General features: G+C 39.1%; 6 protein-coding genes and 2 pseudogenes across 12 annotated transcripts in view; 5 read left to right on the plus strand and 3 right to left on the minus strand.

The window, feature by feature from the left end:
- Positions 1-142,507: 142,507 nt before the first annotated feature.
- LOC111147965 (ankyrin repeat and SOCS box containing 3) lies at positions 142,508-250,529 on the minus strand. Of its 5 annotated transcripts, none has more exons than XM_022504271.1 (11): positions 250,410-250,474; positions 226,435-226,579; positions 221,997-222,205; positions 212,066-212,224; positions 185,895-186,007; positions 185,168-185,303; positions 181,408-181,585; positions 178,330-178,527; positions 165,820-166,083; positions 158,291-158,421; positions 142,508-144,265 (listed from the first exon to the last, which is right to left on the minus strand). In XM_022504271.1, the coding sequence occupies exons 3-11, from the start codon at positions 222,190-222,192 to the stop codon at positions 144,060-144,062; spliced, it is 1,581 nt and encodes a 526-aa protein (XP_022359979.1). In that variant the 5' UTR covers positions 222,193-222,205; positions 226,435-226,579; positions 250,410-250,474; the 3' UTR covers positions 142,508-144,059. The 5 variants fall into 5 exon arrangements, with proteins under 5 accessions (XP_022359979.1, XP_022359983.1, XP_022359981.1 ...); XM_022504273.1 differs by having other exon boundaries at positions 142,509-144,265; positions 165,820-166,077; XM_022504275.1 differs by lacking the exons at positions 226,435-226,579; positions 250,410-250,474 and adding an exon at positions 225,387-225,553.
- On the plus strand, positions 226,038-235,941 carry LOC111147967 (ChaC cation transport regulator homolog 2). Its single transcript, XM_022504280.1, has 3 exons — positions 226,038-226,266; positions 232,982-233,017; positions 234,750-235,941. The coding sequence occupies exons 1-3, from the start codon at positions 226,132-226,134 to the stop codon at positions 235,113-235,115; spliced, it is 537 nt and encodes a 178-aa protein (XP_022359988.1). The 5' UTR covers positions 226,038-226,131; the 3' UTR covers positions 235,116-235,941.
- Positions 250,346-281,348, plus strand: LOC111147966 (endoplasmic reticulum lectin 1). Of its 3 annotated transcripts, XM_022504277.1 has the most exons (14): positions 250,346-250,945; positions 257,988-258,092; positions 259,434-259,514; positions 260,096-260,173; positions 260,307-260,370; positions 261,070-261,104; positions 263,178-263,401; positions 263,494-263,623; positions 269,606-269,767; positions 270,595-270,654; positions 274,806-274,930; positions 276,639-276,716; positions 278,232-278,307; positions 280,423-280,772. In XM_022504277.1, exons 1-14 carry the CDS (start codon positions 250,736-250,738, stop codon positions 280,492-280,494), a joined length of 1,500 nt encoding a protein of 499 aa, XP_022359985.1. In that variant the 5' UTR covers positions 250,346-250,735; the 3' UTR covers positions 280,495-280,772. The 3 variants fall into 3 exon arrangements, with proteins under 3 accessions (XP_022359985.1, XP_022359986.1, XP_022359987.1); XM_022504278.1 differs by lacking the exon at positions 276,639-276,716 and having other exon boundaries at positions 250,636-250,945; positions 280,423-281,348; XM_022504279.1 differs by lacking the exon at positions 269,606-269,767 and having other exon boundaries at positions 250,636-250,945; positions 280,423-281,348.
- A 13,531-nt stretch (positions 281,349-294,879) lies between these two features.
- On the minus strand, positions 294,880-302,591 carry LOC111148200 (G protein-coupled receptor 75). Its single transcript, XM_022504663.1, has 2 exons — positions 302,570-302,591; positions 294,880-296,923 (listed from the first exon to the last, which is right to left on the minus strand). Exon 2 carries the CDS (start codon positions 296,823-296,825, stop codon positions 295,203-295,205), a length of 1,623 nt encoding a protein of 540 aa, XP_022360371.1. The 5' UTR covers positions 296,826-296,923; positions 302,570-302,591; the 3' UTR covers positions 294,880-295,202.
- Positions 302,592-307,204: 4,613 nt separating this feature from the next.
- LOC111147976 (proteasome activator subunit 4) lies at positions 307,205-419,707 on the minus strand. Its single transcript, XM_022504290.1, has 47 exons — positions 419,466-419,707; positions 401,142-401,282; positions 400,393-400,509; positions 377,938-377,982; positions 375,828-375,977; positions 374,627-374,690; positions 374,035-374,109; positions 372,385-372,507; positions 370,271-370,363; positions 369,445-369,710; positions 366,533-366,719; positions 365,258-365,347; positions 364,421-364,485; positions 364,014-364,164; positions 363,153-363,251; positions 362,863-362,932; positions 362,338-362,405; positions 360,826-361,041; positions 360,066-360,223; positions 358,582-358,677; positions 351,377-351,432; positions 348,545-348,601; positions 348,295-348,350; positions 348,103-348,201; positions 346,220-346,282; positions 345,982-346,077; positions 344,456-344,587; positions 342,148-342,357; positions 340,622-340,758; positions 339,308-339,361; positions 338,876-339,005; positions 338,136-338,217; positions 336,458-336,611; positions 335,884-335,953; positions 334,705-334,830; positions 333,846-333,998; positions 331,803-331,907; positions 331,162-331,253; positions 330,155-330,286; positions 329,576-329,784; positions 327,444-327,529; positions 316,616-316,744; positions 315,545-315,700; positions 312,397-312,559; positions 310,079-310,212; positions 309,297-309,435; positions 307,205-308,747 (listed from the first exon to the last, which is right to left on the minus strand). Exons 1-46 carry the CDS (start codon positions 419,705-419,707, stop codon positions 309,301-309,303), a joined length of 5,532 nt encoding a protein of 1,843 aa, XP_022359998.1. The 3' UTR covers positions 307,205-308,747; positions 309,297-309,300.
- On the plus strand, positions 398,035-398,426 carry LOC111147977 (annotated as a pseudogene).
- An 18,661-nt stretch (positions 419,708-438,368) lies between the features above and the next one.
- On the plus strand, positions 438,369-447,347 carry LOC111147913 (annotated as a pseudogene).
- An 81,288-nt stretch (positions 447,348-528,635) lies between these two features.
- LOC111148158 (acylphosphatase 2) overlaps positions 528,636-537,223 on the plus strand; it is a 177,093-nt gene continuing 168,505 nt past the window's right edge. Inside the window, exon 1 of the mRNA XM_022504599.1 lies at positions 528,636-528,792. Within this exon, the coding sequence (XP_022360307.1) occupies positions 528,645-528,792 (148 nt within the window). The 5' untranslated portion in view covers positions 528,636-528,644. The remainder of the gene's footprint in view (positions 528,793-537,223) is intronic.

Genomic DNA, 537,223 nt, shown 5'->3' on the forward strand with positions numbered 1-537,223 from the left:
GGCCATTCCCTGCAGGGCACTAAAGCCTGGATAAAGTCTGAGACATACATGCCTTGTGTAGGCATTATTTTGAGAAAATGAAAGAATTAGTGCCATAGCCAGCATAAAGTGATACATACAGCTTGGTACATACATACTCATTTTTGTTAAGTGAATCATAAACTGAGATAATTAAGCAAAAGGAGAAAACCCAGAATAAGAGGTCACTGGAAAAATATATGTCCCTCCTCAGGAATTCCAAAAGGTATGGAAAGGCATACCAGGTGTTCCACTGGCTGGGGACTGGCAGTCTGGGGTAGGCAGGCGAATTTAATGAACAGAGTGATCCTGGCCACCTGGAGAATCTCAGAATACTTGAGTGGCCAACAGTTGGGTTACAGCTATATGTGGGGTTTTGTTGTTATTCATCTGCAACTGAATATCTCCGATTTATCAAATCCTGAATGCCTCATTACCTGTTCATGATCAATACAGTTGTTCTTGTCTCTCAGTCAATGGCATCTATCCAGCCCTAAGGGGAGGTGGGAAGGGAAATTATGACAACAATGAGGAAAGGGACCTCAGCGCTTGCCCAGTGTTTCACCAACCTCCTACTGTCCCTACTCATCTATGACTGAGGACAGTTGGGAAGCCCTGAAGGTTATCCTGACATTCAGATTACAAATTTTAACTCATCTGTAAAGATGCCAAAGCCTAAGAACTTGGAATAATAACCCTTTTAGCATTTAGACAAAGGTCTTATGGTCCAAAGGAAAGACTCTGGGCTGGGGAGGCAGGAGACTTGAGGCCTTTGTCATGACTCATTTATACCCTAGTCATAGAGGCAGGTTATGAGAATCAGAATCAGACTCGGAATTCCAGTTATTCTACCCACCAACCTTGCCACTTTTGGCAAGTCACTCAGCTACTCTTGACTTGCTTGCCTCATCTGTTAAGAATAGCAGCCTCCTAGAATTTCAGTAAGGAAAGAAAGCAAGTTTTTGTAGATGTTAAAAAAACAATGACAACAACAACAAAAAAGTTTTAAAAGTAGAACAGGGCACCTGGGCGGGTTAAGCACCTGAATTCAGCTCAGGTCATGATCCCAGGGTCCTGGGATCAAGCCCCACATTGGTCTCCCCACTGAGCAGGGAGTCTGCTTCTTCTTTTCCCTCTACCCCTCCCCCTGCTCATGCTCTCTCGGTCCCTCTCTCTTAAATAAGTAAATAAAATTTAAAAAAGGAAAAGGAAAACAATGCTGTACAATAACAGAGATTACTTCCATTATTCTATTATTGTTATCGTTCCCATTTTTGACAATAATAATAAATACTGTGATTGAGACAAAATGGCATGATTAGGTGCTACGAGTGGTAGAGCTTGCTGATTGGCCAAGCAAATGTCCAATGCCACTTCCTTCTCCCTTGCCTGACTCCATTATAGAGCCTGGAAAGCCAAACACTCACTTTCCTAAACACTGAGATGGCTAAGAGTGAGACATGACACAGTTCTGGACAGTAAAAACTAAGAGGAAGTCTTCCTGTAGTATTTATCCTTTCCTTAAAAAAAAAAAAAAAAAGAATCGATATAGATGGCATCTTCCCTTTTATCTGCACTGAAGGTAGACATGAGGCTTGGCATGCGGAAATCACCAAACAGACAGGAGGTAAAAGCTAAGAGGGTTAGAAACAGTCCACCTAACCGCTGAACTGCTAATCTAACATCTTCAGTTCCTCAGCCCCAGACTTCTCATTATATAAGAAAAACAGACCCCTATTTGTTTAACCTGTTAGTTACCTGCAGCTAAAAGCATTCCTGATTGATGCAACATATATCCTATACACTTTGCGGCCCTTTGTCTACTAACAGAAATGTCTTTCCCAGTGATATGTTCAGATAAAGAGCACAGCTCAAAGAGGAGGGAGGAAAATGTTTCTTCCAAAGACCCATAAGCGATAAAGAGATGATAAAGAAAAATGGAAACATCTCCTCCACAATGTAGGTTAGGATATCTCTATAATATCAGGACACTGCATCTTCCCAACCTCATACATTTGTCTTGCCAAGACTCCCAGCCTATAATGAAACCTTGACCACTTACCCCACAGAGTTCTACTGATCAAAAAATATAGTTAAAGCTCTGTTAAAGCTCTGTATAGACTATGAAATGCCTTATAAAGGTTGAAGTTACCCAGGAGCCCATCCCTGGTCCTGCTCTCATCCTGTAAGATCTGCTTCCATTTTTATATTTCTGCTGTTCACTTACATGTCTATTTCCATCCCTTGTGTCTCCAGTGAGCTCCAGGTCCTTATTTTCAGCTACCTCTTGAACATCTTCACCTGAATGTCCTAAAATCACTTCATGATCAGTATTTCTGAAACTGAATTAATCACCATTCTCCACAAAGCCATTCCCTGCCTGTGTCCCTGGTTTCCAGTAATAGACATCACCACCCACCTATTTTCCACAGGTAGAAAACTGATTCACATTCAACTCCTCTCTCTTCTCCTCTACATCCTAATCCAAAAATGACTCCTTCTCTGTTGCCCTTGTTCATACCCCATCATTTTTTATCTTGCCAATAGATTATAAAATTTTCTGAAGGTTCTTTCTGCCACAGTCTTTTTGAACTACAGGCTAGACGGAGATCCTCCACAAAGACAAACTAGATCCTGGCATCATTACACTTGAAAGCTCAAGGGTTTCGTGTACCTACCGAATGAAGCCCAACACCAGCCACAGGATGATCCAAAAAAGCCCTTCTGTGTCCCATTTTACTAGCTCTTCAGTCTCATTCCCAGCCCCTCCTTCCTATTCTTAACTTTCATCTCTCCCTGAGTCTTTATATCCAATGGGCACCTGATTTTTTTTCCTTCTTTCCATTTCTTGCTTTTTTTCCCCCCCTTTTCATTCTCTTATCATCATCCTCATCCAGCCCTTAATAGATCACATCTAGACTGTTCCAGGAACCTCCTAACGGGAAGTTCCCATATGTCTTTGCTCTAATCTACACTAAACTGTCCAACAAAATCAAGTTACCTAAAAGAATCCTTGAAAAGGTTTCTATTCACTATGAATACAGCTCCCTCATTGTCATGCTTCTTCATATCCAGCTTCCCCTTTCACTCTCCCCTCTATCCCCTCTTGCACTCCAGACAAGCCATTACTCTCCACTCCACAAGGCCTTTTTCATTCCAGTCTGTTCTCTGAACCTGCATGCTACCTCCACGTTCCGTGCCCAGGCTGTAGTCTTAGCTTTCCTGCCACCTGCTTCCATGGGCAGCTTTCCATTATACCTCGTGCCAGAAATGAGGTCCTCTGCCTTTAGAGTCTCATCAGTCTTGATTTAAATTGCAGTTTGGGGATTTATCACAGCCTGCCTCACCTTGTAATCATTTAGACTGAAAAGCTTTGTTTTACATAATCTTTGCGTATGACAGCCTCTCCTACATTGCGGATGCAAAATTGCTAAACAAATTACTAACTAAATGCTGTTTTGGTAAAATCTGCACTATAATCTGCGAGCACTTTCGCCTATGACCAAGTTGCAACCACCACCTGAGGGAGAGGAACAGCTACTATTGTCTCTGTAAAACTAGGGCCGGAAAAGTGAAGGCGCTTTCCTTGGTTTCCCCGTGGAAGGTGTGGCAGATAAACAAAGCTCACTTCTCGGTGCTTTCAGCACTTAAGGGGAGATTTTTCTGCTCAGCTTTGCTCTCATGGTCCTCAGTCTGCTCAGGGCTTTTCTGGTCCCAAAGCAACTTGAATCGCCCTGACTTCGCACTCTGCCTTCCAACACCAGACCCTCAGTAGTTCTAGAATGCAGCCTCCTGCCAGGGTCTCTCCCCACTCTCTGTGACATCTGTCTCAGGGACTCGGTGAGAAGCAAGGAACTAATGTTCACGAAATTTGCTGCCCTCCTGCGATGAAAGGTACAATCTTCATTACTCCCTGAGCCAGAGCCTCCTCCTGTCTGTTGTGAAAGCAGACGCTATGCCCTTGGAGCTGCTTCCCACAAGCAGCAGGAAACTATTATCCCAGCCCACTGTTCTCTTCGTTTGACACTCTCTCTTAAATATACTGTTTTTCTCATTTTCATTAATAATCCTTCTTTAACACCTGATCAGCCACGCTGTCTGCTCTAGGTTAAAGCCCATTATTCCATTAGAGTTTGACATTTGGAAGGCATTCATGCACAGGTAGGGCTAATGGGGAAAATGGCTTGAATCCGGGCTTTATGCATCACACAGTTTGGAGAGTGGGAAGGGTCAAGAGGAAACAGAAGGCTGCTTCTCTGCCAGCCACAGGGGGCCGAGTCCGAGAGAAGCATGTTACTGTTGAGAGGCTCAGGACACAGGCGTGACCCTTTCTGCCACCTGGGGACATTTATCACACAGGTATAACTCTGAGATCATGCATCTAGAAAGACCCTGGAGCCGCCTAACGGAATTTAGGCAATGTCCCTAATGACAAGTCAGTGACCCTTAAGAAATGGAATTGAAAATGTCTGCCTTTCCTGACTTCGGCTCTCCGATGTCAGGCCATCCTGTTATTACAGGGACCTCCGAGGACATTCACTGACCTCTGGTACTGTCCACTGTGTGGGCCTTTTGTTGGACGTGTGGGCTGAGAGGCACTCATGAGGACTGGAGCAGCCACATAAGTAAAGCGTGCTGTCACCTCCCATGACTAGTGCAGCCAGCACGCCTCCCGGTTTTCCTTCCTAAACCTGTCAAGCAAAAAAATAACCATTTCTGTTCAGCTTATTTATTCATTGATCACAGTCCACACACTCATATTGCAGACTCACAGCATATGTGCTGTATATACCCCTGCCCTCGTGAAACCGACAGCTCTTAACATTTCAACTTTCATTCTGTCATTCTGACCGCAACTCCTCACGGAACAAGGAGAGATGTCATCTTCGATTCTGAGAGGCAGAGAGAATGAAATCTCAGTGGGTAGGAAAACTTGAGCTTGCAAGAAATATACATTTCTTTAATTTGTTATAATCAATTTAACTCCAAGTCCAAATCTCCATCTCGCCTGGTCAGAGGGAAATTGAGTCGGACATCACTGGCAGTATGTGGTACTTGGCCAACGGAGGCAGAGACTAACAATTAGCCCAGCACGGCTATCACGCCCTCCTTGTTGGTCAAGTCCATGTGGTCCCTTGAGCTACCGTGGCCCTCTGCTTCCATCCCATGTGTGGGGTCCAAACATCCCTGCTGAGGCTGGACCTCCTGAGCCTAGAGTCCCTCCTTGACCAGACTGCTACAGGACATCTCCACTGAGCTACTGAAACTTTCTGGGTTGCAGTTTATGAAGTCAAGCATGAGTCTGTGATGAAGGTGAAATACCCCAATTTCTGGAAACCTCTCCCTCCTCTCTCCCTTCCCTGTTGAGAACACCGGGTGTAATCTTGTTTTTCAGTTTAGCCATTCCAAAAGAAGAAAGAGACACTGACTTCCAGCAGCTTCTGTTTTCCTCACAGCCAAAATTTTCTGAATCCCTGGTTCCAAGGCTCACTAAGGGCCTACGAACATACTTCAAAGGAAGAAGGAAAAATAGAGAACACACATTAATTAGCAATCAAATTTATTATTCTGCCACAATGATGAAGAACCAAAGCGCCGGCAAACGTAACATCTGTCACCCTGGGCTCCGCCCTCAAACCCAGTCTGATCAGACATCCCCCAAATGCAGTGGCAAGCGGCCACTTCTGATTCATCAACAGATCCTGAGACTTGAGATGTTGTGGAACTGTGAGAAACCTTCTTTACCTTACGTGGGTTAACCAATGAAGGAGGGAACATGGGCATCCAGCATTTTCCCCAGCCCAGCTTCATGTCACCAATGCAACTTCCCTCCCACTCCCACCAGACCGGACATTGAACCCCATTTTAGTTCCTCCCTTGCCTTACCTTCCTGCATCTATTCTGCCCTCTTTCTCTTCCTATCTCCAGCCCACTAAGTCCTCTCTAGGGCAACTAACTGAGCTCCTCACTTAAAGAAGCCGCAGACTCCTTCCGGGCACGGCACCCCTACTACAGGTCACCTGTGACGCTAGACCACTGTAACCAGAATGCACGGCAGAAGAGGCAAGTAGCAAATGTGAGTTGGGCTTATGCCTACTTTTCAGGCTGCAGAGCAGGTGTGAGAAGCTAAGGATGAGGAGGAGATGAACCATGAGAGACTGTGGCTCTGAGAAACAAACAGAGGGTTTTGGAAGGGAAGCGGGTAGAGGGTTGGATGAGCCCAGTGGTGGGTATTAAGGAGGGCACATATTGCATGGAGCACTGGGTGTGGTGCATAAACAATGAATCTTGGAACACTGAAAAAATAAAATAAAATAAAATTATAAAAAATAAAAATATAAATATAATAATATATATGTAAAAAAAAGAAAGCTCATTTTAAAAGATTAACTTGGTTGACTGACTGATGGATTGATTCAGTGACCTTATTCAAAATTGTATATGGACTTTGTCATGTGCTTACTGCTGTGGGGTCACTTCCAAAGGAGACAAGAAGCATAACATATTTTCAGTGTTCAGAGAGGTTCCAGAGAGTGTGTGTATATATTTGGATATATACACACATATATCAAAATGTCAATAATGGTAATGACAACAGCCAAAATAAATTGAGCACACATAAAGTACTGAGTGCCGTGCTAAATATTGTTATCCTAAAGCAATATTTTATATACTAAACATGACATCCTCCAACGGTAGGTATTAACATTAACCCCATTTGCAGACGAGAAAGCTAAGGCATGAAGCTTTTTTTAACCTAAACCCAAGTCTTAGTCTACAATAGTCTAATCCAACAGATAGTTTATAACAGTTCATTACATCTTCATTTCTAATACTAAAAATGTAGAAATTATATAACTATCCAACAATAAAGGATTATTAAGTTAATGATCAGGGAACCATTTGGCAGAATATTGTGCAGCCATTAAATTCATCTATTGAAGATAAGAAAATAACATAGCAAAATGCTCAAGATAAACGTTAATGAAAAAAGAACAGGATACAAAACTGCGTATGCTGTATAAAACCAATAAGGGGGTGGAAAGAAGAGAGAGAGGGAGGAAAAGACAGAGAGAAAAAAGGGGATCAGAAGGAAATATATCAAAATGTTAATGAGCATCAAAACTTCAATTTGTACACTTCAAACATGTCAACTATACCTCAATGAAGTTGTTTTAAAATGTTAACAGAGGATTTCTGAGTGGTGGAATCATGTATGATTTTAATTTTATTTTTTATTGTTTAAATTTCCTATAAGGATTACATATTACTTTAATAACCATGGGAAATTAATGTTAATTTTTAAAGAGAGTTTGTAAATGGAGCTCTGGGAATAAGATTGGATATATTTTCATGTTCCTAACTTCCCAGGTGGCTTTCATATGCAGTCAGCGGGGGAACCACTGATTTACACAGAGTAGCTAGCCCAGGGCCTGGATGATACCTGATGCTTGATTAAATGGTGGCCATCACCATTATCCTCATCATCATCATTGGTATTACACTCTTCAGCACTTCTGGCATATTTACATTCTCATATTAAGTGCGGGGAAAAAAGTCTAGCTGGAGCAGATGGCTCAGGCATTGGCAGATTCATTGGAAACTTCAATGAGTAATCAGGTGTTGGAGCTGGTGATATTTTCCTGTCATAGACTCTGTCAGAGGCTCTCATTTCCCAGGGCCTGGGGGATTAGTGATGCAGAGTACTTTGAGACTATTAGTGTATAAAACTACAACGCAAAAACTCTTTACTAAAATTAACGATGCCAGGCCAGCCATAAAGAAAGTCATCTCCCAGGTGACACTCTCAGCAAAGCTGCACCAACTTCTGTAAGAGATGTCTAGACAATTTGACTTTGAAATACATATCCCAAACCTGAACAGCCTGAAGTTTCCCAGCCAGTGCCCAGCCAATGTTCAAAACCAGAGACCAAGCAGGAATAGAGGATTTGAAGATTATAAATAAACTTATTCATAGGGAAAGCAGAGCAAGTATAGCAAGCTAAAAATTGATTGCCCAGAGAGGATGACTCATCAATGAGACCATAAAAGACCATCTTGCAGTAATCACACAGCAAGACAGTTCATTGTCCTTAAACATTAACTGCCTGTCATACCAGGCCTCCCATCAGTGGACTGCAAAGCCCAGAGGTGGCCTCATTAAGCTTTTGAGACATCCCCACCCAGTGAAGAAGCAATCCATTCTCCTCTATCTCTTTGAATCACCGCATGGCAGTGAACAGAACCTCATCTGAACCCGGAGCCCTAGATTCCCAGTGTGTCAGCCAGTTGAAACGAACTGACCTGGACCGGTCTGGCTGCCTGATCATTTTAAGACATTACATTCTCTATTAGATATTTTAGAGCTAAAATCTCTGCAGGTACGCAGAGTCAAGCCAAGAGCAACCTGAGACAGTCTCCAGCTTTGAGGCGGTGGGAAAGCCAATCCTCCTGCCTTAATCATGTCTCCTGAAGGGTCAAAACAACACAGGACAATCCAGCCAGACTGTTTGTAAAATCCTGCTTCCCTGCTACCCGCTTCTGCAGCATAGTAGGTGTGTCTGCAGACACTCAAAATGTAACTAGAGAGCCTTGAGATTTTACTATAATGAAACCCTGGAAATGATACTGAGACTCAAGGATATTAAGACCAATAAATTATTATGAGGAAAATCAACAGAAATGACATTCACCCCACAAATATCTCTTAAGCCTTGGCTGTGAAAAATATACCATGAGGTAATACCATGATATACCATCATCAGGGTTGGGAGATCAGTCAAATACAAATACTTTAATTTATTAACTAATTCAAGGCCTAGGGAAGGGCACTAAGGTAGGTTATGAACAAAAGAGATGGAGAGGAAAGGGTGAGATCACAGCAGTAAGTGACTGACTGTTCTAAAGAGGGAGAGATGGTTTCCATTTGGCAGAGTGAGTCACAGAAGACTTGGAGCATTTGGTGGCACTTAGCCAGGATTTAAAAGGTGGATAAGATGGGAACATGCGTCACTGTTAATACCTCCTACCACAAAGAGGGCAGGGTCCTCTACAAGGGTCTGTACCAAAATGAGACCAGCAAAGCTTAGAAAAGGGTCAAGAGAATGCCTACTGTAGGCTAGCCAAGGATCATAGGAAAGTCACCAAATTAGACTGAAGCCACCAAGAGGATCCAAGTTCAAGGTGGACTATATGCTGGAACAAGTTACCTAATATATGCACAAATGATGACAAGGACCAGAGTCCAATATCCCATCTGAGGTACTGAGCAGCAAAGAGAGTTAAAGAAAAAAGACTGGTTGTGGCACCTGGTGGCTCAGTCGATCAAGCCTCCACTCTTGGTTTTGGCTCAGGTCATGAACTCAGAGTTGTGAGATCTCTATCTTTCTCTCTTTCTGTGCCACTCCCCTTCATGCTCTCTCTCTCTCTCTCTCTCTCTCAAAAAAGAAAGAAAAGAAAAGAAAAAAGACTGGTTAAATATATCACAGCACATCTGAAAACAGACTCTCATGTGCTCATTAAAAGTAATGATATACATGTGCTTTTACTGACACGGAAAGCAGTCCTCTATATATTTCCTCCATATATTAAGTGTGGAAAAAGAGAGGTTACAGAATGTCTTATACAAAATCATCTATGTTTGTATCAAGATGAATCCTACTCCACTAACTCATGTGTGAAAGAAACATCTCACTTCTTCATGCCAGCTAGGATTTAACTTTAAGCCCCTAATCTGGCAGAAAGTTCCATCTCAGTCAATAACAGAACATCCTATATCACATCCTCATAGCTGCATAAGAACCTCAGAGCTTAGAATGTACCCATAAGACAAAATATGGCCTCTGCCCTTCAGTCCATCATCCTCTTACCCAGTCACTTCATTATTTATGTCTATATGTTCCTAGAAGTTCACCTGTGCCAAGCATATCAGGAAAGCCTAAATTAGCAACAGCTTAAACAAGATAGGAATGTCACTGTCTCATACAAAAGAACTCTGGAAGTAGGTGTTCTAGGGCTGATACAGCAGTAACACAACAGGGCCTTATCCTTCTGCTGCACCACTCTAGAACATGGCCTCCATCCTCAAAGCCACCTCATGGTCCAAGAGGGCTACTAGAGCTCCACCACCACATCCTCATTGCAGATCAGGACAAGCATGCCACATAGAAGAGGGAAACATTCCTCTTTCATGAAGCACCACACAGAATAACCTTTTCTTCATTACATGGCTTCAAGGGAAGTTGAGAAATGCTGCCTTTATCCCAGGTAGACATGTGTCCATCTAAAATCAAGATTCTATTACTAAGAACAAAGAAGAGATTGGGTATAAGTGTAAACAAAACTAGCTCTCTCTGCCATAAATGTGTAAGTTTAGAAGAGGGGTAAGAGTAGATCCTTGAGGATCATCATTTGAGAGATAAGCAAAGGACGAGCAACCCACAGAGAAGACTAAGAAGAAGCCATTAGACGGACCAAAGAAGAAATTCTGGGAAGAATGGTATCAAGAAGTGCAAGGGGAAGAGTTTTCACACTTAAGGAATGGTTGATAGGGTGGGATAAGGCCAAAAAAAACCCATTCATCAGAGGTAACTCAATTGCCCAAACGATTTTGATCTCTAGAAAACAAAACATCGGGGACTTTTTGTTATACTCTGCCCAGACGCTCAGGACTGCCCTAAACTCAATAGCTAGATAAATCCCACCTTGTCAAAGGGGCCATTCTACTAGGTTAATGTTCCAGACAAGGCCATCCATACCTGCTTATTGTCAGAAGTCACTGTCACTAATTCTGGAGCATTCTCCATGGCTTTGTCTTTTTTTTTTTTTAAAGATTTTATTTATTTATTTAACAGAGAGAAAGATCACAAGTAGGCAGAGAGGCAGGCAGAGAGATAGGGAGGAAGCAGGCTCCCCAATGAGCAGAGAGCCCAATGTAGGGCTCGATCCCAGGACCCTGAGATCATGACCTGAGCTGAAGGCAGAGGCTTAACCCACTGAGCCACCCAGGCGCCCCAACCATGGTTTTGTCTTATTTGTTCCTTGAATTCTCACAGTTTCAGGAGTACAGATCGCTGAGCCTTCTTACAAAAGATTATTATTATTAGGCCAGACTGACTCAGGGAGAACGGCTTACATGTATTCGTAACATAAGAAAAACAGCTAACGTTTCTTGAATGGTTATTATATGCCAGGTGCTGCACTAATTGCTCAATAAATACTAGCTGTTAGTGTGTACACGTGCATACGTGTGTGGGTATGCACTTGGGCACACACATGCACACGCGTTTGTGTGTAATTAATCCTCAAAATGCTCTGTGAGGCAGATATTCTTATCCTTGTTCTACAGGCAAGGAACCAGAGTGTCAGAGAGGTTGAATGGTCTGCCCATAGGCAGAGGTCATCTGTCACTGTCTGTCACTGCCTCTATGCACACTCTTGCCTCCATAGCAACAATACATTTTAGCATGTTTCTCATTATTTTTAGGTACGACTCCTCTCTGCCACACTCCAATTTTGTCTGTCACCCTCTGGGCTATGATAAGTTGGAAACCTAATTAGTGAGCTAGTGACAATGAGGGTTTACATAGAACAGATGATTATTTTCTTCCTAGTGGGAAGCAATTCAGAGGGACTTACAGGTCAGGGGTCTTCCAAATCCCCTGGATCCTCTCAGACACCTTTGATCTGATCATCTGGATAATAATAATGATGATAACTAACGTCTACTGCACACATATTCTAAGTATTTAACTCACTTAATCCCCGCCCAATGACCTTATGAAATAGATATTATTTTATCCCTATTTTGCAAATGAGAAAACCAAGGTACAAAAGGTTAAGTAACTTTCCCCAAAACCACAGTTAATGAATATTGAAGCTTAAAGTGAATCCAAGTAGAGCCTGAGCACTAGCCACGCTGGTGCAATTTTTTTAATGGGTAAGAAGAAACAGAGCAAGAATGGGTTATCTGAAACTGCATGCTATTCAAATCTCTCTGAATCATCCCTCAAAAAGCCTACCCTAAAGGATTAAATCCTGGCCATTCTCCGAAAGGATTCTGCTTCTCTGCAAAAGTGAGGGGCACTATAATCTCCTCACTAACCTAAACACAGCACTTAGAAGTCTCCCCAGCCCTTTTGACATCCAGGCTCCCAACAATGTTAGTAAATGCAGGTTTTAGGGCCTGACTACCCAGCAATCTGTGAACCATTAACTGGAGCTATTTTCTGCTTCTAGGGATCAATTGCAACTGCAAGAGGTAATAAGAGCCTGGCCAAAGAGCTGGAATGGAGAAGAGGGCAGATTTGAGGGCTCAACAGGGATAGATAGTCTCAAAAACATTTACACCGAGAGGAAATATGCCAGATGGAATGAAGCAGGAGAACAGAAAGTCTTCAGTCAATCAACAACCTTAACTGGGGCCCCATCACTCCTACTGAGAGGACAGGTGTCAGCGTTGAGAAGGGAGATAAGACAAATAAAAGACACCTGTGGTCTCTTCCCTCCAGGACTAATGATCCATCATAAAAGCTCAATCGTCCAGAATAGCTGGCAACCAAGATGTTCTGGTCAATCAAATATGCTAGTTAGTTGAGAATTGCTACATAGACCATTCAAGTATTGTTAATTACCTGGAATTGGAATTAAAAAATAGATAACATTTTAAAAAAATCTAAATGTAAATAAGAACATTGAGAAATTGGTGATCTATTTTTGGCATTACCAGCCTTCCCTCTTGGGTGTACGGTTCTCCCTAAATTCTCTCTAATGTATCCCTCAACATTCCCTGGAGATGATAAAGAACCCTATATTCTATCCATTTCCAAGCCTCCCAAACCTACTGACAAAGAATCTGAAAGTATTGAGGTGTGAAATGGACAATGTTTTTTACATTTTAACGGATTTCAGACCCTTATTAAATGAAAGGCATGAGTATTAATGGTGGATTTCAGTCACTAGTTCATGAATGGGGAAAATGCTTGGAGGTAAGCAGTACTGAGTATTTCTTCATATGTTTTGAGACCGTTTAAAAAGATGAAGCAAAAATAAATAAATAAATAAAAATAAAAAGATGAAGCAAAAGAATTACAAGATAATTCTTAAATTTATAAGGAGGGCAGAAAAAGTGAAATATGTAATGAAAAACTAACTCTTGTCCATTTTTAGTTTTACCTTCACCCTTCTCAATATCTGTTAACAAGAAGTTAGTTTGTGTAGACACCTTGCACTATTTTTTTATATCCCCTGTGCCTAGCACAATACTATATTTAAGAAATGTTTGTTGGGATGCCTGGATGGCTCAGTGGTTTAGCCTCTGTCTTCCGCTCAGGTCATGATCCCAGGGTCGTGGGATCAAGCCCCCCATTGGGCTCTCTGCTCAGCGGGGAGCCTGCTTCCTTCTCTCTCTGCCTGCCTCTCTGCCTACTTGTGATCTCTATCTGTCAAATAAATAAATAAAATCTTTTTAAAAAAAAAAAGAAATGTTTGTTGAACTGAACCAAACATGGTAATTGGACAACTTTATTCTACTTCCTATCTTTTTTTTTAATTTCATGGAGGAAGACTGTAATGAGAACTGAAAGGTTCAGAAACAAAGCAACACTAAAGAAAGGAAACAGAAATCAAGGAATCTAAATAATTCCCAATTGGGCAATGAGTCCCTGAGTAATAGGGAATTAACCACCATTCTTTTAACTACAATTACAACATTACTAAAACCAACAATCACTGCTGAGGAAAAACATACAGCATATTATAAGAATTTGCCCTTCTAAAATGACTGAACACATTGAATCCATACAACAGAAAATATATTGCAGGTGTTGACGGTAATAGAAATGCTATACTATTCTTAAAACTGTTTTTGTTTCTTTAGATGAAAATACATGTAAAATAAGGTGAAGAAGAAGCAGGAAAAAAAATAACTTCAAAATGTGTTAAGTGCTCTCTACATAAGAAAATAGGTTCAAGGAACTTCTCCACTTTCAACTAAAGATGGTAGACTGAGCACATGCATTTAACTCTTTCTCATAAGTTCTCTAAAAATCACAATAAAGGACAATATTAAGGTGCAAGCTCAAAAGAACACAGGGGAAAAAGATAGTATTGTGTATAAACTGGAAATTAGAAAAACAAGTAAATTTGAGTTATCTGGCTTAGCAGGCCCTAAGTAAGCTGAATTTTAAGCCACAAGAAAAGAACAAAGAACAGGGATAGAAAATAATTTTGAGAAAATGTTACAAGAAAAAATAAAACAGAGATGGAAAATAAGAAGAAAAATAAATGAAAATTGGTACATCAATCCAGGATGTTGAGTTTTCAAATAATAAGAATTCCAGAAAGAGAGGAGAGAAAACAGGAGAGTAAATCAAAGACATAATTCAAAAAATTTCCTTACAACTAAAAGATATGTTTTTCTATATTGAAGGTCTCTAATCCTGGGGATAAAAATAAGCATACATCTAGATATATATCATCATGAAAATTCTGGAACAAGATAAGACAGAGAAAACTTTTTTCATATACAGGATCAAGGTGGACACGTGGGTGGCTCAGTCAGTTAAGTGTCTGCCTTTGGTTCAGGTCGTGATCCCAGGGTCCTTGGATCAGGCCCCGAATTGGGCTCCCCATTCAGCAGGGGCTCTGCTTCTCCCTCTGATCTTCCCCCCTGCTTGTTCTTTCTCTCAAATAAATAAATAAAATCTTTAAAAAAAAAAAAAGAATCACTATGACAGTGATTTCTCAGCAGCAACTTGTGGAATCCAAAAGAAAATGAAACAATGTCTTTAAAATAATGACTAAAATGGTGAGTGCTGTGAAGTGTGTAAGCCTGACCATTCACAGACCTATACCGCTGAGGCAAATAATACATTATATGTATTATATGTTAATAAAAATAATTTTTAAAATAAAATAAAATAAAAAATAATGACAAAAATTATTTCTAACCAAAAATTCTATACCCATACCTCATACCTGTCAGAATGGGAAAAATCAAAAACACAAGATACAAGTGTTGTCAAGGATGTGGAGAAAAAGAAACCCTTGTACACTGTTGGTGGAAGTGCAACTGGTGCAGCCACTGTGGAAAACAGTTACAGAGCTTCTTCAAAAAAATTAAAAATAGAGCTATCACATGATCCAGTAATTCCACTACTGGGTATTTACCCAAAGAATACAAAAACACTAATTTGAAGTGACATATGCACCCCTGTATTTACTGCAGCATTAATTACAATAGCCAAACTATGAAAGCAGTGCAAGGGTCCATCAGCAGCTGAATAGATAAAGAAGACATGAATATATATATTATATACATATATAATGGAATATTACTCAGCCAAAGAAAAGAATGAAAAAGGTGAAAAAGACAAACCAAAAAAACAGTCTCTTAACTATAGAGAACAAAGAAATACTTACTAGGGAGAAGGTTGGTCTTTGGGGGGGAGGGGAAAGGGTCAGTGAGTAAAATATGTGAAGGGGATTACAAGTACACTTACCATTATGAACACTGAGTCATATATAGAATTGTTGAATCACTATGTTGTACACCTAAAAGTAACATAATAATTTATGTGTGTGGAACTGGAATTAAAATCAATTAATTAATGCTTAAATGAAATAAATCAAAATAAAATTCTGTACCTAAACTGCTAATTAGTGTGAGAGTAGAACAAAAACATGATTAGATAATAAACATCTCAAAATTTTTTAATGCTTCATACCTTTTCTCAGTAAGCTACTGGAATATGTGCTCCACCAAAATGACAAGGTAAAACAAAAATAAGTAATAAATATAATCAAAATCCAGAGACTAGAGAAGTAAAGAAAACCCCAGGATAATTGTGAAGGGAGATGCAAGATGTCAGCCATGTATCCAGCTGAACAATCAGGCGGTACAGATCAGTGTAGACCCAAAAGCTTCAGGAGAGATTTTTTTCAAGAAAATAAAACTGGGAGCACCTGGGTGGCTCAGAGGGTTAAGCCTCTGCCTTCAGCTCAGGTCCTGGTCCCAGGGTCCTGGGATCAAGCCCCACATTGGGCTCCCTGCTCAGCAGGGAGCCTGCTTCTCCCTCTCCCACTCCCCCCTGTTTGTGTTCCTGCTGTCACTGTGTCTCTCTCTGTCAAATAAATAAATAAAATCTTTAAAAAAAAAGAACTGCTTTTAAAAAGAAATGAAAAAAAAAACGAAAGAAAAGAAAACTGGAAGAGAGCTGAAAGTGTTTAAATGTATTGAGATAAAATACACACAACTGAGGAGGGTTTGGGGTTGAATTAGTGATCCACACACAGAAAAACAAGCAACCATATAAATAAAAAAGACAATTATTATTAACTTGAAGAAAAAAATACAGTGGAGGAAAGCAAAATTAATCATAGTATACTACCTGGCTCAGCTATACTCACATTAACGCAGCTGGAAGAATATAAGCACAATGGGAGGAGGGGATTTTCTACATATCACAAGTGTAGAAATAGTCATCACTCCTAGCATATATGTCACAGGGTTAGAAGCAGAACAAGAAAGAGTTAAACCCCTGTCTTACATAAAAGTCAGTAGGTAACATCTAAAACTGCAAATTCAAGGAGTAGCAATAGACTCATGTTATCAGAAACATGGAAGTAACTGGTTGCTTCTTGAGAAGGCAAAATATTGGAGTGTGAAGATATTCAGGTCAGCTGTTTCTCATTACAGGCCTATAGAACTCTGACTCTCCACTTTGACAAAATTTAAAACTATACACATACAAAAAAAAAAAAATTCCTGACACTAAAAATTATAAGGATCTAGACTGCAGTGATCTAATAAAAATAACTAACAATTATTTAGAATGCACTATACACTGTTCTAAATAGTTTACATCATTAGCTCTTTTAATTCAAAAGAAACTTTAGATCTTAGTACTAGCACTTAACCCTTATTATTTCTTTTTTTTTCCTAGATTTTATTTATTTATGGGTGCCTGGGTGGCTCAGTGGGTTAAGCCTCTGCCTTCAGCTCAGGTCATGATCTCAGGGTCCTGGGATTGAGCCCCACATCGGGCTCTCTGCTCAGCAGGGAGCCTGCTTCCTCCTCTCTGTCTCTGCCTGCCTCTCTGCCTACTTGTGATCTCTCTTTTTGTCAAATGGAGATGTTACCTACTGACTTTTATGTAAGACAAGGGTTTAACTCTTTCATGTTCTGCTTCTAACCCTGTGACATATATGCTAGGAGTGATGACTATTTCTACATGTGTGATTTGACAAAGAGAGAGATCACAAGTAGGCAGAGAGGCAGGCAGAGAGGGGGGGGGAGGCAGGCTCCCCGCTGAGCAGAGACCCCCCCCCATGCAGGGCTTGACCCCAGGACCTTGAGAACTGAGCCAAAGGCAGAGGCTTAACCCTCTGAACCACGCAGGTGCCCCATCCCTTACTATTTCTATCTTCCCCTGAAGAATTCAGGCTCAAAGACATTAACTACCTATGTTCACTTAGTAAAAAAATGGAACCAAAGTTTCATAGAGCAGAGAGACCCAGAAACCTGTCTATTAAATAGTGTGTCTGGAGAATTTTTTTTTTTTAATCTCGTTCCTTCCGTGGGGTTGGTGGTGGTGGCTCATGAGATTCCTTCTATCTGGATACTCTCCCCCCATCCTACCTCATCTAATTAATGTCTATTCATTCTCCATCTCTCAAGTCATGAGTCTAGGTTTGGTTTCCTTGTTATATATGTGCTTAGAGAATTCAGTACCCTGCTTCAGAACACATTCATTATTATGGCAATCATATACCCGCATGTGTGTGACTAGTTACATGTACAACCAGTTATAGCCCCAATTAGAGTAAGCCCTTCAAGGTCATGGGTCACATCTATTTTTGCACAACACTATAGCCCCAGGATCTTAACAAATAAACTGAGTGAATATACAAATGCATGAGCAGACAACTTAAGTTTCTGAAATATGGTTTAAATATATTCTCTCAGGGCAACTAGAGGACACTTTGCGGTGCTTGTCATTCCTTAGATTGGAACACTTCAGCTTCTCCAAGAAGCTTGGGGAAAGCAAATCTTGGTAATGGAAGCCAAAACACTCTTTCAAAGAAAAAAGTTCCCCTGCCTGCGCAAAGGAACTTATTTGGGGTTTTGTTTTGTTTTGTTTTGTTTTGTTTTGTTTTGTTTTAATGATGCCAGTTGGTTAAGGTTTTTTATGAGTAGTGAAAGACAGTAGCAATAATCCCTGACCTGAGGTGTCTTGTGCCTTCCCACCATTCTAGATGTTGAAAGATTCTTAGGGCATGGAAGGCAGATTCTGAATTCTGAGATCCTTTCTCAGAAGGCGGGATGCTTCAGAATCATGTATGAAGAAACAGGCATTACTTTACCCTGTTTGGCATTGTGAAAACTCCTCCAAACTGATTATCTAGTTCATTATACACCAAGAAAAAGAAAGATTGATTAGCTAAAATTTTCCTTTTTAAGCAGCAGCAGGAACAGCATCATATAGACAAAAGTCAGAGCTCTCTACACATAAACATTTCATCTCCCAAGGGTCTCCTCTGATCAGCCTTATAAGAAAATTCATCAAGGTCTCTCTTTAGGTGACAGAAGTGACAAGTCTGGAGGGTGGCTAGGGTAGCCACATAAGGGCAAAGCTGCTTATTTGACTAAACAGGAAGACCTGTTCCAACTGTGTCATTTGGTTGCAAACAACTAAATTTTCCTTGGCTTAACACAAATGAGCTTGTCTCTATTTTTTATCTAGCTCAATACACATCTTCACCTCTAACAGAAACACTTTTATTCCATGCAATTTAATAAACACATAAAGGATTCGGTGACATCTCACTCATTGGTGTCTTCAAAGATTCTGCATACGGTTGTGGGTGTTTTGTCTTCTGACACGTCATCATTAGTGGAACTCAAAGATGGGTCTTTGGATGGTGCTTTGATTTCTTTCAGCCTGCTTTACAGCATACCTAGACTGCTATGAAGAAGATTCATCAAAGACATCATGATTCCACATGCTCTGCCCGGACTGCGCTTTCCCATCTGTTATCCTCCCAGAGATCTAAGGCCCTGTGTGCCTGGCTGTACTCTCCTCATTAGCTACCATCCGACTCTCGTCCACTGCCGGCTAGAGCGGCTCTTTGTTCTTCACTTCTTTGCCTTTCATTCTCAGATTCAAATATCAATACCGCTCACAATGTTCCAAATGCTCAGAGTCCAAAGTCACATTAACAATTCTTTCTGAATATGCTGTCCATTTTTAAAGGTTATTTTTTTATTTACATGGGCTCCTTTTCACATTTAAGAAAGACATACACATTTGCATTAAGAGCAGGTACCTTGTGGTCCTCCGAAGTTTGAAAAAAATGCCTTCAGGTACCGCTGGCTCATATTTAATGGCACATACCATTTTGACTTTCACTTTGTCCCATCTGCATTCCGATCATTCATATTTAATGTTACACATACTTGACTCGACTTTTTTTTACTCTCGTATGCTGAATGGTACACAAATTAATCCCATATTCCGCTATCCAGCAACATGTCATTATTTATCAGCATTGACTGAGCTATCATTGTCATCTATTCATTAGCTTTCGAAAGATTTAAGCTTCTCCCGTATAATCTAGCTATGTTATTTATCATATTCTGTCAGTAACTCCTCTTTCTAGTGGTATCCGCTTCCCAGCAATAGATCATCTTCTGGGCCGAACTTCTCCTGAATATCAGAACGGCTACTTTTTAGCTACCACTGTTAACCTTGATGGGCTCACTGCTTGAATAGATCCAACTCTGTTGTCCTAGTAACCAGCAGTGGTGCCTCATCACTAAATAGTCACATGACAACATCTAGTCTCTGTAATTCCCACTGAAGAGAGCTACTGACTGCCTTCCCAGAATCATTTTTGGAAAATAGACCCACAGCCTTCTAAGGAAGCTGCATTCGGTCTCATTTGGGAAAATCCTCCGCTCATGAAAGCTTTTCTTTCCAGAGTACATGGGAGGGCAAGCGCCAGCCAGCAATACAGCCCCATTTCACGGTGCTCAAATAGAGGGGAAGGCCCGAAACAGTGCCTTCATTTATGTTCATTTCAGGGCTGCTTTTTAAGTCTCCTGGGAAGTCTGTCCTCTGGACTAACTGGGCTTGGCTCTTAAAGTGAAAACTCACCCTCGCCAATAATCAGCACTCGTCCTGACGTCTTAATGGCTTCAGAATCAAAATAAATCTGACTTGTGAATGGTTGGCTCAGCCCAGGACTGAAAACAGGCTGCATAAGATCAGAGTGTGCTCGGTGGCTACCAGCGATCAGCACCATCTCCTTGGACTAAGGGCAGTCACATTTCAAGCATGTGGCTTCTTCCCAGGCCGTTTTGTCGTCTCCTGGCTTATTTCCATATGAGTACCCAATTAGGCCATGGAAGAAAGAGATAAAGCAGAGCCAAAGGATAAGGTAACATCAGACAGAAAATGTTCACATACCCTTTAGCACAAATCACAACAAAAAAAAATAAAATTTAAAAAAAAATAGGTTTCTCTATTTGGCAAAAGAAGAATATGTGAAAATAAGAGGAAAAGAAATACTGATTTGAAAAAGTAGCCAAGGCTTGAATGGGACATATAAATAATTCTTTTCGGTCTAATTCTTTCTACATAGTTGGTCAGTGACAAAGAAACATTGCTTGGAATGGAGTCTTTCTTGATCTATCATTATAGCCCGAGTCCATTTCAATAATAGGGTAAATAAGGTTCACTCGTGGATCAGTAAGGCCAGCTCAACGAGGAAGGAACTATTCTATATATTCCCTCAATGCTGTGTAAAAGGCAGGTGATCAACAAATACTTATTGAACAAACGGATGAGCTAAGAGATGAACACCCAGGTCCTTCACTGACCTCAGCCCCACCACGGTGCCTGCTCTCCCTTGCAAAGCTCTAACCACAATGAACTATTCCATTTGCAAATTACTGTAAAAGTGGAAATTTTCTATCATAAACTTAGCTTTTATGCTTCAAGCTGAGAGTGTTTTTACTTGGATAATAGTGTTTCCTCTGGCTTTTCTCTCCCTTATGTAGCCATTTTGTTTAGTATTTACCATCTAGAATGCAGCAGACACAGGTGTTGCTACAAATTTCGTGTTGCACTGCGCGGCAGGACTTACAGCATGTTTTATCATGGAACCGCATTTTGGCCTTAATAAAACACAGCACAGCATAGCATGAAATTCACTATAATCTAATTAAATGCAATGCCAAGGGAAATATGTCACTGTGAAGGTGAAACACACATGTTATTTCCTTCTCCCTTCTATGCAAGGGGCAGCTAAGGCATGGTTTAGGAAGAAAGTATTTAATGTGGTGAGGTTCCACAGTTTGCCAGCAATACAAAAAAAAAAAAAAAAGATAGGAGATAAGAGAGAGGAGAAAACATAGAAGATAAATATAAGAAGGAAAAGATGCAATGAATGATCAGCAGTATTTCATTTATTTTTTTCTACTTAAACCAAAATCTCAAAGAATTTCCACACTTAGAGATTTCTAAGAGATAGAGAATGAGTCTCCCCGAGCAAGAGAGAAAAGAGAAAAAAATATTTGTTTTTTTACCGCCATTACCAACCAGCTTCTAAAGGAACTCATATAAATAGCTCCCCAAAACAGTGAGAATCTCTTGCTTCCCCCACTCTGGTGTGACAACAGGTGGTTAAGGCAAGAACCATCCTCCAAAGGCAGGATTAGCTGAGTTCCAGCCCTGGCTCTACATTTCACTGACTGTAAAGTAGGGCATGTCAAATGCATTTTGAGCTTACTTGCCTAAAAGGTAAGGACGTTGCATCAATTACCAATGCTAAGATTCCCATATTGATTTTATGTAAGAAAATCTACCCATCTGAATTTCTGTCTCACCTATGCAATCTAAAATTTCTGGTAGGGTCAGTGGAAGCTTTATCTCACAATGCAGGTATTCACAAACCTAGGATGCTAGATGCTCAAACACATCTCGCAAAGTTGATTTACTGATGGTCAAGGAGGCAACTAATGTCCCCCTGTTAGATTAGGAAGCAACACCAATCTCTTTGAGAGGGTTGTGGGTCCTCTCTCTCCGTTTGTAGGGTAGAAAATGCATTCGTCTCTCCTCCATCAAAGAATGCGAATGCCATGGCATTCTACTCCCATGGACCACCTTTAAAGATTGCTTTTCTCTGTTAGACTCTAGAAACAGATTGCAGACTTAGCTTCGACCACCTCTTAAGATGTCCTGTGAAGGTGGATCTAGTATCTCTTAAGAAAATGGGGGTGATGTCCCCTGTGGTTCCCAGCTTTGAGCTTCAGCTATAAGTCCAAGACAACAGTAAAAGTTCTACTGAATCTCTTGTCAAATACATAATAAATTTTATACAGCCCAAAGAGAGCCTTTTCTTTGACCATCTTCTCACCAACAAATAAAAACTTGGTCTTCTTCAACTCATTATGGTGCTAATAGCCAATCTACCCACTTCTCAAGCCAGAAACCTAGAACACAGTCTCGATGTCTCTTCTCCCCCACTCCTAAGCCATCAGCAAGCTTTCCTGACTCCACATGTTCCACCACCAGCCTGGAACCAAGCCATCATCATCACTCACTGATATTCCTACAATGGCCTAACTAGTCTCCCAGCTTTTACTCTTGCCCTGCTATATTCCATCCACCCAGCAGCCAGCTGGGGCAACTTTCTAAACATAGAAGTCAAGGGGTGCCTGGGCAGCTCAATTGGTTAAGCAACTTCCTTCTCCTTGGGTCATGATCCCAGAGTTCTGGAATCAGGCCCCACATCGGGCTCCCTGCTCAGTGGGGAGCCTGCTTCTCCCTCTCCCTCTGCTGCTCTGCCTGCTTGTGCCCTTTTGCTTTTTCTGTCAAGTAAATAAATAAATAAAATCTTAAAAAAGAAAAAACCACAGAAGTCAAATTATGTGACACTCTGTTGGAAACAACCCCAATGCTTTCTAATCTGCTTGGAATAAAATCCTCCAGGTCCCCGCATTCACTCCAGCCCTGGGGAGCAATACTGAGTCCAGTTTCTCCCCGTGGGCCATACCCTGGAGCTCCGCAACCAGACAGACAGACAGGATCTTACCTCCAGAGGCTTTTCCCATAAATTCTGATGCTGGCTCAGTTCTCGTCATTTAATCCCGGACGAGCCCCCAATGTTAGGTCGTTATTAAATGAAACGAGACTGAGACAAAGTGAAAGTTACTTAAAGCTTTATTTAATGATAAGTATTAGAAGTTAGACTGATCGGCCAGGGGAATGAGGCTGAGACAAGGTGAAAGTTATGCAAAGCTCTATTCTATGCTAAGCATTAGAAGTCAGACTGACCGGCCAGGGCTGTCTCCGAAGAGAGCAACCACCCCCAGCTTACAGGCTCAAGAATCGACTGACTGACCGGTGAGGGCCACCTCCAAAGAGAGCGACCACCCCCAGCTTACAGGCTTAAGAATTGACTGACTGACCGGTCAGGGCCGCCTCCAAAGAGGGTGACCCCTCCCAGTCTCACAGACTAACTTTTATAGAGCAGAAGTCTGGCCACACATAGGTGGCCAATGAGATTATAACATTGTATAGTCATGTTAGGCCACACGCAAGTGGCCAGTTGAATTACAATTTACCCCTTAGTAGCTGTTTGAACTAACCTATTACTCTGGTCAGAACTGGCGCTCAAGTTTGGCGTCCAAAAGGCGGGGTTTACATTCTTTGGTGGTTAGGGAGACATGTGTGTTTTTACTGATTGGATGTCTCAACCTGGCCTGACTCATCCTTGTATTCTGGGCTCTGTTATCAGGAACTGGCCAACCTGGTCTTGTATTTTGGGCTCTGTTATTAGGAACTAGCCGACCATATTTTACTGGTTTCCCAGACTTGCTTCTAAGTAAGTGTCTCGGGGTGGGGGGGGGGGGCAAGGTCAGTTTAAGTTTTACTGCACAAACAACAAAATGGCTTTTAACCAAGATTGAGTCACTCTGGCTAAATAGGTCCTTACATACTACACTCAGATCTTGTCATTTGAGTGACCATTCAAATACTTCCTCCTCAGTAGGGCCTTCCCTAATTATCCCACCAGCAAGTTATTCTCTATCATCATTTTTTATTTTTTCCTTAGTTCTATGCATAAGTCAAAATTCTCTTAAGTACTTATTTGCTTGAGCAGGGGTACCACTTTACTCTTAAACTATCTAGCATAGGGCTGGGCCATAGCACTCAGTGAATTTTTGCTGAATAAATAAATTTTTCCCTCAGATTTCATGTGTGAAGCAATTCTTCAATGAATCCCCTGTGTGCTAACATCTATGAATATTCAGAGAAGGTAGCAAACTGTTGTAAAGACTATTGGCAGTCCTTACTTGGGTTACTGCTTTAAATAAAATTTCTTCCAGGATGCCTGGGTGGCTCAGTCAGCTGAGCACCTGACTCTTGATTTCAACTCAGGTCACAATCTCCGGGTCATGAGATCGAGCCCCACATGGGGCTCCATGCTCAGCACAGAGTCTGCTTGAGTTTCTCTCCCTCTGCCTCTCCCCCCAACTCTAGCTCTCTAAAATAAATAAATAAATAAATCTTTGAAAAATAAAATAAGTAAGTAAATAAATAAATCTTTAAAAAATAAAATTTTTTCCAACCATTTAAAGTATTTAGTTTAATTCTGCAGTGCCTGGCTGGCTCAGTCAGAAGAGCAGGTGACTCTTAATTTTACGGTTGTGGGTTTGAGACCCACATTGGGTACAGATATTACTAAAAATAAATACATAAACTTAAAAAATAAAATAGGGGCACTTGTTTGGCTCATTCAGTTAAGTGTCTGACTTCAATTCAGGTCATGATCTCAGGGTCCTGGGATTGAGCCCCACATCAGTCTCCCTGCTCAGCAGGAAGTCTGCTTATCCTTCCCCCTCTCCCTCTCCCCTTGCTTGTGCTCTCTCTGTCTTGCTCTCTCTCAATTAATAAGTAAAATCTTTTAAAAATAAAATTAAATAAATCAAATCAAATCAAATATTTAGTTTAAAAGGGCTTTTTCTGAACCCATTCAAAGCTGTTTGGTTTCGTCTTGATAGAATCACAAATGAACCTCAATTTTATTTTTAAACTAGACTTCTATTAGATATATGTCTACCTCTACTAGAAAAGAACATTTTTCTAATAGCAGATCAAGAAAACCCACAAAACTCTGTTGAGGATGAAATGACCAAATAAGTTTTAATCTAAAACAGGACACTATGAGTGAAGGGGGGCACTATTAATAATGATGCTGAGACCACAACATAAACTAGGATATACTGTCATCCTAGTTAAAGGCCTTATAGGTAATTTTTAAAATGAGATGCTGTTGTTTGGGCTAATTTTTTGTTTATTTTTGATGGGAGAGTGAGTTGGCTTATTGATTTTTTTAAGAGAAACAGGAAGGAATGCAAAGAGAGCACAAAATGAAAGAAACCAAAATAGAAAATAATTACTTTTTTAAAGGACTTTTTTTTTTTTTTTTAGATCTTATTTATTTATTAGTGAGAAAGAGGAGAGCGAGAGCATGAGCAGGGGGAGGGACAAAGGGAGAGGAAGAAGCAGACACCCAGCCGAGCAGGGGGCCCCACGAGGGGCTTGATCCCAGGACCCTGGGATCATGACCTGAGCCAAAGGCAGACGCTTAACTAACTGAGGCACCCAGGTGCCCTGAAAATAATTATTTTTTAAGAAAAGAGTGCAGATGGGTGCCTGGGTAGCTCAGATGGTTGAACATCTACCTTCAGCTCAGGTCATGATCCTAGGGTCCTGGGATCGAGTCCCACATTGGGCTCTCTGCTCAGGGCCTGCATCTCCCTCTCCTGCTGCTCCCCATGCTTGTGTGCACAAGCATGGGGAGCTCTCTCCTTCTCTCTTTGATAAATAAATAAATAAATCTTTTTTTAAAAAATAATAGAGTGCATGGGACGCCTGGGTGGCTCAGTGGGTTAAGCCTCTGCCTTCGGCTCAGGTCATGATCCCAGGGTCCTGGAATCGAGCCCCGCATCAGGCTCTCTGCTCAGCGGGGAGCCTGCTTCCCCCTCTCTCTCTGCCTGCTGCTCTGCCTATTTGTGATCTCTCTCTCTGTCAAATAAATAAATAAAATCTTTAAAAATAAAAAAAAATTTTGAAATTTAAAAAATAATAATAATAGAGTGCAGATAACACTACTCAACAAATATAATAAATAAGCCTATTTTAGATCTATATTTTGGTGAAAGAAAGAGCACGAGAAAACAGAAGGGTGAATAAGCAGGACAAGGACAGATAAACAGAGAATGGCAGATGGGAAGAAAGTTGGAGAGAAGCAAAGTAGCTGGAAAGAAGGAAGGGGCCATGAATGGACCCAAGAAGCTATCAAACATTGGGTTTCTCAGAAGGGAGATGGAGAGATGGAGGCTGGAATGAAGAATGTTTAATGGGGAGGATTTGTGGGACCGATAACTGCAGAAAGATGAGGAAGGAGGTGGGAGTGGGCAGAGAAAGGAGTTAAGATGCAATGCAAAGACCAGCAAAGGCTTCCAACCCCCCTCACAAGGAGCTCTGGAGCTGGGTAGGTCCTTCTGAGTTGTTTCAAGTTGGAACAAGGGAGCCAGGTGTTCACAGCCTGGTGTCGATCAGTTACTGGATGTGGAGTACGTCTGGGAGGAGGCATGACTTTGAATGAGGCATTTAGTCGATGCTGTTTCCAAAGAGAGCTGAAGGCACAGAGTCTACCACTGTCCAGTTAGGTCATTCAGTTTCTTCCTCTTTCTCCCTGCCTATATGTGTAGTCTTCAACATATTCGTAGTCATCACTTCTATGCAGATGAGGAAAGCATATGTATACCCCAATTTTTCAATATTTCTCTTGACATATCCTTCTGGGTTAAGATACCCTTGAGGGCACAATTTGCACCTTGTCCTTACTGTTGTATCCCAGTATCTCCTAAAATAAAGTCAACTCACATGGTAGATGTTCAAAAAACAGACTTGGGGAATCAAAATGGGATTCAGTCTGACCTCTGGGATCTTCCACATTCTGGAGCCAGTTGAAAGTGACTACTTCCCTATTAATGATGACTTTTCTTGAAAGAACTGCCCAGGCTTTCCTTGAAATAATTAATAAATTTCTCTGTTGCCTAAATTATCGTTCCTTTCTTCAGGCTACCCCTGAAATGTTGAGAGAAATCCATCTCTCTCACCCTTGGATCTCATCAATGAGAACATTCAAATATCTCTGGTTGCTCATAATTTTAACAGCATAGTAATAATGATGATGAACATCTTTAGTAAAACTGAACTTCCTCCAAAAGTTCTAACTATCCATGCTCGATTTTTGTTTATTTCTCACCTCCTACTTTTCCAACACTTTGAATGATGATTTTAAAGTAAAGAAAATGATCTCTAGACAATAACAATGTGTAAAGCTATTTGCCTGTCCCTTTCTTTCTCTAACAAACTTGCTACAAATGTATAATAAGACTCTTAGGGAAAAAATCTAAACCCAGTTGCAAACTGTCATATGAAGCCTGCCCAACCACACAAGGAAGTTAAGATTTTTAAACATGTGGGGTCATTTATTAAATCATCATTTTAATAACCCCTTCTAAATGTTTGGATTTTCATTTGTCAGGAGAATGTGTCACCCTTTAAAGTGATAGCTAATAAAAATAATTTGGTTTTACTATATTGTTAATTCCTCATACTTCAATTAACTTCACTGGGTTGTTTTTTTTTTTTTAACTTACAACTCAGTTTGCTACTTTTACTAAGGATTTTTAGATATTTGTGGTAATTAGATTCTTCAGTCTCCTGTTAGAAATTTGGCTTCTCAGCAATGGCCATGGTCACGAAACTGTGGAAAGAGCCAAGATGCCCTTCAACAGACAAATGGATAAAGAAGATATGGTCCATATATACAATGGAATATTATGCCTCCATCAGAAAGGATGAATACCCAACTTTTGTATCAACATGGACGGGACTGGAGGAGATTATGCTGAGTGAAATAAGTCAAGCAGAGAGAGTCAATTATCATATGGTTTCACTTACTTGGGGAGCATAAGGAATAACACGGAAGACATTGAAGGATGGAAAGGAGAAGTGCGTTGGGGGGATTGGAGGGAGAGACAAACTATGAGAGACTGTGGACTCTGAGAAACAAACTGAGGGTTTTGGAGGGGAGGAGGAAGAGGGGGTTAGGTGAGCCTGGTACTGGGTATTAAGGAGGGCACATACTGCATGGAGCCCTGGGTGTGGCACATAAACAATGAATTCTGGAACACTGAAAAGAAATAAAATAAAATGAAAAAAAAAAATGTTTGGCTTCTCCTTCAATTCCTTGCCACCAGCAAAGAAGAGTCTCTGAATGTTTTAAAGCTTAAAACGGGCTTCCATCTTCAGAAAAAGTTAAAGGGAACAGGCAAATCTCAGAAGTAAGATTCTAAATATTTCTAGCTATAAGAAAAGCAGAAAAGGTGAATGAAGGGTTGGGGATATAGGTAAAAAGGGATTAGGAATATACTTATCATGATGAGCACTGAGTAATGTATAGAACTGTTAAATCATTATATTATATCCCTGAAACTAATATAACACTGCATGTTCATTATATGGCAATTAAAAAAGAAAAAAGAAAGAAAAGTAAAACTCCTTAAGTTTTCAGTCATGGGTTATTTTCCCATCAAGGTAACATAATGCAGTCAAGTAAATCTGAGTTCAAATTTGCCTACCAGCAGTGGCCTGGGGAATTGTCTTTACTGCTCTGAGCCCTGATTTCCTCACTTGTAACAGGATCAGCTCCAGCGTCACCAAGAGGATCTAACAGATCCTTGAAACAGCATCTGGTGCAGAATAAGCAATTTGGAAAAGAGTAGCTATTACCATTAACTCTATTGTTCAGTGTAAATGCTTAAAATATATGAAATGTCAGTTATGAACACATAGTATAGCATATCTACATTCATGATTGAACATCAGACTATGTTTAATGATGATTGGACTCCAGATTCATGATTAGGCATGCAAATAATTAGGAACACCTACTCTCCTTAGACACCATATCTTGGGCTTTCCCCAAAGTACAAAGATTTTAATGACCTCTGAACTTTTTTGTTTTTCCTTTCTTAAAAGAAATCAGGAGTTTACTTTCTTCTTATCTTGGTGAGTCTCAGACTGAGGGCAGACCACACACTACTGGGTGTAGCTGGGAACACATACCACCATCATCCTTCTATGACAATTACTCCATTAACATTTTCAGGTGAGTCTTTCCATAGACAATTTGAATACCCCTCACAAGCTATTTGTCCTACATCTTTTTACGTTATGCATACATCTCTCCACAAATCGGCAAAAATGACTTATGAGAACACTTCCCTGGGCATATGTTTAAAACATCAGTCAGTATTTTCCTTTTATGATTACTAATGAATATATTTCTTTCATATTGGCTATCACATTTTTGGTGCTTGTCACAGGCTTGTAAACACTAACAAGATTAAGAAAAGCTTTGAGTTATCTGGATAATTGCTTACCTCATATAAGAATTATCAGGCAATTCATTAAATCAAATTATGAGTGAAGCCCTGCTGAGTAGCTAAGAACACCAGTTATTTCAGATTCAGTAAGAAATGAGAAAGTTTGACAGAAGTCTGAGGTGAACCCCAACTGAGCATCTATTGATCTGGCTGGGGTTTTTTTAATTTTTAATTAGAGAAATTGACTTCTGCGGTCATTTTACATTAGCTACAGATTAAAACAAGCGGGGAGGGACGCCTGGGTGGCTCAGTTGGTTAAGCAGCTGCCTTCGGCTCAGGTCATGATCCCAGCGTCCTGGGATCGAGTCCCACATCGGGCTCCTTGCTCAGCAGGGAGCCTGCTTCTCCCTCTGCCTCTGCCTGCCATTCTGTCTGCCTGTGCTCGCTCTCTCTCCCTCTCTCTCTCTCTCTGACAAATAAATAAATAAAATCTTTAAAAAAAAAAAAAAAACAAGCAGGGAGATTTGGAATATACCGACATTTACCTAAAAAGTCTGATATATGCTGTTCCCACAAATGCAATATTAAATGGAGCATTGAAGTAATTATTTGGATAATTAAAAAATTCATGATAAGCTATTAAGGAAAGAATGGGAAGTAGGGAATGTAGATTTAAATTATCCATTAAAAAATCGTTGCCTCGCTTTTAACCACTATTAGTTTCCAAATAAAATGCCTCATTTAGGTGAAAAGAATTTCCAAAGCATAGAAAATATTTCAAAGTGATTATGTCTGATTGTTTTTCAAAGCACTTGAAAAACAATGATTCACATCTGTAAAAAGAGAGAAACTCTGTCTATGGAATCACAAGTAAAAATTTTGTCTACATTATTGAGGTTTTCTTACAAGGTCAGCCTTGCCAAAGGCAAGCTGAAATGAGAACCAACAAAACAAGGCCTTCGATGTGTTTGAAATGCCAGTGAAGCAGCTTTTCCTCCCTGGCTGCTTCCCATGAGATCATGGTGGGTAAAGACACACAAAAGTTAAGGCAGCGAGACAACCCAAAACTGGTTTGAAAACAGAAGCTGGAATCATTCATACCGAGATCATTGACATCATCAAAGCATTTTCTCTTAGTCTTGCCACCCAGATTTGCTAAATCCTTCCTCCAAATGAAACCTAATAGGATGTCAACCAGAAACACAAGTCCAGACCTGTCTTTCTACTGTCCTACCTAGCAGGCTTCTCACTAGCTGGGCTTCCCAAGACGAGATGATGAAGCTCGGGACAGAACCGGGGACAGACCTGGCTAACCCCAGGCCACTGCTTCCTGTGCATAGGGCTTGTTCTTTTCAAGGGAACCCTGCATCAAGCTTTCTTTTGACAATGTCACATGAAAAGTTGTGTCACACTGATCAGTCCCTGAGTTCACACTCCTCAAGCAGGTTGAATGAAGTAAAATAAACCCACCATCTGTTCCTGACGCTTGTTTAATTTTGGAGGGAATCTAAAATTCTACTAACTCTGTAAGAGGAGCCGAGAAAACGTAAACAAAGCCTCTTAATTTAAAATTGACTAAATGCATGTTTTTCCCAGCTCCAGACAATCTGCTGTCTTCCAGCTGTGCTTGCTCAATTCGGCATCATTCTGGGAGCCCTGGTGTCACAGCAGTGAACAGGCAAGGCTCAGTGGAGATGAGACTGTGCCAACGTGACCTCCCCCACAGCATACAAATGAGCACCCTTATGAAAGCATTAACAATGCAGAGCACACCAAGCTAGACGGCTTGGCATGGCCCTGAATGCACATCAGCCCAGGCAGCCGGGACTCGCCAGCCTGAATGTGTCTGCACAGGCTGACTGTCTGCAAGTGTGCCTGGTCTCCTAATCGCCAGTCTCCTTTCCCGTCACCCTCAAGGGCTTCATGAATAAAGATGAAGGACAAACACTTTCTGCCTCTCTTTAGTACCTCAGCAGGTGCACACTTAATAAACTTTCTTATCTCTCTGGGTACGAATGACCTCAGAGATTCTGCAAACCCAAACCTGTCATTATTTCTTCTCCTTCCGTCCACAAAAAAAATATGCCCAGGCCATTGAGGAGGAGGAGAGACTGCATGGATGACAACAGTAAAAGAAACAAATGAATCTCAGAGAGATGCAGAATGTCCACACAGAAAATATCCACCCACAGTCACAAATGTTCCTCCCTCCTTAGCAACCCATCTGCTCCACTTACCAAAGAAAAACTACCAAATCCAAAAGTTTTCACGTGTTAGCACATGATAAGGAGTCCCCGGGATCTCTAAGGAAGATTTCCAAATAGCTTTGGAAAAAGAAATTTGGCTTGTGTTCATCTGATCATCATCTGGAGGGATGGCCAGCCCCAAACGCTAAAGCTAGCGGCAATTCCTACAAACTTCACATGTAGCAACAGGGAAAGCATAAAGGGGGAAAGGAGGTATTACAGAGTATTTTTCACATCATGATTTAAGATCAGATTATGACCTTTCAAACACCCACAATAATATCATAGTATAAAGACACAAACTTATGGGTGAGCCAGCCAACAATTAAACACATTTTTTAAGTTACAATGATCTAAAAGTAGATTTGTTTTTACATGTGGCAGCTTCCTTCATTCCACAGTGAGTAGCACACAGTAGGCATCTGCTAAATACTTTGCATGCATGAGTGACTTAACACTGAAAAATTGTGGATCTTGCTACTGATCTCTCTTGCTTCCCTAAGTGTTCACTGCCTCCTTCTTCCAACCAGTTGAGGTGGCTTCTTCAAAAACACACACCAAAAATAAATGATAACATATAAATCGGAGGACAAAGCATGAAAATCCAGGAAAACATGAACTGAAATCAAAAGACAAAACAAAGTGAAGACAAAAACGCAAAGGCATTGTTTGGAGTTCATAAAGTCCCTAACAAGTTTCTGCCAAACTTCCTGAGAGCCAAAGGAAAGAGAAAGGTAGACTTCTATGGGCAACACATATATTTGTGTTACCAGAAAGGATCAAACATCTCAAGTCCTTAGAGAAAGGGAAGTTCTAAGTTAGCTCCTGTATGAAAACCAAACGTTCCCTACAGTTTCATAGAGGGCGTGTCCTTACCCACTGGTACACAAACAGGACAGATCTGCTCCTGCTTCAGACCTTGGTAGTCACTCTTTTGCTCTCTGGATGCCCTTCTCCACCCCCTAGCCCCATCAGTCACATGCTTCAGTCTCCCACCGCCTCCAATCTTACCCCAAACAACATGGGCTCAGGGAGGCCTTCCCAGCCTCCCTGCTTAAGCCTGCAGACCTCCACTCTTAACCCTGCACTGTCATTCTCCCCAGTTCATTTTTCTTGATAGCATGTACCATCTTCCCATGTACCATAAAACATATTCATTCTGTCTATTGTCTATACCTCTAGGCCCATCACCAACTAGGAGGAAAGTCCACGATATCAGAATGTTTGTTTTGTTCGCTACTGTGTCTCAGAGCCCATAGTTTCTGGCAAATTTATTAAATGAGTGAACAAATGAGAAAGTTCTCAATATTATTATGAGGCGTAATGGCTTCCCTTTGCGAAGTAATTCCACTGGACAAGAAATTTGGTTCTATTATGTACATGTCTAGTGATGCAGCTTGATCCAAGCTCACATTTAACCCACCTATAGTGGCTCTTAACCTTATCTGGTCACAGACTCCTTTAGACTCTCAAGAAACAGACCCTCTAATATAATGCTGTCCAATAGAAATATAATGTGAGCCACATATACTGTATTAAATTTGCTAGAAGCCACATTTAAAAATGAAATTAATTTCAATAATATATTTTGCAGGGTACCTGGGTAGCTCAGTCCATTAAGTGTCTAAGTCTTGATTTTTGGCTCAGGACATGATCTGAAGGTTGTGAGATTGAGCCCCACATTGTGCTCTGTGCCCAGTGTGAAGCCCACCTAAGATTCTCTCTCTCCTTCTGCCCCTCCCCTCCTAAAAATATAGGATACACAAATTGTCATTTCATATTTTGCATACACTAATTGTCATTTCAACATGTAAACAACATAAAATATTATTAAGCCATCCAGTTTATGGTCCTTCGTTATAGTAGCCACAGGAAACCAATATACAGAACAACAACAACAACAAAAAAAGATACAAATTACACCGAACTCAGGAACAAAAGAAGGAGCATTGCTACTGACCTTAAAGTAATTAAAACACTAAAAAAAAATTATAAATATTATATTATAAGTGATTACAATATAATATTATAAATAATATTATAAATAACCTTACACTGGCTCAGTCAGTTAAGCATCTGCCATTGGCTCAGGTCATGATCCTGGAGTTTGAGAATGGAGCACCAAATCAGGGTCGTCCCCCCTCAGCAGGGATCCTGCTTCTTCTTCTGCCACCCCCTCTTGCGGTTCTCTCTCTCACTCGCTCTCTCAAATAAATAAATAAATAAAATTATGCCGTGAAATTAGAAAGCTTTGATGAATCCTGTAAACACCTAGAAAAACAAAAATAACCAAAATTGAATCGATACAGAGGAAAAAATGTGAATAGTCTTACAACAAGAAAATAAACTAAGAATGAAAAATTCTTTCATAAAGATGAGCCCAGGCCCTAAGGGCTTCACTAGTAGAGTCTACCAAATACTTGAAAAGGAAAAAATACCAATCCCTTACCCATTCTTTCAGATAATAAAAACAAAAGAAACACTTCTCATTTCATTCTATGTGGACAGTATTATCCTGAGAACAAATCCAAAGACATTATAAGAAAAAAAATACTACCAACATTCCTCATAAACACAGATAAAAATATTCTTAATAAAATACTAGCAAAATGAATCTAATGACATATTAAAAAGATTATATACCATGACCAAGTAGGATTTATCCCAAGAATATGGCTAATTTAATGAATGAAAATCAATTATTATAATATACCATATCAATAGAATAAATGACAAAGTCACATGATCATTTCAACCAATGCAGCAATAGACAAAATCTAACATCATTCTTAATTTAAAAAACAAAAACAAAGACCTCTGAACAAACTAGGAATGGAAATTGACAAAGAACATCCACAAAACACCCCACAGTTAACAGCATACAAGACAAAAAGCTTAATTATTTCCCCCAAAACTGGTACAAAGGAAGGTTATCTATTCTCTCCACTTTTATTAAACAATGTATTACAAATTTTAGTCACTGTAAGAAAACAAATTAAAGCATCTTGATTAAAAATAAAGACGTAAAACTGTCTTTATTTGCAGATGTCATGATCATACATGTATATAGTCCTAAGAAATCATAAAACTCTACTAGAATTAATAACAAAGTCACAGGATACAAAATCAATATACAATTATTAATTATATTCCTATATTTAGCCATCAGAGAATCTAAAAATGAAATTAAGAAAACAATTCTTTTACAATGCCATTAAAAAAGAATAAAATATTTAGGAATTACTTTAACAAAAGAAGTGTAACATTTACATACTCAAAACTATGATTAAGCCCCTCCCCAAAAATCTGTAATTGCTGAAAGGAAGTAAAGAAGGCCTAAATAAATGGAAAAACTTCCCATGTTCCTGGCTGGAAAACTCAATATTGTCAGACTGATCTATAAATTCAATCCAATTCTTACCAAAATCTCAGCAGCATTTTTTTTAAGATTTTACTTATTTATTTGTCAGAGAGAGAACGCACTAGCAGGGGAAGCAGCAGGCAGAGGGAGGAGCAGGCTCCCCGCTGAGCAAGGAACCCAATGCAGGCTGATCCCAGAACCCTGGGATCATGACACAAGCCAAAGGCAGAAATTTAACCGACAGGGCCCCCAGGCATCCCTCAGCAGGATTTTTTTGTAGAAATTTACAAGCTGATCCCAAAATGTATATGGAAAAGTAAAGAACCTAGAACACCCAAAACAATTTTGAAAAAGAACAGAGTTGAATCTTTTACACTATCCAATTTCACAACATACTCAAAAGCCAAAGTAATCAAGACTGCAGTGTCGACAGAAGGACAAACATATAGACCAATGGAATAGAATTAAGGATTCAGAGAAATAAAATCGTCTGTTTTGACAAAAACGATAATAGAGTAACAGGATAAAGGGATAGTCTTCTCAACAGATGGTGTTGAGACCATGGGATAAGCACATGCAAAAATATAATAAAAATAAACTTAGATCCTTATATCATAAATATATAAAAATTAACTGAAAATGAATAATGGACCTAAATAGAAGAACCAAGCATATAAAACTCTTAGAAGAAAATATAAAAGAGAATGTTCATGACATTAAATTAGGCAAAGAGTCTTAGATATAGCACCAAAAGCATTATTCATAAAGAAAAGAAATCGATATATTGGACCTCACCTAGAAAAGGTGAAATCCTAGAGACAGAAAACAGATCAATGATTGCATAGGGCTAGGGCATGAGGGAATTCCTTGGGGTCATGGAAATGTTCTAAAACTTGATAGTGGTGATGATTACCAATCTCTAAATTCAACAAAAATCACTGACTTTTCAACCATACACTTACAATAGGTGCATTTATGGAGAATAAATTTGATCTCAATAAAGCTGTTTTTCTAAAACATGAAATGAGCAGTCACCTACCTGCCAGAAGTTCATAGTCTAACATATAGATAATGTTTTTTTTTGTTTTGTTTTGCTTTGTTTTTATGGTGCCAATTTTAATAGATAATGTTTTTTTAAAAAAAAATTGGTACGTGTTAATTCAGAGAAATAATAAAATACTGGAGGAGGGAGGTAATATTACTTAAGTGGTGTCAAAGTTACTCGTATCCAAATGAGATCCCTGGGAGGTGGTAAACATCCTGACATTCTCCTGACATGCTTTTTTTCCTCCTGGCATTTTACAATGTTTAGTGTCCATGGATCCTAAAGCAGAAGACAGAAACCTAAAGCTTGCAACAAGGGTTTGAGCAGACCAGGCACCAGAGAAAATAAAACCACAAAATCAAGACCCCCAATAAGCTGTGCTTCTTCTTCCTGAAGGCATTTTTCAATTTCTAAGCATATAGGACAATGAACTAAGAAGCAAAGCAGAAAACTGGAGCTAAGAAACTAAAAATCTAAGCATTGCTCAAAGCAGACAAAATTTAGAGTTTCAGGACCCTCAAGGATGAACGGCCCTTGTAAACACCCCAGATTCTCAGATGAAATCCCTGAAAGGCTATACTCTAGAAGCGAAAAATAAACCAACTGTCATGAGCACTGAAAGCCATCCTTAAATCATGTTCACCACTAACTGAATCAAGGTGATCTGCCCCTCCTGAGTCAAACTGCTGGCTGAAAGAAAATTACATCTTCTCTGGAGGAATGTTGGTTCACAACTTTGGAGCTGCCTGGGAGAAATTTGAAACTTGCCCCTATACACAAAGGGCAAGAAGAGACCAAAAAAGAGGCAGATCACTCCAAATTGGGAAATGGCAGGCTTAATAATCCAGAGAACTTACATACAAGGTTTGTCTTGGGTGTCTGTAAGACAAGTAGATCTCCACACCTGACCACTAGAATATTAAAAGTTTCTATAGAGGATTTACCAGGGTTCAGTAATATATACTGTCCAGATGGTCTCAACAATATATTGTTCTCTTAAGGCTGCAGCCTTGAAATAGCTCCAGCTATGGGCAAAACATAAAATCCAAGGACTGAAGAGGGGATGAGGGCCTCCAATTGCCCAGGTCCAAGTTTCAGGTCAACCAGCAGTCACATCGTCTTGATAACCTCTTCCATAACACATCATCCAGATTATGTGTAATTTCTGATACACAAAATCCCGTGTTAAACTGAAACTCAGCAGGCATGTCAAGAGGAAGGAGCAAATAATCATAAAATGTGAAAATATAATAGAAACAGACCCATCGACAATCAAGATATTGAAATTTTAGATACTAAAGGAATTACTTAATATGTTCCTGAAAATAGATTGAGATGTGGAAAATTTTTCAAAAAATTTCTCAAAAAAAAAAATTTCATCAGAGAACTAAAATCTATGAAAAAGCCCATAATTTAAAACCTTCCCACAAAGCAAATTCCAGGTCCAGAGGCCTTCACCAGTGAACTCACCCAAATACTAGGGAAGAAATTATGCCAGCATTACGCAAGCTTTTCTAGAGAACAGAAAAAGAGGGAACACTTCCCATCTCCTTTTACGTGGGTAGCATAACCTTAATACCAAAACCTAATAAGGATGTTAAAAGAAAAAAACATACACCAATCTCTTTTCTGAATACAGATACAAAAGTTCTAAGCCAGTACAATTCAGAAATAATGAAAAGTGCAGTTCATCACAACCAAACTGAGTTTATTCCAAAAATTTTAAGTTGACTTAACATTTTAAAATTAATTTAATTAATCTATGAATTCTACCACAATCACAGAATAAAAGGGAAAACTCACATTTTTTCCTCAATAGATACAGAAAGAACATCTGATAAAATTGAACATGGATTCAGAATTTTTAAAGTTCAGTAAAACTCGGAAGAGAAAGGAAATTCCCTAATTTAATGAATGGTATATTTTTTAAAACCTACAATAAATACTATACTTGATGAAATAGTGAAAGTTTGATTCATCAGATCTGGAATGTACAAGAATGACGATCATTACCACTTTGATACAACCTTGAACTAGTCAATGAAACAAAACAAGAAAAAGATACAAATGGTATAAGAAATGGAAAGAAAAAGTAAAATTGTCCATATTCACAAATGACATAAAATCATACAGAAATCTAAAAGAATATCTATGATCTATTAGAATTAATATGTGAATTTAGCAAAGTCACTGATACAGGTCTAAAAACAGATTAGATTGTATATGTACATACTAGCCAAAAAGAAGTTAAAAGTAAAACTTTTTTTTTTTTAAGATTTTATTCATTTATTTCTCAGACAGGGAGCATAAGCAGAGGGAATGGCAGGCAGGGGGAGAAGCAGGCTCCCCACTGAGCAGGGAGCCCAATATGGGATTCAATCCCAGGACCCTGGGATCATGACCTGAGCTGAAGGCAGGTGCTTAACTGGCTGAGCTACCCAGGCATCCCAAAGGTAAAACTTTTTAACATATTATTTTAAATTGATATTTTTATTCAAAAAAATGAATACCAAGAAATAAATTTAATAAAAGATATTCAAAACTCAATACAGAAAACAACAAAACATTACTGGCAGAAATAAAGAAGACTTGGATACAGAAATTTCCTAATTAAGTAAGGGAAGACTTAACATTGCAAAGGCAACAGTTTTCCTCTACGTTGCTACAGATATATGCAATCCCAATCAAAAGTCCTTCCTGAAATTTTTTTATTGGAAAATAACAAGGTGAATCTAAAATTGATGTGAAAATTCAAGGGGCCTACAACAGCCACAGAAATCTTATAGAAGAACATTGGCAGTGTGGGAACAAGGGCAGGCCTCCCCAAGATGGGGCACTTTGGCATGAACATTATTTTTAGTTAAAAGCAATCAAAACCGGAAGAGATTATGCTGAGTGAAATAAGTCAAGCAGAGAGAGTCAATTATCATATGGTTTCACTTATTTGTGGAGCATAACAAATAGCAAGGAGGACATGGGGAGTTAGGAGAAGGGAGTTGGGGAAATTGGAAGAGGAGGTGAACAATGAGAGACTATGGACTCTGAAAAACAATCTGAAGGGTTTGAAGAGGTGGGGGGGATGGGAGGTTGGGGGAACCAGGTGGTGGGTATTAGAGAGGGCACGGATTGCATGGAGCACTGGGTGTGGTACAAAAACAATGAATACTGTTATGCTGAAAATAAATTTTTAAAAAAATGATTTAAAAAAAAAAAAGCAATCAAAACCCCCCGATTCAGGAAAAGCTCTTTACCTGACCCCAACTGCCTGCTTGTACCAGGAAGATAGTTACCTAAGATAGTTCTTTACCTAAGAAACTTATCTGCATAATAGGGCAATCTTTGTTTTCCAAACATGTCCTTTGACTTTCCTGCTAATGGTCTTTCTCGCCTTTGTATCCTCAGACCCCTACCCGTCTCCATAGCTCTTATAAGGATCATGTTGCCTCACTGTCCTTGGAATTTCCATGTCTGTATGAATTCCCCATATGTACAGTATTTTTTTATTTCATTTATTTATTTATTTTAAGTAACCTCTACACCCAACGTGAGGCTTGAACTCACAACCCCAAGATCAAGAGTCTCACAATCTTCCAATTGAGCCAGCCAGGCACCCTCCCCCTATGTACACTATTAAATTTTATTTTCTCCTGTTCATCTTTTTCTTATCAACTTGATTCCTAGTCCAGCAAGGACGCTGAATGGTAAAGGAAATTCCTCCTCCCCAATAGCAATGTGATGGAAAATGATGATCTTTACAATAAATGGTTTTTGAGTAAACGAGATATCCATATTTCATAGCTCATTAAAGTTGAATTTCAATCCTGCCACACAGTATATCACATACACACACATATATCAATTCCAGATAGATCAGCTCCAAATGTGGAATGTAAAGCAATAAAGCACCTAGATGATAACAAAAGAAAATATCTTGACAAACTTCCATAAACAGAACACAGAAATCACTAAGCATAGAGGTTATCAAAAGACAATTTAAGGACAATAAAAAGTAGAAGATATTTATAATATATACATTCAACAAAGAACTTATATTTCAAATATGTAAAGAACCACTGTAAATCAATAAGCAAAACCAACAACAGTTTTACAGAATGGGTAAAAGAGAACACCCATATAACTAATAAACTTGGGAAATACTATTCACCATCATTAGTAATTAGGAAAATCCATTTTAAAATCACAATGGAATGTTACTACACAACCAGATTGGTTTTTGTTTTTTTTTTTCAAAGCAGACTATATCAAGTATTGGTGGAGAGGGGCGCCTGGGTGGCTCAGTGGGTTGGGCCTCTGCCTTCAGCTTGGGTCGTGATCTTAGGGTCCTGGGATCAAGCCCTGCATTGGGCTCTCTTCTCGGTAGAGAGTCTGCTTCCCCCACTCTCTCTGCCTCCTGCTCTGCCTACTTGTGATCTCTCTCTCTCTGTGTCAAATAAATAAATGAAATCTTTAAAAAAAGAAGAAGAAGAAGAGGAATTAGAATGGAAACTCTCCAACATTGCTCGTATAGATGTAAATTGGTGCAAACATTTTGGAAACCAATTTATCATTATGTACTGAATCTGAAAATACTCATATCCTTTGATACAATGTTTCCACTTCAAGTTCTATAGCTAAGAGAAATGCATGATTATGAACACCAGATTCTTGCAAGGATGTTCATGGTACATTATTTGAAATAGCCAGAAGTTAAAAACAGTACAAATATCCATGAAGAGTAAACAGGATATACAAATTGTGAAATACTCAGATTATCTTTTGGGAAAGGGTATACCATGACTGAGAGAGAGCAAAAGGGAAGTTTATGGGGTAGTACCAGTGTTGTTGTTTTTTTGTTTTTGGGTTGTGTTGTTTTGTTTTTTACTTGAGTGACAATAACATTGGTATGTCTATTTGGTAAAAATTCATCATGCCACTATATCAAACATACATATATATGTGTATGTGTTTGTATATATGTGTACATGTATGTTATATGTCATAAAAAATGTTTACCTTGAAAAATGCTGTGGGAATGCAGATTAAGTGCTCATTGAAGAATTTCGAGAGCTAACGTCTTGTTGATTTGTTGGCCAGTGTCACAGTGGCTCTTCTTCAGGAGGAGGCAGAATCAGCAAGACGGCCAACTGACCTACTTTCTATGAGGGGACATAAGATGGGAACTTTCAGATATGTTCCACCTGAGCCAAATCAATGTACCCCCTTTGCAAACAGCAGGCCAGAAATTAGTTGCTCTCTTTCCAGAGTTGGTAATGGATTCACACCAATTCAACTCTACTTTCTCATCTTCCACCCCCACCCACCCATAATCATGGCCATTTATTTTATAGTGCTCAGGAAAGATGGGCCTGCAATCTTCGTCCCTAAATGAGAAAAAGGTAGCTGATCCCTGTGGTACTTTGGACCAGCTTTCTTGACCCCCAGCGCCTGTGACAAAGAGAAAATAAAATGAAATGAAGCCAGTTTCAGCACCTTGACCTCTGCATTTCTATTCTCAAGTTTCTAAACTTACTCTCTTAAGCATCCCTTAAAGCAAATGATCTGTCCTCCCAAACACAGGCTCGGACCCTCCTACTAGGACCACCTCCCTCCAAGAGCCCTTTCAACTAAACCACAGCGCTCTATGATCCCATGAGTTGTTCACTCTCAGTTCTCTTGGTGCTCTGGGCTCTCCTTACCTGTTCACTGGTTCTCCTGTTCCCAAGGGGAGATCTCTGCTAGAGGTGAGCTCTCTCTCCATGCCCGTTGCCTCCACCCCTTGGCTTCATGCTCTGCTCCTACTTCATCCCGTTCCTTTCCTTTCAAACACCTTAACTTAAGTGAAGCTGTCCCTAGCCTTCCCGAGGCTGACCTCCTTCTGGGACCTTGTATACCGCAGTTGCGATCTATAGTTTGCACTTGTTGTATCCCACAGAGTGTGTGTGGAGTGTTTTAAAATATGGACAACTGAAAAAAAAAAAAAATATGGACAGCTGTAGGCCCAGGGTTATCACCAAAGCTGTCTTGTAAAAAGTCTCACAGGGTGACATTCTTTAGCTTCATGAATATTTGCTGGTCCAGGATTTGTCTCCTGAACTTGGAGGCTTGGACACCAAATGTGCCATCATAGCAGACTGCTTCCTAGGAAGGGTTTATATGACCCAAGTTCATAAGTCCCACTCGCTCGGAGCCAGTACAGGAGAGTGGTGCTGAGTTTGGACATCTAGGCCAGACCTGGATTCAGACTCCAAATCTACCCCCTTCTGGCTGTGCAATTTTACACCAAGTACTGAACCTCTCTGGGCTATATTTTCTTGTTTGTGAAACGGAGATATTAGCAGTAACACCCTCAAAGATTGTTATGATGATTGAATAAATTAATACATACAAAATGTATGGGACAAAGCCCAGCCTGTAGTAAGCACTCAATAAAGGTTAACTATCTTTTTTTAAATTAAATCAGAATTAATTTGTCATTAATTTATAATGACAAATATAAGTCATCCAAGAAAGTTATATTCATAAAATTTAGTTAGCCTAGTCTCTGTTTGATATATGTGGACCAAGACCAAATAGACTTTGTTACAGGATTCAAATAATGAGGAGCAGGAGAGCATGATGGATAAGAACTTCGGCTTTCGATCCTGGTTTAGTGCTTAATTGAGTAACCCTGGGGATCACTTTCACTCCTCTAAGCCTTAGTCCTCATCCATACAACAAGGCTGATGACAGGATCTTCATCATACGGTTGTTAAGATTAATGGAAAAAGTCTACAAGGGCTTCACACTGTGCCTAGCACACAGAAACCAGTCAATATAGAAAAGCTCTCATTGTTAATAGTTAAGCCCCAGTCCAGTTTTCATTTCACTATGGTCAGCAACCTCTGGAAAAAAAATCAACCTCTCTTTCTCTCCTTTCATTGTTTTATTTTCTTCAACACCCAGATAGCATCTTCTGACATTATGATCCCTGGGCAAGCTCATGAAAAACATCCACAAGACCTAGATTATAACACAGAAGTAGATTCTAACATGTGCCTAGATTATAATACGTGCTGGTCTACAGTGAAGAGGCAGTGCCAGGAGGGAAGACCCACATTTGAGGGCAACCCTGCCACTGTTACTTGTGTTCCGTTGGGCTGGATATCTAACATTGTTCCACGTAATTTTCCCCATCTTGAGGGATCAACAGACAATTAGTATGGAAGTGATTTGGACAGTTTAAAGTACTATACCATGTTAACCACTAAAGCAATAATAATTAACAATTTTATACTCTAATTAGAGAAGGAGCACATAGTGGAAGGAAATATACTAGACTCCAAAACCAGAATATCTTGAGTGCCCCAACCACAAATGAGGGATACTAATGAGTTTTCTCTAACACTGGCCTGACATGTGAAATGAGGTGGGTAAAGCTCCTTAAAGGGACAGATTCTGTAGAAATGGAAAACAAAATGAAAGGCCCATGTGGAAGAGATATTAAGGCAACACACTTCTGTCAGAGCAGAATTAAGGTGAGCAATAAAGCACAAAATGAAACCAGAATTGGCTCCTCAGATATTACCTTGTCCTCTTACCATCCATTACAACTGTCAGCTCCCCAAATAAGGAAAAAGGACTAAAACCCAAGTCTGGCAAGAGGCCCATTCTTTTTTCTCACTTACCTACACTGGGGTCCATTAGAAACTCAGGACTAGATCTTCTTCTATGCCTAGAAAAATATTACATCTGCCAGTCATTTGCAAAAGATGAAAAATGAACATCAAGGAAAACAACAGACTCTCAAAATAAGTTCTCTCCCCAAAGGGCACGAATAGCATATTTGCCTCAGAGTCTTCAAACTCCAGGACACATGGGATATTCTGCAGAGTCCTATACAGACATAGCTCAAGAAGCCTCACAGCACCAACAGCTACACATATTAAGGGACACAACTCTAAGAATATTCCAGTTGGCTGATAACCAACATCCTACTTCTGATCTTCTGGTATGATGGAGGTTAAAATGCAAAACACTCCACGAAGACTGTATGTTAAAGTTCACAGACATTTACACCTTAATGTTAATAAGGGCCTGATCTTTTTGTGGTCATGCATGACCTTTTCAAGGAGGAAGAATACACACTGAATCAAAAAGCAGTGGACACCAGCCACTTTATAATTTTACCTCAGTCAAGCCTCAAGCTGTGGCTACTGATGCAGTTGATTGAAAAGGACCACTTCACGTTATGGAACCACTTCACTTACGAGAACCTTCTATTTTATCTGTAAGAGCGATGACATTGCTCCTTGGAATGGGGCCATCTGCACAAGGGGAAGCAGAATACGTCCATCTATTTGAAAATCATACTAGAAAGCAAAAATATCTTAAGAGAAATTTTAACATTTCATCAAAATAAGACTGTAATCCCCCAGAACAGTGACTGAGTAGGTAAAAGAAAATTAGAAAAACCTAGAAAGTTCAATTTAATTCCTTAACTGAAGGAGACAAATTGTTTTCTACAATCCAAAAGATGCAGATGACAAAGAAATACATTCTGAGAGACAGAAAGTAGTTCTCTGAGCAGGGAAAACAAAACAAAACAAAACAGCTATTTAAATATCTGAGGTTTATCAACGTAAAGGGCAATTGGGAAGTAACTCCAGGTGCAGTGCTCACTGAGTTCCTCCTAACAAGGCTTGATTTAAGGGTCATCCGGTCTGCCTGCCCCCTCAGTATTTTTTTTTCAAGATTTTATTTACTTATTTGTGTGTGTGTGTGAGAGAGAGAGTGAGAGTGAGCACAAGCAGGAGGAGTGGTAGGCAGAAGGAGAAACAAGGAACTGGATGTGGGACTCGATCCCAGGGCCTTAGGATCATGACCTGAGCTGAAGGCAGACGCTTAACTGATTGAGCCACCCAGCTGTCCCGTGCCCTGCCCCCTCCAACCCATTCTGCTGAGAACTGTTTATCCAAGGTCCAGCAGGAGTCTTGGTGATGACGGAGCCACAGCATTAGAAAGTGCCCTGGAGGGGTGCCTGAGTGGCTCAGTGGGTTAAAGCCTTTGCTTTCAGCTCAGGTCATGATCCCAGGGTCCTTGGATCGAGCCCCGCATCTGGCTCTCTGCTCAGCAGGGAGCCTGCTTCCCTCGCCCTCGCTTGCTCTCTCTCTCTCTCTCTCTCTCTCTCGCTGCCTGCCTCCCTGACTACTTGTGATCTTTCTCTCTGTCAAATAAATACATAAAATCTTTTAAAAGAAAGTGCCCTGGAAAAGCTCCAGAGATAAGGCCTGAAATTTTACCCACGTGACTGGGGACAAAAGGGCCTCAAAGGTTTATCATAGGAGGCCACTTCTTGAGAAAACCAACATGACACAAACTGTGAGCACCGTCAAGAGGAACAGAAGCCACCTCCACCTGTAGTTACCTCAGTACCAAGTGTCAGCGGCTTTTTACCAAAGCCGGAAGAGTCATCTGATGCTATCCTTAGGAAAGAAGACTAACAAGGTGTCCTTCTCAGGGCACTCCCATTCCCAGCAGGAAGTAAAACAAGTCTCCCTTCTTTGTTTTGACAGATTGAACCTTCAGAACCGGATTAGGGATGCGCAACACAAGGCAAAGGGCACATGAATCCACTTCAGGACAACTGTTCAAACAGCTATCACCTGGGGTCATTAAGTAAAATATCGCTTCTCAGCTTGCAGAATCAAATTGTAGGGACTTTTCAAGATCATAATTTGGTTCCCTGGCTCATATCCTATGTTTGGCACCTGCCATCTTGAGTGGAACTTCCTAAACTTGACCAACAACCGGAATGAAAGACAAAAGGCGACACAGAGTGAGGGAGGCTTGGAGAAAAGGTTCGAGAACCACAGAATCACCATCCCTAGGCTGGGACCGGGAAACAAGTAGATCTGTCCCCAAAAGGGTCCTACCCCTACACTCATAGCCACTGCATCCGCATAGCCCCAAACTGAAAACAAGCCAACTTTTCAACAGGAGAATGGATAACCAAGTTTCAAAAGAATGAAATAACACACAGCAATAAAAAAGAACAAACCACTGGTTCTTGCAACAAAAGAGATGAATTTTGCAAGCTCATATTGAGCAGAACAAGTCTGTCTCAAAACAGTACAAACTGAGTGATTCCATTTTTAAGAAGTTCAAGTAAACACAGAATTAATCTATGGTGACAGAAATCAGAATAGTGGTAACTTTTGACTATAAAGTGGCTTTAATTATAAAGGGAGAGGAGGAGACTTTCTGAGGCGATGAATATATAAATTGTTATGTATGCAAAAACTTCATCAAACTACATACTTCACATTAGTGCATTTTCCTGTGCATAAATTCTCTTTTCATATTTATTCTTTTTTTTTTAAGATTTTATTTATTTATTTGACAGAGAGAGATCACAAGTAGGCAGAGAGGCAGGCAGAGAGAGAGGAGGAAGCAGGCTCCCTGCTGAGCAGAGAGCCTGATGTGGGGCTCGATCCCAGGATCCTGAGATCATGACTGGAGCTGAAGGCAGAGGTTTTAACCCACTGAGCCACCCAGGCGCCCCGTCTTTTCATATTTGTTCTTAAAGAAACTTTGTAAATAAGATGATTATCTATTCTTTAAGGGTTTGGTGAATCCTTTCCACTAAATATTTTGCTTTAAAAATAATGTTTAAGACACACAAACACACACATACACACAAATTCATTCTGCCACCCACCTACTGGCTGTCATGCTAAACGCTGAGTTAGTCTAGGAAAACGTGTACCTAGATAAGATAAGCTATGTGATGTTAAGTCTGTTGAATTCACTAAATTGTGTTATTTGCCTTGTTTTCAAAGTGTTAAAATTCCTAACAAGTATTTCATTATTTCTCACCAGGCCATGTAATAAAAAGTGTTGGTGTATAACCAAAGGCAGACCAACTCCCCTCAGGAAAATCACACTCCTTTTAACTCTATTGCAAATTATTTTTTTAAATATACTTACTTATTTTATTTTTTAAAGGTTTTTTTTTTTTTCTTTTTAAAGTTTTTATTTATTTTTTTGACTGAGATCACAAGTAGGCAGAGAGGCAGGCGCGGTGGGGGGGGCGGGAAGCAGGCTTCCCGCTGAGCAGAGAGCCCGATGCGGGGCTCAATCCCAGGACCCTGGGATCATGACCTGAGCTGAAGGCAGAGGCTTAACCCACTGAGCCACCCAGGCGCCTCTACTTACTTATTTTAAAGAGAGAGAGAGAGAGCACACATTCGAGCAGGGGGAGGAACAGAGGAAGAGAGCAAGGGGGACGATCTCAAGTAGACTCCACACTGAGCACAAGCCGGTCCTGGGGCTCAATCCCACAACCCCAAAATCACAACCTGGGCTGAAACCAAGAGTCAGACACTCAAGTGACTGAGCCACCCAGGCACCCCTATTGTGAATTATTGTAAAGGTGTGCTATTTTCAATTATTTTTTTTAAGTTTTAGAATTTATTTATTCCAATGTTTTAAAGAATCGCTTTCCTAAGTGTAATTCCCTTAGTCTCCTAGAACCACTGCTGAGATTATTGTTTAAAAATATGGAATGGCCTGAAATTGCAGGCTGGTCATGCAACCAATCACTAAAATGGATTCCAGTTTTATAAATATTAGGACCCTGCTGGTCTTCCTGAGGCTGTAGCCTGGCCTCTGCCTACCCCACCGACAGCACCTCTGTGTCTTCCAGCTGCTGTCATCGCCTGTATCTACACTTCTCTCCCCGCCCTCCTTTTCCACCCCATCAAGGAGAGCTCACCCCGGCTCCAGAGAGCCTCCCACTTGTTTCTCAATGAACTGCTTTCTGGGTCAATTTGTCCTTTCCTTTCCTCTTTCTCTGCTACTCAATCCCATCAATGCTGTTTGATTACAATTTGGGAGCTTTAAAAAAACAGTAATAAGATGGCAATGACCTACCCTACAATAAATATTTTGCTCCCACATACTATTACCTGAGGAGCAGGTCAGCTGAAAACATGCATTTTCCATTCGTAAGGGGCCTGCTTTGCATATGCCATAATTCAGTTATGTCTGGCTTTCAACTCACACCTGCAATTCCAAATAAAACTCCTGAACAGACTAATGAAAGGCTTTATGAAATAAACAGGAAATAAAATAACCTAGCAAATCTTCCAGAGCCCAAGAGAGTCCCCAAATACAGAACTTTATTTCAGTGACAAATGTAGCCAAGTAGTAAGTAAGGAATTGAAACCTCTTTAAATGCTAAAGAGAAAGCCCTGGTGTTTGTTACAGGTCATGCCCACGGCACACGCATGTACCTTCAGGTCTCCTCTTGGGTTCCTGAGACTCCTGGATTCCCAAACCTGGAATTCAAACACAGCTGGAGCTGGCTTGCACCTCTGGTTTTATATTCCTGGAATTCCCTAACTCTCATGACTCTACAAGGACACTGGCTGACCACAACTGCTCAAAGTAAAGCCAGACGCCATGGGTTGTTCCCACCAGCCTGAGCACCTGTAGGAGAGTTTTCAGACATGACTCTCAGAAGCTAAATGCAACGTACAGTAGAGGTGCATCTAACTCTTCCATAATTTTAAATATAGAAATAGTGCAGATGAAGAGTAAAAGGGAAAAATGTAAACCACTGTCAGCCTGTCAACTCCCAACAAGAAAATGGCACTCACCTAAACCCTACTGTGGTCAAACGGCTGGTTACTTGAACTGGTGGTTCCCGTGCTTCATCGAAACAGCATCCATCAATCCTAGCAGAAAGATGAATTGTGTCTGTGTGTCCTCTTGCAGTGCTAAAACTAATTATTAGGGTCTTAAAATCTTTTTGATGGATTAATAGTTCCTGGTGAGCATAGTTAAACAAACCATTAGATTGAGAACAAAATTTTTCCATGCTGCAACAATCCTCTAATGAGCCGACTGCTGCCACATTAATCACTCAGGAACATGAACAATAGAAAATCAGAACTATGTTTTATTTATTTTTCCTCTTGTAGACTTGAGATAATCTACATACAATCAAATGCACGGGCTTTAGCTATACATTTGGTGAGTTTTGATAAATGTATTTATCTGTGTAAACTTAACAGTGGTCAAGATATGCAAAATATTTCCAATCACCACAGAAAGTTCCTTCATGTCCATCCTAGTCATTGCCACCATCACTGCCTAGAAGTAACTAACCACAGTTCTAATTTCCATTACCACACGTTAGTCTGTTCTAGAGTTTCAGGGAAACAGAACCATACCTTAACTACTATTTTGCATCTGATGCCTTCGGTCAACATAATGTTTTCAAAGCTCATCCTTGTTGTGTGGATCTCTATTTTATTATGTAAATACGCCACAGTTTGTTTTTCCACCCTCCTGGTAAGGGACCTTTGGGTTGTTTCCAGTTTGAGGCCATCATAAATAAGCTTCTCTGTGCGTTCTTATTAACATCTTTTGGTGAACACATGCTTCATTTCTCATGGGTAAATACCTAGGAGTAGACTTGCTGAGTCATAAGGCAGTTGCAGGGCTTAATTCGATGAGAAATTGCTGAGTCTTTTTTCTCTTTCACATGAACCCTTCTACCTTCTCCAGTTGCTTCCTCTGATGCCTCCATGCCAACCTCCCACCACAGGTTTATTCTAAAGAAGAAAATGACTGGATAGTTGAAGATTTTATTTTCCTTGTGTCTCTCTCTGCTCTGGCAGGTAACCCTGGTTGTCATTGGTAGAAGCAATTTTAACCATTTGATTTCAACCACTGAAAATTTTAAAAAGTACCTGAAAGAAGAGGTAACTGCCCAAACCAGGCCTTCAGAGGCTCTGTCAATAACATCTGCTCCATGTTGCAAGGGCATCGATTCTTGGGCTAGCCTCTGTGTTCAAGCCACTGGAAACATTTATTTTCATAATACCGTTCGGTTTTAGCGCTACAATTGCCTCTAAAAGGGAGGGTGTTATGCAAATTAATATTATAATCAAGCACGTGTTACTAAGGCAATCTTTGACAAGGCTTTCCCTTTGTTTCTATTTTGGAGATTTGGGGCCCCCCAAATCCTCTTGGGGGCCATTCAGGCAGAAGCCGGCATTAGGGGGAGGAAAGTAGTTATTCCCATTAAGACAGCTCCAGTTGGGCCAACATCAGCAGCCATGCTCTGCATAGGATAAAGAGCCATTCCTTTGATAATAGGAAAACAAGGAAACAAAAGGCACTGCTTGAAAATGATTTACCACAGAACACATTTTGCTTTAGTCAAACCTTTTTTTTTTTTTCCTAAGGAAAAAGTGTGTGGGCTTATCTCTTGAAAATGCCAGCATGGTTGTGAACACTGGGGAAATTAAAAGACTAAATAGAATGGATTTCTCAGGAAAAATCAGTACGAGTATGCAGAGAGTTGCATGGCTTATTTATTAGGTTGTGTGCTATGGGAGGATTATCTGCCTCAGACTTATCTATTACTCTGTGGCACTGGTTTTAAATATAGAGAGTTTGGTTTGTTGTTGTTGTTTTTTTTTCCATTGCACAAAGCCAAATTCAAATGGACTCTAAAACTCAATAACTTTGACTGCTTTGGCCATGACACAGAGATCAGAAAATCTAAGATACAAACACTTGCTCTATCACCATCCCTTGCCCAGAAAAAGGAAAAGCTTTGAAGAACATTCTGTTTCTTTTGACATACCATCCAATTATTCCCTCTGAGACACAGAGGTCAGTGGAACATCGATGAAGGTGTCTAGAGTAATGAATGCTGCCTGATGAGGCTGGTAGTTCAGTATACCCCATTTACCACTGTAGCCAAACCACTGTGGGCAAAAATAAACTCAAGGTAGAGATGTCTTTGTCATGGGAGGAAGAGATTCAAAATCTGGAATCACAAGTTACAGAATTACGACTATCGGTACAGGTTCCAGCCCAGTTCAAATGCAAGAGCAGTCTCATTCATTCAATGGAATACCTATGGCTTAGTATCTTGAAGTTACAAGCTGCCAGTTAATAATTAATAATGCATTAATTATGCTTCTTGTTTTTAAATTGAAAAATGCCCTATAGCGACTAGTCAGTTCTCAGGATATTCCTCAGAGGCTAAGTCAATTTATTATTTTTATTTTATTTGAGAAAAGGAAGATGATCAGGTACAAAAAAGTCACACAGAGAATAAAGACAAATATTGGTCTTCAAGAATGCCTGCTCCCAATCCTAATGAAATTTACTACTTCCAACCAAAAATATGAGTCTCTACAGACTTTTCGAAATGTCCTATGACAACCCTTCAATATGACACTACTAAATGAGTGTTGATTCTGAACCCAAAAAAAAAGGAATATGGAATATTAAAAATAATATTAGTCTTCCCCAAACATGTATGAAGCCACAAAAGACCCCAAAGAGGCAAAGAAATCCTGAGGAAAAAGAATAAAAATAGAAGTATAACATTTCCCAATTTCAAACTATACTACAAAGCTACAGCGATAAAAACAGTATGGTACGGGAATGCCTGGGTGGCTCAGTCGGTTAAGTATCTGCCTTTGGCTCAGGTCATGATCCCAGGCTCCTGGAATTGAGTCCCTCATCAGGCTCCTTGCTTGGTGGGGAGCCTGCTTTTCCCTCTGCCTACTGCTCCTCCTGCTTGTGTGCTCGCTCGCTCTCTTTCTCTGACAAATAAATAAAATCTTTACCAAAACAACAACAACAACAAAAACAGTATGGTACTAGCATAAAATAGGCATAAAAACTGGTGGAATAGAATTGAGAGCCTAGAATTAAAGCCCTGCATATACAGTCAACTAATATCTAAAAAGGGAACCAAGAACACCCAATGGCAAAGGATAGTCTCTTCAACAAATAGTGCTGGCAAAACTGGGTAAATACATGCTGAACAACAGAATTGGACCCCATCTTATGCCACTCACAAAAATTAACTCAAATGGATTAAATATTTAAACATAAAACATGATACCATATGGGGCGCCTGGGTGGCTCAGTGGGTTAAAGCCTCTGCCTTCAGCTCAGGTCATGATCCCAGGGTCCTGGGATCGAGCCCCACATCAAGCTCTCTGCTCAGCGAGGAGCCTGCTTCCCCTTCTCATTCTGCCTGCCTCTCTGCCTACTTGTGATCTCTGTAAAAAAAAAATAAATAAAAATTTAAAAAAAAAAAGACATGATACCATAAAATTTTAGAAGAAAAGGAAGGAAGAAGCTCCTTGATACTGATGTTGGCAATAATTTTCTGGATATGACACCAAAAGAAAAAATCAACAAAGGGGACTATAACAAACTTAAAAGCTTTTGCAAGAAAAAGAAACAATTAGCAAAATCAAAAGGCAGCCCACGGAATGGGAGAAAATTTTTGCAAACCATACATTGGATAAGAGGTTAAGCTACAAAATATATAAAGAACACGCACAACTCAATAACAAAAACAAAACAAAACAAAAACAATATGATTCCAAAATGGGCAGAAGAATTAAATAAACATTTTTCCAAAGAAGACATCCAAATGGCCAATAGGTATCTGAAAAGATGCCCAATTATCACTAATCATCAGAGAATGCTAATCAAAGCCATAGTGAGATTTCACCTTATGCCTGTTAGAATGGCAATCATCCAGAAGACAAGAATAAGGATTGGTGAGGATGTACAGAAAATAGAACACTTGTACACTGTTGGTGCGAATGTAAACTGGTCCAACCACTATGGAAAACAATATGGAGCTCCCTCAAAAAAATTAAACTAGAATTACCATATGACACAGTAATTCTATTTCCTGATATAAACCCAAAGAAAGTGTAAACAGATTATCGAAAAGAAATACACACTCCCATGTTTCCTGCAGCATTAAGCACAACAGCCAAGATACTGAAACAACCCTCAGTGCCCCTTGACAGATGAATGGATAAGGAAGATGTGGTATGTACATAATGAAATGTTACTGAGCCATAAGAAAGAAGAACAACCTGCCATCTCAACAACATGGATAGACTGAGCACCTTACGCTAAGTGAAATAAGCGAGACAGAGAAACAACAAGTACAATACAAGATCACTTATATGTGCAACCTAAACAAGCCAAACTTGCAAAAATGGAGAGTCAAACGGTGGTCACCAGGGGATAGGACAGATGCCTTTGAAGAGTACAAACTTGTAATGAGTGGTAAATAAAACCTAGAGATCGATGCACAGTATAGTGAATATAGACAACAATATTCTAATTATCAAACTTGCTAAGAGACTACAACTTAATTATTCTAGACTCTAAAACAGGATAATCATGGAACGTGATAGTAGTGCTAATTATTGCTACATTGGCAATCATACTGGCATGTACATATGTATCCCATGAACATGTTGTACACTTTACATTTAGACAAGATTGTGTTTTGAATATATTTCAATTTTTTAATTAATTAAACTTTTTAATTAAAAGTTCAATTTTTTCTTAAATAAGATGGATTTTGGTCTTTTCTGGTCCCCATAATGTGTGCTGAAGCACAACATCACTATTTTCCCTAATGCAGTATTTGAAATGTGAGTGTCCTAGAAAGCAAAATTTTACCTCTTGGCAATAATACACTTGGACAAGATACTTAATTAGAATTTCTTCCAGAATGCATAGGCCCCTTGTTATTAGAAAATACTTTCTAGCTAAAGTTTGTACTTCCCACCAAAGAGAATGACGGCCAATAATTTCCACAGATAACCCCAGTCATATTTGTTTTCTTTCAAGAACCATAGTTTCAACCAAGCACATTCTTAGAAGTACTGTCATGATTGGTAGACACTAGAAAACATAAGTATAACATAACTCATCCTATAATTAAGTTCAGCGTGAGGAGAATGGATCTTAGAGCTCAGGCAAAGTGGTCTGGCTCCTGAGACATAATGATTCTATCATAAAGCAGTTTTTGTTTTTTTTTTTTTTTAATTTATTTGACAGAGAGAGATCACAAGTAGGCAGAGAGGCAGGCAGAGAGAGAGGAAGGGAAGCAGGCTTCCCGCTGAGCAGCGAGCCCGATGCGGGACTCGATCCCAGGACCCTGGGATCATGACCTGAGCCGAAGGCAGCGGCTTAACCCACTGAGCCACCCAGGCGCCCCTCATAAAGCAGTTTTACCTAAAAGGAGTAAGAGTGGCTCTTCTGTGATACTTACCAGGAAATGGCTCATCTTGGAGCACCTGGGTGGCTCAGTCAGTTAAAGCATCTACCTTCAGCTCAGCTGGTTAAGCCTCTGCCTTTGGTTCAAGTCATGATCCCAGGGTCCTGGGATTGAGCCCCCCTTTGGGCTCCCTGCTTGGTGGGGTGCCTGTTCCTCCCTCCCCCTGAGTCTGCCGCTCCCCCTGCTTGTGCAATTTCTCTCTCTCTTTCCCTCTCTCTTGCTTTCTCTCCCTCTGTCAAATAAATAAATAAATAAAATCTTTTTAAAAAAAAGGAAAAAAGGAAAAGGAAATGGCTCGTCTCCCCAATTCCCTAAGCAGCGTTCTCTCTCACCTTGGGTCCTGGCTTTCACCACTTCTCATGGACTAGAAATCCTGCCTCATCTGAGATGACCTGGTGTCTTTCGAAAGGAGCTCAGATGGCCAGACAGATCACCATACTTCTTCTGAATCCTTATCCGATTCCTGATTTCCATTCTAGGTAGGAAACAGAAGAACTGTTCACCTCTAACAGGTCCATTTAGTGAAAGAGATTGGGCTACTTGATGATCTTCTTGTTTCAAAAGTTCAAAAAAGCATGCTGGCCTTGAACGCACAAGTCCAACCCTGGAAATAAAACCCCAAACCCAAGAGTAGCTCAGAACCATTTATTTTTAACATGCCTTTAATTAAGTTCTGTCCAAATTTAGGGAAGCCCTTCAGTGTAGCTACTCTAGTCCAGGACTCCCTGATGGTCTAATCTGACAGGCATCTATCCTGTTTGGGGAGAGCAGTGCACCCTGGATTGCTGGAGACTTGGTTAGACATACCAACCACTGAAATTCCCACATCCCCCAAAATCCCTCAGCCCTGGGAAAACTGGCATAATTGTATCATCTTAACAGCCAAGAGTCCAGAATCTCCCGGAACCTCTCTTAAGCTCTAACAAATCTTATTAAGAGCAATCTCTTATTAGTATCTTTCCTGTGAGTTTGCACCATACTTCTAACTGATGGGGATCAACAGGTATATTCAATTCCTAGGACTGCCATAGCAAATGACCACAGACTGGGTAGCTTAAAACAAGCAAAAATGTACTCTCTCACAGTTCTGGAGGCCAGAGTTTGAAATTAAGGTGTGAGTAGGGTCACTTTCCCTCCAAAGACTCTAGGGTATAATTCTTCCTTGTCTCTTCCACCTTCTGGGGGTGGCCAGCAATCCTTGACATGCCTGGCACACAGAAGCATAACTCCAGTGTCTATATCTGTCTGCATAGGGCCGTCTTCTTTGTGTGCCTATGTCTTTCTGTGTCTCTCCCTGCCTCATAAAGACACCAGTCATACTGGATTTGGGGCCCATCCTGATCCAGTAGGACTTCATTCTAACTGATTGCATCTGCAAAGACCCTATTTCCAAATAAGACCACATTCGCAAATACCAGGGATTAGGGCTTCAGCATATCTTTTTAGGGAACACAGTACCCATAATAGTGGGTCAAACCCATCTTCATGATTCCAGTGATTCTCAACTCTGAACACACATGAGAATCATGGGGTGGGGGTTAAAAAAGAAAAAAGGGGGCACCTGGGTGGCTCAATTGGGTAAGTATCTGACTCTTGATTTCAGCTCAGGTCATGAAGAAGAAGAAGAAGCAGTAGCAGGGGGGGTAGGGAAGGGGAGAGGAGGAGAGCAGAGGGGGAGAAGAAGAAAAGGAGAGGAAAGAAAACATCAACGCCCCTCCCATTCTCTCCACCACAATAAATTAAATTCAAATATCTAGGGAAATCCTGGACATCCTCAGTTCATTCCCATATGTAGCCAGTGTCAATGGCCCTTCACACCCTTAGGGAATGGTATATGTGGCTAAATACAAGAAGAAATATTCAAAATGACTTCAGCTATGATTTCCTTCCTCCAAAATATGTCTCCTCCAAATAAGCCCAAACTAATTTCAAGAGGTAACTCAAACTTGTGGTTCTCTCCGTAGATTTTGAATTGACAGTAAAAATGCATGTTTTAATAACAGTGAGAAAACTCTCAATAATTTATTTCACCCAAAAGAAACAGTATCTGGCAATTCAATCTCTAAAGTCAACATTTCTTTAATATAAAGTTAATTTAGATATATATTTGACTGTTTTACTGACCTGAAACTTGTCTTAGAGCCAAAGATTTTCATGTTGTTCATTCCAGGAATACTAATAAATATTTCTAATTGGAGAAAACTGTGACCTTTTCAAGATGAGTATCAACCAAGAATACAAAATTTTCACAGATTATTTGGGGGAAAAAATTCTTGGTTCAGATAGGGCTTTTTTCTCCTGTGCTTTCTCATTGCTCTGTGTTTTGCTCCCCGCTTAACCTGGAGTTAGGGAGAGATTTCTTGCTATTTGCCTCCCCACTCTCAACATCAGGTTTTGCTCTTTTTTTAATTTATATTTTTTCAGAAACAGCATTTTCTGAGGAATATTCATGCTGAGCCGACGGGCAGCCGGCCTCTGAGCTCCTACCGCATGCATGATGAGCCAAGCGGACCATGCTGGAAAGAACTGAGGTGGTCCTGAGAGCAAGGCAGAGCTCCTCTGTCCCCCACTCACCTTCCTGCCTGCCCCGGGGCCCTAAGCATCCTCACACCCACAGCCCAATCATCACAGGGCACTTTTCTTTCCTGCCAGGGCTGTGAGGGGGAAGATTGACTTCTCCTTCCCAAGGTGTCAACCTTCATTGTTATTGATGCCCACAAGCCGGCAATTACTTGATGAAGCTAATGGGTAGAAGCACTTAAAGGGCTACGCTTTGTGGTTCCATTGTCATCTCCACGTAAAACAAACCAGATCCAACACAGCCTGACAGGCTCTCAGCCTATTATTATTTGGGGCTTATTTAAATCACAGGTTTGATTAAGCTTCTAATTTAGCCATTGCACTTAGCACGTACTCCTTTTCTTTAAAACTAAGAGAGACATTTACAAAATTCCTATCTCTAAGCGGTCTGAGGAGAAAAATGTCAAGTGGCCTGGGTGACCAGAGGGAGGGGCTGGAAATGTACTTAAACACAAATGGAATGGAATGTAAACTTAAATACAAATGGACTTTCCCAACTATTTTTTACCACTTTGTCAACAGATACAGCGTAGGTATTCATCCTTGTTTTAACTCCCCTACCAATCCTGCCATAGCATTGGAAAAAGAGTGGGTGAAAAGCAGTCTATCATCCCTCCTCCTTCTCTTATCCCTGCCTGATCAGATAACCCTCAACAAAGCATGAAGCTATTGCATTAAATTTTAATGTTTCAGCTCAGGAGCAAGAATGCCACTTCAGATGTCATCCCTTGAAATGAGTGGTTATCACTCTGAGAGGTCAGCAACAGGTTAGCTCTGTTTTAGACCACTCAACATGGGCACCAGCGTCAGCGCTAACTAATGCCACAGTTAGACAAATATTTTATTGCTGCAAACCTGAAAACAGCTTGCAAGAAAATTAAATCTAACATACGTGGGGTGCGTAGTCAAGCTGTTGATTCATCTATTCAAATGATACTTACTGAGCACTGACCAGGGCCAAACCCTGAACTGAATACTGGGAATGCAGAGACACAAACTCAGGGATGAGCTGGGAAGATGGGCGTGCAACTAATAAGTTACAGGACACTCTGGTAAGTTCTGCAAGAAAGCTGGTGCCATCTCCCCAGCACACCGCCTACACAGTGTACAAGTTACCTCACTTACACGCACCCTAGAGTATAATACAGAAAAATTAACCGGGTAGAGCAAAAATGGCTGCCTGGGAGAGTATCATTCCTTACTGGAACCAGATTTGGCAAAGGGCTCAGGAAGCCCATGGGAAGGGGAGAGAGGAAAGGGCATAGATTCAGGACAATGGGCACCCAGAGCTGTTGGCAAAACTCTCTGCCACTTCTTGTCATGTCTGGGAAGAGAGGCAGGCCTTCCTTTGGAAGCAGGCTGCTTCCCAATGCAGAGACTTAGTTCGAAGAAATCAGGCGAGGGGGGCACCTGGCGGCTCAGTCGATGATTAAACCGCTAAGCATCTGCCTTCAGTTCAGGTCATGAGGGAGCTTCCGGCTCCCTGCTCATCTGGGAGTCTGCTTCTCTCTCTCTGCTCCTCCCCACTGCTCCTACTTTCAAATAAATAAATTAAATCTTTATAAAATAAAATAAAAGAGGGTGCCTGGGTGGTTCCATCCGTTAAGCTTCTGCCTTCAGCTCAGGTCATGATCCCAGGGTTCTGGGATCAAGCCCTGCATCAGGCTCCCTGCTCCGCAGGAAGCCTGCTTCTCCCTCTCCCATTCACCCTGCTTGTGCTCTTTCTCGCTGTCTCTCTCTGTGTCAAATAAATAAACAAAATCTTTTACATAAATAAATAAATACATAAAAGAGACCAGACTGCATGCATTCCCCCAAGGGAGGGGACACTCCAGTCAAACACTACACTCGAATCAAGTCAGAATCTGGCACAATTTTCCCACAACATGTGGCCCGAGGAGAGCAAATCCAACTGTTCCCATGCCAGTTGGGAATGATTGTTCCATGATTCTAACTCTCCAGATTCCCCCTTCAGTAGGGAGAGTGCTTGGACATCAGCAGCCGAAAAGCCAATTTTTTTGGAGGCTCAAACAGAGGGATTTATTTGCCTCCCCTTACAAGGAGTCTGGGTAGGCAGGTCAGGACAGGTACAGGGGCTCCATGATGCTTCCAGGGACACTGGATCTTTCTGTTTTCTAAGCTTCTTGACTTTCAACTTCATGCCTACGCCTTCCTGGTTGCCAGCAAGGGGCTCCCCACCTACCCCAGACCTCAGGTTTACAGACAAGATGGGAAGTCGTCCACAGAGACAAGAGAGAATAAAGCAGCCTCTAATGAAAAAAAAAAAGAAAAGAAAAAAGAAGGAGAAGAGCAGAAACCAAAGGGGGGCCCCCAGCACAGATTCTCAGCCTCCTAAATCTCCCAAATATTCAGCAGCTAAATTCCTAGCCACACTTTCCTGGCAACGCCCAGTATCCCATAATAAATGTGTTTTCTTCTCTTTCATCTTGTTTATGCTAGCTCAAGCTCATTTCTCTCACTTGCAAAATTAAAAAAGAAAAAGTCCAGTCTAATGCATTTATGAGGACAGATTCACCTGTTCAATCATAGACACCTCAGAGGCTACACGGCCTTCATGTTGGAGGCCCAGTTCCAAACATTTATACATAAATATACATACTGATGGCCTACACAATAATAATAGGGATGGCAGCTACTATTTATTGAGCACATGCTACACTGCAGCTCTGTTTGGGGCATTTTACATTCATGCTTGTCATCCACACCCAGTCCTGACAAGTAAATGGTCCTAGTACATAAAGACATTGACCATCAGACAAGTAACTTTCCTGAGACTGTGCAGTTGGTAACGATCCAAAACTGGATTGGTCAGTCTGACTCCAGAGCTCAGTTTTTTTCCAAGTGTGATCTGCGAGCCATCCGTATTAAATTCACAGGCTGAGAGTTCCGATTCCTGAGTCCTTTTTCAGACAGACTGAATTAAGCTCTCTGGGGTTGTGATTAAAGGTTAGAGGTCAGGAATTTGCAGTTTAAACAAGTTGCTTGGGTAATTCTTCCCCAGGCTGTTAGTTGGAAACCTCAGGCGCTTCCGGGTTGAAATCTGCACTAGCCCCTATCCACAGAAGGCAAAGCAGGGCGGGTGGGGAGTGAGGAGAGGCAGGTGTTAATGAGCAAGGGAACCTACTAACAAGGCTTGTCTTGGAGGCTGCAGGACAAGTAGCTCCCTACACCTGTCCACTAGAATCATGAGAGTTTATATGGAGTCCATAATGGGGCTCAGCGACATGTACTGTCATCCAGATGGTTTCAACACTGCCTTACTCCCTCAAGGCTGTGTCCTTGAAATGGCTCCAGCTGTGACAATGATAGGTGGAACGAACAACCCAAGGACAGGGGAGGGGTGAGGAGCCTCCCATTGCCCAGGTCTGAGTCACAGGTCAACTGGACGTCAGTCCTCTGATGACCTCCAGTAATGCATGCTAAAGCCTGAAAGGCACAGCCTCTCTTCTTAAAGGCTCTAGCTAGGGTTAGCATGGTTAGCTCTCCCATGGTTAGTGCCTGCCACATTTTTCACTGGAGTCAGTGGTATCATAAGGACAAATAAAAATTAAAAATAAGTGGGCACCTGGGTGGCTCAGTTGTTGGGCGTCTACCTTCAGCTCCGGTCATGATCCCAGATCCTGGGATCGAGCCTTACATAGGGCTCCCTGCTCATCCAGGAGCCTGCTTCTTCCTCTCCCTCTGACACTCCCTCTGCTTGTGTTCCCTCTCCTGCTGTGTCTCTGTCAAATAAATAAATAAAGTCTTTTTAAAAATTAAAAATAAGAAGCTTAATTATCCCTGTGGAAATAATAGAGGTGACTTCCCCCACCTCCTTTTTCTTTATTTGCTTTAGAAAACTCAAAATTGCGGGACACCTGGGTGGCTCAGTCAGTTAAGCGTCTGCCTTTGGCTCAGGTCATGATCCCAAAGTCTTGGGATCGAGTCCGGAATCAGGCTCCTTGCTCAGTAGGGAACCTGCTTCTCCCTCTGCGTACTGCTCCCCTGCTTGTGCTCTCTCTCCCACTGATAAATAAATAAAATCTCTCTTAAAAAGAAAATTTAAAATTGTAAGCATTTTCTCTCCCCTTTAAATGTGCAAGATCCTTTTGAAAACCAGATAGGTTTGGGAACCAGGAATGTCTCCCTCCTGGACTTGGGAACCATCTCTTTGAAAAGAATAATCTAGGGGAATAGCACCTCATCACCCAGTTTCTGTGGGAAGGTAGGAGCCTAACTTCCCCACGTGCCTTGTTCCAATTTGCAAAACTATTTACCGTCATAAAGACACAAGGTTTGTTTGCCTCTGAATGAAGCCAAAAGCTAACACAGATGGTCACCCCAATCACCATGTAAAGTTAGGATAAACTGCGAGCGACAAATGGCACCATCGAGTCCTCCGACTGGAGGACTAGTTGTTGTTCATCTTGAAACATGTATATTTTGGGTTGTATCTGCTTGGCCAAATCAAGGAATGAGATTCCTTTCTGTCCCCGAAATCTCTTAACAACCACCTGTGATATGTATCACATTCCAAGTCAATGCTTATTCGCTAATAAAACTCTTCCCTTTCTCTACTAGTTTTGTGGAGAGGATTTCTGGGTTGGGAGATAATTTGGTTTTTAATTACATTTCCCCAACAGTTGCAACGTTCCCACTTTGCAAGATGAAATTTGAAAAGAATTTTTAATTCCGCCCAAATCAGCTCTGTAGAAAAGATCCCTGAGAAAATGGTATTATTCACGGCCACATCAGGCAGAGCAATAACAAGCTAAAGCAGAAGAGACGTATCTCCTCACCTCACATTTGCTGCGTGTCAGCCCTTCCATTGTAGAGAAATTCTCCCCCAAAGAACTGCCTCGGTGTCTTCATCTGTGAACTGGGATGCCGTAACAACAAAACACAACAAAACCACAAGGCAGCTGAAGACACTTCCCCATAGAAGCTTCCTGAGAAAGTGATTATCCACGAAAAGGTCAAGTTAAAATGATTCTGGAAACCACACTTGCAAAAGCTCATTTCAGGAAATAACATACAATAGAAATAAGATAATAGAGTTTAGAAAGGTTAAAACTGACAATTTCCACCCACAACATCCTCTCCCGCAAAGCCCCCGGGGCAGACCTTCCCGTGAAAGCTGAAGAGGCCTGCCCTCCTCAAGTGGGCTCAGCGGGGCGGGTCAGGGCTGGTAAACCCACCCTGCAGGGAACTGAAGGGAGGCTGAATCAGAAGAAACAAAGGTTCCTCGGGGCGAAGAAGTCAGTTATCTTGGAGATGGAAACACTTCTTTCTTCTGGAATTACAGAAAGATTTCTTCCTTTTGCCATTTTAGGGTTTTCACCTGCCAGGCAGATAAAGGAAAAGTTAACTGAAGGAACTGAGAGACAGGAAAGTCAAGAAGAAACTGGGGTTTTTGTTTGTTTGGGATTTTGTTTTTATTGTTTTTTTTATCATTTAGTCATTTTGTTTCAATTATTTCCTTCACATAACATGAAAAACTCTTTTTTAAAAAAGATTTTTTATTTATTTTTTTGACAGAGAGATCGTAAGCAGGCAGAGAGGCAGGCAGTGGGAGAGGGGGACGCAGGCTCCGCGCTGAGCAGAGAGCCCGATGCAGGGCTCGATACCAGGACCTGAGACCATGACCTGAGCCGAAGGCAGAGGCTAAACCCACTGAGCCACCCAGGCGGTAAAAACTCTTAAATATGAGGAGGGAAGGAAGGAAACAGCACCAACTTCATTTTCCATTTAAAATTACCTGCTGCCAAAGCAATGCATGAATTCCATGTTTCTTAATGCTTTCCATTAAATGTATAAAAGACATAACAATAATCAAGACTTCTTTCTAAAAATCCTGAGTTTGCATTTCCACTCACTGGCATATCAGGTAAAGCATAAATGCTGAAGGAAAACTTCCTCTATGATGTTAAACCTGGGAACGGATGGCTTGCCTGGGGAATTCTCCCAAATCCTCCCACATTTCTAATTTAACTGTAGGGTCTGGGTCTTTGTCACTGAGTATAAGGCTGACAACTCACCTTAGATTTCAATTTAGATGAATGTGCTTCTGTCCTGAGAAGGGCAACCCCGGCCTCACATACTGCTCGCGGCTGTTCCTTCACAGCCTTACAACTGACTCTAAAGAGAGCCGCACGATCAAACTGTCCGTCCCCTTCTCAGGATGTCAATAACGGGGCCACTTGGACATTTGGAATCTAATTGCAAACTTCAGTCAGAAGCCAATAAAATTCTTTATCCAGTAGTTGGAAAAATAAAGGACTTGTTGCATACAACTTCTTTGGCTGAGTTCACTATGGCTGCACCCATAAACTGGAGTGAGAAATTACCTATGAGAGGTGTCAAGATTAGCAATCCCGCCTGGGTGGTGAGAAGGCTTTTCTTCATACCGAATGTGTGGCCCACCTCTGCTCTGGAAAGGTAATACAAACACTAAGTCAAGTTACTTAGATGGCAGCTCTTGTCTACACTAATGCAAGTGTGGTCCTGGTGAAGAGATGCTGCTTGGAAAGGCATGGGGACAAACTGCCTTCAGTATTCCCTATCTATATTACCCTACCTCCCTGCAACGACGTCTAGGATCCACTCCCCAAAACAGGTCTCCAAACCAACTGGTTATTGGTATGATGTGCAGGACATTCTAGGACAAGACACAGGACGTAAGACAAGGCTTAAATAACAAGTCAATGTGTAGACACTCAAGTTATCTGCCACAAATGATGAAACTTCCTCTCTGCTGGGTAGAGCTGTGATGCTAACTTTAAATTCTTTCATCATGCATTAGCTCTGGATCTCTAATGTTCAGGGCTTGGAGATTTGTTTTGCTTTTCATTTGAAATACGAAGAGGCTCTTTTGGCTGAAATAGTCATCTACTACTGACATCCCATTTTCCCCTCTATTATCAGCCCAAAAAGGTGTGCATGGGTGTGACGAGCAGAAAAACTCTGCTGTTGGCTCAGCAGCCATCAGGAGGTTTTGGAACCAAGCTTAGAGGGAGGTTGGGAAATGAAGGAGGCCAACTGGTCTCCATGTAGGAGTGAACAGGAGGAGGTAGTGCCCCTGAAAAGACACGAACGACAACATGAGAACATTCCCCCACTTACAAGGTGGGTGTTCGTGGTTCCTGCTGTGCTCTGAATCATAGTGAGGATGATGTTGAGACAGCGGTCCTCATAAGTGCTGTCTAACAGCCGGCTCCGTGTGGCTTCTGATGGCAAAATGAGGGGGAGAACGGTCTAGGGGGCACACTGGATTAGCTGCCTAAACAGTATCCATTCCTCCTTCTTGTTAATAAAATTTTAATTTTGATTGAGGTGAAAATATATCCCATCTCAGGGAATGAATTTTGATTAGTGTAAATCAATCCTGACCACCCCGCTGCCCACTTACCCAGACACTCGTGCATTAAAGCCATGTGACCCAGTCCTTGTGGTGACCTTCCAAGAGATGTCAGGCAGGAGCCTGGGAGGGAAACTTTAGTTTCCTAATAAAAGCAAAAGATCTGTTTGGCACTATGTTTTTCTTCTCCTTTTCTTCCTGCCTTGAACACACAGATGTGATGTCAGGAACTGGGACATCTTGCTACCATGGGGGCGGGGGGGTGCGGGGAAGGCCAAGAGAATCAGAGATGCCAGTGCAACAGGGAGAAAGATAGCATGTCTGACTCCATATTGCTTTTATTTCCCTTGTTGTTGTGACCTATAAGCTTAGAAACTTCTGCTTACCCCCACACATAGGCATGTTACAGCTAAGATTTGCAAAAACTGCTTTCTACCTGAAATTTGCCTCATCCAAGGAGATAAGGAAATACGTACAGAAATAACTATGCCACATTTAAGATTTACAGGAACAACATGACCAGATTCCTGTACTCAAAGATCAACTGATCAAGAACAAAGAAGTTAGTTAATATGACCTTCCTCGGATGTCTGCAGACAAGTCACCTTTTGACTCCAACCCCTTCCTGCTTCCCCCTCTTCCAAACATGAAATAAAGGGTCAATTCTTACGCTGGTGAAGTGGAAGAACGAGGTTCTTGTCTCACAGAGACAGGGAATGAATCTTGCAGACAATGGAGAGTGAGGAAAGTGATACAGAGTTTTATTAAGTGAGGATACAGAAAAAGGTCTCGGGAGTGAGAGGGGTCTTGCCAGGATGGCCGCTGAGGGCTTTTCGGGTTGGTCTTTATTGAAGGCTAACCAGGGAACTGAAATTCTTTTAACATTTCTGCTGATAGTGTTAACACCTTTAGTGGCTTACTTCCTTTTTAGGGTCTGGTAATTCTTTGTTGGTCACAGGGACGGTTATAACAAGACCCCACCTCTAACACCTAAGGCATGGCGGTCTAGTTTGCTCCCTTATCTCGGGATTTCTGTGAGCCTGATCCCACTCCTATCTATCCCTCTCTACCTACCCCACCTGTCCCATACTCACTGGGAGAGATGGTTCTTTAGAACTGGGCTTTCCAAGTAAAGTCTCCTTCCTTAACCTTCAACTTATTGGGCTGTCCTGTGGCCAGCAGAATGAGCTTGGACTCAGTTATACCAGGTCTCGTATCCCTGAGCCACTGAACTAATAATGCCAGCTTGTTACATGAGAAAAATAAGCCTGTAGTTGGGGTTTCTGTTGTTCACAGTAAAAATCAGACCTGTGTTAATTCAAATATGTGCTTACCTTCTATGGCTTTGGTAGAAGGATTTAAAATGAGGAGGTTTCTCTTGAACAACATTAGTGCTTAAAATGTCTTTGTGTTTACTTGGGATTTCCCTTTATCATCCATTATTCATTCAGCTTCACCATTCATATGTACATCAAGCGCCTCCAACTGTGTCCTGGTGAAGGACCAACCCGCACAGAGATGACAACAGTGCTTCACACTCCCTGCTCAAAACTCTCTTAGTCAAGACAAAGAAAATCGGTTCGGTTCGTGGGCCAAGGTCTGCTCTGGGCACACAGAAAAGGTTTTCACAGCCAGCTAACACCTTGCTGTGCTGGGAGGTTCAGGTACAAGAGGGAAAAATGACTCCCAGTGAAAATAAAGATTCAAAGAGCTGCCCATAAGAAGCTGGATCTTAAAATCATGGTGTCACCACGAGAATCTGTGCAGGAGTGTTCTCTCAGAGAGGGAAGAAAACGCTTCCTGACTGAATGAGAGGCTGGTATCGTTCAACAATGGACCAACTCCAGGAAAGACATTCAGACGCCCGGGACCCAGTGATCATCTATAGGCAAACAAGTTGTTCACCTGGTTACAGACGGTTTTGCATCAACCACAGACAACTAACAGCCGTCAAGCGGCCACACAAACTTGGGGTCTCTCTAAGAGAGGTACCAGGAGAGCGAAGCACCATGCGCTCTAAAAAACCCTGCTGGCATGTAATAAGTGCTCAGCAGATACTTGTTTCAAGAATGAACACCTTCTGACTTTGAAGGGAGGGAAGACCCCTAGCTTCTGCCAAGCCCCCCTGCCCATATTCAGGCTTAGACTGAAGAAACATACGGTCACAGGGAAATGACCGTTCATACAGACCACGGCGGGGATGGCCGGTTTCTGATGAACACCCCAGCGGAGGGCTGAAGCGAAGCCCACCAGCTTTACAAACCCAAGTCTCTGGGGCCAAATGGCTTGCCTGCAGCTTTCTTAGAGAACTGCCTTCTGAGAGCACCAGACCACAGCTGGTCATCCTCAGATGCCTCCTCATAAGATCTGAGAGGATAAAATCCTTCATATTAAAAAGAAAATGTTCTTTTAAAAATAATTCATATTCATAGTCCTGAAAAGAGAGAAAGATTGTGAACTCTCCAGAATTGATGGGTGAGCTCAATAGGCGAGATGAGAGGTGAGATTCTGTCACTGGGAAAGCTGACGGCAGGCAACAAGAGCGCTAACATTTATTGAGTGCTTACCGTAAGAGCACAGCAAGCGACGCTTCACAGGGACCAGTTCACTCAAGCCTCAAAATGACATTGCGTGGTGATTACTATTACTGTTCCTCAGTGTACAGTTCAGGAAATGGAGACTTAGCAAGGTTAAGGGACTTCCCTAAGATCACACAGTTAGTTGTGAAGGGGTGGGGTCTAGTATGAACCCAGACAGTCTCATTCCAGAGCCCACACCACATGCATGAAAATTAGCCCTATTTTCCTACTAAATGCTTATCTAAGGCTTATCTAAGGCTTCCTGCAGGTTAAGGTATAGTTGGGCTCCCTGGCCAGAGAGCACCCCTGGGCTGTGCTCTGTGTGCAGGACACAGAAGGAAACTCACTGAGCACTCAAGACACCATCTAATGAGAGGGCTGGTCAGGGCACCTCTGCTCTTTCTCCCTCTCTATGCCTCCCTTCTACCCAGGCTACACCATGTACCTTCTAATACTGCTAAGGAAGCACATTCATTCTACCACCTGCACTTCCCTTGGTGTTTTAGATTCATCAGGAATTCTTCTGTGGCTTCCTGTCACCAAGTTAATACATACCTAGACAACGGGTCAATCATAGCCAAAATGATCTTGTTTCCCATTTGTTGGTTTGTTTTTGTCTCTTCCCAATGGAATGTTAAATACTATGAGAGCAAGGATCACTTCTGTCCTGGCCTAACAAAATGCCTGACACACAAAAGCTGCTTAATATGTATTTGCCTGATGGATGGATGGGTGGGTGGGTAGGTAGAATGATGGATGGACAAATGAACAAAGGAATTACAGAACACAGAGAAGGTATATACTATGTCTACCAATTCTGGGTTGCACACATAGTGGAAACTTTTTTTTTTTATCATTGTTCTTATCATAAAAAGAGTTATACATTACATTGCCTATTCAGTGCCAACACTATTGGACATTTTATAAACATGATCTCACTTAATCAGAAGCCACACCACAGACGTCATTCTTGCCTTACAGATGAGGAAACAGAAACTCAGAGAAGTTATTTCCAAAGGTTTCCAATTGCCCTTGGGATAGGACTTAAATTTCCTAATATGGTTTATAACTCCAACCTCATCTTTTTTCTGGGCTCCATCTCCATTCTAACACTGCACCTTCTATCAGTTAGAAAAGTGCTGTTAGTAGCTTAAACAGAATTTACTGTTTTCCTACAAAGAAGTCTGTAGTTGAGAAATGCAGGGCCACTACAATGGCTTCATGACATCAGCGAGAACCCAAGGTCCTTCTATTTTTCCTCTCTACACTGTTCTGGTACACCGTGTTGTTCATGGTCACAAAATGGCAGCTGTTTCTATAAGCATCCAACAACACTCAAAGCCGGCGGAGGAGGAAGCCAAAAGTCTGTGCCAGCCAAATTTCCCTCCTTAATCATGAGAAACAAAACTTTCCCGGAATCCTTCCAGCAAACCATGCTAATATCTCAGTGTCCAGAGCTGTACCACATGGCCATTATTAGCTACAAGAGAGGCCTCCGTGGGGCATCTGGTGGGCTCAGTTCATAGGGCATAAGACTCTTGATCTTCGGGTGGTGAGTTCAAGCCCCACATTGGGCCATAGTGTTTACTTGAGAAAGAGAGAAATAGACAGAGAGAGAGGGGCCTCCATGATGGAAGGTGGAAAGGAAAAAAGAAGACAGGAATGGTTCTCAGGTCTGTCAACAGCAATGTCTGCCACTCAGTCTTCCAGAGCTACTTTCAGAGGCACAGTGTGTCAAAGCTCATTCTTATTAACATATCCTTGTACCTGTTCTCCCTTCAGCTAAATGTAAAAGTTTCCTCTTCTTTAAAATCTTCCTAAACTGGACACCTCCCAACACCCATCACTCCCAAGAGTAGGTAACAGCCATCTTGCTTGTTCTCTTAGCATCTGGGACTTAACTGTTTCTTTGTCTGTTTTCTCCACTAGACTGAAGTGGTTTTTTTTTTTTCAAAATTTTATTTATTTATTTGACAGAGAGATCACAAGTAGGCAGAGAGGCAGGCAGAGAGAGAGAGGGAAGCAGGCTCCCCGCTGAGCACAGAGCCCGATGCAGGACTCGATCCCAGGACCCTGAGATCATGACCTGAGCCAAAGGCAGTGGCTTAACCCACTGAGCCACCCAGGCGCCCTAGACTGAAGTTTTGAAGGTAGAGCCACATCTTCTTCACTATGTCCCTGGCATCAATCACAATGTCTGGTGCAATAAACCTTTATTGAATGAAAGAAGCAACAAAGCAAGAAATCAAACTCAGATCGATCTAACTCCAAAGCCCATGCTCCATTCTCTATATAGCACTGACTTCTGGGAGTAAAAAAGTATTTTTAAAAATCCATAAAAAATGATCCAACCTCCCCTCAGAGATATCTCAGAGTTCTACTATCATCATCATCATCATCCTCATCACAATTTTCCCTTGCTCTCTAATTTTGGACCCAGAAACTAGAGTCACCAGAATCTTGGCAAGAAGAAGACAGCCTAAAAAATAGCAGAACAGGGTGCCCAGTCCCTATTCTCCATGAAAATTGAAAGCTAAATATACTAAGGAAAATATTTCAGAATAAGCAGTATGCTCTGGATAACTAATTGTGGTTCCAGCACTAAATGGTGTTTGCTTTTCACTTTTCTATATGTGTTTAGTATTTACAAACCATAGCTCGAATTCTGTGATTTTTCTTAAAACAGTTGAGTTCAAAATGTATTGTGCTGGTTCAAAGATAATTGTTTCTTTAGATAACAACCAGAGATTTCAAGTACTCAAGTCCCTGAGAGACGGTGGAGGAAAATGTTATGCTTAACCTGGGCAGTATTGCTAGAAATAAAGAAACTTCTTGTCGTCTGCCAGCTAGATGCCATTCCTCCACCTACTCCCTCTGGATCTGTGTGAGAAACAAACCATCAATACCACTGCTCTGGCCTCCACAGTGACAGAAATAATTATCTTCACCTGCGAACACAGTGTAAGTTCTCTTTGGCATTTTAATTTGGTCATGATAGACCACTTCCTCTCACTTTTTTTTCATACTTCCTCTCCCCAGCCCATGCCTCACACATGTGACGTGGGTCATCCACATTTCTGTTTCAGCATATTTTTTTTAAAGATTTTATTTATTTATTTGACAGAGAGAGAGATCACAAGTAGGCAGAGAGGCAGGCAGAGGGAGAGGAGGAAGCAGGCTCCCCACCCAGCAGAGAGCCCAATGCGGGGCTTGATCCCAGGACCCCGAGATCATGACCTGAGCCAAAGGCAGAGGCTTAACCCACTGAGCCACCCAGACGCCCCTGTTTCAACATATTTTTAATGAAAAGTAATATTAAATACTGTGGTGATTTAAAACATGTACACAAATATGCCATGATATGCCTCCTTTTAAAAGGTGAAGCCCGGGGCACCTGGGTGCCTCCACTGGTTGGCTCTAAGCAGCCAACTCTGGATTTCAGCTCAGGCCGTGATCTCAGGGTCATGGGATCAAGCCCCAGTCAGGCTCCATGCTCAGTGGAGAATCTGCTTGGGATTCTCTGTCTCACTCTCCCTCTGCCCTCCCTCCACTCACACCCCCCCCATAAATAAATAAATCTAAAAAAAAGAAAGAAAGAAAGTGAAGCCCAATTCCCTTCTCTTTGAATGTGGACTACACCTACTGACTGACTTTTGACAGAATAAAATGGCAATGATGGTGTAGAACTGACTAACTAGGTCATAAAAGACACTGCAATTTCTAATCTCTTCCTCCTCTTTCTCTTTCTTGTTCCTGTTCTTCTCTCTCTCTTGTGGCTCACTCTGAAAGAAATGTCCATGAGGACACCAAAGACACCCTATGAAGAGACCCACATGAGGCAGAGCTGAGCCTCCTGCCACCAACAGCCATGGAGGCTTAGAGCTCAGAGGCACATCCTCCAGCCTCAACTGGGGCTCAGAGCACTGCAGCCTCATGAGGGACGCAAGCTGGAACCATCCAACCCAACTGCTCCCAAATTTCTGATCATAGAAACTGTGAGACAACAAATGTTTGTTGTTTTAACCCACTAATTTGGGAAATAGCATAATGTGAAGGAATAGAAAACTAATACAGCTATATTAAAGAAATATTTTGCTCGGGCGCCTGGGTTGCTCAGATGGTTAGGCAACTGCCATCAGCTCAGGTCATGACCCTGGAGTCCTGGGATGGAGTCCTGCATAAGGCTCCCTGCTCAGCAGGGAGTCTGCTTCTCCCTCTGACCCTCCCTCTTCTCATACTCTCTCTCTTCTCAAATAAATAAATAAAATCTTAAAAAAAAAAAAAACAAAAAAAGAAAGAAAGAAATACTTTGCTCAATTAAACTATCACCAATATTTTAGCCTCCTAACATTGGTTTCCATCTTTGGATATTATCTTCCAAATGGATATGCTTTATATAATTGTTATCATAATGCAAATATAATTCCGATTTCTGTATTTTCTTGTGTTTTATCATGAACGCCTCCCTGGTTGTTGCAATGTCTTCATAGTTAACATTTAAAATGTTCAAATAGCATTTTACCATAATTTATTAAACCATTTCCGTAAATCGCATGCTTTGATGGTTTCTAGTTTTTTTCTTCCAGAGCTTTTACTGCAGTGAATATTTTTGAATATATAGCTTCTTGCTTGTGTTGATTTATTTGGTTAGAATAAACAGTCTATATTTGATTTACTGATAAAGTATAAACATCTTTGTGGCTTTCATTACATATGGTCATATTGACTTTTATAAAAGAATATATCAATTTATCAGCAATGAGTAAGTGTATTAGCTATACTACTGTCATGGTTGTATTATAATCTCTCAAAGTTTCCCTAGAAATACAAAATTGCATCTGAAGTTTGCTTTCATTTGAATTTCTTCAATCCTAATGTATTTTTTATGTTTAATTACTATTTGTTTTCCCTTTTGTGAATTATCTTTTCCTGTACTTTATGCTTATTCTAATTTTAATGTACTTTTTTCATAAATTTGAATGTAAAACTATAGATTAGAAATATTAAACTTTTGGGGCACCTGGGTGGCTCAGTGGTTGAAGCCTCTGCCTTCAGCTCAGGTCATGATCCCGGTGTCCTGGGATCAAGCCCCACATCGGGCTCTCTGCTCAGCAGGGAGCCTGCTTCCTCCTCTCTCTCTCTGCCTACTTGTGATCTCTGTCAAATAAATAAATAAAAATCTTTAAAAAATATATAAAAAAAGAAATATTAAACTTTGTAACCTTTCATTAAAATGTTTTTCCAGCCAGTTGTCCATTTTTATTAGTTTACTTGTTCATTATACAAAAATCCATAAATATATCAATATGTTTATGTGATTTCTTCTATGGCTTTCTATGGCTGCAGAGCTAAGAGAGCTCACATTCTTCCTCTGAAATGAACTACTATTGTCTTCTGTTTTCTCTAAAATTTATAAATGAAGAGGTGTTTTGTTTGTTGTCAAATCTATGTGGTTTGTTTTGGAGTATACTATAAAATGCAGGGTTGTTTTTTGTTTTTTGTTTTGTAAAGATTTTATTTATTTGAGAGAGAGAGAGAGAGCTCAAGTTTGCAGGAGCAGTGGGAAGGGGGAGAGGGTGAAGGAGAAGCAGACTTCCTGCTGATCAAGGAGCCTGCCATGGGTAGCCCAATGTGGGGCTCAATCACAGGACCCTGGGATCATGACCGGAGCCTAAGACAGGTGCTTCACGAACTGAACCACCCAGGTGCCCCAGGATGCAGAGTATTTTATAAAAGTCTTCTTCCGCTTTTTCATTTTTTTATTAAAAATAGTTTAGAGTCAGTTGGCTTTAAAATTTTTACAACATTGCTAGGGCTCACTGGAGATCACTGAAGTGTCCCACCAAAATGGTAAGGAGTGACAAAGCTGGAACCAGAGCTAGACACCACTGATCAAGACTTCTTGCCTTTTTAATTCCTACTGATAGAGAAACAAGTGCTTCTGAAGTACTGAGCTCCTCCCCAGCCCCAGATGCTCATCCTGATTAGCTCAAACCAAATATTTCCTTTTTCTGATCATTTTAGGCTTAGGCTTATCTCACCATGTTGACCAATGATGTATGAGGGGGAAATCCCTGGGGACCTCTGGGGATGGTTTTTCCCACTGAACAAAAAGAAGGAAAGTCCACAAGAAGAGAGATCCCTCTTGTGCCATCAAGTTGCCACTGGCCTGTAATGCCTGGAACCTGGCAGGCACCTTGCAAGTGAGAGCATAAATGCATAAATGCTAGAGACGGCAGAGGAAATGACATGACACGGGTCCTAGATAATGTTGTCGAGTCACAGAATGAATGGACTCTAGAACTGCCCTACCTAAGAACACGTTGTGTGTGAGAATATATACTCCTATTTGAAGCCACTTGCAGGTGACTTTTCTGTTAATTCTCAGCTGAAGGTATCCTAGATTTTAAGACCTCTGATATTTTTCCGCTTGCACATTTATTTTTCTCATACCATTTAGAAATTATGTTACAGGTTTATGAACTGGATTCCTGAATCATGGATGAAGTCAAAAGCCAGCACGTGTAGAGGAGGCCACTTGGAACCTTCTCTACCCCACGAGTTTGCGAACAGTTTCTCCTCCGTGTTCCAAATGCCTTTGTGGTCAGGGTTCTTTTCTCATTTACAAATCTAGAATCCTAAGTATTTACAGCCTTCAAGAGGATGAGTTGCAGTGAATGACAAGTGCTGTTTTCCCCTGTCATTAAATGCAAAATTTTCACCACCTTTTTATCTTTAACAAAACAACCAAAAGGAGCACTCTCTGACAAGATTTTGGTAATAAGGGCCCCAAACTGCCAGGTTCTACAGATCCTACCACAGAAAAACAAGGGTTGGCCCTATTAACAACCTATTAACAACTGCAAATAAACAACCTGAAGTTAAAAGTTCAAATAACTCAGATGGTTAGTCTACACCAGTGGTTTTCACACCGAGCTCTGTAGAACCCTAGTGAACCCTCAGTACAGGGTAGGAGCCTTTGAGCGCATAGAGCTCAGTTCTGGCCCTCTCTTCAAATGGCAAGTTGCTTCTATGTATATCACATGTATATTGGTCTTGTACAGAACATCCCATTTAAAGAAAAGATTTTTTTTTCTTTTTTTTCTTTTTCTTTTTAGTTTAAATCAGTAGTCAACACTCTTAATGTTAGGAGTCCTTCAGATGTTTGCAGTCAGGCAAAATAAGCAGTCAACCCATGACGGGAGAAACAGACAGAAGATACCATCTCTACCCTCTTGTTATTTTTCTTTTTCTTCTTGTTTTTTTTTTTTTAAGATTTTATTTATTTATTTGACAGACAGAGATCACAAAAAGGCAGAGAGGCAGGCAGAGAGAGAGAGGAGGAGGAAGGAGGATCCCTGCTGAGCAGAGAGCCCAATGTGGGGGCTCTATCCCAGGACCCCAAGATCATGACCTGAGCTGAAGGCAGAGGCTTTAACCCACTGAGCCACCCAGGTGCCCCTTCTTGTTATTTTGAGTATAAGAACTTAATGAAAGGTCAACATACATGTGTATTTTCCATACAAGAATGGAAAAAGATGAGGCTTTCAGAATTGAATGCTTACTCTATATCTGGCATTGAGGGGTGTTGGAGGGGAATGGGCAGTAAGGGGCGGAGGGGGGAGATTCTATTATAATAGAATAACCTGACAACACAAATTACTGGCATAGATTTAGCCATATTGGCACACACAGGCTATTTTCTATTGATTCCTAAACTTAAAGAGTCCATGACCTCATCCAAAGTATGCTTTTTAATAATTCACTTCATTTAAGGGCCCATTAAAATGTCAGAACTATCATAAAGCTTGTAAACACTTAGTTAGCTCTAATGTCTTCAAAATAATAATGCATTATTGATGGAACCTTGATTCACAATCACTTTCTTCTCATTTGACAAAGCCAATGCTGCCCATGCTTTCTCCACATCCCACCACACGTTCCTCCCCTTTCAGCAACAATGCTTTGTCCCTGTGACCGTGACCCTCCTAGTTCTTAAAAAATGAGTTCTTTGGAATCTTCTCTTGTTCCAAGCCAAGAAGACTGACTTCCAGACTGGTTTATTTCAGTGAAGAAACTAGCATCAAGAAATGACAATCGAGTTGCCAGGATAAGCCACCAACCAGACCATCCAAAAGTAAGAGGGGGTTAGACAGTGAGAAATCCATTGTTAGCTGAATATTTGCTTCTTTGCAAATATAAGGCTTTCTCCTATAGAAATTCCTGGACAGTTTAGGTATGCAAGCTTGATCTCAGAGGCCTTTTCAGTAGGACATGAGCACAAAAAATAGTATTAGTTTGAGTGTCACTCAAATCAGAAAAGGGAAAAAAAATTCTCCAGAGTTTGGGGCTTCTCCCTAAAAATAGAGTTGCCAAATAAAATGTAGGATGCCCAGTTAAATTTGAAGTTCAGACAAACAACGAATGATTTTTTGGAAAACTGTGTCCCAGATATTACATGAGACATACCTACACGAAAAATATGTCCATCATTTATCGGAAATTCAAACTTGGCTTGGTGTCTTGTATGTTTATTTGCTAAATCTGACAACCCTGCCTTTTCGGGCAGATCTTAATGCCTCACCTAAAACTAAAAATATTGGTGGTGCTAGTTCTATAGTCCCCAATCCAGGCTACTCATTAGAATTATCTGTGGTTTCCCGAGCCTACCCTTTAGAGCAATAAATCAGAGTCCCTGGAATGGGGCCCAGACATTCTTTCAGGCTCCCTGGGGGGTTCTAGTGGACAACCAGGTTTCAGAGCCTCTAAGCTAGAAGATTGTAATGACTCAGTAAAAAATCTCAGAAAGGCATAGCTGAGGCATATTAGGAATGTCCCAGGATCTACTGGCAGGAATATAGATGCATTTTTAAAGCATATTCAACATTTTAATATAACTTTAAATTTGAAAAATAAAAACTATCAAACAAAAACCTACCAAATAATGATGATGATGATGATGATGATGATGATGATGATGATGATGGAAGGATTTAGACCTGGAAGGCTAAAAAAGATAACAAAGCACAGGTCCTAGAACCTGGGTTAGACCGCTAATCCAAGTACCTGAGACAGGTGTGCACTGAACGCTACAGCTCCACAGCAGAGGCTGGGCATTTGGAACCACCCACTGCCTCAGGAAGCATGAAAAATATCAGCTCTCACTGACTACATAAAAAGTCATAGATAGGTAGATTACCTGGGATGGAGAACAGCAGGCAGGAGTTACTGGAGTAAATCAGTCCAGAGCTCAGGAAAGGAGACAAGAAGAAGTAAGACCTCAGGCCAAGAATCGAGACAGAGTCACCAACCAGGCACCTGCTGATGTACAGCTGACCAAGGAATCCTGCCAATCACAGAATTTTTGAGGGCACTGATCCCAGCACCTGGCTGATGCAGGGTTCACAGGTGATTCAGGAATGAGCGTTTGGCTAGAATGGGGAACAGGGATACAGACCAAGGCAACCGGTAAAGTCATTTATGTGAACACAGGGCCAGCTGACCTGCACCTGTCGTGATCTGAAATGAGTTTAGTATTTGGAAGGCACAGCATTCAATCCCATGTCGCTATTTTGCTTTTTTTTAGAATTTTATTTTTAAATAACCTCTACAAGCAACGTGGAGCTCAAACTCACAACCCTGAGATCAAGCGTCCCATGCCCCACCAACTGAGCCAGCCAAGCGCCCCAGTCCTGTGTACTTGAAACCACTCAGTTGATGCTTCTCAACCTCCCCATCTAGAAGATGGGGAGACTATCACCTTCTTTGTAGGGATGTGTAGGCGACACTTTAAATCAGGTGATATATACAAAAAGGATGGAATGTCCTGGACAGAGATCTTCACTGGAGCCCATCACTTTCCTGACACGGACCCTTGTCCTGCCACCTCCCGGGCCTCCCCTGCTCCTCTCTGAGGCTCCTCCATACTCCCACTTTCCTAGGTGACTTGTTCACAGGACAGTGGGGATCCAGAGCCTGTCCCAGCCCCCTGCAGGGTTGAGGCTGAGTGAACACTTGATGCTTTACTTGGACTAAGAAATCTCAACAGATGTTCCTCCTTCTAAAACAACTTTTGGTATTCCAAACACTGCATATTTTCATTTTTCTCTTCTATCTACATCAATTTAAGCTTTGTATTTATTAGCCGTGTGACTCTGGATGCCTGATTAAACTTTTCAAAGTTTTGGCGCACCCATCCTTTAAAATGGGAGCATGAGTGTTATCTACTTTATGGATTTGTTGTGGAATGAATTGAAATGATGTATGAAAACCTTCAGCCCAGTACCTGACACATTTTTAAATACTTAAAACTGTTTAGTTATTACTAAAATGATCACCACTCAACCCGGCCGTTGCCCTTGCAAAATTCTTAACTCAGACATTTATATTTCTGTGCCCACCGCTAATCCAAGAACCTGAGACAGGTACGCACTAAACGCTACAGCCCCACAGCAGAGGCTGGGCATTCTGGAGTCACCCGCTGCCTCCAAAAGCATAAAAAATAGCCCCCCAGCTCTCATTGACTACACAATAATAAAAGTTTTTCTGCATTTGTTATATCTTCCTCCATCTCCATTTTCTGTCCTAGGTCTATATTTTACTGAGATTTCCATTCTCCTAATAAAATAACATCAAGCTTTTACGATCTTCTCTATGCAAAAAGGCTTAAACTATCGCTTCCCACCCCCCAAAGGCAGAAAAGTAAACCTTAAGCCATATGGCACAGGAATTAAAGTCAGCATATTGTTGCATCGTATAATTCGCCATCAGTATGAATGATCTCCCAGTGATAGGATGGTATTAACCCACTCTGGTATGCAATGGTTCATCATAGCTCTAAGTTCTCCTTTGCACCCCAGGCAGCTGTCTTTCAAATGGAGCTCAGCTGAATTTCACCGCACAAACATGTTATGTTTCTAGCATCACTCCCCAGCCCAGGCAGCTGCCTCGAAGCTGCCTGTTTCAGACCACACATGGGGCTTCTGGATTTTACCTAAGAATGCTGCAACTCCACATCCACAAGATCCCACCATAATTTATGGAGGTAATCAATCCATCCATCATTAAAGACATCTGACCTTGTCACTCAAATTATACTAAAGAATTCTGATTCAGGGACCCAATTTCCTAATTCATTAATTTGAAAGTTTGAGGATGGTGAATGGGATTCATAAGAGATTGTGGAATTTTCTTCAATTAATGAGGAGGATGTGAATTTCCCTTCTTCTCGAGGAGGCAGCTTAGTACTTAACATACATGTCAACAAACAGTCAACACCTACCTAGGCAACCTTTATGTGTAGGTGAACTATATCACATATGTCAGCATACAGATATGTGCTTGTCACCATGATGTCCCCAATCTTAACAGTCTATCTTAATATCCAAGTAAAATGACTTAAACAACCACACTGGAGAGAAAGAAACACAGCCCCTGACATCCAGGAGCTGGCCTGGCACACACCAGCTAGGCCTGGGGGTTCTGCCAAACCTAAACAATTTTATGGAACAACAATATCAGGCAAGACCACTCTGCAGTCATCATGGAGCAACAAGACTGCTCTGTGTCTGTGAACATTGCCCAACCCACAAAACCCCCAAACGCCCCCTACTCTGGCAATGTAATATGGGTAGCTATTTCTCCTTTGCCAGTTACACCTTTGGCTTCCGTCTAGCTTGCCCTCTCTACAGTGAAGATGGCTAAGCTACAGAATCACCCCATCTCCTGACAGCATCCGTCAGAGCAAAAGACCCGAGCTGTCAAGCCCTCCCCCACAATCCCTGACACAAGCCTGAATCCTGTGCTTCCAAACACCCTCTCACTGCGAACCCACATGGTCCAACTCATAATAGCCTCAACTTGTTCAACCACGCATGTGTTCCTGGGGGTCTTGAGCTAGAAGACGCCGACCCCACAAAATAGCAGTACTTACCCTTCCTGCCTTTTCAAAGGTCACCCTCCTCCCATGTATTTAGAGGAGGAGGTTTATCTAGCATCCCACAGGGCTCAATCCTGCTTCACAGTTGCTCTCTGGACCCCACCCAGCACTCTTAGCCGATCATAGGAGTTCTGAGACCACCATCTTTTACCCTCTTTCTGAAGAATACCACAAACACGGGGCACCTGGGTGGCTCAGGCGTTAAGCGTCTGCCTTCGGCTCAGGTCATGATCCCAGGGTCCTGGGATCAAGCCCCGCATTAGACTGACTGCCTGCTCAGCAGACAGTCTGCTTCTTCCTCTCCTACTCCCCCTGCTTGTGTTTCTTCTCTCGCTGTCTCACTCTCTGTGTCAAATAAATAAATAAAATATTTTTTTAAAAAATAAAAGAATACCCTAAACACAAAACTGTGAGCAGAGTAAGTTATCGGTGGGAGGATTTATAAGTAATGGAGCGCAGCATAGAACATGCAACTTAAAACTGACTAATGAACATCCGTGTGCAAAAGTTTCTCAGGTTCTCCCTTCACACCTCCTCCCAGTCTCCCTCCTCCAGCCCACCACCTCCTAAGAAATTTCTTCCTGGGTTCTCCTTGCTCCCTTACCTCCACGGTGCCACCTTTGGTTCCATATTTTCTGTCCTTCCATCCATCTGTCCCTCTGTCCTCTATATCCCCCAAGCCTCCCCCTCCAGCAAACTCTCCCGAATTCCTCTCTCATCTATTTGCAGGGACTCCCAACCCTGGGCTCAACCACAGAAAAGGAGTGGGAGGGTGAAAGCAGCGGTGGTGACACTTGTCAGTTTTCTGTCTTGAACATCCTGTTCTGAGCAGACCACGTAGCAGCAGAGTTGGAGGTGGGCGGAGGGGCAAACAGGAGAATCACCAAATTCTGCTCTAATTCTACTAAAGTGTAGCAACAAATTTTCTTGGTTGAGAATCTCAATGAGAAATACATTTACACTGTAACCCAGTATATACGTACGTACAAACATACTAGGTGAGGTGTAGATAGAGTTACAGAGATACTGACATCTCACTAAAATACTCGTTGCTATTTCCTTTCTTAATTTCACTTCATTTTTTTTAAAGATTTTATTTATTTATTTGACAGACAGAGATCACAAGTAGGCAGAGAGGCAGGCAGAGAGAGAGGGGGAAGCAGGCTCTCTGCTGAGCAGAGAGCCCAACGTGGGGCTTGATCCCAGGACCCTGAGACCATGACCTGAGCCGAAGGCAGAGGCTTAACCCACTGAGCCACCCAGGTGCCCCTCCACTTCATTTTTTAAAGAAAAGGTTATACCTGGCTGCAACCTGTTACACTGATTTCATGACCACTAAGGGATCTCATTGTAGTTTGCACACACGCTCCTAAAGTGACCAACATCTAAAAATGACCAAACGTTCTTCCCACCACAGGTAGAAAGATCCATCTTACATCGATACACACACACGTCCGCTGAGGCATCATCTGGCCCATGGCACGGGTTTCTGAGCCAGAAGAGAGAAAAAAAGTCAACGGGCTCTTCTTTACTCTGGGTTTCTGTGCAGCATGAACTCATTTGACTATAGTGAGGCTCAAAATAGAGCATCGGTTCCCACGGTGACCAGTTCGGGTGAAGGAGTTCCCGCCAGGTGGTGGGACTTGAGGCTCAGCCAAAGGTAGAGAAAGCAAGCCAAGTACCAGATCAGAGGCAACTCAGAATGTGACTGCATTGGCCTCTGGGGACAGAAGCCAGAAGCCAGTGGCTCAAGAGGTACCTAGAAAGGCAAGGTGGGAGAATACAGTTGGACAAATGAATCATGAGACCGCCATCATAAATCGGGCACCCTAGGGAGTCAGGGTCTACACAGACAAAGAAGGGTAGTTGATGCCAAACACAGAGGGAAGCGTGGCCCGAGGAACAGAGTCTGGCTGGGAAAAAAGGGATGGAAACTGCACAGGCAAAGTGGTCCTGGGGGAAACGACTGCAGCTCCATTTGAATTGCAATTGATTTGGATTTGAGACAGCATTCCATTTTTGGCTAGTTACTCTCCAGCACCTTTACTCCTAGGACATACATCTTCTCCAACAGGGGTTTTTGAGGTGTGCATTCATTATTGTTCCCTGAAGTTAAATTTATTTTCACTGATTTTTAAGCTCAAGACAGCCTTGCTGGTATGTTTATACCGTGGTGTTTATTTTCAGAGGTAGAGCTTCAATAAATGAAAAATATTTTCCCTTCAGTAGAACGGGAAATATTACACTTAGATATTTTATAAGTATGACTGGTTATTTTTTAAAACACGAAGTCAAAAATATTATAATTATTATACATTCCTGGCAATAATTTTCTGAGTGTGTCTAGTATAAAGACTGAAAGTAATATTCATGACATGAACTGTACTTCAAACTGAATATAGAATAAAAATGGATTTAAATAACCAGAGCGAACTGCATCTCTAAGTAGTACATGCAAATCAGTTTAACTCTTCTATGCTAGAGTTACAGTCCTGGGAAATCACCATCATAAAAGTTATAAGCTACTATTCTTTGAGTACCTATCTTATTCCAAGTACTATGAGAGGTGTTTTATATCCATTCCCTTATTTAATACCTACAATAACCCCAAGAAGTAGGTGTCATTAACAGTATTTTGTAGATGGGGAAACAAAAGTGCAGAAATACCAAGTTATCTACCCAAGGTCACACAGTTAGGAAGTGGCCAAAGAGGACGGAGACCTGTATCACCTGGCATGAGTCTTTGTTTTGTGTTCCTACCTGTTTCCTCCATCTCAGTCTTTAGGGGGCTCACATGCAGGTGCTTCCTCTGGGTACTAGGTTTGCCTGATCCAACATCATCATCTTGAGAACCTGTCAGAAAATTCCTCTAGAGAATTAGGATCTGTCACCAAGAAGTAACCAGACTCTATACTGACTCAGGAAGAATGGAAACAAAACTCACGTGGGTGTCAGAGGGTGTCTTTTTCGAAGAACAGCGTCCTCAGCAGGAGCGTCCTACCCCACGGCAATGTCTGGGGGGGCCCAGTTCAGTCCATGGTTTCAGAGGCTTTGGATGTTTCCCCCCAGAAGACTGCAGGCTCCTTGGAGGCCATTTCATGTAGCATGGAATGGGCGACCCACCTGGGGATACTTCACGAATGCTGATTACCTGCCTAGTGTCTCCCCCAGCAGAACACTTCAGAATGGTTATTGCCTACAGTGACTCACCTCACTTACCCCAATCCTTCATTCCCATAACTTCCTCTTCCTCATCTCTGTTCCAGACTCCCTTAGAACTGAAAGCATCTCCCAGGGTCTTCCATAGAAGCACTTTCCTGCATTCAAGCGCGCATGCTCAAACACGGGCATGGCGATGACGTGCCGAGTCTCAGTATGTTCTTCCTTCCGCCAGGAGAGGAGGTGGCTAAGGATGGCTGTTTTCCATCCCACCCTGAACAGATTCCTCAGCACCAACCAGGCATTCCTTGAGAAGGGAGCAAAAGAGTCAACTAAAATGGGCCAGAAAAGTATCATATTATCTGGCCAAGAAGATACTTGGTGTCACAAAGCACTTTGTTTTTATATCAAAGTCCAATTTTAATGCGCTAGTAATTCATGTGTTTCCTTGGATTCGAAATCTACATACATTTTTTAGTGGACACTTTCCTCTCTCAGAAGTAGCTTTCTCTAGTGTTTTGCCATAATTATGTGACACATCAACTAATTATGATTTCTTATATGAGTGGTGAAAGTATAAAATTTTAATGGGTGGGGAGAAACAAAGTAAAGACCAACCCTCCAAACGTAACATAAATGGAACAGTACACAGTCATGAAGGGAATTCTGATGGTACAATAACCTTTATTAGCTTGATATGCTGACTGAGAAAAGAAATAGCATGCATTTTTAAAAAGTGACTTTTATGGAAGAATAATTTGTTTGCATAAAATATGACTACTTACCCTCATAAATGTTTATTTGAATATATTGCACTATAACCAAAGCCAACTGCATTAGCCACAGCAGGAAACCCAATTCTGAATTGCAAAACAAACCAAAGGTGTGACTAGGAGCACATCAGCATTCCATGCTGACTCAAGGAAATTTTGGCAGTTAAAATCCTGCTGATTTTCCAGGATGAGTGGTTTTAATGAGGCCAAATCTTTTAGAAATTGGTGGGGGGAGCAACTGCAAGTCAGACTGGGGCCTTCCAGTCCCTTCCAAAAAGAACAATACCCAGAAAAGGCTGGTCAACACCTTTCTTAGGTTCACCTGAGTTTCCAACCCACTGTCCACACTAGAATCTCAACTACTGGCAACCACAGGCCAAATGTAGCTGCAGATGCTATTTTATAGATGTTCATTCAAATAAGGATGGAAAGATTTTTTTTTTTTTTTAAGTTATACAGGCTCTGCTCTCCAACCAACCTGTCTCTTCCAGCGTTTCTATTCTTCTTTGACTCCTACCTTCATTCATTTACTTCCCCAGCCCCTTGGGCCCAGGGAACTCCTGAACTATGCACTTTCATTAAAAGGACTCATGAGAGGCCCCTGGGTGGCTTAGTAGGTTGAGCATCCAACTCTTGGTTTTGCTCAGGTCATGACATCAGGGTCGTGGGGTCAAGCCCAGGGTCAGGCTCTGTGCTCAGTATGGAGCCTATTTAAGATTCTCTCACCCCCTTCTGCTCACGGGTTGATGCTCTCTCTCGCTCTCACTCTCTCTCTCTCTCTCCCTTTCAGATAAATAAATAAATGGAAGTCTTAGGGGGGGAATAAAAAAGGACTCATGAAATATTACTCTCCTGCTATCTCCAAGTTGAAAACTAAAGCTCTTCAAGGACAGGGGCTCATGTTGTCTTCATCCGAAAGGAGGGTGCAGACAGGAGCAGGAAGAGACCTCAGCCTTAACAAATCTAATTTTCTCAACTGAGGCTACCCAAGACATCACAGGGAGTCAGAGGGAGAGGGAGCCCCAAAGCACAGTATCCCCATTTCCTAGGGCCCAGCTCTTCCAAAGTTCCTAAAGCTACCTTTACCCCTAACACACTGGATGCTCTACAAGCATTTACTGATGAAGGAGGCAAGAGATGACTAAGGAATGTCATGGAGGAAGTACAGAAGGATAGGCAAGGTTTCATGAGTCAGACCAGGTCATCTTGAAATCAAGCAACTGTCCAGACAAAACAAAACAAACAAACAAACAAAATCTTTGTTTTTATAGTGATGAGTATTCATAATTGGGCAACTTCTTTACTTCATATTACCAAGGAAAACTTCTTTAATATTATGATTTCTTTTCTGTTTTTTACTTTTATTTGTATTTATTTTATGCAGAATTTACTCTCAGACCCTAAGTTTTTGTTTCTTCAGTTTCTTCGGGGATATGTTCTTCTTCTTTCTTTTTCTGTGCAACTTCCTCTTCTAGTACAGGAATAATCTGCTTCTTTTCAGGAGGAATCATCTCAGTGTGGCAGGGAGAACTCCTGTATGAGTTAATCCAACCATGAGCTTTACAAGTTCTACACCGCATCCCAGGAGCTTTCCTCACAGGGATGAGCTCAATGACCAGAGAATCTACCTCTAAACCTTTAAGTTCAACATCACTCTCTGCATTCTGAAGCACGTGCAGTCAAAATCCAGCACTCTTTTTGGGCGGTGGATCCTCTGTTCCCGCCCACAGTTTGGTCCGGGCACACCTACCATCTCCACCATTGTAGTGATGGAATGTCACACATGGCTTCTGCAGAGTGACAAACTCCAGATACTTGGTGGCTTTTCCTATCTGCCACTGATAGGGCCTGGACAGGGTCACATGTGCTCTTAAAGCGAACATGAAGATCTGAACCTCTTGATGGGCATGACTTTGTAAGGTTCTCTGAGTCAAGTAAATAGCAAGCCATTTTCAGAGATCACCTCCAGCCGCTTATAGGAAGAAGTGATTTTTGTTTTTAAGTAGACAGGAGGGGCACCTGGGTGGCTCAGTCAGTTAAGCGTCTGCCTTTGGCTCAGATCATGACCTCAGGGTTGTGAGATCCAGCCCTGCATTGGGCTCCTTGCTCAGTGAGTGCCTGCTTTTCTCTCTCTCCCTCTGCTGTTCCCCCAACTTACGCACTCTTTCTCTCAGTCAAAAAAATAAAATCTTTTAAAAAAAGTAAACAGGAAAGCATGATTCCTGATGTCACTTTGTTACTTCAACTGTTTAACCTTGTCATACTGAAAACAACATAAAATAGGGAAAAGGGATGGAAATGAAAAGGTAGAAACATTGAACCTCCCAATGTGCCAGGCACTGGGCTTGGTGAGTCCCATGAGGTATGACATGAGATCTTCATCATTCCTCACTTTAGAAATCAGGAAGCAGGAGTTAAGCTGGCTAAGGTCACAGAGCAAGTAATGAAGTAGTTGGACCATGCTCGATCTTTTCGAACTGCTGGCCAGTTATCATTTAGACTCACTGCTTCATTTTTAGGGATTATATTTTTCTTGAAGATTTTATTTATTTCTTTGACAGAGAGAGAGATCACAAGTAGGCAGAGAGGCAAGCATAGAAAATGGGGGAAGCAGGCTCCCCACCAAGCAGAAAGTCCAATGCAGGGCTCGATCCCAGGACACTGAGATTACAACCTGAGCTGAAGGCAGAGGCTTAACCCACTGAGTCTCCCGGGTGCCCTTTGGGGGATTATATTACATGGATTTGGAAAATAGGGCATAAGGCTGCAATTAACACACCACATATTTACTGTGACATTTTCCTTCATCTGGGCAATTTCCGATCCCCCTTCACATCTAGGCAAAGCCTTAGTCAGAGGTCCACAGTTCACTGGAGAGCTGCAGTTTTAAAGATTTTATTTATTTATTTGACAAAGAGAGATAGCAAGAGAGGAAAGAAGAAACACAAGCAAGGAGTAGCTGGAGAGGGAGAAGCAGACTGGTCCCACAACCCTGAGATCATGACCTGAGCCTAAGGCAGATGCTTAATGACTGAGCTACGCAGGGGCCCCTGGTCGCAGTTTTAAATCTGATTCCCAAAGCTGTTTCTGCAGAATGCAGTTGCAGAAAGCACAAGGGGCAGATGTCAGCATTAATGCCACTGCACTGACACAATTTCTGGAAATGTCGCCTGAAAGAGGATTTGTTCTAACTCCTGATGGCTGTCTTGGTTCTCTTATCACCTTTGGCTTATAGAAGAACCTCAGACCCTCAAACCATTCGGGTCTCCTCTCACAGAGGGCTCTCCACCCAGCAGCTGGCTGCTCCATCCGGCCCGTTAGCAAACAGCCCTGACAGAAAGGCCCAGAACCATATTTTTAGACAAAGTGTTATGACTGTGGCCACCATAGGAAGTTACTTATGTCTTTTTAAAAAAAATCATCCCGGAAGTATCCTCACAGCGGGAAACCTGAGAAAGAAGGGTAAATGCCTCACATGGTGTGTCAGGAGGAAAGTGAACGACAAAATCGCGAATATTTTATTTCCACGTTTTTTCCCTGAGCCCCTTGTTGTCCAGACCTTTCCGTCCTTTTAAACCACAGGTAGCTTCTGGCGAAGCTTAAGACAGATGGCAATGTAGAGTTCCTGGCAGCCGAGATAAATGTGCGTAATATCAAGCACCCCGCACACAGCTTCAGAGGCTCATGACACCCCAGCTCCTTCCCAAGGCCTCAGGAAGGGTCACTTGCTAAAATAATTTTCTGTTTAACAAGAAATCTATGCAACATTTCATGCCCGGCTTGTTTCAGAAGCCCCCTCTGAGGGATCCACGCTATGCATTTTAATTTAGGTTTACACATTTTGTTTTTTAATAGAATGAACTGTGCATAACAACACATTTCGCAATATGAGATGAAAAGCCCTTGACACAGTTCATCCACTGGAAGGTTTTAAATCTAAATCCAGAACAAATAAAGCAAAATAAACACAGCAGGACTCCAACGTTCCTCTTCTAACATTTGGTAATTTGTTTGGGCATGGAAAGAGGGGAGAAGTGGGGCATGGAGGAAGGGGAGGAAGCAGCAAAGCACAAGACGGCTTGCGATCTGCTGTGAAGGAATCCTGATTTTCATCTGGGGTCAAAGGCCTTCCATTGCACATCACAGTAGGTGAGATGCTGCCCTGAATCCCTCTTGGTCATTTTGCCACATTTGCTGGAAATCAATCCTTTTGCAATCAGCTCAGATTTCAAATAAACTTTGAGAGCCTTTTCACCATTGCAGCATGTAAATGGGCATTTCAGATCCACTTGAAAACACAGCAGGAGGGCTAATTTGGAGATAATAGACATTTTCTATTTGTTTGTGTTCGAATCCCCAAGGTTTTATACAGCTCCAGGAATTTGTTGATTGACCACAGATTTTCTAACGGAAAGCTCCATCCAGAAACTGGCAGTGGCCTCCAGGCCCGCACTTAGCCCAGGATCTGATCCAGGAGGAGAAAGGTCCAGAGCATTCGCTTGAACTGCCCACAGTCACGTGAAGGTGCAGAGCAGGCGCTTCCAAACATATCTTGAGAAGGCCGTGCTCCATGTCGACATTCCCAGTGTCCATCCTGAAGATCCTAAAGAATGGGAAGCACTGAAGATGCTGAGGGGTTCTAGGAAGTGGCCCCCAACCCCTCCTGCTCTCAACCAGTGACACTCAAGGCATCAGCGTCCTCTGGCTGGCTGAGCCATTGCTCCCAGGGCTTGGAGGAGTTTGACTAGTGGGTTTGGGCAAATGCCACCTCTTTAGAGAACATTTTGCATTTAGACATGTTAACTCATTATTTCTCCCCATCACATTAGTCTAAAAGTTAGAGATTGTAAATGAGGCTACAAAGATACCCTACCTTCTATTTTCTAAACCCTCATCATCCTTCAAGATCCAGCCCCAGTGAGGTTTCATGAAGCCTCCCCCAACCACTTTCTTACAGTTCACACTGATTTTCCTTGAATGTTAGCTACAGTATCCTATATTGTTCAGGTCTCTCCCCAACCTGGTTTCTGTAAAAACAGAATTAAAACAGAGAATAAATAAGGGAGTCAAATATCAACTTTATTACCAAGTGGTTTTGTTAGGGTCACTCCTAGATTTATTTAGGCAGATTTGCCTATATTAGGCAAATATTAGGCAATATTAGGCAGCCCTGGACCAGGGCAAGCAATAGCTAAGTATCCAGGAGAAACATACACCTTGGAAGAGAAGCATCGAGGAGAGCCCATGCCCTGTGTGGACAAGCTCGCCCCCAAGAGGAGAAGGATGGAACTGCCTAAAGCATGTTTCACCAATCACATGGGTCCCTCCTCCCCTCCATAGGGGTAGAGGTAATAAAAGGGAGACAAAAGTCTGGTGTGTGTTCAGGAAAATTCCTCCTCGAAGAGGCCAGAGACAAGAAAAATTTCTTCACCTGGGCACAGAGCGTTGTGTCAAGTTTCTCCACACATGTTAGCTCTGTCCCTTTGTCTGGATTTTTAAGCTTCTTCGGAATAAAAGCCACATTTTACACATCTTATATCCCTCACAGAAGCAAACACAATGCTACATAAATAATGACATTTAATAAAATCTGTCCTTAAGGGAATTCATAAGAGCAAGGATTGTACAAAGTTAACTGTTCACATTTGTGAAAAACAGCTAAACTGCAGAAATTCAAATCTGTTTCATCATTAGTTTGACCAGTTTGGACCTGGGTCCTGAGTCAAATCCTCATATCCAAAAAACCTTACCTAAAACCACACAACCTTATTATTCTCTATCATAAAAACACCTCTATTTCATTATTCAGAACACATGAACACCCAAAGACCTTGAGTATAATTTGGCATAAGCTCATTCTTCACACACTCAGAACCTAAATATCTATTTCCCTTTAATAAAACATCTATAGAAAAAAATTGCAACACTTGGTTGAAAAAAGAAGAGAAATACATATCAGATTGTAAGAAATAGTGCTGGGAACTACCACTCACAGTGCAGACCCCAGCAGCATACCCTCCAATTCCTCCAATTTGGTTGATGAAAAGCTTGCAGTTATACCATAAGCAGAAAGAAGAAAATCTATACTCTGAAGAGATGCTCTACCAGCACACCAAGCAAACTGTGGGTGTAAAATTTCTGAGTATTTACACACCATCTGCCTGGATATGAAAAATGTGGTTACAGGCATAAGTGGAAGCATAGCAAAGGAAAGAACTTCAAAACTGGAATGTCCTGAAAGTCAGGTTCTAAAAGTTCCCCCAAGTGAGAGTTGATGTTACCTTCTTTTTACCCAAACACGTTGCAAGGGCATTAGTGAAGCTGTTGTGTATATACTGGTCAGTGTCCTCTCCCTGGAAGAGGTCTTTTTTTTTTTTTTCTTTTAAGATTTTATTTATTTATTTGACAGAGAGAGATCACAAGTAGGCAGAGAGGCAGGCAGAGAGAGAGAGGGGGAAGCAGGCTCCCTGCTGAGTAGAGAGCCCAATGTGGGGCTCGATCCCAGGACCCTGAGATCACGACCTGAGCCGAAGGCAGAGGCCCAACCCACTGAGCCACCCAGGCGCCCCAGAAGAGGTCATTTTTAAGTATCCCTAGAAGAAAAAAAAAATGCAGCCTGGAGACAAAGGCGTGCATTTATCCATCTGTAACCAAGAAACTACCTTCTGTGAAGGAAGGTCTGCAACTCTTAACCCTCAGCAAACAGAGACAATTGATAGAAACACTCTGTAACACTTTATATCAATGATGTTGGTGGGTTCTGTCACTTCTAAAGGTGCTTCTAAGGAACACACTGGGAAAGGGGCTTTCCTAGTCAGGCAGTAAACTACCAGGTACACAGCGTGCCTGTGTGGCCCAGTTGGGTAAAGCATCTGACTCTTGATTTCAGCTCAGTTCATAATCTCGGGATCATGGGATCAAGCCCTGAGTTTGGCTCCAGGCTCAGCACAGAGTCTGCCTGAACTTCTCTCTCTCCCTCTCCCTCCGTCTCTCCCCCCCCCCCCCCCCACACACACTCTGTCTCTGTCTAAAATAAATAAATAAAATATTTTTTTTTAAAAAATGAAACTACCAAGTGCTCCCTAACAAGCCAGCCTTAAATGGTGAAGTAGAAATCATGGAAATACTGTCATGAACTGGCTCCAAGAAAAGTCACCAAAACCGAACCAAAACTCCCCAGCTGCTCTCTAAACCATTAACAAAAAACAAACAAACAAACAAACAAAAACCTGTTCCTTTGACTTAATGGATTCATGTAGTTCTTTCATTTAATAGACACTTACATAGTCCTCATTATGTGTGAAGCAGAGTTTTAGGTGTGTTACTCCTCTTGTCAAGCCTATTAAGTGATACTCTCATTATCTCCATTTTATAGTTGAGGATATTTGGCACAGAGAGACTAAGTAACTTGCCTAACATCACACAGCTCATAAGTGAATCAAGTGCAGATGGTTCAGACTTGAATCCAGCTGCTCTCCCTATGTGTGATAAATGGAGCAACCCTCCTTGGTCATGATCATCATGGACAGGCCCTAGTTACTTCTCACGGCAACTACTAATGTCAAATGTGTGCATACATATGGTCAAGAAGGGATTATCCACACAATATAACATTCATGTTTATGCTGTGAACATAAGAAGCATGTTAGAATATATTACAGTCCTTTCTCCACGTAACTTAAATATAAAAGGGTAAGATAATAGTTCTCAAACTGTGGCAAGAATCGGAATACTCTGGAAGACTTGATAAAACTCAAACAGCTGGACCCCTGCTCCCAGAGTTTCTGACCAGACAGGTCCTGAGAATTTGTTTCTAACACCCTCCCAGGTGTTGCTCTTGCTGCCATAGGGAAGCTGTATTGGTCTGCTAGGACTGTCATAATGGAACACCCATGACTGGGTGGCTTAAACCACAGGTATTTCTTTTTCTCATAGCTCTGGAGGCTGGAAGTTCAAGATTAAGATGGCAGGTTTGGCTTCTACTGAGGACTTTCTCTTCAGCAGGCAGATGCCCACCTTCTTGCTACGTCTTCACAGGCCTTTCCTCTCTGTGTGTACATCCCTGGTGTCTCTCCCCCTTCTTATAAGGATACCAGTCATATTGTATTAGAGCCACACCAGGGACCTACGTTTAACTCAATCATCTCTTTGAAGGGCCTTTCTCTAAATGCAGTCACATAGACTAGGGTCTACCCATACGATCTCGTGCCATCTTACCTCTTTAAAGGCCCTGTCTCCAAATACAGTTACATTTCAAGGGACCAGCAGTTGGGACTTCAACATAGGAATTTGGAGAGTACACAGTCAGCCCAGAACACTGCCATACTTTGAGAACCACGGTCTAGAGAATGCAACAAGCACACAAGCACACGTGAAGGGCACAGACTGGCCAGGAACCCCATGAGGGCAGTCCTCCCTGTGTGCCAAGGAATTAAATGTGTTCATTTGAATCTGTTTTTATTGGTGAACATCACTTCTGCCTCTCACTCTTAGCCCTACTGTTCGGACCAGAGCATAATAATTGACAATAATCCTTTTCTCTATTCTTTTTCTGAAATTTGGGACTCACATCCATAAAGCCACGAAAACAGATGTCTGCATGAATTGACTCATGAAATCCAAGAATCAAGCCATTGTAGGTAAAAATAAGACCGTTCCCTAAAAACTAAGCTATAACTATAAATTTAAAAAACAGATCAAAGTAGACATATGTAGAGTCAACTTAAAGAGAAAAACGGTTCCCTATCTTAATTCTTTTGGGCTGCTATCACAAAAATGCCACAAGTTGGGTATCTTGTAAACAACAGAAATTTCTTTCTCACAGTTCTGGAGGTTGGAAAGTCTAAAATCAAGGTGTTAACAGATTCAATGTCTGGTAAGGGCTCACTTCTTCACAGACAGCTGTCGGCCTCTGTGACATCACATGGCAGAAGGGACAAGAGATCTCTCTGGAGCCTCTCCTATAAAGGCACTAAGCCCGCTTGTGAGGACTCCACCTCTGAATTTGGAGAGGACTCAAACATTCAGACAATAGCGTTCCCAGACCTATAAATCTTGATTTTCGTCAGATTAAATCTGTTTAGATACTTAAACACAGTGAGTCTGAAAGAAGATAAATCAGTCTTAGACACATAGAGGAAGGGGAACTCCTAGCAGCTAATAGTGGTGGGTTCATTTGGGCAGCATCCAGGGACCAGTGAGGTACCTGAAGTTGGAGGTCAGTGCAACCTGAATCCCAGTGCACCTGACGTGCGGTCTCTTTTCTGGAAACACAGACACTGGGGCATGCCAACAGAGCTGATGACATGAAGTGTTTGAGTCATATTAAGTCTCCTAGCCTTGCTTCCATGGTCACCAAGCAACCTTATGATAATTTGGTTTCTCTTGCACGTAACATGTCTCCAGGGACAGCATGCCTGATCAGGCCAACCAGGAATTTCGGGTCCCATTTGGCAATTGTTTTTCTTCTTCTAAACTATTAAGCTGGCATTCTGACTTTATACATCAGCCTGTTGAGAACTTTTTTCACTTTTATCATGTAAGCCCAGTGAACTCAGAAATACCAACAAGATCTGTTTCTGAATTTGGAGCCCAAAGAGCCAGACCCTGATCTCCCCAGATATATGCCATCTTGTGAAGACTCCTGGTGACCAAGCACCCAATTATGCAGCACCCTAATGAATGACCCCGACAAGATAACTAACACACTTGGTGACTGAGCAATAGGATCGCGCTTAAAGGACAAGTAAAACATAGAGCAAGAACGACAGACTTCTGAATCAAACAAACTCGTGTTTAAACCCTGGCTCTACAACTTGCTAACTTTGTTATTTAACCTCCAATTCACAATGTTCTCACTTACAAAATGGAGGAAACACCTATGTTATAACTCAGCAGTTCTGAAAGTCTAGACCCTGGATGTCTTAGTTTGGGCAGCCAAAATAGAATACATAGACTGGGTAGCTTATAAACAACAAAAATTTATTTCTCACTGTTCTTGAGGCTGGGAAGTCCAAGATCAGTGGGCACAGTCTCTAGTGAAGACCTGCCTCCCAATAGTCCTTCCATTATGTCCTGCCACTGTGGGAGGGTAAGAGAGCTCTCTGGGTCTCTTTTAGAAGGGCTAATCCCATTCATGAAGGTGTTGTTCTCAAGACCTAATTACCTTTCTGGGGCACCTGTGTGGCTCAGTGGGTTAAGTCTTTGCCTTCGGATCACAGTCATGATCTCAGGGTCCTGGGACCGAGCCCTGCATCTGGCTCTCTGCTCAGCGGGGATCCTGCTTCCTCCTCTCTCTCTCTCTCTGCCTGCCTCTCTGCCTACTTGTGATCTCTGTCTGTCAAATAAATAAATAAAAATCTTTAAAAAAAGAAAAGACCTAATTACCTTTCGAAGGCCCCCACCCCCTAATACAATCACCTTGGGGGTTAGGATTTCAGGAGGACATAAACATTCAGTCCTATAGCACTGGACCAGCAGCAACAACATTTCTAAGGAACTCATTACAAATGGAAGCTCTTGAACTCGACCCCAGACCTACAGAATCAGAAACTCTGAAGGCGAAGCCCAGCAATCTATATTCCAACAAGCCCTTCAAAGGATTCTGAGGCTCACTAAAGCTTGAAAAGCACTGAGATGGGTGTTGTGAAGATTAGAAATCATGTGTACTAGGGTGCCTGGGTGGGTCAGTCAGTTAAGCCTCAGATTCTTAATCTCAGCTCGGGTCTTGATATCAGGGTTGTGAGTTTGATCCCTGTGTTGGGCTCTGTGCTGAGCGTGGAGCCTGCTTATAAATAAATAAATAAATAAACAAACAAATAGAAATCAGGTACACAAAGTGTCCAGTACAGTGCCTAGCACAAAAGCCAATACTCTAGACATTTTGGCAGCTTTTATTATTACTTCAAAGCATTTGGAGATTGAAAGATTCTCCCATGATCTCACCACCTTGTAACAATTTCATTTCTTACTTGGCCAAGAACATGTGTTGGGTTTTTTTTGTTTGTTTGTTTTTTATTTAAGATTTTATTTATTTATTTGACAGACAGACATCATAAGTAGGCAGAGAGGCAGGCAGATAGAGAGGGGGAAGTAGGCTCCCTCTGAGCAGAGAGCCCAATGTGGGGCTTGATCCCAGGATCCTGAGATCATGACCTGAGCCGAAGGCAGAGGCTTTAACCCACTGAGCCACCCAGGTGCCCCCAAGAACATGTTTTTTAAACATGTCAGGGCACCTGGGTGGCTCAGTCGGTTAAGTGTCTGCCTTCGGCTCAAGTCATAATCTCAGGGTCCTGGGATCGAGCCCCCACATCGGGCTCCCTGCTCAGTGGGAAGTCAGCTTATCCTTCTCCCTCTGGTCCTCACCCGTAATAGTGCATGCTCGCTCGCTCTCTCTCTCTCACTGCTCTCGCTTTCTCTCAAATAAATAAAATCTTTAAAGATAAATAAATAAACATACATGTTGTCAAGTTACTTATATTTGTTCAATTTTTGTTGATTTTCTTTCTTTACTTAGCAGCATACTTTTTTATAATTTTCAAATGTCAATGGCTGCCCAGTTTTCCACCAAGTAGACACGTCATAATTTATGTAATTGTTTTCTTAATTTTGACCAGTTATGCTACTTCTAATTTTTCAAGAGACTTTTTTGGCATGCAACTTATTCCTTTCCTTGGAATATTTCAAATTCCAATATCATGTCATAGAGAATGAATTTTTGTTAACATTCTAGAAACACACAGATATGCCAAGGTTTTCACTAGACTGTCCCCGACTAGAAAGGTATCTCTTAGAATTTTATTAGGCATAAACACAGTTACTATGATTAGAAAAATTTTAAATTATTACCATGTTTGAGTATTTGTATTTGCTACAATGTGATGTAATTGTAAACTGTTAACTTGAGTAGTTCACAGAAATTCACTGTGAATCCATAGAAATGGATCTTTTGTAAATTGGAAAAGTTGCAATTCAGAATTGGTTGAAAACTTATGGATTTCTTCGTCCTTTTGTTTGAGAGAATATAAATTAAACAAAAACTGAAAATAGATTCCATTTACAGTCTTGGGTTTAAATTTTTAAGTGCCTCATGAACTTTACTTTTGATATATAGTTCTAAATCCTACCTTGCATTAAATGGATGTTTGCAATATATGAACAAGATGGAAAACAATATAACATTAATGTTCATGTTATCAGTAAAGACAACTGTGTATTTTGAACAAAAAAATAAAAACACAGTATTTAGCTCTGATATAATAAATCTAAACATATAATGGATGCAGATATCCATATGTGCTCCTGAATTACTGTACTAAGACTGTATATGAGCTGAAATATTAGTATTTTTGTTGTTGCTGTCATTATCGTTACCAGTAAGAAAGATACTGTTTTTGAGTGGTTTGCTGTACTTGTAATGGGACAAATACTTACTCCCAATTGTTTTGCTAAGGTTTTGAAACTGTATGTTTAGTTAACCCTTATGAGAAGGAAAAGTCTTGAATTCTTCATTTTTATTAAAATTAGAAATTCAACTTTCAGGCCAAGAATTAGGATTTGATTCCAAACTATAAGCAATAACAAAAAGTATTAGAAGTCAATAAAATAAGAAGATATATTATGAGATCTAATGAGAAACTTCAACAAGGTTTCTGAAAACAAAATCAATTTATAAAAATCAATATTCCTTTATTCTATTCATAGTCAAATAGAAAATAATACACTCTTCCCAAGAAAGTGTTTGGGAATTATCAACCTAAAGAGAACATATAAGACTTTGATGTAAAATATTGTAAGTTACTCATTGTAGGAGATAAAAAATGGATATGACTTAACTGGGGAGCTCAACCATGTTCACGGATATAGTAACCACATAGTAAAGACACCAGTTTCTCCAAAATAACTTCCAGACTTTGGGGTTAGTATAACCCCAAACAAAATTTCTGGTTTGTGGAGCATGACAAATTCATTCCAAAATGCATATGGAAGAATAAAAGAACAGAGATAACCAAGCTAACTTCGAAAAGCAGCAAAAAGGGAGGACTCACTCGACCAGACATTAACACATATCACAAACCCTTGGTATTCACAGTAACTTCACACAGAGGAAGAAATATGTAGATAAACTGAATAGAACATACACAGGATGGAGATAGCAACAGGCACGTGCAGGCACACACCACACACACAAAGAAGTGCCTGATTTGTGATAAAGACGGGTACCACCAAACACAGATTATTCAGTCAATGTTGTTGTGAGAACCTGTCAATACCTCAACTGTTCTCACCCTGTACAAGTCACCACCGTCTTTCCACTTGAGTCCTATAAAAGCCTTCTAGCTGGGCTTCCTGCTTTTTCTTCTGCTCTTCCTCTGTCTCGCTAACAGTGAATCCTGTTAAAACATGGTCAAATCATTCTACTTTTTATTTTTCCCAGCTTCATTAAGATAACATTGACATGTGACATTATGTAAGTTTAAGGTGTACAGTAGTGACTTGAAGCACTCATATACTGCAACATGATTACCACCTTAGACTTCATGGTTTGTGTTTTTAAAACACCAGCCTACATGAAGACACACAAAAAATTTTTTCTGGACCAATAGGCAGAGAATAATAACTGATAGTTATTGCATACTTTTTATTATTAGGCACTCTTTGATTTATACATATGAACTCAATCTTCAAAGCAAACTTATGAAATTGATGCTCTAAGTCCCCCTATGTTAAAAAGGCTCAGAGACAGGGGCACCTGGGTGGCTCAGTGGGTTAAGCTTCTGACTCTTGGTTTCAGCTCAGGTGGTGGGGTCATGGGTTGTGAGACTGAGCCCCCTTTGAGGTTCCACACTCAGAAGGAAGTCTCCTTAAAAGATTCTCTCCCTCTGCCCCTCCCCCATATGCACGTGCACCCTCTGTCTCTCTCAAATAAATAAATAAATCTCTTTAAAAATTAAAAATAAAGAGGCACAGAGGTAAAATGACTTACCAAAGGTCACAAGTTACTTAAACTCTCTGTGTAGAAGAGTCAGGAATCAAATCCTGGAATTCTGGCTCCAGAATGTTTGGACAAGGTTTTCAGTACCAAAAGATTTGTTTACTAGACTTTAAGATCTTTACTAGACTTTTAGATCTTCCACGTGGTTTTAATTAATTAGAAAATTATTTAATTAGAAAATTAAGTCATGATGTTCATAATTGATTATACAGCAATTTTATGGTAGGAGGGGATTATTACAAACTGTACTACAAAAATCCAACCTGTTCCCTGAATCTGTCCCAGCTTTCTGATGTCTGCCTTGTTTCTTTACATTATTCTCTTCTGCAGTCTGTTCCAGAAACCTCTCCTTGGTTCCTTGGTTCCTTCCTCTTCCCCATGAGAGGTCAAATTGCTAAGCAGGCCTGCACATTCCAAGACCGTCCCACCACCTGTCTGGGAGGTGGCAGCACAGGTCTGGAAGTAGGATGACACATCGCTTTGGTTCACTAGAGAATGGACAGGCTGGAAGGGTGGGGTAGTGCAGGCGATCAAGCTGTCGTGGGCTGAGGGGATTCAGTGTGCGGGACGCAGTTCGCAGTTAGCTGGCAGTAACCCAAAAGCCACTAATAATCCTTAAAGCAAGAAGAATAAAGATGCAAAGTGCAAGATGGATTGCAGTGTGTGTGTGTGTGTGTGTGTGTGTGAGAGAGAGAGAGAGAGAGACAGACAGACAGACAGACAAAGACAGAGACAGAGACAGAGAGACAGAGAACATTTAATGCGTCAACATTCTCCTGTGTTGAACAAACTATGCATTTAGATAGGCTTTGCCTGAAGCATTATCTAAATTATCCAGGAAGTCAGGGAAATTAACCCAGCCTTCAAAACAAATATTGACCTGTGTGGCCATGACTTAAAGAAAAGACGTAAACTCTGAACAGGAAAAACTGAACACATCCTTCACATTTTAGGTTGAGGTCTGGGGGAGTTTGGTAGGCAGGAAGGGAACTGACGATATATTTGTTATTGACAGACATTATTTCTTTTTCCGGTTTTGTTGAGATAGAATTGACCTATAAGACTGTTTAAGGTGTACAGCATAATATGATCTATGTATACATCACAAAATGATTGCTACAATAAGTTAACATCCATCACCTCACATAGTTATTTTTCCTGGTGATAAGAACTTTAAAGATCTACTCTCTTTGCAACGTTCAAATATATGCTATGCTATCATTAACTATAGTTACCACGCCGTACATTACATCCCTAGAACTTATTTACCTTATAACTAGAAGTTTATGCCTTTTGATCACCTTCACCCATTTCCCCCATGTCCCACGACAACTGACATTGTTTCATTTGAAATTTAACAAGGTTGTATCAAGAACCTTCTAGAATTATAATAGAAAATATTAATTGAATGTTTAATACATCTGCCAAATACTAACTACCTACTTGACCTGCATTATCTCATTACTAACACAATCCTGTGGAAAAAGGAATTACTATCCTCATTTAATAGTTGGGGAATGTGATGCTCAGAGTGTTTAAGATACTTGCTCATGCTAGTAAAGAGAGAGAGACAAGGATTTGTATTTAAGTGCAACTCCAAGCCTGGGTCTTTTTAAAAAATACATATTTATTTTAACAGGAAAGATTTGCTCATTTGAAAAAACAAGGTATACAAGATAATAGAGTAATCAAGGATAACAGACTGAACACCTATGCCCCATGACATAGCTTAATAAAACATTACAAATATAGTTAAAGTTCCCATGTTCATTCCACTCCCTCCCTCCCAGAGGTGACCATACATCTGAATTTGGTGTTTATCATTCATAACGATTCCTTTACATTTTTACTACCTACCTTGGTGCACTTGAGCAATATATGACATTGTTTTGCATGCTTCCTTAAACTTTAATAAATGGCACACTGTAAGTATCCTTTTACAATTCATTGTGGTGAGTGTGTGAAATGAAATACACCACATAGATGAGCTTAGCTCTAGTTTATGTTCTCTGCTATATAATATTCCATGTCATGCTGTTATCATGGTTTTTTGTTGACAGGCATTTAATTTACCTTTGACTTTTTATTATTACAAATAATGTGGCAGTGAACATATTTTTACTTTGATGAAGGATTTGTCCAGAGTATATAACTTTACAAAGTATTTAAGGTATATCACTTTACAGGGATTTGTCCGGAGTATATAACAGGAAGTAGAACTGCATGGTCACAGCACCCATGCACCTTCAAATTCACCAGCTGGCATAGGATCGCTGCAGGGTGGCTGGTCTGATCGCTACAGCCATCAGCAGGGCATGACGGGACCTGTGTCCACATCTTCGCCAGCACTTGGTTTACATCAGAGTGTTTAATTTTTGTCGACCTAAAGGAATGAAATGGCATCCGACTGTGGTTTCAGTTTGAATTTCTTCCTCTTCACTAGTACACTTGAGCTGCTTTTCCTATGTTCATTGAACTGCTCAGGTTTCTTCTTCATTGAACTGTTTGTTCATCAGCCTGGGCAGGAAGGTATGAACGCACGACTCCTCCTGAGGACCCTCCATAGTACTCCTCAGTACTATGGAGCCTAGGCATGTGGTGGGGACGACAGGCAGGGACTAACAGCACCCACTCCGCAGGGCAAGTGCCGTACAAGCCCACACAGAGAGTGGAGGCAATGGACAAGGGAAGGCGTTCTCAAGAAGACAACCCTTACACTAATGGCTTGAAAATTCGTGGCAGCCAAGTCTGCAGGGGCAAAGCGCAGTCTAAAGTGGGGAAAGAGTATCTGCAAAGCCACGGAGGAGAAAAGAAACTGCTGTGTCCAAGAATGTAACAACTAGCTCTAATTGGCTGGAACAGAGGCTACTCAAAGCAGACAAGTGACTAAGAAGGAGAAGGGGCAGCCAGACCTCGAAGGCTCTGTATTCTGTGCTAAGGAAGTGCACGTCCTGGAGTCACAGGGGGTCATCTGAGGATCGTGAGCAGCAGGTGTCAGGGTCACATCGGCACTCTGGGGTGCAGAGACGCGGGAGGAGGGCAGGGCCGGCGATTAGTGAGGAAAGCAGTTAGGAGGCTATCACAGGACTGCTGAGAGTCCACGCTAATGCAGTGGCAGAAAGGCCAAAAGGAGGAAATGAATTTAGTAGCTATCTAGACCAGGGAATCAATGGAACTTGATGACCTGTTTGAAGGATACTGTTGGGGTCTGCAGAATTCATAAATAGCATTTCCCATTTCCAACCCCAATTTCAGAACCAATTAGGACACAGAGTTAGAAGTCAGGCAGATGAATACTGAAATATTAGCTCTATTACCAGTAAAGCCTATACAGCAGGATATGTCTCAGGCATGCAGCACCATGGGCTTACTAGTACCAGGCGTGAAAAAGGAACGCACGTCCTCCCAGGCATGGGCAGCTCCAGATTCCTGAGGGATATCCACGCCTGGGGGCCTGTCAACAAAATCGCAACCCTCTGCAGGCAGGTGCACACAAGCAAGTGGGGGAGGAAGGGTCTGGGCCACTTACGTTCAGCTCTTTCATCAAAATCATTCCTCCTCCAGGAAAGAATGTGTATAAGTGTGTGGAGGGGAAGGGCAGCCGGGAAAAGGGGCCTCACCAGAGGCCACTTCCAATTTTAGGAAAGAAGACTCCCCCTTCTCCAACAGATCATCATCATCATCACCATATCTTGGCTTGGGAAGTAGCTATAGCACAGTAGGGTTGACCAGAATGGATTCCAGGCCTCCTTTGGATAAGTATGCACGGTGGTGAAATATTCTCCACTCCCAAATCATGTGTGGTTTTAGAAACTGACATAGGAATGAGTGGAATGACTGGTGTGTGATTAGAATTTTGCCATACCTTGGGTAGTGATGGTAATGTTTAGAGGCAGACGTGGTTTCTCTGTAAAACAAACCAGCCTCAATACTATACTGTATGTTCACTAACTGGAATTTAAATAAATACTTGAAACCAGAAAAATAAAAGCAGGGGCGCCTGGGTGGCTCAGTGGGTTAAAGCCTCTGTCTTCGGCTCAGGTCATGCTCTCAGGGTCCTGGGATCGAGCCCCGCATCAAGCTCTCTGTTCAGTGGGGAACCTGCTTCCTCCTCTCTCTCTGCCTGCCTCTCTGCCTACTTGTGATCTCTCTGTCAAATAATGAAATAAAAATCTTAAAAAAAAAAAAAAAGAAGAAGAAGAAGAGGAAAATAAAAGAAAAAGAAAAGAAAAAAAGCAGAACAAAACAAAACAGGCCAGGCTCAGATGAGGCAGGAAAGAACATAGTGTTTCCCAGCTCAGTGACAATGGGACTTAGTCCTAAAACCTGCAAGGCCAAAATCATACCGGGTGGAGGAAATATTCCTTCTCCTTTGAGACTGAGCTGTGTTGTTTTTTTTTGTTGTTGTTTGTTTGTTTTTTAAAAAGTGCTTACTTGGCAAGGTGACTTATTTCTTAAGGAGCCAAGTAAGAAAATCAGCCACAGAAACTTCTTGGTAGAGAAACATAACAGCATTCAGAGCACTCACACGGGCCCTCTGTAGAGAATCAGAGCCACCCCCACTATCTTCCAGGGGCCTTTGGTGAATCCCGAGGCATTGGTCGTTGCTGCAATAGCAGGAAACCACCCCCTCCAAAAGGCAAAATTACTGCCTGAACCACACAGAATGTGGTTTGTGAGTGTGCCCAGCTCAGGGGCTTGAAAAAGGGGTGCACGTGGAATGGAGGCTGGAGAGAAAGTGGGGTGGATCAGGAGAACATCCTCCTAGCAAAGCTCCAAGCCTGAAAAGGCCTCCCCACTTTCTGAAGTCTCTAGTAAGGTAAAACATGCAGCGAACCACTCTTCTGAGATTCCCTTGTCCCTTCCATAAAAATTTCATAAACTTGCCTAATAGGCTTGTGAGGTTTACAGATCAGAGACCAGAGCAGCAGGGAGACTCCAGGAAGTTGGAGGTTTCATCCACATTCACCCTCTGGCAGAACTCCCCCAGAGACAGGCTGGAAGGTGGGAACACTAAAGGAAAGGGGCAGGGTGGGGAAGATCCCCTGGTACTGGGGAACGTGGTGCTCCTTCGCAGCTTCCCATCACCCAGTTATGTAGGGAGGAACACACTTTGGGAGAAAGCAAAGGAGCACGGATACCCTGGGGTCACACATGAATGCCAAGGCAGCGTGCAATGCTCACAGCTCCCTCCTGGCTGGACACATCTGAGTTGAGGAGGAGGTAAGGTCAAAGGGAAGAGGAACAAGAAGGAACAGATCCTCCAAGTACACGTAAGGCATTGAGTGAGACCGTGTTCCTGGACCTAAAGAAAAGAGAAACAGAAAAATGTTTGCAAATCTAAAATCCTGTATCTGCTAGATTGAAGACATAACCCTTTCTAGAACCTCATCCACTGAGTTTCTTCCAGAATTTTTTTCGGGAAAAAACTGGGGTCTTTGGGCCTTCCCTACTCCTCAAGATTTCTATAAACCTGACTCGAACCCTCCCCCAACCCTATTGCTCTGTGGAAATACAAAGTCTTCCTCATGATTTCTGCACATCTCCAGGTGGCCAGGTTCTCCCAGGGACTCTGCCTCCAAGCTCCTGCTGAAATTGATCTGTCTCCCACAACACCCACGAAGCAGGAATTCAGATCCTTTTTGGATTTCTACAACTGAGAACATGTGTGCGTTTAGCATGATTTATTGAAGATTTCAGTGAGGCAAAGATGGTTTATACCACAAGAATGCTCATCTTCTCAAATGGAACCAAGAGGGGCATCATTCTCACATCCAGCCATAGCTATGCGACCAGGGGTTATTCCTGGCCCTGCCCCTTACCCAGCCCAGCTGCTCTTCAGCTCTTCATGCTGTTCTGTGTCCCCATCCTTCCTTCTTTTTTTTTTTTTTTAAAGATTTTATTTATTTATTTGACAGACAAAGATCACATGTAAGCAGAGAGGCAGGTAGAGAGGGGAGGAAGCAGGCTCCCCGAGGAGGAGAGAGCCCAGCGCGGGGCTCGATTCCAGAACCCTGGGATCATGACCGGAGCCAAAGGCAAAGGCCTTAACCCACTGAGCCACCCAGGCGCCCCCCCATCCTTCCTTCTATCTCCCCCTCTCCTCTTCCTCTCAGGGAAAAAAAAAAAAATTTTTTTTTCCTCTCCTTTGCCTGATTGCTGTTGCTTCTGTCCTTGGAGTCTCAGCCCTCACCTTCCCCCTTAGCCGGTATTTTTTTAGAACAAAGACAACCGACTCCTTGAAATTTGATGCCAAATAAGTCAGGTCAACATTAGGGTGATGGGCATAAGGCTCTTATCTCAAACACAAACATTTAAAGGAGCATCAAAAAACTCCAAATTAAGATATTGAAACTTTTAACGTGGTATTTTATTTTTTAAAAAAAGATTTTATTTACTTATTTGTCAGACAGAGAGCCAGAGTATAAGCAGGGGGAGCAGCAAGCACAAGGAGAAGCAGACTCCCCACTGAACAAGGAACCCAACGAGGGACTCGATTCCAGTACACTGGGATCATGACCCGAGCTGAAGGCAGATGCTTAAACCACTGAGCCACCCAGGTGTCCCTATAGTAATTTTTTTTTTAATATAAAATGAAAACCAAAAAAAATGTATGACGAACAAAATATCAAAATACTAAATAAAGATATGCTCTTGTTGTTTGTTTACTACTCTATGTCCTTTTACAATGGGAACACTAGTTCCCCCATCAGCCCATGCTTCCCAGGCAGTGGGGCCATTTGGTCTCCAACCGAGTGAATCTATGGGGATAGACAGTGGTGTAAGAACAGATTGGACAACACAGGGTTTTATAGATAGTCATTTTTTTTTAACTGTAGAGCTATAGTAACTTTTCCTACTTGTCTCAAAATATGGAAGGATATCCCACTTGTCTCAAAATATGGGAGGCACACACTTGTCCTTTGGCCTCAGGCTCCAACACGCCTGATAGAATATGCCACTAGGGCTGCAGCTAAGGCAGTACTCTGCTCGCCTTGTATGAAAGCGCAACAGGACATAGTGGGTTAAGAACTCGGGAGTCAAACAGACTGAGCAGAGGCCCAGCTCCTCATCCCACTTCCAGTGAGCGGGTGATCCATCTTCTCTCAAGGTCAGTGTCCTCCCGTGGAACACATAGGTAGTAACAGTGCCTGCTTCCCAGGGTCATTTGAGCGTTAGATAAGCTGTGGATCATCAAGTGTCCAATTAAACACCTTCCGTGTATTGTATAATATCTGGGACAGGCAAATAAGTTGATTGTGTTTTGTTGATTTATCTCCTAATCTAATGATCTGCCCATTCAATGAATGATGTTATTGGAAGAGGATCTTCTAAGCATACCCAAAAAATTGTTTATTAGTAATAAATGGTACTGTTACTTATTCTTTCCCTCCACGAGATTATCATTGGTCTTTTGAAGTCCACTTTGATGGGGCGCTGGGTGGCTCTGTCAGTTGGGTGTCTGGCTCTTGGTTTCAGCTCGGGTTATGAGCTCAAGGTCATGCAAACCTGGGGGTCTGCCTGAGATTCTCACCCTTCCTCCACACCCGCCTCCCCTTCTGTCTTAAATAAAAAATCTTTAAAAAATAACAATAATAAAATCCAATTTGAGCAAACCCAACCCAAGACTGCAAAATAACAGACAGTGAGCAGAGAAGCATCAACATATACACAAATCACTACCTGCCTAATAAAAACAATGGTTTACTTTGTACCTACCGTGTGCTTTATGTGAGCTGTTTAACAAACTTTAACCTTACACCAACCCAACAAAGTTTTGCAACTGACAGAAGGAACCCCAAAGAGGAGAAATAATGTCTACAGCATAACTAATAACGATAGAAGGAAGATTTGATCATTGCTTTGCGTCAGCCTGTTCATGCACTAGGAATACTTCTTCTCTTATGTGATCCTCTTTTTCCCAGGGATTACCATCAAAGAGAGATGAAAACAATTATGTGATCATAGTTCTCAGAGGCTGAGGTGCATTTGTACCACTGCAGACCCATGTGTATTTCCCCTTGGGTGAAATTTTCTGACTACAAGAGACAACCTTAGGATCAAACCTTTGAATGTAACTGAAGAGTTGCTTAAGAGAGGTTAAGCCCAACTTCCTTTGTGTTCATCAAATGGGTTTCAAAATAACAAAATTCACACCTTTTCAACAAGCCCTGAGAAATTCAGGGCTGCTAATGGAAGCTCATCAGGAAGAAAAATAAGCTGAGAAAAATATCTCTTATCATTGCCTCAAAAGTAGGAAGGAGGCTAGGGACACATGCAAATGAAAATATGTGAATAAACTCTCTATAAATTCATTTGCGAACCAGGAGGTTTGAGCAGTAGGGGCTGTTGATGGCCCAGATGTTGTCTCATTCTTTTTCTGCCACTCAATCTACTTGGAGCTTTTCTTTTCTTTCTTTCTTATTTTTTTTTTCCTTTTAATGCTCTAACACTGATGATATTGTTTAAAATCAGCCTGGGACTAGAGACAAAAATGCAGATGCAGTTATGGAAGCATGAACAGCTGAAGCATGAAACTAATACGATCAAGAAAAGTAACAGAAAAATCCTAGAGGCTGGTTTGCAAAAAAAAAAAAAAAAAAAGAAGAAGAAGAAGAAAGAAAGAAGAAAAAGAAGACAATGCTGAATTGGAATCTTTACTGCTGGGTAAATGAGCTGGAAGGACCATTGCTGGAGGGGAAGAAATAATTATTCACATCAGCATTAGCAGGGACATGGGTTAGCTGTGGGTAGTATAGCTTTCCTTTAAGGCACCCGGCCAGGGCAAGGAGAGAGCAGCCTGCTTTGCTGTGACTGCTCTTCATTTTTTCCCCACCACTCCTATGGTGTGGTCAGAGGGATTTCTAGGACCCGGTTCCAAGTCTGAGATCAGATTTGGAACAGAATTCTTGCTACCTTCTGAAATGCCACAAACCCAGCTGGAAGTCCTAAGCCACATTCTGCTTGCCATGAGTTACATCCTCAAAGCCTTCCAAGGCTGCTGGCCAAGGCTGTTCACAGAGAACGGAGGCCTCCTCACCAGGGCTGATATGAGGATGTGTTAGAAAATGCAGGACAGAGTATACCCCTCTTCCCTCTCATGGACTCAGGGGGATAAAGGCAGAACAAAATCGCAGCCAGAGGTTACTTTACATTCTGGGCAAACTCCTAAAATGTGAGAGCATCAGGCAGCAAAATGGGCCCTGCAGGCATCAGTAATGGGGTGAAGAGGAGGCACCAGGAGAAGTGAAGCAAAGGCAGTTCCCACGGCTTTATGTGCAGGTTCCAGAAGTTACTGCCCGCACACCGAGTCCAGCGTCACAGGTGAGTGCCCATGTGAATGCATTCTCCCCAGGCAGCCTCCCCCATCACACGCCTACAGGATCTCCTCCGACCTGGCTTCCTCCAGCGCCCACGATACCTGTGGCATTGGAGCTCCGTCTTCCCCCCTTTAGGCTGTGCTGGGACCTGACTTCATTGAACCAGCTTGAAAGTAACAAGCAGTGGAAGGGACAGATCCTGAGAGTGAGCATCCGCTTTCAAGGATGTGCCCCAGGCAAGGTTCCCATGCAGCCTCCTGGGGGCTCCCACTGTTAACCAGGGAGGCTCTGAGGGAACCTGGGGATTTATTGTCCTTGGGTACATCCCCCACATGTCTCCAGCCCAAGTTTCAGAGGCCCACTTGTTCCTTCTCAGGGCCTTTACTCTGACTCAAGGGACCTGCCAAGGCTTTCCATTCAGCCTCGATGGTGGCTCTGTCTCCCCTGCACCCAGATCCTTACAATTCCACAGGCTTTCCCTGAAGCTAGACGCAATGACAGTCTCCTTCAGAGCTGTCACAGAGACCTCCTCCTTACAAAGCAGTTGTAATGAGTTGGATATCGATCACACTAGTCTATTATTGTCCTTTTTAAAAAAATTTTTAAGGCTTACAATGCAATTAACAGAAACCATAGCACTCTACCGACCGTCCTCATCACTGTCCTGCCCCATGTTACTCAATCAACATAGCAGCCCACAGCCCAAGGCTTCCCCTTCCACCTGCGCAGAAGGTGAGAAAAAGCCTGAGTAACCGCACTACGGCCGCCGCCTGTCGAGGTGATTACCACTTCCCTCACCACAAACAATGGGATCCTTAGATCCATTGGGCTGCTGCGTCTTTCAGCAGAAAGGGCTGCTTCCCTTGGATCTAGATTCTGCACATTCCTCCCCGACAGAACATTCCTAAGGTCCCTCCTACACGGGTTCTCTAAGGTCCGGAATTCCTTTGGCATGTGAGCTATTTCTTCCTCAACCAGAGACTTAGCCTGGGCTCCCCAGAAAGCAGAGCCTGTGCCAGAGGACTTGTAAACGAGCATTTAGTCACAGGGTAGGGCTCGAGGGAGCAGGAGTGAGGAATGAGCCGAGGGGAGCACAGACCAACTAAGCTGCCAATAGGCATCATTCAACTGTCCACCACCAAGTGGGACTGATTCCTTGATTTGCAAGACTGCATCTCTGAGAAGCTGTGTAAGTACCATTCTAGTATCATCCCACATCCGGGGAAAGGTAAAGAATTTATCCACTGGTTCCCATGCCTGTTTGTTAAAAGTTCACTACTTGTGGGTTCTAAAGAAGTCAGCATGGACGCCCACCGCAGTGTCCAACTAGAGAGCTCTGGAGGGGAGCAGGGTGCAGTCACGTTGTACCTGGGGGACATCACTCAGAGCCCCACACAGCTGGATCAAGAGACCGGTGAGACTGAGAAAATAGGAACACCTACATAAGAAGGTGTAATGCAATGGGTTTTCTAAGCATTGAAATAAAATAGTAGGGCAGCCTCACACACCAATGATTCCAAGTGCAGCATCTGTAACCTATGGGCAATGATAAAACCAGAGCTGGAAAGTAAGTGGCACGTGAAGAGAGAGAAACTCGAGTATTCACAGCCATGCAGAAAAGAACCAGTCTTCTTTTGGGTACCCGAGAAAAATAAAAAATATAAATTTCTCACTTGCATGTGAACCAGCCCTTTCTACAAGACCATCGCCTGCCCCATGGCTAATGTCTGTCAATGCTATATATCAAGAAATACATTTGCCAGCATATCCATAAGTACGTTTGGCACTTCCTTTGTTCACCTTGAACCGTGACGCCGGGTTCTTAAATAAAACAAGTGGCAGAGTTTGGAGGGTGCTATAGTTTCCCGTTGTATTTGTGGGAAGACAACTACAGGCAAACATGATGAAAAACTAGGAGGGAAATGTAGCATGATAACCTAACAATGCAGTAGTCTCTACCTCAAGCCACCTCTCTAAAATTAGTAATTGCAGAGACCAGCTCACAGGCCAAATCTTGCCACCACCACCTATTCTGTAAATAAAGTGTTACTGGAGTAGAGTCACACTGGTTGGCTTGAGTATTGCCTGGGGCAGCTTTCCCCACCACAACGGCATTGTTGAGTAGCTGTGACAGAGACCACGTGGCCCATTAGACCATAAGGCTAACATATTTATCGCTGTCTTCACAGGAAAAGTATGCTGACCCATGGCCTAAATCGAAGATGGTAAGTTTCTTCTTACAGGTGGGATCTCCAACTTAGCAGTAAGCCAAGGCTGGTATGATCCCTCAGCCAGGAACAAGAAAATCCCATGTCTTTTTTTTTTTTTTTAAGATTTTATTTTATTTATTTGACAGAGATGACAAGTAGGCAGAGAGGCAGGCAGAGAGAGAGAATGGGGGAAGCAGGCTCCCTGCTGAGCAGAGAGTCCAATATGCGGCTCGATATGGGGTCACGACCTGAGCCAAAGACAGAGGTTTTAACCCACTGAGCCACCCAGGCGCCCAAGAAAAACCTATGTCTTAATCACCACACTGTGTCACCAGAGATTCACGGAGTGGAAACAAACACAAAGAAGACACGGTAACTTCCCCTTCCTCTTACTAAGAACATAATTCTCAGATTCTTCCGTCCAAACACATATTTAAAATGCTGCTCTACACACCTAGCCCTGAATAAACTCAGGATGTGCCCAGGCAATCCCAGGAAATATAGTGATAGAGGGTAGGTACTGGGAAAGCAATGGGCATCTCTTTTCAACAGGCTAAGTAAGTAACAGTTCTCACACTACTTCTGACCAAAGCTCGAGAACCTGTGTGTTTGTGGCCCTCTGTGAAGGTTAGCCCAATTCTAACTTCCTCCTTGCGTGTGTGTAATTTCGGTGCTCTGATAGATAAACCAATTCCTTCAAGGCACTGGCGGCCCACCTCACCAGCACTAATCAATAAATAATGTTCTTCTATATCCTTAAGTGATTCCAAGTCGTGTTTTAGAAGAAGAAAAGAGATAGCCAAAAGCATGCTTTTCGGCAAAGAACAAAATATAAGGAGATGCAATTCTGCCAGACGCAAAATCCCAGAATTTAATTTGTTGATTCATCAATAGCCATAATTAACCATATAACTTACTAAATTATGATGGAAATACAGAAGAATTCTGCCCTTTTTGCACCTTCGGCTGCATCATGGGCCAAATTGCATCCTCACAAACATGACAATAGAAAAATCCTGCTCACTGGGGCAGAGTAATGGCATTCTTACTGGGTTCTCTGCTTTCCATTTTCCTCCTTCCCAATTCTATGTACTTTCCAATTGTGTTATGTTTCTAGAACATACACTAGAGTATTGGAGTTCTCCTGCTTTGAAATTTGGTAACAGCCCCCTCCTTGTTATCTATAGAGACAGTCCAGGCTCCTTAGCAAACGAGGCTCTCCACAGTAAGATGCAAACCTGAGCCTCCAGCCTCATTGCTATTATTTCAAGCATGGCCTTTGCTCTGGGTGCAGGTCACACTGTTCTCTGCTTGTCCACAGACATGGTAAATACATGCTCCTGGATGGGTCACCAGGTCACACAACTAGCGCTGCACCCTCAAATTGTGGAGGGAAACCTGATGTTGTAAATGGACTGTCCAAAGACATTTTATGTCTCATCTCTCAGTCAGTGCCCCAAAAGTCCCAGTGGACTAGACCGAAGCGCAAGCCCGTTGTTACACCTGAGCTGCTGCTTGGTCACACACACTCCTTCAAGTGATCCTCTCTCCCTGCTGTGACTGACAAGACCCTCACTCACTTGCTCTATGCCCATTAATTTTCATGGAAGGCATGGTCTGATGGCTCCTGGTCTTGGTCTATCTCCATCTCCCTCTGGATGGACAGGTAAATAGGTAGATACAAACATAAATACAAACATACATACATATATACATACATACATACATACAGATATCTCACCCAGTGAGGCAGCTGAGATGTCCAGAGGATCTGCAGGGTATCCAACAAGATTCATTTATTCATTCAACAAACATTTAAAGCACCTCCTATGTGCCAGACCCTGTACAATGAGTGTATGGGTACTCACTACTGTGTATATACTGTAGATGTGCACAGCGAATGAATTCATGCCCTCAAGAAGGTCATAGTCTTCTGATTAGCAGTCCCTGCCATTTCCGACACCTGTGCTGTTTCCCCAGCTTTCCAACACGCCCTGGGAGCCACAGGACAAATGCCCAAATGTCCCGTGTCTAAGGATCTCCAAGCCATCCTGTGGATGTGTGGATTGGCCAAAAACAAGGAGGGCTCATTGGAAGACAGACCCCTCGAGGCCAGTTCCATCACACCACAGCAGTAAGCACAGAGTCACCGGGCAATTAGGCTCCAGTCTAAAATAGTCTTGTCCACATTTTTTTGCCACAGATGCTATCCTGCCACTCATATCTCAGGAGAACTGCAGCCAGGATCACACACCCACTACTCTCATTGGCTCCTCATTTCAAAGGCTCAGAAATCGGGGTACAAGACCAGAATTCATGAGGAGAAAAAGCCATCAATTCTCCCTACATGCACTGGTCATTTAACTGACGCTATGGATAAGTGTGATGGTCAACAATCTTAGATCCCTGACTGGAGTTCTTACTTCACCAAACTAACTGTAAACTTTGCTACTAACCCTGCTTTTAAAAAGCTAGTTGGATCATGCATTCTCCCTACCCAGGAGTCTTCCAAGGCTCCCCATTGCCTTCTATCCAAATGCTTCACTCCAGTGTTTAAGGCCTCCATAACCTGGCCCAAAACTCACCAGCTTGCTACAAACCTTCTGTGCTCATCCCCCCTATTACCTCACAAGCTGGGTCCTTTCCCATGATGAGCCTTTAAAGATGCCCTCTCCTTTTCATCAAAATTCCCTAAATCACTCAAAATCTACCCCAAGTTCCCTTGCCTCAAGGCCTTCCCTAACCTCCAACCAGTACAAAGTGATCTTTTCCACCCAGGAGCAGCGGCTTTGCAACCGGTGCCGCTCATTACAGACTGCCATCCTGCTGGTCAGCTTCTCATGTGTATTTGTCTTAGCTCCTAATACCACAGCAAGAACTTCTGAATGCAGTAACCATCCGTGTACTATCATTTTCATACTTAGCATCTAGAATGATGCCCTGTTGGCATGCTTGAGAAAAGGGGAAGACTTATACTTCTCATAGACAGAAGATTAAAGGGCCCATGGGTGGCTTAGTTGGTTGGGCATCTGCCTTCGGTGTGGGTCATGATCCCTGGGTCCTCCCTGCTCAGCCTAGAGCCTGCTTCTCCCTCTCCCTCTGCCTGCCACTCCCCCTGCTTGTGCTCTCACTCTCTGTCTCATATAAATACATATAATCTTAAGAAAGGAAGGAAGGAAGGAAGGAAGGAAGGAAGGAAGGAAGGAAGGAAGGGAGGAAGGGAGGGAGGGAAAGGAAAGGAGGGACAGGATTAAAAATTAGTCTGTTCCTACTGAAGGGAATGGAAATGATGGTGTCTGAGTCCACACAGAACTTCCTTGGGCAACTGTTCTGGCTACTTCTCTAGCCAGAGGACAAAATCCCAAGGGCCAAGTTCCTCCTAATGATCCATATGGCAAAGAGCCCAGAGTTTTGGGATGCATCCCTTAATTCTAGGCTCCTCCCCCTCAGTAAAGTCAGTCCTCTTGCTCCTATTTATATAAGAGAGAAGATGCAGGTTAAATTAAGTATACTGAGGAATGTGTGTACATGGGTACACTTTCCTCTGCGTAAAGTGACACAGCCTTGCCAACACACTCCTTTACTGGAATCTCCACAGCACTTGAATCGTGGCAGAGAAGACAGTTCCGTAGGATCTTTTCCTTTAATGAAAAAAAAAATTAACCTTTGCACATCAACTAAAAACTTCCCAAAGCCTAGAACCTGATTATGCCTAAACTCCATGAATTATTCATGCTGCTTCAAGTGAGAAAGATCAGATTTAATTATGTTCTGAGGGGGCATCTTCCCTACCATTAAATGGAAAATATCCTCATTTGTCTACTGAGCTGTTTTAAGAACAGGTTATCATGGGCTTTCTACAGAACTGTATATGCTGAAAACAAAAGAAGGTTCACTGGATCAGCATAAGGGAAATAAATATGAAACTAGACAGTCTTCTCCATATCCACACGGAGCCTGTTTCTATTAAACTCAGGCAAGAATGACACCAATACCAACACATGCAAACCCTAATAAATTAGCTGCACCCAATTATTAAGAAGGCAGCCTTAGGTCATAAAAACGATTTTGTGAAATTGATCTTAAATGAAAAATGTGTAATTACACTTAAAGCAGTTACAGGCTGCTAGTCAATGAAAAATTTATATTTCCCGTGGAGTTGTACCACTTTCTGTGCATATAAAATTAGTTGGATTGGGAGAACTTCTATTACAATCGGAAGTGGTTCAAGAGACAGAAACATTTTTCAATATACTTTTCTAAATGATGCCACAATCTGGCCAGCTAGGCACCCAATGTGCACGTTACAATTTTATTGCCTTTGGCCAAAAGCCACTGTAAGACTAAGCGTTCAGAATGCTAAGCAAGAAATTCACAATATTTTTTAAAGCCATGAAGGCATTTTTTCTACATGCCTTTTGTTTTTCCTTAAGATCTAAAAGACTTAGTTTTTAGTAAAAGCAAACATAACCCAAGAAGAAAGAATGCATATAGATGAAGAATCATGGGACCCCATCCTTGATTCATCCCTTACCTTGCCATCTACATCCCATCCATTACGAACTTCTATAGGTCCCATCTCCAAATTTATCTCAAAAGCATACAGACCTCTTCATCTCCAATGCCAACACCCTGGTCTAGGCACCATGGCAGCAATCTCTTGACTGACATTTTTCCTTCTGGTCTTGACCCCTCCAATTTATTCTTCCCACAATAGGCTGAGAGATCCTATTAAAAATATAATCGGGGCGCCGGGTGGCTCAGTGGGTTAAGCCTCTTCCTTAGGCTCAGGTCATGATCTCAGGTCAGGATCTCCACCCTGGGATGGAGCTCCGCATCGGGCTCTCTGCTCAGCAGGGAGCCTGCTCCCTCACCCTCTCCCCTGCCCCATCTCTTTCTACCTGCCTCTCCGCCTACCTGTGATCTCTCGCTGTGTGAAATAAATAAATAAAATCTATTTTTTAAAAAACCAGATCATACCATGGGTCTCCCTCAGACCTTTCAAAGGTTTCCCATCACCCATTAATAAAACCCAAACTCCTCTTCTGCTCTATTAGGCCTTGCTTGGTCTGGCCTCCTGCTCCATACTTAATAACACCTCTTTTCATTCTTGCTCCACCTCTGACAGTGACCATCACACTGGTCTCATTTCCATTCCTGAAGCTCTAATATCCCCCAGGCTTTGTGCTAACCTTCAGGCCTTTCTTCTGGACACACTATGCCTGACTTAGAACATCTCAGTCTCCTCCTTATTTCCTGTAGAATCATTGTTTCATTAATTTGTTGAGTTGTTGTGGTCTGTTTTAGTCTTCAGTGAATGCAAAACTATGGAGTGAATGAAATAACATATTTAAGAAATGGTAAATTCATGAAGAAATACTTGCAGACATAAGCAAATAGCTTAAGGGAAGTTCAGATTTAAGCTTACAATTGCCTGCCAAAATAGAACTAGATCCTTTTAGGACTACAGTTTCTATTTTTTAATTGCGCTAAAAATTACATTGTGTTAGCAATTTTTCATTTCTTCTCTGCTTAAAGACATTTATACTAAAGAAGAGATTCATGCTACTAATAAATGTATGCAATCTTTGGCCTTTTTTATATTGAACATTTCAAAATCTAAGTTTACACATTAATCTCACCAGAGATAGCCATTTAAAAGGCTAATCTGTTTTATCTTTCATTCACCCTTTGGTAATCTTATATGACTTGGCTGATCAGTCCCACTAGGTAAATATTAAACATTATTTCCAATACCAGAGGATGGAAATCAAGTAGTCTATTCACAATACCCACTAACAAATCATACACACATAGGTTTGCCATACTTAGAAATTGAGGAGATGCAAAGAAATATAAAATAGAGTTGTGCCCACAGTGGATCTTCTAACCCATCCTTGAGACAAGACAAAGATGGGAGGAGGATGGATGAAAGAGTAGGGACTCAGGGAGAAGTCACCCTGGGGTGGGAGGTAGGGGGTGTTAAGGTCAGGGCAGCCCCAAGTTGCCTTCACAGGATGGGAAGGGCACAGACTGGAAAGGAGAGCAGGAGACATTACAAAAAGGGGAGACAGGGTGACATATAAAGGGCAGTGAGTAATTTGTTCTGACTGAAACAGAGTCAAAACTGGGGAGAAATAATGAGAGTATTTGGGAGCAACAATCAGATTGCCAGTAGCAACTCACCCCATTATGGCCCTACAATACTGAAGAACTAGTGAAGATTTTGACAAAAGAACAAATTAATGGGAGATCATGCTTCTGTGGTGAGAAACTGGACATTTGAGGATCTGCATTTAGTAGACGAATATCTCTTATTAAATCAGTACTCAGAATACACACCTTTCTAACCTTCAAAGCGACTCAGCACATGAGTATATACTCTCTACAACATCTTTAATTTGAGGAGATCAGGATTTTAGAAACCCAGCAGGAAGCTTTGTTCAGAAAGAAAGAAAAACGGGGCTGCAGAAAACTTGTAAAATTATATTATGAATGAATGACCTATGATTGAGTTCTAGAATAAACAACCCTATGTACAGGCTTCATTATTTATCTAAAACTTCATTTTTCAGTGTAATCTGTGATCATCAAGTCTTCCCCCAAACCCTGTGAAGCACAAGTTCTAGTTTTCAGATAAGAAGAGGGAATTAGTGGACATGGTCAAGGTTACAGAAACAATGTAAACAAATAATGAGGACAAGAACTTTCTGAATTCCTGCAACTCGCTTGGATCTCCGGACCATTTTACAAACAGTTGCTAAGATCAGTGGTAGTTGTCACATGAGCAGCTGCAGAGACAAATAGTGGTTGCATAACCATTAGAAGAACTTCTTAGACAAAAAAAAATAAAGGCTGGTAACACAAGGATAGGAATCCTAAACCACCTGTTGGAAGTGGGCCCGGGGGTCCATTTATACCTGTTCCCTATCTTGTAACCATGCTACTTAGTATTTTGTAACCAAAAGAAATGTGTCCTTGCTAAATTCTTTGTAATATGTCCCCTTAAGATATCAAGACTTCAAAACTTTAACAGTATCTCCTGTGGAATGTAACCATTAATCTCACACATACTAATTGGTTGTCATGGGAAACTGTATTCAACCTGGTAGCTATAAATGCCATAGAAAATTCTTTCAGTCCTTTGTTAGTAGGAAGAGTCTCAAGTGTCTGTGTCCCACTTGTTTTCCTATGGGCCTGATTGAATTAAGTAAAGCAGTGGCTCCAATGCATCATCTTTAAAAAAATGGTATATGATTTTATTTTTGTCAGTACACACATACACACACACACACACACACACACACACACACACACACACACACACCACACATGCACACTCTCCAGACATCAGAACAGAAGGGAGCAGAACAGAGAGAGAATGTGCCTTCGTCAGCTCAGGCTGCTATAACAAAATACTACAGACTGGGCAGTTTAAACATTTATTTCTCATAGTTCTAAAGACTGCTAAATTCAAGATCAAGGTACCAGCAGATTCAGCTCTTTTCAAGGGTCTCTTCCTGGCCTTCTTGCTATTCTCAACATAGCGGAGAGTGGGAGTAGGGGAGTAATCTGGTCTCTTTTTTTTCTTGTGAGATCACAAATCCAAACTGCCCCCACCCCAGGACATTATCTAAATCTAATTATCTCCTGAGGGTCCAAGCTCCAAATACTATCATACTGGAGATGAGGATTTCAACATATGAATTTGGGAGGACACAAACGTCAGGCCATACCCGCAAGTTAACCTCAAAGAAATCACTCCCACTCTACCAGTTCAGTCTCAGCTTGTCCAGCAGATAATCGTGCCATGGTTACCAATGCCAGGGAGGATTCTAAAATCTTCTGCCCACTGCTTCTGGGTAACGGAGTCCCCTTGGCGGACGTGATGCAGTCAAGCCTTGGACCAAACAGTGTTTTCTTTACAGAGGGGAGATAGCACACGTTCATGTACAATAGTGGGCATCAGTTCCCCACGGTCAAAAGGTCTCCAAAAGGACTGTCTGCCTGTGCATGACCCTCTTGTACACAAAAGAAAGACCCTCTCCTCTCCCCTCCCCAGAGAGGATAGATACTAAAAGCACAAAGAGGTAAGAATCTCCAGAAAAAGAAAGACCAGACACAGCTTTTGGACACAAGAGAAGTCATTTTAGGTGCCCGCTGTTTTCCAAGATCTACACTTTACCAGCTCTATTTGCCCCAACACACTTCTTACAGAACTTCCTAGGAAGGTCAGAATTACAAAAGCCTGAGTAGTTAAGGATTTTAAGGGAACAAAGGTAATGCAAAAGATAAGTCTCCACCAGGCCAGAAAACAGCCTGACCACATCAGAGACAATTTATCAGCGGTAAAAATTCCCAGTGCTGTTTCCAAAGTAAGCAAGGCTCCTGCATTCCTAATCTGTAAGGGGCCCAAGCTCCAACTGGTTTATTCCTGTTCTTGAAGCATACCCACTGCCCCTTCCCTTTGCCTGGCAGTTACCTCTGATTCATTATAATGTTAAAGTGTCTGCCCAAGAAGGCACACAAATTTCATTAATATAACATATTATACATGCATAGGCAGTTTTCCAAAGTACGCATGCACGACTTTATACCCACCTCTACATGTGATGACAAAGCTCCCTTTTCTGAATATTCATCATGACCCTAAATAAAAGAAACCCACTCACCCTGACTCAGGGAGTCAAGGCCTTGGAAGTTATTTCCCAGGATCTTCTTATTTGTTGCAAATGAAGTTTCCTTTGTCATCTCAATCTGTAACTCACCAAGGAGCAAACCCAGGTTAGTTCAATTACAATATGACAGTGGAATTGTCCAGGGGGTACATGACCCACACTCTTTAAGCAGAGACAAAGGAACATTCATTAAGCATGAAAAGGAGAAAGATATTTCCACACAAGGTAATAAGGCTGACATAGGCTGAGAGGGATCCTTATCTCTTGATAAAAAAGGAGTCTAAACCCAGATGCACCATGCTGCGGTAGTGATGGTAACCCCCACTGGGCCTGAACTCCACCAGCCCCTCTCCCAGGATACAGTTGCAGTTGGCCACCCCGTGCTCCTCCGTAACCATGTGCAACCGAAAGGTTGTGATCAAAAACACAGATACATCAGGCACCTGCGTGGCTCAGTAGGTTAAGCATCTATTTCCCTTCGGCTCAGGTCATAATCCTAGGATCCTGAGATGGAGCCCTGCATTGGGTTCCCTGCTCAAGAGGGAGTCTTCGTCTCCCTCTCCCTCTGACCTACCCCCTGCTTGTGCTCACTCTCTCAAATGAATAAAAAAAATTAACTGGCACCAGCAAATACTAGTACATGGTTAGGGTTGTACCAGCAAAATACTGAAACTGAAATTTTTAGGGGAATAACCCCGATAGCCTTGATCAGCTGTGTGGGCCTGGAGGTGGTTACTTCTATTGAAACTACAGATGGTAGGTGAAAATTCTTTTTCTGTGGTGTTTTGTAGGATGGGAATAATTTTTGATTCCCTGAGGTGGCGGCTGGGGTAGGGAAATGGCTCTCAGGCACCGACAAATGTGATACACTAGCGGGAATGAAGAAACTGTTTCCCTTATCTTTTCCTGACAGAGCCAAGGGAGAACAATGGGAGCTTGGACAGAACATCTCAAAAAGGCAACCTATCAACTCCCAGGACTGTCTTCTTTGGTGCTTTGGTCTTCATTTACCCCCTGTTTACCCCATCAATGGAGAGAATTAGGAGTTGGGACGGTGCTGGGGACCAAATCACCTCTTCTGACTTGTTTTCATGAATCCAGTAGGATTCAGACTTAGCATGGGTGTGAAGCCGCAGCAGCTGGGCAGGCTGTTTGACTACTGGCAGCTCATAACTAGTAGATGATCTTCCTGAGGACCACAATGAGTGAGCAGTGGAGGCAGAACTAGCATCTGGGCCCCTCTGACTCTAAAGCCTTGGCCTACTGTGTGGGAAGGAAAGAGCAAACCCATGGATATCTTCCACCTCCCTCCCTCACCTTGGGTTCCCAAACTTTTCAACACCCTACCCTCTAATGACCAAGGATCCAGAAAACTCAAGCACTATGCTGCTTTCCAAAATGGCTAAGAGCTTGAGAAACTAATGGTGCACTTTAGTCACTGAACATAACTCCATCATCCCCTCTCCAATTCCCAACACAAGTGCTTCTGCCCAACAGCCTCACACTTCAGCTCCTCCTGTCCTTACTTGGGTCTTCATCTTATTTCTTTAGCACAGTCAAAACTCTTGGTGAACAGTTACTACTCTCCAGGTCCTTTGCAGGGCCTGCTGTGCACTTTGTCACCAAGGCCAGATGCTTTATATATAGCTTACATTCAACACATTTGGATTAAATATGAGTGTTTAATACTGTATTTCCCCCTAACTGTGCTGGCTTATATATTTCCACCCCCAAATAAAGTTAAACTTTGGATAAACTCAGCATTCTGTTTATTGACCAGGTACTTTTGCCTCCTATCCTATCCAATACTGTATTTACCATAAATTCACTTGTGTTTGGGTAATATATCTATATTCCAATATGCATATAACCTCATTTGATCTGCCCTGAGGCTATGCAAGCCCACAGTGTGCCTTCTGAATCATTCAAGATTAAAGCATATTCAGTATTATGTAACTTATTGTCTAACTAATAAAACAAACAAAACCCCAAATGGTTAATTTGACCTTTTTCAATCAGGTATATTACATATACAGAGAGTATATTTAAACATTAAATTATAAAACTAAATATAAATAATTAAGTATGGGGCACCAGTCAGCGAAGTGTTTGCCTTCAACTCGGGTCACAGTCTCACGGTCCTGGGATAGAGCCCCATATCAGGGTCCTTACTTCTCCCTCTCCTCCCAGCTCATGTTCTCTCTAGCTATCTCTGTCTCTCTCTAATTAACTAAGCATGACTTTAGAATTAAGTATATTCTAGTAAATGTCACTGAAATAAATACACTTCATATAACAGATACTAAGCCAATTCTGGAATGACCAAAAGATATTCCATCCCAACTATACCCTATAATAATTTATGGTACTACATGGTCAATTTTTTTTAAGTACCATGGAAGTAAATGCACAGTAAATATTTACTAAATGATCTTCACAGCTATCCTACAATGTCCTGTGAATTATACTATCTGAATTATAAATTATCTTTCAATGTGCCTCTCTCATCTACCGTTCCTAACAACCTTCTGGAGAGAAGGAAACATTGCCTCTTAATTCTTGATCTCTCTCTCAATCACTTTTGCCCTCATTACCTTCAATATTGCCATGAATTCAGGGTCTTCTTTCCAGGCAAATGAAGGCCCAAAGGACTGAGGTCTGGGACAGGTGAGAGAACCCAGGGGCCCGGGCACACAAAGTTCTATCACTTACCCATACGCTACAATGGAAGTCAGCATCTTGGGAAGGAGCCAAACCAAAACCCACTCAGACAGTTCATCTGACTCCTCATCCAAAGAGGCTAGGGACAGAGACCAAGTGCCCAAGTGTAAACCAACAGAACCAAATGAGATCTGGGCCTAATAAACCAGTGGGAAAAAACACACATGGGAAAACCTCCTACTTATGTGCCTTTCATTTTACAGGGTATCAGCAGCCTTAGCTATAGAGGGAGCCAAGAAAGTCACCAACCTGACTAGTGTACTTTTCTCTCAATAAATGGAAGGAGAAGAGAGAGGCTAGGTAAAACCTAAGACACATTTTTTGATTGCATATGTTTAGGGACAAAGAATAATAAATGGAGCATATACTTTTGTATAGTGTGGTCAGTGAAAAAAATAACCACTATCACCGTTCCTTTGCCAGATTTTCCTGAACTAAGTGGCAGGTGGAATTTCAGACACTGTTCACATAGGAGCCCACCAATAGACATCCTGGATAGAATCGAGTACAAGAAAATGAATGAAGTGGTATGGCCTCCTGGGTGATTCCTTATAAGGGAATGTCCTCTACCTGGTGGGGAGGGGAGTCAGGGACCAGCAATGCTGTACAAGCTATTTAAACTAGGGCCTTCTAATGAGAACTCTCAAGTTCGTGAGCTTAGAATGGTTTTTAGATGCAAGCACTGTCCCTGGCAAACTCATACATTATATTGCACCTTCAACAGACATTATAGTCCTTCATATACAACAGTAAGGACTCAGGATTCCAAGCACTTGGTAGGTAGGAATAGCCACATTATTCTCCCTAATAAACTCAGGCATTTTCTCAGCTTCCAAATAACTTTCTCTAAGCCAGAAGGAGAAAAGTTACTGTGAAAGGAGATGGTCCTGCCATTTCTTTTGTACAAGGTATAGTGATTTCATCTTATTGCTCAAGTCATTAATTTCCCATCATTTTCCAATAATACTTTCATTTTATTAAAGGTAATAATAGTTGACAATCTATTACTGTCACTCTTGCCCTGAATTATTATTGCTATAATTATATATATAATCCCACAGATTATAAAGATAAAATATACACACTACCATAGATCATCAACTCAAAGCTAGCAGGTCAAGAATTTTATTATCCAATGGAATATTCTGTGGGGAGCAGTATTTCCCTTCTCGGTCATTCTAATATGCTCCAGATGTCCAGAAAAGGGGAATTAGCACGTCACTCCAGAGTTCATCTACACTGCTGCTGTTTGAAATAAACAGAGTGCTGGAGCCATTGGAACTCTTAAAGCTCCTCCAAGGCAGACAGGAGAAAACCTCTTTTCTCTCTGCAGGAGTCTGTTAGATAAAGTAGTCAACTGAAGACCTTACACTAGCAAAACATGAATCAATTTTTTAGGGTATTGAGTACAGAAGGGTAGAAACTGCTTACTGTTTGATCTTCTGCAAGCTATTTAAATTCTCTATGCCTATTTTCCCATCTTTAAAATAGTAAGAATAATACTATCTATTCCAAAGCACTCACCCCAATATGTGGTAGTTTGAGACTTCATAAACACTACTTGTTGTTATTGTTTTATTATTATTTCCTATGGGAAATCAGCATTATATGAGATTACAAAGATAAGCTAAAAACAGATCTTGTTGAATCTTGAACAATATGCTAAGAAGTCTGATTTCAGAAGGTAAGCAAGAAAGCAGGAAAAAAATTTTTTTTTTAAGATTTTATTTATTTGACAGACAGAGATCACAAGTAGGCAGAGAGGCAGGCAGAGAGAGAGGAGGAAGCAGGCTCCGCGCTGAGCAGAGAGCCCGATGCGGGGCTCGATCCCAGGACCCTGAGACCATGACCTGAGCTGAAGGCAGAAGCTTAACCCACTGAGCCACCCAGGCACCCAGGAAAAATTTTTAAAGTAGAAGTGACAGTGGTGCCTAGGTGGCTCAGTCAGTTAAGTGTCTGACTCTGGCTCAGGTCATGATCTCAGGGTCCTGGGATTGAGCCCCATAGACAGCTCCTCCCTCAGTGAGGAGTCTGCTTCCTGCTCTCCCTCGGCCCCTCCCCCTGCTTGTACACTCTCTCTCAAATAAATAGATAATCTTAAAAAAAAAAAAAAGGAGTGAGTGACATGATTGTATCTGAGTTTTAAGAAGAAAACAGAATCAAATCCTAAAAGATATAAAATGATTATAATATAGACAGAGACATAAATTAAAATGTTTTTCATTTTGTCCATTTCTCAAAATGGCCCAAAGCTATTAGCATATTTTCTTCCTGGGTATAATCAACTCTTTACCTTAAATACTATAAAATGTCTATATTGCTTATATGGCCAATTCATTTTTAATGCCAGTGGCCTCAAATAGGCAGAGGCTTTACCAGTCAGTGTTTTAATCAGTAATCTTCTGTAACAGGCATTAGCACAATGTTAGTGATTCTTTATAGTCAAGTGGCTCTCAGCCCAACTACATTTGCATGTCAGGCTCATTCAGGTTCATTCAGCTGGGCAAGTTATCTTAAGACACTAGATGTATACTTGGAAAGACAGAAATCACAGATTTGAAATAAAGGGGGGGTTTTTCGTTTGTTTTTTGTTTTTTGTTTTGACACAGAGAGAGATCACAAGCAGGCAGAGAGGCAGACAGAGAGAGAGAGGAGGAAGCAGGCTCCCTGCTGAGCAGAGAGCCTGATGGGGGGCTCCATCCCAGGACCCTGAGATCATGATCTGAGCCAAAGGCAGAGGCTTAACCCACTGAGCCACCCAGGCAACCCCCTTCAGCAGTTTTTATCCTATCACATTAAGTAGATTCCTAAAAAGACAATATTCACTGTTGGAAAGCTCACAGAAAAATAAGCACAGCCATATACTTTGGTAATGATGTAAACTTGACTCCACCTTTACAGAAGCTACTTTACTAATAGGTATTAAGTTTTACATGCATAACCTTTGGCCCAATAACTCTACTTTTAAGAATTTGTCCTCAGTAAGTAATCACAAATAGGCACACAAATTTAGCTACCGAAGTGTTAATTTCAGCATTAATTATAATACTAACAATATGGAACTAGCTGAATATCTACCTAGAAGCAATAGGATAAACCAAACTATGACCCATAGACCAAGTCTAACCTGCAAGCTAAGAATAGTTTCAACATTTTTAAATGATTGCAATAAATCAGAAGAATAATATTTCATAACACACAAGATTCATAGGAAATTTAAGTTTCAATGTCCATAAATCAAGTTTTCCTGGAACACAGCCACACTCACACATACCGACATGTTTGTTTGTACTAGGATAGCAGTTGGATAAATGCAACAGACCCCAAAGGCTAAAATATTTACTATCTTCCCCTTCACATAAAAGTTTGCCAACCTCTGGGTTAAATAAACCATGGTCTAATCATAGCATAAATTTAAGCACCCATTTAAAATGGTATAGAAGATTACTTACTAGCTTGCAAGAATGCTAAAGGAAATAAGATAGACTGTACAAGAGTCCATCAAGTTCTGACCATATCTTTATTCATTTTAAAAGACCATTTAACAAAATAATATTGTGGCAGACAGACTCTAAAATAGCCCCCAATTGTCTTCACTTCCTGGTAATCACACTTGTGTAATCCCCTCCCATTAGTAGGAACATGATCAGTATGTGACTTGCTTCTAAACAATAAGAGATGGCACAAGTTGTTACTCCCCCGGTTAAGTTTCATAATAGTGACATTTTCTTGCTAGGAAACTCTATTGCCTTCTTACCTTGCTCGCTCTGATTAAGCAAACAGCCATGTTAGGGAGATCCATGTGGCCAGGAACTGAATGTGGTGTCTGGCCAATAACTAACTAAGATTTAAGGTGGTCTCTGGCCAACACCCAATTAGAAACTGAGGCCCTCCATCCAATAGACTGCAAGGAACGAAACCTTGCCAACAAGTACATGATTCTGGAAGCAGATCCTTTTACAGTTGAGCTATGAGATGAGACCCTAGCCTTGGGTGACACCTTGCTGGCAAACTCATGAGAGACCCTCAAGCAAAGGACCTAACTAATCCATGCCCAGATTCCACACCCATAGAAATTGTGAGATGATAAATACATCTTGTTATAAAGATGTATAATGATAAATACATTATATTTATTGATGATAAATACATCTAGGCACTAAATTTGTAGTAATTTGTAGTGCAGCAGTATATAATATTAAAGTTATTTATATTGAGGAACATATAAAGAAGAAAAGAGCAACTTAGTAATTTCAATTTTTTTGGATGGCAGATATGACATTAGAAAAATGGACAGAACAAATTAATCGGTGAGTCAAATTCTGCCCTTCATATAAAACTAAGGTGCCAGTCAGCTCCTCTAGTTATTCATGTTTGGACTCAAAAGATCCTGGAAAGAAGTCCTGACTATTCAAAGCATCCCTGGATATAACTCTGAACTCTAGAGTTCTGTACTCATTTTTTCCCCTCCAAACCTCTCCAAAATCACCCTATTTGAATAATAATGAAAAGAAAATGAAAATGAAAAGAAAAACTATCACCATACAATAATTGCTCTGAAATTGCAGCCACCACCAATATCTAGATCTTTCCAAGGCTCATAACATACAAAAAGAACAAAATAAGCATGTCCTCTTACATTTTTTACTAAAAGCAATGTTATTCATTTTCACCTTGATCAACAGGATAATCACATGTGTAAATTTCCCATTCTGACCCCAAAACTGTCTTTAAATAAATTTCATGCAATTTTTATGTCTAACAAGCCATTACATTTTTATTACTGAAACAGTAATAGCAGTTTATTAGATTTTTAAAATGCCCTACTGATCACTGAAGGTCTTTCTCCTTCCTCAAGTAGCTCTTAAATGACAAAAGTCATTGTCCATCATGATTACTGGGTATTAGTCACAGGTCATAAATATCCCTTATTTCTTACAATGGATCTTTAAGGGATTAAAGGAGGACAAAATGAATAAACTGCCCCCTGAACCAGTTAAAAGCATCTTGTGTTTTTTCTTTTAAAGCTTGTTTTATTTGTTTGTTTTTATTTACTTTTACTTTTTTAAAAAAATTCAGTTAATTAACACATGCTGTGTATTGGTTTCAGACGTAGAGGTCAGTGATCCATCAGTCTTACATAACACCCAGTGTTCAATACATAACCTGCCCCCCTTAATTTCTATCACCCAATCACCTCATCCCCCCATCCCCCTCCGCTCCAGCAACCCTCAGTTTGCTTCCTATGTTTAGAAGTCTCTTATGGTTTAATTGTTGAACACTTCATCAAAAAGTAATGACATTGGCAATTCACAGACCTATACCCCTGGGGCTAATAATACATTATACGTTAATTTAAAAAATACAAAATAAAAAACAAAACAAAAAAACTAATGATGTACTATATGCTGGCTAATTGAACATAAAAAAAAAGTCTCTTATGGTTTGTCTTCCTCTCTCATTCATTTGTTTTATTTTTCCCTCTCTTCCCCTATGATCCTGTTTTGTTTCTTAAATTCCACATATGAGTGAGATCATATAATAATTATTTCTCTTTTTGATTTATTTCACTTAGCATAATACCTTTTAGTTCCCTCCACATCACTGCAAATGGCAAGATTTCATTTTTTTGGCAGGTGAGTAGTATTCCATACACCACATCTTTATCCATTCATCTTTCAATGGACATCTGGGCTCTTTCCATAGTTTGGCTATTGTGGACATTGCTGCTATAAACACTGGGGTGCAGGTGCCCCTTCGGATCACTACATTTGTATCTTTGGGGTAAATACCAAGTAGTGCAATTGCTGGGTTATAGGATAACTCTATTTTCAACTTTTTGAGGAACTTCCATACTGTTTCCCAGAGTGGCTACACCAGCTTACATTACCTACAAGACTACTGGAGGGTTCCCCTTTCTCCACATACTTGCCAACATCTTCAAGTTTCCTGACTTGCTAATTTTAGCCATTCTGACTGGTGTGAGGTGGTATCTCATTGTGGTTTTGATCTGTATTTCCCTGATGCCAAGTGATGTTGAGAATTTTTTCATGGCTCTGTTGGCCATTTGGATGTCTTCTTTGCAGGAATGTCTGTTCATGTCCTCTGCCCATTCCTTGATTGGATTATTTGTTCTTTGAGTGTTGAGTTTGATAAGTTCTTTATAGATTTTGGATACTAGCCCTTTATCTGGTATGTCATTTGCAAATATCTTCTCCCATTCTGTCAGTTGTCTTTTGGTTTTGTCGACTGTTTCCTTTGCTGTGCAAAAGCTTTTCATCTTGATGAAGTCCCAGTAGTTCATTTTTGCCCTTGCTTCCCTTGCCTTTGGTGATGTTTCTAGGAAGAAGTTGTTGTGGCTGAGATCAAAGAGGTAGCTGCCTGTGTTCTGCTAAAGGATTTTGATGGATTCCTGTCTCACATTTAGGTCTTTCATACAATAGTATGGTGTAAGGAAATGGTCCAGCTTCATTCTTCTGCATGTGGCTGTCCAATTTTCCCATCACCATTTGTTAAAGACACTGTCTTTTTTCCATTAGACATTCTTTCCTGCTTTGTCAAATATTACTTGACCAGAGTTAAGGTTCCATTTCTGGGTTCTCTATTCTGTTCCACTTATCTATGTGTCTGTTTTTGTGCCAGTACCATACTGTTTTAGTGATTACAGCTTTGTAATACAGCTTAAAGTCTGGACTCATGATGCCACCAGTTTTGTTTTTCTTTTTCAACATTTCTTTGGCTGTTTGGGATCTTTTCTGGTTCTATACAGATTTTAGGACTATTTGTTCCAGCTCTGTGAAAAAAGTTGATGGTATTTTGATAGGGATTGCACTAAATGTGCAGATTACTCTAAGTAGCATAGACATTTTAAGAGTATTTGTTCTTCTAATCCATGAGCATGGAACATTTTTCCATTTCTTTGTGTCTTCCTCAATTTCTCTCTTGAGTGTTCTATAGTTTTCTGAGTACAGACCCTTTGCCTCTTTGGTTAGGTTTATTCCTAGGTATCTTCTGGTTTTGGGTGCAATTGTAAATGGGATTGACTCCTTAATTTCTCTTTCTTCCATCTTGTTGTTGGTGTATAGAAATGCAACTGACTTCTGTGCATTGATTTTATATCCTGCCACTTTGCTGAATTCCTGTATGAGTTCTAGTAATTTTGTGGTGGAGTCTTTTGGGTTTTCCACATAGAATATCATGTCACCTGGGAAGAGTGAGAGTTTGACTTCTTTGCCAATTCAGATGTCTTTTATTTCTTTTTGTTGTCTGATTGGTGAGGCTAAGACTTCTAGTACTATGTTGAACAACAGTGGTGAGAATCGACATTGCTGCTGTGTTCCTGACCTTAAGGAAAAACTCTCAGTTTTTCCCCATTGAAAAATCTTATTTACTGTGGCCTTTTTGTGTAAGGTAAAATCATCTTATTTACATTTACAAATATTCTGAAGAGATAGTCAAAAGATTGTTAAGACTAGTATTATTTGCATTTTTTTTTTGCAAACAGAAACAATATAGTTTAATTCTGATCTTACATTGCCCAACAAATCACATCACCAAAGTTGAATGGGCAAGAATTCCTTCTGCTGAGATTTCCCCCTCTGTCTGAATCACACTGAAAATATTTATGGTTACTCTTGTTATAGTAAGACTACTCTCACATCCATTTCTCCTAAAGTAAAGTCTCAACTTTAAAGACTCCTCAGTAATATGGAGAGTGTGTGATGCAAATTATTTTAGGAGCTTCTGCAGACGAAGAGCTAATGACTGAGAATGAAATATCAAATTGGCTTCAAGGATCAATAATAATCTCAAGTGAGGTTGTTTTAAGAAAAATCATGAAAAAAACCCAACAACCAGACATATTACTCCTTTAGCTCACAGATGTGACATCTGTTAATTCCTTTGAAACTTGATGGAGGTTTCCTTTGTTTTTGTCTGCCATCTGTTCTGCATAGGCCTCTCTGAATACCACAGCCACTATGGCATGAAGATGACAGAAGTATTCCCTTCCTTTTCTCAAATCTCCAACACTTTATTCATCTAACTCCTGTCACATTATGTTTCATCATCTTTGCATGTGTATTTCTCTTTCCTACTGATCAATTTAAGGCTATCTATCTTTCTTTACCAAATTCCTAAAGCCTTGCACAAAGTAGGCCCTTTAAAAAGGAAGACCTACAGATTTTTAAAAAAAAGATTAAAAGACAATTAATTGCAATATATGGAATTTAACTGGATCTTGATACAAACAAGTAAGTTGTTAAAAAAATTTGTGAGACAAGGGAAAGCTGAACACTAATTGGATATTTGAGGATATTAAGGAATTGTTGGATTTGGTAATATTGTGCTTATGTTGTTTAAAAAGAGCACTTGTGTACATCTGTATACAAAGATGAAAGAAATGAAGTCTGGAATCTGCTTTAAATTAGTTGGGAAAATGGGTTGGGGGTATAATGAAACAATGTTGACTTTGGGTTAAAGTGGGTGATGGGTACTTGGTGTTAAGTGCTGTAGCTTTAAAAATTACCCCAGTTTAGTGGATTGAGACAATGACAATTACAATTGAGACAAAATACATGTGAGCATGTATTGTGCTCACAAATCTGCAATATGGATAGACTGAGGGGGCTAGCTTAAATCTATTCCACTTGGCATCTGTTGGGGAGTAGCTCAAAATTTGAAGGTTGGATCATGTGAAGTCTTATTAACTTAAATGTCTAGTGGTTGATATTGGCTATTGGCTGAAATTTTTGCTGAACAAATACATGTGCCCTCTATTCGTGGATTTGTCTTCCTCACAATACAGGGCTACATTCCAAGGTAGGGAGGAGAGAAGAAGAGAGCACAGGCACACAGGACAAAGCTGTAATGTCTTATGACCTAGATTCTTGTTAACACTTCTAACACATTCTGCTGGTTAGAAGCAAGCAAGTCACTAAGTCCAATCCATATTCAAGACTTCTCTTTTTGATGGGAAGAATGCTTAAGAATTTAGAGTTTACCCTGTGACCAAAATTACTTCCATTCTTCCCACATGCAAATTACACTCTTCCCCTTCCAAGGCACCTAAAGATTTGTCTATTATGACAACCGGCTCAGGCTTGAGGGCAAGTATAACATCATATGAAGCAGGCTCAATTATAGAAGAGGTTCCTTAAATAGAGTTCCTCAGAGAGAGTGCCTCAAGTTCAGTTCCTTGAGTTCAGGTTCTCTTGGTCTGAAGTCTTGTGAACTAAAGAGACAAGTTATATGACCCTCATAAACCCAATAAAAAATAGTTATAAAATGATAAGATAATTACCATTTAACAAGGAGAAAAACCACACAAAAGTCACAGATCCAGAGCTATTATGATACCATTCAGACATATGTTGTCAGTTCTTTAATGAGGAATCAGTTGTATTCTTGACAGTATGGATTTTCTCCATAAAAGCAAGGAGAAAACTGACAAAAATAATCAGAATCAACTTTTTCAAAACTGTGGAGTTTAACTAAAATCTTTAAGGATGAGGTGACCTAACACAGGAAAAACAAACAAACAAACAAACAAACCCCAACAGAAACTGTCCTTTAAAAAGCCAGATATTAGGAACGCCTAGGTGGCTCAGTTGGTTGAGCAGCTGTCTTCAGCTCGGGTCATGGTCCCAGCGTCCTGGGATCGAGTCCCACATCGGGCTCCTTGCTCAGCAGGGAGCCTGCTTCTCCCTCTGCCTCTGCCTGCCTGTGCTCGCTTTCTCGCTCTCCCTCTCTCTGACAAATAAATAAATAAAATCTTTAAAAAAAAAAAAAGCCAGATATTAGACTTACTAGATAAAACCTCTACTTTTTAAAGTTTTTGTTTATTTATTTTAGAAAAAGAACATGCAAGTTGGGGGAGGGGCAGAGGGTGAGGGAGAGATGCAGGGCTCAATCTCACAAATCTGAGATGATCATGACTTGAGCTGAAACCAAGAGGCGGACACTCAACCGACTGAGCCACCCAGGTGCCCTTAAAACTTTTAAATAATTAGGGGCACCTGGGTGGTTCAGTTGGTTAAGCGGTTGCCTTCAGCTCAGGTTGTGATCCAAGAGTCCTGGGATCAAGCCCCGCATCCGGCTCCCTGCTCAGCAGAAAGCCTGCTTCTCCCTCTCCCTCTGTCTACAGCACTCTGCCTACTTGTGCTCTCTTTTTATCTGTCGAATAAATAAACAAAATCATTAAAAACAACAACAACAAAAAAACCCTTTAAAATAATTATTTTAAATGTGGTCAAAGAACTAAAGGAAACCATCTGAAAAACTGAATTAAAGTATGAAAATATTGTCTCACCAAATCAGGAGTCTCTTAAGGAGAAAGAAATCTAAAAAAGAACCAAATAGAAATTCTGAATCAAAAAGCATAACAATGAAATGAAAAACTCACTGGAAGGGTTCAACAGCAGATTTGAGCAGGCATTAAAATGAATCCAAAGAGAGAGAGAGAGAAGAAAAGGTGAATTGAGATTGGCCTGTCTCAGAAACAGCAAGAAAAAATGAAGAAAAATGAACAGAGCCTCAGAGACATGTGGGACACAATTAAGCACACCAAATACATGTTATATTAGTTTTCTGCTGTAACAAAATACCACAGATCAAGTGACTTAAACAATAGAAATTATTGTCTCACAGCTCAGGAGGCTAGAAGTCTGGGATCAAGGTGTAAGTAGGGTTTGTCCCTTTTGAGGGCAATAAGGGAAAGGCTCTAACCCAGGCCTCTCTCCTTGGCTTTGTAGATGGCTGTGTTTTCTCTATGTCTCTTCACACTGTAATCCCTCTATGTCTTTATGGCCTCTTTTTATAAGGACTCCAGTCATACTAGATCAGGGCCCACCCTACTGCCTTAATTTACTACATCTACAAAAATCCTACTCCAAATAAGAGCACTTTCTGAGGTACTAGGAGTTAGAACTTCAACATATGAATTTCAGGAATACACAATTCAGCCTATAATATGCATAATAGAAGCCCTAGGAAAAGAGGAAAGAAGAAAGGGGACAGAAAGAATATTAGAAGAAATTTAACAACAACAACAAAAACATTAATCTATACATCCATACAGTTTAAGTAGGATAAACATCCATACAGTTCAAGTAGGATAAACTCAAATAGATCCATACCGGACACATCATGATCAAACTGTTCAAAGATGAAAACAAAGACAGAATCTTGAACACAGCAAGATAAGAGACTCTTCACATACAAGGGATCCTTGATAGCATTAACAGCTGATTTTCCATCAGAAACCACAGAACCAGAAGGCAGGAGAAGGGCTTATTCAGATTGCTGGGGGGGGGGGGGGGATTGTAAACCAAGAATTCTACATCTAGCAAAACTACCCATTTCTGTTTTTTAATTTTTGCTTCATTTCTTTTTTCTTTTAAAATCTTAATTTTATTTTACTTTTTTTCAGTGTTCCCAGATTCACATCCCAACTAAACAAAAACTGAGAGAAATTGTGGTAGGAGATTTTCCCTACAAGAAATACTATAGGGAATTTTTCAGCCTGAAATGAATCCACACAAAGAAATAAAGAGCAATGGTAAAGGTACATAGGTAAATATAAAGACAGCACAGATGCATTTTTTTTTTTGCTTGTAATTATGTTTTCCTCCTATTTGATTTAAAAACAACTGAACAAAACATTAATTACTTATCTGCAATGAGGAGTACACAATATATAAAACTGAATTTGTATGACAGCCAAAAGGGCAGGACAATGTAGCCACACAGGACAGCAAGGTTTTAGTGTAATATTGAGATTACATCGGTATTAATTTGAGCTAGCTTGTAATAAACTATGATGTTAATTATAATCTCTAGGGCAACCATTAAGAAAATAATTTAAAAATATATGGTAAAAAGAATAGCGAAGGAATTAAAATACTATACTAGAAAATATATATTGAACACACACACACACACAAGTGTATCTCATAAAAAGCAGATACAACAATAAAAATAGTAAAAATAGAATTTTAATTTTTTAAAATAATTTTTAAAACGATAATTTTCAAAAAGCCAGAGACATGCCCACAAACAGAATAGAACTATCGCTTTATGTTTCAGCTAAAAGAGCTAAAAGAAAGGAAGATGATGATAGAGGATTGAAGAACAACTCAAATTAGAATTTGAAAAACTCAAATAAGAATATTAGAGATTTGACAGGAGAGAAAAAACAATTCAGATTATATAAATCAGTTAATAACAAACTTAAAAAACTCATTGATAATAATACAATTATAGCAGGGGACTTTAACACTCCACTCACAGCAACTGACAGATCATCTAAGCAGAAAATCAACAAAGAAACAATGGCTTTGAATGACACACTAGACCAGATGGACTTAACAGATACATTCAGAACATTTCATCCTAGAGCAGCAAAATACACATTCTTTTCAAGTGCACATGGAACATTTTCCAGAACAGATCACATACTGGATCACGAATCAGCCCTCAAAAAGTACCCCAAGATTGAGCTCATAGCACACATATTTTCAGACCACACACTACGAAACTAGAAGTAAACCACAAGAAAAAATTTGGAAAGACCACAAAAGAACACCCTACTAAATAATGAATGTGTTAACCAGGAAAATTAGAAGAAATAAATAAAAACATGGAAGCAAGTGAAAATGAAAATGCAACAGTCTAGAACCTTTGGGACACAGCAAAGGCAGTCAGAAGAGGGAAGTATATAGCCATACAAGCTTCCTCAAGAAGCAAGAAAATTCTCAAATACACAACCTAATCTTACAGCTAAGAAGCTAGAAAAGGAGCAGCAAAAAAAACCTAAAGCCAGCAGGAGGAGGGAAATAATAAGGATTAGAGCAGAAATAAATAACGTAGAAACCAACAAACAAAAACCCTGTAGAACAGATCAACAAAACTAACAGCTAGTTCTTTGAAAGAATTAATAAATTGGTAAATCCCTAACCAGTCATATCAAAAAGAGAAAGAACCCAAACAAATAAATAAAATTATGAATGAAAGAAGAGAGATCACAACCAACACCACAGAAAAAAAACAATTATAAGAGAATATTATGAAATATTATATGCCAACAAATTGGGCAATCTGGAAGAATTGAATAAATTCCTAGAAACATACAGACTACCAAAACTGAAATAAGCAGAAATAGAAAATTTGAACAGACCAATAACCAGCAATGAAATTGAATCAGTTAACTAAAATCTCCCAACAAATAAAAGTCCACAGCCAGATGGCTTCCCAAGGGAATTCTGACAGACATTTAAAGAACAGTTAATACCTATTCTTCTCAAACTGTTCCAAAAAACAGAAATGGAAGGAAAACTTCCAAACTCATTTGGCAAGGCCTGGATGACCTTGATTCCAAAACCAAAGACCCCACTAAAAAGAAGAATTATGGGCCAATATCCCTGATGAACATGGATGCAAAAATTCTCAACAAGATACTAGTAATCTGAATTGAACAGTACATTAGGAGAATTATTCAGCATGATCAAGTGGGATATATTTATTCCTGGGCTGCAGGGGTGGTTCAATATTCACAAATCAATCAACACGATACAACCACATTAATAAAAGAAAGGATGAGAACCATATGATCCCTTCAACAGAAGCAGAAAAAGCATTTGACAAAATACAGGATCCATTCTTGATAAAAACACTCAACAAAGTAGGGATAGAGTAAACATACCTCAACATCATAAAGGCCATATATGAAAGACCCATAGCTAATAACATTCTCAATGAGGAAAAATTGAAAGCTTTTCCTCTACGGTCAGGAACAATTCAGGGATGTCCACATTCACCACTGTCATTTAACATAAAACTGGAAGTCTTAGCCTCAGCAATCAGACAACAAAAAAGAAATAAAAGCAGTAAAAGGCATCCAAATTGGCAAGGAAGAAGTCAAACTTTCACTTTTTGCAGACAACATGGTACTCTATGTAGAAAACCTAAAAGACTCAAAAAAAAAAAAAATGCTAGAACTGATACATGAATGCAGCAAAGTTGCAGAATATAACATTGATGTACAAATCTGTTGCATTCCTACACACTAATAATGAAACAGCAGGAAAAAAATTAAGCAGTTGATCCCATTTACAATTGTACCAAAAACAATTAAATATCTAGAAGTAAACTTAACCAAAGAAGTGAAACACCTATACTCTGAAAAGAATAAGACACGAATAAAAGAAATTCAAGACAATGCAAAGAAATGGAAAGACATCCATGGATGTCTCATGGATTGGAAGCACAAATATTGTTAAAATGTCTATACTATCCAAAGCAATCTACACATTTAATACAATCCCTATCAAAATACCATCAGCATTTTTCATAGAGCTGTGGAACCACAAAAGACCCTAAATAGCCAAAGGAATCTTGAAAAAGAAAAAGAAAACTGGAGGCATCACGATTCTGGACTTCAAGCTATATTACAAAGCTGTAATCAATATAGTATGGTACTGGCACAAACACAGACCCATAGATCCAATAGAATAGAATAGAAATGAACATTAACTATATCAAAAACTAATGATATACTATATGTTGAATAACTGAAAGAAAAAAAAGGAAGAAAGCAAGCAAGCAAACAAATCCAGAAATGGACCGACAACTATATGATCAAATAATCTTCAACAAACCAGTAAAGAATATCCAAAAGGAAAAACACAGTCTCTTGGTATTGGGAAAACTGTACAGCAACATGAAGAACAATGAAACTGGACTATTTTCTTACACCATACACAAAAATAAATTAAAAATGGATTAAAGATCTAAATGTGAGACAGGAGACGGTCAAAATACTAGAAGAGAACACAGGCAGCAACCTCTTTGATCTTGGCTACAGCAACTTCTTACTAGACAAAGGGGAAAAAAGCAAAAACGAACTATTGGGTCTTCCTCAAGATAAAAAGCTTCTGCACAGCAAAGGAAACAATCAACAAAACTAAAAGGCAGCCTAGAGAGTAGAAGGTATTTGCAAACGACAAACCTGATAAAGGGTTAGTATCCAAAATCTATAAAGAACTTAACAAACTTAACACCCCAAAAAACAAATAATCCAGTTAAGAAATGGGCAGAAGACATGAATAGACTTTTTCCCATAGAAGACATCCAGACAGCCCACAGATGTGAAAAGATGCTCACCATCACTCATCATCAGGGAAATACAAATCAAAACCACGATGAGATACTACCTCACACCTGTCAAAATGGCTAAAATTAACAACATAGGAAACAACAGATGTTGGCAAGGATGTGGAAAAAGGGGAACCCTCTTACACTGTTGGTGGGAATTCATACTGGAAAATAGTATGAAGTTTCCTGAAAGAGTTAAAAACAGAACTACCCTATGAGGCAGCAACTGCAGTAGGTATTTACCCAAAGGATAGAAAAATACTGATTCCAAGGGATATATACACCCCGAGGTTGATAGCAGCATTATCAACAATAGCGAAACTATAGAAAGAGCCCAAATGTTCAGTGACTGATGAACAGTCATCATTGAATACACACACACACACACACACACACACACACAGGTACTTTGGAATAGTAGCCATCAAAAAGAATGAAATCCTGCTATTTGTGATGACATGAATGAAGCTAGAGTGTATTAAGCTAAATGAAATAAGTCAGCCAGAGAAAGACAAATACCATATGATTTCACTCATATGTGGAATTTAAGAAACAAAACAGACGAACATAGGGAAAGGGGTTAAAAAAAAGAGAGAGGGAAGCAAACCATAAGAGACACTTAATTAGAGAGAACAGACCAAGGGTTGATAGAGGGGAGAAAGACAAATACCGTTATGATTTCACTCATATGTGGAATTTAAGAAACAAAGCAGATGAATATAGGGAAAGGGATAAAAAAAGAGAGGGAAGCAAACCATAAGAGACACTTAACTAGAGAGAACAAACTGAGGGTTGATGGAGGGGAGGTGGGTAGGGGGTTGGCATTTAAGGAGGGTGATGAGTATGAAGGAGGGCACTGGTTGTGATGAGTACTGGGTGTTATATGTAAGTGATGAATCACTAAATTCTACTCCTGAAACCAATATTACATTATATATTAGTTAACTAACTAGAATTGTAATAAAATTTTGAAAATAAACAAAAACTATAAAATTAGAAAAAAAAACTTTATATCCCGAGATGACATACCCATACATGGGAAAATCAATCTGGAACAGCCAACACTAATAGGAAAAACAAAACATTTCCTTCTGGGGCACCTGGGTGGCTCGGTGGGTTAAAGCCTCTGCCTTGGGCTCAGGTCATGATCCCAGGGTCCTGGCATCGAGCCCCACATCAGGCCCTCTGCTCTCCTGTATGTATAAGACCTCAGGGTAACCAAATAATCAGGGGAAGTTATCTTTTTGGAAGTTTTACAGCCAATAATGAAATAAAACTATAACGAATAGATCTAGCTAATGATCACTGGTATCTACTAACATCCCTAGGAATGAAATACCCAACAACTTGAAGTGGTACTTCAAGAAAAAAAAGTGTATGGGTATGGAATCTGAATCACACCAAGCTTCTATATCTAGGGCTGGTTTCCTGGTATCATCTGTGCATTCCCACTGGGCTCTGTGCTCAGAAGTGCCCCAAGTTTGATTTAATGCTCTGCTGTCTCTGTCTTGAAATGGGAACAAGAGGTTCCACATTTTCATTTTGCATTGGACCCTGCAAACTGTTTAGCCAGTCTCTGTCTACATCTGCTCACCGATTTTACAGGAAATAAAGCGTGGTGGTTTAAAAAAGATGCTACAAATTCTGATACTCATCCCTTCAAAAGGTGGAGCCTAAGCCCTCCCTCCTTGATTCACTTGTAATAGAATGTACTGGATATGATGATGTGTGACTTGCAAGAGTAATATCACAAAAGCCATTGTGGCATCCACCTTGCTGCACCTCTAAGATCACTTGCTCAGGGGAAGCCCGCTGAAATGCGAAGAGACTCAAACAGAGCAACCAGAGAGATCCATGTGACGAGGCCAGCAGCCTCCGGCCAGCAGCCATGTGAATGAGCCTCCATAGAATAGAGGGCCCGGCCTCAATCAAGCCTTTAAGTCACTGCAGCCTCTGCTTACACTTTAAGGCAACCTCCTGACAGACCCTCAGCCATAATCACTCAGCTAAGCCACTCATGAATTCCTGACCCACAGAAACTGTGTCAGGCAGTTTTAAGTTTTGAGGCAATGTAATACACAGGAATATATAACTAATACAAGGGACTCGATCCCAGGACCCCAGGGCACAACCCGAACTGAAGGCAGATTCTTAAACGGCTGACTCACCCAGGCACCCTGACAGTTATGTTTTTTAAAAGGGAGTCCTTGACTTCTAGAGATACATACTAAAATATTTATAGATGATTTATCTGGAATTTGCTTCAAAATGGCTATGGGAGAGAGGGAATTGGTGGGGAAAAGGAATCAAGACTGGCCATGAGTTGGTCATTATTGAAGCTGAGTGATGGGAACATGGAAGTTCATTATACAATTCTCTATTTTTCTGTACACATGAAATTTTCCATAATAAAAGGATAAAAAATAAGTAAGCACTTACATCAACATTGTTGTTGTTACATGTGTTGTTACAACAACACACCATGACATTTAAAAGTGGGCTTAATAAAACCAAATAATTACAAGCAAGATGAAGACTGAAAAAATTCAAATGTTTTATCTAAAACAAAGCAAATAATTTTTAAGTGTCAAAACTGAAATCTAGAGTACACATTGCTAATTAACACATCTATTGATGGAACTACTCAGCTTAGAATTGATATCTTTGGCAAATACCATTTGATCCAATATTCTGTAATAAACTCAGAAGGATTATGCCTTCTTTTTAATTGTTTGATTCAAATCATAGTCATATTTAGTTACCAGATGGACTTTCTTCTTCACCTATTCCATCATGTTAGAAAAAGAGTGTAAATTAGCACCTTATAATGACTCATGATAGACTTTTATCATCCACATAGGAAAGCAGTGAAGAGAAGGTTATGCTAACCATTTGATGGTAAAAGAGACATAAACAGATGCTACTCACAACTCTCAGCGCGCCAATGGCAATTACCACCTGTTCTGCTTCATCTATTAGTGCTATGCATGAGAAAGAAGCCAAGAGACAGGAAAACCATGCAGACAATAATCTTTACTGCAACAATAGTATTTAAATTTCTTCATTAAAAATACATAGCATACACAGTTATAACAGAGTCTCGCAAAGGATAAGCAACTGCTGGACCAGCCCGTGCTGAAACCAGGTGACTAGCCCAGGCTCACAACAGTCTCTCCTCCAACTCTCCTCTCCAAGTAGGTGAGAGGGGTTTGTTTGCCTTATGCAGATGTCTTAGGAAAAGTATCAACCCAGAAATGTGTCATTTCTCACTCTTACCTATTCATAATTTGTGGTAACTACAGCTTGAGCTCGGCTGGCTACAGGTATCATTAACGTGATAAACAAAAGGCTTGATCAGGTACAAAACCGTAACAATGGCTTGATTCTAACTATGGGGGAAAAACACTCATCAAACTTGGGTACAGATTTTTTAAAAGCCTGAGAGAAGGAAAATATTCCAATATATAAGTTAACATTAATATGGGGTCCAGATGATAAGACTATGGCTCTATCTGCCTTTCCCTACCTCTATCTAGTTTTAAAATATTTTTTTCTTTAAAGTGAAACAAAGTGTGCTACTATTTTTATTACTATATGAGAATCTTTTTAAGATTTTTTTAAAAGATTTTATTTATTTATTTGACAGAGAGTAGGCAGAGGCAGACAGAGGGAGAGGGGGAAGCAGGCTCCCCACTGAGCAGAGAGCCCAATGTGGGGCTCGATCCCAGGACCCTGAGATCATGATCTGAGCTGAAGGCAGAGGCTTTAACCCACTGAGCCACCCAGGTGCCCCCCACTTTTTAAGATTTTTACTAGCACAGGGAGAGGTTAATAAGTGTTCTTTTATTTAAAATTTAAATGTCTTATCACTAAAGTAACTACAGAAGATAAAGACTTAAAATTTGCACCCAAAGTTTGTTTCAAAGTATGTTTACATAAAAAATATAACTCAGACTGGCATCCTCTCAGTATACATTACTGATATATAGTTGCAAATAAAACTATATTTTTGGGGACACGTGGCTGGCTTAGTTGGGTAAGCACCCAACTCTTGGTTTCAGCTCAGGTCATGATCTCAGGATTGTGAAACCAAGCCCCACATCAGGCTCCATGTTCAGTGGGGAGTCTGCTTGAGATTCGCTCTCTCTCTCTCCCTCTCCCTTTGCCCCTCCCCAAGCTCATACTCTCGTCCTCTCTCTCAAATAAGTAAATCTTTAACATAAACTGTATTTTTCTACCAAGTAATTAAAGGTTACTTACTGCAAAGTACCGTTTTTCAATGGCTGCCTGTCATTTAATAGTAGTAATAATAATAAATACAGAGCATAAATTAATTTAGCCTCAAACAGAAAAACAATGAAAGAGAAAGCAAAACAGGAAATCACAACAGTCACACACAGGAATATTAAATTTTCCATAAATGTTTTGTTAAAAAAGGGAAAAGGTAAAGAGGGGAAAAAAAAACCCAAAAAGTGTTTTTAGAACTATGATAGTCTCTACGCCCTCAAACATGGGCCAGATTTATTTTATTCTTTCCTAGGGAGAATATGTAGGTAGACTCAGAGATCCAACATGAGCTCTAAATAAAATATAGTACTTCTTTTCTCAAATTATCTTTCAGCTAACTACCCCAGGTCATACAGAACCATGAGTAATGGAGTCACTTGGTATGGGCTCTCTTCTACACATTAATCTTGATACTCAGTTATATGTGACTGGCTGCTTGGGATACGAGAGAATGGAGGGAAGTGCTCTAGTACAAGAAATTCAGGGGAAATAACAGTACCCATGGTACCATTAACATGTTCCCAGCTCACAGGAAAAGCTCTAGAAGCTTTAGCTTCGAGATCCTCTTTAAATTGAATATTTGTATGAAGCCAGCGTCGAGCCTCCATTTGCTTTTACAAAGGATGAACTCATGAAACAGGAAGAAGGCAGTGTACAGTTTTACTAGCTATTCTCTTAAATTGTTAGATCTAAAACACTTGAGCATAGGGGCAGCTGGGTGGCTCAGTACTTTAAGCATCTGCCTTGGTCTCAGATCATGGTCCCAGAGTCCTGGGACTGAGCGCCACATCAGGCTACCTGCTCAGTGGGAAGCCTGACTTTTCCCTCTCCCCCTGCCCTTCCCCTCCACTCGTGCTCTCTAATAAATAAAACCTTTAAAAATAGTAATTGTAAACAAAACACTTGATCATAAAACTGAAAATGTTCATATTACTAGCAACCTCACTAGCAACTTAAAATCTTTCCACAATAGCACTAGGTAACTGCTGGTAAAAAAAAAAAAAAATTGTACGGGAAGTTCCTCTTCAAATATTTCTATGACTAATGAAGAAATATAATTACGGAAATATATCTCTGAGAATACAAAGGTATATAAAAGTGAAAGGCAAACTTTTAGGTAGATTTTCTCAACTTCTTTCTATATCCCATGCTCATGGAACTACCAAGTCTACTTTTCAGAGAAGACGTGGTTATTTACATTTGTACTAGTTATTATTCATGATACATTTTTGAGGACCAACAAAATTATATTAGAATTTTAGAAGTAATCAGTCAAAAATACTCATGTTTTCAAGCTATACCTGATATAATACTTGAAAATCTATAAAACATCACAGTTTTCATGCAGATTTACGGATGGACTTAGGTTGAAAGAACAGATCTGAAGTTAGAGATATCAGCGGGTCATGTGACATAAATATGCCATTTAGGCTGCCTACAAGGTTTATCACTGACACGGGTGGTGACGGAACACAAGAGCAGTGTAACTCATCTCTGAGAACCAGAGCCACCAGCAAGGAGCACATCAAGACACTCGCTACTTAGCAAAAACGAGATAGAAATATAAAGAAACAATGTTCAGGTTACCACTGTGCCATCAAATGATCATGGAAAAATATCCTATGACAGGAAGCACCAACAGGATATAAATTTAAAGGATAACACAGGATCGTGTGTGTGTGTGTGTGTGTGTGTGTGTGAAATCTTGACAACCGTTATTAAAACTGCATCCGGGGGCACCTGGGTGGCTCAGTGCTTAAGCCTCTGCCTTCAGCTCAGGTCATGATCTCAGGGTCCTGGGATCGAGTCCTGCATCGGGCTCTCTGCTCTGCGGGGAGCCTGCTTCCTCCTCTCTCTCTGCCTCTGCCTGCCTCTCTGCCCACTTGTGATCTCTCTCTGTTAAATAAATAAAATCTTTAAAAAAAAAAAAAAGAAAAAAAAAAAACTGCATCCGGCTCTAGTAATAAGCACCACCATTAAAGAACTATGGTACTATAATGTTCTTCCTGATACTCACTGTGACTTTATTTTTTTTTTTAAGATTTTATTTATTTATTTGACAGAGAGAGATCACAAATAGGTAGAGAGGGGGGGGAAGCAGGCTCTCCACTGAGCAGAGAGCCCGATGCGGGGCTCGATCCCAGGACCCTGAGATCATGACCTGAGCCGAAGGCAGAGGCCTAACCCACTGAGCCACCCAGGCGCCCCTCACTGTGACTTTAAAAGCAGAGTATTAAGGGTACCCGGATGGCTCAGTCTGTTACTCATCTACCTTCAGCTCAGGTCATAATCCTGTCCGGGGATGGAGTCCCACATCAGGCTCCCTGATCAGCGGGGAGCCTATTTCTCCCACTGCCTGATGCTTCCCCTGTTGTACTCGCTCACTCTCCCTCTCTCTCTCTGTCAAATAAATAAAATCTTTTTTTAAAAAAATTAAATGAGTATTACAAAAACAAAACCACAAATATTTTTAAAATAATAAAAAATAAAAATGGAGAGTATTAGAGCATCACTGTGCATATAGGGCAGGACTTATGGTTCTCACTAACCAGAGGTATCATTTTGATAACTATAGGGGTGGCTGGGTGGCTCAGTTAATTAGGTGTCGGCCTTCGGCTCAGGTTGTGGTCCCAGGTCCTGGGATGGAGCCCCACATTGGGCTCCCCGCTCAGCAGGAATTCTGCTTCTCCCTCTCCCATTGCCCCTCCCCCATTTGTGCTTTCTCCTATACTCACTCTCTTAAATAGATAAAATCTTTCTTTAAAATTTAATTTTACTTATTTGTTTGACAGAGAGAGACAGAGACAGCAAAAGAGGGAACACAAGCAGGGGAGTGGGAGAGGGAGAAGCAGGCTCCTTGCAGAGCAGGGAGCTTGATGCAGAGCTCTATTCTAGGACCCTGGGATCATGACCTGAGCCGAAGGCAGATGCTCAACAACTGAGCCACCCAGGTGCCCATAATAAATAAAATCTTAATTAAAAAATAACTGGTAACTAAAACTCACTACCTGTTAATACGTTCAGATATCTCACTGAATCTTTGTTGTAAGTCACAGAAATCATAAATATTTTATTATAAAGTAATCTAAAAGAAAGGCATACGTTATACAGTAAGTAAAATTATTTATGTTTTAAATAGCAGGGTTTTTTGTTATTTTTTTTAAAGATTTTATTTATTTATTTGACAGAGAGAGAGATCACAAGTAGGCAGGGAGGCAGGCAGAGAGAGAGCGAGAAGCAGGCTCCCCACTGAGCAGAGAGCCCAATGCAGGGCTTGATCCCAGGACCCTGATATCTTGACCTGAGCTGAAGACAGAGGTTTAACCCACTGAGCCACCCAGATGCCCCTAGCAGGGTCTTTTAAATGTCTCTGAAATATCCATTTTCAGATTTTTAAGAACAAGATCTAAATGAAGTTATGGATAGTTTTTACTACACATTTGAACATGAACAAAAACACATAACGAGACTCACCCTTAAATGAAACATTCTATGCGCATTTGGACCTAATAAAAAACCAGTTATGTTCAAAATTGGAGATCTAGGGTTTGGAAAAATAAAGATTAGAACAACATTTAAAAATTACTACACAGTACAAACATTCTTGGAATTTCTTTATTAAGTATCAGAATTTCCACCTGGTTTTCCACATCTACACTTATTTCTGCTGTATACCCACATTCAAACACCATCTCCACCCACAGGCAGCAACTATAGCTCTAATCTGCACCGAGTTCAGTTGTCCCTCTGGACCTTAACAATGCTCCATTATTTGGTCTTCATCACTGCTTTTATCAAATAGCAAAGGCCTATCAGGAATGGCCTGGCTGACACATTCCCATCTATTTCAAGCCACAGGATCCCATTACGACAGAAGACCTGCCCTCCTGTGGACCCACTTTCTAGCTGTCTATCATGACAGTAATGCTTTCATAAACTTTCTTTTAAGGTTGGTCCCAACGGCATATTACCACAGCTCACCTGATCCGGTGATTAGTTCTCTCTGACCATAGATTTATATTGAGCATCTGTAAAACCAATGAGGTGGTGTCTCATTACCCTAGAATTCTGAGGTCCAAATTTCATAGGATCAAGGACCATGTGATAACCTATCTAGATAATAAAAAGGAAGAACACTGTAATATTAATATAACTGGCAATCAGTGCATCATAGGATCAAAGCTGCTCTTAGATTTGGAGGCTGAACGGAGCTCAAATGTTTTATTTGATACTAAGTGACTCAGAAATACATAGGTTTCTTTTTTTAAAGATGGTGCCACAGATATGCCCCTCTCAGTCCCCTGATTTGTATTCTAAATGTGGTAAAATGCTTCTTTATTTCAATACTGACCTAATTTTTTCCAACTGAGCCTATTTCAGAGTTTAGTCTGGTCTTGCTTTTGCAGAAATGGGAGTTTCTTTCAGTCAAAGAGAGTATCAAGGAACTGGGGGGGAAACCAACAATAACAGCAAAATTACTCATTTTCGATATTCTTTAAAGAAAAAAAAGTTCTCCCCTGAGTTTATCTGTGAAAAGCCAATGAGAAGAAATTCTTCATAATACTAACTGAATTAAGAGATGAGAATGGAATATAAAAGTTTTTTATAAACATAAAAGATAGTCAACCTCAAATAAAATAATAATAATAATAATAGATTCAACCCCATTGTGTGTACACTTTCAGGAAAGTTTTATGCGTTTCTTTCTAAGCTCCTAGCCCTAGGCAAACACAGAATCATAGGCGGAAATATGCCATGGTTAGCACTAGAAGCAGCATCACAGTTCATTAACAGAATAAAGCAAAAAATGTTAGGTAAATGAATCTACAATATAAAAATGTGTTGGTGATGAATCTGTGATACAGTAACATAAGTGAGGTTAACAGTATTTTTTTTTAACCAGGAAGCCCAATTGTAAACATTTGCATTTAACTATTGCCCCCCACAAACCTAACCAACCACACAAACAAAAATCATCTTTTATGACTATAAAATCATGAAGAATTTGTACTGCATGGCTCTTTGTTTTGGTGGTTTTCAGAGTAAGACATGAGCTGCATTAAGTAGCTTCGCTGACTTCTCCATCTTGAGTAACCGCCAATTCTGGAACTTCATTCATCCTTAGAACTTCTGCATAGAGCAAATAATTATGTAGGCTTCTGGGAAGTGGCAACTGACAGATAAAACTGTCAGATCGTAGGTGTTCTGGTTTTACACTGGACCGAATTTCCAAACGGCAAAGGTGGGTGAGGCATGGAACAGAGGCTGGAGAAACAAAAAAAGGAAAGATGAAATTTTTTAAAATTTTCTTTTTAAAATCTTTCCAATTCTTTGTAGCAAAAGAGAAAGTATATGTTACTTAGCTTACTTTTGAAAGATTTGTTGGGTGGGGATGACCACAACAAACTTTATTTATTCCTTTTATTCTTTTTACACCCTTCCAGTTCCTCTCTTTCCAGTTGCTGGCCACATATTGAAAAGTCAGTTTCAGGTTCATATAAAACTAAACATTCACATTCTAAAGATGTGGCAAGGGGCGCTTGGGTGGCTCAGTTGGTTAAAGCCTCTACCTTCAGCTCAGGTCATGATATCAGGGTCCTGGGATCGAGCCCCACATTGGGCTCTATGCTCAGCAGGGAGCCTGCTTCCCCCCCTTCTCTCTACCTGCCTCTCTGCCTACTTGTGATCTCTCTCTGTCAAATAAATAAAATCTTAAAAAAAAAATGGATGAACTAACTTTAGAAATGATAGAAACTTACAGTAGCAAATACCATATCCCTCTGACTCTGTTTTATTGCTCGGTCTCTAGACCGAGCACATCAAGTGAATAAATAAGTAATTTGCAGAAGTTTTCCTCTTTTTATACATGACACAGAAAGTAAATTTACAACTGACATAGAGAGGAAAGGAGCACTTACTGAGTACCTGCTATGTCACATGCCCATACACTTCACAAACCTTATCTTTCTATCTTCATTAACCCTATTAGGTATATACTATCACACACCTGTAGAGGTAAGAAAACAGGTTTAAGAGGATTAGGTCACTTTCCAAAGGTTATACATCTTGTACATGGTAGAGCCAGGATTCAAACTCAAGTGCCTATGACCCCAAAGCATGCGCACACACTTAAAAATACTGCCGCCAAAAGCTAATCACCAACTAAGGGACAATACAGAGGTACTTACTTAAGAATTGTTAAGATAGCATTTCGTTTTCTAAGATGAAAAGTGTTAACTAAAGAAGCTAATGTCAGGGTGCATGGGTGGTTCAGTCATCTGCCTTTGGCTTAGGTTGTGATCTCAGGGGCCTGGGATGGAGCCCCACATCGGGCTCCCGGCTCAGCAGACGGTCTGCTTCTCCCTCTCTCTCTATTGCTACCCCTGCTTGTACTTGCATGCTTTCTCTCTCTCAAATAAATAAAATCTTAAAAAAAAAAAAAAAGAAGAAGAAGAAGAAGGTAATGTCCATAGAAACTGAGAGTATTAAAAACAACTATTGGTTTTATGTGTGAATCAAATCTAAAGTCTTTTATTAGTCTAAGAAGTTTTTTATAATCCTCATGAAATGTAATAATGATTAACAGACCAGGATCAGAACAGCAAAGGCAAGTACTATCAGGAACCCAGCTGATATCAGACCAGCTGGTCTGACTCCAAGTCCAGTGTTCTGTAAACTAATACCCTGTAGGACCTGCCATTGTAATTCTCTTAATATCTTCAACACCTCCCAAACCACTGAAGTTAATCCATCATCTAACATTTTACTTTAAGCTTACTGGCTTAAATATAGTTTATTAAGAGTGTGGGAAACTCCTCAAACCACGGTTTTTTAAAATGCCAAATAAGAAAAGCTAAGGAGTTACCTGATTTGGTACATAATCCTGAATCTAAGAAAAGATGAGAATTTTCTTAAACCATAACTCATAGACTCCCCATTACAGATAGTAGGACTACAGCGTCTACAATACATAGCACATTTATTTCTAGTGTTCCTATATCTATATTTTGTTTAAATTTTACCCTATTTTGCAAACTTAAAGGAAGAATCCTTTTCTCACTTCTAAGATGGGAAAACACAGGTGAGGAAAACAGAGATAAGTAAGAATGCATACAAAAAGCATGCCCAAACTGCAAAGCCCACAGTTTTCCAAATGAGTAAGTGGGTTCAACTTCAATGAGTAGGTTAACCATGTTGAACTATTACATAATAAAGAAGCCCTCTCACCCAGTGAGATAGGAACAATAATTGGGCCTAAGGCCAATGGGTATGTACAAATGTCATAAAAGCTTTAGAAACAAGCATAATTGATTATTGGGAAGCACACAACTCAGCTTGTATGAACACCAGCACGTAGGCATACTAGAAAGTAGGCTGTCTGCTACAAACACTAAGCAAACTATGGGCATGGTCGGGTGGGACTGACAGAGGAAGTGACAAGATCAGAATATGTGAGTTACAGTGAGGTTGGTTAAGAGAGTTTTTACTTATATTCAGTAGGGGTTTAATATGCATCTTATTCAACTGAAATCTCTTCTTTCTGCAAATCCTTTGACATAGAGCCTTATTACACACCCAGAAGGAAAGTGAAGGATGGCTGTAGAACCTGGGAGAGCGGCCCACCTAGGGCTAAAGGATTCTCAATGCCTTGCCAGCTTCTCTGACTTGATAAATCACCGACTTACAGACTCCTCAGGCTGAGGAGATCTCCTTTGGCTGCCCCACAGCCTCCTGCCAATAAGCCTTTCCAGGCCATCTGACTACCCCACCCCACTATCTTCAAAGCTAAAGAAACCATTAATTTGTTTGTTTGTGTGTATACGTATGTATATGTAATATGTATGTGGAAACGTAATCATTTGTGATTAAGCCCCCCGGGACTGGCACACATCTGCTATGAGAAGTTTAAGTAACTTGCCCATGTTGACAGTGTATACATCAACAGAAGAGCGGATATTAGATCCAAGTGATTTGACTCCAAGTCTAGGGTTCCTTGAAGTTTGAAAAACCCAAAATAGTTCTCTAACATCTTCTAAGCCACTGAAACTATCCTAAGTTTCAGAAGATCTTTCCATTTCATATTTTTTTAAAAAAGGCATATAGTTACTTGAGATTGGTTACAATTCTAATTGTACCATTTTGGTTTTTCTCCTGTGAGCACAATAGATCAATGGCACCATGAACACTGAGAGGGAAGAACTATATTCACTTGAACTGAAGGGAATCTTTCATCTGCAGATTATTAACACAGACAATAATATACACCTCAGTGACATCTTAGTTTAATATGCCAGTGAATACTAAGGGAACTTTATAGTCATATATGTAATATTTCAAAGCTCTCAAAATTCCTATGAAAGTTTTAGTGATGCATGATATTTCCAGATGTGTTACCACTAGGCTGATAGAAGATCAAGCCATGTCTTGAATTTATAATAGGGAAATAGCCCAGAAGCTCTACATATGTAAAAACATACTTTCATGAAAACCTGTTAAAACCAGATTTTAATTTGTTAAATACATGTCTGTCTTCTTGGATTATGGCATTGATCATAGCCTAGAAAATGATGTTTGAAACCATACTATAATTTTAAGTCACTTTTCTGACCCAATCACTTTAGTATATTAAACCTAGTTTATCTATACATCCAGTAGCAAACATCATTTAACCTTTCATTCCTATACAGAATTATTCAATTTTGTTCTTTGTTATATGTACTGACAGAACATTGAAAATAGAAGGCTACATGTTCTATCAAGTTTTACTAAGACAAAACATGACAAAACTAAACTCCACAATTCTTAATTCATTACACTTATTAATGCCAACCTTATTATAGCACAGAACTACATGTACATCATACATACCCACCATCTATTTTTTCCACAACCAATCATCTCCAGCCTGCCCTCATGCCAGTATTTAAATGATCTATCTGCCTGGACTATATTTCTATGGTTCCTCTGCACGGTTTACCACATTAGATGCATTCATTTGATTTCTGGGCCATCTAGTACAATTTATATTTCCATCATGAATATACTGTCTTTCTGGTTGGCTTCCATCCTTTGTTTCCAGTCTTTCTTAATTTACTAGTATAGTCTCTCTCCCTTTCACTGATTACAACCAAAAACTCTAGACAACATACAAAAAGCAATTACCTGAGGGTTCTGAAAAATAAATAACAGTAAGATTAGGGCAGGAAATCAAAACATGGGGAATAACCAATAGAAGAGCAATAAGCAAAATGAATGGAAATAGTACCATATAGTAAAAAGACCTGTCTGGAGTTGAGAAGCCATTATTAACAAGTTGTATAACCTTGGACAAGTCATTTAAATACTTTGACTTTGGGGCGCCTGGGTGGCTCAGTGGGTTAAGCCGCTGCCTTCGGCTCAGGTCATGATCTCAGAGTCCTGGGATCGAGCCCCGCATCGGGCTCTCTGCTCTCTAGGGGAGCCTGCTTCCTCCTCTCTCTCTGCCTGCCTCTCTGCCTGCTTGTGATCTCTCTGTCAAATAAATAAATAAAATCTTCAAAAAAAAAATAAATAAATAAATAAATAAATAAATACTTTGACTTTGAGTTCTTCCTCTGTAACATGGGCATAATGCCTCATCTATAAAATGGACATGATGACACCTCTCTGCATTGAAAGGCTGTTGATGAGGTTCAGGTTAGAACACATTTGCAAAAGCATTTTATAAACTATACAATAACATACAAATCCTAGACACCATCTAATCTAATGATTCCCCAAATGTTTTGACTGCACACTCAATGAGGGAAAGGTCTTTGAGTACATAACCCCAATGTGTAAATACTTAATTACATATGAATAATATGTATATACTATTAGGTTAACAATATTTGTACTATAAAACACATAAAATTTAAAAACTTAGCTTAAATAAGAAATACTTTTTAAAAATGCTTATTAGAGTTATAAAACCTTTTTAATTTTACTAAAAATATTAATATTAATAATATTTTAACAAGAGTGAGGTGATTGATTAAGCTTTACAAATTTAATTCTTAGTGACTCGGCAATTCCAAGATTTGGCTCTAGGTCCAGTTTTTTTCGTATTTGGATATAAGGGCTGATGTAGCTACTAGATATTAGATATGTAGATATTAGATAAAAAAAATATCTTATAAAAGTACGAGGTCCAAATGGGAGGAATACATTGTAGCTTAGCTGAACTAATCAGGATACTATCCGATCCCACCTACTAATTATGCAAAAGTTTTTATCAAAATTTATCCAATAAATTTGTTTTTTCTGTTATCAGTTTATAAGCTAATTAGAAAGTTTTGCTTCCCTACAAGTTTATTAAATGCATTCAAACCCCCAGAAAACGGTTTCTAAGTATTTTAAATGCATCGATATGAGAGTTTTTCTAGGTGACACATTGTTTTTGGCAAGAAAATCACTCAACAATAGAAGTACTTTCTAGTATCTGTTTTCAGAAATCTTCCCAAGCAAAGCTTTCTTTCAGAAAGTGGTTTCTTTTTCACTCAGCTAAAATACCACCTTTACCTTAAATCAACAGAATTTTTAGAAAATATGCACTAGGATTCATACTACTGATACCTATTTATCACCAAGAAAAAGAAGGTTAAGAAAAATCAGAACAGGGCGCCTGGGTGGCTCAGTGGGTTATGCCTCTGCCTTCGGCTCAGGTCATGATCCCAGGGTCCTGGGATCGAGCCCCACATCGGGCTCTCTGCTCAGCGGGGAGCCTGCTTCCCCCCTCTCTCTCTGCCTGCCTCTCAGCCTACTTGTGATCTCTGTCTGTCAAATAAATAAATAAAATCTTTAAAAAAAAAAAAAAACGGTTTCTAAGTATTTTAAATGCATCGATAAGAGTTTTTCTAGGTGACACATTATTTTTGGCAAGAAAATCACTCAACAATAGAAGTACTTTCTAGTATCTGTTTTCAGAATTATCTTCCCAAGCAAAGCTTTCTTTCAGAAAGTGGTTTCTTTTTCACTCAGCTAAAATATCACCTTTACCTTAAATCAACAGAATTTTTAGAAAATATGCACTAGGATTCATACTACTGATACCTATTTATCACCAAGAAAAAGAAGGTTAAGAAAAATCAGAACAGGGCACCTGGGTGGCTCAGTGGGTTATGCCTCTGCCTTCGGCTCAGGTCATGATCCCAGGGTCCTGGGATCGAGCCCCGCGTCGGGCTCTCTGCTCAGCAGGGAGCCTGCTTCCCCCCCCCCCTGCCTGCCTCTCTGCCTACTTGTGATCTCTCTCTGTCAAATAAATAAATAAATAAATAAATAAATAAATAAAAATCTTAATCATTGGTATTACTTTGTGCTATTCACATTTCAACTCCTTTCTTGTATTAGCCTATTAATGATGTAATAAATTCATTTCATGTTATCTCCATTTCCTAACATCTACAGAAAAGTAAGCTGCCCCATCAGTAGTCATTTTTTTTTTTAAGATTTTATTTATTTATTAGAGAGATAGAGAGAACAGGTAAGCAGAGCAGCAGGCAGAGGGAGAGGGAGAAGCAGGCTCTCCACTGAGCAGGGAGCATGATGTGGGACTCAATCCCAGGACCCCAAGATCATGACCTCGGCCAAAGGCAGTTGCTTAACCAACTGAGCCACCCAGATGCCCCAACTATCAGTAGTCATTCTTACACAGATCTTCAAAACATTATTCTAACCCATGTGGAAATATAAGTACAAAGCATTGGGCCATGTGTGCTCAGTTGGGGTAGGGGAGAGGCAAAAACTCAATTCTTACAACTACATCACTAGTAGAGAAAAGACAAAATGAAAGGGAACTTAATCATTGATAAGTAATTTCATCTTCCTCTTTTGTACCTTTAGAGTGCCTCTCTGGAGCCTCTCTGGAGAATATTTGCAAGTTACTAAAATCATCTAGCCTAAGCAATTTCCGGTGGTTATCAAAATAAAAAATGCATCATGGTCTTAGAATCTCCCAGAAAAATACATTCTTCATTACCCTACCCTGTTTAGGGTATTATAACACAGTAATCTGAGACAAGAGGAAAAAATGAGACTCAATATTATAAAGCAAATTGTAACTGCCTCTATAACTCTTCCATAAAGTTTTCGGGATACCCCATTCTACCATAAACAAACTCACCTACATCTAGAACTCTGTTAGAGAAAACTCTCCACCTCTGTCCTCACAGAAGCCTGATCCTCGCCGGGAAATTACTTCCTTGACCAATTTCTCACACAGAATCTTCTCATTCTTCCACCCCTGTCACACCTACCACAAAGTCTATTCTAATTGGCTTTCCACCCTAAAATAGATATTTTGGGTCTAGAAAATAATTTTTTTTTTTTAATTGGGATACAGCTGTCCCCGGGATCCGCCTGTGCACATATCCAACACAGTACATAAGCAGGAGGAGTAAGATGGTCTTTCAAATAATACTGATGATGTGATACCTGGAATACTTTTTAAAAATTCTGTTTTAGGGGCGCCTGGGTGGCTCAGTCGGTTAAGCATCTGACTTTGGTTCAGGTCATGATCCCAGTGTCCTGGGATCCAGCCCTGCCTAGAGCTCCCTGCTCAGCAGGGAGCTTTCTTCTCTCTCTCCCTCTGCCTGCTGCTCTGCCTACTTGTGCTCTCACTCTATCACTCTGTCAAATGAATAAATAAAATCTTTTTTAAAAAAATTATTAAATATTCTGTTGTAATTGCTTTAGGGCAACATTTTCTCCTCTCTTAGCTTACCAACAGACTACTGACAACATCAGAACAGTTTTACTGGCAAAATATCCCAGCAACTATAGCTACAACCCATTAGTACCTAGTTTAGCAAGAATTTCCCCACCACACACACACACACACACACACAGCCATGTAGATTAGTAAGAAATGCTATGTGATGCTGCACTTGGATTAGCAAGAGGCTGTGTGAAGCTAAAATTATAAATGGGCAGATGGAATCTTGTTAAAATTTTAAGTTAACTATAAATTCCTCATAAAAAAAAAACAGAACTAAGTCTGGCTCTTAAATCTAACAATAAGGGCAGTCTTTAGGACACTGTTAATCAAGGCATGATTCTGCTAGAGTTATAAAGGCCAACAATATGGCTGGAATCTTGAAGGTCAAGTTTCCTACTCTATAAATAGAAGATCACATGTTTAATTTTTCAAGATGAGAGGCAATTACTGTTGGGGTTCTTAGTGATAATGCCTCAAACCAGAGGAAATGCCTCTAGAGTTGAAAACCACCATGAATAGTGGCTTCTGAGTCTCACCAAATATGGAGCTTCATTAATTCTATGGGCATGGTCCTATATAATACCCCATTTTTCCTGTCCTTTTAAAAGAACAACTCTTTACTCCAAATATTTTCCTGATCCCTACCAAATTTAGACCTTTCAATTTACTGAACATAATTATCTGAAAACTTCAAGTTGGACTTTTGCTCATCAGTATTTAAAATAAGAAGCAGGTAGGTTTTAGTTGAGCAATTCTACCGCACAGCATTTGTATAAATACTCATTACCAAAAACACCACTATACTATTTGTAGCTTTTATTGACCTTTCCTTGGACATGGATATGTCACTACCATGAGAGACAAAGTAGCAGAAGAGTTAAAACTCTCCATTAGCCTGAAATAAGGCTGTGCCACACCTCCCATCTTTTTTTTTTTTTTTTTTAAGATTTTATTTATTCGACAGACAGAGATCACAAGTAGGCAGAGAGGCAGACAGAGAGTGAGGGGGAAGCAGGCTCTCCGCGGAGCAGAGAGCCCAGTGTGGGGCTCGATCCCAGGACTCCAGGATCATGACCTGAGCCGAAGGCAGAGGCTTTAACCCACTGAGCCACCCAGGTGCCCCACACCTCCCATCTTTTTAACAAGTAACTTAATGCTATAAAAGATACATCTTAAGGGGCACCTGGCTGGCTCAGTTAATAAAGCATGGATGGCATTCTTGATCTCAGGGTCAGGAGTTTGAGCCCCAAGTTGGTGTAGAGATTAGTCAAAGTAAATAAATCAATAACTTTTTAAAAAAATATATATCTTGAAAGATGTACCTTCAAGAAATGTGATTCACCTTTTGCATAAAATATACGCTCTTGCTATAGATAACAGAAAAATGTTCTTTTTAAAACTGGATACATTTTATTACCTTAAACTAGAAATGGCTTGAGTAGACAACTGGAATGCTAGTTAATTATTACCAAAAAGGTATACTTCAAACTTACACAATGTTATATACATCAACTATATTTCAATAAAGTTGGGGAAAAAAATAGTACCAGAAAGGATTATAGATAAGCCATTGCTAAATTTAAATTGTTTCTGGTAGTTATTCAATTTTTTAAATGCAAATGTAATAATCTCTTAAAATAAGGTGCTACATGTCAGTTTGGTGTACTTACTGCAGGCAGGGATTTGTCATGAAGAGTACATGAGGATTGCTCTGAAGATTGATCCAAAACTATGAGTACTACTCAAAGTTTCAGAGGAAACGCTGGTTGCGGATACTTGCTCAGCCCACCATATTTAGCAAGGAGTTCTCATAATGTTCTTTGGGTTTCACAAACAGAACATTTAACCTATCACAAATCAACCTTTATGTTCCATTTTTGTTTTGCTTCTACTTTGAAGCTCAACTACCTCTTAAAAATATGTTCTCAACTCAACCTGCAACATAAAATAGCAGTGCACTGATGCTTCTTAAGTAGTGTAATTTTAGATTCATTGTTAACTACTACTATTATTACAACTACTGAATTTAGGGGCACCTGGCTGGTTCATTTGGAAGAGCCTGTGACTCTTGATCTTGGTCATGAGTTTGAGCCCCGTGTGGGGTGTAGATACTACTTAAGTAAATAAAATTTTCTAAAGAAATGGAGTTGAAAGATGTAATATTTAGAGAGAACTGCTGAAGTACATATAGGTCATCCACTCCTCCAGATATTACAAATCCAGCCCTGGTCAATTCAGAGCAACAGATACCTTAATACCTGGATGACACTGTACTGATGATCCCTGAAGATCTACTTTTATTGAATTATAGTTAGGTATGATAGCAAGAGCCCACATTCAAGACTGGTAAAATAAAGTCCTGAGAAACTATGGCTGCCAAGATACTGTCTAGAAAATTGTCCATGAATATTACTTCTGAGCAATAAGCTTGTTTTACATAATGATCTCTGTAACCTAGTGTCAATGACTAGAGAGGTTAGTCAGCGCCACACTTATAGCCTATCCACAGACAGTTTCGGATCTATAAGCACTCCCTGACTCCATTTTCGATCCATCCTCAATATTACTTTTCATTTTTCTTTTGCTTTCACTTTTTACTTCTGCTTCACTGTTCTGTGATAATCTACATGTATAAACTACTTTAAATCCTTTTTAGAACAAAGCAGAAGAACACTGAAATGAATAGATCAAGAGAGTTTCCTAGGGCCCTTTTAGATTCTTTGTAGAATTCAGATTCTTATATTACTCTGGATAGAATTATACATATTTGATCATTAAAGGGGGAATGAACTAAGCCAAGTGCTTTTATCCCTAAGAATGTAATTACTTAGACTTTATCTTGGACAGCTGGTCAGGGATTGGCAAGTTTTTTGTTTTTTTTTTTAAGATTTTATTTATTTATTTGACAGAGAGAGATCACAAGTAGATGGAGAGGCAGGCAGAGAGAGAGAGAGAGAGAGGGAAGCAGGCTCCCTGCCGAGCAAAGAGCCTGATGCGGGACTCGATCCCAGGACCCTGAGATCATGACCTGAGCCGAAGGCAGCGGCTTAACCCACTGAGCCACCCAGGCGCCCCTTGGCAAGTTTTTTTTTATGAGGAAGTCTACTACTGGGCGCCTGGGTGGCTCAGCGGGTTAAGCCTCTGCCTTTGGCACAGGTTATGATCTCAGAGTCCTGGGATTAGGTCCCACATACGCTCTCTGGTCAGCAGGGAGCCTGCTTCCCCTGGCTGCTGCTTTGCCTACTTGTGATCTCTCTCTCTGTGTCAAATAAATAAATAAAATCTTTAAAAAAAAAAAAGTCTACTACTATGTGGTTAAAATGATGTTTCTAAGATGTATATATAAGGCATATGATTTAAAAATTGTCATTAAAACTGTGAACAGTCAGTAAATTTTACCTGGTATAACATTTCCTTTCTCATACAAAAACAAAAACAACTTTTTGAAGACAAATCTGACTTCATGATTAAAAGACGAGCAGCAAGGGACTAGTTGTCCTTTTTATTTATAAACTACCAGAGCAACTTGCTATTTTCTTACGGAGGAAAAAGGAAAGGAAAGGAGAATTTTGACCAAGTACATGGCATCTCCAAGACTTGAAAAAGGCCTTAAAAAAAATGGAGAAAATCCTTTCCTTGAGATAGATACCAATATACTTAACAAGCTACGGAGCTGAAATTATCTAGGAGCTCATTAATAGTTGTAGAGCTGCAAGAAGCATCTTTTCAAAAAAAATTTAAAGAAATATATTGACAATGTAGTTTCTACTACCATGATAAGTTACTGGAGAAAGTGGGTAAAAGCAAGACTGTCATATATTTGAGAGATAGTCAAAAGTTGTTTTTCTGGGCTCACTCCCATTGGTGTTGTTTCTGGTCATGTTTCTGCTCACCAGAAATCTTACAACTAAAGATCCAAATAAAGATAACCTATATACAAAAATGGGAGTGTCAGGGTGCTTGGGCGGTCTGGTCGGTTAAGTATCCAACTCTTGATCTCAGCTGAGGTCTTGATCTCAAAGTCATGAGTTCAACCCTTGAGTCAGGCTCCATTCTGGGCCTGGATCCTACTGAAAAAAGAAAAAGAAAAAAAAAAAAGAAAGAAAGAAATGTGGTGTCCCGAAAACTGAAGGCAAAAAGGGAAGCTGGGTATATTGAGAGAGAGCCTTGAACTAAAGAAAGGAAAAAAAGCGTAATACTATTAGAAATTCAGACAACTGAGTAGATGGACATGTCTTTTCCTCAGCCTTACTAAAAAATCTGACATTAAATGACTCCCATTATCTGCACAAGAAGAACCAGTAAAGTATACCTTGAGAGACCAGTATAACTAGCCGGAAGAATGCAAGCTTTTCCTAAGTAGTGTGCAATAAGAACAGGGTTGAAAAGGCTTCCCATGACAGGAATTAAAAGGCCTTCCTAAAACCGGACAACCCAAGAAGACAATGTAGATCCATCTCTCAAACTCAGCACTGCTGACATTTGAGTCTAGCTAATTCTTGGTCTGCCCTGCACATCGTAGGATGTTTAGCAGCCTCCCTCACCGCTACCCCCTAGATGACAAGAGCGCCCTCACCAGCTGTGACAACCAAAAAATGCTGGCAGACCTTGCCAAGCAGCAGGCGCAAAGTCATCCTTGTCGAACAAGACTGGTCATGATGAAACAAGTTATCAAAGAGCTGCCAGGAAGAACTCACCACTCGAGGCCAATAGCTCCAAGCCCTTCCACTGCTCAAACCAGGACACGGAAGGAACAGCAGAACTAGTTGGAAAAACAACTGACAAGTTCACATTTTGGATATGTCAAAACGTGGGAAATACAAAGGGCAGCTGTATACATGGGAATGGAACCAAGAAAAGAGGACTGGGCTACAGAAATTGGCCAGAAAAGCATCAGCTACATTAGTACTTCTGAGAAAGACTTCTGCAAATCTTCAGCCAAAATAAAATCCTCTTAGAGATAATGATTATTACCCTACACAAGCTCTACCTAGTGCCTAATTAAATAAAGAAGCCCTTGATGGATTTAGTCCACTGTAGGGTAATGTACTCATGCACAAGATTTACCTTCATCTGGACAACCCTGCCATATGTTACAGTCTTCAGAGTGAACTCTCACATATCTTTACTAACTGATATACTGCAATGATTTTCCCATTTGGCATATGCTCCCTCATTTGACTTTTGTTCCCAAAATCCATTGTCTCATATTCTATCTATTTTGAATAGATATTTGTTCTCTGCTGCTTCAGATACATAATTAGTAAAAGAAGATGCAATTTTCAACATTAAGAATTAAATGCAAGTAAGTTTTCCAACATTATCATTAAAGAAATTCTGTATGAAAAGACTCAGAACTCCAAACAGATTACTTTTTTCTTCAATAGAAACTCTCTAAGAGTTTGAATACACCTCAGTTCAAGAGCATATTTTCCTAAGTGTCTATTTTTTTTTTAAAGATTTTATTTATTTATTTGTCAGAGAGAGAGGGAGAGAGAGCGAGCACACGCAGACAGAACGGCAGGCAGAGGCAGAGGGAGAAGCAGGCTCCCCTATGAGCAAGGAGCCCGATGCGGGACTCGATCCCAGGACGCTGGGATCATGACCTGAGCCGAAGGCAGCTGCTTAACCAACTGAGCCACCCATGCGTCCCCTGAGTGTCTATTTTTGATTGAAAAAATTTACTTAAATGTAATTTTGCAAGAAATTACAAGACACATTTCTACATATGCATAAGTTCACTTGTTAAAAACCTATTCAACGTGTTTTATGAAGAGCTACATTTCATGTAAAAATAGCAGCGAAGAAATAATTTTCCCAACTTAAGATATATAATCTGTTTAACAAAATATAGTTAAAGTAAAATAAATCTGAATAAGTAAATAGGAATACTTGGCAATATATTATGTTCAGCTTAAACTGGTTTCCTTGTGTAAAATCTTCTGCTGTATGCTTTTTTATAACTAGCTTAAAAAAATTTGGTGAGAGGAAGTTTAGAATTTCTTTTGAAACAGTCATTTAAAGTATCAATCAATTCACAGAATTTTCACCAAGCTCACTTTGACAGTTTTATCATACCAACACACTGGCATGCATTCAGTAAGAACAGGTATAAAATAAGGGATGGTAATATTTCCTTTTAGAGATGACAAATTATTAAAGAGAGAACACAAATCCACACACACTCCTAAGAGGAAAATTAGGTTCAGCATTTTTCTGAGTACAAACTAAATATACACTAACAACAATTTTAGGACTCACTTTTGTTTAAATAATGCTTTACTAGAAATAAAAGGATACCATTAAATAAAAATATTAATCAATACCCGTTCCTGAGGCTAAACTTACCAAGTCAGATATGACTTTTGTTGAAGGAAATTACTATGACCCCCATCACCACCACCACAGCCCCATCCTTTCTCCACGTAAAGAAAATGCAAATGATGCCCAATTTAATGTATGCTCTCCATTGACTCTGGTCGCTTAAAATTATAACATAGCTAGAGGAGGAAGAGAAGAAAAAGTAGTGAAACATGTTTAAAATTGTACTTTCTTACCAATATGTTGCTGCAGAGCCCAAGAGTTTGAGGCACGAGTGGAGAGCATCTTCTCAACAGTTGGAGGAAGCCTCTTCCAATTGGTAAACTCCAAAGTGAAGATAAGGGTATCATCACTGACTGAGTCAATCCTATATTGGGAAGACGTTAACACACCATTAGACACAAAAGGGTTCATCCTGAAAACAAACACCACATAACTATTCTTACAACATTGCAGTATAGAAGGAAGAGCAAAAACTGAGGCACAGAAAATAATCATGTAACTGGAGGAAGTTCAGTGGCTACAAATAATCATCTACAGGTTCCTAGAAGAAAATGAATCGATTCTGTGTATACTTGTCCAGTAGATGACCAGAGAATCCCCATTTCTCAGCATCAATGGTAAGAAAAAGAGAAACAGCACCAGCGCCATCTGTGGACTTGCCATTACCTCCTCCAACTCGGACCATCTTGCTGAACCTAAACTGGTCCCCTCACATACACACAATTTAACATCCCTGAAAGGATAATGCCCAAATACCCAAAGTTAACTCTAAACCAAATATATGGGAGAGACGAACTTTTTCTGTCCAACTCCCAGGGACATAAAATTGTACCCCTCTAGGAACCTTCCCCACTACAGATTCAGTTCTAAAAGATGTACCAGAGTAAGTTTTGTCTTTAAGGACTGAAAGGTGTTCAAGACAAACAGTTTTCCCTCTATTTTTTCAAAATAATATCAAAATTTCCTACCAATCCAGCCAGAGGAGACTTTCCCCCCAATTTTATAAGCACTTGAATCCTACTGAACAGAGCATTAGTCTAAGAAAAGTTCTGGTTTCTAATACTACCTCTACTACTTACAAATATTTGCCTAAATTCTCTTTCTTTCTCTCATTCTCTCTTTTTTTTTTTTTTCCCTAAGTTTTTTAAGCCCTAGATCTTGGTCTCTAAAATGGGAATAATACTTAACCTGCCTATCTCAGTTCACTTTGGTGAAAATAATATGAAACAACATATAAATATAGTTTTTAAAACAAAAATGTTACATAAATATTTGCTATTACTAGAAGTGGTCTGAAATTTTCAGTATTGCATTTTTGATAGGACTTAAAACATTATACACATGAAATTTAGTCATAGCTTAAGGGTAACTCCAAATTCTAACAGGATTACCTATGTTGTTCTCAACTAGATACTCCCCTACTCTATCACATTGTTCAAATAAAAATAAAATGATTAGAGCCTCTGGTAACTACTTCAGAAATTCCTTCCAAGGTGCTTTTTTGAAGACATTACCAAGCAAGGACTAAAGAAGGGGGAAAAATAGAATGAAAGGAAAGAAATTGAGTAATACTCTCAACATATCATCTCAAAGATAACTTAATTCTTATAACTCAGGGTCAGAGTGTCCTTGAAATGACTGATTAGAAACCATGAAAATTATTTCCCAAATTCTTAATTCTCTAATATGCAAGCATAAATAAGAAAGAACTTAAAAAGTATAGCACAAATGCTTTAGGAAATTCTTCTACTTCTTGGGAAGCTCTCAGTGAAATCATAACTTATCAGGAAATATTGAGAATAAATAAAATGATAAAATATACTCAAAAGTAAACAATTCCCTTGACTTTCTAGTAACCTGCACCAAAGGTTACTTAATTCTAGCTCCTTACTTCCTTTTTAATGGCTTCATTTTTCTGCTAAAGTGTGCTTTAAGTCTATGACCAAACACAAAATCATTTTTATGCAGTTATCTAAACACACACGTAAAAAATAAATCTGTTTATACAACTTTAGTTAATATAATGGTGAGTGTATTCTACAAATGCTGATAATGCCACTAAAAATGTATTGTTACTGTACTACATTGACCATTACATTGTACAAAGCAGTTGTACAATCATAAACAAGTGACAGTTAATCAACTAAATGCACAGATGACATTTACTTTCTATTATTCACCTATTACATTTGGGCAAGGGCTGGGGGGTGTACCTAGTCTTGCATTTAAAGTTGAAAAAATATTTCAACTCTGTAGATCATATTGTGACAGGCAATTATTCAGCCAGATACATTTTTTAAGACTGTTTAAGGCAAGCAATACGAGGAAAGACATTTATAATTTACATGACAAAGAGTAAGCAACAGACTTATGTGTGATATAAATAAGATACAACCAAAATCCACTTTAACAACATATTGGAATTTTTATGGGAGAATTTTTCTTGTAACAGCTCTTTGAATGTAAATTTGATCAAAGAAAGCAAAACATTTATCATATTCAGCATAAACACTAGCTTTATACATTCAATAAAAGATCAGTGAACAAAAATTTGACCATGTTAAGCATTTTCATTGCTAAAGTGAAGTTTTCCATTGTATTTTTCTAATGAATATAAAGTGACTAAAGTTACTCATTTGGAGTAAAATATATGTAAGCGGTATTCTCAGTCCAGATAGATGAAAATTTTACAATTTACTTCAAAATAAATTGTAGCTTACTGGTTCTCAACTCTTTTCTGTCCTAACACACCCAATGAATAGAGCACACAGAAATTATGACGAGAAATATAAGACACATATTGGTTTTTTTTCCCTTTTATAGAGAGACAGAGAGCATCAGAGACAGAGGTGAGGGGACATGAGGGGGGCAGGTGGCAGAGGGATGAGAAGAGAGAGAGCATCTGAAGCAGGCTCCACACCCAGTCCAGAGTCCCCAGAGTGCAACACAGGGCTCAATCTCACATTCCTGAGATCATGACCTGAGCCGAAATCAAGAATTGGACCCTTAGGGGCGCCTGGGTGGCTCAGTGGGTTAAGCCACTGCCTTCGGCTCAGGTCGTGGTCTCAGGGTCCTGGGATCGAGCCCCGCATCGGGCTCTCTGCTCAGCAGGGAGCCTGCTTCCTCCTCTCTCTCTGCCTGCCTCTCTGACTGCTTGTGATCTCTCTCTGTCAAATAAAAAAAAAAAAAAAAGAATTGGACCCTTAACCAACTAAGCCACCTAGGTACTCCATATAACACACACATTTTTAAACAAACTATTCACATGGGGAGAGGGAGGATCCTGTATCAGGACCGGGGACTGGAAGAGTGTATTTTACAAAGCCTTCTGGGAGAATAAAGCTAAATAATTCCCTCTCCTTCCAGCAGTCTAGGTGGTTGGCTGAGGAGGAAAGGAAAAGAGGCAATGATTAATTTTTTTTCCCTGTATAGGTTCTTCCTAACTTAGGAAGAGGAAGGAGCAAAAGAAGTTGGCACATATCCCTCCCAGGTTAGCCAAGGGATTAAGATCGCTGAAATTAAATGATGTAACTATAGGGCCCATGTGGACACACAGGACTAAGGCGGCATAGCACAGTGCTTAGAAAGACAGACTTGAACCACACTACAGGACAGCCTAGGTTCAAACCTAAGCTCTAGCACTAACTAGCTATGTGAGCTTCAGCAAGTATGTTCAATACTCTGGGCCTCAACTTCCTTCTCTGTAAAACAAAGATAACAGTATCCACTGTATTCTATATTATATGAGTTAATACAGTACCAAACTTAAAATAGTGCCTACTAAGTGTTGGTTAAAGAAAAAATAAACCAAAAACCAGAAGTTAATGTGAAGGCTGAAAGTAATGGACAAGTAGTACAGAGTCAAGTTAGTAGCTTCAGTAGAGGAACACAAAGAGTACTGCTGAGAAGAGAGTGGGAGACATGAGGACAAGCACCTCGTTGGGTGACAGAGAAACGCAGACATACTGTCAGTGCTGTCCATAGCTACCCCACGTGCTGGCTGGGTTTATAGAAGCAGTTGGAGAGTGAATCGTAGAAATCTGAGAGGCAACTGCTGTTCGCTGTCAGGAGCCCAAAACAACTATAAAATTCACTAAACTAATAGTTAAGGGTACTTAAATGACTTTGTCCATAGCTAGATAGACCATTTCTTAGCAAGTGTTTCTATCTTAGTATGCATGCACATGTATGGGGGTTTAAGACAAATAAGCACATACAAATAACTTTTAAAGATCAGTGATTCCTCAATAATTGTCAATAATCTTTGTATTTCATTCAATTATCTAAAAACACAATGGATTTCTATGAAATTTTATTGAAAAGATATAGAGAGAATTGCAACAATGAGTATCTGACAAATGACTGGGTATTAGTCAGCCAGTAGGAAAGAAGTAAATACAATTAGGTATTCCACCTGTTGTAAAGCTATACACAAAAAAGTAAAATGGGAATCAGAATGCATATCTCAACTTTGTTTTTACTTCTATGTTCCTCAAACAACCTACCAGAAAGCAGTTTTTCCTTATAAACCACATACCTGAAACACTTTGTATCAAAAGGGATGATAGCCCTAAGCATAAAACCTCTACTTGGTAAAAATTCCTGAATTCTATATATTGGCAGATGTAGTAAAAAGGTGAGGTACTGAGATCCTACCAAATACAGACCTATTCATCATATGCAGGTATAGAAGCCACCAAGGGAAAGATGGAGTCCCAGAAGTACAAACTAAACATGCAAGTACAGAATACTAATGTTGCCTGCATGAACCACAAAGAGGACCTCTTTTCTAATGAAAAACTCAAATAACAAGATATCAAAGCACTTTTCTGCTGAAATGCAAAATATAGTATTTGACTAAACATTATTTCAGTGAACACTAGCTTTTTTTCTTTTTTAAGATTTTATGTATTTATTTGACAGAGAGAGCTCACAAGTAGGCAGAGAGGCAGGCAGAGAGAGGGGAACACTAGTTTTTGAAGCACAAGAATGAAGCCATCTAGATGTTTCACTGAAATTTTATAAAATATCCATGTGCTCCATTTTCTTAGAGACTTTCATTCTATTTTCTCATTTCACTTATCAGACCAAGAGTTCTTTCATTGCTACAATTACCTTCTCAGTTCTATCTAGACACTTAAAACTTTTGCAAAAGCTGAAGGCTGGCAGAAACAGTGTCCTCTTCTTGCCCAAGAAAAATCCTGACTCAACTTTCATATATCATCAGTTACTTCACAAATCAGTATTTATTAAGGGAGACCAAGTTCAAATAGACAAAATGCTACAGGACGAATGTATTCACTCTAGTAGACTAAAGGACAACAGAAATCTCCAAAGCAGCTAAAACCATTCTTTCGCAGGCCTTTTTAAAATTATTTTTATTAACATATAATGTATTATTTTCTCCAGGGGTACAGGTCTGTGAATCATCAGGCTTACACACTTCACAGAACTCACCACATCACATACCCTCCCCAATGCCCATAACCCAACCACCCTCTCCATACCTCCCCACCCCCCAACAACCCTCAGTTTGTTTTGTGAGATTAAAAGTCTCTTACGGTTTCTCTCCCTCCCAATCCCATCTTGTTTCATTTTTTTCTTCCCCACCTCCCAAACCCCCCACTCTGCCTCTCAAATTCTTCATTATCAGGAAGATCATATGATAATCATCTTTCTCTGATTGACTTATTTCACTCAGCATAATACCCTCTAGTTCCATTAATGTTGTTGCAAATGGCAAGATGTCATTTCTTTTGATGGCTGCATAGTATTCCATTGTGTATATATATACCACGTCTTTATCCATTCATCTGATGATGGATATCTAGGTTCTTTCCATATTTTGGCTATTGAGTCACAGGCATTTTTTTTAAATTTTTTAAATTTTTTTAATAAACATATAATGTATTATTATCCCCAGGGGTACAGGTCTGTGAATCGCCAGGTTTACACACTTCATAGCACTCACCATAGCACATACCCTCCCCAATGTCCATAACCCAACCACCCTCTCCCGACCCCCCCAACCCCCAGCAACCCTCAGTTTGTTTTGTGAGATTAAGAGTCTCTTATGGTTTGTCTCCCTCCCAATCCCATCTTGTTCCATTTATTCTTTTCCTACCCCCCAAACCCCCTACGTTGCATCTCCACTTCCTCATATCAGGGAGATCATATGATAGTTGTCTTTCTCCAATTGACTTATTTCATTAAGCATAATACTCTCTAGTTCCATCCACATCGTCGCAAATGGCAAGATTTCATTTCTTTTGATGGCTGCATAGTATTCCATTGTGTATATATATATATATACCACCTCTTCTTTATCCATTAATCTGTTGATGGACATCTAGGTTCTTTCCATACTTTGGCTATTGTGGACATTGCTGCTATAAACATTCGGGTGCACGTGCCCCTTCGGATCACTACGTTTGTATCTTTAGGGTAAATACCCAGTAGTGCAATTGCTGTGTCATAGGGTAGCTCTATTTTCAACTTTTTGAGGAACCTCCATGCTGTTTTCCAGAGTGGCTGCACCAGCTTGCATTCCCACCAACAGTGTAGAAGGGTTCCCCTTTCTCCGCATCCTCACCAGCATGTCATTTCCTGACTTGTTAATTTTAGCCATTCTGACTGGTGTGAGGTGGTATCTCAATGTGGTTTTGATTTGTATTTCCCTGATGCCGAGGGATGTGGAGCACTTTTTCATGTGTCTGTTGGCCATCTGGGTGGCTTCTTTGCAGAAATGTCTGTTCATGTCCTCTGCCCATTTCTTGATTGGATTATTTGTTCTTTGGGTGTTGAGTTTGCTAAGTTCTTTATAGATTTTGGACACTAGCCCTTTATCTGATATGTCGTTTGCAAATATCTTCTCCCATTCTGTCAGTTGTCTTTTGGTTTTGTTAACTGTTTCCTTTGCTGTGCAAAAGCTTTTGATCTTGATGAAATCCCAATAGTTCATTTTTGCCCTTGCTTCCCTTGCCTTTGGCGATGTTCCTAGGAAGAAGTTGCTGCGGCTGAGGTGGAAGAGGCTGCTGCCTGTGTTCTCCTCAAGGATTTTGATGGATTCCTTTCTCACATTGAGGTCCTTCATCCATTTTGAGTCTATTTTCATGTGTGGTGTAAGGAAATGGTCCAATTTCATTTTTCTGCATGTGGCTGTCCAATTTTCCCAACACCATTTGTTGAAGAGGCTGTTTTTTCTTCCATTGGACATTCTTTCCTGCTTTGTCGAAGATTAGTGGACCATAAAGTTGAGGGTCTATTTCTGGGCTCTCTATTCTGTTCCATTGTCTATGTGTCTGTTTTTGTGCCAGTACCATACTGTGCTGATGATGACAGCTTGTAATAGAGCTTGAAGTCCGGAATTGTGGTGCCACCAGCTTTAGCTTTCTTTTTCAATATTCCTTTGGCTATTCAAGGTCCTTTCTGGTTCCATGAGTCACAGACATTTTTAAGAGCATGAGAGATGGCCTAAGTAGAAAAAATGGCCCTCTCCAAAGAATCCATCCTTTCCTACTCCCTTCCAGTCACCTCTTACTTTTTATTAGGACTCTTACATTCAATCTCACTATTAGGAATCCCCTACTCCTTCACTCTAACCTAGCCATCATGTGCAAACATACACACACACACACACACACACACACACACACACACACACACCCTTCTCCCAATATGGGAATCTTAAGAAATTGGGAGAAATTGAAGGTAGTATATCACTCAAAAAGGAAAAATGTTTTACTATGGTAGGATTTCTTACCATGAGCTGCATAGTAGATTCAGTGGGTCAAATCCAGCGAGCAGGAGAGATGGCAACCATTCCCTATATTTCATCTGTGCTTTAATCGCATGACTTATAAATTCAGAAATATGGTTCCACGGTGCCAATGGACAACCTTTCTTCAAAAAGTAGCGAAATACTGAAAACTTCTCATACTTCAGGCAGTAGGCCAAATGAAGTTCATTTAGTTGGGCTCCATATTTCAAAAGAATATTCACAATTCCAAAAAATTCGCAGCTCCACCAGAAAGAAAGAGAGAAAGAAAGTTAGACTTTTATATTAAAAAATTCTTACAAATACTTAATAGTACTTACAGCTGGAAAATAAATGGCAGATGGGATAGTGGAATGCTGTGACATGCGTCAGGAAGGAGAAACTTCCTCTGCCTATGGTCCTTCTAGTTGGACTCAGAATCAAACTGACACGAGACAGATTAACAGGAGAAAATAAAATTTAATAGGTGTAAGTATGGAGAATCCACATAGACACAAAATTCCAAAGATAAGGAAGCAACATGACCTTTATAAGGAGCAGGATATGGGCCTGAGGATATAAAGGGGAGAGAGCTCATTAGCAGAAAGGTGAAATGAGGGGTTTGGAAAAACAAGGTTGTCCTATTATTCAGATTGAGTTCCCTAGGTAAAGGTAAATAGTTCTCTTTCTGCTGCAGGTTCTCCTTTCCAATGTAAAGTTAGGCGGTTTCGGGAGAGGCAGAGAGCTTTTCTTGTATCTGCTGGGTTTTTACTACTTTTAACTCAAAACAATCTTTAAGCTGAAGTGATACATTTCAGGGCCTCTCATCCTGCACCCCCCTTCACGGGTCTAGTGAATTGAGATTAGGGTACCAGGGTAAAGGGAGTATTTTACCTTTTAATTAAAGATTTTAATTAAGTATTTAATTAAGTATCTTACCCTCCTGCATGGTTTTTAATTTTCAACTATGAACAGGTAGTGCCCTTAGAATTTAAAACATTCATATTAAGTAGATAATTTTAAAAATTATCATTGACAAATAGAAAACTCTTCTCAAACTGTGGTATTTTCATACAATTAAGTACTTAACAACAAAATACTTGGAAGCAAAGTTTATTTTATTTATTTATTTTTTTAAATATTTTATTTATTTATTTGACAGAGAGAGAGATCACAAGTAGGCAGAGAGGCAGGCAGAGGGAGAGGCAGGCAGAGGGAGAGGCGGAAGCAGGCTCCCCGCTGAGCAGAGAGCCAGATATGGGGCTCGATCCCAGGACCCTGAGACTATGACCCGAGCCGAAGGTAGAGGCTTAACCCACTGAGCCACCCAGGCGCCCCAGAAGCAAAGTTTATTTAAAAATGTCATCAGTCCCTAAAAACAGAGGACTGACTCACTCTAGGAATTTCCAAGATACCATTTCCTTTAGCAAGAGTCTTAGTTAATTTCCCTTTTATTTTTAAGTTTATAATGGTAAAAACAAGAAAAGCTTCTTTATGAACAAAAATTTAACTTAGTTTTATATTTCTTAATTAATCTTCTTTATCAAATAGTTTTGCAGAATATATCATTTTATATCTATTAAATTGGTTAATTTTATTTTTTTTTAATGTATCATCCAATACTGGTAAGTTGTGGTTGAACTGACTGAAAATAAGTATAACCCTTTTCTGAGAAAGCTAACTGGGCAAGACATGTCAAAAGAGATATCACAGCAAAGTTATAAGAGGTACAGTCTCTGGAGCCAGCCTGCTCAGCTTATTACCCATGGAACTCTGAACCAATTACTTCACCTTTTTGGCACACAAAACTAACACTATACAAGTATTTGTAAAATAAAATTATATATAAAGTATGTTACCATTAATAATTAATTAAAATTAATTAAAATAAAACACCAATTAAAATAAAACATAATAGGGGGTACCTGGCTGACTCAGTCAGTGGAACACGCAACTCTTGACCCCAGGGTCATGAGTTTAAGCCCCAGGTTGGGTGTGGCGCTTACTTTAAAAAATAAATAAGTAGAATAATAAAAAAAAAAAATAAGTAGAATAGAGTAAGTATAAATCTTGGGAATTTATCTAAAACAAAAAGAAATTATATCCTATTTGTACAAAATTAACCATAGTATTATCTATAACAGACTTCAAAAACAAAGAAATTACCTGTTTAACAACATAATAATGGATAAGTACAAAATATGATACAGTCATCAAAAACTGCAATTGTGATGGCCCTGTGACCACATCTTAAAAAATATGCTTTAAGTTTAACTGTCTCAAAGCTTAGTAAACAACTATGTACACAACTGTGGAAGAAAATATGTAATAAAATCATTCTCTCGGGGTACTTGGGTGGCTCAGTCAGTTTAGCACCTCCCTTCAGCTCAAGTCATGATCTCACAGTCCTGGAATGGAGCCCCGCATTGCGCTCTCTGCTCAGCGGGGAGTCTGCTTCACCCTCTCCTTCTGTGCTCATTCTCTCTCTCCCTCCCTCCCTCTCACTCTTCTCTCCCTCAAGTAAATAAATTAAAACCTTAAAAAAAAAATCATTCTCCCTTTGCACATGGCATTAATGCTATTTTAAACAACTATAAATACAAAAAATATTTCATTAATCACAATATCATGTAATCTAAGTAAATAAAAGCATAAAAATTATAGATAAAACAAATATAAAATGTTTAAGCCACTGTCATGTGAAACCAACTACTTCTGAGGACTTATGCATACAATTTGAAATCAAAATTTTAAAGCAATAAACTTTAATAAGCAGTAAATAGCAATAAATAGTGGTAAACAAGTAAACTGTTACCTAATCCATGAGTATTTTTATAAATCCATGTCCTCTAATCTCCAGTTTGTGCTTTTCTTTAGTTAAAACCTTAAACAGTATCTGCTTTACTTTTAGTTATTTACATAGCAATTGGAAAAGAAAAACTGAGGGGCATTTGGGTGGCAGGGTCAGCTGAGCACCTGACCCTTGGTTTCAGCTCAGGTAGTGATCTCAGGGTCCTAAGACTGAGCCCCTCAGCATTGCATTCTGCATTCAGTGTGAGTCTGTGAGTCTGCTTGGGACTCTCTTTCTCTCTCTCCCTCTCCCTCTGCCCCTCCCCACTGTGGTCTTTCTCTCTCTCAAACAAATAAATAAATCTTTAAAAAAAAAAAAAAAAATTAGGGGCGCCTGGGTGGCTCAGTGGGTTAAAGCCTCTGCCTCCAGCTCAGGTCATGATCCCAGGGTCCTGGGATCGAGCCCCGCATCAGGCTCTCTGCTCAGTGGGGAGCCTGCTTCCCTTCCTCTCTCTCTGCCTGTTTCTCTGCCTGCTTGTAATCTCTGTCTGTCAAATAAATAAATAAAATCTTTAAAAAAAAAAAAAAAGATTTACTTATTTGAGAGAGAGAAGACGACAGTGATTGTGTGGTGGGGGCGGTGGGGGCGGCAGAGGGAGAGGGTGAGAGTCTTGAGCAGACTCCACGCTGCATGCAGAGCCCAACACGGGGCTGGATCTCACAGCCCTGAACTGAAAACAAGAATGCGATGCTCAACCATTTCTCCCACCCAGGCACCCCTCTAAAATTTCTTCATAAAAATTAAAACCTTTTTGCCTGCCTACCAAGTTGCTATTTGTTCCTGATTAGAAGTCCATCATTCAGGGACGCCTGGGTGGCTCAGTTGGTTGGACGACTGCCTTCGGCTCAGGTCATGATCCTGGGAGTCCTGGGATCGAGTCCCGCATCGGGCTCCCAGCTCCATGGGGAGTCTGCTTCTCTCTCTGACCTTCTCCTCGCTCATGCTCTCTCTCACTGTCTCTCTCTCAAATAAATAAATAAAATCTTTAAAAAAAAAAAAAAAAAAAAGAAGTCCATCATTCATATTACTGTTCTTGAAAACAGCCCTGTAGGTATGTATTTTTTCCTCTGGTTCTTTCCAGATAAAAGAAAGCTGAGAGATTTGCTGTCAGCAGTCTTGCACTACAAAAAATGCTAAAGAATATACTTCTGATTGATGGCTTTAAACAGTTATCACCAATTTATTTCAACCACTTTGACCTCATTTGACTAGGCTCTCATTATTTTGCCTGCAGTTATTACTTGCTGATTCCACTATAGAACAGACAAGCTACACATGCACTGTTGAACGAGTTCCAATAAATATGCAGGTAAACTATGAGAAAACTGCCTCACTACAAGTGTGATATATAATTCTCGAGAAGCCTGGCAATTTTCAAGGCATGAGTGTTTACAAGTGCAATTCAGGGACTGGTTGAATTCTTCCCTCAAGTGCTCTGAAGCCATCAACAGCTTAATCACAGATAACTTTAGCTCTTAATGATTTAGTTCTTGAAACACACTTTTGCTACAGAATACAAAGGTAAATGAGAACCCTAAATGCAAGCTATTAAAGTAAGTGCTACAGATGGGTTCCCTAGCCATTTTCTATTCAGAAAAAAACTATAAAACAATTAGTGACTTTCTTATTAAAACTTTAATATAGCACCCAGACATGTGGCTCCTGCTAAGAAAATTTTAAGAACAATGCCAAAAGATAAACCATTCATCTCTAAAATGTGGGAGGAACATACACGCATATAATTCTTTAAAATAAGAAATTTTGATGAGTATTTATTCTACACCAGGCACTATGTTAAATGTGTTACATGGGAAATTTGCCTTAATTCCCACAAGAACCCTAAGAAGTAAGTTCTACTATTATCTCCATTCTAGACACAAAAACTGTGAAGCTTAGTCATACAACTGGTAACTGGTAGAACTGGTATATCAAACCAAAATCTACCAGTGAGTATATACCAGTGAATCTACCAGTGAATACAGCAACTATATGAAATATTGCTTCTCTATTATGAAAACTGAATGTTTCATGAAATAGTTAAATGAAATTGAGGAATAATTTAAGGCCAGACCTATGTTTCCCAAAGTATGTTCCAAGGAACACAAGACCCTGAAAATGATCCATATGACTAAGGCTCCATGATGAAAATATTTGAGAAATCCTATATGGTATATACTGAGGTCAGAAAAGAGAGAACTATAGGATGAACTTATTTTTTAAAAGAATGCTAGAAAAAAAATAATAAATAAAGTATGCTAGTTACATTTTCAAATTAAATGCCAAAACATCTTCTTCAACCTCCGGACACATCTCAGAAGTAGTATTGTGTTTTTCCCCCCCAGAAGTATTTTTTGTTTAAGATTACTTATTTGAGAGACAAGGAGAGAGAGTATGAGAACAGGGGGAAGGGCAGAGGGAGAGGGAGAACCAAGATCCTGAACCAAGATCAAGAGTCAGACACTTAACTGACTAAGCCAACCAGACACCCCCAGAAGAATTATCTTTAAAATTAAAGACATGGATCTGTTAAAAAGAAAATCATGGGCCCCACATGGCATCACCTGGGTTAAGGCCTCAAGTCACTAACTGCAGTTTCAACTCCGTAAGGAATGTGACCTTTAACCAGTCAACATGGAATTTCCTGGTCAATATTAGAAAATACTGAGGGACTCTTCCAACCCCTTAGGAGGGCAACCTTGTCTAAACAATGCATTCATTTCTTGATAGTCAGTTCCTGTCTCCTTTTTTTTAATGCTCTCTCTTTGCCTTTAAAAACCTTTCTTTAGTCTAGTTCAGTGGGGATTCCCTCTACTGGCTAGATAGGATGCTGCTGGATTCATAAATTGTTTAATAAAGCCAATTAAGATCTTCAAATTTACTCAGTTGAATTTTTTAACAGGTCCAACTGTTAATCTGAAAATAATAAAGAGATTTAAAATCCCCCCAAAAGTCTTTAAACACAAGAACAAAAGTTCAGGTCGTGGTCTCAGGGTTGTGAGATCAAGCTCCGTATCAGGCTTTGTGCTCTACAGGAAGTCTACGTTTGCCCTGGATTCTTTTCCTCTCCCTCTCCCTCTGCCGTGTTTTCAGACTTCTCAAACTTGTGTAAACTCATTCTCTTCTTTAGGAATTCATAGACATCACCATAAGAAAAATTCTTGGAAACTTTTCAGGAAAAAAACTTAGTGAACATTGTTTAACTCTGTGTTTCCTAAACTTAATTGACTATAGAAACCCCTGTGTCCTATGTAATATCTATTAATGACCCACAGAATTAGTATCCTACAAAAACACTTTGGAAAACCCAGCTCTAAACATCTTCCAATTATCAGCCTTGTGTTAGGACAAGAGCACACTCCTAAAAGGCTTACGTGACCACCTAGTACCACATTTATAGTCCCTTCTCTAACAAAACTACCATTTATATGGCAAACAATAAACATAAAATGAAGTGGATGATCATAAAACTTTGTCAGCATGCCCTGAGCTTTTGCGGAAGCTATTAAGAAAGCCCCAAATATATGTGTAAACTCCAGAAACACAAGGAACTTATGTTCTAAATGAGCTTGATTATCACATACCATTGAGCAACAATAGACCCTAGGGCTCAGATAACCTTTGGTGAAAATACAGATTACATGGAAATATGCATGTTAAGTCCCTTAACACTTAAAACAAATTTTCTCTCAAACCCCAACAAAGAACTGGAAAACTCTTGAAAAGCCTACGAATTAAAAAGAAATAGTCCATCTTATTTAACATGAATATCAAGAGGTAACTGTGACACATTAAGAGAATGCATGTTATAAAACAGTGGAAATCAACAGATACTAGGGAGGAGAAGTTTAAAAACTAAAAAAACAATGCCTAGGGCTTATTTTTAGGGTTTGTACCCTTTTTATCATTCTGGTCTTTGAAATTCAAAAATGTATACAGAAACATTATCCTGATAACAGAAGCACAGTAAAAGGAAATTCAACATGTTAACAATACTTATTTTAAACAAATAAAAACAGACAAATATCTTGATTATTTTATGTCCAATTAGCCAACAAAACATCTAACCAACTTATTGGCTGAATTATCAAAAGGTCACATAGTAAGTTTTACTGAATGGCTCTCAGTTAACAGTTGAAAAAAAAATGAAGACATTAGGTCCTGTCAGGTGTACCCATGTGTGATATGATGATGAGATTGGACACAATTTCTATAAAAGTAATGTGATAACAATGATCAGTATCAATTAGACAAAAATCTAGTCAGTTAAGCCATGATCATGTTCTACAATCATCTATAAAAGGCAATAACGCTTGTTCAAATTGTACTGAAATGTTTAAGTTTCCCTAATCCTTCACCCATTCCAGTTAAAAGGAGTCTTTTTCTTATATCTTCTCATTTGAATTGAATTACTTAACTGTGCTTTTGAAAGATGCTTTCATGTCACTGCAGCTGTTAACTTTTTAGCCCTAAAGGACAAGACTGCTTTTTGTACAGTGATGGAGAAGACACCTTTCCATCATTCCTAATTGTGGTGAGAAGAGCTAAAGATCATTGCTTCAAATGGAAGCTTATCCTCTCTCAAAGGGATAAAGAACAAAAATGTTTAGAATCCTGAGCTAAAAAGTTAACTTGGCTGAATAAAACATAAAATGATAAAGAAAGGAAAACTTAAGGGGTGCCTGGGTGGCTCGGTGGGTAAAGCCTCTGCCTTCGGCTCGGGTCATGATCTCAGGGTCCTGGGATGGAGCCCTGCATCAGGCTCTCTGCTCAGCGGGGGAGCCTGCTTCCCACTCTCTCAGCCTGCCTCTCTGACTACCTGTGATCTCTCTCTGTCAAATAAATAAATAAAATCTTTAAAAAAAAAAAAAAAAAGAAAGGAAAACTTAAAACCCAGAGCCATTATTTATATTTATTATTTTCATCACCTTTCAATATTCATCAGACTATTCATAAAAGCAGATGAAAACTTACTGAAACACAATAGGCCAAAAGTGCAAGAAGGGCTACAAATACTAAATTTCTCAGAGAAATGCCAAAAACTATCAAAAACACACAAATGCAAAAATCAGACTAAAATTATAAGAACATATGGTTGCCATAAAAATAAAATTTCAAAACTTATCACCACTAAACCTATATCATTATCTTACCAAATCTCTGAAAATTTGAATATTTAATAATAATTAATTTCAGAAAAGAGAGTCTTCCAAGTTAACTCAAATTCGTAATAGTTGATAAATGGAGTAAAGGAAACTCATATATTGTTTTATTATGGAACAAAAGCATATAATAGATATTTTAAATGAAAATTATATTCAATTATCCTTGCTTTTTAAATGGCAACTTAAATTATTTTAATTAATTTTTAAGTGTGTGCCTATAGAGAATCCAAATCTTTTTTTTTTTTTTTTTTTTTTAAGTGCTCTCTACATCCAACGTGGGGCTTGAGCTCATGACACTGAGATCAAGAGTAGCACATTCTTCCATCTGAGCAGCCAGGTGCCCCTGAGAATCCAAATTTTAAGATGCTATACTTGCTAAAAGAAATAACAACAAATTAACAAATTCTCCTATTTTGATTTTTTCCTCCAGACACCTGGCGATGTTACCCTCTTTATATACTAAAACAAAACCTACTGGGAGAATGACACTTTCCTTGCTTGATCAGCATAGTTTTATATGGAATTCCAAAATAATCAAATGATTCTCACATTGCATGTTCAGTGATTGACATGTAAACTAAGAGCAGGCATTTATTAGCTAATAAAAACGTACAGATTTTAAAGTTTAATTGATATTGTTTTCTAGATAAAAGGAAGATGGCAGGGAGAAAAAAATTAGCCTTGGGATTTTTTTATTATGTGCCCAAAATTATGCAATGTACTATACTTAAGTCAACTCTTTTATATACACACATTAAATGTGAGCATAGGTGATTATGATGCTACTCTCGCTTAGATTTAGTCCTTTCTGAAAGGCTTCCCGTTCAGTTAAATTCCCCACAAAGCAGGTAATAATGGCAAAGATGTCTCAAAATTAATCTACTGCAATGGATCTCAGGCAAACAAATGAAAAGTAGAAAGACTAGGAGAAAAACATCAAAATAGGTATTTTGATGTTTTAAGCTTTTCCCCTATAGGCTAACAAGTAATATCTTCCAGTGACTTTTCTCACTGAAAAAACCTACCTTGCTAATTAAGAACACATTTGGTCTAATTACAAGTTCCCACAAGGGAGAAAAAAAAAATAGCAGATAAGCCCTTTTAAAGCTACCAAACCAGATTTCAGTTTTGGTCTAGAGGGTCACTTCACAGAGCAAAATTGCCACGAGTAGCAAAAATCAAGCTTGTTGCCCATGTCTGCGACCAAGGACCACTGTATAGCACACTGCTGCTGCTTTACTTTCAGTTTTCAGCCGTATGATTATTTTTGAGCACACTTTTTTGGTTATTGTTTTTTGGCTTCATCCTTTATTGATCTACTGAGCTTCCTAAATCCATAAATGTGTATTTTTTATCCAATGCTGGGAAGCTTTTGGCTATTATGAGTCCATATAATTTTCCTGCAACAATCTCTTTCTCTTCTTCTGGACTCTAATGATATCAACGTTAACCTGCTGATATTGTCCCTCAGGACCCTGAGGCTCTGTCCTTTCTTATTTCCCTCAATTTTTCTCTCTGTTCTTCTCTTCGGATAATTTCTATCAGCTTATCATCAAGTTAACATCAGTTCCATTCCGCTATGCAGCCCATTCAGAGAAATTTTCATTTCAGATATTATATTTTCCAGTTATAAAATCTCCACATGGTTCCTCTTTTACAGTTTTTATTTCTCACTTGAGAATTTCTACCTTTCATTTATTTCAAGTGTGTTTACCTTAAATAGCACATTATAACAGCTGTTTTCAATTACTTGACATTTCCAAAAGCTGAATTATCTCAGGTTTGACACCTGTTAATTCTTTTCCCTTGAGAACTGGGCATAGTTTATTGGTTCCTCAGATGACAAGTAATTTTAGACTATATCCTAGATATTGTGATGTTACTGTTGTATAGGTTCTGTGTCCTGTGTCCTATATTAATCCTTTGAAGAATACTGATTTTAGCCTGTTTATTTTAGCAGGCATATAACCTAGTTAGTTCAGACTACAATTTGTTTCACCTTCCACAGACTGTAGTTGCAATGTCAATTCAGTTCTCAAAGCCTTTATTATGACATTTTGGGTCTGGTCCCATCAAATGTGCCACTAAGGGGTTACTCTGAGACTTGGGTGACAGTTTAAATCTTGTTTTTAGCAATCTGGGCCTGTCATTCAAAGCTTGGAGTGACCTTGGGACATATGCAGATGCATACCGAGAATCAGAGGGAACCCTTCTCCAGCTCTCTCTTCTCCAGAATTCCCCTCACACTCTCTGTCCCATAAGGCTCAATTTACCTGATTCTTCAGGCAGAAAAACTTTATTTTAAGGTGTTTCAGAGTTAACACGGCACTATGTCATATGGTTTAATTCAAATGACACTTAGAAGCTGATGAGGGATGAGCTTAGCTGCTCTTCCTCCAAAAGGTAAACTGAAGGCCGGAGAAGACTATCATCATATTGGACAAACACATAAAAACTATCCAAAACCATTATATTCCAATATAATTTTTTACAAGTTCAATTCTGACCTAATAATAAAATATAATGGACTTAGATACATATAAAGAAAGACAACTGAAACAACTAAAGTCACCCATGCAGGCCTACTGAAGAAAAACTAGAAGTGTTTAGAAAGATAAAACTTGAAGGGATACACAACACACTACTATGAAATCATGAAAGTAATGCATAGAGTAGGTCCCAGATACTCAGATTCACCCAAGCCCCAAATATTCAGACTACAATATATACCTGGAAGCTTGCATTCAGAATAAATAAAATTAACTGCTATTTTACACAGCAAATGTTTTAAAATGGTAGACTGAAAAGCTCAGAAAATATTTTTTTTTAAGAAAATAAATTTTTGATAGATATTTCAATTAAATAGTGGAGAGCTGTCCATAATAGTGAATTCAGGAGAGCCAATGAAATTTGGGGCATGCCTACAACCTCTTCTGTATCATTAAAAACAAGAATGTCGGGGCACCTGGGTGGCTCTGTGGGTTAAGCCTCTGCCTTTGGCTCGGGTCATGATCTCAGGGTCCTGGGGTTGAGCCCCGCATAGGGCTCTCTGCTCAGCAGGAGGCCTGCCTCCACTTCTCTCTCTGCCTGCCTCTCTACCTACTTGGGATCTCTCTCTAATAAATAAATAAAATCTTAAAAAAACAAACAAACCACGATTGTTCCAACTTATTCCATTAATGTATGGACCCTACATATTACTCAGTATGGTTTTTCTTGCACACGGCCTTATTCTTACTATCTATTTTAAAACCTCGGGAGTGGGACGCCTGGGTGGCTCAGTTGGTTGGGCAGCTGCCTTCGGCTAAGGTCATGATCCCAGCGTCCTGGGATCGAGTCCCACATCGGGCTCCTTGCTCAGCAGGGAGCCTGCTTCTCCCTCTGCCTCTGCCTGCCATTCTGTCTGCCTGTGCTTGCTCTCTCTCCCTCTCTCTCTCTCTGACAAATAAATAAATAAAATCTTTAAAAAAAAAAATTAAAAAAATAAAAAAAAAAAACCTCAGGAGTCTGACAGACAAGTATTGGCCAGAAGCTAATAAAACAGCAGGAATTCATTTATTCTACTTCACAGAATCATAGAAGATTAGCAGAACAAATATTTTAAGACTTTTTAATTACCCTGACTCACATAAAGAAATGCCACATACAAAATACATTAAAAGTACAATAATATTTACAAAACTAAAGTTTCATTTTTAGGCTAATAACAAGTCTTAAAAATTTCAAATGGTAAAAAAAAACTGAAATAAAATCAGTGCCTTACTTGATAAAGTCATTTTAAATTCTTTTTTCATCCCCCAGCTTTATTAAAGTATAACTGACAGATAAGATTTTAAATTTAAAACATACAACATAATAATCTCATAAATATACACACTGTGAAAGGATTCCCCCACAAAGAATTAACACATCCATCACGTCACGTATTTATCATTTTCTTTTTTTAGTGAGCAAATTTAAGTTCTACTCTCTTAGCAAATTTCAATTATATAATACAATGTTATCAACTATAGTCACCATGTTATACATTAGATCCTCAGGCCTTAGCATATAACTAATGTTTGTCTTAATTTTTTAATTGTTTTGAAAACGAAGAATTAGCAGAGAAATCCTGCATTTACTTTATTTTTTTAATATTTTAATTTTAAGTAGTCTCTAGACCCAACGTGAGGCTTAAACCCACATTCCTGAGGTCAAGAGTTGTATGCTCCACCAACGGAGCCAGTCAGGTGCCCACCCTGCATTTACTTTAATACACTGAAAGTCTTCTCTAAAGTGGCTACAATGAAAATATAATCCAGGTCTAAAAGGAGAAGAGAAAAAAATCTCCGACGTTATCACTTCATTTTCACAATACTTTGATGGAACAAAGTACATCATAGAGGGTTATTTATTTGTTAAGTCAACAATTTAGCATATGAGATATTAAGTTTCATCATAAAAGAAAATCACTTGGAAATACTTCTCCATACAAAAAAGAATAAAAACAACAAATATACATACTCCTTTTGGAAAGCCATACACATGGGAGAACTGAATCCAAAGACGAGGCACATCTGGGCTTCTGGGCTGTAGCCATGCTGGAGTAACATTTCTAGGCACTCCTCATGCCCTCCAAATACTGCTGAGTAAACAGGACTCACTTTGTCTGGCCCAGTGTCACAAACCCGGTTGGTAAGTGGTATTAACAAGTCCAAGATTCTGTAACCACACAAATTCAGGAGCATTTAATGTTTTTACACATACATGAGTGCAGGCGACATTTTTACAGCACATATTTTAAGAGTCAACCACTGATTGATGTAAAGTCTTTGTCTTCTACCTACATTAAATTATTACAGGCTGTACACTCCAAAATGTTACCCTTACTACTGTTGCTTTATACAAAGGTCCCTACATGTATCTAAAACAGAATTTAATAATTTTACCGTAAGTTAATAGGGAACAGGCTATACTTATTTTTTTCACTATTTATCTTGCTACCACCATCACCCTACTCTTCCCAATTCAAATTTTGTTAGCTATTTTAGGATCTAATAATTAAAAACTTCATTATACCAAATACGAACTTATATCAAGAAAATAATTTCCTTTCTTTTTTTAAAATAAACTTCTCTTTTTTAAATAAACTAAAATTTTATTTTTCTAATTAGTAAGAATTTTTAAGTACAGTGAGTGCCATGAAATGAACAGTATTTTCATAAGGGAGAAATAAGAATTTTTTTTTTTTTTTAAAGATTTTATTTATTTCTTTGAGAGAGAGCACAAGCAAGTGAGGGAACAAGGTCGGGGAGGGATGGGGCACAAGCAGGGGGAGGCAGAGGGGCAGAAGGAGAGGGAGAAGCAGACTCCCCACTGAGTAGGGAGCCCAATGTGGAGCTCCATCCCAAGACCCTGAGATCATGACCTGAGCCAAAGGCAGATGCTTAACTGACTAAGCCCACCAGGTGCCCCAAGAAATAAAGACTGTTGCTAAAACATTCTATTCTCTGAAAAGAATATGAGCTCTTTATTTTTTTATTATTATTTTTTAAGTTTATTTATTTTTTTGACAGAGAGAGAGAGAGACAGCAAGAGAGGGAATACAAGCAGGGGGAATGGGAGAGGGAGAAGCAGGCTCCCTACTGAGCAGGAAGCCCGATGTGGGGCTTGACCCCAGGACCCTAGGATCATGACCTGAACTGAAGGCAGATGCCTAAGGACTGAGCCACCCAGGCGCCCCAGAATATGAGCTCTTTAAACACTAACGTAGATTTATAGAGAAACTGGTAGCTAAATAGAGGAACTTCTTAAGAAAATAATTAAAATCTAAGTTCTTAGATTATTTGTAAACCTACCTCCAGGATTCAGCTGGAAAGGAAGAACTAGTCTACTCCTCTAAAATTAAAAATAAAACTGTAGGGATAAGGTCAGCCATGAAATCCCCCCTTTCTGGGAAAAGAAAGGCAGGGCTACTCCAAAGCTCCTTTCCTTTTGTAATGTAGGCTTAAGATGTTAACATTTAAGTAGAACTTAATACTCACAGAAGGGGTTATATTAGAAAACTGTAATGACAAACAGAATTCCCAAAATTGAGGGCAAATCCCAAGTGGGTTTTGGTATCAATTTAAAGCTCCCAGTATAATTGTACCTAACACTTAGGTTTAAAGATTTTATTTATTTATTTGACAGACAGAGATCACAAGTAGGCAGAGAGGCAGGCAGAGAGAGAGGAAGGGAAGCAGGCTCCCTGCTGAGCAGAGAGCCCGATGCGGGACTCGATCCCAGGACCCTGGGATCATGACCTGAGCCAAAGGCAGCGGCCCAACCCACTGAGCCACCCAGGCGCCCTAACACTTAGGTTTAAATAAATCAAGAATTTTAAGAAAAAAGACCTAATTTTAAAACCCAGGTATTGTTAAAATAAATAACCTGTTTAATGTCCCTTAATAAATGTGTTTAATTTTTAAAAATGGGTTTGAAAAATTATACAAGGTGCAAAAATACTTACAAATACCTTTGAGGAAATAGTAATATACCGTGCCACCTTGTGGCATAATAACCAAATTACAGAATTTGTTTTCCTACTATGTAATCACACTAAAGTAATGATAATTTCCACTACTACTTTTTAAATTAAATAACAGTAACAACTATAAAACTATTATTTTAGAATTACGACTCAAGACTTTAGGCATATATTTTTTAAAAGTATTCATTGCCAATTTATGTTAAGATGGGCTAACCATATTCTCATAGGTATAACCAGGTTATTAGCTTCTAAGATTCCTGGAACACCCAATTTCAAAGAGTTCCAATTTCTTTAAGTCTTCCTCTCTCCGGAAAACAGCAAAAATTCCATAAGAACTTCTGGCTAAGAAAGTAGAGTAACAGAAGCAGGGAAGAGTACCAAGCTGGACCTGAGTTTATAAAGAGAAGTCTAGTCAAAGGATTCAAAATGGAGAGAACTACCCAGCCCACACAAAAGAAAGAATCGACCTAAAAGGGGTTACAAATTCAAAAGCTTTCTGGGGTCAGGGAGGCTATCATAAATAAGTTGAATAAGGTCATCAGATGGCTAACTAAGGACACATGGGATAAAACCAGAGCAGAGTAGGAGAGCATGGCCACAGCTTGAGAAACCAGAGGAAAGAGCTAAACACCTGGAGGATGCCCCGGAACTCTGTCTCTAGCCACTCTGCTCACACTAGGAAAGTCCAAGACTAAGAGGAGCTCAGGATGGCAGAGGGGACAGATACGGGGGTGGATCTAGTCATACAGTAGGTTGGCAGACAAGGCAATACCAAGGATTCTGCCTAGAGATAAAGGGTCTGGCCCAGAAAATTTAGTCCTTATTACTTTTTTTTTTTTTTTTTTTTTTTTGACAGAGAGAGGGATCACAAGTAGGCAGAGAGGTAGGTAGAGAGAGAGGGGGAAGCAGGCTCCCCGCTGAGCAGAGAGCCCAATGTGGGGCTCGATCCCAGGACCCTGAGATCATGACCTGAGCCAAAGGCAGAGGCTTAATCCACTGAGCCACCCAGGCGCCCCTCCTTATTACCTTTTGATTATGAGACCATTTTTATTTTCTGTTTTAATACTTACTTTGTATGACCCATTTGTGCAGCTGCATGAATAGGTAACTGCCAATTGTCCTCATTACAGTAAAGATCAGGATCTGCCCCACTGGACAGCAAAAGCTCCACACATTCTGTGTGGCCCTCTTGAGCAGCAATGAACAAGGGAGTAGCTTTGTCCAATGCTTGACAATTGACATTTGCACCTAATACAAAAAACAACATTTAACAGACAATCCTAATTCATGGGGGGAAAAAAGGGTGATGATTAACATAAATTTCAAAGCAGCTGTCTTAAAAGGGCTTTAGAGTACAATAGGTTTTCCAATCCCAGTGGATATTGTTGTATAAACATACTGATTTTCCACATTTGCTGGTAATCATTTAAATTGTTTTCACTTTTATGTTAACAAGAAAACAAGTGATTAGTACTTTAGAATTCATTTTTAAGCTAAAACAAAAATCTTATTCAATGAAGGATTCATTTCATTCCAATCTGTCCTCCAGCAAGCACTCTGTGGGCCCAATAAGTAATCACTGAAAAACAAAAAATGCAAACCAACAAATATGGAATGTCTGATTATTACAGAAAAAAATAAGAAAAACCTAAGTTATAAGAATTAATAGATGCCATTAATCAATTCAGGCTGAGATTTATGAAAAGAATTCCTATAGATATGATACACCTGGGGGCTATGCCTTAAAACTAATGTTGACTAGGGACAACTGGATGGCTCAGTCCTTTAAGTGTCTGCCTTCAGCTCAGGTTATGATCCCAGAGCACTGGGATCTGGTCTCTCATCTGCATCTTTGCTCAGTGGGGAGCCTGGTTTTCCCTCTGGCTGCTGCTCCCCCTCCTTGTGTTCACCCTAACAAATAAATAAATAAAATCTTTAAAAAAAACAAAAACAAAACAAAACAAAAAAACAACGGGATGCCTGGGTGGCTCAGTGGGTTAAGCCTCTGCCTTCAGCTCACGTCATGATCTCAGGGTCCTGAGATCCAGCCCCATATCTGGCTCTCTGCTCAGCAGGGAGCCTGCTTCCCCTCTCTCTCTGCCTACTTGTGATTTCTCTCTCTGTCAAATAAATAAAATCTTAAAAAAAAAAACCCTAATTTTGACTATACTCTTCATTAAGTCCCTTTTTTTGGGACCACTCCATGATAAAACCTTATAATGAAATGAAAAATGTCTATTTAAATGGGTTTCTGAGCTGACTTTTCAAGAACAAAAACTAATCATTTGTTTAAATGCCGGGGCACTAAGATGTAAAAAAGCTGAAAGCGACCTCACTTTTTAGGAAGGTTTTAAAAATAGCAAATCTCCCCCAATTTTTCTCATTGACAAACAGCATGTTAAGTATGCTAAGTATGGTGTTAGTACATGACTGTGAGAATTTTTAAATTTCTGGAATATGTCTCAGAGGAAAAGTCTTCTTCATCACAAGGAAAAAAAATATCTTTCTGAAAGGATGTTCCATAAATGCACCTGGAATAAACCACAGGCCTAACTTAAGCTAAACTATGCAAAACATAAATTCTAAGTTAAAGGGTGAGCGGAACATCAGAAATTCCAACTGGACACTCAACACATCCAGACAAATAGAATGTTCTTGACTTTTACAAGGTAGATGCTTCATCTACTGAAAGCTTCCGAAAGAGGGGAACACTAATCACTGAGAAAAGATTAAGCTGAGAAAAAAATTTACTTAAGTTTCCTTTTTTTTTAAAGCAGTATTTCATTTTTTTTTAAAGCAGTATTTCATTTTGATTGACAATTTCAAAGTATCAAAAAGAATACGGAACCAGGCCCTATAAAATTATAGGTAGAAAAGTCAGAGAAATGACAGATAATTTACTGAAAGAAAAATCATTTTAACTAGTTAGAAACATATATAGCTACATTATAAACATACCTACATACTTTTTCAACTTGCTGTTCATAACTATTCAGAGAGGAGAAGCGGGGGGAAAAAGGAACAAAGCAAAACAAAACAGGTACCTAGCATTCTGGGAGACATGCTAGGCATAGAGATAGTCATTAAGGTGCAGTTTAACCCATTTTTTTTCTTTTTTTTAATGATTTTATTTATTTATTTGACAAAGAAATAGAGAGAGCACAGGTAGGCAGAGCAGCAGTCAGAGGGAGAGGGAGAAGCAGGCTCCCCACCAAGCAGGGAGCCCGAAGCAGGGTTCGATCCCAGGACCCTAGGATCATGACGTGGGCCAAAGGCAGACACTTAACCAAATGAACCACCCAGGTGCCCCATAACCCATTTTATTCTAAATATTAGTTGCACACTAATAATTGGAATGTATAGGACTGGAAGCCATAAAATAAACTGGGACAGCATCAGGAAGATACCACATAAAAGAAGAGAAGTCACATGAGAAGACCTGATTCCAAGCCCTGATTCTGCCAGTAAATATTTTCTACTTCTTTGGCAAGGCATTTAAATCAGGGGTTGGGATTCTTAATCTAAAAAAACACATGTTTAAATAAGTGATTTTGGAGATTTCCACTAACTCTAAGATTTACAGACTCAATATTTCTAATGATAGCTTAATTTGGCATTTAATATTTTCTTTCCTCCATACTTCAATTTGAGCATTTGAAGGTTTGTAAGCAGAAAGCAGAAATAAGAAAATATGTGCTTTCTCTGTTTTGTATATTTGGAGGTAACTTTTTAAAAGTAGGCTCCAAACCTGCAACACGGCACTTGAACTCATGACCCTGAGATCAAGAACATCAAGAACTGAGCTGAGATCAAGAGTCAGAGGCTTGGGACGCCTGGGTGGCTCAGTTGGTTAAGCAGCTGCCTTCGGCTCAGGTCATGATCCCAGCGTCCTGGGATCGAGTCCCACATCGGGCTCCTTGCTCGTCAGGGAGCCTGCTTCTCTCTCTGCCTGCCATTCTGTCTGCCTGTGCTCGCTCTCTCTCCCTCTCTCTCTCTGACAAATAAATAAATAAAATCTTTAAAAAAAAAAAAAAAAAAAAAAAAGAGTCAGAGGCTTAACCAACTGAGCCAACCAGGTGCCCCTTGGAGGTAATTCATTAAAAACCTAAGAATTATTATAGACATATATAAAAAGTCTAGGTATTAATTTTTTTTTTTAACCTGGTGGCAAATCTGATATATTTCCCTTTAGCTCTTAACTATCCATGCTTCATGAGGTTAGTACTGTGAGCCCATACAGTGTTTGAAGGAATCTAAAAGCCCTTACGTAACAAACATTTCTGGTCACAAAAATATCATACAGCATAAGAATGCCACGTCAACACCATCTTTTCCCACAATGCTGAATGTGTGATAATTGTCAGAGAGAAACCATTAGCAGGTTTATGTTGCTATGAACATAATAAAGGGTAAACATGCTTTCAAATAAACCCATTTAAATAAACACACAATTTATCAAAACATACAACTCAAAGGCTTAATATACAAAATAACTATCTAATAAATTAATTATAGTCTCGTGCCCTAGAAAGCTGGAACTACTCAGGTCCCCATAAGCAAGAACAGACCCATCATTCAACTTGCCAATAAACCTGCTTTAGTGATAGATCATTATGTTCCTCCTCAGATAAATTAGTAGCTGTGCATCACATTATGTTAGTAATAGTAACCAAGCTTATAAATCAACTTCTATGTAATCTTATTACCACTAACATAAAACCATAAATTTCATAACCTGATTTATATCTGCTCAAGAATTATACTTCCTAGGAAGATACACAGTTAAAACTCAAGATCTTAACAGGTCAAAGTCTAATGGATTAATCTTACCTGATGAAATAAGTATGCTCAAGCTTTCTAGCTTGCCATACTGAGCAGCCACAAATAAAGGTGTGATTCCAAAGTCATCCTGGCATTCCTTGCTTGCTCCTTTTTTAAGAAGCAATTTTATGATCTCAGCATTTTCCTAAAGCACAGATTCGTATTTTAAATAGGAGAAAATAAAGAAAATAGAAGGTGTCTCTATTCTTATTGCTGTGTTTTGGGTTTTTTTTAATCCTCACTAAAGGAAAACTTTTTTTAAGTGTATGGTTCAATAAGAAGGAAGTACTAAACAATCAGATTATTCTATACCTTTAGCTAGCCCATTAAACATAAACAGATGAAACATTGATCTCTAAGAGTCATAATCCTTTTAAAGCCTACAAAACTAGTTTGCTAGCCCAAGCACTAAGGAGTTACCAGTTTCTAAACACACTGCTATAAATAAAATAAGCCCTGTTCCTTATCAATTTATATCCCAAATATTCTGATGGTCTCTTAACTATGCTATCAACATATGAAAAACCTAGATAATCCCTGAAGCCCAAAGCTGCTGGAACTACCAGAGCAGTTGGCTTATTCAGAATAATCATTAGCATTTAGACTGCCTTTTCTGTACTGCACTAACCATCATAAATCACAGGCAAGTAGGAAGCAAAAACTGTATAGAACTGTCATTTTAAAAGGGTAAAACACATAATTTACATGGAAATGAAATAATAAATTCAGAGGTTACCTGAAAAGTAGCCTGATGCAAAGCGTTCCATCCACACATAGAATGGGATCCATTAACATTTGCTCCATGTCGAAGCAAAAGCCTTAACACATCTATCTGTCCATTTTCAACAGCTGCAATACAGCAGTCAAAACAATTACTGTCAGTACAAAGGCATGTTTGTAGGACTGGACACTTTGGTGATATTCACCCTGGAACTCACAATGCTCTGATCATTCCTATCAAGAAATCAAAACACATACTCCCTATACAATCCCAAAACATTTATCACAATTATCTTAGCCCAGGCCTATTAACATATACTATTGTTCTGTGGACAAACAAAATTATTTTCAAACCTATTTAAAAGACACAGACGAAATGGAAACAAGAGGCATACATTTATTCTCTCTGCTAATAAAGACAATGTTTCTGCTTTGTTAAAAATGCAAGTGGGAGAGAGGGGTGAACACCTCAGAAAAAACAGAAACGGTCTCCAAAGGATTGAGAGTTTTGCTGATTATCTGACCACAAATAACAATAGTCACCGTCAACCTGAAAAAGCAACACTGCAAGTTTTGCATTGTAGATATTTTTTGCCATCACAGACAACAATCATTGTTAAGATGCCGTTTTTGTATCAGTCAATGAAAACACAGTAAAACTCTGTTTATTTGAAAAGAAGACTCCACATAACCTGAAGAGTATCATTAAAGAGAGGCATACCGCTTACCTACAGTAACTGAAACTAAAGGATCCCAACATGCTGCTAACCTAGATCCTTGAAAGAAGAGTTCGCAGGCCCACAGATACCTAAAAATCCTTTACCCTTTATACTAATTTCACCAAATTATTCTTTCTTTTATGCATCTAACTTAACATAAGCCAAAGATAGGTGTTACCTAATATCAGGTAAATACAACAATTTATAAATCTTACTTTGTGAGGAAGAACATAGGTATGATGTTACTAAGTTGATACAACACACAAGTGGGACTAAACTTCCCAGAATGTTATCTACTACAAAACTGTGCATTGAAGGTGCCACTGGTTCTGGAGGAGTTAGTGAAAAAACAAACAAACACCAGAACAGAGGTATATAGTACATACTTAAGTAAGTTCACACACAAATACACCATTAGCAAACCAGGTACACTATGAATGACATTGTTGTGAGGCTACACAAAAAGTAATGACTTCTTGGAATTTTAAGTTTGGGGAAATATCAGTATCTATAAGAAAGAAGACAGATGTGTATAAGAAGGTCTGACTTAATGAGCTTGGTAATGAGAAAAGAGATTTGAAAAACAAGTATGATTTTTTAAATTTTATTTATTTATTTTATATATTTATTCCTTCTACTATAGTTGCAGGTAGGAAATGAAAATTAACAACTCTCAGTCAAAAATTAGAAAGGTAGGGCTCCTGGGTGGCTCAGTGGGTTAAAGCCTCTGCCTTTGGCTCAGGTCATGATCTCAGGGTCCTGGGATCAAGCCCCAAGTCGGGATCTCTGCTTGGCGGGGAGCCTGCTTCCCCCCCCCGCCACCTGCCTCTCTGCCTGCTTGTGATCTCTCTCTCTCTGTGTCAAATAAATAAAATCTTAAAAACAAAAAAAAATTAGAAAGGCACTAGACTTTTAAACGAAGGGCCACATATGAAAAATACTAGCATACATCAAACAATAGGAAAGATAAAATATTTTAAAGTAGAAAGCAAGAAACAATAAATGTACTCATTAATATTGAAGATAAATAACACATCAGTAATATTCTATTAATTTTATATATTGAATTTAAACCAAAGCGCAGCTCCCCCATAAGGACTATCAAAAGTTTCATGGTCAAGAATTCTCTTATTCAGGGAGGTTTCAGAAATGTGGTGGTTCAGAAACTACTATGGTTGAGATAGCATTGCTGTAACAGAAGTTTCACCTATCTTATTTCTAAGTTAATGTTCAAGGGCATTTTACCAAGGAAAAAACAACAGCTTTTCAAGCTATTTTTTCTATAATCAATCTAAAGTCAATCTAATTTTGGGTGGAAGTCATAAGAGAAACGGAAGAAACTCTGTTTCATATCCAGTTCATACATCATTATCAGTGATTGCGGGCAAAAATCATTCTATAGCCAGATCCTGAGTTGAAGATTATCAGGTTGTCGGCCGTGATATATGAAACAGGGTAAAGATGTTTGTTTTTCATGACTTAGGCTGACCTTAAAAAAAATGAAAGTCAAAAAACTTTGTTTTGGTAATTAAATACACTATAGAAGACAAAAATTTTTTAACATCATAAATACATTAAGATATATATCTGCAGTTCTTGAAAACATTTCCCAATGGCAAAAGAGTGAAAGCAATACATGAGCAGATAAAGAGCATTTTTATAGTTCTCACTAATTATTTCAATATAAAGCAAATTTAATGGTTAATAATTAAGAAAAGTATACTTAGAGCTTACATCTACTACCAAAGCCTCTCCTTTGGAAAAGGTGGATTAATTTATCTTTCCTGATATAATAAGTTACCAAATTGAGGAGGCAGGGTGCCTAAAATATCAATGTGTGTCATGGTTCAATACAAGTTGATCTGAGAAAAAAGAAAAACAATCACACTTAAACTTCCTATTTGCTGGCCTCTTACCCCACCAGGAAAGTATGCTCCTTGAGGAAAGAAACTGTGCCTCATTCTGCTTGTATGCCTAGTGCCAAATGTAGACAGAAGACAGGCAATAAATAATCGTTGTGAGGATGAATGGGGTGAAAAAAGTCTAAAAGGACATACGATTTTCACTTTTTAAGAACACATCCCCTTTCCAAACTAAACAGGCTTCAGAATTAAACTTCTGGACAGGACAACATAACTGGAACTACATTAGTTTTCCCACCATCAACTACTGCACAAGTGAACAAATAATGTAAGGCAACTTTTTCTGGCATTAAACAATAGGTGAAACACTGATTCCTGAGAGAAGGGAAACACATGAGATAAGCCCCATGACCACCTCAGCTCTCTGCCTGGCAATATTTCTTAATTATGGTGCTTTGAGCTGAAGTCCAAGCAGGGCAAGGGTAAGGCTGAGGAAAAGGTACTCCAAGAAAGGAAACAGCCCACGCAGAGGACAGCAGTCCACTGAGCTAAGGAGGGAGAAATTAAGAATTTAAGTTGCTGACATCTTGTGTTGCAAGGCCCCAAAGAAAAACATCTGTGCAGAGAGGTCCTGGTATGGAACTTCTCTAAGAGTCCTTGGCTGTGGTCTGCATTGTACATGCCAAAGGCAAGATGAAACTTACTGGAGAACTGCTAAAGGATTTAAGAATGGAATAAAGGGGCACCTGGGTGGCTCAGTCTTCAGGTAAACCGTATGCCTTCAGCTCAGGTCATAATCCGTCAGGCATTCTGCTTCTCCCTCTTCCCCTGTTCTCTCTCTCTCAAATAAATAAATAAAATCTTAAAAAAAAAAAAAAAAAAGGCTGGAACAGAGATACCTAGAGGTCAAACAGTGCTGAGGACAATGGAAATCCTAGGGTCAGTCACAACGGTGAAACAATAAAATACCTCATTAGCACTTTGGGCATCCAGCTAAGACACCCCAAAGGCCAAGCCCTTGGTGTAGAAACCATATCTGAAAGTAACACCTACTCTAGATCTGCTCTAAGGAACCCTAAAATAAGCCCTACAAGATGGGGAAGAGGGCAAAGGTTGGGAGGTAGGAGTCCTTTAAATTAGATGCACTCAGAAACACCTTAAGCTCTCCACAGATACAGTCTAACGAAGCATAAGACCAAACTTAAACAAGCTAAAGGTAATGTCAGTAAATGAATTATCAGAAAAAAGAAAAAACATATCAACATTTCTCATCTGAAGATAACAGAATTCAAATCTTTCTAACATACTATCTACCAAGTCCAGTACACAAGTCAGAAAGCAATCAGCAGAAACTGATCCCAAGATGGCCCGGATGTTGGATTTAACAGATGAACTATAGCAACTAGTATAAATATGCTTTAAAAATTTAAGGGAAGGGAGCACCTGGGTGGCTCAGTAGGTTAAGCCTCTGCCTTCGGCTCAGGTCATGATCCCAGGGTCCTAGGATGGAGCCCCGCATCGGGCTCTCTGCTCGGCAGGGAGCCTGCTTCTCCCCTCTCTCTCTGCCTGCCTCTCTGACTACTTGTGATCTTTGTCTGTTAAATAAATAAATAAAATCTTTAAAAAATTTTTAAGAGAAATATGTTCAAAGACTTGACTTTCAATATATATGGTATATAGATAGACAGCCACAGAAAACGTCAGCAGAAAAATGAAGTTATTAAGGAAAAAAAAATTCTAGAACTGAAAAAAAGAAATGGATGGGCTTAACAGAAGATGAGATAGAGGAGAAGAGTCAGTGAACTTGAATCAATATAAATCACCCAATTAAAGAACTGAGAGAGTACGGCGCCTGGTTGGCTCAATCAGAATAGTATGCAATTATGGATCTTGGGGTGCTGAGTTTGAGCCTCACGATGGGTGTAGAGATTACTTAAATAAAAACAAAGAAGGAACTGAGGAAAAAAAGACTGCAGGAAAATTAACTGTACATCGGGAACCTGTGGGTCAAAATCACATAGTCCAACACACATGCAATTAAAAGTCCCAAAGGAGAAGAGAGTAAGAATGGGACAGAAAAAATATATTCTAAGAAATAATGGCTGAAATATTCCAAAATTTGATTTTAAAAACAAAAAGGCCACATTGACGTAGAGATCCCAGAAAATCAGCAAACCAGTGTTTTAAAAGAAGTCACTATACTTATTATGATTTCACATTATATGTAAATTAATGATGATTATATGAACCTACCTGACAGTTCTGTGGAAGAATTTCCATGATTATAAAAGGGGCAAAAAAAAAACCAGCCACTGAAATCAACTTAACAGCTTATTAGCAGTTTAATTTTTTTTCAGGGCTCCTATGTACACTTAAAATCTACCATTTCACCATATCCTTCAAGATTCTACAATAATAAATTAATTAATCCAGTCATTCAACAGTACCAGGGATTGCACCAAGCACAAGGGTTATAGCAGTCAACTCAAGAGACAAAGTATTTGCCTTCATGGAACTTCCCTTCTAGTCAGAGAGATGGATAATCAACCAACATAGATAAATAAAATAAGTTTTCATAAAAATACTGTGAAAGAAATTAACAGAGTAGAGGCACCTGGGTGGCTCAGTGGGTTAAAGCCTCTGCCTTCGGCTCAGATCATGATCTCAGGGTCATGGGATCAAGCCCCCATCGGGCTCTCTGCTCAGCAGGAAGCCTGCTTCCCTTCCTCCCTCTCTGCCTGCCTCTCTCCCCAACTTGCGATCTCTGTCAAATAAATAAATAAAATATTTTTTAAAAAAAGAAATTAACAGAGTAAAATAATAAACAAGTGTGCTACTTTATACAAGTATAAATTATTCAAGTGTGCTACTTTAGAAAAGGGGATAGAAGTCATCTCTGAAACAAAGACAGCTGAGGAGAGAAATGAAAGATAAAAAGCAGTAAGTCACACGAAGAGATGGAGGAGGAGCAGTGGAAACAGAAGAAACAGGAACATAAAGGTTGTGAGGAGCCAAGAGCTGGGTATGTTTGAGGAACACCAAGATGGCCCCTGTGACTGAAGTGTAAAGTTAAGGAGAGGAAATAAAGCCAGGGAGGTCTCAGGAAGAAGTCAAATTTTGTAAGGCATGGTCAGAAGTTTTAATTAATTTGCTGACTGATTTGTTTGTTCATTTACTTATATCCTAAGGAAACAATTAATTTTCAGCTAGAGCTACTCAAAGGAAAACAGCTCTCTTCAGACTCACCTTGTGAGCCTCTCCCCCTCACTTTTCTGTGTTCTAGCCATACTCCTTTTGCTTTGTTTCAATGGTTCTTTCCATGCTTTTAAAATTCAACAACTAAGAAAAATTTTCACTGACCAGCCCAACTAAAGCAGGTCCCCCTATTATTTTCTATCATACAATAATGTCCCATTCTTCTCTATCATTAATAAACTGCAATTATAATTTACATGTATACTTGCTATAAATTCCACACCAGATTATAAACCTCACTCACTACTATGTATCCCTAGCACTTGGCAAAGTGCCTGACATATAAGAGCCACTCAGTAGATATTAGCTAGATAGATCACAGAAGACAGAAGAGGATTTATGCTGACTGGTCACTTCAAACATACACCACTGCAAATACTAAAAGAATAGAAATGAGCAGGTGGGAAAAAAACCACTTGAGATTAACACTAAGCAGGATTCTCAAATTGACTAATCAGATCTTTGCTATTATACAAGAAAGATAAACCTGCCCATGATCGATATTAAAACAGAAACAATAAGATTCAAGTAATGAAATCTAGATAAGTATTTATTTGGAACTTGTAAATTAAATGAGATATTCTCATAATGAGTTATTTTACTGCTGTAATCAAAATTTAAACAATAACCTATAAACACATAAAAAGATCAACATCATTAGTCGTGAGGGAAATGCAAATCAAAACCATGAAATGCCATTTCACACCCATTAGGATGGATATAATCAAAAGGATGGATAAGTATTGACAAGGATATGGAGAAACTGAAACCATCATCCATTGCTGGAAGGAATATAAAATTGTATAGCCACTTTACAAGTCCAGTAGTTCCTCAAAAACATAAACATAGGGTTATCACATGACCCAACTATTCTACTCCTAGAAATTTCCACAAAAAAAAACAGAAAACATATATCCACACAAAAACATTTACACAAACGATTTTGGCAGGGTTATTCATAATAGTCAAGAAGAAGAAACAACCCAAATGTTCATCAGTTGAAGAATGGATAAACAAAAGGTGGTACATCTACACTACTGAATATTATTCAACCATAAAAAGGAATAAAGTACCGCTATATGCTACAACATAAACGTTGAAAACTTTATGCTAAATGAAAAAAGCCAGACATAAAAGGCCACATATTGTGTGATTACAGGAAATGTCAAGAAGCAATTCCGTAGACACAAAGGAGTTTCATAGTTGTCAGGGGCAAGAGGGAAGGAGTGGGGAGTGACAGCTACCACATGCAGGGGCCCCTATAACTGATAGTCTCTTTACATTTTGTACTATCTTCCAGGCTACCTCTCCTCTTTCAAGTCAGAAGTGTTTCCATCACATCTTTCTTTTAAAACTTTGCGGGTTTCTGTGAATCTTCTTAGGGTTCTCTTTAATAGACAAAAACTACACTCACGAAGCTCTTTGAGATAAGTTCTTCTCTGCCCTGGGCTTCTGCTGAGGAACACCCCTAAGCTTCTTTAAGTCCCACTGTTTGAGTGTGCCTATAAATCATACCCTAAAATCTTTAGAGAAACTTTCATCTCCCTGAATACTACTATGAGGCACCACCTTTATCACACACAGATTTTTTTAAGATTTTATTTATTTGTCAGAGAGACAGAGAGCACAAGCAGGCAGAGTGGCAGGCAGAGGCAGAGAGAGAAGCAGGCTCACTGCTGAGCAAGGAACTGGATGCGGAACTTATCCCAGGACCCTGGGATCATGACCCAGCAGAAGGCAGCGGCTTAACTGACTGAGCCACCCAGGCGTCCCTATCACACACAAATTTTAACAGATCAGTCATACAGGAGACTTCACTTGGATACCAGGTTTTCCTGATAGTGCCCTGGATTTGATATTTGCTTGTAAATCTTAATTTAAGTCTTCTTAGTTTAAGCCTTTTGCTCTTAGTGGAAGCTGAGAACTTTCAAAACCATCAAGTCCAGGCTCTATTTAAAGACTTTCTTTTAGTTACCTCTCTACCCTCACTTTTTTTCTCAAAGTGTTTTCTGGCTTACTCCCCTAGAAAATCATCACCTTGAATGTAGTGACTAGAATTTTTGGCTCATCGGCATTAATTAAAATATCAACCATGGTGGTGGGGGTGGTGGGGACACAGACAGGACTTGGTAAGAGTGGTAAGAGGTGTTAGAGTAACCGATTAGCAGTTTTTAAAGGAAAAATTAATTTAGATCCAAACTTTCCACCAATGACCAAAAAATAAAAAACAAAAATTTAAAAAACCAGAATTGCACATTTATCAGATTTTAGTAGAAAAATATTCTAAACCTTAATGCCATAGATACAATCACAAAGTAAAAGATAAAGGGATTACAACAGATACATATACAACAGAACTGAAAAAGTAAAAAGGAAACAAGTGCTCAGAGAAACAATAATTTTCACCAAACATAAAAATGAGCTTATGAATATAAAGAACTCATAAAAATTAGTAAGGAGGGACGCCTGGGTGGCTCAGTGGGTTAAGCCGCTGCCTTCGGCTCAGGTCATGATCCCAGCGTCCTGGGATCGAGTCCTGCATCGGGCTCCTTGCTCGGCAGGGAGCCTGCTTCTCCCTCTGCCTCTGCCTGCCACTCTATCTGCTTGTGCTCACTCTCGCGCTCTCTCTCTCTCTCTCTGACAAATAAATAAATAAAATCTTTAAAAAAAAAAAAAAATTAGTAAGGAGAACGTGAAGAATCTTATAGATGAGTGACATGAATAAATTCATAAATAAAGTATGAGAAATAAATAGATATGGGAAAACATATAAACATGGCAGTATTTCTTAAATTAGCAAATACACAAATGGTGTCCTTGTGATGATTTACCAACTTTTCAATGATTTAATAAGGTTAATATGAAAGTGTAATAAAATGCTTTTTTTTTTTTTTTTTTTTTTTTTTTAGATTTTATTTATTTGTCAGAGAGGGAGAGAGAGCGAGCGAGCACAGGCAGACAGAATGGCAGGCAGAGGCAGAGGGAGAAGCAGGCTCCCCGCCGAGCAAGGAGCCCAATGTGGGACTCGATCCCAGGACGCTAGGATCATGACCTGAGCCGAAGGCAGCTGCTTAACCAACTGAGCCACCCAGGCGTCCCAAAATGCTTATTTTTTATTTAATCCTTCAAGTGAAAATCTGTTGTGTGGAAAAATTTCATAGTTACTTTTTTTCAAACATGAAGTGACTAGTAATAAAACAAAAAGTCTAAATGTCTAATATTATGATATAATACCTTCAGTAGGTAAAATAATATCTAAAACTGTAACTATTAAGACAGTATTGAAATGTAAAAAAAATTCTTAGAGCAGATTAAATGAAAAAAAAGTAAATTGGATATATGTATGATACATTATATAAAATGTGAAGTGCCAGGGCGCCTGGGTGGCTCAGTGGGTTAAAGCCTCTGCCTTCAGCTCAGGTCATGATCCCAGGGTCCTGGAATAGAGCCCCGTATCGGGCTCTCTGCTTGGCAGGGAGCCTGCTTCCCTTCCTCTCTCTCTGCCTGCCTCTCTGCCTACTTGTGATCTCTATCAAATAAATAAATAAAATCTTTAAAAAAATAAAATAAAATAAAATGTGAAGTGCCTCTTTAAATTATAAAATATCTATATGAATTTCTGTATACACTACATAAAATACCTACCCATAAGGGATTGCAGGGAATTCTTAGAGATACAAACGTGTAGGATAAGGGACAATTTTTTTTTCTTCTTCAAATCTGCTTTGTTTATACAATAGAGAAAAGTAAAATTTGTGCTATCTATGCTGTTAATACAGACACCTCCTTTTCAGCATCTATCTACTTGTCTGTCTCACTATTAACAATTTTTTCAACTACATTATCGTATTTCAAAAATTTATATGGTGGTATTTGGAGATTGGCTTATTCCAAAGTCTACAAATTTTTTTATCACAAGATGATACTTCTGCTGTTGTGACTCAAGGCCACAGTCTTCAAGCTCACTTTAATATCAGCCTTTAAACAGAATTTCAGCCCAAAGAACAATTCAAAATTACATTTAAATACCATAAGACAGAAATTTCTATATAATACCTGTGTGAGGACTCAATCTTTTTACAGCACTTCCCTCTAATAAGATTTCAGATCCTGTGTTACAACCTATAGTACAGAAGCATATAGGAAGACTACAGAATTAGTAAAGTAACACTGTAGGGGCAGACAGATGATTCAAATGTCTGGAACACAGTCCTGCTTCCTCATTATGATCAAAGAGATCTGCTATGTGCAGAAAAAACCAGACCTCTGAAGTCATCTTTCAGGGGATAAAAAAGTAAGCATTTATCTATCCATTAGTTTGTGTTCTGTAAACAACGAACAAATACATTTTACTGAGGGTCACAAACTGAACAGCTTATCATATCCCATGTGTTTTATTTGGTCCACACAGTTTTATTTGGTTTTGTTCATTTGTTTTGTTTTATAGTTGAGGCAACATTTAAAAATTGGGAATTTTCACATTAAAAGATATATATATTCATATTCGGTACTTAGCAATTTGGCAACACTGGGCCAGAGCAGGTAGTGGCTGTCCCTTTATACTGGGTTTCACTTTCCTCAATAGCCTCTAACATTCTCTAGGCCTCAGCACTTACAATCCACCTGCTGGACCCAGTAAGCCTTATTATCTGATTTATTTTCTCCAGAATAATTACCTATGACCAGTTTTATTGGTTTAAATAAACATGTTTACCTTTCCTCCTCCACAACTATATTGATCTTGTCAACCAGCCTTATACACATTCACACTATTTTCCCATTGCAAAAAAAAAAATGCAAAGCCCATAATCCTCTTTCCATGGTCACTACTCTATAAACAGCCATTCATCGGCCAGATTTTCCTCTCTTCCAAAAAACACAACTGGGCCTATAGGCAGAAGCTGTTAACACAGAACCTTAGTGCTCTTTCTTGTCCTTCTATTTCCTGTCCAAGTTTTCACTGACTCTAAAGACATTTCCTTAGACTGTTTAATTAGTATCATTTGTTCATTTTCTCATGTCTCAGTAAGATTAGGCTTCAGCTACAGACAATGACAAATCTTGAGAGACTTAAATTCCAAAACAATAAACTGCATACATACTTTCTGCCTGGCCATACTGGGGCTATGTACAGTCACCGGCTTCACATTCAACAGTCACCAACGACTACAACTCAATTTCCTCCCAATCCAACAACAAAAAAAAAAACCTTACACTCTTCAGTGTTTACAGATTTTTGGTACTTTTACATAACTAATCCCAGCAAAGTCTTTACTGGAAATTAATTTCTATTCAACTAAATTTGGGAAAGAATTTATAATTTAAGTGTATGTGTTTATTGTCATTGCCAATCATATCCTAGAAGCCTATTAATGTTTTACGGCAAAATATTTCAGCAACCTAATCATTATGGCAAGGGTGAAGAATTATTTACTTTTGAAGGAATATTATTATTAAACCACACCTATGTATCTATACACAGTATAGGCACTAAACTAAAACTTATTTCTTTTCCTCAGTAAGGTGGTAATACCAACTTCCTTTGATTTAGAAGCGTTTCCACAATTCAAGTGATACTGAGCAGAGAAACAGTGATTTGTACATATCATCAAATAAAACTAATTTCTACATGATACTAGATGACCATATATACAAAAAGTTTAAGATATTTTGAAGAACAGAAGAGGAAGAAAGGAAGGAGGAAAAAAAGTAAGTACTTCATGGGTGCAAATAACTAGGACCAGACATTTCAGCAGCATGGAACTCTAAGTCCCCTTGTATTCTTGTGGTATCATACTTAGTATGTACAAACATCATAATATCTCTCAATCAGAATCTTCAAATAACGTGTTCACATGAGCATCAGTAACAACCTGCACAAGATACTGTATGGGGAACAAGGAAAATTAAATCACCTCTTGCAAATATATAGCATTCTTTTAAAACACCATTAGCATTCTTGGCAGATGCTTAAGATTATTGCCTACTCATCCATCCAAGACTTTGTTCTGAAATCAATGAACAGGTAGGGGAGCCTGGGTGGCTTAGTCGGTTAAGCATCTGCCTTTGGCTCAAGTCATGATCCCAAGGTCCTGGGATCAAGTACTGTATCGGGCTTCCGCTCAGCAGCTCCCCGCTCAGTGGGGAGCCTGCTTCTCTCTCTCCCACTCCGCCTGCTTGTGTTTCCTCTCTCACTGTATCTCTGTCTATCAAATAAATAAAGTCTTCAATAAAAACAAATCAAATCAAATCAATGAATAGGTAACAAACATTATATGAGGTAGAAATGATGAAACATACTAAAAATGAAATAAAAGGCAAACTCATTACAATGTAGAGACCTTAACTGGATCCTGACTTCAACAATCTAAAGAATACACATAAACATATTTTTATGACAATCAGGGAAATTCAAAAACCAATTGGATGTTTGATGACACTGATGAATTACTGTTATCTTTAAAAGCAATAATAGCATTGTGATAGTTTTTTAAAGAAACATATTTATCCTTTGCAGATACATACACAAATGTTTACGTGTGTTAAATTATATGATGAATGAAGTTTTCCTTCAAAATAAAAGAGTGGAGACAATAAATGAAACAAGATTTGCCCTAAGTTGAAAACTACTGAAGTTCAGTGTCAGGTACATGGCAATTTATTTCCTTTTGTCTTTATATTTAAGACTGCTACAAATTTTGAAGAGAATTTCAAATGGGAATTCCAAAAACATTTTGCATATCTGAAATATTCCTAATACGCATAAAATGTGAATTTTAAAAAACATATCAGAATAAAAATTTAACTGAACATTCTTACTTAATCATATAATTTAAAGTTACATTTTATATATTAATTAAAAATCCTTTAAAGCCTAAAGAAACAGAGAGGGAGAAGAGACAGGAAAGTAGATGAATCTACAGGAGAATAATAACAGTAATTAGGACCGAACTCACCTTCATAATACTTTGTGCCTCTTACAGAACTTATTACAGTATGTCTTGAATTGTTATTTTAATAACCTCATTAGATGGTAAGCCCTTGATAGCAGGAACTAAGCCTAACAAAGAATATAGAACCCTGATAATCACCTAATCAAGTGAGGACAATAAGGAAAATTCTGCTGTAACTTCTACCATCTCAGCAAAGCTAATTGGCTAAGCTGGTGATTCTCTGCTCCCTCCCTCTCTACACCCTATGGGAACCCCCTAGTACTGCATGTTAGAGCAATGGAGACAAATGCTTCAAAGACAGAAGAGCACTATTGCTCAGTTAAAGATGCATGAACAGCTGAACTCTCCAATACAGAAGCCACTAGCCACAAGTAGCTGTTTACATTTAAATTAATTAAAATTATAAATCAAAACCACAATATCACCTTGTACCTGTCAGAATGGCTAAAATCAAAAACACAAGAAACAACAAGGTTGACGAGGATGTGGAGAAAAAGGAACCCTTGAGCACTTTTGGTGGGAATGCAAACTGGTGCAGCCACTGTGGAAAACAGTATGGAGGTTTCTCAAAAAATTAAAAATAGAATTACCATATAATTCAGTAACTCCATTACTGGGTCTTTACCCAAAGAATAAAAAAACAATAATTCAAAAAGATACATGCACCCCTATGTTTATTACAGCATTATTTACAATAGCCAAATTATGGAAGCAACCTAAAATGTCCATCAATACATGAATGCATAAAGATGTGGTATAGACATACATATAATCGAATATAACTCAGCCATAAAAAAGAATGAAATCCTGCTATTTGCAACAACATGGATGAATCTAGAGAGTATAATGCTAAGCAAAGTAAGTCAGTAGGGAAAGACAAATACCATATGATATCACTCATATGTGGAATTTAAGAAACGAAACAAATGAACAAGGAGAAATAAAGAAAAACAAACCCAGAAACAGACTCTCAACTATAGAGAACAAACTAATGGTTACCAGGGGGTAGATGGGTGGGGGAATCGGTGAAACAGGTGATGGGGATTAAGAGTACACTTATCAACATGAGCACTAAGTCACGTATAGAACTGTTGAATCACTATATTGTACACATGAAACCAATATAAATCACTGTGTGTTAACTATACTGGATTTAAAATAAAAGAAAATTTAAATATTTAAATTAATTAAAATTAACTTAATTTATTAAAATTTGAATACCTCAATCAAACTAGCCACATTTGTAGTGCTCAAGAACCATACATAGCTAATAATTATCATACTGGACAGTGTATATATAGGACATTTCCAAGTTCTATGAGACAGCGTTGGTCTAGAGTTTAGAATTTAACTGAATTGGAGTTTAATCTAGAATAATAGGCACATCTGTCTGAGATATAAGCATGCCTGGCAATGGTGACAGGGGACCAGGCCACCAGTTGTGGCTCCTATGGCTTGGAGTTAAGTGTTAAGGACAGAAAGGAAATGAATAATTCTAAAACCTGCAGAAGTACTGTGGTTCCCAACAAGAAAAAGAAAACAGAATCATAATGATCTGGTATTACACCAGCATTCAGCAGGGACCAGAGCTCAAGGATAAAGAATAAGAATGAGCAAAACAGGCGTGCCTGGGTGGCTCAGGGGGTTAAAGTCTCTGCCTTCTGCTTGGGTCATGATCCTGGGATCAAGCCCCGCATTGGGCTCTCTGCTCAGCAGGGAGCCTGCTTCCCCACCTCTCTCTGCCTGCCTCTCTACCTACTTGTGATCTCTGTCTGTCAAGTAAATAAATAAAATCCTTAAAAAAAAAAAGAAGAAGAAGAAGAAGAAGGGGTGCCTGGGTGGCTCAGTGGGTTAAAGCCTCTGCCTTGGCTCAGATCATGATCTCAGGGTCCTGGGATCCAGGCCTGCATGGGCTCTCTGCTCAGCAGGGAACCTGCTTCCTCCTCTCTCTCTGCCTATTCTCTGCCTACTTCTGATCTCTGTCTGTCAAATAAATAAAATCTTTAAAAAAAAAAAAAGAAAAGAAATGCTATCTCTGGAAAATTTCTTAAAAAAAAAAAAAAGAATGAACAAAACACCCCACTTTGGAAAGCAGAGCTCAAAATGTCTGGAGCACACAGGAATGGTAGAAGGGCTTTCCTCCCTTCAATCTAAACAGGTATCAGCATTGTCTCTCTAAGACTCCAGCTGAGACAGTGAAAAGAAAAACCAGAAGCTCTGAAGGAAGGGCATCCTTCAAGAGGCCATATTATAGTGCTGGAGAAGCCTATAAGAGCAAAAATCTAAGAAAACAAGGATGACACTTTCAATAATTTCTATGGAGACACTTTATACTGCTAAAGAAACAAGCTCCTCCATTTCCTAAGATAAAGGGAAAAAGAAGTAATCTGGGAAAGCATCCTGAGTAACAAAATATTTTTGAAAAAGAAGAAATCAAAGAACTGAAAAAGGTCTTTGACCCATATAAAACTTCTAAACAAAATCAAAATTTAGTTCAGGCAGGAGTACATTAAGTGCAGTCCAAAGCCCCAGATAAAGACTTGATGAAGGCATGAACTCAAAGCAGGATTCTCATTTGGAACAAATACAGCAAACCTACACATAAATGTAAGTAATAACTCTAACTAGGAATAGTAAGTTCTAACTAAGAATAGTAAATAATGATCATCGTATAATGCAACATTCATTAAAGAATATATTTTTAAAAGAGGAACTTTTAAAAATGTAATTATCCTACTGAATGTTCTTTTAGGAAAATGCCTAACATGACTATGTATTCTGGGGAACTACTGCAGACAAGTTCTACACTAAATGCAAATCACAGTGAGCTGAGTTTTACATCTATAAGCTAGAAATATACTTTCACTTTAAAGCTCCAATTTTGACAGTAATCATCACAGTTAGTGAGGCTAAAGTGGACAATTCAACCGCAGGCTATCCATCTCCTCTTCTTACAGCATCAGGATAGCAATTTCTGAGAACGTCAGAGATCACCTATGTATTCTATTAGTACATTTGATTTATATATGAAATTTTAACTGTATCTATGGTTTTTAAGTTCTACATGTACTCTATTCTCCGTTATGCACTTCATTTTTCTGTATAATTCAACAATAAAATAATATTTTTGTTGTATACTAGTATGTATAAAACTTTTTTTTTATACATTTAAAACATTCATAAGCCATTTATCTACCGCAGTATTTCTCTGGTCCTGTGGTTACACTGACATCTGGTGGTACTAGGAAAGAATTAGACTGCAATGACAAGGGATTCTCTCTTTTTTTTTTTTTTTTTTGGCTAATTTATTCGATATGACTTCAGAGCTTATGTTTTTCCAAGGCTTTATCTATACCCGATAGCAAAATTAATAAAATACTATACTAACTCCAATGACAGCAAATATTAGTTACAATCAGTAACTACAGAAAACTACTGAACACATTTTGAACACATTTGAACTATAGAAAACTACTAAACACATTCTTGAAATAATTCACTTTGGTAACATGACTGGGAAGGATGTAGAATTATTTCAAGAATGTCACTGGCTGGGGCGCCTGCATGGCTCAGTGGCTTAAAGCCTCTGCCTTGGGTTCAGGTCATGATCTCAAGGTCCTGAGATCTAGCCTCACATCAGGCTCTCTGCTCAGCAGAGAGTCTGTTTTCCCCCCTCTCTCTCTGCCTGCCTCTCTGCCTACTTGTGATCTCTGTCTGTCAAATAAATAAATAAAATCTTTAAAAAAAAAAAAAAAAAAAAAGAATGTCACTGGCTAAGTAGGACTGCCCACAGTTATTTATCTCATAATTAAAGTTTATACTCAGAATGGTTATAAAGTAAGACGTTACGCCAAGGATAAAGGCATCATTTCAAACCATTTTCTCTGTATATTTGGATAGAGTTCCATACTGTCTCTTGGCCATGAATGTTTAGTTTGAAATAAGAGTGTTGTACTGATATTTAGAAACATTTCTAAACATTTAGAAAAATTTAGAAAAAGTGTAACTTCATAATAATAATGAAGTTACACTTCTTTTTTTATCAAGTACTTCATGTCTACCCAATGACTAAAGCTTAAAGATGTATACTAATGGGAAAAACCACGGGCTCATGGGCAAAGTCCATTACGCTAGGAATATTAACAAAAAAGTTGTGATCAATACCCCAATCTACATGTTGCCACTGACATGTCTCATGGTTTCTGATAAAAAGAAAGAATTCTTTTTTTTTTAAAGGCAGGGGGTGGCAAAGGGCAGAGGGAAAGAGAGAATCCTAAGCAGGCTCCACACCCAATGAAGAGCCTGACCTGAGGCTTGATCCCACAACCCCAAGATCACAACCTGAACCAAAATCAAGAGTCAGACACTTAACTGACTGAGCCACCCAGGAATCCCCAGAAAGACAGAATTCTGATGGCCAGTTAGACACTGGAGACCATATCTAAGAAAAGACATCTTTCAATCACAAGAAAGTCTTAGACAAAACCCTGAAATTTTACCATCTTATTACATATTGATTATTTTCCCATATCTCTCTTCAGCAACAGAATTAAGACCAACATTTGATTCAGACAGCATACCCCTAAACTTTTAACTTCTTGAGCTATAACACTGAATTCTACCACTTTCTGTAATTATCTAACTCACATTTTTGAAACATTCATATAACAGTATTCTCCTTATAGGAAAACTACCTCTGTAAGTATGACCTCCATATTAAGGCTTAGAGAAACAAATCATTACACTGAAGAGTCCCTGTCAGAGAAAAAGTAGGCAGCAAACTGTCCTTCATTCCAAGGACTCCTATTTATACACGAGCAACACCTCTGTTACTTCTATTTCAGCATACTAACCAATGAAGATCATATACAATTAATTGGACAATGGTAATAACAATTATGAAGAGACAACTACATTAACCATGTATGCAATGATCCAGTTTGACAGCCACACATCCATAATGTACATCGGTGAAACCCAATATTGTTCATAAACTGGCTGTCAATCTGCAAACTGTCCCCAGTCCTCAATAAAGTAAGATTTGACCAGAATGTAATTCAATTATGTCCCTAAGCACACTGTTTAGTTCCGCTGGCATTTTTCGTAAAATGAGACTTCTCTAACAAAAGAAGCAGCGCACTCACTGATTTACATTCTGGCTCAAGCACCTTGTATCAACAAACTGACATTTTCTGTAGTACTGCTCTATGGTATCTAAAGAGAACAGAGATAGCGCTATATGGGTAGGGTAGGGGTTGAGGGGTAGCCCATCTAGGTCTATACTAGAATATTACATTATTGCAAAATACTGAAATCAAGAATATTTGTTCTACTTTAAAAATTATTATGGATGGGCGCCTGGGTGGCTCAGTGGGTTAAAGCCTCTGCCTTTGGCTCAGGTCATGATCCCAGGGTCCTGGGATCAAGCCCCACATCGGGCTCTGTGCTCAGCAGGGAGCCTGCTTCCACCTCTCTCTCTCTCTCACTCTCTCTGCCTGCCTCTCTGCCTACTTGTGATCTCTGCCTGTCAAATAAATAAATAAAAATTTTAAAAAAAATTATTATGGACTTTTAATTTTATTACTGGGGCATAAAGTAAGCATTTCTACCTTACTCTTCTTAGAAAGCATCCAAAAGCAATTAATCTAAAATCAGCAAAGAAAATTAGAAATAAAAACAAACTCTCCATTTTTAGCAAAACTAGGATCCAGCTAAAACTCCAGACCAAAAATAGGTATAAGAGCTTCCTAAAGAAATGAGGTCAATCCTGGGTACTTAAGGGAGGAAGGGGAGAGAGGGCTCAACTGTACATCTCAGAAAGAGCTAGCAAAGTAAACTCCTCAAAGGTGAGAGGTTGCTCTGAGTTATGAAAGATAAATTCCCTGTAAAGGGATAGGATTCATGGGCCATCAACAGAACATCCTGAACCCAGCTGAAATCTGAAAGTCAGACAAACAGGGTCTAACAAGGAATCACACAAAGAAACTATACTTGCAACAGCAGTCTGTTGTCACTTCCATAGAAAAGAAGCTACATTACAAAAACCCCACAGCTGCTGCCTGTGCCCAGTGACTGGTAAAATAGCTAAATGAACTCAAACCAAAAACCCTAGCTAGTCTGGAATGTGGGTCTAGCTCCTTTCTCTTAAAAGTCTCCTAAAAATAAATGACCATGCAAAAACTTACATTTCCAGATGAGTTATCACATAGTGAACAAGCACAAATCCATACATAGTTACAAAAAAAGGGGCGGGGGGGAGAAAATGTCAAGAAAAACTATTAGTAGACAAAACAAAAACCAAAACCAAAAACCCCCTCTTACCACAAAAATATTGCCACAAAGTCAAAAGAAAATTATAACTAAAACTTTTGCTGTAATAATAAAAAAAAAAAAATTAAGGAAAAAAGGCATAACACTGGGATATAGGAGCTCAGGTAAAAGATTTCTAGAAGATAGGAAATTATGTAACATAAATAATTTAAGAAAGACCCAGAAAAATAGAAATGCTGTTGAAACTGGGAAAAAACACTAGAGAGAATAGATATTTCTGAAAACGAACACACAGGATTTTTTAAAAAAAGGAAAAATAAAGTAAAAAAATTTAAGAGGGGATTAGAGAGAAAAGAATATAAAAAACAGGATATCCAACATATGAATAACTGGAGCCCAAGAAGACCTCATAATCATAGAAGAGACAAATATTTAAAGATATAATTTCAAAAAGCTTTACTACAATAATAAAATAAGAAAAACTAAATCTATATATTGAAGGAGCACCTGGCTGGCTCAGTCAGAAACCAGCCTTCTGATGGCCAAGTTGTGGGTTCGAGCCCCAAACTGGATGTAGAGATAGAAAGACAGAAAGATAAATAAATCTACTGAAACGGTACACCATGTCTCAGGGGGAAAAAATGATCCAAAACAGACACGCAAAAAATACTGTCACAAAAAAAAGAAAAGAAAATCAGGCTGTCCTTCAACTTTAACTCTAAAACATAATAGATTGCTATTAAAAAAACTTCCTAAAGAAAGGCGACCCAAGGATTATACACTTAATCAAACTGCTGTCCAAATACAAAATCACTATTCAATTATGCACATGCAAATCTCAGGGAACATTATTTCCATAGGTCCTTTTAGAGGACTCTATAAAGGAAGAATTTAGTTAGCCAAGCAAAGCTGGAAAAGCCATGGTAAAGTAACTGGTGACAAACTTCTAAGCTATTTAACCATAGAACTAAGAATAAAATTAAATGAAGGAATTAAGATGCAGGAACAGGATAGATGTTACCACCACTAACATGCAAATATGATATAACTAACTTTTTGGTGAATACCATACTTTTGATCTGGGAAAAATCACACTTGATTTTCAAGAACATGTCCTCAAGTATAAAAATGCTCACATTACAATACCTGAAGATGATAATTAATCTCTGTTGAAAAATCTAAAAGTAACTCCAAAGACAAAGTTTAATTTATAGAATACATATTAAATATACGAATTTGAAACCTCAAAATTGCTAGCATCTCAAAAATTAGCCCTATCAGTGATCACCAATTTGTGAAACTACTAGTGAAAAGTGAAATATGTTGCGGTTTGTTCAACCCTGGACTATATCAGTGGAGTCAGAGTTAAAGGATATGCCACATGAGCTCAAGTATGACACATTTCACAGTTAACTACTGAAATAGGCAGCCTTACATAACACTTTATAAACTACTTTGTTCTTATTAAGCATTCCTGTTATGCTTAACATTGAAGGTTACACAGGATAAGCAGAGACACAGAAGAACAAAAAATGGAAAATAATCAATCAAAAGCCAAAACTGCATGTTGTGCAGTTCCCATAAAAATTGTTTTATGAAGTCACACTGCATTAGAATCGAGACTCCAATTTATCAGTGTTGATTTATATATAGCAAAATAAAAAGAAAACATAAGTCCTATAAAATTAGTTGGGTTTTACTTAGAATCTACTGTATTTATAAATTAGGATATTCTATTTTCAAAGCAATTTGACAAATCTATCCTTAGACTATTTACTATGCATGCATTTATGAGGCAAGAAAAGGGAGTGGGGAGAAAAGGCAAGGGTAAAGAAAAGAAACAAGGGGACAGACTCTTTGATAAAATATAAACTTTAAACTGCACGTTAACAAAAAGATGTTCAAGGACAATTTTCATGTGGAAAGAAAAGAAGTTCCCTGAATTTCCCTTCTTGCAAGGTTTTCTTGTTTTGATTCTTACTGCCATCGACCTGAAAAGTTTCCTTTAGAACTCATTTTTATAAAAATCTTGATGAGGGGCACCTAGGTGGCTCAGTCGGTTAAGCATCCAACTCTTGATCTCAGCTCAGGCCTTGATCTCAGCTCAGGCCTTGATCTCAGGGTTGTGAGATCGAGCCCTGCACTGGGCTCCATGCTGGGCACGCAGTTTAATAAAAAAAAAAAAAAAAAAAATTAAAATTAAAAAATAAAAATCTTGACGAGTTCTGTGTAGAAAATATGTTCCCATTATAAATGGTGGTGTAGTATATTTTCATACTCAAACATCATGTTTCATCATGTTTCATGTTTTCATATTCAAACATCACAGATATCAATTACTTTTCTAAGTCACCTATCAAGTTTCCATAGTTTTATATTCATTTTCTATCCCTTAACCCTCCAGGTTTATTTTTACAGCCTCCAGCAACAGTCTAGGTGGTAAACTGGGCCACCAGGACAGGTACTACAACATGCATGGCAATATAGCTTCCCTTGAGGGAGAGGAAAACATACTTCAATACTTAAAAGTTTTAGCAAAGAAGAGTTTTGAAGAGAACTCAAAAGATGGGGAAGGAAGCTACACCAGATGGGCTTTAAGTTCAGCTGGTCCAGCCACTCTGCTCATCAAGACATTATCATTTGTAGTTTGTTGCAAATCTTGAGGTGTCCGAGATTTGTTTCAACAAACAAATCTTTTCCATTATAGATTGAAACGTGGATCACTATGGTTATTTAAAAGAGGAAGATACAGGTAAGCAAAGCAAACTGCTGAAGTTTGTCATATTATTTACAGGGCAAGCAGATGCTGGTGTGCAGATCACCTAACTGAAGAGTCATAGGTCCATCCCTTGACCTTGTGTTCTTGTAAAAGCTAAAGGTATACTTTGTCTTTTTTAAAGAAATACTCTACTTCCAAACCAGGACTTAATACAAATGATACTGTACTTGAGCACATAAAAGTACTACACCTTTTTGAGGTTAACCTCCTTGCTTGAGTCAAATTATTTTTTGTATTAACCAATATAAAACATAATTAGGATAGTCAGTTTGCTGCCAAAGAAACTAAATAAATCCTGTTACTAAAAATAAGTGATTTAAAAAGTTATTCACTGGTTTGAATTATCTTAACAACTGTTCTTTCAGTAACATAAAAAATTACAAGTTAACGATATACTAAAATAGAAATCACTAAAACTGCATCTCTGATTTTCTCTAAATACTTATATAAGTAAGCACAATACTGAATTTCATAAACAGGACTATTATATTTTGAAACTGTAAAGTAAATTATCAAACTAACATTTCTTAAATCATTCCATGCAATGTTAATGTTCTTTGAGATTTTTCTAAATGTTCCACAAAGAAAAAGAATATTATGGTCAAATACATTTCAAAATGCCGTTAAAGTTAAAACAAGTATTGTTTGGGGTGCCTGGGTGGCTCAGTGGGTTAAGCCTCTGCCTTTGGCTCAGGTCATGATCTCAGGATCCTGGAATTGAGCCCTGCATCGGGCTCTCTGCTCGGCGGGGAGCCTGCTTCCTCCTCTCTCAGCCTGCCTTTCTGACTACTTTTGACTACTTTGTCAAATAAATAAATAAAATCTTAAAAAAACAAAAAACAAACAAACAAAAAAAAACCCAAGTGTTGTTTTATAACAGGTCTGAGAGACACTTCCATTCACCAAACAATTTATTAAAAGCCACCATACATCAGGCACTTATCTGGGTTTGGAGGTTACAACAGTGAACAAGAGAAATAAAATGCCTGCTCTCATGGAGCATTCTTTCTAGTAGAGAGGACAGTCAATTAACAAAAAAGGAAATAAATACAATACAGTGAGAAGAGCTATGAAGACACAAAAATGGGATAAAAGGGCAGAAGATACTTCTCTCTGGATGGACACATTAAGCTACAAAGCTAATGTTTTTTGTTTTTCTACATTGGGGAATACAATACAGTACATGGTACTTCCCAAACACAGGTTGATCAGGAACCCTTTTGTCAATGAACATCGATTAATTCTATTAATAGCTCATCAAATCAATTCCATAATTCTTTTCTAACCAATGTGCAGACAACAGCAGGGTCAAGACTCAAATACAGCTCTTCTGATCCTAAATATAGTGTTTTTATATCTTCTTCATCTATGAAAGCAGAAATAATAGTGCATATCTCAGAATCATCGTGAAAATTATGACATAGTTAATTCATGTAAAACACCTGACATAGGGTTTGGTACATACTCTGCTCAATAAATGTTATAGTTACTATTAATACAGTTACTATGCACATGTCTAGGGGAATAATATTGCCTTCTTTTAATATCTTGAACACTTTATTTTTATCTCTTTCATAGGACCTAATTATGTTCATTCCTCTATATGGTAGATATCTTAAAGACAGCAACCCAGGGCGCCTGGGTGGCTCACTGGGTTAAAGCCTCTGCCTTCGGCTCAGGTCATGATTCCAGGGTCCTGGGATGGAGCACCACATCAGGCTCTCTGCTCAGCGGGGAGCCTGCTTCCTTCTCTCTCTCTGCCTACTTGTGATCTCTGTCAAATAAACAAAATCTTTAAAAAAAAAAAATAAAAAAAAAAAAAAGACAGCAACCCAAACAGAGACTGTACATGGCTAGGCCGCAATGAAAGCTTACTAGGTAGTTGTGTACACAATATCCAAAGTGGGTTACATGTGCATGTAAAAAACAAAAAACAAAAAACAAAAACCTTAGCTAAAAAAGCAATCTTCTCTCAAGGAAACATGAACCATATTACAGAAAGGCTTCCATTAAACATCTTCCTAATTATACATTTTACCTATTCAAAATACTTTTATAAATTAACATCACCAGTAATGGGTCATATTCTTCCTGATAAGATGTACTAAGACACCATTTCATTTCTTTGATATTCCTGCCAGAAATGCATAACCAGAATTTTATCAAGAAAACACATCAGACAAACCCAAACTGAAAAACATTCTACAAAATAAATGATCTGAACTATTCAAAAATGTTAAACTAAAAAAAAGATTAAAATCATAAAAGATGAAGAGTGAAAATCTGTTCCTAATTACAGGAGGCTAAAGAGACATAACAACTAAATTTAACAAATGATCCTCGACTGGATCCTGCACTAATAAATTTTGTTGCTGTTATAAAGGACATTAGTGGAAGAACTGCCAAAATTGAATAAGAGCTGTAGATTAAATAACAAACCTGTATCAACGTTAACTTCCTGATTTTGATCATCATATGGCAGTCATATAAGACAATTTCATTGCTTTTAGGAAACGCATACTACAGTATTTTTAGGTAAAGAAGCATTATGTCTACAATTTCATCTCAAAGAGTTCAGAAAAAATACACGGATAAATACAGAGAAAGAAATAAAGTCATAAAATGAACACAGTGAAAAAAACAAGATCTGGGGGGGAAAGTATGAGTCCTTTGTACTGTCAGAACATTTCCAAAAGTCTGAAACTATTTCAAAATAAAATGTCTAAATACAAAAGTAATGGGTGACAAAAAGGAAAGATGGCAAATAATCACATAAAAAGATGTTCAGTATCATTAGCAACCAGGAAAAGTACAAACTAAAACCACAATGTCACTAAGCAAAAAAGAAAAATTTGTCAATGGTAACTACTGGTGAGCATGTGGGACAACTGAAGCTATCGAACATTACTGGAGAGAGGGAATGCAAGCTGTACAGTCACTTTGTAAGAAACTTCTGAATTGTTTTCCAAATTTAAACATACACTTACCACATGACCCAACAATCCTAGGTATTAATCCAAGAGAAATTAAAACGTACATTCAAACAAATCCTACATGCAAATGTTTATAGCAATTTACTCACAATCACCAAATACTAAAAACAACTCAAATGTCTATCAACTGGTAAATGGATAAACTGTAGTTCATTTATATAATGGAATTCTACTTAGCAACAAAAAGGAATGAATTCTTGATAACACAACATTATGAATCCCTAAAGCATTATGCTAAATGAAAGAAATCAGCCTCAAAGGTTACATGTTGTATTACGCTATATATATTTATGATATTCTGCAAAAAAGCAAAATACAGGGAGGAAAATAGATTAGAGGTTGTTAGGAGTAAAGTTTTGGGAGAGGTTGATTAAAAATAGGCAGCATGAAATAAAATAGGCAGCATGATGGAATTTGAGGGGTGGGAGGTGATGGGACTGTTCTGTGCCTTGACTATCACTGTCATTACACAATTTTATGCACACATCAAAACTCACAGAACTATATACTAAAAAGAATGACTTTTACTATACATAAATTTTAAGTACATATTACGCTCAAAAGAAATAAAGTACTTTCATAGGCATCTCATTTTATTCACAGTCCAATTAAAAACTATGTAGGTACCTATACTCTCATACTCTCATTTTACAAGCAAGGAAACTAAACTATAGCAAATAAATGTACATACAAATTACAAATGGTAGGACCAAAATTGCAGTCCAGATACATTGATTCTACACAAATATTTTATTCTCCTAATTTTTCATGTTCTACTAAATTTTATGGGCCACCATGTCCCTAAAGACAAACAGGATCAACGAGAGGGAGGGAAGAAAAAGAAAACAGGTAGTGGAACTGTGCCCTTTAGAATTTGATCTTTAGTCCTTAAAGAATTAAAAATAGTCCACAATTGAAGAAGTCTCAATAGTAATCTATATAGGCAACAAATTAACTGGCATTAAAGAATTAGCTGGTGATTTCTTCCATAAAACCTCAATTTCTTAATACAAAGAAAAAGCAAAAGCAAATAAAACATTTATAAGTAACCTTACAACTACTGCTACAATTTAAGCTATCCAGTCTTCAGAACAATATTGAGAACAATGATGGTGACTAAAATTCAGAACAGATTCTACAACTTTAAACAAATGTTTGAAAATATTTCCAGATGCTATTACCGAAGGATGAAAAACAACAGGGATACCTTTTCAGTTTCAGAATCAAAGAAGTGGCAATATAATATTTGTAAAGGAAAATACTGTAGTACAACAGCTTGAGGGGAAATTAAGTTTAGTTTCTTTAACAAAAAAATTAATAAAAAATTACATCTATACCAAAAATAGCATACTTCACCTAAAAACAGTGGTGTGGTTTCCTCTAAAGTAGTTGCATTAGGATCTGCCCCAGCTTCTAAAAGAATCTGTACAATCTTCCAATGTCCTTGACTTGCAGCAAGATGTAATGCACAGAAGCCCTCAAAAGTCTTTGTCTTAATGTAGTTTTCAGACGAATCTATGTAAAAATTAAAAAAAAAAAAAAGTCAACTGGAAGATATCACTGCTATTTCTTGTGATTAAAAAGCAAAGACACCAAGAAGAATTTAATGCAATATTAAAATACAATTATAAATGGGAGGTCTGAGTTTAAAACTCTCTAGAAAATTTTTTAAAAAGTTCTACAGGGGTCTTGGCTGTGAAAAGCTCTCTGATACTCTTAACATACAAATTCTGCCCACAAACTCATTTTCTACTCTCTAATTTTTGATGGGTAAGGGAAGGGGAGTGGCAGAAGTTGAAAGGTAACACAAAAGCAAGGTCTGAAGAGGATGTAGCACCATGTATTTGCTTAAACAAGATTTACTGAAAAACTGATAAATTTTTTTTATTTCTAAGTTTCTATGAGAGAAATGGTCTCATCTCAAGCATTACTTCCTTGTACTCAACTAATAACATGAGGGTAGTTCATCTCACAAAAACAGTGTTTCCAGATTAGTCAGAAACTGACCTTTATTCAGATATTTTAAAAAAAAGGTTAAGACAAAAACCAGGAACATAAAGATATATATAGAAACACAGACAGCTCCAAATGGGAAATCTCAATATTATAAAGATGCTCATTCTTCCCAAAATAATTAATAAATTTATTACAATTCTAATCAAAATGCCAAAAGACCTGGCAGTTCTTTGGTTGGTTGGTTTTAGCCTTGGTAAAGTGACTAAAGTTAATAGGGGTAGGAGTGGGCAGGTCAGAATAACAAAGAATTTAGAAAAATAAAGAAAGCAAGTACTGAGAAGAGACTGGACTTACGCTATATACTAAACTGGATCTTAAAGTTAGAATAAGCAAAACAAAGTGGCATTGACACAAGGAAAGAGGAGGGTGCCTGAGGGAGAGGAGGAGGAAGAGTCAGCAGAAGCAAAAAGAGAAGAGATGATGGCTACGATCTCTTCCACTGAGAAAGGAGAAAAAGAGATAAGGCTTAATCCTAGCCATTTAAAAATCTCAGGATGGAATGGGACTGTGACAAAAGCATCTAACTGGATTACAAATGGATGACCCATTAGAAAATGGTTTCATCATGACTAGAAACTATAAGGCTAAAGACAAAAGGAATTGGACATACACAGTGTAGTCCAGTTGATAAAGTTGTTTTTCAAAGAGAAAAAGATTAACAATTCTGAAACCACTATCTATGTACAATAAGATTGAATAAGCAAATGAATGTATGGTAGACAAAGATGGTCTCACTTTTGGGAAGGGAGGTTACAAAGAAGTAAAGGAAGAAAGCTAGAATGAACCATATAATACTGGATCAGAATCCAGATGTCAATGAACTTGTATTTGGCTTTAATACAGATAGAGATGGATAGATACAGATACTTATAAATATGTGCAGACGTGCAGGTCATAATAAATATATTTCCTAGCTCTGTCTGCTAAAGGGGCTTAAAAGTAAAGACATGCCAGTAGCCTTAAGCATACTCAGTGCCCAGATCTTAATTTTGAGTACCATTCTCAAAGGAAACAGGGCTCTTAAGAAAAAGGCTGATTCCAGGGGTAGCACAAAGAATATACAAAATGAGCCTGGTGCGTCTTCCAAGTTCAACAAGTAAAAGAAATGTTCAAAAATATAAAACATGGAGGTGGGGAGGTGCCTGGGTGGGCTCAGTCGGTTAAGCTTCTGCCTTTGGCTCAGGTCATGATCCCAGAGTCCAGGGTACAACCTCCGCATAGGGCTCCCTGCTCAGCGAGGAGCCTGCTTCTCCCTCTCCAACCGCCTCTTCCACTGCCCTTGCTCTCTCTCTCTCTCTCTCAAATAAACAAAAGCTTTAAAAAACAAAAAGAAATACATGGGGGCCCGTCAAAGAAACACAAGAGCCAATCTGAAAGAGCACTCAACGACAAAAGATAGAACAATCTGAGCAACAAAATAAGCAAAATCATATTCAATTAGAACCCAATGTATAAAGTTAATACATATGAGTCCTGGCATATATAAGTGATTGAATAAATGGAAGAGAGGAGATATTCTAAATACCAGAAAACTTCTATATAATTTATGTCGATATTCCCCCCTCAAGGAAGGGAACTAAATTCCCACCTATATGATGGCCACCCTTAGTGATTTGTACACATACCCATCTTAGGAAAGGGAAATAAAAACACCTGTGCAGTTAACTATGAAATAAAGAAAAGGCACTTTTCACTCAGGAGGAAAAATAGTGAAGTCAGTTAACTACTAAATTGAGATCCTAAAAGATTTTACCTATAGAAAAAATAGATACATTTAAATAGCTAACTCTAAAACCACTGGATCAGGAAAGTAAAATGATCTGGGAAACACAGTAGATTTGGAGTTAGAAGATTTGGGCTGCTATCCTGGCTCCACCAATTCTCTACTGGATTACCCTTTGGGCAAATTATTCAAACTCTCTGAAGTACAGGTTCCTTAACAGTAAAACAAAAACAAAACAGATGGCCTAAACCCTCAATGGGGTTCAACAGAATTACAATAGTTATGTACTGTTACAGTTGTTAGAAATTTGGGAAAGTCTCCAAAACATCATTTTTCCCCCAAAACGTCATTTTAAAAATTTATTCACTTGAAAGTGAGAGAGCGTGCAAGCGTGTACACGTGGGGGAGGGGTAGAGGGAGAGAACCTTAAGCGGACTCCACACTGAGCATGGAGCCCAACGCAGGGCTTGATCCCACAACCCTGAGATCGGGACCCTAGCCGAAACCAAAAGTCGGATGCTTAACCACCTTTGCCCTCAGGTGCAGCTCCAAAATATCATTTTAAGAAAACCATCAGGACCCAGTAAAAATTGATTTTGGAAATTCCAATAATATACTGCCCTCCTTAACTGGTATGAGGGGACCAAAGGGATCTTATCTATCTTGGATTGGACTATCAACCACCTCTCTTTGTCTTCCTTTCCTTAAAAGGATTTTTGGGGAAATAGCTCATAATACTCAGTTTTTAATACCTTAACCTCCACTTCTCACTGGAAGGCAAAGTAGTTTCTGCTTCTATTCTACTTATTAAAATTTTAAACATAAAGGCATTAAAGACTTCATAGTGAACAAACCCATAATAGACACTTCAGTTCTTTTATAACAACCTGCAAGTTCTTCTGTGGCTGCACTTTCACGATTGGGGCCGTGTCTGCTGGACCAATTCCAGCTATCTGATGCCTGTACGGCAATGACAAGAGTTGACTTTAACATTCTGGCAATGATACCACAACCTTATGTTTCCTAACCCAAAATGTCCTTTTACTTATAAATAGTAAACTTGCTTGTTTCAGTGAAAGATAATAGACTTTATTTTTCTGCAAAGCCCTAAGAAGGAGAGCAAAAGCACATGGTTTTAAGTAAAGGTTAAATATTTAAGTAGAGGTTAACACAGGTTAAGTATTAAGATCAGAACCTCAACACCTGGGCCACAATTTGATGATGACTAAACAAATAACATGTGCCAATCACAAAGAGTGGTGACTGTCCATTTCAGGTAGCTTACGTTGTCACATACTTTGCACAATGTGCATCATCTCATTATGCTTTATTTAGGAATTCTAAGAAAAGGTTGTCTGCAAAGAGAAAGGCTACAAGGAGAATACAATGAACATAAGAGAAATACAGAGATAAGAGAAAGTAAGACCCTGAGACCTGTTGACATCGTTTCAATAAGAGCATCCAGCAATGCCTAAAGGGACCTACCACTCTTTCCCCCCTTTTCTTTTTTTTTTTTTAAAGATTTTTATTTAAGGGACGCCTGGGTGGCTCAGTTGGTTGGACGACTGCCTTCGGCTCAGGTCATGATCCCGGAGTCCCGGGATCGAGTCCCGCATCGGGCTCCCAGCTCCATGGGGAGTCTGCGTCTCCCTCTGACCTTCTCCTCGCTCATGCTCTCTCTCACTGTCTCTCTCTCAAATAAATAAATAAAATCTTTAAAAAAAAAAAAGATTTTTATTTAAAAAATAAGTAAGAGAGAGAGACAGTGAGAGAGTGCACAAGCGGGGTGGGGTGGGAGCTAGAGGGAGAAGCAGGCTCCCTGCTCAGCAGAGACCCTGATGTGGGACTCGATTCCAGGAGACTGGGATCATTACCTAAACCAAAGGCACTTAACCGACTGACCCACCCAGGGACCTCCCCGCTTCTTTTTTTTTTTTTAACTTTTTCTTTTAAATTTTTATTTAAATTCCAGTTAGTTAATATACAGTGTAATATCAGTTTCAGGCATACAATTTAGTCATTGAATACTTATACACAACACCTGGTGCTCATACACGTCTTTGTGCAAGCTAGTTTGAATCATTTTTCATTCCTTACTGAAATTTTCTGATTAATATTATGAATAATTTAGCAGTGTCTATCAATATTTTAACTTTGCATATTTCTTTTTTAAAAAGATTTTATTTATTTATTTATTTGTTTGTTTGTTTATTTGAGAGAGCGTGTGAGAGGGAGAGAATCTGAAGCAGACTCTGCAATGAGCCCAGAGCCCAACTCGGGGCTCAATCCCACAACCGCAAGATCAAGATCTGAGCCAAAACCAAGAGTCAGACACTTAACGCACTGAACCACCCAGGCACTCCTGTATATTTTTTGTGCCAGTAACATCACTTCTCAAACTCTATCCTATAGAAACACACACCCATGTGGACAAAGTTATAAGGATGTTAACTGAAGCATGACTTGTAATAGCAAAATTTTAGGAAACAAGATGCCTATCAACGGGAGAATGATCAAATACATTACATATACACCACAAAACACCATGCAACAGTTCTTTAACTCAGAATGAAATGAGGAGCTATTGCAGAGTTCTCAGCAATTGCAGAGTTCTCAGCAGAAGAGAAGGACATTAGTCTGACATATTGTAAAAGGTTCTGATACACTAAGACTAGACTGTGGTAGGACATGGAAGAAGCAAGAGCAGAAACAGATTTGTTAGGATGCTATTACAGCAATGTAAGCCAAGAGATATGTGGCTCAGTCCAAGGTCTCAGTGGTTCTGAGGTAGTGAGAAATGACGCGAATATATGTTACATGTAGTCACACACAGATACATACACACACACATACACACATAAAGATTTGCTGATTGGGTGAGGGATACAAGAAAAACGAAGTAATTAAAGATGGCCCACAGCTTCTAGCCTGAGCTGGAATGTTAGAATTTTTTTTTTTTTTTTTTGAAGATTTTACTTATTTGAGAGAGAGAGAATAGGAGTGGCAGGGGGTGGGGGGGGCAGAAGGGGAAGCAGACTCCCCGCTGAGCAGGGAGTCTAACATGGGGCTACATCCCAGGACCCTGGGATCATGACCTAAGCCAAAAGCAGACACTTAAAAGACTGAGCCACCCAGGCACCCCTGGAATGTTGGAATATTTCTAATCTTATAGATGAAACAGAGACACGAAGAAGTTAAAAGACCTGTCCAAGACCACACCAATAAAGTGGCAGAGTTAGCAGAACCCAGGTCCATCTGAACACAGCTCTTCATCACTGCTACACTGGTCTTTACCTAATGATCTTCAGCATCTGTTATCATGCCTAGTATGACAGCATAATATTTTTCTAACAGGAACTAATGAAAAGTACTACGAATTAGTTCACATATTTGCCAAATAAAAATATTTATTGGTGGATACGCTAGAGTTAATTACAAGATTTTAAGTGACCTTTAATTAGTAAGTGGTTTAATATTGAATGGCATGATTGACGGCCACTGAAGATCATTATTGTCCTCCAAGATGAAAAAATGCACAAAATCTCAGTACCTATCACATAAACTTCCAGTACAAGAAAGAAGACAAGCAAATTTGTTATTTATATTAGTATTTCAAATAGAAAGTTAAAGTGAAAAAAATATACATGCGTATTAAATTTCTAAGTAATCCATACCGCAATTGAATGCTCTTCTCCAACGTGAATGAGAAGACCATGTATGATCCCTAGGCTAGATTCTGGATCTAGCACAACCTTTCTAAATATCTAAAATGCTTCCATTTTGTGTAGGCCTGAGCACTTCCATAACTTTAGCACAACCTTTCTAAATATCTAAAATGCTTCCATTTTGTGTAGGCCTGAGCACTTCCATAACTTTAGCACACTAATAAAAGGTATGTTTTAAGAATCTCTGGCAGTTCACTAATATTAAATGAAGTTCAAGAAGATAGAAATTATATAATAAAAGACACTCTATGTACACCAGAAGAGCTATAAAGGATAAGAGAATTATGAATTAAATAAAACACAGGATATAGCAAGTATAAAGAATAACAGAAATGTCATGCTTGCTTTGGAAACTTTTAAGATTAACCCATAATACCAAGTTAACTGGTACAGATATAAAAGATACTACTGTCAGCAATAAGCAAAAGAGACCTTACTTCACTCCTAAAGACTAAAAACTCCTGTATTTCATCATTATTTTAAAATACATCCTCAGGGGCACCTGAGTGGCTCAGCTGGTTGGGCGTCTGCCTTCGGCTCATGCTGTAGTCCCAGGGTCCTGGGATCAAGCCACACATCAGGCTCCCTGCTCAGCAGGAAACCTGCTTCTGCCTCTTCCCCTGCTTGTGATCTCTATCTCTCTCTCTCTTTCTGTGTCAAATAAATAAATAAAATCTTTTTAAAAATATAATAAAATACATCTTCACAAGGACCCGAGATGCCCTTCAACAGATGAATGGATAAAAAAGATGTGGAACATATATACAACGGAATATTAGTCAACCATCAGAAAGGATGAATACCCACCATTCACATCAACATGGCTGGAACTGGAAGGGATTAAGCTGAGTGAAGCAAGTCAGGCAGAGAAAGACATTTATCATATGGTTTCACTCATATGTGGAACATAAAGAGCAGCACAGAAGACCACTGGGGAAGGGAAGGAAAACTGAATGTGAAGGGGAAGAAATAAGAGAGGGAGACAAACCATGAGAGACTATGGACTCCAGGAAACTGAGGGTTTCAGAAGGAAGGGGTTGGGGGCATGGGGTAGCCGGGTGATGGGTATTAAGGAGGGCTCATGTTGTGATAAGCATTGGGTGTTACACGTAACTAATGAATCGCTGAACACTACATCAAAAACTGATGATGTACTAAGTGGTGGCAAATAAAACATAACAAAAAATAAAATACATACTCACACGTAGCTATACGCTAGCTAGACCTTTTACAAAGTAAGCAGCTACCTTTCCTCACTGGCCAATGTTCCTGAACTTGAATCATCCAGGTAAGTTTAAACTGTTATCTTTTTTAAGAGGCAAGGGATCTAGGGACTCCTGGGTGGCTCAGTTGGTTAAGCACCTGCTTTTGGCTCAAGTCATGATCCCAGGTTCTTGGGATTGAATCCCACATAAGGCTACTTGCTCAACAGTGAACCTGCTTCTCCCTCTGCTTGCTGCTCTCCCTGCTTGTGCATGCTCTCTCTCTCTGACAAATAAATAAATAAAATCTTTAAAAAATAAATTAATTCTATGGTGAGCACTGTGAATTGTGTAAGACTTATGATTCACAGATCTATACCCCTGAAACAAATAATACATTATATGTTAATTTAAAAAATAAAATAAAATAATTAAAATAAAGGCAGGGGATCTGAATAAACTATGGACTTTAGTTAATTTACAAAGGGGGGGATGGGCCATAAGAACATATAAAACATAGGCTATATAGCCTTTCTGATTCATTCCAGTTTTTTCCTAGTTAATCAATAATCAGATCTGACAGAATTTTGGGCACTAGTTCCAACTACAAAGAACAACCAAGCTCACGGAAGACTGAGACCAAAAATGTCATCACCTAAAACAAGACCTATAGCTGCTTCCTGTTCTCTACACACCCTACTTCCTAATCCTGGTATACAAACTACAGGTGAATCAGATTTATCCAAAGTTTGTTTTATAACAGTGAACTCTAATAAAAATACAGTGAGAATATTTTATTTGACAATTTATATCAACTATTCACGATAGTTAACTACATGTGGATATCTTATCCTCCTAAAACATCAAGCATAAAAAAAGAATAATCATTAAAAATTAAAATGACCCTTGAAATTTCTAACAGAAAACACAAATGACTTGAACAACCAATTCTAATACATTTAGTCAAAAGCATGCCTAAGTTTATTCTGCAGCTATAGAAAAAACTGTAACATAAACACTACTACCCTGGTGTGGGGAGAAAAAAATTGGGATTGACCTTTTTGACTAGAAAAGAGTATTTAAATGCATGCCTTTATTTATCACTAGTCTGGTAAGTCAAGCTACAGAATTAACTTCAAATTCTGAAAACGCATATCAAGTTTTTAAAATTTGAGGCATAAAGTCTATTTTTCTACTACCTCCTAAGAGTCAACTATAACAGACTCTAGAACACGGGCCTAGCAGTCATAATGAACCTCCTGTGTTATGACTGGGGGAATTTAGCCTTGCCATCCCTCATTCCTTAAAACAAAACAAATAAAAATCAATGCCCCCCAAAAATGGAAGAATTATTTTCTTTCCCACCCATGAAGCCATGAGTTAGTAATTCTGATGAAATATGGCACCAGAAGTCTAAATTTTGAGTAGCTATACCTGTGATGACAAGTACACAGGGAAGAATCAGAATTCCCATGATCGAAGAAATGTAAATGCTTCACTGACTGTTACAACAGAGTGTTACATTCAATCTCAGTTAAATTACCTAGATGCTAAAAATGTTTACTTTGATTAAAGGTTGGAAGCATGCTATAGTGAAAAAAAGTCAGCTTTAGAATCAGAAAGAAATGGATTCTAGTTTATTATGTAATCTTTGGATAAGTCAACTTCTCTGAGCCTTGGTACATATTAAACAATGTAAATCAAGTACCTAGTACAAGGACTGTTAAAAAGCAATGCTCACTCACCATTATCCCCAACACCCCCACCCACCATCTCCTGTCACAATCTCATTTAGTCTCTTTTACTGAGTCCTTTTCTCAGTAGTGAGCTGACAAATATATCACTGGCTCTCAGAAAGGGGAAAAAAAGCTCAAATTTACAGCTTTGGTTTATAGTACGAGTTGACTTCTGCCATGTAAATATTCCCACTTGACTGATCTCAGGTTACAAGCATGAAGTCAACTGAAGACAGAATTGGAAAGAGATGCACAATAGCACATGGCTACTCTCTGTCCCATTACCCTTTTATTCTCCCCACAATACTTTTACATTTTGAAATTATCTTGTTTAAATGTTTAGGTATTGTCTATCTCCCCTGATAGGAATTTAAGCACCATAAAGGCAGGGACCTTGTCTATCCTATTCTCTAACATGACCTCACATTAAAAAAAAAAAAATACAAAAAGTAATTGGAAAGAGTCCTGAAATTAACAAAACTGAAAAGTATTTAAAAAAAAAAAAAAAAAAAAAAAAGACTAATTCAACCAAAGCACACACACCCTCAATTCCACTAACATTGTTCCTTCTGTTTGGAAAAGGAAGAAGGAATAAACATGACTAGTAACAACCAAATGCTTAATTAAAAGGGCTCAGACGGTAAAAATGGGCCAGGCACAGCAAGTTACATATCAAGGACAATATTTATAGATATCCAGCTGAAACACCATACTTATATAACCCAAGGCAGTCAATCTTACCATTCTTAATAATGCACAGGCAGTTCTTTTATGGTCAAAGAAAAAGAAAACAAACACTACCGTTAATAAATCATATATTACCATTTTTTTGTTTTATTAATCCAGCTTGTAGGCCCAGCCTCCCATACCTTGAATTTACTTTACCTGCATGAATTAACATCCGTAAACATTCTACAGAGTTGTGATAAGCTGCTTCGTGAATTGGCATCCATCCCCTGTTATCAGCAACATCAACGCTACGTCCCTTTTTGAGCAGTTTTCTTAAGACTTTAACATTGCCTTCCCTGGCAGCAAGTCCAACGGTGGAGCATGTGTCAGAGTAAGCCTCTGTGAAATCCATTCTTTTGACCACGCTACAAAACAAGGCAGAAAGAAAACACTATAGACAATAAAACAACACTGCACTCCTAGAGATTAGCATATCGAAGCAGGCCTGTCCTGCATCTGTCACAAGACTGCTGCGGAAAATCCTGAGGTAGAGAAAGCAACCTGTCAAGACACAGCCTCTTCTAGAGCCTAAACCAGTGCCTAAACCATGAAGTGTCTCTGGGGAATTGGGATTCCTTGGAATGCTCTTATTAAAGATATCAAGAGAGTTTCACGTGTTCTATCATTCCACTTCTGGAAATGTCTGAGCAGCTCCTTCCTGCAAGCTTCTGCTCCTGTTCATATCCGCCAAGGTGCCTTCACTGGAACTCTGTAGATGAAGGGGCTAAAACACCTGCAGTTAATCCCAAATGTGTACTCTATTACATAGAGATGGCCGTTTAACTAACAGCAATGCTCAGCCTCAAGAATTAATTTGCAGTCCTCTCCAGGAAAAAGCTAGACCCAAAAAAGCTAGAAAAGGAATGAACAAAAGGGAAAAACAAAGATAAGTAAAAATTGTAGTTTTTCCTCTGGTATTCTTTCCAAAAGAGGCTAACATTCATGTTCTCTTTCCTTGATGAAACAGTCCCACTCATGGAATATATCAAATATACTGAAATGAACAAGAGCATCATAAAAAGATGAGTCTAGCTTTCCTATACCAGCCTAGAAAGTTCTTGACCGCATTAGTGCCTCTTCCTCATCATCTTCCTCTAAAGTTCATTCTATGTTCCCCAGTATAGCTCTCAGTATATGATTCTCACAAAGACAGTTTCTTGTTAATTACACTAGGATGCTAAGGTTCAGGATTCTCAGGGTAAGAGTTACCTCCCAAGGGGCAATCCCTCACAGTAGCACTCCTAGCCCAGCCTTCCTGATTTTTTCTAATGATTTTAGGAGGTGGTTCAGGAAATGCCAACATGACTAGTCTAATACAGGTGAAAACTTTCTAGAACCACATTCTAAATACTTTTTCCAGAAAATGAAGGTTTCAAAGAAGCTAAGGGGTGCCTGGGTGGCTCAGTCGGTTGGATGTCTGCTTTTGGCTCACATCATGATCCCAGGAATCATGGGTCCTGGGATCAAGCCCCAAGTCAGGCTCCCTGCTCTGTGGGGAGCCTGCTTCTCCCTGTCCCTCTGCTACCCCCTCCCCCGGCTTGTGTTTGCTCGCTCTTTCTCTGTCAAATAAATAAGTAAAATCTTTAAAAGGAGAGGTTAAAAGAAAGTGCATAGAATTTCCTATAGGAAATTTAAATTTATCCATGGCCACATTTAAATAGAAAGCTGTAACTGCAGAAGTAGATTCTCTAGTGCGCCAAACAGCTAACAGTACACTATGGATAAGTCCGATTGGATCAACTGGTCTCTTACTAGGAAAGTGAATATTTTTATTACATATTTAATTATGCAGTTGACGGTTATTTACTGTGCACCAACTAGCCACAAGTAATGTGGTGGATATAAAGATGACACAGACTCAGAGAAATTATAAACACATGTTATTCAAAACAAAAAGAAGAAAGTACTCCAAGAGAAGTTCAGGGATAGTCAAAGAAGGGAGAAACTACTTAAATTTGTGAGGAATGTGAGCTGGTACGGGGAGGATCTGACAATGAGAAAAAGGGGAGAAGGGCATTCCATGGCAGAAGGAGAAACACAACAAACATTATGTAAATGAACAAGCAAGGATGAATTAGGGCCAGTGAATAAGGGAAACAATTAGCTCACTTTTGAAGGAGGATTAGCTAAACAAAGAACAGGAGAAAAAGGAGCTTACAGAGGTAGCTGAATGCCAAACTGTGGAGAACCTTGAATGGTAGGCTACACTTTGTTGAAAGATGCTAATTCCCAGCTAAAGCCATTATATCCAAGTTTCGCAAAAAAGAAAAGACCACACATATACGGCAAATTTATGGCATATTCATCTAATACAAGAACTGTTTCTATGTAGGAAAAACACAAACACACACATAAGAATACCCCTCCAAAGACATTAAAAAAGAGCATTCGAGGAAAAACAAGTATGAATCCCTTTCCAAATTTACTGGCTTTTCTCACAGTTACAAATAATGTTAACGGATCTAGATTAACAGGCAATAACCTGAAGAAAAAAAAAATCAGAACTGGGTAATATCTTTGAACCTCTTAAGGGAAGGAGAAGCCAAAAGAAATGCACTATCACAGCATAATCACTCCCCTCAACCCTTAATACCAACTAGTTAATACGCATAAACGGTATACAAGATGTCTTTTTAATAAAAGCCTTCACATGCTCTTTACTAAATGAGTACAAGGTCAAACAACCAAATGTGATGTATAAACCTTAAATGGATCCTGGATGGTGAAAAAAGTATCAGAGTATCAGCTACAAAAAGCAATTGTGAGACAATTAAGGAAATTTGAATATGTAATATATATTTGGTGATGCAGTTTTGTTAATTTTCTTAGATGTGATAATGGCATTGTGGTTATTAGGAGAAAGTCCTTATTCTTTAAGTATTTAGCAGTGAAAAGTAACACATGCAACTTACTTCAAATGTTTTAGATTAAAAAGTATATATAGAGAAAAAAATAAACTGGCAAAATGTCAGTTATTGGATCCAAGTGGAGAGTATATGAGTAATGACTATACTTTTTTAAAATTCTTTCCGTATATTTGAAATTTTTCGAAAAAGTTCAGAGTTGGTAGAAACCAACCATTCCAGGCAATGTGAAACTTAAACATGGGTAATAAATGAAAGGACCTGGTGATTCTTAAGCTAAGTTTGTTTTGTTTTGTTTTTTGTAGCAGTTTCCTGCTGATTTCTTAAGAGTTCAAATAATACTCTTAGAATCTGGGTGTTCTAAAATTCTTTCATGTAGCTAAAGACTATGAAATAGAAATAAATCATCAAGAGAGAACAAGAATTTGCTAAAGCTTCTCTTTTTACACTCAGAAACACAGCCGTGTTGGTCCAAGTGATTTCCCTAAAAAAATATTTTGGAGCAGTAGTTCTAACCAGCAGATCTTAACATTTTTTAGAACCTTGACCTGCTGGAGAAACTCATGAAAGCTATAAAGCTACTCCCCCAGAAGAATGCACACAGACCTCAAATTCTGTATTCAATTTTAAGTTCCACATATCCATTCTAAAGCCTGTGCATGAGGCAAGAACCTTTGCTTACCCTTTTCTGAGTGAGCAGCTGAGAATACTGAAGATGAATAAGGTCGTTTTGCGCGTAAAATTTAAATGAGTTGAAACAATAGCTCTTTCATAGTCGTAAAAGTTCTGTGGTAAACTTTCTGCTTTATGTGAAAGGAAGACAGGCAGAAGTTTTTTGGTTTCGTTTTGTTACCGTTTTTTAAGTATAAAGCCAAATACGCCATTCACAGCTTGCGATCCTCTGGCTGCTGTTGGCAGAAACCCAGTTTTCAAAGAACAAAATGTCTTCCTACGTGCCAAACGCAGTGCCCGTATATCTCTTCCCGGTATCTAGACTGTATCCGCAGCGACTACAGGCGAGGCGCTTCTCCTTGTACCCGCTCAAAAGCGGAGAGTTCCAACCTCAAGTCACCAATCCCAGGAAAGGATTGTGGGTATTGTAGTCCTCTGCATAGACGCACCAGAAGGTTAGGGTGAGTTGCAGAGACTACGAAAGAATCCTTTGCTTAGCATACGGAAGGTCAATCCTACTTGATACCCTAAGCAACGAAGTAAAATAACGCTGACCAAGTCGGAAGACGATCCTCGAACTACGTGTCCCAGTGTGCTTTGCGCCCCCCCTCCCACCAGCAGACAGTGCAGCTACTGCGCCTGCGGCCGCCCAGCCGGTTACTTGCGTCGGGGAAGCAGCAGTCCCGGCTGGTGCCGGCACCGTAGAGACCACAGCTGAGGGTCGACCGCTACCGCAGCGGAGGAGCAAGGAAAGGATGTGGGTTTTTGGTTATGGGTCCCTGATCTGGAAGGTGGACTTCCCTTATCAGGACAAGATGGTCGGATACATCACGGGCTACAACAGGCGCTTCTGGCAGGGAAGCACCGACCATCGCGGGGTCCCCGGCAAGGTGAGGCGCCAACCAGTACCCCCACCCTTACTGCCCTCGGAGCGCCGCTCCCCAACTCCTGGCCCAGCTTTGCTGGAGCTACACCCCAACGCTTCTGAGGGCTGAGCATGTGGGTTAGGAATAAAGCTGTTATATCTGTCCCGTCTTCCTTGACCACTTGCCCCCTACCTCTCTCCCAAACCAAGGGCATTCCTTCCGAAGTCACTTGAGATGCGGGTGGATAGTTTCTTGAGGAAGCAGGAAACGTGGGCACAAGCACACAAGCTCGCACAAGGCTGACGTGCTGGGAGGGGACCCCATCTCTTGGCAACTTCTGCGAAAAAAAAACCAACAACAGGCGGGAAGATCAATCTTCGTGGCACCACGGAGTTGAAATACCAAAATCAACTCGCACATTCAACTTTTTAAAGTTAAATTTGTTGGCATTTCTGCATTCTGGCAGACTTTCATTGGTTTCAGTTTAAACGAGCATGTTATTTCTGAGGTTTCTTTGTATCTTTCCAAAGGTTTTATTTTATGACACCTAAGGTAACAGAACTAGTTTCCAAAATTATCTCCGGTTATTAAGGAGCTAACCTTGATCACTTAGTTTGGTTGTTAGGTACCAACAAAGTTAAATGAGTTCCTGGTTTGTAATTTGAGTAACACAGTACCCATTACTATATCCAAAATTATTTTAATGTTTCTCCATGTTTCTCTTTTGAATTATGAATGTGAAATATAAGTTCTTTGATCCATTTTTTGGTCATACAAAGACATTCATCCCAAAATATGTCTACGAAGGAGTAGCAGTGAGCTGCTTATGCAAATCAGACTTGTATTGGCTGCAAAACAACCAATCCACAAGGAAAACTAAGTTTTGGGTAACAATTTGGATACCATAAATACGTGTTTTAGTTAATCTCCTAACTTTTGGGAGGGTACAAAATTGTTTACTGTTTATATGTTCTCTAAAGTACTCTGAGAGTTATATGAGCTTGATTACTGTTTTTTAAAAAGAAATTAATATTGGCCCCAAAACACAATCTGGCTTTAAGGTAGGCAGATAACTTGAAAACAGTGGACTAACTTAAGGCAAATGCATATTGGTAGGACAACAGAACCTTAATGGCAAAAATTTCTTCAAGAATGTTGTAAAACAGGTACAGCATGCAGGTCTAGATTTCGTAGTTGTAAACTTGAGCCCCACATTGGGTGTAGAGATTACTTAAAAATAAAATCGTTTTTAAAAAAGAGAATGTTATAGAACAATATTTAAGACTTTAAAGAGTTAAGTAAAGTGAAACTTGTTAATAAAATAAAACTTATAAGTAAAGTAAAATGCCTTTTGAGTTGTCAGATATGAACACTTAAAACTTCTATTCTGAAGAGAAAAGCCTTAACCCAGCCTCCAAACTTTAATGACCAAGAGTTAAATGTTTACAAATATGCTTTTTATGTTTCGTTTTGTTTTTAGACAGAGAAAGAGCCATCTGCGCACAAATGTGGGGGGGTGGGTAAAGGGAGAGAGAGAACCTTGTGCATGCAGGCTATATGTCCAGAGGCTACATGTCCAGCACAGAGCCCGATGAGGGGCTTGATCTCACCACCCTGAGATGAGGACCTGAGCCGAAATCAAGAATCCTATGCTTAATGACTGAGCCACCCTAGAGCCCCAGAAATATGGTCTTAATAGCATATTTTACTACTCTAGGTTTTTGGGGGGTTTTTTTTTGGTTTTGGGGGGGGTTATTTATTTATTTATTTATTTAAGAGATAGAGTGAGTGAGAACATGAACAGGGGTCAGAGGGAAAAGGAGAAGCAGACTCGATGTGGGGCTTGATTCCAAGACCCTGGGATCAGGACCTGAGCAGAAGGCAGATGCTGAGCCACCCAGGTGCCCTACTACTCTAGTTTCAATCAAATATGCATGTTATATAGCACATGGAGATATGTACATTGTCGGAATAGAACAATAAGAAGTTGTCAAGTCAATGCAACAGCTCATGATTCTTTAAAAGAATAAAGGAGGTATAAAAGCCAGTATTTTTTTTTAACTTATATTTACTAAAATATAGGGCAGGTAAGTTAGGGGACAGGGAGACTGCAATGGCTAATAGTTATACATCTACTTTTTTTTTTTTTAGATTTTATTTGACAGACAAAGATCACAAATAGGCAGAGGCAGGCAGAGAGAGAGAGGAGGAAGCAGGCTCCCCGCTGAGCAGAGAGCCCGATATGGGGCTCGATCCCAGGACCCTGGGATCATGACCTGAGCCGAAGGCAGAGGCTTTAACCCGCTGAGCCACCCAGGCACCCCTGTACATCTACTTTTATTTAAAGGATCCAACATAGCAGATTAAAGGAAAGTCTAAGTTACAGACGTTTTCTAAGTATACTGTTCTGTTAAAAAAAATAAAGCTGGAAAGAACATTATTATTTTAGTTAATATTTTTTATTATAGTGGATCACCAGCTTCATATAAATCTTAACTGTTAAACAAGAATACAAAATATCCAGCAAATTAGAAGAATGACATGGATGTTTTATAGGACTATGTTTCTGATAGCAACATATGCTCCTAGTAAGTTAGTCATCAGTACACATGAAATGTGATATTACTAAACAAATGTTAGGCTCATTTCCACACACTGCAATGTGACATTTGTGGGAAAAATACCAAACCTATTTGGTTTATTCAATCATATTTTCTTTTTAGCATATTAAACTTTAATTTCTTCCTAAGTTTTATTAAGCACCTCATTTATATATAACAAAACTCGTAGCATCTCACCAAATTAAGGATTAATTTAAATGTGAACATTTTTTCACAGCAGAGAGAATATATTTTAATTTCAAAAAGAGGAAACATTTTAACACAAGAGATAATCACGAACATTTACAAAATCTCTGTTCTAGGTCTAGATCAGAAAAATAACTCATTACTCAAAGCACCCATAATGCCCCATATTTCATGATAACTTCTAATCCTATTCAGCTTCAAAAACCCTTTCTTTAGTTTCAATCCCCCCAAAAAGCGTTCATGTGATTTACAAATGGACACTGTTTTTCAATAACATATTTATTTTAGGGACAAAAAGTTTAAGTTTTAGAAAATATTTCCAAGGGGTGCCTGGGTGAGAGCAGTCGGTTGAGCAGTCGGTTGAGTATCCAACTCTTGATTTCAGCTCAGGTCATTCCTCAGGGTGGTGAGATCAGCGAAGCCAGCTCCCTGCTCAGTGGGGAGTCCACTTGAGATGCTCTCCCTCTTCCTCTGCCCCTCCCGCCACTCGCATGCTCTCTCTAAAATAAATCAATCTTTTTTTTTTTTGAATATTTTATTTATTTATTTGACAGAGAGAGAGAGATCACAAGTAGGCAGAGAGGCAGGCAGGGAGAGGGGGAAGCAGGCTCCCCGCTGAGCAGAGCGCTGGATAATGACCAGAGCCTGAGATAATGACCTGAGCCGAAGGCAGAGGCTTAACCCACTGAGTCACCTATGTGCCCCAATAAATCAATCTTTTAAAAAGAAAATATTAAAAAATATATGTATATTTCCAAGTAAATTTATCAGTAGTGCCAAAAGTCCATGTCTGTATCATCTATAAGCAATCACAGGGAGTCCATTTATTTCCCCTTAAAATGATTCCTTGTTTTCTGTTTCAAATATGCCACCACCTAAAGTCCAGGACTTTTCTACTACTCTTCCCTCTTTCAACAGTTACTACTGAGTGCTTACATATACAAGTAGGAGACACCTATGCAAACAACAATACCTGACAAATGCCACAGGAAAGTGATGTATAAAAGGAGAAATGAGAATTTAGGAGAAGGAGCTGCTACAGAGTTTCCTGGGGAGTCAGCCAAGCCTTTATGGATGGAATGGCAGGAGGATATTCCAGAGATATAAAAGGAAGAGCATTCCACACTGAGTACTGATATATACAAAGATATGAATGTTTGTAAAAGTTACAAATAAATCTGCTTGAGAGGGAAAGTGGTAAGAAATGAGATGTGTAGTTAAGTTATGCTTTGAATTTTTCAGTTTTTCCTGTAGAATATTATAACCCTGAAAAATTCAAAGCACAGGAGTGAGTGGCCCAATTTTTTTTTTTATTTTAAGATTTTTTTTTTTTTTTAATTTGACAGATCACAAGTTGGCAGAGAGGCAGGCAGAGAGAGACAGGAGGAGGAGGCAGGCTCCCTGCTGAGCAGAGAGCCCGATGCGGGACTCGATCCCAGGACCCTGAGATCATGACCTGAGCCGAAGGCAGAGGCTTTAACCACTGAGCCACCCAGGCGCCCCGAGTGGCCCAGTTTTTGCACTAGAAAGTTATTCCAGGGTCAAGAAGAAAACAAACTAGAGGTAAACAAAATATAGGCAGGCAGTGAGGTCCCTAAGGAAGCCACAGAGGAACCAGATACAGAAGAATCAAAAGATAGAGCTACTAAGAATTGATGACTGGGCTGGATATAAGGGGAGACAAGGAAAATGGGAGTATTGAACTTGTCACCTGGACCTCTAACATTTCTTACTCAAGAGTCTACTTCCATCCCACTCTAACTTGCATACTATACACTTTACCACTCAGATCTTTCCCAAACATTTCTTTTATCATACCAAGTCATCCACTCCTCAAGTGCTACAGTAGCTCCTAAATTCCTATTTCTCCCAGGTGTCACTGGCTTCTTATTTTCCATTGTCCCCTAACTTCACCTCCATTCCTTGGCTTTTCAAATCTGACTATCCTGTTTCTCCAGTTATCTTTTGGGATCATCTTCTCTATATGTTGGGGTCATCTGCTAAAGTCAGACACTTAACCTGTGTAGTCAGTCTTGCCTTTAGGTCCACACTTGAGGACCACACTTACAAATTATGCCCTTTCGCCAGAATTTTGTCTTCCTTTCTGACCACCCAAGACTCAGAATTCTTACTGCATTCATACTATACATCTTAGCCCTTAAGTGTTCTCTATTTCACATGTTAAGTTCATGTTCCAGAATTACAATATAAGCTCTTGAAAGCAAGAATCAAGGTTTTGTTTTCTCTACAACATAGCTAGGGATTCAGCAAATAGCTGCTAATTCACTTTGAAGTCGAAAGTAATATGGTAATACCTACATCAATATATGTATCCTCATTGTAGCGTTTTCTTAAATAGAAAACAAGTCAAATCTAAATGCCCAATAACACAAAAATATTTAAATTATAGCTCACTGATAATACAGTATTATACAATTATTAAAATGTAAGAGAAGACTAAAATGAAAATATAACTAAATAAGAAATATAATCCAAAATCCTATGTTTTCCATGATTACAAATTATCTATACAAATAGACAAAGACTAGAGGAAACAGTAATGAAGATGACACAAATATCTGAATGATTTATAGAGAGTGTGTACCAGAACAGTGGGCAAACAAATGTTAAAACAAAAATGTTAAAATGCTTACAATTTAGCATTCTCAACTAATGATGCTAACATGTCAATAGATACATAGCCTTTGGCACTAGGTAGGAAGTGTATTTCCAAAAAAAAAAAGCAAATTCTCAGAGAGCTCCAGACCTACAGGATTAGCAATTCTGGGACTGTGGACTAAGCAATATGTTAATCAACCCTCCAGGTAATTTTGATCTACACTGAAGTTTGAGAACTACTTCCCTATTAGAGGAAAGCACTCTGGAAGAGCATGTTCCCTAATAAAACTATAGGATTCTGGGTGCCTGGGTGGCTCAGTTGTTAAGCATCTGTCTTTAGCTGAGTTCATGATCCCAGGGCCCTGGGATGGAGCCCCGCATAGGGCTTCCTGCTGAGCCAGAGGCCTGCTTCTCCCTCTCCCAGTCCCCCTGCTTGTGTTCCCTCTCTCTCTGTGTCTCTCACTGTCAAATAAATAAAATCTTTAAAAAAAACAAAACTATAAGAATCTGACCAGAAGGGGCACCTGGGTGGCTCAGTGGGTTAAAGCCTCTGCCTTCGGCTCAGGTCATGATCCCAGGGTCCTGGGATCGAGCCCCACATTGGGCTCTCTGCTCTGCAGGGAGCCTGCTTTCTCCTCTCTCTCTGCCTGCCTTTCTGCCTACTTGTGATCTCTGTCTGTCAAATAAATAAATCAAATCTTAAAAAAAAAAAAAAAAGAATCTGACCAGAATTTTTATTTATAATTGCTTCTTCCCTTACCTTTATTTTAGATGAGACTTAGTCACAGGTATGTATTTTAATATATCAATTTTATTTATTTATATTTTAAAGATTTTATTTATTTATTTGACAGACAGAGATCACAAGTAGACAGGTGGCGGGGGGGGGGGGGGGGGGGGGGAGAAGGGGGGCGGGGGGGGGGGGGGGGGGGGGGGGGGGGGCGGGTAGAAGCAGGCTCCCTGCTGAGTGGAGAGCCCGATGTGGGTCTTGATCCCTGGGACCATGACCTAAGTCAGAGGCAGAGGCTTAACCCACTGAGCCACCCAGGCGCCCCTAATATATCAATTTTAAATGAACATAATATACACAAATTGAAGGGAATCTTTTAGAAAACATAAGGTATATTATTTTCTTAGTTAAGCCACTTGAACATTTATCATAAAAAATAAGTGCTAAGAAAGTGTTTAGTATGAACAAATGAAATTAAAATATTCCATGTCAACAATAAATTGCTAATGCTTGGTTAGTTGAAAAACTGATTCAGAAAAAAAAAAAAAATTTTTTTTTTTTTTTTTTACTTTTTTTAAAACAGCCTGGAAGAGTTGTGACTCTTGTTGAAGATCCTGGGGTATGGTATAACTATTCTTTTTTGTATAGTCTTTAATCATATAAAATGTTGACATGTTTCTCAGTTTAAAATAATCAGTGAAATTTTATTAACAGCCATCACAGACAGTTTGAACACTAGGTCTAGAATTCCTCTCTGTATTTGTTGTGTTTCTTTTCAACTGCTGGGAAAAGTTGGAATGCAGACTACAAGTAGACAACAAAATAAAACCAAATGGCATATAGTCTCATTTTCTTTTCTTTTTTTTTAAATTTTCTTATTCAGTTTATTGATTAAGAATTGATGGAGCCAGCCCTCAGACAGCCAGACTGCTACTAAAATTCAAATGGAACCGTTAAAACTCGTCACATTTGCTAGGAGTCTACCATTCTCAGCAAAAATCCCAGTCAGGAATTATCACTTTCTTTATGGCCTAATTTTACTAATAGCAAATAGGTTTTTAAAGAGATTTGGAGCACTAGAAAAACATAATTACCTAATAGTTCTCTGTTTCTTAAATATTTTCAATCATTTCATAGATGTCTAGATACAAACTTTTATATTTTGAAGTTAAGAATTTAACTTTGGAAAGAACTTTGATGTACAAAAAATAAGCAGCTATCAACAGCTGATGAATAGGTGAAATAGTGAAATGAAATGCTTTCATAATTTGCATTAAGAAAAGCATATATAAAAATGGCTTCAGGGTGCCTGGCTAGGCCCATTGGTACAGCATTTGACTCTTGATCTCAAGGTCCTGAGTTCAAGCCCCATATTGGGAACAGAGCCTACTTAATTTAAAAAAAAAAAAAAAAAAAAGCTTCAAACTGGTAACTGTTACTCTTAATTAAAATTAATATACAGCACTTTGTTTCTATAGAATGTTAAATTAACTCAAGAAGATATTTAGCAACCTAAAGTTTAGTTTTTAAAGTTAATAGTTAAAGATTGTGAATAAACTAGAAAATCTATACTACGAACTATAAATCCTGCTTATAGCACAGATATTGTATTAACACACACATACAAAAGCTTTGCAGCCAAAATACATTATTTTTACCAATACTGTGTGGACAAACTAAACAGTGAAGGAAATTAGCATTTTAAAAATCTTCATTCGGAATAATTTCCTTGTACGCTAGGTTACTTATCCTTGTTTAAGTTTTAAAAATTATGTCTTTTAACTAGTGGAACTGAAATAAAAAATACCAGGTCTTCACTTGGTCATTAAAAATAGAGTTCTCAGGTTTTAAATCCATAAACATTTCACTAATTGTATAGGGCAATAGTTTCCAACTGCTTCATGGAGTGTTGTAGCCACTCTGAAGCCTACCATAAGTGGATATAATGCTGGGTGCTGACTGAGAGGGCTTTGATACCCCAACCTGCTTCAGCTAGAGCTCAACATCAGCATCACTTTTTTTTTTAATGTAATAGGTGTTCCCTTGTTTGCAGAAAGGATTCTGTGTTTTAAAAGCTCTGAAAGAAAGTAATCAACTACTTAAGGCCATAGCAAATTCATTTTATTTGTTCATTTTATCATTGCAGAAACTTTCAAATATCCTTTGTAAATTACTCCATTCAGAATACTAAATGGCATCCTCTTGTTGAGCTTGTACCTCTAGGTGCACTTTAAGTAATGCAAAACTACACTGACTTCTAAGAATATATAAGACACTTTTGAAGAGCACAATGTATCTTCAGCTAAGTTAGCCCTATAAATACTAAATATTATATTTTCATTTCTCAACAGGGTTGTGTTTGGGGTGTTGCTTATAGACTGCCAGTAGGAAAGGAAGAAGAAGTAAAAGCATACCTTGACTTCAGAGAGAAAGGAGGCTACAGGACCACAACAGTCATTTTTTATCCAAAAGATCCCACAACAAAACCATTCACTGTGTTGCTATATATTGGAACATGTGATAATCCTAATTATCTTGGTCCTGCACCGCTAGAAGACATTGCTGAACAAATTTTTAATGCAGCTGGTCCAAGTGGAAGAAATACAGAATATCTTTTTGAACTTGCAAATTCAATTAGGAACCTTGTGCCAGAAGATGCAGATGAGCATCTTTTCTCCTTGGAAAAATTAGTAAAGGAACGTTTAGAAGGAGAATAGAACCTCAGTTGCTTATAAAGACCTAATCAATCACTGACTTTTCCAAACAAGCAGAGCTTTTAGTCTTCAGAGAAAAGCTATAGCTTCACGTACACTGGCAATATGATTTGGAAACCTGTTTACTTGAAGGTCTTATTTATTTTTAATGTTGTAGTCAAGATATGATCAAAATGTGTGGTTTAATTTCATATATCCTGAAACATAAATATTTAAAATACTGGGATATAGTTAAAAAATTCAAGTTGTAATAATATAATCGTTTCCTAACTATATGATATTGAACACTTTCTCATAAGAAGTGAGTTCTTTAGAAAAATACAGTGAAGGACTCCGTTCAGAGCTTATTTTTATCACAGTAAAAAATAATTCTGTTGTTTCCTATCACAATACTATTTTGAAGTTGTAGAGAATTAAACCAAAGTCCAGTAAATATAATAAGGTAATACCTTCAATATATTCCTATACAATAATTGTGTAACCATGGTTTAAAATACACAAGCTTAAAATAATGTGTAATTAGAAATATATGGTAATTAGACAAGATTTCAGCCTTCATTGTGAATCTCCTTGTTCGGGTATTAAATAAGACCCTTTCCAATGTAAGTCAAAAAGACTGGCATTTTTAATATAAAAATTTCCTTGGAATTATAATGTACTCTACCTCTCCTTTTTTTAATAAATGCATTTTACTACATGGGAAAAAATTCATTCAGCTAAAAAAGGCACAAATTACATCATACAAATTGTGTCCATTAACAATGCAGCATGTCATTCAGTCACTTTGTATGAGTCTTATACTGAAACTTAAAAAAAGATGACAATTCTGGTATTATAAATTAATAGAAACATATATATGATGAAAGTCTGGTGTTTGAAATGACCTTTGGAATTGTAGTTTTTTAAAGAAGTGGCATTACCTGATCATTTGCTACAGTTTTTTTTTCCTTCTGTCTTGTCAGCAAAACAAAGGTATCCACTTACGAATACTGCTGATGCTACTCAAATAGGAAAGTTACACGTGCATTATTAACTCATGTAAAATTGATCTTGATTCTAATCAAGATAATTTCTGATTATAGCTCCTTCTTCCTCAATAAGACAATCTCTAAAATCTTTTAACATAAAAAGAATTTCAGTATCACATTAAATTTATTATGAAATTTAATAAAAACTCTTCAAATCCCAGCATAACTAATAATACAGAAAATTTTCACATTAAACAAAGTTGTCCTACACAGTGGAAAAAGTAGTCCTTTCCATGTTTTTCTTACTTATTAACACTTAACTTGGTAATTTACTCAGCTACGTAACTATTTTATTTTATTTTTTTTAAAGATTTTATTTATTTGTCAGAGAGACAAATTGCTCCCTGCCGAGCAAGGAGCCTGATGCGGATGCAGGACTCAATCCCAAGACCCCGGGATCATGACCCCAGCTGAAGCATCCCTACCTATTTTAAATAATGTCCCAACATTTTCAGTATTAGTTTTCCAGAAGGCATTTCACTTGTCCAATAAAACAAGAAAAGAAGCTAGCATTCATTAATGAGTATCTCATAACAATATGCTAGGCATTTTACATATGTAAGCATTTTCTGGCTAACTCCCTGAGCTTGTTTCCATAGTACCTTGCACAGTTACACACATATGTTAAGTAGCAGAAACCCAGGTCTTTCTCACTCTAAAACACAAGATCGTTCTACAGTATATTTAAAAACCCACCTGAACTTCACCATCTTCACTATCCACCATCTTTTTTCCAGGAGGTAAACAAAATTAACTTTTGCATAAGGAAATAGTATGTAGCTTGTTACATAAAGATGTTAGAGTTAATTTTGATAGCTGTATATTGATTCCCACAAATATAATGAGCCAATCCAAGATTCACATTCTATAGCTCAGAATCATGTAGGTGAATTCAGAAATACAGCCTTTCATTTTACAAACAAACCTAAGTCCAAAGGAGATTGGAATTCCCCAAAGTGATTCTTTTATCATTTAATATATAATTGCTACAAAATATAAAGGGCAAGAGATAACTCTGGGATCCCCATTTATATGTCTTTCTAGGCTTTCAGTTACAATTAGACTAGAAAAATGTGACCTATCACATATGGTGTACCATAAACATTTATATGGAAGCCATATTCCAAAGCCCAGAAACAGGGATATTCACTGGAATGGGGAGAAACAGGACTAAAATGGAAAAGTTAAACAGTACTTTATTAGAGAGAAGCTAGGGTTTGAAGCCTCCCAGCTAGAAGGAATCATAACAGATACCAAGTTACCTAGATCCTATCAGCAAAACTGTCTCTCTCTACAGTCCCTGGATCTCACTTTGAAAGCATCTTTTCTCATTCCTCCCTAATCACACAAACAAAACTCAAGACTCATTCCTAGAGTACAATTACTAGTTAAGTTTCAAGTCTCAGGAATTCAGAGAAAGTATGAGTGTAAACCCTGCATTGAGAAAAGAAGCTTTTTTTTTTTTTTAGGATTTATTTATTTATTTATTTGACAGACAGAGATCACAAGTAGGCAGAGAGGCAGGCAGAGAGAGAGAGAGGAAGCAGGCTCCCTGCTGAGCAGAGAGCCCGATGTGGGGCTCAATCCCAGGACCCTGAGATCATGACCTGAGCCGAAGGCAGAGGCTTTAACCCACTGAGCCACCCAGGCGCCCCGAGAAAAGAAACTTTTAATATAGATCTCTAATGAAGTGGGTTTTTTTTTTAAAGTAGGTCTTTACACTCCTACTGCAGGCCACTATTACGTTTCCCTTTCCCACTTCCAGGAAAACATAGTCACTTTTTGATCTACCACAAACATTAAGTACCATCTAGATACAGCCTCCATACATAAAAGGTTTCCAGTTAGGGAGACAAAGGTCTGTGGTGTCAACTCCAAATATCTTAAAGAATGAACGTGACTCATTTCTTTAAGACGGAGTTAAAAAATTTAGCCATTGTCTATAGGATATGCATTTCATCTTAAAAAGGATTTTTTTTCATTTTCTACTAATAAAGAACCTGAAATGTGTATTATTTTACATCTTGAAGGTGCTTGTTTAATTTTAACATATGTAAAGCATTATGGAACACCTGATATAATAAAAACTATTACCTAGTATTAGTTTACATTATATATTCAAAGTACATGTGTTTAGCATCTCTTTGAGATTCATAATGATTACAATCATGCCTGTAATTTAAGAACCATATTTGGTCTATTATAAATTTTCAAAAATTTTATAGTCAACATTTCGTTCCATTATATTAGTTTTCTCTTTTCCACGGACACATAGCTTTTAAATTATAACTTTAGAACCGTTGTGACTATCAATGCATTATACTCCTATAATTTATCATCCCTGATTCTTTCAAAGTCAGTCAAATGATGGATACACTTAAAATTCTCTCTCATCACATCCTGTTAAAATCTACATACCAAATATTCCAATTATGCTATCTTTTCTCACCAAAGATACTGTGACTATATTTTCTATGTATTTATTCAGCTCTCAACAATCTGTTTTTATGCGTTTCTAAAGACTTAAAATAAATTCACCCTAAGCATATATTAGAAACTCAAAGATTAGTGGGATGATTTTTTTTAATCCTGTGGCTACTTTTCAAAGAATTTTAACTTCTCAAGAGACAACTACTAAAATTATTCTCCTGCATGTCAAAATTATATGATGAAAATAAGCTTTATTGAATCTCCGGGTTTTTTCATTCTTCTTAAGGTTCATTTTCCCTTCTAAAACATTATATATTCAGCACTAATCTCTTGGTGGTTTCATTTAATCATACTAAGCCTTCTTGTCTTTATAAAAAGTTTGACAACAAATAAACATATATTCTGTAACTGGAAAAACCACCACTTACCCCTGTAATTTCTTTTATTCTTCCTACTTTACTATCCTTCACAAATTTTTTTTTTTTTGGACAGAAAGTTGGATTTATTTGTCGACATGAATATGATGGGAAGGGGCAGTGCCAAGATTCTCATGAGTGCAGAGCCCTCCATTTGTCCAAGGGACCATGGTTAGGGATGTATTTGACCCCACAGCCATCTGGGATAAGCCGCTTTTCAGCCATCATGTCTTCAAATTCATCCGCATTGAACTTAGTAAAGCCCCACTTCTTGGAGATGTGGATCTTCTGGCGGCCAGGGAACTTGAACTTGGCCCTGCGTAGGGCCTCAATCACATGCTCCTTGTTCTGCAGCTTGGTATGGATGGACATGATGACTTGGCCAATGTGGACCCTGGCTACTGTGCCCTGGGGCTTTCCAAAGGCCCCCCGCATACCTGTCTGCAGCCTAAATTGGAGATAGCCATGAGGTCAGACCCCAGCATCCACCAAAAAGGGCTGTCTCCAAGGTCCCTTAGGGCAACCCATACAATCAACAGGTTGCATACACTACCGAGGAGGCTACTGTTTGCAGCCATGGCACACTGGGCCCCCAAAGACAAAAAGCACAGTCAGCTTAATTGGCTGCAGTCCTTCACAGAATTTTTTAACTACAATGTTCTATTTCCCTATCAGCTCCTCTTAATGCCCCTCCAATCTACCTTTGCTCTTGCTGTACTCAAGGAGTCAGTGTAGTCTTCAGTCACCAATGACTCTTTCCTGATTTAACCCAAAGATCTCCGTTTCATCCTTTACAATTCTGATACATCAGACATTAGTAAGCAAGAATCTCATTTCACTAAGTCCAAAAGAGTAGAACATTTTGTTGTATTTACTTACATCTTAGATTTTTTAATCAGATACACAAACTCACCAAGTCCTAGGTTTCAATCACCATCTTTTTTTTTTTTTATAAACACATAATGTATTTTTATCCCCAGGGGTACAGGTCTGTGAATCACCAGGTTTACACACTTCACAGCACTCACCATAGCACCTACCCTCCCCAATGTCCATAACCCCACCCCCCTCTCCCAACCCCCCTCCCCCCAGCAACCCTCAGTTTGTTTTGTGAGATTAAGAATCACTTTTCAATCACCATCTTTACTGAGAAAACTTCCAACCTTTCTCAAATTCTTTATGACTCTATGTCTTATATGTAAGGTATCTCATATACCTTATTGAGCTACACAAGCACCTGAAACTTAGCATACTAAAAACAGAATTTATCTCTTTTCCCAAGAAGAAAACTTTATCCCACATTACCTCCCCACACATAACACACATTAAATGTTGAACAATTACTTGAACAGAAAATACAACAAACAGGTTTAAGATACTGATCAATTAACAAGATTCTAGAGAAAATGAATGATTTTTTTTTTTTTAAGATTTTATTTATTTAGGGGCGCCTGGGTGGCTCAGTGGGTTAAGCTGCTGCCTTCGGCTCAGGTCATGATCTCAGGGTCCTGGGATCGAGTCCCGCATCGGGCTCTCTGCTCAGCAGGGAGCCTGCTTCCCTCTCTCTCTCTCTCTCTGCCTGCCTCTCTGTCTACTTGTGATCTCTCTCTGTCAAATAAATAAATAAAATCTTTAAAAAAAAAAAAGATTTTATTTATTTATTTGACAGAGAGAGATCGCAAGTAGGCAGAGAGGCAGGCAGAGAGATAGAGGGGGAAGCAGGGTCCCTGCTAAGCAGAGAACCCGATGCCGGGGCTTGATCCCAGGACCCTGGGATCACAACCAGAGCCGAAGGCAGAGGCTTTAACCCACTAAGCCACCCAGGTACCCCGAAAATGAATGATATTTTCCCAACATACAAAATTTTAGCCTTTATTTTACTTAAAACTTTATATAACATTTCTTAATAAGTCAAAGAACAGTTAGCAGGGAAAAGCTGGAGCCTATCTTTGATGTGGCTTGAAATATTACATGATGATAAAACCTATCCTTCAAGTATGAGCTGGAAGATTTCTCAGCTAAAATGGGAAACCTGAAATATAGCAAGAGCCAGAGTTTTGTTTTTATTTTTTAAAGATTTTTATTATTTATTCAACACAGAGATAAAGAGCACAAGTAGGCAGAGCAGCAGGCAGAGGGAGAGGGAGAAGCAGGCTCTCTGCTCAGCGGAGAGCCTGATACAGGGCTTGATCCCAGGACCCTGGGATCACGACCCGAGCCAAAGACAGCCGCTTAACCCACTGAGCCACCGAAGCGCCCCAAGAGCCAGAGTTTTTAACATCTTCTCCTTACCACCAATCTCTTTTCTTCTTTCCAATACATTTCTCTACTCTGCAATGAGAATTATGTTTCTAAAATATGGAACTAAGCTGGTCAATAATCAAAAACGCCTCCCACAGCATACAAAACAAATTTCAATTTAACTTGGTATTCAACTATTTATAATATGGTGTCAGCATACTTATCACACATTTCACTTCCTACTAATGTACCCCACCCCATGTTCCAGTCACCCCATCCTCCTCATCCATTAAGACCCAGCAAAAATGAGGGAGTTGTGATTTGTGTCAAGCAGTAACTATGCACTAAGACTACCAAGAAAAAAGAGTACGCAGCTATCAAGAACCACATTTAGTGGAAAGACATATAACCAAGCAAATCAATGTTATTTAGCATAAAGGCTGTGACAAAAAATACAAACAGGATACAGAACTACAAATTATTAATTCAAACTAATAAGATCAGAGAAAGCCTCATGGAAAAAATAAGCTGTTCACAAATCAAAGAATAATAATTAACCTTATGTAACAAATAGTATATATATCAAAATCTATTCCGTTGATACATATATTAATTCCCATTTTTTTAGATGATGAAAATGAGAGACAAAGAGTTTAGAGGCACCTGGGTGGCTCAGTGGTTAAAGCCTCTGCCTTCGGCTCAGGTCATGATCCCAGGGTCCTGGGATTTAGCCCCACATTGGGCTCTCTGCTCAGCGGGGAGCCTGCTTCCCTTCCTCTCTCTCTGCCTGCCTCTCTGCCTACTTGTGATCTCTCTCTCTCTCTCTGTCAAATAAATAATTTTTTTTAAAAAGAGTTTAAGTTAAACATAAAAATAATAACTATCATTTATTGAATACTTAAAATATACCAAACATTGTGCTAAACACTAAAAAGAAACAAATGGAATTAAGGCTCTTAATTAAAAAAAAAAAATTGTGAGAAAAAGAAGCTTTCTCATTTTGTACCTCCACTGGTAAGTTTTAACCTCAATGAGATTCTTTCCTGAAATAGGATAAATTAAAAGGATGAAAAAAGAAAAAAGATTCATTAAATTACCCATACCCTACAGTCATAATTTTAAAAAATTTAAACAAAATATGCTTTGCCCAATTTTCTCAACAGCATTAACTGATTTATTCAACAAATATTTATAGAATTATCTACTCTGTATAAGACAAACTAAGGGCAGTCGTTTTCCTCCACTTCCTACCAAAATTCCACTAAAATGCATTCATTCATCCTAGAAGAGAGAAAACAGATGGGACTACTGTGGGGTTTAAGCCAGTGCAGAAAAAAAACTGCAGTCTAAAACAAACATGCACACACCTACAAGAAGGCTACACCCATGACATTCCTGCCAGCAGAGCCTGGAGAAGTACAAACCTGGAAACAACAAGAAGAGAAAGCAAGAGGGGTCTGTAGGATTAAAAGTAGGATGATTTGGGGCACCTGGGTGGCTCAGTGCGTTAAGCCTCTGCCTTCGGCTCAGGTCATGATCTCAGGGTCCTGGGATCGGGTCCCGCATCGGGCTCTCTGCTCCGCGGGGAGCCTGCTTCCTCCTCTCTCTCCCTATCTACTTCTGATCAATGTCTGTCAAATAAATAAATAAAATATTTTTTAAAAAAGTAGGATGATTTAAAATAATAGATAAATAAATAAAATTAGGATGATTAAAAGATGTATATGAAAAGCCAACCCAAACCTCATACCCCATTCCTTTACACACAGAAAGTCTATAAGCAACAGTGTTGGTTTCTAGCTAAAACTACATTTGTTTCTCTTAATTTAATAATCTACCCTGAGAGCATTACAGGATCTTCATAATCCCTAACAAAACCTTCCTTATGTGGACATAGGCTGGAGGGAGACGAAAGAGCAGGTCTCTTCCTGCATTTCATCCATGGACCCCAAAGTGAGGCCCAATAATTGATACCATGCTCAACAATCAATATTTTTTTTTTTAAAGAAAAGCAAAAGCACAAGAAAAAAGTGTGAAAATAAACAGCTGACCTGAAGGAAATATAGCTGTTTCTGCGAACAGAAGATAAATGTTTAAAATTTGTAAATGCTATCCTAAAAGAAATTCATGAAGGCACTGCAGCCATTAAAAAAGAGCACCTGCAGGGGTGCCTGGGTGGCTGAGTCAGTTAAACGACTGACTCTTGGTTTCTACCCAGGTCATGATCTCTGGGTCTTGGGTTTGAGCCCTGCTTCAGGCTTTGCAAGCAGCATGAAGTCTGCTTGAGATTCTCTCTCACTCCATATACCTCTCCTCCCACTCAAATGCACACACACACACTCTCTCTTTAAAATAAATAAGTCTTTAAAAAGGGGGAGGGTCAACTGTAGTACACCTGAAACAAATATAACCATACGTTAACTACACTGGAATTAAAAAATGATAGCACTAAGTAGTGACCAAAAGAATGGGTTCAGGAGCCAGAATGCTTGTAGTCTGATATCCAGTTCCACTGCTTACCGTGATGATGGCCTCTGGCAATCTGCCATACTTCATTAATACATTAATGTCATGACTTCTGAAATTGAGAGGCATCTCATACTCGCCGGCATGTCATAACTTTAACTGGCAGCAGTTACTTTCTTAGTAGTACTAAAAAATAATAGTGAGCCTTAAAATAAGTGGCAAAAGGGGATTGTTACAATTTAAAGGAGACTTTAAGACAACAATCAAATGCAAGGCATGAACTTTGGACACTGAAAGGGAAAAAGGTAAATAAATTGTAAAAATTGAAATCATTGTTATTTTTCCAAGACCCAAAGTAGTATACATCTTAGGTTATAAAGGAGTCTCCTTTTCTTAGTCACTGACTTTTTTCAACGTCCAGGCCAGTGGTCTTGTACAGTGCCACATTTGGATTTGATTATCTTCTTAGGTTTGGAAAGAATACAGCATATGTTTTGTTTTACACTGGTGTTATGGTATACTTGGGTTTTAAAAATTCATTCTTATAGAAAATTCTTTGCAAAAACGTAAAGACACTAAGCATGGGTTTAAATAAAGGAATCATGCTAGCTTGGTTTGAAATCAAATGTCCACTCTCCTTTTTCCCCCTGTGCCTAAGAGACATGTACAATATTCACATGTGCACCTGTACATTTGCTGGCATTCTGTCACCTGTGTTTGTGTTATATTTCAACCAAAAACGCGTGAAGGCCAAAAGCTTTTACTTTCCTTTATTTTTCCCAAAATGTGCATCTCAGTTCTCTTATGTCTTCTTTCTTATTTCTGCAGAGTAAATTATATTCAAAGGAGGAACTGGAGGGGAAAAAAATCAGTACTGGAAATAAAGAGAAAAGGACAATTATGTTCTTAGGCCGCCTCTGGGGTAATTAGTGCTATATAACCTCAGGCTGCACACCAGCTGTTCAGTTGAGCAAATAGCTTTGTTTTTAGTGGTTTTGCCCTTTCTATGTCTAAATGAGAAACAAGGGGAACCTGGGTGGCTCAGTCTTTAAGTGTCTGCCTTAGGCTCAGGTCATGATCCCAGAGTCCTGGGATCAGGCCCCACTTCAGGCTCCCTGCTTCTCCAGAAGCCTGCTTTTCCCTCTCCCACTCCCCCTGCTTGTGCTCCCTCTCTCACTGTGTCTCTGTCAAATAAGTAAATAAAATCTTTTAAAATAAATACATAAATAAATAAAAATAAATGAGAAAAAATAAAGAGATTTGGGGTAACTTTTAACTTAAAGCCCAACTGTTTAGTTCTCATTTGTGATTCATAAAAATTTCAACTAAAAAAATTTTTTTACAGCTTTATAAAATCAGGCATATTTTATAGTGTGGCATAAATATATTAACTTTATGTTTGTGTGAATTATACAATATATTATACTACAATATATTATACTACAATATATCTCAGTTTCCTCATCAGTAAAATGGAGAAAACAATAAAACCTACCTTTTAGACTATGAGCCTAAATCAATTAAATAAGTTTTTATCTTTTAAGTGCTTAAAATAGTGCCTGGACACAACATCTGGTACATGAATAGAATAAAGAAATTGAATCATCATTAGTTCTTACATATTACCACTTGTTATTTTCTCCATTTGAAAAATAAGAACTGGAGCACCTGGGTGGCTCAGTGGGTTAGGCCTCTGCCTTCAGCTCGGGTCATGATCTCCCAGTCCTGGGATCAAGCCCCGAACTGGGCTCCCTGCTGGGGGTGGGGGGGGGAACGACCTGCTTCCCTCCCCCGACCCCTCTCTGCCTGCCTCTATGCCTACTTGTGATCTCTCTCTCTCTGTCAAATAAATAAATAAAATCTTAAAAAAAAAAAAAAAAAAAAAAAAAAAAAACGAAAGAAAGAAAGAAAGAGAACTGAGCTCTAAAGAGGTTAAGTAAGGTTCCCAGCATCAGACATGTGGTTAGGTGGTAGGGCTGGGATCAGAATCTAACTGGCCTAACTCCTAAGTCTCTGCTCCTAACCAATTCATTATTCAGTTGCACAGAGTTTGTACCTAATTCTTTATTCAGCCATAGCCTTACTGTTGAAAAATCAGATATCCAGAGGGAGTTTTTTGCTGCTGCAGATTATGACACAATGAGTATCTTTGTACCCACATTCTTATGTATCAGGGCAAGTCCAAAAAGTGAATCACTAGTCCAGAGTTTTACACGTTTTTAATTTTAACAGAAACTACTAATTTTAAAACATTTATTAAAGCAGGTCCAGCTTTCCCTTTTATAGTATCTGGATTTCCTATCTTACTAAGAAATGTCATCTCTATTCTGGTTACACAAATATTCTCCTCATCTCTTCAAATAGATATATATATTTAACTCATTTACAATTTAGTTTTTGTGTATTTTATGAAGAGGGCATCTCATTGGTTTTCTTATAAATGGACACCAAATTATACTAGCAGCGTTTATTAATTAAAACATCCTAGGGGCACCTGGGTGGCTCAGTGGGTTGGGCCTCTGCCTTCGGCTCAGGTCGTGATCTCAGGGGCCTGGGATCGGCCCCAGATCGGACTCTCTGCTCAGCAGGGAGCCTGCTTCCCCACCTCTCTCTCTCTGCCTGCCTCTCTGCCTGCTTGTGATCTCTGTCAAATAAATAAATGAAATCTTTTAAAAAAAAATCCTTTTCCCACTACAGTGAAATGTCACCCCTTCACATTTTAAACTCCTTATGTCATTCCCAAACTCCCTTCCTGTACTCAAACCAAATTACCTTTTTTTTTTAAAGATTTTTATTTATTTATTTGACAGAGATTCAGAGAGCACAAGCAAGGGGAGTGGTAGGCAGAGGGAAAGGGAGAAGCAGAGTTCCCGCAGAGCAGGGAGCCTGATGTGCAATTCGATCCCAGGACCCCAGGATCATGACCTGAGACAAGGCAGACGCCCAACTAACTGAGCCACCCAGGCACCCCATCAAACCAAATTACTTTTGATCTCAGGAAGTCTAATGTTTTTTCATTCACTTAATATAGGCCTTTCCCAGCTCTGTAAATCCAAAGAGCTGCCCATAAGGAGAAGCTGGATCTTAAAATCATGGTGTCACGACGAGAATCTGTGCAGGAGTGTTCTCTCAGAGAGGGAAGAAAATGCTTCCTGACTGAATGAGAGGCTGGTATCGTTCAACAATGGACCAACTCCAGGAAAGACATTCAGACGCCCGGGACCCAGTGATCATCTATAGGCAAACAAGTTGTTCACCTGGTTACAGACAGTTTTGCATCAACCACAGACAACTAACAGCCATCAAGCGGCCACACAAACTTGGGGTCTCTCTAAGAGAGGTACCAGGAGAGCGAAGCACGGTGTGCTCTGAAAAACCCTGCTGGCGTGTAATAAGTGCTCAGCAGATACTTGTTTCATGAATGAACACTTTTTGACTTCAAAGGGAGAGAAGACCCCGAGCTTCTGCCAAGCCATCCTGGCATATTCAAGCTTAGACCAAAGAAACATACAAGCATGGGGAAATGACTGTTCATACAGACCATGGTGGGATGGCCGATTAGGACCCACCCTAATTCAATATGACCTCATCCTAACTTGATCACATCTGCAAAGGCCCTATGTCCAAATAAATTCACACTCACTGGGTTCCAGGGGTTAGAACTTCACCATATCCTTTAAGGGAACACAATTCAGCCCATAACATCCCCTATAATCAATTTTCCACACAACAGTCATAATGATCCTCATGAATGTGCATCAGGCCCAAACACTCTCCTGCTTACAGGTCTGTGTCCTCTTCCTGCCTCTCAAACATTATCTCTTACACTCTAGCCACACAGGCCTTCTTTCTGTCAGTCCAACACACCACACTCATCCCTGCCTCAGGACCTCCGCCTGGAAAATTTGGTGCGCCGCCTTCTTCATCATTTCAAGTTACCACTCAAGTGTTACTTCATCACAGAAGCTTACTCTGATCATCTGCCTAAGCAGCACATCTCAGAGGTCTTCTCTTTCATATAACCCAAGTTTCTAAGCAGTATTTGCCAGTACCAGAAAGTATCTTATTTTTTTTTTATTTAAGCTCTTATTTGAACATAAGCTCTATTGAACCAGATTCCATTATTATAGCTCCAGATACTAAACTAGCGCCTTGCAAGTACTTTTCATTTTTATTTACTCAAATACGTCTTTTTCTTTGATGACACAAGGATTTTCTACTTCAGTCACAAAGATTAATTATACCCCTAAATTTTCTTGTAATTTTTTATCTTTTGTGTGTGTGATTCATTTAAATCTTTAATCCGTTTGGAATTAATCTTTGTATACTTGAGAAACAGAGGTCACATCAGATAATTCCGATGCAAAAAGTCTGCAATAATTCTGACTTATTGGCTAAAGCTCAAACACTTCTACATAGAATATGTTCTATAGGGGCGCCTGGGTGGCTCAGTGGGTTAAAGCCTCTGCCTTAGGCTCAGGTCGTGATCCCAGGGTCCTGGGATGGAGCCCCGCATTGGACTCTCTGCTCAGCAGGGAACCTGCTTCCTCCTCTCTCTCTCTCTCTGCCTGCTTTTCTGCCTACTTGTGATCTCTGTCAAATAAAATCTTAAAAAAAAAAAAAAAAAAAAAGAATATGTTCTATATGCAACCTTCCCTGAACTGACTGCCTCTGTCCCTCTGTTGTACCAATCTCCTGCTGATGACTCCATTTTATCCTGTCCACTGACTACACCAAAAAGTCCTAACGGGCCATCAAGAAGAGTTATGCTTGAGGGTCGCCTGGGTGGTTCAGTCGTTGGGCATGTGCCTTTGGCTCAGATCATGGTCCCAGCATCTGGGATCAAGCCCCGGGTCTGGCTCCCTGCTTGGTGGGAAGCCTGCTCCTCCCTCTCCAGCTCCCCTGTGCTTATGTTCCCTCTCTTCCTACCTCTCTCTGTCATAAATAAATAAAATCTTAAAAAAAAAATTATGCTTGAAATGCACTTCTCCATCTGCTTGAACTCCTTCCTACAAATCCTTAAAACCCCAGTTCTAAAGTCACCTCTCTTGGAAAGCCTTTCGAGTCCAACCCTAGAGTTCCTCACTTCCTTTTTTCTATCTCCACTTTTACATCCCTCTACTCTATAATATATAGTACCTACTTCATAAATATATAGAGTATTTAGATTAATGTTTAGTACACAATAAATGCTAAGTAAATATTAACTACTATTTTATTACCACAATAGGTTGCAATTATTTGTGTAATCTGCCTTCTAGACCAAAAGGGACAAAAGGCAGAGACACATTTATTTACCATTTTACCAAACCTACTGGTCTGGCACATATTAAGCACTAATAAGTACTAAACAAATTAATAAACAACACCTCAAAGCTGGACCAAAGTAATTTTCTTTGAAACTGTGGATTCCTTATATTTAAAAAAAAAAAGGAAACTTTTTCCATATACACTATGGAGTATTATGCCTCCATCAGAAGGGATGAATACCCAACTTTTGTATCAACATGGACGGGACTGGAAGAGATTATGCTGAGTGAAATAAGTCAAGCAGAGAGAGTCAATTATCATATGGTTTCACTTATTTGTGGAGCATAACAAATAGCATGGAGGACAAGGGGAGATGGAGAGGAGAAGGGAGTTGAGGGAAATTGTAAGGGGAGGTGAACCATGAGAGACTATGGACTCTGAAAAACAATCTGAGGGTTTTGAACGGGCGGGGGCTGGGAGGTTGGGGGAACCAGGTGGTGGGTATTAGAGAGGGCACGGATTGCATGGAGCACTGGGTGTGGTGCAAAAACAATGAATACTGTTACGCTGAAAATAAATAAATAAATAAATAATAGAATATTGGGGGGGTACTTTTAAGATGAAAAATAAGCCTGCCCCTCCTGCTTTTTGATTTGGTTCAAATTCGAGGAGTGAGGGGAGAGTCCAGCTTTACCCACATCCAGAAAGAAAATTTTAGGTGCTCCATGGCTACCATTGTATAACCCATTATACTGGAAATGAAAACAATGGCATTTTTAAAAGAGAGGGGAATTTAAAACTTTTTGTCTTATTTTGAACGCAGTCAGACATGTTTTAACCTCAGGTGAATTCATAACCTCACATTCGCCTGGCCCCGAACCTCACATACGGAAACTTAACAGTTTCATAAGTTGAAATGTCATCTTCATTCCATAAATGTCAACTTCATTTCGTAAGTTGAATGTCAACTGTGGGATGAAGGAGAAGCCGCACTGGTGAAAACGCAGGGGCTGTGAGGTCTAGCTGCCTTCTCCACGAAGAGTCTCTGTCCACAACAACCTCAGAGAATCACAGGATTCTTACACTGGGTACGACAGGATTCCTCAGATCCGGTATCCCCTAAGCTAGCGCTGCAGAGACTGAGCAAACGGCCCTGGGTTTGTCAGTGGCTGCAAGGAACTGAGGTGACCACAACCCACAGGAAAACAGGCGGAGAGAAGCTTCAAGCGGGAAAAATGAAGTGTACAGATGCTACGTGCGGAGAAAAGGAAAAAGAAAAGCAGCTGGAGGGTAGCTAAGTCAGGAACACCGCCACTTCTCATCGCCACCTCCAATTCTGGCATCTAATGACTACACCCGCCGAGTTCACGCTCTTCTTCCAGCTCCAGGGCGAGCCAAGACACCGCCTACCCACTGGAGAGCCGCGAGGGGGGCAGGCGGGAGCGGCCGCCGCCTCCCGGACTCACCCACTCTCGGTGCCTCACGTCTCCGTGGAAAAGCCTGGACTCAGGCCAGGTTTTCGGAGTCAGCCTCCGGCGGGCCGCAATGTTCGATTTCTCCCCTCCCCCGCCCCGAGACCGCCGACCGGCGTCCCGGCTTCCGTAGGCGGGCGGCTTGGTGGACCCGGATGTTGATATGCGACCTGCCCCGGAAACGGTGGCGGGTGGCCCAAGAGGGCGGAGGTGGGGTTGCCCGGCTCTCCGGAAGGAGACGTGGCGGCGGTTGGGCCCCCGGCTGCCTGGGTGCTTAGAAGTCCCGCCGCCTCCTCCTCCTCCTCCCCCTCCTCTCCTCTATGGGAAGAGGAGGTTGTGGCGGCGGCTGGAGAAATCGGCAGCGGAGGATGGAGGAAGGAGGAGGCGGCGCGCGTAGTCTGGTCGCAGGCGGGCCGGTGTTATTGGTCCTCTGCGGCCTCCTAGAGGCGTCCGGTGGCGGCCGAGCGCTCCCCCAGCTCAGCGATGACATCCCTTTCCGAGTCAACTGGCCCGGCACCGAGTTCTCTCTGGTCAGTGCCCTCGCGAATCCTGTAGCCATCTCTGTCCCTCCTAGCACTAGGGTTTGGCCCTTCCCTCGGTACCTGCGCTTTTCTCCAGAACCACCTCTGCAGGCGAATGCCTCCTTCCCTAATCCAAAGGTTCATTTACCTCGCATTCATTCATTCATACAGCAAGTGTTTAGCGAACACATTATGTGGTTTTGCCCTCCATGCTAAGCACTGAGGATCCAGCGGTCACCTGCTCTGCCCCTTTTCAGTATGGCTCATTAGACAGTGCTTACCAACACTCCCACCCCGTGGAAGAAGCTTTCTTAGAATCACGTCAGACACAGGTATTTATCTTCTCTTTAGAAAGTCAGCTGCAGTTCTTCCTCCACCAGCCGCCTTCTCTCCTTCAGTAGTTCCACCCTACCTACAAAACCGATGGTACTGCAGATACGAGTTCCCTCTCATACTGGTTATTTCTGTCTTGTATACACACACGTGCATATGTACATTCTCACAGCTCTTTCTCCTTCAGGGTTGTTTCCGAGAGGGCTATTTGGCCTTTGAGATGTTAATGACATTCTACTCAGAATAAGCAGTACAGCGCCGATGTATTACGACTGTTATTTAACACCCCAGAATTTGAGATTCCGTGATCAGTTTTCCTAGAGATGAACATTTTTATAACCTCACGGTAACGAAAATGTGCGATCCTTCTGTCTTTAGGGATTACTCTGCTTTAAAGTCTTCCTACCACTGTAGACCAATTAAAAAAAAAAAAACAAAAAAACTGTGCTCTTAAGATGCTTACCGTGTAGTAATTAATTTATTTATTTCAAATTGAAGTCTTGGAACATACAAAAGCTTTTTTAAAATTCTTGTTCCAGTTACCTGCAGTCATTCTACTTGTTTTGTTTTGTTCTATTACCATACTGTTCTATTACTAATTCGTTGAAACAAGAGTAAGTGATAGCATGATGTCAAAGCAAGATTTACCAGGACAACAGATGTTATGGTTACCACAACAGCTTTCCATTTACAAATGGTAGTTTTTGCAAATATTTCACACTCTTCTGTTTCTCCACCCCTCTTCTTTTCAGTTCTCCTGCTCTGGTAGTTCCGTGGTTCTCAACATTATCTAAATAAATATTTCTCTGAAAGGCCAGGTTTATTTTTGTATTAATGCCATGAAATATTATTGTATTAAAATACTTAGAGGGTGCCTGGGTGGCTCAGTTGGTTAAGTGTCTTCCTTCAGCTGGGGTCATGATCCCAGCGGCCTGGTATCAAGTCCCAAGTCGAGTTCCCTGCTTAGTGGGCAGTCTGCTTCTCCCTCTCACTCTGCCCCTCCCCACTCCTGTGCTCTCTCCCTCTGTCTCTCAAATAAATAAATAAAATCTTTAAAAAAATAAAATACTTATATAAAAGCTTGTTGTAAGTGAGATATAACTTTAGCAGTCTTGAAGTGATTATAATTTAATCCAACTTCTGTTGTCCTTTCAAAAGACTACACAGGATAAACATGGGAAGTGTTACAGAAAGTGGTCATTAAATATTTTACTCTTGCACCTGTCGGGTTTTTTTTTTTTTTTAAGATTTTATCAATTTGTGAGAGAGGCAGAGAGAGCACAAGCAAGGGGAGGCAGAGAGGCAGAGGGACAAGTAGACTCCAGGCTGAGCAGGGAGCCCAACCTGGAACTCAGTCCCTGGACCCCAAAATCTTGACCTGAGCTGAAGTCAGACACTTAACTGACTGAGCCACACAGGAGCCCTGTTTTTGTTTTGTTTTTTTAATTTAAAAATTACATGCGGATATGCAGCCCTGAAAACTTCCTGACTTTTAAATGGATAACTAAAACTGGCCTTTTTAGAGGTTACTACCAAATGTTACTCTGTTTTCTTTCTGGCACTGGTGTTTGCTGGCTAAAAAGAGGTTATGGAAGATCTGTCTTACATGTATCCGGTACCAACCTCCCACATGTCTGTCAATGTTATTTTGAATTTTAATTTTTAATTCTCTTTGGCAGTGTAACGTAATCTAAGATGGACACATCCGAAGTGTTTTTTTTCTTTTCTTTTCTTTTTTTTAAGTTATTTTGAGGGACGCCAGGGTGGCTCATCAGTTAAGTGTCCACCTTCAGCTCAGGTCATGATCCCAGGACCTGGGATGGAGTCCCACATCCCCATCAGGCTCCTTGCTCAGCAGGGAGCCTGCTGCTTCCTCTGCCTGCTGCTCCCCCTGCTTGTGCCCCACCATTTTCTAACAAATAAATAAAATCTTTAAAAAAATTTTTTTTAAGTTATTTTGAGGAAAATCTAGAGACCTTTTTCTCTGAGTTGGCAAAATATCTGTGGCCCTCATGTAAAAATAAACTGTAAGAGTTCTTTATCATTGGCCTTTGGGTTTTGTTTTAGTACTATTTAATCTTAAGGCTTTCCTTCCCTACTTTATGTAATTGACATTACAGCCCTCCTCACCTGGCACTGTCATTTTCTTTTATGGGCCATTTGGTTGGACTTCTATAACTAAGCAGCTGTATGAACTAGAATAAGGGCCTTTAATCTCTCTACTATCTGAAATTGGAAGAGACTAGATTAGAAGATGTGAATTTTATTTTTTAGTCTTAAAATTCTTCTGTACTTAAATCATCTCCCCATTCAGATATATCAAAACAATATATAATCTTTAGGGGCGCCTGGGTGGCTCAGTGGGTTAAAGCCTCTGCCTTTGGCTCAGGTCATGATCCCGGGGTCCTGGGATCGAGCCCCACGTCGGGCTCTCTGCTCCACAGGGAGCCTGCTTTCTCCCCTCTCTCTCTCTCTGCCTGCCTCTCTGCCTACTTGTGATCTCTCTCTCTCTCTCTGTCAAATAAATTAAAATTTTTTTTAATATATATATAATCTTTATAATCTTTCTTTCAAATTTACTTAGAAAAATTATTAAGCACCAAAGCTGTATATATTTTTAATGTTTTTGTTAACTAGTTAATGACTATGATATTCCTTTTTTACTGGTTTTTAGCATTCAGTTTTTTTGTGTGTATATATTTTTCTTCTGAAATACCATCGGTGTCATTAAACTATTCAATTCTTCATTACTTCACAGAGTTCACAGATTTCACCAAAGTAAAAAACCACAGAATAAGTCCAGTTTTGCCTTTACTTCTCTTGGAAATGTATTCCCACTCAAAAATTTCCTATGGGGTACCTGGGTAGCTTAGTCAGTTAAGCCTCCAACTCTGGATCTCAGCTCAGATCTTGATTTCAGGGTCATGAGTTCAGGCCCTGCATTGGGCTCTGAGCCTACTTTAATTAAAAAAAAAAGAAAAAAAATTACCCGAACACTATGCTTGGGAAGAATGGTAACCAACTCCATAGTTCCAAGCATGTCTGTGTTTTTTTTCCCAAGCATGTCTATATATGCTGAGAAGTTGTACCACTGAGTTTATTTTACAGCTTCTCTCTTTTGTCTCTCATCCTCAATCTTAATTCTTCCAGACTCTTGTCAAACATTAGGAATTTCTCTCCTGCCAACATATTTTTTAAGTTTTTTAACCTTAAAGTACCATGCCCCCTTGGATTAGTTTCATTATATTAATATCTGATTTTTATCAAATCACTAATAAGACCTCTTACATGGAAAATACATTAAGGTGTTATATGGAACAACTTTTTTACACTATCTGCAATTCTGTACATTCAGAATTCATTATATTTCATTTTCCTAAGGAACTGTTTTACTAAATTTAAAAAAAAAAAAAAACATTTTTAGTAGCAGGTCAAAAAAAGTTTTTTTAACTTAGAAAATCAGAAGAGGTAAACTTTTTCCAAGTAATTTCTGTTCTGAAAAAGAGGGTAAAATTTGTTAAAATTTTTAGTTTGTGATCCCAATAAGTGACTCACTATTTCAACAGTTTTCAGATAGAGGAATTGCTCCTTGATCCGTTTTATTGACGAGGAAAGCAACCCTTCCAAAACTAATGAAAGACAAATCTTTGCATCTTCAAACAAGTGATGGCTTTTATTTCTTATTACCCCTTACCTAGACCTTAAAAACAGTAGACAGAATATAGCTGGGACACAGGCAAGCAAAAGCACCCAGGCCTGGGGATTCCAAACAGAACGAGGTTCTGCCACTCACAGCTGACAAAATCCAAACTCAGAGAAATGAATGATGGTGAAACAAGAAAGGATTTATTTCAGTGAGGCCAGCACTGAGAAGACAGCAGACTGGCAATTCAAAGACTGTCTCCAAAGTGCTAAAAATATATATGTTTATATATGAAAAATATGGGGCATAGGTGGCATGGGTATGTTCAGGGAGGCATTAAAGGTCAAATCAAACCTTGTCTTAGAGTCAGTCATGGGAAGGCAGACGTCTTGCTGGCTCAGACGGTCCTTTTTGGCTGAGGGGGTAGTTGAGGTTCCCATCAGAGGATGCTTTGCCCCCTGGATCTTCCAGCCTGAGCCAAGAGACAAGCTAGAAGGAAACACCCAACTAGAAAGTTTGAGGTCAAAATGGAGGTAGCCGAAGTCCTTTTCCAAGAGGAATGAATTTCTTAACATATAGACATAAAGCCCCAAGAGTGATTTTTATTACAAAGAAAGGATTGTCTTACTGTCTTTGCTGTGGTTCCAAGCGAGCAGTTGTTTTTCCGTTGTTGGCATTGTGCTGAATGTTTTAGTAAATAAGTCAGTATTGCTGGGGAATTCAATTCTGAACATTAAAGTTGCAGGTACTTCACAAATAGAGGTAAAAATACACTTAAGTCATATGCTACTGGTTGCCTTCGCTACCGTACAGGAATGATAAGGCAAGGCTTCAGGCCAGCCATTGCTAAGCAAGTGTGAGTCATGATTTTAACAACTTTGCATACATTCTGCATCTATTGGAAAAATGTGGAAAACCATTGTAAATGTTATGTCTTATAGCAATTTGTTGGCACAACTGAATAAATGGTTCTAAGGATCCCTTTTTCATAAGTTTGGTTTTGCAACTCTCAAATCTCTTTGGTTCCCCTCTTCATTTACAATGGTCTTTTAAATGAAAGGATCCTTCATCATAATCCAGGAGCCTATACAGTAATCTAAAAAAATGTTAACAAACGCTGATTCAAATATGTTAAAACAGTTAAGAGCACACAGAATATGGAACCAGTCTGACTGGGTTCATCTCTGTACTGTGGTACTTACAAGCTGTGTTACCTTGTACAAATTTCTTTTTTTTAAGATTTTATTTATTTGAAAGAGAGAGAGTATGTGTGCGTGCGCACGTGGGCACAGCAGGGGGGAGCAGTAGAGGCTGAGGGAGGAGTGGGCTCCCTGCTGAGCAGGGAGAACCTAAACAGACTAAGCCACCCAGGTGTCCTGCCTTGTACAAATTATTTAATCTCTGGGTTTCAGTTTCCTTTTCTGAAGATGGGTAGAAAGCCTGTCTTGAAGATTGGTGAGTTAAAAATGTTAAGGATTTAAAACTTCAATATAGCTAATACAGCTTGTATTTACTACTATTTTTTGTTTTGTTTTATTGTCTTAGAAAAACATTGCCCTAATTTGCATTTGTGTGTGAGATAACATTGGATCAAGTAGTACTTGTTTTATTAAGGTTATGAGTCCTTCTTGTTAAACTGAGAAAAGAAGAGTTACTTAATAAGAGTGGTTCGTTCTTCGTGAGGGATAGCCAAATGGTATAGTGGTTTCACACTATGGTAAGATGAGAAGTTGAGTTGAATTATCACAGAACACATATCACAGAACATAAAAACCTCTGTCTTAGTGACACATCTACTATCACAAAGCAAAGATTTCTTTTTGGTTAAATAATGTGAGTTATATTAATTGAAATGTTCATTTGAATTACAGTGATTCCTGTTTGGCTTGTGAATTTGTTTGGTTTTATATTGTGAAAGTTTGAATAGTTTCGTTGATACATACCAGGAATTGGCAAACTACACCTTTGTGTTGGCCAGCCATCTATTTTTGTAAATAAAGTTTTTTTCAGGACACAGCCATACCTGTTCATTTTCCTATTGCTTATGCAATGTCTTACTACAATTGATAGTTGGGTAGTTGAAACAGAGATCATATGGCCCACAAAGTCTAAAATATTTACTACCTGCCCCTTTATAGAAAGAGTTTGCTGACCCAGGATATATACTAAAAAAAAAGTTAAGTCAGAACAGAAGATCTATTTTTCTTTTTCTTTTCTTTTCTTTTTTTTTTTTTTAAAGATTTTATTTATTTATTTGAGAGAGAGAGAGAGCACGTGTGCACAAGCCTGGGAGAGAGGCAGACGGAGACAGAGAGGGAGAAACAGACTCACCACCAAGCAGGAAGTCCCAACGCAGACTCAATTTCAGGACCCTAGGATCATGACCTGATCCAAAGGCAGAGGCTTAACCTACTGAGTCCCCCAGGCACCCCTGGAGATTTTTCTTTTAAAAGTAATTTATCCACATATGAAAAATTATGCACCACTATTATATTCAAGTGTCCCTTCCAACAGAATTGAGAGTACATTTGTAAAGTGCTGTTGGTTCTCACATATAGGTGGTAATTGTTAATAGGAGTAATAAGTATTCAGTAATGATGTATCAGTAAACATTCATTGCCTCTTAAAGCATTTTTTTGAGGATTTATTTATTTGAAAGAGAGCTTTGGGGGAATGGGGGGTGCAGAGGGAGAGAAAGAGAAACCCAAGCAGAGCATGGAGCCCATGCAGGGCTTGATCTTAACCACGCTGAGCTGAGACCAAGAGCCAGATGCTTAACCCACTATGCCACCCAATTTCTCCGCCTGTTAATCCTGTTTAATCCCTATTTTAACTTCAGTCTGTTGCATTACTACTTTCTTCTTTATGTTCCAAGTTTCATTTTCGTTCATTTTTTTTCTCTGTTATAAAGTGTGTCATCCTCATTTTGATCTTAAATAATATGTGGAATATTTCCCCCTTAAAAATCTTCTCTTGACGTGATGAATTACTTTGACCTAAGACTGTAGTTTATTCAATGTAATACAACTTAACCAAAAAAAAAAAACAAAAACTGTATTTTTTGTTCTATTCTAGCCTACAACTGGAGTTTTGTATAAAGAAGATAATTACGTCATCATGACAACTACACATAAAGAAAAATATAAATGCATTCTGCCCCTTGTGACAAATGGGGATGAGGTAACTTTTTATAAATATATAAATAATTCCTGTCACCAAAGATGCATATTTAAAACATTGCAAACACATATTTTAAAGTAAAACTGAATGAAAAGTTTCTCAGTAACCCTGTTTATCATAAAAGTAGTAATCACTTTTATTTTTCTTGAATTCTTTGATTCTACAGTTCAACTTGGGAAAATTGGCAACCAACTATTCATAGTTTTAAAGAAAATCTAATTCCACTCTTGCTTTCTTTAATAGAAACGAGGGTTTTGAAAGCATTTTTTTTTTAAGATTTTATTTATTTATTTGACAGACAGAGATCACAAGTAGGCAGAGAGGCAGGCAGAGAGAGAGGAAGGGAAGCAGGCTCCCTGCTGAGCAGAGAGCCCAATGCGGGACTCGATCCCAGGACCCTGGGATCATGACCTGAGCTGAAGGCAGCGGCTTAACCCACTGAGCCACCCAGGCGCCCAGAAATGAGGGTTTTGAAACAGGATATAATTTTTAAATAAAATTATGACATTTTTTATAAAGAATTTCTAACAACAAATTTATAGGTACCTATGCTTTTTCCCTACCTTAGCTCATGCCCGTTTCTTCCTCCCAGAACTGCCCTAACTGCCTCTTATCCATCCTTCAAGGCAATGACTTCTTTCAAGATGAAACAGGAGAGTCAGCATGGTAAAATGAAAAGGACACCAGCCTAGGAGCCAGGAGGCTGAGGTATAGGCTACAGTTAGCTGTGGAACCTTGAACAAATTTGAAACTCAGTTCTTCCACTCAATAAATTTATTGAGCTATTTATGTAATACTTTCACAGTCTGTAAAATAGAAATACTACAAACTCAGTGAGTGCTTTCCTAGGTTTTGTTCAGATTTGAAATCTGTGAAAGATAGCTCTGTTCATTTTGTTTTAAATTTTATTAAGACACAAATACACATGTGCACAATCATCTGCATATGCATATGGCATTCAAGTCTGAAATGTAAAAATATATAGGAAACTTTTCTATACCTTCTAAAAGATTCAACTATTCTAAGGCTTTTGTAGTTAGAATTTGTTCAGATGCAAATATTTAAAACTTCTGAAATAGTTTCATAAGAATTGTTCAGGAAACTGATACTCAGAAACCTTTTTTTTAAGAGAAGAAAGAATGAAAGATTATATGGCTCCTTATTTTATACTTCAATTCTTTTGAAAGAAGTGGCAAACCATAGGACATTTTTAAAAGTTTTGACTGTTTTTCCCCTTTTATTTCCAAGCATTTGTGATTTGAACAATGAGTTAATACCCAAACAGCAGAGTTGGGTGAAATTCTAGATAATTGTAAGTATTAAATCCTAGTTCTTTCATAGGAAGAAGAAAAGGATTATAAAGGCCCTAATCCAAGAGAGCTATTGGAGCCGCTATTTAAACAAAGCAGTTGTTCCTACAGAGTACGTATTTTATGTTCACTTAATAAGTAGAAAATAAATTTCCAATAGCCAGTAGACCTTTGAAAATAATTCTGCATTTCTTTTTACTTTATTATGTTGTATCATATTTTAAGTTCATTGTAAATCAAAGATATTGCTTAGTAGTATTTTGTTCATTTTAATTCCTGTATAGTAGATGCAGCAAACACCCAGTAACACCATTTTCAAATAATATCACTTCCCAAATTGTCCTGAATGTTTTTCAGATCAAAAGAAAATTTCCTTATACACAGTTTTAATAAAAAATGCTAATTCTTATTTTTTAGACTATGTATAAAACGGTCCCTAAGCCAGGTGGTTACTACAGATCCCAGGTATAGTCTAGACCTGTTTTCTTCACAGAATTTTCACAAAGATTTAATTAGTAAAAACAATGACTAGGCTTCAGAATCTTCACATTTTTCTGAGGCATAATAATCTTTCATTTAATGAAAGCTTACTCTAAATCTTGAGGGAAATCTACTCAACTACATAAAATATCAAAAAGTAATTCAGTTGAATTCTATGACTTTTGTATATTTAAATACATCCATTTTTCTTAGATTGAGTCTTATTGGACTTACGAAGTATGTCATGGAAAACACATTCGACAATACCATGAAGAGAAAGAAAGTGGTCAGGTATGTTTTTCTTCAAAATGTGAAGTATGGAACATTATAAAATGAGAACTTTAATAATGAGATTGATGATTTTAAAGTTGTGTTCTAGGTATTTGCAAAATACTTACTATATTTTTATTTTATTCCAATATAGAAAGTAAATATTCACGAGTACTACCTTGGGAATATGTTGGCTAAGAACCTTCTATCTGAAAAAGGTTTGTTTCTACAGAGTGATGTGATAGTAATGCTGTAATTTCATTGAAAGCATATGTTGAAATTGGAATTTAAAAGATCTTTTAGGAAACCGTATGCATTTTAAAACACTAAAATAAATTTCTGAACAATCCCTTAGAAAACTTTTTCGAAGAGATCTTTTCATTATTTTCTATGTCAACAAACATTATGCTTTTTGTCTACAAATTTTTCAAAATCTGGTAAGATAACACATGTTATCTTTATATCTTTATCTGTTATATAGTGTTAATGTTAGTGTTTTGCTTACTGTAAGCCTAGTTGCTGTACATGAAAATAGAAATGTAGATGTGTCTCTAAAATTGTGAAATATTTTTGTTAATCTGTGTTATTCAAAGTCAACTAATTTAAGATTAAAATTCTCACTGATATAAAAATACTTCAAAAGAAAATTGTTATGGCCATTTTTATGCCTCAAATAGAGTATTTCTTAGGTAAAGATGTAAGGATTAAATTTGAATGTCCTTTCAAACAAAACCATTTCAAGGCAACTAGTTAAAAGCAGTATGATAAAAATTATATGTATGTTTTCTATCTTTTCTTAGAAAGAAATTTAAAATTATGAAGTTGGTTGAAAACTTAATCATTTGTATTTTGTATTTAAGTCACTGGTCATTCTTTACACCTACCTTACATAGGTCATATCTTATATTATTCCACAGATCAAGAGTCAGATGAAAAGGAAAAATCAAAAGAGGCAAGTGACAAGTGTTGATTTTTTTCACTTTTAACATCTGTTATTAGTGAGACCTGAATTTGCACTGCTGAAATGACAGAATTTAAATGACAGAATGTAGCCGTACATTCTTTACCTGTCTATCAAATACCTCAAAGGATTGGGCCAAAGAAAACGTGCAGTATGTTAGGTTTTTCTGAGAATAGTTATACTGTGATACTCTCTTTACTTTTAGAATCATAGGAAAATTAAGGAACTTGCCAAAGATGTGTCTGGGAAAGTTTTCGTAATGGCACTGTATCACTTCCAGGCTTCACAGTAGTTCCCTCTGTTTAACATTGGAAACAATTATAAATAAGAGCTTTTGCTTTTTTCCCCTGCTTTGGTCCCTGTCTCCCATGGGTAAAACAGATAAACTACATATGTAAATAACAAGCTACCAGACTGCAAGCATCTTCAAAGCAGGGACTGTCTTTTATCTCTTTACCCTGCAGTGCAAAGCACAGTGCTAGATATAATATAGGCACTTCGTAAGTGTGTACTGAATGTGAATGCATAATTGATGACTGAAAAATAGGATTGTTTAAAAAGAATGATTCCTTAGGGTACCTAATCACAATTTTTAAATGCCCCTGTAGTTCAAGGAATGCATTCTGAATCCTAAGAACTCCCATAGAATTAAATAACCTATTGTTAGAGGATATTTCTGTAAGTGGTTTTATCTCATAATGATGATTTTATTAGAAGAAAAGTGAAATGGCAAAAGGCCTTAAAAGGGATGCCTATAACTTAAAAGGGTGGCTTTGGGGGGAATTGATAAGCTAAGCATGGACACACATAGCATTGCTATTTTAAAAGATTTTAATTTTACAGACTACCTTTGAGATAAAATATTTATTTACTGTGGCTCTGGAGGATAGCAAGATGGAATTCAAAGTGTGAAATGATAAAGGAAGAGGAAGAAAAGGGTAAGGGAAGAAAACTAACATTTACTGAGCCCCAATCTGTAAGCCACATACTGTGTCAGGCATGTAACAAATGGTAATGTTTAATTTTTCCCACAACCTCTGAGTATATATTATTATTTTCCTTTTACAAATGACAAAAACTGAAATTTGGTCAAAGTCAGAAAGCCAGTAAATTCAAAGCTTGGCTTCGAACCCAGGATTTTCTAATTCTAGATACTAGCATGAAAATAGCATACAAGAAACCAAAATATTTTTTTCCTGGAAACATTTGTTTATTGCCTATTTTAGATAGGGCGCTGACAGGGTACCAAAGTGATACAAGATGAGCTCCCTGCCTCCAAAGAGCTTGCTTGGAGATACTATTAACAGTATATTTTTTAGAGCCCTTATATTAGATTTTTCTTTGGTTTATGTAGATAAAATATGGGAGCTAGCTCCTTAATAATCCTTGTCTTCTGAGGTAATCTATTTTGTTCCTCCATTCCATGAACATTTCTTCATTTGTCCTTTGCTGGCCTTGAAAAGATTTATATGGGAGTTTATGTTGAAAAGTATGGCTTTTAATATTAATGACAGGGAAAAAGAGTAAGTAGCTTAATGAATGAGTACAGTATTAAGATTCCTGTTTTAGAAGATACTGTTTTACTAAGTAGCCCCACTTTGACAAATCAGACTTCAGACCTCTAGAATCTAAAGTATAACACAGCCATTCACTGAGAATTTAGTATAGAAAATTCTGACTATTCCAGTAGAGTAAGTTCCTGTATTTTATCTTAATCTCTTTCTTTAGAAGTGTTAGAAGTAATTCATATTAATCAAGAGATTATATCCTTTTATATAAATGTACACTTATCTTACATCTTAATTTTAGCACCAAATAAAATTTCCCTTTTTTCTATATAAAACTAGGTCTGAAAATAAGTATTAGCTCAAATAAGAGTTTAGGAATCAAAAGAATGTTAGAGGAAGAATTTATAGAAAATATAGAAATGTTACTTTTATAAATGTTAGTTTATAAATAAAATGTAGTTTTCTTCCTTTAAGAATAAGTGTTTCTCCCATCCTCACCCCTACCTCCATTTCTAATAAAAAGTCTGTCTTACACTCTTTTTTTTTTTTTTTTTAGATTCCCACTAAAAATATCGAAGGTCAGATGACACCCTACTATCCTGTGGGAATGGGAAATGGTACACCTTGTAGTTTGAAACAGAACCGGCCCAGATCAAGTACAGTGATGTACATATGTCATCCTGAATCTAAGCATGAAATTCTTTCAGTAGCTGAAGTTACAACTTGTGAATATGAAGTTGTCATTTTGACACCACTCTTGTGCAATCATCCTAAATATAGGTAGGATGTGGATTTAATATTTTAAACACGAAATGCTCACATGCTTTAAAGTGCCATATGCTTAGCTTTAATGCTTTGTTCTTACTGAATAGATTCAGAGCATCCCCTGTGAATGACATATTTTGCCAGTCCCTGCCAGGATCACCATTCAAACCCCTCACCCTGAGGCAATTGGAACAGCAGGAAGAAATATTAAGGGTGCCTTTCAGGAGAAATAAAGAGGTATGAGAATTATCTAATGGTATTTTCTCAGTGCTTTCTTTTCCAAAATTCAGAGCATGTATCAATTATTTAATAATTCCTTAGCATAGTAATAGTAATTTATTTTTCTGACTCAAATTTTAAGTTCTAATATTTTAACTGATTTTAATTATTTTCCTAATTCTTGTACTTCTCAGAAACTATTTTATCATTCTCTTACTCTGATGATTTCATACTCTAGAGTTTGACATCCTATTAATTGTGGTGAAGTTGAATTTTTAGGTAGTTAAATGGACTTCCCCGTTGGGCCCCTTGAAGAAACAGACTACAACTCATCTTCTAATGCATTATTTCTTCAACCCATTACTCTATGTCATCAAACCACCATTCTTCTGAAACTTCTTATTCAACATCAGTCTTTTGGGTCTTAGTTCACTGGACATATGCATAACTTGATCTTAGCACATAAAACACTGAACATGTGAAGCTTGAACTTTCTCTCCTTCCTTTACTTGAAGTCATTCTCTCTGGTTCTCTCTGTTCTCCTCTCCTGTGTATTAGGTCTTTGTCTACTTCCTCCTACAGAAAATGTTGATGTTCCCCACAGTTCTAGCCTAGTTCCTTCTCTCTGTAGTGTGTATAGTCCATCTCAAGTGAACTCATCCAGGCCCATTCTGTTAACTTCCTTTAATACGCCCATGAGTTTCAAATATACATCTTCAACGTTGACCTTTCCCCTGAACTCAAACCACAGTCACAGTAGTTTAACGTGGATTGCATATTAACAGCTGTTATCTAATCCTCACAGCAACCTACAAGCTATACTATTATCACCCTCCTTAACAGATTAGGAAATTGAGGTTCAGAGAAGGGAAATGATAAATGATGGGTTAGAGATGAAGATCAAAACAGTGAGGTTCTAGAACCTGTCCTCTTAACCACTTCTCGATGTTGCTTCTCCTTTTCCATGTGCTATATGATCTTTTCCTAATCTCCCCTATTTTTTTAAAATTTTCATTCATTTACTTATTTATTTATTTTTACGTAATCTCCACACCCAGCGCAGAGTTTGAACTCACAATCCCAGGATTAAGAGTCACATGCTTCCTAATGAGCCAGCCAGGCATCTCTTCCTCCATGTTTTTAAAGCCGTGTTACTTCCTTTGCAAATGAGAGAGGACTTCTAATGAATTATCCCAGGAAGAGATCAGTGTTTCCTCTTTTTTGATCTTGTATTTTACTCAGTCCTCCATTATAGCACTTACATGGCTAAAATTGGTTGATTTTCCTATGATTCTTACATTAAGATCAAGGGAGAATATGCTATGCTTTATTACTTTGAGGTTTCCAGCTCCTTGAATGATACCTGGTATGCTGTGGGTACTTAGTAATGGTTTAATTAACTAATAACTAACCTTGAGCTGCAAAGCCTTTTTCTCCTTTCTTTTGAGTACTTCTGGTAAAAGTATTGCCCAATTCTTTGTAGTTGTTGTGAACACTGCCATTCTGATAGGAAGGAAAAATTACCTTATTAATCTGTGTTTGATTTGAAGTGCTCAATTAAGAGATTGGACATGGATTTCTCTTCTTGTGTCTCACTGAGGGTGATTTAAATACTGACAGGTACTTAGAAGTCAGCTTAATCAAAATGCTTCACAAATCCTAACTTTAATTACTCTTCAGAGAAGAAATGGCGCTTACTTTTCTCTAATTAATCTGTTTAATCTGCCATTTGAGAAAAATTTCTTTTAAAAAGCTACAGATGATAATACTTTCAAAATGCTTAGGACCTTTAGAATACATGTTGTAGATGAAAACTTTAGGTAATGCTGTAGGGCAAGTAGTTATTTAAAATGATATTTTTCTCAGGATCCTTTCCTTTATAAATCTAGTTAATTATGCATAACTTTTTTTTAAAAATGATATTTGTCATATGGTTTGCCTTTTAAATGTGGAATAAACGTAACCATAAAGATAATGAATTTTTTTTCTGTTTTAAACAAAAATACATATCTGGCTATCAGAATTTTGTTTTGATATTAATACCTGTTACTTTTGTTTTGTTTGACATGAAGTGGTTTATTAAGGGGCATTAGGACTGAAGCCTATTGGGCTATGGCAAATAGACAATATGACAACCTGATCTCCACAACCCCACCTCTTGTAAAGACCTGCTTTTATAACCCTAGAGGCTGGGAGTACACACTAGGGAACCACCCAGGAGAATGTTTAGGAATAAGTGTGAGTACAGAAACTATTTGCTAGATAACCCACTAAATAAAGTCTTAATGAGGCTTTAAAAAAAAAATAGGTGTGAGACATAGTCACTTCTCCAGCAGAACAAGAATGTTGCGCCCCAAGGGTGTCCTTAAGGGCCTAGTTGAACAAAAGGACACAATGGTCGGGGAGCTGTACTCAAGAAGGGTGGTGACAGAGGGGTCATTATAGCAGATTGATCCAGGATGATGTTAGTCTAGCTGTCACCTACCCCTCAAATCCAGCCCTTAGAGTCTTATATGCCCACCTCTTTTATGATATTCTCTGGGCTATCAGAGAAGGGCTTTTTTGCAGTAGGGGCTCCTTGACTGGACAGTGTCCAAGTTGAATGCATAATCCACGCAGCTGTAGAGACAGCAAGAAAAGAGACCTATGTTGACACAACTAAAAATGAGTAATAATTTTGCTACCATGTCCCCCAGACTCTAAACCAGTTTGATAATTACTGGGTTAAAGTGCTCACAGGACCATCTAATGCCTGTATCTCTGTATGCGTGTCTTTTAAAGCATAAGTGATACTTCCTGAATTATCAGGCTTATACACGCTTCATTTGGTTTGATATGCCCCCTTGTGCTAAGGTGAGTACATCCAAGGCCATTCTGTTTTGTGATAGGGCCTTTCACATCTTTATCATCTCATCTCTGTTGTTCATGAGTGTCAGACTATGGTAACTATTGTTGAGGATCCTCTGGGTATAATTAATTGTCTATATGCTATATCACATCTTCTGTGCCTAAAGATGGTACAGATATTCCTGCTAAATGGTCATACCAGTGAAAGACAGCATGGGTCCATCATGCCTTTAAATGGGATGAATTTGCCGAGGCTAATTTGGTGCTATCAGTGCTGTTATTATAATACATTTATTTGGAGATTACTAGACCATTTTATGAATTTCCAAACCCTACCACAAAAACTATCATCTTGCTTTTATTGGAATAATTTTTCTTAACAATGCAAGTAGATGTTCTGTCCACAAGAAGCAATAATAAATGGTCATACTTCTATCCTTCCTACCTCTTCCCCTATCTGAGCCAAAGGTTTCATTATGCATTAGTAATGTTTTTTCTCACTAACCTTACTACACGTTTCATGCATTCTAAATAATTAGTTTAGTCTGTTAGACCTTACCTAGCTCCTTAGGAGCAGTGACTATGTCGTCTTCGTTTTTAATACTCAGCACTTAAAACAGTACCAGGAGCATAGTATGTTCTGAATGTAGAAAGACTATACATAAAATCCAAGGTCCTTTCCACTTATCATATGATGTCTCTGACACAAGGGCAGGGGGTTGTGCAGGTTAGGGAGGGAAAAAATGGAACAAGATGGGATCGGGAGGGAGACCATAAGAGACTCTTCATCTCGGGAAACAAACTGAGGGTTGCTGGGGGGTGGCGGGGTAGGGATAGGGTGGCTGGGTTATGGACATTGGGGAGGGTATGTGCTATGGTGAGTACTGTGAAATGTGTAAGACTGATGATTCATGGACCTGTACCCCTGGGGCAAATAATACATTATATATTAATTTTTTAAAATTATTTTTAAATAAAAAATAAAAATAAATAAACCCCAAATCCAAGATCCTTTCAAAAAATAAGATGTCATATGGCAGTCTTTGTGCTCGTCTGTAATACTGGAGGAGAGGAAGGGTAAGGTCATTGGTTTCTAGAGTGACATTCCAATGACTCCCACCAGCCAAAGAAGGAGAAAAGAACCATAGTTGATTAATGGCAACTACAGCAGATGAAAGGAGGCATCATGTCCACTATACACTTACAAAGAACCCTTTTACTATTTAATTTTTTTAATTATGTTACTCAGTTTTAATTGGTATACTCCTTTAATTCTGATCTAGATTCATTTTCACCCCTTACTGTCAAAACCCAGTTTACTTCTGGATTCTAACTCATTATCCTCTTTCATAACTTTTCTCTCTACCCTACTTCTGTCATTCCTTTAGAGTCTCTTCCTCTGTGGCTTGGGTTACTTCAACTGCCAAAGTGGCTCCCTACCTCAGGATTTGTTCTTACTATTCCCTTCCTACTACTGCAACAGTATTACTTAAATCTGATAAAAAATCTAATCCCATATTTTTGCCTAAAATCCATAATATCCAAATTTCTTAGAATTATGCAATTTTTTACCAGTAAGTACCTCTTTATCTCTTTAGTTTTAAATACTGTTTTACACCCCATGTCTTTGCCCTTCTCATGTCTTCCTCAGGTTCACATGTGTATGTGTACACAGACACAAAACCTGCAGACATTTACATAAATCAGAAATTATTCATGTTTCAAGAATCAAGAGTTTTCTCTTTATGAAGTCTTCATGTTTCAAGTCTTCATCAAAATCTCTTTGAATCACCACTCCCTCTCTGAATCTGCTATTCTCTGCACCCTTCAGTGGATGTCTTTCTTTACCAACTTGCAGCATCCTTCAGGACAACAACGAGATCCTGCTACATTTTAATAATTATAATTAATATTCATATTTACTCCCACTCAGCTCCTCTTTACCCTTCTTGTTGTCTTTTATTTACCCATAGTAACCACATTTTCCAGAACTAAATATAAAGACAAAACCTAACAAGTGGTGAAATAATATTTTAGTGCATTTCCTTTCAGTCTTTTTGGGAATTTTTTTTTTGATACATACACACGCAGAGATAGACATTAAAAAAAAATAATTAGGACCAAACTGTGTGCTCTGTTTGTGTGTAAATATATAAAATATCTTCAGGGACGCCTGGGTGGCTCAGTTGGTTAGGCAGCTGCCTTCGGCTCAGGTCATGATCCCAGCGTCCTGGGATCAAGTCCCACATCGGGCTCCTTGCTCATCAGGGAGCCTGCTTCTCCCTCTGCCTCTGCCTGCCATTCTGTCTGCCTGTGCTTGCTCTCTCTCCCTCTCTCTCTCTGACAAATAAATAAATAAAATCTTTAAAAATAAATAAATAAATAAATAAAATATCTTCACTTGTTTTCACTTAACAATATATCATTTTTTACATTCCTATATCATAATCGTCTATAATATTATTTTAATTAACTCACATATTCCATTGTTTAAAGTACCAAAAGTTACTTAAATTATTTACTGGTTTGAATATTTTTGTTACCCACAATTTTTTGCTAACATGAAGAATGCCACACTGAATGTCACTGGAGCTAAATCTTTGCACCCCATCAGTGGTGATTCTTTACTCCAGATAAATTTCTAGAAATAGGTCAAAGGTAAGCACATATTGAAAGGTTTTGATATATACTATCAGATTGTACTTGAGAAGAATTGTGGAATTTTACAGTCCCATTAGAAATAGTAAAAAAAAAAAAGTGCTGATGTCTTTTTGTGTATATTTATTTGTATTTGTGTATATATAATGTGTGTGTGTTTTTTAGTAAGGTGGAATACTGCATGGCTTAGGTACTTGCATTGAAATAACTGTAGCTGCTATGATCAAAAAAAAGAAAAACGAAACAAAATATATGAAATGGTAATTATCCCTGTATGTTAAGAATGGCCATCATACCCCCTGATAGAGGGAACTAATTTGTCTAGAGCTTTCTCTATTGTATTAAATGTTGCAAAACTCATTTTCTTAAAACACATTAAAAATGAGTGGGCAACTTTTATTTTCCTAATTTCCTTCAGTTTAAAAATAATAATTAAAATCATAACTTAAAAAAAAGTATGATATAGAAGCCCTTAATATATGTGTTTAATTTTAGGAAGAGTTGCAATCCACTAAAGAAGAGAGATTTCCAGCAATCCACAAACCCATTGCTGTTGGTTCTCAGCCTATGCTCACTGTTGGAACAACCCACATATCCAAATTGACAGATGACCAACTCATAAAAGAGTTCCTTAGTGGTTCCTACTGCTTTCATGGGGTGAGAAGTGAACCTTTGGTTTCAGTATTTATCTAACAGCCTTCACTTATGTGCTATTTAGTCACAGGGCTGAAAAAAGTTTTTGTCAATAGAGAAATGGCAGGATTCTGGAAGCCTCCTAATGGATATTTTCTGTCTGCATCTTACTATAATCTAAGTAATAGCCATTATATTTCCTTTGTTCATAAGCTAAAACTTGACCTTTACTTACAAGCTAAACTTGACCTTTACTTGACAGAAAATACATACAACTAAGTCATGTGGGATTCTGATTGATTGCTGGAATGGGCATCAAGGACTAGATAGCCTTAAAAAAAAAAAAAAAGAAGATTGAATAGCCTACGTTTTATTTATGTGGCAATCACTTTTAAAACTTGAGTTAACATCTATAAAGGTTAAATTCTGCCCCTAATAAACTAATAATTTCAATGGGAAATACACTAAGTGGAATTTTTATTTTATTTTACCAAGGCAATACAGCAGTTATTCTCTGTATTTGTCTTTTTTAAATTATTATTTCTCAGTAATTTCTTTTTTCTGTTTATTACTGAAGTGTGGTTGACATCCGTTATGTTAGTTTCAAGCATATGTAATGTAGTGATCTGACAACCCTGTGCATTACTCAGTGCACATCACACCGAGTATATTTAATCATCTTTCACTGTATAACATTATTTCTCAGTAAATTTTTATTTTAATTTTCAACCATATTATTACTCTTAAATTTTTCTAGTTATATATATTTCTGTTATTCTCATATGGCAATACTGAGACAACCACAATCCCCCATTCTCTTTATGTAACTTGATCTGTTTTCTTTCCTATAGGGCGTTGGTTGGTGGAAATATGAATTCTGCTATGGCAGACATGTACATCAATACCATGAGGTATAGAATAGCCTTTATATCATTCTACCACTAGATAGATTAAAATTTTGAAAATCGGGGGCACCTGGGTGGCTCAGTGGGTTAAAGCCTCTGCCTTCGGCACAGGTCATGATCCCAGGGTCCTGGGATCAAGCCCCGCATCGGACTCTCCGCTCAGTGGGGAGACTGCTTCCTCCTCTCTCTCTACTTGTCTCTCTGCCTACTTGTGATTTCTGTCAAATAAATAAATAAAAAATCTAAAAAAAAAAAAAAAAATTTAAATCATTTGTGGAAAAAAAGGAGGGGGAATGGCATTTTAATCATGAAGTGACTTTAATATGAAAATACTCAAAGTGTCTCTGAGTTCTAGAAAATGGAAAACTTGGTTTTAACTAAGTCACTCATCTTAAAGTAACGTTTATTAACTCCTCAGATTCTTGTATGACTGTGACTCTGGAGGAATAATAGGCTATTGTGACTGATCTCTAGCTTTGACTGAGAAATTAGTCATTAAAATTTTTTAAATTAATAAAGTGAGTAGTAAGATAGTATGTTATGGCTCAGGTTAGGAAAATAGGGTAAATACAGCAAGTTTCTCAGCTAAAAGAACATACCATATCATCCAAATTTAAAATCAAGTAAGTTTTAAGATTGTACAATTAGCCTTTTTTTCTTCCTTTTATGTCTAATTTCATAAATCAGATAGCATTTTCTTCTGCACTTAGCCAAACTGCTTAAATTCTGAACTTCAGGCTTCAGTAAGTTTATTTGTCATAATTGTACCTTGTTTGGTAAGGTAAACTGCTAGACGTTGAAGACAAACATTAATTAATAAATATTCATCTGGCTGTTTTAAACATCTCTTTTTATTCCACCAAAGAAATAATAACTAGTAATTTAAAAATACTGTCTTGGGCTCCTGGGTGGCTCAGTGGGTTAAGTCTTTGCCTTTGGCTCATGGTCATGATCTCAGGGTTCTGGGATCAAGCCCTGCATCTGGCTCTCTGCTCAGTGGGGAGCCTGCTTCCCCCTCTCTCTCTGCCGGCCTCTCTGCCTGCTTGTGATCTCTTTCTCTCTTTCTCTGTCAAATAAATAAATAATATCTTTTAAAAAAAACAAAACAAAAAAAAACACTGTCTTTACCCTCTTGAGATGTTGTGAGTCAGTCTTAAATTCCAAGACAGATCATAACAGGAAAGATCAACTCAACCTTCCACATTTAAATCAATCCAAATTGGGGCACCTGGGGGGCTCAGTGGGTTGAGCCCCTGCCTTCGGCTCAGGTCATGATCTCAGGGTCCTGGGATCGAGCCCCACATCAGGCTCTCTGCTTGACAGGGAGCCTGCTTCCCTCTCTCTCTCTGTCTCTGCCTGCCTCTCTGTCTACTTGTGATCTCTCTCTCTCTGTCAAATAAATAAATAAATAAATAAAAATTTTTTTTAAAAATAAATCAATCCAAATTTATGAGGCATCTGTAAACTAGGAGATTTTATTTCTCTGCTTAAATCTGAGAGATGCCATTTGACTCTTCTTCTCACTTCTTGCTACTATGTAGAAGTTTCATTTATTTTTAATAATATTTATTAATAGAAAAAAATATTACCTAACTATAGCCCAGATAATACCTAGTTGCTTTGTTTTTTGTTTCTTTTTTTTAAGATTTTATTTATTTATTTGACAGAGACACAGCAAGAGAGGGAACACAAGCAGGGAGAGTGGGAGAGGGAGAAGCAGGCTTCCTGCTGAACAGGAAGCCCAATGCAGGGCTGGATCCCAGGACCCTGGGATCATGACCTGAGCCGAAGGCAGATGCTTAATGACTGAGCACCCAGGCGCCCCAGTTGCTTTGTTTTAAATTAAAGGAATATGCTCCAGAAATTTAGAATGAATAGTAAAATTCTCCTCCACCATTGTCCCATTTCCTAAAAGTAATTGCTGTTAACATTTTCTTAGTTAACCCTCCTCAAGAAAAAAAAAAAAGGCATATACATAAATGGTAGTATAACTAGTAAATACACTGTTCTGCACTTATTCTTTTCAGTTAGTATCTTGGAGATCTTTCTGTGCTATCAACAGCTGATCTCATTTTTTTTTAGCAGGTACAGAGGAGTATATTTATACTCACAATGTATTTAGCCAGATCTCTACTGACAGATCTTTGAATGATTTCCAGTTTTTGCTGTGATAGCATCTTAGTGAGCATTTATAAATAGTTTTGTTGGTAAACATCTGCAAGTATATTCATAAGGCACATTTCTAGCAATGGATTTGCTGGTCAAAATTATGCATACTGAATATTGCCTCCCAGGGACGCCTGGGTGGCTCAGTTGGCTAAGCGTCTGCCTTCAGCTTAGGTATGATCTGAGGGTCCTGGAATTGAGTCCTGCATCAGTCTTCTTGCTCAGCGGGGAGCCTGCTTTTCCCTCTGCCTGCCGCTCCCCCTTCTTGTGCTCTCTCTCTGGCAAATAAATAATATAAATAAATATAAATAAATATATAACATTGCCTTCCAAAAAGTTGTAAGGCATTCCCATTAACAATGACTTTAAAATACACACATGTACACACATGACTTTTTTTTTCCATACACTTGCCAACACTAGGTTTTATCAAACTCATTTTGCCCAAGGTCATATAAACTAGAACTTTCTGAGGGACTCTGCTAGGAACTTTGGGAGATAAACAAATAATAGTAGCTAACAAATATAATACTCATTGTATACCAGACACTGTTCTAAGTATGCATATTAACTCGATCCTCATAACAACCATTAAGAGGTGACTGTTGTTCTTCCAAGGTGAGGATATGAGTTTAGTAACTTGCCTAAAACCACATTCGGAGTAAATGATGAAACCAGAGTTCTGACGCAGGCAGTCTTGCTCCATATCCAGCCTCTTTTATTCTTTTTAAAGATTTTTCAAAGATTTTATTTATTTATTTATTTGACAGAGAGAGAGAGAGAGAGAGAGATCACAAGTAGACAAAGAGGGAAGCAGAGAGAAAGAGGGAAGCAGGCTCCCTGCTGAGCAGAGAGCCTGATGGGGTTTGGATCCCAGGACTCTGAGATCATGACCTGAGCCGAACAAAGGCAGAGGCTTAAGCCACTGAGCCACCCAGACTTCCCCATATCCAGCCTCTTAAACATTTCACTTTGCAGCTTCAGTCCCTGTCTATCTAGTAACTTACAGTCTGGTTGCTAAAAGAATGTTAAATCGTTGTCTCTTCCACTAGGCAGTAAGCTCTGCTAACAGCAGTGGCTGTGCCTCTTTCATCTACCACTCTAAGGGTTTCTAATTCTACTAATCACATGTATGCTAAATTCTAGTGCTCAGCATGTTGCCTAGCATGAAACATGAAGAAGGAAAGGAAGACAGGAAGAAAGGGAGGGGAGAGGAAATAAAAGGAGAGAAGTCCTCATATAAGACAGTATATAGTTTGTGTTTAAAAAAAATTAACATAATGGGGAAGGAAGTTTCTGAACAGACAGTCTTGATACAGAAATAAACATGATATCAAATAAGTACTGTGAATACTCATATAACTTGCAGATTGGCATTTGAAAGAGTAGAAGTAGAATGGAGGTAGGCTCAGCAGGTCTGCAGATAAGAGATATAGGCCAGAGATTTAATTAAGAGTCACAGTAGTGGGGCGCCTGGGTGGCTCAGTTGGTTAAGTGTCCGACTCTTTATCTCAGCTCAAGTCTTAATCTCAGGGGAGTTTAAGCCCACACTGCGTTCCATGATGGGTGTGGAGCCTACTTTTTAAAAAAAAGAAGAATCACAGTAGTATGCAGTTACATCACTTAGGTATGAGAAATTAAACTCTTGGTTGGAGGGGTGAGATGCTGGCATTGGAAATGTAGAGGAAGAGTCTGAAGCCAAGAGCATCTCCAGGAAAACAATGGACAAAACCAATAAATGTAGGAGAGGAAGGAAATAAAAGAGTCAAACATAACTGCATGTGGAGCTAGCCTGACCAGGAAGTAGTTAGATTATTCAGAGAAACAGGGAACAAAGAAGGTAACAGACTTGACTAGCATTGTTTGACTAACATCTAAACACTCGTCTGCAGCGTGCAGGTGAAGATAAGGACTATAACTTATAGGCCATCGGGATAAATGTGTACTTGATGATATCAAGGATTCCTTACAAATACCTTTTCATATATTAGGACAAAGATAGTGGGAAGACCTCTGTGGTTGTGGGTACATGGAACCAAGAAGAGCATATTGAATGGGCTAAGAAGAATACTGCTAGAGCCTATCACCTTCAAGATGATGGTACCCAGACAGTCAGGTAAAGATTAACCTTATTTGCCTCTGGATTAGAATATTTAAAACTCAGAATATTGAGAAGCATAAAATTTAAACACTTAAGTAAAATCTCCGGTCAGTTTTTCTCAGGGACATCTTTTAAATTAGATTTCTTTTCCTAAGATAATTAAGAACACAGTTAAGAACACAGTTGCAGAAGTGGTGGGTTTCGGGAATGGGGGTGGGGGGCTGGATTCAAATGCTGGCTCTTCACTTACTACCTTGGGTAAATTACATAATCTTCTTAAGTCTCATTTTTCTTGTTTATGGGCATTTGCCTCATAGGATTGTTATGACATTTTAATGATCATGTATGCAACACAAGTGCCTGCAACAGCTTGTAGTAAATTCTGGCGGCTGCCGTTAGCAGCGGTGGTGGTGTGGTGAGAGAGAGTGCTGGGGGCTGCTTTGTGACACTGGCTTAATTCCAGCCATTAGGTCAGAAAGCTGTTAGAAAGCTGTTAGAAAGCATTGCCTCTTCCATGTGTCCTGTTTACCTTTTCAAGTTAGTTAATTCTATTTTAATTTGTTCTAGCATTTCCCTTGTCACTTGACTTCTATGAGGTTATGATTGAAAATAAACAGTGGCTCTCTGAAAAACTATCTCACAACTTCTTTGAGTTACATCTTGTTACAGCAAGAATAACTAAGCTTTAGTTTTCTTGTAGTCTCTTACTTGGACAATCTTAAATTATTCATTCTTCTTTCTTGGGTATTAACTTTGTCCTTCCTAGTACAGATGGCATTAAGAGACTCTGTTTTTAGAGTGTGCTGACCTCAGGGTGCCTGGTTGCATCAGTCCATAGAGTGTGGGACTCTTGATCTCAGGGTTGTGAGTTCTAGCCCCACATTGGGTTAAAAATAAAAATCTTAAAAAAAAAAAAAATGGGGGCGCCTGGGTGGCTCAGTGGATTGAGCTTCTGCCTTTGGCTCAAGTCATGGTCTCAGAGTCCTGGGATCGAGCCCCGCATCGGGCTCTCTGCTCTCTCTCTGCTTCCCTCTCTGCCCACTTGTGATCTCTGTCTGTCAAATAAATAAAGAAAAGAAAAGAAAAGAAAAAAGAAAAGAAAAGAATGTATTGACTTCTTGGGCTAACCAGAATCAAAGTTAGCAAAATTAAGCGATGGGCATTTAAGTATTAGAATATGCTAAACAAGATTGACTTTTCTTACATTCAGGTATGTTTCATGTGGAAGTAGGTCATGGTGTTATGAGCAACGCATATTGAAGCACAGGAGCATAAGGCTAGCGAAATTAAAAAATTTTTTAGATCCTGCTCATCTCGAAATTGTATGTTAACCTAGGCTCTACTTTTGTATACCTGCATGACAGTCTTTTAATGAGTGGAGCTGGCTGGAGGATGGCAAAAAGGGAAAAATGTGCCACAAAGTAAATACACAGGGCTCAAGAAATGGTTCACTTCAAAAGGACTTTTTAAAAAACCCTTTAACCTTAACTGTTTGTACACAAAAAATGATAGGCAAATTGAAGATTATTAATTAAATCATTCCACAGTATTTCAGTTTTATATTCTCCTTATAGAATCTGATTTTCATGGTGACATGACCCTAAAAATATTTTATAACTAATGCAAAACTGATCCCTCTAACCATTTTCTCACCCTCCCCATTACAATTACTCTGAATTAATGAAGTTTTGGTTAATAAAACTTGTGTGTTTCTCTGGTTTAGGATGGTGTCACATTTTTATGGGAATGGAGATATTTGTGATATAACTGACAAACCAAGACAGGTCACTGTAAAACTAAAGTAAGTTGGACCATCAGTTCATGCTTTATGCTTCTCTTTAATCTGCTTCCAGTGGGTAAAAGTTTATATAAATGGTGGCTCAGTGGGTTAAGCCTCTGCCTTCAGCTCAGGTCATGATTTCAGGGTCCTGGGATTGAGTCTCGCATCAGGCTCTCTGCTCAGCGGGGAGCCTGCTTCCCTCTCTCTCTGCCTGCCTCTCTGCCTACTTGTGATCTCTGTCAAATAAGTAAATAAATCTTTTAAAAAAATTTATATAAATGTAAAATATAATTGTGAATAATTATATTTATGCATAATAATATATGGATTGATTTAATATAAAATTATTACTTTATTCCAAAATATTAAAATTGGAGTACCTGGCTGGCTCAGTCAGTGGATCATGCGACTCGATTTCGAGGTTGAGAGTTTGAGCCCCACATTGGTTGCAGAGATGAAAGAAAGAAAGAGGAAGGAGCGCCTGGGTGGCTCAGAGATTGAGGCTTCTGACTTCGGCTCGGGTCATGATCTCAGGGTCCTGGGATCGAGCCCCGTGTCGGGCTGCTTCCTCCCCATCCTGCCGGCCTTTCTGCCTACTTTTGATCTCTCTCTGTGTTAAATAAATTAAAAATCTTAAAAAAAAAAAAAAAAAAAAGGAAAGAAAGAGGAAGAGAGCAAGAAACTTTAAAAGATATATTTTAAAAATAAATAAAATATTGGGGCATCTGGGTGGCCGACTCTTGGTTTCAGTTCAGGTCATGAGCCCAGGGTCATGAGACTGAGCCCCACATCTGGCTCCGTCCTAAGGGTGCAATCTCCTTGAGATTCTCTCCCTCTCCCTCTGCCCCTTCTTCTCTTCACTCGTGCGCTCTCTCTAATATAAATAAGTAAAATATTTAAAGATAAATAAAATACTAAAATTATTTCAATATAATTATTTGTAAGTTACAATGGTTTTTAAATTATATTATTTCAGTTATTTATTATATTAAGTTATACAGGGCTACCTACATGAGATTTGTATAGCTTAAAAGGAAAATAGTTAAAAATACTTTTGTACACCAGTTGGTTAAGCAGCTGACTCCTGATTTCAGCTCAGGCCCTGATTACAGGGTCATGAGATCAAAGCCCACGTCAGGCTCTGGGGTCAGCAAGGCATCTGCTTGGGATTCTCTTTCCCTCTCCCTCTGCATCTCCCCACCACCTACCCCCGCCCCAACTCACCTGTGTGCACATATGTGCGCTCGCTCGCTCTCTCAATTAAGTTTTTTTAAAATAAAAATACTTTTGTATGGTTTGGGCAGTACTTTAAAGTGCTCTCTGGGGCCTCCTGGGTGGCTCAGTGGGTTAAGCCTCTGCCTTCGGCTCAGGTCATCATCTCAGGTTCCTGGGATTGAGCCCCGCATTGGCCTCTCTGCTCAGCAGGGAGCCTGCTTCCTCCTCTCTCTGTCTTCCTCTCTGCCTACTTGTGATCTCTCTCTCAAATCAATAAATAAAATCTTGAAAAAGATAAAAATAAAGTGCTCTCTGTTTCAGGTGTAAAGAATCAGATTCTCCTCATGCTGTTACTGTGTATATGCTAGAGCCTCACTCCTGTCAGTATATCCTTGGGGTAAGTACAAAAATAATACTCAGGAATTCAGTTTGGGAACATGTTTCTGTTTTTAAGAATTAAGTCTTGAAAGGACCCTCAGTAATCTCCGAAATTTAATATAGTCCCCATACTATCTCATAAAAGCTAAAATCTTTTTTATTGAGGTACAATTTACAAAAAATAAAATGCAGAGATCTTAAGTGTTGAGTTTGATACACTTTGATAATTTTATATACCGATGGAACTAGCACCCAAAACAAGGTATCTGTCACTGCAGAAAAATGGTTTATACCCCTTTTATGTCAAGACCCCAGCCCCCAGAGATACCCTTTTCTTCTTCCTGACACAATAGAGCAGTTTTGCCTGTTTTTTTTTTATTATTCCACATGAATGGGATCATACAGTATATTGTTTTTTATGCCTGCCCTCTTTAACTTGGCATGTTTTTTGACTCAGCCATGTCACTCTAGTATTTCATTCTCTTTTTAGTACTGAATAGTATTCATTTGTATACACATTTGCTTATTCATTCTTCTATATGAACATTTGGGTTTCTCATTTTTTATTATGTGAATGAGGCTGCTGTGAACATTTTTTTTAACAAGTCATTTTGTGATCATGTATTTTCATTTCTTTTGGGTAAGTACCCAGGTGTGGAACTAAATCATAGACTAGATACATGTTTAGCTTTTACCAAATAGTCATCCAAGTGCTTGTACCATTTTATATTCGTACCAGTAATACATGAGAGTCCAAGTAATACACCAGTAATACATCCTCCACATCCTCCTCAACATTTGGTATCCGGAGTCTTTTTTTCTTTTAGCCACTTTAGTCATTTTAATATGTATTTCCCATATGGAAAATGGTGTTGAGCAGCTTTTCTTGTGATTGTTCATTCATAGATCTTTGTGAAGTACCTAGCCAAGTTCTTTTTTTTTTTTTTTTTTTTTTAAGAAAAATTATTCTGACACTTATTAAAACAGTCTTTATTCAGGACTGTTGGCAGTAAGTGTGTCAAGACTTTCACAGTAGGAAAGAGAGATCCAGCTTAACACTACATACAGCCAAGACAGCTGGGGATGTACAGCCAGTGAGCAGAAGGTGGCAGCGTGGGGGTGGCTCAGTGGATGGAAAATTACTAAAAGGAGACATCAGCTTAACTGAGTCAACAGGATTACTGCTGAAGACAGGCCAGGATGATCAGCTCTCAAAGGTGAGAGATGAGGAATTTGATGAGCTATGGAATGGATGATTAGGTGTTGAGGGTGAGGGGTTCTCTCTACACTGGCTTATCAGGATTCTTGCAACAACTGGACTACAGGGCACAAGTACAAGAAGAGGCATAGCCAAAAAGAGGAATTGGGGATCCTTACTTCAGTTTGGTCAAGGAGACTCTGTCATCTGTTAGTCTTTACCCCTTTTTATTGTTGTTGTTTGTCTTCTTATTTTTAGAAGTTCAGATACATTCTGGATATGAGTTCTTTTATTTATAGTGCACACTTTCTTTCCTCAATCTGTGGCTTACCTATTTATTTTCCTAATGTCTTTTGAGCAAAAGTTTATTTGATCAAGTTTATTTTAACCAGTTTTTCCTTTTTATGGCTAGTGCTTTATTTTGTTCTAAGAAATGTTGCTACCCCAAAGTCATGAAAATATAACCCTAGGGCACCTAGGTCACTCAGTTGGTTAAGCAACTGCCTTTAGCTCAGGTCACAATCCTAGAGTCCTGGGATCGAGTCCCACATCGGGTTCCCTGCTTGTCCCTCTGACCCTCCCCACTCTCATTCACTCTCTCTGTCTCTCATTTTCGGTCTCTCTCTCTCAAATAAATAAAAATCTTTAAAAATTTTTTTAAAAAGAAAATATTATCCTATGTTTCTATCTAGAAACTTTATGGTCTTGCCTTTGGTTATACGATGCCTAAGAGTGGCTTTCTCTGTATTTTTCCTGGTCAGAGTTCACAGAGCTTTTTGCATGTATGGGTTGATATTATTTATCAGTTTTGGGAAAATTTTACATTTTTGTGAATATACATTTAACAGATTTATACATATGTATTCATGCAGAAGAACACTGAATAACGTATTCAGTTTAGCAACTTTTTAATGGCTTTATTGTTTTTGTCTTTAGGTTGAATCTCCAGTGATCTGTAAAATCTTAGATACAGCAGATGAAAATGGACTTCTTTCTCTCCCCAACTAAAGGATAATAAAGTTTAGGGAAAGAAAAGATCATTGACAGTCATGATTTCTGTCCAACCATGTGTCTCATTGTAGAGTTCTCAGCCATTGAACCTCATCTAAAGGATCGTATAAAAGGACTCTCAACCACTTTGTGAATATGTATGTGTATATAAGAGGTTATCGATAAACTTCTAAGGCAGATAATTGTCTCACTTCTTTCATTTTTGTTGTGTCTTATAAACTGATTGTATTTCTTGCTTGGATAATGTGATTCCAAAATAAATCTCATCCAAGCAATTCACAGTCCAGCCTAATGAAAGATCATAATTGTACCTATTGAAAGTTTTTAAATAATAGATTTATTATGTAAATTATAGTATATATAACTAGTTAATGAACTAAAGATAATGAAGAAGGAAATTGATAGGTTGTTTAAATCGGAGGTTGTTTAAATCGGAGACCATGTAAAATATGTAAATTCTAGTGCCTGAAATCCTTTCAACAAATTTTTATTTACAACTGCTCTCTACCAGGTATTAAACTAGAAACTGGGCACATAATAGAGCCTCACAACATTTAAGTTTTCTTCACTTCTGTTAATCTCAAGAAACTCTTACTTGTAAGAGGTTGTTTCTCTCTTGGAACTTTTAATCTGTTTCTTTCTCCCTGATGTGAATGTGTTTTTCCCCGAGGTATATGCACCTCGTGTAGACAGACATTCTTCTCTCTTGACTTAGAATGGTTTACTCCAACGAAACACACTGTGCTGGCCAGCCTTTATACTTGCCTGCTGTATACTACAGATTTTAGTTCTGGACAGTTTTACAGCACAATATTTATTTTGAAGTGAATAAAAAGTTCACAAGCAGCGTTGTCATGTATTCAATAGTAGATTATTCCTTTCCTTTATTTTCTCCATCACTATGTTGCACAGAACATTATCCTGTTGTATTTTGGATGTACATACCTAAATAAGGACAGAATAGTGGCTATAAAATGCTTTACTTTTCCTCCTTTTCAGTAGTTCTGGCCAAAGATACTTTCGTTTGAGAAGTGGTTAATGCAATTAATTATTGCAGGTCTGTTTGTAGATTTTAGTGCAAAGCAGCACATACGGAAAGAGCACAGACCTTGCATTCAAACCGAAGTCCCAGATACTCTCTTTAACTTCTAGCTGTGTGATCCTGCACAGATCAGTAACATTTTGAGCCTCACTTCCTCTGTAAAGAAACTACTCGTTTTAGAAGATAGTTGTAGTAGTGCCTTACTTGCCCTGTAAGTAAAAGCCTAGGCCCAGTACCAGTTCCCAGTAAGAGTTGGTTTACTTCCTAATATTGCCCTTGTCTCCTAATAATAGAGTAAGATCACAGACTACAGCCATTAAAATTTTTTTCTTTGAGGGCGCCTAGGTGGCTCAGTCAGTTAAACATCCAATTCTTGATTTTGGCTCACAACTTAATCTCAGGGTCATGGGATTGAACTCCCCCCACTGTCCCCTCTCATGGGCTCTCTCTCTCAGATAAATAAATCTTTAAAAACAATAGATTCTCTCCCTCTCTCCCCCCCCATCTCTTGCATACTCTCTCTAAACAGAAAAAAAAAGTTCTTTAATATAAAATCATGCTTCTTACAACAATTAATTAGACAAACAGAATTACCCACATTTAGATTATAGGTGTAGGAAGGGAGGGAATGAGAACTGTGAAAGGTTAGTGCCAGAAGATACTTTTAGAATATTTAGGTCAAATTCTTTTCTTAAAAGGGAGAAAAAAAAAATCTAAAAAACTATTTGGATAGTTTACTGCAGAAGATACTTAAAAAGAGAAGTTGTAATTATTTCAAAATAAGTTAAAAAAATAAGCTTTCTGTTTGGGTAACCATTTGAACTTCTTTGAAGGAAGGACTAGGCCAGCTATCTCCATATTCTTTCTAAATCTTAGGTTCCTTAGTAGTCTGTGAAATCTTGTTTGAGCTCTAAATTTTGTGCGGCCACCTCTGCTGTGCAGGCTGCTTCTCTTCTGTAGAAGTAACTGAGTTCCTAATAGGGAGGGGAAAGGGCTCGTCTATAATACACTTGATGCACTTGGAGAAGTCTATGAAGGCGGGTGCTGTCCCAGAGCTACCTGATCGGATCATACAGACAGTATAATCTGCATTTTAAACATAATTCCTGAGTGATCCTCTTTATTTTAAATATATTCTCCAGTGGAGAATCACAGACTTAGGAGCTTCACTTTTAACAATTTCACACATTCTAACCCTCCTGGTAAGAGTTTCAGGGAAATCACTAGTAGCTCATCTGTACAGAAAGACTGGGGCAAAAAAAAAAAGAAAGACTGGGGCAAGACTTTCCTTTTTTTTTTTTTTAGCTTTACCTGCTTTTCTTTGAGTCACCACTAGATGGGGCCTATGCCCAGCTCTAGTTTATATCCTGATGTCCTTACCTAAAGGAACTTTGGCAACAGAGGACAAGATTATCTCAGTTACCTGAATAGTAAGCTTTGTGTATCTCCCCTGGTGAGCAATACTTCTCACCCAGTCTGACAAAGTCCTGACCTGATTTCTGACAACTCTTAAACTTCCTAGTACACAAGCAGGCCAAATTGCTGACCTAGTAGCACCAAAGATCTAACCTAAAAGGGCTTAAGCTAAACAGGAAAATGAAAATCAAGACTTGTTGCGTTTTGAATAAATAGGACATGCAATCACAGTTTGAAATGAAAATATCAGCTATCCTGAGATCTGATTTTAAATTCCCTTCCTAGTGAAGTTACTGAAGTAAAAGTTTTCAAAAATAGGTTGCCACGGTGACATGGGTTAAGCAAAAATCCATTCTCCATTTCTTTTTTTCAGTTGTTTGGCAGGGGTAGTAGAGGAACCAGGGCCAACTACATACCCGGTGGCTTGCTTTGTTTCACAGGCCAGTAGTCTTCAAGTAGGTTGTATAAGCAGGCACGATGATCCAGTGCATTATGGGGGAAAAAATACTAGAAATTCTATAAAACTTCATCTGTGAAAAAGGAATTAAGCTTTTATTTTTATTTAATATTTAATGGGTGGACTAACAGTAGTATACAGAGTCATTCATAAATCAGGTTTTGTTTAATAACCAAATGACTTGAGAGAAGGGTAAGCATTATCTGTGCAGTGGAGGTGATGGAGATACCATCATTATTTACTTCCACCATATACAGCATTGCAGGTTAAATTACTGCCTCCATCATCTTCCAGAAAATGGAATTGTCAGTTTAAATATTACCATCAAGACCACACATTATTAGGTATATAACCAATCAGGGTGAGAGGTTAACAGGTTACTTTTCACCTATCATGGCTCCAGCCACTGTGGTCCTGGTATCTAACAACATTTCTCTAGTAGAAATAACAGGGGTTTTTTTAATGATTTTTTGCAGCGTCAGGAAGAATGAGCCTGCTTTCCTCCCTGGCAATTAGAGGAAACCTCAGTATGAAGACTATTGGAATTCCATTCTTTAACACTTAGAGAAAATGCCCCTCTCTCCTGACAGTCTCAAAACTCAAAAGAAGAAAGCCAAAATTACTCACAAGTGGAATATAGGGCTTGTAGTGTTGTGCGTCCATACCTATTTGTAAATTTTTAAGCATTTTAAGTCTTTTTTTACATTTGAAACAAAAAGTATTCACCAAAAGCAAGTAAATCTAGTAAAACTTAGGGAAATGGTAACCATCTCACCTATGGAAGACATTTGTGAGAGTGTAAAATAATGCTCAACATCTCGTCTCATCACGTATAACAGTGTATATATTTCAAATCTATTAAATTCCTTTCTGGTACCTTTCAATAGACTACATTGTACTTTGCCTTGAATTTAAGGAAAAAAACAATTTCCTGTATAGTACATAATTTTGATTTTGTAAATGTATGATATTAAAGGTCAAACTCTCACAGGAGTGGGAGATACAGGCTTCCAGCTATAGAATAAGTCACAGGGATGAAAGGCATAGCATAGGGAATATAGTCAATGGTGTAATAGCATTGTATGGTGACTGATGATAGCTAAGCTTGTGGTGAGCAGAGCATAATGTATAGAGCTGTCAAATCATTATGCTATATACCTGAAACCAGTGCCACATTGTGTGTCAGCTATATTTCAGTTAAAAAACAAAAGTGCAGGGTGCCTTGGTGACTCAGTTGGTCAAGCCCTGCATGGGGTTCCCTGCTCAGCATGGAGTCTGCTTCTTCATCTCTCTGCCTGCCACTCCCCCTGCTTGTGCTCTCTCTCTGACAAATCTAAAAAAAAAAAAAAAAAAAGGTGATCTACCACCAAAAATGATTTTTTTTTCAAAATTTCTTTAAAAGGGGCACCTAGGGGTGCCTGGGTGGCTCAGTGGGCTAAAGCCTCTGCCTTTGGCTCGGGTCATGATCTCAGGGTCCTGGGATCAAGCCCCACATCGGGCTCTCTGCTCAGCAGGGAGCCTTCTTCCTCCTCTCTCTCTCCCTCTCTGCCTACTTGTGATCTCTGTCAAATAAATAAATAAATAAAATCTTTAAAAATAATAATAATAATAATAAAAGGGGCACCTGGGTAGCTCAGTGGCTTAAAGCCTCTGCTCAGGTCATGATCTCAAGGTCCTGGGATCGAGCCCCGCATCGGGCTCTTCGCTTAGCAGGGAGCCTGCTTCCTCCTCTCTCTCTGCCTGCCTCTCTGCCTACTTGTGATCTCTGTCTGTCAAATAAATAAATAAAAATTCTTTTAAAAAAATTCCTTTAAAATCCAACAACTTGGGGTTTAAAACCCAATTAGTCAAATCTACTCTTCTCTCTAAATTCACTCAAAAGATAGACCAAAATAGCAAACTTTGTTAGGTTTTACCAGCTTCTATGTTCAAATAAAATACTAGTTTGCAAATTAGTCACCAGTGGTCCTTAATAGCAGTAAAAGCAAATTTACACATTTAAGACTTCTTTTTTAGGATTTACTTACTATAGAGAGAACAAGCACAAGTGGGGAGGGGCAGAAGGCGAGGCTAAAGAGAGAGAACCTCAAACAGCCTTCCCACTGAGCACAGAGCCCCAGTGCAGGGCTGGATCCCATGACCCTGAGATCAGGACACCCCAATCGAAACCAAGAGTCAGACACTCAACCAACTGAGCCACCCAGGTGCCCCATGATTTACTCATTAAAGAATTCTATCCGAGCTTTAAATATTACCCATAGATTTAAATGTCAACAGGGGGTCAAGGAAATTGGGAGTCATTCTCCCCCTGGATCAGGTTTTTTTTTTTTTTTTTTTTTAATTTTTAAAAAGATTTTATTTACTTATTTATTTTAGAGAAAGAGAGGGAGAAAGCATGGGCATGGGTTGGGAGAAGCGGTGCAAAGGGCGAGGGAGGATCTCAAGCAGACCCCGTGCTAAGTATGGAGCCCTAAAGGGGGCTCAGTCTCACTGCCCAAGATCATGACTTGAGCTGAAACCAAGAGTCGGTCACTTAACGGAATGAACCACCCAGGCGCCCCACCCCTGAATTAGTTTTTGTATTTATAGGTTTTAGTGCTCTTAAGTCATAGTAACAGAAATCATTTGTTGGAAAAGCTTTTGTCAACCACCTTCAAGAAAGTGTTTCAGCCCCAAACAAGCCAGTTGTGAACAATCTTGAGTCATTATTCCTTGAATCTCAGATGACAGACTACCCCAGACTCTGCTTTTATAATAAAAATGGTAGCTGCCACTTTCTGCACGTTGATAAATATGAGGCACTATGCTAAACACTTCAGACACCTTGTCATCACAACCCTGTGAGATGGCCTTACTATCTTTAACTCCCAGATGAGGACAATGAGGCTCCAAGAGGGGAACTCAAAGGCCTGTGGCTGAGCCAGCTTTGGAATCAGTTCAGACTGTGGAGTCCATGTTTGTAAATAATATATGACAGAGCTTTCTATTCGTAGAACCAGCTTTTGCCCCATGAACCTCTCTGTGCCATCGCCTCCCACCTGAAGGAACACTCCCAAAGGGCTCAGCAAAATGCTGAGCGAAATGATTGATTTTTATCTTGTCACGAATGTATGGTACTCATTTTTTTCCCCATACAGTATTCTTTTTCTTAAATCATGGAATGACACTAACTTCTCTTTAAGTTAATGCAACCCACAATCTGGCAAAGGAAACTCACTAATAAGATTAAAGTGTCACCTTGGGAATTCTGGCTCTGTTAAATGTCATCAAACCCTTCCTTCTCTGATAATCATTTAGTGTTGGTAAACAATGCAAGGGCACTGGCAATTTATCTAGAACCAGATTATATTTATTATGTAAATGATAAAAATAATTCCTTCATCTTTAATTTATTGGTAAAGAATATGTCTTATTTTCGTTCTCAGGACTTTCTCCTCATACCTTGCATAACATTGATACTCAACAAATATTTGCTGAATGAATGAACACTCGTCCTCTCTTACCCACACCTTATAAAATCTTCCCCGACCACAATTCCGAGGAGTTTCCTAAAAGCTCTGATTTTTGAGTGTTTGGTACTATGAGGAAAACAGTATTTTCCCCAGTTTCATAATGGTTGGGAAAGAAAAAGGAGAATTAATGATGTCCTATTTGTATGCCTTTTCACTCAAATTCCACACCACTCCCTAACAAGAAGACAGTGTCTGTGTCTCCATTTCCCCCATTTGTGGGCCATGACTGAAGTCCCAGACCTCTCAGGACAAGAAAAGAACTGAATTTTCCACCTCCAACTCCATGAACTAAAAACATTCCAGTTCCAAGGTACTCTGAATTCCTCAAAGAAAGTGTCTTAACATTATGATTCTCTGTGAAGAACACAATTCCCAGCCATATCTTTACTCATTGTAATATTATTCATAAAATCACTTCTTACATTTCTTTGACATACTTTGTTGCCAAAGCCAAACAAACAAGCAAAAAACTTTCATAAGCTCTTGGGAAAGTCAGATAGGAAATGTGTTGAACCTTAAGCAATGACCCAGGTCAACTTACCCTAGCGCCACAGGTCCAGAAGACAGGCATAAAGCGGCCTTTGTAGACTGCTCCACTTTTTAAGGTCTATCTGGCATCTGGACAAGCTGCGTTTTGCAAAACATCAGGCTTTGCATGAAAATCAAGGTTCCCACCCTGGGAGTGGGATGAAAGACCTCCCATTCATCAGCATGCTACAAGCAGCTGGAGGTTCAAGAAAGTGTCAAAAGGGCAAACTTTCACATAAACGGAACTCAGAGAAACAAACTGAACTAATCTTGGCATGCGCTAGATGTATTTAAGAGAAGCCAAATTATCTGTTTATTGGAGTAGGGGAGGGAAAATTCATTACTTTCTCCATAAGTGATGAAGTGATATTTTTACGGCAAAATTAATCTCAAAGGCACTGAACATAGAGAGATTACCTGTGAACTATCTCTTTATGGAAACGAGGATTTCATTAAATCTGCAACCTTTTTTTTTCCCCAAATTACCATATACTTTAAAGTAATTGGTATTCTCCCTTCTCTCCCTCCAAGAAACAGTTACCACTTTTCTCCTTGAACTCTTCTGTGGTTGCTGAGGAGTTTCTTTTCATCTTCAATGTCCTCAGGCTGCATAATGGGCCAAAGAATTCCAGCGAGGATGAATGCAGGTCGTCAGGCAGCTCCTGGGCAGCTTGGGTGGTCCCCTGGGAAAAGATGCCCTTAAAGCTAGTTCCTTTAGTAAACAGTCAGAAATCCTAAATCACAACCCGTGTCACCTTTCATCAGAGTCCTGCTGGTAACCACCCTGGGAATATAGAGAGGGATATGAAAAACAACAAACATGGGGAAACAAAGCCAGCCAGATAGAGATTTGGGCTGATACCACTTCCAGGCTTCAGCCATTCAATCATTTATCATCTGACCCATTTATTCAACAGTTACATGCTGACAACTCATCCGCGCCAAGGACTAAAAGGTACTATGGTTATGGCCCTGAACAAAACAGACACAATTTTGCCCTACTAGCGTTTTATTCTAATGGAGAAATGGCCAGTAAACAATTAAACGTGACTGTTATAAACTGTGTCCCTCCCACCCCTCCTGAGATTCATATTTGAGACGCTAACCCCCAGTGTGACTCTATTTGGAGAAAAGGCTTTTAAGGATGTAATTAAGGGCAAATGAGGTCAAAAGAGTGGAGCCCTAATCTCAGAGGAATGGTATCCACATAAGAAGAGAAGGAGAAACTCTGAGAGCCCCCAACCCCAACACTTTCCCTCCCTCCCCCACCCCCTCTCTTTCCCTGCATGCACAGAGAAAGGCCAAGTGAGGACACAATGAAAAGGTGACCTCCTACAAGCCAGGGAAAGAGGTCTCACAAGAAACCAACACTGAGGGCATGTTTACCTTGGACTTTGGTCCTATAGAATTATGGGAAAATAAATTTCTATTACTTAAGCCACCTATGCTGTGGTATTTGTTATACCAGCCCAAGCAGACTAATACAGTAGCATAATGTTGAGTAATGGTAAGAAACATGAAATGAACAAAATATGGCAGAAGGATAGAGAGAGATGGAGTGGGAACTCTGTTGGATATGGCAACTAGGAAAGACCCCTGGGGAAGACCATTTCAGGCTGAAGTATTTCTAGGCAATTAAATTCCCTGACATGGGAACAAAACTGAGGCATGTGGGAAAGAGCCAGAAAGCTTGTTGCATCCCAAGCACATTAAGTAGGGTACAAGTGAAAACAAATGGAGACAGAGGAAACCAAGGGCCAGATCATTAGGGCCACACAGGTCGTAGCAAAGGACTTCAGCTTTTGTTCTAAGTTTTAATCAGACAAATGGCAAATATCATTTACCTCCAAAGTGTCCCCAGTTACAAAGCAAGGAGACTACAGGAGAGAGAGACTGGAAGCTGGGAAATGGCTATGGTGGGTTGCATACTCTGAGAAAGAAACGATGGGCCCATGGGCTAGAGGGGATGGGGATGAAGAGCTAGGAAGGAGTTGGATTCAGAGTTTATTTTCAAGATAGTTCAGGATTTGTCCCGAAGAATTGGATGTGATATACAAGAGAAACTGTCAAGGACAACAAATTGAGCTGCGCAACTGGGTAATTGCCATGCCATTTACTGAGATAATAAAACAGAAGGAGACCCAAGTTTGGTAAAGAGTAGGGTTGAATCAAGAGTTCAGTTTTGCACATGTTAAAATCTGAGATGCCCATTAGACATCCAAGTGGAGATGCTGAATAGGCAATTGGATAGACCAGCATGGAGTTCAGGGAGAGGTTAGGACTAGAGATCTAAAATTGAGTGTCATTAGCATTTAAATGGTATGGAAAGCCAGAAGATGGAAAATCATTATAATTACTGCCCGCACCTGCTTCTCAGCTTACAGATCCATCTGTAGAGGTAGGGGGAGGGAATAGAGGGCTATTTTCCTATCTTTCTTCTCCTCCTCTCCCTTCTTTAGCTGCTCAAAGATTACCCCATCTGGCTTCAAGTGGTCATTGTCTTTGCACCAACTAGTGACTTTGGCTCCCTTGCATCTCATCACGTTTGGGCCAGTACAGCTGGGCTGAGCCCACTGAAGCTCATCCTGCTGTCACCTGCCCCAGCAGAGTCTTCCCACTGGTGAAGCTTGCTGCTTTGTGTGCTAGGCTCAGTCCAGACCTAGGCTGGCCTCCCTAAAGCCTGGATCTCTGATGGAGAAGAGCCATCTCCTGGCAGCCTGCCTGCCTCTCCTACCGCTCCATAGGCCTGGGATCTTCACTGACCCTTGGCCTTCCTTCAACTCCAGTAGGAGAACAGTGGCGCAAGTTTCTCTGGTGGAACCGTAAGCTTCTTTCATTAATGGAAAAGAAAACTGCTTTCAGTGGATATGGGAGAAAACACAGGTCTCTCTGGGAGTCAAAAATCTCACTAGGTATACATTGCCCCTGAACTGTGAAGGAGGAGGGTGTCTTTGAAAAGGGAGCCTCCATGGCCTGGCCTGGCTAGATTATGGAGAATTATTTAAGACTGTGTTATAATCACAAGTCAGATCTGGACAGGAACCCAAGACTGTCAGCACCCAAGGCGTGTCGCTGGTGGCTTGGAGTGGAAGTCTTCGAACTAGGATGTGAGTGACTTGAAAATGAAAAAGGGAGGTTTACAGATGCTCATTTTTAATACCCTAAAACTGAGCTGTTTAAGAACGCTTCTGTACCAGGATGCCTGGCTGGCTCAGTTGGAAGAGTATGGGACTCTTGATCTTAGGGTTGTGAGTTTGAGCCCCATGTTGGGTGTAGAGATTACTTAAAATAAAAATCTTAAAAAAAAATTTTTTTAAAAAAAGCTTCTGTGCCTTAACTCTGCAGGATCTCATGCTACTTTTTCTTGGCCACTGTCCATCTGTTACTGCCCCCTTCCCACTTCGTAAAAGAATTCCCACCTGGAATCGTAGAAGGGTATTTCTCCCAGATATGGAGCTGCTAACCAAGAAACTACTCCAAATAATAGTTTCAAAGAAGGATCCTTAAAAAAAGAGAGAGAGAGAGAGATCCTTAAGTTATTTGTCAAGGGACCACAGTTTTGAGGTTTCCCCCCAGCATATACACACCATATAGATTACCAACTCTAGGATACGCATTTTTGCTCTTGGCTTTTAGCTCAGAGGAGGCGAAGTTGCAACGGTCTTTAGTCATCCTGAATCTGAGTTCATCTAAAACCAGCCACCTCCACCATGCTGCCTAAACTTTTTGGCCCCAGTGAGATCAAAGTCTTATACCTGAGGTGCACCAATGGGGAGGTTTGTGCCACATATGCCTTGGCCCCAAAGATTGGTCCCACGGGGTCTGTCTGGAAAAATGGTTGGTGATGAGATTGCCAAGCCAACCAGTGATAGGAAGGGCCCGAGGATGACTGTGAAACTGGCCATTCAGAACAGATAAGGAACTGCCAAGAGACAGAAAGAAGCAGAAAAACATTAAGCTCAGTGGAAATACCACTTGAGAGTATTTTGATGAGATCGTCAACATTAGGGACACCTGGGTGGCTCAGTTGGTTTAGCAACTGCCTTCAGGTCAGGTCATGATCCTGGAGTCCCGGGATCGAGTCCCACATGGGGCTTCCTGCTCAACGGGGAGTCTGCTTCTCCCTCTGACTTCTCCCCTCTCATGCGCTCTCTCTCTCTCTCCCAAATAAATTAAATAAAATTAAATAAATCTTAAAAAAAAGAGAGAGAGAGCGACATCATCAGCAGCACTGACCTTGAGCCACAGAACTCTCTGGAAACTTTGAAGAGATTCTGAGAATCCAGGGCACTGACTGGCTCAGTGGGTGGAGCATGAGACTTTGGATATCAGGATTGTGGGTCTGAACCTCACATTGGGCATAGAACTTACTAGAGAAAAAATTAAAACAAAAAACCCACAATCATTTCATCTCCTTTTTTTTTTTTTTAAGATTTTATTTATTTATTTGACAGACAGAGATCACAGAGAAGCAGGCAGAGAGAGAGGAGGAAGCAGGCTCCCTGCTGAGCAGAGAGCCTGATTCGGGGCTCGATGCCAGGGCCCTGGAATCATGACCTGAGCCGAAGGCAGAGGCTTTAACCCACTGAGCCACCCAGGCGCCCCAATCATTTCATCTCTTAAGAGAATACTGGGTATAGGGACGCCTGGGTGACTCAGTCAGTTCAGTTGCTGCCTCCAGCTCAGGTCATAATCCTGAGATCCTGGGATCGAGTCCAGCATCAGGCTCCTTGCTTACTGGGGAGCCTGCTTCTCTCTCTGCCTCTGCCTGTCACTCTGTCTGCTTGTGCTCTCTCTCTGACAAATAAATAAAATCATAAAAAAAAAAAAAAGATGGGGTGCCTGGGTGGCTCAGTGGGTTAAGCCTCTGCCTTTGGCTCAGGTCATGATCTCAGGGTCCTGGGATCGAGCCTCGCGTCGGGCTCTCTGCTCAGCAGGGAGTCTTCTTCCCCCTCTCTCTCTGCCGGCCTCTCTGCCTACTTGTGATCTCTCTGTCAAATAAATAAATAAAATCTTAAAAAAAAAAAAAGAGAGAACGCTGGGTGTCAACACATTGTTATCCATTGTGCAATAATCATCATTACTTTCCTCTGATGGTTTTCAGATGATTTGATGGGAAAGTCATAGGACTGCAATCCGATGTTCAGAAATGTTAGGGTTTTCAATATTTTTATTTTCCAAACATTATTTTAAAAGAACATTAAAAGCATCAGAAATACAAATCTGGCCTAAAGGTTAACATCAGAACAATTATAAAATGTTTGAAATACATCACATACTTTGCATCACAGTAAAGCGTCAAGAGAACTAATTAATATACCCTGCTAATAATTAGTCATAGTCAACTGAATTCTCATTATTTTTAGTTCTCAGTTTAGCCCTTATAGAGAAGTTATATATGTCTACCTGTATCTCCCTCTATAGATAGACATATATAACTTACGAAGAGATAAGTTTTATCTATCTCTGTATCTCTGCATAGATGTAGAGATAGACGGAAAGGAGGGCTAAGAATCTAGCCCAACATGTATTTCATGCAAGTTACATCAGTAATTTCTTGAGGAGCATACAGAGACTGAATACCTCATATGCGCATGCTTACTTTTCTTTATACTATTAACGTCTACCTCCCAAAGATGGATCAGGTCATCTCAAACTCAAAGGTTGTACAATAAACCTGTCGGTTCAAATTTTACGAGTAGGAATTACTTTTTAAAAATCTCTGATTGAATCACACTCGAAATGCCTAGCCAAAAAAGAGATACATACCTTAAAAAGTATGAAATATCTTCTTGATTAATCTTAGTAATTATAAAGCTGTTTGGCTTATTGGAATAAATACCCAGTTCTAAATTTAGACAAAAGTCTAATTCCTAATTAGAATTATCTTCAAATGATCTTGGAAAGGATACTGGATTTCTTAGTTCTTTGTTAAAAAGGGGTAATAGACTAACCTATCTCGTGGGAGTATTAACGAATGAAAACAGTGTTGTATTAAAAATATAAAAGCATAATTGAAATAGGTTGTAGTGACTTCCAAAAATAGCATTCAATTACAAACAAGAAAAAAATGTGATAGAGTGGATATTTCTCTTCTGTTAGAAAATTTAAATAGCAAAAATAAAGGAAGAAAAGGAGAGAAGGAAGGGAAGGAGAAAGTCCTAAAAGGTGAATTTAAAAAGAAAATAAAACCCATATCTCCTCCTTAAACCCCCCAAACAGAATGACTGGTCGGTGCTGGAAAACAGCAGCTGGATGAGGCTGTGCAGATCTCAGGCTGAGCACTGACTAGGGGTTTCTCTACACTTCGCGGTGCACTTGTATTTGGGAACAGCCCGGAGAGGGAGCCGTACATTGAATACCTTCCTCCAAAACAACAGTTCCTTCCAACCTGCAGTAACAGTTCTGGAATATAACAATTTCTAAAGATAGGTTTTGGATCTTGACGCTTGTCTTGAGTCTAACAGCTATAGTTTGAAAATTGTATCAAGTTCAAAAGCTAACTGTATAATGAAAATATTTTTACGTAAAAATATGAATTTACCGTTGTTACGCTAGGAATTACAGAGTAGGTCATAAAATTAGTTTTAGGCTTAGAAATACTTAATCTAGTTTTCCTTATCACCCATTGCCAAGATTAATGGGAGAGAAACAGCACAATTAGTTTGAAAACACATAATCTTAAGAATTTTTCTACCGCAGTGATATTTAAACAAAGACAAAAAAATTATTTTGAAATAGTTACTTGGATACTCTTTGTCAGCTTGTTAACAAACCACCCTCACACAGACGGAACAGGGTAAATCCTCCCAATCTCGTTCTCACACCTTCTTAAGCAATAATGGAGATCATCTAACACACGGCAGGAGTCCGGGTTGCTTCGCACATCACCGACACCCTGGCTCAGAGGACCAGTTAGTGCCTCTGCTCCCAGAAATCAAGGTCCTCTACTATAAGTACAGTCCTCTTCACTAGGTTTCTTGGGTAAGCTCATTCCAAAATAGAATGATACATTTTTAGCAGGCAAAAACATATTTCTTAAAAAAAAAAAAAAAAAAAAGAACTATACAGTTAGTCAATTCACACAAAATAATAGCGTCAATTCACACAAAATAATAGGGTCTATCATAAGAAATGGTAGCAATCATAATACTTGGTTGACTGTCTTAGGAAAGCAAAATACCTAATGCCTGTGTGTCTTGGGTAAGGTAATTACTGAGAATATGTTTCTGACTTTCTGCTTTGACAATGTATTATTTATTCAAATAAGCCTGCTACCAAAAAAGTGCATTGTTCCCCATTTCAACACGTCAAAGGATCAAAATTTACAGTTCAATTAAGGAAAAATTCACTGCAGTGAAGATCACACCCTCACATTTAAAAAATCCAGCTCGTGTGCACTTTGAGGACCCGAAACACGGACTCAAACAGTCACAAACTGTTCATTCTCCTTTAATAGATTAGCATGATCATTCTTGGCATCGGTTTAAAAGTTTAGTACCAAAGATCAGAGCACAGGTCAGGGTAAAAATCTAAATTATAAATGTTTACATCAAATCTTAAAACGTCAGGAAACCACAAAGCTAATTGATAGATGCCAATACTTCAGACAGAAGAAAATCCTAACGGCCAACCGTTCCGCTGAACCGGTTAAGTTTTCATCTGCTGTTGGTCTCACAAAAGTGAAAAAGAAATCCATTAGTATCCAAAACAAAAACAGTTTGTGCATGAGTCTCCAGCTTCCAGGACACTAAACGGAGGGCACTGGGATCTGCTTGGCCGACGTGCTCTCATATTCTTGCATTAAATCATTAGTGGTGTGATAATGCATGGCAATATAGGAATTGGCAAATCCGAAAGAGTTTACTGGCTGTAAATTCTGCGGGACGCTCTCTTCCTGGGAGGGGCTGCTGTTATAAATGCTGTAGTAGGGTTCAATCCGGGTGTTGATGGGGGTTGAGCTGCTCTGACCGTAGTGCTGATGCCCAGCGGAGATCTTGGGACTGACCACACTTTCCTTCGAGTGACTTGGGCCGCAAGCCTGGTCCACAAATTTCTTCTGGGGCTTTGGAGACAACATGTAGGCAGAGTTGGTTTCATGATGGGAGGACTTGTTTCTGTTGACCTCCAGGTTCCCTTTTCCCATGGCTCGAAGTCGAGTCTTCTGTTTGCAGCAGAAGAAACCCAGGCCGACATACTGGAGGCACCAGAGCACTTTCCTTCTCAGCCCCGCGCTGTTTCGAGAATATATAAAAGGGTTTAACCCTGACTTGAAAAATATGAGGGTAAATCCAAACAGTTCAAACTGGTAGAGGACGAAGCTCCCATTGCTGGACAGGACCACCTGCACTAAGGAGATCCCCAGGGGAAGACAGCACACCAGGACAGACAGGACAATAATCACGCAGGTGACCACTGCCTTGGAGTCCTTAGCCGTGGACAGGTTGACAGCCGACACGAGCTGGAGCCGGCTAGCTGCCAGGGTGGGCATGTGGTTCAGGCTCTTGGGGTACCCATGGGTCTGAATGTGCTGCAGCTTGTTGTAATTCTGGTTCCGGTAGAGAGCGGGCCCGGTACACTGCACAGGATGGCCCCCTCCCTTCCCGGGGGCCCCCATGAAGGGCTGCGGTCTGGAAGCATCCACTGAGATGACCGGGGGGCACTTCCTGACTTGGGCATTCTTCCGCAGCGTCTGCGCAATCATGATGTAGGAGACCGACACCACCGCCACACAGAAGGTGAAGTCCACCACGTACAGAGACACGATGGCTTTCCCTTCTCCCGCCGTCAGACTGGACATGGGAAGGCAGAGGTGGGACTTGCTGGTTTTCAGGGTGCCCAGGGTGGCCAGAGTGAAACTGGTGGCCCAGAGAAGCAGAGTGAGAAGCACGGTGCAGGGAAAGGAGGCCGTGCGGTTGGGCTGCTTCCCCAGCACCATGCGGAGCCGGTGCAGGGCGATCACCGCCACGGTCTTGAGGGACATGATGACGAAGCCGGCGCTGGTGATGTGGAAGGTGAAGCAGAAAGCATCCGGGATGCTGCTGGCAGGGCTGAAGAAGAGCACGAAGGTGAACATGGGGGCGGTCACTCCACAAATGAAGAGGTCACAGAAGGACAGGTTCAGGATCATGAAATCAAAGTTGGTTCTGAACTTCCTAAAGGCTGGATCAAAGAAGGACAAGAAGACAATGAAGTTGCCGTAAGAGCCCAGGCAGAAGATGACCGCCAGTAGAAAAGTACAGGTGACCAAAGTGGCCGTGTGGATGAGGTGCTGGAGGTCCCCCGGGACGGCAGTGCTGTTTCCTCCCTGGGAGCGAGGTGCGCGCAGCCAAGTCCCGTTGGGACCAACCTCCAGGGGCTCCATGGAGTTCATCTTCAGACGGGAAGGACTCTTCCTTCTGGGGCAAGGGAGTCAGGGCCTGGACTCACAGCTGCGCCACATGCGACAAAAGAGGCCCAAGGCAGAAAAGCCTGCGCACAGAAATGCACACCCAGAGACAGAATTAATGGAGAGAGCAGCGTGATTTCAGGATTTTGTACAAAAGCACTAGGGTTTTTTTTAGCTCTGACCTGAGGCAGAGAAAGCATTTCTTCTCACAAGGCCCAACACAGAAAAGACACAGACACCTCAAAATACATTCTTCCAGCTAATTTCAGGTTTCCTGGCATAGAGGTTTGCAAAATCATTTAAGCATCACCTAGAGAGTGGGTTAAAAAAAACAGATTCCTGGGCCCCACCCTTTGAGTTTCTGGTTGAAGGGTATGCAGTGTTACTCTTAGAAATCTTCTGGTGCCTCATGCTGGAGATCCAAGAACATTATTGCACCAAAGAGATCACTCCCTACTTAAAGCCTAATGTGGTAAATCACATGATAGAGTAAGAGAAAGGGAACCTAATCCACCCTGGGGTAGAGGCTGAGAGGCTGAAGGGAGTGGTGCTGAGGAGGAGCTCGCTGTGGGGGGAGGGGAGGGGCAGGGACTGGCGGGAAGGCAGGCTGGGAGGACAGGAATAGCTCTTACAGCATGTGCTTGAGATACAAGCCAGAGGGTATTGCTGAAGTACACTGGGGCCCCCACAAATCGCTAACAAATCCTATTTCTTTCTTTCTTTCTTTTTTTAAAAGATTTTATTTATTTATTTGACAGAGAAAGAGAAATCACAAGTAGGTAGAGAGGCAGGCAGAGGAAGGGGGGGAAGCAGGCTCCCTGCTGAGAGGAGATTCCCCGGGTGATCCCAGGACCCTGAGATCATGACCTGAGCTTAAGGCAGAGGCTTAACCTACTGAGCCACCCAGGCGCTCCAACAAATCCTATTTCTTTTCCTAGGAACAAGCCTTTATTTTCTATCATGTATCATTTCTTCTCCCTGCTGGTAATTTCTTGGCCAACTCCCCATCTTCCTTTGGAGAAAATTTTGTGGACTATGTTTGAGAGGCAAAAATGAAAGCATTCATGGGTGTCAATTATATTCGAGATTAACAAGGTGAGCACCCATTTGTCAACTCTCAACCACTGTACAGAGGTGAGTTATTATTCCAACAGCAATATCCTCCCGTGGAAGCAGGAGGCACACATCCACTCATGCATTCACTGGCTCAGTTTACATTTATTGTGTGCACACTCTATGCCAGCTTTATGCTAGGGTCTGTGGGTGGACAGAGGAGTAAGACCTAGCCTCTGTTTTGAAAGAATTAACTTCTCTTTCTTTCTGCTCTTTATTCTCTTCAACTTTTTTTTTTCCTCCAGTGAGATTTAAAGTACTCTCACACATCTTCTGCTATTCCAGATCCCAGAGCCCTGTGGGGCCTGGTGCCTGTTGGGCTGGCAGAAAGGGCTACTTAAGATGGCGAAAGCTCCCGCCACAAGACCTGAACTCGGACCGGAGAACAAAGGCCCAAGATGGTGAAAGTTCCCGCCACAAGAACTGAGCTCCGACAGGAGAACAAAGGCCCAAGCAGGAATCTGAGACCCCCGCCCCGGGCTCCTATGGACCAAAGGGACCCCGACAAGCAGGCGAAATATCCGAATAAAGGAAACTTGCCAAAAGACCCCTGAGCTCCCCTCGAGACCCCTTAAAAGCCCCCTCCTCCCTGCCTTAGGCGCGACTTCTGCCACTCTGCTTTCCAGAGTTGCGGAACTTCGCCCGAGGGCGCCCACCTCCTCCCCGTGCAACTTTCCTGGCTCCCCTCCTTCTGAGTCCTGAAACTTCACCGGAGAGCGCCTTTAATAAATCTTGCCTTGCACCCACTTTGCCTGGTGTTGTGTTTATCTCGCCAGAAAAACTTTACAGTGCCCTCTCTGCTCTGAAGGATGCTTCCAGTGGGAAGTTGTACCTTAGAGACCGGTGCATTGCTCTTGACAACTCAAATGTATTGCTTGAATTTAGCATTTTAGGAGCAATGGCACTGGGGAGGTCCAGCAGTGATGTCCCAAATATTTAATCACCAGCTCCTAAGGGGTCCCAGAGGCCTCCAGCTGTGTCAAGGGTTAACCCTTCAGTTGCTGGATCCTGGGGCAGAGATAAAGAGGGGCCAGGTCCACGATGGATTCCTAAGGGCTCTGAGCAGCTACCCGAAGAGAAGTCTCTCTGCATTCAGTAGTAGGTATGGCTATGCCAGTGAGAACGGGACAAATTTCAGTCCTGGGGAAGTCCATATACCTAATGGTATATTGGTATATATATTCTTTATGAAGGAAGAGATGGCCTCTTTTTTTTTTTTTTAAAGATTTTATTTATTTATTTGACAGACAGAGATCACAAGTAGACAGAGAGGCAGGCAGAGAGAGAGAAGCAGACTCCCTGCTGAGCAGAGAGCCCGATGCGGGACTCGATCCCAGGACCCTGAGATCATGACCTGAGCCGAAGGCAGCGGCTTAACCCACTGAGCCATCCAGGGGCCCCAGAGATGGCCTCTTTATTCTCAATGGTCGAACAGTAAAGATCATGACATTATGATGAATTTCTCTACTGGCAAGGAGACCAGCTTTTCTGTACTTTCTTTATAAAATTTCTGTAAGGGAAAAATATAAATTTCTACCTTTTGTATCTTGATTAAAATTTAAAAATAATGGATAGCTTACTGTTTTCACTTAAAGACCCTGTGCCTGCTTCTAAACCCTTTTTGATAGCTCCATAGTAGAAACAACAACTTTTACTGTTTGTTTTCATTGTTAATTGGAGGATTGGTATTAGCTAATGAAAAGAGAAACAGCAAACAAAACTCAGTTTGAGGAGGCAGGAAGGCAGAGAGGTGATACTATTGTTTCTAGCAAAGGGGAAACCCTTTGGAGGCAGGGAAATGAACAGGGGTGAAGATCGAAGTAGGAATTGGGTTTGGGAAATTAGAAGTATGAAGCATCTGGAATTGATGCTAAGAGAAATATCGAGTAAGTGGGTAGTAATGAAGAAGTGGGGTAGCTGGAGACTATGGAGACCTCAGGCTAGGAGATTATTTAGAAACAGAACAGTCAAGGGGAAGATGGAATGGTAAGGCACCAACATTATTCAAGAAAAAGAGGCAGGAGAAAAAAAAGATTTGGAATTGCTGAGGGCCAACTTCCACTTTCTTCACAGTTATAATTTTTTCAATGTATTTAAAAATTTTCAAACTTTTGGGGCGCCTGGGTGGCTCAGTGGGTTAAAGCCTCTGCCTTCGGCTCGGGTCATGATCTCAGAGTCCTGGGATCAAGCCCCGCATCGGGCTCTCTGCTCAGCAGGGAGCCTGCTTCCTCCTCTCTCTGCCTGCCTCTCTGCCTGCTTGTAATCTCTGTCAAATAAATAAATAAAATCTTTAAAAAAAAATTTCAAATTTTAAAAAAAGGAATTCTAGGTCAGTAATATAATTATCAGTATCATTAATAGTATGTTAACTTTGTTGAGTGCTTATGATGTGCTGGGCACTGTTCTCAGTGTTCCATGCTATTAACTTGTTGAATCCTCAGGACCAGGAAATAGTACAACTCATCCCCATTTTACAGATAAGGAAAGTGAGCTGGAGTGAGAGCTCCTAATTTAAAGCAGTAGGGGGGCGCCTGGGTGGCTCAGTGGGTTAAAGCCTCTGCCTTCGGCTCAGGTCATGATCCCAGGGTCCTGGGATCGAGCCCCGTGTCGGGCTCTCTGCTCCGCAGGGAGCCTGCTTCCCTTCCTCTCTCTCTGCCTGCCTCTCTGCCTAATCGTGATCTCTGTCTGTCAAATAAATAAATAAAATCTTTAAAAAATAATAATAAAAAATAAAGCAGTAGGGCATGAATTAGAAGCCAAGCAGGTACTCTCTACAGCTGACACTTGTCCTTAACCGGCTCAACTCAGCATAACAACAAAGAGAAAGGGGCCGTCCTCAGGTCAGAAGATAGTTACAGCAGCCTTCATTTACTGGGTGATTAGCATACATACCAGAAGCTTTACACAAGCTATCAAACTTTACTTCACTCTCAGTACAATCCTATGAAGTAGGTATTACAATCCCTCCCCAACTCTAAGTTCCTGGAACTCAAATAGGAACACAGGACACACTTCCATGTACCTTTTTGGCAAAGTTGATAATTATGGTTGTGGCATAAAGTAATTATAAGTCATTCTTATTGGAGCATTAGGAAAAAAAGAAAGCAATGAGAGGCCGGGAAGAAAAGGAAAAGCAAAACATAGAACAGAAATATAAGTTTTGGGGCACCTGGGTGGCTCAGTGGGTTAAGCTGCCGCCTTCGGCTCAGGTCATGATCTCAGAGTCCTGGGATCGAGTCCTGCATTGGGCTCTCTGCTCAGCAGCGAGCCTGCTTCCCTTTCTCTCTCTCTCTGCCTGCCTCTCTGCCTACTTGTGATCTCTGTCTGTCAAATAAATAAGTAAAATTAAAAAAATATATATATATAAGTTTTGGCAGACAAACTTACAGAGTAAAGGAGAAGAAGGAAAAGTAAACCCACTTCTGGGACTTTTAAGAAAGAGGAGGCTGAGATCGTTGTTTTGAACGAAGTTATGATGGTAGCTCTATAAAATTCAGTGATTCTCGGTGTGGGGTGATGAATGAATGCTTATTTGGTACTGCTATATAGTAAATACAAATTACCAACTTTCCTTTCAATGCAAGCATACTAAAGGCTCTTTATTTCTGGCACCATAAGTAGGTGATTAAAGTCATAAAATCAGAAAAATTTTAAGTTGGAACACCAGTCTTTGGCGGGCCTGTTAGCCACAGTTAGAATGAATTCATATCTATGTGCATCTTGTTACAACTAAGGAGGGGGGATCCTAAAGTAACTAGTAAGCAAGGAATAGTAAATGAAAATTTGTGTAAAGTGGCAATGATTTCTCACTAAGATGTGTGAAAAGCCTGTGATAATCTGATGTGCTATCTTAATATTTTAGTCCATATGAAAACGTTTTGTTTGAGCTTTTACAAGTTAGCTCCTGGCTGGAATTCTTCCAAACGCCCCCCCCCCCTGCCCCTTAATGCCTTAAATTCCTTGAGGACAGGCATTTTCACAGGCTAACCCTCACAGAGAGCAAGGTTCTGTGCTATTATTATCCCCATTGTATTTGTATTAATCAGGAAAGCCTCAGGGAAGTGAGATGACTTGCCCAAGGTCACTAAGATTCAGGTTAGATTTATCTGATTTCAGAGCCCATGCTCTTTCTCCCCAGTTCAACTACCTCTTGAAGCCCGGAGCAGCTGACGGGTTGGGGTAGGGTCAATGGATGAGGGAGATGGGGAGGCTAAGGAAGTTCCCCCCCAAATCTGGGGATGGAGAGCGAGGATTTTGGAAGGGGAGGTCGACCCCAGCCAGGGACTAGCGGTGGGCGGGCGCTCCCCGGGGTGCGAAAGGTAAGGAAGGCCTACTTCGGACCTGGAAGCTTGCAAGATAATCGGCGGAGGGCTGGTGGGGGGCTGAGAGCTCACACAGGGCAAGGGCAGTGGGGAACCGGTTCTGCGTCCCGGCACAGCCCGGGAGCCGGCCCCGCAGGGGCGAGATGGCTTCCACGCAGACCGCGCCAGGAGGGCAGGTGCGCGCGGCCGGGCCTGGAGCAGCGCAGCCCAGCTTCTCCTAACCCGTCGGCTTCCCGGGACCCGGCCCTCCCGGCCCCCGCGGGGCATCCTCCTCAGGGGCCCGCGGCCTCTCACCTGCCCGGTGGCCGCAGCGCCGCCCCCCTCCTCCATCTCGCAGCCCGGACCCCAGCTCCGCCCGCCGCCCGGGAGGAGGCCCGGCTTGAGGCATCATCGCCATCGCCGCCGCCGCCTCCGCGCATCCCGGGAGCCGCCGAGCCCGGGGCGCCGAGGCGCAGTCACGGAGACGCCGAGGGCGCCGCCCCCTCCGCCGGACACTCAGGCCCCGGCGCCTGCCTGCCCCTCGCGCCCTCAGCGCCTCGCGGGCCCACGGGGCTGGCCGGGGCCGCCGCCCCGCCCTCCGCCCCCCACGCCGCGCCGCTGCCCGGCCTGGGATCGCGGTTCAGCCGCGCGAGGACCTGGGCTCGGAGGCGGGCGAGAGCTGGCGCGCAGAGCAGGAGGGGCCTGCTGTCTGGGCCGCAGGCCGGCGACGCTGCCCGCCCCCTTCCTAACCCCATGGCCGCAGCGGGTGGAGAGCGTGGGACCCGCGGGTGGTGAGCGTGGAACCGGCGGGTGGCGGGGCTCCCGTAGGTGCCCGGGGCTTCCTCCTGGCGCGGCAGCTAACACTCTGCCTCCTAGATTCAGCTGGCGTCATCGTCCACTTCGGTACTTTGAGACAGTTTGTAAATGAAGTCATAACAGAATTTAATTTTTAAAAGACTATTATTTGAGAGAGAGAGAGCGCGCGCGCGCAAGAACGCGGGTGGGGCGGGGAGGAGGGTAGGGGCAGAGGGAGAAACAGGTTCCCCGCTGAGCAGGGAGGCCCATGCGGGGATGCGGGGCTCCAGCCTAGGACCCTGAGATCATGACCTGAGCTGAAGGCAGAGCTTAACTGTAGGAGCCACCCAGACGCCCACAGCAGTTCATCTTTTTAAATAAGAGAACTGTTTGGTACCAACAAGTACCAAAGAATTTGACTTAGGTGTAGAACATCTCCCCCAGTATCCTGTGCTTTCATCAAGAAAAAACGAGAACTGGGTAATTTATGAAGCAGACGTTCAACCCACGTTTGACTATGCTGTTAGAATTCTGTGTAGAAAAACTTTACAGAAATTTTCAGTTAATTCCCACATAATATTCCACTCCCCAACCACTTGCAGTGAAGCGGTTCTAATCAATGTTGTCAGTTATGATGAACTCTGGCCCTAGAAATAAGCAATTGAAAGGGAAGACCCACTAGTATTCAGAGAATTCTAACCTAAGTTCTATCCCTCTCCATATGGATTAGCTACTGAATAACTGCCAGCTGATTTCCAGGCATTTGGCCACATTACAGGAGATTACAGTAGGTTTGGGCTGGAAGGTGGCCATCAGAGTTACACCTAGAGAATTTATACGGGGGAAAAAACAAAACCCAAGCTGTAAAAGAGTCTAGAGAAGAGGAAATCGGGAACTAGTTAGTACCATCAGCAAGTCTAAAGCTACTAGAATTATGTCTACAAAGTGTAACTGCCAAAAGTGCCAAAATGCAACACAGGCTTAGTAGTTTAAAAAAAAAAAAAAGGAAAAAGGAAAATCTGCAAAGGAACAAGCAAGGCTGACTATAAATGTTAAGATATGAATGGGCTGGGGTCCCTGGGTGGCTCAGTTGGTTAAGAATTGGATTCTTGATGTTGGACTCAGGTCATGATCCCTGGGGTGGTGAGATCCAGTAGGGCTCTACAGTTGGTGGGGCGTCTGCTTGGAATTCTCTCTCTTCCCCTCCCCACACCTGCACTCTCTCAAACAGATCTAAAAAAAAGGTGGGCGGGCGCTATCAATTTTCAGGGAAACAAGCATTCTGTCATTGGCAATGCAAATTCATATGTGTGCACGTGGAGTAAAACAACGTATCAGAGCAATTACAATATCTAGATTCTTGACCTAAAATTTTCCTCACAATTTATCCTGAGGAAATAATTGAAGAAAAATGTTTTAAGCATGAAGTTATGAAAATATTTTTTTAAAAGATTTTATTTACTTGAGTGAGGGAGGGAGAGAGCGAGCAAGCAGAGGGAGAGGGAGAAGCACACCCCTCTATGAGCAGAGCACCCCACTTGGGGGTTGATCCCAGGACCCTGAGATCCTGACCTGAGTTGAAGGCAGATGCTTAGCTGACTGAGCCACCCCAGTGCCCCAAAGTTATGAAAATATTCATTGCAATGTAATCTGTAGTAGACAAAACTGAAAAAACCCTAATGTTCAACAACAAAGAAACACTGAACACAATTATATTAACAAGGCAAATGGTCTTTGTGCACAAAAATAACTATGAAGACTATGTAGAAGTTGATTTTTCAGTAAAGCAAAATTCCTCTGGCTACACTACTAACCACAACTGGCCTACAATCCAAAGGGCTTGGCAATGCCGTGTATCGGGAGTATTTGAAAACAGCTTTCTCATACTGCTTATTTTTTTCACAAAACTTTCATTCACATTAAGAAACTAGGTGGGTAAATTTTCTTTCTAAATATTGAAATATAATTTGCAAAGTCTTTGTTTTTTAAAGGATCCACTCAGAAACTAGATTAGCCATGACAACCTCAAAGATATACTTTCCCCTTCCCTGACGTAGAAACCTACTCGACTCTTCTTCCACACCCGAACAGCACTGACTTCTCACCTTTGGCCTGCTTTCCCCATCCTTAACACTGTTCCTGCTGCTGTTCTCCATTCTTTCAGTGCAACATACATTTAAGAACTACCTTCGACAATAGTAGCCACCACCCCTTTTCTTTTCCGCATCCCTTAAAGTCTTGAGGCCTCTGGTAGAGAATATAGGGAATTAAGTCATTCACAGGATGACCAGATCAGGGGATCAAGGTAATAAGCAACATCTACACCCGAAGTCAGAATTCCATGGGGCAAATGTTAGAACCTCAGATTAAAGAATCCTGTTTCTAGATCTACAGTGGGCCTTAAGAACCTTCACCAGAGGTTTTCAGTTCTGATGTACAGCTGAAACATATGAAGCTTTTATTATTTACTTATTTATTTACAAGATTTTGACAGGGAGAGACACAGCGAGAGAGGGAACACTAGCAGGGAGAGTGGGAGAGGGAGAAGCGGGCTTCCTGTGGAGCAGGAAGCTGGATGCAGAGCTCCATTCCAGAACCCCGGGATCATGACCTGAGCTGAAGGCAGACACTTAATGACTGAGCCTCCCAGGCACCCCTATATGTAGCTTTTAAAAGACACTGACGCTTGGGGCATGTGGATAGCTCAGTGGGTTGGGCGTTGAGACTCTGGATTTCAGCTCAGGTCATGATCTCAGGGTTCTGGGACTGAGACCGGTGTGGAACCCTGGAACCCAGCAAGGGGGCTCCACACTCAGCAGGGAGTCTTCTTGGGATTCTCTTCTCACTGTGCCCCTCCCCCACCTCACACAAGCATGCACTAAAAATAAATCTTTTTAAAAAGATACTGACATCTGGGGGCACCTGGGTGGTTCAGTTGGTTGGGCATCTGCCTTTGGCTTGGGACATGACCCTGTAGTCCTGGGATCGAGTCCTGCATCAGGCTCCCTGCTCAGTGCTCTCTTTCCCTCATAAATACACTTTTTTTTCCAAAGATTTTATTTATTTATTTGACGGAGAGAGAGATCACAAGCAGACAGAGGCAGCCAGAGAGAGGGGAAAGCAGGCTCCCTGCCGAGCAGAGAGCCCGACATGGGGCTCAATCCCAGGACCCTGAGATTATGACCCGAGCCGGAGGCTTAACCCACTGAGCCACCTAGGTGCCCCTCTCTCATAAATACAATCTTTAAACAACAACAACAAAAAGGACTGACACCTGAGCCACACCCAGAGAAATTCTGAGCGCAAGATGTCACAGCAGGTGCCCAGTATCTTTTATTTTTTTTTAAGATTTTATTTATTTGACAGAGATCACAAGTAGACAGAGAGGCAGGCAGAGAGAGAGAGAGAGGGAAACAGGCTCCCCGCTGAGCAGAGAGCCCGACGCGGGACTCGATCCCAGGACCCCGAGACCACGACCCGAGCCGAAGGCAGCGGCCCAACCCACTGAGCCACCCAGGCACCCCAGTATCTTTTATTTTTTAAAGTTCCCACTTGGGGCTCCCTGCTCAGCGGGGAGCCTGTTTCTCCCTCTGCTAATAAATAAATAAAATATTTAAAAATAATAAAGTTCCTACTTGAGGAACTTGCTAAGGCATAGTTCAATACAGCTTATTTTAGAAAAATCTGTGGTTAATATATAATGTAAAGCCTCACAACTTAAACTGTGATCTCAGGGCCAGGCATCAGTATCATGAACTAGCAGCATGAATTTAAATTCACATTTTAATAAAGCCCCACGTGATTCTTAGGCACATCAATTTGAGAATCAATGGTCAAGACCAGTGCTATCCAACAGAACTTTGCATAATAAAAGCATTCGTCTGTGCTACTCAGTAAGTAGCCGTACTACTAGCCATAAGTAGCTAATGAGCACTTGAAATGTGGGTACTGAGGCTGAGGAAATGAGATTTTAATTCATATGTAAATAGTAAATAGTAGCTATTGGCTACTGTACTGGACAGGTCTGATCTAGGTAATCTGGTTTGGCTGGAGGGCATGCATATATGGATCCAGGTCTACAGATGCAAAAGGAATGCATGGGAGTCACTGCCTACAGAACTGTCTTCTCTTCTTAATGAAGACAAAAGCCAGGTGTTAAAAAACAATCCATTTATTGGGTTTTAAACTAGTTACACAATTGAAGTCATCAGTTTGGCACTACTCTATACAGGGATTGCGCCTGGGTACGCTGACAATTCAATACTGTACCAGGACCTCTGCTGTGCTTCGGTCTGTATGGAGTCATTAGCAAGTAGATACTAAAAAATATACTGTAGTGTTCCTTTAAGGAAGACTGTACAGGGTGTGTTGCAAGATGACATTCACCAGCTTGTGAATTACTTTAACCTAGAAGATACCTTGCATTCTATAAACTTGTCATAGGCAAACATGTGGTGTTTGCATTTAGGGATGCACACAAAATGTTACATAAAAATCCAGACATTTTAAAGATAAATGAACTCAAACAAAACCCCACACCTCAGCTTTTGTAACATGAAAAGATAGGGAAAATAATTTAAAAACACAAAAAATGCATTCAATTGGTACAAAAACCAAAAAGTCACTATAATAAAGAGCTACATGTGAATCTTTACAAATTAATTACACAATGCTGCTGTGTAAAAGGTTGCATCTGTACAAAGTCTTGCCAGTGCTATCTCTACAGTTTATACAGTCTTTTACATCTATATAACATTTATTAATAAACAAGTCAATTAAATATAAAGACTTATTAGTCTCTCAACAATTCTGCAGGCAAAAAAAAAGAAAAAAAGAAAAAAGAACAAAAAAGGAAAAAAACTTACAGAATTTCCACAAACACAGCAGTCTTCCATTAGGTGAAATATAACAGTTTTCAAAGAGGGTTGATCAAACAGTATATGTAACAAATACAGGTAAAAATCAACCAGTCAGGGTTTTTATTATTGTTGTTGTTTATTTTCAAAATCACACATTGTATACACACACAACAATCAATCAAAAATTTATTCACCAAACCCCCAGTTTTTCAGCAACTGCTCTTTCTAATCAGCACCAAAAACTCCAGTCTGTGGGAAGCACGTGGACACAGCCTTCACTTCTGTGTCTTGGTGGAGCACTCCATCAGGTCCTTGGTTACATTCGAGATTCGCCCTCTTTTCCTTCCCTCTTCATGGCTCTCCAGACCCAAGGCTCTCAAAGGCTTCGATTTACGGCTCACAGCCCTACTACCATCTACACCCAACAGCCATTTGGAAAAAATTCAAAATAATTTGAGATGAATGAAATGACGGGACCTGTGTTACAGATAGGTATTTTCCATTACAAATGAACTGTTTCTTAATGAGTTCCTAGACTCTGTTTGGTCTTGGATGCCATGATCATATTGGGTAATTATTTCTAGTCTGAGACACTGTGGCTTTATCAGATGCCTCAAAGAAAAAGTGATCAATACTCTGGAGACACTTCCAGACAAGTTAGGTAATCAAATGGCAGCTGAGAACCTGTGGAACGGAGACTAATGAGACCAAACACAGAAGCCACCAAAATGATGAGAGCTCAGCGGAGGCAGAGTTTTAAAACCTGCAGAGAGCCGCCACAGATGGCACCTGAGGATCTGGAATTTTTGATGAAAGAGCTTGAAGCGAGGACTACTCATCTGTATCAGGGAGGGAAAAAAGTCTCCGTTAGACAAAAGGACATGCAACTCTAAAGCTCAGTAAGTGAAATTTCCTTTCCTCTTCTTCACCTACTGGAAAGGTTTCTGGGTTCTCTTTAGCTCAGGATGTAAAAGAAATACTCAAGAATCCAGATGAAATGTTCTCACAACTGTATACAACCTAAGGTCCTCAGGGCAACTAAAATGCCCAGGCCCCACACCGGAGACAAAGAAGAGTCAGATTTCTTTTAACTAACCACTCCCAGGCTAATAAGCACTCTCATTTATAAAGGTCCAAAAGCAGTCACATCAATTCTCTGCATTATTACCTGAAGCAGAGAAGCAGGGAAAAATTCTCTGGAAACTTACTTGCACTGACCATAGCAAAAATCATATTAACATTTTTTTAAAATCATCTAAATAAGGACATCTAATAATGTCAGCAAAAAGAAAAAACTTACGAACACCCACTTCTCAGTCATCAAACCAAAGATATCTATCTACCTGAGGATGTCAGACTTCTTTAAACTCAGCATTTTGCCAACTTACCCTTCTATGCATAATAGCATGGGGACACAAGGAGATCGGTGAGAACAAGCAGCTGGTCATCTGTGAATTGCTGTTTGTGTTCCTGCCAGTTGTCATGGTGCGTCCTTCGGAAATTGGATAAGGTCTTTTTTACAGTCATCTGTAGGGTAGGCAACCCATATACATTTTATTTTAACCTCTGCAAGATTAAGATTATATTTAGGATAAACCGAGCTATGTAAAAATCTCTCTAGACTCAGATCTCACACTTCATCGGGTGCTGCAAAACCAACAAGCCAACTGCAACTTTGCAAAGCCACCGAGCTCACTTTAAAATGACGGGCTGCACTTTAGGACAAGCTCCTGGCATTTGCACCGTGTTAGTAAACCAGTTTCAATACACAGCCATGTCTATTTCCCAAGTGAGAAGGACAAAGCCATTGGTCTTTGCAGTCATTTAGACACAACTGTTCTCTAATACCACCATCACAATTTCCTATTTAGTATTAGCTCACAGTTAGATACTTCCTAGATAGAAAATATCAGTAAAATAAAAGTATAGGTTAACTATCCTGACAACACTGACAATATTTTACTTCCACTGGGCTGGGAGAGACAGAAGCTTTATTAATTTCCTTGCTACCAAAAGATCTCAAATATACATGAAAACAAGGCCTCCACAAGATCTTACTAATCACTGTTGAGTAGGCTTAGCCCTGGCCGACATACTAGTAGCAGCAGCTTTCTCAAAAACATCACTGATATAATATGTGTGCAAAGAAATTAACAAAGAAGAATTTTACCTCAATTGGCTGCGGATCATTCAGGTGTGCACTGAGATTCATAAGGAGCTGGGGCATCCAGGTAGGAACATCGTAGGGACTAGAAAGAACACATGCACCAAGTCCTAGCACCCCAGCATGACGTTTGACCAACTCTGAAAAAAAACAAAAACAAAAACAACAAAACCCCACCAAATATATGTGCAAATATTTACAGGACACTATTGCACATGTCACAGTGAAATAAAATTAGTTTTCGATGAAGCTGTTATTGATATGTGAATTTCTGCATTTAAAAAATGCATCTGTGTGTACACACACCAAAGGACATGATTTTCAGGCTGAACTAAAGACATCCTATAGCTGTCCTTCAAGGACAGTGGAATTACATCTAAGTCAGAAATGCAACACACATTTGTTAGGACTTACACAGTAATAGTTTCAATCAATTCGTATCACATGCAAAAGTGCAATCCCTGATCTTAAAATAATCAATTAAAATCAGATCCCACTTTTCTGGATAGATCCACAGAATGGATAGATTCATGAGGTAAACATACTGTATATGAGGAATGTCTGTGTTTCTCAGAGCTGCAGTGTGTCTGTATTCTACAGAGTCTTTCTTTCTTTCTTTTCTTTCTTTTTTAAAAGATCTATTCTTTCTCTAGTGATAGAAGTTACTGCTTTCAAATTCTCCTGTTTTTCATTAAAGTTGTATGTGTGTATTATATGTGTATACATGAAATATGTTGCCTAGGGAATTGAAGTTAATAAAAAAGGAATACAAAACAGAATTGTAAATAATGCCATTTGGGATAACAAAGGTCTAAAAATAAAACTATTTTGGTACTTAAGTATTAAATTATTAAAAAACAGTTCTCAAGCAAAGCAACTAGAACATTCATTGTATTAGGTCATTATATGATTTAATTAAAACCCTTTTGTAATCAGCACTGAAGAGCTTCACATTCCAAGCACTTCCTGCAAATCCAGTAAGCTTCCTATTAAGAGTTGTTCTATATATTTTCCATTCTTCCTGTGACTATAGGTAGCAGTGGCAAGGTCAAATGGCTCTTTGCAACTGTTATTATTTTTTAAAGATTTTATTTATTAATGAGAGAGAGCAGGAGCAGATGGGAGGATTAGAGGTAGAGGGTAGAGGGAGAGGGAGAAGCAGACTCCCCACTGAGCAGGGAGCCTGACGCCAGGCTCAATCCTGGGGCCCTGGGATCATGACCTGAGCTGACTGCAGGCACTTAACCAACTGAGCCACCCAGATGGCCCTACTTATTTATTTATTTATTTATTTATTAGATTTTATTTATTTATTTGACAGATAAAGATCACAAGTAGGCAGAGAGAGAGGAGGAAGCAGGCTCCCTGCTGAGGAAAGAGCCCAACACGGGGCTCGATCCCAGGACCCCAGGATCATGACCCGAGCCAAAGGCAGAGGCTTTAACCCACTGAGCCACCCAGGTGCCCCTATTTTTTAAAAAAGATTTTATTTTTAAGTAATCTATGTACCCAACATGGGGCTTGAACTTATAACCTTGAGATTAAGAGTTGTATTCTCCACTAACCGAGTCAGTAAGGTGCCCCACATTTAAATGTCTCTTTAAATATGACATAGTAGGGTGCCTGGGTGGCTCAGTTGGTTAAGTCACTGCCTTTGGCTCAGGTCATGATCCCAGAGTCCAGGGGTCGAGTCCCCCATCAGGCTCCCAGCTCTGCAGGGAGCCTGCTTCTCCCTCTGACCTCCTCTCTCATGCTCTTTCTCACTCTCACTCTTTCTCTCAAATAAATAAATAAAATCTTTAAAAAAAAAAAAAAAGTGACATCGTAGTCAGGTCTGATTCTCCTGTTTATCTTCTTGCTTAGAGCAGAAGCTCCTGCTGAGGACTTCTCTCACCCTCTCTCCAAATGCCCAAGGAAGTAGTAGTGAACAGTACCCCCTCTAAACAAAAGAAAAGCTTGTTTTGTTTTCTTAGTATTTTCCTTGTACATTCACACCTAAGCTATAAAATCTAAATACAAGTATTTTATACTCTCCAAAATAACTCATTCTACACCTCTCTTTATAGAAAGTGCTTTCATGTGGGCAGGCAAACCTGATTTATTTCACAGGTATATGCCACAGTGCACAGGTTCCTCTGTGCCTCTCAGTTTTCGCTCTTCCCCTCCAGGTCTGGCCTGCTGTAGGCAAAGCTTATTGAAAGCAGTGATAACTATTCCTAGGACCTAGCAAAGACCCAGGTACATACAAGTATTCAATAAATATTTGATGAGTAAGCCTGGTTAATTCCCAAAAGGACGTGTGTACTTTATACCAGCACTGTTACCTGCAGAAGGAATCGTATCTCCTACGGAACCAGGGTCTCGCTTTCTTTTCTTCGGTAGTTTCGTTTTGCAAAGTTGCTCAAAATGAATCTGCATAGGGCTGTCCATGGTAAGGAAGTTACACTGTAATAGACCGCTTAAGGTGGTAGCAGCCATCTCTCGAACCTGTAGAGATAATCACTTCTTAATTTACAGCAGAGATCCTAACCGTCAGGGGAATACTAGAGGCTGGGAGAGTGGTGGGAACGGGCTAGGGGACTTCCCCAGACTTCTATGTGCAAACTGTGAATACTCTCATGCTGGTTCTTCCGGGAGGATTCATCAGATTCTCAACAGGTCTGTGACCTCAAAATTGATGAAAGCCACTATATTAGGGCTGGACCAAGTAAATGCTTAACTATTTAATACAAAATTAAATTTCTCCATAAATTATTTTCCCACTGACCAGCAGCTGTCCTTCTCAGGGCTGGAACTGTAAGCGCAGTGCCAGAGCCCAGCATTAAAATGAATTTTTCCCGGACTCCACACCTCTTATAACTGCTGCTGTCGTTTTCGTTGGGAACACAAATACAGAGCAATCTGTATAACTGGCATATGTTGTAGAGATTTATATCCAGTTTACTTCTTAGGAATTTCCCTGGCTGCTGTCAGACTACAAACATAGTTTACCGAAGTACCAAATGCAGAGTGGAACACAGTCCATTTCAAAATGGAATGGGAACTCAAGTTTTGGGAAAACAAAAAGACCCCAATAAAATGTTGTCATCTTATAGACATCACAAAATTCCTTCTAACCTTTCATAAAGATAGGCAATAATAATTTGGGGGGAAAAAACTCCACCTAAATATTTTGCTGTTTATTGCTTCGAAAGGTTTTTTTCTTAAATGTTTTGACAGTTTTGGGGGTACTTAACATTTTCATTATACTATTAAATGAATTACATCATAAACTGTTTTACTACATCATACTTGGTTGCATTATTTCCTTTCATACCACGATTCTTTCTTATAGTCAACTACTGATTAGAGTGCTTTCATCTTCTCACTACCGTGAGAATATTCTTAATTTATATATATATTTCTTCCCATATTGCAATATATTTTTTAAGAACAGATTCTAAGAATTACTAAAGAATTACTAAAGAATTACTAAATTTTAATGTATGAACAACTTCACTGTTAACTTTGTGGCTATCAGTTGCTTTTCAAGAGCCAGTGCAAACAGACTATGACACAAGACTAAGTGGAATACTCGCTACATACCTTGCCAACTCTGTTATCATCATTATACATTTTAAGTAGGCTCTACGCCCAATGTGGGGCTTGAACTCATGGCCCTGAGACTGAGTCACATGCTCTGCTGAGTCAGCCAGGCACCCCTAATCATTTTCCTTTAAACCTAACAGTTTTCTTTAAACCTAACAGTTTTCTTTAAACACATCTCATTTAGATTATTACAAAGTGTTTCAGTATTATGAGTAGCTCTTGCTAATTATTACTGATACACAGTATTCTGGGTTTTTTTTGTTAAAGATTTTATTTATTTATTTGACAGACAGAGATCATAGTAGGCAGAGAGGCAGGCAGAGAGACAGGGGAAGCAGGCTCCCTGCTGAGCAGAGAGCCCGATGTGGGGCTCAATCCCAGGACCCTGAGATCATGACCTGAGCCGAAGGCAGCAGCTTAACCCACTGAGCCACCCAGGCACCCCCACAGTATTCTGTTTTAAAATATGACAGAGATGCCTGGCTGGCTCAAATGGTAGAACATGGTACTCTTGATCTTAGGGTTGTGAGTCTGAGCCCTACGTTGGGTGCAGAGATTACCTAAAAAAATAAAAATATAAAAACAAATCTTAAAAAAAAATGACAGCTTTAATGGATGTTATGGTTTTATTTATAGTAACAGTTATGCTTAAGCCCACTACAATATAATTCATGAAAAAGTTCTACAACAAGGTCCAGCAAACAATAAATGCAATTTAATGTCACTGCTGTAATTGTAAAATTAGGAAACACTGATTTTCAAGATTTCCACCTCTTCATTTCTATTCCTTTAGTTATGAAAAAATACAAGTTAAAAAAATTACAGATAGCTGTAAATATTGTAAGCCTTTTCAAGCTGTTATAACCAACTGTGTGTGAGTACCTAAGGGGCTAGCAATATCTACTCCCAGAACACAAGAAAGCTGGATTCCAAAATGAATAGGCTCATTAGGGAGCTGGAAAAATTTCCATTCTCAGTTTCCTATGGATGCAATCTATTTTTAGTGCTCTCAAACAGAATATATAATCACTGGGAGTGCTCCACTACACAGAAAACCCATACAATTAAAAAAGTACAAATTTCACAAAAATTTCAATTACATTTTCTTTACCTAAGGCCAATTTCAAAAGTTGTAACTTATTCCTTATTTATTATAACACACTTTTCTTATATTATGCTATATTGACTAAGAGATTTATCTTTTTGTACAAAATATCAATGTAACCTCACCACAAAGTTGCCTTTAATTTCTCTACCAAGGAAAATAAAAAGGGGCAAAAATTCTAACTTAACTGGATAATAGCATCTGTGCGTAGACTTTTATTCAGGGAGCACAAGTGTGTATAAGAGTGGAGGGGGTGGGGCAGAGGACGAGGAAGAAAGAGAATCTCAAGCAGGCTCCACACCCAGCTCAGAGCCTGATGTGAGGCTCAATCTCACAACCCCGAGATTATAACCTGAGATGAAATCAAGAGTCAGATGCTTAACCAAATGAGTGACAGAGGTGCCCCTAGATTTTTATTCTCTTAAAACTGAAACTGCCAACATGCCCATTCCTATTAGTCCTTTAGAAACTGGTAAAGGTAAGTAAAATATTATCACCTGCAATTTCACATATAAGAAAATTTTGGTTTACACACGATACCTTCCCAACTGCAAAGAGACACCAGAACAAGAACATGCCCAGTGTTTGTTTCATTTGTAGGAAAGGAAATCACCATTAGGGTATCAAAATGAATAACACAGGTTAATGTTAAAATTAAAGTTACTTTTAATAATTTATGCTTTAAAAAACTCATCAATGTATAAATACTTTTTAAAGTGGGGGGAGAACATGATGCTTTCTCTAAATTAAATTTTGATTTTCTAGATCGTAAATTTTACCTCTAGTTGTTCATCCTCCAAAAGACTTATAACCAGCCACCTGATGTCTTTAACTGCATCTTCATTGTTTAGGAAAATAAAGAGGTTATAAAATACCATGGTCTGGAGGTAGGTCAACACTGTATATCTAGCATGCCAAGAACTGCTTCTTGCTGTCTGTGAATGAGAAGAAGTAGAAACACTGGGAAGAATGCTGCCCAGAGCAGGAGGTGACAGACAGGAAGGACACACAAATCCTATCATCTTCTCTGACACCTCTACTTCACAGGCATGGTTAGAGCAAGCTCGTGTTACAGTTCCTTCTAAATAGAAGGTTGCACGAACAAGTTCAGGTACAGTTAGTTCTTCAGAATGGTTGGAAATAAAGGGTAAGGAACAGACAGACAAAAGTCAACTTCAGAGAAAATTATAATGCATACTCTGACTCCTCTAAGAGTTGCACATTATTGCCTTTTACTTCAAAGCAGGTAACGTAGTAGACTGAAAGCAATGACTGAGAATTGCTAAATTCTATCACAGAAAAACAAACAAACTGGGTTGTTAAAACACATTTTTCAGTGACAATTCAACTTAAAAATCTGAAGGCCATGGGAACAGTCCGCTTTTTATGTAACACATGTATGACCTAGGTAAAGGCTAAGCATATGGTATACTAAAAATGCAGCCAGAAAATATATAATCACTTGGGTCTTTTTTCCTTCTTTCTTTTTTAAACCAGAGATTGGGAAACAGAAGTGAATAAAATAAAGGGGAAATGGTTAAAGGGAATGACTACCCCTCTTTGCTCATAAGCACTTTGCACCCAAGATGCTTCAATAATTAGCTCTTTGTGTATATAGGGAATTTGGGGGGTTGAATGATCTCCCAAGCTCACAGAAGTTGGTGGCAGAGGCAGGTACAGAATCTAGGTCTGTTTCTTTGGTCAATAGATATCTTTTCTCAGACTAAAATAAAAGTCAAAATGAAAAATAAATTTCTAGTACTGTGTGCACTACAGCTGACTTTGTGAAATTCTTAGAAAGGGCAACCAAATTCTAGCCAAAACACAAAAATATCGTTAGACACTCTTACTTGTTTTAGCACCTGAAGTACCAAAGGCACTTGATGAGGGTAAAGCAAGCCCTGAGACATTAGCGATAAACATAACTTTGCATCTCTTTTCAGTTCGTCATAGCTATTGTCATTTTCCACTGGGGCAATCTAGAGAACAATAAAACAAATCAAACACATTATTGAAACAACAGCCAGTAAGTACAAAGGCATCCTTACATAAAATAAATCACATATTTACTTTTAACAACTTCTATGGGAATTTTCAGATATGTACAAAACTAGGGAAAGGACAAGGCGTCCCCATGAATCAATCACCACTTCTCCCAGCAAAATCCTCCCGTTTCTTGCCCCCCATGTTTCCCCATCCCCTAATTAAATTATTTGAAGCAAATCCCAGACGCATTTCACCCATGATTATCTTATTATGTATCTCTAAAAGATAAAGTCTCTTACTTTAAAAACCTGGAATGAAATCAGCCATAAAAATTCATTGCAGTTAAGATATAAAATATACAGTAGTGTTCAAATTTCCCCTATTATTTTGTAAACTGGTTGTTTGAAATCTGGTTGAACATGATGATCTCACACTGCATTTGGTTCATGTGGCTCTTAAGTGTAAAAGGTTCTGTGAAAGATGTATTTAAAAAAAATCTCTAAATTCTCCCTACCCTCTTTTTACATTCCTTGCCCTTAAAAAAAAAAAAAAAAAAAAAAAAAGGCGAGGGGGAGGGCCTTGCTACTTGGTTTTGTAGTGTCCTCTACAGTGGCCTTCCTTCTCTGACTGCATCCCTGTGGCAGCATTCATTGGCTCCAGTATGTCCTGTAAAGTAGCATTAGATCTAGAGCCTTGATTTTACTGAAGTCTAATTCTTTGAGCACAACGTAAGTGGTGTGTACTTCCTTCACTTATGTCAGTTTTCTCTTTCTGTGATGAACCATTACAAAAAAAGGTTTGCAAAATGGTGACACTCATTTCTTCTTCATTATTACATGGAACAGTTCATACAGAAAAGCCTTCTATCTCTCAGAGGGTTTCCTTCCTCTGATAGTGGTTTCCTTCCTATCCTCCAAAAGTAAACAATGAATTTTTAAAACAATGGTCATTATGAGCTAATGAATTTGAAAAAACTTAATGGTTTTAGTCTTTACTGGAGCTCGAAATGGCTCCTGATTTCTTTAACACAACTGTTGCATTCTTGGTTTCCGGTAGGACAATATGAATTAGGTTTACCCGGTACATTTCTTGGTCCTAACCTGAAATCAACTTTTTCTCCTTGGAGCCCTGGTTCTTCTAGCAGGAAATGATACCTTTTTAGAAACCGTCATCTAGGCACTACGAGCACTGATCACTATTAAGCTGATTACTGGTTATGGGTTTTTTTGTGGCCAGAGCTAGGAAATAAGCCTATTTTTAAAAAAGATTTTATTTATTTATTTGATAGAGATCACAAGTAGGCAGAGAGGCAGGCAGAGAGAGAGGGGGAGGCAGGCTCCCTGCTAAGCAGAGAGCCCGATGTGGGGCTCGATTCCAGGACCCCGGAATCATGACCTGAGCTGAAGGCAGAGGCTTTAACCCACTGAGCCACCCAGGAGTCCCTAAGCCTATTTTCTAAAGAAAAGCAGATCATGAGATCATACTGGTATTTTCAAATTTAGGATTACTGAGGTTTTACTAAACAGCTGGATTTTTAAAAAAGATTTAGAGAGACCACACATGTATGCACAAGTAGGGGTAAGGGCAGAGGGGCAGACTCTTCAAGCAGACTCCCAAGATGAATTCGGAGCCCGACACTGGCGATCCTACAACCCCACCACCATTACTCGAGCTGAAATCAAGCAGATCAACTGACTGAGCCACCCAGGCACCCCAAAAGCTGGATTTTTATATCCTGTCACTCATGCTAAAAATTTTGGTTCCTAATGTTAAAAAAGGACTAGGGCCAAAATGAAGTCACTTGCCCCCAGAACTGCAAACTAAGACTTAACTGTAGTTTCAGTCATTATGGTTCTGAAAGAGTGCGTCTTCCAACCAGTTAATTAGGAATTAACTGATTAGTAACAGTAAAGTATACCACATGGTAGACCCCTGCCTTGTCTGAAATAATCTTTTGTTTGGCCTTTCTTGTCCCACCCCATTTCTGCCTTTAAAGACCTTCCATTTTGGGAGGCACCTGGGTGGCTCAGTCAGTTAAGAGTCTGCCTCTGGCTCAGGTTGTGATCCCAGGGTTCTGGAATTGAGCACTGTATTGGGCTCCCTGCTCAGTGGGGAAGTCTGCTTCTCCTTCTCCCTCTGCCCCTCCTTGCCCTGCTAATGCTCTCCCCCCACCCCCACTATATTTATATACACGTTCCATTTGGTACAGATCCCTGGAGTCCTTTCCATTTTTTACATGGTACTGCCTGATTCATGAATCACTGAACAAAGTCAGTAAGATCTTTGAATTTACTCTGATGAATTTTGTTTTTTTAACACTACTGACAATTATTATTTATTTGCTCTTTATTATTATATAATAGACATAATAGCTTTATTCCAATATTACGGGATGCAGTCCCCATAGGCATGTGTGATTTCCTGTTTTAAAAGTCAGTGCTTCATATATTTATCCCTACAACCAGAAACACAGTAAGGTGAAGTTCATTTGTTTCATTTTGCTTTTTTTTTTAAAGGCAGAGGTACCTTGGCTGGTTTAGTCGGTGGAGCATGCCATTCTTGATCTCAGGATCATGAGTTCGAGCCCAATACTAGGTGTAAAGTTTATAAATACTTTAAAAAGTATGGGGGGGGGGTCTTCATTTAATTTTGTTTTATGATCATAAAAAGTGTTTTTAGGGCTCTAAAGACAAATTGGTAAAATAAAGTACGCTCAGCCTTCTTTGTCCCCAGCCCTTAATAAGTAAGTGTCCTCTAAAACAGTCTATTTTTTTTTTAAATTTTTTAAAAGATTTTATTTATTTGACAGAGAGAGAGAGATCACAAGTTGGCAGAGAAGCAGGCAGAGAGGGCAGGGGAAGCAGGCTCCCCGCTGAGCAGAGAGCCTGATGCAGGGCTCAATCCCAGGACCCCGAGACCACAACCTGAGCCAAAGGCAGAGGCTCAACCCACGGAGCCATCCAGGCGCCCCTCCTTTAAAACAGTCTAAATATATTTTCTTGTTTCTTTTTAAAGTATGGTTTTAATATGGGGGTCCCTGGGTGGCTCAGTAGGTTAAGCATCCAACTTTTGATTTCAGCTCAGGTTGATCTCAGGGTTGTGAATTCAAGCCCTGTGTTGGACTCCATGCTGGGAAGAGCCTATTGAAAAACAAGCAACAGAGCCCCCGCCCCCAACCAAAGTTATAGTTTTAATATGGAAAGAAATTATTTTTCTCTTACAACACTAAGGAACTAAGGATTGTATCAACGGAGGTGAAATATTCACCAAAGCTTAGTATTACCAAATTTCTTTGCATACCCATAACCAATGGGAACTTATCTTGGCGTTTACTTTTTTTTTTTTTTTTTTAACCATGCCTTTACTTTAACTATCTTTGTTTACCAAACATTAGCCAGGCTCCTCTGAGCCCTCTTTTCATCTGGACCTACTGAGTCCAGTTTTATCAAGAATCCTGACATCTGAGAGAATCTCTCTCACCTCTGTATCTGATCCAATTCCTCACCTCCACTTTTCGTACGTGATCAACACGGAATGCTTTTGGCAGAGTCCTGTCAAGTCAGTTTACCAAGAATCCCCTATACTTGATGTCTCTCCTATTAGTCATTTTCTTCGCACTAACACCTCCCCACTGTTCCGCTCATTGGCTAAAAATCCCCAGCTGTCTTTGCTGTATTCAGTCTTGACACCTATCCAATAGTTCCAAACGAAGTCTTCCTCACAACTGACATGTGTGAGAATAATTTTTTCTTTAGCAACTAAACCTCCAAGCTCAATATACTAATTCACTGTGATAATCTGTCCAAGTCTGATGGAAATAATATTTCTTAGCAGACTTTATTGAAACAAGTATGAAATTTCATCTCAAATCAATGGAGAAATACTTCATGACATCACTTAAAAATAAAGAAAATTATAAAAATGGAACTCCTTTATAACACAATAGAAAACTTGCAAAATACAGATAGCTGGCAAAAAAATACAAATAGCCAATGTATAAGGAGACAACCTCACTAAAGAAATATAATAATTTTGTTTTATATTTTTATTTACTTATTTACCTATCATAAGGAAATGCCAAGCCCAGTGTGGGGCTTGAATTTACAACTCTGAGATTAAGGGTTGCATGCTCTACTGAGTGAGCCAGCTAAGCATCGCAAGAAGTATAATAATCTTAAAAAAAAACATTTTATTTAACCATCAAAGATTTAAGAAATGTCAGGGTTAATGGGAAAGAGGTAACATAAGACAGGCTCTTTGGAGGGCAGTATCCACTAAAATTACAAATGCAAGCAGGTCTTTTACATGGTAATTTTATATACAGTATTTGCCCTACAAATATATATGCATAATTGCAGAAAACTATTAGTTTTTAACAGGCAAAAACGGGAATAACCAGTGACTACCCATACAAAATGGACTGAATAAATGATAATATAATGCAGTCATTAAAGAGGGAGAGGCAGTTATGTGAAAAGATGGTCCTTATCAGACTCTAAAAAAAAAAAAAATCAGGGGTGCCTGGGTGGCTCAATGGGTTAAGCCTCTGCCTTCGGCTCAGGTCATGATTCCAGGGTCTTGGGATCGAGCCCCGCATCGGACTCTCTGCTCAGCAGGAAGCCTGCTTCCCCTTCTCTCTTTGCATGCCTCTCTGCCTACCTGTGATCTCTGTCTGTCAAATAAATAAATGAATAATCTTTAAAAAAAAAAATTTAAAAAAATCAATTTGTAGAATGAAACATTTATTTTTTATACAATCCGACATCTACACTAATGCAGCATATAGCACAGATGCACTCAGAAAGATATAAAAAAAGACACAACCAAAGAAACTGAAGATAAAAATTATTACAAATACTGAATAGTCCAAATCTCCAGGCAATGTACATGAAATTGTTTTGTCATTTAATTCACCCATAATAAAAATGAGGTGATTTAGAGTTTGGCTAGTTGAACTCTAGTATAAAAAAAGAAGATATTCGGGGCACCTGCGTGGCTCAGTGGGTTAAAGCCTCTGCCTTCGGCTCAGGTCATGATCCCAGGGTGCTGGGATCGAGCCCTACAACGAGCCCCGCATCAGGCTCTCTGCTCAGCAGGGAGCCTGCTTCCCCATCTCTCTCTCTGCCTGCCTCTCTGCCTACTTGTGATCTCTGTCTGTCATATAATAAATAAAATCTTAAAAAAAAAAAGAAAATAAGATATTCATTTGCTGGCAGGCCTACTATTACCACCAAGAAAATTTAAGGTGACTCACTCACCTGTTGAATCAGCAGTCTTTCTTCCTACCATTCATGAAAAAAATGTGTTTTATGAATGAAATTAGGGCATAATGTTCTCATGTTAAGAAGAGGTTAAAATGTTCTACTAAAACCAGCAAAATCCTGAAATCCAATAGGTAAACTTCACTGTAAGGAACAGCATGTTCCAAAGCAACAAATTAACCATTATTAATTACTAGCACAGGACATCAATTTGTTTGGGCTAGACTACTTTTATATGCCAGTAAAATCAAAATCTCTTAGATATTATTAAGTAAAATCAAAATCTCTTAGATATTTTTAAGTTTTTATTGATTTGGTTAAGTAATCTCTACACCCCATAACCCTGAGATCAAGAGTTGCACACTCTTCTGACTGAGCCAGCCCGGTGCCCCAAAATCTCGGGAGATATTTTACTTTGCAGTGATTTTAGCTATTAACAACATTACTGTTTGTGGAACGAAAACCTTTTCTGTTACAAAGCAAAGCTTCTAAGTTTGGAAAAGTACTTTCTTTAGTTCATCTCAAGGAATAACATCGGTATTTCTTGATCAGCAATTACTCTGTAGTCTAGTTTATCTGAATCTTACCAACTCACTTAAACTTTTTAATTTTCAACTTTTAATATTTTCTCAAAAGCATTATTTTTCTTCCCAGATACAACTTTTTTTTTTTTTTTGAAGATTTTATTTATTTATTTGACAGAGATCACAAGTAGGCAGAGAGGCAGGAGGCGGGGGGCTGGGGAGCAGGCTCCCTGCTGAGCAAAGAGCCCGATGCGGGGCTCAATCCCAGGACCCTGGGATCATGACCTGAGCTGAAGGCAGAGGCTTTAACCCACTGAGCCCCCCAGATACAACTTTTAAAAGAACACATGTGTACACTGTCATAATGTTCCAACTACCACAGTAGTTACAGAAAAATTAAGATTCAGACAACCTTAAAGTATGGGAATGTTCAACTGGCATTAAGGGGGGGTAGATTATAGTCTCTTCATAAAAAGACAAGCTGTAATCCAACTATATGACATTCTTGAAATGACAATTATAGAGATGAAGAATAATCAGTGGTTGCCAGAGGCTAGTAGTGCTGAGGGAGAGGAGGAAGATTGACTGTCACAGGGTAACACAAAGTAATTGTGATGATAATGGGAGTACTTCTGTATCATGGTTGTGTTGGTGGTTGTAGGAATCTATTTGTGTGATAGAATGACATAGAATTATACACATGTTGTACTGATTTTAATTTTTTGGTTTTGAAAATGTAACTACTAGAGAAAAATAAATGAAGGGTACATGAGACTGCTCTGTAGTACCTTGCAACTCCTGTGAAGACTTTCTAATTCAAAATAAAAAGTTTGGGGGAGCGCCTGGGTGGCTCAGTGGGTTAAAGCCTCTGCCTTCCGCTAAGGTCATGATCCCAGGGTCGAGCCCCGCATCAGGCTCTCTGCTCAGCGGGGAGCCTGCTTCCTCCTCTCTCTCTGCCTACCTCTCTGCCTACTTGTGATCTCTGTCAAATAAATAAATAAAAAATCTTAAAAAAAAAAAAGTTTGGGAAAAAAGTCTATGCCAATGAAACCTAGAGGCTTTCTTCAAGTACTGCCTATTCTTTTGCTTTCTGGCCTTACCACAGGGGAGACTGACATACAATGATTTGGGTTTTCCTTAAGATCTTTAGTAATAAGGGTGTTTTGATGTCTGTTTGTAGCATTTCCTTACTAATATCCATCCCTGTTGCTGAAAACAGACATCTTGATTAACTTTTGGAAAATCATTCCTTTCTGTCATTCTGGTGGGTCCGTCAACCGAGGGATCATATTGTTGAGCCACAGTGTATTTCTGAACATCTGAAATCTCGAAGAGAGAAATGCGGGGAGACGGCACCTGCTGAGGCTGTTTAGCTTCTGTTACCTGTGTCCCTAGGCAGCAAACTGCCTAGATACTTCTATGTAATCTAATTAATTTCCTCCTTCCACTGTTGCAGACATTTAGTTTTCAGTGCTTGCAATTAAATATCCTTAACTAATACTATGATATAAAAAAAGGAGATCTTAGTCTTTCTTTTGCTTTGTTTTCACATAAATTTATTAATATTGGTACATCACAGTTAAGATTTAACTGACATTAAACTGTGTTAACCTGTACAAAATGCTGCTCTGTGTTAATCTGAACAAAAATTTAGTTAGCAAAAGAACATTCTACAGGGTTGTCCTCTCCTCTAATATTTTTTTTTTAAGATGTCATTTCTTTATTTATTTGACAGTGAGAGAGGGAACAGAAGCAGGGGGAATGGGAGAGGGAGAAGCAGGCTTCCCGCTGAGTAGGGAGCCTCATGCAGGGCTCGATCCCACATGACCTGAGCCAAAGGCAGATGCTTAATGACCAAGCCACCCAGGTGTCCCTGCTTCCTCTAATTATTAAGAAAAGTAGTTTTTCTGCAGAAATCCTATCAATGGTATGTAATTCTGTACCAGTTGTAACAACATCTGTAAGTTTTTCTCTGAGTCAGACATATACAAACTACTATTCTACAGCAGTGACTTCTGATGAGCACTCTGGGAAGTTTGAAACTTAGGATACAACACGCCCTTTTTTCCTCCTCCCTGATCAATGGCATCTGAACTCTTTACTATTCCAAATTAAAATGCAGTTAAAGACTAGTAACAAAAGCAATATGCAATAATTATAATATATATAAATATTTTACACCGTGCTATCTGCTTTACAGACATTATCTCACTTCATCCTTGCAAAAACTTGGTGAGGGACTCTTTGACTAGAAAAGGCAAATAAACTGCAACTTTCACTTTGATATAGATGTCAAGGTGGGTTTTTTTTTTTTTTAATTGATATAAAACTGCTTTTTATGTGATAGGATATAATAACTTCATTTAGAATTTATGAAGCACCTCAAGTGTCTGAAACATATTTCTGATCTCATCTCCAACTATTTCTGAGTGCGTTCCACAGTTTAATAAGCAACAACTTGCTTTTAGACTCCTTTCTTTATTCTTACTCTACACAACTGACTGCCTGGAAAGTAACTGTTCATCTGTGCTATGGTGTCTTTGTACCCCACACTCCATTCACCATGATGGCCTAAAGCAGATTCTCAACCTCACTATCTGTAGATCCAGGTGAATTGTTAGGCCTGTCAGAAGCAATTCACACAATACAGCTTTCTAATGATTAAAGTTTTTATAAATTTCATATGGATTCAAAACCTCCTTCTATCAACCTCACTATCATTTACCTGCTTTCTGGTTTGTTTTTTTTTTTTAAGATTTTATTTACTTATTTGACAGAGATCACAGGTAGGCAGAGGGGCAGGCAGAGAGAAAGGAGGAAGCCGACTCCCCGCTAAGCAGAGAGCCCGATGGGGGGCTTGATCCCAGGACCCTGAGATCATGACCTGAGCCGAAGGCAGAGGCTCAGTTGGTTGGGCAGCTGCCTTTGGCTCAGGTCATGAACCCAGGGTTCTGGGATCGAGTCCCACATTGGGCTACTTGCTCGGCGGGGAGCCTGCTTCTCCCTCTGCCTCTACCTGCCACTCTGTCTGCCTGTGCTCGCTCTCTCTCTCTCTCACAAATAAATAAATAAAGTCTTTAAAAAAAATAAAAGATTTTATTTTTAGGTAATCTCTATTTCACTCAAAAGAAAAGAAAAAATTAGGGGCGCCTGGCTGGCTTAGTCAAAAGGGTGTGTGACTCTTGATCTCGGGGGCGTGAGCATGAGTGGAAGAAGGGGATAAAACTCCAACTATACCAACACTCATTTCACATCACCCATTTATGGACATATGAGATCATGTTCTGTATCCACTGCATATGTGGCAGTGGAAAAGTTTAAGCACCACTGCCCTAAAGACAAACCCTACCTACACCAAGGACCTACAAGTAACAAGGATCTATATACACTAATAATTACTGTCTACTCTTATATCCTGAAAGATCCCAGAGGTACTCATGGGTATCAGGCCCCACATAGCATTCCTAAAAGTATTTTAGTGGTGGATCTTTTGAATATTACCAGTAATCTTTTTTTTTTTTTTTTTTTAATTTGAGAGAGAGCACGCGCGTGCGAGCACCAGCAGGGTGAGAAGTGGACACCCCTCCCCCCCAGGGGATCACGACCTGAGCCAAAGGTAAACATTTAACGATTGACCCACCCAGGTGCCAACTAGAGTTATCTTTTTGAGATTTCTTGAAGACATAGTATACTGTGGCAAATCCAAAGTTTAGCAGATGATTTGCTGAGACACAGGATCAAGGGTGTTCCCTCCAAAATGATATCTGCACCGAACAGTAACTCTCTTTTTTTTTTTTTAAAGATTTTATTTATTTATTTGACAGACGGAGATCACAAGTAGGCTGAGAGACAGGCAGAGAGAGAGAAGTGGAGGCAGGCTCCCCACTGAGCAGAGGGCCCTATGTGGGGCTCGATCCCAGGACCCCGGGATCATGACCCGAGCCGAAGGCAGAGGCTTTAACCCACTGAGCCACCCAGGCGCCCCCGAACAGTAACTCTCAAGCAGCAGTGATGTTTGTGCCATTTGTTCCAAATGTGCCATAAGACCAGACTGTTTTGCTAACCATAGCACGACTGCAAACTAGAACTGCGGCAACCAATATACTGATCTGTGACCTTAGTTTTATCAGCTTCATCACCTGCCTAGATGAGTAATTAGACCCACGTAGGCTACACCTTCCATCCAATCAAATCAGACGTCAGTGTGTTTGCAGAACTGACTGCCAGAAACAGGCTACTTCTGCAGGTGTTTGTTAAAAGCAGTTACAGTCCCATTTGACACCATAAATACAAATATTGTATGTGTAAATATAATACAGCTTTAGATTTCACATATACTGAATAAAACAAATCAGAAATAGCTATATTAAAAAATGTCACTATGGCTTTATTTTTTTAGCTGTCCATATTTTCCTTAACTATGCTTGGAAACTGATTATCAGTATAACAATGCTTTGTCTCTAAACTTTTCATATATCTGTTAAGATACTAGCCTTACCTAATACTGAAAAGATTATTTCAACAAATATTAAACTGCTATCACTTCATGATTCTACTATGACTATTCTCCTTAGCGAACCAACCAAGTCACACAGAGTCTGAAAAACTATCCACTATCAGATGATAAATATAAATTCCCTGTGAAGGTCAGAAGGGGATGCATTCTTTTTTTCTCTCCAGGTTTGCATTTAAATTCCAGTTAGCTGGGGTGCCCGGGTGGCTCAGTCAGTAAGTGTCTGACTCCCTGCTCCACAGGAAACCTGCTTCTCCTTCTCCTACTTCCCCTGCTTGTGTTCCCTCTCTTGCAGTCTTTCTGTCAAATAAATGAATAAAATCTTAAAACAAATAAGTAAATTCCAGTTAGTTAACACAGGGAGGCACATTCTTAGTTTCAGCCATAAACTTACCTTAAAAAACAACGGTAGAAGCTGAAGTTGCTCTGTGACCGCTGTAGAGAAGGATCTTCCTGCACTAGCCATCAGCCATTTCAATACTAATTGAAAATAAACAGGTGGAATCAGTCTTGCTATACAGTTAGAACACAAAATAGAGTAATACTATAGTACTAGTGTCAGAGAGCCATTATGATAGCTCTGCTAACTAACTCTTCAATGTTAAGAAAGAGATCATGATGTTACTTCATAGATTTGACACTAAACAGCATTATGACAGGAACCACAATAAAGGGTGTCAACCAACTAGGGTACTGAAGTCACTCAAAAAATGAATCAACAAATTAACAGCCTACTAAATATCAACACCAACTATGAATTAACCTACAATAATCCTAATGTAGCAAAAATGATAACTAAGTTAAGCTGTTTACACTTAGAATGCTTGAAAAAATTTTAAATTTCTAACAGGACACCCCCAAAAATCAAAACAATTTTGAAAAAGAACAAAGTTGGGGGACTCACACTTCCTGATTTCAAAACTTACTACGAACTACAGTAATCCTAAATAGTGTGGCACTGACATAAGGACACAGACCAATGGCGTACACTGGAGTCCAGAAATAAGCCCTCACACATATGGCCAAGTAATTTTCAGAAGACTGCCAAGACTACTCAATGAAGAAATAAGCCTTTTCAACAAATGGTGCTGGGAAACTGGACATGCTCAAGCAAAAAAATGAAGATGACCCTTAACTTACATTATATATAAAAATTAACTTAGGGAATTAAAGACCTAAACTTCTGAACTAAAAGTGTGAAATTCTGGGATGCCTGGGTGGCTCAGTGGGTTAAGCCTCTGCTTTCCGCTCAGGTCATGATCTCAGGGTTCTAGGATCCGGCCCCGCATCGGGCTCTCTGCTCGGCAGGGTGCCTGCTTCCCCTCTCTCTCTGCCTGCCTCTTTGCCTACTTGTGATCTCTCTGTCAAATAAATAAGTAAAAATCTTTTAAAAAATAAATAAATAAAAGTATAAAACTCTTAGAAAAAAACTTAAGGGAAAAATTTCATGACACTGGATTTGGCAATAATTTCTTGGATATGACATGAAAAGCAAAGGCAACAAAAGAAAAAATAAACTCGATTTCATCAAAATTAAAACTTTTATGCATCAAAGATACTATCAAGACAGTGAAAAAGACAACTCACCAAATAAGAAAATATTTGCAAACCATTTATTAGACAAGGGGCTGATATCCAGAATACAAAAGAACTGTCACTCAAAAACAACACTAAAACCTAACTCAAAAATTGGCAGGGGATGTGAAGAGACAATTCTCCAAAGAAGATTAAAAAAAAAAAAAAAAAGGCAAATAAACAAATGAAAAAATGTTTAACCACTAATCATTAGGGAAAAGCAAATCAAAACCACAGATACCCTTTTCACACTCATTTGGATAGTTGTAAGTCATAAAAACAGAAAAAAGTATTGGCATGAGTATGAAAAAATGGCAACCTCCTTGTACTACTGGTTGGAAGGTAAAATGGGGCAGCTACTGAGGAAAATAGTTTGGTGGCTTTTAAAAAAGTTAAACGTAGAATTACCACATGGTCCAGCAAGTCTACTTCCCATAGCCCAAAGAAGTGAAAACAGGGGACTCAAAAACGTAATGTCTACATCACTGCTTACAGCAGCACTAGTCACAGCAGCCGAGAGGCAGAAACGACCTAAATATCCATCAACAGATAAATGGATAAATACTGAGAACACAATGCAAAATTAAAACGTCCAACTTAAAAGGACAAATGTATGATCCCACTTATATGAAATACTTAAAATTGGCAAATTCTGAGGCTAGGTAGAATGGTGGCTGCAGGGGCGAGGGAAGTGTAGAACAAGGTCATTACAGATCTTCAGTGTTGCAATCTGAAGAGTGCTGGAGATGTACGACAGTGATGGTTGTACAACAATGTGAATTTAATGTCACCCAACTATAAACTCCGTATTATGTGCGTGTTACCACAATAAAAAAAAACAGGAACAAAACATCCCAAAGGATAATCTAAGTAAATGTCTATTTTGTTTTGTTTTCCCCTGGTAATAAATGTCTGTTTTTAAGCAAGTTTCTATTAATTTTAACCACTCACTAGTTTTTAAGAGTTTAATGCCCTGAGTTCGTTCATCTTCTTCACCAATTCCATTTTCTTCCATAACATGGTTCTGAATTTCTTCATCTACATCCATAAGGGGTTTCAATCTCTCTAGAATTCGAGCAGTAAACTCAGGGACTCGTGGGGATGCTGTTGGCGCAGTGTTTGGCAAAGAAACATCGATCATAAATATGTAGGTCAGCACGCTGTAAAATGAAATACACATAGGAGTGAGAAGAGATGCCATGTTATCAATAAAACTAAGGTTCAAAAGCAATGACCCAACCAAAGTAAATATTTGAACAATGACTCCTAGAGAGAGTGTCTTGTGCTGTGCCCATAATTCAGAGACACTGAGAACCGGCCAAATGTGCACCTCTGGCTCGTGAGCTCACTGCTGTCCTGTTTTACATTAGAGCCTCACGGACTAGTGTCCCAAACACAATATAAAACAAAATTTGAAGACCAGAATCCACAAACCCAATAATAACATAACCAGTATGTACTACTAAGTATTAAAATTTAATATAAAAGAACTCAAGAATTGTACCATACCACAGGGAAAAGAATACCTACCTCCCTATTCTTTCCCTGACATTTTTGTAAACCTGGGTGAGTTTGGGTTCCAAGTACTTCAGTAGTCTGTGCAACAGCTCAGGTACTCTCCACTCTTGCTGAGCAAGGCCACCTTGCAGTACATAGAGTCGACTAGAATGAAAGCACAGCAAAGTTAGAGCCCTTCCCTGCCTTTACATATGACAGTATAGACTAATGGAGTCTGTATTCCACTTAAAACTGCTACATTTTGAGTCCTGCATCGGGCTCTTTGCTCGGGAGGTAGACTGCTTCCCCCTTTCTCTCTGCCTGCCTCTCTGCCTACTTGTGATCTCTCTCTCTCTCTCTCTCTGTCAAATAAATAAAATCTTTAATAAAAAACAACTGCTACATTTTCTCACCCAATAAATATTAAAACTGACAATTCAAAACAGCACCTTTATGAAGATTTTATTTTTACTGCATCATTTTCTCTGTATTCTCATTCTCTCCATTCCCATACAATCAAGGGAAATACTGACTTGAGAATACTCATTGATTTCAAAGCATCAGAAACTTCTCCACTATTTCACAGTAACACTAACTTATTATTGTTAACAGGATTACCTAGATTCCCTTCTCTAGCCTACTAATTCTTTCCAACTCTTTTTATCCCAGCAAGAATGTTTTTCCTTGAATGGATTACTGGTTTTTTCCTAATAAGGAAGAGTGAAAAAAGAGATGATGTGATGAGAAAGTTAGTACTGTCATGGTATAAAAAAAGCTGCTCCAAGAGGAAGAAGGTTAAATCTAAATTACGTTTGACTTGCTCAGTTGTCTCCATTTCTACTGCTTCCCCACTGAGAAATAACTCTACTTAGTATCATAAAGTGTACTGAATTGGATCACTCATCTCTCAGAAGAAAACAGTTACATTATTAGGCCTTTAGGAATATAGACAGTTCACTTCCATTTACACATCAAGAGCAAAGCTGTTATCTTTTGTTGCAAAATCTTTCCTTAACCTTCTAAGTTTTCTTTTTATTTACCATGCATCTACAAAGGATCCTCCTTCACCACTCAGTGGTGATTCTAACAGCAGCTCAAAAAGCCAATGAAGTTTCCGGGGATCTCTGCTTTCCTGTGTTGAAAATACAAAATAACAATTAAAACAGGGGTCCTATAATTCTGTATATAAATCAGATCCTGTTATTTTAGTATTATAAATAAATATAAGTGAAGAAAACAAAAAAAAACCTCGTACTTTAGTCAAATCCAAGTTTTACAGTTCATGTGAGAAAGGTAGATAGTAAGAAACTTTGTTAGCTAAAGGGATTATCTTTAAATCAAAGTATACAAGCTATAGACACATTTAGTGTAGAAAATAACACCTACCTTATATCATCTGGCTTTTACTATATGTAGGTTACATTTCCAGATACATACATGATTTGCTGTTTAAACTAAGAATGCATTACCATGACAGAGAAGATGTAATAATCACTTAAGAGGTACCACTCAAGGCTTATTTGAAAGGCTGAACAGAACCAACTTCAATTATATAAGATGACAAAACTATGAAGAAAATTGCTATGAAGAAGAAAAGACTCAAGAGGTATAATGAGATTTTGAGAAAGGTTATGAAACAGTTTAAGTAGATGAGTAAACACAAAAAAGAAACAGAACTTACACAGGATGTTGCTATACAAGTTCCCCAGTCATTGTAAGTTTCTACCGTAATGTTGGACAGCGCTGTTCTAAGCAGTGGGCAAAGAAGCTCCCAAAGCTTCTCCACCTACTCAAAACAAAATATATGAGGAAAAGTTAATGATACTCACATTTTCTTCAACTGCCTTTCCCTGGAAATACACACATACAAACACACAATCCGATACTTACTCAAATTATTTCTTAGAACACCCAAATAATCCAGGAAAATAACTTCACCATATTATCTCATACCCACATATAAAAGTGAATTTTTTTCCCAAAAAATTATTCAGGAGAGAGGAAACACCATATATGGTGACTTACAAAATCTCATACTACTGAAAAAAATTTTGAAAATGCTGAGTAATAAAGTACACTGGAGTCAAACAAAACCTCATTTTGTAAGTTTCACATACTTATCGAGGTCACTTGAAGCCTAATATAGGAAGCAATGACTTTTTAATACAATTTAGTATTAGCCTGAAGCATAATCTTCAAATTCCAAGTTCTGCAGTCAAATGCTCTACCACTGAGCTATACCCCCCAAATTCCAAGTTTTGGATTACTGAAATAGCCTTTTAAAAGTGATCACTTATACAGAGATGTGAATCTATGTGTATAGATGCTTCTCACAGTTTATTGAGAATACAAATCATCTTGAGATTTTATTAAGATTAATAAAATGCAGATTCTGATTCATTTGATCAAGGTGGGACCTGAGATCCTATTTTTCTAACAAGCTCCCAAGTGATGCCCATGCTGGAGGTCCATGGACTGCACTTTAGTCAAAAGGACTTATATAGGACAAATGAGGAGGGAGGGCTTGGGATAAAATTTCCAGTGGTAGCACCAGGCGTTGAGGAGGAGGAGGAAAGAAAGAAAGGAGAGGAGAGGGAAAGGGAGGAGAGCAGAAAAGCTATATCTTAAACAACATATAAAGAAAGGAGAGTATTCTGGAAAAGAGTTAACTAAAAAATGACAGAGACTAGATGACAAGGATATGTGTGACTTGTTTAAACCAAACTGTTCATGTTATGTGAGGAAGAAAAAGGTAATATTACACATCAACAAATACTTTAATCTAATAAGTGATTTGAATATGTATAACTAGGAGCGCCGGGTGGCTCAGTGGGTTAAGACTGCCTTCCCCTCAGGTCAGGATCCCAGTATCCTGGGATTGAGGCCCTTATCAGGCTCCCTGATCGGCGGGAAGCATGCTTCTCCTTCTCCCACTCCCCCTGCTTGTATTCCCTCTCTCTTTGTGTCTCTGTCACATAAATAAGTAAAATCTTAAAAAAAAAAAAAAAGAATACGTATAACTAAATCAATGTGTTAAAAAGTGTTCATAGTCCAAAAAGAATGTGTAACGAAGTCTGCCAAAACCAGTGTCTGTGTCTTGTCTTTGACGAAATGGTGGCCTACCTTGTACTTTGGCATTCTGGGTATTTTTTAGTCCAGTTATTTTCAATCTATTGCATTTTGCTAAGAAACTAACCTTAGGGTAGGTGTGTTAAAACTAAGTTTTACAATTAAGAGGGATACTTAAAAAAAAAAAAAAAAAAAGGATGTCAAACTCAAACTATCTGTGAGACAAAATGAGTCATGTAGATGAACAAGGAGGCAAAGAGAAAGATTTAATGAGAAGCCAGAGAGTGACTCAGGAAGGGAGAAGCCCATGCACAGCATGCTAGTCAACTGACACAGGGCAATAATGAGGACCAGTTCCAGGATCTTCCCACTGATCAAGAGAAAATGAAATCTTTTCTTAGGCTTCTTCCCCCTAATGTTGCAGTCAAATGCTCTACCACTGAGCTATACCCCCATCTTCCCCCTAATGTTGGCAAATAATTCAAATTTTGAAAGATACCGAATGTTGACTATGCATTAATCTGTGACCTACACTCAAAAGCAATATGGAATTTGAACATTTCCTATTTCAAGTATTAATATTTACTGTGTTGGGAATTGCCACATAAATGGGTATTACAGCTTTAACAGGGAACGTGCTGTACAAATACATCACCTTTTCAAACGTCCAATGCTTAGAACCTCTGATTAAACCAGCTATAATTTCTGCAACACATCGCTGGGTGCTTTCATGTGAATCTGCAACCAAACGTTCTAAATGGGGCTTCAGAACTGGCAGAAACGCATCATCGAAATTTCTGAATATGCCCTATATATATACATATAAAAAAGAAAGTTCTTCAGTACTCAAATGACTATCATCTCCATTACAGTTCTAATATGCTTGTGTTCATTTACATTACTACTATGCTCACAAAACCCCAAGAGTTCTACCCTTTAGAAATGCTTTAACAATGTCTGTAAGTTAAAATAAAAATACTGTTATATCACAGTAAAATATAATCAATGAAATCACAATTAATAATCTTTCTGACCTTAAAATTTCACACACCTCAAAAAACTCAAATGCATATAGTCTTGTTGGGTTTTCTTCTATTGCTAATTATAAATATTAGAGCTAAATACGAAAAAGCTTCTTTTTCTTGGGGTGCCTGGGTGGCGCAGTGGGTTAAGCCTCTGCCTTCGGCTCAGGTCATGATCTCAGGGTCCTGGGATCGAGCATTGGGCTCTCTGCTCAGCAGGGAGCCTGCTTCCCCTCTCTCTCTGCCTGCCTCTCTGCCTACTTGTGATCTCTCTGTGTCAAATAAATAAATAAAATCTTAAAAAAAAAAAGCTTCTTTTTCTTAAAAACTCCCAGATCTTAAGCTAAGATCAATCTGATTGGCATAACTTTCACAGCCATTTTAGATGAAGACAACAGATAACCAAACTCAAACTTTGACTTTAAAACTTATGCACCAACAAACTGATAGTCAGTAAGCTTTATGAAGAGGAATATTAAATAACATATTTACCTTAAAGAGGCAAAAACGGCGAGGATTAAACTTATCTTTTCCTTTTCTGTCTTCTAAAGATAGAAAAGTAATTAACTGTTCAACAAATTTAGGATCAGAAAAATGATCAAATATAATCTGTTCAGCCTATAAAGTTAAAAAAAAAAACAACATTCAGGGTTTAAGATCTATTTAAAAACATGATTCTGAAACATCAAAATTCAACTGTGAAGTTTTGATTATCAACAGTAGGCTGTTATAAGAATTTTTACTTTTCATAGAGGCTTTTGACAACCAAAATTTCTCCTAAAAATGCTAAATCCATAACAGTTGAAAGTTTTCCTTCAGATCTTCAAGTTTGAATTCCCTTTCTCAAACTGAATTAAAACCCACAAACCGTCTGCTTGAAGATGGTACATAAAGACAGTACCATTGTGCCATCTGGTGTATAATTGAGGAAAATATTCTAAACTGTAAACCCCAACAAATTATTTCTATATTTATAAAACATCAGAAGTTAAAAGGTAAACTTTGTTGAATTAGAAAATAAGTGCTAGGGGTACCTGGCTGGTTCAGTCAGTACAGCATGTGACTTTTGATCTCAGGGTCATGAGTTCAAGGCCCACATACAGCATAGAGCTTACTTAAAAGTTAATACACACATAAATAAAATAAAAAGCTATGTTACTAAGTTTACTGAGAAAGACACTAAAAGTCCTTAACTTTTAAAATGGTAAAGAAATAAACTTTATTGACAACTAAGGAGTTTCGACTTTAATCTTCAAACATCTGTTTACTGAGTGCTCATCATTTATATGCAATAAAAAACTAAAAGCCAACAGCAACAACAAGCAACAAAACCCAATCTCTGCCCTCAAGAAGCTTGTTACCATATAGAACGCATACGAGAAACATGCAGATGACTATATAAAGCAGGACCCAGGAAAAGTGGGGCAGTACATGAGCAACCTTAAATACAAAGACTTGTGCCAACTGGACCAAACAGAATTCAGGGGGTGGGCAGATAAAGGGGGTGGAGAAAGGGAGTACACATTTACCAGTATTTACCCAGTGCTATCCTGAAATACACTGTCTGGGGGAAAAAAACCTGACTTCTGTTTGAAATAAATCAGAGGCCAAAAGTAAGATGCATGTGAACCATGATTAAGTGTTTACAGATAGCGAAAATGGAATGCTTACCTCTGTCAAATCCTGCCTGCTTCTGCCAAGCTTAGGCTGCTCTTCCACACCAGCGTAAACAACCATATTCCTACAAAGAGTTTATATTTATAATATATATAGAAAAAAAAAGACAGGAGAGCTTCATGGAGAGAAAGCATTAGAAGGCACTTTTAATGAACTCTAATCAGCTGCTGTGTCCTAGTGACGTAAGTGATTGGAGTCAACAGTGAGACAAGCAAGCATTTTTCTGGGCTGGTGTAGGCATAGGCAATACTGATAGGTAAGCATATAATTTAGAGCAGCTATTCACAAACTCCTTAAATGTGTAATGGTGGAAATAAGAAGTCTAAGGGTTTCAGTGGAAATACAAAGAATGAGGTAAGACTGAGGCGTAGCACTAGCAGGAACAGAAGAAAAAGAGGAAGAGGAAGAAGAAGAAGAAGAAGAAAAAAGCTAGAGATTTTGTGTTTTTGGTGGCAGGGTCCTCCACATCTGCTTCGAGTGTCTCTGAACCTCTCCACAAATCCAAAATGATAAAACAAATTACATCAAAGATAAGCTGTTTAATAAGAAGGTGCAATTTGCAACTTACTGAGGCCAGGTGTAGTATCCCCAGTGAGTTTTTTCCACAAAGCAGCTTGACTCCCATTCTTTTTTGGTTCTTGGTATACTTTTGCTATCATAATGCAACCAATGATTATCAGGCCTATCCCCAGCAAGAATTTGGGTAGGTTTAGAATATCCACCTTGAGGAAAAGACAATTACATTTGATAAACTTAAAAATATGCATGCAATAATTGCTCTCAACTTTCAATCAATAGTACTGGTTTGACTTTGTCTTTATAACAAGCTTATCAAAATCTGTTCAAGGCAAGACTGCATATGTATGATTTCTTTTGAGCTGTTTAAGAATACCAGCCACTGCTAAGATTGCCATCTAGAAAAGAAACACGTAAAGTACATGTGTCAACAATGTAAAATTCTTGAATGGGATAATTATTTGGGGCAAAAAAAAAATCAAGTATGATCCACACTTCATTCCTTTCACCAAAATTAAAAGGATTAATTTTGTTAAAACTCTTAAGATTTGAATTAATTTCAGGCTTAAAGAGCTCAAAGAATTCCCATATATTCTTCATCCAGAAGCCCCAAACTTTAACATTTTACCATATGTACTTTGACATTCTTTCTACATAATGTACGTTTTTGGGGAACCATTAAACATTCATTTAATATGGGAACTACAAATGAGTCTCCAGTGAGGATAAAGCAGGATTAGGGGCACGTGAGTGGCTCAGTTGGTTAAGCATCCGACTCGATTTTGGCTCAGGTCACGATCTCAGGGTTGTGCGACCAACAGAGCCCTGGGATGCAGTTCTGCACCAGGTGTGGAGCCTGCTTGAGATTCCCCTCTCTAAAAAGGCAAATAAGATTAGTGGTAGGGCGTATAATGAAAGGCTTTCCCACATTTTGTTAACACCATTTTATAGTGTTCCCAGATAAAGATGGTGTTGCATAGCTATACTCCCCTCCCAAAGGGAGTATGAGGTGGGGGTGGACTTAAAATAGCTGTTTGAGTATCACAGAAGTTATCAGAGATAAAAAATGTGGAAGCCAGAGGAATAAAAATGACACCCCCCCCAATCAAGTTAGTTCATTATTTTTTCTGACCACTATTCTGATTAGATTACTATTCAGAAAATCTGTAACACAATAAGGTATAAAGAAGAAAATTAACCTTGCCTCTAAACCTACACCCAGAGAGAAACACTTAACATACTGATGTATTAATGATAAAGGTCTCTGGTAATTATTGTGAATTTTAAGTCTCTGAAAGTCAATCTGATAAATAACTACTATAATTGCTTGGTTGGTGAGATAAGTAGAAGACACGTTTGTGGAGAGTGTGCAAAAGGTACATGTATTATAAAGACACAGTCCCTCTTTTTAATTTATATTTTTAGTAATCTCTACACCTAATGTGGAGTTTGAACACACATCTGCAAGACCAAGAGTCGCATGCTCTTCCTACTAAGCCAGTCAGGTGTCTCAGAGTCCATCTAGTTGTATAAATACTTTTTATCATTAGTTTTCACTGAGTCAATTATTTTTTCCTCATAATATTCATGCTTTGTGTGCTGAGATCCTTCTATAATTCTAAACTTGGTATAGAAAAATATTTGAGCTCCAGAACTATAAATTTATACATTTCAAAGAAGCTTTCCAAGTTTGACTGAGAAGCATAGTAATCACATTTGGTAGTACTTACTCATTTCATAGGGGCTGATGGTCAACTTTTTGTGGGTTCTTTTGAGCTGTTTAAGAATACCAGCCACTGCTGAGATTGCCATCTAGAAAAGAAACACGTAAAGTACATGTGTCAATAATGTAAAATTCTTGAATGGCTGTTGCCTGCCTTGAACAAAGCAGAAGCTGGATTCTACTTCTTTTAAAAGCGCATTAACTACCTCACCTGCTGACATTTGGCGGCATAGCCATGTGCTAAATCTAACTTGGAACGAGTCACTGATTCAAGTTCTTACTTTCATCCAAGCTAGTCTGCCTAGAAACTTTGATCCTTTCTTTATTCTGCTCATTCTTCAAATCTCAGCCTAGAATCTTAAAGGTCTTTCTCTAATGCACCAGGCTAGATCAGCCCCATCTTGCACTCCACCTCTAATACTTTGTGAATAAAACCCAAAAGTTGTATCCTCACGTATCTTTCCTTTCCTGTAACACTTCATAGCTGTCATTAATTTTTCAAAGTCAGGATTTCCCATGAGTCTATAAACATGCTCCCTGCTGTATCCCCAGTGTTGAAATGCATAGTGCCTGAACATGTCCTCATATAACGGTTGCTGAATTATTATTATCTCTGAACCAACAAGTGATAGATTCTGAATCAACACACTTCAACGCATTTATTAAATGTATCCTGTGAAGACTTTAAAGGCTTCAGGTGGGTAGAAATTCTCGAACTCAAGACCATAGCTACAATAAAGTATCTACCTTTCGAACTACAATTGCATCATGGTTGAGATTCTCAACAAAAAAACGTATGGCACGAAGAGGTAACACTCGGTCATCTCTCAAAAGCAGAGATAGAAGCCCAATGCCTATATGTTCAAATTTCCAAGGCCTGAAAAGGGGAGGGAGGGGGAAAAAAAAAATCACAAAACGTATCACTTATAAAACCACTTTTAGAAGAAAACTGTATTTGAAATATTAAAAGTTTTCTAAGAATTAACATAGGTTTACTGATGAGCACCACTCCTACCATTGGCCCAAAAGTTTACCTCTCATTCTTCTAAACTCATGAATCAGACAACAATTTTTTGAGATACAGCCATTCATGGCTTTCAGGGTAGAAACCTCCTACCCTTAAATACCCTACAGTATTTAAGGTAAAAGCTTTGAGAATTTTTAAAAAATTACACTTACAGATTTCTCTGCTCCACACCATCTAATAAAGTGTTTACCAAATTTTCATAGTTCCTTAAAAAAAAAAAAAAACAATAAAAACAAACACACTTTAGGTGAGGTATTGTTTTAATACAGTAGTTAAGATGATCACCAAATAATGTAACAGAAATTCAAATTCTAGTCAAATTCACCCCCCTCTTATGCATCATCACCAGACTATAAAAGGCCTGGTGAGAACCAAGCCAGAGTGAGAGCAGACTGGTGAAGAGAGATGTGGGGAAAAGAACATGAAGGGCAGAGAGAAGACAAAAAAACTGCTAGGTACACTGAGCACCTCAACTGGCCCCAAGCAGGAGGCTTCCTAGCTTGATTTTGTTTTTGCCTTAGGAATATGCTTATTATTTTTTTCCTAACATGTCTATAGAAGTAATCAACTGTAAGACCACTTCTAACTAATTGAGTACTACTCACAGATTAAATCTGTGATTTAATCTAGATTAACTAGATTAATTAACCTAGACATGTTAGGAAAAAATAATAAGTATATTCACAAGGCAAAGACAAAAGCAAGCTAGGAAGGCTTCTGCTTCAGTGCGATCACTGAAGCACGGAATTGCTTGGGTTCCAAAAACCTAAAACCAGTTGTCGTTGTCAGCCTTCTTTTTTTTTTTAAAGATTTTATTTATTTGAGAAGAGAGACACACACACAGGAACAGAGAGCACACACTCGCAGGGTGTTAAGGGCAAAGGGAGAGGAAGAAGCAGACTCCCCGCTGAGCAGTGAGTCTCACTAGGAGCTCGATCCCAGCACCCTGGGATCATGGCCTGAGCTGACGGCAGATTCTTTTTTTTTTTTTTTTTTAAAGATTTCATTCATTTGTCAGAGAGAGAGAGGGAGAGAGAGCAAGCGCAGGCAGACAGAATGGCAGGCAGAGGCAGAGGGAGAAGCAGGCTCCCCGCCGAGCAAGGAGCCCGATGCGGGACTCGATCCCAGGACGCTGGGATCATGACCTGAGCCGAAGGCAGCTGCTTAACCAAGTGAGCCACCCAGGCGTCCCACTGACGGCAGATTCTTAACTAACTGAGCCACCCAGGTGCCCCTAAAACCAGTTTTGTTAAGACAAGTTTTAAGATGGTATATTCCACTTCTGTAGCTGAAAGTGACAATCCAGGACCTTCACAATAATGAGATCATAAATCTAACGTTTTATATTTTTTCAGAATCAACGTGTAAATTTCACGAGGTAAATATGGCACATCTATATCTCAGAGATATTCAAAACCTGCTAACCATAATGCTATCTATCTTGAGAAGCAGGCATTCATAATTACCTTAGGGCATCAGCATTCTTTTCTTGTTGGCGTTTAAGTCCTTCTTTAATTTCTTCTGAACTAAGCATTGTCTGGTTGGCGGAGGGGTTTTTTGATTGTTGAAGTAATTCTGCTATTTCAACACAGGACTTTGGAATCTTATAAAAAAGAAAAGAGAGGACACAAAATGAAGTACTGACACATGCCAGAACATGGAAAAATCTTGACAATGTTATGTTGCGTGAGAGGAGCCAGATATAAAGACCACCTAGTGCGTGATTCCATTTATACGAAATGTCCATAATAGGCAAATTCACAGATAAGGGAAGTAGATTCGTGATCTCCAGGGTCTAGGGATGCTGGGGGATTGGGACTCACTGTTCCCCAGTATAGGCTTTCTTTCCAAGCAATGGTTGCAGAGCCCAGGGCATATACTATTGTGAATATACAATATACTACTGTGTTATGTAAGGGTGAAATTTTTGTCATGTGAATTATGAACTCATTAAAAAAAAAAAAAACTTTTAGTTAAAAACATTTAAAAAAAATTTTTTTAAAGTAATCTCTGTACCCAATATGGGGCTCAAACTCACAACCTCAAGGTCAAGAGTCACATGCTCTCAGTCAGGCTCCCCACCAAAAAACCTTAAAAAAAAATTTTATTCACTTATTAAGAGAGAGAGCGAGCGAGCATGATAGAGACAGAACCTGAGTGGGGGTGGGGGAGAGTGCAGAGGGAGAGGGAAAAGCAGACTCCCCACTAAGCAGGGAGCCCAACGTGGGGCTCAATCCCAGGACCATAACCTGGGCAAAGGAAGACACTTAACTGACTGTGGCACCCAGGCACCTCCAAAAAATCTTTTTTAAAGAAAGCATAATCCGGGGTACCTGTCAGGCTAGTCAAAAAGCATGACTCTTGATCTTGGTTGGGGTTGTGAGTTCGAGCCCCACTTTGGAGGTAGAGATTACTTAATAAAAATCTAAAACAAACAAAAAAAAGCATTATCTAATGATAGTTGTAAATAGCAGGACTGTGTTTTATAGAAAAGGAATATGTTTAGAGCAGTTATTTTAAAACCAAAGGATGGGTGTCAAACACAATTACCTTAGAGAGGAGGGCAATTCACTTGCACTCACACCACTTTCACCCATCCTGTTGTGACAGATGTGGACATACACATCTGCTACATCTCCCCAAACAAGGATCACTGACACAGGTATTCTTCACTTTCTCATTTGTCAAATCACCCAATTTTAATTTTTGTCACTACAAATTATGAACCTTATGGTCAAACTTTTATGACTTTGGCTAGTAAGAGTGACCAAAAATATAATCAACTCTTTGAAAAATGAGGCCATGGATATATAGATAATCATGGTAAATGCAACACTGTAGTAGCCCTTTTTTGCCTCTTAGTAGAAAACAACCCAGCTCTCTCCTGGCCATGCTCCAAACTCAGTGATTACTAAAGTACAAATAGGAAACAGAAAGCCAATACTAATTTCCACTAAAATTTGAATTAAAAAAAAAAAATGGTTTTGCTCACTGCGAAATCCAAGCCAATTGTTTCATACTGCCGATGAATCTTTTCTGCAAGATCATCAAACAGTCTCACGATTGATGGCTTTTCCAGGGACATCGCTTTGCTAAGTCCGGAAGAAACAATTGCTGGCCACGTCTGTACAATACAGTCCCAGTCATGAAGGTTTGCCAAACATACACCACTGTGATTTCCAAGGAGACAATACAAGGCACCCTGCCGGTAAAAATAATTAATGTCGGGGATAAGAGGCACTGTATAGTTGTAGCCAATTCACTAACATCTTTTTAAATGTACTAGACACTGATTCTTTAAGTGCTTGATACTGGTTAGTAAAATAGGCTCACACATTTAACAGGTTACTTTCAGAAACTTGAACTCGACATTTAACTGTCATCCAGTAATATTTTCCCTAAGTCATCTAATGAAGAGTTAGCTCAAAGAGCATGAATACAATAATATGAATACAATAATACAGAAATTTAAGGCTGTTGTTTTTAAGGATACAGCTTCCATTCCAACTCTCTTCTACTATAATTGTTAATACAAGGGCCACAAACATTTGCCACTTTTAGCATCTTAGGGGCATCTGGGATAATTTCTAAAATCTGATTGTGTTCTTAAGGTTTTCTTAAACTAGCTAACTTAACTATACCGTATGCTTTTTACTCATAAAGGCTCAATTAATCAGAACGACACCCCCTTTTAATGAAAAGAGCTATTTTGTTATTTTTTAAACATTCACCATAATTCTGATCTGGCTTATTACCCACTATGTGCTCTACTCCTCTTTACAGGTTCTCATAAGATCACTGGTAACTTCAATTTTACTGACCTAACAGACGTTTTTCAATTTTGATCATTTTTTTTTTTCCAATTTTGATCTTACTTGGCCAATTTGATTGTGTCCATTTAAACCATTCCCAACATGATCAACAACATACTACCCTAAGAGTCAGACATTCCACAACACTCTTGAATTATACATCTACATCAGAGGCCAGCAAATTTTTTCTATAAAGGGTCAAATAGTAAATAGTTGGCCATATGGTCTCTGTTCCAACTCCTTATCAACGCTCTTGTAGCACGAAAGCAGCCATAGACCAAATACAGAAAGGAATGGACGTGGCTGCGTTTTGACACAACTTTACTTACTAAAGCAAGCAACTGAGCCCAAGCTATAGTTTACTGACCTGTCTTACGAGACAACTTCCAAGAACGTGTTTAGTTGTCATCTTAACTCTCTCCAGAAATCAAATGATACTGCTAAATCTCCCTTCTTTCAGGGAATGATCTCTCCTTGGCTTCTGTAACTCCTCGTATCTTGGTATCTTTCTGATCTTTCCTTTTTTGGTTACTTCTTCATGGGATCCTAATGGAGTTTTCTCAACACTTGCCTCCCGGTCCTCTTTCTCCTCTTACTCTCCTCCTAGGCTCTCTTACAGTGCCCAAAGATTTCAGTTATCAACACACACTGAAATGGTGTGTTGAGTGAAATGGTATCTAACTACCTACTTGACATCCCCTCTTAGTTTATAGGAAATACTTCATATATTACTTACCCAAACAAATTCATCATCTATTCTCCCTTTTCTCTCCCTCTGATGTACCCAATAACCACTGTACAATCCAGAACCTTAATAATTTTGATACCTCCTTTCTTCTGTTCCTTCATACTCAACCACAAAATCTCATCAATTCTCCCTCCTAAATCACTTTCAATCAATCCACTTCTATCTGATAGCAAAAGCATTATGTTTCACCTATACCCTCCTACGCCCCTGTGAGATATACTATTTTCCTTACCTTATTCATCTCCTTCCTTCTCTGCTCTACTCATACAAGCTCTCATTCAGTTGCTCAAACTTACATATTTCTTCCTGTCTCAGGCCTTCCAATATGCTGTTCACATTACTCTAAACCTTTTGGTCTTGCAGCCCCCTTTCCTACAGGGCAGCTAGGCTCTTTATCCACTGGTGCTCAAGTCAAACTGCAGCCTACATTTTCTCCCCATCATAACGTCAATCATATACATAGGAAGAATAATAGGGAGGAAAAAAGACTATGTTTAAAGGTGTAGGACACTGATGTCTTCAATTTGTTTTGAAATACATAAAAAAATGAGATGGATGTAGATAAATACATCCAAATGTATTTATTTATGTGTACAAATATATAAAAATATTAAATACAGAATCTGAGTGGTAGATATATGGATATTTACTGTAAAAGCCTTTCAACTTTCTGTATATCTGAAAATTTTCATAATTAAAAAACAAAAACAAAAACAAAAACAAAACAAAGAACCCTATACCTTGAACTGCTGTTGTGTGACATCTTGTCTATCAGGCCGTAAGAACTCCAAAACCAAGGGAATGATATCTCTGCAACAGAAGTTATATGCACCCAAGGCAGCAAAAAATGTTTGCTGAGCCTTATTTCTGACCTGAAGAAAGTATTATTAACAAAGAACTTTTATTATATAGTAGACAACAAAAAGTTTCTAAAGAAATTACCAAAAATAAAATAATTTAAATATTGCTGTAACAGAAAAATATATTAAAGCACATACCTTAACAAAAATAAGTAAATGATTATCTTTTTACCAAAAGGAAAAGCATATTACCACCAACCACAACCATGGTTTAGGTTACAGAGGTTCAAATATTTTGATAAAGGAGAGACTGAACAGAACTGATATGCATTTGTCCTGTAACATAATCAGCAGACTATTTAGCTTTCTATTCTAAATTACGTTTGATGAGAAGAGTTAGATTTTCTCTTGTATTTATGCAAAGAAAAATCAAAGACTTTCTAAAACACAGAACTTCACCTTTTCAATGCAAACCGTAAGTAGAGCCCATATGTTTTGAACCCAAACAAAAGATTCAGTATAAGATTATAACCCATGAACTAAATTGTAATGCATAATAACCAAAAATAGTAAAAGTAATACACTGTACATATTTCAAACCCTTTAGGTGAAATCTTTGAGTTAGAGACTGTGTCCTAACTTAACATTATTTATTAAAGACAGAATAATTAGCTATTCATGAATTTTGCTTTTCCAGTTCTCTGTGCTTGAAGAGATCATCTCTTGGTCCTTTGCTTCCTTAAAGGATGGACCCCATAATTCATATGGTAGCAGGTTGCTGAAACCCAACCATAACATCTAGAAAGAATCATACAGCCTTCACAGACTGGCTTTCACAATGTGATCTGATTAAGTTGTAGCAACACTGCACTTGTGCTATCTATCAACTTTGCATTTTTTAAAAAAGATTTTATTTATTTATTTGACAGAGAGAAAGACAAAGAAAGAGGGAACACAAGCAGGGAGGTGGGCAGAGGGAGAAGCAGGCTTCCTGCCGAGCAGGGAGCCTAATGCGGGCTCCATTCCTGGACCCTGGGATCATGACCTGAGCCGAACGCAGCCCCTTAATGACTGAGCCACCAAGGCGCCCCTATCAACTTTACATTTAAAAAAAAAACTTGAGAAGGAACAACAAACAGTAAAAATAAACATTGTTTTAAAATGACTATTAAAATTAGCTTGAAAATATGTGTAATTTAAAAAGTGCATTCTATGCCAATAAATAATAATAATAATAATAATTATTATTATTTTAAGTAGGTTCCATGCAAAGCTTGAACTCACGACTCCAAGATCAAGACCTGAGGTGAAATCAAGAGTTGGGACGCTCAACCAAATGAGCCACCCAGGCACCCCTCCAATAAATTATTTAAACTTCCTTGTATTTGAAATGGGACTATTTAGATTGCACTGTAGTAAAACGGGGAAGTGAGGCTGGGGAGGGGTGCAGAGGGGATGTGACTTACCTGACTGTATGAACTTGTAGATAAACGAAGAAGATCTCGGATCATATCTTGATGTACCCGTTTGTATTCACAACCCTCAACAGTCAGTGTGCGTAGCTACAAAAAGAAAACAATGTAAAAATCAAATCTCTAAGTTTTTACTGAAAAGTTCATTCAACTATGATGTAACACAAATAATTACATATTCATCTTGATAACTGTCATTTTAAAAAGTCATCATGATTTTAAAGAGATTTACCTCATGCTGCAACATTACTCTGTCAATCAGTAGGGCTCTGATATGTTGTTTTTTCCCATGGAGCTAAAGAACAAAGTAAAAAACAAAGACACTCAACATTGTTCCTAATTGACCGCACCCATGGGTTCCCCTGAATCCTTACTGACAAATTTTTACTGAACTATAGAGGTTCACACTGGGCTGGTGAGTACTGGAGGTATTTCATTTATTCTAAAGTGATCAGGCTTACGTTAAAAGATACTATTTCAATTAATTTTATGGCTAATAGTAGAAGTATCCCCTTTAAATAGCTCAACCAACACCGCGTTTTCCTCTGGTAATTTATTAATGTATCTATGCATGGGAGAGGAACAGAGCTGGTCCTTATTCCGTCAAATACCGAAAGTACAAAAAGAGACAACTAAGAAAATTGCTTGACTCTGTCATATTTATAAATAGCCTTTCCAGGTAACCGTGTATGTTTACTGTAGAATATATACCTTTTACTTTTCTAAAAATTATCTTTAATGGTCTCCCCTTCTACCCAGTCGCTGAAGGCAGATACCTGGAACTAAGAGACTGTTCCTCTTTCACACCTTTATCTCATTAGCCATCAAGTCTCTACAAAGCCTTCTTTTTCAAAACATCTATTTCCATCCCAACACCAGTGACTTGATTCAGGTTGTGTTTTTCCATCTAGACTATTGTGATAGTTTAACTACCCTCCCCTGCTTCCAGTCTCAAACTCCTACTGCTGTTTTCTTCCTCAGCGGTGATGGAGCTTTTCAAAAGTCACTGAATATTGCATAAGCCAATATTCAAATCAGATCTACTTCAGAACCGTTAATGACTCCTCCATGCTGAATATAAAACTGGAGCACTTTCTGGGGATACAACTATAAACAACCTGTGGGCATCTGGCTGGCTCAGTTGGAAAGGCATGCGACTCTTGATCTTAGGGTCTAAGGGTCATTGAGTTCCAGCCCTATTTGGGGTTAGAGATTCCTTAAATAAACAAATGAACTTTAAAAAAAAAACAAACCCAGGGGCACCTGGTTGGCTCAGTGGGTTAAAGACTGCTTTTGGCTCGGGTCATGATCCCAGGGGTCCTGGGATCGAGCCCTGCATCGGGCTTTCTGCTCAGCGGGGAGCCTGCTTCCTCCTCTCTCTCTCTCTGCCTGCTTCTCTGCCTACTTGTGATCTCCCTCTGTCAAATTAAAAAAAAAAAAAAAAAACCAAACCCAAAAAACAAACTATAAATGACCCAGTTGTCACCTGCTGTTTCTGCCCTATAGCCACTGTTCCCTAACATATGCCATGTTTGTATGTCTCCCTGCCCTTTTACATGCCATTCCCTTTAAAATATGCAGTGACCCTTGCCTAAACAATAAACTCCTACAACCTTTTTAGACTCAGCTTCCATAAAAGTTTCCTAAAGAACACTTGCTATCAAAATCAAATGGCTGGCATAAGTATTCTTCTTCTATGCTCCTGAGAATACTATACTCCACAGAAGTACCCACTTCTCTTGGACACAAAGATAACGGTAAGAGGTAATTTTTCTAAGATCTCCATAAAGTGAGATGCTTTAAATCCACGCATGTGAACAACTCCTCCTATCTTGTATTCCCTCAAGTTCTTACGCAGCAGCCTGCCACATTACCACACTCTAAATTCCCAGTAAGAGTTCAGATACTGTCCTGGAATGGAAACTCACAGAAGAGTTTGTAGGAGTAAACATTTTCCCAGCATTCTTTTGATTATACCGTGATATAATATTTGAAAATCTATTTTACTTACAGGGAAACTTCTGTATGCTGAATAATCCTTAAATCAAGTGACTATTTCAGTATTATACACATTTTAAAAAACTAATTCAGAGTTTTTTAGGTGAAAATACTGACCCGGTTTTCCATTGATTTCTTTACTAGGTTAAAGCTTTTCCAACGGGAGTCAAATTCATGTTTGTGAGATCCTTGGAACTGCAAGAGGTCTCCAATAATCTGTTTCAAAGAATTTCAAATTATATATTTACAAGCCATCATATCAAAACCAGTCACATTAATAATTATGTAACTATTAAAGGACAATTGTACCTTTATGATAAGAAACAAAGACTTAGTATCATCTTCTGAATTGTTAAGTATGTGGTCTACAATAGAAAAAAATGGATTTTGGTTAAATACTTTGAGTTACTACAGGACTCTATATCAGTTAAGAATCTCTTAGTTAAGGAAAAAAACGCTGCTCTATTTAGAATTTAAACAAAGTTGAGTAAAAGCACATATGCTATAAAATTCCTAAATATTTATTAGTAAAAATAAGTTAAATCTTATATGTACTCACTAAGAAGTTTCCTTATGACCCTAGCAATTGCTTCTCGGTGGTTCTCTCTGGATAGATCTATTTTTTAAAAAAGAGAAAAGGCATTTTAGACACACTGAATGCTCCCCAGCTGTTGAAGCTTACTTATATCAACGGTTTATATCAAGAATAAATCATGTAGAGGCACCTGGGTGGCTCAGTCGTTAACTGTCTGCCTTCAGCTCAGGTCATGATCCCAGGGTCCTGGGATCCAGCCCCACATCAGGCTCCCTGCTCGGTGGGAAGCCTGCTTCTCCCTCTCCCACTCCCTGCTTGTGTTCCTTCTCTCACTGTCTCTCTCTCTCTGTCAAATAAATAAATAAAATCTTAAAAAAAAGAAAAAGAATATATCATGTATCCAGGAAAATCCAAGTAGATCTGCCTTAATCATAGCTGGATTAGTTTCCAGGCATGATAGAGTAATTTTTAAAACCTTCACATTTACAAAGACCTACTTATAAAACTTTCTTGGGTAGGCAAGGAAGAGGGAGAAAAAAAAATCTTTGCCAAAATTTCAAAGGTTCTATTCACTAATTAGAGATCTTAACTGCACAGGATTCTTTAATTGGTTATGGGTGACCCAAACAAGCCAACAAAAGTTATACCTTAGCAATTTATCTATGCAGTTAATTCTACTGTTAATCCAACAATAAGGAAATGTACTAAGTTTCTATTAATGTTAGATTCAGAACATTAAGTTAACGCAATGTTTTATATATTTATATGAAATTTAATTCACTATGACAGGAAGACACAAAGATACAGGTTATAATATTTTCACATTCACATCAAGTATAATGTGTCAGTTCTAAAACAATTCTAAACATAAATGAACGTGATGATATATGAAAATCTGCCTCTGCACACAGAAAGCATCCAAATATTAATTTACCTGGTCCAATTTCTACCTTTTCTCGAGCCCGACGTGGGACTCGATCCCAGGACCCTGAGATCATGACCTGAGCTGAAGGCAGAGGCTTAACCCACTGAGCCACCCAGGCGCCTCTGGCTATTCTTTATATAAATAATTTTCCAATTTCTCCAAGGAAAGCAAAGATAGCTATGTTGTAATTAATTAATATTCATTTTATATATGAAAAAGAGACTAGGAAAATTCTAACTACATATTACTTACTCCATTTTAACTCTTTTTAAAAAAATTATTTAAATTCAAAAAATTATTTAAATTCATTAGTTAACATATAGTATATTATTAGTTTCAGAGGTGAAGTTCAGTAATTCATCAGCTGTATATAACATCCAATGCTCATTATACCCTGTGCCCTCCTTAATGTCCATCACTCGGTTACTCCATCCCCTCCTCTAGTAGCCCTCTTTGTTCCCTATAATTAAGAGTCTCTTATAGTTTGTCTCCCTTTCTGATGTTGTATTATTTTATTTTTCCCTCCCTTCCCCATAACCCCCTGCTTTGTTTCTTAAATTCCACTTATGAGTGAAATCATATAATTCCTCTCTCTTGAGTCGTTGCGCTTAGCGTAATACCCTCTCGTTCCATCCACATCATTGCAAATGGCAGGACTCCACTATTTTGTGGCTGAGTAATATTCCATTGTGTGTGTCTTCCTTATTCATTCATCTGTCGATGGACATCTTGACTCCTTCCCCAGTTTGGCTATGGTGGACACTGCTGCTCTAAAATTGGGGTGCAGGTGCCCCTTCAGATCACTACATTTGTATCTTCGGGGTAAATACCTAGTAGTACAATTGCTGGGTCGTGTTTGCAACTTTTTTTTTTTCCCCCAAAGATTTTATCTATTTACTTGACAGAGAGAGACACAGCAAGAGAAGAAACACAAGCATCGGGAGTGGGAGAGGGGGAAGCAGGCTTCCCACCGAGCAGGGCGCCTGATGTGGGGCTCCATCCCAGGACCCTGGGATGCTTAATGACTAAGCCACCCAGGTACCCCTATTTTTTTTTTTATATTTTATTTATTTATTTGACAAACAGAGGTCACAAGTAGGCAGAGAGGCAGGCAGAGAGAGAGGAGGAAGCAGGCTCCCTGCTGAGCAGAGAGCCCGATGCAGAGCTGGATCCCAGGACCCTAGGATCATGACCTGAGCCGAAGGCAGAGGCTTTAACCCACTTAGCCACTCAGGTGCCCCAGGAGCCCCTATTTTTAACTTTTCGAAGAACCTCCACACTGCTTTCCAGAGTGGTTGTATTAACTTTTTTTAATTCCTTATTTTAAATTCAATTTAGTTGATATATACTATATTATTAGTTACCGGAGTAGAATTTAATGACTCGGGCGCCTGGGTGGCTGTGGGTTAGGCCTCTGCCTTTGACTCAGGTTGTGATCTCGGGGTCCTGGGATAGAACCCCGCATCGGGCTCTCTCTGCTCAGCGGGAAACCTGCTTTTCCCTCTCTCTCTGCCTCTGCCCACCTCTCTGCCTACTTGTGATCTTTCTCTCTAATAAATAAATAAAATCTTAAAAAAAAAAAACAAAAACAATTTAGTGACTCATCAGTTGCATATCACATCCCCCACTCATTATATCAAATGCCCTCCTTAATGCCCATCACCCAATTACCCCTTCTCCCCACCTACCACCCCTCCAGCAACCCTCAGTTTGTTTCCTGGAGTTCAGGGTCTCTTATGATTTGCCTCCCTCTCTATTTTCATCTTATTTTATTTTACTTTCCCTTCCCCTATGTTCATCTATTTTGTTTCTTAAATTCCACATATGAGTGAAATCATATGGTATTTATCTTTTTCTGACCATTTTAACCCTTATAGAGTAACTGACAAAAACTGTCCACACAAGATTGACTCAGATTATAATTTACATACCATATTCAAGTCCAGTATACAACTTTGTCTCTTCCAAGGACACCATACTTGGTACCCTGTATAAAAACAAGAGTGCTTGCATTTATTAATAATATCAATAAGAAAGATTAAAGGGAAGTGTCATTGCTAGATTGTTTAAATCAAAACAAAGATGATGTTCTTTTAATAAACAGATTTCTCATCTTCAATACTTCAACTCTCTACTCTGTCCTTCTGAAGATTAATGTTATGTTTCAGTAAGAACAGTATTGTTCATCTTAAAGAAAATGTTAATGAAATTTAATGACTTTATGGGGGAAAATTCACCAGCTAAATAAACATAATAATGATGTTCAAGTGTAAAAGCTTAAATCTGATGATAAACTCTTATATACATTTATACAAAGAAAAGTCAGTTTTATAATGGTATAATAAAGGTTAAAACTGGACACCAAAAACTCAAGTCAAATTTTATTATAAAATACATAGCAGACAAACTTCTTTAAATAATCATTACCTCTCCTCTAAAAGCCACCCAAACTGATCTCCCCTAACACCTACAGTTAAAATGCCATTACTTTCTTTTGAATATGATCAGACATAAAAACACTGCATTTTCTAATTAAAGATCTGCCACAAAGAATTATATTAACAGAACCAGACCCAGCTAGTTAAACTCATTAAACAAAAGTCACTTTTAAGGTATGTAAGAACAGATTTTACTAGGGAATACGAACCTTTATATCTGAAATCTATATTTTCTTCAATGAAAAATATAATTTTCAACATTTCAAGATACAATATCAATTCAACAACTTTTCTAAGAGGAAGAACATAGGCATAAATGCCAAGGAAACATGGGGTAAGCTTACCTAATACAAAGCTAATTAGTTATAAAAAGAAATTTTATAGTGACTGGTTACTCATCACTCATGGACTACATAGCACTTATAATGAAGAAAAAACTATTTTAAAATCAACATACCCCCATTTATATTATATTTTCTTAAGTTGAATTAAGCAAGTTATCTCTATCTTAATATTCGGTAGATATGAATTCTTGGATTTCTCTAAATGGGTAATAATATTAAGATTACTAAACTGCCAATTATTTAACTATGTTCCTCACCATAATCTAGGACCTAGGATGGCAACGATACTGTCTCGTGTTTCAAACCAAGCCTACAGAGTATAAACAAAGAATGGTTATATTTTATAATATAAAATACTGATCTGCTTTTCAGACTTTGAAGTTCAAATTCAAATTCGTAAAATTTGGTTTTCATTCTATAAAACTTCAGCCTTTGGCAACATCTTGCAAACTTGAGCATTCTGTAAAACTGTGTATGATTAATTAATATATAAGTACCCAGAATCTAGTCAGTTAAAAATAAAATCAGATTCCTTTACAATGAACTTCAAGGAGTCTAACATCTCTACTGAAATTAGATTTTGCCACTAAAGAGGAAAAGACTGTGCTCAAACAGTAACAAGCATAAAGCATAAGATTTTAACCCCCACCCACTCATCCTTCCTTCCCTATATAGCACAGGAAAAGGCTTGCCATGAGCTATCACATGAGAGTTGATGTCTCCTCACTGCGGCTGTAAACATTAGTAGTTGCGTGAAGAATGCTATTGTACCTTACCCAGTCTGTACCTAGTACCAAAAAATATTGAACCAAGCATGCATTTTAATTAGTCACAAAACTATTCTTACAAACAACATTAAAAAAAAAACCACTACATTAAGCTATTTTGAATTTTTACTGGGTATGTGTGTGTGTGTACACACATAAAACCCTAACTATCCAACAAAAAAAGACTATCAGCTGGGAATTTGAAACGTTTTGCTTCTATGCCTTTCTGACTCTAGTAATACCAGTTATTATTAATACTGTAATCACATTTAGAAGTGAATCTCATGTAAGAGCCCTGATACTTATTTTTAAAATTCATGTCATTCTGAATTGTTTCCCTACTTAGAAAATCTGAAAATTATCACTAATTTACAAGTGTTTTAAAATATCTCAACCAATATGGGATTTTGAAGTATTAAGAAGTCCGTTTAAATAAACCCAGCTTTGGTTTTCCTTTTGAAATGTGAACTAAAACACATCTTTCATATCTCAAGTGTACAACAGGCATCTGGTTAGACATATATTCCAGCTTTATTTGTTCTTATCCATCACAAAGTCCTTTTATATTTATTTGTCTAAGACTCAGTTTTAATAGATCACTTCTTCTCTAACAATTTAATTAAACTCTCATTGGACTGACAGGTTTTACACTAAAGGTTTCTCAGCAAACTTAAATACATATACTAAATATTTCGTCTAGGCTTTAGGAGAATAATTTTCTAAAAGAAATCTGTATCCATTACCCGAGTAAGACTTTATGATTGTATCTTTTTGTGGCCACACTAAGTACATGTGTGCTGCCCTATACTTTGATACTTAAAACTGCTTACTGTCACTTTTAGTTATGCACAGAATCTTAACTGAACATATTTAAAGTGCCATCAACATTTACAGATGTGAGTTCTGATTTAAATCAAATACCATCACTGCCCCACTATAACTGAAATTCATTTTTCTCATTCCCTGGTGCATTTTACAAACAGTAATAATTTGACATCAGGAACTAAAAAAAATTCTAAAAATTCCTACACAACATATTTTAAATAATTCCATTTATACAAAAGCAAAGTTAAATCAGCTTCAAAGCACTAGAGAGCACCAGGCCACCTAATTTATAACAATATGTGTTCAATATTTGTGCCACCAAAAAAGAAAAAGAAAAGAAAAAAAAAAAAAAAAGCCCTAAAAGTTTGACAGCTATGTTATTTATACCACTAGATGGCAATCTTCTCCAGATTTGATTAGAGTGGAACTATGAAAATAATCACTGGGAGAGAAAGGCCGGTGAAAAAGGAAGAAATGACTAATAACACAAAAACAAAATATACAATGCAAATCCAATATGCAAACGAAGGCTAGTGAACTGTCATGAAACTAGTGTAATCAATACTTCTTGTCTACAGCTGGAAGAACAGCCTATACTTCCCAATAACTAACCCCCAGCCCCGGGAAGAGAGCAAACATAAAAGGTATAAAACCAAGCCACTAATACTAACAGATTTTGTTTTCCAATCAAGGTTACAAGTGTTTTCACAAGAAACAATTGGCCTATTTCTGTGTTCTGTTATCCAATTCTATCCTAGGCATCAATAGTAGCTATAAACACAAATGAAAAACTGGCTCTTGCTCTACCGTGTGAACAAAAGGTTGCTAGGTTTAAAATTAACTCTGAGCATAAGAACTATTTCCATGTCTGACACACAAGCTTTAAAAAAATCAATGAAAACAGTCAGAAGGTGAAATAAGGAGAAAACAGGGTTACTCACCGTGGAGTAGTAACTGTTTCCTTTTCTGTGTGCAGCTCCCCCAGCAGAGCTGGGTAGTTTCCTGGAGGTGCCAAGAGAGGTTAGCTAGCCCTGCCCCTCATCGCAGAACAACACATCCTTTCACATATTAATGAAATGGTCTCAACTCTTAGACCTTAACTATGAAGTTTTCTTTGCCTCAGAAGTTAGTATAAGCTGAGATCCTAAGAATGATTTTAACTAAGAATGGCTTAACAGATCTATCAGAGGAAAGGGGCACAAAGTAAAGAAGAAATATCGGAGATGAAAAATGATGACTCCTCTACCTTGAGTAACCCTGTTTTTATAGATGTTAGTTTTTTGCATCTTGTGATAGCTGGTTAGACCTAAAAGATTATAAAGAGTGGACTGCAAAAGGAGAAATTAATGACGATTTCAGGATTAAAGGCAAGTGTCCAAAATTCCTATATGACCCTGAAAAGACATAATCCAACTTCCACATCTATAAAGGTAGAACTAGGAGTGTAAACTATACCACACATATTTCTATTAAGTCATTAACTAAAGGTTCCAACAGCAAAACAGAGAGGTTCCATTTTAAGATTAATTCAGCAACCTTGGTATCTGACAAAACTGCCAAAAAGTCAAATTGTACTGAAGAAATTTATACTTAATTACCCTCAAGGGACCCTAGTTTACCCATCCTCTGAAACAGTAAAATTTATAATATAAATACAAGATATTTAGTAATCCTATATTGCCAAAGGCCAAAAAAATACAATGAAGATACCATAAGGTTCATCATTACTTTCTACTTACGACAATCAACTCATCTAAGTTTTTATATTTTGTCAGTCTCTAATACAATGCACAGAAAATTGGTTTGCACATTTAGTAGCCATTTACCTGAACAATGGGATTCTAAGACTATGCCATATACTCTAGTAGGAACTAAATTAGATTTTCTTACAGGAAAACTCAGAACTGAACCAAGTTTCCAGTTTCTCATTATTGCAATTTTCTAGAGGACAAATACTACTAATACATGTGCAAGGCAAAGTTAATAATGAAAGATCTGACCAAAAAAATCAAACAGCTAGAATGTTGTTACCTAACTGAGATTTATATATAAGAAAAATATAAGACTAATTGTAAAGAAAACTGAGTTGCTTACGTGCTTCCAAAAACCAGTCTGGTATTTCAGAAAATACATACTATCCCACAATACCACAGCCAAATTGTTTCTTATTAACAAGAGTGACTTCCTCAAGCACCTCAGGCATTACACTAATTAGTGAACTTGTCACAAGTGTATGTTTCCTTTTCTCCCCAACCTGGTATATTTTACTCTATTTCTTATGGAGAACTGCTGCTAATAATCTCCAAGAATTATGCTACAGATAGTCTTTCTTCACACTAGGATGTATGATATATTATCACAGAACAGTGGCACCACTGATTGAAATCATTTGATTAGTTTTGTCTACTTTTTTTAAGTTTTATTTATTTAAGTAATCTCTATACCCATGTGGGGCTTAAATTCACAACACCCAGGATCAAGAGTCGCATGCTCCTCTGACTAAGCCAGCCAAGAACCCCCAACTGGATTTTTCAAATCAAATTACATTTAGAAATCTTAACAATTATAGACCTATATTAAAAAAAGCATTTCTGAATTTAAAAAGCTAACTTTATTTTATGATACTTTAGTAAGAACTAATTTGCTACCTGCAAAAAAAGTTGAGATTTATATAAAGAAAATGTAAAAATAAGTTAAGATTTCAGATCAAGGAGGTATCAGTTAGGAACTGGTTTTAAAGGAAAGGATTCTGGTAAGAATTATTTAAAAGTCCAGGAAAGACTTTTTAAACCCTCTCTTTGATGATTCAAAGGCAAAGGGCTGCTCATTAATCTTTGATTCTACTTCATATAATCATTATCCCTGCCTAGATGTAACTATATAAAAAGAGTCCTAAAAATGTGTATTGTTCAATGATTAAAACAACTGAAGTTTTCGTTCTGTATTTATTATGTATTATTAAATATACCAGAAAACATTTCATATTTATACTTGTAAGTTATTAAAATATATTAACAATATATATATTTATAGTAAATGTAATTTTGTATTACCTCATTATGTCTTATTACATAAAATTTTCACCCTAAAAGTGAAAATTCTGAAACAAAAAACTTTTCAGTCTAAATTACCTTTCCTTCTCAACTTTTCTGGGAAAAACCTACAAAGGATACTCAGGATCAATTTTAAAGCTAATAACGTCCATTCATAAAATGCTTGTAACACCGTATTCTTTTCCTTATTTACAAACCTAACTGGTTTCATCATAACCAATGATAAGGAACCTTGTCCCGATGCACTTTTATTTCAAAGTGATAAAGACCTTGTTTCAACTTGCTAGTGTAGGGCACGTGGCATAAACATTAAGTATGTTCATAGTAAAGAACTGCACCAGAAACCTCTCTGCCTCCTGAGGGGACCCTGCAGCAGTGTGTCCTAAGGATCACTTAAAACTAAAAAAATCTTCTAATCATATATACAGAAGATACATCCTTTGGCTCTTAATGGATTAAATTCCCAAAACTCCACTGTCAACATGTTCAAGCAGAACTAAATTTACTGATGTAATATATCTGTTACGTACGAAAGAGGTTTTCAGCATGCCATAAGAATTCAATTCCCACCATATTATATATTGTTAAGATCATTAGGAAAATCAAAACCATTTTTGTGAGTCTCTCATTTTTAAATAATGTTTAAAATCAATCTCTCTTAAAAAAGATGAATTTTGGTAAAATTGCCCCTAAATCAAACTATAATACTGATGAAAACCAAAAGTGCTTTCAAAGAACTCAGCAAATTCCTAGACAAACTTAAAACAGATTTCCTTACCTGTGATGACCCTACTTCTCCCTCTCAAATCTAACAAACAATCTAAAGTTCAATGCCTAGAAACAGGTTTTAGAGTGAAGTAAGTAGGAACCAGAGAAAGTATGACCCCAAACAATGATTATACAAAATACGGAAAAGACAAGCAAGCCACATTTTAAAACCACTCCTTGAAGTTTTTAAGATTTTTGTTGAAAATCAACAAATAATTCTTCCCTTTGTGTTTTTTGAGGGGGCAGGGGTTACTTACTTGTTTTTATGTGATTTTCATGAACTTGCTCAGCAATGAGATGTTGATGTTGAGAGAAAACGATCTAAGGCAGTATACTGAAACTAGGCCTGCAACTAGCATCTCACTACTAAGTACGTTGAGCTCACACTGCACATTGCTGATTTCATTTAAGCTCAATTTTTTCCAACTTAAATGACTGCACTGACAATGGACTAAATCAAGGCATTCATTCAAAACTGTAATAGTCTGAAAAGCACTTAAATTCATAAAAACAACTTAGGACAATTTTAAAGCTCAAAATAACACAACAAACTTTTATGTAAAAACACGCAGATTTTTCCTATAAAATCCCTAATGAACACTGATTGCAGACCAAAAAAATAGATTTTTCTTTTTCTTTTTTTAAAAAAGAGCATTTATCTTAACTCAGAAACTAGAGGATAAACTTAGTATTGATATTTTTAAACTGATTAACATTCAAAATTATCCTATCCTGGTACCATATGAAAATTTGATTAAAGCCTTACAGTTTATAGACCTATATTCTGTCTCAGGTATTTTTGGTCTAATAATGACAAAAAGGTTAAAGTGATACAGAAACAATACCAATAATAAAACCAGTGACTCATTATGTGACTAAGACTTAAAATACACGCCAAATGGCAAAATGGCAAAATATGTAAAGTAGTTATTTTTACTTACAAATTAGTAACTGGCTCTCCTTTCAATGGAGGTAAGAGGTTTCCTGAGCCAATTAAACAGTTGTGCACTATAGTTAGACTCTGTAGAACATCATCTCTGGAAAAGATAAAGGTATTTTCATAATTTAGGAGACTCCAAATCGCTGTCTTAAAAAAAGGCTTTGGAGAGTCTAGGATGAAGTACAAGAACCTTAAGTGGGGATACACAAAATTAAGGCCAAGAAATGGCAAATGTTTTCAGTTTACCCACTTAATAATACAAGGTAATCAACAGTGTTTATATTGGTAATATAGTACAGACCTACTTAGGAATAGGTCCTAAATAATCAGAAACAACGGCAACTGACTGCCCTCTGTGAATCAATTCTGAATGTCATCACCTATGTACCCAAAGATCGCTACCACTAACAAAAAGGGAAAACAGTATTACAGAAACTCTTCCAGCATACTCCAACTTTTAAAAATGGACTAGTTAGGGGGCGCCTGGGTGGCTCAGTGGGTTAAAGCCTCTGCCTTCAGCTCGGGTCATGGTCTCAGGGTCCTGGGATTGGGCCCCACATTGGGCTCTCTGCTCAGCGGGGAGCCTGCTTCCCTTCCTCTCTCTCTGCCTGCCTCTCTGCCTACTTGTGATCTCTCTCTGTCAAAATAAAATAGATAAATAAATAAATAAATAAATAAAGGACTAGTTAAACATTTACTCCAAAAAGCAGTTCAGACATCATCAGTCATACTTCTTTCTTTCTCCAAACCATTCCTACTGATTTTGCTTATTAAAATTTCCTGGAATTTCACACATTGTAATTTTCTTACTATTATTTTAGGAATGTCCAAAGATTCAAACTATAAAAGTCTAATGATCTTATAACTATTTTTTGTTAAAGCTTCTTAGGAAAGGAAAAAAAGCTCACAGAAATATTTCACTAAGTAACATTAATGTCAATAATATGAATTACAAAAACAAACAAAAAACCCCCCAAAATCTAATCTGAATCTAAAAAACAAGCATTTCCATATACCTCCCAAAAGATGCACAAGTCAAACTGCTAAGCAAAAGTCACAAAAAGCAAACTATTAAAAAAATGAGTTTTTCTATTTAAAAGGTTTAAATTTTTTAAAGATTTTATTTATTTATTTGACAGAGAGAGATCACAAGTAGGCAGAGAGGCAGGCAGAGAGAGAGGAGAAAGCAGGCTCCCTGCAGAGCAGAGAGCCCAACATGGGGCTCGATCCCAGAACCCTGGGATCATGACCTGAGCTGAAGGCAGAGGCTTCACCCACTGAGCCACCCAGGTGCCCCTGAAAGGTTTAAATATTATGACAAAATTTGTTACACACCATATTAAATGGTTTTTAAATTATATGTATGTCAGATATAAACACACACTGAAAATGAATACATCAGATATGGCAAAGAGAAAAGGAAAGACACAAAAAGATTTTTCTCAGTCTACAACCACAAAACAGTGTTTATGAAAGAAAACTAACCTAGACATTTCAAGTTCTCCGTCACCACAGTGCTGGAGTTTGATGAGCTCAGGCTGAAGAAAAGAGTCCAATAGATAGAAGGCAAAAGCCACTTCTTCTGAAGAAGGAACATGCCACTGGATGCCCAGATTCCACAAGTCCCCTGGTTTACCCCAGTCCTACAAAAGAACAGCATTTGTTCAGCAAGCTGTGAAACTGGAGAAATAAAACAAATAAACATGTACATGTAACTTAAAAGGTCTTCCAGGACGGGGCGCCTGGGTGGCTCAGTTGGTTGTGCTCTCTCAGGGTTGTGAGATTGAGTCCCAGAGCTGGACAAAGAGCCAGCTTAAGATTCCCTCTCTGATCCTCCCCCACCTTTTCTCCCTCTCTCTCTAAAAAAGAGGCACAAAACTCATTACCCCTTCGTTATCACTCCAGAAAAATCTCCTGGAAGAGCCACTCAAATATGAGTTTCCTTAAGAGTAACAGTAAGCTTATAAAGTTAATCAGTTTCCCAATAAAATCATATGGAATATACAAGTTACATACAGCATACCAACCTGATTCATAGCCCAACAGAAAAGAAAAAAACTAGGCTGCTTCTGTGCTGTGTTACACTTGTCAAGTTTAAAACATTCCAGTAATTTTAATGATCTACTTCAAAAATAAAAAAGTGACACCTTCACACACAACAAAGAAGAAAAAAAAAAACCCACTCTGGATCCTTAGAAAAATAACCCAGTATGTACTTGGATTCTTAATTATTGAAAATGCTTGCCTTGATGGGAAAGTATTCGGAAGGAGGCTTGTCAAAGCCTCCCGGCACACTGCAGTACTCCGTTGGGTAGATAAGGGTAGTAGAGCGAAGGAGATGATGCAGAAGATTACAGGACAGAGTGTAACCCTGCTTACAGGTTAGATGGAGGGTTCTTTGGAGAATCTTTACAAGTAGCTCCTTATAAAGAAGCAACTTCTTCCCGTCCACTCGAGTAATCTAAAAGAGGAAGAAAATGGTTGAAGATATTTTGGTGAAAAGATTAAGAATCAATAATCAATGCAACAGACAATGTTTAGCTACTAGTCTAAAATAGTAACAGTGTCTCTTAAAATGACTTCAATTAATTTTAGAATTTTCATTTTAACTATATTCGTACAATTCTTTCTTGAGATCAAAACAAATTCTCTGAATTCAGGCCCTCATATGCCACAGTACCAACCTTTTCAAAGAATCTATTTCCTCAAAGAGACAAAATTAATTGGTTGGTGAGCCAACCCATAAAGGAAAATGAAGTTTGACTGACAGCTCAACTTATGGAGAGAGCGAGAGAGAGAATTGGGAGAGAAAAAAAAGGAACTGCCAAATCTGATGAGATTTTTAAGTAATAAGTTACTAATATCAGAATTAATCAGTAAAAAGTACTTTGCTGCTCATGAAGCCATCAACAATTATCAGACTCCCTTGATAACAAGAAAATGCCATTATCTGACTTTTTGTAGCTGTACCAAGAAAATCTAAAACTTAGAACTTTTCAGTATCAGGGTGCCTGGTTGGCTGTCAGAAGAACATGCAACTCTTTTTTTTTTTTTTTTTTTTTCTTTTTTCAAAATTTTTTTTTATTTATTTGACAGACAGATCACAAGCAGGCAGAGAGGCAGGCAGAGAGAGAGGAGGAAGCAGGCTCTCTGCTGAGCAGAGAGCCCGATGCGGGGCTCGATCCCAGGATCCCGGGATCATGACCTGAGCCGAAAGCAGAGGCTTCAACCCACTGAGCCACCCAGGCGCCCCGAACATGCAACTCTTAATCCTGGGGTCATGAGTTCAAGCCCCACACCAGGTGGAGAGATCACTCAAATAAATAAATAAATAAATAAATAAATCTTTGGGGTGCCTGGGTGGCTCAGTTGGTTAAACACCCAAACTCTTGATCTCTGGGTTGGAGTTCAGGCCCTGCACTGGGCTCCACGCTGAGCATGGAGCCTACTTAAAAACAAACAAACAAACATGGGGCCCTGGGTGGCTCAGTCGATTAAGTGTCTGCTCTCATCTCAGGTCATGATCCCGGGGTCTTGGGAGTGACTGTGTCATGCTCCCTGCTTCTCCCTCTCCCTTGACCCCCATCCCACTTGTGTTCTCTTATGCTCTTTCTCTCTCTCCAAATAAGTGGTAAACAAAAATCTTAAAAACAAAAACCTGACTTTTTCATATTTTTTTAAAGTCAATTTAAAAAAATTCTAAAACCAAATCATCTTCATGGTAATATTTCCTTATTACTACAAAGATTTACAATACCTCAGACAAAAGTTGAAGATTCCACAGCAACTCCTTATCTAGCTCTTCTTCATTTAATACATCATCATCTAAAAAAGGCAAAAGAGTATCAGGGAAAAAGAACTACACATCCAACTAAATGCATCATTTTCAAATATTTGTCTTCAGTATCTCTAATTGCTAAGAAAAGTCTCATTCCTTTTTCATGAAGCTAAACTTGCTCCAGAGGAGGTAAAAATTCAATTTTCAAGAAAATAAACACATCAAATCAGGACCCATGCTCCTCCACATCTCACAAATTGACTGATTTTTTTTTTTTTATGGCACCTCTACATGGTTCCTGCATGCATGAAAATACTAACTTAATAAAGTAAAATTTCTAAGCTCTCACCTGGACGATACCTTAATTCAAATAATACCCACCACAAACTACAAAATTAAAATATTGTATAGCTTATAGAATCTATTTTCACCCACAGAGTTCTAGAAACAAAAAATATTTTTTACCTAAAATTATAAATTTAGAATAATAACCTTATGACTTACTCATTGTAAGCTGAGTTATAACACTGCAGCAGTGAGGAACAAATAACTTCAAAGACTCCTCTGGGCAGCACTGAAAACACATTAGTGTAAGTAAGTTTTTGGAAGGCCATGAATATTCATTCAGCAGTCACAAAGTATACCCCGACACTATTTTCAGAGGCAAATAAGGGTTGTAATTTGCTATTGAAACAATGTATTTTAAGTATAACAAGCATGTATAAAATAATTAACCACATAAACCTGTTGGTTACTGACTCATTAATTCATCAGTCCAAAAACCCCAAACTTACCTTTACAGCAGCACGGCACATGTCTGCCACCATGCGGCCTGCTACTCTTGTTTCAAATATATGCGAAATAGAAAAATTAAAAACCTTCTGAAGGGCCACCTGTTAAGATATTTAAGAAATGAAAAGGTCTTATCAGCAATTTTTAAAAAGATTTTATTTATTTATTTAACATACAGAGAGAGATCTTAAGTAGGCAGAGAGGCAGGCAGAGAGAGAGAAGAGGAAGCAGGCTCCCTGCCGAGCAGAGAGCCCGATTCCGGACTCGATCCCAGGATCCTGGGATCATGACCTGAGCCGAAGGCAGAGGCTCAACCCACTGAGCCACCCAGGCGCCCCTCTGCTTACATTTTCATCCACTGATAAAATTTTATAATTTCGTTTTATGTGCATTTAATATATATTGTTAACTCATTAACATGGAACTCAGCCAACAGCACTATAACTCATGCCTGAATAAAGCTTATCTAAAACACGTTACTTTCAGGGACCTGGGTTACTTTAGTGCCTGGCACTAAATAGACACAAAAGCATGATTACATCAGAGCTGAAACAAGAAGGCAGAGCGTTACGTTATTCCACCTCAGCCGAACATGTGTAACTCACATTTTTTTACCACATTTACACATCTACACAAGAGCACCACGAGTACTGATTTGGGGATTACAAATAAATTTTAGCAAGCAGATGAATTTGCAAATACGAAATTTGTGAATATAATGCGAATCCACTGTTTATCTTTCTCAAAATTTAGCATGAGAAAAAGGATAAATGGTATAATACCTAAAGTAACTTCAGTTTTTAAAACACACAAATAAACCTACAAGACTGGGATTTAATTTTTTGTAGCAATGCGACTCTTACCATAAATATTTCTTTGGAACATTGTGTGAGGATTGTACTAAATGTAGAAGACAGACCTAATTCAACCAAACTCTCCAAGTGAGTCATTTTCTCAGTTTCCGTCTCTTCTCTTGTTTGCTCCAATGTGCTACTTTCTATAAGTCCAAAACATCTAAACAATCCAAAGAGAGTATAAGTTTAGCAACTAAAAACTAGTTTCATGTTTTTGATGATTACATAAGTCTTCACTGTCATGACTATTCAAATGATAGCTATTCCACCATTTGGGCATGGCTCACTATCAATTGTCTTATAACTTGAGGTGTTCAGTCCTGGGACAGTGGCTATGTACAGGCTATAAGTTGCTGGGACAGGACAGTCATCTCTCTGAATGTCTACCAAAGGGCAGGTCTGGGGTACATACTCACCGGTCCATAAACTGTAAGACAAAATCCTCAAATTCAGCTGTGGCTGAACAAAGTTCTCGTTCCACCTATGATATTTCAATGTGGAAAAAATTAAAAATAGTCCTTGAATTTTTCTCAGGACTATTAAAACTCAATTATGGTCTATAAAATAGATTTAACACTCTATTATTGTACTGAGTATGGTGAGAAATAGCACCATAACTGTGCATCAATTTAGAATAACTCAATCTACTACTTTCCAGGAACCAAAGTAAGAAGTAATTAACATATTTTATAAGGGCCAAAACCAGAAGCAACAGAGCCATCTTTTTCAACTACAGTTTCCAAGTTTCTGGTGTATGTATACAGGATTCTCTCCTACTACCCGAACATCCAAATAACAAAAATAGAAACATGCTTACAATAAAGAAAATAGTTCTAAAAGAACCAGTCTGTAATGAAGAAAATGTCTGTTCATTAGGTATCAATCCCCTCAATGAATTTATTTCTAAATTCAAAAAACCAGAAAAACCAAAACCAAAACCAAACCAAATCAACCAACCAACAAACAAAAACCCACCACTATCTCCACTTAACAAAAAATTAAAAGTGACAAAAATGTAAATACACCTCTAGATATCACTTGTTTACAAAAATAACCTATTTTTGATCTATATCCTTTGGTGGGCGCTCTGCCAGACTATCTTACCAATGACCCGGTCCTCTACTTATATCATTTTAGTCACGAAAGAGTCATTTTAAACTACTAGTATTTAAACTATCAAATATTACTATGCATTTACAATAAGAGTTACAATTCAGTTAATCAATCCTTTTACAAGTAGAAAGCATCCTTACTTCTGTGAGGTCATTTCTTTCTTGTAGTACAGATGAACAATCTACTAAAGGCACCAGAGTGGAAAATGTTGCTATAAACTGGAATGTGATCTGTGGGAAGATGCAAAAAATTTAACATTAATTATGTAACTATAGTTCAAAAATACAAGTATACCATAAGCTAAAATAAAGTGCCCAAATGAATTATTATTTTTTATAAAGCTTTTTTTTTCCCCTTAATTTTATTTACTTATTTGGCAGTGAGAGAGAGATCACGAGGAGGCAGAGAGGCAGGCAGAGAGAGAGGGGGAAGCAGGCTCCCCGCTGAGCAGAGAGCCCGATGCGGGGCTCGATTCCAGGACCCTGAGATCATGACCTGAGCCTAAGGCAGAGGCTTAACCCACTGAGCCACCCAGGCGCCCCCCCAAATAAATTATTTTGAGGGAAATCCCACAATAGTCTTTCTAGAAATTTTTCACCTAGAATTGAGTATTTTAAGGTTCTTCATAATTAAGTAGCTGTTACTTTAGTAATGAAGTTATACTAAGTTTATTTTCATAGCTATTTATTAGGTTTAAGCACAACGTTCTCCAACCTTTTGTCAAGGAAAAGTTACTCCCCCCCACCCCACCTTAAAATGTAACATTAACAGAATACACTGAAGCAAAAGCAAGAGACTGGGCAAGAGGGAAGGTGAGCAACTCTTAAGTCAAGAGATGTGTGTATAGGGGCCCCTGGGTGGCTCAGTGGGTTAAAGCCTCTGCTTTCAGCTCGGGTCATGATCCCAGGGTCCTGGGATCGAGCCCCGCATTGGGCTCTCTGCTCGGCAGGGAGCCTGCTTTCCTTCCTCTCTCTCTGCCTGCCTCTCTGCCTACCTGTGATCTCTGTCAAATAAATTAAAAAAAAAAAAAAAAAAAATAAAAAAAAAAAAAAAAAAGAGATGTGTGTATAAAATGGGACCTGGCATTTTGCACCCAGCAGCTTTTATTATGCCTCCTGTCACCAGTGTAGACAGAGGGAAGTACAAATAATCATATGCTAAGATTTTTAAGGTTTTTGCTCAAGGAAAATAGTAAATACCTACCAAGCTTCAAAAATATCTTACGATCATTAAACGTATCCAGGTTATGGCAAATTACTTACAAAGGATGACATATAGATCAACTAACCATCCACAGATCTAAACTTAGCAAATTTACATTGAATGGTGTTCTAAAAAGTCTGAACAGAACTTGAAAGGATGCCTATTCACACAATTAAAACTCAGACACAAAACAGAATAATAAATATGCTTACCATGCATTTACTAAAGTCATTTGGATCCACCCCAGGCAATGCTCTCATCAATAGAGGTAGCATGTGTGTTGGACCTTCAGGAAACCACTTGCCCCCTGATACCAAACTTCGGGCTACTCCAATTACACAACTTAAAGTAGCTGTGAGCTGGTGAGGTTCTGTTAAAGTCTCTAGTGCAGGATACGTTCTACAGTTTAAAACACAATTAAAAAACAAAAAAACAAAAAACAGTTCCATTACAGATAAACATGCACAATACATTAAATCTACCAAATTCATAAACTGCCTGTTAGCTTAGGGCTGGTAGCTAGCAGAATATTTTGAATGAATACCTGTTTTCTCAAGGTTAACAGAATCACACACATAAAGGAAAGGCACGAGTTTCCCTAACCCCCATCCCCTCACCACCTTTCTCCATGCAAATTCCACAGTGAAAAAGAACATGAACTGGCAGATTTTGCATTATTTCAGCCATGTGAATCCACCTCCACATTCCAATGACTGATTCTAATGGTTAGCAATTATTAGAACTCAGGAATAACAAGTGACAACTATCCTATTCTTCCCTTTTACAGGAAAAACAATCTTTACTAAAATGCTGAAATTTCTCCTATTTTACACTTTAAAAAGGACTGGTATTTTAAAATTAGACATCAGCTCTAGAAACATATGCAAAGATTCCTGATTTAATAAACGAGGGAGAATAATATAAATACAATCTTTGATCACCAAGTAAGACAAGAACATTCACACAGCAATTTCATTTTTAAGAATCTGTTCTATAGGAAGAAAAAAAAATCTAAAATGTCGTCATTTTTAATTTTCTCTTATGCAGAAAAAACAAGGGAAATTTCATTTTAAGTAGGAAAAAAAGAGTATTTATAATCACAATTAAAAAAAACCAACCAAGGCTTTAGAAGGTAAAGAAAGCAAACCAGCTCTTTAACAGAGGCTGTCCTTAGGGGATACATATTCAGGACCTAAAATTTATTTTCTCCATTTTTACTTTTTAAAGGACTTTTGCTTTTTTTTTTTTAAAGAAGAGAGAGAGCACAGGCACACAGGGGAAAGGCAGATGGTGAGGGAAGGGGGGAGAGGGAGGGACAGAAAGAGAGCGAGAGAGAGAGAGAGAGAGAGAGGAGAGACAGAGAGAATCGTATGCAGGCTCCCCACCAAGCAGGAAGCCTAAGGCAGGGCTCCATCTTATGACCCTGAGATTGTGACCTGAGTCAGACTCCTAACCGATAGAGCCACCTTGGTGCCCCCAAAGGACTTTTGCTTTCATAAAAAGAAAAAAAAAAACAAAAAAACCCTTCAAAATACTTCTCTTGGCCAAGCATGTATCATTTAATATGCTATTAAATTTGTCCCCAAATTGAAAACTAAAGAAAAACATGATGGATAATTTTACTTGTATTTATTCTTTTAAATTTAACTTCATTTAAATTCAATTAATTAACATACAGTGTACTATTAGTGTCAGAGGTAGAGTTCATGATTCATCATTTACTTGTATTTGTAAGCTTTGTTTCTTCTACTAAAAAATATCTCTCTATTCAAAATTTATCAGCTGGAAAACATTAAAATAAGGCAAAACAAAGGGAAAGCCAAGAATTACGAAAACACTCCAATCTTCAAAATTTTAACTATGCAAGAAAATGAAGTCTCTCCTTAGAGGCAAGTCTCTCCTCAACAAACAACATCAAGGGACCTGCCACTGAACTGTTAGCTTCTGCTACCACATGAAGGCCAAAGAGCAAAGAATACTGGGGGGTTCAGACCATAGAAACTGCCTAACTTCCCCATTTTATTTCCTAATTATCTGTGCTCGAAGAGTTTCTGTGCCCACAAAGTGCACACAGAAAGGGAGAGGTTTGGAAAATGAGGTACAGCTTAACTTGAGTATTTATGGCAATGAGGACAGGGCAAGATAAGATGAGCAACTCAAATTTATAAATAATGGAGCCCTATTTTGGTCAAGACCTTTGGCAGGATATCTAATTCCAAGCAAATGTGCCCAATTATCCCATTTTAATTTTAAGTCAGAAAACAGACTGTCAACTTACATTGTCACTAAGGATCTTCGACAAATCTGTTTTATGGAACTCAAACTGTTAGACCCTTCTGGGCCCTAAAAACTAACATTCTTCTTCTATTTTTGAGTAAGACATTAAGAGAGAAATCATAAAGCTCAAGTTCAGGCAGCAGAGGAATTAACAGAAAGCTTAAGTAATATTATATAAGCACAGAAGGCCTATATTGTGACAGTAACTCGGCAAAGGGAAAATTATCTTTGTTACTAGTTCAACATATGAAACAAAATGAATGCAATAAAATTCACTCTGGAAATAATAATAATGAGATTATGCATATATTAAAATAATAAAGATAGTCAAATTTTCTTCTCTATCACTGCTTCTAAGAAATAAAAGACATCCAAAATCACTTCTCAATATTTAGTGATACACTTTGATGTAAAAGCAGCCAGAGCTTAATTAATTAACATATTAATTAATTTTTTAAGATCTTATTTTTTTTAAGATTTTATTTTTTAGTATCACTACACCCCACATGGGGCTCAAACTCACAACCCCAAGATCAAAAGTTACATGCTCCACCGAGTAAGCCTGCCAGGCCCCCCATAATTTATGAGTAAAAATGTGCCAATAATCCAAAAATATTTTATCCATTTTGTGTCAATTTTCTTTTATCTCCAGTAAACCTTTATCAAGTTGCCAATCAGTACGTTAAAATGCCTTGCTTCTCCTATAAGGAACCAGAATAAGCACCGAGAAAGCAAAACAGAAGCCACAAAAGAAAACCATGCAGAACAGAAGAGTAGAAGGAAGGGATAACCAGAACAGCTGCAGCCACAGCTGAGGCTTCAACCAAACATGTAAAATTCCACTTACCTTTCAAGTACAGGGGGTATTACTAACTCAGGTCTCATGAGTGCAAGATTCTGCAGAGCCTGGGCTGCTTCTAAACTACCAGTTTTGCTAAACATAGCCAAGAGGACAGGTTGAATAATGCATCGTACAAAGTCTGTAACATCTTGATCAGTAAGCTTATGGCTATCAGGCACAGGAGTTAACCAAGAAGGCTTCTTGTATCTTTCACGATGCAATCTTCTAACAACACTGTTTGGCAACCGCTGAAGTAGTTTCATTAACTTGTTCTGGGGACACAGAAGCAGAAAGTCCAAGGTAGGTTCTCTTTCCCACACAGATATTTATGGTTCCTTTCTAGTCTCCAAATAAAGATTCTTAAAATAACACTCTTACAATCTATTACAAAGACGTAAATGGCATAACTAGCTAGAATAAAATGCTATTATCAATTAAATTACTGATAATAAAAATGCTTTTCAAACATCAATTTTAATTTCCAACACCAGATGAATTTTCCATTACATGAAAAACCATTTTAACCAGGCAATGTGGAAAACAAAAAAACAGAAACCACAACTGACATTCCTTTCTTTTGCCAGAATGTGACATTTTGTCACCAGTTATTGGACCAGTATTATCTCCATTTATTTTTATGTTCTATGAACATGGTAACTTAATTTGAACGTAATGACCTATATATAGCCAAATTTCTATGAAGAACAGAAAATGTATTATAGGTTTTATACAATAGGTAATGTGTAACCGTTTTTTTTTTTGTTTTTAAAGAAATGTGTGACCATATCTTTAAAAATTTCCAAACTCTACAATGAAAAATGATATTACTCACCAGCCAGCGCCCATTATTTGAGGGATGGTAAAAAGATGTGATGCTATTAAACAAACCAGACAAGTGTTTTTGCACTAGTTTACTTGGTCCACCCTATTCAAATAAAAGTACAAAATATCAGTACCCACAGTACACTGGAAAACTGAAGGAATCAATAGGCCCAAGCCTACACATACCTCTCTAACGTGGTACACATCCATTCTGCTGACAAAAACCAATTCTACCCCAATGTAAGAGTCAAAAACAATTCCCCAATGAACTTCCTACAATCTTCCATTTAAAACACTCTACTAAAAATAAGGACAACTGACACCAAATTAGGTAAGTGAAGAGATCTTTCAATTTAGAGTATCAGCATATTTTAGTCTTCTGCAGTGAAATAACTTCTGTCACTAAGACTGTTTTAAAATAACCAAGAGTGGTAAATCAGGCATAAAAAGCATTCCTTAAAGGATTTAAGAAGTGACTTTCTTAATGCTGGAAATGAAGAAGTGAGATTTACATAAATACATTCAAATATTTTATTTTTACTCCTAAATGTTTCAAATTATTAAACCTGTTATATTTGTCCACATTTTGACTCAAAAGAAACATTTTTCTTAATCTATTACCAAAACAAATACACCAAACAAGAATACAACCTGGTGGAAAAAAATGAAGAAAAAAATTTATCATTTATCTTACCAAGTTTAATAGCCCTAAAGAACTACAATTTAGTTTTAAAATCTTCCATTTCTCATGATCTTTCTTTTTTTCTTAAGGATTTTATTTATTTGACAGAGAGAGAGAGAACAAGCAGGGGGAGCAGCAGAGGGATGGGAGAAGCAGGCTCTCCACTGACAAGGGAGCCCAATGCATGGTTCGATCCCCGGTCTCTGGGATCATGACCTGAGCCACAGGCAAATGCTTTAACAACTGAGCCACCCAGGTGCCCTTCAGGATGATCTTTCAAGAAAGAGCAAAGACCTAAGGTAGACTGTTGAGTTACATTAAGAACATGTCTTCCTGCTCAAATGAAATCCATGTACCTATTCCCAGTTGAGAACAGGTCGACTATTAAAGAGATCATAATTCCATAGCAAAAAAAAACCAACAAAAATGTCAATATTTTAACATAGTAATTAGCATTTTAATGTATATTTATTTATAAATTTATAAATAATTAAAATTTATTATATTCAATATTCATATTTAACACAAAATGAAACTGTCAATGGGAAAAACTGTGTGAGAAAGAACAGCAATATTAACTAAAATAAGCTAATATTAATCATGATATAATTCTGTGACTTCTAAAAAATGAATTCCAACTCATTGCTTATGTAAGACAGTAAATATCCAAATGTTTTTGCTCTTATGGGGTATAAGAAAGAAAATGTGATTTTCCCTGTTTAATAATGAAAGGGCAAAAACACAGGGAGAATGGAGAATGAATTTCTTTTTTTTTAATCTAAAAATACTATTTAAGAACTAAACTTCTCACAACCATCCTGCCTTTTGCACAGAAAAAAACCAACTAAACAATATAACCCGGGAGAAAATACCAAACACAGAATAATAATTTTAAAAAGGGACAGCAGTAGAAGCAAAATAAATGACAATCCAGAAAATCATAGTATAAAATTGTTCTAATATTCCTATCTGCAAGTTGACACTGAAACCCAAGCATGCAGATGTATTTTTACTTCCCTTCAAGGATGTCAATAATCATCCATACTTCTCCCATCACCAAGATTACTTCGTTTGTTTAATAAGCTTTGTGTTCAGTGTGATCTTTGAAACTGAATGCATTCGTACTGAACATATGCAAAATTCTAATTCCATGATTTTCATTATCAATTTGACCTTTCATTTGTAAGTCTGGTTCTTGACCTGCAAGACTGCTATCCACTCTGAATCTCTCAAAACTCTAAACTTTGACTCCATTGTTAAGAACCACTGGCTAGAGAAATAGTGTGTTTTTCTACGTGCTGGGTCTGATAAACATTAGCTTACTACATCAGAAAATAGCCAAGACTCAAATGACCAACTAAGATACTAATATAGCCTTATGTGATTATACAGAATTTCCGTATAGTTAACACAGAATTTAGATGAACTAATGTGTTACAAACCATCATAGCGGTGATCCATATCACAGCATGTCCTATATCATAAGCATTTGTTAAAAATCTTGGGACTAACACTTGACTGCTTCCCACTGGGAGGTTCAAGCTTCTCAGAATTCTCGTAAATATCTTTAAAAAGAAAAAAAGAACTAAGGATAAATATTTATAAGTATCAAGTAACTCTTTAAATAACTGAAGTGTTATATATATTATTGTTATTGGATATATTCTCACTGGATCAGGTTTTAAGCAAAATTACCAATAAAATTAAGCATTTGATAGCTTTAGTCCATAAAAATTACATAGAAATACCTACTTTTTAAAATTTTTAAATTTTATTCACTTTTTAAAAGTTTATTTATTTAAGTAATATCTATACCCAACATGGGGCTCAAACTCAAAACCCAGGTATCGAGAGCTTGCATGCTCTAATGACTGAGCCAGCCAGGCGTCCCTATTTACTTTCTTTCAAACGACACTGTGGTAAAAAAGGGGTGGGTAAGAAGCAGCTATATCCATGTACCCACAAGCAAACAACTGAGATACAGTTTAAACATAAAAAGGTAAAAAGTAGATAAGTACAGTTAAACATGAAATATTTTGACTCCTGTTTCTCTAAATGCATATAAAACTATTTTTCCTACACTCTCATTCCATGCCAAGAAAATACAAAATGCAAATACCTATCTTCTAATGGATTACTTTCCTTTTCAAAATTCTATCACTGATGTTTCCCCAGGAATTTGCATTTTCATCTCTCATTTAACAACTGTATTTTATTTTTATTTATTTGGTTTTTTTTTTTTTTATATTTTTTTTTTTTCTTAATAGAGGGGGGGAGAGAGAGAGAGAGAGCACAAGCAGATGGAGCAGCAGGCAGAAGAAGAGGAAATAAGCTCCCCCACGAGCAGAGAGCCTGCCACAGGGCTCCATCCCAGGATCCTGGGGACCATGATCTGAGCCGAAGGCAGATGCTTAACCGACTGAGCCACCCAGGCGCCCCTAATAATTGCATTTTAATATAATTGAATTTATATTTAAAATCTATCATTAGTAACAAGGAGCCCAACAGTGGAAGAAAATAACTTTTCCTCCTTAGTTTCTACTGGACAGCACAGCAAAGGTAAGCAGAGTATTTGCTGCTGCTCTCCAGCCCTGCTCTACTGTCAGCATGTGCATCAGAATCACCTGGATGCCCCATGCCAGCCCTCCTGAACCTACTGCAGGAGAAACATACTGGAAGCTGCAATGTTAAGAACACTGCACCTAGAGACACCCTAGCTTTATTTACTCTAGGAAAATGTGATCTAAAAAGTAGAGAACATTCTAGAATAGCAATCAAATACAATACCCAAACTCTGTTGAAAGGTATGAATATAAGATACCCTGAATAATATACTTTGTACTTTCTAAATTACTCACTCTGAAACTTCTATTTCATGTCCTATATAGGCAAGAAAAAAATCACACATTTATGATTACCTTTATATGATGCAATTAGTTTTTGAAAATAAATGATCTACCCTGGTAAACTGTTATGTTTTTACTAGTGGTCAAGAAATACTATAGGGATTAGCATACAAAACACACTACTTAAAGACACAATAAGTGCTATCAGTGTTACTGTATGTTGTATGCTCAAAAGTTCTTAATTACCTTTGGTACATACGGATCCCAATCTATGTACCCTATATTATCTGTAGCCAATCGAGCAAAGAGATTTACTAGTTGCTGAAAGTAAACAAATAAAGAAAGAGATAAGTAAACACACTTGTTATTAAGTGTCACAGTCACATCCCCTATCCATTTCTGGTTCTCAGCTGCCATCATTAGCACAACTTACTATACGGTTTATGACTCATTTTTTAAAAATCTCTGAATTCTCATTTCTTGTCACCCATTTAAAATCAAATGCAGCTAAAATACTTATTAAAAGGGAAATGACAAAGCATCATCCACAAAGCAAACAGAAGAAATTTTAATCTAATAAGCATTTAGGAAACATCCACGATGTGTCTAGCAACATGCTAGTGATAATAGGAAACAACAGTCTTACATTTCATATATTTCATAATACATGCACATGCTTCTAGGTATAAATAAAACCAAAAGAAGTGTCTATTTTTGTTAGAAACAGCAAACCGAATTTTAAAAAAACAATTACAACATTGCTAAAAGCCAATTCTAAGGAACTGAGGTTACTTATCAAATGATCTGATAGCAAAGAAGAAAAAAATAGGATACTCACCCCCTCCCACTGTGGGAGATTTTGCACTGAAACCCAAAGGCCAATTAATTCATCAAACCAAAGTCTGAAGAAGAAAAATGTTGTTATGAATAGCAAGTGATTTATAGAAAGTGGTTCAAAGCCAGGTATCCTTTGCATTTTTTAATCTATTATTCTTACTGATAACTACACAACCTAGAAAAAATAATACTGAATGTTACAAACTTAATGGAACAAATGACTACTTCTGTCTGAATATTCCCCTTGCAATATATTTATGCTAGAGTCATCTCATCAAACCTCTACACTTCATTGTTAGAGGCACTTGGGTTGCTCAGCGGGTTAGTGCCCAACTCTTAGTTTCTCCTTGGGTCATGCATGGTCCTGGCACTTTTTGTGTTTTTAAGAAGTCCTACTTTATTTTTTCCTTTCTTTTTTTGAGAGAGAGAGCACAGGGGAGGAGGGGCAGAGGGAGAAAGAATCTTAAGCAGGCTCCACACCCAGGGTGGAACCCAGCACAGGGCTCAATCTCACACCCTGAGATCACAACCCTGAGCACAAATCAAGAGTGTCAAGACGTTTAACTGACTGAGTTACCCAGGATCCCCTAAATATTTTCATTCTAGGATTTGCTATATACTTAAGAGTCATCTAGAGAAACCAGTTCTTGAAAACAGTGCAAAGACTAGAATGAGTAGAGAAAAAGAATTCTACAAAAGACCTAAGAAAAACAAGTGATGAGTAAAACCAAGTTTTCGGAAAACACTTTTCCTTTCCCTAAACGCCACACAATTTAACATTTCTTACCATTGCCTATTTACTGATATTTTCTACTTCTTTTTGTATTTTTTATTCTTTCTCTCTTGATTTCTTAAATTAAAGCCTTTAGCTTTACTTTTTCTTTTAAGTCATCTCTATACCCAACAAGGGGCTCAAACTCACAAACCCAAGATGAAGAATCACAGGCTCCACCAACTGAGCCAGCCAGGTGCCCCATTAAGCCCTCATATTTGGCTTGACATACAAGCATTATTCGCTCCTCATTTACAATCTTACGTTTAACTTTCAGCCTCCACACACTTCATGTGTAATCAACACAATGGTTGAGTTAGTCAATTTTTATTTACTTATTATTGCTTTATGAGTTGGCTTACATATCTCCACTTCTTGTTCTATTCTATAATTTGTCAAGACAGATCGAGAGATAGATAGATATACTTACTTAAAACCTTTATGATGAAGTTCTGGAGGAAGGGAGGTAGGAAGAAATATTTCAAAATAAGTTATGGCCTTTTGCATTGTTACATCAAAAGGGCACATCAAAGGCCGCCATTCTTCTAGCATCTCAGCTGTGGCATCTGCTGGAAAGTATCTAATAAAAAAGAAAGTATTTATTTATCTGATCATTGGCTAAAAGGTCTACATCATCAACATATGACCAACATATGACCAAAAAAGGGGGAGATAGGGAATGGATTTCATAAGGTACAATATACACTACAAATGTCAAGTAAACTTAAACACACTTGTGCGACTCAAAAATAAATACCCGTCATACTAAAATGTAAATTTTCTTCTTGTCTATAGGACTTTGAAAAATGCTATAAAGCTGATATAACTCAAAATACAAAGTCACTTAAATTACCTACAAATTTATACATGGTGGTTGTATTTTTTTTCTCCTGTGTGCTATATAATAGCAATATGAAAAAAATCTAGTCACAGAGAATCCAGTCTATATAAGAAAGGGATAATCAGTGAATGAGAAAGAGAACATTAGCCCAGGCTTATTTGGATGAACCATTTACTCTCACTGTACCATAGAGCTCTCTTATATATAAGAGCTGACTAGACTAGATTGTCTGGTCCTACAGGTGCAAACATTCTGCAAGTCTATGAAATGGGCAGGAGAGCCCCTGGGGTACAGAATATTCACAAAATGGAAATCTGAAGTGTACATCCACACACAAAACAGAAATAAATGGAAAACGAGGACCCATGTATAATTACCAAATACCCACTAAGGAGGTTTAAAATAACAAAAAAAGCATATGACAAATTCGGATTTGGGCATGGCCAAAAAAAAGTGAGGGAACCCTTTCAAATACACTTGTAGGTTTGGGCTACATGTCACATTATTAATACAATTATATCTCTGTCCATCTGTATTAATTAGAATCATACTTCATTCATTAATGTGAAAAATAAAACTACATTTCTAGTAATACTTCTTTGGATTCATCAAGCATCAATGTACCAGGTCATTAAGTCACCAGTTGGAATAATTAAAAAAAAAAACAAAAAAACACAGACTTTAAATATCTCATACATCAATTCTCCTTCCTAATTTTTCAGAGTCAACTGTTAGCCTTGGGTGTTCTATGAATTACCCAAGAACCTAAAAACCACTAAGTACCCCAGTGACGATGAAGTTTCAGTTTCCAGTGAGGAAACACATGCCAAGAGGTCACTGCGTAGCACGAAATGACATAGCTCATTGGTGGCTTATGACTCAGGTTAAGTCTTAAGCCTCAATCTTAAAAGGGAAACTATATCCTAAAAATACATTTGCCCAAGAATGAGAATATAGTAGGTCAGCAACAAATACTTGATTTATAAAACCATTTATAACTTTAACTCATATTATAAGAATATGATAAAATAGAAATTTCCATTCAAAAGGAATTCACTGCATCCATACACAGCAGGATAAGCAGTCTTAGAACAGCCTAATAATAGTTCAAGCCCATAGAACTGGGTCTTTATTTATTTCATTAAGCTCTATGCTCAACATGGGGCTCAAACTCCTAATTTCAAGATCAAGAATCCATGCACTACTGACTTAGCTAGCCAGGTGACTCAAGTCCATAGAATTGGACTTTAAGTGATTAAAACTAAATTCAACCCATATTATCTTTAAACATCAGAATATGGACTATTTCTGTATATTCTACTGAAAGAGAAGATATTTTTTAAAAAGTCTGCACACCTTGTCATTATTCACATTTTACTACAATACCTATAATGCTCATTTTGGAAAATATTTTTGATCTAATGATATTCCAGGAAAATCTTTCAAATAAAGACAATTATATATAAATTATGGCATTCTAACTTCATAATAAGTAACTGACGCCCACACCACTTAAAAATTTTTTAATTTATAAATGAAATCTGAATAATTCAGTTCAAGAGTATGATATATTGTGCCCAGTGACTAACATCACAATGTTAGAAACAATTTATACCTTTAATTTCCTCTTCAAAGCATACTAGGAATAGGGAAAAGCCCAGAGAAATAAAGAGGTTTTATAAATTGAGAAGCTACTTACGGTCGGCAGCTTTTCACGAGTGTTTTGAGAACATTTTCTACAGAACTAGGGGGAAAAAGCCATTTGATAAATTAGGTTGGTTTATTTTGAAAATGCACCTAATCCAATTAATAAATATCTCTATGAAATACTCACACATTTAAAAATTATCTGTGTACATGCAATAACTAATCCTTCTCTTTCATACAGACAGGACTTTTAAAGATTAACTACCTAAACGCTGCAATCTACCCTTTTCTTTGCCCTTGGTTTGCTCATTCTCTGTTCTAAACTAAAGGAAAGAAGACTGGGAAAACGACAAATCATTTTCAATCTTTACAAAGTAGGCAGCAATGATCACACTTAACAGCACATCAAGAAGTATGCTCAGTGACTTAAAACTTCAAATACTAATTTTTATTTTTATTAAAGTGTATTTACATCGAAACACAAACCACAGACAAAATTTGGTGTGCTTATATCAGCAACTGCCAGAAACTAGTTTTCTGTAACCGATGGTGAGAGTTCTATAACCCTACAAGGTTACTTTCCTGCCAGCAACAATTATCAAAAATACCAAGAGCCATCTTTTTGACCAGCTACTTAGAAAGTTAGTTGAGTAACATTAAAAAGCTATAACTTATTTTCCAACTTTGTAGGTGGTTCAAGTGAATTTAAGAAAACAATGTAATGTAAGGGGGCGCCTGGGTGGCTCAGTCAGTTAAGCGACTGCCTTCAGCTCAGGTCATGATCCCAGGGTCCTGGGATTGAGCCCCACATGGGGCTCCCTGCTCAGTGGAGAGCCTGCTTCTCCCTCTCCCTCTGCCTGCCCCTCTGCCTATTTGTGCGCTCTCTCTCTGTCAAATAAATAAATAAAATCTTAAAAAAGAAAAAGGATTAAAAAAAAAAAGAAAACAATGTAAGTATTTGTATATGGATTTAAATAAACGTTTGTCTAAATGAAAAGGCCATTGTGTACTGGTTTAAACATACATGGCCAGAATGGAATATTTAAATTAATTAGATCACAGTCAAAAGAGATAAAATGCAAGTAAAACAATGGGCATAAGGTAATTTTGGACTGGAATTTTAAGATAAATGTGTGACTACTTACAGTATGATGTATACAAGTAAATAAAATAAGTCCCCAAATCTCAAGAAAAAAAATTATGAGGGGAAGGGTATCTTTCAGGCAGTGCTTCCACCTGACGCTTTCTCATTAAGCTTCTTGAAATTGTTAAGTCCAGAGTCTATCCAACTTCTCTGAAAACTTAAGAACTAATCTGTAAAGAAATTCCAAGGAATAACACAAACCAAACTCAGCACAAGTAATCGATTATACAACCAAGAGGAAAAACTATGATTTCATTATGAGAAATCCTCTCTAATTTCAAAACTAGTCTGAAAAAAATTAACTGAGGAGGAAACCAGACTACAACACATGAGATAATTCTAAAATAAAAAAGATGACCATATGGCCAGACAGACATGGGACATTTTCTCTGATTATGAGGGAGCGATTCTACCTTCTCTCATAAAAAAGTTAAGCAACTGAAAAACAATTAGTTTAGAGAACATCTAAGTGCCTGGTTAAAAAAGGAGTAAACTTCTCTCCAACTACATTTAAACTCCCTGAAGACCATAACTATGATTTTTACTTCCAGGTATTTCCAAAGTACTTTTAAGAGGCTCTATGTTGGGGCACCTGGGTGGCGCAGTGGGTTAAAGCCTCTGCCTTTGGCTCAGGTTGTGATCTCAGGGTCCTGGGATCAAGCCCTGCATCGGGCTCTTTGCTCATCAGGGAGCCTGTTTCCCTCTCTCTCTCTGCCTGCCTCTCTGCCTACTTGTGATCTCTGTCAAATAAATAAATAAAATCTTTTTTTAAAAAAGGCTCTATGTTCATATATATATTTATGCATATTTATATTTATTAATTTACAATACACAATAAACATTTTCTATCAGAGCAACAAAGAGCACAGATCTTTGGATCTTCTTTTCGTTTGGTCTGAAGAACCCCATTTAGAAACAACTTATAGCCGAGGTTTAAAGAACCATCTAGTTCCAAACTAAATAATAGATCAACTTAAATGCAGATTTAAAAGATAAGTCTAAAATTGCAAACTTTGTGTCCAAGGAAATAAGCAGAAGATCTGTAATTCTACCAGTTTCTAAAGTCTGTGTCCATGTGAACTTTACATTTATTTTACTGTTTCTGTGGCAACTCGTTTGAGAGTACAACACAGAAAACCTGCTGTTTTCACTGGTAACTTTTCTATTCTACCAACAAACTTTCATATAAAGTCAAAAATGATTCTAGGAAGCAGTCAAAAGGCTGCAGAGCTACTGTCTTCTCCAGTTCCCTTCACTCTTCAAAAGAACAGGAAGTTAATTATAATACTTCATAGCTGTCACTTCACTCATTAGAGGAATAGGGCATGTAGGAATGTGCTTTAGTTCATCTAAATAAAGTCAATTTCAACCCCTCCTTATATATAAGGCCTGTGCCAATGGATTTATGCTCTTTATCCAGAAAAGGGTACAATCTCTCTAACCTGTGATATCTGTATAGTGACCTTTTGTGATTCTTGTAATCTCTCAAGATGAAGGGAACAATGTTTCTGTTTAAAAATAAAATAAAAGGTTAAGGCTAGATGCTACTGGACTATATTTCAATAATTTTTAGAGGGAGTGAATAATCACTATGTACTTTCCCAATTGTTGGAAATTTACAATACTAAAGTGATTACAATTCAAAACACTTAAAAAATCAAAAGGGATCTACAGAAGGAATAAGCTTTGGATGGGTTTTCTCATACCCTACTTCCTCTTAGAAAAGGCATGTTAAGTTGAAAAGAAATCCATAAGTATATCATGCAATAGTTCACAACTTGGGCTTAGAGTCAGATAGATATAAATTTGATTTCCAATTCTGCTACTTACTCTCAGTTCAGCATTATAACCTCAGTTTTTCCATCTATGTAATAGTAATAATACCTACCTCTCAGAAGGCTGTTACAAAAATTAAATGAGATAATGTAAGGAAAACAGTTACCCGGCCCAGAATTAAGCATAAAAATTGTTAACTATAATTATTATTTCATACTATCCAAAACAAATTCAATCTCCTTAAGAACTAATATTTTGTGCTCATTTTGCTTTCACATTTATTTTACTGTCTCTCAACACTTATTAATTTATGATTTAGGAAATAACATCAACATAGGAAATTCTTCCCCCAATTTCCACCCCATTTATTAGGGCAGAAAATAAGTTCTTGTACCAGTTCTTGAACTCTTGTCCCAGTTTCAACAAATGACTTTGTGGGACTTTTCCTCTCTGGGCCACAATTTCCTTACGCTGTATAATGACATAAGTAAATACCAAATATGTAGCAGAGAAGTTTGAGGAAAGCCAAAAACCTTAGCCTCCAGTTACACCAGTTACTGAGACAGGAGACTTATATAAACCTGGAGGTTTATGCTTGCTACCTCCTTGGTCTTACCTAATTATCAGGGCAATATTCACTTCTCAACCAGAGAAATATACAGCAAATGATATATTCGAGATGAAAGTAGTATGGACTGCTCACTCATTGCCAGAATTCAGAATTCAGCTTCACCTGACAATTCTTGAACTAGGTTTTAGCTTCAGAATTATATTTGCTTTTTTTATAAATGAATAGGGAAACTGCAACAGTGAAATATTCTATATAACCTTTGCCTTAACTTCCTTGTAACTTCATGGTAATTACATACATGATATTTTCTTTCTTAAGAATGTACTTCATTTCATCCCCAAATCTCAGTTTTAGCTGCTTTCTCTATATCTAAACAAGCACAACCATCAGTTCATCAACACAATGCACCTTGTATCTAATTTTTCACAACCTAATACTGCATAGTTAAATCAGCCAGTACTTATTTTTCACAGCCACTTTATAAGAAACTAGGGTCAAGATAATTCTACCATAAGAAAGGTTTAAGTAAAGTATAATACGTTCATCACTGAAGTAGCATTAACATTGATTTTTCATTATAACTACTTTCAGAAAAAGTATGCCTCCATGGCTAGTGTTAAGAAGTTGTAATAATCCTGATCACTCAGGTAAAAAGAACATACATAACTGCTGAAAGTGATAATAAGCCTGGTAAGTGTGCACTAAGTAGTTTTAAAAAATGCTATAAAATGAGGCTCCTGGGTGGCTCAGTGGGTTAAGCCTCTGCCTTCGGCTCAGGTCATGATCTCAGGGGTCCTGGGATAGAGCCCTGCATTGGGCTCTCTGCTTAGCGAGGAGGCTGCTTCCCCCCATCCCCCTGCCTGCTTGTGATATCTCTCTCTCTCTGTTAAATAAATAAATAAATAAAATCTTAAAAAAAAAAAAAAAAAGCTTTAAAAAGAGCAGTTTCTAGAGGCGCCTGGGTGGCTCAGTGGGTTAAAGCTTCTGTCTTTGGCTCGGGTCATGATCCCAGGGTCCTGGAATCGAGCCCCATATCGGGCTCTCTGCTCAGCAGGGAGCCTTCCTCCTCTCTCTCTGCCTGCCTCTCTGCCTACTTGTGATCTCTGTCTGTCAAAAAAATAAAAAAAATCTTTAAAAAAAAAAAAAAAAACAGAGCAGTTTCCAAAGAAAGATCATTATAACACAGATACAACTTTTGGGAGAAACACTACCAAAGTCATTAATAAAAACTGACTACCTATTTTCACATTTCCAAATAAAAGTGAAAGTGGTATTTTTTTTTTTAAGATTTTATTTATTTATTTGATAGACAGAGATCACAAGTAGGCAGAGAGGCAGGCAGAGAGAGGAGGAAGCAGGCTCCCTGCTGAGCAGAGAGCCCGATGCGGGGCTCGATCCCAGGACCCTGGGATCGTGACCTGAGCTGAAGGCAGAGGCTTTAACCCACTGAGCCACCCAGGCGCCCTGAAAGTGGTATTTTTAAAAGAGCAAATAGAATGTCCCTCAGATAACATGTTAAAAATCACTCCATCAAAGCTGGTGCAGCCAGTCTGGAAAACAGCATAAAGTTTCCTCAAAAAAGTTGAAAATAGAGCTACCCTATGACCCAGCAATTGCACTACTGGGTATTCACCCTGAAGATACAAATGTAGTGATCCGAAGGGGCATGTGCACCTGAATGTTTATAGCAGCAATGTCCATAACAGCCAAACTATGGAAAGAACCTAGATGTCCGTCAACAGGTGAATGGATAAAGAAGATGTGGTATATATACACAACGGCATACTAGGCAGCCATCCAAAAAACTTCAATCTTGCTATTTGCAATGATGTGGATGGAACTAGAGGGTATTATGGTAAGAGAAGTAAGTCAGAGAAACACAATTATAATATGATCCCTCTGATATGAGGAATTTGAGAGGCAGGGCAGGGGGTAGTGGGGGAAGGGAGGGAAAAAAATGAAACAAGATGGGACCAGGGAGGGAAACAAACCATGAAAAATTCTTAATCTCAGGAAACAAAATGAAGGTTGCGGGGGCAGGGGGGAGGGATAGGGTGGCTGGGATATGGACACTGGGGAGGATACATGTTATGGTGAGTGCTGTGAATTGTGTAAGACTGATGATTCACAAACCTGTACCCCTGGAACAAACAAATCATTATATGTTAAAAAAAAATCACACCATTTACCTTATTAATAATCATGGGTTATTAACAAAATAACCATAAACTATTTTAAATTTCAACAGATCCTCAGAGAAATCACTTTCATCATTTCATTATGTTAAATTCTGCAGCTAGAGATCATTCTTGAGCTGATGATAGTAACTTAAGCTTAGAAATGTAGCCACATGAGTCAAGAAACCCCCAGCAGAGTAAGAACATGTCACTTCCATGTGTTAAACGGGGAACAAAGGATTAGCTATATCTTAGGGATAAGAACACCAAATCAAAGTACTTTGTCAGATCAAATGAGAAACAAATACCATCAAGAACAAGTACCACAAAAGGGAAATAATCAAGCTTCTCCAAAGGCAGATTAATATGATAAATGAAAATGTTTAATACTCTATGATCCCCTTAGAGAATAATATATTGAGAAAAACAGATCTTAAAAAATTATTTTTTAAAAAAGTAAATTGAGTTATCTAGGCTCAAACTGCTCATGATGCAAATATGTAAACTGTTAACATCAAACAACTCACAAAAGGCAAACTGACAGTGACAAAATTCAACAAATATATACACATACCAATTCAAATATGAATTGTTCATGCCCATCTGTAAAAGCTGATCTATGCATAATTCCTTCACATCTTGTTATTAGCAACAGTCTTCATTGGTAACTTGGAATATGCCACCCCAATTTAAGTGGATAGGACATCATTTTAGGAAATAAAACTAGACCCCTAACATTTAAATGCTTCTTACTTAACATAAAGAAGAAGTGATTCTTATGTTGTTATGAAGTTCAAACTACCTAACTCCTTTCCAACTGTCTTTTTTATTATGAAAACAGAACAAAACAAAACAAAATAAAACCCTAAATTTGTTTCTCTAGTAGAACCCAGGAAAAGAGAAGAGTGAAAAATGTCTCTTGCCCCTGAGGCATAAAAGGAGAAAGACAGAAGAAGTAAAGGAGGGAGGAAGATAAGGGAAAAGGAGAAAGGAAAGAAGAAAGTTAAATAATCCTTGCTCAAAGATACAGAAACAGCTTTTAAAATCATGTTGAAATGCAAGGCACCCTAAGCTGTACTTTCAAATAAACACATAAGGCACATGAGTTCAAGACTTGAAAGACAGTTAACAAATGAAGCAACCTTTCACTTTTGATTATAAAAATAGTAATCTAAAAATAGTATGAACACATGCAGTCAGCTGACAAAACTGTTTCAAAATGAGTCAGAATACATCTAAGATGAAAATACTCAAAGCAAAATACCAATGCCAAAAGCATGCCATATTGAAGGATTTTCAGGGGTTTTCTGAAATAAAATGTTTGTGAAGTTGTAACTTTATCCCTTGATTATAAACACTTGCTATACTTGTACACTAAATAGAAATGCTTAAAATTTTTATTTTTATTTATTATTTTAAATAAATAAAAATAAAATACTTATTTAAAATATTTATTATTTTAAATAAATAATAAATTTAATATTTATTATTTATATAGTAAAAACAAATATTTATTATTTATAATAATAAATTTATTATTATTATTATTATTATTATTATTTATCAGGATCATGACCTGAGCCGAAGGCAGACACTTAACCCATTGAGCCACCCAGGCATCCCACCCCCTTTTTTTTTAAACTAAATAGAAACTTAAGTAGAAGAGTATATTTTAAAATGTTCAAAATGATTCCCTATTAGAAATTCAGTGGACACAGAATAGCTCAGAGGAACGAAAACTAAAAAGTATTGCTGTATGTATGGCTGACTCTCCAACTGATTTCTCTAAAGTTTTTCTTTCTTTCTTTCGCCCTCTCTCTCTTTCTTCTTAAAGATTTTATTTATTTGAGAGAGAGAGAGAGAAAGCGCACACAGAGGGAGAATGAGAGGGAGAGGTAAACTCCCTGCTAAACAGAAACCTGACAAGGGGCTCCATCCCAGGACCCTGAGATCATGGCCTGAGCCAAAGGCAAACACTTAACCAAATGAGCCACCCAGGCGCCCCTCTCTAAGATTCCTGCATAAAAACTAATAAGACTACTAGATTTCTCTGATTTTAAAAACAAGGCAACTGTGATGAAAAAATTCCAAGAACCAAAGAATCAGATAAACCTTCAAAGGTGAATTTTTATAACTATACATAGCCTGACCTGAATGGAAATAAGGTAACAGGTACTCCTTTCAAAAGGTGGTAAATATCTGATAACAGTAAAAAGATTACAGAAGAACAAAGAATTACAATCCTGACAAGTGTTTTAAGTACAATTTTTAATTTTTTTTACAGAGACATTAAGTTTCTCACTTTGTCCTACAGGGCTGTCTCTCACCAAGCAAGAGCCCCTTCACGAGTGGTTCTAGATCATCAGGATTCTTTGTGATCCGTTTAAAAACACATTGTTTTTAAAAAAGAGTCTGCATCAACAGAGCTGCACTTCACAATGAGTACTCCAGCAGAGGCACACAGCCCTGGGTGTGAGCACTCCAAGCCACTGACCCAATAGAGTTCATCTTCCTGGAGCAGCAATTTTAGTCAACAGATACAGAGAAGAAAAATTTTTACTTATGAAAACATTACTTAATAAGCCCAATAAAGATATGAATGTTTAAAATAACGTGAAATTTCCAAGAAACTTCTCACACCAGACTGCTTTAAGAAACACTTGAGAGGGGCGCCTGGGTGGCTCAGGGTTAAGCCTCTGCCTTTGGCGCTCGTTGTGATCCCAGGGGTCCTGGGATCGAGCCCCACCTCAGGCCCCCGGTCTGCCTCCCTGCCTACTTGTGATCTCTGTCAAAGAAATAAATAAAATCTTAAAAAAAAAAAAAGAAAGAAAGAAAGAAACACTCGAGAGCCTTGAGGAAAGAGAAGGAGGTATTAAGTGGACAGCTTGATTGATAGTATTAGTACAGGAAAAAAACACACTAATTTGGAAACTAGAAGACCCAGGTCTTATAGAATTTAAAACAGGGGAAAAAAGGAAAGAAAAGAGCATAGAAAGAAAACATGAGGGACTGAGTAATGAGGCAGACAACTTTAGATTGCAGGAATACAAGGTAAGTGGTGGCAAATCTATGTGGCTGTAACTACATGGAGGAACATTTTGGAAATGTATGGGGTACTTTTTTTTTTTTTTTTTAAGATTTTATTTATTTGAGATGGAGAGAGAGTGACAGCACGAGCTAGGAGACAGAGGGAGAGGGAGAAGCAGGCTCCCCACTGAGCAGGGAGCCCAGTGCAGGGCTCGATTCCAGGACCCTGAAATCATGACCTGAGCTGAAGGCAACCGCTCAACCAACTGAGCCAGTCAGGCTCCCCTGTATAGGACATTTTTAATGATCGTAATTATTGGGGAGGACTCAATGAAACTTTAGTGATCCCAGTATATTAGATATCCCACAATTCATGGAATAGCCACACATAACAAAAAATTGTACAAGATGTTCAAATGTAACTGTACAACTACATACAGGTGAAAGAATTTTGACACTAAAAGTGAAGTGCTTTACCATTAAGTATTTTTTGCAGTTTTTAAAAAAAGATTTATTCATTTATTTGAGAAAGACCAAACATACAAGGTAGTTTGAGGGGGTTGGGGGGGCAGAGGGAGAGAGAGAACCTCAAGCAGATGTTGAGCCAGGGAGCCAGGAGACCTATGTGGGGCTCAATCTCATGACCCGAGATCATGACCTGAGCTAAAGGCAGACACTTAACCAACTGAGCCACCCAAGCACCCCAAGACTGAAGACTATTTCAACAGTCTAGAACCAACTGTCATTACACTGGCAACAAGCAGACATAAAACAAGCACTATCACAGAATTTCATTAGTAATTTTGTTGTTAGAATGCTTCATGTTACTATCATCCTTCCTGGTATGACACAAAAGGCAATTTATGTTGCAAAAATTAGACACTGACATTACTAATTTATTGCTTGTTAGTTTTCAATCTTATGGATTCTGTCCCCAGAAGGCCACTGCACAAATTCTCTCTGACTTGATATGTCAATGTTTTCCCCCCCAATTCTTCCTTTGCCTCTATTCCTTTCACATGTAACAATGTTCAAAAATAATGTTCTGTGATACTAAGTAACTACTGCATTCCAAATCATTTCATAAAGGATTACTGTGACACTGTATTATAGATAAAGTCAGTTTATCTGCAAGAATATAATACTTCCTTTCCTCCAGCTTAGTACTCTAAAAATTAAACTTACTTCCCTCTTTTTTTATCATATTTAAGTAAGTCATACCTATTGTTCTTTATCCTAGCACTGGGTTTTTGGGGTTTTTTTTAAAGATTTTAGGGGTGGCTGGGTGCTTCAGTGGTTAAGCATCTGTCCTCAGCTCAGGTCATGATCCCAGGGTCCTGGGATCAAGCCCCGCATCAGGCTCCCTGCTTGACATGAAGCCTGCTTCTCCCTCTCCCTCTCCCCCTTGTTGTGTTCCCTCTCTCTCTGTGTCTCTCTCTGTCAAATAAACAAATAAAATCTTAAAAAAAAAAAAAAAAAGATTTTATTTATTTGTCAGAGAGAGAGAGAGAGCACACAAGCAGGGGGACCAGCAGGCAGAGCGAGAAGCAGGCTCCCCACTGAACAACAAACCTGATGTTGGACTTGATCCTAGGACCCTAGGATTATGACCTGAGCTGAAGGCAGATGCTTGACTGACTGAGCCACCCAGGAGTCCTACTAAGTTTTTATTTTAATATCTACTCATAATGTTTTTATTTTCTTGTATGTCTTACACAAAATGTATTTTGACCATTTTAAAATTTAAACTTACTCATAAGTAGAAGCAAAATCTGAAAACCACTCTGAATCTTTAGTGTAATGCTGCCTGCATGTTTGAAATACATTTGTTTTATAATAAACTACCATCCCATTATGGGAACATTTTATGGTTAGACATTATTTATATTTATGGAGTCCAAGATGGCGGTGGCAGAGGAGACCTTAGTTTCCTTTGGTCCCAGAAATTCAGCTAGATAGCTATCAAATCATTCTAAACAACCTGTGAACTCAACTGGAGATCTAAGAAAAGAATAGCTGTAACTCTACAAATAGAAAAGCAACCACTTTCTGCAAGGTGGGAGGTGTGGAAAAGTGAATCTGAGGTGATATATGGCAAGATAAAATGCAGGGGGAGGGAGTCTCCAACAGCCAGCTACTGGAAAGTGACAGAGCAGCAGAGCACAAAATCAGAACTTTGAGAAGTCTGCTCTGGTGAGGGACATCCTGGTCTGAAAAGCAGTCAGGCAGTAAAGTGGGGGCAGAATCCCAAGTGGGACAGTGTGGTTTCAGGACCCTCAGGGTCACAGAAAGATCGGGGGTGCCTATTGAGTTAGAGCTCCCAAGTATCAGAGCTGGGAAGCCAGCTGCTGAGAGTAAGCCCAAGAGGAGGCTCTCAGCTCGGGTTGCCATAAACCATGAACTGCGCACAGTGGGGCCACAGCTCTCTGAGCAGGGGCCCAACAAGCAGCACAACTGGGGAGATCCCCCTTCCTTCCCTGGGAGCAGCAGCATGGGAGCACACCACAGGAGTCTACAGGATTTGGCGACTCAAAACAGTCATGTGCCTTAGAAATGCTTGGTCACAGGCTGGGGGGGATGGATGTGGACGGAGACCAGGGATATAGGAGTGACTGACTGCTTTTCTCTAAGGGCTCAATGAGAAGTGGGGCCACAAGCTCTCTGCCCCCAGGCTGGAGATCGGGAAGTTATCATGTTCATTCCCATCCCTGAAGCTGTGTAGAAAGCCTTCATGGAACAAAAGACACATAGAGCACACCTGAGCAGATTATTTGGCCGGGCCCTCTGACAAGCGCAGTACAATTCCACGTCGGGAAAAGACATCTGAGAATTAAGGCAAGAGGCCCCTCCCCCAGAAGGTCAGCAAGAACATCCAGCCAAGACCAAGTTTACCAATCAATGAGAACTGCAAAACTCCAGCACTAAGGGAATATAGCATATAGAATTCATGTTTTTTCCCCCACAATTCTTCAGTCCTTCACAATTTCTTTCCCTTTTCAATCAATTTCTTATTTTATCAACTCTTATTAAAATATTTATTAATTTTCATTTTTACAGTTACATTCAGTCCTTTCATTATATTTAATTTTATTTTTGCATATATGTAAGTTTTTTTCTTTACAATTTTGGAATGCAGTTTATTCTAACAGATTAAAGTATACCCAAAATCTAGTGTACAACTCTGTTCTCTTCACCTGTCTAATCGTATTCTTTTTTACATTTTTTTTTCCTGTTTTGTTGTTTTTAAATTTTCATCTTTACAGTTAAGGTCTAATCCCTTCAATGTATTTAATCTTATATTTGTATAAATATAAGGTTTTCTTTCTTTACAATTTTGGGATCTAGTTTTCAAACAAAGGGACCTGTAAAATACAGATGGGATCCAGTGTATTGCTCTGTTCTGTTCACCTGTCTGATAATATTCTCTTTTTTGGTTGTTTATTTTATTTTTTTCAGTTTCGCATCTCTTCTGATTTCTTTAGCTTGTATTTCTCTGGGGTCATTTTGCCATTTTAGTATTCTGTTCTCTCACTCATCTATTCTTCTGTGGACAGAATGACAAGATGGAAAAACTCAACTCGAAAAGGAGAAGGGTCAGTGCTGACTGCCAGGGACCTAATCAGTATCGACATAAGTAAGATGTTAGAACAAGAGTTCAGAGTAACAATTATAAAAATACTAGCAGGGCTTGAAAAAAGCCTAGAAGACACCAGAGAATCCCTTTCTGGAGAAATAAAAGAACTAAAATCTAATCAAGTCAAAATAAAAAAGGCTACTAATGAGATGCAATAAAAAAATGGATGCTCTACCTGCTAGGATAAATGAGGCCAAAGAAAGAATTAATGATATAGAAGACCAAATGATGGAGAATAAAGAAGCTCAGAAAAAGAGAGACAAACAACTACTGGATTATGAGGAGAGAATGAGAGATAAGTGATGCCATTAAGCAAACAATATTAGAATAACTGGGATCCCAGATGATGGTGGGGGGGGCAGACAGAAGGCATACTAGAGCAAAATTATAGCTAAGACCTTCTCTAATCTGGGGAAGGAAACAGGCAAACAAATCCAGGAGGCACAGAGAAACCCCCTCAGAATTAATAAAATAGGTCAACACATCAAGATATTACAGTGAAACTCGCAAATCTCAGAGACAAAGAGAACATCCTAAAAGCAGCCCAGGGACAAAACGGCTATAACCTATAAGGGTAGAAACATTATACTGCCAGCATAACTGTCCACAGAGACCTGGCAAGCCAGAAAAGACATGTATCATACATTCAAGATGCTAAATGAGAAAATGCACAACTAAGAATACTTTATCCAGCTAGGATGTCTTTCAAAATAGGAGAGATAAAAAACTTCCAGGTCAGGGACACCTGGGTGGCTCGTGGGTTGAGCGTCTGCCTTCAGCTCAGGTCATGATCCCGAGGTCATGGGATTGAGTCCTGTACCAGGCTCCCAGCTCAGCGAGGAGCCTACTTTTCCCTCTGCTCATGCTCACTCTCTCTCTCCCTCTGATAAATAAATAACATCTTTAAAACAAAAACAAAAACAAAAAAACTTCCAAGACAAATAAGAACTGAAACAATTTGTGTTACTAAACCAGCCCTATAGGAAATATTAAAAGGGATCCTCTAAGTAGAGATAGCACAAAAGTAAATAGACTAGAAAGGAACAGAGACAACATACAGAAACAGTGAGATACAGATAACAGAATGGCACTAAATTCATATCTTTCAATAATTACTCTGAATGTAAATGGACAAAATGGTGGCACCTAGGTGGCTCAGTTGGTTAAACCTCTGCCTTCAGCTCAGGTCATGATCCCAGAGTTCTGAGATCAAGCTCCACATCAGGATCCCTGCCCAGTGGGGAGCCTGCTTTTCCCTCTCCTCCATGCTCATGTTCTCTCTCATTATCTCTGGTACTATGTGTGTGTGTGTGTCTCTCTCTCAAGTAAGTAAATAAAATATTTAATTTAAAAAATGGTCTATAACGGCACAATCAAAGGACAGAGGGAATCAGACTAGATAAAAAAGCAGGACCACCAGCTGTCTTCAATGGGACGCCTGGGTGGCTCAGTGGGTTAAAGACTCTGCCTTTGGCTCAGGTCATGGTCCCAAGGTCCTGGGATCGAGCCTCGCATTGGGCTCTCTGCTCAGCGGGGAGCATGCTTCCTCCTCTCTCTCTCTGCCTGCCTCTCTGCCTACTTGTGATCTCTATCTGTCAAATAAATAAAAAATACCTTTAAAAAATGTTAAAAAATATGCTGTCTGCAAGAGACTCATTTTAGACCCCCAAACCCCTCCAGGTTTAAAGTGAAGGGGTACAAAACCATGTACCATGCTAATGGACATCAAAAGAAACCTTGGGTGGCAATTCTTATATCAGATAAATTAGATTTTTAAACCAAAGACTGTAATAAGAGATGAGGATGGGCACTACATCATAAAGAGTCTATCCAGTAAGAAGATCTAACAATTGTAAATATTTATGCCCCTAACATGGGAGCAGTCAATTATATAAACCAATTAATAACAAAAATAAAGAAATACATCAATCATAATACAATAATAGTAGGGAACATAACACCCCATTCACTGCAATGGACAGATCATCTAAGCAGAAGATCAACAAGGAAACAAGGGCTCTGAATGACACACTGGACAAGGTAGACTTCACAGATATATTCAGAATATTCCATCCTAAAGCAACAGAATACATACATTCTTCTCAAGTACACATGGAACATTCTCCATAATAGATCACATATGGGTCACAAATCAGATCTCAACCGGTACCAAGTGACTGGGATTATTCCCTGCATATTTTTGGACCATAATGCTCTGAAACTTGAACTCAATCACAAGAGGAAATTTGAAAAGAACTCAAATACATGGAGGCTAAAGAGTATCCTACTAAAGAATGAATGGGTCAACCAGAAAATTAAAGAATTTTTAAAAATTCATGGGAACAAATGAAAAGGAAAACAACTGTTTTCAATTTTGGGATGCAACAAAGGCGGTCAAAAGGGAAGTATATAGCAATACAAGCCTTTTTCAAGAAATAAGAAAGGTCTCAGGGCGCCTGGGTGGCTCAGTGAGTTAAAGCCTCTGCCTTCAGCTTGGGTCATGACCCCAGGGTCCTGGGATTGAGCCCTGCATCAGGCTCTCTGCTCGGCAGGTAGCCTGTTTCCTCCTCTCTCTCTCTCTGCCTGCCTCTCTGCCTACTTGTGATCTCTGTCTGTCAAATAAATAAATAAAAATCTTAAAAAAAAAAAAAGGAAATAAGAAAGGTCTCAAATACACAACTTAACCTTACACCTAAAGGAGCTGGAGAAAGAACAGCAAATAAAGCCTAAATCCAGCAGGAGAAGAGAATTAATAAAGATTAGAGCAGAAATCAATGATATAGAAACCAAAAGTACAGTAGAACATTATCTGTGAAACTAGGAGCTGGTTCTTTGAAAGAATAAGTTAAGACTGATACACCTCTGGCCTGACTTAACAAAAAGAAAAGAGACCCAAATAAATAAAATCATGAATGAAAGAGGAGAGATCACAACCAACACCAAAGACATACGGACAATTATAAGAACATATTATGAGCAACTATATGCCAACAAATTAGGCCATGTATTCTAGGAATACATCCAAGAAATGGATGTATTCCTAGAAATGTATAAACTATCAAAACTGAAACAGGAAGAAATAGAAAACCTGAACAGATCCAAAACCAGCAAGAAAACCGCAGAAGTAGTCAAAAATCTCCCAACAAACAAGAGCCCAGGGCCACATGGCTTCCAAGGGGAATTCTACTAAACATTTAAAGAACTAATGCCTATTCTTCTGAAGCTGTTTCAGAAAACAGAAATGGAAGGAAAACTTCCAAACTCTTTCTATGAGGTCAGCATTACTCTGATCCCAAAACCAGACAAAGACCCCACCAAAAAGAAGAATTATAGACCAATATATCCCTGATGAACATAAGTGCAAAAGTTCTCACCAAAATTCTAGCCAATAGGATCCAACAGTACATTAAAAGGATTATTCACCACAACCCAGTGGGATTTATTCCTGGGCTGCAAGGTTGGTTCAACATCCACAAATCAATCAATGTGATACAACACATTAATAAAAGAAAGGATGAGAACCATGTGATCCTCTTAACAGATGCAGAAAAAACATTTTACTAAGTACAGTATCCTTTCAGGATGAAAACTCTGTAGTGCAGGGACAGAGGGAACATACCTCAATTCCATAAAAGCCATATATGAAAAGCCCACAGGAAATATCATTCTCAGTGGAACTGAGAGCTTTTCCCCTAATGTTAGGAACACGGCAGGGATGTCCACTATTACCACTATTGTTAACATAGTACTAGAAGTCCTAGCCTCAGCAATCAGACAACAAAAAGAAAGAAAGAAAGGCATCTGAATCAGCAAAGAAGTCAAACTCTCACTCTTCCCAGATGACATGATACTTTAGGTGGAAACCCCAAAAGACTCCACCCCAAAATTGCTAGAACTCTTACAGGAAGCGAGTAAACTGGCAAGATATAAAATCAAGGCACAGAAATCATTTCCATTTCTATACACCAACGAGGCAGAAGAAAGAAATTAAAGAGTCAATCCCATTTACAAATGTCCCCAAAACCATAAGATACCCATGAATAAACCTAACCAAAGAGGCAAAGAATCTGTACTCAGAAAACTATAGAAACTCACGAAATTAACTGATGAAGACACCAAGAAATGGAAAAATGTTCCATACTCATAGATTGGAAGAACAAATACTCTTAAAATGTGTATGCTACCTAGAGTAATCTACACATTCAATGCAATCCCTATCAAAATACCATCAACTTTTTTCACAGAACTGGAACAAATTATGCTAAAATTTGCATAGAACCAGAAAAGACCCCAAGTAGCCACAGGAATGTTGAAGAAAAACCAAAACCACTGGCATCACAATTCTGGACTTCAAGCTCTATTACAAAGCTGTAACAATCAAGACAGTATGGTACTGACACGAAAACAGACACACAGATCAATGGAACCAAAAATAGACCCTCAACTCTATGGTCAACTAATCTTTGACAAAGCAGGAAAGAATGTCCAGTGGAAAAAAAGACAGTCTCTTCAACAAAGGGTGTTGGGAAAATTCGACAGCCACATGCAGAAAAATGAAACTGGACCATTTCTTTATACCATACCAACGGATGAAAGACCTAACTGTTAGATAGGAATCCATCAAAATCCTAGAGAACACAGGCAGCAAACTTTGTGAAGTCAGCTGCAGCAACTTCTTGCTAGACACGTCTCATCTACAAAGGCAAAAATGAACTTCTGGGACTTTATCAAGATAAAAAACTTTTGCACAGTAAAGGAAACAGTTGGAAAAACCAAAAGACAACCAACAGAATGCAAGAAGATACTTGCAAATGACATATCAGATAAAGGGCTAGTATCCAAAAATCTATAAAAAACTAATCAAATGCAACACCCAAAGAATAAATAATCCAATCAAGAAATGGGCAGAAGACATGAACTGAGATTTCTCCAAAGAAGACATCCAGATGGCCAACAGACACATGAAAAAATGCTCCACATCACCTGTCATCAGGGAAATACAAATCAAAACCACAATGAGATACCACCTTGCAACATTCAAAATGGCTAAAATTAACAAGTCAGGAAACAACAGATGTGGCCGAGGATATGGAAAAATGGTAACCCTCTTACAGTGTTGGTGGGAATGCAAGCTGGTGCAGCCGCTCTGGAAAACAGTATGGAAGTCCCTCACAAAGTTGAAAATAGAGCTAAACAGAGCTACCCTATGACCCAGCAATTGTGCTACTGGATATTTACCCTAAAGTTACAAATGTAGTGATCCGAAGGGGCATATGCACCCCAATGTTTAGAGCAGCAATGTCCACAATAGCCAAACTATGGAAAGAGCCCAGATGTCCACTGACAGAATGGATAAAGATGATGTGATATATATGTATATAATGGAATACTACTCAACCATCAAAAAAGGGAAATCTTGCTATTTGCAATTATGTGGATGGAACTAGAGGGTATTATGCTAAGCGGAATAAGTTGATCAGAGAAAGATAATTATCATATGATCTCACTCACATGTGGAATTTAAGAAACAAAACAGGGGACCATAGGGGAAGAAAGGAAAAAAAAACAAAATGAAATCAGACAGGGAGACAAACTATAAGAGACTCTTAATCATTGAAAACAAAGTGACAGTTGTTGGAGGGGAGCTGGGTGGGGGGATGGGGTAACTGGGTGATGGACATTAAGGAGGGCACATGATGTAATGAGCACTGGGTGTTATATAACACTGATGAATCACTGATCTCTACCTCTGAAACCCATAACAAATTATATGTTAATTAATTTAATTTAAATTTTAAAAAGACATTATTTATATTTATTTTTGTCACTGAGTGTGGATAAAGTATATAGGTAAATTATATTACTTACAAATTTCATTTGAGAATAACTACACAATACAAAAGGGGGTGCTGCCTGCTTTAAACCTAGCAAAGATTTCAGCAAAGACACGATGTTTCTTCAAAAGACCAGGAACAGCCATAGTGAAACTTCTAAGGAAGAAGGTTTCCATGAGAGCAAGAATGATGACATGCTTCAGGAAAAGACATGGTAATAAGCAGAGTATCAAGATGCAGGGGAGAACTATAAGCACTGACTGACACTAACAATGATAAGCTCTGACAAAAATTTCCAGGAAAGAAGAAAGACATAGATATGTATTAGTGACCATGCAGGACTTAAAAGGAACCAGCTGCCTTGTAAAGGTACACCTCAGGGCAGGAAGTAAGACACATGATTATAAAAAAGCAAGTAAAGGACTTACTGAAGAAGAAATTATTGAAGAAACTGCCTTCTCTCTCCTAGCATTCACCAAAGATTTTCTGAAGCAGTCAAAATCAGCCAGGAAAATTTCAAAAAGATAACTTATTGGGGTGCCTGGGTGGCTTAGCGGGTTAAGCATCTACTTTTGGCTCAGGTCATGATCTCAGGGTCCTGGGATTGATCCCCGCATCAGGCTCTCTGCTCAGCGGGGAGCCTGCTTCCCCCTGCCCCCGCCTGCCTCTCTGCCTACTTGTGATTTCTGCCTCTGTCAAATAAATAAAAAAATAAAATCTTAAAAAAAAAAAAAGATAACTTATTTTGAACACAATTAAAAGGTCCCTGAAATCTATAAGACACTGATTCCAGTCAAAGCCTAAATGGCCTCATATTTTAAGAAGGCCCAATCAATCTGCCATGTTTCCTCCAGCAGAATTAATACTCAAAAGGAAGCTTCACCACAATACTTTTATGCTAAATTTTGGGTTTTCATAATAAATATTTGTAAAAATATATTTGAAGATGTACCCTTTAGCTTCATAGTGAATTTTGCTCTTTTTATGGTTGAAATGGGTTTCCTTGTTCTAATCCCATAAAATCTTCAGGAAAGAAATGATCTCTTACCACTCTATTTGTGACCACTGTGCAAAAACCAATTAGGAGCTAAATTCAGGATGATCTACAGTCATTTTTAAAAAATTCTTTTCATTTAGGGGCACCTGGGTGGCTCAGTGGGTTAAGCCTCTGCCTTTGGCTCAGGTCGTGGTCTCAGGGTCCTGGGATCGATCACCGTGTCAGGCTCTCTGCTCGGTAGGGAGTCTGTTTCCCTCTCTGCCTGCCTCTCCGCCTACTTGTGATCTCTGTCAAATGGATAGATAAAATCTTTAAAAAAAAAAAATTCTTTCATTTATATCATTTCACTATTTACTTATGACCTAAGAATCTTTTGAAGTCTGCCACCCTGCCATCTGCAGTCATTTTCAAAAAATTCAATGGTAAGGGTGTAACAAAGGCTGCTGACTTCAGTGAAGCCTGAGAAATGATCAGGATTAAAAGAACTGAACTGAGGAGACTACAAGAAGTCACGAAATAATGAAAACATGCCTAGAATTGAGATAGAAAAATCACAGAAATAAATCTTAAAGGACTTAATTTATAAAAAAGAAAGGAAAATAACGGAAGTATATAAAATGGTGCTCTTCAGGGAATGAGTTCATGTGTGTATGACAAACAACTCTAGGTAATGAGAGGAGAGGTAAATTGAAGAAAATTGTAGAAACTTTCCTAAACATAAACCTCAATCACAAATAGTTTAGGAGATTTTTCTTAGGGGCGCCTGGGTGGATCAGCCGGTTAAGCCTCAGACTCTTGATTTCAACTCAGGTGTTATCTCAGTGTTGTGGGTTCAAGGCCTGAGTTGTAGAGCCTACTTATTAAAAAGAAGAAGATTCTGAGTCCAGCCTGGTGCAGAGCACAGGAAGCTCAGGAAGCTCCACAGGTGCTGAGGCATGAGCTCCTGGGCAGCTGGCTCCCTCCCGCTCTCTCCTTCCCCACACAACAGCATGAAAGCCTTTAGTCCAGTGAGGCCCATTAGAAAAAACAGTCTTTTAGACCACAGCCAGGTCATCTCCTGGAGCAAAGCCTTGGTGGAGGACACGCTGAGCCTGCTGTACAACATGACTGCTATTCCAAACTCATGGAGCTGGTGCCCAAGCATCCCCAGAACAAGAAGATGAGCAAGATGAAAACCCTGCAACAAGATACCTTCGACCTGCACATTACCCTGTACTTGCACCCCACTATTGTCAGCCCATACCACTAGTGACCTGAGCAAAGCCAGGCATCCAGGGCACCACTGACCACCCTAAACATGGGCATCAGCATCCTGTCCTTGCAGGCTTCTGAATTCCCTTCTGAATTAATGTCAAACAACCGCAAAGCGCTCTGTGGCTGAATTACAAGGTGTTCATGACTTTCCTTTTCTTTGCATAACAACAAATCCACAGGATTCGTTCTTTTAAGACACTGAACTACTTATTTTTCTAAGATTTCATGTATTTATTTAGAGAGAGAGGGAGACAGTGAGACCATCTGTGCACACGAGGCAGGAAGTGGCAGAAGGAGAAGCAGACTTATGAGATTATGATGCTGAGATCGTGACACCAGATGCGGGCAGACGCTTAACCGAATGAGCCACCCAGGCACCCCCTGAACTTATTTTTCAACCATTTCACAGTGAGAACAACAAGTTGAATGGACATTTTTTAAAAATGGAAAGAAAACTAAGACCATCTTCCCCAGGGTATTCTCTGACCTGGACTGTGATATTAGTTATTTATGAAAAAGACTTTTAAATGCCCTTTCTGCAGTTGTAAGATTTTCTTTATATACTATTTTCACCATGGGGAGTGAAAACACTAAAATCCTAAGGAATTTGCCAATTTAAAGAGACTTTGCCTTTTTTCAAAGGTGGAACGTGAACACCAGAAGAATCCAGTGTTCAGTTACTTAAATGAAGTCTTTCGGCCAGAAATGACCCTTTTGTCTTGATGCAAGCCTAATGAATGCTGTGTGTGTGTGTGTGTGTGTGGTAAAAGCCTGTGAACTCTTTAATTAGAGTTTTCTTGTATAGTGGCAGAGATGTATATTTCTGCATACAAAGAAAGCGTAATCATGTACTTAAACGCTAGTAAACTTAACCCTTTTATACAAAATAAATCATGTGTTTGCTGAATGGTGAGTGGCTGCTTTATTTCAGAAGACCAGTGCTTGGATTTTTTTTTTTAAAGATTGTATTTATTTGACAGAGAGAGAGGAATCACAAGTAGGCAGAGAGGCAGGCAGAGAGAGAGGGGGGAGGGCGGCTCCCTGCTGAGCAGAGAGCCCGATGTGGGGCTCGATCCCAGGACCCTGAGATCATGACCTGAGCTGAAGGCAGATGCTTAACCCACTGAGCCACCCAGGTGCCCCTAGTGCTTAGATTTTTATTATGCTATGTTATAACTGAACCCAAATAAATACAAGTGCAAATTTATGTAAACTGTGTAAGATTATAATAAACATGTCTGAAGTTAAAAAAAAGAAAAAATGGGGTTTTTTGTTTTCTTGAAGTAGCCCAATGCAAGGCTTGAGCCCACGGCCCTAAGTTCAAAAGTCAGACACTTAACCAGATGAGTCAAAGTTTAAAAGTATTTTAAGACAAATATGCTAAGACTAAAAATTAAGAGCTAGATCACAACTAGATAAAGCCTTGTTAACAGGGAGAAATGATACTTCACAGCCAAGTCTAAAATCACTATTTACCAAAAAAGACAGATCATCATACTGTACTCTGTAAACTCAGAATACAGAACGTACCAGAATTAGAGATCTGGAAGAGTTAGGATGTACATAAAAGAAGTTATAATCAGCCAGACATTCACAATCCTAGTATGTCTAAACATTACATTCTAGTGTGTCTAAACCAAGAAGCCATGCATGTGAATAGCTTGCATTCCATGAACAGTCACTAAAACTAATGCTTCTTTATCTGGTATGTGGGCACCCTCTGGAATATGCCAAGCTCCTCTCCTTGAGGCATTCATTTTATTTAAAGAATTAAAACACATGTGAATATATAATGATGAACGCCAAATGTGCATTACTTTCAATGATAAAACACTAGATTTCAAACAAAAATCTGCTGCCTTTGGCCACTATGGTAATGTTAACTGTCAGATATCCTGGTAGGAAATTCTTAAGTGAAATTTCAAGTATAATTTAAAGAGGGCAATAAATTATTTTAAGAGTCAAGTTACAAAGAAATGAGCACAATGAAATGTATATTTGCTTATCTCAAATAACCCAATTATTTCTCAATTATGACCAAATTCTAAAAGCCCCCAAGTGTTCCCAAAGAAGTACTTTAAAAGGAAACTTACTTAGGAAACCAATTTAGTCCTAGATGTTCTGTCTTGGAATATAATATTCTTTCTACCATGTCATAAAGTGGTCTCCAAGGTAACTCCAAATCATCTCTTGAAAGAAGTTCCTTTTTCCTAATCAAAAAAAAAGTAAACATATATGAGTATACTCATGTACAGCTGTTATATATTACACCTACTACACAGCGAGGACAGTTGTTAAATGCTACTGTCATCCTGGTGGGCCTTGCTGCCCCTACCCACAGCAACTCACTGGTAGAATGCAGCAGTAGGAAAAATAATGCATCAAATTCTTATTGCTGCTCAAACCTCAAAGAGCACCAGGTAAAAGGGGGATTTAAATTTGTGCCACTATTACTGCCAATGAATTTCCTATTCTCCCATGTTATCTATGAAACATTTAACGTTTCCAGCATTGTGCTGGGTACCTAGGAGTAAAGAATAAATGATTCATGACTCCTCTAGGATCTTACCACATATAAAATGGAAGAGAACTAGTTGAAACGAACAACAGGTGACGTATGTTTTCATGTGTGCTACAAAACAGAAGGCCTCACAGAGGAGACAGAATTTTAATTAATTAACACATATAGCTTAAACTTATGATAAAATTTTCTGCAACCTTTTTGCAAACTGGCAATTTGGGACTTGGGTCTTCTTACCAAAGAACACTTAGCTTGTGTTGCCTAAAACCTTGAAGAAACAAACCAAAAACTGTTAGGAGAAATCACAGGAAATTTACTTACTTTAACAAGTTGATCAAGAGACGGGCAAATCCCTGCATCATGCTGATTTCCAGTTTCGGAATTGATACCAGCTCGTACAATAACTTGATAAAAAGAACATGATCTTCTTTGCTAAATTTTCTCCCATAAAGTCGAATATATCTGCAACAAAAAAAGCCAATATAGCCTTTAAAAATAAGTATGGTGACATACCCATATTCATTGCAGCATTAATCATAATAGCCAAAGTGTAAAAGCAACATGGATGTCCATCAATGGATAAATGAATAAACAAATGCAGTGTGTATTTGTATATGCATATACATGCATGTGAAATTAGCCAATCACAAAAGACAAATACTGCATGATTCCACTTATATGCAGTATCTAAAATAACCAAACTCACTGAAACAAAAAGTGGAATAGTAGTTGCCAGGGACAAGCGGAGGTGGGGGACACAAGGAAACCAGTTATTCAAGGAGTATGGGATTTCAGTCATGTTAAGATGAAAAGTTCTGAAGGTCTGTAGTACAACAATGTACATATCTCTAATAATACTGTACTGTACACTTAAAAAAAAACATTGTTAAGAGTAAATTTATGTTTTTGCCACAATAAAAAAAAGTATACTGTGACACCTTAATTTCAAATGTCCTCGATGTTAAGCATTTTATGTATCTACTCATTATGTAGGAAAAATTATTCTGTTTTAATTAAGACTACCAATATTAATTTAATTAATAAAAGGCTTATAATTATAACTGAATTCTCATCAAGAGTCAATGACCAATTACAATACTGTTGTCTTATTGCTGTTTGGTATTCACTGTCTTTTGGCCATTAGTCACCCTGAAAGGCGTTCCCCTGCCCCCTTCCTTTTATTAAGCAAGAGCTCATTCAAGAGAATGATCTGTTTATATGTAACTCCTAAAACTACTTAAAAACAGCATATCACAATATAAAGAATAAAAAAGAACAAGAGAGTACAGATATATAAAAGTTTACTGTTTAACCACAGAATCTTTGAAGAAAGAATAATGGTTTGCTTAGAATCCTAAAATACACCAAGTTACATAACTCATAATACCATATGTTTGCGAGTTAACTCATAGTTATAGTAAAATTAAGTTACTATCAAAAATCATATAGTATTTTACCTCGAAGTTGTACACTTTCAGTTTTTTAACTTTAGATAACCAAGGTAATCAAAAACATCAACTTTAAGTAAAGGAAAAGGTGTCCCAAAAAGAATGACTAATTATAGACTATTTTGAGGATGCATAAGTAACAAAAACTTAAGTAACCAAAAACTTACTTAGAACAAATTAGTGGACACTTAAACATCATAAAATCCCTTGAGAAATTATCATTTTACAGACAAATATATAAACCAACAGAAAATTAATATTCCTTATATGGTCTTTAGCACTTCTCCAATAGCTAGGATCAAAATGAATGCTTAACTTCTAAAATTAGGATATCTAACTGCTTTTCCTTTCCATAAATTCCTCAAAATTCTTGGTCCACTAAAAACATAAAAACTTTTTCATTTTCTCACACTGTTGTGTATTTATTTATTCATTCAGCTCTTTTCTGTTGTTTCAAGATACAATCCCATGATTTCACCTTAGTACCCTGTGACCCCATAGTACATACAGCAGAGCAATGAAAGCGAGATACTGTTTTGCTTCTGTCAGTAATCACCATGCAAGTTTCTTAACTACAGTGGGCTGGTAAAGCAAATGGAATAGCGAAGGCACTATATAAAAACCCTAAGCCCAGGGCTACCAGAGGTATTTGAAGATGCTGAATAAATGTGGTATAGCCTCCTGCAGCCTCCCCTCAAGTTCACTCTAAATTCTGAAGTAAAAGGATCTATGCTACTTTCAAATGAAAGCAAACTATACTCCTAAAAACTACACGGAGCAGAGTTCAAAGAGCCATCCTTTGTTTTCAGTGGCTACTTCAGGTCTAGCCAGGACTGGGGATGCCCCTGGGGTTCTGTACTTACTCTCCTCTGTGGCTAGGATACTTCTGGGGGAGAAAATGGGGAAACATGGCTCTAAGCCACCGAAATAACTTAGCTACAGTCCACTGCATTTATTGCAGTAGAAAGACAACTATATGCTTAACATTAGGAACACAAAATTCAGAGCCTCAAATTTAGTATTATGAAAGGAAGAGACCAACAGGGGGATTCCTAGAGGAGGTAGAACTGCTGACAAAACTAGAGATGTTAGGGGATTACTCAGAAAGAAACCTATTTTCCCTGTCAACCAGGAAACAGTTCTTGTCAACCAGAAAGTGGTTCTTGTCTCAGCATTTCTCAAAATGCAGTCCAAGAAAAATTCGTTCTGAAGAGCACAAAAGTACAAGAAGAAAATTAATAATTGTTTTTCATAAAAATTGAGAAATTCAGGGGGCACCTGGGTGGCTCAGTCAGTTAAGAATCTGCTTTTGGCTTAGGTTATAGTCCCAGGGGACTGGGATCAAGTCCCACACTGGCTGCCTGCTCAATGGGGAGCCTGCTTCTCTTTCTCCCTCTCCCTCTGTGTGTTCTCTCTCTCTAGCTCTCACTCAAATAAATAAATAAAATCATAGTGTATGTGCTGCTGAAGCGAGCACTAAATAAAATCTTAAAAAAAAAAAATAGTGAAAAGTCCAATCTGATATTTAGATATAACCACCTGAGAACTCCCAATTACATAAGGACTCCTTCAAATCAGTAAAAGACAACCTATTTAATTTTATTTTTTTAATATTTTATGTATTCATTTGACAGAGATCACAAGCAGGCAGAGAGGCAGGCAGAGGCGGGGGGGCGGGGGAGAAGGCTCCCCACTGAGCAGAGAGCCCGATGCGGGGCTCGATCCCAGGACCCTGGGATCACGACCTGAGCCAAAGGCAGAGGTTTTAACCCACTGAGCCACCCAGGTGCCCCAAAGACACAAAAGACTCACGTAGGCATTTCTGAGAAGACAACATACAGATGACTAATAAGCATATGTAAAGATACTCAACACCCTTACTCACCAGTAAAAGCAAATTAAAAACAACAGTAAGGTACCACTTCACACCCACCAGACTGGCTAAAACTAAAAAGCCTAATAGTATCTGGTTTGGGTGAGAATGTAGAACAACTGGACCTTTCATATGTGAATGTGGGTGTATAAACTCGTATATCCACTTTGGAAAAAGTGCCTTGATATTACCTAGTAAATGTCTATTAGACTGTTTAAAATGCATATCCCTGAGTTCCATCTTAAATCTAGACCATTAAAATACCAGGAGCATGAAATGCAATAAAATTGTTTAAAAAAAAAAAAAAAAAAAGGAAATTAAAAAAAAAAATACTCAGGGTGGAGACTAAGAACCTTCATTTTTCAATAATTACTCCAGTTGGTTTTTCTGTATATTTATGTTCAAAAATCCTACTTTTAACCATATTAAGAGATAATCTTTTCTTTTTCCAATTAATTTTCACTTCAAGTTTTAGAACTAAAAATTACTATTAGATGTTTCAAATTACTTGAAAACCATGGTAACAATCACGATTGATCTTTTAAACAGAATATTTCTTAAATTATCCAAAATATACAGATAATGTTATTATGTTCCATCCTCCCACAGGAGCAAAAAACTATGAAAGATAATACGAAAGCACTTTTTACCTGCTTCCTTCCTCCTCCCAACCTTACAGTGTATTAATCAAATGCTTTAATTTTTAATCTCAAGGAAAGAAAGGCAGTAGCATACCAGGAACAGTAGTTATTTAATAAAGCATGGAATACTGTCAAGGTTTTTTCTACTATACATCCTGAACATAGTTTAGTATTCATTACAAGGAAGTTTAAAGTAATATAAAATTATACATTACTGAAATGAACTAAGAATTAGAGCTTGACGAGAGGCTAAAAATACTGGTTTTCAATACAAGCTCTGTCATTCACCAGTTATTTTTCTTCAAGGCAATCACTGGGTTTCTAAGGTTCTAACTGTATCCATCAATCAAGTAAAATTAACATCATTTCAGAACTTTAAGACTATTTGTAATTATAAAACATGTACAACATTTAGTAATGACATTTAATCTTAAGTAAATGCTTTATTTTGGGTAGTCCTACTCAAAAGACAAAAAAAAAAAAAGGAATTTTACCTATAAAATTTAAAAACCAAGAGTTTAACTATATTCATTTAAAACACTTATAAAATTTTTTGAAAGATTTTATTTATTTGAGAGAGAGAGAGAGAGAAAGACAGAGAGCACAAGCAGGGGGAGGGGCAGAGGGAGAAGCAGGCTCCCCAGTGAGCAAGAAACCCCATGCTGCACTCAATCGCTTTTAAAAAATTCTACATCTAGGGCTGCCTGGGTGGCTCAGTCAGTTGAGTGGTTGAGCATCTGATTCTGGATTTTGGCTCCACACTCAGTAGGGAGTCTGCCTGAGATCCTCTCCCTCTTCCTCTGCCCCTCTCCCAGCCTTGTTCGTGCTCTCTAATAAATAAATAAATCTTAAGGGAAAACAAAACAAAACAAAACAAATCAACCCACATCTAGCAGTAGGTCCTAAGTAATAACCTAGAAAATCAAAGTCATAATGCCAACCCACATGTGCAGTAAAATTCTCCTAGGGGAAAAGAAAAGGAAGCTGACGTAAGAGAATAGTTTGTTAAATTGTAGTTTATGCCTTTAGATAAAATGTAGTCATTTAAAATTATGGTTTTAAGGAACTTTAGTGGATATGAAATGAAATGTCATATAAAAAAAAAAAAAAGCAGGACACAAGGGGCACCTGGGTGGCTCAGCAGGTTCAGTGTCTGCCTTTGTGTCAGGTCATGATCTGGGGGTCCTGGGACCAAACACCGAGAGCAGGGAGCCTCCTTTTCCCTTTCCCTCTGCCCTGCTCGCATTCTCTCTCTCAAATAAATGAAATCTTTCTTGTTTTTTAAGATTTATTTATTTATTTAAGAGAGAGAACATGGAAGGAGAGCAACGTGGGATTTAATCCTAGGACCCTGGGATCATGACCTGAGCTGAAGGTAGATGCTTAACCAACTAAGCCACCTTGGTGCCCCAATAAAATATTTTTTTAAAAAAGCAGGATACAAAACATATATGAATATAACCAGAGAAAAATACATAATCATAAAGAGTAAAAGATAAAATAAACACCATAACACATTACCTCTATGTGGTAAAACAGAGTGATTTTCATGTTCTCCTATATAACTTTGGTTTATTCTAACTTTCTAAAGTAAGAAGGCATTATTTTTGTAATTAGAATTAACATGTAAAAACATTTCATATCAAATTTCTGTTATAAAATACAATGTTTAAGATCAGGTAATGAATATTTCTGCATTTCTACGTTTCCCTTAATAAAAACAGCCCTTATCAAAGATTACTAAAGTCCTACTTAAAACAGCACAGGAGTCAAGTTGTATGGTTCTCACTAACCAAAAATGATATCAGAGCATGAACCATGGTAACTGACTGTAATGTATGTTTAAATCCATTGAGTTCATAATGAAACTAAAAAATATTAAATACAAACAAAAGAAAACCCCACAGGTTATGCCCTTGAAGAATGGTATCGAACCAAGTCATTATCTTAAAAACTGGTAAATAGGGTGCGTGGGTGGCTCAATCCGTTAAGCCTTGGACTCTGGATTTCAGCTCAGGTTGTGATCTCAGGGGTCAGATTGAGCACTCCCTCCAAGGAGCCCATGCTCAGCTGGGAGTCAGCTGGGAGTCTGCTTGAGATTCTCTCCTTCTCCCCTCCCCCTGCTTGCATGGGCACGTGCTCTCCTCCCCCTCTCACTCTAAAATTAATAAATCTTAAAAAAAAAAACCACACACAACTGGTAAATAAAGAGAACCAATGAAACATTTATCCTGGCTTCTACAGGAATTGTACCTCAGGGTAAACAATAGTTCAGGTATAAAAGTTTTTTAGAGAACTTCAGCTAATAAGCAAAGAACCATTTTGAAATCTCTAAAGAATGTACAATGGCTATTAACATCACCAAAAGAGAGCCAGGGATCATGTGTCTCCTGATACAAGTATACCATATACCTGATAACTAGTCTTGATAAAGAAAATGAAATTTTATGTGCTGAATAGCAGCAACAAAATCAATGACTGTATGTCTCTAACATTTCAATCAGACTTCAACTAAAAGTAATTAAAATTATATAATTAATAAAGCTGACTTTAAAAGACAAAAACTGACATTACAGAAACTGTGCCCTCTTTTTAATCTTCTATGGAATACCTAGAAAACTGGTCACAAACTCACTTAATTCTAATACGGACATTATTCTGGACAAAAAGTCTAATTATAATAAAATATAAATTAGAAAATATTAACACAGTATAACAAAAAGAAACCAAATTATTTAAAAACACACAGTCTTAAAAATTCAATAGCCAATATCTGATTTAGGGCATTCCCCCTCTAAGAAGCACTTCCTTTAAAACCAAAATCCTTTGAAGGCACAACCTTTAAAACCAGATTCAAGACAATAATGACTATTCTTACTATTATTACTTAGCATTATTCTGAATCTAGGGATTAAAGAGCAAACTAGGAAACACAAATAGGGGTAACTGTTTCAGGAAGGGTAAAACAATGCTGTCATCAATGCTATGATTTTCCCTAAAACATCTAAAATCAGCAACAAAAAAATCCCACTTTTAGACTGAATAAGAAAAGCCATAGACTATGTTTCTTGAAATCGGCAGCCTTCCTTACAGTAACCAGATAAAAAATAGTGGTGAATGGAGGTAAACTGTCCATTCATAATATCAACAAAAAGATTAATTAGAAATTTCTCTGAAAGAGGGCGCCTGAGTGGCTCAGTTGGTTAAGTGTCTGACTCTGGTTCAGGTCATGGTCTCAGGGTCCTGGGACTGAGCCCTATATGGGGCTCCCTGCTCAGCAGGGAGTTTGCTTCTCCCTGTCCCTCTTCTCCAGCCCCCTGCTCATTCTCTCTCTCTCAGATAAATAAATAAAATCTTTAAAAAAAGGAAATTTCTCTAAGAGAAATGTATAGGAATTACATTTTAAAACAATAAAACTGTACTAAAATGTAAAATATCTGAATAAATGGTGAGACATAAGAATTTTTAAAACTATGTCTTCATACCTGACAATGGTCATGGTCATTTTATTTGCTTTAAAATACTTGTCAATGAGATACCTAAAAAAACTCTTCCCTCTAACCAGAACAAAACAAAACAAAACCAACCTTCCTCCGCACTTTACTGTCTTTTTCTTCTGTTCCTAAGATATCACCAATGAAAAAATTTAAAAAGGCAAAATGTGTGGAGAAAGCCAGAAGATCAGGGATTAATTACCTTGACTTGATTACGGGACTAACTCCTTCATCGTAACACATAATATTAAAAATGCAGATACAGCTTCTCATTACTAGGAAGAGTGAATGAACAGATAAAATGTAGGCTTTTCTCATAAATCCCCCTTTCTCTTTTCACTCAATAACCCATGTATTCAAAATGCCTTTCTAGATGTGACGAAATATGTACTGGAAAACGAAGTATACTGAAATAAGGGAGACAAATGAAGTAGAGTTTTGTGATTTTTTTTTTAAACCAATGTTTCATCATAGATGAGTGTCCACTGCACTGAATCTTCAAAGATTAGAAAGCCATCATCACTCTGAATAAGCAACCGAGGGTCAAGAAAATCTGAGCCATTTGAGGAAAGAGGCAGGAACAGGCACAGGAGACAGGTCTAGGGAGAGGAAGAGCAAAAACAGCATTCTTCTGTGACAAAAAGACACAACCAAGAGAATGTTCCTTACTCTTTCATTTCACTTCCAAAGAGGTCAAGCTGAGGATCAAGAAAAGGAATACACCAACAAAACAAAAACAAAACAAAACAAAACAAAAAACAATAAAGGATATCAATTCCAAGTGTCTGCTGATATGGAAGAAAGGCAAATTAGGATTTATCTAAAGTGGAGAATATCTTACATTGCTATGCTCTAGATTACTTTGCAACTCCCAACATTATAATCAACTTTGAATAGCCAGAATATTTATTGATTTCAACACAACAGCCAAGCCAGCAGGAGCAGCAAGGTTCTACAAATTTGCAGAGAATTCAAAGTGCTCTAGGCCAGTCCCTTGGGCAAGTCATTTAATCTATTTGTAAAGCCTTGGTTTCCTCACAAGGCTACGGTGGTGAATAACTGACTAATGTACAAGAAAAACATTCTGATTTAACTGATCTACAGTGGAGCCCCAAGGACCAGTTGTTTGTATGGTTCCCGGACGTTTCACTACATTTGAGAACCACTGCACCTTTGCAGACTGACTGGAGTACAGATACAGTTTAAAATCGATTTAAATCATTAAAAATGTAATCTGCTTCAAATAATATTTCTTTAGTTATGAGTCTAAATATACCTTAAGATATTTGCTTACTATATATTTTCTTGTGAATTAGTCGTTCATATCCTTAGAAGCCTAGCTATCCTTTAAGTCTTCCTCTTTTGCAGAGTCTTCCTTCATTCCCAACCAAAATTGCTATCTCTGTCCTCTCTGTTCTTTAATAGCTTATACCAAACTTGAGTGTTTTCCACATTCTATTTCTTACTGGAGTTATACATGTATACATTATTTTATTTCTTTAGATGACTGACAGGTAAGGATGACAGGGACATGCCTACATACATATGTAACCCTCAACTCTAACCAAAGACTGAAACAAGGTGGGTGTTCTGAGAAACATTTTTTTGGCTGACCAAATGTATTTCTTGAGAAATATACTGGCTTTTGTAATTAAAAAGAGCTCACGAGAACTAGTTCTATCTTTAAAAGAAAAAAAAATCTTTAAACTAACAATAAATATTTTACCAAATTAAGCAAATCGGCCTTAAAATATTGAGTAGGTTTCCGAAACACACTATAAAACAGGTCTATTATCTTTACCAAGTATAGTATTTCTGATAGAAGGCTCTAAATAGACAAGGAGGTCTGAGGTACACACTCTTCTCTTTATCCGATCTATACCACAGGCTAAACATTCTCATCAGAGCTTCAGCATATTGTATTTCCGAGTTATATTCTTTATGACTTATTAAAACTGACATGACAATTTCTGGAGTAATACAGTCATTCACTATTAATATCTAATAATGATCCCTCTCTTCTTTTCCCAGTTGCTTCTCTCTGGAGTCATGGACAAGGGGCACTCATCTCTTGAAATGCTTTACTGAATGTCAGTTAAGAGCCAGACATGGCAAAAGGGAATGGAAAGTAACAAATGGTCCTGGAGCATAAAGCCTAGAGGGACAGAGATAACTTAAGTCTTTCAGTATAATGCTCCAAGCACCAACTTTAACAGTTATGGGGTCAACTTGTTCATATCTCTGTTCCCCCATGTTAAATGGCTTTCTCAAAATTCCTGCTTACCTAACCAAATTTCACCTCAAGACTCAGGTGCAGTTCTTCCCCAGGTAGTCTTCCCAGGCTATAGAGCCTGGGAGTTTGCTTCCTCTGGGACACATGGTTAAGAGAAAGCCCTGTGGTCATCAGACAAATCAGCTAATACATTACCTAAGTTTCATTTCTTCAAGGGTAAAACTGGGATAACAAACGTACCTACAATTCATAGGGTTGTTTGTGAAAATTAAGTGAAATAATGAACGTAAAGTCATTAGCTTAGTGCTGGCACACTCTGAGGCCTTAACATATGGTAGGTCGTATCTATGCCACTCATTCAATAATCTATTAACTAATGCTCTCCTGTAAGATCTCCCAGTTGACTGATTTTTTAAACTGTTGCAACTTTTCATTTTTACCCCTTTTATCTTTGTGGCTCAAGGTGTAGGTGTTTACCCGATGATCTGAATTACAGAAACCTGTAAAATCAGTAGCTTTCATATTTCGGGAGCCACAATCCACTGTTATAAATATATAACCCAGTACATACATAAACATGTATAAAACTGGAAAAAAAAAAAGCTCATATAAAAACCTGAAATTAAGGTCCTAAACATTCACCCTTATTACTTCTAAGTTTACTCTAATAATTCTAATTTAGTTTACTAACAAACAAACCCCTCAAAAGAAAAAACTAAAAGGATTTCACAACCCTTTGGTCATAACCCACAAATGAAAAATTCTCTATTAAGCACTAATGAATAAACATACAAATGAAAAGTTGTGAGGCCATACAAACTACAAAAAAAAAAAAAAAGCCCCACAAAATGAAAAAGTTTTAAGATACTTGCCTATTTAACTATGATTTAAAAAAAAAAAAAAACATTTTAGGGGTGCCTGGGTGGCTCAGTGGGTTAAGCCTCTGCCTGCAGCTCAGGTCATGATCTCAGGGTCCTGGGATCAAGCCCCGCATTGGGCTCTCTGCTCAGCGGGGAGCCTGCTTCCCCCTCTTTCTGCCTGCCTCTCTGCCTACTTGTGATCCCTCTCTCTGTCAAATAAATAAAATCTTTTAAAAAAATCACATTTTAAATCATTCCAGAATCTGTTAAATAACTGTTTTCCTGCCATACACAAAATAGAGACCTCTGTTTGGTACGTGTTGGCAGAAATTTGAAAATATTTTACTTACTGGGATGTCTGGAAGTAACCCACCTTCCTTCATAACTAAACTCTTTAGGAATCTGCCCAAAATATAAACATTCTAATGCAAACGATTGCATTCATAAAGTTTCTTACTCTAAAAGCTTCTATTTCATCCTTGCTTTAAAAAAGAAGCATTTCAGAAAACAAGATGAAATACTCATACTTGAGAGCCCAAAGATTACTAACACATTTCTTTTAGAGTACCTACCATTAGGAGATTAGAAAGCATTTTTAATAATTCTTAAGCAGTTTCCAATTTATTTGAACTATAATACTATTCTCAAACCCATTTCACAGCTGCAATAGTGTTACTTTTTTTTCATGGGAAGGGAAAAATATTTACCATATTTTGATTGTTTTTTTAAGCTTTTTTTTCTTTTTAGGTAATCTCTACACCTAATGTGGGGCTCGAACTCACAACCCTGAGATCAAGAATTAATTGCAGGCTCTTCTAATTGAACCAGCCAGGCACCTCTTTATTTTTAGATTCTAAAATTTAGGGTCTAATTATTTTTGGGGAAAAAAAAAAAGTCAAACTAGCATAAAAAGGTGATGATCACTACCAAAACTGTATGGTTCACCTATTCAAAAACTGTATTAACTGCACTCTAAATTATTTAGTATTAAATATTTAAACATAACAATTATTACAGATTTATTTTTAAATAAAGTCTCAAACTCATCAATGCAACCAATATAATCTGCTTTCTTCTCTAATTAACTTTGCTAAACCCACTCCCCCGGACTCCCACTTTTGATTATGAAACACACCATTCTCCTCTTTAACCAAAGTGTTCCTTCCCTCCATTTCTTTTACTAAATATGTAACTTTCTTTTGAATCCCATATTAAACTAGATCTCATCCCATATTTGTTTTCTCCATTTTGACTGTGTAAGTAGTAATTTCTTAGAATTCCATAACGCTTTAGTTTACAAAGAACAAAAAAATTAATTACAATATCATTGAGTACAAAGGAATGTATACACACTGCTGTACCACTGTAGTAAATGCCGGGAGAGGAGAAAAGGAAGTAAACATAGAGGACACTGACCTCAAGAAGGCTCACAGTAGAGGGAAGATAATATACAAAGACTACAAAAGCACTAACAAGGGATCAAGAGAGTGCACTAAAAGGGAAGAAATGCTGAGTGTAGGCCGAATATGGAAGTAGCCAACCTCAAGATTCCAAATGGGAATATTTATAGTATGTGCTGCTTTTAACATTCTAGTGGCCGTGTCAATGAATATTAAAGGTTTTTTTGGTTGTTGTTTGCTTGTTGTTGCTTTTATTACCCTGTTCTCAGCTTGCCATTCACACTGTATGAGATTTTGATCTAATTTTCTACACAGGTTAGAAAAAAACACAGATTTGGATTTTGTATTAAAAAGGAGAAAAGGAGAGCAGTGAGAGAAGATTCACTAGAAATGTTTCATTTAACAGAAAAGTTAACACCCAGGTTTCAAAATGAGAAAATGGGTGAAGAAGTTGTACCCTTATTTACTAATTAAATAAATAAGTATCCCTTAAAAAACCAAGAAACTGCCTCCATTTTACTTCAGTCAAGAACATGTACTTCAAAGACAATTTACTGGAGCAAGACCACTTGGGAAAATTGTTTTTAAATGATACATTCACATTTCTGAACAAGAAATAGTACTGTTTCACTAATTTTTTTCCCCTAACTGCCCTTCTCAGTGCCTCCATTTAGGGCATTAAAACATACGGTCAGAAAAAGAATTTTTTTTAAGTAATGCACTTAGAATTCATATTTTCTCTCCTCAAGTTTCTTGATGGAGCTAATACTTGCCAAGGCTGTCCTTAAAGAACAAAAATGTGTGCTTAGAGAAAAGCACTGGAACTTCCCAAGAGGGCAGAAATCTTTCACTAACATATCTCAAGGGCCAAAACCAGTGCCTGCCCCTGACAAAGCACTCAGAAAATATTTGTTCAAGACTCCTGCCGCTACTCCTTTGCATCCAACTATGTATTATTAACCTAATAAGAACCTCAGTATCTTTGTTTTTAAAATGGAGAATTCAAGGAAGTCCTGGTTGCCCCAGGACAGATTCTATGTCTCCACAATTAAGAGGGGGAGAAGAAAGATGCCAAAATACACAAATGTTCATTAATCAGCTGTATTATAAATCATTGTCCATGGGGTCTGTCTGCAGTAAACCTTAGACAAAACAATGCAAATGGAAACTCAGAATTAAAACCACAAATTCTGCAAGTAGAATTTCAAGAGATTGATCAAAGTGATGTTGGATTATTGTTCATTTTCCTAAGCCTGAGAATGGCATCAGTATTGACTTTTTTGGTTTAATTCCTTTTCCTTTGCAGATACATACTGGGAGCACTTATGAATGGAGTAATATGCTTCAAACACAATGTGGGGGGGTGGGGTGCACGGGAGTGGAAGGAACATGACTGGTCTTGAGTTGATAATTGAAGACAGATTATGGGTACCTGGAGTTCACTAGACTACTGTCTTCCCTTGTACATGTTTGCTATGTTCCACGATAAAAAAAGTTTAAAGCAAAATAAATTTAAAAAGTATTCAAAAACTATTCAAAATATTGACAAATGAGATTCTCCAAAAACATCCTCACTAGTTATAGTGAGAAGAAATTGACAAGGTGTTTTAAAAGAATGATTAAGAGTGGTTCTTGAGGGAAGTCTGACTGGCTCAGTCAATGGAGGATGTGACTCTTAATCTAAGTCATGAGTTCAAGCCCCAAATCAGGCATGGAACCTACTTAAAAAAGAAAAAAAGAAAGAAAGAATGAATGAAAGTAAGACAAGAAAGAAACTAAAAAGGTGTTTGAAAAATGGGAAGGGCCTCAAATATACATATATAAAATATCTAAGTTTGAGATTGCTATGAAAAATTAAATGTGTACTTATGTAGGTACAGGGGATATCTGTATTATCTGCTCAATTTTGCTCTGAACCTAAAGCTGCTCTAAAAACTAAAGTTAGTTAATTTAAAGAAAAAAAAAGAAATGGGGTGCCTGGGTGGCTCAGTGGGTTAAAGCCTCTGCATTCAGCTCAGGTGGTGATCTCAGGGTCCTGGAGTCAAGCCCCACATTGGGCTCTCTGCTCAGCGGGGAGCCTACACCCTCCCTTTCTCTCTGCCTGCCTCTCTGCCTACTTGTGATCTCTGTCTGTCAAATAAATAAATAAAATCTTTAAAAGAAAGAAAGAAAGAAAGAAATGTGAAGGACAGTTTATTGTGCTGTTATACAACTCCGTCAGAAAAATTTATGTCCCCCAAAATAATTTAATTAAGTTACTTTGCTTTTTCTATGGAAAATCAGCTTTCAAATCAATTCAACAAAGAAATTCTAGTTCCTGTTTTGAGTGGGGTCATATAATAACAAAGCACCAGTTAGGGAAAATAGTGGAAAAGTTTGTGGAAAACTTTTCCACTATTTTCCCTAACTGGTGCTCACTGATCAATGTGGTAATCTGTCAAGATTTCAAGACTTTTTACAAGTAAAAAGCACTTCTATTTATCGTGTACTTCACAATTTCAACACTTAAACATTAGATATCCAAATAAGTATATCATGTTAATAGCTGAGATTCAGTGGTTAGCATTTTCTACTTTCTCCCCCAACACATCTCCCCCAACAGATGATACAAATATGGGTGCTCTTGTGGTCAGATTATTACTTTCCACAAAAGAAGTTCAGTGTATTTGATAATTCATATCTTGACTAAACTTAAGTTTCCGGTGGTTATGTAATCTAATTAAAAACATTATGCGGTTTCAACTGGGATAATCCAATTCCTATCCAGGAAGGCTAATCATGTTCTTAATAATAATTAAACAAGGAAGTTACAGTTTAATTAGTAAATGAAATGATTTGTCAGTATAATAGAGTCATTTCATTGTAATAAAACAGCACAGAATATAACATTTCATTATAACAAGTAAGACATTTAAATTTGTTTCATAATACACCAAGTGCACATCCTTCACTAAAATCAAAATTCTGCTTAAAAAAAGAAAGAAAGAAAGAAAGAAAGAAAGAAAGAAAGAAAGAAACATGAAAGAAAGAAAGCATTATGGATGGGGTAAACTTGTAGGAAATAGTAGGCTATTCACTTGTTTTCCCTCCTCCAGATCATTTTAAAGGAACAGAAAGCTAGAAAGACCCTTTGGGACTAACTCAATGATTTTTCAAACAGTATGTTTCAGAGCCCTGAGCAGGCTTTAGGGGCTTATATGATCAGTGAACTGTTAAAAAGAAAGAAAAAAAAAAAATCAGTGCAACTTTATCCTGTCCAAGGAGCCCAATAGCAGGTTTAAGATTTTGCTTTTAAAGAACAGTCCATGGATAAGTTTTAAGTTTGAAAAACCACAAAAAGTCTACACTCCTCCACTTCTCAAAAGAGGACCTTAAAGCTGAGAGAGGTTAAACAAGACCAAGATGGTAAGAATGTCCACAGCAAAGCCAGGTATAGATAACTGAGGTCTTTAAACTAGACCTCACTACCTCACATGAAAGGTCCAGAGAGACAAGGGGAAAAAAAGCAAGTTTCAGGATTATCCTTCTTCAACTCCGTCATTCTCTACATGGACCATACCAGTTATCCATCAACATCTTTCACTTCGAGTCCAAGAAACTGTCTTTACTGCTGTTTCCCAAAGACCATTAGGTTTGTGCCTCTCTTCTCCCAATTTGTTTCCCTGCTTCTTAAAAACATTCCCTCTGTTATTACCTCACATAATGTCTCTAATACGTTAGCTTGTCCATACAAGAGAACTTGTATTTTACCACAGGGCCAATTTTTAAAGCATGCAGAAATAACCTTTCTTCACAGAGATGTTACACAGACCCACTGTCTCGGAAATGGATCAAAACAGAATGATGGTAAGTACCCTAAGTGAGGTAAAAAGTAAAAAAAAGGGAGGTGGAGCCTGAGTATCCCCAAACCAGAACTCTACCCAACACAGACCTGTGATGCCCAGAACAGGGGTGTACACTTCTGGTCCGGATCCAGTCCCAGTGCCTCTGAACAGCATTTACGCTCTGGTCTTCTTTAGGAACGGGCTTGATCTATATATACAACTATTTCCAGTACTTTACAAGCTGCTCAAATAGTCCTTACAGAAAGATACACACTGGCCTATTTGAGGCTCTACAGGATAAAAAATAAAGTCACAAAATACCAGACCAGGAATGTTTCTCAGGAATTACTTGGTCCAACCCCCTCATTTCTTTCACAAGAATACGGAAACACACGATTAAAGGAACCTTCCCACAGTCACAGAGCTACTGGTAGAAGTTAGATTTTATTTTCATTACTACTTTCCATTCTTCTATAAAGTGCTAAATATGATCACTACTCAGGTAATTGACAGCTGTCATCACATGTTTTGGCATCATTCAGATGTAAACTTGTGCAACACACAAGGCTCATTAAAAAACAAGTGCAACTATAAACAGGTCACCTTAACATGACTTAGGAAAAAAAAAAAAATACAACCAAGATCACAACGTGTCCCACCAAGTTCAAAATGTCTTATAATGCAATGCTGAGAATCAGTTTGCAGCATTTAACCACTGTTCCAAAATAAAATTCTGACAGCATTGAATGGTTCGGGGATCACAGGCTAATAAGACTTACTAACTGCAATCTAGCCTCAACACCAAGGACTATCTCCACTGTATTTTTAGCCATTTCTAGGTAAAAGCTACTCATACTTAATAAGCCAAAAATAATCCAACTCTAGGTGCTAATTTGCCAAGCTCAGTAATATGTCAGAAAACAATGCTTAAATCTGTGTAGATTCCAGATTCAGAAATCCAAACCAGATATGCATTCACACACTGGTATACTTACACACTGTGCATTTAAAAGCTGTGTCCTGGGGCGCCTGGGTGGCTCAATGGGTTAAGCCTCTGCCTTCGGCTGGGGTCATGATCTTGGGGTCCTGGGATGAGCCCCACATTGGGCTCTCTGCTCAGCGGGGGGCCTGTCCCCCCTTTCTCTCTGCCTGCCTCTCTGCCTGCTTTTGATCTCTCTCTCCTCTCTCTCTCTCTGTCCAAAAAAAAAAAATCTTAAAAGCTGTGTTCTCCAAAATGGTTATTCTCTGGTAAATCTAACAAGAGTGATCGAAATACAAGAATTACTGGAACTAACAAAATAACTTTATTTTTATTGTGCCTAAGTAACACAAACACATAGGAGGTTCACTTGAAATATCATTTGATGTTAATCAATTATAAAACATTTCTCTGTTTTGACTGAAAGTGGTTCTTCCCCCAGTTGCATTACTTTTTTTCCCAAAGTCTCCTATTAATCCTAAATACACAAACTTCTCCATTCTCTAATCAGGGAAGAGCTGTTAACCTTGATATTTTACGTCACTCTTTGAAAAGGGTAAATTAAGTGTTTTAGTTTTGTCTTCATTAAAAAGGTATTACTACCCCCACCACCACCGTCAAGAGGAGATGAGAAATTTGTCAGAGGCTCCCTAATAACTGGCAGATAAGAATCATCTTGTGAGGAAATGTTGAGAAGACTATTGCACTACAAAACCCTGAGTCATCACCCAGTTCACTCAGCAGATTTGGGTAAACACTGGAGAGGTAACTTATGTCTTGTGTGTTTATTATCCATCCATACCCACATGCATGAACATAAAATGTTACCAGATTTTGTGTACAGTTAACCAAACAAGATATAGCACAACTTTCTTAAAAAGCACTTCTGACACAGTGAAGATGCCCATCTTGCTGGTTATTTGGACATAAATGGGTATATATATAGTCTCTACCTTTCCTCCCAGACTGTATTTTTACTTCTTTCCCCCTTACTTTCAGTGGCACTAAAGTCTGCTGGGTGTTTGTGCAAAAAAACAAAAACAAAAACAAAAAAAACACACACATACAAAAAAAAAACCAGTAGCAGTAATAAAAGAATAATACAACAACTGAAACTGATTTAGGTCATCTATATTCATCTGAGAGACTCAAAAACTAACACAAGCCAGGTACTCATAACGCCCTAGACAATCTGGCAGCTCTCTTCTCTATTCTCCTTAGGGTTGCACATTTCCAAAGGAAATGTCACAACTAGAGAAACACACTTCCCGGAGGTTCTAAGACTCAACATTCTCAACATTAACGTCTCGTATACAGCCCGAGAATGTGGTAAGGGCTGATTTTAAACCAATTTCAATCAAAGCCACAAAGACTGAGCAGGCCTAAAAAAGCAGAACCTACAAGTTCCCTACGGCCTCCTACCCATTCAGAAAGTTACGAGACATGAATTGAGGGATACGAAGAGGCGGAGACGGTAGAGGAAAAGCCGGAGCAAGCAACAGGAAAAGTCAATAGTTGCTCCCCCATAAGTCTTTAAAGGTCCAAGGAGGACCTTTGGGGGACCGCTCACCTCTTTCCCTGGGAGCTCCCCAGGGCCCCGCAGGTCGGAAGACAACAACCCGAATCCTTGGGGGAGAGGCAGCTGAGGAGGACGTAGAGGGCTCGTAAGGACCGAGGAGGTCCGGCAGGAAAGTGTCAGGGAGGGCACTTGAGTGCTTCCCAGGCTGCTTGTCGCGATTATCAGACTAATGCTCCCGGACCACTGGCTAGAGTCAGCGCAGAGTTGAGTCCAGCGGTCCGGTACGGCCAAAGAGCCACCTCCCACCCACCCCGGACGCCCCCCACCCCAGAGCCTTTGCTCCCCGCCCACCGTACAGGCCCGTACACACTTACGTGGAGAGTTTCCTGGTCCAGAAAAGGCCCCCGGGCCACAGCTCTTGGAGCTGCACGGCCCGGCCCAGGTTGCTTTTGATCTGGGCCAGCTGCAAGTCTGACTCGGCGTCCAGCCGCTCGGCATAGGGCAGCAGCTTGTTGTAGACGATCTCCTTCTGAGGGACGAAGCCCCGCGGGTCCGGGCCGGGACGCCCACCGGGCTCCGGGGGATCCCTGCCGTCCGCCCGTTCGGCCGGCTCCATGAGCCTAGGGACACCCCCCCACCCCCTCCCACCCTAACCCTCCCCGACCCCCACCCCTCTCCGGGCTCCGCCTCCTCCGCGTCGTCGTCGCCCCGCGCCCGCCGGCGGCCCGTCGCCCTCGGCCCGACCGCTGGGCCCCCTCCCCTGGCCTGCGCGCTGCTGGCCCCCGCGCGATCCCGGTTCGTTGGCGGCGGCAGCGGCCGCTCCGCCCGCCCCGCACCGGCTCGGCTGGTGACGCTGCAGCAGCCGGGCCCGCAGGTTCCGGACGAGCCTCAAGTCACTTCCGGGGCGGGGCGGGGCGGGGCGGGGCGGAGCGACGCAGTCGGAGGAGGTGGTGGCGGCTGTGGCGGCGGCTGCGGCGGTGGCGGTAGGACCGGCGGTGGGAGCCCAGCGGGCCGCGCCTCCCTCACGGTGGGGCCGGCTCGGAGCCCCCACCCCCGGGCCACACCCGCGGAGCGCGAGGCTGCCCCACCGGAAACACGAGGCGGAATTCCAAGCTATTGTCCTTTCTCGCTTGGGGTCGCGCGCTCCCTGCGGCTGCCGGTAGTCGCGGTGCCTTCCGACAAGGCAGTGGGCCTAGTCCCCCACCCCGAGTGTGTGGAAAAACCTAGGTACTCTGTATCCATCTCACTTGTTACTCATCGATCTGTTTGCTCAGTCACCTTTAAGCCCTCCACTTTCTGGTAGTCTTCGGGCCGCCCTCATTCCAAAAAAGTGAATAGTTATTCATTTAACACATACTAAGTGAACTACTATTTTGTGTGTCAGACGCTCCTTTTTGGCCCTTGAGATGAGAAGAGCAAGTGGTTTCTGCCCTCCAGGGTTTTGCAGTCATCTGGAGCTTTAGTCCAGGGAATAAGCAGTTAAAAGACAATAGTCTTAATTGCTGGATAAGTACAGTATGCCTTGGGAACACCTAAAGGGTTATTTCAAACTGGAGATGTGTCAAGTAGCTTCCTGGACATGATACATAAAGTTGAGGTTAAAGGCGTTGAGTGCAAAGGTATAGTTTAGCTGAAGGAAAATCTTAGAGGATGCAAGCATGAACTCTGGGAATTCAAATTTCTGAATGGCTGCATATTGCTTGGAAGAGGAGCACAGGATTGAAACCTAGAAAGGAATACTAGGGCGTTTTTAGAACTTCAAACCTAAAAGCAACAAAAACCTCTGAAACATTTTAGGCATAGGAACAGCATGATATAATTTACATTTTCGAAGAATCACTCTGACTTTATGTAGAGAGTAAATGAAAACAGACTCAAGTTGGAAACTGGAGGACCCTTTAAGAAGCTGTGACATACCGATGGCATGGATGATAGTTGAAATAATTTGAGAACTCTTGCAGTAGGAAGAATGGCCTGGACTTGGTAGCTGATTGAACATGAAGAGTGAGGCAATGGGAAGAAACAGTATGAGTTCAGATTTCTGGTTTGAGAAGCTGGATAGATAATGAAGTCCTTCTTGGAGATAGCAGAAACAGATTTGGAGGCTGAATCCCTAAAGGATGGAAAAGTACTTTGATATATGGATTAGGATGATACAGGCTATTGTCTTTTTTTTTTTTTTAATTTATTTGACAGAGAGAGAGAGATCACAAGTAGGCAGAGAGGCAGGCAGAGAGAGAGAGAGGGGATGCAGAGATTGATCCCAGGACCCTGAGATCATGACCTGAGCCAAAGGCAGAGACTTAACCCACTGAGCCACCCAGGCGCCCCTGATACAGACTATTGTTAAAAGATAACAGACTTAATAACAATTTTAAGAGTTTATTGAGTAAAAATCTATTGGAATTGGGCAGGGCCAAACCAGAAGTGGTTAGGAGCCCTGACAGGAGCCAGGGAAAGACTTAAGTAGAGAAGGTGTGGAGACAAAGAAAGGAGATTATTGGATTGGCCATAGTTGTTTGTTTTTTTTTTTTTTAAGATTTTATTTATTTATTTGACAGAGAGATCACAAGTAGGCAGAGAAGAAGGCAGAGAGAGAGGAGGAAGCAGACTCTTCCAACCAGAGAGCCTCACTCGGAGCTCGATCCCAGGACCTTGGGATCATGACCCGAGCTGAAGGCAGAGGCTTTAACCCACTGAGTCACCCAGGCGCCCCCCTGGATTGGCCATAGCTTTAAACCCAATTGGCTGTTTGTGACTGGTTGACTTTAGTGTTTAGATTTCATAACCTTGAAGTTTTTACACAGATTTTGGACAAAGACGTTAGAGCCACTTCAGTCTAAGGGCCTTTATGTAATTAGTTTAAAAGTACAAAAAGAATAGGGCCCTTGACCAAACTCTCAGGAGTACCATATTCAAGGATGGATAGAGAGCGGAGAGAAACCACAAAGAATACTCATGAGAAGCAGTCAAGAGAAGTAGGAATTCTAGGAAGGTGGGTATTCCTAAAGATGGAGTGTTTCAGATGGAGGAAATAATCAATGTGCCAAAAGTGGTTGACCAGTTAAATGAAATGTGACCTGAGGAGAATTTATGGGAGTTACTGATACAACAGATAACAACAGTTTCAGGAGATCTACAGTGGAAACCAGATTACAATGACAATGGGAAAAAGTAAATAACTACAGGCAGTAAAAGCGGACAATCTTTTTTTTTTTTTTTTTTTTTAAAGTTTGGGTGGGAAGAAAAAGATGTAAGGAGGTGGCTGGAATAAAAAGGAAATTTTGAAGACGGGATATGTTTTAAATATTAATGAGGAGGAGCCAATGGAGTAAGGTTGAAGATAACGTGGGTGAGGATGACAGAGAGTGGGAGAGAATGTGGAGTAATTGGCCTCTAGCAAAAAACCAGACTGTGCTTCCATTGTCAGAGGAGAAAGGCAGGGGAGGAAAGCACAAAGGCAGAAAGGTTTGCAGATTTGGTGACTGGAGGTTGGAGAAGTTCTTTCTGATTCTTTCTCTCTTTCTTAATTTCTTTTTCTGTCAAATACGAGCATAAGAATGATGGGAGGAGGTGGGGCAAAGGAGATTTGAGGAGATTGGAGAAGGTTTAGAGTAGTCTCAAATTAGAGTAGAGTAGTCTCAAAATTCAGAAAACTCATCAGAGAACCAATTACTTATCAGTTAAGTCTGGAAGCATGAATTTTATTGTCATCTGTGTGAGCAATTTCGTGATTTAACCCAATAATGTTTAGCAGCCCAGGATTATATGCCATGCAGTCTGGTATAATACACTGAGAAAGGAATAAGAATATATGTTGGTGGTAGTGAAGGTAATGGTGTTAGCTACCACTGTTGGGCACTTCTCTCAGCAAGTGCTTTACCTACAGTATCTCCCTGAATTCTCTTTTCTAAGTAGAGATCATTTGGGTTGAAAGTATTTTTTTATAAATATTTTATTTTTAATAAAAAAAAGAGGTCCCAAGTAGGCAGAGAGGCAGGCGGCGGCGGGGGGGGGGGGGGGGGGAGGGAAGCAGACTCCCTGCTGAGCGGAGAGCCTGATGCGGGGCTCAATCCCAGGACCCCGGGATCATGCCCTGAGCCGAAGGTAGAGGCTTTAACTCACTGAGCCACCAAGGCACCCCTGGGTTGAAAATATTTAAAAGAGAGTGGTTACGTCAAAATTGGTTGAAGTCTAAATGAAGAGAGAAGAGGGCTGATAGAGAGGTCAAGGGACTCAGATCCTGATGACATACAAGAGCAATGTGAAAGGATTAGCTTGAGCAAGGGATCTGGAATATTTGGATTTAAGATTTCAAAGAGGCCCTTCCAATGATGTCAGTTCCCCTGGAAATGGACGTGGGAATTGGAAAGGTCAAAAGCATTATCAGAACAAAAAAGACGAGGTCTCTTTGTGAGGCTTAATGGAAAACACTAGTGAAATCTCTTCAGGTGAGAAAGTTGGGAGACCTTAAGTTTCTCTGGGGGGCCTAGTCTACTCATCATTGGAGATAGTAACCCAAAGCCTGGGGTTAATTTTCTGTTCTCAGACTAACTCCCAAGCATTTTTATTTTATTTTATTTTATTTATCTTTTAGAGCTCAGGATACTCCACCAAAAGATAACAACACATTATACTTTCAGTCAGACCCTGAGGGAGACATTGGCATCTTATCAGACCCCTCCAGAAGGCTGACTAAAATCGCCATTCCTGGCAAGTGCAGTAGCCCTTCATGGAAAATATTCTGAAGACAGAGGTTTCTCCTCAGGCTAGAGGAACTGCTGGGGATAATTACCAATCAAATATTTACATCTTTGGTTCACTACTTGATAATCCACTTAGTAGTAAGAAAAAATGACAGGTTGTTAGTTTCCTGCCTTTAGAAGTATTTGAGTTGTATTAGAATGATTCATTCTAATATAATCAAATGTCCAAACTCCTGCTGTATTGCAGTTACTAAAGACACAAGAATATTGGACCTGAGAAATAAGAGGTTTTTACCCTAGTTCCTATATGATTTTTTTTAAATAGGCTCTATGCCCAACATGGGGCTCGAACTCAAAACCCTGAGATTAAGAGTTACATGATCTACCTAACAATCCAGCCAGGCACCCCATAGTTCCTATATGATTTTTTAAAAAGACTTTATTTATTTATTTATTTGAGAGAGACTTTATTTGTTTTTATTTATTTATTTATATTTATTTGAGAGAAACACTTTCAAGCAGGGGAGGGGCAGAAGGAGACGGAAAGAATCTCAAGCAGATTCTCAATCTCACGATCCTGAGATCATGACCTGACCTGAAACCAAGAGTCAGATGCTCAACCAACTGAGCCACCCAGGTGCCCCGCCTATATGATTTTTAAGTTTTGGAGTTTTCGTCCAAAAGCCCTTCTTATGCAGCATGGCATCCACTTTACTTCATTAGACTATATTTGGAATTTGTTTTTTACTAAAGAGGAAATCACAGCTAAAGCAATGAATTTTTCTATGATTACTGCTGTACAGTCTCTGTTAGGCATTTTGCCATTTTACTATGACATAACTAGATGTAGACATTTTTTTTTAAGATTTTATTTATTTATTTGACAGACAGAGATCACAAGTAGGCAGAGAGGCAGGTAGAGAGAAAGAGAGAAAGGAGGAAGCAGGCTCCCCGCTGAGCAGAGAACCCGATACGGGACTCGATCCCAGAACCCTGAGATCATGACCCGAGCCGAAGGCAGAGGCTTTAACCCACTGAGCCACCAGGCGCCCCTAGATGTAGACATTTTTTATCTTGCAGGGGATTTATGTTTCTTAAATGAAAAGGTTCATATCATTCATCAATCATGCAAAATTTTTGGCTATTATCTGTTCATAATTTTTCTGTTTCTCTTCTCTCTTTGTAGAATTCCCATTATACATATGTTATAGCTTCTCATTCTTTTTTTTTTTTTTCAAGATTTTATTTATTTATTTATTTATTTGACAGAGAGAGATCACAAGTAGATGGAGAGGCAGGCAGAGAGAGAGAGAGAGAGAGAGAGGGAAGCAGGTTTCCCACTGAGCAGAGAACCCGATGCGGGACTCGATCCCAGGACCCTGAGATCGTGACCCGAGCCGAAGGCAGCGGCTTAACCCACTGAGCCACCCAGGTGCCCCATAGCTTCTCATTCTTATCTCTGTATTTGTTACCTCCATTTTGCAAGTCTTCATTTCTTTACCTCATTCTGGATAACTTTATGAGACCTATTTCTAATTCACAGAATTCTTTGCTACTCTGCATCTGATCTGTTTAACCTGTCCATTGAGCTTCTAATTCTAATGATTTTTTTTTTTAATTTTAGAAGTTCTATTTTGTTCCTTTTCAAACCTACTATTCTATTTTCATTGACTTTTGTTCTTTATGGTTTCAATGACTTCTTTAATGATTTTAGATGTGTTTATTTAATTGTTTTAGACAATTATATTTATTTTTATTTTATTTATATACTTGAGAGAGAAAGAGAGAACGTAAGTGAGGGGAGGGGCAGAGGGAGAGGGAGAAGCAGACTCCCCACCAAGCAGGGAGCCCAGCATGGGGCTCAATCCCAGGACCCCAGGATCATGACCTGAGCAAAGGCAGACACCTATCGGACTGAGCCACGCAGGCACCTCTAGACAATAATATTTAGATAATCCTTTCTGTTATTTTAGATTTTTAGGGGTGTTATGTGTTTGTTGACTTTTGTTCATGGCATTTCATTTGGTTGTGTTTTACAATGTTTTATATTATGATACTATCTTCACATGGCTTTCTGTTTCTGTGTAAATCCTGTGTGACCCAGGGCATTTTGCTTGTTTGCTTGCACCAGATCCACAGAAATAGCACAGGCCCAGTACCAATCAATATTTATGTTCATTTTTCAGCTAGTGTAAATTTGAATTTCTATCCTATATAAGTTACGGGCCTGGGAATTCAGCCCTTAGAGAATTCTGTTTTGTTTTGTTTTGTTTTTTCCAATATTTTATTTCCAACTCCCTTTGGTCTGAGGCATCAGCTTCTTTCCCTGAGTAGTTACTAAAACCCAAGTCACTTGCTGTTTCAAGATCAAATAAAACTGCCCCAAAATTGATGCAGAATTAACTCACACACTTATCGCTCTGGCTTTCCTTTCCTCTTTGTTTCTGGATCTAGAGATTTTCCTTTTCTGTGTGTGAGCTCATCTATTGTTATCACTTGTTATGTCTAATGCAGCATGTCTGTCTAGGGTTTCTGCATTAGCTCAGGCTGCTATACTGCTGGAACTGGAGACCCTTAAGGAATGAACTTCTAACTCTAAATTATTAGACATCATTTGGAGCAAAAGGGAGTAACTGTGGATGATTAAGAGCTTTTTTAGAATCCTCATATCACATACATGGCCATTGGTGATGCCTATCCAAGCTATATTTATTTAAGGATTAAAAATTATTATATTATTATTTAGAAAATGCCTATTTGATATTTAAATGCAAAGAGTTTTTCAACACAACTGAAGCTCTTTGTGTTTCTTCTTTTTGACAAACTATGAATAGTGTAGGAGGCTACAGCTTCTCTCTAATCAAATACAGTAGAGATGTGTTTTTTAACAGTGGTTGAAGAAATTAACAATAGAGGCAGTGGAGAGATAATAACCAATGCACAAAGAGGATACACACTCTTTTCCACCTACCCCCAGTTTTTATATATATAAATAGAAAAGGCCTTGCTCATAAGCAGAGAGTGGAATTGTCTGCATGAATAATTTGAATAACCAGCAAGGCACTCACACTATAGCTTATGCTTGAAATGCTACCCTTTGCAATGTTTCTTTGTACTAAGCAGAATCTCTTTTGAAATTTACAGACTCATAAGAGGGGTAATATATCAAACCCCTAATTTTCCAGGGTGAATTATATATTCATTAATTTAATAAACATTGTTGAATGCCTCCTGAGTGCCAAGTTTGAGATCATAAGATGAATGACACAGTACTTGTCCTCAAGGAGTTCACTTATCTAGTGGGTTGACATTTAGTAAGTAGATAAATTAAAATTATAACCAAATATCGGCTGGGATCTCCCTACCTCTCAAAATCTCTAGATGAAACTAATTGAAACTGCCTTCTGTAGACTGAAAAATTCAGTGCCTCACCCAGTAGTTCTGCCAGTTTTGGAGGATGGGAGATTAGGTTTTTATAGTAACTCCCACCTCTAAACTTTTGTTTCTGATAAACTAGTTCTGTCAAGTGATCATCTTCCCCTGAGGCTTCTATTGTTCCTCTTTCAGTACTGCTTTAATCTGAACATGGAATGTAGCTTTTTCCCTTATTTTCCACAATTTCTATACAACAAATCATTCATAGAAGGCTGTGTGTATGTCGCACACAGGAGAGAGAGAGAGAGAGAGATGTAAACAAGTTCAAAGAGATGAAGGGATTTACATACTAGAAATAACAACTTAAAATTTAATATAAATGTTTTTTCCTAAAAAATCCATTTTCTATGTGATTGCTGATATTGTGGAGCTTACTGTCTAGTAGGACAGACATTAAACAACTCATTCTACAGGTATTTTAATTATAATTTTGTTCAATATTGTAACAGTATGGTAGGAGCACAGGAAATGTGGATAAGGCAAGAGAGGAGACAAGAAGATAAATTGAAACCAGATTACAAATAGTCATGGATCTATGCATATTGATGATAATGATGGTAGTAGTGTCAGCTCATCCCCATCCATAGGGAATGGGCTGCTTTTCTGGGCTCATAACCTAAGTAATTTAGTTTTCAAGTTGTTGCCTTGTTTGTTTTTTTAAGTTCATTTTTTATTTTGAGTAATTGTAGATTCACATGTAGTTGCAGGAAATAATACAGAGATATCCCTTGTAACTTTTACCCAGTTTCCCAAAATTGGTATCATCTTGCAGCATTGGGACCATCTGTAGTACAGTATAATAATCAGGATATTTACACTGATGCAGTCAGGCAAGATATTAGCACTTCCACACCACAAGGGTCCCTCCTGTTGCCCTTATACTGACATTCACTTCCCTGACCCTTTCCATGTCTCTAATCCCTGGAAATTACTAAACTGTTCTCTATTTTTACGATTTTATGGTTTCAAGGCTAATATATAAATGGAGTCATGCAGGATAAAACCTGTTGGGATTGCCTCTTTTCTCTCAGATAATTCCTTAAGGAATTATCCAAGTTTGTGTACCAAGGTTTTTTTTTTTATAACTGAAGAGCATTCCACAGTACTGATGTACTTTTGTTTGTTTTTGGCCATTCCAAGTAAAGTTGCTGTGGATATTCATCTACAAATTTTTGTGTGAACATAAGTTCTAATTTCTCTGGGATAAAAATCAAAGAGTGCAATTGCTAGGTCATGCTGGGTTGCATTGTTTAGTTTTATAAATGAAACAATGCCAAACTCTTTATTTAGTGATTCCTCATTGTGATTTAATTAGCATTTCCCTAATGGAGAGAGATGTTGACCTTATTTTCAAGTGCTTATTTGTTACCTGCATGTCCTCTTGGGTGAAAAATGTCTGCTCTTGTTTTTTGGCTCCTTTTAATTGTATTACTAAGTTTTTTACTGTTGACTTTGACATTTTCTTTATTTATTCCAGGTACTATTCCTTTGTCAGATACGTGGTTTGCAAATATTTTCTCCTTGTTTGCAGCTTATCTTGTCATCCTTTTAATAGGGTCTCTTGCAGAGTAAGTTTTAAATTTTGATGAGGTCCAATTTGTTAATTTTTCCTTCTGTGGATCAAACTTTTGGTGTCAGATCTAAGAACTTTGCCTACTCCTCAATTCAAGGATTTTTTTTTTAATTTCATGTTTTACATTTAAATCCATGATCCATTTTGAGTTAATTTTTGTATGAGTGTGAATTTAGGTCAAGATTCATATATTTTTAAAAGATTTTATTTATTTGTTTGACAGAGAGAGAGAGAGAGAGAGAGAGAACAAGCAGGGGGAGTGGCAGGCAGAGGGGGAGGGAGAAGCAGGCTCCCCACTGAGCAGAGATGCTGACATGGGGCTTGATACCAGGACCCTGAGATCATGACCTGAGCCAAAGACAGATGCTTAACCACCTGAGCCTCCCAGGTGCCACCAAGATTCCTATTTTTGCCTATGAATGTCCAGTTAATTCAGTTTTAAATAACAACACTTGAAGACTACCAAGAGTCTAGTTGAGGTAGTATCGTTTCAAACACAGTGATTTCATTTCAGTCTTTACTCAAACATGCAGTGGAAAGGCACCATCCACTCTTATGATCCACCGTGAGCCAATACTTGAATAAAAAGACATAACTTTCATGAACAAAAAGTAAGTTTTATGGTCAGTTCTTAAGCCCATAACTAGTGATACAAAGATTACATTTGACTAACTCTGCTAGAACACAGTCCTGCTAAAAATGCACCTAATTTACTTTATTCAGAACATTTTCAGTATTGGGCATCTGTAATCGTTTTTGACTGCTCAGCATCTGAACGCACTTGCTAGATTTGGGAAATCCTCCCATCTAGATCTTGGTGAGAAGTAGCCTCCTACCTCCAATTTCAGAAGCCTAAGCGCTGAGATTCACCCTCTACCCACTCCTCTGACAGCCTTGTGATCCAGATTTTGCCACCATGTACTTTATGTCTTGACCAAGTGATGCCAAAATTAAGGGATGATGGATGATACTAGATCTTTGATAGAGAAACAAGCAGCCTGGCTTCCGTGGCTGTTTGTCAGGAGCAGCAGCTGCCTTCAGTCACCACTATATATCACAGAGAAGAGATGGCCTGTGTTGGTGGTGGTAGCAGCTTCTGAACCAGATTGTTTGTTACCCTCACTCCTGTGGTTCCAACCCTTAACCTAAGAATCTTTCTTAGCATTTCTTACCAATTCTGTGAGTTGCCTGATACTTGCCAATTTCTTCAATTTAAGTTAGCCAGAGTTGTTTACTGATAGTAGAGATGACTGACATCAAGAACCCTTACTGATACTGTGAGCAAATTAATCTAAAGCTGTGGTTTAGAGAGCTTCTCCCTCAGAGTTTCTGATTTAGTACAACTGGAGTGGGGCCTGTGAATTTGCTTTTCAAACAAATTCCTGGCTGCTGCTGCTGCTGCTGCTGCTGGTCAAGTGACCATGCTTGATCTTCATCAATTTGGTGTGATTTTATTAGTTTCCTCTCAAAAAGCTGCTGATTCACGTTCCATTGTTTGAGTATGCCACAATTTGCATATCCATTCATCTGTGGATGGACATTTTGATTATTTACAGTTTTGAACTATTACAAATAAAATGGCTATGAATACTAATGTATAGGTCTTTGTGTGGACATTATTTCCTATTCTCATGGGCAAATAAGTGGGAGAAGACAACTTGGATCATATGGTAAGTATATGTATAACTTTAAAAAAACTGCAAGGTATTTTCTAATGTGATTCTGCCATTTTACATTTTTACCAACAGTGTACAAGAAATCTTTTTAAAAATTTTATTTATGTGTTTGAGAGAGAGATCAAGCACAAATGGGAGAGAGGGGGAGAGGGAGAAGAAGCAGGCTCCCCACTGAGCAGAGAGCCCAAAGTAGGGCTTGTAGGACTCAAACCCAGGACCGCAGGATCACGATGTGAGCTGAAGGCAGATGCATAACCAATTGAGTCACCCAGGTGCCACAGTGTACAAGGCTTCTAGTTGTTCCACATCCTTGCCTCCTTGGTATGGTCAGTATTTTTAACTTTAGCCTTTCTAGTAGGACTGTAATAGTATCTCATTATGCTTCCAGTCTGCACTTTCCTAATGACTAGTAATGGTGAGCATTTTTTTTAGTACTAATTTACCCTTCCTGTATCTTTCTTGGTGAATTGCCTATGAACATCTTTCGTCCAATTTGTTGGAGCCTTATTTGTTTTCTTACTGAGTTTCAGGAGTTCTTTATATATTCTGGGGATAAATCCTCTACCATATCTGTAACTTGCAAATATTTTCTCCATTCTAGGACCTCTTTTTTTCTCATTCTCTTAATAGGCAGAAAGTAATTTTAACCAAAATTATCAAGAGCCTCATCAGTTTTCCTAATGACTTCCCTTAATTGCTTGATATTCAAATTATTCTTTTTTGAAACACATTCCTTTTCTATTTTCTCTGCTCCTCTTGTTAGCTGGTATGACTGCTGTCTCACTTGCCAATAGCCTTATGTGTGATTGGAAGACTCCTTTAACATCACTTTGATTAACTTCACAAAATCTTGCACTTGTAGCAAAATGTGCAGTTAAATTCTTTCAATTCATTGATTTGCACTTGATTTATATTTGGGGCTATTACCACAGTCTCAAAGTTCAAACCAATGAGGATGTCAACTGAGGGGCAACTGAATGAAATAGGGTAGGGAAAAAATTACTGGTGTTTCCTATGGAAAAATATTTGAGTTGGGACTAATTTTATAAAAGACCAGTTCATTAGAGAAAATTAATATGATGTTTTGCTTCCATATGGGAGCACAGATTTGTGTAATAAATACTAAAAAAACAAAGCTTGCAAGAAAAGACCCCTCTCCTCTCAATATTTCCTCATATCTTGATCCTCCCCTCCCCCCATAACTCTTTCTGTTGTAGGTACTCTGACCTTCTTTGTTTCTTGATCAAGCCCAGTTTTTTTCTCAATGCAAGAACACCTACTTTTCCCTCTAATCTAATCAGTAGGCCAAGAATTTAGATTTACTCTAAGTGCAATCGAAATCAATAGAGAAGTTTTTAATCAGGAAAATTACATCATTTGATTTGAACTTTCAAAGAATTTCTCTGAATGGAGAATGGATTATACAGGGTTAAGAATGGAAGTAGAGGGGTGCCTGGGTGGCTGAGAGGGTTAAAGCCGCTGCCTTCGGCTCAGGTCATGATCTCAGGGTCCTGGGATCGAGTCCCGCATTGGGCTCCCTGCTTGGCAGGGACCCTGCTTCCTCCTCTCTCTCTCTCTCTCTGCCTGCATCTCTGCCTACTTGTCATCTCTCTCTGTCAAATAAATAAATATCTTTAAAAAAAAAAACAAGAATGGAAGTAGAGACTAAGTAGGAAGCTATTTTAGTAGTCCAGTGAGAAATGATGATGACTTGAATCAAAGTGGAATAGTGAGAAGTGTCAGATTTGAGATATTTTGAAGGTAAAAACTAACAAAATTTGGTGATAGAATATGGTATGAGAGAAAGGAAGAGTCACAGATGACTCCCAGATTTCTGTCTTTGGTAATAGCATGTATGGTAGACTCATCATGAGATGGAGAAAACAGAAGGTGGGACCAGGTTTGTGAAAAAGCTATCACGAGTTCCATACTGGCCATACTAAGGTCACCTACACAATCCTAAGTGAAAATTCAAAAAGGCTTTTGGGTATCAGTTTCTAGAGTTAGGGGTAGAAATTAGGCTGGAGAGATCAATTTGGAAGTTGTCAGCATATAAATGATATTTCATATTGAGGGACCAAATAAGATCACCTGAAAAACAGTATAGAGAAGAGAGTAAAATCTTGAGGTTCCAAGTGGGACAGAGTAGGAGAAATCAGTAAAGGAGTATCAGAAAAGGAAAATCTGGACTGAGTGATGAAGACCAGCTCTGTGTTTGGATATTCACTAGGAGGTTCACTGGAATCATCATATGGTTGTACTCATGGCTAAGACTTGTCCCAGTGTTGCACTAAATTCATTGTGCCAGATCACAAGAGAAAAAGACACAGGTAGAGTCTGGAAGAATCCATGAGCAGGCTTCCTTAACGCCTTTTTTCTCCTGTGAGGGGTCATATAGAGCACACTCTTCCCCTATTACTGAAAACACAGTAATATGTATGTGATGTTTCTGTGCAAGGAAGCCCATTAGAGACTAAGTACCCAAGATTTTTATCTGAATCCAATCATGTTACATGATCAGAGTTACCCTCTGTCTGGGCACAGTAAGCCATCAATATCAGTTAGGGAAAAAGAGAAACTACTGAAAATCAAGTTTTCAAATGCTAGCCAAGGGCCAACCTTGCAAGCCCCTTCAAAGGATAGCAATCTCAGGCCTGCTATATTAACTCTTCTTTGTGCAGAATGGCATCACAGAAGCTAAAGGGGGAGAATGTTTCCAGGGAGAGAGATACAGCTAAAGAATCAAGAAAGATAAGGGCCAAAGTGGCCAGTGGATTTGACAGTATAGAAGTAACCATTGACTCTGATACACAATGTCTGAGGGATGGTGGGACAAAGAGGCTAGATTGAAGAGGATTCAAGAATGACCGGGTGAAGGAGTAGAGACAGCATAGAGATAAAGAATATTTCAGAAGTTTTCTATTAGGGGAGACAGAAGAAGGAAACGTAGTTTAAAGATGATAGAAGTCAAGAAGAGGCTTTTACAGATGACAGATATCAGCACATCTTTGTTTTGGGATCAGGATTATTCATTAGAAAGGGAGGGATGATGGAGAGTAAGGGACTGGATCCACAGCAGGAGTGAAATGGTAGGAGGAAAGACACTTCCTACATTGAAACAGGAGGGAAGAAGAAGACACAGATTTAGAAATCCAAAAATGAGAAACTTTTTTTTTTTTTCTCTTTTTGCAGGTACACATGCTTGGACTTTATTTAATAGCATGTCTGTGACCAAGGACCAGCTTGGAATCCACAGTTGGAACAGAGTCTGTCTCACCAGGACCCCCATTCTCGCAGTCTACTCTGTTCTGACATAAGCCAGGGAGCCTCCATGAAGAAGCATGGAACTCGGTTCACTCACAGGTTTGTTGGTTTGTTTGTTTTTTAAGATTTTATTTATTGAGAGAGAGAGAGAGAGAGAGAGATCGAGCACCCCAGCGGAGGGAAGAGGCAGAGGGAGAGGGAGAAATAGGCTCCTTACAGGAGCATAACATGCTCCATTCCAGGGATCTAGGATCATGACCTGAGCTGAAGGCAGACACATAACCGACTGAGCCACCCAGACACCCCTCACTCACAGGTTTTAGAGCTCTCATGAAATGGACTCCCAAAGCAGCTGCTTCTCCTAGAAACTTGGCCACTGGTGGGTGGGACAAGGTGAGCTCTAAGTGCTGGTCTTCTTTTGTTTTGGTTTAAGCTTGTTCCAAACCCTCCCCAGGCCCATTTTTCCCATGAAGAAAGTGATGGGAAATTTGCACTTGTACCAGTCTTTTATAATAATGTGCTTCTGAAAATTTTTACCTAAAAGTTCCTTACAAAGTCAGCCATTTCTTCTGTATGTAATGTTGCTTTTTTACCTGATCCAGCTCTCAGTCCCAGGCCTTTAACTTTTAGTTATGAGTTAATAAATTCTTCCTTTTCCTTACAAAATGTCAAATTCTGGTTTGCCCAGACTGTTGGTTCCATTCTTGTGCTTCTTGTCTTAATTTTCTTAGCTTTTGTTCCAACGGTGATTCATTTTCAGGGATGTAAAAGAGAACAGGTTGAAGGTTTGAATTTTTATCTGGGGCCCTATCAGTCATGGCAAAATTTTTCTTGGAAGCCAGAATCCTAAAACCTGGCTCGGCTATGCATCCCTGAGTTCTGTACCATGCTCCAGGGCGAGCTGATGGCCAGTCCAGCGAAGGCAAAATGGAGGGAGAAGGGCCCTCCTTGAGGGCCACAAGGCTGCAGTGGTCTGTGTCCCCTGCAAAATGAGCAACTTCTGATGGCTTTTATTTCCTCAGGGAAGTATGAGGCAATGTCCTCAGTTGAGAGTAGAGAGTTGTGGAAAAGATGTGAAAGATATGAGAAAAAAGTAGAAAGTTGGGGATTTGTAGAGTAAGGAAGAAAATAATCTGGGAAGGAGAATGTATAAAATGGGAACCTGGCAGGAGAGAGGTCATGCTGGAGGTTCAGGAGGACTGTGTAAATATTTAAAATGTTTTATTAATAAGAGATAATTTGAATTAATTTTTAAAAAGATTTTATTTATTTATCTGAGAGAGAGAAGGAGCAGGGGGTGGGGCAGAGGGAGAGAGAGAGAGAAGCAATGTGCTACTCCATCTCAGGACCCTGGGATTACCACCTGAGCCAAAGACAGACACTTAACCAACTGAGCCACCCAAATGTCCAATAATTTGAATTTATATCCTTGAAATGTTTCAAATCTACTAAGATCTGCTTCAAAAGGAAACTATTGTATTGGATGGCAGTTAACAATAGGAAGGAAGTGATGGTGCCTTATACCAAACAGTTATCAGTTCAAAACTAGTGTAATAATTTCATTCCTAAATTACCATTGAACGGTTGAAACTGAATGACCAACTAATCTCCTCAGCCTAAACACACATACAAAATATACCTCTAACATTACATTATAACTTCCCTCATCTAACAAAACAGGAAGAGTGGTTATGTTTAGCTGATTGTGTGAGATGGTCTGTCATATAGCGTTTCCGTTACATTCTGATTATCAAGTTAGTGTATTATGTGGCAAGTGTGTGTGTGTGTGTGTGTGTGTATTTCAATACTGCCATGGCAGGAATTTTTCCTTTTTCCATTCCATTTTCACAGATATGTCTCATGAACACAAACATAAAATATATTCAAAAGAAACTTCAAGAATCTTTTCTGATAGACATATTTTTAGTGTCTGTACTGACTCTCATATTTGCTGGACCCCAGCTGCAGCACTTGCCCTGCTCCTCCCATTTATCCCATTATTACTTTCAGTTGTGAGATGAGAATATTCTCTTTAAAATAAATTGGCTCCTCTAAATAAAGACGTGTTCAAATAGCTAATTTAGTCTCTAATCTCAAGTTAAATCACAGAAAAGATTTCAGCATCTAGAAAATTTATTCAAACCTGCAGTGACCTTAGTTGTTTTTTATCAATACATAAATCACTGTTACCACATTTCTCTTTCCTTCTATTAAAATATTTTATTTGTTTATTTGACAGAGATCACAAGTGGGCAGAGAGGCAGGCAGAGAAAGAGGAGGAAGCAAGCTCCCCATTGAGGAAAGAGCCCAATGTGGGGCTGGATCCCAGGACCCTGGGATCATGACCTGAGCCAAAGGCAGAGGCTTAACCCACTGAGCCACCCAGGTGCCCCACTATTACCACATTTCTTAATTTTCTAATGCATGAAATAATTAAGCTTAGAATATGCCTTTCCTAGACATAATTAATTCAGTGCTGCTATCAGTTTAATTTTTACTTGTATGAATTTTATAATGTGTAACTTTCCATGTATTCCCAAAGTATTTTTGTATTAGTTGGGGAGTGGATGTGACACCTACAAGAGATAAAGGTGGAGGAAGATGGATTGAGTAGGAAGAGCCCGCAGATTTGGATGCTGATCTGACACCCGTGAAAAAGTGGCGAGGAAACAAGATTGGATGGTGAGAGCCTCGGATTTAATGTACAGCTAGCCAAGTCTCAGCCAACCCACTGGGGAGCTCCAGAGCAAAGATCGCCTGTTAGGGAAGGCCTGCCTTAGGTAGACGTGACTAGACCCTAGCACTGCTGTGATTATCTATCGGTCGTTGGTTGGGGCTGCATGGGAAGATGATGACCTCAGCTAGAATACTGCTGTGGTGGATCCTGAAGGTGCTGCGGCTGGATGCTCTTAGCTGACTGCATTCTACCAGTTGAAGGGAGATGCAAGCAACACATGTTCATGCCTTCTACAACAGTTGTGCCCCTTTTGCTAAATTGGTTGTCGCAAACAGTTCAGTTGTTCACAAGTTCAAATCATGGATTACTGCATAGTCTCCTAACTTTTCTCCTTTTGACCAGTCCCTCATCTCTCCATGAAATACTCTTAGCAGTTCAATCTCTGAAAAAAATCATTTTTATTCTGTTACTCCTTCGCTGAAAAACATTCAGTGTCTCCCTGTTATTTACAAAATAAAGCCCAGACTCTAACCTGGTGCTCAAGCCTAACACAGGACTGTCCCCAACCTAGCATTCTGTTTGTATCTAACTTTATATCCTTTCTGGTCAGTCCATGTGGGGCCTGTTGTGATCACTCCAACATTCTATTTATATTTACATATTCCTTGTTGTTCTATTCCATTTGGCATACCATTTCCTTCTATCTACTTATAGAAAAGTTCAACCCATCTTTCAAGGTTCAGTTTGAACTCCCTCTCCAACAGAAATCAGTATCTTACCCTTCCTCAGAAATAGTTGAATATGTCACCCACCTATTCATATTCTTCCTTATCTTATTACCCAAATTTTATTTTACTTTATTTTACTTTGTTTTACATAGGCTCCATGCCCAACATGGCACTTGAACCCATGACCCTGAGATTTAGAGTCGCATTCTCTACAGACTGAGCCAGACAGTAGCCCATTATTACTCAAGTTTTGATGTGGACATGTCTCTTTCCCAAGTATCCTATCATGTCCTTTGGGATAAGAGGAACACAATGTTGGTTTTTATTCCACAAGTACTCCAGAATTGAATGAAGAGAAAGAGATGCATGAGAGAATATGCAGTATAGGAAACCACTACAGAAATGTAAAAAATAGAGAGACAAAAATTTAGGGTAGGGTGATATAGAAAAATACATTGGGAAGTGAAAAATACTCCATGTGACTATTTTGTGGGAATGGATGACTTTCTTCATTTTCCTCTTTCTTAGTTATAGACCAGAGCAGAATTCTTTACCCAAGATACAGAGATGCTTAGGTTAATTATGAATGGGCTTTGGGGGAGTGTGCTGATCAAAATCTCTGAAATTTATGAAAAGTTTATATATATGTATATGTGAACATGAGCAGGGGGAGCAGCAATCAGAGGGAGAAGCAGGCTCCCCACCAAGCAGGGAACCTGACATGGGACTCAATCTCAGGAGTCTGGGATCATGATTTGATTCAGAGGCTTAACTGACTGAGCCACTCAGGTGTCCTGAAAGTGGCATGGTTTTTAAATATCCCCATATGTTCCTACAAAAACAGAGCAAGTTGATAAGCAAAATCTAGGGGTGCCTAGGTGACTTACTCCGTTAAGTGTTCACCTCTTGATTTTGGCTCAGGTTGTGATATCAGTGTCATGAGATTGAGCCCTGCGTGTGGCTCCCTGCTCCTCATGGGGCCTGCTTAGGATTCACTCTCTTCCTCTTCCTCTGTCCCACCCCCATTCCCCCTGGCACTGCTCTATCTCTCTCTCTCAAAAAAAAGAAAAATCTAAAACCCACAAATAACAAGTTTAGGTAGCAAGGTATGAACCTCCAAATATATGCAGGTGGGCACACATCATGAGAACAACAAGATTCACAAGTGATAGAGGGTCAAGAAAGCCCAAACAAAATTAAACACCAGATTACAAAAGGATGACCCAAAAAGGAGTCCCACTTCGTGTGTAAAGCTTAGAGAGTTCATCTAAGGGTAGCAGTCAAAAGGTGTCCATCAAAAAGAGGAGAAGCTTTGTGGGCTCAATATTTCAGGTAAACACAAGGGAACTATGAGAAGATCAGATGGTGCTGGAATGGTCTAGGCTCTATGGGATGGTGCTAGGATGGTCTAAGCTGTGTGTGCTTTCACACCAAGACCAAGCCCTACATGAGAGAGAAGCTGCTAGGACAAGACAGAAAACAGGCCACATTATAACTACCACAAGTAGTATATTAGTTACAAAAACTCCAAATCTGAAAATTCATTCCCCTGTCTGTTTTTCTTACCAATTATATCAGTAGTATTGTTTGATCTCACATATAAGAGGGCTTGTAATGAGAGTACATAGTACCATCAAGATACTTCAATAATAAAATACAGTCGACACAGAGACCTTTCAAATTTGACCACTAACTCTCTCCTATTATCAAATTCCCAAAAAAAATAGAAATCTAAAGTTTAAAGCCCCTTAAAAATTTAAGTCGAGAGAAATTACTCACCAAATTCAAATTTGCCCTTGAGATTTAAATTTCAAAGAAATATAATGTCCAGAACTCATCCTTTCCACTTCATATTTTATTCAATTAGAAAAGTTTTTCAAGGTGTAAATAAGGTTTGAATTTTTTGTAAATAGTTGTAGCTTGGACAAAAATTGTTTTAGTTTAATATCAAGTCTCTCATTAAGTTTCTAGAGAATCAAAAAAGTCAATAAGGGGGCACCTCGGTGGCTCAGTTGGTTAAGAAGCTTCCTTCGGCTCAGGTCATGATCCCAGAGTCCTGGAATTGAGCCCCGCATCAGGTTCCCTGCTTAGAAGGGAGTCTGTTTCTCCCTCTGTCTCTTACTCAACTTGTGCTCTCTCTCTCTCTCAAATAAATAAAAAATCTTTAAAAAAAAAAAAAAGTCAAGACACAAAATTATTGCAGTACTGTCCCCACACCCACCAAATTTGGAAAAAGCTACTCCCGTCTCCAGTGTTGTCATTACAGGCAAAATTGTGTTCCCAAAGCCCATTAATTGGTGTTGTCAGATACCAGTTTAGCTTTACCAAGATAGCTGGTCTGATACAGGGCTCAGGAATCCATGTCCTGTGGACATAAACATAATCAGGAGATGTTTAATTTGGCACTTTGAGTTTTTCATTTCCAGGGTGATAATTTGCTATTCACTTTAATTCCTCTCTCAGAATGGAACCTGAGATATTGTTTTCTTGTGAAGCTTAGAAATTTATAGAATTTGAAACATGTATCAGTAGTGATCAGGTAAGTTCTGCTGCAGTAACAAAGAGCTTCAAAATGTTTAGTGGCTTAAGACAACAGCAGTTTATTTCTCATTCATACTATACATCAATTATGGATGGGCAGGGAGTTCTGTTCACACTGTGCTCACTTAAGGAACTAGGATGACACAATCTCCATAAGTTTCTTCCATGATTTGCACAGCAGGGACAAGGGAATGTAACAAGTGATACCCTGCTTCTAAGAATTTCTACCCAGAAGCAGCACACACCTTTTTCACTCACATCACTTCCATTCAGATTCCACTGGTCAAAGCACATTATGTAGCCTTCTAATTACAAATGGAACATGGAAGGATACTATTGCCTTTAGCTGCAATTAGAATGATGTCTGTTCAATACTGCTTATGTAGTATCTTCTGAGCCAACAGTTGTAATCCTTGGCCATCAGTTGCTATAAATGCTTTCAGCTATAGAATAGCCTAAGCCAATGTTTCCCAAATTTGTCTGATCAAAATAATGACCTGGGTGCTTATTATTATTTAACAACTGCATGCAGAAAAATACTGATTCCTATGTTCTATTCCTGCAGTAATGATTTAGTAGTTCTGAGATAAGGCCTAAGAATCTGTATTTTTTAAAAATACCCTCTGTTAGACAAGGAAACCTCCTTCCCAGAATAGATTTTTTTTTTTAAGATTTTACCTATCTATTTGACAGAGAGAGAGATCATAAGTAGGCAGAAAGGCAGGCAGAGAGAGGAGGAAGCAGGCTCCCCACTGAGCAGAGAGCCCGATGCGGGGCTCAATCCAAGGACCCTGAGATCATGACCTGAGCCGAAGGCAGAGGCTTTAACCCACTGAGCCACCCAGGTGCCCCAGATTTTTTTTTAATAGACTTTATTTTTTAGAGTGCTTTTAAGTACACAGAAAAATTGAGTGGAAAGTACAGAAAGAGTTCCTGTATATCCTCTCATCCCGCACATGCGCAACCTACCCCACTGTCAACATCCTGCACCGGAGTGGTACTTTTGTTACAATGGATAAATCTACATTGATGTATCATTATCACCAAAAATGGATAGTTTACCGAGGGTTTACTCTTGGTGTTGTACATGCTATTGACTTGGACAAATGTATAATGAAATGTATCCACCAGTATAGTATTTAGAATTATGTCACTGCTCTAAAAATTCTCTGCTCTCCCTATGGACCCCTCCTTCCCCAACTTCTGGCAACCATTTATCTTTTTACTGTCTCCATAATTTTGCCTCTTTCAGAATGTCATATAGTTGAAGTGGTACAATATATAGCCTTTTAAAGATGGCCTTCTTTCACTTAGTATTATGCATTTAAGATTCCACCATGTCCCTTGAGGGCTTGATAGCTTTTATTTATTTATTTTTTTGGTAGAGAGAGATAGAGAGAAGGTGGGAGAAGGGGCAGAGGGAGAGGGGGAGAGAGAATCTTAGGCAGGCTCCACGCCCAGTGTGGAGCCCAATGTAGGGCTCAATCTTACAACCCCTAGATCATGACCTGAGCTGAAATCAAGGGTCAGACACTTAACTGACTGAGCCACCCAGACACCCCAATAGCTTATTTATTTTTAATGCCTAATAATATTCCACTGACTAGATGTACCACAGTTTGTTTTTCCTTTTACCAACTGAAATATATCTTGCTTGTTTCTAAGTTTTGGTAAGAGTATGTTTAGTTTTGTGAGAAACTACCAAATTGTTTTCCAAAATGGGTGTACCATTTTGCATGCCCATCAGCAATGAATGAGCATTCCACACTGCACCTCTTAAAAGCCCATACAATTGTCAAGGTTAAAACATTCTAAAGTCCACTCATACCTCTGAATTTACAAAGCTCCTCTAAATTTCCAGTTTTGGTTTTGATTTTTTAACATTCCTTAACATTTGTCTGTTGGGAGGTCTTCAGATTTTAGGGCCACACTCCCTTTCCAAACTACAGGTTTCCCCAGGCCCTCCAGAGACAGAGCTGGCCTGTACACTTATGGCCAGTGAGAGAGTGATTGGTTCTGGCTGTGTGGACTTGCTGGCTGCCAAGAGAGCTAAAGGCTGATTAGAGAATGCTGGTTTATTCTGGACAAACTTACCAATCAAGGGAGTCATTTCACTTCCCCTAAGGTAGTGTGAGTACAGGGGCAGAAAGGCCAAGAATTAGCATTCATTGGGTTCCTTCTTCATGGGAAGAAACAAAAAGTATAAGAGAAGCTTTCTTTGTAACAGGGTGGTCTCTATGTTCTGGTGATGTAGGAGAAAACCTCATGTCATAAAAATATTTTAGGCAGGGCAAGATTTGAGAACTTTAGGAAAATAGAGGTGGTATAAATGTGGGGAATGGAATAAGGACTGAAGGAGATATTAATTATTAAAAAAAATTCTTGGGGCACCTGGGCGGCTCAGTTGGTTAAGTGTCTGACCTTGGCTTGGGATCAAGCCCTGTGAGCCTGCATCAGGCTTCCTGCTCGGTGGGAAGTCTGCTTCTCCCTCTCCCTCTTCTCCTCCCCACCCCTGCTCAGGCTCTCTCTCTCAAATAAATGAATAAAATCTTATAAAAAAAATTCCTGAGTGTCCCTGGTGGTCTAGAAGTCCAACTAGGTCCAAGAAGTAATCAAGGTTTAAATCAATCCAGGAGGGGCACCTGGGTGGCTCAGTGGGTTAAAGCCTTTGCCTTTGGCTCAGGTCATGATCTCAGGGTCCTGGGATCGAGCCCCACATCTGGCTCTCTGCTCAGCAGGGAGCCTGCTGCCTCCTCTCTCTCTGCCTGCTTCTCTGCCTACTTGAGATCTCTGTCTGTCAAATAAATTTAAAAAAAAATTATTAAAAAAAAATCAATCCAGGAGCTGAGATGAGAAAAAAAAAAAAAAAAAAAAAAAAGAACAATAGAAGTGACTAGTACCAAGCAGAGTGGGAGAAAAACCAAGATAACTATGATGACCAGTCTCCACAAATACAAGTGAAGCCAATTGGAAGACTGATACTGCTGGCTAATGTTCATCATGGATTTAATGTGTGCCAGGTTTATGTGGATTATCTCATTTAACCTTCAGAGGAAGACTTTGAGAAATTTAGGGCATAGAGGGATTAAGTAATTTGTCTCTGGTTACTCAGCAAGTAAAGGGAGGGTCATGATTTAAAGCTAGGCAGACTAACTCTACAATCTGTAGCCTTAACCATAGCACCACTAGGTGAGAGTTGATGGAATTTATATTACTCTGAGGACAAATACCAGATTCAGTAGAATGGGAGAAATGACAGAGAAGAGGTGATGGCTGGGGATGGACATTTATTTAAAATCTGAGAAGTTAAACAGATTCGATATCCAAGGAAGGAGGGTGGTAAGAAGTCAATCAGGCTGAGAAAATATGAGGTCAGGTTGTTAAAAGTCATGGACCGGGATGTTGAAGTTGTCAAGGGTGATGTAACTGGAGGGAAACTTCCAGAAGTTATCAGGGAACATAAAGGATATCCCCAAGGCTGGTAGACATATTTGATAAGGAAAAGAGGGTGGTATAAACATTTGTCCTAAATATCAAAGGAGCATATGTAATTCTCCTTTTCTCCCTCTGGAGAGAGCAACCCTCCTTTATTTTACTTAAGAGAAAGATAAGGAAAAAGCAAAGACTAAAAAGACATGTTTGTGCTGCTAATAATAATCATGGCTACTTGATGACAAAGTAAAATAATTGTTAAATCAGGACATGTTTGTCCTGTCTCATTTTAACATTGTGAACTAAGCTATTAAATACTAAGTACAGGTTTTCCCCCTCAGTTTGGAAGCAAAATGTTCCTGTGAAAACTTTCATAAGCTGAAATGACACAAAGCAAAGAAGGAATTACCATTGATTTATATGGAAAATTTTTTTAGCGTTCCCAGACCCAAAAAGTCACCTCTTTTAGGCTTTTCTAAGACCTTAGGACACACCTTGCTAATGGATGCACATAATAAATCAAAATGAAGCCCAGATGCTCACAGACACAGTTCAAAGTGATGACTTTTTTTTTTTTTTGGATAATTTTTTTTATTAACATATAATGTATTATTAGCCCCAGGGGTACAGGTCTGTGAATCGCCAGGTTTACACACTTCACAGCACTCACCATAGCACATACCCTCCCCAATGTCCAAAACCCAACCACCCTCTCCCTAACCTCCTCCCCTCCGGCAACCCGCAGTTTGTTTTGTGAGATTGAGAGTCTCTTATGGTTTGTCTAAAGATTTTATTTATTTATTTGACAGAGAGAGATCACAAGTAGGCAGAGAAGCAGGCAGAGAGAGGAAGGGAAGCAGGCTTCCTACTGAGCAGAGAGCCCAATGCGGGGCTTGATCCCAGGACCCTGAGATCATGACCTGAGCCTAAGGCAGAGGTTTTAACCCACTGAGCCACCTGGGCGCCCCCAAAGTGATGACTTCTTAATGCTCAAATGTTGAGTGTCGTTGCTGGGAAGAAGCTTGGTGGGGCCTCTCTCTCTCTGCTCAGGTGTTCACTGCCTCTGTGGCATAAATTTGCTTTGCTACAAAACAAATGCTGAACACTACTTTTGCTTTTCACCTTTCTTTTTAAAAGTGAAAATCCTCTTTGGATTTCTTTCCGTCTTTCATAATAACAAAGTGGCATAACATGAACTTTCAAAAAGCAGGGGATACCTCTAATCATTTTTTATGAGGGTATACATAGCATAGCACTTTTATTCCAGAACAAAAGTGTAATGCTTTTATTCCCAGAAGCTGCTTTTCTGTTTTTCATTAAAAATTTTTGATGTAGCTGAGACATGTCCCATTTAAATGTACTTCTTACTTCCTTGGATACTCTTGAATAAAACATTCCCTCGTGCTGTTCCTTGGCAGAAAAAATATTCACTGGCACTCTTTGTTGACATTTCGAAAACGTCTCCTGCTTTGTATTATTCCATTCTCAAATTTGTATTATGTTATCCTTAATGAATACATAGAATTTTTTGTAGTTGTCTGTCTGTATCTCTGTTATCATATTAGAGGGAAGACCTATGCTAAGCAGTTCTTAATCTCTTTTAAAGTCACATACATTTAATGCCGTATTTTGCGCCTTTTTTTTTTTTTTTTTTTAGTCCTTATTTCTACTGATTGCCCTTTCGTCATTGGAAAATGGTTTGTGTCATTTAGCATTGAGCTTTGGTACTTTTGGTACTAGATCTTTATTAGAAATATCAGATGATAATCTGGCACATTGTGACATCTAGGTGTATTTTCAGCTATTTTCTATTTATATCTTCTTGGGTGTATTTCTTTTTTTAAGAAAAATCTAATATCTTTCTTTTCCTTCTAGGGCATTCTTTCCTTGTGGAAGATACTTTGTCAAATTCATAAACATTTTCAAAGAATCTGATATGCATTTTAAATGGTTTCAAGGCTTTTCTGGTTTTCCAAATATCTATACCTGAAAGTTTTATATTTAAAAAGTACCTGTAGACTTTACTAATATCAAGTACTCCTGAAATAGTCAAATTCCCCTTGATAGGTTAGTTGTTGAATTTAAATTTGTTTTGCATTTGCCTTTCTGTTTTCTCTATGCCAAATACAAGAACAACACCTTGGTACGGCGTTCAGGGAGTGATTTATCAGAATCTGGTTAATCCTCCCATCCTCATTTCCTCCAGGGGCTCCCATCCTGACCCACAGTCCTGGCCTTTATCATCTGTGGCCTGGGGTGTTTCAAGAGCCTCCCAGGTGGTTGGTTGCCCCTGGCACTCCATCCCCTATCATCTTTATCCAGAAAGATCCTATTGAAACATAAGTCAGGTCATGTCACTCCTTGGTCCTTGAATGACTTCCCATCTCATTCAAAGAGCCAAAGTCTTCACAGTAGCTAAGAGTTCTTAAGTGGTCTGGCCCTTCTTCCCTCTCTCACCTTACCCTTCCCTCTCTCTCTCCTTCTGTTCCAGCTATAAACTTCTTGCTGTTCCTTGAATATTCCAAAGTGCTCCTACCTTGAAGTCTTTGCTCAAATTGTCAACCTTTCAAGGAAGCCTTCTCTGAACCCCTGTTTTAAATTCATTTCCCCAGCAACCTCTGTTCCTTTCCCCTGCTATTTTTTTTTGTTAATAAAACATTTATTATCATCTGATATATTTTAACGGATGTATCATTTATCATCTGCACTGCCATACACTCAAATATAACTTCCACAAGAAGCTTATAGAACTGTGCTGGACGTGGAGAAGTCTCTGCGAGAAGAAACAAAAATATCGTATGAACTAACTTAGCAGTTAGCATGAGGAATGAGAAATGTTTGCTAAACAAAATGATGTACTAGGACACTGGATAAGAATCTGTGGTTACAATGGAATCTTTTAGAAGCTTAGTGGAATCCCAGATGACTAGACAGAGTAGGAAATGCAACCCTTTTGGTTTACATGACGGACCTCCTGCTTTAGCTTCTGGACTTCTGTGGTGAAGCTAAGAGTGGGACTGGGGTGTCCTAATCTTCAGTTAGTTTAGCTAAACGAAATTGAGGTAGCAGGATTGGTTTTACTTGACAATATGGAAGTACATAATTCTATTTAGGTAGATTCTCCATTCTCCAATCTGTCATAAACTTTCATTAGGAAATCTTGCATGGCTTTTATGGAAGAATATGTATCTCCCTCTTTCCCTTATACTTCACTGGGGCTTCTGGCAAGTTTTATGTTGGGTTCTAAGTCCCAAATGAAGCACAGGTTTTTTTTTTTAATTTAAAGATTTTTATTTATTTATTTGACAGACAGAGATTACAAGTAGGCAGAGAGGCAGGCAGAGAGAGAGGAAGGGAAGCAGGCTCCGCCCTGAGCAGAGAGCCCAATGCAGGGCTCGATCCCAGGACCCTGAGATCATGACCTGAGCTAAAGGCAGAGGCTTTAACCCACTGAGCCACCCAGGTGCCCTGAAGCACAGTTTTATTTCAAGAAAAAAATAGAAGTTAAAAACCAAACAAATCTTTAACTCCAAGTTCTGTTTTCAGGATGCTAGACTATTCTTCAACTGATCAGTGCCTGGAATCTGCAACCACCATTGGGGTGACATAGTTTTGCACTTGCCGGTTGTTTAAAGAGCCCTTTGGAGGGCACATTGGTGTCTTTGCTGCTGCTGCAGGTCGTGGTGGTCAGTTTGAGCAACCAGACCTGAGCATGGAGGCACACAACATCTGCAGCAAATGAGAATTCAATGGCCAGTTCTTTGGAACAGGAACTCACATGACTTTGACTGGACCAGCACGTTATGAGCCAAATATTTATGATTTCAAAACTACTTAAGGTTAGATGTACAGTGATCTCCTTAGGAAGGAGAGAATGGCATTTTACATATATTAGACAGAAACAAGAGAATCAAATCCTGGCCAGAAATGTTCCAGAATGGCAAAGGTGTATTTGATTTCCTGCTCCTCATTTGTGAAGAGAGAGTGAATGACCAGATGGTTGAAGATCGGAATTCCAGAGAGCAGGAGACCTGCCAACCCATGCCTGTAAGCAACGGGGACATCCAGAACAGTGACAGAGAGGCCACCCTGGGGGCATTCTTCATCTGTGAGCTATGCCAGTGCATTCAGTGTAGGGAGGATGTGGAGAATTAAATCGATGAGCTGCTGCAGGAGTTGGAGGAGAGCTCCAGGGCCTTCCTGCACACAGTTTGCTTCCACTGACCCACCTGGCCTGGTACCTGGCGGGCCATCCACCCTCCTAAACCCAGCTTCTTGAGCTTCCTCTTGGTAAAGTTCTGCCCTTCCTGATATTTGTTTTTCCTTTTAGATTTTCTGCCAGTGGATGGTAGTAATACCCAAATAAAGTGTACCTATGAAATGAGAATATACACATAAATGCTAGATTAAAAAAATCATTTTTTTCTATCTCACCTTTACTTATGAGTGGGATATTGATTTTAAAGTTTATTTTTTTTCTTTCACCAAAAGAGAAAACAACAGTTTATAATACATTTCCTCTGTATATCTGTGTCTTTCTTTGTGGTTTCTTCCCTTTACCCCCTAAGCTTGTTGGAATGTTCAAATAACCTGAATGAAGAAGTGGGCTTTATCTTATCAGGAAAATAAGAAAATTAAAAAATAAAGAAACTGTTGGACTAGAAGGGTGCAAGAAACCCTCCTCCAACCCATTCTCCATTTATTTTATTTTATTTTTTTAAAGATAGAGTTTTCTTTCTTTTTTCTTTTCTTTTCTTTTTTTTTTTTTAAGATTTATTTATTTGACAGAGATCACATTAGGCAGAGAGGCAGGCAGAAAGAGAGGAGGAAGCAGGCTCCCTGCTGAGCAGAGAGCCCAATGCAGGAGTCGATTCCAGGACCCTGAGATCATGACCTGAGCTGAAGGCAGAGGTTTAACCCACTGAGCCACCCAGGCACCCCCATTCTCCATTTAAAACAGCTGAAGATCCACTCTTCCCTTCACCTTGGATACAATTTTGATCAGCTCTCAATTTCAGATAATTCTTAGATAAGAAAAAAATCTCATCCACATTAGAGGGTCCACATTTGAGATGGTGTTGCTCTTTAAATAGGCAAGCACCCTTTAAATCCAAGTCAGTTTCTTCTTGTAGGATCATACTTTGTCCAGCTCCCACCCCACGTACACATCGGCTCTGAGTAAGGCTCCCTCCTGGGACTGCATCTCTTTCTCTTGCCTTCCTTCCTTGGCTCTTTCATCTGTGGCTAATGTAGCCACAGCCTTTCACTTAGAGCATTTTCAAAGTGAGATAATTTCCATGTGCCACCAAATTTCAAGCTCTCCAAGTGATTCTCTTAAAAACCTCCTCCTCTAAGGGATAAGAACTCCCATGTTGCTTCATGCCTGTGGGCTGGGGGGAAGGAAATGCATAGCAACAAGGTAACAGACCTCACCACCTGCTTCTTCCACCTCAGCGAATTTTTCATCAATTCATATAGTCTGGAGGAGGATGATACCTTAGAACTGACAGAACTGGTTTCTCATTGTTTTAACAGCTCAGAAAAGTGCACACCTTTAGAGCAAGGGAAGTACTTGAGATCTGTTACGCAAACAATGGAGGCCTCAGCTGAATCGGAGAGTCTCTCCTGACAGTCATTTTAGCAGATTTGTTCATCAGTTTGTTTGCCATGCTCAACTATCTCTCTTCATTTCACCAATTGATTCTAAAATATTATAAGAAAGTCTTTGTCTGGGTAACAGATGGTTGAACCAGAGATGGACTTCTGACCCTGGCAACAATTCCAAAGACTGATCCAAGCTGGTTCTTTCCTGAGAACTTTTTCCTCACTGAGCAGGGAGCCTACCAGGGATCATGACCTGAGCTGAAGGCCAACTCCCAACCTACTCAGCCACCCAGGCACACCTCTTCTGAGAACCTGAACTGAGACTTAACTGAAAGTTAATTCAGAGTCAGGAGTGATAGTCCTAATGGGCAAACTGATAGTAAGCAGAAGGAAGCATGAGGAGATGGGAAAGCATATAGCAAAGAAGCACAGAGAGCAGTGTCTAGTGCTTTTCCATTTCCTGGGACACATCCCACCATGCTCTCTGGTACTGGTTTCTGTAAGATTCTCTTATGCTCTTCTTCTTCTTCTTTTTTTTTTTTTTTTTTAAAGATTTTATTTATTTATTTGACAGACAGAGATCACAAGCAGGCAGAGAAGCAGGCAGAGAGAGAGGAGGAAGCAGGTTCCCCGCCGAGCGGAGAGCCCGATGCGGGGCTCGATCCGAGGACCTTGGGATCACGACCCCAGCCGAAAGCAGAGGCTTTAACCCACTGAGCCACCCAGGCGCCCCTCTTCTTTTTTTTTTTAATGGCCTCTGCTTTTCACTTGTTTTGGGGGGATGGGGCACATGAATATCCAATTATTTCAATACTATTTATTGAGAAGTTTCCATCGAATTGCTTCTGAGACTTTGTCTCTGCCTACTTGTGATCTCTCTCTCTCTCTTAAATAAATAAGTAAAAATAAAAAAAGACAAATAGAATATAATTTTAGTATTTCTCTTTTTAAAAAATTTATCAGCTTTTAGCTATGTCTCTTTAAAAAATATTAAAAAAATATTTTCTTTATGGCATGCTTTCTTTTCCTAGTTCAGTATTAGACCTCAGGGGATATCTTGAATTTACAACTTTACCCTAATCTTCCACTACTTGAAGTGCTGTCTGAGGACCAACAGGCTGGGTATCACTGGGATTGTGTTAGAAATACAGAATCTTAGCCTACATGCCAGACCTACTGCATTGGAATCTGCATTTTAATGGGATCCCAGGTGATTTTATAAGCATTTTACCATTTGAGAAGCCCATCTGTAACCTACTCTACACATCTCATCAAATCAGTCTTCCTAAAATACTACTTTCATTATGTCCCTAGAATTTTAAATGTTTCCTCACTGCTCTTAGAACAAATCAAATGCCCCAGCCTGACATTTAAGACCACAGTAAAATGGACCCGGTCTACCAATTTTTTCCTATATGGATGTTCTCAGCTAAATTGGTCTACTCGGCTATTCTTCAAATGTACCAAGTATATTCAGAGTCTTTGCTCATGGCATTTGCCTGTCTGGAATTTTCATTTCCATCTCCCTACACATCCATCCTTCAAAAACCAGTTCAGTTTCCACTTCTGGAGATTCCTGCTGCTGACCTCAGATCTCCCTGCTGTCTCGTCCTCTGAACATCTTAACCTGCTTTCCCAGTATCTTTTTTTTTTTTTTTAATTTATAACGTCACCTCCCATTAATGCTTATTACAATACAGTGCATAGGATAGTGTTTTCATTCATTAATTACATCCTTAGTTATTTTAAAAAATTGTTTTAATTCAGAAGGGGCTTGTTAATTTTTAGGGCTGTAATTTCTTTGATCAAGCAGCTGTTAAGGCCAAACAGAAAGAACTGAAAGCATTGTGTTCTTGTGCTTCTGTATTTGGAGGTAAATTAAAAAAAATTTTTTTTAAAGATTTTATTTATTTGAGAGAGAGAGAACATGCACACACAAGTGTGGGGAGGGGCCAAGGGAGCTGAGCAGGGGTCCTCATCTGCGTTTCTAACAGATTCCCAGATGATGTTGGTGCGTTCAAGATTGCATTTGAGAATCATTACTGTAGTAAGGAAATGTCAAAAGGGAAAAATAGTCCAGTAAGTATGAAATGTTAGTGCAGATAGAATTTCCCTATCTCTTTTCTTTTGAAGATGTGAACAGTGTAACAATTAATTCCAACAAATGTTTTTAAATGAACAAAGAAAAAGGCACCATTTGTTTAAATAGAACTGTTTATGATTCTTGCTCTTTATATCAAGCATTTGCAAACATCAATCTCTGTCTGAGAAAACATTTTTAGTTTTATTTTTTAAAATTTGTGAATGCCAAAGAAATATGTTTGTTTCCGCATGGCAATGAAACGAATAAACAATGCTAGAAGTACTCTGTAGATTGCTTTCACCTAGTATTCTCTTTGATGTTTTGGATAGACTAATTTTTTACTCACCAGTAATCGGTCAAAATTGTTATTTTGACATTGAGTTTTTTGAGTGTATGCTTGCTGGGTTTTATGTTTGTGTACCTGTCCCCCCATTTTACAAAGATTATATTGATACTAAGTGAGGTGACCTCAGATTACTTCCTGAAGAATGGAATCTACAGTAGTACTCTTGGAGCAGTGGGTGATGGATTGTGCTTTTATTTTTAATGATCAGCTTAAAAATCAAAATACAGCTTCTGCTGATTGAATGATAAAACTGTATTTGTGGGGCGCCTGGGTGGCTCAGTGGGTTAAGCCTCTGCCTTTGGCCCAGGTCATGATCTCAGGGTCCTGGGATCGAGCCCCACATTGGGCTCTCTGCTCAGCCAGGAGCCTGCTTCCCCCCTCTCTCTCTGCCTGCCTCTGCCTACTTGTGATCTCTCTCTCTCTCTCAAATAAATAAATTAAAAAAAAAAAAACTGTACTTGTAATCGTTTCCCCTCTGGTAGAGGAAGCATCAATGCAATACTTTACTCTAATGCTGTTAAAAAATAATGCTTTTTTAAAACAGATTTTAAAACGCCTTACTATTGACTATTAAACAGTGGATGAAAAAAAATTTTTGAGCCCAGAATTATATATCCTAGGAATTGCTGTTACTTTGGAAGGCTGTATACAGTCTTCCATTGAACAAGACAGGTTTGATCTGTGTGGATCTACTTACATGCAGATTTTATATACTACAGTACAGTACTGTAAATATATTTCCCTTATGATTTTATTTTTTAAAAGATTTAATGAATTAATTTATTTTGAAAGATTTATTTATTTGAGAGAGAGAGTGAGCGACTAGGGGGAGGAGCAGAGGGAGAGAGAATACTGAAGCAGACTCCCCACTGAGCATGGAGTTCAATGTAGGACCTGATCCCGTGACCTCAAAATTATGATCTGAGCCAAAACCAGGAGTCAACCACTCAACTGACTGAGCCACCCAGGAGCCCCTTATTTGTTTGTTTGTTTGTATATTTATTTAGTTGAGGAAGAGAACACACCAGGAGGTGGGGCATGGGGAGGGGAAAAAAGGGGGAAGGAGATGGAGAGGAAAAAAACATCACGCAGACTCCAAATTGAGCACGGGTCCAGACATGGGGCTCCATCTTCTGACATGGAGATCATGACCTGAGCTGAAACCAAGAGTTGGATACTTAAACAACTGACCCACCCAGGCAACCTTACCCTTATAATTTTCTTAATAACTTTTTCTGTAACTAACTTTATTGTAAGAATGCAGTATATAATACATGTAACATACAAAATGTGTTAACAGTAAGGTTTCTGGTCGACAGTAGACTATCATTAATTACAGTTTGGGGGAGTCAAAAGTTATACACAGATTTTCGACTGCATGGGAGCAGGAACCACTCCATGTTCAAGGATCAACTGTATTTATGTCAGTTATCCATTATTACCTAAAACAGGGGTCTGCCAATAAGGGCCCTGTGGGCCAGATGTGTTCCACAAACTGTTTTTATAAATAAGATTTTTTTGGAATGAAGGTAAGCTCGTTCATTTAAGTATTGTCTGTGGCGGCTTTCATACTGCAATAGAGGAGTTCATTAGTTGTGACAGAATCCATAGGATTCTAACATTCTAAAATGTTTACTACCTGAAACTTTACAGAGAATATTTGCCAACCCCTGGCCTAAAATAGGAGCTCTTATTTTGTTTTTTATTTTATAGACACAGAACTTTTTTTTTTTAATAGAATTTATATGATGGCAACTTTTTTTTTTCTTTTTTTTTAGAGAGAGAGATTGGGATAGAGCACAAGCAGGGGGAGCTTATGACGGCAATTTTTAATTTGTTAAGGTAGACATGATTTTTCAAAGATATAGTCATATGTGTTAAAAAACGGTAAATAAGTTGAGTCATCACAAGTTCAAATGCCATTTTGTCCTAAAGGAAATGTGGTTGAATTTAAAGTAACCACACTTAGAAGGACCTGGGTCACTTGGTCTGTTAATCGTCCAACTCTTGATTTTGGCTTAGGTCATGATCTCAGGATCCTGAGCTCAAGCCCCGCATTGGCTCTGGGCTCAGGGTAGAGTCTACTTGTCCCTCTCCCTCTGCACCCCCCACCCCACATACTCTCTCTCTCTCAAATAAGTAAATAAGTAAGATCTTTAAAAAAAAAAAAACCACACTGACAAATTAAAAAAATTAAATAAATATATAAATAAATAAAACAAAAATAAAATAACCACAGTGATTGTATTAGGAGATTAACAAACAGGCTTTGAAACTCCAAAGTGGGATTTTGAGAAATGTTGGAGCAACAGTACCATTTTAAAAATAAACACAGGGGCACCTGGGTGGCTCAGTGGGTTAAAGCCTCTGCCTTCGGCTCAGGTCATGATCCCAGCGTCCTGGGATCTAGCCCCACATCGGGCTCTCTGCTCTGCAGGGAGCCTGCTTCCTCCTCTCTCTCTCTCTCTGCCTGCCTCTCTGCCTACTTGTGATCTCTGTCAAATAAATAAATAAAATCTTTAAAAATAAACACAGGCTCCCAATGGGACAATTTTTTTTTTAAAGATTTTATTTATTTTACAGAGAGAGAGAGAGAGAGAGAACAAGAAGTAGGGGGAGCAGCAGAGGAAGAGGGAGAAGCAGGCTCCCCGCTGAGCAGGAAGCCTGATGCAGGATCCCATCCCAGGAACCTGGGATCATGACCTGAGCCTAAGGCAGATGCTTAACTGACTGAGGGACAATTCTTTTAAATGAAAAATTAGTTACTTTTTTTTTTTTCTGACTTATTCTGCCTTCTTTTAAGATTGATCCTGAATGAAAATGTCTATATGATTCCAAAACAACTGGACAAATTTAGGCTATCTAGAGCCATGGAGTAAAAAAGAAGTTGTTTAATAGAACTTTTTATTTTACATTTGGGTTGTAATATTAAACATATAATCCTAAATTTGGTTGAACTATCTGAACAACTTTTTTTTTTTTTTTAAAGATCTTATTTTATTTATTTTAGGGAGAGAGAGTGCTCACATAGGGAAAGGAGCAGAGGGAGAGGGAGAAGAAGCAGGTAAGCAGACTCCCCACCGAGCTTGGAGCCCACCAGAGGGCTCAATCTCATGACGCCCAAGATCATGACCTAAACTGAAATCAGGGGTCTAACCTCAACTGACTGAGCCACCCAGACATCTCTCTGAGCAACTTTTAATAAATGCTTCACAGTTTAGTAAACATGTCACAGTTCACAGACTGTTCTGTGGAGATAGTCATATTGTAAGTGCTCAGGCAACATAAATACTTTGGCTAACTTTCAGCCAGTGAGTGAAAAAAAAAAAAATTGACCCCTGGAGAAATTTGTTTCACCTTACCAGTGCTATTACTGATCTTGCTTTTCTCCAATTTTCTATTCCGTAAATTTCAAATGTATAGGAAAGTTATAAGAATAATGACTCACTCATCTCTTCATCTTGATTCACCAGTTTTTAATATTTTACCATTCACATTTATCTGTTGCTTTCCCTCCTCCCTCCCTCCCTTTCTTCTTCTTGATTCACCAGTTTTTAACAATTTTGCCACATTTGCTGTCCTCTCTCCTCTCTTCCTCCCTCCCTCTCTTTCTTTTTTTCATTACTACTTCCTTTTTTCTTTTGCTGAATCATTTGAGAATAAGTTGCAGACATCATGACACTTACCCTGAAATATTTTAGCATCCGTAGCCTAAGGACATAAACCTGTGGTTATTTCAGGGTTTTCATGATTTTCAAGGGACAATGCTTTTTTATTCTCATTATTTTTGTGATTGATGATATCATTTTACATTGCAGGTCGGTGTGTATGTACGTGTGAGTGAGCATATGTTTTATTATTCTTGGGTCATTACCTAGGAGTGGAATTGCTGGATCTGTGGAAAGTGTATGTTTAACTTATAAGAAATTGCCATTTTGTTTTTAGAGCAACCATATCATTTTGTATTCTCATAATCAACGTTTGAGAATTTCAGTTGCTCTATGTCCACCCAAACACTTGACTTTCTCACTCTTTTATACTTAAATTTTAACCACTTTTTTTTTTTTGGGTGCAAAAGGTGGTTTTATTAAAGAATGGGGACAGAAACTGTAGGCAGGAAGAGCTACCCATTTTAACCATTCTGATGTGTTTGTAGTGGCATTACATTATGGCTTCATTTGCATTTGCCTTATGACTGGAGATGTTGAGAATATTTTCATGGGCTTGTTGCATTTATACACTTATTTTTGGATGCTATGTCTACTTAAATGTTTTGCCCATAAAAAAAACCCTTTTTTGTTTTAGAAAAAATAACCTTTTAGTTTTTGATTTACAGAAAAATTGCAAAGATTGTACAGAGAGTTCCCATATGCCTTGTACCCATTTTCCCCTATTAACATCTTATATTAGCATGGTACATTTATTACAATTAATGAAATACTGACACATTGTTATTAACAGTAGTCCCTATTTTATTCAGATTGCCTTAGGTTTTACCTTTTTCTGTTTCAGAATCTCATCTAGAATATCAGATTACATTTAGTCATTGTATCTCTTTAAAAGCTCCTCTTGGTTATGATAGTTTCTCAGACTTTTCTTATTTTTGATGACCTTGACAATTTTGAGGAATATTGTCAGGTATTTTGTAAAATGCCCCTCAACTGGGATTTGTCTGATGTTTTTCTTTTGTTTAGACTAGGATTATGGGTTTGTGGGAAGGAAAACCACAGAGGTTAAGTGCCATTTTCATCATATCACATCAAGAGATTGTACATGACCTATCTCTGATGATGTTGACCTTAATAATGTGGCTGATGTAATGTTTGCCGGGTTTCTTACATTTTATTTTTTTTCAAAATACATTTTGTAGTTTTGATGTTTATGCACATTTCCAAAATAATGTGTTTATAAAAAATAATAGCTGACTGTAATGCTGCCAATTTCATTATTTCCTTCCCCAAAGTATCCTTCAGTAGAAATATGAAAGAGTTTAACTAAGTTAGTTTACGATGCTCTCCAACTTCCTTTTCCTTTAACAAGTCATGATGAATGCCCATTCTGTGCCAACTGTTGTGTGCCATAACAGTGACCACAGACAGCTTATGATCTCAAAAAACTCATTGTCCAGGAAATGACCAGAGAAGTAAAGAGAAAATTGCAATGCAATGTAATGTGTGGTATAATAGTGGAAATTTTAGGATGCTCTAGAGGGATGCCACATCTTATGGTGTGGGAGAGGAGGCTTCCTAGAGAAAATTACATCTAGGCAGGGACCTGAATGAAAAAGAATTAGCCAGATAAAGCTGGAGAGAGGATAAAGAAGAACTCCAGGCCAAGAAAGTGGCTTCTTGCTCAAAGACCAATAAGTGAGAAACCACTATATGAATTGGGCAGTAATGTAGTTTATGAGGATTCAAGCCCAAGGCAAGCTCATCGGTGAGAATATTGGCTGGGGAGGTGAGGAGAGTCCAGAGCACAAAACTTTACAAGTCACATTAAAGAGGTTAGACCAGTAGTTATCTATAGGGCGTGGGATGGGGGAGGTCAGTGCTGTCTCCACTCTCCCAAAATTTGAAGAATTTTTTGCTTCTAATGTAATCACTGTGAAGCATTGTTAAAAATGGAACTAATGCTGTTTATGTTAATTATTTTTATTTCTCCTTTATCTTAAAGTGAGAGTGCTATATTAAAATTATTTTTAAATTGTATACATAGATCATTTACTTTCTCTGGAATTAACTTTGAGAATAATGGGGGGTGATGATCAAAATTATTTGTTGTATAACATTTTGCCTAATAAATTTGAAAACTACTGGTGTAACTGGTGTAGATATGTCGAAGGCAATGAAGAGTCCCTGTAATCATTTAAGCAGGGAATGACATGAGCAGATCTGCATTTTGGGAAGATCCTTCTGGCTGTAATATGGGTAACAGATTAGAAGGAGCCGTCCTGGTAGTCTGAGACTAGTTGGATGACTACTGTAGTAATCCAGATGAGAAATGATGGTGGCCTTCATGAAGTAAGGTACTGGTTATGGAGATACAAAGAATATAATGACTTTTCCCAAGGGATTCTTTAAGAGTTAGCTTTACTTTTCCCAGTATATTTGCTTTCCAGACCAAAAGAATGTTTGAAATTTCAGGAATCCTGAAAATTCATGGGGAAATATTTTTTTAAAAGATTTTATTTATTCATTTGACAGAAAAAGAGCACAAGCAGGGGGAGCAACAGGCAGAGGGAGATGGAGAAGGAGGCTCCCTGCTGAGCAGGAAGCCTGATGTGGGGTCTGATCCCAGGATCCTAGAATCATGACCTGAGCTAAAGGCAGACACTTAACTGACTGAGCCACCCAGGTGCCCCTCATGGGGAAATATTTTACAGCAGATACATTCCCCATATTTCTCAAGTTATATCAATAGTGTAATGTTTGAGAGCCCAGACCTTGGACAAATTGCTTAATTTCTCTAGGCCTCAATTTCTTCATCAGCAAAATGTGGATATTAATTTCACCTATGGTGTTGTAGTTCAATGAGCATAGATATTCTCTTCACCTACTTGTTAGACCAACCCTGACTCGAGCCAAAAATAATTTCAAAAAGAGATTTAGCCAAAAAGAATTTCAAGAGCAAATAGCACAGTTATCTTTCCAGTAGTGTATTGGATTTATACTCAACTACATGGTCACAATTTGCTCCATTTGGGACAAATTTCAGACAATTCTAGGATTGGAATGCCTGACCATGATCAATGGCCATAGAAGAGAGTAAAACTTATCTGTGGGCACCAGGTTTTAACCCAGTGGCAAATGTCTTTATAATTTATTATTGTTCTTTGAGGCTATGGAGAAGTGCCTTTCTAGAACTTGTAAATGAGGAAATAAGAAGGTCCACTGAAAATAAACTGTAGGATCATAGGAGAAAAATGTATAATTACCTAAAAGAAATAGACTGATTTGGGCCAGCAAAATGCCAGTAACCTGGCTGATGATATATTAATACAGCTAAAGATATCAGTCTAAAAAGTATTGTTTGGCCTTTAACTCTTAGGTAAAGAAACATATAGGCAAAACTGGCTGTCCTCCATGAAGCTCAGAGTAAAAGAAAACAAGTCTTAGCTTGAGTGTATCTGGTTTTAATGAAGATGGATGCAGGGGTGACAGCTAATGGAGTATTGAGGATTTTGATTCTTTTTGTAATATAATCTCAACTGAGATTGATGCTGTGACAGTTATTATAAGTAGTTCTTACTATTTCTTCTTTCCTTCTAGGAATAAGACCTTTTATTTTTCATTGGGCACAGTGAAATAAAGAAAAAGACTGTATTTCCCAGCATCTTTTGAAATGAGGTGTGGCCCTATGACCAAGTGTTTGTCTAGGAGATGTAAGCTGCATGGTGTGTACAATATTCAGTAATTTTTTTTTTTATAAGGAAGGACCATGCTTTCCTCTACTTTCTCTTTCTTCCTTTTGGTTAGAATGTGTATGTGATGGCTAGAGATTAAGCAGCTATCTTGAACATGGTGTTGAAACCAATCTTTAGGATTGCAGAGCAACAAGATAGAGGGAGCCTGGGTAATAATGGTAGATTTGCTATATAAGTCTTGGATTATTGAATCTGGACCCACTTTAATGAGAGACCATAACTTGTTCAAGTATTCCTTGTTCAAACTACTGATATTTGGGGAATTCTATCACTTATAGCTGAATCTAATTCTAACTAATACAGATGCCTCAGAGTCAATATTAATATCCTTTTGGTGCTGTAATGAATTATCACAACCTATTGGCTTAAAATATTGCAGATTTATTCTATCACAGTTCTGGAGATCAAGAGTCCACACTGAGTCTTACTGAGGCTGAATCAAAGTGTCAGCAAAGCATTTCTCCTAGAGACTTCAGAGGGAAATGCATTTCCTTGCCTTTTTTAGCTTCTTGAGGTCCTTCTTTTTTTTTTTTTTTAACATTTTTTTTAAGATTTTTTATTTATTTATTTGACAGAGAGAGAGATCACAAGCAGGCAGAGAGGCAGGCAGAGAGAGAGGAGGAAGCAGGCTCCCTACTGAGCAGAGAGCCCGATGCGGGGCTCGATCCCAGGACCCTGGGATCATGACCTGAGCCGAAGGCAGAGGCTTTAACCCACTGAGCCACCCAGGCGCCCCTAGAGGTCCTTCTTTACTGATTTCTAGATCGTTCACTTAAAAGGACGCTTTTTAAGTGGGGGGGTGGCTGACTGGCTCAGTCGGAGCATACAACTCTTGATCTTGGGGTTGTGAGGTTGAGCTCTGCGTTGGGTGCAGAGATTAGTTAAAAATAAAACCATTTAGGGGTACCTGGGTGGCTCAGTGGGTTAAGCTTCTGCCTTTGGCTCAGGTCATGATCTCACGGTCCTGGGATCGAGCCCACATCAGGCTCCTTGCTCAGTGGGGAGCCTCCTTCCACCTCTTTCTCTGCCTGCCTCTCTGACTACTTGTGATCTCTGTCTGTCAAATAAATAAATAAAATCTTTTTAAAAAAAAAAAACCATTTTAAAAAAAGGACTTGGTCAAAGTTATGTGAAGTAATGTTTCTATGTAATATTTTTTAATATAGAAAAAAGTCTCTTGGAACATATTTTAATAGACATTAAGGTTGTTTTATTCTTAAAATAAGTACTGATAATATTCTGACATTGTAACTAAATAAATCCCACTTTTATTTTTTTAACTTTTTAAATTTTATTTTATTTTTTCAGTGTTCCAAGATTCATTGTTTAGGCACCAAGCCCAGTGCTCCATGCAATACATCCCCTCCTTAATACCCACCACCAGGCTCACCTAGCCCCCGACCCCCTTCCCTCCAAAACCCTCCGTTTGTTTCTCAGAGTCCACAGTCTCTCATGCTTTGTCTTCCCACTCTGATTTCCCCCAACTCACTTTTCCTTTTCTTCTCCTAATGTCATCCATGTTATTCCTTATGCTCCACAAGTAAGTGAAACCATATGATAATTGACTCTTCTCTGCTTGACTTATTTCACTCAGCATAATCTCCTCCAGTCCCATCCATGTTGATACAAAAGTTGGGTATTCATCCTTTCTGATGGAGGCATAATATTTCATTGTATATATGGACCATATCTTCTTTATCCATTCGTTTGTTGAGGGGTATCTCAGCTCTTTCCACAGTTAGGCTGTTGTGGACATTGCTGCTATGAACATTGGGCTACAGATGGCCCTTCTTTTCACTACATCTGTATCTTTGGGGTAAATACCCAGTAGTGCAATTGCAAGGTTATAAGGTAGCTCTATTTTTAAATTTTTGAGGAGTCTCCACACTGTTTTCCAAAGTGGCTGCACCAATTTGCATTCCCACCAACAGTGTAAGAGGGTTCCCCTTTCTCCACATTTTCTCCAACACTCATTGTTTCCTGTCTTGTTAATTTTGGCCATTCTAACTGGTGTAAGGTGGTATCTTAATGTGATTTTGATTTGAATCTCCCTGCTGGCTAATGATGATGAACATTTTTCATGTGTCTGATAGCCATTTGTATGTCTTCATTGGAGAAGTGTCTGTTCATATCTTCTGTCCATTTTTTGATGTGATTATCTGTTTTTTGGGTGTTGAGTTTGAGAAGTTCTTTACAGATCTTGGATATCAGCCCTTTGTCTGTGGTGTCATTTGTGAATATGTTCTCTCATTCTGTGGGTTGCCTCTTTGTTTTGTTGACTGTTCCCTTTGCTGTGCAGAAGCATAAAGCCTACTTTCAGTTAACTAATGAAATAAATGAATAAAGTGTATGGTAAAATTGAAGTCAGAGTGCCTTTTTTTTTTTTTTTTTTTTTTTTTTAGATTTTATTTATTTGAGGTTGGGTGGGGAGAGATAGGAGGGCATAAACCAGGGAATGGCAGAGGAACAGGGAGAGGCAGATTCTCAGCTGAGCAGGATGCCTGATGCTCAATCCCAAGACCCCATGATCATGACCTGAGCTGAAGGCAGATGCTGAACTGACTGAGCCCCTAGGTGCCCCTAAATCAGATACCCCTAAATCAGAGTGCTTTTTAAACAAATGAATTCTCATGTAACACTTTTAAGCAAAATGGTTATCAGTGATCATTATCAGCAAAAAGATGTTAGAAATATTAATTATTATAAGAAACCTGAAGATTCTTTTAAGAATATTAAGTGACTGAGAATTAGCAGATTCTTTTCATCAAGTACATTAAACAGATTGGGGTAAACATTTCCCCAGGGTGTAACAATCTCCAAAACTTTTTCTACAACTTAATATTCAGTGTTATCAATGCCTTCCCTTACATAATAAAGAAATTAAGGCATAAAGTAGGAAAAACAAGCTGAATTTATGGAGACAACTCTGGATCATCACTTCCTGGAAGGTGGGAGGTCAGATTTATTCTTAACTTCTGAGCCTTCTTCAAACATTTACTCTGTGTTCTCAGCCTGGAATGCCCTTCTTATTGGCCCAGTAAACACCTCTTCATTCTCCAAAATTCACATTAAATATCACTTTCTCTGTGAAGGCTTCCTTGGCCCTAAGGGGAAATTGAGCCTTTCCATCTTCTGTGCTACCACACTGTACACTCTGTACTTTTTTTTTTAAGGTTGATTTATTTATTTTAGAGAGAGAGCAAGCAAGGGGAAGGGTAGAGAGAGAGAGAGAGAGAATCCTCAAGCAGGCTTCCGGCTGAGGACGGAACCAGTGTGGGGCTCCACTTAGGAGTCGATCTCAAGATCCTGAGATCATGACTTGAGCTGAAATCAAAAGTTGGATGCTTAACAGACTGAACCACCTAGGTGCCCTACAATGTAAAATTTATTGCCATCCGACCAGAACATAGATTTATTTTACTTACCCTTTTTTTCTTTTTTGCCTGTATCTACCCACGAGAATATGAGTTCCACAAAGGAAGGGTTTATGTCAACTTCATTGATTGCTGTATCCTAGCAACTAGAAGAATACCTGAGATATATGGAGTATTAGATAAATATTGAATGAATGAATGCTTACCCTATGCAAAACATCAACTTTGGGAGCTAGTGAAAGAGATGAGTAAAACTAAATTACTTAACACTGTACTTTGGGTTCCTCATTTATAAAATGGGGGTAATAGCTCAAGAAGTCCTATATCTCATGGGACTGTTATGGGAATTAAATGACTAAATATGTAATGTTTGAAATAGTGCCTGGTATAGTACTATAGTAAGTGCTATATTAAGTAAACTAAATCATATATACATATAACCCTGCCTTCAAAAAGCTTGCATATAATGAGTGGAGATATGTAAAAAGTAGGGAGTGTGCAGGGCACCTGGGTGGCTCAGTCACTTAAGGGTCTGATTCTTGGTTTTGGCTCAGGTCAGGATCTCAGGGTCATGGGACTGAGCCCTGCATTAGGCTCCACTCATCATGGAGTCTGGGTGGGATTCTCTCTTCTCCCTCCCCCTCTGTCCCTACGCCCACTCACATTCTCTTTCTTTCTCTTTCTCCCTCTCAAATAAATAAATAAATAAATAAAGTCTTTAGAAAAAAGAGAGAATGGGAAGGAAGATATTGGAGATGGTGAATACAGACAACCTGCAGAAAGAAAGAAATGGGGGTAGTAGCTGGAGGCAGAAGTGGGGTTAAGAGGGGATTTTTCAAAGGTGGGAAAAATAATGTCCATAGATTGATGGAAAATATCCAGTAAAAAAGGAAGAATTGAGAAAGTAATTACTGGAGTATTGTCCTTGAGTAGGTGAGAGTAAGTGGTAGCTAGTCTACAAGTGGAGAAAGGGGGCTTTCCTAGGGGCACAGAGTGTTTGTCTACAGCCAAGGGAAAGAGGAGGCCCAGGACATGGCTCTGACGCAGGTGGTGGACGTTTGTGGGGGCTCTCTTCTGATTCATTCTACTTCCTTAGTGAAACCAGAAGCAAGGCTATCGACAGAATGAAAATGGGTAGTGAGTGGGTATTTGAGGTTTGCAGAACAGAAAGGGAGAAGGTATAAAATATCCCCTGGGAGAGTGGGAGAATAAAAGGACCAGGAAAACAGTATGATTGCTGGTAGCATTAGGGCCTACTTGTGGATTATGATCATAACTTAAAGTGGGATCTCAGCATAGTTTGGATCTTTGCCAGCCATTATCATGTACAGTAGGTACTATGGGGAACAGTGCCTTTAACGAGGGTCCTTGTTTAATCAAGTAAATATCTTAAAGTGTGGCAGGGGTCAAGGGAACTGAGGGCACATGCAATGTAATATAAGTGAACTTAAGCTGAATAAGGAATTCAATGAATACATACATGAATGAATGAACTCTTTCCCCTTTGGAATAAGTTTTTTTCTCTTCCACCCATTGATTTAATACACTTGATTCTTAATAGCCCACATTAAGAACTGTACAATCTAGAAACCAAGCTTGGGGTTAAGCTAGTAAACATGTTCTTGGGTAAGAATAATAGAGCGGGGCAAATGTTATGTCATGGGTCATGGTGAAAAGGGGTTTTGCTCTTTAAGTTTTCCCTTCGATTGTTTAGAACTCATCTTCTATTCAAATATTAGCTTATTCTGGCAGCAAAACACTGACCTCTGGTAAATGCTGGAGAGTGATTCAGAGAAGTTTCCATGAACATACAACTTTTTTCTTTTTCTTTTTGGCCAGAACTCAGCGTCTTTGTAAGTGCCTGATAAATATTTGGGTTGATCCTAATTAGGACTGTGTATCAAGGGGACTCTTATTCCCTTTGGGTCCCTGTTTGTCTTCAGTTTTGTCTTCAGCAGGCAGAAAGAGAGGCAGATATTAGTATCTGTCTTTAGCCATTCAGGAAAAAATGTTTACAGTGCAGTCTCCTTTAATTTAAGCAGGGTCAGAGAGGACCAAGAAACAAGGTACAAGGCCAAGCAACTTTTCTTAGCGATCCACCACTGACACACCCATCATTTTTCATCTCTCTGAATTTTAAATATGGCACAAAATGAGTGTTCTTTCTCCTTCATTCTACATATATAGCATGGCCCCTCCCTGGCCAAAGACTTGTTACTCTTTGTGGTCAGGGACCTTGGTGAATACAGAGTATGTGTGCGCTATATTAAAACTAGTGGCCTAAAAATAGTTGTGTACAAGTAGAAGATACATATTTGCTGAGTTCAGGCTTGCCAAGCCCTGGAACGCTTAGTCCGGGAGTGTGGCAAGTATATCTTGTCCTGTTACCTGGAAATCCCAACCAAGGGAGAATCCAAAGGAATTCAATACATGAGCACTCCTACTTAAACCAGTGGTTCCCTACAGGGACAGTACCACCATTTAGGAGGTGTTCTGGGAATTGTGCATGCATTTTTGTTTATCACAGTGATTGAAGCCATGCTAATTGGTATTTGGTGGCTGGGAGCCAGTCTTGACAGATGTGTGGAACAGTTCCATAGAACAAAGAAATTGTCCTGCCTATCTTTCACATGTCCATCAATGGGCATTGATGTGGATGAAAAACCTACTTATAGTTATTTGAACATAGACCCCAACTCTAATTTTATTTCTTCTTTATGTTGCATATAGAGCATTATGTTAATTTAAAAAATGTTTTTCTGTGTGTTGTAAGTTATATATGAATTTCATTTCAGGACATTGAAGGAGACTTTCCTTCCTTCCTTCCTTCCTTTTTTTAGATTTTATTTATTTATTTGATAGAGAACAAGTGGGGGAAGAGCAGTCAGAGGGATAGGGGGAAGCTCCTCTTTGAGCTGAGCAGGGAACCCTAATTGGAGCTCGATCCCAGGACTTTGGAATCATAACCTGAGCAGAAGGCAGACCGACTTAGCTACCCAGGTGTCCCCGAAGAAAATGTTTTATTATAAAAAGGGGTAGGGGTCTTTAATGACTGAGAACTGTTGTTCTAGATATTTGGTTGTGCCTTATCCTTTCCAGGCAAATTCAGAAATTATCTATAATCTCGTCTACCCTTAGGCATAAGAGGTAGGGAGGCATTCATCTCAGGAGTTCACATTTAAATCTGGAAGTATGAAGATTTTCAGTTGGGGGCTGTCTGTGCTTCCATCTGCCTCATCCCACATTAGGAAGAAATTAAAGATAGGAACAGCCAAAGCTTCTGGTGGAAAAGGAAATCACAGTAAAGGTGGGTATGTGAGGATGAGAGAATCTGAGGTTAGGCATCAGATTAGGTGGATATCCTCACCAGGGGGGAAGATCATGCCTTCTCTGTCTTCTCACCTTCCATCCCCAAACTCTCTCCACCCCAGACAAACACACACAACCCACTCCTGTTCCTGGAAATATAAAGTACATGTCCCAGTTACTCCGTACACACTGCAGACAGACTTCCTTTGTTCTCAGGATGTGAGCTGGACAGTAGAAGGTTTACACTAAAACATGTCATCCACCAAGCTCCAGACATTCCACTTGAATGAAGGTGCCAAGTGAAAGGTTTGGAAAGATCTTCAAAAGAAGATCCAGAGAGGCAAAGTGTTCATTAATCAGGACCCTACAATTATAAGGATCTGAGGCCTTTTCCCATCATTAGGTTGAAGCGGCTGCAAATAATCCCAGCAGGAGGAGGCAGTGCACGTCACCACAATGTTATATGCTTAAAACTGCGGTGGTAAATGGCAATGTGATTTTTTTAAAAGAGAGAAACAGACTAAAAGGAATGTCTCAGGGACCAACCAAAGAGAAGGCTTGATAGTCAAAACTTACAAAATTATGGGATACTTTCTGCTGTTGAGCATAATGTGAAATCTCAGCAAGTAAAAGGACTGACTGAGAAATAAATGCTGTTTGTTTCCAGACTCCACAACGTGCATCTCTCATGAATCCACGCAAGACCCCCTACAGTGGAGTTGTGGCTGAGACCAAATATTTGCTGAATGAGCCTGAGGTATGGAGATGAAGAACACAATGAAGGGAAGTGATATGGTTAAGAGGAGGGCCGGCCTCATGGGTACGTAACCTGTGCGTACAAGGGCCCCACACTTGGTTTAATGCTCTGTTGTCACCGTCTTGAGATTATTAATAATTTTTGAACAAAGGGCCCATATTTTCATTTTACATTGGCCCTTCAAATTCTGTAGCCACTCCTGGTGAAGAGAGAGGACATCTGAGTCTGAGAGACCTGGGTTAAAATCCAAGCTCTGCTACTCGCTAGTTTTATGATCCTGGGCAACTTTTTCAACCTCTCTTACTCTATAAGATAGGAACCATAATGGTACCTATCTCCTAGATAGATAGAAGACTAACAGAAGACTAAAGAAAGGCTAAAAGAAGCAATAGGTTGTGAAGACAAAAAAACAAGATAGCAGTTTTCAGTAGATAGATAGATAGTAGATAGTAAATAGATAACACTATCTTATTGGTGACAAACGTCTGAATGACATTGCAAATGCATCAAGGCACCAAGCAGGGCTGGTGTAGAATTGTTTTGTAAATTCATTTTTACTAACACATTTCTGCTCTGGTTGTGTGTATTGATGTCACCATCCCTGTGGCAAGACAGACCAAGATAATTTTCTTAATTGCAGGCTTCACTGACACATTTTGTGCCGGAACCGATGGAGAGTAGGTGTTATTTCAGATCTGTGAATCATCACACACACTCAGGCATCACATATTTCTTATAGATTTAAAGATTTGAACTCTAACCAAGATAATGGAGACATTATTTTAGAATGTAGAAATATGCCCATATAAAGGCAACTTGCTATTGAAAATACTGCCTTTGCTGCGTGGGCCTGCCAAGTCATTTTATTTGCCATACAGCTATTTAATGCAATGTTCTCAACCAAAGAAGGTACAAATAAAAAAAAAAAAATCATCGGACCTTTTTTGCTAGAAATACACATTAATTATCACCTTGTTATGAATCAGTTGATTGTATTGTATTAGAATGGGTTTTGGGCTAAGTGAGGAATGAAAAGTGGAAGTAAGGCTGACTGGAAGGATTTTCTTCCATTTGACTAAATACCCCCTATTAATTCCTTGGTTATTACTGTAATTAAAAGTAGTCTTTGGGAGTGCATGTCCTTTTAAGATTATTTCTGAAGTTGAGAACAAATTTTTTAAGTGTGAAATGGATTTTCTAAAAAAGGTTTTAATGTATTGAATATGTCATGCCTATTCCACTTAGTGGAAGTACACTGGCTACCATACTGTGATAAGGAACTTGCCTCCAAAGAGGTCATAGTTCTGGAAGAAAACTCTTCAGTTGCTAGGAAGACAAAATTGCTCATGTGATGTGGGAGGTGAATTCTTTCTCCCAACCAAGGCTAGTTCCTTGGTTGCATGTGAAGGGAAATTGTCCCCACCTCCTTCAATACATTTTAACCCGGGCTTTATTCCATCACTAAATATAATCTGACACATGCGGCATTATGGATTTAGGGATGGCTCTCCCTAATTTTGTACCTTATTTTGAAAAAAAGCCTTTTTTAAAAAATTGTAGTAGAGCCTGTATAACATAAAATTTACCATCACAACCATTTTTTTTTTTTTAAAGATTTCATTTGTTTATTTGACAGACAGAGATCACAAGTAGGCAGAGAGGCAGGCCGAGAGAGAGGAGGAAGCAGGCTCCCCGCTGAGCAGAAAGCCCGATGCAGGGCTCGATCCCAGGACCCTGGAATTATGACCCGAGCTGAAGGCAGATGCTTTAACCCACTGAGCCACCCAGGCGCCCCTATCACAACCACTTTTTTTTTTTTTTTAAAAAGATTTGTTTGTTTGCTTCTTTATTTATTTAAGTAATCTCTACACCCAACGTGAAGCTCAAACTCATGACCCTGAGATCAAGAGTCACATGCTCTACTGAGTGAGCCAACCAAGCGCTCCCCAGTTATAAACATTTTTTTAAAAAGATTTATTTATTTATTGCAGGGGGCAGGCAGAAGGAGTGATTCTTAAGTAGATGCCTTGCTGAGCACAGAGCCTGAGGTGGGGCTCAATCCCATGACGCCGAGATCAGGACCTGAGCTGAAACCAAGAGTCAGACACTTAACCAACTAAGCCACCCATCACAACCATTTTTAAGTGTACAATTTCAGTGGCATTAAGTACATTCACATATATTACATTTTCTTAGAGGACTTCAGTGCCTAAATATGGAGAATCGTTGCCATATCTTTATAATTAGTTTAGACATTTACAAATGGAAGTGACAGACTTGCCTCTGAAATTGTCATGGAGTGCACCTTTGCAGCTCATGAGAGAGCACCCCATACCAGGCAAGGGTGGGTGCAACTCAGGGCTCAGCGAGAAGCAGGAGGGGACCAGGACAGAGGTTTCCTGAGATTGTAGATGTATCCATCTCTGTTCAGGGATAGGTTAGAAATAGTGAACTTAGTGCTGTCCCTGGTCCTTTGTAAATCTTCCTAGCAAACTGTAAGATTGCCTCACCTCCTCAGAGGTGCCTTTATGAATTATTTCTGTGTTCCATGCAGTTGTATCCTTTCCCTCTGTTGGCTTCCTATCCACATATAAACTCACTAGGTGTCTTTCATTTTAATAAAACAGAAAAACCAAACCAACCAACAAACAAACCCTCTCTTGTCAAAATCCTTCTTTGTTAGCCCCACATTCTTTTTAATTTTTTTTTAACGTGCTTTTCCCCTCTTTCCAAACTATATAAGCCAATATGGACATGGTTTAAAGTGTCAAATTATCTTCCAAGGCATTTGACAACAAACAACAGTCCCAGCCCCTCTGCTGCTTCTTACTCCCTAGAAACAGCCACTCTCCACTCTTATAATGATACATGCATTTTAAAAATTCATCTGCACATCTCAGAATCACACTCTTGTTCAAATTTTTCCAGCTTTGGCATTTAGGAGCTCTTTCAAATTGGCTCATGTGTCCCTTTTGTTGTCTGAGCACTTCCTTACTTTCTGGCGCTGTACTTACTTTTCTCTAAGTTCATCTTGTATTTTCCCTGCCTGAGCCCTAGAGTCAGCCATCTCTCCAAGGAGCTCTGGTTCTTTCTATTGGAATATTTATATACATACCTATAGCTATCTATTTACCCACCTATCTATCCATTATATATTAAATTAAACATGAGCTCATACTGATTTCCTCAACTCTGAATTGGTATTACAGGATTTATTCTAGCCTCTTTCCTTGTTTATTTGTAACTTTTTCCTTTAACTATAAGGAACCTGGCTCCTGTTATCTATTTTCAAAAATTATTTTTCCAGCCCTAGAAAAGACATGCAGTACTTTCAGAATTCTTAACCTGTATCCCTGTAAGAAACCAATTTCCAGACTAAAGTACAGTGTTTATATACACTTCTTTTTTTTTTTAAAGATTTTATTTATTTATTTGACAGAGATCACAAACAAGTAGACAGAGAGGTAGGCAGAGAGAGAGGGGGAAGCAGGCTCCCCGCTGAGCAGAGAGCCTGATGCAGGGCTCAATCCCAGGACCCTGGGATCATGACCTGAGCTGAAGGCAGAGGCTTTAACCCACTGAACCACCCAGGCACCCCTATATACACTTCTTTTTAATCTTTAGCTTTATAGTTTCCAACCAAGATGCCATTTTCCAAAGTTATGTTAGATCAGCTCCTTCCCCTTTCAGAAAGGTTATGTCATGCATTTATAATACAGTTAGATTCATTTCTCACAGTCTGCATTCCATTCTAGGATCCTCTAATATCCTGGTTGATTTTTTAAAGTTTCACATACTTTAAAGTTGATTCTTTGTAATATACAGTTCTGCGTGTTTTGAAAAATGCAGGTTATGTATATATACCACTCCAGTGCTATATAGAACAATCCCATCACTGTAAAAATTGCCTAATTTCTTTTTTTGTTTTTTTAATTGTGTTATGTTAGTCACCATAAAATACATCATTAGTTTTTGATGCAGTATTCCAAGATTCATTGTTTATGTACCACACCTAGTGCTCCATGCAATACGTGCTCTTCTTTTTTTTTTTTTTTTTAAGATTTTATTATTTATTTGACAGAGAGATCACAAGTAGGCAGAGAGGCAGGCAGAGAGAGAGGGGGGAAGCAGACTCCCCACCAAGCAGAGAGCCGGATGTGGGGCTCGATCCCAGGACCCTGGGACCATGACCTGAGCCGAAGGCAGAGGATTTAACCCACTGAGCCACCCAGGCGCCCCACGTGCTCTTCTTAATACCCACCAACAGGCTCGCTCACCCCCACCCCCCTCCCCTCTAAAACCCTCAGTTTGTTTCTCAGAGTCCATAGTCTCTCATGGTTCATCTCCCCCTCCGATTTCCCTCAGTTCACTTTTCCTTTCCTTCTCCTAGTGTCCTCCATGTTATTTCTTATGCTCTACAAGTAAGTGAAACCATATGATAATTGGCTTTCTCTGCTTGAGGGCATCTCGGCTCTTTGCACAGTTTGGCTATTGTGGACATTCCTGGTATGAACATTAGGGTACATATGGCCCTTCTATTCACTACATCTGTATCTTTGGGGTAAATACCCAGTAGTGCAATCGTCAGGTCATAGGGTAGCTCTATTTTTAATTTTTTTAAATGATTTTATTTATTTGACAGAGAGAGAGATCACAAGTAGAGAGGCAGGCAGAGAGAGAGGGGGGAGGAAGCAGGCTCCCTGTGGAGCAGAGAGCCCGACGCGGGGCTCGATCCCAGGACCCTGGGATCATGACCCGAGCCGAAGGCAGAGGCTTTAACCCACTGAGCCACCCAGGCGCCCCTATTTTTAACTTTTTGAGGAATCTCCACACTGTTTTCCATTTCTGTTCAGGGATAGGTTAGAAATAGTGAACTTAGTGGTGTCTCTGGTCCGTTGTAAATCTTCCCAGCAAACTGTAAGGATTGCCTCACCTCCTCAGATATTTGTTTTCCAAAGTGGCTGCACAAACTTGCATTCCTACCAACAGTGTAAGAGGGTTCCCTTTTCTCCACATCTTTTCCAACATTTATTGTTTACTGTCTTGTTAATCTTTGTCATTCTAACTGTGTAAGGTGGTATCTCAATATGATTTTGATTTGAATCTCCCTGATGGCTAATGATGATGAACATTTTTTCATGTGTCTGTTAGCCATTTGTATGTCTTCATTGGAGAAGTGTCTGCTCATGTTTTCTGTCCATTTTTTTATCTGTTTTTTGGGTGTTGAGTTTAAGAAGTTCTTCATAGATAGATCTTGGATATCAGCCCTTTGTCTGTGGTGTCATTTGTGAATATGTTCTCCCATTCCGTGGTTTGCCTCTTTGTTTTGTTGACTGTTTCCTTTGCTGTGCAGAAGCTTTTTATCTTTTTGCTTTTGTTCCTTTGCCTTTGGAGACATGTCTTGAAAGTGGCTTCTTGCTGTGGCTGATGTTGAAGAGGTTACTGCCTATGTTCTCCTCTAGGATTTTGATGGATTCCTGTCTCACTTTAAGGTCTTTCATCCATTTTGAGTTTATCTTTGTGTATGGTGTAAGAGAATGGTGGAGTTTAAATCTTCTATACATAGCTGTCCAATTTTCCCAACACCATTTATCGAAGAGAGTGTCTTTTTTCCACTGGATATTTTCCCCTGCTTTATCAAAGATTATTTGACCATAGAGTTGAGGGTCCATATCTGGGCTCCCTACTCTATTCCATTGGTCTATGTGTCTGTTTTTGTGCCAGTACCATGCTGTCTTGGTGATCACAGCTTTGTAATAAAGCTTGAAATCAGGCAACGTGATGCCCCAGCTTTGTTTTTCTTTTTCAACATTTCCTTAGCGATTCGGGATCTTTTCTGGTTCCATATGAATTTTAGGATTGTTTGTTCTAGCACTTTGAAAAATGCTGCTGCTATTTTGATCACGATGTCATTGAAAGTACAGATTGTTCTGGGCGCATAGACATTTTAACAATGTTTATTCTTCCGATCCATGAGCATGGAATGTTTTTCCATCTTTTTGTATCTTCTTCAATTTCTTTCATGAGTGTTCTGTAGTTCCTCAAGTATATATCCTATTCTCTAATTCAACTTTTGATTGTGCCCTCAAATTCCTTTAAAGAGTTGTGCAATACTCTGTCCTCCACGAGGGGGCTCCACTGGTTCACAATTATGAGGCAGTAGCGCTATTTCTGAATGTCCTGTTGAAAATGGCTGGAAGGATGGGTTAGATGAGAGTTACTGGGAAGTTGATGGAAGTAGATGCCACATGGGGACAAGATAAACTCTAGGGGGCATTAGAGAGAGCAATTAACTGTGGAGGTCTGACTGTATGCAGGTCTTCAGGTCTTCAGCCAGAGAATGTGCAGGTTACCAATTTATTGCTTTTTGGTTCCCTTCATGGACTCATCTGTTAAAATGGGTCTGGGCCCTTTAAATATTTTTCATTTGTTAGCTGGCTCAATATTCTATCGGTAGAGGGCGATAGAGAGAGAGAGAGAGAGAGAGAGAGAGACCGACAGACATTGAAGGAGAACTGGGTTTACCCTCAGCTCCTGACTTAAAGAGCAGTGGTGTGGCTGGGAGCTCCAGACAGCACAGCCTTTACCCCAGCCCCAGTTGTTGCTCTGCATAGGCATGCGGTGGGGCCTATCAGGCTGGCTGTCTAGTGAGCCGGATGTTCAGCCTTTGTCCTATTTTGTGGCGCAGAATGCTCTGGTCCAAGCCCTATGCAGAGGTGTGCTAGGTTCTTGAAGGTTGCAGCCAGCCCCCACAGTGCCCACAGCCTTGGTCCAACTCCTCTGTGCACACCTCCCTCACCCACCATTAGCTTTACCTTCCCTGTGTCCCAGGACTGTCCTGACATGGACACTGAGTTCCAGGCCTCGTACCTGTAGTGGCCCTCTGCTCTCTGCATCTCTCTGTCCCTGTTTCCCTCTGTACACCCAGCCTGCCCACTAGCTCTAGGTGCCCTGTGCCCAGAGGGTTGTTTCTGCTTTCATGGCAACTCTGTGTCATCTGGCCCAGGCAGATTCTCTGCCACTAGGTGGGCTGCGATCACACCTTCAATGAGCTTTGAAATTTGAATCTCCTCCCAGTTTTTTTTTTTTTTTTTTTTTTTTGGCTTTTTCTTTTTCCCTTAGTTCTTCATTACCCCTTATTAGAGCTCTTCTTCCTTCTTTATAGTTACTCTCTTATCATTGCTCAATAATTCCTTATATTAAACTTCACCTGTTAAAATTATTCTGTGGTTCTGGTTCTTGATTTGACTGGGACTAATTAAAACCTGTACTCCCTAGGAGAGGGCACGGTGTTCTGGGTCTTTTGTTGAATCTCATTTCAAGAAAGAGAAGAAAGCAATTTCCTGTCAGGAAACCTGATGATAATACTGGTCCAGGTTCTCTGGGTGGAGGATTCTGTTGGTAGAGGAGCCCTCTACCTCTAGGCCCTAGGTCCTGGCTTGTAGCTCAAGGGAGAGTTCTGAGAAAGGGAGTTTCCTGTATGATGACAGGACAGCTGCTGAGTACGTGTCATGACCTGAACTGGTAAATGTTCAAAATGTTTGTCAGACTTTCTGCCTATGGTGCAGTAAGAGGAGTTATTGTGGAAACAGTATTACTTATACTGAGATATAAAATATGACTTTTTTTCATTGAGCTTGACACTTAAAAATGGCATAGTAATCATATAGTTTCTAAGTTAGACATGTTTTAATGTGAAAAAAGGGGGAATTCTTCCTTTGCTTCTTTTTGATTCCTGCCAATAATGCATTTAAAAAGGTTTTTGTTGTTGTTGTTTTTAATTTTAAGTAGGCTCCATGTGAGGCTCAAACTCATGACCCTAAGATTAAGAGTCACATACTCTCCTGACCAAGTCAGCCAGGAACCCTATCTAACGTTTTCTTTTAAAGAAAATTTCCTGGGTCTAAAAAGGAAGTTTGAAGCTCTTATAAGATTCTGCTGACAGACTGATCTTACATCAGATTTCCTGAATGTCTGTTTCTCTTATTCTGCATAGTTTCTGGTTTTTACCTGGTTGTGGTTTGAACAGTCTTATTAACATAGTAGTATTTTTTGTTAGCCATGCTCTAATTAAACAGTGAAGCTGAGATCCTCCAATGTTCCTTTTTTTTTTTCCAAATTTTTATTTAAATTCTAGTTAGTTAATGTACAGTGCAATATCGGTTTCGGGAGTAGAATTCAGTGGTTCATCACTTATATTCAACACCCAGCGCTCATCACAAGTGCCCTCCTTAATACCCATCACCCATCTAGACCACACCCCACCAACTTCCCTCCATCAACCCTCAGTTTGTTCTCCCATTAAGAGTCTCTTACAGTTTGTTTCTCTCTTTCTCCTTTTCCCCCCTCCTATATGTTCACCTGTTTTGCTTCTTAAATTCCACATATGGGTAAATCATATGGTATTTGTCTTCCTCTGACTTATTTCCCTTGACATAACATACTCTGGCTCCATCCATGTTATTGCAAATGGCAAGAATTCATTCCTTTTGATGGCTGAGTAATATTCCCTCATATATATGTAGTGCATCTTCTTTATCCATTCATCAGTCAATGGACATTTGCTCCTTCCATATTTTGGTTATTGTTGATAATGCTGCTATAAACATCATGGTGCATGCACCTCTTTGAATCAGTATTTTTCTATCCTTTGAGTAAATTTCTAGTAGTAAAATTGCTGGATTGTACATTAGTTCTATTTTTAACTGTTTCATGAAACTCCATACTGTTTTCCAGCATGGTTGTACCAGTTTGCATTCCCACCAATAGCACAAAAGTATTCCTCTTTCTCTGCATCCTTGCCAATACCTGTCATTTCTTGTGTTGTTGATTTTAGCCATTCTGACAGGTGTGAGGTGGTATCTCATTGCACTTTTGATTTGTATTTCCCTGATGATGAGTGATGTTGAGCATCTTTTTATGTGTCTGTTAGTCATCTGGATGTCTTTTTTGAAAAAAATGTCTGTTCATGCTTTTTGTCCATTTCTTGACTGGATTTTTGTTTGTTTGTTTTTTGGGTGTTGAGTTTGATAAGTTCTTTATAGATTTTGGATACTAACCCTTTAACAGATGCTATTTGGAAATATCTTCTCCACTCCATAGGCTGCCTTTTAGTTTTGTTGATTATTTCCTCTGCTGTGAAGAAACATTTTGTCTTGATGAAGTCCCAATAGTTCATTTTTGCTTTTGTTTCCTTTGTCTCCAGTCTCGTGTTTAGAAAGACATTGCTACGGCCAAGGTCAAAGAGGTTGCTGCCTGTGTTCTCCTCTAGGATTTTGATTGATAGTTTCCTGTCTCATATTTAGGTCTTTTATCCATTTTGAATTTAGTTTTATTTATGGTGTAAGAAAGTGGTCCAGTTTCATTCTTCTGCATGTGGCTGTCCAGTTTTCCCAAGACCATTTGTTGAAGAGACTGTCTCCCCACCCCGACTAGATATTCTTTCCTGCTTTGTCAAACCTCCAATATTCTTTAAAGATCGCCTTGGTTGACTCAACCACATCTAAATTTAGATCCTTCTAAAAATGGTGTGGAAAACATATTTTGGAGGAGAAAGAGAGAAAGCAGGCTAACAGGAGCTGTACAATATTAGTAAGAAGATATGGAGTATATTTTGGAGAAATAGGTGTAAAGATTTGTTGACAGATTGGATATAGAAGGTAGAGAGTTCTGGAATGACTTCTAGATTATCAAAACTTGAGAGGGAATAGAAGTGGCATTTACTGAAAAGAGGAAAACTGGCAGAGGACAGGTTTGAATGGGGGTATCCTAGCAATGTTAGGTTTGAAAGGAGATTAGCTTGTCAAGAAAAGATGTTAGGTAGGTGGCTGGATGGGAGTTGGAGGCTCAGCAAAGAGGCCAGGGCTAGAGAGACAAATTTGTTATTATATTAGTTCCTTTGATTTCAACATTAAACTTCTATTCCTTGTTTCATCTCCTTTGGGTAGTATTTCTTCAGTACATGTTAAATAAAGATATTAGCACCCTTCTTTGTACTTTCCATCTTCTGTCAACCATTGATACACTTTTCTTGTTAAGGCTCATAACGTAATTCTGTAAACATATTTAAAATTTCCATACTATACCTGTATAATGCTAAAAGCTGAAAACTATAAAATAGCATTTATAATATAATTATATGAATTTTGTTCACTTAAGGGCCAAATATTGTGCTGGGACTACATTTCTTTCTCAGTGGGTCCAAAGCCTGGTGCCACCTGAAGAAGAATGGTTCTAGTATTTGTGTTAAATTAATCCTCTTTTCTAAGTCAAAAAATTTTTCCCTGGAAATTTTGAAGACATAAGTCCATTGTGCTTTTATATCAGTACTGCTTGATTCCATATGGATTCTTATTTCTTAGTGACTAATTTTTCTTTCTCTTCATGGAAACTTACAGAATCTTCTTTTTATGATGTTGCTTTGCAATTTCATAATGATATATAGGCTGTATCTTTTGTCCCTTCACACTTGGAAGCACTCAATAGACTCCTTTAATGCCTCTCTCTTATATTGGGAAACTTTCTTATTATTCTAGAGGCTGTGTTGAGTACTGGTTTTTATTGGAGGTAGACTGAGTTCAAATACCAGTTGTTTGCTTTGTAGCTTTGGGGAACTTATTCAAACTCTGTGCTTGCTTTCTTATCTGAAACACAAGAGTATTAATAATATTACCATACTAATATATTCCTTACGGTTGGACTGAGAATTGAATGAGTAATATTTAGGAAGTTCCATAAAGTGCCTGGCGAATAGTATGTGCTCTATAAATGTTATGTGTTGATAATTATCTCTGCTTTTAGTTTTATTCCTTGCTTTTCTGGAGCTCCAGAAAAGTTGGACCTCCCAGACTGATTCTCCACTTTGCCTTTATCTCTCATAGTTTCTAGTTTTTTTGTCGTTGCTGCTGCTGTTGTTTTATGTTCTGTGATGTTACCTTGACTTTACCCTCCAAACATTAAAAAAAGGTACTTTGGCAAAATTGTAATCTTTGGCTGTACATTCATAAACTAAGAATAGGATAAGAGATCAGCTTGAATTATCAGAAAATGTAACTGGTGTGGTTAGTTGACTACCTGGCTGAGGCACTGGGCTCCACTAGTCTTAACGTTGGCATCAAATAGAATGTTCATGACTGGAGTGGTTCTTTAAAAGATAGACTTTCCGGTCGCCCTTGGATTCTCCCCTTGGATTCATTCTTGCCTTCTACTTTGCCTGCTGACTGAGCTTCCAGCTACCCTGGGGTTTTGTCAGACAGATTGGCTCTTTGCTGCCTTTCCCTCTGTCTTTTCTAGGCTATTGCTTCTTTGCTTTCTGTAATCCATCAACAAGTTTTCATTCCTTCCCAAACTGCAGAAAGTTCTTCTTTCCATTCTCTTCATCTTTGTGGGTTGATTGCTTTACTATCACTTAATAGAGTATGGGTGGTGGTGGATTTAGATGTCTGTGTTCAGTCTACCATCCTGAATCAGACTTCATTACCTTTCTAAAGGAAAGACCATGTTACAGATCATCTAACAGTCCTCTCCATTAACTACCACCCTTAAAGTTGAAATCATGCTGAATATGACCATTTTCTAATGTTCTGATCTTCAACCTACTTGCCCTTTGTATCTTTTTTTAAAAGATTTTATTTATTTATTTGGCAGAGAGATCACAAGTAGACAGAGAGGCAGGCAGAGAGAGAGGGGGAAGAAGACTCCCAGCAGAGCAGAGAGCCCGATGCGGGGCTTGATCCCAGGACCTTGAGATCATGACTTGAGCCGAAGGCAGATGCTTAACAACTGAGCCACCCAGGCACCCCTCCCATTATTTTTCTATATTTGTCCTCATGTTACTCAAGTGAGGTAGGAATTACTTTGGTCATAAGAAAACCAAGCTAAATAAATTGGGAAGATTTGTCTAAGAAATTGTTAGTGTTCATACTTAGACTAGAATACAGCTGTATTCTAATTCTCTGGCTAGTATTCTTTACTTAAATATTTAGTAACTTTAGCTTTCCCCCAGTATAGGAAAGAGCTCACTATGCAATAACTAGTTTTTCTTGAATGAGATAATTTCTTTTTTTTTTCCCCTAAATCATCTGTCAGGAATAGTAAAAAATGAACTGTTATTTATAATAATAATAATAAAGCAAGAACGCTTGCATAGCATTCTATTGTTTATAAAGAATTTTGATCTATATTATGCAATTTAAACACCTCAAAAAATATTTACTAGGTGGGTAGAAAAAGTACTTTTCTATATTATAAAGGAAAAAAAATAGAGGCTCAGAGAAGTTAATTACTTCCTCAAGGAGATATAGTTAGTGTTCTGGTAGAAGCTGAATTTTAACTCGGATCTATCTGACTTCTATTCTCCTAGCCATTCTTTCCTGCATATATTACATAATAGCCAAAGACATGTTAAGCCCATTGTTGTTCAACAAATCATATGCACCCAGAGGTCTAGTCTGGTGGAGAGAACAAGGCTTCTAAGTGTTCCAGGCATGAGTCTAATTCTGAAGTGAAGTAGAAAAAGAGTGGGCACAAACTAACATTAAATACAATTCTACAACATGTCTTGTGATGAACACCCGGACTTATTATGTAGGTATAGTGCCTTCAGATATAGTACCCCCATGTGTATAATGTAGATATTATTTCTTCTCTCATCTTATATACATAGCAATAGAAGCTCAGAGAAGTTAAGTAAATAATCTAAATTCAGATCCCTCTGATTCCAAAATGTGTGCTTTTTTTGGATTAATGTAACTGACTTCAAGAGAGATATCCATCTGGGAAGTTTCTTCAGAGAACAGGGAAAAAGAGCTGGCTGTCTTCCACCAGCTTGACTGCAGAATGAAGCCCTTCTTTGAAAAGGATTAGTATATTATTAGAGAGTGGAACCAGGGAAGCCACTAGTTTTTGTTGGTCTGATCAGAGAGGACATCACCATTCTTGGCCTTATGACATGGGCAATGCTTCTGACTTCTTTGTCCATGGTCAAGGATACAACCCAATGGGGAAAAAAAAAAGCATATATTCTTTCCAAAGTTTGTCAACATCAATAGATAAATTTAGGTTAGATTGTATCCATTAGTAAGGGCACATGGTCATTGAGGGTAGCAGAATCATAATTGGCTATACTACGTATATTTCTATTTCTTTTTTAAAAATTACAGAAAGTAGGGGCACCTGGGTGGCTCAGTGGATTAAAACTTCTGCCTTCAACTCAGGTCATGAGCTCAGGACCCTGGGATCGAGCCCCACATCGGTCTCTGCTCAGCAGGGAGCCTGTTTCCTGCCTCTCTGCCTACTTGCGATGTGATCTCTATCTGTCAAATAAATAAATAAAACCTAAAAGAAGAAGAAGAAATTACTAAAAGTATGAAGTTAGGGGCACCTGGGTGGCTCAGTTGGTTACAAGTCTGCTTAAGGGTCAGGTCATGATCCCAGAGTTCTGGGATTGAACCCTGCATCAGGCTCCCTGCTCACGGAGGAGTCTGCTTCTTCCTCTGCCCCTCACACCACTTGTGCTCTCTCTCTCTCTCTCTCTCTCTCTCAATAAATAAAATCTTTGAAAAAAAATGAAAGTACTAAGTTGAATTCTAGGTGGTTAAGTGAGCATAAAATGGGACCTTGTATTCTTTGACTAAATGGTATCTTTCCCTGTGTTTATAATGATGCATATTTCAGGTGCACATTCTGGATTTTCTGGGACAGTTTCTGATTTCAGGTTATTTATTATTTTCCCCCAAAAGCATTTCTGCTTATCTGGGTCTAGATATTTTATTCAGAAAGTTGTAAATATATTGCGTGTTGTTTCTGAAGGCATTTTAGTCGCCATCTCTCACCTTACTTTCAGTTTTCTGCTATATCATCTGTTGGTTCCTGCATTAAGAATACAAGGGAACAGGGGCACCTGAGTGGCTCAGATGGTTAAGGGTTGACTCAATTCCAGCTCAGGTCACAATCTCAGGGTCCAGGGATTGCCCCCCTCCCCCAAGTCAGTCTCCACGCTTAGCAGGGAGTCTTCTTGAAGATTCTCTCTCTCCCTCTGCCTCTGCCCTTCTCCCTGTTTTCTCTCTCTCAATCTCTCTCAGTAAACAAACAAACAAACAAACAAACAAGGGAGCAGTGTAATTTACCAAAACCTTCCTTAAAATTTAATTAAAATTAATTAAAATTAAATGGAAAATACAGCTATTATCCAAATAAATCAGGCAAAATAGCTTTCGAGTGAGTCCTCCCCCTCCCCTAAGTATATGGGTACCCCGGGGACAATGTATAACTTTTGACTTGAACCATAAAAAAATACACCGTCTAGTTTTATTAATTTCATCAGATAACTATGCAACCTGCCCCTGGGGGTTTTCTGGTGATGAAATTTTTCTTACTGTTTTGACATTTTGTTTCGAAGATATGCATCTCTCTTTCTTTTTTTTCCTCCTAGAAATCTGTATAAGTACCAGAGTTTATTCTTAACTATCATAATTGTGAGTGAAGAATCGTGCACAGAGAGGGACACCTGGGTGGCACAGTTGGTTGGTCTGACTCTTGACTTCGGCTCAGATCTGATCTCTGGTCATGGGATCCAGCCCTGTGATGCAATTTGTGATCACTGCAGAGTCCCAGAGTCCACTTGAGTTTCTCTCTCCTCTGCCCCTCCCCACCCTCTAAAATAAATAAATAGATCGTTAGAAAAAATCATGGGTGGAGAACATTTTGTTTGCTCCTCGAATGCTTTCTTAAAATCAGTAATTAACTAAAGTAAGTCTTAAACATAAATACTGAATTTTAATGAATATATTCTCTTTACAGTTCTTTGGAGGCTTTGGTTTGCCAAGTTATCCTCAGTATGGCAGAACCTATCACAAACAGTCTGAGGAGAAAATGCCCATGTATAGAAATGAATATATTTTTTAAGATTTTATTTATTTATTTGAGAAAGAGCAAGAGAGAGCACATGAGCTAGGGGAGGGATAGAGAGACAAGTTGACTCCCTGCTGAGTGGAGCGCACAACTCCAGGCTCAATCCCAGGACCCTGAGATCATGACCTGAGCTGAAGTCAGATGCCCAGCTGACTGAGCCACCTGGGCACCCCCAGAAATGAATATTTTTTTTTTTTAAAGAAGTAAACTTTGAGCCTGTGTTTGATTAATTCAATTCTGAGCTAGTTGTTTACTGTCACATAGTCACTAACAGACTTTGTTCTATCAGGAAGGTACATTTTATTGTGCTAAAAGTGTATTTATTCTAGATTGCTAATAGGTTCTGAATTCATAAACTTCTTTATATGTATTTGTTGTTTGCAAAAATATCTACAATACTCTTGTTTATAAAATATTTTGGTAATTTATAAAGTGAAATGTAGGAATTACTCACATAAATTGGGAATTAAATCAGAGAAAGCCCTGAGTGATGCAATGAAGTCAAGGTCTTAGAAGGAATTGAGAGAGAACCAGGCCAAGGCACAGCAGAGTGAGGGAGGCTTTTCACTCAGTTACCAAATGGCAAACAAAGGAGTAGTCATAAATATAGAGAATAAATAAACATTCAGTAAACAAATATTTTAAAATACTTTGTGCTTTGGGATATTCTCTAATCACACAAGGGAAATAGGAGAGAATATTTTTCCCATTGTGAGTAATTCTTTGGAAATTCAAATACTGGCTTTGAGGGAGACAGGGCATATGGAGCCCAGAGCTTTTTCTAAACTCAGCAAATGTTTAATTTCTGAAGAGAATTTGAACTAAAGAGTGTTGGCATTGATGCACAAGCTAAAACATGAATAATCTGTGGATTTTTTCCTCATTGGTTCTTTTTCTTTACAGGGAGTACAGTATAATTTTTTTTTTAAAAGATTTTATTTTAGGAGTGCCTGGGTTGCTCAGTCAGTTAAGTGTCCAACTCTTGATTTTGGCTCAGGTTGTGGTGGGGGTCTTGAGATCAGCCCCATGTTGGACTTGTGCTGGGCTTAGAGCCTGCTTGGGATTCTCCTTTCCCCTATTCCACTCTCGCTCATCCTGTCTCTAAAAAAATAAAGATTTTATTTTATTTCTAAAATTTTTTAGATTTTATTTTTAAGTAATCTCTATATCCAACATGGTTTTCAACTCACAGCCCTGAGATGAAGAGTTGCACACTCCACCGACTGAACCAGTCAGGTGCCTCCAGTATAAATTTTTTTTAAATCAAGGTTAGACAAAATATTAAATAATACTACAAAGCTTATATTAAAAAAAAAAAAACAAAAAAAAAAGAAGCAGTGCCTTCTCCCTCCCCACATCTGAGGCTTTTAACTCTTTGGCAGTTTTCCTGATTATATTATGCCTTTAACTGTATGGCTATTTCTTGGTTTATAAATTTTAGGATTTAGGGGCCCCTGGGTGCCTCAGTTGGTTAAGCATCTGCTTTCAGGTCAGGTCATGATCCCAGGATCCTGGGATTGAGCCCCAAATCGGTTCTCTGTTAAGTGGGGAGTCTGCTTCTCCCGTTCTGTACTCCCCCTGCTTGTGCTCTCTCTGTCAAATAAATAAATAAAATCTTTAAAATACATATATAAGTTTTAGGCTTTATCTGTTAATTCCATACATACATATACTTCTCTCCCCATCCTCTCTCCCATTCTCTTAATATAATCTAAATTAATTTCTAGCTAATTCAATATTTAGTATTTACATTATTATGTAAGTGTTGTTCATTGGTAAGTCAAGTAAGTGTATGTGACTACTTTTCTTTCATTGTACAAACTTTTGTTTTCTTGAGAGTTAAGAATTGCCTAGTTTTTCATTCTATCAGTTTTCTGTCAATCTGACCAAATGTTTCATTAGGTTTTCAGATGCTTATCATACTACATTTAATATTTCAGATAATCTATTGATTGTCTCTGTCCCCCTGTTCCTATCTGGACTGACTGATACCTTGGTTGTCATCTGAGGACTAACTATCTTATTTTTCTCTTCTTTCCTTTTTTTAAAAAAGATTTTATTTATTTGTCAGAGAAAGAGAGAGAGAGATAGCACAAGCTGGGGGAGCAGCAGGCAGAGGGAGAAACAGACTCCCAACTGAGCAGGGAACTCCATGTGGGGATGCAGGACTCAAACCCAGGACCCTGGGATCATGACCTGAACTGAAGGCAGATGCTTAACTGACTGAGCCACTCAGGCATCTCTCAGGACTGACAATCTTTGCTAGTTTTATGTGACAGTTCCTGTTTCCCAGCTTCCATATTTTCTTCTTTTGGTCAAGTCCTTCATTTTCCTGGGGCCCATCCTTTAGTAGCTTCCTGAGAAACAGTGCATGGGCATCTTTGCATATTTATCCTCATAGGTCATTGTTACTTAAGGATAGGAATAGAATTCTAGGTTTCCCCTCAGAACTGGAAAGGCATTACCTCATTGTTTTCTGAACTCTATTGTTATCAGGAAGCTTGATGCCTGTTCTGATTCCTGATCCTTTTTATGTGATTACTCCCTCCCTCAACCCCATAGAAATTTTAAGTTTTTTCTTAGCATTCTGTAATTTTATTATGTGACTTGGTATAAGTCTTTTTTTATTCATTGGACTGGGCATTTAGTGGACTCTTTTTATCTGAAATTGCATAGCTAAATTTCATGTATTTCAGCCCTGGGATATTTTCTTTCTTATTTGATGATTTCATCCCATCAGTCTTTACTCCCATTTTCTCGTTCCTGAAATCCTATCAATCAGATGTTGGACATTCTGGAATGATCCTTTAAGCATCTTATTTTTCCCCTTCCATTGTCCATCTTTTTTTTTTCCCTTTAATCTTACTTTCTAGGAGATTTCCTTGCTTTTATCTTCTAACAGTTTTATTGGATGTTTTTGTTTATTTCAAAACCATGTTTTTAATTTCCATTTAATTTTAATTTATTTTTCTTGTTCTGATTATCCTTTTAAAAAAAACACCATTCTTCTCTTGTCTCATGAATATAATACCTTCTTTTATCTCTCTGATGAGATCAGTTATAATTTTTAATAAAGATTTGTTTTGTTTCTTGTGTTATCTTTGTTTTCTCTGGGATTCGTTGTTGATACTGGAGGTTTTCTTGTAGTCATTGGTTATCTACTTATATTTTAATAATCTAACAATTTTCTCCAGAGGTAAGTAAGGTATATTAATTTATTTGTTCAATTATATTTTATACCTACATAGAATTTTATTAAATTCTCTATTTGCTCACGTTTAATAATGAGGCATGAAATGCTTCTTTTTATGCACAGGAAATACTCATGTTTCTAAGTCCTTAACTTTCTGAATGTCTACAGGGTAATTGCCTGCTTCTTGGTATCTATCTCTTTGGATATTTAGGGTTTAGCTTCTTTTGCTCAGCAATGTGTGTTACCATTCTTCCATCTGTTTCCTAGCTTTTAAAAATGTGTTGTTTTTCCTCTGCTGGTGTTCATTTCCTATTTACCCTTGAGGTCTGTACCATTTTTTTTTTAAAGATTTTATTTATTTATTTGACAGACAGAGATCACAAGTAGGCAGAGAGGCAGGCAGAGAGAGAGAGAGAGAGGAGGAAGCAGGCTCCCTGCTGAGCAGAGAGCCCCATGCAGGGCTCGATGCGGGGCTCGATCCCAGGACCCTGAGATCACAACCTGAGCCGAAGGCAGAGGCTTTAACCCACTGAGCCACCCAGGCGCCCCAAGGTTTGTACCATTTTTTGGTGGGATTCTACTCCTCTGCAAAACAAGACAAACACATCTAGTTTATCTGCCATATTTAACTGGAAGTCCCTTACTGGTTTTTTATTTTGGCAGTCTGGCTCATGGAAATGAAGATGTCTTTTATGTCTCTGAAACATTAAATTAATAAAAAACACGTTGGCTTTGATTGACCAGCATTATTTTCTTCCTTCCTCTGATAAAAGCACTTGCTTCATTACTTTGAGTGAACTGTCCCTTCTCTGATCCATGTGATTCTATGGGACTGCCCAGTCACAGAACCTCAGCCCCTGACCACAGGAATGGGCATGTGATCTAATGTGGAAAATTGGTTTTACTCTCATGGGAATATGACTCCCAAGCAGAGACAAATAGAGACCAAGAGTACAGATGGTGCTGAGTTTTCTTATTGGTGACCCCTAGAGGAATGGCTCATGATTGTACTAGCCTGGGTCCTTTGGTAGACACAATGAAAACAACTTTCCTACAGCAGGAAAGGGATTTAATGGGAGCATATTAGTGGTTCGTGCAATTTTTTGAGATTGTAGAATCAGGTTCAAAGAAAAGTCAGTCATCAATTATATTAGTTTTCTACTGTCACTGTAACAAATTACTACAAACATAGTGGTTTAAAACAACACACATTTATTTTATTATAGCCCTGGATATCAGAAGTGTAAAACCAAGATCTGCTCCTTCTGGAGGCTTCAGGTAAGAATCTGTTTCCTTACCTCTTTTCAGCTTCTAGAGACTGCCCACTCCTCGCATCCCTCCCATCTCTTGCTTTTGTTGACACATTTTCTCTCTCTCTGATCTCCTGCCTCCTTTTTATAAAGACTCTTGTCATTACAGTGGGCCTATCCATGTAGTCCTGGATAATCTCCCCATCTCAAGAACCTTAATTCGATTACATCTTCAAAGTTCCATCTAGGATGTAAAGCTAAGTATTCTCAGGTGCCAGGGATTGCTGCATAGATCTTTCAGGAGCCATTATTCAGCCCACCACATCAAGGAGAGCTAAACAGCCATGAACACAGCTGGATTACAGTGCAGCATGGTCAGAAACCCCCCCTGCTGCCAACATTGAATATGCCCAAACACTGCCATCAGCTGAAACCGTAGAGCTGCCTTGATTCCTCCTCCCCACAAGCAGGGTACTGATTATTACTTGGTCATCCAATATCTGTTCTCTTCTCTTCTTTAGTAATAGAATTTTCAGATAGTCATAAACACCTTCCCAGCCTTCCCGCAGCGAGACATAGCCATAGGACTACGTTTTGGGCAATGAGGTGTAAGTGGAATTGTCTTGTGGAAGCTTCTGAGACACTTTGTAAGGAGGTAGTTGGGATTTGCCTGGTTCTTTATCCCTTCATGTGTTCTGCTGACATCTTGGCCAATGAGGACTGGGGCCACATCTTTTTTTCTTTTTTTTTTTTTTTTTTAAGATTTTATTTATTTATTTGTCAGAGAGAGCGAGCACAGGCAGACAGAATGGCAGGCAGAGGCAGAGGGAGAAGCAGGCTCCCTGCAGAGCAAGGAGCCCGATGTGGGACTCAATCCCAGGATGCTGGGTCATGACCTGAGCCGAAGGCAGCCGCCCAACCAACTGAGCCACCCAGGCGTCCCCCAGGGCCACATCTTAAGGATGGTAGAGAGTGGGTAGAATGAGCCTGGCTTCCAGGAAACTTCATGAAGTAGGACTGCTATACCAACTCTGGACATCTCACCATCAGGCTCAGTTTCTGTGAGACAGAATTAAAATTCCATTTTGATGAAGCCACTGCTTTCTATCATGTTTAATGGAACTTAATCCTAAGTGATACACTGAAGCTTTCTTTTCAGTTCTTTCTTCAGTTGTGTGAACTGCCCCAGTATCCCTCATAAGCTTTAGCTTTTTTTTTTTTTTCCCCTTGAATTAGAAGGATAGTGTTTCTGGGCCTGCTGGAAAGAATTGTACCAGCCAAAGGAAGGTTTAGAATGTCACATACTGATAGCATCACAGTGATTCTATCATAGTCAGAAAACAGATTACAGAATCCTCCAGCCTAGCAGTTCTCAACAGAGGAGACACTATATACTGTGGGGACATTTTGAAAATTTGCTGACCCATTTCGGCTTGTTAAAATGTTGGAAGATGTGCTGGCATTTCATGGCCTAGGGCCGGAGATGTTCTGCAATGTACAAGACAAACCCACACATCAAAAAAAATTGTTCCTTGAATTGAGTGAGACTTTTGAATGTTGCATAGGACTTTCATGTATGTATACAGTTATCTGTGCCTAGAACCCAACTCTATTTTATATGAAGCTTTATGTAGTTTTGACACATTTTTTAAGATCACTGAATTTTCCAGGAATGTATCTGCTATGTAAGCTGAGAGAAGATTGCACATTGTTTGCAGGGGAACGCAAGAGGCATTCACTATTTTGAAAATGCCCATCCTTGACAACAACACTGCTCAGGGTGTTCGAGTCTCCAGGGCAACATGATATGCATTTGTGGTTGTTACGTTCACAGTGATTCTACCCATAGATATAAGATCTGAGTGCCTCCTAAGAATTTACATTCTGACATGTATATCACTTTATTGTAAGTGTATTTTACTTATCCTTTGTTTTGTAGTTAGATCATTATACTGGTTTAAAAAAATGTCTCATGTAAGTTATATTACCTATGAATTCCATTTCAGGAAAGCAGAGGAGGAATTACAAAATGCTTGTTATAAAAAAGGGGTCATTGGGCCTGAGAGCTCTGGCCAGTGAAGACAAGATGATGTACCCGTGCAAGTAACATCTGGGGAAAGCTGACTCGGTTTCCCGCAGGAGGTAGGTATGAGTCCTTTGCATCTGATGACACTCCCTTGATAAGACTCAGGGGCTTCTGTAAACATCTCTTCGTAGCCCTCAATGTTACTTGAACTCTGACCAGGCAGATCGTGGATTGCTCCTATCTCCCTCCAGTGGATTATTTTGTAACTGACCTTGCACACCAGTCATCTCTGTTCAGCTTCCATATCATTCCCTCCGTGACATTAGAAATCAGTATTTTCAGATGCTGAATCCAGATAAACCCACATAGAAAAAATAAATATGGTTCCATTTTTGCTTCCTGTATGGAATATCATTAGCATATTTTCCATATATGAATAGGGACTGTCGTGTACCATATGTTATTCATCATATGGCATTATGCCTGTTTCAGGATATTTTAATATAGCACAAAGGCAAAAGGCTTAAGCTGAAATGTATGCTGTGCATTGTGGTTTAAACTTTCTGGTTATTACAAAGCCTGAGAAAGTTAACTTTCTACATATATGCCATAGAATGACCTAGAAAACATAGAATGACCATAGAATAACCTAGAAAAAATAACTGACCAGGAGAGAGTTTGGGCAAAATAAAAATAAATTATTAGAATTTTAGTTTAATCTTGGCAGGGCTTCAGAGATTTTGCGATTATGGGGCATTTTACTAGGCGGGCAAAGAAGAAACTGGGAAAGAGCCTGGCTAACAAGGAAGTAGGAAGGCATGATTTCCCTATTCTAGTTATTAAAGGCTTGAAAATTAGCCTGATGAAAGCATGATATTGCATATTGAAGATACTTTCATTAACCCAAGAAATATTTATTGAGGCCCTTTTATGTATCAGACACCTTGCTAGTTCCTGAGGAAACTATGGTAGCAAAGACAAACACAATTCCTGACCTTAAGGAGTTTAACTATAATTTTTAAATGTTAAAAATAAATTTAGGGCGCCTGGATGGCTCAGTGGGTTAAAGCCTCTGCCTTCGGCTCAGGTCATGATCCCAGGGTCCTGGGATCGAGCCCCGCATCGGGCTCTCTGCTTAGCAGGGAGCCTGCTTCTTCCTCTCTCTCTGCCTGCTTCTCTGTCTACTCGTGATCTCTGTCTGTCAAATAAATAAATAAAATCTTTAAAAATAAATAAATTAATTAATTAAAAAACCACTTATAGTTATGTATTTACAAATAGAGATAGATACTGTTAAGGAAAGGAACCTGAAGCAAAGGACACCGACCACCCTGGAATTTTTCCAGATGCATCTTCCATCTTTCTGACCCTGTTTTTCTACAGCCTTCATCAACAGGGAACTTATCGTTTGGTCTCAGGTTGGGTTTGTCCAATCAGAAGCATGAGCAGGAGTTTAGAGGGTGGGAGTTGAATAAGGTCAGGCTATTTAATCTTTCTCTCCCCGCCAGTATAGACTGACTTCTTTCTTTGCTGAAGGGCACAGCTATTCCCTGTGGGTTCCAAAAACCCGCCATCATTTCCTCTTTTAGGTGAAAGATGATAGGGCTTCCTGCTCTTGCTAGCCTAGGATGCTTTACCATAGCTGGCTGGTCTCCTTTCACGGGACCCATATCTCTGTAAATGGTCCCTTCGTTGAACTCATCCTGCCAGCACCTAGACTGATACATTTGCCTAGACCAAAGCAGGGTGGGGCTGTTGATGGAGAAGAGAGCACTGCAGGTAAAAGGAAGAGCCCTGGAGTGGAAGTGTTTGAAGACAGGACTGTGTAGCTGAAGCATAGAGAGGGAGGGGTGAGATGATGGTGGAAGGGGAGGCAAGGGCTGAATCCTAGGTCATGTAAAAGACATAAAGGATTTCCTTCTTCTTTCTTCTTCTTCTTCTTCTTCTTCTTCTTCTTTATTTTGGCTGCTCCACATTTGAAACTCCTTCTTGTGTTTGGGGAATTCCCACTTTAGGAGTATTGGTGGGAGGCTGGCTGGCTTCCCATTATAGAAGCTCACCTCCAGGTGGCTAGGTGTAATCACAGCCAATCAAGAACACCCACCCCATTTTAGATCTGGAGCCAGAAGCAGAACAGTGAAGAATTTTCTTCTCTTGGCAGGTATGGCTGTGATTTGGGCAGTGCTTTCCAGGGGATTGGCAGTGCAAGCTTGTGGCATCCATTTCCTCAGCTTGGCCCTCAGCCTTGCGGGTGGCTCACATCCTTTTATTAATTTCTTTGTTGCCTAAATAGACCAGAGTCAATTTCTTGCAAGAGGCAATCTCCTTTTAATAAATTTCTTTGCTCTTTAAGTGGGCCAGAAGCTATTTCTGTTGTTGGTAACTAAGAAATCTGGTAACTAAGTACAGGGTAGTAACTAAGAACCTTGCGCCTTAATGACCTGGCTCAATGTTTTGACCTTTACCACAGAAACAAAGGGAGGCTATTTAAAACTTTGAAGCAGCAGGAATAGAGCAGTGGCAGTGACAGATCAAGTTTGCATTTTGGAAAAATCTTTCAGACTGCAATGAAGAAGGTCTAAATTAAATGTAGGGAAACCACGAAATAGGTGTTGGTTTAGAACAAAGGGGTCTTGCAGTGGAGATGTGGAGAAGTGCATGGACCTGAGAATTGTTTAGCAAGTTGAGCTGCTATGATTAGATGTGGGGGAGGTTAAGGAAAAGAGAAAGCATCAAAGGTAATCCTCAGTTTTCTGCTTCCTGAGCCAGTGTTGACTCTAGCTTCAACTACTTTGTTTAAAGCCTTGATCCGTACCAAGGATGTAATGGTTGGTCAAAATTATTTTTTCATCCTTCTGTGCTTTATATACATGCATAAACTTGTTGGAGTTGGATAACGAATTGCACATAAATTGATTTCAGATCGAGACTCTGAATTCAGACCATGTTTCAATGCTTGGCTATCACCCATAAGGAGAAACACAGTTGGTCTCTGAGTCTCACTGTTAAGTAGTAGTGCTGAGGATTCATCTGCAACACTCACATCAGTATATCCTTGGGCTCTTATGAGTAGGAGGAAAACCTTTTTAGAGAAGCCAGAATTAGGCTGCCATCTGTTGTGCATGGGCTTTGCTTCTTACACATAACTGGTGAATAAAACATTTAACAGGTGGTAGCTGGAAAGTGATATGCAGCATCTCCATTCATGAGAAAACTCTGAATTTTGTTTTCTGTTTAAGGACGTTGCTTAAATGCCCTTCTGGGCTTGTTTGTACATCCTCAGTTGAATGAATTTATAAAGTCCACTAGCAACAGCCCTTAGACCATGACCTGACATCTGGAAATTGAGAGGCTGGTGTTTCTTACTGATATTCATAACCTCCTCAATGGGGGTCAAGCTGTGTTTTATACCTCTTCCAAACTTGACTGATTGACAACTTTCCTCAACCAAAATAATAAAATTACAACTTATTATACACTTATTTTGTATCAATTACTCTGTCAACCACTAATAAATGTATTTTTATATGCCCCTCCCACACCATATATTTATTTAATTCTCATTCTAACCATGTAAAATAGGTATTGTTGACCCCAGTTTATACATAAGAGAATTGAGGTCCACATTTAGAAATCCTAATCTGAACCCACTAATATGTTACTGGGCCCATGCCAAATCACTGTGCCACAAAATCATGTAACTTACCATTTGTTCCTCTCCTTCATTCTATGTTCCCTAACTGCTATCAATCCAGAATGTATTATATTGTTTTGAAATTGAAGACATCATGTTATATAGTCTTATAGTGATAAAAGTGTAGACAAATGAGTTAGTGAATTAGTAGAGTGAGGATTTAAAGTAGTTAAGGAATTGAAAATTTAACTGGTTAAGAAAAGTCATCAGGATCTCTGATCAATCTGGAAAAGTTAGTCTAACATTTTTCAATGGATTCTTCCATATGAATCCTATAATTTAGGGTGAGAAATAGGATCAGAAGGTTTCTTTCTTTCTTTTTTTTTTTAATTACGTTAACTCTACACCCAATGTGGGGCTCAAACTCACAACCCTGAGATCAAAAGTTACATGCTCTATTGACTGTGATAGCCAGGTGAGCCTAGGATTAGAAGCTTTTTGAAACATTATACAAGGGGTGCCTGGGTAGTGCAGTTGGTTAAGCGTCTGATTCTTGGTTTCAGCTCAGGTTGTGGTCTCATGGGTCATGGGCTCGAGTCCTACATTGGGCTCTGCGCTCAGCGTAGTCTGCTTGAGACTTTCTCTCCTTCTCTTCCTGCCCTTCCCCAACACACCCACTCTCTAAAATAAATAAAGAAATCTTAAAAAAAATAAGACAATCTCTATTACAATAAAGGGGAAATACTGGCCCTGGGGTCAAAATATAGGTTTTGAGTCTCAGCTTTTGAATCCTAGGTTTATTACCAGCTGTGTGAAGTTGGGCAAATCACTTGACATCTCAGAGTCTGTCTCCTCAGATGGTAGCACCTTTGTTATGTAACAGTGAGTATTAAATGAACAACATTTACATATGTTATTTATCAACTATAAAGAATTATGCAAATATAGGTATTATTAACTTACATGAAGCCCTAAAGTTAGAATTTTTGGAAGCGAAGTTTAGGGCAAATGATGTCTGTGTTCCTGTAAACAGATCAATGCTACTAACAGCAATATCAACAATCATGGCAATTTTAACTTTTGCTCAATCTTCACGTTTTATTTTCTTCCTACAGCACCGTGAGGCATTGCCAGTGTAGAAAATTTACAGAACAAGAAGCTGAAATAAGTTCTCCAGTGTCAGAGAGAAAATCAGAAATAAAATCTGGATTAAATTCTATCTTGCGTTGTGCATTTCCCCTCTTTAGAATAGCTTTGCTTAAGACCATTTATGGGAAAAAAGCATCTGTGGTTAAATTTAGCAGATAATGTTGAAAGATGAGACTAGGAGAATATATTTAGAGAGAGAGCCTACTTAGTATGAATTGTTATCTGCTAGCAAAAAAAAAAAAAAAAAAAAAAAAAGGGGGGGGGGTTTCAGGTATTCCTAGAACTCAGTCTAGCGAATTATTCATTACTAAGAGGGAAAGTCTGTGATAACGGTAGCTAAAAATTTTTTAAAGCATCTCAACTTTGCATTTATATCTGAAAGTGATTTTTTAAAAAAGTGATTTATTTTTTCTTATGCAAAGTGTCCCATACTTATTGATATGTTTACACGGTGCACTAGCAAGCCATCAGTGGGAAGTAAGAGGATTCCCACCTGGCAAAAGGCCACAGATGGAGGGAAGAACACTTTCGGCCAGTGAGATTTTCTCTCTAGAAATTTGAATAAAGAAATAGAGTCAGTCTGGCTATGATACCTATGAACTGGCCATTGCATTCCTCTTACGTGGATCAAAAAGAGACTATTCTGCCAGAAGAGGAGGTTAGTCCAGGTACAAAGAAGAAAACCACCCGCATTCTGATGGCTTTTCAGTTCTTATTTCCAGTTCTTTTCTGGGGCCTGGTTGAATTCCTGACCTTAGAGTCTATGACACATCTGTGTCCTTATAATAAATGTTCTCTCCTTGTTTTTGCTAGTTCTTTTCTGTTACATGTGCTCTCAGTATCCCAAATGACACATTATTTAGTGGTCATTAATAAAGTAATAAAGCCTCTTACACCGGCTATTTGAGGAGGCTGCTGGTACATGTATTTATTGATACAGCCATTTTAGGTGGTATAATGAATTTTTATTTTAAATATCCTTGTTTGGTGTAACTGATAATACATTATTTATAATATATAAAGAGCACAAGATATAGCCATGTAGATGGGGTATATTTAAGCAAGTCTGGCCAGTTTTAGTAAGTAGGAATAGATTTCTAATGAAGGAGTGTTTTGCTATTGCTTTGTTCTGTGGAAGAAAACAACTGAATTAGAACAATTAACCAAATATTGATCAACGGCACATATTGGGGATCAGGAGTAGTCTGTTCAACCTTGACAGGAATATCTATGAAATATTTAAAATAAGCAAATTGAAATAAACGTGGTATTTAATGGTGACTTTTCTTATTAGCTAAGGGGTTATGCAAAATGGCAATTCTTATTGAGTCATAATATAAGTTATTTTATGTTTTAAACAAATAGGTGACTTTTTATGCCTGTTATTTAACATGGGTTGTATTTTTGCAGGGGGTATAGGGGATTGCCAAGATGTAGTTCCTGCTCCAGAGTCACTTGGAGTTTCAGAAGTCAGAAATCAGCTAATTTCTGACTTAGGATCCCATTTTGCGCTATTTGCCATTGCCAACTATAGATTCCCTGATAGTAACTGGTCAGCATCAAAATAGCCCATTGCTGGTAATCAGAGAGATGAGGAATATCTAGAACCAAAGCAGGACATTATGTGTTTCAGTTTTGTCATATATGAGGATAATTAGCATGACATTCCTTACTCCCCAACTTTCCCAAGAACTTGTATAAACATCTCCCACTGCCCAAATGAAACCAAATTTGGGATAAATGGAAAGATTTTTGTATGGCCACCATACTTAAAAACACACTAGAGATGACCAGTTGATGAATATGCATGCAGGCCACTAAGGTTTTGAACTGAGGTATGTGATTATTGTAGTTAGCAAGTTATATGTGTCTAAAACAGTGATTGCGGGCACCTGGGTGGCTCAGTTGGCTAAGTGACCGCCTTCAGCTCAGGTCGTGATCCTGGAGTCCTGAGACTGAGTCCTGCATCCGGCTCCCAGCTCCATGAGGAGTCTGCTTCTCCCTCTGACCTTCTCCCCTCTCATGCTCTCTCTCACTCTCTCTTTCTCTCAAATGAATGGATAAAATCTTTTAAAAAAATAAAAACAGTGATTGCTAAAATATGCAGATTTTAACAAAACATAGAACAGATTGTGCTAGGAATAATTAATTTAGAGTACTTATATGGGGATAAGTTAAAGCTCAAGATGTTTTACTTCTTAAGAAAAAATGCATTTTGGGGGCACCTGGGTGGCTCAGTGGGTTAAAGCCTCTGCCTTCCACTCAGATCATGATCCCAGGGTCCTGGGTTCGAGTCCCGCATCGGGCTCTCTGCTCAGCAGGGAGGCTGCCTCCTTCTTTCTCTCTCTGCCTGCCTCTGTCTACTTGTGATCTCTGTCTGTCAAATAAATAAGTAAAATCTTAAAAAAAAAAAAAAAGGAAAAAATGCATTTGGAATCTGCAAGTGTCCAGTGATAATCAACAAAATGTTTTATAATGAGGATTCTGAAATCCTAATACAAGTTAAATCATTGCAGTGATTTAAAATAAAGTCAGGGGCACCTGGCTGACTCAGTCATTGCAGCATGCTAACTCTTGATCTCAGGGTTGTGAGTTCGAGCCCCATGTTGGGTGTAGAGATTACTTAAACATAAAATCTTTAAAAAATCAAATAAGAGGGGTGCCTGGGTGGCTCAGAGGGTTAAGCCTTTGCTTTCAGCTCGGGTCATGATCCCAGGGTCCTGGGATCTTGCCCCGCATCGGGCCCTTTGCTCCACAGGGAGCCTGCTTCCCTTCCTCTCTCTCTGCTACCTCTCTGCCTACTTGTGATCTCTGTCTGTCAAATAAGTAAATAAATAAAATCTTTTTAAAAAGTCAAATAATTAAATTGAAGTCAAACATGAGTTAAGTGGTTTCATGAGAATTAAACTTACATGGAATCAGAGTACACTACCTTCTGCTCCTCTCCATTATATATTGTGCTTCTAGAAGCCATGATGGTTCTCCACTTACTCAGTTCTTTTATGTATACTCAGTTCTATTGTGATTTAATTGTATATGTTAATATCTGTCTGAAATAGTATATTGTTCCAGAATTGGTGAAAACTGTACCAATTAATCCCTGTGAATTTCAGAGAAACCTTTTTTATAATTCTAGTTAGTTTACAAACTATACTCTAATTTTAAGTGATAGCTAAGTGAAAACAAAATTCAAGTTACTTTCAAAACCTATTCAGGGGCTCCAGGGTGACTCAGTTGGTTAAGTGTCTGACCCTTGCTTTCATAATCTCAGGGTTATTGAATTGAGTCCCACATCAGGCTCTAAGCTAGGCATGGAGCCTGCTGAAAATTCTTTCTCTCTCTCTCTCTCCTTCTGACCCCCACCCCCAAATAAGCTATTCTTTGCTTGGCAAATCCCACATGACTTCATGATAAAAACACTCATAAACTAGGATAGGGAAGGAATTTTCTCAACCTAATAAAAGTCATCTACAAAAACCCATAGCTAATATCATACTAAATGGGCGAAAAACTGAAAATGTTACCTTAAGGTTAGAAACAAAACGAGGATGTCTGCTCTCACTACTTTTATTTGACATTGTACTGGAGGCTCAAGCCAGAGTGATTAGGCAAGAAAAAGAAATGAGAAGCATCCTGATTATAAAGGAAGAAGTAAAAATATCCTATTTACAGATGATAAAATCTTGCATATAGAAAATCTAAAAGCATCTATGGAAAACTCAAAGAACTAATAAAAAAGTTCAGTGCTAATGTGTATGAAGTTTCTAAAATGTGATGATGTGTTGATGAATGTGTTCTAAATTTGTGATGAATGTGTTCTAAAATTGATTATGGTGATGGCTACACAATTTTGTAAATATACTGAAAATTATAGAATCGTACATTTAAATGGGTGAATTGTATGATATAAGAATTATATATCCATTTTATATGGGGGGAGGGAGCTGTATTGGGTTCTCCAAAGAAACAGAACCAACGAGACTGGTAGATTGGTAGATTGATTGACTGATTGATTGAATATAAAGAATTAACTCACATGATTTTGGAGTCTGGCAAGTCCAAAATCTGCAGGGTTTTGGACCAGGAGGGCCAGGAGGCAGGAGATCCAGGGATAAGCAGAAATTGCAGTTCATATCTGAAGGCTGTCTTTTGCGCAATTCCCTCTTGCTCAGAGGAAGTTGGTCTTTTGTTTTATCCAGGCCTTCAGCTATTTGGACACCCCCCCCCCAACATTATGGGGAATAATCTGCTTTGTTCAAAGTCCACCAATTCAAATCTTTATTTCATCCAAAAATACTCTCACAGGAACATCTAGAATATGTTTGACCACATATCTGGACATTGGTCTGGTCAAGTTGACAAAAAAATTAACACAAAGACCTTTTCTTCCCATTTTCTTATTGGTCCCAGAGACTGAAAAACTTCAGGAAAGTCATTGTTAATTTAGACAAATTACAGAGTTCTAGATATAGCTTGCTCTGTACAGTAAAGTTTCAGTGGACAGTGTGTGCCTGACAGACTAATTAGGCTATTAATAGCATTAATAATGGGGCTGATAAAAATAATTCTTAATAGTAAAATGACATAGTATCTACTTCTAGAAATTTCCTTTTCCTAAACTTTTATACAACTAAAGGTTTAAAATGTCATTAATGTTTTCTTTTTCTTTTCATGTCATTTCTGTTTTTATTAACATATATATTTTGTGAGTTCCTTGTAGCATATATTGTTAGTTTTGCATTTTTAAAATGTTTTTACTTGGGGCGCTTGGGTGGCTCAGTGGGTTAAGACCTCTGCCTTTGGCTCAGGTCATGATCCCAGGGTCCTAGGATCGAGCCCCGCATCCGGCTCTCTGCTCAGCAGGGAGACTGCTTCCTCCTCTCTCTCTGCCTGCCTCTCTGCCTACTTGTGATCTCTGTCTGTCAAATAAATAAATAAAATCTTTTAAAAAAATGTTTTTACTTTATTTTATTTTAAAGATTTATTTCAGGGCACATGGCTGGGTCAATTAAGTGTCTGCCTTCAGCCAGGTCATGATCCCAGGGTCCTGGGATTGAGCTTTGCATTGGGCAAACTGCTCAGTGGGAAGTCTGCTTCTCCCCCTCCTTCCCACTCATGCTCTCATATCTTTGTCTCTCTCAAATAAATAAAATGTTAAAAAAGAGATTTTATTTATTTGAGAGAGACAAAGAGCATAAGAGCGGGGGAAGAGCAAAGGGAGAAAGAATCTCAAGGAGACTCCATGCTGAACGTGGAGCTCAACTCAGGGCTCAATCGCAGGACCCTGATGAGATCATGACCTGAGCCAAAATCAAGAACTGGTGGCTTAACTGACCCAGGTTCCCCATAAGTTTTTTGATTTTATTATATTTTTAAAATTTACTTTTTAAAAGAAGAGCCAAACATTTTATTTTATTTTTAAAGATTTTATTTATTTATTTGTCAGAGAGAGAGAGAGAGAGGGAGAGAGAGGGCACAAGCAGAAGAAGAAGCAGGCTCCCCCCTGAGCAAGCAGCCTAATGCAGGACTGGATCCCAGGACTCTGGGATCACCACCCAAGCCAAAGTCAGATGCTTAATGGACTCAGCCACCCAGGGCTCCCTGTTTTGATTTTATTTTATATATATATTTTTTTTCTTTTAAGATTGTATTTATTTATTTGAGAGAGAATGAGTGAGAGAGAGCATGAGAGAGGAGAAGGTCAGAGGGAGAAGCAGACTCCGCAAGGAGCCGGGAGCCTGATGCGGGACTCCATCCCAGAAGTCCAGGATCATGAACTGAGCCCAAGGCAGTCACTCAACCAACAGAGCCACCCAGGCACCCCGCTGTTTTGATTTTAGATGCAACAATCTTTCTTCAACATTCACCAGGGCCTAGCAATGAAAATGTTCCCATCTGGAAACTCCTACATTTAAACAGAAGTTAAGCTCTTATTTCTTTGCACAAAGGCTGCTTAGTTTTTTATATAAAATATTAAACCTGGTAAGGAGCTTATATAAATTTGAGGAAAGAGTTCTGGAATGAGATATAAGAAAGAGATAATTATAGGGAGATGAAAAGGAACTGGAGCTGAGAAAATGGGGGAAATTCAAAGTGGTTTTCAAACTTATCTGTATTATATTAAAAATCGATATGAAGAATATATGCACTGATGACTTTTGTAATTAGCAAAGAAAAAATAACACATCTGATCTGAGTCCCTTATTTTGCAGATTGCAGAATAGTGGCTTGGAGGAGGTCGTTTTACTGGTAGCAACAGGACTAGAAGCCCGTTCCACTAAACCATGTTGCTTAGTCCCATGCTCTAAATCATCTACCCAGCCAGTAATGTACTACAAAGGTCAAACCATCTTTTTTTCATATACTGAATATAGAAAATATTAACTAGTCTAGAAGCTTAGTAGGTTCTTTTAGAGAAATTAAGTTGCAAGATTCAAGTTTGTGTTTTCCAGTAGGAAGAAAACCAGAGTGCCTTGGAGAAAGAATTGGTGGGCCTGGAGATGAGTCAAGGAAGGAGAGAAAGAGGGTAAAGAGGCATAAGGCTACGCTGGAGTGGGGCTGGTACACAGACCAGTGTCCTTTACCTGTAGTCAAATATGGCTCCCATGGAGTATGAAAAAGATAGCACTTAGTAGTTGCCCTGTATTCAGTCCTGAAAGTTGCCTTAGTGATTTTATGTCTGAGTATGAAGATTTAACTATTTCTAGAAACTCTTTCTATTTACCTCTAAACCTGAACCTGGATTTTTAGGGTCTTCTTTTATGTGTTATTTGGAAATAAAACAGTGTTTAATTTTGGGGTTCCTGGGTGGCTCAGTTGGTTAAGCATTGACTCTTGATATCAGCTCAGGTCTTGATCTCAGGGTCATGAGTTCAAGCCCCACACTGTGCTCTACGCTGAGTGCTAAGCTTACTTAAAAAAAAAAAAAAAAAAAAGAAAGAAAGCAAAACAACAATATTTAATTTTACTAAGCACACATATATACATACATATATATGTGTATTTTAATACACATATGGCTTTTAATAATGTACTTTCCTTTATAGACAAAGCTAATACACTCTATCCTCATTGTGAGTTACTTTTTTTTTTTTTAAAGATTTTATTTATTTATCTGACAGAGAGATCACAAGTAGGTAGAGAGGCAGGCAGAAAGAGAAAGAGGAGGAAGCAGGCTCCCTGCCAAGCAGAGAGCCCGATGAGGGGCTTAATCCTAGGACCCTGAGATCATGACCCGAGCTGAAGGCAGAGACTTAACCCACTGAGCCACCCAGGCACCCCTTTGAGTTACTTTTTAATTCACTATATTCTGTGTCTTGGTTTTCTTTCTTGTCAAAATTTAAGATGAATTTTCACAAAATACAACAAAGTCAAAGCAAATTAGAGATTTTAAGAGTTAGAGGAAGTTGTAGATTCACCTAAGCTAACTTAGCTCAGCTGTGAATTTAAAGGACAAAAGACCTAAATTTATGACTTCCCTTTACTCTCATAAGCTCCTTGGTGAATCTATCCACTGTTTGCTCCATAAGGGCAAAGTGATTTTTTGCTCAACATTTTATCCCTAACTCTGTGCCTGGCACATAATAGGTGCTTAATAAATATTTGTGAAATGAATGAGTTCAAGGCTAATTGCAGAGTCAGTAACAGAGGCTCAACAATTCTCAGTGCATGGAATATTGCAGCTTGGCTGCTGGAGATGGGCAAATAACTATTGACAAGCACAAAGCGAGCCAAGGAAGAGAGGCTTCTGAGCAGAGGAAGTGGTGGTGATACAGAGAAATGGCTCATGAGGATACAGTGATCATCAGAGTGCCCAGCAAACTCATCCTGCAAAGTAAGCAATGGCTTCAAGGAGCCTGGAAAAGTATAGGACAGGGAAATGATCTAAATGATCTATGTTCCCAGTAAACTAAGGCTCGGAGAGGCTGTGACTTTCCCAAGGTGTCTGGTAAATCAGTAGCAGGATTGGGAAAAGAAACCAAGTCTTCTGGCTCCTTGGACTAACGTTCTTTCCCTTGCACCATTTCACCTAAGAGACAAAGTCATGCAATGCTGGACTAGGAGTGTGTTCTGTGTAAACTCCCTCAGCCTACCAAAGCAGTAACTATTGAGCTTTCTCTCTCGTCTCTGACACAGGGAAGTACGTTGTTCTACAAGAGAATTGATGTCTGAGAGAAGTCCCACAGGTCAAAGTGCATACGTAATAGTACCTACTGCCTCTCACCCAGATTGGAAGTAATCACTGATAACAAACCCTGGCTGAAAGCGAAAATTCAAGGGGTGCCTGGGTAGCTCAGTAGGTTAAGCTTCCAACTCTTGATTTTGGCTCAGGTCATGATCTCACGTTCATGAGTTCAAGCCCCACAATGTCTATGGGCTCAGTACAGAGTCTTCTAGTCCCTTTGCCCCTCCCCCTGCTCAAGCATGGGTGCCTATGTGAGCACGTTCTCTCTCAAATAAATAAATAGGTAAACAAATTTTTTTTTTTAAGATTTTTATTTATTTATTTATTTGACAGTCAGAGATCACAAGTAGGCAGAGAGGCAGGCAGAGAGAGGAGGAAGCAGTCTCCCCGCTGAGCAGAGAGCCTGATGCGGGGCTCGATCCCAGGACCCTGGGATCATGACCTGAGGTGAAGGCAGACGCTTAACCAACTGAGCCACCCAGGAGTCCCTCACTGTAGTTTATAAATTCACTTTATGGTATCAAAATCAACTATCCCAAACTCCAAAATGGTCTTTTATATATTTATTTTATTTTTCTTGTTTTTGGGCCCCAAATGGACTTTTAAAATGAAGAACCTGCCCAAGGACAAGGAGGACAAGCTGGGGACTCTCTAGTTCTTACTCGCCTTTGTTTCCCTCGTCTGACACTTGAGATAGAATTGAGTTCATGGTGTGTTCTAGGGAGATGGCTGTGAAGTGCATGAGTCACCACATCACACTTCTTATGTCTTCCTTCTGCTAGACATTGTGTTTGTCTCTCCATCATCCTTTTCACCTTCACCATGCAGCAGTCCAGAGGCTTGAGGAGGAGACTGACCCCTTCCAGTAGTCCCATCACCTCGATACAGGGAGTTTGTTCAGGTAATCTAAACCTAAGTCAATCGGTGATTCAGGAAAAAGGGCAGATGACCAATTCAGGCTTATAACTAGTGACTTCTGTTTTAAAAAGGTTTCTGCTTTTTTTGAGAGAAAGATTTCTCTCTTTGTTTTTTTTTAATGAAATCGGTCATTCTCCTTCTGGCTGAAGTGAAATGCAGATGGGAAGTTGGAACTGCTGCACTCATTTTGTCACAAAGAAGGAAGCCAGAATTAAGATGATGCTGATACCATAGATATCAGAGCAGAGAGATGGAAAGACAGGAACTCCTTGATGATAGTGTTGAGATTATGTCAAATGATTCCCATCTAACCATGGGCAGATCCAGGTTTAGGTTTGGAGTGACTTCAAAGCTTATACAATTGGAGAGTTCTCTTTTAAGAAAAGGAATGCAAGGGCGCCTGGGTGGCTCAGTTGGTTAAGCAACTGCTTTCAGCTCAGGTCATGATCCTGGAGTCCCAGAATCAAGTCCCGCATCGGGCTCCCAGCTCCATGGGGAGTCTGCTTCTCTCTCTGACCTTCTCCTTTCTCATTGTCTCTCTCTCAAATAAATAAATTAAATATTTAAGAAAAAAAAAAGAAAAGGAATGCAAGATTACAAATGCAAAAGGAAGTTCAAATGTGAATATTTAATTAGAATGAGAAAAAAAATCATACCAAACCCTGAATTTTGAAAAGCTGACAAATATTTCCAAATCAGCTATTTTTTTTGTTTTCTTTCCTGCCTTATATATCCTTATGGCAGTTTTTCCTCCTACTTTTTGGGATGCATTTTCTTTGATGTCCTCTTCTTAAGACAATAGCATTAGAGAGATTTTGTAATCTTGAAGAGAATGCAGTATTTCCTCTTCCATGATCCAAATTTGTTTTGTTTAAACCTTAAAAAAAAGTTTATTTCATTTTTATGGCATTTTAGTAATGGCATCCGAAGTGTACAAGTTTGTCAAATTTGGGACACCCTCCATCACATTTCATATGTGACTTAAAGGATTTCAGGGTCTTTCAAATTTTCTTGAACAATGATAGTCCTAAATCTTACATCTCAAAATGTAAAACTTAGTGCACTTTGAGTTGATTACTGTAGTTACCAACCGTCCTTAGTGTCTTCTTGGTCATGGCAGATTTGAATTTCCTGCTCTCCTCATTGATTGGTATCTTGGAGCAGCTACATATATGTGGCTCCTCAGTTCTGTTTACTGCACTGCTGTAGTTTGTGCCCTAGAAGCACAGGAATTCTGGTAAGTTCTATCTCAAATGATTCCCATCATTTAAAAAAAAAAAAAGAGCCTGGTACATTTTTAATTTTATATACTGCATCATCCAGTGTATACCTGGCAGGAGAGAATTTCTGTTTCTGCTTACACTTGCCCCTATCTGATGACCTGATTGGATTCCTTGGGTCGTGACTTAGCTCAGCACATTTCACTCACTGATGGGTGTGACGTGGCTGTCAGTTGGTGGGTAGTCACTGGATGAGCAGGGATGCAAACTTTGGTGACCAATGGTTGGCTGGCTCTCAGCTGAGGCAACAGGGAAGATTAGGCTTTGTGTGTCCCATCTTCCAGGAAGCTCTCTTGGGCTCCTTCACAGGGCGGTCACTGTTCCAAGATCTGTAAGAGAGCAAGTCCTGAAGCGTGAGTCCTTTACAAGTCTCTGCTTGCTTCTTGGACGAAATCACAAGAGTCTCACAAACCCTTCCCAATGCTCAAACTCTGCCTTGGTCTGGCCTGATGCTCTTCTACCCGAGTCCTAACCCTAATCCAACAGTAATTAGGTACAGGGATATGGCTTTAAAGGATCTCTAATGATGGAGCTGAATCAGTTTTCCTTATTCCTGTCTTATGTTAGGATGCATAATTTGTATAATTCTTTCCTAGTAGAAGTATCTTGTATTAAAATGGAATGCTTTGTCCCCAGTAATCAAGTTTTAAGCCTACCATTCCACATTATCATTGGCATTTCATGTCTTCAAGTTTGTTTTCTGTATTTGCAGCCTGAATATAGGTGAAATTTTCTGGTACTGACAAACTTTCGGTAATTGAGTTGTAGGTTTACATTCTTTGTCTTGTAAGCAAAACCCAAGTTCATTATGTAGGACTGATAGGTAATCACAGTCTTCTCAGGGAACCAGAGACTGGCATGCTGTGTTGTCAAGGCAACAGCTGCCCATGTCTTTACACCACCAGGATCTCCTCATACGGTTATTGATGCTAACACAAGTGTGACTCTGCTGCCACGTGCCAGGGGTCAGTTTGCGAATGATGTCTCTCTTGAGAACTAATCACTAAGAGCATTACCTTCCCAGACAGAGACCACAGCAATGGCAAGCCATGTGAACCTGACACATTATCTTCCTTTTCCATTATATATGAAGCTCTAATGACAGCATACCTATTTTTCTTTGTTCAGTTACTTTTTTTTTTTTTTTTTTGGTGAGCTCTAAAGATTTAAAACCCCCAAATCTGACCCAGAATGTTCAACTGGGACAAGTCCTAATGGGTTGTTACTTTCAAGAGAAATCAAAGTCCTAAGTTAATAGAGAACAGCCAGTGGTGGAGCGGTCAGTGGTAAACAGAGTGGTGGGAAAGAATGATGAATCTAGAAGGATGAAAAGAAACAAGTATATGTTACAGAGAATGACTTTCTACACTAGCAGATTGGGAGAGTCTGGCCTGCTGTCAAGCCGCTGAGGTCCTGCTGATAATCATGGGAACTCCACCTTCACAGACAAAAAAAGAACACAGTCTCATACTCTCCTAGATCCTGGGCAAAAAACCTTAAAAAACAAAAACAAAACAAACAAAAAAACAACAACAACAAAAAACCAAACCAAATTCTGCACTCTAGATAAAAGATGATCCTGATGAATAAGCCTCCCCTACTGCAAAAATCTAAGAATGATTTCTATGCCAACATCTTTTTTTTTTTTAAAGATTTTATTTATTTATTTGACAGAGATCACAAGTAGGCAGAGAGGCAGGCAGAGAGAGAGAGAGGAGGAAGCAGGCTCCCTGCTGAGCAGAGAGCCCGATGTGGGGCTGATCCCAGGACCCTGAGATCATGACCTGAGCCAAAGGCAGAGGCTTTAACCCACTGAGCCACCCAGGCACCCTATGCCAATATCCTTAAAGAGCCTAGAGAACATACCCATTTGAGGACCGTCCAAGGATTAAATTCAAATCTTAGTATTTTGTTTGCTTCTTAACTTATAAATAATGGAGATTTGATTTTCCTCTAATGGATTTGCTGGAAGTAAAAGTGAAAATCACAATCATTTAAGCAAGTCATTTGATTATTCCTAACCGTTTACTAGTATTACTTAGTAGCAAAGGAATACCAACAAAAATGGGCTCCAAATTCTGGGGCTTCCCCACATGGGCCGTTGCTTGCCTTGTGCTGCCCCCTTCCTGCCATCCATGTCCAGCAGAGCGAGTAAGGACCTTGGAGGCTGGTGCTGAGAGAATCCCTCACTGGGAAAACTTAAATACAGACTGTATATCAAAAGACACTATTAAATTGATGTCAGTTTTCTTAGATGTGGTAAGGGTATTGTGATTATGTAGGTGAATGTCCTTATTTTTAGGTGAGGCATGTGAAATATTTAGGGGTGGAATTTTCTGATGTCTTCATTTTACTTTCAAAAAAACATGAATGGGGACACCTGGGTGGCTCAGTGGGTTAAAGCCTTTGCCTTCAGCTCAGGTCATGATCCCAGGGTCCTGGGATCAAGCTCCGCATCAGGCTCTCTGCTCAGCAGGGAGCCTGCTTCCTCCTATCTCTCTGCCTGCCTCTCTACCTACTTGTGATCTCTGTCTGTCAAATAAATAAATAAATAATCTTTAAAAAAATATGGAAAAGGAGAAAAAAATGGAGGGAGGCAGGGGGTAGGCAGATAGAAGCAAATGCACCAAATGTTAAAATTATTTGGTCTCGGTAAAAAAATGTATGAATGTTAATTGTACCACTTTTATTTTCACTATTTGGAAGGTTTGAAAATTTTCAAAATAAAATGTTGGGGGAAAAGACATACGTAAAAAGAAATTATAGTCCCTGACCTCTAGTGATTCTGGAAGTTTCTTTGAATCATTTCTAAAGAAAGCCCCAAACCAAATTCTACATTCTAAGTGAAAGGTGATCCTAATGAATAAGCCTTCCCTACTGTAAAAATATAAGAATGATTTTTATGCCAACATCCTTAAGATCCTGGAGAATATACCTATTTAAGGACTGTCTGTCCAAGTCTCTTTGAATCAGAATTGAGAGGCTGACACTCCATACCAGGCATCTGGTGGTCCATACATTAATTAGTTCAGGCATTGTTCCTCCAAAAACTAGAAAGCAAGTGGGCAGGAGGGTTGCTGTGGGCAGGACTTCATGTAGCAGAGGGAGAGCCTAGGATGCTGTTTGATTTGCTCACTGATCCTATAAGTGGACGTGGGAGGTAGAGGGTTAAGCACAAAGTATTATCCAAAGAACAAACTAGAACAATCCTAAAATGTTTATGGAATAAAAAAAAAAAACCCAAGATGGCCAAAGCAATCTTTTTTTTTTTTTTTTTTTTTTTTAGGATTTTATTTATTTATTTGACAGACAGAGATCACAAGTAGGCAGAGAAGCAGGAGGAGAGAGAGGAGGAAGCAGGCGGGGCTCCATCCCAGGACCCTGGGATCATGACCTGAGCAGAAGGCAAAGGCTTTAACCCACTGAGCCACCCAGGTGCCCCTGGCCAAAGCAATCTTAAAAAATAAAAATAAAATTGGAGGTATCATAATTTCAGACTTCAAGTTACGTTACAGAACTGTAGTAATCAAAACAGTATGGAATTGGCACAAAAATAGACATGTAGATCAATGGAACAGAATAGAAAGCCCAGAAATAAACCCACAATTATATGGTCAATTAATTTTTGACCAAGGAGGCACGAATTTGCAATGGGAAAAAGTCTCTTCAACAAATGGTGTTGGGAAAATAGGACATCTATATGCAAAGGAATGAAACTGGACCACGTTCTTACACCATATACAAGAATAAACTGAAAATGGATTAAGGTCCAAAATGTGAGACCTGAAACCATAAAAATCCTAGAAGAGAGCAAAAGCAGTAATCTCTTTGACATCAGTCTTAACAACATCTTTCTAGATAGTATTTCTTTGAAGCAAGGGAAACAAAAGCAAAAATAAACTATTGGGACTATATCAGAATAAGAGCTTCTCCACAGCAAAGGAAACAACAAAACAAAGATAACCTACTGAATGGGACAATATTTTGGCAACTGACATATCTGATAAAGGGTTAGTATCCAGAGTATACAAAGAATTTATATAACTCAATACACAAAAAAACACACAAAAACCAAATAACCCAATTTTAAAAATGTGCAGAAAACATGAACAGATATTTCTCCAAAGAAGACATTCAGATGGCTGACAGACACATGAGAAGATGCCCAATGTCACTCATCACCGGGGAATGCAAAGTGAGGTAACACCTCACACTTGTTAGAATGTCTAAAACCAAAAACTCAAGAAACAGCAAGTGTTGGTGAGGATGTGGAGAAAAAGGAACACTTGTGCACTCTTGGTGGGAATGCAAACTGGTGCAGCCACTGTGGAAGACAATATGGAGGTTTCTCAAAAAATCAAAAACAGAACTACCATATGATCCAGTAATCGCACTACTGGATATTTACCCAAAGAATACAAAAACGGTATTTTGAAGAGATATATGCATTCTTTGGTTTATTGCAGCATTATTTACAATAGCCAAACTATGGAAGCAACCCAAGTGTCCATTGGTAGACGAATGGAATAAAAAGAAGTGAAATACACATACACAATGGAATATTATTCAGTCCTAAAAAGAACGAAGTCTTGCCATTTGCAACAATGGGGATGGATCTAGAGGATATTATGCTGAGCAAAATAAGCCATTCAGAGAAAGACAAATACCGCATGGTTTCACTCATATGTGGACTTTAAGGAACAAAACAAATGCACAAAAGAAAAAAAAAGACAAACCAAAAAACAGACTCTTAACTACAGAGAACAGAGGGTTACCAGAGGGGAGGTGGGTAAGAGGGTTGGTGAAATAGGTGAAATATATTAGGAACGATCTTAATGAGCACTGAGTAATGCGTGGCGCTGTTGAATCACTGTATTGTACACCGAAACTAATGTAACACCGTATGCTAACTACACTGGAATTAAATTAAAATTTAAAAAAACCCCAAAGAACATAAGGTTGAAGTGATTAATATATTTCTCTGTTTTCTATTTTGCTGCGTCATTTATTACTGTTTTGATCTGAGAACCAGATCTGTTTTTCTGGTCTCAAGGAACAACTTTTTCTACCAAAGAGCAGGAAGTGCCATCCCAGGAGTTTCTTTTCTTTTTTTCTTTTAGATTTTATTTATTTATTTGACAGAAAGAAACACAGCGAGAGAGGGAATACAAGCAGGGGGAGTGGAAGAGGGAGAAGCAGGCTTCCCGCTGAGCAGGGAGCCCAATGCAGGGCTCCATCCCAGGACCCTGGGACCACGACCCGACCCAAGGCAGATGCCCAAGGACTGAGCCACACAGGTGCCCCCCGGAGAGTTTCTGATGCAAGAGACAAGCCGTGCACTTGTCTGTACTTGTGTGCGTGTGCTGCGTGCGAGCATGCAGGTACATTTGCTAGGCGTTTGAAACAACTGCAGACTGTTACAGTGGAAGGAGTGAAATCAGTGTTTCCTAAACTGTTTTCCCATTTGAAAAAAAATGCGTGGGAGTGCCTGGGTGGCTCAGTGGGTTAAGCCTCTGCCTTCGGCTCAGGTCATGATCTCGGGGTCCTGGGGTGGAGCTCCGCATTGGGGTCTCTGCTCTCTCTCTCCCTGCCTCTCTGCCTACTTGTAATCTCTGTGTGTGTCAAATAAATAAATTCTTAAAAAAAAAAAAAGTGCTTTGTCGTCAAATAAGTTTGGAAACACTGCATATCATATTATCTTCTTCAGAGTCAAAGCACATTAGTTTATTTAAAATTCTGTGAAGTCCCAGAGTGCCTGGGTGGCTCAGTAGTCGGGCATCTGCCTTGGGCTAGGGTCATGACCCCAGGGTCCTGGGATCAAGCCCCACATCCGGCTCCCTGCTCAGCGGGGAGCCTGCTTCTCCCTCTCCCACTGCCCCTCCTTGTGTTCCCTCTCTCCCCATGTCTTTCTCTGTCAAATAAATAAATAAAATCTTAAAAAAAAATTCTGGGAAGTCCCAGAAAAAGGATAATATTATGTATTAATGGTTTAGCACAGGGTTTTCTGAACTTACCAGGACACCTACTGAATACTGTGCTACAGGATGCTCAAGTCTAAATGCCACTATGAGCGCTATTTAAAACTATCACACTTTCGGGGCGCCTGGGTGGCTCAGTGGGTTAAAGCCTCTGCCTTCGGCTCAGGTCTTGATCCCAGGGTCCTGGGATGGAGCCGCACATCGGGCTATCTGCTCAGCAGGGAGCCTGCTTCCTCCTCTCTCTCTGCCTACTTGTGATCTCTGTCTGTCAAATAAATAAATAAAATCTTAAAAAAAAATTAAAAAAAAAAGATAAAAAAAAACAACAAAAAAAATACCTATCACACCTTCATGTTTTCTACTAAATCCTGTTGCTATTAAATGACAATCTAGAGGACGCCTGGGTGGCTCAGTTGGTTGGACGACTGCCTTCGGCTCAGGTCATGATCCCGGGGTCCCGGGATCGAGTCCCACATCGGGCTCCCAGCTCCATGGGGAGTCTGCTTCTCCCTCTGACCTTCTCCTCGCTCATGCTCTCTCTCACTGTCTCTCTCTCAAATAAATAAATAAAATCTTTAAAAAAAAATGACAATCTAGAAACAGTGGTTTTCCCAGAGACTGGTTTTGTATACACTATTGTATGTTAAGTTATGGTTGGAAAGTTCTAGGAGCCAATGTGACTTAGATAGAAATCTTCAATGAAAATGAGGCATTCGAAAAGTAGAATATTAAGCTATGGAGAACATCCAAATTAAGAAAACACACTTGTAGTTGTTTTTAGACACACATACATTTTAGAAACTAAAGTGTATCCTGGTATTCACTAATGCTAAACACTCCCAATCTCATTGTCACTGCCATGCTAAATTCATTCTTCCATATCTTTTGCTATTCTCTTGTACTTCATTATTGTCACCAACTCTTCCTTAAAAGTGTTGCCTAGGACAAATGGATGGGTAGATAGTGGATAAATGGATGGACAGATGGATAGATAGGTGGCAGGATATTAAAACTGAAGTTTTATCCAGAACACCAAAATAAAATAGACGTGAAATGCTAGAGACAGATTCCCATATGCAGAGTTTACAAGAGAGATTTTCTCAAGACTCTTAGATCAAGGATATAAAGTGGTAGAAGAAAAAGTGGGGTGGTCTTTGAGGAACCCATGCAAATGGCCCATCAGAGAGCCAACCTATTATTTTTTAAAAATATGTTATTTAGTATTTATTTGAGAGAGAGAGAGAGAGAGAGCATGAGCAGGGGTGGGGGTAGGAGGTAGCGGGAGAGGGAGAAGCAGACACCCTGCTGAGCAGGGAGCCTAATTCAGGGCTGGATCCCAGAACCCTGGGATCATGACCTGAGCCGAAGGCAAACGCTTAACTGACTGAGTCTCCCAGGCGCCCCAGTGCTAACTTATTACATGTTTGCCAGGCCAGAGAGCACACAGTCTCTCTGCCTACCCCACACTCCCTGCTCCCTTGAAGGGGTCTGAGATTGGCCTGAAAACTGAGATTGGGGTTGGAGATGGAGGGGGAGAAACCAACCACACAACTCCTCTCTCCCTGCAGGTTTGTAGTCTGCAACAGGACTGAACTGGGTAGAAAAGAATCAATTTATTTATTTACCCATTCATTCATGCATTTGTTCATTGCAATCTCGACACCCAACATGGGGGTTGAGCTCAACCGCAGCATGAAGAGTGGCAAGCTCTACCAACATGAGCCAGCCAGGCAAACAGGAAGAACCACCCTCAAATCAAGTTCAGAATTCTATTTGACATCTTGGGCTGAAAGTCTAATTATGAATTAAGACTGTGACTTAAAGTGACAGTCACTTAAAGTGAAAGTGAACAATCTGTTAATTAAAATTGAGCTGAAAAGTTATGGAAACTGGCACCGTTTTCATTTCAGATTCGGGGAAAGGTTGTCCCTGCTTAACTCTTCGTAAAGAGCACATGAAGATAGAAGTAAAGTTGTGCTTGATCACACACATCCCTGTTTCTCAGCCCCAGTGGTTATGACCTAACTTTCTGTTTTGCCTGCAGTGGCCTTTTTCTGAGTCTGTGCACCGCACAAGTTGTGCATTCACATGGCTGCTGAGTGTTAGATGATGGGTAGATGAGAAAGTAAGAAAGTTAAGATAGTAAGATTGATTGATAGTTAGCAGAACTTCTACTCTAACAATTCCCAGATGTTTCTAGAGAATCCTAGAGATACCCTGGAATGATGCAAAAAGGGGTTGAGAATGTTTGTCTTATTGCTCGACCATGAACTCCTTGCAACAAATGACTGGTTCTTGAGCCTTCTTCCAACGAAGGACTGGTTCTTATTCATCTTTACTTCTCAGGGTTTACTTCAATTGCCAGAACACAGAAAAAGCTGATAAACTACTCTTAACTGTTATTGTAACCGTAAGTAACATTACTAGTTCAATCAGTATTGTTGATTTTTTAAAACTACATATTTTGGTAATATTAATGCTATTGAGGTATAACTATTTTCCAATGTGAGAATTTAGTCCTCCAACATATCATTTTAATATGTTCAATCATAATTCAGCACTTTCCCCCCCCCCCCACTGAATTGTAACTATAAAAACTTTGTACATCCATGCATCATTGCTTAGTAAATTTTAATGGAGCCACAAGGTGGAAAATGCTGGGAATTCTCTTGTTGACATTCAAGCCTGATTACACTCTGCTCTCACCTGTCCTTGCCCCTTTCTGTCCTGCCATTCTTGTCCATGAAGCTGTTTTGCCGTCAAGCTGGGCTATTTGGTATCCCCCAATGCACAGTGTTTCCTCCCTTCCTGCCTAATGATTTCCTCCTGCCTGGAGTGCTCTTCCTGTTCCTCTTTGACCTTTGCCCTGCTTACTCTTGCATCTTAATGGATCCCTCATAACTCTGTCCCACCTTCTCTATGGCATTGTCCTGGGTCAGCCCAATGCACAGGGACCTCTTCTCTGACTCTGGGAATCTACCAGGCTACACCACTCAGGAGGCATTAACTTGTTAACTTTTTGTGTGTGTTTGCATGATTTGACCATCTGGATTTTGATATTTTGAGGCTAAGGATTCTGTTTTATTTTTATTTGTTTGAAGATTTTTTTATTACTTAAGTAATATCTTCCCCTAACAAGGAGCTCAAACTGAGAGATCAACCCTGAGATCAAGAGTCGCATGCTCCTATCAACTGAGCCAGCCAAGTGCCCCAATTCTGTTTTAGACATTTTGATATTCCTCACATGCCTTGGACATAATAAGAACTGACATGATTTGACTTATTTATTGTTCATTTTTCTACTTTAAAATGGGCAGAGGAACTATGCTAATGTTCCTCAAAAGGTAACACCTAGAAAAGGCAGCCTGGAATGATTGAAAGTGTGAGTGTTATTATATACTCTGATTAAAATTCTTAAAGCAATTCAAATGAGTATTTATTGGGTGAATAAATGAATAAAATAAACACTGAATATTGATTTGGTACATATGTAATATAACTATATTGGAGGATGGGAGAAGAATGTGTATATTGGCATGGGGCTCACAGGAAGAAAGCTAAATCTTCATCTTCCATAGTAATTAGGAAATCAATACATAATTTCTAAAATGGAAAAAAATTCAACAAAATAACAGTGTAAATTTATTACTTAGGATCATGGAGGTAAATAACAAAAGAGTTAAAAAAGTACAAAAACATGGTTACCCCTGTAAACCTTTTATCTCTTGGGAGCACCTCACTATCTTGATTTTAAGTAAATATATTTCCAATTCCAGATTTCTTAGTTTCTCTTTCTTTTTAAAAATTTTAAAAAAGATTTTATTTACTTATTTCACACAGAGAGAGAGATCACAAGTAGGCAGAGAGGCAGGCGGAGGGGGGGGGAAGCAGGCTCCCCGCTGAGCAGAGAGCCCGATGCGGGCCTTGATCCCAGGGCCCTGAGCTCATGACCTGAGCCATGGCAGGTCTTGAAGGCAGAGGTTTAACCCACTGAGCCACCAAGGCACCCATTTTCTCCTTATTTTTACATTTTTAGCTTATGTCCTGCTGGGCAAACAGCTTACAACTTACTTGCTTAAAATCTGAGCTCATCTCACTCTCTCCTACCCTACTGAGAGGTTTCTGAAACTTTGCATCACTTGCAAGGGCATCATTTGTTATTCCTTCCTCTTTTTTCTCTAGTCATTCAACAAGTATTTATTGAATGCCTACTCTATTTGAGTCATTGTACTGGACTCTGGGTAAGTAAGTAATTGATAAGTCACCCTTTATAGTTAAGGTGACTCTTTTCCAGTGTTCCTTTGGTCTGCCTGCTTTGTTTTTAGTTTTTGCAGTCTCTTCCCTAAAGTAGATGATAGCCATTGGTTCATCGCCTGGGGAAAACAGAATTATTCATTCTTAGGCTATGAATATAAAATCTTGGCAGTCATCTTGAGGTCAAGCCAGAGAATACGGGACAGTCAGCAAACATCAGTCAACACTGTTGGGAAACTGTGAAGTGTATGTTCAATTGCTGACGGTGGGTCAGGTGTATTGTGTTGTAAATAACATTTGTATATTTCATTTATCCACTCAATATTTTTTTATGATCTACTGTTTCTAGGAACTGTGAAAGTAATGCAATACACTAGGATCACAACTGAATATAATACAAGACCATTGCAATTTTTAAAAAAAGATTTTATTTATTTATTTGACACAGAGAGAGAGAGAGAGAGAGAGATCACAAGCAGGCAGAGAGAGAAGGGGACGCAGGCTCCCCACTGAGCAGAGAGCCTGATGTGGGGCTCGATCCCAGGACCCTGAGATCACGACCTGAGCTGAAGGCAGAGGCTTTAACCCATTGAGCCACCTAGGTGCCCCCACTGCAATTTTTTATATATTTCAGCCACATATATTTGTGTGTCTGAGACAAATAACTGAATGTAATGTGATGAGTGTCCTGATAAAGGTATGGAAGAATTGCAGTGTGACCATGGGGAGAGAGGCACCTGATCCTACCTATTGGGAAGAGTCATGGATGGAGTGAAGTAAACCTCAAAAGGAAAGGTGAATCTGACAAGAGGAAGAGTGTGTGGAGACATGAGGGCATGAAGGAGGTCTGTCATCTTTGGGCAGCTACAAGTGACAAGTAGGGGTGGGAAGGGGTGGAGAGGAGTGAACAAAGAACTAGGAGGGGCCAAGTTGTGAAAAGCCTAACCATGAAAAGAATTTTAAGCAGCAAAATGGCATGCCTTTTAGAAAGATATGGTGTGATATGTGGGTGGGTGGGGTGTAGGGGAGACGGGAGAAAGGAAGAGAAGCTGTGAGGTTTTTGTAATAGTCCAGGCGAGAAATGATGAGCCCCTGAATAAGGGTAGTGACCATGGGAAAGGAGAATGAGAATGAGTTTAAAAGCTGCGTAGGAGGTAGAATTTACAGAACTTGGTGGATATATAGGGAAGGGAGGTAGAGGTTATGAATCAGATTTCCAGCACAGGAGCTGGAGGGATGAAAGAGAAAGAACAAGTTTATGAGTGAGAAAAAAAAGTTGATTTAGTTTTGAAGACCTTGAATTTGTGTTTCTAGGGGACAGTGGATTAAAGCTGTCTTAGAGGCACCTGTAAGTATGTGAGATGTGAAAGAGAGAAGAATAGGAAAGGAAACCACAGAGGACAGGGAAGGCATAATGAAGGGATAATGGGTGCTGAGCATCAGGAAAGAAGAGATGTCCGCTCTCTGGAGGGCAGAGAAGAATACATTTGGCACCCAGCTGATTCAGGGGATCTCTTCTTTCTTGCCTGTCCTGTTCTGATGATAAGTAGGCAACGTAGACAACCTAACCTGGGTAGAGCTGATTCTTTAAACTCAGACCCCTCAGAGATGAAGGTCAAGGGTCCCCCCATCCCCCGCCACCACCAGTTCAAGTAAGCCATTTAGACCGGGAGAAGTGCTAGCTGAGGGAAGGGGAATCTGGAATTGGCAGTAGGGAAGGGAAATGGAATATCTCAGATGTGGTTTTGAGAGCACCTGCAGGGGCAAGGGATGTAATCCAACTCACCAACATTTTCCTAAGTTTTCCAAACAAAGGAACCAACCAGAAAGCCAAGGGAGCTAATTGCAAATAGAATGGATTTACTGTAAGAAGCAAGTGTATCTGAACACGGTATGCAGTGGGCTGTGATGGATGCCATGGTGCTCTGCTCACCTCTTGACATGCTTTGGAACCAAGCTGTCCGTTTTCCAGTCGGCAGAAGTATTGTCTGGTGACAACTTCCCTGCAAGTACTTTTCTGGAGATGAGAGAGTCTTAGCTGTCTAATTTTACACCTCCCAGCTCACACACAAAGACTGCTCAATGGCAGGGTGCAAAGTCCCAGTCCACTTGTTCAAATTCAGGATAACTCTGAAGGGGTCTCCCTGCCCCAGAGCTTCTGAAACAGGCGGAGGCTTCTTCTGCACAGCAGGTCACCTCCTCCTGCCATTCAGTCCTGCTACCTTTACTCCAGTAGCATTGTCACCAAAGCCTCCCGCACACAAGTCTCTGTCTCAGAGTCTGTGTCCCGGGAAACCTAACCTGAGACGTGAGGGCAATGCAAATAAGCAAAATCTTCCCTTTTCATAGGAGAAAGCCAGCAAATAATACCTGAAGGCAAAAAGATCAATATATAAAGGTGTAAACTATTGTCTAGAGTTAACACAGACGACCACTGTTAGAAAACTACAAATAGAGAAGACAACGACCTGTCATTGTAAAGTCAGTGGGGATTGATCAGGTGGGAGCCTTGCTTTTCCTCTCAGATTTTCTGACGTATCTCATTTCAAATCACATGCAAATAGTACTTTGATTCAAATCACATTTTAACATAAAATAAGGACTCTTCGAGGCCACTGTTTGTGGAGAAATAGTGGAGTGAGGTCAAGAAGTAATGTTTGCATTCAGAGGTTTGGAATCTTGATGCTTGGTCTGGCTAATCTGGTTTAGGTCACTTACTCTTTCAGAGCACTAGTTTTCTCACCTGGTAAGGAGGAATAATAATGATATTGAAGTAAAAACTATGCAAGAATATGGTGAGGTATAAATAAAATAATGAAAGCGAAAATGCTTAGAAAAGCCATAAGTATTAGATGGGAGAATGGAATACATGTTACCAGCCAGGAACTAGAGAACACAAAAAAGCAGTTAATTCTGTCAGTAGATGAAAGACCTCATGAGGACTGACCTTAGAAGTTGTCCTGAAGAATAAAAGAGAATTTTGATAGGCAGAGAAGGAGGACTGAGGAGGAAGGGGATTTTATTTTATTTTTAAAGTAATTTTCAATTCCTTTTATCAAGCTAAACCATAGACATAATTAATAATTAAAAGGCAACAATTCAGGAGGGTTTATAATCTTCACGCCTTCAAGTCTTCGTTCAAATGTCATGTTTTTCAATGAGCCCTTTCCTGAACATGTTATTTTTGTCTTTAACTTGGCCCCACTCTTGATTTCTCTTACCCTACTTTATTCTTTCCTCATAGCACGTATCCACTTCTAACATATTAAAGCTTACTTATTCTGTCTGTGGTTTTTTGGTCTTTTAAAGTAATCTCTACACCTTATGTGGGGCTCAAACTCATGACCCTGAGATCAGGAGTTGCATGCTCTTCTGACTGAGCCAGTCAGGTGCTTCTTGTATGTAATTTAGTTGTTGTTGTTGCTGTTGTTGTTTTCCTTTCACTGGAATGTGAGCTTTAGTAGAACAGGAGTTTTGACTTGTTCTTTTCCAATCCCCAACGTGCCTAAACAGTGCCTCATACATTGCAGGGTCTCAACGAATATTCATTGAATAAATTAAAAACATAAAACAATTTTTTAAAAAAGATTCTATTTATTTATTTATTTATTTATGAGACAGAAAGAGAGAGAACAAGTTGGGGGAGGAGCAGAAGGAGAGGGACAGGGACAAGCAGACTCCAAGATGACTGTGGAGCTGGATGCGGGGCTCAATCTCATGACCCTGAGATCATGACCTGAGCTGAAACCAAGAGTCAGAAGCTTAATTAACTGAGCCACCCAGGCATCCCTAACATAAAATAGTTTTGCATGCTCCACTACTCTCCAAACCCTATCACATTTCTCAGAGACACCTGCTTTAAAAATAAATGTATGTATGTATGTATGTATGTAAAAACAAATTAGTTTGTTCTTTTGAAAAATTTCAAACATACATACATAAAAGCAGAGAGAATGATACAGTGAACCCCATGACCCCTGCTTTTATAATTATCAACAACTGCCCAGTCTTGTTTCTCCATCTTGCTATATTTGCTATAGGAGATTGGCACTAGAGTATTTTAAAGCAAAGCCCAGGCATCATGTTACTTTATGTAGAAATGCTTCATGATGCCTCTAACAAGGGTATTTGAAAACCTAACCTCCATGACATTATTATACCTAACAAAATTAATGGTTTCTTCTATCATCATCATCTTATATCTGAATCATAATCACATTTTTCTAATTGTTTCAAAATAATTCTAATAAGGATCCTAAATGATATCTCCACATTGAATTTGTTTCATCTCCTAAATTTCATTTATTCTCTAACTCATTTCCACCCCCATACCATCGATTTGTTGGAGAAACTAGGTCAGTCATCTTGTGAAATGTCCCATATTCTGGATTTGACTGATGGCTTCCTTGTGGTGTCCTTTAACTTGCTCTCTGGAGGTAACTACTTTTAGCAATTCCTGTTTTTAGTTCTCTTCGTGATTACCTTGATATCTTTAAATGAGTGTTTCTTTTTTATTTATTTTTTATTTATTTATTTTTTTAAAGATTTTATTTATTTATTTGACAGAGATCACAAGTAGGCAGAGAAGCAGGCAGAGAGAGAGCGGGAAGCAGGCTCCCCGCTGAGCAGAGAGCCTGATGTGGGGCTCGATCCCAGGACCCTGGGATCATGACCTGAGCTGAAGGCAGAGGCTTCAACCCCCTGAGCCACCCAGGTGCCCCTAAATGAGTGTTTCTTGATTTAGACATCATGATGCGTGCAAATTTAGCTTGTTTGCCCTGCCTCTCTCCACCGCTGCCTCACTTCTCCCAACATGATTTTGTCACGAATCTTTGTTTCTTTCACCTCTGTGATTTCAGACAGTATTCTTGAACCGGGAGAGCATCATTGAGGGTGTTCGTGCTTGGATGGCCCCCGTCACCTATTCTTCTTCCCTTTTACTTCCCAAATTCTATCGGCAGTAAATCTGGTTTTAAATTTTCTGGCTGGGTAACATTTTTTTTTTCCTGTAATCACAATTTTGTCTTCTGGGATTTGCCTATTAGTTTATTCTAAAATGGTAGAAATTAAATGCCCATTTACAATATTGTGGCTTTTCAGGCGTAGTTCAACTGCAGAGCCAAAAAATACTCTTTGATTTCTTCTTTATGCGGTCGTGTTAAACCCCTATACCAAAGAATGTCCTCTAGTGTCACATTAAAACAGATTCTCATTTTTTTACACTCCACCAATTGCACAAAATCGTGCCACATTTTAACTTGCTTTGTATTTGGTACATGCCAGGAATGATATTTGAAACTGGTTTGGATTGACCATTCCATCATCAGGCTAATTCATAAGGGACAATTTTTTTGAACCACAATAGAAGAAAGTACCTAGTATTAAAAAAAAAAAATAGCCCCTTGTCAATGAGAAATTAGGCTGGAACCGTAGACTCAAACCACCTAATTCTAATGGAAGGTCAAGAATACCATGCCGAGAAGTTTGGACTTTGAAGGTCCTAGGAGGCTCTTGCGGGTTTTTAAGGAATGCGAGGCACTTGAGGTTAAGCTCTCTTGGAAGTAATTGTCCAAAGAAGGCACTGTGATCCAGCAGGGCAAAGGAATTTCCAAGTTCCACTTTAATAGCACTCCCCATGTCAGAGAGCTTTGGGGGGACAGTGCCTCACATGGCATTCAAAGAACCCACCAGTGGCTCCACGAGAGAGTCAGCATTTGAACCTCTGCAGCCCATCCTGAACTCTAGGTAAGAAGCCCTGATCAACATCAGCATTCTCTAAGACTGCCTAGGAATGTATGTAACCTTTAAAAACTGATGGATATTCGAGTAGATTCCAATTCCAAATTTTTATAGTAAAAAACAACTTTGCAATGACAATTGTTTTATTCATATCTTTGCATCCTTGCTCAATATTTTCCTTGGGAAAAATTTATAATTGCAGAACAGCTGGGTAATACATGTGTAATTTTTTCTTTCTTTTAAAATTATACACTTCAAAAAAAAAATTATACACTTCACTTCTTAGAGCAGTTGAAGGACAACAGAAGAATTAAGCAGAAAATATAGAGAGCTTCCATACACCCTCCTGCCCCCCCTCCCAGAATTCCCCCATTCTTAACATCTTACATTAGTGTGGTCCATATGTGCTTACAATAGATGAATGAATATTGATTCTTTATTACTAACTGAAGTCCCTATTGTACATCAAGTTTCGTTTTTTGTATTGTGCAGGTCTCTGGGTTTTGACAAATGTATGATGCCATGTATTCATCATTAAGGTATTATACAGATGAGTTCCACTACTCTAAAGGTCCCTTGTGTTGTCCCTAGTCATCTTTTTCTCCCTCCTCCAAGTATGTGTAATTTTTAAGGCTTTTGAGATTGATAGTCAAATCACAAAATGTTTGTATCCAAACACCAGCAATGTATGAGTGTTTCTATTTTGGCACATCAGCAATAATACTCAGTATTATTATTATTATTTGTGATTTTAGGGAACTCAATATCTCAGTTATGTTAGGACAAATACAAATAACATATTAGTGTGTTAGGTCTCTTGGTTATAATGACAGAGACTTAATACAGACTAGTTTAAGCAAAATATAGGATTTATTGCCTCATTCGTCTGGATGTTGGTCTCAGGGCTGACCTGATTCAGGAACTCAGCTGATGTCAGAAGGGGAGGTTCTAGGTGGGGTTCTGTTCCTGGGTGATCTCTGGCTAGCAGTTGGATGTCCTGAGGCCATTTCCCTAAATAGCCTTGATGTACTTCATTCTCAGGGTTACTGTGAATGTTAAAGCGAGCTCATATATGTGTCTTAGTAACTGTAAAATGCTACTGCAAATGTAATTTATTTTTATTTTTATTTTTTTTTAAAGATTTTATTTATTTATTTGACAGAGAGAGATCACAAGTAGACAGAGAGGCAGGCAGAGAGAGAGAGAGAGAGGGAAGCAGGCTCCCTGCTGAGCAGAGAGCCCGATGCGGGACTCGATCCCAGGACCCTGAGATCATGACCTGAGCCGAAGGCAGCGGCTTAACCCACTGAGCCACCCAGGCACCCTGCAAATGTAATTTAGTGTACCATTGACTCACTCAAAAGGAAACCATATATATTCAATCAGCAAAATATGTTTTCATTGCTGGATTATTGACATTATATTCATCTCATTAACAACCTTTTTTAATTATCAACCATTGTAAGACAAGACTTTATAAATGATAGTGAAAAGTAAATCATTTTATTTTTTAAAAGAGATTTTATTTATTAGAGAGAGAGAGAGAGAGCACAAGCCAGCGGGGAGAGGCAGAGGGAGAAACAGACTCCTTACTGAGCAGGGAGCCCAACATGGGACTCAATCCCAGGACTCTGGGATCATGACCTGAGCTGAAGGCAGCCACTTAGCCGACTGAGCCACCCAGGTGCCCCAAAAGTAAATTATTCTAGATGAAAAATTTCCATGTTGCAGAAGTTTTCTATGCCCAGGTAATCACCATCTTATTAGTATAACAAGATATCCCTGAGACACATGATTTTAAAGGAGGTTAATTTAAAGGATGCAGTAGATGAGTATACTGTGAACCATGATGCCTTGTACATAGTTGGAGTTCAATCAGCATTTACTGAATGGATTTTCTTATAAGTTTTGCTTTACCTATAACATCCATATCTACTAGTAATTCATGGTCAAGATCCTTTCATATTTAAGTGATCTCTTGAGTAAAGAGCCCTGACAACACTGAAACTGCTTATTATTAGGGTTCAGCGTGCACCTAAAAGTATTTTAGAAGTGTGACTCTGAAACAGTGGTAACTTAGCTGGTACTAACATTCCGGAAGGGTTGGAATAGTAGTCACCTGCACATGCCTGCCTTGCCTTGGACAGATGGTAGGTGGCAGCAACAGACCAGAAATTACAGTAAATTCAACCAACCCAGGCTTTGGAAGGGTTATTTTTAATTTATCATTTCATTAATTTTCTTTCAAAATTAAAAGTACAGCTGCAAAGCAAGTAGACATCGAAAATAAATGAGCATGATGTAACTAATTTACAGGATGTAGGCTGCCTAAATCTTCATGCTATAATCTCTCAACAGCAAGTTATATTTCAAAACTCTAGGCTTAGTTTTATGACTGTTCTCAGCTTGTTTATTCTTACACTTTTTATTCCTTCTCTTCATAAGCACTGAAAATTTAATGCCTCTTTATTGACAGGAGGGTGGGTGGCATATTTGAACTTTCATCCTGCTTAAACTTTGATCTACTCCTACTGTGAAGATTTTGTCCCCAGGCATTGCATTGGTCATGGTTCAGTTACAGAAAAAATAATTCATTCTAGGCAGTTTAAACAAAAATGGATTTAACACTGAGTATTAAATGGCTTATGGAGTTGCTGACTGGCTAATGATAGAGTCTCTGGGTCAGTGGTTCTCAGCCTTAGCTTCATACCCCAAGCATCTGGGTTGATTTTAAGAATATAGATTCTGGAATCTACTGCAGACATATTGAATCAAAACCTTGGGGGTTAGGGTGAGGGAGGCATGTGTATGTGTATAATTAGTAAGCTCCCCTGGTGATTCTAATGTGCATATAGGGTTGAGAATCACTTTGAGGCTGAGGTTTCAGGATTGACCTTCACTGCAGCACAGGGCCACCAAGGGAGCTACTGATTCTTTTGCAGTCAGGAAATGTGCTGAATTGAGATGGCTTTAAAACCATGTCTCCCCTGCCACCGTTAGGAAGCTGCCGTGGTCTGGAAACTGCCACATCCAGGGAATTGCTACTCCAGAATCTGCCACACTTGCTCTGATATTAACTAGTAACACGCATGTCCCACACCCTGCCTCCTGGTGCCCAAGAAGCTCCAGTCACTGTGACCTCAGTTACCACCACCACCAGAAAACTCCTCCTCTCTGATTGTGCTTATCACAGAGCCAGCAGCAGATGGCCTCCGCCTCACTCACACCCTCCCTCTGCATCCAGCATGATAACTTCTGATGGTTGATCCTCTATCACATAAGGAGTCCCAATTGCAAGAATGTCCATGGGATGGAGCTTTAAGCGTCTCAGTTCTACAGAACAGGAAAGCAAGCTGGAAGGAGATTGGAATGGTTGTTCTGTACCAACCCAGTTATCTACCAAGTGCATCATGAAATAATTTGTTTTAAAGACAGGAGAACCCTTGATGGCACTAGCCCAGATCTGAGGGTAAATGTGATTTATATCTTTCAGGGAATGAGCGTGAACGCTTGACTGTGTGTGTGCGTGTGCGTGTGTGTGTGTGTGTCTGTGTGTGTAAACTAAGGAGGAAGCCGAAAGAATGTCTTTCCCAGATAGGCTTCTTGCTTCCACAGGAAAGGCAAATCTAAGACTGGCTGAATTCTGTGCTTGAGAAGTAATAGGAAGAGAAGGGCCTATATTGCCTACTTTTTTCTAAGTTAGTGTCTGACCCTTTCCCCCTTCCTGATCTTGGTGCTATAGCTCAGAGCCTGGGCATCCTTTGTTTAAAACCTGGCTTTGTCATTTGTTGTCTCTGTTAAGTGTCCAAGTAAGAGTATCTAGGATTAGTTCTCTATGTAATCTTAACTGTATCTTTTCCTTAGTTAAGACATACAGACACATATTTCCTGTTTTCTAAAGAACTCAGTGCTAAGTATAATGGCATTTTCCATACTGTTTCTTCATACCTAGACATATTCTTATGCATTTTGTATATTTTCTTCTTCTGGAAGTAAACTATGTTTCTTTTCATTAATTGAGGTATTACTATATTTAATTATCTATTTGTGCTTCTTTATACCAATTAAGGCCTGATCTGGTGCTTTGAAAGTCAATTGTTTTGTCCTATCTTAGCTTGACTTTGATCACTAAAAATTTAAATCATGTGCCCATTTAATGAAAGAGTTAAAAATTTTTTTTGACTAATAATTTTGTTCACGTGCTTCGTGAGAAATTATTTTGAAATGTTATTATGAAAATATAATAGGATATTAAAATGGACTTTTGAAAAGTAAATTTTTAATTTTAGAAGAGCTTTATTATTTTTTTAAAGATTTTATTTATTTATTTGGCAGAGAGAGAGAGATCACAAGTAGGCAGAGAGGCAGGCAGAGAGAGAGAGGAGGAAGCGGGCTCCCTGCTGAGCAGAGAGCCCGATGCGGGACTCAATCCCAGAACCCTGAGATCATGACCTGAGCCGAAGGCAGAGGCTTAACCCACTGAGCCACCCAGGCCCCCCCAGAAGAGCTTTAGATCATAAAATTATTATGAAGATAGTGCAGAGAGTTCTATACCCTACACCTAGTTTCTCCTATTATTAATATCTTCCATTAATATGTACATTTGCCACACTTAAGGAGCCAATTATCGATACCTTACTCTTTCACTAAAGTCCACAGTTTATTCAGATGTCCTCAGTTTTTACCTAAATTCCTTTTTCTTTTCCAGAATCCCATCCAGAATACACATTACCTTTAATCAGCATGTCTCTTTAGCCTCCTCTTGGTCATTTCTCAGGCTTTCATTGTTTTTCATGGCCTTGACAGTTTTGAGGATCATTGATCACATAGTTTGTAGACTGCAAATCAACTCTTTTACATTTTACATTTTAAAGGGATGCCTGGGTGGCTCAGTCAGTAAAGCGTCTGCCTTTGGCCTAGGTCATGGTCCCAGGATCCTGGGATTGGACCCCGAAGTGGGCACCCTGCTCAATGGGGAGTCCACTTCTCCCTCTCCTGCTGGCCCTCCCCTATCTCTCTCTTCTCTCTCATCTTTAAAGTAAAAAATTTTGAAAAATATTTGAGAGAGAGAGAGAGGGAGAGAGCGAGCGAGCATGCGGGGCAGGGGGTGGGGGGCAGAGGAAGAAAGAGCAGCAGACTCCCCGCTGAGCATGGAGCCCAAAGTAGGTTCCATGTCAGGACCTTGAGATCATGACCTGAGCTGAAATCAAGAGCTAGATGCTCAACCGACTGAGCTACCCAGGTACCCCTAAATTTTATTTTAAAACTTTACATAAACATTTCAAATACATTAACAAAATTAGAGAATACTATAGTGAATCCAATCCCCATGTACTTACGACTTACCTGCAATAACTATCACCAACTTACTAAGTTTCTTCTATCTACATTGTCCTACAGCAATGCCAGAGGTTTAAAAGCAAGTCCCAAATATCATTTCACAGCACCCTTCCATATTTCAGTGTACACGTCTACTTGGTAAGGCCTTTAAAAAAATTACAATCACAAAATTATAAGTCATGATTATATTAACAAAGGTAATGCTGTAATATTTATTATTTATTTATTTTTAAAAAGATTTTATTTATTTATTTGACAGACACAGATCACAAGTAGGCAAAGAGGCAGGCAGAGAGAGAGGGGGAAGCAGGCTCCCTGCTGAGCAGAGAACCCAATGCGGGGCTCGATCCTAGGCTTTAACCCACTGAGCCACCCAGGCGCCCCGGTAATGCTGTAATATCTAATAGTCAACCTGTGTTCAGTTTCCCCAATGGTCTCAAAAATATCTGGTTGACTCCTAATTTCAAATCAGGATCCAAACAGGGTTTATATATTGAATTCTGTTGATTTGAAAAGTAGGACTTTTGGTCTCAGTTTTAGCTGAGACCTAAGACTGAAAACAATAGCTACACCTCATTTCAAGGTGAGGTACTGCACCACCATGTCACGCAAAAGGGGCGTTTTAAAACTGGCTTTAAGATCCTTAGTCCAATACCCACCTCAGGCTCATGAGAGGATTTCTTCCAGGAAAAGTGGTTGGAGAGCTGTGGTTTTCCCTCTTCTCCCCTTTCCCACTATGGTCGAGAGAAATCAGGTGTTTTCCCTTCACCACGTACCCACTTGAGAGGGTCTTTAAAAGAATCCCCCTTTTTTTGAGAGCTTGGCATTTACTCCTTGGAGCTAGAAGGGATTGGTATTTGGTTCATACCTGAGGAAGGTAAAGAGGAGAGGCTGTGGCTGGAGATGATCTGTCTGATGCCTGCCAAGACAGCAAAAAAAGGCGTTCAAATTCAGAGCAAACTGCAACTTCTCAGTGGTAGGGCAGACATAGGAGCCCCACAATTAGATGTGACAGGAAGGAGGGATCTGGTCCCGTGTTCATGTTAGAGGGGATCCCACCCATGCATTCTTCTTGCTGGGGGCTAGTCTCCCAGCAGAAAGGGGTTGGAGGTGTAGCATTCAATACAGAAGTTGGGATGGGGTGTGTATGCACGTCCAAAGTATAGGCGTTGTCCATCAGGAGAACAAAAGTTGGGAATTTCTGGTGGGGGAAAAGCTCTGAATCACCCCAGAAAGGTTCCTTCACAAGAACTACTCGGCTTTGAGTATCTACCAAACCTGAAGAGCCCAAACTAGATTCCGGAAGTATGACTTTTTTCCAATTCGCATGCAGGCAGGGAGAAACTGATGTAGGGAAGTAGCAACCATGTCCTCTCCCCTCTCTAGCAATACCAAGCTAGGAGAGGGAAGTGACTTTTTTTTTTTTTTTTTTTTTTTAAGGATGTCATTTATTTGACAGAGGCAGAGAACACAAACGGGGGAGAGGCAGGCAGAGGGAGACAGAGAAGCAGGCTCCTGGCTGAGCAGGGAGCCCCAACATGTGGCTGGATCTCAGCATCCTGGGATCATGACCTGAGCCAAAGGCATACACTTAACTGACTAAGCCACCCAGGTGCCCTGAGGGAAGTGACTTTAATGATAAATGTACTTCTGAGTTTTGAGTATCAAATTGGATTGTGATAAAGAAAAATTGGTGGAAACCCGGGGCAGAATTTCCTTCTGGGAAGAAATATGCTTTCCTGATAAAATGCTTAAGCAATTTTCTGATAATTTGTAATGAGATTAAAGCCTCTTCTGGGAAACTAGCTACTTTCTCACCTGACTAATAGTCTGACCTCTAATGATCTTGAATCTAGTTTAGTTTTAATTATCTAGCCATCTGTCTATAAAGTATTCCGTCCATTAAAAAAAAAAAAGTATTCCATCCATGAGGGAATCATGGAGTTGGTTCGTTTAGGCCTCTTCAATTGTGGAAGTTAACAGTATGTATTCTGTTGACTCCTGCTCTTTTAACATAATTATTATAAAACCATTTCAGGGGTAGAAATATGTTGATGGATAAAGTAATTCTGGTTGTCCCTGAAATTAACTATACCTTAGTAGCAAATTTCTGAGAAATCACACTCAACTGACACTTTGTGGTGATGAATTAAAGATTTATAGGTGGAACCTCCTCAGTTCAAATGTCTTTTGGGTACAGAGACTATATTGTCTGTCCCTACTTCATAGGTTCTGGGGCCTAGTCATTTTTTACTCTTATATTATGTAGGCAGGATTTCCCTTTTCTATATATTACCTTAAACATGATCCTACATCACACACAAAAAGTTCAAGAAACCCTTGAACTTTAGAGTTCTTAAAGAGTTCAAGAAACCAACTGATTTTGCTAGGTTTTAATTTCAACGAGCAGTAACACAAAGCCTAGTTATTACAAGGCTATTGCTCAGGTTACAAAATGAAAATTTTCTTCTAATTGAATCCCGTAGTGTATGTGAAGCACCTGCTTACATCTGTTGATCAGAAGCCAAACAGTCATACACTCATACGGTGTTGTTAGTGTTACAGGGAAATGGGTGCAGCCCTTTGAAAAACCACTTGGCAATATGTATCAAGAACAGTATACATTTATACAGTTTGGGTATTCTAACTCTATTCTAAATAATTAAAAAATATGGAAAGGAAGCTCTGTGCATGAATATTTTCCTCATAATATTTTTTACAGTAATGAAAAATTAAAAGTTATAAAATATTTTTTGGAAAGGCTACAATATGGAAAAAGAAAGAATAAAAGTTGAATTTATGCTATGTTTTTAACTACTTAAAATATATATATATGAGAGAATACACAAATGATAAAGGTTGTGTTATGATTTTCTCCATTTAAAAAAAATTCTCTATGCATGGATGTTTCTATTATTTAGAATTAGCTTAAATATTAAAAATATTTGCTTTAAATTTTTAAAGTCTTAGAATTACTTATTATTGGCAATCCATGCTGAAACAGTACATAAAAATGCCTGTTTACTAATGTTCTGTAGTTGGCAGACCCAAAATACTTTAGCTAAGCAAATGCCAATTGTTGCTATATGCATTTCTATTTGCGGTTATCTAATTGTTGCCATAGCATTTCTAAAATTACAATAAAGCTACATAATAATTGGCAGGTTTACTCTTGGGTAAATGTAGAGAAAACTCAAGACTAAGAAAATGTCAACCTCATCAGTGACAGGATTAAGGATAGTGACAGGATCTCAACCTAATTTGAGTTTTACTTCTTGGATGGCACAGTACTAGCCATCTAGGAAGACACTAAATAATTATTATGAAATAATTATATGGATGAAATAATTAGGATGAAATCTGGTTAAGTACTTGCACAAACAACTAAACAGGATAGAGGAAGATTTGGGAGTAGGAGGAAGTATTCTAGATAAAGTAGATCCAAGAGTGAAGGGTTTTTTGTCTTTTGGGTTTTTTTTAAGGTTAGGTTATGTTCAGAGAGGTAAAAAATCCAAAGTGCCTTGACTATACCTTACTTATAAACTATAGAATAATCTGTGGATGAGGATAAGCAGGTAATAAGAGGTTAGTGGAGGCTGGAGACCTTCAGTTTTATTCAGAATGCAACATAGAGACTCTGAAGAAAAGCCATTGAAAAAAATCCATGTTGATTCTAGAATCTGCATGGAATAAACTGGAAGGGAAGGCGTAAGTTATGAGGTCTCTGCAATAAAGCAGTATCTTCGTTACATAAAATTACCTGAATTAGCACTTCCAGAATATATTTTACTTTAAAACGTTTCAACCAAATCCCAAACAAGTTTTGGATGATTTTTGGTGTTCCCTAACAGATCTGGCACATAATATTGAATCAGACTGCGGAGGATTATTTTAACTCTGTGGCCAGATGCAGAGAAATATGGAAAGGTATTGAAGCCAACAAATATGTTGAGAAATGCAAATTCTCATAAGTAGAAAGATTCGGAATTCTAGAAGACAGCAGCTTATCAATAGCTGTATCCAGATTCTTTGGAGTGGTGGGCTGCTTTCAATTAAGACTTCATAACAGTTCACCATGAAGCAAAATTCTCTAAGTACAAAGTGCCTTAACCTTGTAGGCAACTGGGATGTTACTGAACAATCAAGACCATAAAAAAGCTATGTAAGTCAACAGCAGACAAGACGATTACTTTCCTCCCCGTTCCAACTAGGATATAACAGGTTAGATTTTTTTTAAGTTTCATCCTTGAAAATATCACAGTCTACAAAGAATATGGATTCAGGCCCCAAACCTTTCTGACTCAACACTGAGGTGAAGAGGATGCAGACAAGAATTGGCTCAAAATCGCCAAATAGACTTGGCAGTCGCCTAAACATTTCATAAAATCAACTCACTAACCAATACCCTCAACCACCAAGCTAGCAGATCTCTCATTTCAAAAGCAATCACGTTTGGTTACCAAACTTGACATCTGGGCACGAAATCCGGCTTTTATTGACTTAACACTGAGAAATGAGCCCCGAGGTTAACTGAATCGCAGAGAGTGCGAAAGCGGCGCATCCCTCGCGGGGAAGCCAGTCTGGTTCCACAAGGGAGGGCAGGACAAGGAAGAAGGCTTCGCCGCCGGTGGCTGAGCTCTCTTTCCCTCTAGTGTCCTTAGCTGCCCCCGTTCCCGGCACCCGCCGTTCATTTGCCGCCTTCCAACGCGTGACCCCGGCGCGCTCGCGTCCTGAGCCGGTGACAGGCGCGGGGTGCGCCGAGAGATCCCATGTGCCCCCTCCCTCTCCTGGCTGCCTCAGTCGCTGCGTCCCGAATCCCGCTCCGGCTCCTCGGCAGAGAACTTGCTACCGCCGCCGCCATGTCTGCCGCAGGGCGACTCAAAACCGTGGACTACGAAGTGTTCGGGAGAGTGCAGGGTAGGGGACCGCCCCCCTACAGTGGGAGATCAAGGAAGCGTTGGGGGAGGACGGGGAGAAAGCTACTAGAAGCGCCACCCATCTTAACGAACCCCCCACCCCCAACTCGCTCCCCAACTTGCTGTGGCCGAGACTTCCGCTCTGCCATGACACAGCAGACGCGGGAGGCCAAGAAAGCGAAGCGCGCCTGCGCCGTAGAGCCGGGGTGGGCGGGGTAGGAGAGTGGAGAACGCGGGGGGCGGGGGCGGGGGCGGAGTGGGGTGTGAGGGGAGGGAGAAAAGCGATCGCTGGGCATTCCGAGCCCGCTGGGTGAAGGGGTGTGCGGTCGGGGCTGGCGGGCAGAGAGGGAAAGAACAAGATTGGGTAGGAAAGGAAGAGAGGGCCTTTGAGCTAGTGATCCTCGTTTGATGCCACTAAAACTACTGGGCTGACCTGAGTTTCAGAAAGGACACTTCAATGATGTTTGATGGTTCACGTTGCCAGAGATTACACTCCTTACCTCGCCGCGCCAATGTAGCTCCTAAAAAAATTAAGTTATCTAATTTTTGTTTCATCCTAAATTTAAACAGTTGCAAAGCATATAATGTCTGGCTTATTTTTACTATTGTTATTTCTAAATGTTAAGTCACTCACATTTATCCAATGGAACATAAGTATGGCGGTGATTTACTATTTACCATTATTCATTTAAATTAAAGCTTTTATTATTATTATTATTTTTTTTTTTTAATTTCTTTTCAGTGTAACAGTATTCATTGTTTTTGTACCACACCTAGTGCTCCATGCAATCCGTGCCCTCTCTAATACCCACCACCTGGTTCCCCCAACCTCCCACCCCTGCCCCTTCAAAATCCTCAGATTGTTTTTCAGAGTCCATAGTCTCTCATGGTTCACCTCCTCTTCCAATTTCCCTCAACTCCCTTCTCCTCTCCATCTCCCCTTGTCCTCCATGCTATTTGTTATGCTCCACAAATAAGTGAAACCATATGATAATTGAGTCTATCTGCTTGACTTATTTCACTCAGCATAATCTCTTCCAGTCCTGTCCATGTTGCTACAAAAGTTGGGTATTCATCCTTTCTGATGGAGGCATAATACTCCATAGTGTATATGGACCACATCTTCCTTATCCATTCGTCCGTTGAAGGGCATCTTGGTTCTTTCCACAGTTTGGCGACCGTGGCCATTGCTGCTATAAACATTGGAGTACAGGTGGCCCTTCTTTTCACTACATCTGTATCTTTGGCGTAAATACCCAGTAGTGCAATTACAGGGTCATAGGGAAGCTCTATTTTTAATTTCTTGAGGAATCTCCACACTGTTCTCCAAAGTGGCTGCACCAACTTGCATCCCCACCAACAGTGTAAGAGGGTTCCCCTTTCTCCGTATCCTCTCCAACACATGTTGTTTCCTGTCTTGCTAATTTTGGCCATTCTAACTGGTGTAAGGTGGTATCTCAATGTGGTTTTAATTTGAATCTCCCTGATGGCTAGTCATGACGAACATTTTTTCATGTGTCTGATAGCCATTTGTATGTCTTCATTGGAGAAGTGTCTGTTCATATCTTCTGCCCATTTTTTGATATGATTGTCTGTTTTGTGTGTCTTGAGTTTGAGGAATTCTTTATAGATCCTGGATATCAACCTTTTGTCTGTACTGTCATTTGCAAATATCTTCTCCCATTCCGTGGGTTGCCTCTTTGTTTTGTTGACTATTTCATTTGCTGTGCAGAAGCTTTTGATCTTGATGAAGTCCCAAAAGTTCATCTTCGCTTTTGTTTCCTTTGCCTTTGGAGACATATCTTTAAAGAAGTTGCTGTGGCTGATTTCAAAGAGGTTACTGCCTATGTTCTCCTCCAGGATTCTGATGGATTCCTGTCTCACGTTGAGGTCTTTTATCCATTTTAAATTAAAGCTTTTTAAAGTCGGGAAATTTTACATCATACCTTTCCTCTTTTGAGTTTGATTTCCGTTCTACTTCCCCCACAGAATTTGATCCCATTGTTATGTTTGAGACTTTCTTACCGATCACCCTATCAAGCTTTTTTGTAATTTGTATGTATAGTATGTATGTGTGTATATATATACTTATACATTTAGATATATTTTCTTGATTTTCTTTGGCCATAAAGCTCTATTATTTTTTTTTTCCCCTTCTGGCGTGAGTTGCTATTGTGGCTATTATTGGAACACTATCAGGAAGTTAAAAATACATTTAAAGATATGATAAACATTATTCAATTTAAAAGGAAAGTTTGTATCGGAAATTTATTCCTTAAGGAGAAATCTGGGGGTATTTATGGAACATTGATTAAAGGATGTGTACTCTATTTTGGTACACTAGAGGTTTTTACACTTTAGGGTGATGCACAAGGTCAGATCAAAGAAGGGCAAGAGTATGCTTTTTGTAATTCAATGGGCCTTCCTTTCAAAGATAGCTGTGAAAAGAAAGGTAGGAAAGGAGAACCACCTCAGAGCACAGGTGCTTTCTCAGGCCCTTGTCAGGAAAGAATACATGTGAAAGTTGAAGATCTGGAAATCGATTTGCTTAAAATTATCCATGGCCTTGTACCCTATAGAAAGCCTTTGGGTACACCCAACGGTCTGATATTGTGGATTGAAAACTGCAGTAAGTCGTTGGAAGCAATGGAATATGAAAATGGTGGCAGAGACCATCTGACAAAATATTTGGTCATTTGGATAGAAATGGCAGTAGTTAAGGAGTGCATGCATGTGTGTGTGCAGGTGACATTTATGGGGTATGTTCCATGTGCTGAGCATCTTACTATTCTTTACTTAATCCTCATCACAATTTTGTGAGATTTATGTCTCACTGCTGTTTTCACAATGAGAAAGCAGAAATGGAAAGGTTCACTAAGTTGGACAAGTCCTGAGTTGACAAATGGAATTTGATCCTGCATCTCTCAAATTCTAAAACCTGCACTTTTCCATTATGCAGTGTTTTTCTGTTAATATATAATGTGTTTCTCTTGATTTTAACAATATAATTATACTTTTTGTGCATATGGTGGTTGTGTGGTATGTGAAGATCAATTTTGGGCAGCATTACAAATATAAGAAAGAAATGTACTACACATAAGCAGTGGGATTTTAAAAAGTCAGCTTTAGGGCTAACTCCCATAGTTTGCAGTATGTTCAATGGAAGAGTACATGTATACTATTGATTTATCAAGACATAGTTTGTAAGACAAATTCACAATCACATGTTTGCACACATATACACTGACATTTGCTGAGAATTTAGGATGTGCCAAGCTTTGTACTCAATGTTTTACATGAGTTGTCTCATTGAATCCTCAACCCTGTTGTGATCTCAACATTTCCCTCATTTAACAGGTTGAAAAATTGTGGCATGGACAATTAACTTTCCCAGGTTATGCAGTGAGTTAAGTGGTGGTGCTGGGATTTGAACCTTGACAGTTTGATATTAGAGCCCAAGCTCTTCTTAATCATTATAATCTATTGATTCTCCTCTCAATACTTTTCCATCTTTATTTTGCCTTCTTCCTAACTAATGCACCAAACGCATATACATATATACACTGATGTAGGACGTTGGACTCAGCCATTTGTACGATTCTGGATGACCCAGAGGGTGTATTTATAGTAGTTTGGCTCCAAGGAAGTTTGACCTGGTCTATAAGCAATCAGACCTATGCCTCTTTCTCCGTTGCTGGCTGACACTGCCACTATTTCATCAGTCTGTATCTCTGTCTTATAAAATCCACTATGTTCTCATGGATTACCTCAGAAATAAATACAACCATTAGCCTTCTGTCTGAGTCTTAATGATGATGTTGAAATAATGGACAATAATCAAAATAAAATTTAATTTTAATATAAAATGGATAATAATTAGAGGGAACATTGCTAATTTAACTTTTTAAAATATGAAATAAAATCTTAGTGAAAGCTGGCTTGCTAGAAATAATGGCTATGAAAATAAATTTACAATGGAAGTAGCTATAATTGGGAATATTTAATATGGACAAAACAGATTGACAAATAAAATTGTCAGTAAAATATTTAAATGGAAAATATTCCTGATGAAGATGGTTTCAGTGATAGCAAAATGAACATAGAAGATATGGAAAATGATTTAATTGTCCTGTCCTGATGAAAAATTGGTCAACGAATTAACTGACTTGCTGGAGTTTATGATAGAAAATATTTTCCAGGGGCACCTGGGTGGCTCAGTGGGTTAAGGCCTCTGCTTTCGGCTCAGGTCGTGATCCCAGGGTCCTGGGATCGAGCCCCACATCGGGCTCTCTGCTCAGCGGGGAGCCTGCTTCCTCCTCTCTCTCTGCCTGCCTCTCTGCCTACTTGTGATCTCTGTCTGTCAAATAAATAAATAAAATCTTAAAAAAAAAAATTTTTCCAGCCAAAAAGTTTGTTATATTTCTGTTTAGAATGTTTGAATTTGAGACATCCTTGGTGACAAAAGGCAGTCAAGATATTCTAGGGGTCGAGTATTACCTGCCTTGTTCTCAAATACACACAGCCTAATTTACAAACAGATTGTATTCCAAGAATTAGATAACTTGGTTGTTTGAAATTCAGGAACATACACTTATAGAAACAATATTACCAATAGTGGATTCACCTCTCAGTTTCTCCTGCAAAGTTTACGTAGAGAGCCTTTGATTGCTGTTGCTTTCATTGCCACATCTCTAACTCTACCTTTTTAAAAAATAAATATGTTTTAGAATAGTTGCAAATTTATAGAAAAGTTGGAAGATACCCCATATTCAGTTTCCTTAATTAACATCTTACACTAGTATAGTACATTTGTCCCAGCTGGTGAGCCAACACTGATACATTATTATTAACTAAAGTCTGTATTTTATTCAGATTTGTTTAGTTTTTACCTGAGGTCCTCTGTCTGTTGCAGGATTCATTAGGATATCGCTTTACATGTAGTCATCCTGTCTCCTTAGTCTTCTTTAGGCTGTGACAGTTTTGTAGACTTACCTCGTTTTCATTGATTTTAGTAGTCTTGAGGATTACTTTGAGCTTAGGTACTTTGTATAAAGCTCCCCATTTGGGATTTCTCTGGTATTTTTGTCATAGTAAGGTTGGGGTTATGGCTTATCGGGAGGAAGACCATAGAGGCAAAGTGCCATTCTCATTACACCGTACTTATCGAGGGTACAGACACTGTACTGAGTGTACATACTATCACTGTGATTATCACTGTTGATGTTAACCTCGATTGCCCCGCTGGGATAGTGTTCATCAGGTTTTACCACTGTTAAGTTACTCCCACCACCCCTTTTCATCCTCTACATTTTAATTTCCATGTTCTCTAGGGGCGACTGGGTGGCTCAGTGGGTTAAAGCCTCTGCCTTCGGCTCAGGTCATGATCCCAGGATCCTGGGATCAAGCCCCACATCAGGCTCTCTGCTTAGCGGGGAGCCTGCTTCCTCCTCTCTCTGCCTGTCTCTCTACCTACTTGTGATCTCCATCTGTCAAATAAATAAATAAATTAATTTTAAAAAATCTTTATAATTTCCATGTTCTCTAGAACATGGTTTAACATGTTTTTCCCCCACCAATTTCTGTTGCACTGGGGCCTTTGGGATAAGGGAAGGGGAGCAGGGGACTGACCTTCTGTCTTTTTAGAGCATTTGTAACCATGCATGGCTTAAAATGTTTCTACAAATATTTAATTACAGTTACATCTAGAATATAATCTGAAAATTTGAAAAGGAAATTGATGAAGCTGTGTATAGATGCTTTGATGCTTTGCTGGCTTTGGGTAAATACTAATGACAGTCATAGAAATGGATTGTGGCCTTCTGTTGGTTTACTTGTGCTTTAGAAATTCAACAGTTGATTTTTGACAGTGTTAACTCAGACTCAGAATAGAAGTAGCTTATTGGACTACAGACATACATAATTTTCTTTAAGATTGATTAAAATAAAAATTGGGGTGAGTTATTAAATAACTTTGTCAGACACCACATGATTTGGATGTACACATTTTTCCTTATATAGACAGGAAAAGCTGTGTTTGAGAGGTTGAAAATTTTAGTACCAACAGTCAAGACACATAAATATTGTGAAGTCTAATTCCCTTGCTTATCTTTGTTCCCTATAGCATTTCATTTATAGTCCTGTTCTACTCCTTGTTTTTACTTCTTGTTAATCTATTCTGCTTTCAACTACAATTATTTGTGTACACATATCTGTGCCCCTTACTAGGCAAAAAGGATAGTATTTTCAAGGTCAAGCTGATGGCTTGTTTTTATAGCCCCTACAGCTGCGCTTCTGATGGGGACTTTAAAAGTGTCTTCAATTAAATTGAAGTGCTTGGGGATAGTTGGCTTGGAGAAGAAACAGTAGTGAGACGGCTGTTTCAACAATCTGAAAGATGCCATGGTGTGTGGCTCCAGGGGACAGACCCTGGATGGAAGGTGAAGGTTAAAGGAAGGACTTTCTAAAGAAATATGTTTAACCTCATCGAGAGCGGCTGTGTAAAGTAGTGCCTGGATGACTTCCCGCGCTCAAACCTGACACATGCAGTCACATCCCAGGATGAAGGGGCAAAAGACAATATAAAAATTTGATTTTACATGAAAGGATGCGGATGTTTAAAATTCATCATGGTTTCTTTAAATATCAGTGTTTCTTTGTGAATTTAAAGTAGGATTTGCTTTGCAAATATTCACCTCAGAGGTTCTCACTGACACATCTTTCCACAGTTGCGGCAGATTGAGCCCCGACGCAGCAGTGAATTGTGTTTGGAGTCTTTCATAACTGAAGGGGCTGATGTCTCTGTCCCAGTTTCCAGAGTGGTGTGTCTGTAAAAAACCTGCATGTGTCACCTCAGCTCTTTAACAAGCGAGGTGGAAGCGGGGCAGAGAGGGCATGGAAGCCCATAGAAGCATCTCTTGCCACATAGGCTGCGTCCCAGGAGGGCTCCGTTCCAACCAGAGCCGATAAACTGCAGAGAATCTATATTCGCGTTGGCTTTTTCTTTCTATACGGCCCTCCCTCTGTTGCACCAAGTGCTTCCAACTAGGGATCAGCACTCTCAGAAAGGTTCTGAGAACAGAGGAGCTTTGGATAGTTAATTCTTGCATGGTTCACTGCTTCACAAAGTGAGTGGGCTAGAGGTCCTGATGCCTCTCCATGCACATTCCTCATAAGCCTTTGTGGTTAAGAGGCCTAATAAATAACCCTCCTCTTCATTATGTGAAGCAGAGTTTGGGAATGTGGTGTGAATCTTCAGGTAAGTGCACTTCATGACAGTCTCTAGTGCAGAAGAAAACACACTCTCCTGGGGGACAGACAGGGCTCCCCTGACAAGCAGAGATATGATCCCTGAGGGAAACTCTCTCCAGGAGAAGGAAGAAGTCGAAGCACTGGGCTATGCTTGTTTCTCCTTCTGGACTTACCAGTTCAGTAAGTCCCTGCATGTCGCTGTGATGGAGTAGGGGCAGGGTAGAGTGACCAGGAGGGTCACACTAACGGATTATTTCTCCTCAAGGCAGGAACTATCATGGAGTCAAAGAAGCTTTCTCCTCTAGAAATAGGTTGTAAAGTCCAGAGAGAGCTCAACCATGTAGCTCTGGCTGCGGCACTTAAAGATGTTCTGTTCCCCAGAGTGTCTTTGTGTGGGATGATAGGAAGAGTCAGGGAGGTTGTCTGGTGACCACAACGGAAGAATGACTGCCCTTGTTCGGCAGATAAAGGCAGGAAGGACTAAATACGGTCCTGTTTTCTGCTCTTCTTTTTCTTTCTTTCTTTCTTTCTTTTTTTTTTTTTTTGGTGATTTTTAAAAAATTGAGATATAATTCATATAACATTAAACTCATCCTTTGATGAGTTCAAAGCATACTAAATATACAATGATTTTTCCAATAATCACAATTTTTTGCACCCATCACCACTATCTAATTCCAGAACATTTCCAAAAACTCCTCTCTCACATTTCTCTGTAGCAGTCATTCCCCATTCCCTTCAGGAGGGTCAAGGCCGAGCCCATTGCAATGGCCTTGGTCTTTTCCTCATGGTTTCAAGAAGGCTGCTATAGCCCCATCATGATATTCACCCTACAGTCAGGAAGGGGGAGGCTATAAGGACCAAACCACCGTCGAGTCAGTCCTGTCAAGGTGCTTTCCTGAAGCCCTCCACCTCTAGACACGGATTGCATCTCATGAGCCACTCTACTTACAAGGAAGATGGGAAATATAGAAAGGCATGTTATTGCCCCAAGTAAAATCAGAGTCTGTTAGAGAGGTAGAAGGGGAGAATGAGGGTGCCTGGGTGGCTCAGTGGGTTAAGCCGCTGCCTTTGGCTCAGGTCATGATCTCAGGGTCCTGGGATCGAGTCCCGCATCGGGCTCTCTGCTCAGCAGGGAGCCTGCTTCCCTTCCTCTCTCTCTGCCTGCCTCTCTGCCTACTTGC

Source organism: Enhydra lutris, unplaced genomic scaffold (assembly GCF_002288905.1).
Source record: "Enhydra lutris kenyoni isolate GAN:26980312 unplaced genomic scaffold, ASM228890v2 scaffoldscaffold18, whole genome shotgun sequence".
Taxonomy (NCBI): domain Eukaryota; kingdom Metazoa; phylum Chordata; class Mammalia; order Carnivora; family Mustelidae; genus Enhydra; species Enhydra lutris.

Bases quoted from the DNA above. Each gene is read 5' to 3' on its own strand.
- LOC111147966 (XM_022504277.1), top strand. From the start codon at position 250,736: ATGGGAAGAGGAGGTTGTGGCGGCGGCTGGAGAAATCGGCAGCGGAGG. The intron at 259,515-260,095 runs GTACGTATTTTA...CATTTTTCTTAG, and splicing joins AAAGCAGTTGTTCCTACAGA to ATTGAGTCTTATTGGACTTA. The intron at 270,655-274,805 runs GTATAGAATAGC...TTCATATATTAG, and splicing joins ATGTACATCAATACCATGAG to GACAAAGATAGTGGGAAGAC.
- LOC111147976 (XM_022504290.1), bottom strand. From the start codon at position 419,707: ATGGAGCCGGCCGAACGGGCGGACGGCAGGGATCCCCCGGAGCCCGGT. The intron at 336,612-338,135 runs GTAAGTACTACC...CTTTTCCTCAAG, and splicing joins CATCAGCCCCTATGAAATGA to GTGGATATTCTAAACCTACC. The intron at 315,701-316,615 runs GTAAGAGTGTCT...TCTCATTCACAG, and splicing joins TACTTCAGGTGCTAAAACAA to ACAGCAAGAAGCAGTTCTTG.
- LOC111147967 (XM_022504280.1), top strand. From the start codon at position 226,132: ATGTGGGTTTTTGGTTATGGGTCCCTGATCTGGAAGGTGGACTTCCCT. The intron at 226,267-232,981 runs GTGAGGCGCCAA...TTTTTAAAACAG, and splicing joins ATCGCGGGGTCCCCGGCAAG to CCTGGAAGAGTTGTGACTCT. The intron at 233,018-234,749 runs GTATGGTATAAC...ATTTCTCAACAG, and splicing joins CTCTTGTTGAAGATCCTGGG to GGTTGTGTTTGGGGTGTTGC.
- LOC111148200 (XM_022504663.1), bottom strand. From the start codon at position 296,825: ATGAACTCCATGGAGCCCCTGGAGGTTGGTCCCAACGGGACTTGGCTG.
- LOC111147965 (XM_022504271.1), bottom strand. From the start codon at position 222,192: ATGGATTTCACAGAGGCTTACTCTGACACATGCTCCACCGTTGGACTT. The intron at 212,225-221,996 runs GTAAAGTAAATT...ATTTTTACATAG, and splicing joins ACGGATGTTAATTCATGCAG to ATTCGTCTGAAAACTACATT. The intron at 144,266-158,290 runs GTAAGAAAGTAC...TTGTTTCTCCAG, and splicing joins GGCTCTGCAGCAACATATTG to CCTCTGTTCCATGCCTCACC.